At 39.8% G+C, this 576,098-nt stretch overlaps 21 protein-coding genes and 2 long non-coding RNA genes across 53 annotated transcripts; 13 read left to right on the top strand and 10 right to left on the bottom strand.

Moving 5' to 3' along the window:
- Positions 1-37,956: 37,956 nt before the first annotated feature.
- On the bottom strand, positions 37,957-55,516 carry tmem200a (transmembrane protein 200A). Of its 2 annotated transcripts, none has more exons than XM_005449685.4 (5): positions 54,769-55,516; positions 43,970-44,107; positions 43,527-43,744; positions 43,283-43,446; positions 37,957-42,683 (listed from the first exon to the last, which is right to left on the bottom strand). In XM_005449685.4, the coding sequence occupies exons 2-5, from the start codon at positions 44,098-44,100 to the stop codon at positions 41,556-41,558; spliced, it is 1,641 nt and encodes a 546-aa protein (XP_005449742.1). In that variant the 5' UTR covers positions 44,101-44,107; positions 54,769-55,516; the 3' UTR covers positions 37,957-41,555. The 2 variants fall into 2 exon arrangements, with proteins under 2 accessions (XP_005449742.1, XP_019201331.1); XM_019345786.2 differs by lacking the exon at positions 54,769-55,516 and adding an exon at positions 52,191-52,472.
- A 181-nt stretch (positions 55,517-55,697) lies between these two features.
- tmem244 (transmembrane protein 244) lies at positions 55,698-72,477 on the top strand. Of its 3 annotated transcripts, none has more exons than XM_025898704.1 (7): positions 55,698-55,884; positions 64,144-64,250; positions 67,126-67,211; positions 67,333-67,409; positions 71,123-71,248; positions 71,555-71,599; positions 71,808-72,477. In XM_025898704.1, exons 2-7 carry the CDS (start codon positions 64,158-64,160, stop codon positions 71,903-71,905), a joined length of 525 nt encoding a protein of 174 aa, XP_025754489.1. In that variant the 5' UTR covers positions 55,698-55,884; positions 64,144-64,157; the 3' UTR covers positions 71,906-72,477. The 3 variants fall into 3 exon arrangements, with proteins under 3 accessions (XP_025754489.1, XP_005449740.1, XP_003440676.2); XM_005449683.4 differs by having other exon boundaries at positions 64,149-64,250; positions 71,808-72,048; XM_003440628.4 differs by lacking the exon at positions 55,698-55,884 and adding an exon at positions 63,947-63,969 and having other exon boundaries at positions 64,149-64,250; positions 71,808-72,048.
- A 367-nt stretch (positions 72,478-72,844) lies between these two features.
- Positions 72,845-78,049, top strand: fkbp6 (FKBP prolyl isomerase 6). 3 transcript variants are annotated; one of them, XM_005449682.2, is made up of 9 exons: positions 72,845-73,015; positions 74,908-75,025; positions 75,260-75,349; positions 75,437-75,639; positions 75,782-75,901; positions 76,005-76,202; positions 76,420-76,529; positions 77,289-77,389; positions 77,784-78,049. In XM_005449682.2, exons 1-8 carry the CDS (start codon positions 72,941-72,943, stop codon positions 77,368-77,370), a joined length of 996 nt encoding a protein of 331 aa, XP_005449739.1. In that variant the 5' UTR covers positions 72,845-72,940; the 3' UTR covers positions 77,371-77,389; positions 77,784-78,049. The 3 variants fall into 3 exon arrangements, with proteins under 3 accessions (XP_005449739.1, XP_005449738.1, XP_005449737.1); XM_005449681.2 differs by having other exon boundaries at positions 75,437-75,654; XM_005449680.2 differs by having other exon boundaries at positions 75,437-75,654; positions 75,740-75,901.
- Positions 78,050-80,492: 2,443 nt separating this feature from the next.
- arhgap18 (Rho GTPase activating protein 18) lies at positions 80,493-100,340 on the top strand. 2 transcript variants are annotated; one of them, XM_005449688.4, is made up of 18 exons: positions 80,493-80,960; positions 90,191-90,461; positions 90,931-91,057; positions 91,679-91,761; positions 91,993-92,142; positions 94,229-94,286; positions 94,785-94,903; positions 95,525-95,596; positions 95,702-95,795; positions 96,000-96,091; positions 96,253-96,330; positions 96,887-97,046; positions 97,140-97,222; positions 97,321-97,527; positions 97,664-97,795; positions 98,577-98,698; positions 98,791-98,846; positions 99,013-100,340. In XM_005449688.4, exons 1-18 carry the CDS (start codon positions 80,827-80,829, stop codon positions 99,102-99,104), a joined length of 2,130 nt encoding a protein of 709 aa, XP_005449745.1. In that variant the 5' UTR covers positions 80,493-80,826; the 3' UTR covers positions 99,105-100,340. The 2 variants fall into 2 exon arrangements, with proteins under 2 accessions (XP_005449745.1, XP_005449744.1); XM_005449687.4 differs by having other exon boundaries at positions 94,226-94,286.
- Positions 100,341-102,867: 2,527 nt separating this feature from the next.
- Positions 102,868-113,674, top strand: sel1l (SEL1L adaptor subunit of SYVN1 ubiquitin ligase). Its single transcript, XM_003440777.5, has 21 exons — positions 102,868-103,427; positions 103,568-103,605; positions 103,870-104,059; positions 105,312-105,479; positions 106,536-106,641; positions 107,176-107,338; positions 107,459-107,512; positions 107,598-107,657; positions 107,750-107,831; positions 107,913-108,067; positions 108,403-108,459; positions 108,570-108,638; positions 108,988-109,065; positions 109,208-109,270; positions 109,514-109,601; positions 109,747-109,895; positions 110,058-110,223; positions 110,429-110,503; positions 111,323-111,495; positions 111,626-111,754; positions 111,907-113,674. The coding sequence occupies exons 1-21, from the start codon at positions 103,340-103,342 to the stop codon at positions 112,171-112,173; spliced, it is 2,418 nt and encodes an 805-aa protein (XP_003440825.1). The 5' UTR covers positions 102,868-103,339; the 3' UTR covers positions 112,174-113,674.
- A 125-nt stretch (positions 113,675-113,799) lies between these two features.
- On the top strand, positions 113,800-126,283 carry si:dkey-177p2.18 (phospholipase B1, membrane-associated). Its single transcript, XM_005449686.4, has 16 exons — positions 113,800-114,095; positions 114,374-114,438; positions 119,281-119,371; positions 119,500-119,558; positions 120,159-120,226; positions 120,399-120,442; positions 120,555-120,675; positions 120,791-120,842; positions 120,923-121,003; positions 121,104-121,169; positions 121,285-121,376; positions 121,464-121,545; positions 122,775-122,876; positions 123,085-123,180; positions 125,114-125,185; positions 125,646-126,283. The coding sequence occupies exons 1-16, from the start codon at positions 114,038-114,040 to the stop codon at positions 125,769-125,771; spliced, it is 1,275 nt and encodes a 424-aa protein (XP_005449743.1). The 5' UTR covers positions 113,800-114,037; the 3' UTR covers positions 125,772-126,283.
- A 5,617-nt stretch (positions 126,284-131,900) lies between these two features.
- Positions 131,901-139,243, top strand: LOC100692785 (chromogranin-A). Of its 3 annotated transcripts, none has more exons than XM_025899042.1 (8): positions 131,902-132,173; positions 132,517-132,566; positions 133,370-133,463; positions 134,994-135,062; positions 135,146-135,214; positions 135,747-136,052; positions 136,793-137,202; positions 138,465-139,243. In XM_025899042.1, the coding sequence occupies exons 1-8, from the start codon at positions 132,128-132,130 to the stop codon at positions 138,546-138,548; spliced, it is 1,128 nt and encodes a 375-aa protein (XP_025754827.1). In that variant the 5' UTR covers positions 131,902-132,127; the 3' UTR covers positions 138,549-139,243. The 3 variants fall into 3 exon arrangements, with proteins under 3 accessions (XP_025754828.1, XP_025754827.1, XP_005449746.1); XM_005449689.4 differs by having other exon boundaries at positions 131,903-132,173; positions 135,747-136,034; XM_025899043.1 differs by lacking the exon at positions 135,146-135,214 and having other exon boundaries at positions 131,901-132,173.
- A 1,366-nt stretch (positions 139,244-140,609) lies between these two features.
- On the bottom strand, positions 140,610-143,393 carry ccn2a (cellular communication network factor 2a). Its single transcript, XM_003440779.5, has 5 exons — positions 143,108-143,393; positions 142,703-142,919; positions 142,327-142,602; positions 142,021-142,232; positions 140,610-141,921 (listed from the first exon to the last, which is right to left on the bottom strand). Exons 1-5 carry the CDS (start codon positions 143,168-143,170, stop codon positions 141,625-141,627), a joined length of 1,065 nt encoding a protein of 354 aa, XP_003440827.1. The 5' UTR covers positions 143,171-143,393; the 3' UTR covers positions 140,610-141,624.
- A 34,441-nt stretch (positions 143,394-177,834) lies between these two features.
- On the bottom strand, positions 177,835-186,715 carry LOC100697763 (syntaxin-7). 2 transcript variants are annotated; one of them, XM_003440629.5, is made up of 11 exons: positions 186,600-186,713; positions 184,477-184,577; positions 182,708-182,800; positions 182,540-182,609; positions 182,182-182,272; positions 181,547-181,684; positions 180,192-180,241; positions 180,008-180,098; positions 179,821-179,893; positions 179,614-179,696; positions 177,835-179,353 (listed from the first exon to the last, which is right to left on the bottom strand). In XM_003440629.5, exons 3-11 carry the CDS (start codon positions 182,790-182,792, stop codon positions 179,258-179,260), a joined length of 777 nt encoding a protein of 258 aa, XP_003440677.1. In that variant the 5' UTR covers positions 182,793-182,800; positions 184,477-184,577; positions 186,600-186,713; the 3' UTR covers positions 177,835-179,257. The 2 variants fall into 2 exon arrangements, with proteins under 2 accessions (XP_003440677.1, XP_005449748.1); XM_005449691.4 differs by having other exon boundaries at positions 179,104-179,353; positions 180,192-180,238; positions 186,600-186,715.
- Positions 186,716-188,118: 1,403 nt separating this feature from the next.
- On the top strand, positions 188,119-190,867 carry leg1.1 (liver-enriched gene 1, tandem duplicate 1). The gene is made up of 8 exons (XM_003440630.3): positions 188,119-188,485; positions 188,645-188,728; positions 188,801-188,874; positions 189,102-189,206; positions 189,461-189,579; positions 190,176-190,317; positions 190,433-190,529; positions 190,627-190,867. Exons 1-8 carry the CDS (start codon positions 188,188-188,190, stop codon positions 190,776-190,778), a joined length of 1,071 nt encoding a protein of 356 aa, XP_003440678.1. The 5' UTR covers positions 188,119-188,187; the 3' UTR covers positions 190,779-190,867.
- Positions 190,655-216,868, bottom strand: dpf3 (double PHD fingers 3). Of its 7 annotated transcripts, XM_025898598.1 has the most exons (13): positions 216,781-216,868; positions 216,220-216,303; positions 207,421-207,581; positions 204,998-205,105; positions 202,033-202,166; positions 201,631-201,726; positions 201,315-201,387; positions 200,879-200,920; positions 199,886-200,038; positions 199,630-199,758; positions 195,336-195,448; positions 194,915-194,996; positions 190,655-194,771 (listed from the first exon to the last, which is right to left on the bottom strand). In XM_025898598.1, the coding sequence occupies exons 2-13, from the start codon at positions 216,249-216,251 to the stop codon at positions 194,704-194,706; spliced, it is 1,191 nt and encodes a 396-aa protein (XP_025754383.1). In that variant the 5' UTR covers positions 216,252-216,303; positions 216,781-216,868; the 3' UTR covers positions 190,655-194,703. The 7 variants fall into 7 exon arrangements, with proteins under 7 accessions (XP_025754383.1, XP_025754382.1, XP_003440828.1 ...); XM_025898597.1 differs by lacking the exon at positions 216,781-216,868 and having other exon boundaries at positions 216,220-216,697; XM_003440780.4 differs by lacking the exon at positions 216,781-216,868 and having other exon boundaries at positions 199,901-200,038; positions 216,220-216,697.
- Positions 216,869-217,004: 136 nt separating this feature from the next.
- wdr21 (WD repeat domain 21) lies at positions 217,005-221,830 on the top strand. Its single transcript, XM_003440631.4, has 13 exons — positions 217,005-217,271; positions 217,402-217,529; positions 217,755-217,912; positions 218,319-218,401; positions 218,881-218,983; positions 219,316-219,459; positions 219,663-219,712; positions 219,979-220,058; positions 220,300-220,392; positions 220,480-220,577; positions 220,659-220,835; positions 221,019-221,133; positions 221,227-221,830. The coding sequence occupies exons 1-13, from the start codon at positions 217,177-217,179 to the stop codon at positions 221,433-221,435; spliced, it is 1,533 nt and encodes a 510-aa protein (XP_003440679.1). The 5' UTR covers positions 217,005-217,176; the 3' UTR covers positions 221,436-221,830.
- Positions 221,831-222,134: 304 nt separating this feature from the next.
- On the bottom strand, positions 222,135-228,872 carry zfyve1 (zinc finger, FYVE domain containing 1). 7 transcript variants are annotated; one of them, XM_019345915.2, is made up of 13 exons: positions 228,744-228,872; positions 226,748-227,253; positions 226,416-226,659; positions 226,061-226,321; positions 225,743-225,957; positions 225,543-225,649; positions 225,301-225,409; positions 225,122-225,219; positions 224,847-224,964; positions 224,342-224,512; positions 223,956-224,136; positions 223,729-223,842; positions 222,135-223,630 (listed from the first exon to the last, which is right to left on the bottom strand). In XM_019345915.2, the coding sequence occupies exons 2-13, from the start codon at positions 227,225-227,227 to the stop codon at positions 223,398-223,400; spliced, it is 2,331 nt and encodes a 776-aa protein (XP_019201460.1). In that variant the 5' UTR covers positions 227,228-227,253; positions 228,744-228,872; the 3' UTR covers positions 222,135-223,397. The 7 variants fall into 7 exon arrangements, with proteins under 7 accessions (XP_019201460.1, XP_005449751.1, XP_013124248.1 ...); XM_005449694.4 differs by lacking the exon at positions 228,744-228,872 and adding an exon at positions 228,029-228,189; XM_013268794.3 differs by lacking the exon at positions 228,744-228,872 and adding an exon at positions 227,848-228,006.
- Positions 228,450-231,728, top strand: pigh (phosphatidylinositol glycan anchor biosynthesis, class H). The gene is made up of 4 exons (XM_003440781.5): positions 228,450-228,942; positions 230,394-230,603; positions 230,706-230,789; positions 230,905-231,728. The coding sequence occupies exons 1-4, from the start codon at positions 228,766-228,768 to the stop codon at positions 230,977-230,979; spliced, it is 546 nt and encodes a 181-aa protein (XP_003440829.1). The 5' UTR covers positions 228,450-228,765; the 3' UTR covers positions 230,980-231,728.
- A 19,525-nt stretch (positions 231,729-251,253) lies between these two features.
- rhov (ras homolog family member V) lies at positions 251,254-254,042 on the bottom strand. Its single transcript, XM_003440634.5, has 3 exons — positions 253,581-254,042; positions 253,370-253,428; positions 251,254-253,114 (listed from the first exon to the last, which is right to left on the bottom strand). The coding sequence occupies exons 1-3, from the start codon at positions 253,918-253,920 to the stop codon at positions 252,668-252,670; spliced, it is 846 nt and encodes a 281-aa protein (XP_003440682.2). The 5' UTR covers positions 253,921-254,042; the 3' UTR covers positions 251,254-252,667.
- A 283-nt stretch (positions 254,043-254,325) lies between these two features.
- vps18 (VPS18 core subunit of CORVET and HOPS complexes) lies at positions 254,326-260,744 on the top strand. The gene is made up of 9 exons (XM_003440635.5): positions 254,326-254,734; positions 254,826-254,967; positions 255,807-255,898; positions 256,315-256,565; positions 256,741-257,094; positions 257,208-258,470; positions 258,647-258,856; positions 259,151-259,387; positions 259,510-260,744. Exons 1-9 carry the CDS (start codon positions 254,632-254,634, stop codon positions 259,804-259,806), a joined length of 2,949 nt encoding a protein of 982 aa, XP_003440683.1. The 5' UTR covers positions 254,326-254,631; the 3' UTR covers positions 259,807-260,744.
- Positions 260,745-261,328: 584 nt separating this feature from the next.
- Positions 261,329-301,640, top strand: ino80 (INO80 complex ATPase subunit). Of its 3 annotated transcripts, none has more exons than XM_005449700.4 (37): positions 261,329-261,556; positions 262,765-262,825; positions 263,215-263,407; positions 263,689-263,840; positions 263,966-264,033; positions 264,175-264,321; positions 265,131-265,251; positions 265,374-265,579; positions 265,676-265,729; positions 265,827-266,030; positions 266,153-266,357; positions 267,770-267,837; positions 267,921-268,142; positions 268,488-268,568; positions 269,023-269,118; positions 270,031-270,090; positions 270,186-270,328; positions 271,017-271,101; positions 271,188-271,305; positions 271,462-271,547; positions 273,792-273,959; positions 275,048-275,181; positions 275,563-275,630; positions 276,068-276,161; positions 276,496-276,712; positions 279,038-279,178; positions 279,765-279,990; positions 288,278-288,405; positions 293,364-293,458; positions 293,879-293,951; positions 294,501-294,659; positions 294,776-294,878; positions 294,964-295,052; positions 296,779-296,934; positions 297,489-297,660; positions 299,193-299,408; positions 300,072-301,640. In XM_005449700.4, exons 3-37 carry the CDS (start codon positions 263,256-263,258, stop codon positions 300,278-300,280), a joined length of 4,716 nt encoding a protein of 1,571 aa, XP_005449757.1. In that variant the 5' UTR covers positions 261,329-261,556; positions 262,765-262,825; positions 263,215-263,255; the 3' UTR covers positions 300,281-301,640. The 3 variants fall into 3 exon arrangements, with proteins under 3 accessions (XP_005449757.1, XP_005449756.1, XP_025754759.1); XM_005449699.4 differs by having other exon boundaries at positions 261,331-261,556; positions 263,689-263,846; XM_025898974.1 differs by lacking the exons at positions 261,329-261,556; positions 262,765-262,825; positions 263,215-263,407; ... (2 more) ...; positions 264,175-264,321; positions 265,131-265,251 and having other exon boundaries at positions 265,487-265,579; positions 265,676-265,728; positions 265,825-266,030.
- Positions 301,641-304,179: 2,539 nt separating this feature from the next.
- On the bottom strand, positions 304,180-305,881 carry chac1 (ChaC, cation transport regulator homolog 1 (E. coli)). The gene is made up of 3 exons (XM_003440636.5): positions 305,219-305,881; positions 305,039-305,074; positions 304,180-304,926 (listed from the first exon to the last, which is right to left on the bottom strand). Exons 1-3 carry the CDS (start codon positions 305,387-305,389, stop codon positions 304,543-304,545), a joined length of 591 nt encoding a protein of 196 aa, XP_003440684.1. The 5' UTR covers positions 305,390-305,881; the 3' UTR covers positions 304,180-304,542.
- Positions 305,882-310,969: 5,088 nt separating this feature from the next.
- dll4 (delta-like 4 (Drosophila)) lies at positions 310,970-320,530 on the bottom strand. The gene is made up of 11 exons (XM_003440637.5): positions 320,056-320,530; positions 319,636-319,896; positions 319,188-319,245; positions 318,248-318,511; positions 316,265-316,325; positions 315,127-315,257; positions 314,727-314,896; positions 314,408-314,627; positions 313,174-313,909; positions 312,713-312,821; positions 310,970-312,212 (listed from the first exon to the last, which is right to left on the bottom strand). Exons 1-11 carry the CDS (start codon positions 320,107-320,109, stop codon positions 312,207-312,209), a joined length of 2,070 nt encoding a protein of 689 aa, XP_003440685.1. The 5' UTR covers positions 320,110-320,530; the 3' UTR covers positions 310,970-312,206.
- Positions 316,722-415,565, top strand: LOC106097917 (uncharacterized). Of its 7 annotated transcripts, none has more exons than XM_013268860.3 (4): positions 316,722-317,037; positions 317,993-318,085; positions 399,535-399,602; positions 414,503-415,565. In XM_013268860.3, exons 1-4 carry the CDS (start codon positions 316,795-316,797, stop codon positions 414,516-414,518), a joined length of 420 nt encoding a protein of 139 aa, XP_013124314.1. In that variant the 5' UTR covers positions 316,722-316,794; the 3' UTR covers positions 414,519-415,565. The 7 variants fall into 7 exon arrangements, 6 of the variants coding, with proteins under 6 accessions (XP_013124314.1, XP_013124313.1, XP_019201747.1 ...); XM_013268859.3 differs by lacking the exon at positions 414,503-415,565 and adding an exon at positions 405,172-405,416; XR_003214242.1 differs by lacking the exons at positions 399,535-399,602; positions 414,503-415,565 and adding an exon at positions 325,742-326,223.
- On the bottom strand, positions 377,297-422,718 carry LOC112842470 (uncharacterized). Its single transcript, XR_003214243.1, has 3 exons — positions 422,507-422,718; positions 422,329-422,377; positions 377,297-377,541 (listed from the first exon to the last, which is right to left on the bottom strand). It is a non-coding gene; the product is annotated as an uncharacterized LOC112842470 (long non-coding RNA).
- Positions 422,719-472,561: 49,843 nt separating this feature from the next.
- LOC102083157 (uncharacterized) lies at positions 472,562-517,183 on the bottom strand. Of its 2 annotated transcripts, none has more exons than XR_265897.4 (3): positions 517,110-517,183; positions 508,450-508,600; positions 472,562-473,186 (listed from the first exon to the last, which is right to left on the bottom strand). It is a non-coding gene; the product is annotated as an uncharacterized LOC102083157 (long non-coding RNA). The 2 variants fall into 2 exon arrangements; XR_265896.4 differs by lacking the exon at positions 517,110-517,183 and adding an exon at positions 511,953-512,161.
- A 4,374-nt stretch (positions 517,184-521,557) lies between these two features.
- On the top strand, positions 521,558-560,617 carry syndig1l (synapse differentiation inducing 1-like). The gene is made up of 4 exons (XM_003440638.5): positions 521,558-522,078; positions 529,024-529,670; positions 549,839-549,976; positions 559,722-560,617. The coding sequence occupies exons 2-4, from the start codon at positions 529,155-529,157 to the stop codon at positions 559,878-559,880; spliced, it is 813 nt and encodes a 270-aa protein (XP_003440686.1). The 5' UTR covers positions 521,558-522,078; positions 529,024-529,154; the 3' UTR covers positions 559,881-560,617.
- The last annotated feature ends 15,481 nt before the right edge of the window (positions 560,618-576,098 follow it).

Genomic DNA, 576,098 nt, shown 5'->3' with positions numbered 1-576,098 from the left:
GATCATTGAACCTTAGACCTTTGTGCTTACTGCGTCATAAAAAAAAAACTCACAACACATGCAGTTTTTCAGCTGTTCTCTTATCTCTTTCGCCTCTCTCTGCTTTGTCTTCACCAACAAACACTGATGCCGTTTTGGTTGATGGCATCATTGATTAGTTTTGAACAAGCACTAATAACCGTAATCTGGACTATATCACAACAACATATCATCCATCCATCCATTCTCTTCAGCGAATCCTTATGAAGATTGTGGTGGTGTAGGGTCTCAAACAGGCTCTAGAGTGCTGGGCAGTGAGCATGGGGCCCACTAAAGGATGTTGGGTCCTGCGGCCACCCTCATGGAGTCTGTTTCTGATGGTTGCTCAGAGACTTTCACACCAGTGGCCTGCTGACCATGCCCTACTGAATCAGACAGTTTGCATTAAAATGCAGAGATACATGGCATGCATATGCAATCTGCATAGGCGATCATGGCTCAAGACTTGGCAGTTCGTCTTGTAATCAGAAGGTTGCCGGTTCGAGCCCCAGCTCAGACAGTCTTGGTCGTTGTGTCCTTGGGCAAGACACTTCACCCGTTGCCTACTGGTGGTGGTCAGAGGGCCCGGTGGCGCCAGTGTCCAGCAGCCTCGCCTCTGTCAGTGCGCCCCAGGGCAGCTGTGGCTGCAATGTAGCTTGCCATCACCAGTGTGTGAATGGGTGGATGACTGAATGTAGTATAAAGCGCTTTGGGGTCCTTAGGGACTAAGTAAAACGCTATACAAATACCGGCCATTTACCATCTGTGTAGGTTCTCGGTCATCCAGGTCATGGTAGACTAAGGATCTTGAAAAGAAAGTAGCTGGACTTCTATAAGATGTTTCATTTCTTATTTTACCCAGCTACTTAGAGATATACAATATATCTCCATAATCAGTCACAGGCACAAGTTTTTTTTGTTTTTTTTTTCTTGGCTCACAGGTCACACTACACTCACCACAAACTTTATTGGGTACACCTATTCCACTGCTCGATCACACAAATATATAATCAGCCAGTCACATGGCAGCCACCCAGTGTACTTAGCCATGTAGACATGGTCAAAAAAACCACTGAAGTTCAAACTGAGCAACAAATTGGTGGAAGAAAGGCGATTTTGTTTAGTCTGACACGGCTCTGCCACATGGTTGGCGGCAGACAGACTGGTCTGAGTATTTCATAAACTGCTGATCTACGGGGATTGCCCCACACAAATATCTCTAGGGTTTACAGAGAACGGTCTGAAAAAAAAGATCCAGTTATTGGCAGTTTCCTGTGTCAAAATACCTTGTTGGTGTCAGAGGATAGATGGCTTTGAGCTGATAGGAAGGGAACAGTAATTCAAATAACCACTCATTACAACCAAGGTCTGCAGAAGAGCATCTGTGATTGTACAAAACATTAAACCTTGCAGCAGATGAGCTATTGCAGCAGACGACCACACTGGCTACACTTCTCAGCCAAGAACAGGAAACTGAGGCTATAACTCATCCAGTCTCAAAAAAATTGGATAATTCAAGATTATCCATGTCACTTAGCTCGGGTTTCTTGAACATGATCTCAATCCAATAGAGGACCTTTAGGATGTGGTGGAATGGAGGGAGCTCTTGTAGGGTGTTCATGGTCTGTAGTAGTCAGTATCCAAAGTGGTCTAAGAAAGGAAGAGTGGTGAACCAGTGACAGGGTCATGGAGCAAAGTTGGCCCCTGTGGTCCGATCCAACAGACGAGCTACTGTAACTCAAATCGCCTAAGAAGGTAATGCTGGTTCTGATAGAAAGGCAAGAAAATACACAGTGCATCACTGTTTGTTGCTGTTTGGGCACCAAAAGCAGGAGCAACACAATATTAGGCAGGTGGTCATAATGTTATGCCGAGTGGTGTATCCTTGCTTGTATGTGACAAAGTTTAAGTATCTTTGTCCTTTTTGCAGTTTGACACTCTGCTTCCAGTCTCCCCATCACACATTTAAACAGAACATTGCTTTCAGGCTTTTGGGTGAAATCACAGACACAATCTGGCTACAGCCAGTAAGAACTCTGGTTAACTGTGTGATGCTGTCATCAGATCAATATAACTGATTAAGTTTGTTTTCCACCCTCTGACTAATCAGTGCAAAGATTTATTTCTTTTTGGAGCTGGCTTGTGAAAGAAGGGCGGAGGGTGTGGCGTCTTCAAAGTTTGTATAGTGTTCTGTTTTTTTCTGGTAGTTTGATGCATGTATCATACATGGATGTATACATACATGTTTAATTAAATTAGCCAAATGAAAAACTCAAATGGAGAAACAAAAAAAGAACGCAAAAGTTACATTCATTATTTAGATATGGCTGATAAAACATTAACGTGGTTCTTGTGAGAAGAGGAAGTGAAACTATGTTTTATAATCTGTTGAAAAATCTCCTGAAAGCAGCCATAACCCTGGCTAAACATTTCCTCCCTCGACACGCAGGAGGAATTTTGGGCCATTTTGCTATTTCCTCTGGACTGAGACAAGCAACAGAAAAGAAGAAAAAGAAGGGTTGTTTTTTTTCAGCACCACTGTTCCTGCCAAACTAACCAGCCCTTCAGTCAGTCTTGTTTCTTTCTCATTGTCTCTTATTTTCTCTTGTGTGCTGCTGCTGACAAAGTGAGTGTAGATAAAATTCTGAAATGAAAGAAAATGCACACAAGCAAGAAACAAGACCAAACTTGATTTAACAAATGTAATCAGCAGAAACTGGCTGGGAGCTGCCAGAAATGTGGCTTCGGCAATGGGTCGGGATTTTGGGACAGCAGTGATCCTGAGGCGTTCTTAGGAACACATTATCAACACTCAGGGTGTTTCCCCACATTTTTATTCCTGCCTACTTTGAAGTCAGCCTTCAGCAAAGTGTGTTTTTGTTACCAACATTCACAGGGAGAAATTCTGTCTCACCTCTTTGTCTGATTGCCGCTGTAGGTATGAGGCAGCATCCACTTTGATGAGTGGAGTTGGATGTGTGCATCTGTTTGTGTGGGCGGAAGATCGTGTTTGTGTCGTCAGCACTGTGGGAACGGATCCTGTGTTTCATTGATTGTACAGTGAGATGAATCCAAGTCATCTCTCCCCGTCTGCCACATTGTGCTAAGGCCAAGTGGAGGGAAACAGCAAAAAGAACAACACTCTCTAACACATAAACATCGTTTGAGTTCACCATGATGTGTAAACCGTTACAATTTGAAATCTGCAATATCTTTTCCTAAGTTTTTCTGAGTGTTATGTAACATGCTTGCTGGTGGAAAGATCTTTTAGTGGATGCGCAGCTTACTACTTGGCCAGTGTTTATTGGTTTACCTTGATTTAACCAGGAAGTCCCACAGAGGTCCCCTTCTCAAGAGAGACCTAGCCAAGGCAGCAGAAACACAAACTCCAAACATATTAAAAATGCAAACAACTTAAAATGCAGAGCATACAACATGATATGCAGTATGCATATATATTCAAAACAAAAAAACTTCTGATCTTTTTGCTGTGTTTTATGTCCAAGGTGCATAATAAGAAAATCTGTCAACACCCTGGGCACATTAAAAGCAACCATTTGGAGGAGCGTTGCTGTTAACTGTTCAAGCTGATACAGAGAAGGTTACTGAGAAAAACTGTAAGTTAATCTAGTATTGTTCTATAGATTAAAAAATCCAAAACAAAACAAACGCCCATCAGAAGGTAAAGAGAGGAGTCGTGAGTCAGATTTTGTTGTTGTAGCAAAACATAGAGATGCATGACAAACTGAATAAAGACGTCAGGCATATACAGTATATTACCATGATCGATGCCAGGAGAACAATACCTCCCACAGTTTTTTTTTTTCCTTGGCATAAAAACTAAAGTAAGATTTAAACCTTGAGGCTGAGTTGAGCACAAAAAAAGAGATATTATTGCTGCTTTTGGCAATGTTTGGAAATTTAAAAAAAAAGTATGATAAAAGTACCATATCCTCAATGTCTCTTTTCTGTTGCAGTTCCAGCAGATCAGCCAAATGATCAATGTAGTTGCATTTAGTGTGGGAAAGCAAGGAAAGCAGCGCTTGCCCTTTGAAATCTAAAAGCAGACATCAGTTAAACCCTTCAAAAGTGAAGTGATCTTACTCCTTACAATAATGCATATCCCCCCACTTGTTTACTTCCTTCCAGTGAATTACTGCTACCTTGCTGTGCCTGTTGTCTCTGGAAGCTAGTTTGACTCTGAGCCTTGGGATATATAGTTTCTCTCATTTTCATGTCAGTGTATTGTTAATGAAAGTTTGAGCTGGTCACGCTGAAAGGCCAGCAGCTTTTCTGTTTCTCCTTTGTTTGTTTGCACATGAACATGGTGAATAAACTTTTGGTGTTCAAGACAAGTTGCTGCTGACTTTGCTTTCACTTCTCTGAATTAAGTTTTGAGCTGCGTATCATTGTCTTTGCTTGCCCTTCTGTAAAAGTCACTGTATATCACTAAATCAGCACATACCTGTCCAGTTAGAAATTCTCAACTTTAACCTGCCCATAGCTGCTGGACTGCAAGTTGCTTTGCAACCCACCTCCAACTGAACTTCTCCTTGGATGATGTGTAGTAAATGGTAACTGGATTGGTTCTTATATAGCACTTTTCTGCTCTACCTGAGCACTCAATTTAAAAACAATTTAAAACTTACCTCATTCATCCATTTACACCCATTCATACAAACACATTTTTCTATACTTTTACTATGCAAGTGCTTTCTAACACTCATACCCATTCATACTCTGATGGATGCATTTGAGAGCAACTTAGTTTGTATCTTGCCCAAGGATATTTGGTATGCAGACTGGAGCAGAAGCAGCCAGGGATCAAACTACCAACCGTTCGGTTAGTAGATGACCTGCAGGCCATTCAATAAAAAATAGGCACTGTATAAGAAAACAAATCACATTGGTTCACATGAGATAGCCTTTGGTGTGCTTAATTTTATAAAAATATTGAAATATTCCATATATTTTTAGCCTTCATGTTCACTGACATTCTCTATACTAATAACAATCTGCTGTTTAATATATATATCGCCTGTTGTTTAGTCTCTCACAGGACTAGCACCACCACCTCCTCTCATTAAAATGGCTTTTTAAAAATAATTATTGTGTTTCTAATGTGGACTTCTTTTTAAGATCCAGGGAAACAAACAAAGTTAGAATTTCTTTGTTCCTAATGAATTTCAAAACAATGTGTTTCTTGTCGTGCATAAAGAGGAGATTTCAGAGGGAGGAGATAAAAATACTGTGAGTTCTCTGGGACATCACAAGTCAGTTCATAGACAAGATAGATATAATTTCCACTACATCCATCCGTTCATTTTTGCACAGGAGTCAGATTTCCAGCTTTAGTACAAATAAGTGCTTTGTCATACCTCTGGCTTCTTTTTAAAAAAAAAATATTGTAATAATTTTTTTTACCTCTTGAAGATCCATTTTATGATGAGACAGGAGTAAAAAAATTACAACATTAATCAAAATAAATAACTATTTTAATTTGAATTGAGATGGTCATTGTTTTCATACACAAACATATAAATAAAATAAAATAAAATTCTTGTATGCTTTTATCAAAATAAGGATTCAAATTTAGGTCACAGGAGGTCCAGATGCAAGAGAAAACAGAAGGGGTGTTTTTCATTCCCTACCTTTCATTCTCAGCTTCCTGACAACCTCTCTCGTCCATGACCAAGAATGGGTTAATACTGACTATAATAATCACTAATGGTAAGTTCCTGGTCATTATTCATCAATCTTGCATTCAGGTATTCATTCAGTTAAATAAATGAATTAAAAAAAAGAGAAAGGTGGTAAATATTTAATGTCCAACATTGTAATGATATTTTACTTTAAATGACCCTCTACTGTCTATGAATCCATTACAGTAATTTAATGCCATCGATTTTCTACATTCATTTTTCCCACCAATTAGTTTACATCACTAAATATAATGTATTTTCATAAGAGCAAAATTCAACTCTGTCTGGAGTATGTGCTCCACTTTGCGCCTCACTTTAAACTTATCATATTTGAACTGAGCTGCTAAGGTTCAGCTCAACTATGGAGTGGAGTTGGTTTTATTTAGGTGTAACACACAACAGCCTGTTTCTAGCAGATAATGGCTTGCTCGATTACATTCCACTATTAAATCAAAGTAAACTTTATTGTCATCTTTGCTATATACAGTACAGTATATAGAGGGATGAGATGACGAGGCTCCAGTTCCATTCCGTGCAAAAGACAACAAGAAATATAGGAAGATTAAGAAATAAATATACACTTTAAGACTAAGGTAAAAGTAAAAAGTATAAATATACACTTTGAATTTAAGGTAAAAGGATCAATAACAATCTAAATTTACAATTTACAGTTGAATGATTTAAAGTGACCTTGAAGTGGTTTAAAATGACCAGCGTAGCAGCTTTACAGTTTACCGTTTATCCGGTCTTTAAGTGATGACGTGATGAATCCTGCTTCCGGGCCCAAAGTAGTCTGCATTTAACAAGGCTGATGTGTTTTTAACATTTTTTTAATGCTTTGTATCTTGTTCTATTTAATCTCAACAAGCCTCTAAAAACAGTCAGTGATCACTGTCAGCTTCTCTTGGTTTTCATTACCGCTAATCATTTTAAAGCTCAGTTTTTAATCCCTTACGATGTAACTACAGCCCAGCTCATGCAGCAGTATATTAATTACTATCCTTGTATTGTGGATGGATTATCTCGGTGGTTCTCCTGACTGACGTTTGGTCCGTTTACAGCAGGGGTGCCCAATCCTAGTCCTCGAGAGCTACTGTCCTGCAGCTTTTAGATGCATCCCTACTCCAACACAGCTGAATCAAATGGTTTGATGACCTCTTCAGCATGTCATCAAGTTTGGCAAAGGCCTGATAACAAGACATTCATTTGATTCAGGTGTGTTGGAACAAGGATGAATCTAAAAGCTGCAGGAAAGTAGCTCTCGAGGACTAGGATTGGGCACCCCTGGTTTACAGCATCCTGCCATGCTATTGCATTTGCCTCTAATCATTGGGAACCCTCACATTAACTTTTATCTAGTGGAAAAAAAGGCCTCCGTTCGTTATCGTTCCTCCTCCAGCTTTACTGTTTATGTTATGTTAACATAGCTTTGTCGCGCTAGCGATCACGTAGCACATCATTATATACCAGCTAGCCCAACTTCAGTAACGCTACAGACGTCGCTGCTGTTTAGTTTTCTGTCTTCACTTATGTAGGAAGTGATAGCAGAGCTGTACGTTTTAATTTGTTTCATATATCGCTCAGTCAGAACATGGTATATTATATTTAGATGGAAACTAGCGAGCGAACTCCCTGCTAACTTCTAACTCCATTAAATTTAATAAATTCTGTTTTCATGGATGCCTGGATGTTAAACTTAATTGTTACACCTGGTAGAGCAGCCACACTGATCATTTTATTACAGATGAGAGAATTTAGACAGTTTTTCAACTCTCAGTAATGCTGCAGTGATTAATTGACTTAGGGACTTGCAGCAGAGTTTGGGCCCAGACATGGCTAATGATGTCAGACTTAAAGACCAGATTATGAAAGGACACAGTTCTCTCCCTCCTTTATCTCATCTCAGACCACTTAAAGATACTGAGTGAGGTCTTAGACTGCATAAGAGTCGTCCACTCTCTGCTGAGTCAATACCTGCAGAGTTACAAACCTCCTCTGGCATTAACATCAGCACCACAACTGTGAGCCTGGAGCTTTGTGACATGGGTTTCCATGGCTGAACAGCTTTTGTAGGTGGCCCAGTAAATCTGCCCATATAGGGTAGTTTAGTATGCCATATCTGTCATACAAGGACAGAAAGATGGACCCACATGCTGAGCACTGAAAAGTTTTTATGGGTTTATCTTCAAGTTAGGGAATAAGAAGCAGGTTAGCACAGTTGGCAATAGGCAAGGAGGTATGATAATGCAGTGGGTCTGTGTCCCCCACACACACACAGGATGAACAGATGTACAGAACAGACTGAGGGCAAGAAGCGCGTTAACTGGCTGACACAAGATTTGTTGATAACTGAGTCTGTGCTTCACTCTTAAATACTCTGCTTCCAAAGCTACTAATGAGTTGCAGGTGAGTTGACTAGCTGAACGCTGACAGGTTAGTGACTGACTGGGTGGCAGGGAAACCACGAAGGAGCCACCTTAAAAAAAAAAAGGTAAATGACAAAGCGGGAAAGAGAGTAAACTAATGATTGGCTTCACAGTGTTCATCTTTTATATACAGTCTATAGTTGATCTGCATTTAAGTGTAGTAAAAACCTTCATGAGCCATAATGTAGTTGTTAGAAATTGACTGAGATGACAGGATATAACATGTCATATTTAAATAATCCTGTATTTATATGATCTCACGTTGGTAGTGATATCCGTGCTGTTTAACATTCATGTGAATTTGTGCTAACAAGCTCCAGTCTGGCTGTCATTACAGACCTACTGTGTGTGTGTGTGAGAGAGAGCGAGGGTGTTCACATGCTGAGGGATGAGCCTGGAGCACAGAGTGATGATGATAAAAAGGAACTGGAAGGAAAAGACTAACATCTTAACATGTTTTTTTCTGTGCACTATTGACATATTAGTGAACATTTGAGCATAAAGGCCTTTGAGTGTCTGTGTGTGTTTGTGTATGTATCACGGCTTCAATAAACCAGCTCCAACTTTCTCACCCTTGTTTTTGTTCCAGTTGTCATGGCAACCTGTTGGCCTTTTTAGCATAAGTTACATCGGGGGTCTCCGATGATGCTCATCGCCATAGTTACTGGGGCTTTGTTAATGAGATTCAAAGCTTCGGGCATTATGTAAGATGTGTGACATTTACCTCTGATCACACTGCTGGAGTGTGTATTCACTAATATATCGATGGGTATTGACGCACACAAAGAAGGGAGGAAATAACACCAACCTCACTGATTTCAAATATCAACAGTAGTCCAGCTGCCAGGAAAAGCCTCATGGGCTTGAGATGGATTTGCGCTTCTGCATCAAGGTGTTACGGCGCTCTCTTTATGTGAAACCCTCCGGCACAGGATTTAACTTGGCGACTGTCATATTACCACAATATTTAAATTTCAAATCATACTACCAAGTAAGGAGTAAGGAGCAGATTACTGAGCCTCTGCCTTCTGAGTTCACGAATGACTTAAGAGCACAAATGTGTCACTGAGAGATTTTTGCAATGCTTTTTTTCCTGATTGTGTCTTTGGGGGCACTACTGATGAGCAGATTTCTTTCTTTTTTTGCATCAACATGATGCAATGCCTTGGTTTGTCAGCTTTCTGACTAAGCTAAAAAAGACCTCCCTGACAATTATTTTGACACATACTCCACATATTTTCTGAGTTACACTGCATATTATTTTCAAAGATAAATTTAAGTATATCTTTATGGGATCTCCACTGGCATTATTAACATTTTTGAGAGCACACAAGCCACCTCCACAGTCCAGTCTCAGTATTTGTGGCTTTTCGCTTCTTGCCTCTGTATCGCCGTCAAACTGTGATTACAGTTTTGAGGCAGTGAACATCAGTTCCTGTGGAGCTGCTGAGGATTAAATTGCTCCTGCGTTGTGTATTAAAGACGCTGTTATGGCGGTGAAGCAAGGAAATGAACTGAGTAGTTTTCTTGTTGCCGACTATAAAACTGCACCGCACTTTCACAAAGTGATATGTTTATCTAAAGACAAATTAAAAGTAAACCCTGAATGCTTAACCTGTCTAGTAAGGAGATCCAGTAACTCTGTCATGCAGGGGTTGGGATTTTAGAACACCTTATTAAACCCTGTCACCTGTACCCTGATTTTATTATTTTGCATCTTGTCCTTCTGGTTGCAGACACTGTTATAACTTCCTTCTCTGTATAAGAAAAATCCCCCAAATTGCATCATCAAGCACTGTGGAGACAGCCGTTCATCAAAGCCCTTCTTTGATCTGTTTCAATTTTGGTGTAGCTCCACTTTATTATTTTCTTGGACTGATCAAACAGCTTTCCCATCCCGAACTTGATTATCCATGTTTTAAGCGCTGAAAACAGATGAAATCACATCGCTCAAATTGTCCAGGCGTCGTCTTACCTGTCAGAGTGGAACATACGGAATCAGAGATTGTTACATCTTTGAAGTGTGCACGCTCAGCAGTACTACTTTAGAAATACAATGTAACAAAATCCAAAATACAAGCTCAGCCGTTAGTTCAATGTTTCCAACAATAATATTTGCTTTTACTGAAATGTCCAAAGGGGAGATTAATTCATGTCCAGTACCACACCACCGCTCACTACGACCTTGGCAACACCTCTCCTATAAACACTAGAGACTGTAAGCTTCGACAGGCGCATGGAGTAGAACTGTTGTATTTGATTGCACTGTATGCATGTACCTAATAGAGTCACCAGGGAGTGTACATTTGTTGTTTTTATTGAAATCTCACACCGTACTGTACACACAGTCTGCTTTGCCTCTGGTTATTGATGCCTGTTTTTCAGCAGAGTGTAAAAGAAGAAAAGAGCAGAGGCGAGCGGAGCAGGGTTTCGGAATTGAAAAGAGTGAAAGAAAATTGAGGCGAGTCAGCAGCAGTCAGACAAATAAAAAATAGTAAGAGCAAAGTCTTGCAGGATGATGGTTTTTCCAACAAATAACAGATACTGCAGCTATTCCTGCCAACGTGCACACACACCTACAGTCCAGGTCCTTTCATTACTGCTCGGTCGCTCTTTTGTTTCCCAGACAGACATCTGCGTTTTGATGCTTCAATGTAACGGTGGCGTGAATGTATATTTCACAGTAATTAGTCTGCAGTTGGACAGACAGGTGCAAGGGAAATGCAAAAAAGAAGAAAAAACGGAAAATGATTTCTTATTTATTAATATGGCATTGACCAGTAATGGGAAAGAGGATTGAGGAAGTGTGTTCAGAGAGATTAGATGTGCAGCACAGACTAATAGCGAGAAGAAAAAAAAACACAAGAAGCGATGGTGGGTGGAAGTGTGAGACAGAGTGAGAGGAAGAAGTGATGGAAGTGAAAGAAGATGAAATGAACGACATGCAGAGAATATTTGGCATTTTATCTTCTGCTAATTTAATTTATTGCTTTGTCAGGAAGAGAAGCTGACAGACAAACACACAGTCATGGGGTGGGGGAACGAGAGAGAGACAGAAAACTGTTGGAAGTAATTAATGTGTTTATTGGGCTGTTTTTTAAAGAGGGAAGTGATTGACAAGAGGAGAGACAGGAGGAGGAGTGAGGACAGGCTGGACCAGACAGCGAGGAAAGACTGGGAATGTGAGTGTTAGAGAGACTCGGTGGGTGGATGCAGGAGAGATGTGATGAAAGAGACCCAAGGGAAAAAGAATTGGAGGAGGTAGGGGTGAGAGAAAACAGTTGGAAGTGAGGAAAGTAGACTAGAGAGGAAGAGATGAGGCTGAGAGTGTACTTTAATACATTTTTTTAGTTTAGGGGAGCTCATTTAGATTGAATTAAAAGTGAGGAGAGAACAAAGGTGAGGACAGAGAGTAATAAAACAGAAGGAAAGCTCAAGAGAGGCTGACACCAACGATGGAAGCAGAAGGAGAAAACCTTTGTATCAACTAATCCTCTCTGCTGCTTGATAATTTAGCATCAGGACAGGCTTAAAAGTAACTAGTGTCCTTTATTATATTTACATGCACAAACACGGATGCGGTGATGCTCCTTATCAGCTCGTTACCATTGTATTTCAACACACAAACACAAAAACACCTCAGAGCTGAGACAAAGGTAGAATTTCATATTGCCGGCTTCATCCTTTAAGCTTCACTTTGTAGACACAGAGCTGCAGCTCCCTTATCGCTATGATTAATTACAGTTGTGGCGCAGATAAACGGATATAATATACCAGCTGGAAATGTGAAACAAAGGAAATATTGCCCCCGGGAGAGATGTGGAGGAGATATGCGTGTCTTAAATGGATCAACGTGAGCTGATATGAGAAACTGCCCAATTCTGCTGCTGATCCATTGTTCTGTGTCCCTTTGATTGCTGAAATTATAAAAGTATTTACTGTATGAATAAGTACTAATGGCTCCTTCCTCACGTAAAGGTAAAATGTATTACACATTACTCGTTACCTTTCTTAATAGTAATACAGGACATTCTGTTGAATGACCTGAAATGGAATGTAACGTAATTATCAGTTAAGAATATAAACTTACAAGCTGCAGTTCCAAACACCAACACAAATCCCTAACCTAATAAGGACACAAATAGATATTTCTTTTAGTACTTATGTATGAATACAACATGAATTTGAAAACCAGCTAAATTAGACTTTAAAACTATCTCTATGGTGATTCTACTTTATAAACATGAACAGATAGAAACAGAGGCTGGAACCTGACCTCCCAAACTGCCTTTGTTACCTGTTGAAGTTCAGGCTCTGGCTGCTGGGCTGGGGTCTGCATACACTCAGCTTTAACATCACTCTGGCTTCTTTGCTTACTTTGTGTTAGCATGCTGTCTCTGCAGATGCTTGCAATAAAGTTGTGTCATTAGTATAATCCAGCTGCTTCCATCCTGAATGGACTTTGCACTTTACCATTCCTCTCTTGTCTTTTTCTGTAATAAAAATAAAAGTCATGGTCATGCTTTAGACAGCTCCACCATTTTCCTCCTTCCGCACACAAACCAAAATCAGCTGACTGTAGCACGAGTTACTGAAAAACCTTTGTAACGTCAGCAACACATAATTGTAACTGTACAGTGATTAGGTCATTTAGTGCAGTGACATATTACATTGCTGCATTACTGAAAAATGTAAAGTGATTGCAGTGACACATTACACCCAAAACTACATACCTTGATTTAATTGTCACATGGCTTCAGAAGGTTTTCTTCGAGCTTCAGCTCAGAATACCGAACATGTCTGCAAACTCCTGTTTTTCTTTTTCATTGTTTGTTTTGCTGCTCCGAAACAGGTTGTTAAAATGTCTGTAGATTTAAATGCAAATAAAAATCAGCTGTAAAGTCAGCCACAGCAAAACACTACAAACCAAATGAAATACTAACTGTGACCTTTTGGCTGACACACCGAGGAACACCCTTGATTTATGGCATTCGGCATCGCCATAATATATCGGCTGTGTTACAGTTACTGCAACTGTAAGTTTGCTAACGTCTGCTTGAGTCAAACTATCTGGTCAGTATTTTAATGGTGAGTTGTTGAGAAAGCTGAAGTACAGATTAGTTTAAAAAAAAAAGTTTTAGCTGATGAAAGGTGAACCTAACCTGATGGGCTGGGTTTAAGAATCTGATCAGGTATCCTTAGTTACCCACTGGGCAATCATGTACCTCCGTGTAATCCTAGCATCCGCCCATACATTGTTGCACCACTCATGCTGCAGGCCTATCCTGCTCCAAAGAAGGTTATGCTTGAGATTAGCGCTTAAAAGATATGAAAACACTGCCTTCTGACCAATCAGTTCTCTGGAAAATGGCGTCATCACACCCTAGAAAATCCCCTGACCTCAGTGCTGAGAAAGTAATAAGGTTTAAAGTTTTTTTTAAGTGCATTTAAAGTGTTTTTTCTTTCCAGAAATAGCAATGAACATAGATTCTTAAACACAACTTTATTCCTTGATTTTGGTCCGTGGGCCACAAATAACTAAGCAATGTGTTTATTGTTATATAAGGATTAAAAAAATTATTTCAAAACAGGAAATCTATTTGTGCTTGTGAACCTTATATTAAATTTGCATGTAGACTAAGCCTGGTGTTGAATTCAGTTTTTATATTTATTTTTTCACTTGCTTTCAGACTGTGAAACACCGCCATGGCTGCTGCTGAAAGAAGGCGTTGTGGATATGTCTTATACACAGCTAAACATTAATTTAATGAAATAAGGATCGTAATCTATGAGATTGCCTTGTTTGTAAATCATAGTGCTGTATCACATTTGGCATTTTTGATGGTGTTCTTTCCTGTCTTCAAAAATGCTAAACAGTATTAATATAGTTGCGTTTTCCAGTGTTACTGACCAAAGTGGTTAAAGTGCACACATATTCACACTGTGTACATAGCATATAAAGCATAATACTATACTGCTCGAAGATCCCCTAGTCTTACTACAGGAATACTGGAAGGCCTTATAGTAGTATATAACTGTAACTAATGTTCAGTTATATACTACTATACTCTATTTTTCTAATATCATAGTTTTCATCTTTTTAAGATTGCCCACTCTGCTGCAGGTACCCTTAGCATCCATGTTTATGATCATCGGGTCATTTACCAGCTACACCCCTTTCATATACTGTACACATTGAGCTAGATTTGGGATGACTTATCATGGTTTCTTAAATTTAGAAAGTTATTCTTTTCATATATTAAGTGGCAGCATGTGGAGAGTAATTGCAGGAGAACAAAGCTGTGCATAAATGGGTGTGTGTGCCCCTGTGAGACTTGACAGCAGAAAGGTGAACAATGCATTTAGGTGTAAAGCAAAACAACCCGTGCAGCTTGCCAGAAACAAAGAAACAATAAGCTGCATTAAGGATTGCAGTAACTTTGATATTTTTTTCTGCCACACAGACTACCAAGAAGCCAGGAAGGCTCTTTATGGAGGAGAGGGAGGACACGGGTGAGATAGTGAGAGAAAAAACTTTTACTTACAAATTTTATGTAATATGCACGAACAGCGAGACAGCGAGAGAGCAGAGGTGGGTTGTAATTGAATTCTGTTGTATTAGTTACTCTGACATTTGAGTCTGCTGTACATTTATGCACACACAGTGGGGCAGGGACTGGATATACTGACTGATAAGCGTGAGGGGGATGGATGGAAACAGAAATACATAGACAGAGAGAGGATATGTGTGTGAGAGAGATTAAAAGGATGGACTAAAAGGTTATCTCATCCCCCTGATGATGCTCTTGTACTAAGTGGGGTCATTGAACCTCAGACAAAAGGGGGGAGTGAGGGGAATTATGGGAGAGGAGGGAAGAGTTTCCCAGCTGAAGTGAGGAAGCTACATTGGTAGTGAGGAGAGATAAAGAGGGTGAGGAAAATGGAAATGGGATTAGTGCGCCACTGTTTCAGTTTCACTTTCATTTATTTCCCTGTCTCTTCTTATCTACCATTTGAGTCCCTGTTGTCCTTTTACCCCCTGCCTGTTTTACACTATGTTCATATTTGAAATTCATTTTATGCAACAACCACTGCAGGCGAGAACAGCTAGGGGGGGGGGGGGCATAGAGGAGCAATGGTTAGTACTGACTCGCAGCAAGACGGTTCGTGATTCAAAGCTTGTGGTGGACTGGCATTTGTCCAGCATGACATTGCCTTTGACACCATGTAAGCTTTGCTATGTTGAAGACTCAGTGACAAGATGTTGGATAACGAGTTATGGACGATGTGGCAGCTATGCTTCCTTATTTTTTGTCATGTATATGCTATTAAACATGGCTAAAGTTTAAAACGCTGACTCTGTCATTACACTGAATTACACACACAGTTTCAGGCAGTTTTAATATTCCTGGATCTGTATGATGTCAGTGAGAGTGGATATCTTTCATTTAGTCATCTCAGGGACACAGCTACGGGAAAGACCACAGAAGCCCGACCAGCCTGTTGTTAAAAGCCTGTTTACAAGAGGCAGCCAATCAGAAGATTGTTGGCTTAAAGGGAGGGGGGAAGAGAGCTAAAATGTCTTGACAAAGGGACTGGATCAAGGCCCTGGAGAAGATAAATATGGATTATTCTGGACTATGAATTATGCAAAGCTAGTGTACGGGAGGAAGATGGGAAATGTGGAATTAGACATTAACATAACAGGCCCGCTCTAAGATCAGTATGCTTACATGATCACAGTGATGATCGTGCTTTAAAAAAAGAGTTTATTGTTGTGTACAGCAAAATCAGAGTTCACAGACACCAGGAGAGAAGAAAAAAGCTGGCATAAACAGGATGGAGCCATTTGAATCACTCCTGAACATATAACTTCCATCCATCCATCCATCCATCCATTTTCTACTATTTATCCGAATTCGAGTTGTGGGATGTAGCAGTCTGAGCAGAAGCTCAATAGTTGTCAGCACATTTAATTAAAAACCAAAAATGTTAACAGCTGACTGTGCTGACAGAAAGGGGCAGAAAGACAGATTACTAAAATCATCAGGATCCATCCTCACCTAAACAATTTCAGGGGCATGTTTAGATAATAACAGACAAAAGGTCTGTCTGTAGTGTCATGCATGTTTTAGCTGCTAAAATATAACTTATATGCAGTGGAGATGGGTAGGTTGATAGATAACGTCAGGCAGGAATCTTCCATGCACTATGATGTTTGCAGATGACACTGTGGTGAGTTAGGGAGCAGGTGGAGGTATGCACTGGAGAGAAAGTGAATGAAAGTCTGTTTAAGCAAGAGAGAAAAGATGTGTGTGAATGAGAGAGAGAGATAGGTGAAAAGTTGAAGTTGCAAGGAGAACAGGTAATAATGGTTGATGAGTTTAAATATCTGGGATTATCCAGAGATCAAAGCAACAGAAAGTGCAAAAGAGAGGTTAAGAAATGAGTGGAGGAAGGGTTGACAGGGTGGAAATGAGTGCCTGGGGAGATTTATGAAAAAGGAGAAAGCAGCAAAAGTGAAAGGGAAGGTTTATAAGACGGTACAGAGACTTGCTATGATGTGAGATTTTTATTGGGAGTGACCAGAATGAACTAGATTGGAAATGAGGACATCAGAGAGACAGTCAGGTTCAATGTTTTGGAGACAAAGTGAGAGAGGCAAGGTAGAGACGGTTTGGATGTGTACAAGAAAGAGATGGTGGATAATTTGGGGAAATGATGTTGAAGATGGAGCTGCCGACAGAAGGAAAAAAGGAAGACCACAAAGGGAGTTTATAGATGTAATGAAGGAGGACATGAAGAGGATTGGTGTGACGGAAGAAGATAAGAAAAGGGTGAAATGAAAGCAGATGATCTGCTGTAATGATCTTATAAAGGAAGAAGATAAAAAACAAGAAGAAGTTTAAAGAAAAGTGCAAAAGACGTGTGGACAAACAACAGTCTCTGTAGCTCATACATTCTGGAACTGCCCAAACATTTCAAGCTTTTGGACTAAATCATACTAATTCAACATTTGAGACCTTTTCTGAGGTTCTTTAGAAGCAGATTATTTTGGACCTGGTCCTGGCACTATTTGGGGTAAAAGCAGCCACCCGAAAAATGTCAAACAATCAGTACATGTTGGTCTGATTTGTGTTAATGCTGGCGCGATGACTCATTTTGTTGAACTGGAAACAAAAGAAACCACCAGCTCATCAAGTGAATAAACCACTTACAGAAAAGATCAAATTCTCATCAAGAAAAAATAAAGTGGATTTATTTTATGCAAGATGGCAACCCTTTATTGATTATTATAATAGATCCAAGTCAGGAAAGACTCCTATCTAGAGTGGGACATCTTTGTTTCCTTTCTTCCTCCTTGTCATTTCATGTTTGAGTTGCTGTATTTCACCAAAAATAAATGAATAAATACAAAACATTAAAACATTATGGGAGTCTACTATTGTACATTAAGTATCATGAAACTTTGCACATGTCAGGGCCATAAACAGATGTTAACAGATGTTAGATGTTCCTGTTTGAACTTATTTGGATGTCAAACAGATGAGTTATGTTGTTATTGTTTTAGTAATGATGTCTTTTAATCATAGGATGAAATCATGTTTGTTGATACTATGTTAAGACTTATGTTTCTCTGCTGAGGTCCACGACGTGCTGAGACAATGAGGCCAACGAGTGAAATATCAACTACTTTCCACGCACGCATTATTTTAATGAATCACGGCTTCTTTGAAAGTATACAATCGCTCTTTTTGCGTGTACGCGTCATTACTCCTCTCATTGCTTACATCCCCTTGGTATCGTTAAATTAGTAGAAACCAGGTGGTTTTCCAAGTAGCTGTCTCTGATTTCTCTTTGGAAACGTGCATGAAATGTGGCTTTGTGTAGCTGTAACTGCAAACACTTAAACGATGAAGCATCCGGTGAACCACTGTGGTTGAATTTAAACCATATTGTGCAAGTTCAAAAACACACACGCACCTCAGTTGTCCTTCATTTTTTCCCCCTCTTTTTTTTTTGAAAATGGATTTCTTACGTTTAGCCTTTGAAATGGAAAGCTTTGGAAATATCCCCCTAATGAAGGTATCCCTTTAAGAATAAATTGAGGATTAAACAGAGGATCACAGTGTCTCTAATCCTCTGTTTCAGTTATTACTAATTTGGGAGAGGATTTACAGAGGGGTGTTAGAGGATTTTTAGGAATAAAGGAGATGAGAGAGAGAAGGAAGGACGCCTAAATGCAGAGACCAGAGAAGCAGACGGAGTGGGAAGATGAAGCGGCTGAAAAGGAGAGCAGCAAAAACAAGGAAGCTCTTCTTTGAACATTGTGATCATCTGTGAAGATGAAAGGCCAAGACGATGTATAAGTAACAAGGTAGAGCGACAGATATGAGAATGGAGAATCTGTTATGAGTCTCAGCTGTACTCGGAGTTTAGCGCTTAGCATGTTAGCATATTAACTCTCCGATCTAAGCTACTTAAAACATTACAGCAGTGAATATATGTCATCTACTATTGTTTAGCACAGCCTCACAAAGCATCCAGCACAGCTATAAACTCTTTGTCCTGTTACAAATTTCAATCTGGTGAAAATGGATCATTAGAGGCGTACGCTTCATGTCCATAGGTTGTATGTATGAATTTTACTCAATAGCTGCTTCAACCAATTAGCAGTTTTATGTTGGAGAACATTTCATTTTAAAGGTCCGCATCTTCTAACATTTATTGTGGAGAAAATGCACATGCTATACTAAGATTAGCTTTTTTTTTTTTTTTTTTTTTTGAATGTTGCCTGATTTTCTAAATGTTCAAATTAACACTAAGATACATGTTTTTGTAAGTTATTTTCACCACTAACTTTTTGGGTCAATAATATGAATTCACTTACTCCCTTTCTCTGTGTCTGAGAAATCTGACCCCCATGAAACCCTATAACTCAGCAACAGCAAAACCAACACAAAATGATATCCTTCATTTTGGTGGAGGAATTTTTAAATGCAGTATGTATCAAGTTTCTTCTTCTCTTCAATAATTTGTCTTTGTCTGCACAAGAAAGTGCATACATGTTAACATATTCTTGTGTACTTGTATTAGATATTATTTTGACTAAAAAGTAAAGGTTTTTTAAACACAAGTTGATTATAAGGTCATGAGATGACATGTTAGTACCTAGCAGTTAGCACAATGGTCTAAAATGTCTGTTACCTGGCAACCCTGTAAAAGTTGGGTAACAGAGTTGCCACTGTGTTTCACGGTTTAAGCCTATTGTCATAGATTGTACGTACATTGTTTATAATTAAAAACATTAACTATTATTATTATCATAATTTATAGTATTATCATTATACAGAAAGTTTATGGTAAACTATGCAAAAGCACACTTGCATAGTAATTATATAAAAGCGTGTGATTCACATGATACCTTTAGAAAGGATTAATGGAGCTGATATAAACACCATTATATTGTCTGGGCACTGTAGAGATTATACTGAATAGATAAATCCATTCATACTAGACTTTACTACCTCATTAAGGAGCATTTGCTTTCAACATCATCTGTATTACCTTAAGCAATACTTGTATCAATGAAACAGCGATTTCGATATAAGTCAGATGCTTTGAAAGGATGGGTTCCTGCTGATATTTGTGTAATTCGATCCACACAAAAAATGCTGGAAAACTGCAGAGCGCTCATTTAAATCATTACATTCACCTGTAGTGCTCTGTACCCTGTTATTAAACAAAGTGTTTTATGTTTTAGGGAGATGAGGTTATCCTTTATTGAGAAGCAGCACCAGATCTTGATTCTGAACACAGAGAGGAAATAAAATGTGTTTATCTTAAATAAAGCTTTCTCTTTTTCGCCCAGCGACTGCTGTCGACTCTGTTACCTGTTATCTTTGTGTCATGATTCTTTAAAAAATATTAGCTCAACTGCAGTAAATAATGTTATATTTCTTGAAAGGGAAGTGTCAGATAAAAGTGTTGAACATCTCTAAATTCAGTGTAATGTGGATTTTTTGTTGAAGAAATATCCAGCCTGATGATATCAGCCCACAGAAAATCTACTGCTGAGCTCAGATGTCTTATTTTAAAAGCAGTTAGACAGAAAACTTCCAAGCCCCTTATGAATAGACTGAAGAACTTTTAAAAAACATACTTTTTAAAATGTGTATTTCATTCACAGCTTTTGTCTTTATCACATTTGACAAAATCACTGTTTGTTTTCATTTAAACTTTTAAAAAATCATTAACTATAATAGCTTAAGCTCAGCCATGAATTGAGTTCTCTCATTATTGGGATATGTTTTAGGAAAAAAGTTGATTTTTTTTAACTTTGGTTGATGTGAAATGTAGCCCTAATTGCGGAATCACATATGCTTCGTCTTGGATTTTCGAATTGAGCCATATGTTTAATGAAATTGGGTTTTAATGGTGAACATACTTCATACTTCAAATAATTTACCTTCAGTTAATGTATTTTAAAATACGCTGTCTTCTTTTTTTTTTGCTGTTGGTGAGTAAAAATCTGGAGAAAAAGGACACAAAATGATCAACAGACATTTTTTAACCAGAGATTTTAAGTTTTAAAGTTTGTTGTAGTGAGCATGCTTATGATTGGTTTCTACTTGCTATTCTCACCTTTGCGATGCTCATCAAAAGCAGATTTAGGTCAATTAATCAAAAAATGTAACGTATCACACATTACGTGTTAGTTTTCTTAAAAGTAATGCAGCACATTACTTAATTACTACCCAGAGAACATAATTCATTACACTACTCGTTACATTACTTTCACGTTATTCCCTAAAATGACCTGAAATGCACTCTAACATAATATGAACCTGAGACTACAGTGTCACACACTGACTCAGATCCCTATCCTAGTGAGGACACACACGACACCTTTATTTTAGATTTTCTTTTTATAAAAAAACCCCCCTGAAAACACAAACCAGTTGATTGCCACAGTGGTTCTACCACAGTAACACTTATGGACTGAAATGTGATTACAATAATACATTACTTTGGAGCGCATTACTATTCCATATTTACTACTTAAATGCAACACTGACCAAGTGCTGTGACATCATAACTGTATGAACATTGCCAGCTGGATACAAAAGTACAACTATGTTGGTTTTTATCACCATTTCAATGAGAGAAGCTCAGATTTTCCAGATTCTATACAGGGAAAATGATGACACTTTCTGGAAAAACCTTTACTCTGATAGGGGGTCTATGTATACTTTTGACTCTGTGTACATTAGAGGAAATCCATGATAAATGAACAAATTCAAATTTGTGCATCTAATCCTTGTTTTTTATTCACTAAAGATGTTTGCTATACTAATTAACTCAGTTCAATTCAGTTTTATTTATATAACATCAAATCACAACAAGAGTTGCCCCGAGGCGCTTTATATCGTAAGGTAAAGACCCCACAGATAAAACCCAACTGTCATATGCCCTCCTTTGGTGACAGTGGGAAGGAAAACCTCCCTTTTACAAGGAAAAAACATCTGGCAGAAGCACACTCAGGGAAGGGCCGCCATCTGCCACAACGGGTTGAGGTGAGGGGAGGAAGATAGGATGCAATCATTCCACCCTTGAAAACAGTTCAAAGAAATCATTAAAAGCCCAAACTTACCATGACATTCACGGCCATGATGTGTGGATATAAACTTCTGATCCCAGCTGGATTTCAGTTGCGATTATACTTTGTGTGTCCGTGAATCCACAAGGGTCTGCTGGTGTCTGCTTGGTTCTGAGTGATGTCTAAGTCATTAGACAATGAGCTCAAGGGTCTGTGTGGAAAAGCCTGCTAATTATTGAAATTATTCAGACTTGTCTCAGATACTTCATAATACGCTGCATCAACTGTGCAGCAGATTTCAAAGAAGTATAACAGCAATGTCATTTGTCCATTACCTTGTTTCCACAGTAACATCCAGGGTAGTACTTTTTAAATTATTATCGTCATTGCCTCAGCTTGCTGCTATGACTGTGTTTCTTTATAGTGGTTATTAATAATAGTGTGTTGCTGTAACCTCACTCTGTTTGTGCAAAGTGCTTTCTCTATTCTCACGTGTAATTTTATTGTGACGATTTTGCTCACAGCTGTCTTATGTACAATTCAAGTTATCCTTCATGATCGTGTGCATTGCATGTTCACTCATTTTCCTGTTATTGCTTTTAATGAAAAGGCAGCAGAGGCAGGAAAAGAAGCAGAACAAGATAGAATAATGAGTCAGCTGAAGGGAGGATTATACAGCCCAGTTCATTAAAAAAAGGGATTTATGTCTTTGTGAAAATTTTAATATAAGTGTCATATCTATTTTTTTGTATTAATAAGCAAGTAAATGAATAGAAATAACATTTTTAACACAAATGACATTTAATCTAACAATTTATGTGCACTTTTCTCTGCGCAAACACAGAATATTTTGTTTTCACTCTCAGTTTGGTTACGAACCCCCCCCCCAGTATATTTAAATATTCGGGAGGGGAATAAATTTTCTACATTTCAAGTCCAGTCAGAGGACAGTCTTGGAACATATTGCAGGGACAGAACATACTTCTAATTACTATATCAACCAGTGAATATACATGTGTTTCAAAGTTGTGCTGACTGGAACAAATATGTAATACTAACATAACAAAAATCATTCATTTTTGGTCCTATTTTGTCTCACTGACAAGCAGCAGTTTTAAGAACGTCTTATGTACACATGTGTGAACACAGTTTTTTTAAAACTGATCCACAATCTGTGGATTTAACAGCCCCTTTCTACCTCAGAGTACTATTAGCATCTGTGTAGCTATCTGAATATCTTCACATCTGTATGAAACCTTTGGGCAAATTTTTGTTATAATTTGAGACAAAGGGTGGTGTGGCAGTATGCTGATTGAAAATGGTACACCTGGGCTGTTGAGCCTGCCAGTTAGAGCAATTTTCCTGGCCAAAACCCTGCACGTGCTTTTATTCCTGCTGTTGTATTTTAAGACATGATGTGATTTGAACTTGGATGTTGTCCTTGGATGAACTTAACCTGGATTGGCTGAGCTGACAGGAGGCTTACACCCAGAATCAAAGACTTGATCCTGCTGCGTGTGTATATGTCAGTTTCTCTCTTTATTCCTCTCTCCCAAACACACACACACACACACACACACACACACACACACACACACACACACACACACACAGAGCACAGCTTTTAAGTTCTTTGTAGGTTGACGTGTGTATAATTCATAACTCAAAGTGGACTCGTGTGTGTTTATCAGAGAGAGGCATGCAGACAAGAAAGGGGAAAAAGGTTAATGTTTGCATGTTTGTATGCGTCACACACGAGGAGTGAAGTGCTTTTTCTTTTTATATTGACCTTTTGCATCTTTCTAACTCAACAAACTGGAATGTGATGTGCGATTTCTACTGCTGTGTTGTTTCTTTTGCTTGTTTTTGTTTTTTACTTTTCGGGTAAATGCACTTTATCTACTTTATCGTCGATTAAGACAGTCATACCCACATAAGCTGTGACATAATGATCAACAATTCTCAACAGTGTCGTGTGGAGAGATCGCTAAATCTATCTGAATTCTATATTAATAATTTATCAAGGAAAACGCACTACAGATAGCAGTTTTGAGCAAGATGTAGAACTATGTTGGGAGTTAGTGGTTGATGAAGGGGCAGACGTATTTGAAATGAGTTTTAAACACAGATTTTTATTTGTAGATATTTATGGACATTTCATGAGCAGACAAAAATCCAGCCTTCTCTACTTGAAAACTCACCCCATTGTGCAAGACCTGTGAATCCTGATAATGGCTACATTATGATGCGATGTGTCACAACATGAGAGGTATTTCTGTGTGGAGAGAAGAGCCCGTGAGTGTTCTCTTACCTTAAAACACCTGGCCGTGCGGCTGAAAAAAAAATGCGTGCTGCAGCACAATACAAACACTATAACAGTACAGAGGCATAGCAGACAGACAAATACCACCGTGTGTGTCATTGCTGTCTGCAGACAATTATATACAATGTCTATGCAAAGATGCGAAATTATGAAATTATGGCAGTCAATGTGCACAGAGGCGAAAATGTCCTGATGAAAATAATTGAACTTCAGTGAAAATGAGCTTAAAGCTATTCTCCCAAAGACTGTCAAAAAAGTTTATTGTTGCTGTTTGTGAGCAGCTGGAGTGCTACGGTTCATCTCAGCATTTGTTTACAGATCATAAAAACAGGAGAGGGTTTGGAGAAAAGTACTAGTACTAGTTTGGGACTTCCTGTTATGTCATTAAAATGCACTAACCTGAATAACCTGAATAGGTAATAAAGCAGTAGACCTTTCAGCCCAATTCTACTTTTTCTGCATAATCCATCATATAAAATGTAATCAAATGAAAAAGTCTCTTTTTAAAACTTGTTTTATTAGTTTTAATCTTTTAACTTTATGCACATTGCATCAAGCAAAAATTAAACTGTATGCAACTGTCTTTGAAATTTGTTTAACATTTAAACCTATTTTCTCCATATTCCAGTATATAAAATAAAATAATTTTTTGTGTTTACACTCACTCTGTCAAATAGATGCAAGTAAAACACAGGAGAAAAAATAAATAAAATCAAAGATTCAGCGGCACTAAGTCCTGTCGCTTTTAAATCTATTTTCCTGCTCCACTCCTGTTTAGCAGGAGTAGAGCAGGCGGGGGTTTGCCCTGGTGCCGGTGTGCCGCAGCGGTCATGTCAGTGGGATCCGGGGGTTTCTCTGTGAATTTAATGCTAGGTACTTGCTCAGCAGTTTAGGGGTTTTTTTCTCTGTAAAAAGAGGTTTTCTTCCCACTACAGCAGACGCTAATGTTTTTGTCACTTTTTACAGAGTCAAACTCAAAGTAAGGTCAGTACTTCCACGCTTTACATGCTGCACGGTCATACTCTCTCCCGCACTCGTTATATTATCCATTGTTGATCTGCACACGTCTCTTACCACGCGCTTACATCATTGTCATGAGACACTCTCACAAACAAAATCACGGTTTAGTAATGCAGTAACGCAGCGTGCTTACGGGAAAGTATCAGTAATGTAATTTTCAATAGTAATCCTTTACTTTACTCTTTACTTGAAAAAGTAATCGGTTTACAGTAACGCGTTACTTCCGATCTCTGCTCCTAATCCTCCTCCATCAATTATGCCAAGTTGTCCAAATCCTGAAGTAGTAAATCAGCCCCAGGCCATCACACTATCACCACCATGACTGTTGGTATGACATTATCTTTATCAAAGGGTGTGTATTAGTTTTATGCCAGACATAACGGGACTCAAACCTTCCAAAAAGGTCAGCTTTTGTCTCATCAGTCCACAGAATATTCTTGGGGATCATCAAGATGTTCTTTTGGTAAAAGTGAGACAAGCCATTGTGTTGTTTTTGGTCAGCAGTGGTTTTCTCCTTGTTCTCTAACACAGAAGACATTTTTTCCTTCTTATTGTTAAATTATGACCTTAACTGAGGCAAGTGAGACCTGCAGTTCTTTAGTTGTTGTTCTGGGTTCTTCTGTGACGTCCTGGATGAGTTGTTGATGTGCTCTTGGAGTAATGTGGGTAGAGTGGCCACTCCAGAGAAGCTTCACCGCTGCTCCAAATTATCTTAATTTGTGGATAATGACTATGACTGAGGTTCGCTGAAGTCCCCGAACCTTAAAATTGGCCCTTTAACACTTTCTAGATCGACAGATGTCAGTGATTTTGTTTCTCAGGTGTTTCTTCAGATTGTGGCATAATGTCTTGCTTTTTCAGATCTTTTAGCTGCTTCACTTTGAGACATGTTCTATTTATGTGATTTCTTGATTCAACAGGTCTGGCAGTAATGAGGCCACCATGTGGCTACTGAAATTGAACTCAACTTTCCAATAATGTGGTTAATCACAGTTAATTCATGATTTAACAGTGGGGGCAAATACTTTTTCACACAGTGTAAGGATGGTTTGGATAGCCTTTTTTCCCTGAATAAATGAAAACGTCATTTAAAAACTGCATTTTGTATATACTTGTGTTATCTTTGTCTAATATTAGAGTTTGTTAATGATCTGAAACATTTAACTGGGACAAATATACAAAAAAACTAAAGGTAAACAGGAAGGGGGTAAATAGTTTTTCACAGCACTATATGCGCATTGATTCATCCTCTTTGTGACTTTGTGCAAAGGCTTTTTCTTTAAGAGGTTTTCCAGTCTAATAGATCATTCTGTTTTCATGCCATCAACAGCGCTGGTGTCCCAAAGTATGCACAAGGTGTCCTTTGGTGTCAGTAGAGGATTTGTGACAATAAGAGAAGGGTTAGTGAAGTGAAAAGGACATCTTGTAACCCAAGCCATGTTCCTTCCATGTAGACTTGGTTATAGAGACCTTTTGGCCTCTTATAAAAACACTGTTATCTCTTGGGGTCCAATACTGCTGCAAACAGTGTGTCAAGACCCTGAAGCCCCGGGACATTTTGTACATATCTCTGTCTTGCCAGCAGCATCTGACAAAACAACCATACTCATAACCGTGAGACAAGGAGGCATTTGAAAGTTTGCATTTACTGCTATATCGTGCACAAACCGTTATGTACATTTTCCCCATCGCATTTGTCTCCATGTTAAGCATGTGTTTTGTATTTTGGTTTTAATGTCACATCTGTCTCTGGTATTATTGCCCTCTCATGGTTCTGTTGTTGTTTTGTCGGTTATCACGGATTCCACCTCTCACTGTAAACACTTAACATGCCATTGTGTGTGATTTTTAGTAATTTTGTCCTGTAGATAAGTGGTAACTGTGGCAACTAATGTTGCTAAACGACTACAGAGCACACACCGGCGTACATGCAGCGTGCACCGTGCCTGTGTATATGAGGCATATCTTACAAAGCTAATTGTTGCTTTCAACAACAGTGGACATTTCTGTTAACTGTTAGAGCCAATTGTCGTAATGGTAATATGTGTGTGTGTGTGTGTGTGTGTGTGTGTGTGTGTGTGTGTGTGTGTGCACGCACAGTATCTGCAGCATCATTGTCCCAAGTGAAGCAATTATCCCAGACAACTGGAAACAATACTGATCTCTCCTCTGTCTCTATCTCTGACAAATTGAGACAATTTGTATCCAATTTCTGTTTGTACAAAGACAAACTTAGTTTTGGTCCTCCAGCTATCCTAAATCATATCACATATGCATTATTCATATTTCCACACATAATTGAAACAAGATTGTCACGCTCTAATCACGAAATATTACATTTCTCTGTGATCTTTTGAGGAAAGAAATGACACCATATGAGCTCACCCACCTCTTACTTTCTAACTATGGTCAAAAGAGGGTGACAGTGTTTTATTGTAGCAGTGTGCACATTTCTAACAAGTGGATGATCCCTGCTTCGTTTCCAGGAGGAGACACAAATCCCATGGGGACTGTCAGAAAAGGGCATCCTGGTGTAAAAGTCTGCAGAGCAAATCGAACATGCAGAGCTACCTGCTATGGTGACCCTTTGAACACAGAACACAGCAAACAGTTGACCCACTAACTCCATATTCATGCATATTTATGTTTAAAGGTGAGATTTTCTTAGGTCTGCATTCTTTCCTCAGAGAAAAGTCAAACTTACTTCAGACTGCTTATGTGATTTGTGACCTTAATAGACACTTTCCTGGTGAGTGTGGTTTCTCAGTTGTTAGTTGAATAAAACATGATGTTTGTTTTATAAGCATGGCCCATTTGGAAAAAAAGAGAAGAAAAATAAATGAGGGTGTGCTGACAATTCAATACCATAAGAACTCGCAGTGTACTGAAGTTTCTGAGTCAGATCCATGGCAACATCTTCACATCGAGTCTGAAAACACTATGATGGCGATGGCTAAAATGCTGAGTTTAAATACACGCATTGGTTCTGTATGTTTTTATGTGCATGCTCATGTTCCTATCCATGTCTTGCCAGTCGAGGAAATTATAAACACCTGATCAGACACACAGTATAGGAGAAGGAAGATCAGGAGCTTCAGAAACACAGATTTCTTGGAAATTCCCCGATCGTAGTCATTTAAACAAAACCATTCAAATATCTATAAAACCAATATGGACTAAAGGTCAATAATAGGTTGTTTCAAAAGCATCTTAGACACACTCCCACTTAGTTTCTATCAGGAGAACTCCACAACTCCACGATTGTTAACAGTGTGCGATGTTCACCCAACTCACAGCAGATTTTTGGTTATGGTTATTTATGCCAATTTCTCAACCCACCATCAGCATGTGAGAACAGAAACCAGGATTCATTAGTCAGCGTGGACCTTCAGTCATCTGACTGTGATGGTCATTTTTTTGTTGTTGTCTCATTACTGCATTTTATTCCGCGCTTGGTCTTCTGTTGCGTTCCATCTGCTTCAGTGTTGGAAGAGCTGCTTGCTCTGAGTTGCAAGCTTGAAGCAATACATGAAACACAAACTGTAAATGTCCTGTATATCATGCTAAGTCGTTTAAGTACAACGAAGATTACAGTTGTTTATGAATATAATTATCAATACACAAAGCATGGAAGCTCACCAAATGTTTGATGAGTATAAACATGGGAAGGACACCATCATCATCATAGAGATTGTGTTTTTTTAAGGTTTTATTTATTTTTCTATGGTTCACCAGGGTTTTATTGAACTCTGCAAACTCTACCAGGAATTCTTCAAGCTCTTCCAACATCATTTTTCTACTTTGATCTATTTCCCATCTGTAGGCTATATCTCATACACAGTTGATTACTTCATTCTCCCTTTTTAAAACTTTCAGGGTCTTTTTTACTTTAGCTGAAACTTCTTGAACAACAGTGTGAACTCACCAGTACTGTAATATAGTAAGTAGGTTGGAAAACGAATGCAGAGTGAATGCAATGTCTAAGTATCAGAAAGTGCAGTGACTTAAATGGTCACATGAGGCTGACTCCAAAAGCAAGTAAATCTCTGGAAAGTTAAAATAACTTCACTTTGCAACATATTTACAGCCACAAATATAGACTAAAATCCTATTTTGACTTTTCAGGTCTATTTTCTATCATTTTATGTGCCCATTTCCACTGATTACATGTTTGACACTTAGCACAGCTAATAGGTAGATGACCTATACTTAGCGCTGTGTGCCCTGAATGCACACTGTGCGGACACAGCCACAATTGCACTGTTTGTATTTCCTGTGGCCAATTTAGCAGCTCTGTAACAAGGTACATGACTGATAACTACAATTAGGCGAGTAGTAAGAACAGACAAAAGAGGACAATAGCTGGTATTAGAACGGAGGGGAACATGGGGCCAGAAAGAGAGAAGTGCATAGAAAAATATAGAAAGAACCAAAAATGACGAATGAAGGGACACTGAGAAAATATGAGACACAGCGAGGGGGCTGCAGTGGGGAAGATGCTGGAGAGAGGGAATAGCAATTAAGAGAGAGAAAGAGAGAGAGAAAGCTCGAAGAGGAGAAAACGAGAGGAGCATCAGGAGGAGGGGGTGTGAGAGCCCCGAGGCTGTTCCTTTCAGTAGCACTAATTTAATTGCCTCGTTAAGACAGATGTGGGTTGCTTCCTCTTGATTGGTTGATTAGGCAGATCAAGCCTGGAAAGAAAGAAAATACAGGGGTCTCACAGTGTTAGCACGCACACACTGACCTCTGCACACATATTCACTTCCACATAAACGTATGAATGTGTGTGCATTTTTGTAAAAGCGTAAGTCAGTATGGGACGGTCTCATACATGCTCATAAATGCATGTGTAAAAGTACAACCTCATTCACAGACATGTACCCTTACACACAGATTAGCTCATTCATGCATCCACTGTAGGTTATTAATGAGAACAGAGACTGCAAATCCTCCTGCAACAACTGGGTGTCCCTTGTGTGTGTGTGTGTGTGTGTGTGTGTGTGTGTGTTTTGCATGCAGTGTACAGTTAGTGTACACGGCATGTCTTATGTAGACGTAGAGGTGAGCATTGCGTGGAAAAGCTTTTAGTTTGCTGACTTGTAAGAGTCATTCCAGTCCCTCATGGAGACCACAAACATTCACACAAAGAACAAAACACACACACTCACAAAAACGGTTAGTTATGTGACCTCTCTGTCAGTCCACCCACGCTGGCTCACTATACCCAGGGATGTGTCCATTACAAACCTTCACAAAGCATTAATTTCCCATGAGTCTCTTTCTCTCTGCTCCTTGTGTCCACTACTGTTCATCGACTTCAGACACTTAAAAAGCGAGTCCAATCAAATATATTGCGCTGCATCCCTCATTACCCATTTAATCAAGCAAACATCATACTGATGTTTGCTTGATTAAAACTGAAATGTGAGTACACAGCTACTTCAGGGAAACCTCATTAAAAGAAATACACTGTACCTAAACATTTCTGTTTAGCAGGAAAACCTGCCGTGATTATCTCAAAATGTCATGTAATGATATCACATCCTGTTGTTTGGAATAAGAGACAGCAGACGGGACTATCCAGAGCAACAAATAACTGAGATAGTGGCACTCGGGCAGATTTATCTATTTCTCTCATTTGTACCATTATAGTCTCAAAGGTTTTCTCATTAGTGGCTCTCTCCACCTGCCTGTCTGAGTAGCACTCACTGAAGAGTGTGTGAAATATTACCACACTCAGGCCCTTAGTCAACAGCTTATGTTGGAGCTCTCTGCTACTTTCTGCTGTCATGTCCATGGAAAGGAGAGAGAGTACAGACAGAACTGAGGACAGCGGTGGGAAGCAGGGGATCAGAGACATACAGTAGAGGCAGAAGGTGGGGAGTGGAGGGAATATGGGAGAATACAAGAACAGGGGAGGGAGAAGGAATGAATTGAAAGGCAGGTAGGAAGAGAGGAGAAGCGATGGTGAAGGTGGTGGGTGAGTGTGGGGGAAATGAGGAGGTAAGAAACAGGAAACCACAAGAGAGAGAAGAAACAGATGGAAGGAGAAATAGAAAGGCAGAGACTGTATTTAGAAAGTAATATGAAACAGATGCAAAGCCCACTAGTGACTCACCTGGTGTTGGCACAGTGTGTGTGTGTGTGTGTGTGTGTGTTCTCTCTAATGAGCTTTGCTGCAGAGGCATCAAAGTATTTTTAGATATCCTTATATCACTGTCAAATTAATTTGATTCTCGGGCATAGCTGATGTGTAAATGTGGACCATACACAGCTGTTTGTCTTTGTCTCACTCCAGAGGTATTGTTGAGTCCTGATGCACAGTTTAGTTTCAAATGTTCTACTGAAAGCAACAACATGTGACTGAATTTTTGTTTCTTGCCATTTGCACAGCAAAGAAACGACTTCCTTCCCTCCCAGTACCGCCTAAAACGTGTTTATTTGGGTTGAAACGGTGAATAGAAAACTAATACTAAGCAGTAAAAAACAGCATTTTCAATCCAAGAAAATCAGATTTTGAAGACATTATGTTGGATTTTGATTAATAATCATGAAGATCCTAAAAGAGTAGGTTATTTTACTCTTTAGCTCATCTGCTTTCAGAAAAATGCACCAAAGGTGAGCATAACCTTGGTAGTTATTCATGTTGACACAGAATGACAGCAGCTATAAATATACTATATGGACAAAAGTATTGGGCCACAGCACCAAATCTTTAAATTCAAGTGTTTTCAGCCCCATTTCAACAGGTGTAAAAAAAGCAAAAAACAAACAAAACAAAACATGCACTTAGCCCTGCACTGAGGTCGAGTGCTGAGGTGCATGGTGTATAAAATTCAAACAAGCCCTGGTGACTCAAAATCTGCACCACTCCAAATCTCCTCTGGCATCAGCCCAGAAACTGTCCACCGGGAGCTTCATGACATTGATTTTCATGGTTGAGCAGCTCCTGCATGTGTAATTATATAGTTCAGCATTTTTAGTTATATAGTTTTTTCTTAAACGTCTTAACTAATATTCTTTTTTGATCTTTTCTTTATGTACATGAAGTATCTTGGGCCACATTTTCAAATAGTCACAGTATTACTTTTCATTTATTGTGATGCAGTGCCAGAGTGGAAGCTTTGGGAGGATTCCCAGTGGGCTGCTTGCTGGACCAGTGGTGAACAAAAAAAGACTAATTAATTAAATGTGACAATTAAGGCATTAGTTAATGTGCTCTTAGAGTTGACTTTCTCCATTTTCTAAAGCTGGAACACCACAGCGTCTTCATGGCAAATTTCCATTTTACACAATGCTGAGTGACGGAAGTAATGAGTGACTAATGTAAAGTCGAGCTGACCTCAAATATTTTCTGTAGCGATATAGGTAAATGTCAACCAATCAAATGCCTTGCAGACTCACACAAGCTCAGAAATGACATTAACAAGCTCCAAAGTAACACCACTGTAACGTTGTTCCTCTTAGTTTTAATCTTGCATAAGTTAGACATCATGTATGTGTCACTGGGAGCGTTTTTATAAAGCTTTCTTGGTCCAAGATACATAAAATATACATGTTGTGGGTTTTCTTTGTACCCGAAATCCTGCTGAATGATGAACAACCCTCCACCAAAATGAACAGCATTTAGCTCCCTACATTATGACACATAAAAAAAGCAAAATGTCATAAACCCTTTCTAACTTTAGACGCTAAAACAACATGTGAGGATGAAGCTGGAAAGGTCAAAGCCAGTTTTAGAAGTTGAAAGCCATAATGCTGCTATCAGTAAATTTTGATCTCTGCTGCATTAAAGAGGGGCGCGCACCCGTGCAGCTTTTCAGAACAGCTCCTCTTGAGGCTTTAGGCTTACCAAAGCAGCACTGGAACAGATATGGGAATAAGGGGGCTTGTCTCTGCTTATATTTAGAATGCATTTCTTTCATTTATTTATAAAGTGTACTTCATCGCTTTACTCTGTCAGCTGTGCCTCGACACATTCAGGTCAAGCACACGTAAACCTTTCAGGCCTTACCTGATCTGTCTGTTATCACTGTGGGACAGTACAGGAGCCTATTGGATCGAGCCACAGGATTAAAACTCTATTTAACTCTTATAATTTATATTTTGGCTTCATTAAATGACTGGTTGTTGGGGGGTTATTATGTTTTTTTAAAAAGCTCAGTTTGCGTTCATTTCTGTGAGTGAGTTTACTCCTCAGGCAGGGGTCCAGAGCACATCTTGGGCTGCTATGGCAACAAGGCTGGCACCCCTACTGCTGCTTCGTGGCAAGCACACAAACCCACAGATAGACGCACAAACACACACTAGCACACTGGAACTATAGCCACAAGGCTCTTTCAATGACACGCGGCAGGGAAACTCCGTTTTCTGCCTAATTACTTGGGATTCGGCGCAAAGGGATCGGGAACAACTGGAAGAGGCTTCAGCGTGATATAACGACAACACGCAGTGAGGTTTCTTTAAACACCGTGACAGACACCAAAACATGTGGCCGTATTTAGGGAAGGAACTGGCCTTTGATATTCTTCAAACACATAAAGGCACCATTAGTAAGCTGCATCTGAAAGTGAAAATCTGCAACAACCAGTGGAGGATTTTGTCTGGATAAAAAAAACAATTTAAAAAAACAGTCATTTGCTTTTTTTTAACCTTATAAAAAAATCCGGTCCGGCATTCACCGCTCCAGAAACCAACATGTTTCCGAACAGATGAGTCACTTCCATTACTAATTCAGCATGGCTCATCCCAATACACGATGCGTTGCTATTATCCGTGACAGCTGTGTTAACGCTGTTCACCCTCCTGGCAGCCGTTCCTACTCTGCTAATCTGCAAACCATTCAATTTACCCTCCAGATGTGTCGTGGTAATTAGTCTGTTTATTAGATGATTATGTCAGTAAACTGCCCACATCACTGCTGTTGTTGCTGGCAAAAACACAAGGGAGTAGCACTGAGCACACATGCTGCTAATGTCTGATTTTTAATGCAATAAAATACACAGAATCGCACCCAAATTAAGCCCTGTTGAAATGGGGTTAATCTGTTGACGTGGATACATGTGAATAAAGCAGATTAAGTAATTGATGATCTGTATGTGTTTGTGCAGCCCTATCTGCCCGTTAGTTCCACATTGTTGCCTTTATTACAGAGTTATACCTTCTGTCATTCGCTGTTCAAGCGAACATGACAAAGAAAAAGAGATTAATATGTTTTACTTCCTTGTCTGTACTTTTTCTGAAGTATGAGCTTCAATTCTATTTGCTGCCACTCTGTCATTTGTGCAGCCTTGGTGGCTTTTTTTCAGTTTTTTATTCTGTGTATTGCAAAATGCCATTGCTGCTCTGGGGACCCTGGGACGTTTACAGACGGGTCTGAAAGTACAGAGTGACAGAATATGACTAACGATGTGTTCATCTTTCAGTGCTTTCAGACCATAGCACATATAAGCTCAGTCTTTCATACATGTTAATCCTTAAAAATGTAGGTATAGCCATGCCTTCAGTCCATTTTTAGTAGCTTCCTGTCGTTTTGTACAGATATTGAGGAATGAGATGCAGGAATGTGGACCTGAATCTAATGAGATTGAGAAGATGAGGGTGCATTCACCCTGAATACATGTGACAAACATTAAAGGGTCTTAAGAAACCATGGAGAACGTGCTGCCTGTAACATCGTTCAGCACGACCGGTTTAGTGGTGGGTCAGTAATGATGTTGGGAGGCATATCCATAGAGGGCACACACACCTCTACAAGCCCGGCAGAGGTCACACTGGGGGGCCAAACAAACTCGTGAGTACCATTTTGAGTTCCTACAATGAAAATGGACTAGCCTGTTGCTTCATTTTGAGTTCAGCCCTCTGTAGGTTGCCAATTTTCATTTCTATCCTTTCATTCCATTCTTAACAGATCACCTCAGTCCATATCAGTATAATATAAATATAGATCTTATTTCTTGTTTCCCCCAATGAGATCTGATGTGTTTTCATAGTGTTCCTTTCATTGTTTTGAACAGTATATATTGATACTCATGAAGTCTACTACAGTTATTGTTCAGCCTGCACTATAATAGCCACCCATCAATCCACCCACTCATTCTCTTCCACTTATCTAATTTAGGAGGGCTGGAGGTTATCCCAGCTGCCATAAGGCGAGAGGCAGGGCTACACCAGTGTTTTTGATCTGGGTTATTTCGTTATGCATCAGTAACCATGCAGCTACTCAAGAAATCACTCAAGTTCAGTCCAGCAATTGAAGTAAACTGCTGTAAAGTAAGCAAAGCTATAGCAGTACATAAATCGACTGAAACGTTGAAAGGCTGGGAGATTAAAAGCCCGAGCTCCTCAGCAAGCTGAAGTGTGTGGCACAGTCGAGGAGGTGAGAAGGCGCGAGCTGTCTCTCGCCGTAACACATCAGCTGCACAGCTGATGAGATCGCATGTGCGCCCTGCTCTGGTTGATCACAGTTACACACACAGAAAAAAAAAGGTATTTGGCCACACCACCTGTTGATGCACTAAGGATTTATTTCTATATCTATGTGTAACAGTTGGAGCACTTCTTGAGCAGCTTTCACCAGTCAACCGTCTGGCTTAAGGGGCAAGGTAAGTGTTGCTGTTAGCAACTAAAACACAGTTAGTGGAAGTTTGATTTACCTGTATGCCACTACGTTGACACCACTTTTGGAGAAACATGACTTGTTTTTTATTTAAACTGTAAGGTGAAGAGGGACATGCAGGTCTAAATATTAGGGATGGTTACTGGACCACAGTATTACAAAGCCAGTATGTGACCTAACTGGCTATATCTACGCTGAAACAGCCAAGTGTCCCGAGGTGTATCAACTCAACTCAGTGGACAAAAACAGAAATCGCAAATTAATCCTATAGAGCCTGATCGATAAAGGACTTTTAAGGCTGATACCGAAACCGATATTTAGATATTTACCAGTATTTGGGGATACTTTTTTGTCTTTCAGATACACGAAATGGAAACTGATTTCCTTAACATTTGTTATATGTAGGTTTATATTAACTTATTTGTTTGTTTATGCTCTTCCCAACTCTTCTAGGAGCAGCTGATTGTGTTTGTGGCTTCCAAACATGTGTTGCCAAAAAGGAAATTGCAAAGTGCCCTCAGGTGGACAAACTATATTTACATTTTAGTTATAAATGCCAATACGGATAGTACAGCAAAAAGTTAATATGGATGAGTTGAAAATGTATATTGATGTAATAATCAAAAAATTGATTGAACCTAGAGGGGTTTTAGTAGAAAACATTAAGAGTCAAAAATTGAAAAAATATATAAATACTCGTTGAAGGTGTTACCCAAATATGCCCAATAAACAGTTGAAATAGCTAAAAAAAAACTATGTATAAGAAGTTTGAAAGTAGTAATGAAAATTATGGCTACGTTGTTAGCGGTTAAACAGTTAAAATAGCTAAATAACACAATAAACAAGAAGCACTCCAAGAATGCAGACCTCTGCCAATGCAGCTGACTCTCTGGGCTGTATTTACTTTTAAAGGAATAGTATCATTGTCTTTTGTATATATTGATTTTGTACCCCATGCCAACATGTTCTCATTAAACATATTTTACAGTGCAGTAAAAACAAGCACAAAGTGCAGGATTTTGTTATCTGCCCTGTTGTATTCATTTTAACATACCTGACATAGTTTTGAGTATATTTTAGTGCTGTCAGCGTTAATCTCGTTAAAATGATGTTAACGCCATAACCGCATTAACGCGGCAAATCTCCGTTAGCGAGTTAACACGGATCACCCTGTGTGTGGGGCTGCAGGGCCCTCACGCATTACCGAGCTAAACGAGCTAACGTGTTGACACCGTGCAGTTTTTTGTCTATTTTTGACCGATAAATTATTACGTTGACCTTGAAGACCTCGGTGGATATGAGTCAAATTTTAATGGATTGTTAACATGACCCCACTCTACACCCCTATAAAGTTTTATCAGAATTAATTCAAAACCTTTCGAGGTATTGTGTTTACAAACAGACTGACACAGGCATCTGCTACCAAAAACATTCGCTATAATGAAACGTCCGCTAAAATGAAAGGAGACAGAAGGGTATTATTGACTGAAATTGCAAGCTACTAGTTGTGAATAAACAGCTGAGGCATTTATTAAAGATAATTGATGAATGTCATTTAAATGCTAAGCATGCACAGTAACCTGAACTTTGTCCAGGTTCAGTTTAAAATGAGCTCAAATGACATTATTAGAATGTAATAGGTTGTACTGACAAATGGTTTCTTGAGTCCATCTGATCAGATTTTGGTACAGGCAGCGAACCGGCAACAAGATGCTTAGCTTAGATTTAGCTTTAGTTGACTTTTTGACTTATTCAGGCTAAAACGACATCATCATCATCCTTCTGCTTTTGAATTCCATTGTAAATGCACATTTGCATGTGCTCATGTGTCTGCGTGCTTTGCTTGATGCACTTTAGAAAAAATATGTTTGCATGCTCTGATGTAAATAGTCCTTGGTCCTTGCGAGGGTGTTGCGCAAGTTTGTGTGTGTTATCCCACAGAGCCACAGACTGATAATTGGTGATGACTCATCCAGACCTTTGTTTGTTATTTTGCATGCAGCGAAGGAGAAAGAGTGAGTGAAAGAAGCAGAGAATGGAAATTAGTGGTATATTTGGACAGCTTACTTAAGTGAGGGGGGTCAGATGGTATGTTGGTGCACAGTGTGTGTGCACATGTGTGTTTGTGTGCTGGCCTAAGAGACGTTTTTGCCTCCCACAATCCATGAAAAAGGCGACAGAAGAGCTATTATGTGTAAATCCATGCATAATTGGAATTGCTTTAAATACATCCAATAGGACAAAACAGATATCAGTAAAAATACAGTTTATTTAGTGAAGCTAAAATTCGACAGTGACCCATAGACTGTGGGGGACCATTAAAGCTCTCTGAAAAGATTTCTGCACTTTTAAAAGGGGTTCCTCTTTAACACTCATACAGCATGTGGCACTGAGTGGGAGGGTACATCATGTTAGATCTCAAAATAAGGTGTGTTACTCATTACACACATTACAAGTTTCCTAAAAAGATTTACACAAGTGTTTAGAAGGATCAGAGGTCACTAACAAACCAAAACCATTGAACAATATGAATGCAAATTCATGTCAACTCAATTAGATATCCAAGAACAGGAATTCCTCAAAACAAACCATCATAGAAATGTGATCAAATTAAAGGAAACAACACTTGAATGAAACAGATCTCTGGTTTTATAAAGACAGCACAAGATAAATAAATATGGGTTCAATTGTTCTAATACTCAGAACTATTTTTTATACAGGTTCAAACATTTATTCAATAATAAATCAGATACAGAAAGAGTCAAATTTGATCTGTTATCCTAATTAGAGATTTTTAGATATAGACAAACATTAACTTATTTTTGATTGTTGATCAGAAATAACTAATGGTTGTTATAAATATACCTTCTGTTTTGACTGAAAAAATACTGGGGCTGAGGCACCAGATGAACCAGGATTTTCTCATACACTCAGTTTTATGATAGTACACAGACAGATAACTGTATGACTGAATATACTGAATGATATCCATTACATTAATCTTGTAAAAATAACCTTGAAATGCCTGTCGCAGAGCCATAGACTGAGGTTTTTATTTCTAGTTTAGAGATGGACTGTAACACTGCAGGACATCATGACTTCTTTGTTGTATTTCCCAGGCTACTATCTTTATTTGATTTATATCTCTGTTGCAGAGCCCACTGGCATTCCTTTGTCTTACGGGACCCTTTGTGCAACAGGTGATTTATATGTATAAAACCTTACGTAGCAGTGCTGGTTATATTGTCTCAGTGACGGTAAAACTTCAGAAATGATTTCTTAATATGATATTAAGCAGACTTATGTGATGTATTTTATTAGAATAAACCTTTATTATCCCACGGATGAGAAATTTGGGTGTTAAACAGCTCTTATAACAAGGGGAATATAAAATATATAAAAACATTATTAATCCCTTGAGGGGGACATTTTTTGTAATTAATAAGTGGTCATGAGCAATAGTTCTCTGGACTTAAAGAATGTCTTTTAAAGTTCTTCTTTGGACATTGGCTGCTTTTTATTTTTTAGTCCAGTCCTTGTACCTGACCATTATTTTTTGGTTGTAAGTTAAGCTGCTTAACACAGACCTATGAATAATTTAAGCATAAAAAAGGCACCTAACTCAAGGGAGTAGTCAGTGTTGTTTCCATACGTAACAAACAACTTAGCAAAGAACCAATTTCAAATTGTATCGCTAGCACCCTGTCACAAAAACGCATCATTTGTTCCCATTCCTTTAGTCTATGAGGAATGTCAAAGATATCACAGTTTGACAGGCATAAAATAGTATTTGTGCAGAAGTATTAATAGTATTAGCTAGAAACTCGGCATATCTCAGCATGGTGTGCAGTGTATCCTTAAAGGATTCTTGGAAACTGGACAAGAGGAAGACAAAAGAAGTGGCAGATCTAAAAAAATATTTACAGATGAACAGTATCTGAAAGTCAGATCATTAGCAAACACCTGACACAGGACCTGAGGGATTCACCTGGCCCTTCAGTTGATCCATCTGTTGTTCACTGAAGACTGAAATGATCTCAGTGGAAAGGTGGCTGTCAAGAAGCCATTGTTAATAAAGGGAAATGGGGAGTAAAAAGGCTGAGGTATGCCAAATTATACAAGAACTGGACTAAAAATCAATGGTAACAGGCCTTACGGAGTAGTTAAGACAAATGTAAAATGTGTTGCTTCAAATTGTCATCAGCATGTAGAACAGTGAAAGTCTACAGCCATCTGTACACAATTGAGGGTTTTGGTTTGGGGCTGCATTTCAGCCAGTGGAGTTGGGGATCTCGTCAACACTGATTGATTTAAGAATTCAGAAAAGTATGATCTGATTTAGATCCACCATGCAATGCCTTCGGGAAAGCATCTGATTGGCAACAGCTTAATTTTTCAGCATGACAATGACCCCAAACACACTGCCAGTGCAGTGCGCTTAAAGCATATATGGATGGAAAAATACACAATGAAACACTATCAGTCATGGATTGGCCTCCCCAGAGCCCAGGCATCAACATTATTGAAACAGAGCAGGATCATCTTGACAAAGAGCACAATAAAAGGCAGCCAACATCCAAAGAAGATCTTTGAATGCCCCTAAAGGAGCCTGGAGAACTATTCCTGAACACAACTTAAAGATATAATAACAAAACTTGCCTAAAAGAGTTCAGGCTGTGTGATGAATAATGGTGCTCATACCAAATATTGACTTTCAAGCTCATTAGTACAAATGAGCTTTTTTCATTTATCCAACCTTTTTCATCTTACATATCCCAACAGTCCCGAGGAGTACACTACAAAGGATGTTCAACCCAGTCAGGCTTTCTTTGCTTTAGCTGTCCTAACAAAACAAAATAAGTTTTGTGTTCAGCATAAGTAACCATGGTGATTTATCCAGGTAAAAGTTATGAACCAAAGTTCATGACACAGAATACTCTGACTTTTAGTTTAACATAGCTTGCTAACCCATTAATCTCACGTTGTAGTTCACCCCTCTGGACTGAAAAAACTATTTGGTTAAACCCTTTATGTTCAAATTTCTCAATGATTAGTCCAGGACTATTAGATGACTATTTTAATCATTTATCCAGTATTTTCACTGACGACCAATTTCCCCTATTTATTTATATGGCTAGCAATCTTATTTTTATGTTAAGGTAACAATTCAAATTCTTTTAGCCTACTTTTGTCTTGTTATTTCATTGGATTAATCAGTACTGAAAGCTGGCAATTTAGTAGCATCAGCAAAATAATTGACAACATTTATGAATTTAGCTAGCTACTGTACAGTATTTCAGCTTGTTATCCATCCTGTTTAGCTCATAACATCATTTCTTTGTGCATGCTCTTGGCTAATAGTTCCAACTATTAGCTATACACTTAGCGAGTTATCCACTTTTAATCACTTTTAACCATTTTATCTTTTGTAAACATTTGCTTATCCGAAGTTTTCCCTTCACTGCCTAAAGTTCCTCAGGTCCACTAATTCTTTTATTTAATGGTAACAGCTGAGCTAGTCTTTTCATGTACTCCTTGGCTAACCTACCGCAGATGTACGCTGGATTAGGAATCACTGTCGTAGATCAACTAATGTAACCCTAATGCAGTAGACCCATTGTATCTGACTGACATTGGACCTGAACTCTTTCACTGTGCAAGTTGTTCCATTACTCTACAACCTGCTGCTCATAAAAACAGGCTTTCTTGAAACTGCTTGAGTTTCCTCTCTGCACAGTGTAGCCATTAAACTTGTCAGTTTCCTCCAGCACAAGCTGTACATTCATACTGTGTGGAGGGCAATTTACAGAACAGGACAGAACTGTCATCAACCTCTAGTTCAGTGCGATCAGAAGCGAGTCTCAGAGCTGCCTCTCTTCAGTGTGCTGCTATTAAACTCATCATGCTCAAAGCTCAGGTTATTATGCGACCTGGATATCATTAGCAGCTTCTCGCGCTTACTGTAGTCGCGCCTCGCTGCCACAGACTGTGACACCTCCAAGAGCCGATCTCCTTGTTCTTCTCTGTCCTCCAGCCGCTTGTAGCCTTTGGTGCTGCCCCGACTGCCGCTGTTACTACGGCTGCTGTTGCTGCGGTCGAGTCGGGGCCAGCTGGGGTGTTTCCGCTGCTCCGGGTTCACGCTAAGCATGCTCGGCCTGCGCTCCAAGTCCAGAGATTTGGAATGGCTGTTGAGCATATGCAGAGAGGAGTTGGAGCCAAAGTCACTCTTTGCTGCTCCCGGGGAAAGCCAGCAGCCTGAGGTAGAGGAGGGAGCAGGGGAGAGGGAGGACGAGGATAAGGAGGAGCAGCGGGATGAGGAGGAGGCAGAGTTACTCCTGTGTAGGCCCGGTGGTTTGGAGGCCTTGGCAACAGATGCCACGGGAACCACCAGAGACTCCATGGAGGTCAGAGGCTGCGACCTCTCTCCTTCTCTTCTCTCTCCTCCTCTGTCCTCTTCAGTTATTGCCTCCATCTCCGGCTCATCAATAACACAGTTGTTGAGTTTTATAACAGGGAGCGTAAATGCAGAGATAGAGGAGGAGACAATAGAGCGTGCATGGTGTCCTCCCCTCTCTCCATCTCCATCCACTGACCACTGGTGACGCATGGAGTCCGAATGAACCAGCCCGACCCCGGGGCCACAAAATGGGCGATCCTTATAGAGGGGTGCCAATAGCCCTGCAAAGTTACAATCCATCTTAGCCTGTTCTCTACGTCTGTGATACTCCTCATCCCCTAACAACACCTCCTCCTCTTCTGTAGAACCTCTCCCTCCTCCGGCAATGCTTCCAGCACGAGAGGAGAAGGCTAGGAGAGAGTTGCTGGCTAACCGTGCGGCAGTATCGCAGCCGAAGGCTCGAAAATCTCCGACTTCTCTCGCACAGGTGCTGTTCCGGTGTTGGTGTTGCTTTTGCTCTTTCTGCCTGAGGCGGTGGATATCGATGACTGTGGAGTACATGTCTCTCATATGGATGATCTACAGCAAATGAGAATCGTATTAGCAGCAGTAGCAGCAGCAGCATTTATTTTAGATTACCTGGAAATATTTGAAGCATTTCATTAAAACAAATTATCTCCCTGTAGTTTTAAATTTGTGCACGTTGGCACCGTGTGGCCTTGGGGGACATGTTTCTCACAAGGATTACCAGTAAAGGGAAGGGAGAAGGAGAGGGCTAATTGAATCAAAGGAGAGACGAAGAGAGCATGGAAATGGAGGGAATTTGATCAGAGGGAAAATTGCAGAGCTAAAGGTGGAAGGAGGTTGGGAGAAGTCTGATCTGCATGTTATACAGATGATGAATATGGATGACTGCAGTGTACATGCCCTTCATTTTGTAGAGAGTGGAGGAGGGACAGAAACAAGAATCAGTGACAGGAAAGGAATATTAACTACAAGTTCTGGCTTTTAAATTTAGAAACATTTGATGGAAATATTATTAAAGAACCTACTTTTGAAGCAGATTATGCAAAAACTAAAGTTGCATGACCCACAAAAACCTTCCAACTTCTCTGTTTCCCATACAGTGTTTGAGTTTTTCAACTGTGCGCATCCTGATGCGATGATTTCAACCTTACCTTGGTTTCCCTGTCTCTGTTTTCGTGAAGTATTGCATTAGCACAGATGAAAATAAAAATCCCAATGCCCATGGTGAAGGGCCCAAGCATCTTCATCCTCTCAGAGTGAAGATGCTGTTCTAGGAATCGCATCAGAGCGCTCTCAGTCTCCCTGGAAGGCGTACCTAAAACCACAAAACAACGAGCAGATGAGCCATGAGTGGGACAAACTTTTGCCAGCAGGTTTCTAGTCACCCTTCTTCACCTTGCCCATTGTGGCTCGCATTGGCTGCATCCTTTTCTGTCTTGACTCCAGTTCCTCCTCCAGCGAGCATGGCTTTACTGTGAGGCCAGTAACCTAGCGTCGCCATGCCAATCCCTATGGCCAAGATGATTAGTCCCAGGAGGAGGAAAAACCCAGATGCTGAGTAGAGACGGAGTCTACCTCGCACCACTACGACATCGGTGCGCCTCTTCCTCTTCCTAAATGAGAAAGGATGGAAAGAAAACACAACTGAGTTTTTGGAGGCAACAGTTTAACAGCAATGGGCAACAAATAAAACAAATGTTCAGAGACTGCAGAAGCAATTTCACCAACACACATTAGCTTTTGTAACAATATCCTCTTTCCTCCTGCAGAGGTAGCAATTTAAAAGGCTAATTCATAGTTCTGTCTACTGTGTTAAAATGAATGCACATGACAATCACCTAGGAGCGGCCTCGGGGGCGGCGTGTCCCAGGCCCGGCGATGTCGGTGGTACGGGCCGATGCTGAGAGCGAGCAGAGTCCTGGCGCTTTAGCTTGGCCAAGCCTGTTAGCACACCTGCCGCTGCAGTCATTCTTCACCTGCAGACACAAATTAGGAGTTAATGACTTTTAAATTCTACTGTCTAATCAGCTTCCACATTACTGGTTTACAGCTTGTTGCTAAGAGATTGTTAGGGCCTTGGTGCAAACAATTACAAGATGCTGCTGCTAAAAAAAAGATGTATTTGGCATAGGTACACACAGTATAGTCACAGTGAGGAAAAAACACAACTGTATCAAAACACAGATGCACATGTGTTTCCGCACAGTCACAGTCTCCCAGGTAGTCCTAATATATGATGTGTAAGACACGTAATAGTCAGTAGTACAGCGTCCCCCACAGTCGTGCAGATCACAGCTCTGTTTGTGTCTTTTAAAGCTGATGTGTCACCTCATGCACTTTTTCAAAGATGTTTTATTTATTTTTTTGCTAACGGGGAAAGTGTGTCATGATGAAAGCGTGTTTTAGCATCTTTCCAAGTCCCAGAAATACTCTTTAGAGCCTAGCAGTGATACAGATGTAAGCGCACCAAACAGCACAACAGCCTGCTCTGCTCATGTTTTTTTCCGCTGCTTGTTGTCAGTCTTCGGGACGATCATGGGCACAAGTGTGCAAGTGTGCATGCACATGAAGCTGTACATTCAGGCCTGCAGGATGCTTGTAGGATGTAAAGGAAACAAATCCCCAAAGCGTACTTGGCTTGTGATTTGAGTCTTGGGTAGTGTGTTTCATTCTGATTCACATCCTGTATTTATTGCTTTTGCATGTTTATTGTTTTTCCTACTGTCGTTATTTGCATTTTTTTAAAAGCTGTTATAGATTTTAATAAAATACATCGCCTCAATTCTGTCATAACATTCGAATGAATCATGGTCTCTGGGCTCACCAGCTGCTCATACGTCTATTATTGTTATTAAAGGAAGGGGGCTTAAACAAACACAGGCTTATTTTGAAAGCATTCAATTGGGTCTAAATGCCTGTTAATCTGACCTCGCATGAACATTAGCATTGTCCTGTTGCGCATGAAGAGGATTACACTGACTGAATTTGTTGCTGAGTGACCTTGGTACTGAATTTAAATGCAAATTTCAGATGAAAATATGAAAACAACTCAGCAGTTCAGAGCGAGCTCTGTAAAAATTAGCAGCGAACAACCGCTGGTTTTCTTTTGCACTCCTGCTAATTTTATTTGTGATGTTTATAGGGTTTCCTACCAGACTGCAGCCCCCAAAGGTAATCAGTAAGTCAATCACCCAGTTTATGTGAAGTGTGATCAAAGTTCTGAGGATCATCCTGCCCTCTCAAGCGCCTCCAGACTGCTTTCAGGAACTCCAATCCTCAAACTTGCACAGAGAAAAAAAAGCATCAACTTCTCTTTCAAACTGACCCATGCTTAGTATGGAGGACCACTGCTGCTGCTCATAATTAAGTCTCCCTGCAAGACCCAATGTTTTCACCACTTTTTACTTGAAGAGGACAGAGTGTCCATGCCTGAAGGAAGCACATAAGGTCAAGAGCGGGATCAGGAGCATGCTCGCCTTTCCCACAAGGTTGTGCGATGTGAATTTGTGAAGCTATTAATGTAGAGCTCTGCTGTAACATCCTGACGTTTGAAGAACAACATCCAGAACCTGCGCTACTGTTCTTGCCATAATGTTTCGGCACTTAAAACAGAAAGAAAAAAAAGAACCTGCTTTTTGTTTCTTTGGCCACACAGGTTTGACTCGCCGCTTCTCCACGACAACATAACAAAGTTGGACTCCAATTGAGCGATCTAAAAATAGCAGCTGTGCTGGAAGCATGCGACGGTCCATGAGAATATAATCCCAAACAGGGCTTTTTAAAAATCATACATTTGACTTGTATGTGTTGATAACCTAGCAGTTGCACCAGTACATTTTGAGAGCTGAACTTTTTTCATGTCTTCTGGACCAAGAAGCCCACCTGAGCACAAAAACAGCCATAAAATGATGCATTTTGGCAGCAACTGGACATTCCAATATTTCATTGTCTCCAATATTGAATAAGACTGTAGTTTATTGAGCAGTTTCTACACAGTTTTTCAGTTAACAATTGATGGAAAAATAAACAAAAATGGTTAAATCTGTTTTTCTTTCATTGTTTTGTTTTGTTGTCTTTGAACCTCAGCTGGGTTCTCACATGCTGCATCACATACTTTTTTTTCCTGACCCTTATGTACTCCGTTTACATCGCTGAGTCCTCACTTTGGGTTTTGGACTTTCCCCCAGTTAGCTGCATTTTGGTTTTCTCTTTCTCTGGAACCATTAAACACGAGAAACAACTGCTGTGACACTGCTGAATGATGATCTTAACGTTGTGCAACACAATCATATAAAGCTACACTACACTACCATTATCTTATGGTGTAATGGTTAACACATTTGATTAGCAGGCATATGGCTCTTGGTTCGATTCCAGCTAGACACACACAAATCCCCTTAAGGGATGGTTCAGGAAGCTAGCTGCTGTGGTGACCCTTTGCGGCAAGGGAGCAGTCAAAAGTAGCTTTAGTAATATGAACTTTCATTTCACAAACAAGCTTACCAGCAAATAACTCAAGGTCAAATGTCTAGTGTAAATGTATAAAGCATTGAGCAGATTGTACTAATAGCGGTGCACTTGAAACACTTCTACCCCCAAAGGCAGGGAGTATGCAATCAGTTCCATTTGCCTGTTTGTCAGCAGTCTAGTGTCCACAGTTTTCAAGATATAATTTTCCAATTTTGTGTGACGATAGACCAATAACAGCTCCAGCTGATGTCATCTTATTATAATAAGACAAATGTCATGAAATGTCAGTTTTAGCATGGCCCTCTCTCTCTGCTTTCTGAGTACTATCAGAGTGACATGCTCGCTTATGTATTTATTATTTCATGATCACAGACATACTCAGAAGAATATAAAGAATACTTTAATGACCCATTTCCTGACTTAGAACACATATGATGTAATTCTTTCTGTACTTACTGTTATGTACCATAGCCACATGTTTTGACCATAGTGATGCTTCCTAGATGTAGTCGTGTGTTACAAAGTTATTTGGTTCCCAGGTTTGTACACAGTATGTCAGCCTGCGGGCATGTGTGCATGTCTGTATATATAAAGGATCACACAGATTTAGCATGGGAATGATAACACACCCATGACCTTCCCTTTTCTTTTTTTTCGCTTCCACGTGTCCGTCCTATCTTCCTTTTTCTTCCAAGAAGGCACTATCTGTAAATCTCCCCCTCTCGCTTCCATTCTCACCCGCTGTCTGCGTGCTAATGCATTCTGGTTGTGACCCTGAATAATGTTTGCTTTCCCCTACTTTCATTCTTTCTCCACCCCAGCTTACTTTCTCATCTTATCGTTCTCTTTGTTTGTCTGTCTCTTCCCTCCCACCCTCTGTCCTCTTCGATCTATTTTTAATCTGTATCTAATTTTAATTGAATTTTATTCGGTCACTTTCCTGTTTCGCTCTATCCCTCCCTCCCTCCCTCCCTTCCTTCCTTCCTTCCTTTTCTTCTGCATATCTGAAAGCAATAAAGTCAGATTTAATATTCAAAATCAGACAAAGCTTTTAGTATTCAAAGTAACTGTGAATCACACACAAGACCAGACGTTCTCTCCTCCTACCCTCTTTTCTCCTTCTCACATTTTAATGTATTTTTCATGTCAATCATCTTATTGGTTGAAAAAAAAAACTGCTGTAACAGAGCGCTCTCCACCACAGATGGTGAATCACACAAGGACAAACACAACCAGCCACTTTTCTCAGGTTTTCTGCGCTCCCCCTCACTCTGCCTCTCTCTCTCTCTCTCTCCGATTCTCTCCCCTTCGCTCCTCGGTGTGCGTCAAACAGGAACCCACACAAATGTTTCAAGAGCAACGGGAGAGATTTCCTCGGTTTACCGAAACAGGAGGAAAAAGGATGGACGGCGGCGGCGGCAAAGAAGAAGGGTAGTGAGAGTTGGAGTTAGGAGTAGAAAATAGAGGATAGATGACAAAAGGAATGCAAGAACAGAAAAAGAATGAGGAAGGAGTATATTTATTTACATCAGTTCATGTAAGGTGCAACACTGAGTCATGCTTTCATCACAGAAACAAAAAAAGCAGTTAAAGACTAAAAAAAAAGGGAACAACTGTTCTGGGACAAAGTGGGGGTGATGAGTGATCGAAAGAGGATAAAAAAGCCTGACGAAAACAAGAGGAGGGTAAAAATGCTTTTCCTGACAGCTGTGAAAAGACCACAAAAGAAAACAAGCTGAGTGCATCCATAGTTTCAACAAGACTGGAGTAAAAAAAAACAACAACAACAAAAAAGCAAGTGGAGCAGAAAAGAAGAAGTGCTGTCACACAGATAACACCAGCAGCCTAATGAGAATGCACTCAGGCTCTGACACATAAAGGCTTTCCATGTGCAGTGACCAAAAGAGATGAAAGTTAGCATTCAGTAATCGAGCTCGCCACATGCATTCAGTTCATGTCCTTCTTCTATTTTAAAGACTGACTGTGATCTTGCTGCTTAAACAGTGATGAAACACACAAAACTCATGCTAAAAACCTGCTGCTTCGTTTCAAGTCCGCTGCCTTGCCGGGCAGTTTTCTAAATCGGTCTGAAATGAATAATAAATCAGGCCTCGTGTGATCACCTTAGTAATTGCTAAATTGCTGCAGCAGGTTTATCTTTGCGTCCTCTCGGTAAGGCACGAAAACATATTAAAGCAATTTGCCTCACCCTTTCAGGGAGCGAACTCATTCTCTGTGAAGTTATTTAAGCATTTGGAGACGTTTTAAATAGATGCATCACATCTCTCAGGGCAGAGAGTTCCCTCGGCACATTGTAACACCTCCTCTGCGTGATTGTGTTCTGTATCTGGGCGAGGAGGTGCTTTTTTTGTAGCGTGATAATGCCGATAACAGCTAATCTATAGGTGACGCCACGTGATCTATTGTCCCTATAGCAACTATATGCTGCTGCTAGGTGACACGTTTCCATAGCAACTGCCAGCTGTGTGCACTGGGATGACAGGTGCATCATTAGCATGTGTACTATCAACACAGGGGCATTCCCCATGCATTATTTTAAGCCAGTTTGGACTTGTTGACCTTTAAGTTGTTTCCACCTCTACCTTTGTGTGAAAGAGGTTTGATTGAGAGGGGGAGAGAGGGAAAGGATGCTGGAGAGTTTTAAATCTGAACGGGAGATTAAGACCTATATTTCTTTTTTTTCCACAGCTACCTTCAAGGTTTCAGTTACATCTTGTTTATGCGATTTGTGCTAAGGCTCTACAACCCGGCTTTCTCTAAATCCGCACATTAGAGAGGAAATGATGCAGCGTGGAAAAGGAACAAGAACATGGCAGGTGGGATAGAAGGAGAAACTGAGAAGCTGAAGGGAGAGTAAAGATGTGAGACTGGAAGGAGACGCAGCCAGAGGGAAGAGACAGGGAGTAAGAGACTACAGGAGACACTTTGATCTACATTTAACAAACTCCAGAGACTTTTAATTTTTTGTACTCTGAGCATGCTGAGGAAAGTTTGTTTCAAATGACTCACTGCAGTGAAGTGTGCACTGACATGTCATGGAGAAAGAACTTGAATACGGACACAGATGGAGTACGAAGGAAAGAGGCAAGGAGAGATGTAATGAGAGAGGAATGAACAGGAGGATAAAAATGGAGCTTGCTAGGGAGGGAAAATCTGGCATCCAATGTTGCATGTCTCCTGTTACAATTATAGTGGGTCATTTGTTTTTGTTTATGCCATAAAGTTCTCTGCTGAGGTTAACTGAGGCCATGAAAACTGTATCTGAATTTAAATGCAGAGACAGACAAAGCCCCCCCCCTGCTGCTGAAGTTAAGGTCATCTGCCATAATCGCATGGAGCTGAGAGTCTAACATGGAAACAACACACCAGCACGACTTAATAGCGGGGTTTTATTTTAATTCAGTGAATATAATTATGACTTTTTAATAGTTTTGCAAGTATTCAGAATATTAAAATGTAGTTCACTTAATGCTCTCGAGTCAGGCGTGATGGAAATTAACTTGCAGGAGTTAAGAACAAAAAAAAGTGAACAAAATCAGATCTTTGTGTTCTGTCCTTTTAGCTTAAAAAGCTTAAACAATTATACCATCAAGCTTTTTTTGTAGTTTTTTTAAATTCCCATGTCAAAATAAAGCACTTCAGATTCATTGTACACCTATGCTAATGGTGACAATAATGTAATTCATGAAAGAGTATATAAAGTTCATAGACTGACTTCATTTGATAAGAATGAATTTACTGCTTGCCAATTTATTTGCTTCTCTCGTAGCTCTGCCCATTCATGTTAGATCCTCCTCTACTCTCTAGCAGAGTCAATAGGCTGTTATCATAGACTGTATATAAAGGATGCACATCGACATCGTGACATGACCCATTTGTTTCCATGTTCAAGCTATGATGGTTTATCTGAGTACATTTGGATGAGAGGGTGAAATTCCCTTATCAGAAATCACTTGAAAGATGGGTTGCATCAACGATCTTTACAGGTGCAACAAAAAGACACAGATATCAGTCGATTAGCGCTAAGCAACAGATTAATAAAACACAATAAACGTCTTGGACTGGATGAAGATGGGTATAAACTTAGCAAAGAAGTAAGGAAATGTTGTGTTTGGTTGATGTAACAATGTTGTAACAATGTTTCTTGTTGATAAATCTTACACTGTTTGTAAATGCATTAGCAGAGTTGAGTATGGGGGTTGCACCCATGAAAAATTTGCCAAATCTTCTGTGCCAAAGCCAAACAGATTATTCTGCTATTAACTCTTGTTTGGTGCCATTTATTTGACAGGATGATTGAAGTCTGAAGAAACACGACATATTAGCAGTTTACACAATTTATGAATTTAACAAACAGGTGCCTCGGGAGGTGGAAGAACGATATACAGCTATAACAAAATTTCCACTTGAGGTTGGCTCCACAGACTCTCAGTGTCCAAAATTACAGATCTACAAAGCACATTTACAGCCGGGTGCAAAATATGAATTCCCTCCTCATAACTCATAACAACTCTGACTGAGGGGAAGTTTTGTTTTTGTCATCTGGATAACTGACATAGGTTCATGGCTGCCTTGACTGATAGGTGTCCCAGCACGGGCTCTGGAGCCAGTTAGTTTCTGCTAGGCTTCGTCCACTACTGCCAGTCATTAAACTGCACCTCTTCAGTGTGTGTGTGTGTGTGTGTGTGTGTGTGCGTGCGCATGCTCTTTATGCCTGTTGGAGCATTTTTAATGGATTGTCTGTCAAACATTATGGCTTGCTGTGCAGTACAGACCATCCCAGAAATTTGCACACTTCACTTGGTGGGTGGAATTTTGCACTAAATAGCTGATATGTGTGTTTCTGTGTGTTGCACTCGTATATTTTCTGAATGGTGTTTACTAATCAAGCTGCCTAGTATAAATGTCACCTTCACATTCATATAAGATAATATTTGGCTCCAAAAACTAACACGTTGGCAGTCAAAATACTGACTGACTATAATTGTAAAAGCTTGCATTGTGTCTGAAGGCCGCCAAATGGCGATAGCTGTGTTTGCAAAAAAGATTTCTGGTTCTATTTAAGTGGGAGAATGTCTTATGTTTATGGGCTCAATCATACATTTTGGGTCATTTTGAATAAAAAATTACATCAATTTTATAAATCTTGATGATACCATGTTTCAAAAAAACAGAATTATCTGTGCTATGAAACCACCCATTCATTGGCTACCGAACTGGCAATCACAAGTCATATTGGCTAAATAAGCATGTGGCTTCACAGTCAGACCTGCCCCCTTCATCACATCCTATTGTTTGCAACCATGATAGCGACAAAACCAAAACACTCATGTCGAGGTTTCAAAATGTGGCTTCAGAAACTCATTTTGTGGGTGATGTCACAGTAACTACCATCTTTTATGCTAGCTATGGGAGGACTACAGAGTAGTATTTTATAGAACACTGTACAAGTGTAATATGGACTAGCTAGTGTGATTTCTTACAGATGACTTCTCTGCTTCACCAGGCATTTAGCGACTGTGAAAGTGAAGACACATGGATTATGCATGCTGTGCCCTGCATACACACCAGGAGCAAATCTCTTTCATGCAGCCAGATGTTTCAGTAATCCACTTTGTTCACTCCTGACATGTTCTCCAGTTGCCTTTCCAGAAAGTTCAGAGGTCACACTCAGCTCCAGAGACACACCCCACAGCTGCTCGATCAGCTGCTGATCTAAAAAAAAAAATTGTGCTGGTGTACGTCCTACAGAATATTTGTTTTTGTCTGCTGCTTTTCACCTACCTTGAAAGGCTCATGCTGTCCAACTCAGAACCTGCTACATGGCACTTTGGCCAATTAGTAGGTGTAAGTAACAAGAGCAGTGACAAGGACATGAACCCTGACAAGATCAGCATTATGTGAGAAAAGGAAAAAAACTGCCTAGTGACATGATCATTTTTTTAACCACTTCAGCGTCAGCTCACATACTCTGCTTGTTGTAGCATTTCTACAACAATTGGATATAGTGCAGAAAAATACAGCGCAAGTTGTAGATGAGAATACGTTATGCAGTAATTGGCAACACTTACGCTTCTCATCAACATGAATATAACATTGTACTGCTGAAAATTTAAAGTGAACAAGCCTGGTTGGGAGTCACCAAGCTCCAAAAGGTAGTAAAAAATTAAATGATGTAAGTTTCCTAGCCTAACAAGTACAACAGAGCACACTGGAGTGTGATCTGTGTGGGTTAAGTCAGTCTGTGCACGCAGAGGTCTAATCAGCTAGAGGTGACTTTGTGCAGACCCTGTTGAATCGTATTAACCTTATCGCGTCTGGCGCTGCTGCTTTCCAATGTAAAGGACCGCTGTGATTTATGTCTGTTTCATTGGCACTCTTAAGAGAACAGATAAGACTATCAGAAGTAAAAGAAGAAGAGAAAAAAAGAGGAAAACATAGAAACGAGTGTTTGTGTAGTGCCATACTCCTACAGACTCATGGTCAGGGGGTGAGTCATCTGTCTGGAGAATATGTCCCTTTATGTTTTCCCACTGACCTTTTGGCAGTGCATTTTCTGAAGCGAGTGCTGGAGTGTCAAATCATCCACCCCCTTCACCATCTTGTTTTTTTTTCCCTCATTATTTTGATGATACATGCTCCTTTTATTTTTTTTATCTTTTTTTGCACATATCCTTCACGCTGAATCAGTGTCATTGCCTCCTGTGATGAATTCTCTACTTAATTGAATTAAGTTTTGCATTGAATCATCGGATGCTTATGCCAGGCGTAAGAGCATGCGTGTTTGTGTGTTTATGAACTGGAGTGAGCCCCCTGTTGATTCCATTAAAATGACTCATTCTGTCTTCCTCACAGCTCTGAGTGTCAGTCAGTCACCCACACTCATCCTGGGACGCGAGCTGGCCCCAGCAGCCCTGCAGCAGTGGTGGACAAACTGGACTCCAGGGGCATCAAACATGAAATACTGTACATTAGTTGTGATGTTGCTTTCCTTAGTTTGATTAATAACATTTTTTTTCCAACCCCAAACCAGAATTTGTTCTTCTCCACACACACAAAAAAGATCTTATAATTTCATCAGGGAGGTCTTTGGAGTGAGAAACTGAAGGAACTGCTAACCTACCAAAGGGGGTATTTAAACAGGATTATCCAGTTAGCATGATATCTGTGACGAAGGATTAACCAACACATCACTCGACTTCCTAATTATTCCCAAATTAAACCCAGATCCAGTTCTCTGCAAAGTGTTTGGCAGCTAAATTTGTCTTATTATGAGCCATTTGGCTGAGTGTGTTACCCTAGTTCTTCAAACGGCCCTCAAGGTGAGGCTGACTCTTAATTCAACATCATTTCATTCACACTGCACAATAAAACCAGTGACGGCGCACCTCCTGTTAAAGTGCTCCACATTCTTCTTCTTTTGAATCTTTAGAAATGTGCCCACGAAAAGGCAATCATCACATTTCTCTGTGTTCACCTCAAAGTCGAGTTTAACGTGCGTATAGATGAGACGACTCTGTAAAATCATAACTAGAAGCCAGTCGTGGTCCGTATTCCACCTACTCAAGTGTGATGTGGAAACAAGAAGCCTCTGGTGCACATGCACTGTGCAGCACTGAGTTAGTTTATTGCATAAATATTTGTAAAGACATAAAAAAAAGTCATATATTATTGTTACATCTTTGTGTGCTCCTAATATTGCTTGAAGGTGTCTGACTATAGGCTCACTAAAATTGTTTGACCTTTAATGATCTTTAATCCATCTTTGGAGGTTTACATGCATGCCATCACGTTTTCTTGGCTACCAGTTGGCCAATGATAATCAAGAGACAGCAGGCTGGCCTAAACAAAGGATCATCTCAGCCTTGGCACAGTAAAATGATCAGAGGATTCCCTCCAAGATAAAACAGCAAATAAACAAACCACACAAAGATTAGCACAGCTCACAAAAATGATAATAGTAAGATGTCACGTATCCCCACTCATCAGTCTTTCAAGTGGCTTGTGGCTGATGTTAAACCTTTTTATTCTTCAAATATTAACACTAAGCGTTGTAAAATATGCATGTAAATAAAAGGGAGACTGTAAAACTGTCAGCTTGAATACATCTCCACTTGAAGAGTTTAAACCACAACTAAGCTCTTACCTTTTTTCAAAAGCCGAGTTTTCACCGTCAGTGTGCCATTAGGCATGCAAAGGGATTAGGCTATAACCTAGGGACAGTAAAAAGCCATCTTCCACTTTGAAGGCTACTTCCAGTGAGATGCCATGCTGGAGAAAATGAAGATGACAGGAGACGGTTCCACTCCCAAGCGGCAGTAGTATTTGCTGACATCCAAGCTCCTTATTAACGGAGACGACGATGGTCGTTAGGCTTCTGTGGTTCGCCAAGTGAGACTGAAATATTTCAAAGTGCCAGTTCTGATGACTTTATCCTGCGCGAGGCACGTTTTACGCCATATGGAGAGTACGCGCGCTCGAGACAAGGAGGGTGGCGAAGCACGCTAATTACGACTGAAGGAAAATCCTTTCTGCCTATTTAAAGTCCTAAACGAAGTGGTTGTAATTCCCCAGCGGAGAACTCTGTTTTATTTGTGAGAAAAGACAGCAAAGGAAGCTGATATGATACCCTTCCTTCGACTGGCTCGATGTAATGCGTAAAACTCCCGGTATCCTTGGTTTCGAAAAACGAACTTCAATTTGCGAAAAGAGGGAGAAGGAAAAATATTTTTTTTTAAAAAAACAACAAAAAACAACAAAAAACGTCTGAGAAGGAAGGAGTTTCATGTAAAGAAAATTCGGAATTCGAAATTCGAAAAAAAAGTGTAGAGCGCGTTTTATTCCGCTGACTCGCAGAGAGAAGGGGCAGCTCCAACCATTTCTTCAAAAAGCGCTATAGGCTTGTGGGAATGTGTGAGCGAGTGAGAGAGGAAGAGAAGGAGGGAGAGGGAGAGAGAGCGGTAGATGGGGGTGAATGTATTGTACGCGCGCTGTAGCACTTTTATATGCATGTGTGCGCTTCGGGCGTGTGCGTGTTTACGAAAGGAAAGCAGGCAGGCTTCCACGCGGGGCACTTTCTTGCATGTGTAGGGCGCAGAAGACAAGAAGCGAGACTGATTTCTGAGGGGAAACAGATGGACATTGTCATTGCTTTCTAAGCAAAGACAAACATGGATCCGCTTGCAGTAGTTTTACAGATCTTTGTGGGCACAGTAAGCAGCAGGAGTCTGAAAACTGGGTAACCATAAAAGGCCGAGGAAGAGTAAGCATGCTTTTATGTCTAACTGCGGCACTGGCACGTTTAATTCTCCGGGTTTTCATGTAAATAGACATCAGATGTCCAGATGCAGCACTCGGCGCTGTGTCTTTGTCAACTTCTCAGCTTTTCTTTCTACACACACACACACACACACACAGAGAGAGAGAGAGAGAGAGAGAGAGCGAGTGAGCAGCAAAAACGTTACAGATGTTGGCATGTGTGTCATTTCCTGTGTTTACATGCTGGAAGAGTTTCAGGGAAGTATAGCAGCTGGGTGGAGCTGAAGAAGAGAATGTAAGGTATTTGTGCAGATATTTAACAATAAGCAGTAGGTGTGTGTCTGTGTGTGAGAGAGAAAATGTAAGAAATACAGAGAGCCCATTATTTGTTCAGATGGCTCAGATTAAGTTGGTGGGAAATGAAACCTCAAGAGCAGCTGAACATACACATGCAGAGGAGTCTTTGTGCTGGTATGTAGGCGTCATTTTTGACCCTGAATGTGACCCTTACCATCTTTACCCCAATCCAACTCATGCCAATAACAAGTGTAAATGACTAATTATTATGTAATTAATGACTGATGAATATTATTTACTCCCTCTTGATCACAAAATGTTTGTGTTATTTTCTGAGCTACTGATTGGTGGGTTTGTTCTTATACCCAGAGCCTTGAATACTGCTGCATAGTCAAAGCTGGTAGTGTCCCAGGTACTCACACCGTGTCTTTAGTGCCAGTTGTAAGAACAGCATTACTCCCAGCTCGTCTCTTCTTAACCCAAAACACAATCCTTTCCTAAACCCAACTTTCACAAAATAGTTTGGTGGTTAAACTAGGAGCCATCAAAGCAAAAGTAAACAATAAAAAGTGAAGCAAAACAGGACACAAACTGCTGTCTAAGAGTTCACAGTATTTAAGCCACCAACAGTTCACACAAGAAAAGTGCTACATCAGTACCTGACATGTCTACTGTGCTTAAATGTTCTTTTTAAAGTCCAAAGTTTTAAGTTTTACAGTTTTAAAGTCTTGAGCCACATTTTGTTTATACTTCTGTATTTTGCTTCTAAGGAGTAGACTTGCTTGTAGTCTTGAGCAATAGCTCTCCAGGCTTTCTGAAGTTGTACCGACCATTGTTGTTTTTTAAAAAACATTTTTAAATTTATCTTTAGGCATTTAAAAAAATAAAGAATGCCAGTGATAACTCAGTTTGACAGACATAAAAGAATATTTTTTGAACCAACAAAGGAATTTTCAATGCACTATTAGCCAAAAATGTGTGCAGTAAATCCTCGGAACATTTGAAGAAATTGCACAAGTGAAGGAGAAATTACAAAGGAACTGGGCATTGCATCAGTGGCCACAGGTGTTACTGAGTGATGAATCCAAATTTGAAATTTGTGGTACAAATCGTAATTGGTATGTATGGAGGAGGTCAGGGTAGAAGTTCAACACTAAGTGTCTCGATCTATAAAACACTGTGGAGGCTCTGTCGTGGTTTGGGGCTGTATTTCAGTCAGTGGTGTTGGGGATCTTTTTAAAATTGATGCAATTATGACTGCAGAAAAGTACCATCAGGTTTTGATCCACCATGCAATACCATCTGGAAAACATCTTCATTTTTCAGCACTACAGTGATCTCAGACACATTGCTAATGTAGTAAAAAGCATACCTGGTAGAAAAACCCACAATAGAAGATAATCGGTCATGGATTGGCTTCCCCGGAGCCTGGACCTCATTATTATTGAAGCAGTGTGGGACAGACAATGAAACAAAAGGGAGTTAACATCCAAATAAGGGCTTTGAATGTCATTCAGGAAGCCTGGAGAACTATTTCTGGAGGCTACTTAAAGAAATGACAAGTAAGCTGCCTAAGAGAGTTCAGGCTGTGTTGAAGAATAAAGGTTATCTTAGCAAATATTTACTTTGAGCTTATTAGAATAGAAATCTTATTTGCTTTATATACTATATTTTAGTATGTTTTTACCTATTTCAATAATTTGCTTCATCTATTTCACATTTCCTAGCAAAATATATCAAATTGGGGGTTGCATTAAGACTTTTGTACGGTATCCAGATTTTGAGTGTGTGTAATCTTAATCTTAAATAGAATCTAAATGATGTATGTGAATGCACTACACTGTATTTATTAACCATTTACAAATTTTGTAAGCAGTTACAAATCAACAATAACATCCCGACAGTCTTTGTAAACCGTTTGTTAACCAGTCAGTAAACATTATCGTTTAGTTGCTTATTAACAGTAAAAAGTTTAAACAGGGCCCAGTTAACCATAAATTCACTAATTATGAACGACAGCTCATAGCGTTTTCTTGTGCCACATGCACACACACACTCCCAGTGACAGATGTGGCCTATTTAAATCCCCAAACACGCAGCTTTGCAGCTTTTTCTGATTTTTTTGTGGAAACATCTGGATCCTATAACATACCAAAAACTCTCATCTTGAAATACAAACCGATACACACTCCAGGCGATATCCACAGTTATCCATGAAGCGCCATCTCCGACGCGGTGGTCAGTCAGTTGCTCTGTTTACATTGCATAACGGACTGAAAGGAAAACATACTGTAGAGGGGCAGCGAGAACCAGAAGGAGACGTGGGGAGAGCGTGGGAGTTAGAGGGGAAAAACAAAGCCTTACATTGTTTACCGGTACACTTCTTGTTTACAAGCCCTCTTGAGATTATGTGATTTACAAAATGTGTTGACTTTTTGGTGTTACACTTATTGTAAGCAGCTGTGGACGAGAGTCTGCAGCTAAATAATTAATGGGAAAATGTAATTGAGAGGAGAGGAGATTTGGAAAAAGGGGGCGGAGAGAAAATGTTGATGAAGGAGAGGTAGAGGGAAGAAAAGAAAGAAGGACAGCAGAGAATTTTTCAAATTCCTTTTACTGTTTATCATTTTAAATGAGGGTATCTGCAAGGATGAAATAAAGATTGACAGACAGCGAGGGAGCTGGAAGCCAGAGGATGGTATTCACAGGTCATTTCACATGCCATGATTGGAGGATTGGCTAAAGGAGAAAGAAACAAGCTGACAAATGATTTAAAGCAGCCACTAATGATTCTTTCCCCCCATTATTGACTGATCATTTGTTCATGCTTTCCTCTCTTTCCTCCTGCTGCATGTTTATCTTAAACAAATTAAGATGCAAAACACGTCTGCGTGTCGTTATGTGCTATTCAGACACACAGCATGGATATTACAGCCTCTCAGCTCCCACATAGAGCATATTGACATGTAGGTCAATGAGCCCAAGTGAGCTCATGAGTATCCCTCCCTATTGCTCTGCTTTGAAATGATTTTCAGAGACCTTAAAAACAGAGAGGGACAAAAAGCTGAGACGCAGCATGTTCATCTCTGTTCCTCGGTGGATGCAGCACAGATTGTTTAAGCTCACTCATGTGGTGTAAACAGTCCCTTTGGTTGCAGGAGCACGCTGTTGAACTGAGTCATCGCTCCCATTTTTCACACTCGTATCATATCAGGTCTGGAGCTGCTGTTTCATTTGTTATGACTGGATCACAAGCAAAGGCGACCAGCTTTACGGTTTGTTACATTTTGTAAGAGAACATCCTGTTGTTTGCCTTTTGAGGTTTTAGTTTTAGTGCGGGCTTAATAATTCATAATGCCTTGAAATGCATCTAAAATGCCTTTGGGCTTCAAAGGTTTTACTGTACTTATGTCACCACTGATAGCCTGAGCTGAGCTGGGCTGAAACACAGATTCATTGTCACATGTTTTAATTTTTTATGTATTTCCCTGACCTGTGAGCGTGATAGGCTGGTGACTTGTCCAGGGTGGACCTGGCCTTTGACCCTATGACAGCTGGGATAGCTTCCATCCCCTCCTAATGGCCCTGAACTGGATAAGCAGTTAAGAAAATGATGAATGGATTGCTAGTGAGGCTTTCTGAAAGTCAAAGACAAGTTTTAACTCATGGAAATGATGCTTTTGTCTCTCACACAGTGCAACAAGTGTCACACTGTCAAAATGAATAGATCAAGTTGATAGATATTCTCATTGACTTCTCAGCTAAGGGTTAGATTAAGATGATTGACAACTACCTCAATTCTTCTCCGAGGCATAGAAATAAGTGATAAAAGTAATAATGTCTCTATAATTAAGACTTCAGCAGTAGATCCTTTCAGTTGTGTAAGTTAAAAGGTGATGCCTGCTTGATTGCGTTAAGTCCCCTCTTTATTGTGCTCGCCAAGTTATATGTGAACAATTTTTGTTGAAAAAGGTCATAGAAAAGCAAAGCAAAGGGCAAACGTAAAGAATAAGTCAAACATGAGGAACACAGGGAATGTCTGTAAAGTTCAACAGCACACTACAAAGACAATGTGGCAACAGCTGTGATCAGTACATATACTGAGGCAGTTAACTCAGGCATGGCTGGAAAACTATAACAAACAGAACCAAGGGTGGCAGTGAAGCAGTTTTCAAAATAAAGAAACTAAACAGAAACCCAAACCCATGTCAAATTCCTTTGACATGGGTGGGTGGATCATGGTAATATAATGTCTCAGTCATATAACTCAATCATCCAGGTAAGAAAATCTGTGAAAGCTGATTCTATTCATTTGGACGTCGCGTTTTTAGTGGGAGAAACGCTTCGTCAGTCATCCAGCTGACTTTTTCAGTCTCAACTGAGTGCAGGTTTGCCCAACCTTAAAAACAGTACATTTGCATAATGACAGAAACCAGCACCATTGCAGACAGAAACGTGTGCAGTTTCACCCAGTGTGGCCAGTTTGTATATGGAGGATGTGGAAAACAGGGCTCTGTTAACATATCTTGGAACACCACTGAGCCTTTGGTTGAGGTTTGTGGATAACTCGGTGGAAAAACACATCAAGTTCACCAGGGAGGATATGAAAAATGACAAGCTAGCCTTCTTAGACTGTGAGATTTCCATCAGTAGTCCGGGACATTTAAACGTTGATGTGTACCGTAAAACAACGCATACGGATCAGTATTTAAGGTTTGACTCTCATCATCCACTTGGAGCACAAACTGGGTGTCATCAGGACGCTACAACACAGAGCGAACACCATCCACACAGATACAGCGACCAGGGAAGCAGAAAAACATATCAAGAAGGCCCTGAGTAAATGTGGTTATCCCAGCTGGGCATTTGTTAACGTTGGGAAGGCACCTAAAGAAAGCCCCAGGCAATTCAGGAGAGAAGAAGGACAACTGCTGCCTGAGCGAAAACGTTTAGTGATCCCTTAGGTGTCAGGAGTATTGGAACAGCTGAGATGCATATTCTTCTCAGAACAGAGCCTCTGTGGCTTTTAAACCCCCCAAAATTGGTCCACCCTGAGGATCCGGTCCTCCGACGCAAACAGAGTAATAAGGTGTACGCTGTTAAGTGCAGGAGGATTGCCGTGATTTATACATCAAGGAAACCAAACAACCTCTGGCGAAGCAAATGGCACAACGCAGAAGAACTAACTCGTCAGGCCAGGACTTGGCAGTCTATTTATACCTACAGGCCAGTGGCCACTCTTTCAATCACGAGGATGTACACATCCTGGACAGGGAGGAATGCTGGTTTAAGCGGAGAGTCAAGGAGGCAATTTGTGTGAAAACGGAACAACCATGTCTGAACCAAGAGGAGGGCACATGAGGGGACATCTAAATCATTTCCCAACTCTCTGTGAGCAGTACCCGTGGCCACTGGTCATGACATTTTGGTCATTAAGGATCATGAAACTGACCTCATTATTAGTGAATGGTGCTGGTTTCAGTGATCAAGCAAATGCACTGTTTATGAGGTTGGAGAAAAGAGACTGATGAGTGACAAAACTTGTTCTACTGTAAGTGTTACATCCAGGTGAACAGAATCAACTTTCTGGGACAGTAAAACAACATCCACATGAATAGCAGGTTCATGTTTCCTTACTATTTATCTTCAACATAACCTGTAACCATTTCTTCTCTATGTAAAGACTTCACAGAGACATATGATTTAGAGGGAGAAGTCTTCTTCAGATGCTTCATGGTGCTGTTCTGATGTTCACATAAACATTATAAGGATTTTGAGCAGTTAACCAGGTTCAGGATCAGCACTGTGATCGGTCTGTGGCTAACCAACAGCATACTCTCCAGTGATGTATTGTGTGTTTTGACAGCTTTCTGCTACAGCCAGCATTCAGACTGTCAGCAGCTTGTGCTACACTGCATCTTCTGTGAAATATCAGCACACAGGCCAGCCTTCTCTTCCCAAAGGCATCCATTAGCCTTGGACACTCATGACCCTGATGAGTGTTCACCAGTCTTTCCTTAGATCACTTTTTATAGGTACTAAATATCACTTCACACGCTGCAAGACAAGTTTTGGAGATGCTCCAGCCCAGTGGTCAAGCCATCACAATGTGGCCCTTGTTGAAGTCGATCGTATTGTTACGCTTGAGCATTTTTTCCTGCTTTCAACACATCAGTTTAAAGAATTGACTGTTCTCTTGCTGTGTTATATATCCCCACCACTTGACAGGTGCCACTGATGCAAGATAATCAATGTCATTTAATCACTGTGTCAGTGGTTTTAATGCTGTTGCTAACTGGTGAAAGCAATATGTAAATAATGTGTTAACTGGTGAGCTTTAGCTTTGCTGGTAGGTGGACTGTTATCTCCCTCCTCATTCTAAACAAAGCTGGTGGCTGTGGCTTCATATTTAGCATGCGTGCCATTTGTCATTCACTGAAATGTTCTGCCAGGAAGCAAAATGGTGTGTTTTTGCAAAATGACAGATTGTTCTTTTAATCCCAGCTGCCAATGCGGAGGAGATTACTATTTTTTTGACTTTTAGGCCTCATTACTGCAGTTACAAACGTACAATCATCCAAACACCTTAACTTCAAGGTAAAATACAGTCACATATTCAGTTCCCATCCTGCTAATTTCTGAATGTTTAGCAGAGAATCAAAGATGAGTGTGAGAAGTTTCCTGAGAGCTTCAGAGTAATAAAATGTACCAGCACACAAACTGCTTGCAGAGGGACAGCTAGTTATGACGCCCACCTTACTCTTCATGCAACCCCCCCTCCTACTCCCCTGCTCACCATCACCATGGTTACAATGATGCAGGTTACCGTGGCAGCCAAGTCAACTCCACACTCCACACAAAGGCGCACGTGCATGTGCTTTACCGCTCACTCAAAGGGGGATACGCATGTTGTGACGCTGAGGAGTTGAATATAGTTTCCTGCGTAATTTCTGGAGGATACGAGGACGTGGAGCTGCTGTCATTTCTCTGTCTCCTGTCTGACACTCTCGCTTCTGTTCATGACAGATGATGGATGGTCAGCAGCTGGCAGCCCCCAGTCCCCCCTCCAGATTTTCCCAATCTGTTCTTTTTTTCTTTTTCTTCTCTACGCCAAAAATAGACATGTAGAAAAATGATTTGTGACACACACAGCACAAATATATACATATGAATGGTCAGCATCTTATCTGTTGCTGCCAGTCCCTTGCATGTGTCTCTTATCATCTCTTCCAGTGTGTGTGTGTGTGTGTGTGTGTGTGTGTGTGTGTGTTGGTTAAGTTCATTTGAGGCTATGCTGCCACCCAGTGTTCACATTACAAACTGTCTGCAGAATAAAAGTTTAAATATTCTCCCCAACCTCCACCTCCCAAAAAACGAATTCAAGGATGATTTACACATTTAGCCTGAGCAAGAGTCACTCATTCAAAACAGGTGTTGTTTAACGGTTATATTTATATTCTATTATAAAGACCCAACAATATTAGAAAGAAACCCAAAAATCACACGACCCTCTATGAGCAAGCACTTGGCGACAGTGGGAAAGAAAAACTCCCTTTTAACAGGAAGAAACCGCTGGCCAGACCAGCCTCAGGGAGAGGCAGTCAGTCATTTTCATCAGTGATTTTATTATTCAGTGAACCATTTTGCCTTTATAATGTAAGGGCATTATTATTTGAACACAAATAGAAAAATAAAGAAAGCCTGTGAGTGATAAACTAAATTAAGTTTACTACACTGCCACATAAAGCACTTCCTGAAGTCTCAAAATCAACAGCCTTCCTCTAACTTACGTGTAAGTGTTCACAGCTATACTGACTACATGTATATGTTTGCCTTCATCCACTTTGGGATTGACTCAGTCTTCTTAGTAGTAATCTCATTTCTTCTAATCCAGCCCTCCTTCCTTTCTTCCCTCAACATGCTCTCACACACACTCGGATATACACATGCTGCCTCTCTCATATAGACCAGCAACCATTCATGTTGTTGGACTACTGCTGTCGCTGCTGTGGAGTCACGCTCATAAAACGCCATGGACCCATCTCCCTCAAGACTACACCCAGTGATACCTGGGTAAGGACATACTCTAGTACTGTGTGTAGAAAATGGTTAGAATACAGTTAGACTACCTCATGTGGAGGGTCAAAATGTTTAGCCAACTTGGTAGTAATTTTCTTACTGAAAATTACAATTACTGACAATCATTTGAATTATAGCACCTCCTTACACACATAATTAACATTTAGCTAACAGTGGTTTGGTATAATGTTATATTTTCTAATCCATAAGTGTATGTGGCCCTGCACATCTGGTTGTAGGATTGCATTCCTAGAAATCAAAGCTAATTTCTAGGACATGCTTTAAAAAAACATAATCTGTAATGAGGAGATTGATTGATTGATTGATTGATTGATTGATATACCTTTATTAGTCCCACAAGGGGGAAATTTCATAAGGCTGCCGACCTATTGCACGCAATGGCAACAGATGGCAATAAGATGGCAAGCAGACAGCTAGCCAAAGTGTTTAGTTGTCTCTGATGGTATTAGCATGAGCTCAGCTACTTTAATGGTTTTGGACAGGCTTACACTGTGATTGAAATATACAGTGAGACGTAATCATAGACAGTATCTGTGCTGATGTAAAAACATCATCTTACAGTAAGTCTTTTCTTTATATTCTGCTTCCAGGGAGTTAGACTTGCTTTTAAGTTTTATTTTTTAAAGTGTTGTTGAGCAATAGTTCTCCAGGTCTTTCAAAGTCTGTCTTTGGACATTGGCTGCCTTTCATTTTCAGTCAAGTCCTTGTACTTGACCATTGTCAGATGGATATTTTTCTTTTTTGTTTGTTTGTTTGTTTGTTTTTTGTTGAGCCACTTAAGTCACTTAGTGACTTACTGACCTATGAATCATTTAAGCATAAAAAAGGACCTAACTCAAGGGATGAACCAGTTTCGGGTTAGCAAAAAAACAGGAGCTGAGAGATGCATCTGGCCCTTCAGTTGATCCATCTACTTTTCACCAAAGCCTCATCAGAAATGATCTCAGCGGAAGTGAGGGCATAATAATCTCAAACACATTGCCAGTGCTGTTAAAGCAATTCAATTTCTTTTTGCACTTTTCAATAAATTGCTGAACCAATCTCCCACTTTCCTGTTAAAACATAAAGAAATGAGGGGTGGCACGAGACTTTTGTACAGAACAGTATATGCCTGAGGTGCCTATTTACATGCTTTTTAGAGAGTTAGTTTAGTAATCCTAAGAAAAAAACAGAGCATCATTCATGCTGCTGCAATTTTCTTATTACAGCAAATGTCTTACATTTTATATATTAAAACATCAGTCTGCCAGTCACAGAAACAAAATGTTTCCAATGTCTTGTCCAAGGGAGACCTGAGAAAATGAAAACACATCACACAAGTACACGATCAGAACAGAGAAACAGTCGAACAACAATAAACAAAGATTAAATAAAGACAAGAAATAATAGCTGAATTGAGAAAATGTTGGAAGAGTTATAAAAAAATAATCAGATATTGAAGCTGTCAGAGCTTGTTTGCAGTTCATTCTATTTGAGCGGTGCGCAGTACCTGAAAGCAGTTCTACTAACATTAGTGTACACATGGAGAATATCTAATGCTTATTCAACTGTGTGGTGTAATTACTAGATTTAAATGAGAAAAGAGATCTGAGGTAATGAACAACATAAGACTGCCGTTTCATTTTGGATGTAGATCCATTCAACAGAGAACAGCAATGAGTGCATATTTACAAACAGGGGGCAGAACGAAATACAGAGAAAGATCAAATTGAAAGTAAGGGCAGTATGACATTGATGAAGAAAATAGGAATTTTCTTTGTATCTGCCAGATTACTAAATGTGGATGAACTCAGCAGTAGGTACAGCTGTATGATGGTATTATGAAATGCACCACTGCTCACTCGATTTTGATTGATTTATTACTATTGAATGAAAAACCCTACTCAAATCCCAGATTCTTGGCATTATCACTAGAGTTTGAGTTTCTAACATTTTTAGGTAGGATGTTCCAGAGTTTGGGGGCATAAACTACAAAAAGCTGCACTTTTCTCTGTGGGAAGTATTGGATATCTAACATTTATCATTAGTGATGAAGAAATGAGTCCAAAAAAAAACATGAGCAGCCTGAATCGTCATTATGTATCCTGTTATCTTCGAAACCAGAAGTGCCTGTTTATTTTACCCAAAAGTGCAGTGAAAGTTGTTATTCATCTTATCTGCAGACGTTTGACTTGTCACAGCATCACAGCAGTAACTAATAAGATTAACGATGACCCCATTCCATTAAAGTATGCCGGCAAGCCAGCGAGCCGTCGTGCTGGCACCGGCACACCTGACTGGAATGGAACCAGTTTTTAATGTAATTAGTTTTACCTGTGTCTGACAAGCCAAACTGTCAGCCCTGAGGGGTGTTATCGGCCCTCCTAGGGTGTTATATAACTGATTTTCTGAAAAGGTTGCAGTCAGTCATCTATAAAAGGATGCCTTAGGGAGCACTCATTGACTGTCTGCTGTCAGGAGTTTTCTGGGTCACGTAGGAAGAAGATGGAGGAGAGGAGCAGTGATTTTCTGTCAGCTTCAGGAGCCAAGCAATATATCAGATAACCCGTGTCTTTTCCGGTAAACATCTCCAGATGAGTTTTCTCAGAAAAATGTGAAAATAAAGCCGTAATGCTTGATATTTCTGTCCTGCCTTCTCTGTCGCAAACAGTTAGAAATGAGGCAAAAACGCTGCCAGTAAGGTGCAGCATTATAAATAAGTAGTATTTCACCACAGAATCTAAATTACTGTTTGTTCTTTATGCTCCTTCAGAAAGACATTTTTTCAGTACAGGAAACTTGGAGCACAGCAGGTTTTATAGCTTCTTCATTAGCTTTACCAGTTTAGTCTTTGTTCTCCCCTCCTCAGGTTGTTCTGCAGAATCTGTTGATGTGCATGGTGTGCTTCTACTCTCTCTACTACATCGCGGTCAGTCTCTGCATTGGACTGCTCAGGTAAACTCAAACTCACACGATAATGAGACCCAGTGGGATAAGAGAGTCAGATAAGCAGGTTACAACAGACTTGTTATTGTTCGTGCTCACGTCATTATCTTTTCTTGCTTCATGTCTTCAGGGTTCATGAAATCAACAGCTTGTTGGCTCCGTTCGACTACACCGCCCAACCGTCATGGCAGAACCCCAAATACCTGGGTGAGTTACAGCTGTGAAGTAAAACTAGAGGAACACAACATTTTTCAACATTTTACTTACATTCTGCTATATTTCAGAGGCCAGTATTTTACAAAATGCTGAATTTATTCAGCTCTGAGGTTATCAGTTACTTTTCAGATTAAATCCAAAACATATGAGACATATGCTATTCTCCTCCACAGCGAGTACCTTTAGTTCAATAGTTACACATTCCTGGTAACAGATTACTTCTATTTCCATTTAACTATAAAGGTAAAATGTGTTTTGTTTGTTTGTTTGTTTTTTTTACAGAAAGAGATGTAAATGACTATAATAGGTACTCTTTAAGTGTTTTTAGTGCATTAAAGCCTGAATGGAAATCAGAAAAACTTTAATAACCCCTGCGGGGGAACTGCTTCATAACAGTTGCTCAAGACTGTAGAAATTGTAAAATTATACTACTTCATCAGAAAGAGGAGGAACTGTGTAACTTGACAGCCACAAGAAGGAAGCAAGGACCTCCTGTGACGTTCAGCGCTGCAGTGAGTCATGTTTAGTATATAATTCTCCTCTGACTAACCAGAACACTGTGCTGAGGGGGGAGTTCTGATAGCAGCTTCTTTTGCATGACTACTGCAGCTCCAGCCGATAGACAGAGCTAGCCCTTTCTATATTTGTTTGCTTTTGCCCCAACAGAGAGAGACTCATTAAGCATCTTCAGGCACATTGCAGCATTCATCGAAAGACAGTAGTCATTCGTTTTTACACAGAATTACCTTGGAATTACACACTATTTAAAATGACTTAATTAAAATTACCTGCAGTATAATTTAGCTCCTTTCCTGTTTTTCAGAAGTTAAAAATTATTTATTATTCATTCAAATTACTTATAAAGTACTTAAATTTACTTGCAGTTTAATTATTTTTTTCTTACCTGACTTGTTACCAACTTATTCGGGAGTATTTGTGGGTAAATATAATTACATTTTAATTAAAAAATAAATAAATAAATAAGTTTTAATTTAAAATAAAACACATTAACCATATTTTGATTATATGATCTAAAAGAAAACATTGCGTATTCCATCTGTTCTCACAATTGTCTGACTTCAAAGACCCACTGTGGCAACCACTTGTGAATAAGCGGGCACCTGAAAGTGACTCTGATTTAATTACTGCATATAATGCACACATAACTGAGAACTTGGGACAAGGAAACTGTCAAATTTGAGGGAGACGTGGATTCTTGTGTTTAAATATATATATATAAAGGGCTTGAGCCTATCCCAGCTGTCATAGGGCGAGAGACAGAGCACACCCTGGATAGACTGCCAGTCTATCACACAGCTAACACAGAGAGACAGATAACTATTCTCACTCACATTCAGGCCTACGGGCTCTTTCTTTCTTTCTTTCTTTCTTTCTTTCTTTCTTTCTTTTTGAATTATTAAAATTTCAAAAAACAAACAAACACAGAAAATGGAAATAAAAATTCCCAACAAAATGATCTATAAACCCGAACAAAAGGTGAGCAGGAAGAAGCAGTGGCTTATCCAGTCCTGCCCCTAAGTTTACATATAATCTCTTAATCAAAATGGTAACAATATACATATCTACATACAAATGCATACATACATAAACACATACATAAATAAATGCATACTTACATACCGATACATACCGATGCATAGATGCACACAAGTTTGTCACTCTACAGATGCCATAGTAAATAATTTGGGACCCAATACTGAACCTTGTGGGACACCACAGGTAAAATATTCAAGCACACAGATTTGACTGACCAATTTGTACAAATTGCTGTCTGTCATCAAAATAACTTTTTGACCAGTTGTTTTTGGCCCCTCTCATATTATATCTTTCCATTTTTTGTAACAATATTTTATCGTCAATTGTATCAAAAGCCTCTTTCAGGTCAATAAATATCCCCACTGCATATTTTTGATTATCTATTGTTCGGTTATATTTTACACTAACTCCATCATTACCATAGATGTTGATCTAGTTGTTCTGAATGCTAAATTACATATATATGTAATTGGACACATAATTTCATGAATTACTTTCTTCAGTATAGTCATATCAATGTCATCACTATCTGTTGAAAAATTATTTTTACATTGCTATAATCTCTCTTTCTTGTATAATCTCTGCAACTTCCAGAAGTATTGAATTTGGACTTTCTAGTCCACAGTTCTCACCTACATTGTTCTCCCCAGGCAGTGTATTTTTTTTTATTTCCTTCACCAGATATGAACCCACACTGACAACTAAATCATTAAACCTGTTAAGTCGTTTCTTTTTGTAATAACCGTATCTGTGAAATTGTCTGGGTAATTAGCTTTGGTTTGTTTATTTCTAATAATAGTATTTAATATAGTCCATGTACCTTTAGTGTTATTTTTATTATCCTCTAGCTTTTTATTAAAATAATCCTTGTTATAATACCAATGTATTTATTTTTATATTTGCTCTAATTTTGTTCCTGGTGTTCTGTACACATAACTTTATTTAATTTTTTCCATGCATATTTCAATACTAGGGCACTTCAACATATTATCTATAGACCCTGTTATGTTCTCAACAACCTTTGGACTGTTGGACAAAGTGAGAGTACCTATGCAGATATGGGGAGAACATGTGAACTCCACACAGAAAGACTCCGGGCAGATGGTGGATTGAAGCTCAAGATAGGAAAGCAGAAAAATTCTGAAATCAGAAAAATGCAACCCTTTTTTCTCTCATGTCCTTTTTGCATATTTAGGTTGTTAAGGATGAAACTTTAGGAAATCCCATTGACCCCGGTGAAAGAACTCCTCGTGTTTCTTGTATTATTCTCCAAATAACCAAGGTTATTTTTCCTAAATGGGCTTACTTAGGAGAGAAAGGTCAGCTTCAAATAAGATGATTTATTTCTCATTAATCCAAGAAAATACTGCTGTGAACTTTCAGTCTCAAGCTTGCAGCTCAAAGAGGAAAGTAAACAGGTTGTGGTGTACTGTGTTGTTCCAGTACTGCTCAAAAATGTGAATTACTCATAATATCTGGTAAAGTAATCTATGATCCAGGACACCACTGCAGTAACCTACATAGGAGTCATCTTTTTTAAAGGTGTTGGAGAAATCAGAGAACATGAATCTGATAGTGTACCCTGGTATGTACGTGTGTGTGCGTATGCAAGCAGGTAGCCTTCCTGATGTGTGAACTAAGAGGCTACCAGACTGCGATCGCTGAGTTGCTGGCATTGGGATGGGCCCTCGTGGTATCGGAACAGGGACCTTCTCCAGACATGTCTCCGGAGGTGGTGGCAACATTGCTAGTTAATGCAAGGCGGTGTGCCAAATCTTCCAAATAAACATTTAAGCCTGTTCGCCCTGTTGATATCCCCATCTAGCATTTGACTGCTGGGCCTGCAGCCAGCAATCATCCTCATGTCTCTCTGGACATCCCTGGTGTCACTGCACTGCAGCCCTGGCTCCAGCTTCATCCTGTCAGGCCTCTGATTTTCATTGGTTGTTGTTTCTGGAATCTCCTGACCTGAACAAAAGATTGAGCCGCTCCTGCTCAGTATCAGGAGTGCTGATAACAGTCTGAAAATGTCATTTTATAGTGGCTCAGCATTATCACAGTAGCATGCGACTGGACATAGCAGTTTATTGTTAAAGCAAAAGCAGCTCTGTAAGGTGATGTGTCACTTTCTTGCTTTCTTCCTGCAGTCGGAGTAATTTCCACAGAAGTGACCTATATTTTGGGAGGACTGGTGTTTGCCTGGATTGTGGAGGAGTGGGTTTGGGATTATGCCATAACTGTCACACTTCTCCACATTGCAATGACTGTAGCAGGTATACACACACACACACACACACACACACACACACACACACACACAGAAACACAGAGTGGATCAATTGAGCGGAACAGCTGATAGGATTGGAGGCCTGGTTATGTAACTGGATATAGAGGCTGCAGCTCAGCGTATAAACCCACGGACGCTATTTCATTTAAATGTCCACCGCTAAACTGGATTCAGTTTATCCAAGCATAAAGCTTTCATATTTCTCTTTATCCCCAAGGTCACAGTCAGTATTCATTAGTTTGTTAGTAAGTGTTGTCACAAAATTTAAATTGTATTCTGGTGTGTTTTGCAGTGATGTCAGACTTCCCTTCAGCTGAGCACTGGTGGATGGCTCTGGGTAAGATTTGTACTCCTTCATTGTTCTGTCCGTGCCTCCGTCTGTCTCCAATCTCATTTGCAGAAGACAAAAAATATCCACTTTGTTTTTCGAGCTCCGAAGCTATTTCAAGATATTACATTTCTTCTATCCAGACATACCATAGCTCACTTCCATCATGCCTGCAGATTCAGCTGCTCTTGCAGTGATTTAACTCTTCTCTCCTCAGGTATAGGCCTGGTGATGATGATATTTGGAGGACAGCTCATGGCCTACAAATTTTTCAGAAGCAACTTTGTCTATCCGGCTGAACTGCAGAATTTCTGATGAAAATGAAGCATTTCACTGCTGAAAGTGTTATTACTGGTCTTAGCAACTAAAGTATGTCAATAAAGTTATATATACTGTACATATTCTAAAGAGAACCACAAGACTGACTTTGTTTCCTTACCAGCTTAGCTCAGTTCAAGTAATAGTCTGATCCCACTTTGTACAAATGGCCTACTTTTGTCTATTTAACATCTTTTTTAACCTTTTCGTACAGTTTATTATATTTCAGTTTTGTATCATTTCTTTACACACTTAAAACTTTAAAAACAAGCTTAAGCAGATGTCACAGTTGGAAAAAGTGTGAATTATATACTACCTGTAATCTACTGACTGATATGTGTGCATAGATAGTCTTTGTCTGTTTTTTTTTTTTATTATCATTATTTCTTATGTTAGTGTAAGCTTAAGAATTTGTCACATATATTCTCATATAATTTGTTGCTCAGCTATGGCTACACAGTTTTGTCTAAATAAACTCAGTGCACATCTACACAAAAATAATGTTTGTTATATTTACAATTTTTAAAATCTATTTGGAATTTGAATTAAAGGTTTTATGAGCAAGGACATTTTTATTATTTCTTTTTTTTTTTATCTGTGTCTCTATTTGTAGTCTGTGTCTTTTTTATATCAACGGGCAGTTAAAGTAGGATGACGATTTGTGTCTGTTAAAACAACACAGACCCCAGTTTCAAAATAGTTAATAGTTCAAAAGGGTCATTAAGGGCAGAATTTGCAAACTGATGATGATACAGTGCTCTTCCGAAATAATCTGAATTTATAGGCTAAAAGTTTCAGTATTGGTAATACCAGCCCCGTGTATAGTTGGCATTGGTTCACCTAAATGTGCAGACAAATTGTACAGACACGCTTCCTGGACCCATCTTCTGCGCACAGTTTGGGCCGCTCGTCAAGGTCACGTGGTGTAATTAACCCAAGCCTGAGCGCCAGAACAAACTAGGGAACTGGTTTTACAGAGTTATCTGTGTAACAGCGCTGTTTACAACAGTTTTAACTCATACCACCGAGTAAATGTCAAGGAACGGGTTAATAACGAGTTTGCGGAGGCTAATAAACGACGAGGAGCCGCTCGAAACGAGGTCTCCGGTAAGTAAATGTGTCAGAGAGCCTGAAAGTTGGTAGCTCAGCTAACTGGCCAAATGCTAGCAAAGTTTGAATTTTTGCTAAAAAATATAACCACTATAATATAATATTACAGCTAGTCTAGAAAAAACATATATGCTTTATGTAGGCTATTATTTTTAAATAGTGGCCAGGTATGAAATGACACAACTAGCTTGGTAAAATTAGGTACAGTTCACCGTTAGCCTTAAGTGTCAGCTCGTTATGTACTTCACTGCCAGTGCAACACAATGATTTTACATGCAAGAGAATTCTGATTAGTGTCAACAATATTTACTCTAAATACCTCACACACAAGGCTGCGCAAAAGTTTTTATTAAATTTTCTTCATATTTTGCTAGAAAAAGGTGCAGCAATTTATTGAAACGTGCAGTATCCACGGCAAAAACAGTTTGCGCGATTGTAACGAGTGAGTATTTGGTGTGGCCAGGTTTTTTAACAACACAACCAAGCTTTCTATTCATTTCTTTAAGTAGTCTTCAGAAATAGTTCTCCAGGCTTCTTGGAGGACGTTCAAAGCTCTTCTTTGGGTGTTTGCTGCTTTTTATTCTGTTCTCTGTCAAGATGAGCCCACACTGATTCAATAAAGTTGAGGCGTGGGCTCTGGGGAGGCCAGTCCATGACTGTGGGTGTTTTGGGGTGTTTGGGATCATTGCCATGCTGAAAAATGAAGGTGTTTTCCACCTAGTATTGTATGATGTATCACAATCCGATTGTCATATATAAAACGTCCTACAGCCTCACTGTTCTGCCTCCTTCCTTCCTGACATTTCTTTGTACATACCTACAACAATTTGAACCGAAAATGTCAAACTGGGATTAATCTCTAAGACCATAAGACCATGTCACTGATTTTCATTCCAGTTGTGTAACGGCTTATTAAAAAATACACTGCTGCTTGCTGTCTTCGTTCATCATAAATGACTAAAAGCTAGATGGGACAGAGCCTTGTCTCCCACCACAACTACGCTTTGTTTTTTCACTGTCGCTGTGTGTTAAAAAGCAGTAAGATTTTTTTTTTTTTTTAAGAATTATATTTATTAATTTTTTTAAACTGCCAGCCTATTTTATTGTGTCATTATTTGCTGCCTATTATGCCATTTAATATTGGTATTTATTTTACTCTTTTTGAGTGTGTGTGTGTGTGTGTGTGTGTGTACAGCCCTTTGTGACCCTTGCCTGGTCTACCACTATTTTCCTCCATTTGTTAACTTTTCTTTTTTGAGGACACAGGGATGTTTTTGTCTTCTTCTTCTTTTTTTTCCAACTAAAGAAAACAACTATGCCGTGCCGTGTTCTTGTGATTACCTGCTCGTAACAAAGGATAAAGATAAAATTTAAAATCAGTTCTTTGTTAAGTTGTTATGTGTATATGCAACACTTTCATGCCTTGAGTTAGAGGCTTTTTTATGCTTGAAAGATTCATTGGTCAGTTTTAAGTGGCTAAACAAACAAACAAATAAGAAAGCATTCCTTTGAAAATAGTTAGGGACAAGGACTGGACTAAAATGTGTAAAATAGCAGAGCAGCAAAGAAAACCTTTGAAAGACCTCCATAAAGTCTGGGGAACCACTTCAAAAATGATGAGAAATTCTTGCTCCTGGTAAACAAAATATAACAAAATGAAGGGTGCTAATGACATTTGCACAATTCTGTTATGTGAAGGTCATGAATCATTCCATATGAAATCACACTTGACTCAAAAACACTTTTACACTCAGACTATGAACATTTTTGGTCCTTGAAGTACACATACTTTTCAGTAGCAAATCTATACCAACTTTGTGTCACACATAAGAATGCAGCGGTCGGTGTTTGAGTATAAATTGTGTCTTTTTAATTTCTTTCCATCGTAGAGTCCTTTTGAACAGCTACGTCCACGGATGAATGACATCATAGGAGATGGAGGAATCCTGAAGGAGGTGGTGCAGCCAGGAGAGGGCCCGCCTGTCCCCGAAAACGCTTCAGTACTGAGTATGTATGAGTACACATTTCTTGTTAAAGCCTCTTACAGTTGTAAATTATCATATAAGTGAGGTCAGGATTTTTAGTTTGTCTAGCCACAGTGTTCAGATTGTCATGAACCTTGCACCCAGTCGTCACCTGAAGGTCACATTTGCAATAATAAGGGCAATAACCTGTGAATTGTGTGAGCGTGAGCTGGTTGAGCTGCTACATCACTGATGGTCTGGTGTTACTTCTACAAAGTCCATTACTCAGGCTTCCTGGAATATTCTGATCAGCCTTTTGAAACAACCACTAACCTCAAATACCCCCGGATGATGAAGTTGGGGAGAGGTGAGAAACGCTCTACTGTGGCTGAACCGTGAGTTTTTTGTTTTCCTGCCTGAAATATACCAGTTTTAAAAGTCATTCTTCAAACAGATGTGACACTGGCCGGGCTGGAGGTGGGTCTGTTGACCATGAAGAAAGGAGAGTTCTCTCGGTTCCTCCTCCAGCCTCAGTATGCTTACGGGGAAATGGGATGCCCTCCATTTATCCCCGCAGCAGCTGTGGTTCTGTATGAGGTTCAGATCCTCGACTACCTTGACTCAGGACAAGTGGATGACTTTATTGCAATGAGTCTGGTAGGGAGGCTGCAGGTGCTCTGTTTAGTACTACCAACCTCAGACAGATCTGCATCTTTACCACACATACTTAAAACCCTCTACTTTTTTGCTTTTATAGCACAGATCAGAAACAGTCTTTGATTTCTGTTCTCCTCCTCAGGAGGAGCAGAATACCGTTCCTCTGTCCACACTTCTTGAAGTTGTCAACACACTGCGGAGCTTTGGCAACCGTTTCTTCAACCAGAACCGATATTACAATGCCAAAGATCGCTATAAACAGGTAAATTTTGAAGTATGTTAATTGTTTACTGCGATGGCTAATATCATGCCAAGTGGTTCTTGGTGAAAGTGTTTTTTATTATATTTCTCTGCTTTGCCTGCAGGCTATGACGCTGCTGGGAAACAGGGAAACACAGAGTGATTCAGAGAAGGAGAGGATCAAGACGGCTCTGCTTCCTCTCTACCTGAATATTTCTCTCGCTGAGCTCCGTCTGGAAAGACCGCACAAAGCCCTGAAATATGGAAACAAAGCCTTGGAGATAGACTCTGCCAACACAAAGGCTCTCTTCCGCTGCGGACAGGTAGGACGGGGCTTTTGTTTGTTTGTCTTCCAGACTGTCAGATAAAAAATCCTCACTGTCTCTGGGGGTTTAAAATAAAAAAGGGTTACATTTCCTGATGACACACGAAAAACATGAAGCAAAATCATGTTTATTCGTGCTTTTGTTTTTCAAGTTTCCCACAACATAATAACTCGGTTAAAGATGCATTTTGATACACTAATCACATTTCTTTTAGGCTTACCTGGAGCTGCATGAGTATGCGAGTGCTCAGTGTTGCCTCACATCTGCTCAAGCACAGAAGCCCTTTGACAGCGACATCAACAATCTCCTGAGGAAAGTGACAATGTAAGATGATTTTAATGACTTTAGAATAAATACTGCTTCAGCTGTTTCTCCTGGCCTGTGCACAGCAGTATGCACAGCAGTGCGCTGAAACTGTAACAGCTACCTGACCTCTGTCTGTCCACACAACTGTGACTATTACATTAATTTTATATTAATGCCTCCACTCACCCACCACTTTTTTAGGTGCACTGTTTAACTGCTTCAACAGCTCGTTAAGGACTATCAAACGTCTAATCAGTCAATCACATGGCAGAAACTGGATTTAGCCATGTATACATGGTCAAGACTACCTGCTAAACTTTAAACTGTGCATCAGAATGGGGAAGAAAGGTGATTTAGGTGACTGTGAACGTACCATGATTGTTGGTGCCAGACAGGCTGATCTGAGTATTTTGAGAACTGCTGAGTTACTGGAATTTTCCCACACAGCCATCTCTGGGGTTTACAAGGAAATGATCCAAAAAAGGGAAAATGAACAGTAAGCAGTGGTTTTCTGCCTCATTGGCCAGACTGCTACAAGCTGCTAAAAAGGCAACAGTAACTCAAATAACCAGTTGTTACTCAGCCAATGTGTGCAGAAGAGCATATCTGAATCCACAACTTCCCACAGGATATCATACCATGTCACAAAGCTCACACAAGGCAAAAAGAGGTACAGCCCAGTACAAGCAAGGTGCTCCTCATAGTGGATCGTAACTGTCTTTTGTAACATTTGTGAAACCACTCGGAAGATATTCACATGTCATTTTCTTGTTCCAGGTGCTATAAAGACAGCCTGGACAAAGAGAAAGACCTGTACTCAAAGATGTTTAGAGAGCTGAAGGGCTCAGTAAAAATGTGAGGACCAGCAAGAGGAGGAGGTGAGAAATCCTGTTCATTCATTCTGCCTGGTTTTCATATATTTTAACCTCATCTCTCTGGGAGGGTTAACATTTTAAAATGACTTCCGTGCGATGTGCTAGTAACTGTCCTTTTCCCTTAAACCTGCTACATCCGTTGTCACAAATAAATTATAATAAATACACTCTATATAATAACTTTTAATGAAGCTATGAAAAAAAAATACTAGACTGTGTTTCAAATTAAAGTCTTGTTGGTTAGTTTCCTTCTACTGATCTGGATCTCATCATTTAACCAAACATTAACTGTATGATCTGACACAAACTACAGCTCTCATGAGTCTTTGCCATTTGCACAGACAAATCGTCTTTGACTTCGTCTCTGACCTCAGTTATTGCACTGTTTGTGTTGCAGGTTTCAAGATTCACCATGTTTCCTTTTCATAATTTGTTTTCTACTTATGAAGGGAGTTGGGTTGTAATCATTGTTTCAATTCTTTCAAAATTATCTCAAATTAATTGTTGTTTTGATATTTTGTTAAATAATGTTTCTCATTAGTACCCTTTCTCTCCTTTGGACTCCTGCTGTACATATTCCTTACATGTTTGCTGGAGTGTTAAGCATTTGCTTGGGATCTTGAGATGATTATAATAAAAAAAATACAATGTTCACTTCCAGAAGAGCTTGTCTTTGTTGACTAATTGGAAACTAAGGTTTTCTCATCTTTAATTTCATCTTCAGTTTATTAGCTCAAGAAGCTAATCTGTTGTAGGCAGATATTATGGATGTAATTCTAATATTAAAACTGCTGTTTGGTTTGTTTGTTGTTGTTGTTTTTTTTTTCCATCCTGGCAGTCCAGACAGGATTCATTTCGTCTTACTGAAGCAGATGGGGTAGGGGGCTTTCAGGGATGGGGAGATGAGCTACATTAAGGGTTTGTACTTAATTGTGAGCTTCACTTGACCTAATTACCTGAGAAAGGATCTCCAGTGACAGCAGGGGGTGCCCTTTCTGATACTACTGCAGGAGTGTAGCAGATACCAGGGGCATAACTGAGCAGTGTTTGTAACACACCAAACTGCCACAAGCAGCCAAACTTATGCAAACTTAAGATGTGATGATATTGGACTATTTGAGCTATTAGGAGTGTAAAAAATTACAAAATTACCAATTTTATGTCATTTTTTCAAAACTTATTTGAAACATTTACTGTTATAGATGCCCTTTGTACCGCCTTTGGTCGTCCTCTACATTCAGTACTCTAGGCCCAAATGAAAGTGATCTCAAAGTGGAGGTAGGGTGAGGGATACAGGGAAAAAAACAAGTAAGTGAATGATAAATAAAACTGAAGTCACGGAGAGACTGAGTTGAGTGGTGGCATGACATCAGAGGTGGGGAGGTGCACAAAAATCTAATTTACTTCTCTGGCTAATCCACTTTTCACTGTGTGGGTGGGTCAGTTTTACTGTCAACTCCCACCACATGGTGAGTAGGTTGTACTTTGTGAAACAAAGCTTTACTGAATTCAATCAGGCAACAAAACAATGGTCTCCAGATTCATATACTACCTCCAGCTCAGGTAAGGAATTAGTAATGTTTTTGTGTTTCTACACCGGTATGTGCATATAGGTGTGTAACCCTTTTTATTTTTAAACATAGGTCACATGCTATGTGATGTGTGTTGCCTGTGAGTGCTCAAAATCTAGGATCACAGATGTGTAGTTTACCTGCTGTGCATGTGCTGTGATCAGCTCTGACTGGCTCTGGGCCTTTGAAATATGATACAATTATAACCATGTAGTATACACTGCATATATGACAGCATACACAGAAAAAAAGTCGTCAGTTTACCTTTTATATTGTAGTTGTGCATATTGAACAGTAGCTTTTTCACTTATTGACATATTAAAAGCTATCGTTTAGAATTTGTGGTTACTAGAAATGTTATGTTATCCAAAAATGATCCAAGCAATCTTCCTGGGGGTGCCAGTATAAACTTGCAGGATATAAATATAATACAGGCTCGGGTCAGTGTGTGAACACCGTCAAGCATTTGCAAAGCTGCATATTAGAAATGCTACTTCATTTCAAAGCCAAAGCAGCTGCCCACGAACATGAACTTGAGCCCTAGGCTGTATTTCAAAACAACAGCTGCAAAACTGTAAGATGACAATAAAGAACCCTTAAGCTGTATGGCTGAAACTAGCAGGAAGTTTTATTTTGCTCATTATCCATCCAGAGTGGAAAAACACTGAGCATTGACTTCCACCTAATCAAAGTTGTAAATAGTAGAGCAAATAACATACATTTAAGTCCCACTAGCTGTACGGGTTGTAGATGGCTGAAATTTATTTAATTTTTTAAATGTTTTTAAGGTCACTTATAACCATGTTCACGACAACCCTTTTACATCTCACTCTAATTGTTAAATGTTATTGTTTTAATGTAAAACTAAATGTTAAATCTAGTTAATTCACATTAAATGTTATAAAATATAAGCAGTATAAATGTAAAAAGTAGTCAAACGGTTGATTTTAACATCATTCAGTTCAATTCAGTTTTATTCATATACAGCCAAACCACAACAACATTCACCTCAAGGGGCTTTATATTGTAAAGTGAAGTAATACAGCTACAATAATCTAAAAAAAAACACCAGCAATCAGATGACCCCCTTATGTGCAAGGGCTTGGAAACAGTGGGAAGGAAAAAATCCCCTTTTACAGGAAGAAACCTTCAGCAGAACCAGGCTCAGGTAGGGTCAGCTATCTGGAGCCAGGGGTTGAGGGTGAGGGAAGGAAGACGGGACAAAAGACACAATGTGGAGCCAGATTAGATTGAACTATGTTGACATTACATGAAATGCATGTAAAGTTGCCATCTTTATAAAATTTACTCTAGAGAGCAAAATGTAGGAAACATGGTTTTAATTGTCCTGCTTTACAACTTTTTAAAAATGGTCCCACAAGCTGTTATTACACATACATATGTGTGTGTGTGTGTGTGTGTGTGTGTGTATGATAGATGATAATTCAAATCTAAGGAGAAAAATGTGTTTACTGGGAAGATGTATGGAGGCGCCTCGAAAAACACCCGTGAGCTTACTTGTACAGGAAGCTGTCAGTACCCTGTTGGAGCAGCTGGGTGCGCTGTCACATCTGAAACTTTGCCCTGCGGGGTTTGGGCCAATTCCGGAGCTGGTCTGTAAGTGTAATCCAGCCCCTGTCCTGCGCTGCCTCTCAGAAAACACACAAGTTTTAGAGAAAGACGATAACACGGAGCCGAGAGGACGAGGAGGAGGAGAAGCAGGAGGAGGAGAGTAAAGCGTGAGAATGAGTCGGCAACATATCCGCACACAGATGGAAGGAATACACGGATAAAGTGATTACCTATCGATTAGCGATCGGATGTCATAGCCGTGTGTAAAATAGAAGAAAGAAGAAAAGCGGGAGAAACATGAGCCGGCAGCCGATGGAGTCACAGGGAGTGGTTTTAACGGGTTACCACAGCAACGCGGAACTGTTGCAGCAAACTGGACCGTGTGAGTCCAGCTGTCCGCCGGTCCCGGACGCCGAGCACACCGTATACAGGTGGGAGTGTGTGCAGCTGTAATGCCTTCCTTATACACCATTAAAAGAAGTGTGTGTGTGTGTGTGAGAGAGAGAGAGAGCAAAGGTCACGGTGATAATGCTATTTTTACTCATTTTCTTTTTTGAACTCCAGTTGTGGACGGAGTGTTAACTGCGTTAACTTGAACCCAGCAGCGGCTTGGTGTACTGCGCTGCAGGCAGTTCACATTTTTTATTGTTCCCACTGGCCTAACTCCGCCCTTGGCCTTTGGTTATGCTTTTTCCTAATCAGCAGATAACAAGTTTCACCTTGGTTTTCTTCCACTGGCCAAGATTTCACACCTTATCCACAGCTCTTCCTTAGCACTGTAGCTTTACGAAAAGTCTTCCCCTACGAAGATCTAGTTTTATAAGCAGTGACCAGACTGAAATGCAGAAGTATTAAATTAGCTCGTACTTTATATATCCCATTTCCCCTAGTCAGTGTGCTTGGTGACACACTTCTGGGCTGTGGTAAATCCTGTTCACTAGTTTCCATCAGCTTAAACAGAAAAATTCACGTTATATTACACAGATTGTTATTATTTCTATTATTATTCTATTAATAACAGCTGTAAGGATGTCTTAAAACAAATAATCTATATGAGACAGTCAGCTTTCTGTGATTTAAAACAGAAACAGAAAATCCCTGACACTTAAAATACAGAAGCTGAGTTATTCTATACTTGGCCTGAGTTGCTGCACTTTAAAGCTTTTGGTTTTTAGTTTAAAACCTCCATGATTATTTGTTGATAAAGTGTCTGAAGACATTATTTAACTGTAACAGAGTATACAGAAACTACATTTAACTGCTTTCTTATTCACATGGGAGCATGTTTGACTTGGCAGATTTTTCTTTTTTTTTTATATATGCCGGATGCCCTTCCTGAGGCAACCCCAAAAGAAACACGTGTCCTCTCAGGATCAAACCAATGACCTCTCTCTTGTTAGGCAAAAAAACACCATGGAGCCATGCAACAGTGGGAATATAAGGCCAGAATGATAATTGTCTGTGATGTCATGTGGTTAGTAAAATGTATGACTGATAAATTACATGCTTGGCTGCCACAAACCTCCAGGGCAGAGTCACTGTTTCCTACACAGATTTTTCAAATCTAGAACTCGATGTGATCAGTCTCCACCTGAAACACAAAATCTGATTTGGTGTTTTGATGTTCTCTTCATGCAGCAGAATTTAGTCACACCTTGTCTGGATTTCATAGCTTAAGTTTCTGGCTTATTGTTTTATTTAATGGTTTGACAACCTTCTTCTCCTGTTGTACAATGAGGAAGACACTCAGTAATTCAAGAGGTGCTGTCGCTGGGGTAGCGATGAATGAGAACTAAGGTGTTACGGAAAAAACTGTATAGCTACTCTTTTATTTATAACGGATTTGCTGATTCATACAGGCCGAGCTGGATGTGAAGTCTGCTCATTTACATCAGCAAACACCTGCCGTCACCAACTGTGGGCTGGTAAAAGTAAACAGCCCCAGCTGGGATTCAAACACGCACACCTGTGCGTAGGTGTGTATCTGTGTGCGTGTTCCAGATGGCTTGGCCAGGTAGCTAGAAGAAAAAAGAAAAACAGCATCACATTACAGGCTGCCTTTGTCTCACCTCCCAAGCAGAGTATGTGTATCCTGTCTAGGTTGACGTGCGGAGGCTTAGTTTTGTAGTCATTGTTTCCCCTCATCAGGAAATGCCAGAGAGACATAATGTGTCAAGTCTTGCATTTGATGTCTTTATTTGTTACATTCAGGCCCTCTAAGCAAGGAAACTTTACGCTATTATATCACATTTTCCATTGCCATATATAAACTATTGATTGTATATAAAAGAGGTTTGTAACCAAAGTGATGTCATTATTATTTTTGAACTACTCTTGAAGCAATGGCCTTAGCATAGTGGCTAATGCATCATTCTTTTTTCTTTTTTCTTTTTTTCTTTTTATAAACCATACATGACTGAGAGACTGGATGTTAATTTAGCAGCTAATGCTAGCTAACATGATTAGCTAGGCACATTTATAGATGTACCTAGCAATTAGTGCCCAGACAATGAGCACAGTCTTTTTGGACAGGACAGACCCTTCGATCAACAGCACCAGTTCCAGATTCAGTGACTTAAAAAGCTTCAATCCCTTGTACAGTTCTCAGAATCTCAGGAATTATGGGGGTCTGTAGGGACTGACTCACTCTTGGAGCCTGGTAGCATATTGAGAAACTGGAATTTTTGGCACTTCACCTTTTGGCTTCGTTTGACTTGGTATAAAATACTACTTCCCAAAGTGTCTCTGTCAGGTGGTTTGCTTTAAAAAAAAAAAAAAGTAGTTTAGCGTGACAAAACAGACAGTTTAGCTCTACAACAGAGCACTACAACAGGAAGTGAAATAAATGAGAGGTTACAAGACATCGGGCCAAAATGAATTACAACAACACAGAGGGTGCAAACACACAGCTGTGTTCTGTATAACACATATCGGTCAGATCAAATCTGGCGCCTGTAAGGATAAACAACATTACAAATAGAAGAGCTGAGGATTAAGGAGATGCAGCTAAAACTGAATCCTACAGAAAAACACATGGCAAAGGAGTTAGTAATCAGGAATACTATAACAGACATGGATAGGTCATATATTGTCGATTCATTAGAACTATAAGAAGATGATTTGTTCAACCAGTGGGTCATTGCTGACACCAGCTACTGTGTAAGACGGGAAACAGAGTAGGCTCTGTCTTCAGAAAGAGCAGCTGGCATCTGTTGGTCTAAATGGGAATACCACACCCACGCGCACACACAGAGAGACAGACACACAAACACTTGTCATCCTCTTCCCTTTTCCTCAGCTGCCCATTGTTCACTTTGTGTTTTGAAGCCTTAAAAATAAGTTTGATTGTCTTCCCCTTCCAAAGTCAGTTTTGAAACAAGCACTCCTTTAAAATCTTATTTCGTACATTATGGAAAATATATATTTTTAAGTTGTTTATAAAGGGATATCTTCACATTCAAAGCAAAAGCAACATATAGGTGTTTTTTTATCCTATTAAACAAATAAAATTGAAGTATGATTTAATATTTTACAAGCAAGCCAGAGGTTTTAATTTTCGATAAATGTAGCTTCTCTTTACAGCATGTACAGACATGAGCATGTTGTCTTTTTGATCTCACTCTCAGCAAGAAAGTGAATAAACATTTCCCAATATGTCAAAAGTCAATCCCAATAGCTGGAGGAATGCAGCTGTGTGAAAACATGCCCTGTATCTGACACCAAACATGGGTAAAAATAAAGTGCAAGAGAAAAATGGCTGCTCAAGTCAAAGTACAGCACATACAAGTACATGCTACAGTATTGTTCGGTCAGTGATTTTTGTCCACTTTTAAGTGGTCGCCTGGCAACGTGATTGCATATATATCATAATATTAAAGTTTTTTTTTAGATATAAATTAGATTTTATCATCAAATAATGTAATACAATGCTTTTTAAGGTGTTAGAGACGCTTACATGGTAAAAAAATAAATAAAAAAGGGTCATTTTAGCCTATTGATATGTTGTTGCTATGCAGTGTGGTGATGTCATAATATATGCGATAGATAAGAACCTTCAAGGACCTAAGATGTACCCATGTGCCAAGTTTGGTCACTGAACTCGTGATCGTATAGGAAGGAGTTGGTGGGCAAACACGTAGAGATTTGGTGTTTTATAGTAAGAGTAGAAGATTGTTTTAAAAATGCTTTAAAATATTAGCTTCATCTTAATGCTGCAGGCCGAGGCTGTAACTTACTCCATATTTAATATGATCGTATGTCTTTAACATAATAATAGCTGTTACTTCTTGAATAAATCAGATGGAATTGCAATAAATTGTTAGAAATTGCAAATATAACATGTGCTTTGATTCATTTAAAGCTACATTTACTCCACCAAATCACATTTTGTGCCACTGGAGTGATTCATAAAGACATGCTGGTCATGTGGGAAATTCGCTTCCTCAGATCTTGACTCATGTTCACCTCATGTGTGCTGAACTGGCTCTTTGTGTGTGCCACTGTTTTCTTTCATTGCTGTTTGCAGCTCGCAGCATGGGATTGATTTTTATAGGCTGTTTTAAGTCCACGCGCACACACACGGCCTCGCGCAATCTGTCTTTGTCGGCAGCTCTAAGCAGCTGATAAAAGGCGTGTGGAAAAAGGTACAGAGAACAATCATACACACCACTGCAGCACTCTATATACTTCAAAGATAATATGTATATGTACTGTACGTGTGCCAAAGTGAGAATGTGTTTGTTTTGCTCGCAAGGGCAGCCTGCTGAGCCTCTCGGACTGTGTGTTTGTGTGTGTGTGCATAAGCAAGCAAAGTGATGTTGTATGCAAAGCCTTAAACAAATTTGTTTGCATTAATTTGGTGTGTGCTTTGCGACCTTGACTTTAACACTGTAGGAAGACACAACCAGGAGGCAGACCTGAACTTTGGGTTTAACCTGATTGTTACATAGTGATCAACAAGCTTAGGTTAATTTTTAACAAGGTCGTAAATACATTTCCATGAATGACATGATTGTATTGAAATGGAAAATGTGGCAGGAGTGTCTTTCCCAATTAGATCGTTGACGATCTGAAGTTCATTTTTGTCAGATTCTGAGTTTGAGTGTCAGATACAGTTATTAAAATGCAGGCAAATGCCTAAATGATAACCAGCTTGGCAAGATCCTCACAGTGTCACTTTAACCTTGCCAGTGTTCAGCAGACATGACGTTTGCCACATTTCCACAGGAACTGAGAAATCTACCACAGTAACGCTAACTTCTCAATTATCAAAAGTATTTCAAACAAACACAAAAGTGCTTAAAACAAAACTGGTAGCTCCAGAGGAACCAGTTCATTCTGAAACCCTATGAAACTGGGAAGTCACAGAGTTTAATAAATGCAAAGTACAGCTGGGTTTGATGGAAAATTGACCGGGGATCATAAAACCCCTGTAAACAGGTTAGGAATGTGTTGAGTCTGTAGGTAATGAGACTTTTGGTACAGTTACGTAACTCTCTGGTTTCTGTTTGTCGTCCGCCTTTAATAACAATGCTATCAAACAATCACGTTTAAGACACTGACCCCTGGACAGAAATGAAAATGTTGGCCTGGATATCCACTGACTACACTGGAAGTCAGTTTCCCACAGGTCTCCAGAATTTTAAATCTTACTACATATAACTCATTCAGTACTTGTTTCTACTTTTTAGTCTTTACAAAAGCAGTCAGCAAACCAACTAGTGGATATTATTTTCACTGCTAAAATTAGCTAATCGCTAGACACTTTGACGCATAATCATACATTTGGCTTAAACATGTTTTCCATTGTAAATCTAATGTACTGTAAAGAAAAAACAAATGCTGCTTTACGCTTTTTATGAATTTGAACACCAATAAAGTAATGTTCATGTTTTGGTGTGTGTGTTTGTTTGCTCGTCTCTGATTTATGAGTTAGTCAAACTGTTCATGCTGAAGCTCTGAATCAACATATGTAAACGATTAACTCATGTGGTGAGCTCATAGCTCTGCCTGCTTTTAGGGTAATCGCATCTTCTGAGGTACATCAGAAAACGCTGATGTCTTTCCTCACAAATTAAAGCATCACATTTCCTGGACTTTTAAAGGCAACATGGACATGAACTGGGAGATAATAATTATTATTATTATTATTATTTTACTTTTAATTAAAACCTCAGATGAAGTATAAAGAGAAATCGGTGGTATCGCACAGAACTTCCAGCTAAATCCTTGTGTTTTTATGGCTCTGTTGTACTCAGTGTTGCAGGAAGTCTGCTGTGGTATGTGGCCTTAGCTCAGCACGAACCCTCAGGGTAATACTGGGGTGATAATTCCAAATTAATTAATAAAGAGCATCAGCTCAGTGCTGCTCTGTCTAAAATCCCATTTAGTCCCTGAGAGTAACTGATTTTCACTTCCTCCATTTCATTGGAGATTTGTAGAAAATGGTCATCTTCAGTTAAAAGTCATCAAGTGTGAATATGTGCAGAGTTCATGTACGTGTGTTGGTACATTTGCACGTGTTTGCATTTTTTTGTGTGTTCTGTTTATCTTCATTACCTGAAAGTAAATCATTTGTTTGCACAAAGGGCAACTTTACTTTACACGATTTTCTTCTCCCTCCTTTTCTTTGTTGGCTTTAGTGAAGTGAAGTGAAGTTATTTTGATTTTATATCATTCTAATATAAAATAAACTTAAATATTAGTTATATAGGACTTTTTTTGTTTTGGTATTTTTGCTGTGTAATACTGTATTGAAATTGACCTAATGGCTCCCATTTATTAGTGGCTTAATGCTTTATAAACATATTGTATATACCGACTAAACATGTAATCTCTTACAAACCCCTAATAAGTCATTGTTTTGTTATTTGAGAGCTTTATAATGATTCTCAAGCATATATTTTAAACATTAAGTCTATATTAGTGCATTATCCACGTGACAGCACCCTTTAATAGAAACGGGAATATTGTGTTTGCACACTTGTAGTGTGGTTCCTGATTGGGGCCTGTTCCAATCAGTTTGATTGTCGTGGCGTCCGATGTTTTAAACAGCCCTGCTGATGGGTGTACAGCTCTATATTTTTGGGTAAATGAGATGACACTGATAATTTGCAAAAAGATGGATGAATGACAAGCTTGTTGAAAGCAGCACTTCAGCTTGATTGATGTGTGACACCGAAACCACAGACCCTTAAGGAGCTTCACTTGCACTACAAGTGTAGTGGCTCGCTCAATATAACTCTTGTTGCTTAAAGGAAAGAGAGACAAATGTTGTCATGCTTAATCAATCTTATAATTGAAGAAAGCTTTGCTGCTGTTGTTGGCACAGTTTAGAACCCATGCAGATGCTGTGGGACATTTCAATAAGCTGATGTAATAGCTTTTTAACCCTTTTTCCCCTTATTCTTCTCCCGGATGTTGTAATTACACAATATATAGTAACAGAGGTGCTACTAATTGTAGTACGGCAGGTGTGAAAACATTGTGTCTTTATTAGTGGGCGCAAGCAGAATAAATAATTTAGAAATGTTGCATTCAACATTAAAAATCAGCAAGGAAAAGCATAAAAATGAATAGTTTCTATATTGTTAATGTTCAGTTTTAGTGTGTGCTTTCAAATCCAGCAGAAAAATGCACGCGTTACAAGAGGCCTTTTGTCAGTGTGGTGGGAGCTGAAACAGAGACTCTACTCCAAGGGGGAAAAAAGTGATTGGCACTCGCTGGGTTTGGGTTTGATTCTAACTTTTACTGGAGGGACAGCTGTGCCTGTGATATCTGTGTGTACCAGGAAACAAAATGAATAAACAGTAGCTCATCTTTATAACTCATCTTTCTTGTTCAGATGAACTAATTGTATTAACTTAGTACACTGACCTGCACTAGGCCTGTATTATCGTCAGTATAAACTCATATTTTTCATGACATTTATTGGTCGCAAGTGTATTTTAGTTGCTAATGTTGTGGTCAAATTTAAAGAAGTTCATAGTAAACAGTCCTGGAACATCTTAAATCGGTTGCACTCACTGTAGTGAATTAGAAAATTGTTAACTGGCCAGCTAGCCAGTATTACAGTTATATTCAGGGGTGCACATAAGTGGTCCGCAGGTGCGCATTTGCTGTCAAAATAAAAGACGAGCACCAGATAAGAAGTTGCAACGCGCGTTTGCGTACATATAAAAGGCACTGTTTTCGTTCGCTAGAGTGGGATTTTCACGGCATATTCTGCACCACATCTCTGTGCGTTCATCATTTCTTTGAAGCCAGCTCACCTCCTGCAACCACTTTTCCGAGAATACGCGCTTCTTTTGCGGTTCAGACTCCTTCTGACATTTCTTTGGAGGTGGAGGAACACCAAAGTAATTGCTTAAAGGAGCTTGCTTCTTTGACATCTTTAAGAGTTCTAAACAAATGTCTGTCCTCCTCCAAAAAATCTTATGTACGCAAACGCGCATTGCAACTTCTTATCTGGTGCTCGTCTTTTATTTTGACAGCGAATGCGCACCTGCGGACCACTTATGTGCACCCCTGGTTATATTATTTTTCCCCATTTTGATGCCAGTCTACCTCTGATCTGTCTACACTGATCTATTGTGATGTCATCAGATTATTTGCAACATTTATAAAGCACCAGTCCCCGCAAGGTGCTTTATATCATAAGGTAAAGACCCCACAAAACTAGAGGGAAAACTGTCACAATCAGACAACCCTCTAAAACCGAGCACTTGGTGACAATGGGAAGGAAAATCTCCTTTTTTAAGAGGAAGAGACCTCAAGCAGAACCAGGATAAGAGAGAGGCTTGAGGGGTTTGGAGAAACAGAGAGCGCACATAGACGAGGACTAAACATATATTATTGGAGCAGGAAGATGTAATGACACGCAGTATTGATATTGAAATACTGTATGTGGAAGGTGAAAAGATATGTTCAGATAAATTTTATATCTAGAGTAATGTACTTGATATATCAGTAGGATATTTCTAGCAAGTATTATCCATTTACACCATCTCAACTAACCAAGGCTAAGCCACACTAATTTGCCTTATGACAAACTTTGTTTGCAGTGTTTGTATAGCAAAGGAAAGTCCAAGGTCTGCGAGATGTGCTATTTTTATTCCAAGCAAATGCTGGCATCATTAGCTGACTGATTAGGAAACGACCTTGCTACTAGATCAACTTAAGTTGGAGCCTTTGACCAGTGTGTCCAAAGTTACCGTATCGCCCTCTTTTTATGTCATTAAAGGTACAGGAAATATCAGCGCATACACACCTGTGTACTTACAGAGCATGTTTCCAACAGGTGCTGGTAGAAGGCATCTGTCACTAGTAAGTCCAAAGTACACAGCTACAAGACAAACCTAGTTGCCCCTTCTTACATCATGACCACTATGATAGCAAGATGACACATTTTGCTGGCTTGCCTTATTATTTGTTTAGTTTATTTGGATCCTCTTTTGCTACTCTGCATCACAGACACTGATATTTCAATGGTACACAAAAAATAAAAATCTTAACAAATCAGCATTTCAAAATAAGCAAAACAATGCCTTACGCAGCTATATCCAGCTAAGTGTGTGAACTCCAATGACTCAATTTATAACTTCTGTCCATTATGTACCTGTTTCACGTACCTCTCCCTGCTCTTGTCTGTATGTGTCTCTAGCCGCAAAACAGGCCAGTACACCCTGCAACACAGCCAGAATGGACAACAAGGAGACAGATATGGCACTTCTGCTTCTTCTACCACCGGCAGCACAGAAACCAGCAGCACGGAGCCAATGTCACTACCCAGTCAAAATTCTGCAATCCAGCATTCCTCCAGCCCCAAGCTTGGATCCAGCCCCAAGACTGTCTCCAGCCACAGCCACAGCCCCAGGCACAGCCACAATTCCAGGTCCAGACCATCGCCCGCATGTCAGCGCTACAACTCTCAGGTAGCCAGCAGATTTTGTTCACTTTCAGTCTGTTGGGGCAAATACTTCATTTCATTCCAACATTTTTCCGCTGTATAGGATTTTTTTTTAGTATTTTACAGCTCTCTGGTAGGATGTACAGTATTTTGACCCTCTCTTAGTTGCGCTGGGCGTGACACAGTATGCAAGCTCTTGGGTTTGCTTTAATTCTTATACACTTTATGAAAAGTGTGTGTGTGTGTGTGTGTGTGTGTGTGTGTGTGTGTGTGTGTTTGGTATGTGTGTTATGTGAGAGCAGACAGTTGGCGCAGCCAGTTGCTGCCACCATCTAGACTTGTTGAGACCAGTTGAGAGACCTGTCTACTTCATTATCTTTGTGGATCATATCTGGAAGATCGTTGAAATGAATTATTAATCGCTGAAACGGGGCAGAGAATCTGAAACTGCAAGCTTAAAACCTCATTTTTCTGCGCGTCTGCTCATTTTGAAGGACTCTTTGGACGAGCTGCAGATGGACGACTACTGGAAGGAGGTGGAGAATATTTCATCCTCGGGCAGCGCAGGAGAGAGGGGAGAGGGAGAAGTTCAAGAGGAGGAACCGCAGAAAATTCCTGAAGGTGAGATACGCCTTAAAGGATAAAGGCGAAATTTAGATCGTAGACTTATTTGGACATATGTGTTGTTCCAGACGCAAACAAATTCTAATGTAAAAGTTCTGTTTCTACACTGGAAGAGGAATTCCTCACTGAAAGCTCAGTCTTTTCATTCATCTCTTTATGTAACACTTCGTAGGTCTCCCTCAGACCCTGATGTTTATACTCATTTTCTGCTCGTTTGCCGTCATTCGCATCTCTGTTTAAACAGTTTGGAGACACATTAAGTGTCTCGTTTTGAAGTAGTTTCATGTGGGACGTAAGTACCAGCTGTTTATCACACACCGCTGCTGGGCCAGCTCAGACTTGTGGATACTGGCTCTGTGTTGCCTTGCACAGTAGGAATGCACTTCCTATGCATTTCTTCAGTCATATTTAGCCTTTAGTGTGTGAAGACTATTGTTTTCTAGCGTAAACACGCTCTTCCTGTTAGAATATGTAAGCCATTTGTGTATGTGGTCACTCCTTTCCCTTTCCTGCACCTGTAGACTTGTTTAAGTAACGCCGCACCATCTCAGCAACCAAGTAGGGAACTGCCCATCATCTTCCCTTCTCAGTATTGCCCATTCTGTTTGTCTCTTTCAGAGGGTGAGCAGGAGGAGGCGTGGCTTGCAGAAGCAGGTCTAGCACAGCTTGTCGATCATTCAATCACAGCGGATCAGGATCAGGTGACAATTATATATCTTTTATTGAATTAATAAGAAGCTAGTCCAGGTACAGTTAATCAGTTCCATATTTTCAGTCAGATCTTGAATAAACATTGACTCTTTGTCACATTTGAAGCTTTCTTATACAAATAAACGTACGTGAGAAAAAAGATGGACTAATGTAAAACATTATTGTGTGAAAACAACAAATAGATTTAAGTTTGTGTTTGATCTTAATGTATTTATTGACAGGAAGAAGACAGTGCAGTTTTCCTTTCCACGCTCACCAGGACTCAGGCGGCGGCCGTAGAACGTCGCGTGGCATCAGTGCAGCAGACCTTAAGGCGACGTAACCGGCAACAACTTCCTAATGTTCGAGATATATTCCGACCCCCTGATAAGGTTAGCAGATAAATACTTGACATAAACTGCCAGCTCACCAGCCACATTGTAAGGTACACCTTTTTAACTGCTCATTAACACAGATATCTAATCAGCCAATCACATGGCAGGGACTCCATGCATTTAGATATGTAAACATGCTTAAGACAACCTGCTGAAGTTCAAACTGAGCATGTTACAGTCGGTCAAACCCCAGTGAGACGCTCGTGCTTTCTTGCTGTGAGTAGCCATTCTAATGCCTGATCACAAAATTAGAGCAATGGTTGATTTAGCTTAGCCTGGCAAAAGACAGTAAAGTTCTTGTTAGCTTGTAAAGAGCAGCAGTAAGTATACTATATATGATTCTTTCTTATTGGATAATTTTGTTAGCATTTTTATTATTTATTGGTCAAAGACAGTAGAGAATAGAGAGGAAAGCAGGGGGAGGGTTACCAAGGGGAAATGACACACAGGTTTTTGTCCAGGCCAGAAACAAACCCTGCTCCTGGAGCCCTTTGTAATGCTCAACACAGTGAGCTGTAGTGGCAATATAAAGAGCATCTTAAGAGGAAACATCACAAGCTGGTGTGGCATGTGCACAGCCCAAGACCAGGAAGCTCTGAAGTGAGTAATTGAAACTCCCCAGATCATCACTGGCACCTGAGCATATGGATGAGATGAGGTGTCTGCATAGAGCCCAAAACAAAAGACAACTCGCAACCACACCTTGCTGCCATCTGGACAGTGATGATCCAATTTTAGGCTGTACACTTTTTTTTTTTTTTTTAACATATGCATAATAAATATAGTGTGGATAACAAGATGTGGTTTTACAGCGGGGTACTTTCTAGGCTACGACTGTATCTTAATTTAGATACTTCTGCTAGTACGCTCTCCATGTGGCACACTCAGCACACTGCATTCTTACTAGTGTAATTTGTGAGTTTTAACAGGGTAGCGCAGTCTTAAATCAAGCTAAGCAAGTGATGCTAGCTAGCGTTAGCATCACTATCATTGCTGGTAACTTATCTTCACTCCTGCTGGTGGAAAATTGTTCCTAATCTTTCTGCTACACAGCTCAAATGACAACTATTGAGGACATTAAGTGTTCAATGCAACATTCAGCATTTGGATTGCTGTACCATACACCGGGGTCGGCGCCAAAGCAGATAAACTAGATGAACAACCAATTTTGACGGGGTTCAAGCAACTCTTTTTACTGTTCTTTAAAACACAGCAAAAACAAAAAGACAAGAACAGAGTAATGCTGCCAACTTTACAACCTAAACAACAAATTCAAGTATAAAGAACTAATCAGAACCCGGCATGCATAATAACCATAAACGCAAAGTACACTCATAGCAAATTTGTTTTGAAGTTTCAAGTGACGTTATACTTTAGAGTTGTTGATGACCATTTTTGGTTGAAAAGAGACACATACCAGGGTCGCAGACTTTTGACTGACTTGCATAGACCTATGCCTGAGTCACTCCGCTATGCTTGACTATGTAGATCCTCTAAGCATTGTCAGTGCCCTTTGGAAAAATCAAAAGGGAATTGACAATGACATTTATGAGGTTTTCCCTTTTAGTTATAATTAACTCGATGTCCATGAAAATAAACACATTCAGTGTTCTGTTATTTCACGTACCACAAAGGAAGTGGTCACAAATTTGTGTTTCACTTCAGTAGAGGTCTCGCAGTATTCACTTGCTAGTTCCCTAAACAAATCCAAAATTTTATGACATCACTGCAAATTCAGTACAGGTTAAAGAGTTGAGTGGAGTTATCATTGATAAATTAAAAATAAAATAAAATACAGAAATCAAGATTTATAATCAGAAATACATTTAATAAATAATATGTTTAAATTTAAATCTGCTTTTAGTCCAAACTGTTTGAACAGTTTGAGCCTCTCATATTTATTTCATGCACGCTCACACACAGACTTTGTCCACTAATTAACAGAAAAGATAATGTGTAACAGGGCTTTCTATAAATTTGTGACTTGTTAAACTTGTTGACTGCTGTGTTGTTCACTTGTGTGCCTGTGTGTGTGTTTGTGTGTGTGTGTGTGCCTGTGTGTGTGTTGTGCTGTGTGTAGCAGGATGAGGAGCCTCAAAAATCCGAAGAGGGAAGTGAGAATGGACAGAAAGGTTCAACCGGTATGTGCAGCATACTCATGCAGACACGTTCTTACAATATGAGTCAGTGTCATAAATCACATACTGAGACCCCCCCCCCCCCCCCCCCAAAAAGGAAAAAAATCTGCCTAGCAACACACACACACACACATTTGGGAACTAACACGAGTCACTGTGTGATATGAGAACAATCAAGAGGAAGTAACAGAGTACAGTTGTGCCTTTTTTTTCTTTTTTTACAATTCTGCAGGATTTTTTTGTAATGTTCACCATAATATATGTGACTGTATAATGAGCATAAAGTCTGGCAAAGTTCTCCACAACAGAGAAGATAACGCTGCAGAGAATAGGTTTTTTATGAGTGCTGCAGTGACTAATACGCTGCGCTCTTAAACTCCAATAAAACACATCCAGTTGTCTCTTTGTATACAATTGCACTTAGCTATCATAAACACATCTGTACTACCCTACATGTGTGGTCACAAGTTTTATTTCTTCATTGTGTGCGTCTGTAAACAGAAACGGAGACAGAGCTGAATGTTGAAGTGGCATTTTCAGAGCAGGCGCTCAGTTACAGGGACAACCACCAAAGTTTTAAGGTCACCCCGAGCCCTAACTCTGCTGACGACAAACTACCGGTGAGCTGCATTCCTGAGAATTTACACGGACACAAAGGTCATGGGCATAGTCACTTCCTTAACGGTGTTTCTTAATTTTTTTATTGTCTGAACATGTCTGTGCTTGTGCAATAGACAGTGTTGGCGCTTTAGAGCAAAAAGAGGATGCACTGATCATTTACATTGTCAGGCAAGCGTGGCAAAGCAATTCGAATTGCTCTCCTGTTATTTGTTGCAGGTCAGTAATTACCAGAAAGAGCAGAAGATGGATATGGCAGCACAGAAAAAACTATTTGCACAGGGTTGTTTTTTGCTGTGTTGGATTGCAGACCCTTATAATCAGATTTGTTTTTGAGTTACAGTTTGGTTGGAATTTGTTTGTTTGATCTATATACAGTGTTGGAAGTGATAAGCATTTTTGCCCTATATACAGTGTTGTTAATTATCAGAAAGTCTATGGTGTTGGAGCTGAATCTTAGTGACATCTGGTGGCTGAAGCTGGTATAACAGAACCATTCTACTTATCATACAATGTCAGAAAAAGGTTTTTCTGTATCCATCATAGGGCAGTTAATTCACTTTTACACTAAACTGAATGTAAATACAGTCAGAAGTCATTTTAGCTTTATTTCTCCTCCCTAGAACTTTAAGCTGCTCCGAGATAAAACGGGTCAGACGCGAATAGGAGACCTGTCTCCTCTGGATATGAAAAAGGTAAAATGATGTAACACAGTGATCTGTGTATCTGTGCCTCCACATTCACTTACTGTTTAGTATCATCATTGTGTTTATCTGTGTCTGTGTGTAATGTTCTGTCAGGTGCATAGACTGGTGCTTGTGGAGATGACTGCTCTGTTTGACACTTCTGGGATAGACCTCAAGCCAGCCAAGGCCCTGAAAGTGAAGACTAAAGGTTAAACACACACACACACACACCAGATGGCCCCCACAGCCTAAATAGAAATGTCTCATTACACAAATTACACACTCAGATACGACAGATAAATACATTTACACACATACAAACAGGAAGCTAAGGTATATGTGCCTGGCTGGTATCTGTGCTTGTGTGCGGTGCTGTGCTTTTGTTTTACTCACTATTTGTTTGTCTTTGCAGAAAGTGGATTGTTTGGGGTTCCTCTTACCACTTTATTGGATCAGGACCAGAGACGGTTTCCTGGAACCAAAGTGCCATTGATACTGCAGAAGGTGAGCGCACTGACATTCACATATTTTAATCATGGTTTGTTTTTTTGCATGTGTGTATATTCAAGCATATTTCCAAATCTCAAAATTTAAACTCAACTCGTTGCCTTTGTTTGTTTTTGTGGTGTTTTTAAATGACATTGTTTTCTTTCTCTGGTCATAAGATTATCAATCATATCGAGGAGGAAGGATTACACACAGAGGGCCTTCTTCGGATCCCTGGAGTAGCCACTAGAGTCAAGGTTAGTTCAAGTATTTTGTTGAGAACCGCCCCTCCCACAGAGACAATGTAAAATCTCAGGTTCATAAAAACGCCAAGCATAATAAAATCAAGCATCAACTTCCAATGCATATATATTCCCTATACCGTCTCCAACCACATTGTCCTTCATCTTAAGCTGTGTCCACACTGAAAACACTTCACCCATCATTCATCACTTTGAAGCTGACAGCTGAGAACCTGCAGACATTCCAGGCTCTGGTTGCCTAAGAAACCCTGTAATATATTTACTATTAGGTCATACATCAGTTATTGGTTTCCTGCGCTCCACTGGTAGTCGCTTCAGTTACTCACCTGGAAGTTGAGAGAAGTTTACCTTGGGTCACCATCAGTTATTTCACCCATGGTCGCTTGAATTGACCAAATGTCCTTCACTGTCGCTTCCAGTGGGAACGCGGCTTAAAACTGAGCTTTTCCTTCCCATGACATCACCTCTTTCTCTATTTTAAATGTGAAAGTAATAGTGTTGTTGATTGTATTTGAAGTTGATAAAGCCTCTCTGTCTGCCCCAACTCCAGTTGCTGTGCCAGGATCTTGAGTCTTCCTTCTATGATGGGACATTTTCATGGCAACAGTTGAAACAGCACGATGCTGCTAGCCTTTTGAAGCTGTTTATCAGGGAGCTACCCCATCCACTACTGACCGTGGAGTACCTCAATGCATTTATTGCTGTTAACAGTATGTTTCCTGTTTAATACAAGTGCTTCATACACACATAGTGAGACAACAAAGTGTCACACTCATGCTGTGTGTATTTGTGTGCGTTCACAGATCTCCCCACAAAGAAGCAGCAGCTACAGGCTTTAAACCTGCTCATCCTTTTGCTACCTGAAGCCAATCGAGACACTTTGAAGGTAGATTCGGCTTCATAGTCATCACATTTCTGTTCCCTATATTATTCCTTTATGACATGTGACTATTTTTGTAGTGAAATAAAAAATTGTGTTTGCAGGCACTGGTGGAGTTTTTCCAGCGTGTCATTGAAAATCAGGCCAAGAATAAAATGACCTTGAACAATGTCTCTGTCGTCATGGCGCCCAACATCTTCATGTTTAAAGGCTTTCGGTCCAAGGTTACAGAACAACAGGAGTTCTCCATGGCAACCAGCACAGCCAACATTGTCCGTCTGCTGATCAGATATCAAAATCTCCTGTGGACTGTAAGAAAAAAAAAATCTTAGCATTAAAGCTGTGCATGTGTGTCATTTGTGTGTGGTTAAACTTAGTTACTCACTAACCACCATTATTTTTTGGTTTTAATGGAGTATATCTCTGTGATGTGCCTGTCTTATCCAGATCCCCAAGTTCATTATGAATCAGGTCAGGCACCAAAACATGGAAAGTCAGAGGAAGCAAAAAGAGAGAGCTGTACGGAAGCTGCTGAAGAAGATAGCCATTGAAAGACCGTCTGAGAAAACTATCCCTGAGGTAAGAGTTTTAATTTCCTGGCTTCACTGAGATACTTTTTTAAATATCCTATTAGAAATCTATAAATTATAAACATACTGTATTATGTAATACAATGAAATGACAGGACTAGAGTCATTAACCTGGTGGCCGTGTACATCTTGTTTATCAGTAGAGGTGTCAGAGCAGACAAAGGGTTTCTTTGCATAAGGACGATGTATGACAGATTTAGTGTAGTTGAATATAATTTACTTTTAAATCACAAAAAGCACACAAGTCAGTCTGCCTATGATGGCTACAGATTTAACTGTATTTTTAGTCAGTTCGAGAAATGGTGACATCTAGTGTTGCTGTATAAAAGCACAATGAAGATCATGATGACTGAATTTTTAAATCATTTATACAGGAGCCGTTGTGCAGCTCACACAATCCTCCTGATTAGCTGTCGGCCTCTTTTCCTCACGGGTGTCTGACAAGAGTGATTGGTTAATCAGCAATGGAAGGGATTCTAGGCAGTTCTTTCTTTTGTGCAGTCTTGTGTTAAAATGGATCTGTTCCTCTTGACAGATTCTTAGTGGATGAATAACTTTAGTGATGTGAATCTAAACCTTGACTGTAGTTTATTAAACAGAGGAGCCACAATTTTTTTTAAGTCTACATTCTTGAGCTGTCATTAGTCCAGGTTTTAAGTAAGTACCTGGGTTATTTAGAAGAGTGATTTAGATGACCTTATTTTATTAAAGTGTTTACATCTGATGTAATTGACAGTCTGTTTCTCTTCTCTGACTCTGTGTACAAGCAGGAGACCTCCCAGGGGATTATCAGAGTCCACGCACCACAGTTCAGTAAAATTTCTATGGCAGTTCAACTTACCGAAGACTTGCAGGCTTGTGATGTGTTAACACGCTTCCTGAGCCAAGACAGGTAACGTGTATATTAACAACAGTGCAAACAGAGAAGCTCTCACATCCCCGCATGTCCTCTGACTACATCTCTCATCTCTCTCATCCTTCCAGCTCATTGGCAGTAAAAAAAGATGATTTGTGTCTCTATGAGATCGGCGGAAACATCAGTGAGTCATGCTCCCATAAAACTACATGTGTAAACTAAAAACATACACTACAATGCTCATAAACCAGCTTCTATGGCACAAATAGCCATTTTAAGTCGTGACAGTACATGCTGTCCATGTGTTTAATGTTTCTCTCCGTCTGCTCTTCTTCTTGTCGTCTTCGAAGAGGAAAGATGCCTAGATGGGGAAACATATATGAAAGACCTCTACCAGGTGAACCCTACAGCAGAGTGGGTCATCAGAGCTATGCAGCGATGAGTTCATCAGGCCCTGCTTCATGCTGGACCTCTCTAAATTGTCACCATTGTGTCCTGAAAGAAGAGGCGCTGCCTTGTTGTCTGTGGTTCTGGATGCACTTGGAGTTTTCATATGTAGCATACATATAGATACTTTTAATTGATCCTCAAATTTGCCACAAAATGCACATTTTCTAATGGAAGAACTCATCAAAGCATATTTTATGTTATGTGGAAATACGTGTCCTTTTTAGTTTATTGCACAACTTAAATTCCCATACTTTTTTCTCAATGGGGAAAAAAGGAAAATTATTATTATCATTATTATTATTATTATTAACAGGAGATTATAGAGATTAATAGTTTGGTGCAGAAAACTAATATTGATTAAATCATAAATCACTCATGAATAAATACTGGTCCATTTTTGTGGGCTAATTATGATTTTTTTTTTTTTAAATCTGTTTATATGTCTATTAAAAGTCCTAAAAATGATGTGTACAGCCACATTATTAAATAGCATTGAATCTGAGCATTTCACCAGGAAGGATGCTTTGGAGTGAAAGGAGAGCTTTGGGGCTCTGAAGCTGAAAGGTTTTGTAAAGCAGTGGTTTATTTTTTAGCATAGAAGAAAACTGATCAAAAACAATGGATGTGTGAGTGTTTTACCCTACTCTACAATGTGAACAAGCACATGTGTACGTCATACACATGCAGTACTGTGTGTGTCAAGTTCACTTTAAGTATTGTTTTAAAGGGATGGACTGCTGACTGGATGATACATTTGCATGTGCTGGGCTCCAAACGTCTCTGTTCATTTGTTGTTTTATTCATTTTTGGCTCAGTAACATCCACAGTGTGGACATGAGCTGATATATTCTACTTTGGCAAAACATGCATTTAGACAGGAATAGAAAATCCCCATTTTATGTTTTTTTTGGCATCTATTTGTGTTTCTCTCAGTTTTCAACAAAGGTCTTATCAGATTTAGTGCAGTTTCTCACAGTTTCAGCAGCCTGTGGAGGATTGTGTCTGCACAATAGAGCCACTTCTTTTATGTATAGCTAGGGAGTATTCAAAACTAATGACTTTGGGTTTATTTTGAATGATTTAGATTTTTTTTTTCTTTTGGAAGATCTTGTTTTTCTCTGCCTTGTGTCGTTTACTGTGATTTTTTTCAGATTACTGTTTTTGTGTAACTGCCTCTGAAATGACCACTAAAACTGCCTGTAAATAAACATGCAGTTATTAATTACCACATCTGTTGGTGTGAGTGCTTATGTATCTGAATGACTTAAAAGTTCTTATACACTGGAAAAACTGTCGCAGTCCTGTATCTCTCCAGTTTTCAAATGTGAATTTAGTTTCCCACCACTGTTGTACTGACTTACTTAGAGTAACAGTGAGGTTAGAAATAATGAGGTCCAGTAGCTTGGATGTAAAGGGCTTGAGTCAGAGCTCTTGGCAGTTTTTACAGAAAGGGTGAATTAGTGTACAGGTTTTCTGTGAGTCAGATTCAGGGCACCAGATGCAAACTGACCGCACTTTGTGGCAGTGACTTAATATAATATCCATAAGAATTTACACAGTGCTTTTGAATTTTAAACTAATATTCTAAAGCTGCTGACACCTTTATTATGTACCAGCACTACAGATTCCAGGCCTTGTATTCTTCACCTGAGCCTGTAAGCTTCATGAAACCTATTGATCAACCAGAAAATTAAAGGCTACTTTTGACTGCTCCCTTGTCACAAGGGGTCACCACAGCAGGTAGCTCCACATGTTTGATTTGGAAGAGTTTTTACCCCAGATGCCCTGCAAAGGGGATTTGTTTCTCCAGCTGGAATTGAACCAAAAACCTTTTACTTGTAAATGTGCTTGATTCAGTTCAGTGTTATTTATGTAGTGCCAAATCACGAAAACAGTCACCTCATGGCACTTGTAAAGTAAAGATCGTAAAACAATGGAGAGAAAATTTCAGCAATCAGACTCTTCTGTGAGCAAGCACTTTGGTGACTGTGGGAAGGAAAAACTTCCTTTTACAGGGAGAGACCTCCACCAGAACCAGGCTCATTTGCGGCGACCAGTTGGGTGTGAGGGGAGGGAGACGGCACAAAAGATACTGTGGAAGAGAGGCAGAGAATAATTATCAAATACAAAGTGGTGTATAAACACACCGTAAGTGAAGAAGAAATACAGTGCATCATTGGAAGCTCCCAGCTGCCTACCTTTTGCAGGACATGTGGGACTAATAAAGGTTCATCTTATCTAACTAAGGGAAGGTCACCTGATCCAGCCCTAACTATATGCTTAATCAAAAAGAAAAGTTTTAAGCCTAATCTTAAAAGTAGAGATAGCGTCTGTCTGGGAGGTGGTTCCAAAATAGAGGAGTCTGAAAGCTGAAGGCTCTCCCTCCCATTCTACTTTCAAACAGAACAAGAAGTAAGCCACCAGTCTGAAAGCACAGAGGGTGATACGGTACTATGAGGTCTTTAAGATAAGATGGAGCCAGGTTATTCAAGACCTTGTATGTGAGGGGACAAATTTTTAATTCAATTCTGGATTTAACAGGGAGCCAGTGAAAAAAGTCAGTGTGTGAGAAATATGTTCTTTCTTTCTAATCCTTGTCAGTACTCTTGTAATGAATTACAATCCAGCCTAGAAGTAATGAACGCATAAACAAGTTTTTCAGCGTCACTTTGAGGAAGGATGTTATTTTTTTAAACTTGCATAATGGCAGTTGATATGTGATAAGAGTTTTAAACCACTACACTATGAACGAAATATTAAAGCACAAATACTGACCCAGTACTGACCCGCTAAAGTAACTAGCCAGTATTTATGACGCGTGTTCCAAAAACAGCAGTCGCAAAGTGATTTACAGAAAATAATCAAAGATAATAGAAAATTTAAAAGCAGGTTAAAAGAAAGCTAAAGTTGCGAGGGATTTAAGACACTGAAAAAAATTGCACAATTATTAAAATGGAGTAACGAGCAGCACAAACAGGACTGATCAGATTAAAAAAACATTGACATAACTAACAAGAAACAAGTAATACATTAATAAAAGACTTGATATTATCATATCACACAAAGCACTTCTTATTGAATACAAACAAAAGCCAGAAAATTGCTTTAGGTATCTAATGGCAAAGACCAAGCAAATGGACTGTAAAACGAGTGGTTACTGCTTTAACCACAATTTTTAAAGTTGCCCAGAGTAACAAAAGTAACAGGAATCAGTACTGACACTCTGCAAGAGCTACTCGAGCAACGTAGAGCCTGAAGTATATGGAATAACTATAGTTAGAGATTAAAAAAAGTTTTATTGACATAGCATGACCTATAGTAATATTAACTGTCCCTGATTTTCTTCTTCTTCCTTCTTCTTTCCCCGAGAGCAGTTTCTTTATTATTATTTTCCCCTTCGAGATGGATAATGTGTTTAAATAGAAAACATGGGATTACCCAGCAGTTTTTAAACATTCAATGCCATACTGTCCGGGTTTTCCCTTTTTATTGTAGTTACATTCAGGCTTGCACATATTCACCTTCAGCACTTCAAAATGCATATTTTTATGGCTGCAACTGAACTAATAGCATGTCCAAACAACACCCTCTACCTCCCAGATTATTATTATCTCCTTAAAGTGTTTTGGTGTCGTGGACAAGCCCCTAAACTGGAAACATAACTGTGTACGCATCCGATTCGCTGACATATCTTTGGCCCCTATTCATTGGCTACTGTCAATCTAGGCGCAATGTGATTGGTCGAATCACAAGAAAAGGAAGTGGCGATCAGTAGTGTGGGCTCAACGCTAAGTAGTATTTGGGTGGTGTATATCAAAGGGTAAAGCTACTGGCTTTCGTCCCTAAACGTGGATGTTTTGAAGTGTCAAGAGGTACTCGTCATCCAGTTTTTGGGCCGAGCAGTTGAATAGCGGGCATATATTATTAACGCTGTCTTGCTAGCCTTTGTTGCGGCTATGTAAAACTAGCTTGTTAGGTTTACGTCATTTCAGCAGGTGCTACTCTGCTAGCTTAGCTTCACATTGGGATCTATTAGCTTGCTAAACAGCTACAGTAGCTAAAATTAAACAAGCTGGCATCTAGAGGGAATACGGCTCAGACTAGTGTGTGACAGGGAGTTTACTTATGGTACTTCTCGTAGTGTGACCCGAGACTGCGACTGGATGTTTAGTAATAGAAATAGCAGTAGTCACAGCTAGCAGATTGTTAGCTTGTTCAATAACAACAATGGGCTATAAGAAGTGTTTGAAAACAGCAAGGAGACTTTATTTTTGGGGTATTCTCTTCATAGTGTTCATCAAAGGAGTAACAGCTGGTGAGTATGAAATGCCGGTGGTGTTGAAACACTCACTATACGCGTCTTAAAGTGTCAGAGCACCTGTTTTTGTCTGTTACATTTCTTTGACTGAATCAAAACAACACATCTCTCACTGCTGCAACATTAATGCTTTTTAGATGAGGAGCAACACCAGGACGAAGCACCAGAGTTAAAGGTGTGTCATGGGCTCTTTGGTGCATGGTTAATGCTGATCATAGACTCATTTGCAAGCTGGTCTCTTGGGAGTTGTATGTAACACACGATTTTGTATACGTGTTGCCGAGAAAAGTTAAAGTAAGAAGTCATTCAACTTAAAAAGAAATTGAATACACTGCTAAGTTTGCAAATGAGCCTCATGCAAAGGCATTGTTTTTTTTATACAGTGTAAGTTCCCTCCTTTAGTTAATCCTTTGTAATAACCTCCTGTTGATTTCTCCAGTCCTACCATGACCCAGACTCTGAAGAGGAAGATATTCGATTATCACCAGAAATTGTGGCAGGTACTTCTATGACCACTGATCACTCCCACTCTGAAGAGGAAACACAGCCCCCTTCGGAGGGTCTAGAAGGAGAGGAGAAGGAGGACCTACCTGACCCGCCGCCTCCTGTTGAGGAAAAACCTAAAGAGGGTAAGGTGTAAGATTAAAAATAATCCACACAGCAAAGGCTTGAAAAACAATCACAATTAGTTGATTGACTTTTGAGATGTCAAAGTTGTTAAATATTTCCTGATGTTTTTACTGTATTGATTATTAGAAAATTAGTTTTTAGCGTCTCTATTTCAGGTCACAAGCACAGGCTCTGCTTTTTCTGCCCATGGCTTAGGAAGAAGCTATGGTATACTTTGTTATTTGTGACAAAATGGCTTTTGAGTGCAGTGTTTGTTTTTTTTCCTTTCCTGCTAATACCAGTGATGGCTTTGATATTCTAATCCCCACTTTTTACACTAGAAAATGTTATCAGTTTTTAAAAGTGGTTGCATGTTAAGAGCCCTCTAGATGGCCCAAACATGCGGTCATGACAGCTGAATGTAGCTATTTTAATGGGTCATTGAGCTATTTGTTATCTGATTATAACAGTGTAAAGTGGTGGGATTTCAGATTGGGACTTGGAGCTTCAAATGTTATCGTTGATTGCTTTAAAGTGTTAAATGTTTTGTCAGAAGATAGTTCCCTATGCGTTCTTAAAATAAAGAGCCTAAGATGTTAGCATGCTACATGGAAGGAAAAGCTTATTGATATATTTTAACGATTTCTAGTCTGAACCTAAAAATTTTTTTTTTGTAGTAGTGCCTCGTAGTGGTGTTATCACCTGTCTCATGATCTCAGCATTGAAAACAAGCTATTTCGTATTATTTTACTTTGTAAGCTTTGTTTAGTGTTTAACATGTTAACCTGTTTTCACTTTGCCTGACTCTGAGCTAAGCTGCATGTGGTTTCAGGGTAGAGCCACATTTGATAAACGGTTAAACCCCCGTGAGACGCTGAACAGCTTCTCGCACCTGTGGCTCCTCTTGCAGTGCAGTTACATCATTTCACTTGGGGATTGTTTGCAATTACCCTGCTAGCTCATTGCATAGTTGTATTGCTGAACTTGTGTGAAGGAGATTTATTCAGATTAACGTAATTGCGTGTGTAAAGTTGCGAGAACTCTATGGTAATTGTTTCGACTCCTCTCTCTCTTTGCGATTTTTCCACACCAAAGTCGATGGTGGAGCAAAAACCAAAAGATTTAAGAACATAAAGAAAAGAAATATTTTTCAAATTCACCACTTAGACCTCAGGTCCATCAGTATTTTAGAGGAAAACAGTCAGAGTTTATTTGTTTTAAATCAAGTATCTATTTTATATCTTTTTTTTTTCTTTTTTTTTAAAAATACAGTTCCTGTGGTGAATGGAGGTACAGCCCATGGAGAGCCCTGCATATTCCCCTTCCTCTTCCAGGAGACAGAGTACATGGAGTGTACCACTGATGGGCGGGGGGATGGACGGCTATGGTGCGCCACGACCTACGACTATGACCAGGATAAGAAGTGGGGTTTCTGTGAGAGTGAGTTAAACACCTTAAAACCTTCACAAATGAAATACTATTGTGATTCATTTTAAAGCCAAAATGGAGTCACATTAGGGCGCTTTGGTATTAAATATATTGCATTGTACAGTACAGGTCCTGAGCCAGCCTTCATTTAATTATGTTCTGCTTCCAAGAAGCCAGACCTGCTTTTAATATTTAAAGTGATCTTGAGCAATAGTTCATCAGGCTTTCTGAAGGGCTTTCAAATGTTTTCTTTGGACTCTGCTGGTTTTTCACTCATTTTCAGTCCAGTTCAGATGAACCAGTTTGTCTACAGTAGATGAACAGCATCAGAAGGTCACGTCTTTAAGAAAAAAGGAAAGACCTAGTACAGGATTTAGCGATACATCAGCTGACCCCTCTATTATTCACCAGTGCCTCATCAGAAATGGTCTCAGTGGAAGGATGGAAGTCAAGGAGCTGTTCTTAAGGAAGAAATCAGTGGCAACAGATGTTTTGAGGAAGGGATATTGATAGAATGAAACAAAATGCAGAAAAAATACAAATAAGTTTTAAATATCCTTCAAGAAGCCTGGGGAACAATCCCAAAGACCACTGTAAGAAATAACAAGAAAGCTTCAAATAGGCCATACCAAAGATTGGAAACATGCAAACTGTGTTTTTGCCTTGTATGCTGTATTTCCATTATGTTTGCACATTTCAATAATAATATGTCCCATTTTCCTAGTAAAATATAAAGAAATGAGGGGTGACTCGAGACAATATCAGGAACACGACACTTAGAGGTTATTTATTTATTTTTAAATTTGGCTAAAGTTTGTTGAGATACTGGTGATCAAAGGTCACTGTGACTTTAAAAGTTTTTCCCCTAACACATGAATTCATGTGTTAAACTGTCACTGATCATTGTTTTTTCTTCTCAGTAACAGTCTTGGTAGAGCTAAACGACTACTGAAACCAGCCTGAAGATATTATTATGACTTCGTTTGCATAACTGCTACTGCTACCAACCTTTTGAAAACCTTTATTTCCTCTAAACAGTCTGATTGGCTTCTCCTCTCTTTCCCTCAGCGGAGGAGCAGGCACAGCAGAGGCTTCAGGCTGAGGAAACTGAGAAGCAGTATCAGACTGTCCTGCGTATGCTAAACTCCACCACCAGGAAGACTCAGAAAAAAGAGTGAGCTTACTTTTAGTTAATTTGTCTGGTTGTTGTCGGCCTAATTTTGACTCTTGAAGAAGAGTTTGTAGAAAGCATGTGGATTTGAAATCTTTTTTAGATGAAGCAGAAACAGAAGCTTTCCAGTTTTTGCCCACACTCTGTAATAAGATAAAAATCGGAAAAGGAACAAAAGTAAAGATGTTCTATTCAAATTGAAGATTTTGGCAAGGTTACATTTTTTTTTTTACCAATTTTCTTTTTATTTGTTTAAGTTAAAATGCATTTACCCACTACTGCCTTCTGGTCATGAATCTCTAAGACACTTTACCCTCAAACTTTTTATTTCACAGACAATATTTGATGTTATTTTACATGTCGATTGGGTTCAATGTCCATTTCCTGTGTGTTTTATTACCAGCCAGTGCTTGCGTGCCTTCCATTTGCACATCCTTATTTGCTTTAGCTGTCACACTACTGTTTGTCATGTACACATTATTTTTATGTGAACATGGATTCAACTTCGCCTGTGCCTACTCTGCTTATCTTTCTCAGATTATATGAAAAGCTGCTAAAAGTGGCAGAAAAAGGCCACCAGAAAGCCATGGAGAAGGTGGCGTATGCCATGCTGTTTGGAGATTACATGAACCAAAATGTTACCAAGGCCAGAGAAATGTTTGAGAAGCTTGCCATGGAGGGCTCACCTAAAGCTCAGATGGTAATGATCTCGCTCATAATTATACACGTCTCTTGAGAAAAGTGTTGGAAGCCTGTTTGCAGGTTATTTGTGCTGAGAGGAGCAACTCTGTGACACTCTGCTCTGTTTACTTTTCTTCAGGCTCTTGGATTTCTGTATGCAGCAGGGCTCGGAGTTAACTCAAGTCAAGCTAAGGTACATCTATGCTCTGTAGATTTGTCTTACAGTATATGGGTTTGTCAGTAGTTACTTATGTTCTGCCATGTTCTCTTTTTTTCAGGCCTTGGTTTACTACACCTTTGGTGCACTGGGTGGAAACCTGGTAGCTCATATGATTCTGGTAAGCTGATTTTTCTGTCAGTGAAGAAATGCTACAGTCATGCTATTTGTATACTTTAATAAAAATGACACTTCATTATATTGTTTTATTAGGGCTACAGATACTGGGGAGGGGTGGGTGTTCCCCAAAGCTGTGAGTCAGCACTAACGCATTATAGGCTTGTAGCAAATCAGGGTAAGTGTTTTGCATTACTATATTCTAGTGCAGTAATAGTTCTTGCTGGGCTAATAACACTCTTTCCTCTGCCAACTTTAGTGGCCAGCGATGTTTCCCTGACGGGGGGCTCGGCGGTGCAGAGGATCAGACTGCTCGATGAGGTGGAGAACCCAGGATCTACCAGCGGGATGTTGGAAGAAGACCTCATCCAGTACTACCAGTTTCTAGCGGAGAAAGGCGACGTCCAAGCTCAGGTAAACTGCCTTTTTGTGAAAGCTGCTGACTGTGGGGGGAATTAACAAAAACTACATGATATAGTCGCATGTCCACACATTTTTTTTATTATTATTATTTCTTTCTTTCTTTACCATTTTTGCTGTTTGTTATGGTCAGAAATAGGAAGTAGCTTGAATGGATGCGAGTAATTTACTTTATTGTATAAGAACAGAAATGTGGGTCAGACTTGGATTATGCATGCACGTTATGTAATGTCTAAATGTGAAAGGGCTACATAATGTGTCATTGCTGGGTAGTATCAGTCTGAAGGCTTGTAGTTTTTATTTGATTACTAATTGAATGTTTTACTTAGGTGGGCCTGGGTCAGCTGCACTTACATGGAGGACGTGGAGTAGAACAGAATCACCAGGTAACTTTGTCATAAATGTCGCTCACTGTATTTTATTTATTTGTATTGCTTATTTTGTGAGTTGTGAGTTTTCTCTGTCAAATACATTTATGCTGCTTTCTGTCCAACAGAGGGCGTACGATTACTTCAACCAGGCAGCCAATGCAGGGAACACACATGCCATGGCTTTTCTTGGAAAGGTGGGTGAGATGGAGGCTCACTCACTTCACTGTTATGTCACCTTTTTTTTTTTTTTTTTTTTTTTTTTAAAACAAACATTGTTTTTTCTTTCTTTTTATAAAATTTTCCAATCATCACCTTTTTCTTTTCTTTTCTTATAAGAGCAGTTTTTTTTCTTTTTTCTTTTTTGCTTTTATTGCAATCTTTTCCATTTATTGCATATTGTGTTGTGAGGACCTAACAGACAGTTTAGTTATAGAGACAGTTTAGAATAAAACCAGCTTGGCATTGATGTTTTCACAGAGGGCGCTGTATTTGTGTTTAAGGTATAAAATTTAGCTTTTATGTCTGTGACTCTCCGTTCCTCAGATGTATTCAGAAGGCAGTGAGTTTCTCCCTCAGAATAATGAGACAGCCTTGCAGTACTTCAAGAAGGCTTCTGACCTGGTAAGGATAACGCTGTAGACTAAACTGGGTAATTTATTCACTTTGAGCTTGCTCACACACTCACAGCTGAATTCTGTTACCCTTTCTTTAAATATTAACATGCAGTAATCGTTTTTACATATTCATTTACTTTTTTTTCCAGGGTAATCCGGTGGGACAGAGTGGGTTGGGGATGGCCTATCTTTATGGTAGAGGTGTGCCAGTGGTAAGATTATTATTATTATTATTATTATTATTATTATTTTTTTTTTTGATATCATATATTTTGATAGGATCTGTACATATAGATAAGATCTCACCTTCACTTTTAGGCACTTGGAGTTGAAATAAAATTTTATATAAACAATAAAGAAAAAACATTTTATATAACAGGCTTTTATTTTGATGGCAAGCTGTCAGTGTCTCTACTGCTGAAGCAGCTATTGAAAAGTTGTGTGTTTGTCTCCAGAACTACGAGCTGGCCCTCAAATACTTCCAGAAGGCAGCAGAGCAGGGCTGGGTGGATGGACAACTCCAGCTGGGCACCATGTATTACAGTGAGTTTTACAGCTCAGTGTGTCCTTCAGTGTCTCACTGCGTTCTTTCATAGTTTTCCTCTCGCCCGCTGTCTGTTTAGGAGTCCTCAGTCTTCTCTCTTCTTCACATAATAACATTTTTGTTCTTCTTACTCTTGTTCCCCAGATGGCATTGGCGTGAAGCGTGACTACAAGCAGGCTCTTAAATTCTTCAACCTGGCCTCACAGGCTGGGCACATCCTGGCCTTCTACAACTTGGCCCAGATGCATGCTACTGGTACTGGTGTGATGCGTTCCTGCCACACTGCTGTAGAGGTTAGTCCACCCTAAATCTGCTGCTTCTTTCACTGTTAAGAGATTGTCTCTCCAACTTGGTGTCTCCTCAAACATTTATCATTAACAGCAGTGGCTTTTATCTGCACTTCCAATACAAATTGGAAATGTGTATGACACTGTGTGTCTGTGTCCTGTTTGCAGCTTTTCAAGAATGTGTGCGAGCGTGGTCGCTGGTCAGAGCGCCTGATGACAGCCTACGGCAGCTTTAAGGAGGGTGACCTGGATGCTGCACTGGTTCAGTATCTGCTGCTGGCTGAGCAGGGCTACGAGGTGGCTCAGAGCAACGTGGCCTTCATTCTGGATCAGAGTAAGAAAAATCAAGACATTAGTATTTAACCATGGTAGCGCATGATTTTAGCAACTAATTTATGTGCACCGCTTGCAGTATTATAGCCATGTTTCAATGCTAGTGTCATGATCCTGCTACGCTCTTTACCTTTGTTAGAGAGAGTTTCAGGTCTCATTTTAAATCTTTTTATTTTTCATGTGTTTGTGTGAATTATGCCACACAGAAGGGGCAAGGATCTTCAGTGAGAATGAGACCTACCCTCGTGCATTGCTCCACTGGACAAGAGCTGCAGCACAAGGTGAGTTTAAACAAGCTCTGTCTCCTCGTCAGTGTGAGCGCCGGAGCAGTAGAGTCACAGTGCACTGCAAGTTTAGGGAAATGCTTTAGGGAGATGCGTCATGATGTTCAGCTTGGGAACATATTGCTCATTACACATTTCACTTGATGGAACTGTGATGCTGTGCAGACACTGGCTGTGAGCACAGCTGCAGCTGCTCTGCTTGGCTCTGCTGTGCTGTGTGAAACAGTTATTAGTCAAACTTTGGCTCCTTTTGTGGTTGAATTTGTGCTGCTGTGGATGTCTAACTCCTGCTAGCTGAGCACAGTTCTATTAGCAAAGAAAGTCTCATTGCGCTGTACAGAATTTGACCCCACTGTGGTTTTATCAGGTGTAACCAACGTGGTACCAAAACTCCACATCCCTTCAGAAATGGAGACATTTCACTACAATGCTCAGCTAGCACAACCGGCTCAATGTACAGCACACACACCACTGCACATAGTTTGTGTTGCACTTATTATTAACAAGCGTGTCACAGCCAACAACCTTAACAACAAAAGCCATGGCAACAGTGAGCATCACAGCTCCAGTGTGTCTCATGCATCCTCCATAGCTATGTATTATCTAAGTCCAGTGGAACAGGCTAATGCCAGAACAGCCATAGCTGCTGAGGGTGCACTGATTCTCTCTGGGGTCACCATAAATTATGATAATAGAGCTCAGCCTGGATAAGTGTGAAATACTGAGAGGTGAACACGAAGAAGGTTCACAGAAGATTTCTAGCCGTGACTGTTTGCATATAAAACCAAATCTTACACATGTAATTGTCCTGTTAAGGTTACACCGTGGCAAGGATAAAACTGGGAGACTATCATTTCTATGGCTACGGAACGGACGTGGACTACGAGACGGCTGTCATTCACTATAGGTTGGCATCTGAGCAGCAGCACAGTGCACAGGCCATGTTTAACTTGGGTTACATGCATGAAAAAGGCCTGGGTATCAAACAGGTGAGCAGGACTCACTAAACATCACCTGGCTCTCTACATGTCACAAATTTGCGCTTTGTCATTTAGCAAAGTCAGTGTGGTTGTTAACTTGATTTCTAATTCTGAATTTTTCCATGCTTTTTTGCTGCAGGACATCCACCTAGCCAAGCGGTTTTACGACATGGCTGCTGAGGCCAGTCCTGACGCCCAGGTTCCAGTTTTTCTGGCTCTGTGCAAACTAGGCCTGATTTACGCTCTGCAGTACCTGCAGGATCTTAATGTGAGTATTTCCTCCTGAATTCTCAAGCTGTCATGCTAACCGTATGGTTTTCAGTAACACAGTCTTGTACTTCAGATAGTTTCAGAGATTCTTCATTAGAAAGAAAAATTATGTTTCTTTTTCTTTTATGTTTCTTCTCCGGCTTCTCGCAGTTGAAGGAGCTGATTTCTCAGGTGGACCTGGACCAGCTGCTGGGCCCAGAGTGGGATCTCTACCTCATGACGGTCATCGCCCTACTGCTAGGCACAGTCATCGCCTACCGACAGCGCCAACACCAAATCATAGTGCCACCTCGCCCACCTGCCCCAGCGCCTCCTCCCAGACCGCCTCAGGAACAGCCACAGGCCCAGGCCGAGCCCCAGGCTCAGGAAGAAACACCAGAGCAGGGCCCGGCCCAGGAAGAAGAGGAGCAGCACTGAGAGGGAGCCAGACGGAGTGAGGGTGGTGAAAGATGGACAAGCAGCTCACTGCATGGAGCACCAGTAGCTGAATACCTGCTACTTTGAGCACCTCTCCCACTCTGCCTGTTCCCCTCCATGTGTGTTTTTTTTTCTTTCTTTTTTTTAAAGGCTTGATGATGGCTGCTGAACTGTTCAGTCTCAACTCTTTCTTCCTTTAAAATATGCTGGTCTTCTGCTGAAACCGACACATCGTGGGTGTTAGTGGACAACACTGCAGTAGAGAGAGTATTTGGACTTGGTACTTTTTGACTCAGGATACTGCCAGAAGTTCCCCCTGTGTCCTCAACATGGAATTAGTCTTGTGGTTGCCAGATCAAAAGCATTATGAACTCAACTGAGAAAATTACACTCGTTAGACAGCTTCATTCCCAATTTTGTTCAGTATTTAAAAGAAGTCTGCGTGGAAAATGTGAAGTAAAATCATTTTCATTTCTAGCGCTGGTCTACTTGGTAAAAGAAAGTCCTGATTCTCTGCATGTCTTCTCTGATCTCTTTGCAGACTTTGAGTTTAGCCTTTTTTCTTTTCTTTTTTTTCTTTTTTTTGAGCTAACTGATGAGTGAACAAATTTTACATTCCTTTATGCTTTGCAGTTTTGCATTCATTAGTTATTTTGGGTGACATGTTGTCAGATCAATAAGTGCTAAATATACTAAAACTATGCTGAGTCATCAGTAGAAGAACAAGAGTTTGGGAAGTACTCACTGACAGAAAAGCTGGGCTGTAAAGTAGGTGATGTTTGCTGATGCACACGGGGATTAAAATATATACAGAAACATCAAAGTTCATTTAAGAGCAAGTGAGAGGAATTTAAACTTTTTTGGAAGTTGTACACTACAATATGTGTACTTTTTTTTTTTTTTTTTTTTTTTTCCCCCCCCAACACTGTTCTTTGATTTAATTGTTGTTGCTGGTTTTGAAAGGCAGCTTAGTATTTTATTTTATTTTTTATCGTTATTTTTTTAATGCCAACTGTTATCTGGAGCAGCCTTAAAGATAGCAACAACTTAAACTTTGCGTTGTTTCTACAGTAGAGGAAGTGGATCACATTTTTTTCCCTTTTGTTTTGTTCTAAAACTTCAGCTGTCGTGACAATTTCCACCCCCTCACCAAACGTCCAAGTTGGAAATCTGCCTACACTTCTGAGATCAGACGGACATGAATCCGAGGCTGCATTGAAAAGCAAACAAAGCCACGGTTAGACCATGCAGCATTTCTGGAACCAAGATCTGAAATTTTGTTTTGTTTTTTCACTTCGTTTTTTTTCTCGTTTGTTCACTTCCACAATATGTACTAAAGTTAGTGTTTAACTGCCAATAGATATGCATGATTGAACCCCAGAAGGAGAGCGAAGTGTTGTTTGCAGGATGATAAGAAAGAAGTCCAAACTGTTTCCTGCTTTCACACATCGGCACCCACATAACTCACAATTGGTCTGAAATAAAACACTGGGCAAAGTTACAGAGAAGAATTTTCTTTTTTTTCTTCTTTTTTTTTTAAACCATTAAAACACGTTTATAAATAAATTAATAAATGATATATGGATATTTCAAAGATTTTCTGAATGTTTGATTGCCTAAATGCTTGGATCAATGATCATTTGTAGTTCGGATAGGTGGCTCGTGCCCTGCTTGGCTTTAAATGTCTGACATAACACTGCAATGTTGCTGACATTGATCAGCAGCAAGAGCGGCCGCTTCTCATTGGACCTGTAGGTTGTCGCTCAGCCATTGAGGCTGAGACAAAGTGACAATGCTGTGAAAACTGAGCGTCGCATTGTGCAGTGTGTAGGGGTGACCCATTGACTGGTCCATACGCGATACTATGGGGTGGCTTTGGATCGCTGTGGCAACGTGTGTACTCGCGTCCTGCTCTGTCAAAGGTAAGTGCTAGAACAAGCAGGAGGGCAGCTCCCACGTGAGGCTGTGCCTATATTTATTGTAACAACAGCCTCTGAAACGGGGCCCTCCCTTTTATTATTTAGTTTTTTAATGGATTGTTTGCGATTTATATCAACCATCTGTTTTTATAGATGTACACCAAGGACAAAGTCAAGACAAAAAAACTTTTGAACTAGGGCTTATTTAGCTGATTAAAGATGAGCTTTAACGATGGCTTATAAAGTGGTTTGAGAAGTTTCAGTTAATGATCCCTTTAAAGGAAATGACTGGTGGTCGGAGTATGAAGAGGGGATTCGGCACTACAGCAAGGAGGCCCTCAATAAGGTACTGTTTCACCTATGTTTATCACTGAGGGTTTATTTTGTTGTCGTTAGACACAAAGTTTAAATTTTGGTTGTCATTTAAACAGCAAAAAGACTTGGTTGACAGACTGATTAAAAAGACAAAAAACATTAATATATAGCAATTGTTAACCTTTCTCTTAAAAGTAGGTTATCATCGTGTCACACCAGACTAACCACATGGCCCAGCAGGCATCCTGAACTTGTGCACAGCAAGCACAGCTAACACATCAAAGACAGTGAAACAATGATCGGTCAATAAAAATGCAGTCCAAGGTACTGAAGATGAGGTTTCCACTGTAGTAGTGAAAGTTATGTTCACGTTTGCCTACTGTAATCGACAACAGAATCTTAGTGCACAAACACTGTGCTCTGCTGGATTAAATATTTTTATATTTATTTTATTTAGAAAGAGGGACAATACATATTAATGAACATTTTAACAAATGTAAATATGCCAGATTATAGCCTTGGGCTAATTTCCATCTGCAGACCCTCTGGCAGGTTGGTGTTACACACAAGTTTGTAAAAACATACAGAGACACTATTTACAGATCATGTGACAAGGACAAAAACAGTGATCACATCATAATATAATATAAGCTTTGCCTGATCTTACTGTCAGTTATTTAGTTGCTATTATCCTGTTTGTTTGTTTTTTAGACAATACAATACAATACAACTTTATTTGTATAGCACGTTTAAAAGACCAACGGTACACCAAAGTGCCCTACAATAAAAACAGGAAAATTAAGACATTAAATAAAAGACTATTAACAAAGTACCACATATGTCATCAGGTTAAGGGCACTAATTATACAGCAATAGAAGGGAATATAAGAACAAAGTTACTAAAAACAGATATAGCTAAAAGATAAAGTACATAAATAAGAAATTGAACCAAATATAAAATAGGGACACTAACTAGATGGAAAAGCTATGTTGAATAAATGAGTTTTTAAATGGGATTTAAAAGATAAAATGGAGTCTGACGCACGGATAGCAACAGGAAGGTTGTTCCACAGATTCGGTGCAACCAGGGCAAAAGCATGGTCACCCCTAGATTTAAGTCTAGATCTAGGCTGAGCCAGGAGTAATTGGGCTGAAGACCTGAGGGCTCGCCCAGGGACATATAGACTAAGAAGATCAACAAGATAGCGAGGGGCTAAATTATTTATAATTTTAAAGGTGAACAACAATATTTTAAATTCGATGCGATATTTTATGGGTAACCAATGCAAATCAATAAGAACAGGGGTGATAGAGGCATGCTTTCTAGTGCCAGTCAGGAGGCGAGCCGCAGCATTCTGGACAAGCTGAAGTCTGTGAAGGAGAGCGGAGTGAAGACCAAGGTAGAGAGAATTACAGTAATCCAATCTAGAAGTCACAAAAGCATGAATGAGCTTTACAAGATCTTTATGAGGGACATAGTGCTTAGCCTTATTAATAAGGCGCAGTTGGTAAAAGCTAGATTTGATTACTGAAGACACTTGTTTGTTAAATTTCAAAGAGCTATCCAGCAGGACACCTAGGTCACTAACTGAGTCAGAGAAAGAAGTGGCAAAGGAACCAAAGGTATCAGCTAATAGCCCCCTGGGGATATGGTTGCCAAACACCACAATCTCCGTTTTCTTATCATTCAGGATAAGAGAATTGCCTGAAAGCCATTCTCTGACTTCTCTCATGCACTCGAGGAAGCAGTGCATCATCTAATTGAAAATATATTTGTATATCATCGGCATAGAGGTGATAAGAAATGTTGTATTTTTCAAAGATTAAGCCTAGGGGGGGCATATATAGTGAGAATAACATTGGGCCAAGCACAGAGCCTTGGGGCACACCACAGCATAAGGATGCAGTTGAGGAAGAATAAGTACCCAAGGTAACGGAGAAAGACCTGTTCAAAAGGTATGATTTGAACCAGTTAAGGGCTTCACCCCGAATGCCCACAGTGCATTCTAACCTCGTTAATAAAATATTATGGTCAACCATATCAAAGGCTGAGGACAAATCCAATAAGACTAATACAGCAGAATGCCCTGAATCAGTAATTAAGAGAAGATCATTAAGGACTCTCAGCAAAGCTGTTTCAGTGCTGTGGCGTGGTTTAAAACCAGATTGAAATTTATCACAGATGTCGTGCGCATCCAGGTAAGCCTGGAGTTGCGAGAGAACTATCTTCTCTAGGATTTTGGAGAGGAATGGAAGTTTGGATATCGGCCTATAATTAACGAAATCACAATGATCAAGACACCTTTTTTTAAGAGCAGGTTGCACTATAGCATGTTTAAAAACAGAGGGAACACAGCCAGAAGACAATGATAAGTTCATTAAAAACAGAATACTGGGCCCAATTACATCAAAGCCATCCTTCACAATGCGAGGCGGAAGAGGTTCATATGCAGAACTAGTAATCTTCAGTTGCTTGACAATGTGCTTAAGTGTACAGAGTGACACTGGCTCAAACTGATGAAAAGTTGAAGCACATTCTCCAGTGAGAGCAGGGCTCACCACTGGGGGGAGTGAGGATTTGAGGGATAGAATTTTATCAGTAAAGTATTTTAGAAATTGTTCACAGAGAGCTGAGGATGGGACCATCGGCATATCAGGGCAGGAGTTAACCACTGAATTAAAGATTTTAAATAGCAATCGAGTTTGTTTTTTAGACTTGCTATGCTGTAAAATGTATTAAAGTACCACAATACCAATGCTCCCAAAAAATTAAGGGAGCATTTGTCACACACAGTGATTGTAATGAATTAAATATTCGTGATAAAGGTAGAAAATCTTTATTGACATAGATTGTATAACTTGTTGAATACAAAATGATATTACCAACAGCCATTGGAAACCTCAAGCATCTATCTTTTGAGGGCTGGATTCAAAATCAAACCAAAAATAAAAGTTCAAAACTGAAGTCAGGCTGATCCATCCAGCATCATAATGTGGTTTAGTAGTGTGCCTTTATGAACTCCCAACAACATCTAGGTATGCTCCTGATGAGAGGCTTGATGGTCGTCAGCTGGGCATCACTGAGCTACTGGACAGTCTGCGGTGCTATTTGGCAGGAAGCACTGATGTCTCGTAGGTTCTCAGTTAGATTCAGTGTGGGAAACATGAGGTACAAACAGTGGCATTAATGCCTTTGTCACTCAGGAACTGCCTACATGAAAATGTCGAATGAGACCAGGCATAGTCCCGCACCAGGAGGAACCCAGGCCTAGTGGAACCAGTCAGGGTGTTGTGGGCTGTCACTGTCTAAGGCCATGCCTCCTCAGACTATAACTGACCCACTGCCAAACCCCTCATGCTTGATGATCTTATAGACAGCATAACATTCACTTCAGTGTCTCAAGACTCTGTCACATGGAGCAGGTGAAATGGATTATGCTTCTTAACTGGACAAAGTGATATTACATGTTATACTATGATCATCAAGTGTTTCCTTAATTTTTTGAGCAATGCATTTATAAAGATCATTTAATGGTGAAAAGAGTCTCAGTCTACAGTCATCCATGTACCCTAAATTCAGTTTCTTGCTTTTGTTCAACTAAGATGAGATATCAGCTTTGTCACCGCTCCATAATGCTGCGTGATGCCGTACCGACATGGCGGACCATTGCTAGCTAGCTACAGTATATTTAGCAATCACACATTAACGATGTTGAAATAAACAACATTTCCATTGTGGTAGGCCGCATAAAATAACAGACTGAGGAAGGGGCAGATGCTGAGGAACATAGTTGCCATCTTTCTGCAGAGTCAATTGCTACAGACTTACAAACATCACGTGACTTTCAGGTTAGCTCAAAAAACAATGTGTAGAGAGCTTCATGAAATATGTTTCTATGGCTGAGCAGCTTTTGCCAATCCTGACATCACCAATGCCGGATGCAGTGGTGTAAAGCATGCCACCACTGGATTCCTTTTGGCAATCCAATGGACCAATCTGGGTTTGGCGGTTGTCAGGAGTACTTGTATGACTGCATTGTGTCAAGTGTAAAGTTTGGTAGAGGGGGATTATGGTGTGGCGCTGTTTTTCAGGAGTTGCGCTTATCCCCTTAGCTCCAGTGGAAGGAACTCTTAATGCTTCCGCATCCCAACTTTGTGGGAACAGCTGGGGATGACTCCTTCCTGTTCCAACATGGCTGCTCACCAGTGCACAAAACAAGGTCCTTAAAGACATGGATGAGCGAGTTTGGTGTGAAAGAACTTGACTGGCCTGCACAGAGTCCTGACCTCAACCTAATAGAACACCTTTGGGATGAATTAGAGCGGAGACTGTGAGTCGGTTCTTTTTGTCTGACCTCACAAATGCACTTCTAAAAGAATTTACCATAAACACTCATAAACCTTGTGGAAAGCATTCCCATGAGAGCTGAAGCTGTGGGCCGACGTCATATTAAACCCTGTGGATTAAGAATGGGATGTCACGCAAGTTCATATGCACATAAACGTGGATGAGCAAATAGTTATGGCAATATAATGTATCTAAAACTTTCTAATGCAATAAGATTTTTTGAAGATTTTAAAGGTTTGGTTTTTTTTAAGATTTTTGCAAGTTTGCACATGAGCTTCCTTTTCCCCCCACAAATGCATCAACATATACAGTATTAAACTCTATTCACAAAGAACAGTACGCAACTGTTTAAAACATGTTTTTATAGCAGTTTATTATAATGTAGGAAGACGCTCAAAAAAGGAGAAGAAAACAATCGTCAGTCCCTGAAGACAAACTTTAGTCATTACAAGGAAATAAGGACTCATAAGGAATCATAACTGGTCTCGATGTGACAGCGAGGCTTCTCTCTTTTTACTTATTCAGGAGTTTCCAGAGAAAACCCGGCCAGTGAGCTTCAAGCATCCTGTGTTCCAGTGCTCAGACATGGGTCCTTCTCCCTCTGTCCCCTCCTCAGGTCTGTCCAGGTGTCACCTGCTGACCTCAAATCTTGTATTGTTCGAGAGTTTGAACTAACGCTCTTTTTCTCTTTCTTTCCCTCTCCACCTTCCCTCTATCCACCCCTCCATCCACGCTTTTGTCTAGTTGAATTTGTGAAGGCGGCGGATATCAAAGTCATCGCCGCCTTGGGGGATTCTCTGACAGTAGGTGTTATTTGTTGTTTGCTGCTTCCTCTGCTGTGCTGATGATACAGTGTAACGTCGACCAAAAATAGAATGCTCTGACCGTTGATTCATTCATTTTGCATACTCACTTAGTCCTGCTGAGCAGAAGGCAGCTGCAATCGTGAGAAGAGCTAAAACGCTTACAGTGATGGATAAAGACTGAGTGCAAATGAGATGGAAATAAACTTTAAACTGCATTACTAACCAAATGTTCCACCAACAGAAGAGCAGTCAGCTTAGTTATTTTCTCTTTTTGTGCTTTTATGAGAACGGCACATCTTCATAATCTAAGAGAAAATGCCCAAATTGCAGCTGGTTAATAGTGACCTGTTATCATCCCCTCTATATTTTTATTCTTGGACTCTTTGTGTATCATTGCATGACTCACAGTTTATAATAGTTCTCATCCCAAGCCTTGATTAGGCAGCATTGCACATATACGGCAGAAAATTTGGAACGGCACAATAGGATCCGTTTAAATTAGAGTGACAAACCACCCACACAAACACTTACTCATAAAACTGCTTTTTTCTCCTCCTCGGCTCCTGATCTCTGTATGCCGTGCCCCTTCTTTTCCAGACGGCTATCGGCGCCAACGCCACCACTGTCCTCGGCATTCCCATCGAGTTTCGTCACGTGTCATGGAGGTGCCCGTCACAAATCTCACACAAATAACAATCAGGATGATGTGAAGCAGATTGATCTCATATGAACATGTTAGAAACTGTATTCCCCCATGAGAGTGTCAGTCTGTAAGAAACAAGGTTAAACTGACATTAACACTTCTGCTGCTGGTATTGCTTTCCTTTCTGCTTGCAGCATTGGAGGCTATGGGACATATCAAGATGTCATTACTTTGGCAAGTAAGCTGTCACTGCTGTGTCCGAGCTGTTTCTTAACTGTATCGTTCCATGAAACTCACAACGAGAAAAGTCCAGCTCATTTTCTTTACCTGTTTGACGCTGTCATTTTTAGATATCATCAAGCTGTTTAACCCCAATCTGCTTGGAGCTTCTCCTGGAAAGACAGTTCATGGGATGCAGGCTCATATCAGTGAAACGGGCTTCAACTTGGCCGTAACTGGACACAACACCTTGTAAGACCTTCGCTTACGTTCATGTTGCCTAATCTAATAAATTATATTTTTCTACAAAAAAATCTGAGCTCTGACCTGATTCACTTTAGAAAACACGTTATTCTTTATTTTGTAGCAATCTGCCCGGTCAGACGAGACATTTGATAGACACACTGAGAGGTTACGAGGTAAGGCGAGGCCTTGTTTTCTCAGTAATGATACAGCACAGGGATGGGAGAGGTAACGGGACTATGGTCTCTTCCTTTAGGGTCTCAACTTTGAAGAGGACTGGAAGCTTTTGACTATTCTCATGGGCATGAATGACATCTGTGATTACTGCAAAGATAAAGTCTGTCTTGGTCTTTTATGTTTAATTCAATAGAAAATCTCTCTCTATATATGGAATATTGACTCTTCTATTACCTCTGATGAATCTCTGTTCCTTCCAGGCTCTTTTTTCAGTCGATAACTTCATCCACTATATGACCGTCTCGTTGGAAATGCTTATGAATGAGGTAAAGTCAAAGATAAACGAAATCAGGCTTAGCCCTGGATTTACTGTCTGCTGAGAGTGAGGGCTCAGTGCTGTGCTGAATCACCACAGTGCAGGTGTTTATGCTGTGCTTCAAGGTTCCCCGTATGATTGTGAACGTGGTTCAGATCCTCCCCATGCAGACTTTGAGGGAGGTGCAGAAGCCCACCCCAGGGTGCTTGCTCCAGCGGTGAGCACTCTCTTTCTCTCTCAGAAAAAGTTCAGCTCTGGCTTGCTTGACACTTCTTGAACTTTTTACTTTTTAACTTTGATTTAGGTCTTTCTGCTCATGCCTGATAGAGCCAGTAGCCAGATCTCCTGAACTGCGGGAGCTGGTGGAGGTCAATCTGGAATTCCAGGTGCACTTTACTTCTTTCATGTTATAAGATTATGTATTATGTAAGGAAAGATGATAAATTCTTCTTTCATTTGGTTGCCACATTAGAAGGAATATGGAATCTTTTTTAATCCCTCTATGCATCATTAAAAAAATCCTATGTTTTTTAGGAATAACATGTTCCTTCTGTACAGCAGACTCTGAATGTTAGGCTGCACAAAGAAGCTCGTCTGTAAAACACCTGCAGAATCTTGAACTGCACACTCTGTTGTATGTAAGAGCTATCGGAGATGAGATTTCTAGGTCAGAATATGAGGAAAAACTGCCATAAATATACATGCACTGCTTAAAAAGACAGAAAGGAATACTTTTTAATCAGAGTATAGCATCAAGTCAGCTAAACTTCTGGGATATTGATTATTGATCCAATCAGTTAAGTAGCAGAGAGGGTTGTTAAACAGTTTCAGCTGCTTTAGTGTTAATGAAATTAACGAAAGGTGCACTAGAGGGGCAACAAAGAGACAACTCCTAAAACAGCAATGGTTTTACAAGTGGAGGTCACTCCTCGTCTTTTTTCCTATGTTTTCACTAGTTTAGCATTTGGCTAGGGTCAGTGTAACTACTGGTACATAAGGTGATACCTGAACCCTGCAGAGGTTGCACAGGCAGTTTCCTGAGTCTCCCAGCAGAGTCTCAAGAGCATGGAGGAGATTCCAGGAGACAGGCAGTTACAGGTCCTAAACTTATTAGTAGGACTGGTATCTCCTCCTTTGTGCAAAGAGGAAGAGGAATGTGTAGGATGGCAGTGACCAAACAATCAGAAACAGACTTCATCTTCAAACAGATGTCCTCTGTGCTCACTGCCCGGCACTATAGAGCCCGTTTGCCATAGAATACCAAAATTGTCTTGTTAAACATGCATAAATATCTAATAGACAGAGTGCAGAGAAATGTATTTTAAACATTTGTTTTCTACCAGCCTGAAAGAAGAAGTATTTTGGAAGCAAACAAAGCTAAAAAAATGCCCATTAAAATGCATTTTTGACTGTATCTTCCATAATAATTTGCCTTGTCATTGTCCCCAATGATAACTCACTTAAATGTGCAAACAGGGTACATTGAACATTACAGAACATTACATACTGATTTCATGTTCCCAGCTCTCTGTAATTTGTGTGTTTGCTGTTATTGTAACAGCACAAGCGAGGAGAATGGGAGACAAATTGATTCTCACGCTGCTTTCCTCTGCAGAAAAGACTCGAGAAGCTGCTGTACAGCGACCGCTTCTTCAGGGACGACTTCGCCGTTGTTCTCCAGCCCTTTCTGAAGCACGCTGACCCGCCCCGCCTCCCGGTAATCCATCTCACGCCTATCAGTGTGACATAAGTGTCTGCTTTCGGACCAGTTGGTGCAAAACATCACGCGGTGATGACTGACTCATCAGGATCCCCAGTGTGACAGCTGTAGCCTTTTGGCTGAGAGACTCACGAATCATGTTTCACCAACAATGCTGTCCATCACTAGAACTATACCGCAGTGTATTTTGTGTCTCTCTGAGCAGAACGGGAAGATCGATATGACTTTCTTCACTCACGACTGCTTCCACTTTACCATAAAGGGACATGAGGAGCTGGCCAAGGGACTGTGGAACAACATGGTGAACAATAAGTTGTATTTGATTTAAAGGCACAAGAGGTTAAAGTTCAATGAGTCATTATTGTATAGGATTCATTTGGAAACAGACCACAGTGGGTTTTTATAAAAGTCAATATGTGATTGAAGTGCAGATTTTCAAATATAATTCAAGAGATTTCACAAAAGTATTCCATTAACTGTTTAGGAATAATGCCCATTTTTATATACCGACCCCCATTTTTAGAGCCTCAAAAGTAAACGCACAAATGATTTACAAATTTCAAGTCCTTATGAGGCCTGTTGACCTGTTACGGGTGGCAAGTTAAACAGAGAGAAAAATCTGGAGTTTATTCAAAGTGTTGAACTTGCATTTGGTAGCTGTTCCCTGCGACTGCACATGGAAATGTGAAGAAGCAATTATTGAGTTGAAAAATGGAAATCAGCCTACCAGAGAGAGGAAAACCAAATCCACAATCTGGTACTTAAGAAAAAAAAAAAAGATAACAAATTTACATCAAGAAAGAATAATTTCCATAATTAATAAAAACTCTTTCCAACATCTAACCAAATGAAGAAGACTCTCACTGAGATCATTGTTGAAGTCTGTAATCAACAGATGTCTTCATAAACGTAGCTGGTGAGGGTTTATAACATGCTGCAAACCACTGGTTACACTTAAAAACAACAAGGCTAGATGATACTTCGCCAGATAACATCAGAAAGAGCCTAAGATCTGAAAAAAAAAATCTTTGGACGGGTAAAACCAAAACTAACTTGAATGATGGAAAAAAAATATGGAGAAGGAAAGACACAGCTCATGATCAGAAGCATGCAACATTATCTGACAAATATGGCGGAGGTAGTGTTGCTCCGTGGACACTTATAGCGACCAATGAAATCGAATCGCTGGTGTGTATTGATCATGTGACTGCTGACCGAGGTAACAGGATGAACTGTGAAGTGTACAGAGCTATAGTGTTTGCTCAGATCCAGACAAATTCTGCAAAACTGATCAGACCATGCTTCAAAGTGCAAAATGGTAATGTGTCACAGTCCTGGGTCAGCGACCCAGTGTTTTGTTTTGTTTTATTATTATTATTAATCTTTAGTTTCATCTTGGTGTATTACTACCAGTGTTTTGGTTTCTGTTTTGTATTTTGAGCTCCCTCTGTTTTGTGTCTAGTTTGTCTCTGTGCCTGTCCTGTGCTTCCTGTTTTACTTTGAAGGTCTGTGTCTCACGTCATTGTTTCTAGTTTTGCTTCCCTTGGTCTCGTCAGGTTTGATTGCTCCCAGCTGTGCTCTCCTCCTGTGTCTCATTCCCTCATTTTCCCTCAGTGTATTTAGGCCCCCTGTTTCTCTCTGTCAGTGTTGTGTTGTACCTGCACTAAACTGTGTGTTCTGTCTGCCTTGCTGGTCTAATTTATTGCTTTATTCCTCAGTTTAGTTAGTTTTCCCCAGGTCAAGCAATATAGCTGTTTTTGAGTTCACCTTCTGCCTCCTGGAGCTTGAATTTTGGGTCCTCCATTCCTTCCTACTGCACACAGACATGATGACCAAAAATGAATGCAAAAGCAAGCCAAGAGTTTCTCAAGGCCGTCAGTCTGATTTGAGTTTTTCAGTTACTGAAGATAAAACCGAAGACACAAAAAACACAAACTAAGCAGCAGCTGGAGGTGGCCACAGTAAAGGCCTATAAAAGCATCTCAGAGAAATGTATCTCAAAAGGAAATGTAGCATTTGGTGATGCAAAAGTGTTCTGGACTTCAGGCAGTCACTGACTGCAAAGGATTTTAAGTATTAAAAACAATCCTTAAATTTAAAATGATGCTAGTTTGTCTGGTAAGCTGAAAGTCTGCACTTGAATCACTTCTTGATCATTTGACATAAAATCCACTGTTTAAAACTTTGGAAAAAATGTGCAATTGTTCAAATACACATGTCTGCTTCTCTCACAGTTTCAGCCTGAGGGAGGAAAGACGATTGTGAGCAGCTTCTCTGACCCCATCGCTCTCATCTGCCCGCCTATGGTAAGATTAGCTTTCCATATTTGACAACTTTGTTTGCCTGATTGGTGTAAAGAATTGAATATTAACTAAACGTGTCTCCAGTGAAATTAGGTTTCAGAAAGTGTTTTAAAGTGTTTGTTGAAAAGTCTGTTGATTCAAGGAAGCTCAGCGCTCTGGAACTTGTTTTTTTTCTTCATTTGTTATGATTCCTGTGCTTTAGATGCTTCTCAAAACACTCTGTAACTGCTTTATCATGCTGCTGTGCATGTAAATGACACTGCATTAAAATAAATGAGTGCTTGGTGAAATAAAAATACATTTTAGTTCACCAGCAACTCAGAGCTGTTTGAAAGACTGGGAAAGAGGCTACAGTGTGTCATGCTTCTCAAAACGCTCTGCAGTACTGCATTTTCTGTGTTGTGATAAATCTTAATTTATTATCTGATTTTTACAGTTATTATATTACATATCATATACGTAGGAACACCCATATATCTTCACTCGACCGATTGCAGCCAAGTCAGACCAACCTCCCCTCCAGACTGATGCTCCATCACCAGCAGTCATCTTCCTGCTGCTCCTCCTGGCACAGCTTGGAGTTATGTAGCTTTTAATTCCTGTCCCCGAGGCAAAACACACAGTGGGCAAAAGGAGTTTTTTAGCCATTCACCAGCATGGAGGAAATGACTGCAAACTGACAGATTTGACAACAAACAATCATTGCAATCATGCAACAGAAATATTTAAATCTCAGAGGATGTTGGAGATGGACGAGATGAGGATAGGGGAGCTTCAGATGGTTGGGGGTTGTCTCTATAATATTGCCAGATTTTTACTAAATAAAGTGCCTGGAGATGACTGGTGTTGTGAACTGTGCTTCAAAGTGAACTGAACTGAAAAATGTGACTTTCTAATAGACCGTTTTACAGTTTTAAATTGAGATTTAATTAACTTTTCCTAAAGACGATATACCAGTTAGACCGCATACGTGGTAGTGGGACGTTTCTGTTTCTCCCCCATTTGGGGAGCAGACTTAGAGCATATATGTATTTTTAATAAAAAGTTTGCTTTGTACAAATTGCAAATGTTGTAATTAACAAAGCACGACGACCTACTTTTGGTTCAAAACCACTTTTGTTTGCTTGTTTGTTTTTGCACGCTTACTCACGCAGAGGGACCCTGGCAATGTGCCTGGATCAGCTCAGTAAAAAAAAGAAAAAAAATATGATTTAAACATGAAAATTTGTCATTCATATCATCTGCTGTAGATTTCCCCAGACAGCTCTGACTTCTCAAACGGGGGAAGATTTAGTCACACGTCTGCTCCTCAGATCTCCAGGCAGCTGCTGGCCCACTTTCACTGCTCCATCCTCTGGTACCTGAGTTATTATTATTATTATTCACTAAAAGAGGGAAAGCAAACCATCACAGTCATTGCACTGAACAAAAAAAACACTAAGTGTTGCTCATGCTGCTGGGTGCTGAGCAGTGGAGTCATTATCTTTTACCCGCAAAATGTCAGCGCTCGGCGTCAGTAGCCGAGGTGTAATCATCCAGTGCAGATGGCTGTATTGTACTCTCTAGTTAAACAGAGCCTACAATACAGAATTCACCGACTCTATTGAATCAATGTGATTACAAAGGCAGGTGGAAGCTATATTAAGGCAATCTCAGGTTACTTTAATGTGCTCAGAAATAGCAATTTATCTCCAGAATGGAAAGGAAAACCATATGATATGTACTCAGTTTGGTGGAGCTGGGTTGTATTAGTATATCATGTGTCATATATGTAGGAACAGCCATATTTGCATGGGGAAAGCCTCCCTTTTCTAATGTTTTCTTATAATAAAAAGCATAACACTTGAATTTAGAAAGGTAATTATTTGTAATCACCCAACTTTTTTCCCCCCAAACTCTTTCAAATATATTTGCTTAGTGCCAGTTTACTTTGTTGCTTCTTGGATGCTTCTCTTTGATGAATTTCAATCAGTGCTTGTAGCTTTCAGATTTCATTATAGCCCTTTTATTGTATTCAAAGGAAACCGTCTTCATGTTTAAACAAAGCCGGCGGCACTTTATGCGGGACAAATATGGATCCTCTGGTCTGGCTCTGACGCAGATTGGCCTTTATTGTTTCTCTGAATGCATAATGAGATCTTTGGGATGTCAGTGAATGGTGCAGCAGCACAATGTGAAACTGCAAACAGTCCAAACGCCCCCTCCCGCTTTAGAAACCTCTGCTCTGTTTGTTTTTTAATGAACATGTCAGTAACACGAAAGAAAATGACCTCATGAGGACATGTACATTCAGAAGTTTTAGAATTTTCCAGTGTGCATGTCTGCTCCTTATAAATGGAGACAAAATGAGAAAAGCTGGTACTGTTTCTGCAGTTTTAATGCATCATCATTTAATGTCGGATCTCAGGAGGCTCAGGGAAAAGGTCTTATTAAAATTCAAAGGGAGAAAAAAAACAATAATAAAGCTTCACTTGGTGCAGGGTTGCCAATTCTGACGCTTCTGATGTGACACGACCGCTGGTCAGGAGGTGAATCAGACGCAGATCACACACCCACTGCCTCCAACATCACAAAAAACCCCAACTCTTCTTGCTCCATCGTATCTTTCACACACTGAAACGTCTGTAAAAAATCCAGCCCTGAAGATGTTTTCTCTGAGTTTTTTCCACACCTGCAGCTTTCATACAGCAGCGGCATCCATCAACGAGCTTTTCCAAGGTGAGAGAGTTGTGTGCATTTAGGCGGATGGCACATCAGATGGAACTATTTGGACTATTAATAGGGATATTTTTTGTTTTACTCTTAGTAAAAGCCTGATGGGTTTACTGAAATCAAAAAAGATATTTCTGTCATGTCTTGTTTTTAATTAATTTGTTATCAGTAAAATGTGGCAAAAAGCACATTTAAAGTAAAAATGAGTTATTGTAATTAGATAAATCATCATTACCCATTTCAGTGTTATTATTGGTTGCACAGGTGGCAGATTTGGTCTAATTACCTAAATTAATTGGAGTGCTATTTGGGACTTTACTGTATTTACAGGCTTCACTGTGTTCTAATTATAATCATCCATTAGGAAGGGCATCGGTATAAAAAATATTTTGGCAAATATTTATGCAGATCAGGATAATTGCATACAGATTGGTCAAAGCACATTGCTCCACTGTGGCGAGCCATTAAAGGAGCAGAAACAACAAGAAGAAGATGACAGAAGAACAGATGAAAACAAATTGCAGTTATAAGTAATTGCGGAAACATCATTGTACAGACTTTCAGTGTAGCTGATGTAGGTTGGGAGGGGCAATAAAACAAACAGAGATTTGGTGACTTGGAAAAGTTTTAGCCTGGGACCCCATAGTCCCTTCCATCCGTTTTCTGCAGAGGTTGTTGGAGGTTATCACAGCTGTCACAGGGAAAGAGGCAGGGTACACCCTGGACAAGTTGATAATCTGTTGCACGGCTAATTGTGAGAGATAGCAATCCATGCTCACAACCTAACATGATGCATGTCTTTAGACTGTGGGAGAAATGAGGTTTGGAAATGAAGTGTACTGATGACCAGCAGTATGGCTTAGTGCTGAGAAAGAGCCCTACAGATGTGATGTTTGCTTTGAGAATGTTGATGAAGAAGAATAGAGAAGGTCAGAATGAGTTGCACTGTCTGTTGGTAGATCTAGAGAAAGAGATGAGGAAGTCAGGAGTGGCAAAGAAGTATGTCAGGGTGGTGCAGGACATGTATGAGGACAGTGTGACAATGATGACGTGGGTAGATGGGTTAAAGCTGCGGGTGGGACTGCATCAGGGATTGGATTTGAGGTCCTTTTTGTTTTCTTTGGTGAACAACAGACTGACAGACGTGGTCTGCCAGGAGATTCTGTGGACTAAGTAATCTGTAGCGAGAGCAGGAAGTAGGTGAAAGAGAGTCTGGAGAGGTGGAGGTACACTCTGGAGAGATAAAGAATTAAAGTCAGTAGAAGCAAGACAGAATGTGTGTGTGAATGAGAGGGAGACAGCTGTAATGGTGAAGTTGCAAGGAGTAGAAGAAGTAAAGGTAAATGAGTTTAATAGGTGGGGTCGACCATCCAAAGCAACGGACAGTGTGCAAGAGGTGAAGAAGAGAGCGCAGGCAGGGTGGAGTTGCTGGAGACTAGTGTCAGAGGTGATTTGTGACAGAAGGATAGCAGCAAGAGTGAAAGGGAAGGTTTACAAGCTGGTGGTGAGACCTGCTGTGATGTATGGTTGGGAGGCGGTAGCACTGACAGGAGGCTGAGCTGGAGGTGTTTTTCATTCGGGGTGACCTGAATGGACAGCATTGTAAACAAGTACATCAGAGGAACAGCTCAGGTTGAGTGGTTTAGACACAAAGATAAAGAGGCAGGGATGAGATGGCTTGGGCATGTGCAGAGCAGGGAGCTGCTAAAAGAAGAGGAAGATGAAGATCTTTTAGCTCTCCATCCGCAGTTGGTATCAACCTTCAACTCAGTGTTTCTTGCTATGCACTTTGAACTAACCTGATATCAGTTTCATAACATCAGACGCAAGACATACTCAGTTCTGAGTATTTGTATCTAATGACAGCTGCAGTTGTATCTAACACCTGCGTTCTGTAGTTAGCATTGTGCATGATGAGTAAATGTGTTACACTGTGATAAATTGTGTCTAAATAGGTGAAAATTATTTAAGGCGTTACCAAAAGAGTGCTTCATTCAATAGATGTGTGAAGAAGGCTGTGTATTTGGCTCAGAGAAAGAGGTTTTCTGTTTTATCTGTATCAACAGGCACAATATAAACTGTATGCTGTAATTATAACATATTAATCTAGAAAGGTAAATACTGCATTGTTCCTAAATATGAACAGACCTTGCAACATAGCTCAGTTTAATTTGGGCCACATGCTCACATGAGCAAATCTGGACAATGACAGCAATAATTTTTAATAAAACATCACCGGGCAACACATTTAGGCAGTCAAGCGGCACAATCAGTAAATACAGCTTGATAATCCATCTTTGTCCTGTGGGGAATCACACAGTGATGTTGACAGAGACACTATCATTTATTCACAATACATCCATTTTCTTGACTGCTTATCCAGTACAGGATCGAGGGGGACTGGAGTCAGCTGCCAGATCAAATAGTCTTTAAACAACATGTGAAGGAAATGCAGACCCCCCCTTCAATTCAGGGGTTCACATCCCACAGAAGCTCAACTGGATTTAAATCTGGGGAATTTGAAGTCCACACTTCAAACTTGCTGTTGTGCTCCTCTAACCATTCCTGAACCATTTCTGCTTTGTGGCAGGGTGTATGATCCTACTGAAAGAGGCCACACCTATCAGTGAATACTGCTTCCAAGAAAGGATGGTCTGCAACAATGCTTAGGTAGGTGATATGTGTCAAAGTAATAGCTACATGGAGCGCAGGACCCAAGGTTTCCCAGCAGAACATTGCCCAAAGCATCACACTGCCTGCACAAGCTTGCTTTCTTCCCACAGTGGATCCTGTGCCAGGTGTTCCCCAGGTAAGCGGGGTACACACATCCGGCCATCCACGTGATGTAAAAGAAAATGTGATTAATCGGACCATCAGATTGTCTTCTTTTGCTCCATGGTCCAGTTCTGATATTCACCTGTCCATTGTTGCTGCTTTCCTTGGTGAGCAGTGGGCAGCATGTGCATCCTTCCTGGTCTGCAGCTATGCAGCTCCATACACAACAAACTGTCATGCACCGTGTGTTCTGACACCATCAGAACCAACATTAACTATTTAGGCAGTTTGAGCTGCAGTAGCTTACCTTTGTTCCCCATGAGCATCATTGAGTCTTGGCCGCCCACAATCCTGTCACTGACTCACCACTGTTCCTTCCTTGGACCACTTTTGATAGATACTGACCACTGCAGACCAGGAACACCCCACAACAGCTGCAGTCATCTAGTCACTGACCCTTGTCAAAATCCTCAGATCCTTACACTTGCACATTTTTCCTGCTTCTAAGAAATCAACTTTTAGAACAAAATGTTCGCTTACTCTCTGACAGCTGCCATGATGAAGAGATAATCAGTCATATTTACTTCACATGTCAGTGCTTGGTGTATATATTTATATACATATAGCTATAGGTATGTGTTCAGATATACATCCATATTTTTGTGGGTGGTAATTGTGCAGATAAATATGTATATCAGGATGATGATCATCACCATTCATATTCCTTCTTACTTATTCAAAATCCCGCCATCTGTCTACCCCCCTTTATCCTGTCTGTTTCAGCTTGTCCTGTTTTCCTTGTTGTGTGTCTTTGTCCTGTGTGGTTGTTGCTTTTTTCTAAATCAAATGTATAACATAAACCTCTTGAATCAAAGCTAAAGTCTGCACAATCAAAAATTCATTTTTCAAAAACTATACTGCCACTGTGGTGGTATACAGAAGCAAAGCCACAAAAAATTTATTTTTTGTCGGCTTTTTTTCTTACTTAGCTAAGGTAACTGAAGAATTCTTACCCAAACCTACATACGCTTCCAGTTAAACCATACAAAGGTTAAAAAACATGATCGATGCTCAAACAGCACACAGGGATAGAAATGCTCACTTTTATACCTGAGGCACTCTGAACTGGCACACGCCCTGACAACCACCGAGGTACGATCAGGTACAACAGCAATTATTTGTCCCAGGATGATGTCATTTCCTCTCTCCAGCTCACGCTATAAAAAGGGTGCTGTTGCGGCGAGGTGTTGGTGGAGAGACCGGAGAGGACGGAGGCTGTCGGGTCACCGATGCTGCAGAAAATCTAGCTCTCCAGAAATACCGAAAGGCGGCTAAGTTTTGTTCAGAATGCGTCCCTAATCCACCGACTTTGATTTACAGGGAAGAAACCTAACCTTCTGATAAAAGCTTCGCTATTTTTTATTATTCCTGGAGAGCTACTTCGCCTCGTTTCCAAACATGATCAGGAGAGGACTGTTCCTTTTGACAATCCTGTCTAGCTGCGGTAAGAAAAAGAACAGAGAGCTAAACCTTGATGAAGTTGAGCGATATGAAGACACAGTCGGTTGGTTGAAGGAAATCTGCATTAAGTATTGTGACTGCCAGGGTTCAGCACCGAGGACAGCGACAAGCACATCTTTAATTGCAGCGAAATTCACCTGCGCCTTTGGCACAATTGTTCCCGTTACTAAAACAATCAGAGGCTTGTAGTAACACAGCGAGTGAGGAAAGAAAAGCACACACGCACGCACGCACGCACACACAGGAGCTGTAGGGATTATGAAAAGCATGTGAACAAATGAACATGCATGATTTTCTTTTCTCTCTCTGTTCTTGTTCTCTTGCAGTCCTTTCATTGCCAGTGACTTCGCGTCAGCTGGAGAATGAGGACGTAAAGGTAAATATTTTCTTATTGTTTTTGGTTACATTTTCTATTCTAATATTAGTTTTATTGGAGCAACAGAAAAGAAAAAAGAAAAAAGAAAAAAAGCAAGAAAACAAACTAGTGCAGGTTAGTGTTAACCTTCTTAAATCAATACTCCAGGGATATTCTTCTTTTCAGTATGACAAATAATACAAATCCACTGCATTGCCTTCTAGCTGCTCTTCAGCTGCACTCTTAAGGCACGCAGTGATTAGAAATGTTTAATCCCAATAATTTAAAGCTTCAAGCGCCTTCATTGTGAGGCAAACCCACATTTGACTTTGTAAAAATCAATAGAAAGCAATTTGAGAGCAATGGAGAGCCTTGACCTCCATGATTTTGAGGATGCTAAATCCACTGACAGAGAGGGAGGGAGCGAGAGACAGAGAAAATAGAGCTTTCCAGAATAAGGTTGGCTACTAAAGGGAAATGTGGAATTTGAACACTTCAAAGGTCTTGTGGGAAGAAGCTGGTCACCTTTAAAAAAAGAAGAAGAAGAAGAAAAAGATTGTGAAAAATTATGTATGCATGTAGGATTGGCACAATGGGAGTTGAAATTATTTTGATCTCTCACCTACAGAGATTTATATCTTTCAATTAGTGGCTAAGTTAGCACACGAGCTGCATTCAAAGAGTCTCAGACTCATACGCTGCTTTTGATTCAGTTTAATTCATCTTGCTTGCAACAGCAGCTTGTTTTACTGTAATTCTCACTTTTTTTTTTGGATCATTTGGGGACTGTCTCTTCTCTGATTCTGGATTGTGTGCATCCACAGGTGATGAAATGCATCGTGGAGGCGCTGGCAGATGTCCTATCGAGGCCACACCCCATGCCTGTCAGTCAGGAGTGTTTGGTCACACTGAAGACGGGTAAGCAAAAGAAGGAAGACAGCTCGGCAACACTGAGCACAATCAAATGTCCTTTATCATTTAAAGGGGCTGTTAGCATGGCTCAGTGCCGCAAACAACTACATTGATAGCTTAAATTAGCACAGGCAACATGCACTTAAAAAATGAGTTTTTAATAAAAAAGAATTGGTTTTGCAATTACGTGTTAGAATATTACATAAAACTGAAGCATGTCTCTTCTTCTACTGCACACAGGCTGCATCCACATAAGGACTGTGTAAGATAACCCACAGTCCGGCTATTATCTAGTCCCATCTAAAAACACCAATAAAACTTTGATTTTCACATAAAAACATTTCCCAGACTGTTGGATGGTGTTATCCTCTCTGCTGACCTTTTCTTAACATCCTCATATCTTAAACATGCTGCAGAAACACAGTGCGTTTACTTCATATTGCTCCGGCGAGGCAGTGTTTTAGGTTTTAGTTTTACATTCCATTAATCTGAGGGTATAATCAGCTATAATGTATTTTCCCCCTCTATTGCCAAGTGCTTGCTCATCATGAAAGTGTTGGATCTCTTACTGTGCAAAATCTGTTGGGATAACATATTTTCTGATTTGACCCCATGGGAATAAAATCAAAAATGGATGTACGTTTACATTATTTCTAACCTTTACCAATTTGTGAGGACACTGGTAGAGGTGGCTCCCTCTTTATAGATTTATACAGATTTCCCTGGTCAGTTATTATCATCATCCCTACCCTCACTGCTGTCATTCCCATATAAAAGAGTGGATTAAAAGAGGTCAGGCCTTGCTGGAAAAGTGCTGTATTTTAGAAGAAATCCACCGTTCTCTTGTAACGAGTGCATAGTGCTCTGATCATAAGGTTAATGGATTGATGCAGTGAATGCTGGGTAAAAGTCTGCTGCAGAGTGTTTTATACAGAGAGGTCACTAGGACTCGGTAAAGACGATTCAGTTAGATAGGTAGTGTTTTACCTTGATGTCGTCCTTGTTGTAAAAAAAAAAAAACCCACAAAAAAAAAATCAATTACAGCCTTACTCATTGAGCGTTTGCTAGTGAGCGGGCGCTGTGAGCGGGAAACTGTACACCACCGTAGGGGATGGAAAGAAAGGAGAATGGAGGGGAGGAGTAAAAGGAAACGAGAGATCACAGATTGATACAAGAACATGATACAGTACAGTGTCTGTCTCTTGCTCCTGCTGCTGCATGCTGTTTGCAGTGCTGTTTGTGGGTCAGCAGAAAGTCCAAGTGCTCGCTTGCTGCTGTGGGAGTCTCTGTGGGCCAAGTGATTAATTGTGCTCTTGCTTTAAAAGCAGTAAATTCCAGGGCAATTAACTCTGATGAATCCACAAAAGCGCGTCTCTGAATCCTTTGAAAACAGTGAAAAGGGAAAGATGTACACCTGTGATTTACCCCCTACAGCATAGATTCCCTGCCTTTTATCTGCTAATTTTCTTCTTCTTCTTCTTCTTCTTCTTCACTGTTATATGTTTGCATTTTAATGTGGTTGTGTGTGTGTGCAGATGACCGGCTTGTTACTGTCCTTCGTCATCAAAACTTTCTGAAGGAGATGCAGGAGATCGCTGCTCAAGGTGAGTCACGGATTACTCATCCCGTTTACGTGTGCATGAAGATAAGAATGATGGAAGGCTCGAGCGACTCATTTTCATTTAAGGTGGTCGGGGGAGAGCTGATACGCCTACAGCAGCAGCACCGACCCTTCAGGCTACAGATGATGTCCCTGGTGAGCTGGACCTTCCTATACATCATGTGGTTATGCTTCTTATTTTTTATGGAGTATCTAATCGGCGGGTTAAATGCAGCAGCTGTGACAGTGATGTATAGTTTCCATTATTTATGTTTTTCAGCAAAGTCGGGCTAAAAAAGTGCTTCAAAAGTGCTGAGGTAGATTTAACTTCTGCTGAGGCTCTGTGAGGGAAAGAAATCAGAACACGTATGACGTCCTTCCACATAACAGCATACCTAGCTTTTTTTTTAAAAATCAGTGCCAGTACCCAAGTCAATCACACAATGGTAAGGTGGGAAGGAAAAACAAGGATAGCAATTTGAATGTGGTCAAAGATGAAGATAATGGGTTTTGGGGTTTTTTTAATTGTCAGGGTTACATATGCCTCCTACTATCAATCAAAAACATGGGGGTAACAACAATAAACCCCATAATAAACCGTAGTAATTTTGTGTAAGCGCTTCTTTTAACATCACTAGAAAATAAATTTCTTCTAGTAAATTAAATCCCCACTCTCCCCTATTTTCAGATCGATCCATGTTGGAAGCTTTGGGAGGCCCCGGCGAACGATCTATCCTGTCCAAGAGGACGGGAAATGGAAAAGATGAAAAGGATGCGGGCATGGAAGACAGACAGTCGCAGGGGGACAATGAAGCTGAAGAAGTGCAGGTGAAACGGGAGAGTGATGAAAGCCCGGGAAGCCACATCTCCGAGTCTGCAGAGGAGTGGAGGGAGGGCGAGGATGAAAAGAGGGAGGAAGATGAAGAAGGCTATGACGAGAAGCGAGCAGAGGAGAATTCAGAAGAGGAGAGCAAAGGCAAGCACACATTTCCAGGTCCTTCTTTGAAACCCATCTGTTATAAAGTAAAAGTAGCATAAGTAAATTGGAAAAGGAGATCGAGAGTTTGGCATCTAAAGATGCAGTCAAATTTTTCATTTTGATAATACAGGCCACTCAAAGCAAATGAAAAGATTTAACATTAACCAAATGGTAGAAGCTGGATCTTAAGACAGAGAGAGAAAGCGCTGAAACAAAAACTGCCTTGTAAATGGAAACTGCTTGCTATCTCAGGGCTGGCTGATTGATGGAAGCACTTCCATCTACATGATGAATCTCAGCCCCCTCACTCGCAGGGGAGCGAGGCCAGCACGGCTGGCAAAATGACAGCTCGTCAACAGAAATGAATGAGTAGCTCAATGTTGGAAAATTCAAGCGCTCGGTTACAGTTGCAATGATCTCCCCATACCGTCTAAAGTCATCAAGACTGCAATCAGCTCTTTCTATCTCTGCAATGTTCAACAGAGAAATTGTTTTATTTTGAGTACAATGAAATAGTGATACTGATTCTGCAAAATGGAGCTTCAGCCAAGTCATCTGATCGCTCCAGCCATGCTGATAATTCCCATAAAGCATTGCTAGCACTACTGAGGTCCAGTGCTGCCAGCTGGCAAGAAATATTTCATTACAAGAAGTGGAATCTTGCTGATGGTGGAGACTTTTCTGGCAGCGTCCTATCAGAGGTGTTTCAGTGAGAAAAATAATAAAAATAAATCTTACTCTTTTCATATTCCCAGATGATGGATCGGATGAGAATAGAGACACACGCAGAAAGAAATCAAAAGAAGAAACGTCTGATGAAGAAGATGAAGAGGAAGAGACAACTAAGAGGCTCTCACTCTTCCATAAAAACAAGGGCAAAGAGGAAGGACGTAAGGAGGAGACAAAGCGAGGGAACAGGGAGAGTTTACAGCGGTGGACCAAGGCGACCAAGCCTTTGCTGCTGAAGAAGAAAGCATCCACAAAGGAGGAGCAACAGGAAATGCCTCATCATTCAAAAGAGATGGCGGAGGAAGAGGAGGAGGAGAAGAAGAAAAGAAATGCTCAGAAGAGTCCTGAGGAGAAGGAGCTGCAGATGATTGCTCGAAGGGCACCGGAGGAGAGGAGGGGGTTGGAGGAAGAAGGGAGCGCCAGCAGAAAGTCAGAGGTGTGCTCTCCCCTTCTTTTGTAAGATTCACAGTCTGAGAAACAAAAATAAAAAGTGCTAAATCGCTTAAAGGAATCTTTCCACATGTTAGGAGATATAGCAAGCCATAACTTAGCTTAAAATAAAAACTGGAAACTGTTCTTTTATAACCTCCAATAAAACTGCTAATTAATAACGAAACAAACAAGAACACTCAAAGAGCACAAAGACGATACTTAAACTTTGATGTTTTATGATGTTTTTATTACAACATGGTGACATCAGCCTGTTACAGCATCACTGTGCTATTGTAAGGCACCGTGCTGAAAAAATAAAGAGTCCTTGTTGTAAAGCTGATAAGACAAGCTATAAAAAATTATGTTTAAAGTTTTACGGATTTTTACATTTGGTGTGAGCTTGACCTGGACATGATTTTCACCAAAATGAAATCATCTTCAGCTGTTATTGGGTGTCTACCGCCACACAACATTTGAAAATGATATCTTGAAAACTGTGGACGCTAGACTGCTAACAAACAGACAGACAAGCAAACAGAACCGAGTACGTACTCCCTTCCTTTTGGGGGGAAAACAACAATGAGTGTGTAATTATCTTTTTGGGAGGTAAACCATAGATCTTAGAGATGGACATCTCTGTTTTGTGTTGTTCAGCTATAAGAGTATACCAAAGAACATCATGGCGCATTCAATAAGCTGTGAAATGCATCAGAAAACCTGATCAAAGGATCCAAAGTCTCGATTTCCATCAGACATCTGCACAACCAGACTTCTTTTTGAAATCACAGGGGTCGCCCCCTGCTGGCCATTAGAAAGAATGCAGAATGTTCCTCTTAGAACTGGGAGTTGCATCCATCTTTGATATACAGTGTGTGGCTGTTTCTAGTCTTCAAGAGCGCTAAACTCTCCTAATGATGCATTCGTATTTAGATATGAGGGATTTCTCTTAGCAAGTAAGAAGGAAATCCTTCTTCCTGAGTGCAATGAAATTGTTCCTCAGGATGTTTTACCTGTTTGCTTCTAAAGCAGAATTCTTCCTACAGCTTGACTCCCTGCAATATCTTGAAAGGAAGCTATTTACACTGCAATAGCCTTGATGGATGCAAACTGCTACACAGTTGTTATTAAAGTGAAGGTAAAGGATGCCATTCTGGACGTTATGTGCGCTCTCTCTAATAGATAGGACATTCGAGCCACGGATAAATATGATTGTTTGCACTGCTGGTGTCTCTTCTCTCATACGCTGTCCTCTCATTATACCTGCAGGAGCCGGAGATTGAAAGTCTGGCAGCCATCGAGTCAGAGCTTGAAAATGTTGCCCAGAAACTCCACGAGCTGCGGCGAGGCTGAGAGAAATCGAAAGAGAGAGAGAGAGAGAGAGAGATTGGAACAAAGTTTGACACCGCAACCTCCTCTGCCTCCTCTGCCTCCTCGTCCTCCTCCGCTTTACCAGCTGCCTGGTTTCCACAGATAGAGCGTGTGAATGTGTGACAAGATTTTGTCTTTCCGCTATTTTTCCTGAGGAGGCCCGACCGCCGCGGCCTCACTCGTGACGTTCACATAGAGTAGCATACAGTAGATGCACATTGCAGCTAGACGTGCATACTAACAACACACAAGTGCGCGCATACCGTGCATTTGCGTGCGTAACATTTCAGAAGATTCCCGAAGAAAGGCGACTTGTTCAGCTTCATTTTCTCCGACAATCATGTCTCTGTTTCTGTAAACGTATCTCTTCTGCTTTTTAGATTATTTCAACGGTGCGCACTGATTCATTGTGAGAGGTTAAGGCAAATCCAGGTATACACCTACAAGGTGAGGTTGTACAGTAATGGCATGTATACATGTACAAAGCTCTTTCTGGAATGCTCATTTACTTACAAAGTTAAAGATAGAGAAGACTTAGATGATTGTCATAGATGCAGTTGATGCAAATCAAGCCAAGGCAATAAGTGATTTTTAGCGGATTAATGTCTGGGGTGTGATCTGTACTGAATTTATGTAAGAAAATCAATAAATTGAATAGTTTATCTGGAATTCTCTAATTTGGTGAATGTTTTTTATGCCTCTAAAGTCAGCTAATTATTAACATATTAAAGGGAGCATATTAAGAGTCATTACAGGACCGTCACACTGTATAGATTGATCTACACAAACCACACGAACCTATAGGATCCACTGCAAACTTCAATTACAAGTGTAGATACAGTCTGTGCTTGTTTGTGGGCGACAAAGCTGACAACATGAATCATCAGCATGACACACAGGCTGTTGACACATTCTTTTTCAACGGGCAATTTAACCTTTGGTTTTGGCAGCAATATGAAAATTCTCTGGTTGTTACTATTAAGAAGAAAATATCTAGATTTGAATCATGCAGTGTTAGCTGATTTTTTTATTTTTTTATCCTACGTTTTAACAGCAATATGTCGAGAGCTGCAGAGCGAAACATGGATTGGAAGGAGTCAAGAACACAATGTGGGCAGAGGAGAAACTAAAATGTGAAAGTTGTGCTTTCTTTGGCAACTCAAGTAAATATAGCTACTGTAGGCATGGCTCAAAACTGAATCATGTACAGTCAGACAAATGCAGTCTTGGAAAGCCTGAATACTGCATCTGAAGGTAGGTTTCGCACTGAAAATTCAACAGAAAAATTTTGTTACTGAACATAATCAGAGATCACAGATAACAGTGACAATGGTGATAGTGTTTATTGGATATTTTGTATTAGTTATATTTGGAACTTTGCATCTCTACACTATTCAGCCAGCTGTTACAAATATAGTCCAGGGTTTTTAAGGTTGTGAGTTTGAAAGGGCACCAGATGGCAGCATTAGGCCATCTCTTACCTCTTTTTCAAAGGCGAGTAACGCAACAGCATGATTAAAATGCACAATGGTCATGTTTGCATGGAATCTTTTCCATTTTCCTTTATGTGTTTTACAAAAATAACTAGAAAACACACGAACAAATGCATATGCCATTAAATTTAAAACATCCTCTCTTATAATATTTCTGTCTGCTTTTATGTACATAATTTAATTGCATGACACTCTGCTTTCTTGAGTACTTGCAATGCATCATGTTGCATAAAACCAGCATGAATATGTAAGGCATCCATGTCATGGATAAATGGAGGGATTTTTATAGATTAGTTCAATTAGCTTAAACAAAGACATTCTTTATGTTGAATGCCCCTTTAAATCACTTGAGCCTGAAGGCCTGCTCTGATGACTGAGGTTATTTTTTTCTGAGTGAGTGATATATGAGTTCATAAGGTGTCAAAATCTAACAGTTTAGCAGAGCTACTGTTAAATGTGCTTTCAAATGTCGGCTGAAAGCCATGAGCTAATACAGCCGGTGTGGAGCACGATTTCAGTCTCAGATCAAAGTTAAAGACAGACCAGTTCATTTTGTATAAAAAATATAAGATTTTATTTCCAGCTACAAAGTGAAACATGTAACATTTTTGTCACACTTCTCAATAAAATAGTAAAAAATAACCAAAAATACACCACTGATACATTTCGAAGCACAGAAAACATTTGGCTTTTTAAATTAACTTAAACTGTACACATATATACAAAGTATATACATCAGTATTTTTTTAAAGGAATGAAATTAAAATTCTTCCAGTCTCTTCTTCTTCTATTTTTTTGTACAAAATAGACATTTTGTTCCTGTAGATGCTTTTTTCCCCTCCTTCTGACCTGAATCAGTAATAGTCAAAATGTTTTTTTCTTCTTTTCTCAGTGCCGTGGCAAAGCCCACTGTACTCCATTATCTAACCCTAAACTCAGCATGCTGCTTGCTTTCTCATCCAGGGCAGAAACTCTGACCTTTCCTCTACTCTGTAAGCACAGTGAAAAGCGTACACACAGACAAGGCTAAAATTCAGACACGCACACACACACACACACACACACATACAAGGACACATTCAGACCTGTTTGGACAGGGGAACACTGGCCTGCTGTGGACTGCATGCTCCCTCTACAGCTGCTTAGAGTTTACAGGTCTGGTCTTGGACTGGGAGGGTGGAGGGACTTATTAGACACCTCATTTAGAGAGGAGGTCAAGGTTTAGATAAGGTATAAAATGCATACAGTAAAATGGACGGGTTTGTAAAAAGGCTTTCAAGGGAATTGGGCGGAAACCTGACAGCAGGTTTGTCAAAAAAAAAAAAAAAAAAAAAGAAGTTATAGTGCAGGGATCTTTTGGAGCTGCTAAGCAACCCTCTGTCTGAGTCTATGAGGCTGATCTTCATCAGCTGTACAAAACATACAGGCACTAAGACGAGTGCCTGGGTTACTTTTACAATGAGAAAATGGCAAAATAAAACATGATAAACATATATACTGAGCTGCAAAATGAGATGGAGTTGTGTTTGTTTTCAAGTCAAAAGCGCCTATCGTCCAGGAACGGCTCACGCCATGTCTCCCATCATCTTCTTGTAATACATGGACTCGAAGATGTCGTTCTCCCCAGGGCAGTTGTAGTGGCAGGCACAGGACTTGATGAACATCATGTGCTTCTTCATGACTTCTCCATCGGGACATTTGAACTCCATGGGCAGGGTGGTGGTCCTGTGCGGGGTGCAGCAGCGGCCGTCCAGGCAGACGCCGCAGAACTTTGGCCTGTAGGACTTGGTGGTGGTGCAGCCAGAGATCTCAAACTTCATGGGTTTGGAGACTCTGGGAGTACGGATGCACTTTTTCCCTTTCTACAGGAGGAAAAAAAGAGGAAAGAGCAACTTCAGCAGGGATTCTTTTACTGATATGCCCAAAGGTCACGAGTGTGGTGCTGTTTAACGAGAACTCACCCTAATGCTCTGCTCCAGCTGAGACTCGCATGGTCTCACCATGCACAGCCGGGTCTGTTTTTCTAGGCGGCATTCACGGTTATCGTTGGTGACCCTGGTAGATACTCCCAGGCCGCATGTCTTCGAGCAGGCGCTCCATTCAGTCGTCTGAACCAGGCAGTTCTCTCTCATCATAAAAGGATCTGGGCCATAGGTCTCCTCCTTCCTGTATGCTGTAAACACAGGAGGAAACACTGGGTTAGAAAAACTGTCCTAATTATGCTGTAGCCTGCTGTAGCCTTGTTTTATTCAAAAACAGACACTTACCAGACAAAACAGGGCCCATGAAGCTTTTTGTGGTGGGAGTTTCATTCTCCTTTGTGTCGGAAGAACCACATTCCCACTCCTCACAACACTTTCCAGGCACTTTCACACGCCTTGGGTTGGGGCAGTCTGGGCTGGGCAGCCGGATGTCCATGGAGCAAAGAGGCACACAACCGATGGCTCCGTCCAGACAGGTACACTGGTACTTGCAGCTGCTCTGGAAAGTCTCTCCGCTCCTGTACACTGTGCCGCCAAACACACAAGTGGCTCCGTCTCGAGCTGTTGAGTAGAATTTGCAAGAGAAGGGTCATGATTTGCCTCATACATTGGATTTATTCTAGGCAGACGTCATAGAAAAGATCAGCAATGAGTGGCACACCTGTGCAAACTCCTATGCGTCTGTTGTTGGGAGCTCCGAAGTCACAGTAGAGGCCTTTGTGCGGGTCACAGACGTCTTTCTCAGTGCAGAGCTCCCCCATCTGTTTGGCACACACCCTGCAGCAGCCACAGCCATCCAGCACCAGGCTGACACCTGGGGGGCACTGAGGAGGGGTGGACGGGCACGAACACTGGCCGCTGCACTCCTGACCTGCAGCCTGAAAACAGGCACACACACACATTCTCTGGTAAATATCATGCCCGAGTTGTGTGCTAGAAACACAGACACACATCCAACACACTGCCTCTTAAGACAAGTTTAAAGCACTGGCTTCACCATTCAAGTCCAGCTAAAGCCAAAGCCTACACCAAAACACTAAAATGAAGTAATTTTTTTCTAACTTACCATGTAGGAAAGCATGATGCACAGCAGAGGCAGCAAAATCATTTTCTTCATCTCAGCAACCATCTTCTCTTGTCTTTAGTAATTAATTTAGATTCTTCCAAAAACACCTTCTCGGAAAAAGTCTTCCTTTAGCGTCAGAGTTTTGAGCTTGAGAAACTTTTCTGATCAAGTTGATCTCTTGTCTTGTTCCCAACTGCTGCTCCGGCTCACTGTCTTTTTTATTTTTCCTTTCTTGGTGAAAGCTAGAGTTTAGCTTCGGTAGAAGAGTTGATCTGAGTTCTGACTGCAGAGTGGAGCCTCCTTTATACCCGCTGGCCCTCGCAGCACGTCACTGGGGGCTGAATGGAGAGCCAGCCCTGGACAAACATGGACATACTTGGCATTCTTTCCTCGCTTCCTGCCCCCCACTCCAGACATCCCACATTCCTGCTGTCTGAAGGCAAGGCTCTGCTGCTCGGCCAAACAACACCGTCTCTCTCTCAGAGCACCTTTCATCTGGATTCGGAGGTTAAGTCTGGTTACAGTCCTGAGACCCCACACTGGGAATTCCTAAAGACTGACTTCACAAACAGACAGCCAGTACCTATAAATATTAATTTTTCAAAAAGAAAGAAAAGGGGAAAGGCAGCAACAGTTCAAAAGTGAACCCTCGAATAACTTGACGAAGAGGAAGGACAGTGGAAATAAAACAGGTAGAAGCTCATAAGCAGAAACATACAATAATTAAACAAACTCCAAGAAGTTTAATATGTGGTTAAAACTTTAAGCCTACAACAGCATTCCTCAGCCCTGGCTTCAAAGGCACATGACAGCACGTATTTAGTACATTAACAGCAAGCGGTTAGTGAAAGGAAATTCATTTGAGTCAATAACTTGAGCTGGTTATTTGTCAAGGTGCTTGTTCCAGCACAGAGACCTGGCAGCTGTTGTCTAGAGGCTTTGTCTTCTATGCCCATGTGGTTATTTCTGAGACACTGCAGTGGCATTCTTGTGCACTGACATCAGTGGCTGGACTGCAGATTGGATTATTAGCTACTCTTTTAAACACATTATCATTAAGAACTCATTACCGTGAATGAAGCGTTTTGTTTCTGAATCCCTCCTCATGTGCTGTATGTGATATACCTGACCTGATTCCCTCCAGACTCTCTCAGTGAATTTGTTCTGCAGATAGAGACTCATCTGAACTCAGAGAGGTTTCTTTGCTTGAGTAACAGTGCCAATTGGAAAATACAGAAATATCTGATTATGAGTAAAAGTTGTGATTTAAAAAAAAATATTACTGGCTTATTATTAGTGAAAATTTGCCCTTTGTGCTAATAATGGCAACTGTCAGTGCCAGAACCTGCAGTTCCACATACAACCACATGAGGCTGACACCAAGAGCTTCTAGCTATACAGCAGAAATACGCCCCCTGCCCCTCCACACACACGCACACACACATACCTCAGTACTGTACAAAAGTCTTGAATCTGCCATCATTTCTTTATATTTTGTATATTTTATAAGTAATTGTGAGCAGTTCAGCACGGTGGAGGGGTGGTGAGCACGTCACATCAGGAAGGTCCTGAGTGTCAATACAGGACAGGGCCTTTTTGTGTGGAGTTGCATATATGCATGTTCTCCCTGTGTCTGCATGGGTTTTCTGCAGGTACTCCATCTCATCTGCCTTGCAAAGAAGTGCATGAGGTTAGGTTCATTTGGATTTTTCAATTAGCTATGAATGTGAATGTATTTTCTTCTTCCTGCTCCTTTTCACACATGGTTGTAGTGCTTTTTGATAGAAAGTGTGGTTGGTTTGTTTGAACTGTTGTACCAAGTGTGAAATAAATAAATAAATGAAATGAAATGAAATGAAATGTTAGCCCTGCAACAGGCTGGTGAACATTGCTGTGCATTGCTTCTTTACCCAGTAAAGATAATGGACACATAGTCTTAAGCAATAGGTTTTCAGGCTTTCAAAGGTTCTTTGGAGATTGGGTGCTTTTTTACTATTTTCAATCTATTCTTTGTACCTGACTGTTTTTAGAGGAAGTAATTCACAAGCACAAGGGCACAAAACTCAATCGATGAACCAGTGTTGTGTCTACACATAACAGGCAATTATATATTCTATCTTCAGGCACTTTGTTACTAGCAGCTTCAAAATGCATGTCTCAAAATTAGTCCTGTCAGCGTTAATTTCGTTAAAATGACGTTAACGCCATTACTGCATTAATGCGGCAATTCCCCGTTAACGAGTCACTGCGGATCGCCCCGTGCTTGGGGCTTCACCGCGTCAACGCGTTAGCGCGGTTAGCTTGTTAATGCGTTGACCAGTCCAGCCCCACGCACAGGGCGATCACCAGTACTTCTAATGTAATAAAAGCATACCTGGATGGAAAAACACACAATGGAACACAGTCATGGACTGGTCTCCCCAGAGTCCAGACCTCAGCATTTTTTAAGCAGTGTGAGATCATCTTGAGAGAGAACAGAACATAAGGCAGCCAACATCCAAAGAAGAGCTTTAAATGTCCTTTAAGAAGTCTGGAAAACTATTCCTGAAGACTCCTGAAATACAAACATGAAAAGAAAGTTTGCCTAAGAGAGTTCAGGCTGATAAATAGATAAATAAAGGTGGTCATCCTAAGTATTAAATTGAAGCGCATTTTAAACTCTGCTCATGTTTGCATGTTGCAGTGAATTTCTGCTCCTATTTCTGATTTTCCTAGCAAAAGATGTAGAAATGAAGGATGGTTAAAGACTTTTGCATGCCACTCTATATTATACCTTTGTCAACTACATTAAGACTTAACATTATCCATGTCTAGGAGTGAGTGGCCCAGTAAGTGGTAATTAGTAGGTATCAGACCCATAGAGTCCCTGAATGCACCTTGCTAACCAAGACAGGTTATCACCGTCATACAGGTGATAAAGACAGGCTGTTAATACTGTGGCAAAAGTGGCAAAAGTGACTTAGTTCTGTCACTGTTTTTGCTTTGTTATAAAAAATAGAAAGTTTTTACACCACGGCTAAATCTAAATATATCTGGCAACCTGGCCAATATTCATCAAACAGTTAAAAGAATGCATCCGGTGTACATCCTGCTCATTATCCTAATGGTCAGTTTTCTGAGTTACCTGAGCTGAATAAGCAGCTCAGCCAAGGTATGCAGGACAAGTATTAAGGGAACAAAGACTAATGTTCTCAGTCCCAGTGGCACTTCCCGAAATGGATGTTTGTTGATTTGAGTCTTAGGCGGCTTTTCTTACTTCCCGAAAGACAACATTTTTCAGAGGATTCTGAAAAGGCCGGAGATTTAGTTTCACATCTGACAAGAAGTTTTGACTGCATTTGGTCTTAGTCAGGGTAAATGATGATTACAAATCCTGACTTCAGTGAAAGTGCAGCCCAGCCCACAAAGACACATGAGGCAAATACGAAGAGAACAAAGGCTGCGTGCTCTCTGACTTCTCACCTGCCTAATGAGGTTTAGTCTATGAGAAACTTGAAAGGCCAGGTGTGCCATGTCCCTGGCCAGGCTTATTTTATTACATCAAACCCCAAAGTGGAGATTGCAGGAAAGGACCTAGACGGAGGTTTGTGTATTTTTTTTTAATTTTTTCAAAAAAATGGGGATCACACACCAGGCTAGACTCTTATGAAAGGCCGCCCTGCTCCTTCTCCAGCCAGCGAATCGGAAATGAAAAGCTCCCAGAGAAACCTGGAGCTGAAAGAATGTGAGTGAGAAAGCCAGCAGACTGGGCCGTTACTACAGAGGAAGTTTCCCCATATAAGGGCGTCTGCTCTTTTCCTAAAAAGGATATGTTCTCTCTCTGTGCTGGCTCAGTACAGTAGGGACTCCTGGACCACAGTTGTGAGAGAAAGTGTGGTGTGTGTATGAGTCTCTGGTCTGTTTAAACAGACCAGAAACAGTGTGTGTGTGTGTGTGTGTGTGTGTGTGTGTGTGTGTGTGTGTGTGTGTGTGTGTTGTCAGTCATTACAGCCTCAGGACCTAAATTCAAGTTCAGGGATATCTGAAGGAAACAGCTTGATGGAGAAATAGACTCCTGCCACGAACAACACTCTGACTGACATTGTTATCTGACATGCGGAGTAATCTAGAGTCTGTCAGGCTGTTTATTTAGTCTTTTGATACATGCATCACAGGCAGTTTTTAAGCTGCTTTTTGGAAATGTAGTTTGAAGATGTTTGCAGTTGTAACAAATGCTGCTTCGTTTAAGGTCAGCTGTGTCCCGGACAGCCACCGTAACCCTGGGCCTAGGTTAGGAAACTTATCTTTCTGGATGTTGTTATGATGCTGTCAAAGCGAGCACTCCCTAACTTTGGCCTGTCAGCTTCAGGAATTTTTTTTTTTCGTTCTGAATAACAGCAGGCTGACTGGCTGCGTTCTCCCTGTTTTGCAGATCTGGATGTGTGGACGTGATGGCTGTGGTGGCCAAAGGAAACATATGGCTCTGTGTGTGGCAGGCTCAGATATGTCAGGGCTAAGTATAGACTGAGATATTTGCCTCGGAGAGTTGGTTAGAATCCATAATGGAGCTGTGGTGGTGTTACAGGGGAGTCTGGACAGCTTTGTGCTTTTTAGCACCACTGTTATTAAACATGTCTGTATGCTAACTGACAATTTTACACAGTGGAAAAATCTGTTGTTTAGTTTGCTAGTTTACTTTTGATTGTTATAGTTGGAGTGAAAATAAAATGCAGTTTGTCATCTTGTCAGATGTTAAATAATTCACCAACTACTTCAATAGGTACACTTTGTTAGAATTAGCTTGGACCCTCCTTTGCCTTTTGAACTGCTTTAAATCATGCCACACAGCTAGGTGCTGGAAACATCCCTCAGAGATTCTGGTCCATGTTGACATAATAGGACCACAGAGTTGCTTTACCTCCATAATGGGAAACTCCTGTCCCACCAAAGTGTTCTCTATTTGATTCTGAAGCCATCAGAGGATAGGTACACTGTGGCCATAAACTACATAAACTGACCTGGTCAGCAAGAATATTCAGGTAGGCTGTGGTGTTTAAATGATGCTCAGTTGGTATTAATGGGTCCAAAGAGTGCAAAAAATATCCCTGACAGAACTACACCACCGCCTGCAGCTAAACCACTGATCCAAGGTAGGATGGATCCATACTTTTGTTTACACCAAAATCTGACCCTACCATCCAAATGTCACAGAAGAAATTGAAACTCGTCAGACCAGGCAACGTTTTTCTAATCTTCTGTTTAAGTGAAACTAGCATATCTTCAGTTATCATGTCTGCCTCATATCTGACTCTTGCTGTCAAACTTCCCACTGTGTTTGGATGCTAGTTGCTAACTTTGTCAGTCTGTCTTGTAGTGATGAAAACAAGAGTCTGTAAACCTGAATACAATGTTTATGATGCTGATCAGACTGACAAGAGTGAACCAAAACTGCCAGGTACTGTAGATAAAGATAAAAATAACCCTTTGCACATTCGGCCTCACCATTAGGTTAAACTTTAGCCATGACATCACATAAGATCATGTGGCCTGCATAGTAATTTGAGGTCAAGGCCTGCCTCTTACAGTCCAGATTTACGCTAGTCGCCGCTTGCTCGTTATAGCCTCATAACGTTAGTGCTTCATTCATTCTCACTGTGTGACATCACAAGGCAGCAGAAGCATGTCAGCTGGGAGCTCACCAACTTTAGGATCTGTGGTGATGACAGACTCAGTGTCTGACCACGCTACATTTTCATATGCCTACGTCAGGTTCTGGGAACAACGCTTTCCTCATTTAGCCGCCTCTGGAAAGTGGAAATAATTCCCAGTTTTCTTAAACACCTCATATGTGTGTTCTATCACACCACGGTTGATGACTTCATAGCTGGTGCTGACGACACAGAGCAGGCCTCTGTGTCCTGTGGGGCATCTCCTCACCTTTTCCAAGCTTCACGGACACTGTCTGCATTCAGCACTGCTGCAGTAATAGTAGGCCTTCCCAGCACTTTCAAAGTTAAACAGGAATATAAAAACCAAAATTAGCAGTCGCACAAAACATTCTGTCCTGAGGTTTCACTTTTGTTCCGAACCAGGTCAGATACACTACGAACACCTTCAGTACACACAGTGCACCTAAAAGTGTCTGCCTTCAGTTTGCTTTTATGTACTTTCCATGTCTTGCTTGTTTAAAAAAAGTGCATGAGGTTTAGTAGATGCATTTATCCAAGCAGTGCAGAAGTACTTAGTGGACTTTATTGCGGCACCATGTTGCCAGTTTGTTAGATACACCTAATTAAAACTAATGCATGGTATTACAGCCGTCACGAAGGTCAGAGTTTGCTTTTGTTCTGATTTATGCTCGCTTTATAAATGTGCATCTATACGCATATGCTTGCAAACCCAGTATGTTTTCCCCAAACTTTGTCCACATTTCAGGCTGTAGTTGTGTTACCTCCACTCAGCTGTCCATTAAACTAAATTCCATTAGTGGTAGCTGGCAGACTATTCGAGGAATGTTCCATGGCTTTGGCCTTCAAACAAACCATCTATGTACCACTAAACCGAACATGAAGCCAAGATCTCAAAATGATTTTCCTGCCTGCATATTTCTGCTTCTTTGAACTCGGTGGCTGACTGCAGAGAGATGGTGAGAGCGTAAAAGCTGAAAACAACCCAGGGAGAACTTATTATTTTGCACTTAATTAAGATGTCGGGCATTTTAATTGTCTTTCCAAAAGCACGGTGCACATACTTTTGCGTCAACGCTGCACGCACAGCCACTCCATAAGGAAGGCAGAACTCGATCACAACAGCAGAATAAGTGCATAACATGTCATTTGCAGTGTCTTTGTTTCAGCAGCAAAGCAAACAGGCTAATGAAGACTTGCTGGAACAGTAAATTGCTCCTTTGTTTCACAGTTTGGAGTCAGTCTGCAAAAACACTCAGAGGGGAAATTTTAAATGAATTGGATGATGATCTGTAGATATTTAACAATGGAGAAGGGACTGGTCCATTACTGACAGAAAGGGTTGGAAACCGATGGAAACCCTTTGAAGGCTGTCTATGAAGAGACAAGCAGTGGAGACCAATAATGGATCTGGAGCCTGGTATGATTTGTGGAGATTTAACAATGGGGTTGGTGGGCAGATAAACTGTCAAGCTGGAAACTGAGTCTATTTAAAGGCTGCAGTGGGGGAAAATGTTCGGCCTGGAAACATGCATGAGACCTAATCTTTTTCAGGCACAGCCTGCATGAAATAGTTGGGTTTAAGATTACTTGGGGTAATGGACCTAGGTATAATATACTGACAATTTAATGCCAAAGAGGCATAGTTGAAAGGTGGATTGCATTTTTCGGTCAAATTTTCTCATAAATCATTTAGTTAGGTAGAAGGGAAAGGGAAGATATCATTTTCATCTCCTGTGGACAAAGCATTTTTCACTAGCTGTAAAATAGTCTCACAGGTGGAAACTATAGTAACAGGCTGAGAGCCTGGGAACATCTGTACAGATATAACCGGAGGACGGATGGGTTTCTGAGCTGTCAAAGGAAGAGAGAGTGGAAACTGCCTATTTAAATCCTGTATCCTGGAAATTGTTTAGACTAGAGACACAGATGAGAATTTTGGGCTATAACTCTTTCAACAAACAACAGAAGCTCATCACAGCTCGAGATTTACTGCCACACACATGGATGTGGAAGTCAGATGGTCTTCACCTAAACACAACTACATGTGGGTCCAGTACAGCATCTGTTCTGTTTCTGTGACCTCTCAGCTGGAGGTCGAGCGGGTTTCTAAACTTAGAAATAATCTCTGACTCTCTGGGTTCTCACTGAGCGCTTCATCCTGTGGACCTCATGATGGTTGATGAAACCAGGCGGTATTTTGGCAACCTGACTTCAGTCCTGCCAGGAAGTTTTACACCATCATGAAAACCATCACTACTGATCAGAATTAACTTTTCAGACCTACAAATGCCAGCAGCTAAAAGAACTGTGAATTCTAGGGGTCATCAAGTCTCTGTGGCCCTAAAGATGGACCAGCCTGAACAGATGACGGTTTTCTAAATATGGCATCGGCCCGGCCACACACTGTGCTATAACTACAGCAGAGGCATTAACTGCAGCTCCTTCAGAGTGATTTGAAATTTTTTTAAAGATCTGAGATGAAAAGAATTGTTCACTTAAAAGAAAACAACAATACAAAAAACCCACTTGGTCACTTCTTTATCAGATTTAGGTGAATAACAATCCTACGTCAGGTGCAGATTTGTGAGCTTTAAAACGTACCTACAACCCCCCCTAAAACCTAATTTACCCATTAACACTAGATTATTCAATAAAATAGATATATAAGACGACACTTCTTGTTGACTTTTTCATGTCATAGTCTCTATTCCACTACAAAACTCTACTACTGATGTTCACAGACGACATTTTGATCTGTAGTGAGTTTACGGGAGCAGGTGGGGAGGTGGAGGTATGAAAGTCAGTAGAAGCGAGACAGAATACATGTGTATGTATGAGAGGGATACAGGTGTAAGAGTGAAGCTGCAAGAAGCAGAGGGTTTGACGGTGGATGAGATTAAATACCTGGGGTCAACCATCCAAAGCAACAGACTGTACACAAGAGAGGTGAAGGAGAGAGTGCAGGCAGGGTGGAGTAGGTGGAGATTTTAAGAGAGTTAAAGATGTCAAGATTTTCATTGGGACTGATCAATGAAAAGATTATTAATGACTATACCAGGGTGCTGGGTTAGCTCAGTGTGTGAGCAGACAACCACATACTAAATGGCTAGAATGCCAAATCCTGGGTTTGAATCTGACCTGTGGCCCTTTGCTTCATGTCTTCCCCCCAATTTCCTGTCCATCTCTACTTGCTATCCAGTAAAAAATGTGAAAACCAAAAAAATAATATTTAAAAAACAGAATATCAGAGAGACAGGAAGATTCAAGGATGTAGTGCTCCTGTTAAGGGAGCAGCCAAAGAACTCCCTCTTCCACTACAAAAGTCATTTTACATTTCTTTTCTCTGCAGACTAAACAAATGAGACACAAATATATGATTACCTATGAAAAGGTAGGTTAGCTGGCTACTGTAAACAGTTCAGTTCTTTATAAAGAATACTATACTGACAGCAGTGGCCAAGGCACCTGTACACACCTGTACATGCTGTCACACTGCAGCAACTAAAATCAAGTTCTGTCCTTTTTTGGGGTCACATTTTTATGATTTTGTCCTTGTAGAAAGAACCTGATTGAATATTAACTGTGGCTGAGGAGGTATAGAGCAGGTCATCAACCAATAGGAAGGTCGGGGCTCCCCACTCATTTCTCTCAGTTTCTATTGAATGCTAGACAAAGTGCTTAAAGAGACAGAGCGAAAGCACATGTGTGTATGTGTGTGTGATTGCTGATAAAAGTACCAGTCCAGTGTTGTTCACTGACACCACGGTGGTGCAGTGAGTGGAAATGTACAAGAATGTTCAGCTCAGTTTGTCCTTCAAGTGTACCAGATGTGATGGGAAAAGCCATTCCTATTGACTTAAGACAGCCATGTTCCCTCTGTGAACACCACAGACTCTCAAAGTGATATCACTGATTTGGTTTGTAAACTCAAATTCAGCATTTTGGCTGACAACCCTCTTGTGTTTTTGAAACCAAGTGGTGGTCTTGCATAAGAGACCATGGACACTGCACACGCATGCAATAACAATTTGTCAATCAGAAAGTAGCAGTGCTTTAAATTCTACCCTGTTATACTCTAAATGGGATCAAGATTTAAAAAATTAACATAATATTGTATTAATTATCTTAAACTAGTGATGGATAAAATCAGTTTCATTTGGAGAAAGTGTTCAGTAAGGTCAGAGATCAAATGAGAAGTAGACTTCTGTACAGTCCCACTTCAGGAGCTGCCCCCTGATGGACGCTCGAAAGAATGCAGGTTTAAAGCACTTCTACAGTGGCTTCACTTTGGGAGACCCATGTCTATCTTTAATATATACAGTGAAGAGAGCACATCTTGAGTCCCCCTGACAACAATATGCTTTCAGTTTGATATTGCCAAACTAAACCCAGCAGCTCTGCTCAGCAGGAATTAAAAGGGTAACTTTGCACTAGTTCCTGTTTGGGTGCTTATACTTATTTACATTTCAAAGTAACCTTTATCACCATGTTTAAAAGGAGAAATAATTTGAGCTCTCCTCTGCCAAATTTTCTCATCTTGCGGTAAAAGTGAGCTTGACCACATCCAAGCTTTTCTTCGTTTTTCACTTGGGGAAAAAAAAATCATGTCGTGAATAGTTTGAATTGAACATCTTGCGGCTCACACAGAGGAGGCTGTGAATGTAAACACATCTTCTGTAGCTTTCTGAGGCCACTGCTTCCCTGCAGGAACGGCAGCTTCCCCCTATTAGCCTGGCACACGACTGCATACCTCGGTTAATTAGCTTCCCGTGAAAGCCTTGAATAAAAACATCTCCTTTAATCACACGCTACTGCCTCGTCTCATTCGCTGCCAAGGTAAATGTTACTTCGAGCGTTTAAAAAAAAATTGACGTTTTGCTTCATGGGCTTCTACTTCCCAGACAGGTGTTTCACTCTGTGATGTGCAGCGACACAGGTCAAGATGTTACCTTAAAAATTCCTCAACATCAAAACAACTCAGTGTTTTTCTATCATTATGCTTCTTTTTTTCTTTAAAGGCTCACATTTAAATTCAAGTCTCTCGCAATGAGGGTGCCTGAGATGTCAAACTGGTTTCAGGAGTGTTTGTTTAGTGTCTGTTTTACTGGATGGTTATTTACTGGCTGTCAGAGGGAAACCGTGCTCTCATACAGATTCACATAAAGCTTAGGGCTGCTTTAAAAGTTTGTTTACTGTTAGATAAATAGTGTACTACAGAGCTTGTTGACCCGAATTTGATTATTTAGCAAATGCCGGTAACACAAATCTCCATTTACTGCAATACACCCATTCAAACATAGAAATAATTTAATGCTGTTTACCTGTTTGCAGCTGCTTATTTGACTTTTATGAATAGACATACAACATCTTGTAGACCCCCATTCATTAAGGTGAAAACAGGCTTTAATTTAAAAAGTTATTGCAGGATTCCCTTGCTCTTGGGGTGGCTGTAGGTCAGGTGACAGAGCAGGTCATCCACTAATTGAAAGGTTGGTAGTTTGATTCCTGGTTGCTCAGTCTGCATGCCAAAGTATCCCTGAACAAGATTCTGAACCCCAGTTTGCTCTCCAGTGAATCCATCAGAGTGCTGATGTGTGTAAATGTTACATAGAAGATTTTTTCTACTTAGGTAGAAAAATAAATGCAAGTATGAATGAGGGATGTTGTTTAAAGAGCTTTGAGTGCTCATTTAGAGTAGAAAAGCCCTACATAAGAAGAAGAACCAGCCCACATGCAAGGAGTAATAACCTTTAGACATGTTGTGCTCATAATACTTCTGAGGTCCAACGTGAAATCTTGACACTAGCTACTATATTCACAAAATATATCTATAAATTTCTCAGCTATCCTAAAACACATTTGCAGCTTCTGTTGACTGACTATCTTGACTAGACTTGCTTTGAATCATATCACATAATATCTCCATCTGTCCATCCATCCATCCATCTGTCCATCCATCCATCCATCTGTCCATCCATCCATCCATCTGTCCATCCATCCATCCATCTGTCCATCCATCCATCCATCCATCTATCCATCCATCCATCCATCCATCCATCCATCCATCCATCCTTTTTTAACTGGGGTTTCTTACCATTTGAACATACCTGAAACACCTGACCATGTCAGATGTCCAAACTGCCTCAATCGGCTCCTTTCAAGGTCTGTCGATGTCTCTAAAGCCACTTTTGGGAATGTTTAGGTCCCTTCTTGTTGCTCAGTCCACAAAGCACCCAGCCCTTCCTAGGCTTCACTGATCTGCCAACCCAGCTCAGTCTGCAAACTGTAGGGTCCAAACAAGCCAACATTTAGGTTTCAAATTCAAGGATATTCTGGATTTAAATTTGTACGTTGTCACTTTTTTAGTGTTGCTATATGTAGACTGTCCATGGTCACAACAGCTCATTCCAAACCTAGACAATGATTCGCAATAAGTATCATCAAATTGTTCAGCTTGTCTGCAGCTGGACAGATGCATTGTTTGTGTTTCTACAGTGGTACAGGTTTTTGATTCTGGAAGTGTGGATTAATTTATCTTTCCAAGTATACAAAAGCCAGTTACTCAAAAAGACACGCACATAGCTCGACTTACCATTATTTACTCTCATGTGCGTTTAAAGACTGTCTTTGCAGTGTAAGGACAGGTGAGATAGTAGCATACAGCCAATCTTTCTGTGAATCCAGGATTAACTGCCCAACCAGTCAGGTTGCGGGTTGCCAGGTTGCACTGACAGGGAAAAACTGTACTTATTGTATTGTATTGGGTTCTATGGGTTCCAGCCAGGTTGGCCTGAAGAAGCCACATAGGTCCTGTTCCCTATGAAGGCCTTTATGGTATTAGCCCCTTCACTGACAACATAGCTTTTGGGATACCTTAAGGACTTTCTACATGGTAAAGTTTGCAGTTTACAGAAATTGCATATTGCAAATTTTTCTGTATAAATATAAGTATATAATATATTTCAATATCTACAAGTACATCAAAACTGGGAAAATCTGCTGATAACCTGATATGGTCGAAAGCTCCAGAACAGCTCCAGATGGAGCTAGATAATAAAGTAGTACCTCAGGGGAATTTCTATTGCAATCGTTAGATGTTCCAGTAGATGCTGAGTTCTTAGATTTAGGTCAATCTCCAAAAATGCTTTGCTATAGTGTAATTCATATGTTTGGTTGGACCACCCCCTGCCTGGTCAGCATGGCTTTTCCACTCCACAGCCCTAGTTTGGAACGTAGACTTTGTCTTATAAATTTGTAAGCTCAAAACCCAAGCTGAGAAAACCGTTATGTCATCATTAGGATTATTCTCTAAGACTTAACAAAACTCCTCCAGAGCCAGGAGACATGATAAACACAGGCAGAATAGTAGTAAGTAATGAGTTTTCTAAGGCTGGGAAGAACTCTCTGTGGAAACTGACTCATGTATAAAGTAGGTGGAATGAACCTTTAAAGATATAATATACTGTACTGTTGATGTTAAAACATGAAGTTCGATGTACAAAATCAGTCCTCAGTGCACAGGACTCTTGTCTTTAAATACTTTGTCCTGTGCCTGTACTCCCTGTCTATGTTCTTATGTAATACAAAACACACAGTAGTGCATGCCTAATGACTCATCTTCAAAAAGTTCATCTTCAAGTATTTTGCTTGTGGTTTAAACAGAAAACTAGCCCAAAGGTTCTAACACAAAGAGAATGTGAAATAGCAAATTTCAAGCCACAGGCACTCTTATTATTGAAGTGTGCTATGAGTGCCTCTCAGCACTGCCGTGCTTTTTGGCTTTACTAGTGAAACCTGGTCGGACCCTTTGGCACTGATGTCAAAAAAATAGCATCTGTGTGATGTCTGAGGTGAAAGTACAGTCAAAGTCAACAGCAGGTTTGTCTTTTGATGGAGTTGTTAGTGCTGAACGCTGCAGAAGTGAACACTGTTTTCACATGACTAATGTGAATGTACAAAAAGTGAAAGATTACTTCGAGGAGGACTTCAATTTCATTAATGGCTGTGAAAATATGACTTTTCTGGGGTTTTCCCCTTCTGCTAAGCTGTCAGTATAAACATAAATGTGCTTTCAGTGAAATAAAGGATTATAAAACAATGCTGTCAGCTGTAGGAAAAGTAAAGTGTTGGAACAGTGAAATGCTTTGTACAAAAGAGCAAACTGTAAGCTCCAAACAGAATTGTGCTGCGCCGTATAGAAGTAATCTGGCCAGGGTTCCCATCAGCACTAATTGTTTCCAGATATACAGTCTCGCACAGTGGCTATGAGGACCCCTCCCAGTCTGTCTTAGCGTCTGGAGCAAAAGGCTTCTCTCCATCTGTCTGCGAGCTGCAAGGTCAGACTGCAGACTACACCCTCGCCTTGCATCTGTCTGTTTGTCTGCTGGCAACCTGATGCTCTGTGATTGTCTAACTGACTGCTAACTGGAAGGTCACAGCTGGTCAGTTTTTACATTCCCCTAGACTCAAAAAAATCAACCGCTGAAACTTATCAGGTTTTCTTTCAAATGACTACCACAACAGCTGAATTTAACATTTCTCACAGATCTAACAATCTGCGAAACAAAATAGTGAGTATTTACTCTACTAACTTGTAGTTTTTCAGTGTAATACAAAAGTAATTATAGGTCTAAGTACCGCACTAACGCAAACACTGGGAGAATGTGAGATCCTGGCATAAACATGGGAAACAAATTCCAACTATAGTCATGTGGGAAAAGTCCACTAAGTCTATTTCCATATGAATTAAGAGGGTAAGCAGCAGCCAGGTGCTGTTAATTAAATGTACTTGATTACTTGCTCATCGGCAAGTGTGAACACCTTTATAAAATCCAGGGTTTGACAGTTCGCTGCGCTGGAGCATTGAGGTGTGTGTTAATTTTGAGTCAAGGAGGAAAGACACCCCTGTCATGGACGCCTAGTTTTGATTTATTTGTATTGTTATTTTGGCTTCTGGGATGGGGTCCATTGTTGATTTTAGCTTTGTTTTCTTTTGAGTTATGATTCTCGTGTTTATGATCATACCAGGGTTTGAGTTTTGTATTCTTTTTAATGTACTATACAGTTCCTTGTTGGTCATATTCTTGGTTTAGTCTTTAGGTTTCTTAACCTGCACTAATGCTGCCTTTGAAAATCTAACTTCTGTTTGTGTTTAGAGCTGTAGCTATATATTTAATTCCTTAATCTCTGTCTTGGGTATTTCCTTGTTTAATTATCCAGGAGTCCCTGTTTCTTTTGCCTCGCTGTCAGTTTTATTTCATTGTCATCCTCTTGTTTCAGTCTTGTTGTTCTCATTCTTTTGCTTACTACCAGTGTGTGCATATAACTTCAGTTTCCTATTGTCAATGTGGTCCTGCTTCCTTGCGTTTTGTCCTCAATGGATTTTGCTTTGTTTTTGGACTTGATATTGGGTAAATTATACTATTTGGGCAGAGAATATTAAAACTGGCAATACTGCACAGCATCACATTTGAGAAAAGCCAAATACAGCATATCAGCACAAACATCTCATATCGTGTGCCAAGCATGTTGGTGGATGTTGGTGGATAGTTTGGGATTTTTTTGAAGCCACAGGACTGTGACACCTTGCAGTCATTGAGTTTACTATGAACTCTTCTGTATACAAAAGTATTCTGGAGTCAAATGTGAGGCCATCTGTCTGACAGGTAAAGCTTAACCTAAATTGTGTCATGCAACAGGGTAATGATCCAAACTACAGCAGCAAATCTATAAAAAATAGCTGAAAACAAAAAGAATGAAGGTCAAAGACAAGACCTCAACCTGATTGAAATGCTCTAATGTTACCTTAGGAAAGACGTGCATAAACGAACAGCCTCAAATCCTAATGAACTCAAGCAATGTTGTAAAAAAGAGTGAGCCAAAACCCATCCACTATGACGCGAGAGATTGATAAATTATACAGCAAAGATTTACTTGAAGTTAATGCTGCTACAGATGCTTCTACAAGCTATTGAAATGTGGGGTGTACTTAGTTTTCACAGGACTGTGAAATCATTTTTTCATCACATGACTGTGTGCTGATTGAATGCTCTTCACATTATCATACCTGTACCAAAGCTGAGAGTGACAGTGGAAAATCTTTTCCTCCCACCACACTTTTCACAGCAACCATGGACAAGTAGACAGTGGATTCCTCAGCAAAGTGAGGAGGAAGTGATGACGCAGGAAGGAGTTATCAGTCAGCAAACTGTCAAGCCAGCTGCAGACAACCCAGGTTTCACAAGTTTCTCCTACTTCACCACAGACACAAGAAACATGTTTTCTATTCTAACCAGGAGTGATTCAGGGCAAGTCTTACAATAGTGTAGTGGTTAAAAAATGTAAACCATTGAGGTGTCATTGTGAAGTGCTAATGTTAACAATTGTGTTTTTGCATGTTACAGCATCAAGAAACTATTTGAACATTTCTAAAGAACATTTTTTGCCCTTTTTGTGAGATTTAAGTGAGAGGATGGATCGCAGTCTCACGTTTGTTTGCTAGCTATTGTAGCCAGAGGTAGCTAGCTTAGCTTGGCTTAACAAGACCAAATATATTCAAGTCATAAATGGTATAACAGATGGATGTAGCTCGTGAAGCCTTTGTGGAAGTGCCTAAAGAACTCTGTGGCCATAGTAAAGACTTTCTTCATAACTTTATGGGCTAAATTTCTAGTTTCCGATCTTACTAAATAAAACATGAGTTTCATTTTGTATATTACTGTTGTTAATAGAGTGAGGAAGATTATCTTTCATTGACTTCGCTAACCAGTGGGTGATGTCACGGTGGCCTCATTCATGTTTTTTTGTACTGTCTGAGTCATATTTCCTCCTATAAACATTCGTTCAGTCTTTGTGTGAAGCTAACTGTGTGTATTGTGGTGCATAAAAATGTGTTCCCAACATGAATGGACCCTAAACTCCCCAGAAAGTTCTGTTCATCTGGATTAAGATTTTTCAGTGGGAGAAACGTCACTCATCCAAGTGTCTTCTTCAGTCTCACTTGACTTGGTGCATACTTGGTTACATAATGACCAAAACTAGCACCACTGAATAAGCCGTGAGATCAGTTCATTAATATGCGTTTGTCCCACTAAAAATGCTAAATCCAGATGAACAGAAACAACTTTCTGGGATTTCCTTACCTGGATGATTGAGCATGGATCAAGAGACCCTAAAGTTAAAACAACTTGGAAAACTTGAAAAAATGTTGGTGCAAGTTAGGCAGAAACATGACAAGTGGTTATCGGTAAGAAATTTTAGATTGATGATGGAATTCATGTTGTTATTATTTGCAAGATTTCATTTTTCGTATAGTGTTATACACTGTTAGTTGCACATAGTGACCTAAACTGTTTAACAACATGATTTATTGGCAGGATGCTAACCCTAACAAAGTCACAAGAGCAACTTGCGGACCATAAGAAGAGTGTGTGAATGCACAATAACTCCTTTTATTATATTCTGAGCCAAGCTAACTGTCCTCTGAACCAAGTTACTAAATTTACCTAATAGAGAATGTCTGCTTGCTAATTAAATACAGTGGAACCCCGACTTACGAAATTAATTCGTTCCCGAGGGTTTTTCGTAAGTCGAAAATTTTCGTAAGTCGAAGCACCCTTTGCGCCTTTTGAGTGAACGATAGGCTATAGGCTAATTGCTAACTGCAACAACAATACGTCGCTCAAGTCGAACAGCAAAGCGCAAGTACGAAAGCCACATGATTCGGAAGGCATTGTGGACATTGTAGGCATTCTGGGCTCAGCCAATCAGAGCGAGCGGATTTCGTTACGCAGGCATTTTGCCGTAACACGGGCAGAAATGTTGCCGTTAAGTGCCTTCGTAACTTGAATTTTTCGTTAAATGGGGTATTCGTAAGTCGGGGTTCCACTGTATATTGCATGAGGTTCCTGGAGGTTGGTGGCTGTTGCTAGGTGAAACTCACCAAAAACCTCCTTGTGATTGCTTGTTCACTAGTAAATTACTAGATTAGAGCAGTCCCCTGCAGTTTGCATGGAGACTGCAACTTGTCAGCAAACAGTCATTAACTACCAATCCAGCTGTAGTCATGCTTGAAAAATGCAAATGGAGAATGTTAGCCTTCAAAGTAAAAGTTATGCCTTAGCCCTGCAACCAACATGTTTTGAAAGGTGCAACATTTACACTGAAGGTAAATATTTTCTTTCTGGTTTATCTCGCACTTTTTACATTTTCACTAGTGCTTAGAGAGTAGTTAACAGGTGTTGGTAGAAAAATTGCCATCTTCCATGGAAACTATGAGTAACCAGTCTGCTAAAGACCAAAGCGATCGTAATGCCTTTTTCATTGCAGCACTGTATACCTGTTTGTGACCAATTTCACCTAGCGACTGCTGCAGACCTCCAGCAACCCTTGCCTCAAAAAGGAATACACATTTTTCCTTGTAACTGGTGGTTAAAAATTGTTGCCAATAGGTCTGTGTGAATGGGGCCTTATTCACTTGACTCTACAGCAACACATGTCCAAAATGGTTAACAAGTTATGGTCACACGGTTAATAGTCATGTGACTGCAAAACCAGGATACATGTATTAAATATAATACATTCCCCTTCAACACATTTCGGACTTGTTCATACTGCAGCATTCTTTTCTTTTAAGGATGATTTCTTGTACAAGTCTTAATCCACCTAAAAGCATCATTGTTATCTTCTACTCCCCAAATACTTTCAATGAATCATCAACTGTGAGCTCACTGCTATTTCTACAGCTGTATTCAGTCATCACCAGCAAACATGAAGGCAATGACGCAGGAAGGAACTATCACTCTATCTGTTTAATCAGTGGCAGCGAACCTGGATTTTTTGCAGCTGTTCTAATGCATTTTGTAGACATGACTGCAGACAGTCCAATCACAATTTATAATTGCATATTTATACTAATTTATTAAACAGAATTCAGTGTTTAAAATTACTATTTTCAGCTTCTTTTTTTCTCTCTGAGATCACTGTCATGTTTACAGTCTGTCTGGGTACTCTGTAGGTAGGGAAAAGAAAGGGGTCACCTCCCATTCGCTATTCCCAGTTAATGTTTATAAACTCAGCAAACAAGACTAAACATTAGACTAAATAACCTCGTAATAGCATTTCTTCAAATCTAAAAGCCTGGTGGCTTGTAGGACCAGGGTCCCTTGTGAGGGCTCACTTACAAGTACAATGACTGAAGGGTTTGATAGTTAGGTGATTACAACGTGTCATGTGATGCTATGTGACTATGAAGCCTTGTCCTGATGAGCAGAGTTTTTACAGAGCACATCTGACAGGAAGGTGTTCTGTCGCAGCATGAATACGTAGCCTGTCTCAGGTACACTTACTGTTCCCAACACATTTCCTTTATAACCTTTATACATTCACTATGCTGAATTATCCCCAATGTTTCTGAGTATGTTATCAATTTTAACACTTTCCCATTTGTTTGCCTCCTCCACCCATCTGTTTTTTCCACTCATTTTACACTCTGTGACATATTGTATATAGGCCTCTGTATTTTGTTACCGGGTATTTTTTGTCTGTACTTCAAACACTTAAACCAAACTTGGCCGGCCGACTTTCATTAAGCATGTACTGTATAAACTGAAGGTTGTGCCTTTCCTGTCTTTTGAGTGCGACCTTCTGCGGTTAACTATATGCTACAATACCTTCGCTTCTCACGGTAACTGTTCCCAGGTATGTTATTCTCCTGCCTTTTGGACATGTGGTTTAGCGTGCCTGGCAGGGCGGCAGGCAGCTCTCCTGGCTCGATGTGTTTATGCAGGTGCGGGACGTTCAGGACACACCGCCCTGCAGAGTATTTTGGAGGTGCTTTTCAGAGCAGCTTACCCCGCAGTATTAGAAGGGGCCGCCTATATGTGGCATTTAAGTGGGACAGCCCAGAAAAGGCATTTCCTCGGCTTACTGGAAATGGAGTCTTAAAAAGCTTGAAACGGAGTCAAACACATCATAGTGAGAAATGCTCTAATGACAGCAGAAAGATTGATGTTCCCATACACAATGTGAGACAACAAGATCATCGAAAAGAAGAATGCTGAGCACGCGTTACATAAGCCACCTTATTTTCTGAACAAGTGTGTGTTAGTGTGTGTTTTTTGAGCAAAAAAACACTGCCATTCTCTTTGAGTTAAGCAAATCATAATCAAGGAAGCTAGTTTAAAGGGCTTGCTTGATATCACAGGAAAAAACATGCAATGCTTTGTTGCTAAGAGACTGTAAAATATCCAGATGCACCAGATGCAGCAGCTTTAGAAGCAAATGTAAAACTTCTGTCTTTTGAAACCTTTGGACCAAACTGCTGTTTGTACTGTCTATTCAGTGCATATGTTTATCTGATGTGTGTGCCAGATTTGCAGGTTGCATAAATTGCCACCTCTAAATTGCCTGTAGGTGTGACTCTGAATGGTTTTCTTTCTGTTTGGCAGACTGGTGAAGTGTCCAGGTTGTAATCTACCCCTTTCAAAGAGGGAGGTTTCCAGACCTAAGATAAGACCTAAGAAGACTTGTCGAGATAAGTCTTCTGATTCTTTTGTAGAAATCTTTATCCAGTTAAGACTGAGTTGATCAGCTCTTGAAATAAATCAACCTTTTTGCTGTAAATTCAGCTGAAGTGTAACCTCAGAAGATTATCTTTGCTCAAATTGAAAATTAAAAGGCACTTTCACAGTGTCATCTTTTCTAAACGTTAAACAGTGTTGTCAGTATTTGAAGCAGGATGATAAGATAACAGTGGTCATCCTGTGTAGAAGTACTGACCGGGCAATTGTTTGCCATGGTTTCATTGTCAGGAAGCATGAGAGAGAAGAATAGCCTTGCCCTGCTTGGCTGACACTGTTCTGCAAAGTTTCCTGGATAATGAATTCCTCGGGTTTTGGTCAGCCAACAGTAAAAAATCTAGGATAAAGGGGGGAGAAGGACTTAAAGAGGGAGAGAGGAGGCCTGAGGTGATTGTCCAGTCAGCATGGAGGGTGTTAGCAAGTCCTCTGTATTGTGGATAATTGCAGATTACTGGTTAGATAAGTGGATTGACTAGAAATGTGTGGGAGTACAGAAATGCAAAACAACAAACTGAATTTTATTTTGAAAGTGTCTTTTTAAGGTAGAACTTTGTCAAGTCTTCATGAACCCTGGTACTTCGATCAGAGGGAGGAAACTACCAGAGCAAATTAGAAACCAGGCCTGCTGGCCACAGAAAGCTGAGTTTAATCCAGTACACATCTATCTGCTATCCTTCACATTAACAACCAGCGCTGGGGATGACTGGATTTACACAGGCATAAAACCCCATAATATTCTCACTTTCCAGCATATTCCACTTTAAAGCATATGAACTCTGGCACCAGTTTAAAATGAGCGCACGCTCAATGAGCCATACTGTTGCTACGCTGGTTCAAACACAGATGCATCTTAAAACAGAGTAAGAACATACACAAAGTACACTGCGCCTCTACAGCAGAGGGAACTAGGTTGAGAAATTTGAAAGAAAACAAACAGGATTCCAGAGCGGTGCGGTGTGGCGTGAGGCTGCTGGACTGAAACACAAAGAGAGGCCTGTTCACTGCATACGGGAGCATTCCAGCTAACAGAACAGGCTCTGGGATGCTGTTGACCTAAGCTACTTTAGAATGTTTGTGCAATAGCGTTTGACCACTTGATTAAAAATATCGTTTGATGCTGAAGTGGCTCTGTCCTAGCAACGGGCAGTTCAGACTGGTCTGAGCAGAGCAACATACTGCGTGAAAGGATGGCTCTTATGAAAAGATGAGCACTGAACAGTTTGCTCACTGAGAATGAACATCCAAGTGTCACTTTTAGGTTGCCACTGGAAAGCCTGTTTATTTCACCTTAAATGGTGCCACATTTGTAAGCAAAATACATTTGAAGGTTGAGCAACAGAGTTGAGTATGTGGATTTAATGGGATGCGACTGTTGAAACTTGCCATATCTTCTCTGCCAGTGCCAAACAGGTTATTTAGCTACTGACTCATGATTGGTGTCTTTTATTGGATTAGATTAAACAAGACATATTTAAGAATTTATAAAACATGGGCCTCAGTAGCTTGTGGAAGATCCATACACAGCCACATCAGCCTGGCACCTCCTCATCATGCTGGTCACCAGTTTTGTCACACACTGCCGTGAGATGGCATCCTCTTCTTCAACCAGCATTTTGCACAACTCAGGCAGCGTGGTTGAGTTGGCCACTCTCGCACAAACAGCATGTCCAAGCTGATCCAACAAGTTCAGTGGAATTAAGATCAGGACTGCAGGCAGGTCGTTCCATCTTCTCTACTCCCAAATTCTGGAGGTAGTCTCTGATAAGCCCCACTCTGTGGAGGCGAGTGCCATAATCTTTGAGTACAGGGTTCAAGTATGGAGATGTGGGAGTGCCACTGGTTGCAGAATCTCATGTTCATATCTCTGTCCATTGAGATTGCTTCCAGAGAAAGAAAAAGAAAAAAAAAGAAAAAAGAGAGAAAAAAAGAAAAAAAAGAGATTGCTTCCAGTAATGGCCTTCTTTTTCCAGTGATGGAGATGCTGCACCAAATTATCAAAAGCTGCTACTGTATTGGTGTAGCAATCAGCACAGCGTTCCCTATAATCTAATTGCCATAGGCAGAATTAGGACTCGCCGCTGAGCAGCACTGACAATCAACCCGGGGTACCGCAAGCTCGCTCAAAGAGTCAGTGCATACTCAACTCTGCTGCTCAACCCTCAGATGCATTTTCCTTACAAATGTGACACCATTTAAAGGGACATAAACAGGCTTTCCAACAGTAAAATTTATTGCCAAGAACCATTGTTACATTGTAACAATTACATCGATCAAACACAAATTGAGCAAATTGATAGAAATATGATTTAAATCCAGAATGATGGTAACAATAGGACGCAACACTTTGTGAAGGTAATTCACTCACAGCCATTTAGACAGTCAGATCTTATTAAACACGCATAAAAGAATCCCCATGCTGCTTTTGTTGACCATTTTGAATAAACAATAAATAGTAAAAAGTAAAAGTAGAACTAAAGACATTTCCTGTTTTTTTTTTTATTATTTTATTTAGTTTTTCAAGCACACAACAATGTTTTTAGTTAGTTCTCTAGTCAAATTCTAGTCTTTATTTTATTTATTATTTATTTGTATTAAATAAAATATTTTGCTTACAGCTAGTTGTCAGGATTTGTGTCGTGGATGAGAGAAGGAGGACCCAAACGCTGGACTCACGGTGCAGGATAATGATGTTTTATTGTAGGTAGGATGGATGAACAGAACGTGAACTGAAACGACTGACTGGGTGACTGGACTGGACTGGACTGGACTGGACCGGCTGGCTGGCTGATTGACTGAACTGAACATACATGCAGAAAGACGACATCAACATCAACATCAATGACACGACAAAGAACTGGAGGAAATTGAGGACTTAAATACACAGACTGATGCGGATGATAATGAGAGACCGGTGAGTACACAGCTGAACATAATCTGGCTAACGACATGAGAGACGAGCTGATACGGGAGAAACAGGAAGTGAGAACAACATTGATGTGGCAAAATAAACTGAACATGAACAAACTGAAATCACTGGGTCAACGACCCAGGAACCCTGACACTAGTATTAGTTTGTCAGCTAATTATTAACGTCATAGCCAATATACCTTATCAACCTGATACAAATTTATATGCAACAAATGTAGTCAAAGCTCTTGGCTATGTCCATCTTTTACATACAGTCTGTGTCATAATCATGCTTAAATTAGCATATAGCAGTCTTCTTACGGAATGCAATCAACAGAAGTTAGGCCTAAAATGTGTATCAGGATGATTACAGATTTTCACTGCCAAGTTTAGCAATATGTTCTAAATCTGCTGATATAAAATTTGGCTCTCGCAATTAATAAAATATTTTTCATTAGCTGAGGCTTAAAAGTTACTCTTGATTGGATGAGTTTCACTAAGTTTTTTTCTTTTTAATATGTCTCATTATACAAAGGGACTAGTTCCAATATGTGCCAGTCTTAACTTTAAACAAGAAAGCTGATGTGAAAATTGAGATAGGTCTTGGATTTGCCAAGAAAAATGCAGCTCTGGGAAGTGAATGTGACCTGATTCTTTCTTTTTTAACTAATACCATAGAAATGCCCTTGAGCAATTTTCTGAGCTCCAAATTGCTCTGATGGAGCTGCTCACTGGACGAACAGTAGAAGACTGTGGTTGCACTGGGCAGCTGCCAGGTATGAATGTGTGTAACTTTGTACGTGTGAAGAAGGGTGTTGATGAAAGAGACTGTGTGTTCTTGGCAAATATTCCCAGGATAAATTAAGGCAAAAGCAAAAGTCTATACTGAGAACCAAAAAAAGAAATTCTTGATGTGGTGGCAGATTTGTGCCTTTGATGGTCGGATTGAACCAGTCAGTGCAGAAACATGGGGATGAATTTAGCTGAAGTCTGACATTGATTCTTTTTGGCTTGTTGTGTCTCACTGGTTTATTAAACTGCCGCTTGAAGCCACCGACAAAAAAAATGTGAAAAGGTATAAGCTTTGCAAAAATATAAACTCCTTGTCATGATCCCGGGTTTTTTACCGAGCCCTGTGGGTTTGGGACTTTCTTTTCTGTTTTTCAGTGTTTCTCTTATATGATTAGTTTGTTACAATTTAGCCAGTTTTCATTTTTGGAGCTTGGTTTCTTTATGTTTATTTCCTCAGGCTGTTTTAGTTAGAGTTATCTGGGTTCTGTTCATATATGGAGGAGGTTAGAGAGAGGTACAACAGTGAGGGTCTGCAACCATCTGTAAAACATGGTGGAGGCTCTTTCATAGTTTGGGACTGCATTTCAGCCAGTGGTGTTGGGCATCTTGTCAAAACTGATGGAATTATGAACACATAAAATTATCATCATAAACAGACATCATGCAATACCATCTGGAAAGCATCTGATTGCCAACAGCTTCATTTTCAACATAAAAATGATCCCAAACACACTGCCAATGCAGTAAAAGCATACCTGGATAGAAAAGCACACAATTAAACACTATGAGTCACGGACTGACCTCCTCGGAACCCAGATCTCAACATTATTGAAGCAGTGTGGGATCATCTTGACATATAGTGAAACAAAACAGCCAACATCCAAAGGAGAGCTTTAAATGTCCTTCAAATCAAATCAAATCAAATCAAATCAAATCACCTTTATTGTCACGTCACATGTGCAGGTACACTGGTACAGTACATGCGAGTGAAATTCTTGTGTGCAAGCTTCTTCAGGACACCTGGAGAACTATTCCTGAAGGCTACAACAAGTCTAAGAGAGTTGTGTTGAAGAATAAAGGCGCTCATACCAAATATGGACTTTGAAGCTGATTAGAATTGTACAAACTTTATTTTTGGTTAATGTTCTGCATTTCCATTTACCTCCTATTTCCAATTTACCTAGATAACTATAAATAAATTTGGGGTGGCACAAGACTTTTGCACAGTACTGTGTATCTCATACATTTTTTTTAATTTTGCCAGTGAATGTCACCTCTTCTCCTTTTATCTTCGTTTTACCTTTTCAGTGTGATTGAGCACATCTTGTGACATGTATTTACATCTGATTTCATGTATGATGTAAATTTCATCTCACTGTTAACTTTTTCACACAGGAAGGTCAGGATAGGTTTTTTTCACCTAATAAACAAAAGCATCATTTAAAAACTCGGGTAATTTTTGTCTAATATTAAAATGAGTTTGATGATCTGAAGACATGTAAGTATGACAAATATGCAAAAAATATATGCAAAAAATTAGCAAGAGGGCAAGAACTTATTTCACAGCGCTGTTATATCACTTCTCATCACATGGTCAAACAAGTATTTTTCCTTAATGTACACAATTCGTTTGACATCTTGTCTCAGTTATTCTCATAGACCTGATCTTTAAAACACAGCTACATTTTTACAGTTAAAGGGAAATGCCAGACGGTAAAATGGAAACAAACAGTCTGAGAATCCCCCTGCTGTGGAAACATGACGAATCTATCACAACACTGTGAGTAAACTGAGGGCCTCCCTCCTTCACTCTTTCCCTCTCGTAAGCACTCCATCTACCTTCTCTTCCTTCCTCTTCCTTTCTCACACACTCATCCACTTATTCCTCTCTCACGGTTTCGTGGATGTCCACACATCTCCAGCATGCTTGTGACAGCAAGCTGTGTTTGCGGAGCACCATTCATTAGATCTCCACCAACGCTCCACCCATCGAACCCTTTTAACCCTTGACCCCGTCCGCTCCACCTGCCTCCTCAAACACGATCGTGCACACATTGTTCACACCTCTTCCTCTCTTAGCTCTGTCCGTCTCTGACGTCAAAACGCCTGTCAGTGCAGCTGATTAACAGGTATGTCTCACTTGGGACTCAAGACTATAGGATCCACAAATATGGAAGCACATTCTTACTCATGAGACGTTGTCCAGCCAGTCGGGTACACAGAGAGAGATTTAAAACTGTATGTTTTTTAACAACTTTTTCAGTCTCTCAAAATGGTTGGGGAGGAGAGAGAAAGAGGTGTTTCATTATGCACATGTAAAGACTTAATGCCAGTAACTCTAATGACCACGCAGATTCTTGAGGACTCTCTATAAGGCTGTGTGCAGTGTACAGGTTACCTCATTGTTTTCCTTTCCATTACAATTATATTTTCTGGTTTGCTCTTAGCCCTCCACTGAGCTACCATGGAATGAGAGGAAACAGAAAATGGTGTGGATTTGTTTCCCCGACCGCCTAAAACCATGCAGTTAGCATGGAAGACTGTATACCCCACTCTATTGGTAAGGTTTTCCTGCTCCATCTCAATATTTTAAGTGTAACTGTGGTTCAACAGGAACTAGAAACTAGAGCCAAATTCCTACACTCCCACCGTGACATACACCCACAATTTATTACCCGCCATTATGGAAACCAAGAATCAAATACCTACCAGGATCCAGACTCTAATTCCAATGGTCCACCATGAAGTTAAGTCTTACCACTACATAACAATAACAAGAGCTGGATTCTGGCGAGGCCATGCTGCTAGTGTGTGTACATGTGTTTGTGTGTGTGTGTGTGTGTGTGTGTGTGTGTGTGTGTGTGTGTGTGTGTGTGGTCTGACTGGTGCCCACATCCTTCCAGGGCAACAACATGGCCACCTAGGAGACACACATTCATTCCTCAATTACCTCCCTGCCTTCTTCCATCCATTCCCTCATCATTCATCCTTCATTCCCTCCAACAGCGAGGCGGCTGGAGGCTATGACGTCTGTTGTGTAACACGAATTCGCCATAGTTTGTCTTCCAGCATTTTTTCCTCGTGGTGACATTCCTCTGTTCAAACAGCCTCCTAAATATATAGGAGGTGATTTGAGCTGAGCAAACCAGGATGGTATTTAACTTGTTCACGCAAGACATTTGAAGGGGAGGTTGAAGAAATCCTTCTTTACTTTGCTCCTTGTTTTTTAACGAGTAAATAAATGAACGTCCTGCCCATTTGACAGCTATATCCACTAAATCAAGTATGTCTGCAGGCTAAGCAGGACTCAAGAAGTTGATCATGCTCCTGGCTTTGGAAGATGAATTATACGCACTTACCAACCAATTTATTAGGCGCACCTCGCTAGTACCAGGTTGGACTCTCTTTTACCTTAGAGCTGCTGTAAGTTTTCGTGACATAGAGTCAGTAAATTCCTGAAAACATTCCTCAGGGATATTGGTCCATATTGGCATGATAGCACCACACAGTTGTTGCAGATTTGTTGGCTGCACATCCATAATGTGAATCTCTGGTTTCACCTTATCCCAGTGGTGCTCTACTGGATTGAGATCTGGTGGATCTGTGGAGGCCTTTTGAGTGCAATGAACTCCTTGACATGTTCGAGAGACCAGTTTGAGATGATTTGAGCTTTGTAACATGGACACAGTGTGGTCATAAAGGGATGGACAGTAACAATACTAAGGTAGAATTTGGTGTTTAAACAATGCACAGTTGGTATTTAGGTGCCCACAGTGTGCTGAGAACTATCCTCCACACCTTTATACCATGATTAGCCTAAACTGTTGATCTAAGCCAGGGTGAATCCATGTTTTCATGTTGTTTATGCCTAATTATGACCCTACCAACTACAGCAGAAATAGAGACTCAACAGACCAGGTAACTGTTTTCCAAGCATCTATTGTCTAATTTTGTTGAGTCTGCGTGAACTTTAGTCTCAGTTTCCAGTTCTTAATTGACTGGAGTGCTAATCAGTGTGGTCTTCTGCTGCTGCAGCCCATCTGCTTCAAAGTTTGATGTGTGTGCATTCAGAGATGCTCTTCTGTATACCTTATTTGTAATCAGTGTAATGAGTTTCCTTTATTTATTTTCTTTACCTATTCGAGCTACTGTTGCCTTCCTATGAGCTCAGAGCATTCTGGTCATTCTGCTCTGATCTCTGGCATCAACAAGGCATTTTCTCCCAGAGAACTGCAGCTCACTGGATATTTTCCTCTTTATTTAGACCATTTTAGAGATGGCCATGTGTGAAAATCTGAGTAGATCAGCAGTTTCTAAAAATAATTTGAACAGCCCATTTGACACCAACAACCATGCCATGTTCAAAGTCACGTAAATCCCCTTTCTTCCCCATTCTGCCAAAGTGCTTTGAGTTGCTGCCATGCGATTGGCAGATTAGATTTGTGCATGTCAGTTGAACAGACATACTTAATAAAGAATCTGGTGATTGTAACAACCAACTTAGCAGATAAGTGTAACTGGTCACACTGGAACCAATCACTATCAGCGTAATGTTCCTGTTAGGCCCAAGGAACACAGCCCTGTGTGTTAACTAACACATACATTCCCTCATTTTATAAATGAGTACGTCTGCGGTAGCTTATTTCTTCATAATGTAAGGTAAGCTAAATATTCTAAATATTCTCTCTCTTTTAAGCTAAGCTTTCCCCTTCATTAACTCACACTTAAGCCTTGTATAATAACTAGTACAGAACCTGCTCAAAATGTGCAAAGGCACAATTGAGGTTTGCAACTTTCTAGAAAATTTCTCACTGTCTGCTGCAGACAGAATAAATTACAGAAGTCAAGTGAGACTAAAACAAAACTGCAAATTAGTGCAGTGTAAAATAAAAAATAAGCTGAAAGAAGGCAGCACGGTGGTTAGCACTGTTGCCGCACAGCAAGAAGGTCCTGAGTTCAATTCCACCATCAGGCCGGGGTCTTTCTGTGTGGAGTTTGCATGTTCTCCCCGTGTTTGCATGGGTTCACTCCGGCTTCCTCCCACCGTCCAAAGACATGCAGCTTGTGGGGATAGGTTAATTGGATAATCCAAATTGTCACTAGGTGTGAATGGTTGTCTGTCCCTGTGTGTTAGCCCTGCGACAGACTGGCGACCTGTCCAGGGTGTACCCCGCCTCTCGCCCTATGACAGCTGGGATAGGCTCCAGCGCTCCCCGCGACCCTGAAAAGGATAAGTGTAAAGCTGTACTTAAGTAAAAATACTGCTAATAGTACTATGTTTTTAATTAACTCAAGTTTCAAAGACAAAACAAAAACAAAGTAGGTCAGTTAAAATGAAAAAAACACTAAATACAGCTTGGTAAATGTCATCTTAGCCCTACATCTGAGCCAGACGATGCCAGTCCCTTATTCTTACTAACCTGGACACTAAAAAGGGAAGTCCTTTACATTTCTGCCTCTTTGATCCCTGTTGGTAAATATCAGCCCGGTTTGGTGTTTACCAATTGGTTATTGAAGTTTTTTAAGCATTTACCACAAGCTCCTCGTGGCCTTTTTATGAGAAGCCGTTAGACTTCAAAAACACAGTATTTACTTTGTCTCAGTGTCATTTCTTTGTTGTTTTTTTCAGCACAGGGAGGTACACAGTTTTTCACAGGTGCACTCTTTGGCATGTGTGACATTCGAGTTTTAGCTTTGAAACAGCAGGTGAGTGCAGCGGTTTCACCTCAGCGTGGAACATCCTGTCACATAACTGAGAGCTACTTCCTCCTCAGGAAAAAAAACATCAATATTTACTGGAATACACAGAAGCCTCTAAATCCAACCCTTCCCCCTAACCCACAGCAGGCTTTTCTGTTCTAGTGCCAGTTGTCATCCCACCAGTGAGAGCTGTACCTCATCTTTATTTATGACCTTTTTTCTTCTAATATTCATACACCACAGAGAGGACATTTTGACAGCAAACATTCTGCATTCCTTCTGCTAGACTCCAAAGTAAAGTTTACATTCCTGGGATATTGGGAGGAATGCTGCCCTCTGCAGCTCTGGACCCCCTTGAGGATTACAAGTGGATGGAGACTGGGATGCTTAAGGAGAGGTTATGCAACACAAACTTTATTTAGAAAGTCCAAAGTCCTTATCTCAACATCTCAGAGACAACCTGGGATTGCAGAAAGAGAGTGAAGACACTGAGACAGACTAAATCCAGAAAAAGGACAAGAAAGTAATTGAGCTGACTTATCTAATCTTTTGTTTACTGAACTTTAGATGATTTGAAATTAATTTCTGGTTATGAGTTATGAACTTTAGCAATCCATGAGATTTAATAGCAATGAAAATACTGTCAGTAACCTTGACTACCTTCAAAATAGAGACTGGATCCTCATGAAACCAAAAATAATGAATAACGTTATGTACGACTTATCTAACATTGTGGAGGTCTCCATATTCCTGCCACAATAGCTCCGAACCCTCAGAGTGGGGTGCACTTCTTTAACAATGTTCAGGTTGAGTGGTAAATGTCAAGGTAACATTAACAAGGGTGCTAGACCCAGTGTTTCCTAGCAGAACAGTGCATCGTAACAAGACGATCGCTCGTATTCACCTAACCCATCAGTAGTTTTAATGCTGTGACTGACTGATGCATTTAATAACAAAGTAGAATGGACAAGAGGTAGCATGAGCCATAACAACAGGATAGGACAAAAGGAGGTTAAAATAAATGGATAAAAATAACATTCAATTATGATGGGAACAAGTCTGCTGCTAACAAGATTTCAGCCGAAAAAACAAATAAGATACTGCTCCATTTCTCCATTGGATAATAGTACTTATTAGTAGATTTGCACCCTACATCAGGAGGGGACACTTTGTCCATCTCAAGGACTCTCAATGCACTGCATGCCTACTGAAGGGCTTGAAATTGCAGTTTCTTTAGAGGACAGTCTGGGCTTTGATTCAAGTGAATTAACATGGATCATACCCAAATGATCTAATTTAAGGAAAGATCAGAGTCCTGTTTGGTTGTAATAAAGATCTGAAGGACTTAAAAAAAAGCCTGATTTCATTTTGTCACTAAATAATGATTTGTCTGCATATGAGCACTACTATAAAACAGCAGGCAGCAGAAGTGTATATGTAGCTGTTCTGTTCTGGAAAAAAGTGTTTCATAAGCACATTAACATACCACTCTAATAACATCATTAGAATGCCTCTGAAAAATAAAAAGTAAGGTCATTGCACTGTGGTACATTATGAGCTTTATAGCAGCCAATACAACACTGCCCCCTGCTGGCAGCAATTATTACCTACTTTCTAATTCAGAAATTGGCTTTTTACCAAACGTACCCATTATCATTAAGGTAATGTACATTAAAAGGTACCTGCTGTGAAAAGTGCTTTGAATGTGGTGAGCGGCTAAATTTACACATAAAGAAAGGTGTTATCATTTCAAATGACTTCATTTCGTGAAAACAGTTTTGTCTTCTGTGTCTGGGAAAATGCAATGAAACCTAGATTTAATGAGTCTAAAAGCGTCTGTGTAAAGCAAACCAGGTAAATCTGACAAAAGATTGGATCAAGTGAATTCTGGGAAATGTAGGTTCCAGTGTTTTTGGAGCTTTTAGGGACTATAAACTGGATATAAATGATGGACACATCCACTGTGACCTCAGCCACTGCTTTCTGAACTAAGCAATTTAAATCAATGTACATGTTACCTGCTAATAAGGGACTGCTACTAGATTTATAAACACTGTCATTTCACGCCCTAAAACAGAAATACCGGCCTCTTGGAGAGACTTCACAAGTCATAGTATTTCAGATTGGTACTGTACATAACCCTCAAACTCCCAAGCTGCTTTTGGAGCTAAACATTCAAAAGGCCATTAGAGGAACTGCCATTTCTGCCACTTCTTGTTGGCTTCAATTTTAAGTTCCATGTTTCTAACAATGTTCTCTTTTATGTCCCTCGATCTGTTGGAAGTCTAATATTTATTACTTTGGTTTGGCCGTGACTCAGGACCAGTTGAAAGGTTGGTGGTTTGATCTTTGGCTCCAACAGTCTGCATGTCAAAATTTTCTAAATTTCTGAAGTGTCCTCTAATAATTATCTAATAATTCAGAATTTGAGTTACTATGATCAAAATCTCTTCTTCTGTCTCTGAAAAAAAAAAAGAGGTTGACACAAGAAATGCCACCTTCTCTTCCAGTTACATTTTTTCAAACAGCTTCTTTCAGAAAGAAAGAAAAGGAAAACTAATAGCAACTTGTTATTTCCTCTGGTCCATCTTCCAATGACGCACTAACAAATCTCCCTTCAGTGAGGTCATTGTCCATTCCAGATGAGGTTATTATCTCCACTTTTAACTTCTGAGCGAAAGAGTGTAGTTTCCATATACTATTGCTCCTGTTAGCTGTACTTATGTGATGATTTGTGGTTTTCTAGACACATTATATTATTATAAAATGACATGCATTAACACATTACTTCCACCAAAAAGTTAAATCATTTTAAAAATAACAAGTCCCTTAATTTGTCCTCCAAAACCTAAAACACTCCAGCTTCTCATGTGGTAACTTTGTACCCGGTCAAACTTTCCTCATCCTCCACAGCTGGGAGGTTTCTGTTGGGAAGGAAAATCCTGCTCAGCTATTTGCAGCAACCTGCTACTTTCTGTGTGTGTAAGCAGCTCAAAATATTCCCTGTCCTACTGACGCTCAGTTCAACTCTTTCTGTGCCTCAGTGATGAATTTGCAACAGTGTCCAGTATTCCTCATCACTCGCTCTGCCATGGAAACTTTTGCTTTCTGCGTCACAGCAATCTGTTACTTCCACATCCGAGTCCAACTCCAACACTGTCTGTCCTGACATATTCTAGCTACCTCAACTGCTCCCTGATCTCATCCTCTGTTGAATGCTATTTCCTCCTGTTTACATTAAACAAGAATATCATATAACCTAGCGTACAACGTGGTTTTTAACTATTTTCAAGGTACACTTGAAGATGTTTTTCATTAAAATTCCCATGAGGTGTACCACAAGGATCTATTACTAGTCCTCTTTTCTTTTTTTTCTTTTTTTTTCAATTCACTATTGATATTTAAATGCCATTTGTGTGAAATCAGAGACTTTCACTTTTATGTAAACAACACTGGGGCTGGCATAGCCCCAGCCTTTAATGAAACAGTTACTTGGCTAACCTTTTTACAAGGTTCAGAATACAGGCCACCCTTATCTGGGAAAAATGCTGACTCAGTACTTTTACCAAGAAATAGGAATCAGTTCTCAAATGAAACTCAAAGTTTACACTCAACCCTGGGTACATACAGGTAGCAAGACCCAGATCTTGATCAGATAAATTTCCAATACTAGATTCCCTAGAAATGAGACGATGACCACTTTGTACTCTAAATCTAAAGCTTCTACAAAAATAATTGCAAATATTTACAATAGTACCAGAAGAACCAACGTTTAACTGGTTCTTGACTGCTTTCTTTTCCATCTTGCTTCCATGACACACAAAAACATGAATCTGCAAAGCAACTTCTTGGGAAGCTCATGGATTTTAAAACGCTTTGATATGAATTACAGTTTTGATTTTTATTAGGCATTGTGCAAGAGGAATGCCAAGCCCATTTCGGAGAAAGTCAACAGTTGGTTGCAGCCTGTTACACAAAACGCTATCACCATGGTAACTACTGACATATGTGGAGGCATATGGGGCAGTTGGTGATGACTAATTTGAAGTTGAGTAATTGATAGATTTAAATTTCCTCTCTCTCTCTCACTATCAAATTCATCTGTATGTCAATGATTTTGAGTATTGGCATACAGTAAACACAAATCTATATTAATTTTTCAGGTCATACTATAGTTTAAATGCAAATCATCGCAGACTTAAGTAATAACTATCATCATTTTCTTGTCTGCCTCTTTCTCTCGTACACATCCTGATGCAGAACAGCACCAGACACTAACAGTACTAACCAGAGGTATATAATAATGATAATAATAATAATAATGTTAATAGATACATTCAAAAAAACTGCTCTAAATTTTGTGGATTTTTTTTTCAGCTGACAACAACATTGTTGTACAACACTGAACTCTTTCAAAACTGCCCTGGGACAGTTACAGGAACTGAAAAGGAGGCTGCGAAATCTCTTTTTCCCACCAAGAATTTTTTTTATTTTGTGAAATTTTAAATTTCAATTCAGTTCAGAGAATTAACAAAGTGCTTAGATTTTCAAAATAAAAGATTGTAGTTAATTCAGGGAGATTATTAATTTACTTAGTTTCACAAAAGAATCAATTTGCAAGGACTGCCGGTGGCACTACAGTGAGATGGAAGTGAAGAGGAGAGCTCCTCACAGTCCTTATTGGGAAAATTTCACCTTTTAATATAAACCACACTGAATCTGTCTCAGCTCGAGTATGACGGGAGGCAAATCACAAAGGGGTCATAAGATCAAGAGGACGATGAAAAAGACAAAGCAAACGAAACTGTTCATGGGTTGAGGTTACCCCACCACCACCACCTAGCTTTTTTCCCCTGCTCATTTTCGCCTCCTTCTTCTGTATGTTACTGAAAAGGAAAGTGAATCAAAATAAAGTTTAAAAAAATATATTTAAAAACAATTTGCTATCTAACTTCAGCTTTTCTACCTCCAACTTGGTAGCAGTAAGCAACGGAGTGAGGTCTGCAGAACAACAGTCTCAGAAAGTGCATAATCTAGTTTAAAGTATCCTACAATTTTGGTTAAAAATCACTCTTCACACTTCAGATTCAGAATTTTTATTCAGCAAATAAAAGACAGTTCACACACACACACACACACAAAAAAATATACACATGCTCAGAATTTTCCATCAGGTTCAAATACAGAAGCATGACAACAGTGTTAGTGTTTACTAATACAAGGTAACTTAGGATACTTTGCATTAGTATATTTTGCTTTAAAATTGGTCTTCTAATTATTTGTTTTTAAAAACAAGGGATAAGAGAGTTCTCACAGAAAATAGTGACAACTTTCCTTCAGCTCTTACGTAATTTGCTCAATTAGATGCCTTTTCCTGAGAACCACCGGTGAATGCCAAATAACCTACAAATGCTCTCACTGTGTATTACTTGACTTGCCACTATTTACTGTAAATATTTTACTTCAATCCTTTGTGTTACAGGCAGTGAAATTCCATGAAAAGGATTTCCCTGACAAGCTAAAAGAAATAAGTCCCGTACTGAATGTACAAACCTGATTATTGAAAAAAAAAATGGGGACGCTGGGTAAAACATTTTTTCATGGTTGGCTACATTTTCTGTGTTCACTGCATTCTGCTTTTACTTACATTTTACACAGCGCTGCAATTTTTTCAGAATTGGTCTCATAATAACAAACCGTTCCCCTTGTTATTTGGAGTGTAGTCTAACGTCTTAACAGCAAGATCAAAGTTGCACTTGCTTTTATTTTTTGTTATACATAAGACTGAATAAAAATCAACAAATAATTTTAATTTAAAATATTGGAAACAACAGATAAAAACACTGTTGCCCCTCAGAGGAATGTTTTTAAATATTCTGAATGTAGTTTGGCTACATTTTACTGCAACCTATGCCTACCGCTTGTTCATTTCCACTTAATTTACATACTTCACTTAATTGTTTTATTGCTGAGAAACTTATAGTATTTGCATATGTAACCAGACAAAAACAGGCAGCTGCAGCAACATCCCCTACCAACATGCTGCTTTATTGCACCCAAAAGCGTTGTGTGTACTGTGTACATTCAACTTATTGGAGCGACTCGACATTGTTAGGGCAGGACGTACTCAGCAACAATGACTGCTGCTAAACACGAATACTCGCCTCCTTCATCTGACAAGCTGATGAACAATAAAGTCTTTCATTTTAAAGTAAACCATGCCTAAATCAGACACTGATCATGACAATAAAGCTACCAGAGCTAGATTTGCTTTACAGCGAACAAGGTTGTAGTCCTGACAGTGAGAACTACAATATCTTAAAAACATAATTGATTTTTTTTAAAAAGCTTCAAAAAAAAGACAGAGGAGAAGACAGATGGCGTTTCAATCTTTTTTCCCCCCCCTCTGTCAGTTTTTGAAGAAGAAAAAGATTAAGAATGAAATTTCATCCTTGGTCCATGGTGATAAACACAGGAGAAGGAGGAGGAGGAGGAGAAAGCCCTCAGGCTTTCAAGGAGCCCCAGATGATTAGTCCTACTACAACAGCAACGACAACCAACACTATGACTATAATGCAAATCTTCTTCCGGGAGCTTTGCTAGAAGGAAAATAAGCAGAAAGTAATTTAATGTTTTTGGATTTTTTTCCTTTATGATCTAACTAATAAGTTGATTAAATGATGTAGAGTCATGCACACATTCTGCTTTACAGAAACAGGCTCTAACAACCAGTGTAGCTTTACTGATCCAAGTTAAAATCTCATTTTTCTAGCATTTATCACAGCTCATCTGTCTTTTCATACTCCTGTTCCTCACTACTTCTGTCATATCATATATTATGATATCTCTGTCACATTACCTGGTAGTCTGCAGCTCGTGCCAGCTGGTGCATCCCTTTCTGGATATTGGTCTCGGTATTCTCCACGTTGGCTTCTATGCTGTCTGCAGGAAACAAAACAAAATACATAATTTACTTGCAGTAAGAGTAGAAACCACACAATCCTGCACCGAGCTGTAAACTGTCAATGTGAAGGCGTTTCACCTGTCAGCATTAACTTATTCTTACCTATCATGTCTCCTTGCTCGTGGACCATCATGCCCAGGTCCTTGAAGATGTCATTTATGTCTACGATGTCAGACTAAAAATCAAGAGAGCCAGTCCATATACAAGAGGCACTTACAGTATGTTTGTGACTTTGTGTTTGTGGATTTTTTTTGCACAGCTATTCGATACATTCGATTTTGATCCCTACCTCCAGCTGCCTTATAGCTGATTCTCTCTCCTGGATCAGTCTCAGATCTTCTTCAGTGACAGCGTCTTCCTGAATCTGTATCTGGGAATCACTGCATGCAGATGCAACGAGAGTAGTTAAAACATTATTTACTATAATAATAAAAAGCAGAAATAATAATACTGTTCAGAAACAGTGGGTTTACCTCGGTATAGGAGGAACATTTCGAAAGCTGTCTTCAGGCTGACCACCCTGCTAGAAGGCAATTGAACACATTTAAATCTTCATGTTGCAAATCTGCAGAGGTCTTTCTATTCCTGATTATGGGTATAGAAATGATTCAGTAAGTACAGAATGTGCTTTGCTGCAATATATAAGTACAAAAAAAAAGAATTATTCAGTATTTGCAGAACACTTCATTGTTAAAATATATGTATGGCCAAGTTGAATAAATTCACCTTGCAGCTTTATTTACTGTGCAAAAATAAATTATTAAACATAGCAGCAGTAAAACGCTGTTCCTACTTATCAGCAGCACAGCAGATAAAAAAAAACTGAGTGAAGTGAGATAAGCAAGAGTGAGATAAGGGAACACAGCTGTGAGTGGGTCCAATCATGGGAATCTGTGACTACAACAATCACAATTAAAGATACTTTTTGGTTCACAATCATGTGACAGCTTCATGTAAAACTCTACTTCTGAACTGACGCCTGTGGTTGCAACAATTTTAAGACAGGAGTGAAACTGAAACCAGCTACGACTATTTCAAGCATGCAATGTGGTGGAATACAGCGCAATAACAATTTTATGTGGATTTTTGTAAAAATAAGAATTCTAAAAATGTAGAAATTTCTCAACAGAAGCCAACATACTGGAGAGAGAAACCCAACAAGGTTTGTGAACGAGCACTCTGTGAGAGTGGGGAGAGAAAGATAACCCCCTTAACATGCACCAGAACTACGCTCAGCGAGGGTGACCATCTGCCTCGGCAGGCTGGGGAGAGGGGAAGCAGAGAGTGAAAACAGAAAGAAACATGAAAGTGGCAACAAAAACTAGTGAAATCTGCTGCTGAAAGTAAAAAGCCAGCGAGCCTTGACGTACAGCACCTACTTGTTTTGCTGGATTGTTAGTGCAAAGCTTGAATGAACCCTAAACAAGCTACTAAAAAACAGTGCTTAAAACCATTTTTTTAATTTTATTTTCTATGGTTTCAAGAATGTCTAATTGTCAAGTCTCTTCTCTTCTGCAGGTTTTCAATAAGATACCAAACATATTCTACTCTGCTATCCATCACAACAACTTGTGCTGACAAAAATCGCCTGTATGGGTCATCCAGTTTATGGCTAAGTGGAAAAACACAACACTTCTTAAACAGCACTTCACACACGTGTCAAAAGACCTGAATTCCGTCTAAATCTACGCAATGATGTAATATATGTGTTCACAATTACAGCAGTGGCTTTACCCCGCTCTCATACTCCCATACAGTACTTATTTTATTACTGTCTTTTAATGCTCTACCCACCAACCTGGTGATCTGATGACAGGAAGTTACTTACAGACAGTCTGGAGCTGGCTCTGACTCTGGCCACAAACTCCTTCTCTTTGCTGGCGGCATCTCGCTGCGACTTTTGAAAGCTGTTCAGAGCAGCGGAGAAGTCGTTCAGCAGGCGCTCTTTCTGTATCTTTCTCTGACGCTAAAAGAAACACAAAAATATTGTAACCAGATGAACAAATGGACTTGTCAGAGCTATGGTCTGTACTTAATCAGTCTGGTATGGTACCACAGATTCTACAGAAAAGATTGATTACAATGCTCATTGGTCAGTGGACTGCTATTTTGAGCATTTAGATGTTGCCATGCTTTCTTTGGAACTACAAGTAACCACTTTGAATGAAAGGCTGAAGCGCTATGATGTCATATATAAATAACAATTCAAGCTAAGAAGAAGTCATAAGCATTTTTTTGTATCAATCTGTCAACACATTTATTTCTGCAGTGAAGCTGTGAAGTTGGGCATTTTAACATGGAAGTCTATAGAGACTGATTTGATTTTGTAGCCAGGCTCCAAGGACGTGAGGAACTGCAGCTTTTGGGCCTGTGAGTTTATTTTTCAGACCAGGAGGTTGCTCTTTGTGGGTTGCTTAACTGTGACAAACCTTTTAGATGAGGAAGACTTTAGAAATTCATTACCTGATCAGGACCAACCGGAAGTGCAGTAAATGCTTTCATCAGTCGGTCAGTCTCCTTTGCCAAGTGGTTGCCTTGTTGCTGCTTCTGTTGACTGATGACATTAAAGCATTAATTTGTTAAAGTAGGGAATAGTACTCAGACCTCACAAAGACAAAAGGTGGCAGGGATAATACTGTGCACAGGTTTAAAAGAAATCAGAAGTAATTTAGAGTATAGAGAAAATTAGCTGTGAATGGAATCTGCATTAAACATGGCTGTAATAGTCTAACATTTTCTACGCTTGCACATTTACACTTTCACTAAGATACTTCTGATAACAGCCCAGGTATGTAAATCCAACCAAGCCCTAGTAACTCACATCGTCTGTAGTAGCCAGCTGCTGTCCTGTTCAGTTCCCAGCACAGAGATTGCCCTTTGCAGCTCGGAGTCTGGCAAGAAAGACACAGAGAAGCACATTGTTTATTTGTATTGAAGTGTGTCCACGTGCTGGCTGACAATAATGCCTTTTTATGTGTGCATTTCTTACTCAGCAGTGTGATCTTCTGGATGTTGGAGCTGATCTGGTTAACCAAAACACTGGGCTCCTCTGGATTCCCAGCCTGGTAGGCCATGATGAAAGCTACGAGGACACACAAGACCACAGGCTTCACTCGACTCGCTCATGAGTTAACAGTGAGATCTAATTAGTGTCTGGAGTCAGCTCACTGTTCTCGTGACTGTCATGTGTAGAAAAAAAAAAATGAGGCTTTCGGGGTGAAAGCATTTGTGTAGATATAGTATAATCATTGTATCTTGCAAATTTCCAAGAATGGATGTTGCAGCTGTGCTTCTATTTATGGCATCTTTGACATTAGGTACAGCATTAAATACAAGATAAAACAGAGTGATTTCTGTGATCTCCTCTCCCCAAAAATGATGCAACGTTTGTGACACGCCCTGACATTTCACCTTCTTTCTACAGGTTTTCATCTTGACAGCAAAGCTCCAGAAATATCTGTTGAGAAGCTCACTATTATTTTTCACAATACCGCGGGGTGACTGGGTGCTCCTTAATACTCATGACCTCAACTCAGTCGGGGGTTTTATTCTCACACAACACAGTAAAGCCTGCCACACGGCTGGTGTTCTCATTGCTCACAGTGTTTAATAAATTTGATTTCAGAGCTCTGAGGAGGCCAGTTTATTTCCTTTAAGCAGGAATACTCTCTTATTAAAAGTACAATGACCCCTCCAAACATTGAGTATAGTGTGTGTAGTCACAGCAAACTTAAGCTTCAAGCTGCGAGGAGCAAGGACGGATACTGAAATAGTAAAGTGAAGGAGTTGTTTAAATAAATCACTTTATAATATAACTAATGACCTAGAACTGGTTGAGAGCTTTAGCTTCTTTGGAATGTGATACTGTAAACATGATCAACCTGAAACAATAAAAAAATACTGTAACAATAACAGGTTTTATGCTGGTACTTATCCACTCAAAACACTGTGAAACTAATACACTTACCTTATTGAGGGAGTCACACAAATGATCATTACAGCTAAAATTGATTTGATATCGATGCTGTGAAATAAAATATAATAAATATGCTGCAGAATTCAAAGATTTTCACATTTTAACCTTAAAAAAAAACCCATCTATCAAGGCCAAAAGCGCAGGCCCACAGTCTGATAAAGGTGTGTCGGTGCGTAATGCATTTCCTTATGGGATATTTGCTCATATCATACTGTACAACCTGAAGTGAAGGAGGGTTGGGTCAGGAATATTTAGAACAAGCTCCTCATAAGACTTCCTGACTCAAAAAAGACTGAAACCTAGTATGCAAATAACCACCTGCTAAGAAACTGTCACAGTGACGGGATATTTCTCGTTTGCTTTAATGAAAAATTAAAGTGTGATTAGGGTTAATGAAACTAACGTGCATGTTCTGAGGCTGATTCTGTCTCCTTGCCAACAAGGAAAAAATGCGGAAATCAGCAGAGTATTTTTTTTTATGCCATCAACATGAACGGATGAAGTGCAAATACTTAGTTATGACCTACTTGTGTTTGTTGGGGTTAACGCTGTTCTAATGTTACCTGTACACTGCTCTTCATTTTAACATTAGCGGGTTTAAGAGTCATGAAGTTACAAGAGAAGTCAGTATGAAGATGTTTGTCGCTTTTCGTTGCAAAAAAACAAACAAACTTAAAAATACGAAACAGCCTCGTAAAAATGCGTTGGTCGTCTAAAACGTCAGTGAAATTGTCAAGAATGACTAAAAGTTTACTTGAGTTGCGTAAAAGTTTGAACTTTACCTTTCTCGTGACTTGTTTCTTGCGTCGATGTGCTTCCTGATTTTTTCCGTTGGCCACTCCTCCATCACATGATGTCTGCTGCACTCACAGCGAGATCGCAGCTGTTAATAAAAAGTGTCAAACGGTAACATAATGGAGCCCAGAAAAGTATGGAAACAAAAACTGTCCTTTTCTTAAAAATAGAGCAACGACGCAGTACAGGTTAGGTATTTCATGATCTTTCATTCTTGGTTACTTTTCGACTGTAGGCTACCAGGTGAGATGCTGGTTCCTGGGCAGGTGAGGGGTCCAAATCAGTTTTAAAAATGCTAGTTTACACTGGACAACATCAATGCTTCTAGTTAGTGTAAGAGCCATAAAAGTAAAAGGGATTATAATTCTGTTTAGGTCTTGGGTGTCAAACATGAGGCTCGGGGCCCAGAATCGGCCTCATAAATTGAATTCAAATTGAATTGAATACATTCCTTTTACATCGTGGGCCACATACAGCCAACTTTACAAAACCCCCTTTCTCTGAACGTAAAGACGTTTAATAGCACATTTATTCCCCTTTAATATAAGAAACAATTAGTGCAATTTCAACATCACACCTATGCCGTTTTTCTACATGGTAAAGTTGGCTGGTTGGTTTCCACAGTGTGTCTTTTGGCCTGTCTCCCTCCCATCATGCCCAGCTAGTCACTGCAGATGGCCTCCCCTTGTTGAGCCTGGTTCTGCCAGAGGTTTCTTCCTGTTAAATGGGAGTTTTTTATTCCCACTGTCACCAATTGCTTGCTCATAGAGGGTCATTTGATTGTAGCAGTTTTCTCTCTGTTATTGTAGGTTCTTTACCTTAAAATATAAAGCTACTTTTGATTTGGCATTAAGTAAAATTTAATTGCACTATGTGTGCAGAAATGTACACAACAATTTAAGTATGATTGTGTAAAGTGTGTCCATTTGCTTCAGTGTGTATGTATGTTACTAGTCTAGTTGATTCATAGGGTGTTCACTTCTATGTGCATGAGTTTCCAGTCCAGACCCTGAGTACTGAGCTTTCTGAGGCCTAATGGAAGAAACCGTTGCACTGACTGGAACTGAGGGCCTAGATGTTCTGGTACCTCTTGTGAGGTGGCAGGAGAGTAAAAGGTTTGCGTCAGGTGTGTGTGGGATCATACACAATGATGGTGGCTTTGTGAATACAGAGTTTGTGGGATATGACCTTGAAGGTGGGGAAAGAAACTGGTGATTCTTTCAGCTGTTTTCACTTTTCACTATTCACTGCAAGGATTTTGTGATCTGATACTGTACCGTTCCCATGTCAGATAGTTATGCAGCTGCTTGGGATACTCTTAATAGTCAACCCTGTATTGTCGTTAGGATGGATGGATGGACTTTTCTCACCTTCCACAGAAAATAGATGGACTGCTGGGCCTTCTCACCAGTGAATGTGGTGTTGAGGGACCCGGAGAGACCTAATTAACTCTTTGGTGGGGGGGGGGGTTCTGCAGCTAACATGGGTCATAACTGATTAACCACAACAATAAAACAACTGACAGATGAAATGAATACATTCATTATCTCTTCGCAATGCAGAGTTTTCATGGAAAACCTTGTGAATGTTACTTTTACAGGTGTCTATCCACCAAACAATTCTCTAGCACCCTCCAATGGCAGCATCCTCCTATTGCAGGACAGTGCATCTTGCCACCCCAAAAAACTGCTAAGAACAGCTAATTTGCATAAATCAAACTCCTCAGATCTCAATCTGAACATCCACGAATGAGCCAGAATAGACCAGATCCACAGTGGACACACCCACAAGACCAAAGGACCCATGTTCATGCATTAATAGCCCAGAAATGAACTGTGTACAAATGATGGATGTAACGTAAATGTGTCTGTCTCTAAAGCGCTTTGGGTCACCTTCTGTGGTTTAAATGTGCTATAGGCTATTTAAAAAATTGGCAGTGAGCTGCATACTGAACTCAGATAATAGAACAGTATTGATTCTATCATGCTAGTATCAATTCGATACCAATAGTCGCATTGGTAATGATATTATCTAATAGTTCCCAAAAAGAGTCAAAATGTCAAAAGTCAAAAAGAACAACAACATAGAATATCCTACTAGGTAGGCCTACCTTGTCTGAGAAATCACCACAATACTGTGAGTGTCCCTCAGTTGGATCAATCCCTTACATGTCACATCCACAGCAAGATGACAAAACACTCAGCTTGAGGTTACAACACAGCATTTGTGTGCAGTTAAAGGGCAGCACAAAGGCGACTTATAGCAACAACTGGTTTTAATGTTTTGCTGATATGTGCATTTGTTAAATTGTTTCCTTTAAGCTTGTACTGGACATTTTTTTAATAATATGCTACTTTAGACTTACATGCCACCATATTGCTGAAAGACATTTCTTTTTAATTTGCTACCCTTCTTTACATATAAAATGGGCTTTGCTTTCAGAATAATGCAGAATCTGGATTAAAATAGTATTACCTAACAGTTCACTTCCTAACACCACCTCAACTTTTTAAAATTGTAGTTATAATTTCGTCCTTGCTGTATTGTCCATGCAAAGTGCGGTCATTTACAAAACACATTATGATGTTACATAAAGCTACGAGACATGTTCTGTTTACCAGACAGCATTAGCACATCAAAGTTCACTCAGATTAACCAAATCAATAACACTCTTAACTTCTGTATCCAGTACAGACTCACTGGACTGTACTGCACTTTGTTAAGTGCAATGGTTTGACTGATTATTAAGGTAATTCTCTAATCAGCCAATCTCATGGCAGCAACTACATGCATAGACATGTAGTCCATATCTAAATGTACAGGCAGATAGCCAAGGCCAAGATGAACTAATGAAGTTCAAACCAAGGATCAGAATGGGGATGAAAGGTTATAGTGGCTTTGAACGTGTTGGTTGTTGGTGCCAGATGGGCTGGTCTGGCTCTTTTAGGAATTTCCCCACTCAGCCATCTCTAGTGTTTACAAAGAAAGGTCCAAAAAAGAGAAAAAAGACTGTTTCAAGATTATAGTAAGGCAACAGTAATTCAAATAACCACTGAACCTTGAAGCAGATGGGCTCCAGCAGCACACTGGATGCCACTCCTATCAACCAAGAACATAAAACTAAAGCTATGGTCAGCACCTTGTTGAGTCTGTGACACAAATAATTAAGGCAGTTCTGATGAAAAAAGGGGGCCCAACTTAGTGTGAGCAAGGTGTAACTAATGAAGTCTTCAGTGAGTGTATGTGAAAGTAAATTTGATGAGTTTTTCCAGATAAAAAGTGTTATCTTTGGCTACTTAAGGGGGTAAAAATCTGCATACTTTTTCCAAGAATTCTTAGAAGTTATTTGGGGGTTTGTGTTTCCAGATTCAATTTACTGATGGTATCACTATAAAAGTTGTGGATTTGGGTTCATGTAAACAAATCAGCTCGAAGGATGAACAGATGTACTTTGCACTGAACTCAGTATTCTCTGAGTGTTTGGGCAATACTCAGCTGTATGTACTTAAATTCTCTTATCTGTTAGTCAGGGTCCAGTGAGCCATATGTCACATGGACTAATGTGATTGGGTGCAGATTTGCATGCACTGACTTTGGGATTCAGAGAAGTTATATAAACGCTGTATGTAAAGGAAAACTCTCAGTCCAGAGTAGCTGCTCTTGACTCTGTCCTTCTCTGCAGACCCAACACCACAGTCATGCTGCGTTTGCTGGTCCTTGGCCTCGTCCTGGCATGTGCAGTGTCTCTCAGCAGCTCTGCAGTAATTCTAGAAAATGGCGCTCCCATCCTTTGGGCACAAACGGCCAGCCAAGTGACTGAGTTGCCAATGCATGATGGGATTCTGCTTCCAGACCCCTGGAACTACCTTCACCGCATGAGTTTATACCGGCTGATGATAGCTGCTACAGACCCCTTCATGGGATCCATGGGGACAAATGCTACTGACAGTCCGCTGTGGGGACTGCCACTGCAGCTCGGATGGATGTTAACTTCAGGTGAAGTCAAAATATAATTTTATTATTTTTTTTAAAATCAATAATAATCCTTTCATCACAATTTAACAAACTTTGTAGTACAAAACTGAATAAAGAGCCTCCTAATAATGCAACTAACAAAGAAACAAGACCACAGCTAATGATCTGTTGTTTCTACAGGGCGTCTCGCTGATCCAACAGGTGCAACAACTTGTGGCCTGGAAGCAGAGCCTTTGTGCATTTCTACCCAGAGTTGGTGGGCCTGTAAGTACAAGGAACAAATGCATAAAAAACAAACACAGGGGGAATACAAATGACCTCTTTATGTTTCTCCAGGTGTGAACTATTTTGCATCTGTACTTCCCTTTCTGTCTGCCGCACAACAGGGCTTCATGGGAGCAGGAGCTCAGGTACTGTCTTAAACTGAAAATGAACACTTAGAAAATAAAACAACAACAACAACAACAACAATAATAATAATAATAAGAAGAAGAAGAAGAAGACGAAGAAGAGTACACTTTTTTTATGCCATCACACAAATATTTGCAATTTAAATAATAATGAATATGACCATTTTGTATTATTTATAATGTATGTTATATAGTGCATATTATCATGTATGTTATTACATTACCAGGTCCAGATGCAGGTGCCTGCAGGAGTACAGGACTATTGTACAACTTATGCTGACTGTAAAGCTAAATACCCTGATGCCATGTCTAAGTGGGATGCTTTTTTTCAGGTATTGAAACACAGATATACACTGGTACATATACACACGGTTTCTATTCACATAAAATTATCCCGCAATTTTAAAGGGGAACTGAACTTGTATTATTTTGTCCTTAGCAGAAAAAATTACATTTTAAAAAGTAGTAAAATAAAGTAAAATAGTTCAAAACAGGTCTGTGTTCCCTGAATGCACCAGCTTTATGAAACAACAAAGCTACATTGCTGAAATAGGTGTACTCCTTTAATTGTTCATATTGTTTTAAGGGTCTGAAGACTACTAGTGAATCTCTTCTGCCTGATGATGTGAAGAAAGACACTATCCTCGGTGTCTATTGGGACGCCCAAATGGCTTCAACCTATGCCTCTGCAGCATGTAATGCCAGGTAATTTCTTTTACTTTCACTGTAACCATGTTACTTATTAATTGTAGACTATGTCATTTTCATTTTTTATTCTACTGCTGTAACACAATAACCCTTGTTAGATCAATAAAGTATCTATTTTTATCTATCATAAAATCTATAATTTTAATGCATTTCATTACTAAAACATTTACACATACCCTCCTCCCCAGTCACCCATCCTGTTTTAACATATTACAAATCGTGTACACACGCATTCATACATGACAATGACATTGACTAAATCTACTTCATCTTTTTTTTCTGGCAGTCTTGTTAGTTTTAGCAGTGTCAGTACTCTTTCCTGCACAAATTTTAACATCAATGCCCTTATTGCCAATACTAATGAAGCTGGAAAAAGTATTAAAGCAAAAATGATTAATATCCTTATTATTTATAAATGTTTATAAATACAATTGTTTTTGTCCACTGAAATGTTTTTGGTAGTTCATTGCACACCAAAACTACCAAGGACGAGGCCTTGCTGTTTTTCCCTGCAAGTGGTCAAAAAAGCCAAACATTTATCTCAAATTTCAGCTCTCTTAATCTCAGCTTCTGTGCTCTTGCTTCTCCTATAGGCAGAGCCACTATTCCTCTGTAGAAGTGTCATTTGCTCAGAGCTGGCTGAACTCAGCAGAATATGTAGCAGCAGCTCGATTCCAGGCCAACATGGAAAAAGCACTGCTTTTCCTATCCCCTCTGCCAAGTCGGATTTTACAGGTACATACCTTCAACCTTTTCCATCTGTTTATTTTACACATCACTTCTTGTTTTCTGAAACACACAAAGTGAGAGAAGGCTTTTATCCACTCTCCATTCTGTCTTATCATTTTAGGAGGGCGACAGCGCACCTAACATTGTTGGTCTGACTGCGGAGGAGAACCACACACTGTATATCTTCAGCTGGATGAAGACTATCGACAGTCTGCTTGGTAGGACACACACACACACACACACACACACAAGCAAACACAAAATATTATTGCTAAGCTTTTATTTTAAGTTATGCTCATGATGATGATTTACCAGGTGGGACATTGCTGCGTCTGTGGAAAGGTGCCATGTGTTCAGTAAACACAAGGCAAAAAGGTGCGCAGGTGCTGGAGCAGCTCCTCCTGAATCCCAGCTTTGCTACAAGCACTTTCCTGTCCATCATCACTGAGATGACTACCAGCTGCTGAGTCAAACACATAAGATAAATACATCACGGTATTCATTTTTTCTCCTGAAAAATGACATTTTTGTCCATTAAACAAAGTTGTTCAAGTAAGTTTTGTCACTGGTTTTTAAGGTCAACTTGTTGCACTTATCAGTGGTGTATACTTGGCAGTACAATAAAGTAATTTCTTGGCTCCAGTTCAACTAGTGTTCTAAAATGTGTCTCACAGATTTTTTTAAAAAGTTTTTTTCCACAAATAATCATTTTTTAGCAGTATGTTTCCACTGTAGTACAGCTACTTCTACTACTTAATTAAGGATATGATTTAAAAAAAACTGTGCTAGATGGGTTTATAGTTTAGCTAGGGCATGATCTCACAAAAACAAATTAAAACAAATTGTCAATGATTTTGACCTATGCCTGAATTTAATGAAATAAGTTTTTCATGAATTCAACAATGAGTAGTCTACTGCAGTTCAACTCCAGACCAATACTGGTACCTAGTGGTAAAAAAATGTACATACTACCAAGTAAGATTTCTAGCAATGACTATACGGATATTTGAAATAATACTGATCTATATAATATAATATAATCATTGATGAGAGTGGAAAGTGCTTTCATAAGGTGAACATTCATTTGATACTACTGGAAAATGAGTTTATTCTTCTGTCACTGCCCACTGCAGTTTATTCACACACAGAGGGTGAGAGACAGGAAAGCAGTAATATGTGATGAGGAAGACATGTTCATATTAGACACAGTCATCTTGGCTAGTACTTCAATCTCTAATTGTCAGTTTATGTAAAACAGTTCACTGGGATGAGAGAGTATTCCCACAGGAAAATTTGGAAACAGGTCGGCGACTGACTGGGATATTTTCATTATACGCTTAACATACAAGCAAACAAGAATCAAGGTCTTTATTTTAACACAATAATGTAACATTTATTTTAACAAAACATCACACATTTGGATCACTGTAGTTGATGGCACCCATCCCCCCCCTCCCCCCAAAAACACGACATATGACATTTGTGTAAGGAAGACGCAAATGACATTGAAAATTCGCCAGAGAAAAGCACAGTGAAACCCTCAGTGTGTTAATAATGTGTCTATGCTACCTCATGATTGTCAGTGGAAATGCGTTATCAAATACAAACACATAATAACAAAACACAAATGCAAAATGTGATATCCTGTCAGGAGAAGCACACTATGTGTACTTTGAGGATCATTTTCTCTTTTTCTAATTTCTTCTCTTGAGGTGTTTCGACTTTTGAGAGTCAACTTTTTTTCATAATATAAACAATTTTCACAGATTTTAGTGCTCAGTCTAACATGGAACCAAGTAAACATTAACCTTATTCACACGGCTGTACAAATGCAGCACTCCCAGAATATATTCTGTTTTTAACTGCATACAAAACACAGGACACAACAGTATATGCTGCTTCCTTGAGAGATAATAATGTATGAAGGTTTCATAATAAACATGTTGCAGTGGAAAATTTACACGAGTGGTTCCCAAACTGTTGGATAGACCTTCTATAATGATGTTCATTTTGAACTTCACCCAAATGAAAGAGCATGCTGCCAAAGCAACAGGTGACGGTATAAACCTGACCTTATAGAAATGTTAGGCAATATGTATGGAGCCTAAAAACATTAGCACAAAGCACAGTCTGATGTCAAAAAAGAAGATAAGGGTGTACAACTTTGCCACTGGAAGACAAAATCTGGAAAGAAACTAAGAAACTTGACTTTTTGAAAATCTTCACCCTGGAAGAAGCTCCCATTTTCAGTGTCTCAAAGTGCAGTTTACATTGGACGAAAGGTCAAAACGCATAGAAAAGGCTATGTTTATCAAAATACCTGTGTATGTATGGATAGAGTAGAGCGAAACAATAAAAGCTGAACATTTTTCAAAAATTATTGTCTGTTCAATCAAAGCATAGAAAAAGCAAGTACTTGCAGGTGACCAGTCCACAGCATTGGACTTCTAAACACTTAACTGGACAGGCAACACTGAAAGACTTGAGTATAATAAGAAATGGACTGGATTGGATTGGATTGCTGTCTGATGAAGAGTTATGTTCAATCTCTAATTAGCAAGATATGTATGGTTAGAGGCTAAAATCACAATGCTAGTTTTTGGACCTGTTTAGCAGAAGTAATTTTGACATGAAGCAGTAGGCTAACACAGGTTTACGAATTACATTAATTAAGCCTTGCTCCTAAATAGAAGATGTTCATTATTGTCATTAGTAACATATCCATTTACCTTCTATGTCAAAATGGATGCTGTAAAAAAAAGTCGAAGCTAAGATTTTACTGTGTCTGAGCCATTATCATCAAAACCTGCCCACAAAAATTTATAGCTTAGCTTCAGTGTTTTAGTTGTGGCTTTGTAGGCATGATGGTATTGATTAAACCCCTTTTATGGTGTTTTTTCCTTTAAAATGAGTGAGCTGAATAGCTTAAAAAGTTCAATCAACTCATGGAGTTAGCATGAAATAGCTGGCTAGCAACAGCTGCTAATGAAGTTATTTTTTCAGACAAAAACCAAATTCAGTCAAAGTGTAGGAAAACAAATTGTTTAAACTGTGATATGTGAATCTACCACTGCAAGCGTTCACTTCAAATTCACTATAAAAACAGAAGGATCAATAAGGAATTGTTTAAAGAACAAAAGTGGGCTGTGATGCTAGCAAGGCTAACGATAGTCAGGTTATTGTCAAAATTTACTGAGAAGAAAACCTGTAGCTCTGGCTCATTGACATGTCAGTCAAATAAAGTATGAAGTTGCATTCTTAGTTCACTGAAGACATAAAGTTGTATTTTTAATGAGAAATTTCAGGTATTTATTTAATAAAATGCAATCAGTCTATAACTTGGCTGGGAAGTAGGAGATACACTGCAAAAACTCAAAATCTTACCAAGAGTATTTGTCTTATTTCTAGTCAAAATTATCTCATTACACTTAAAATAAGACAGAATCAGCTAAAGGGCAATATTTCAGTAAGCTAAAGGAACTTGTTTCAAGAAAAGGTTTGGGAACCACTGATTTACAGATGACATTTAGATGAATAATTTTTTTATTCTACTTTTAAAAGTATTACACCATTAGTAAGGTGTCCTACTGAGCACCACAGTATCCTGGTAACTGAACGAATACAGAAAAACAGACGTGGATATAAAGTCACTATGCTCCAAAGGGAATGATAGTGGAGGCTGTTTTATCGCCCCATTTCCTCTTAGTGCAGGATATAAATTTCACCAAGCTTGACAAAACCTGTGAAAGATGGCATAACTAATACTGAGTCTGTCCAGATGTAAAGTGGGAATGTCACTGTAAAGTCTAAACATAGCAGAGGAGTAGAGCTGGAAGGAGAAATCTAAACAAACATTAGTCAAACTCACTCAAGGTTCCCCCACTGGAGAACTTAAGCTACAAGGGAAGGAAGTGATGCAGCTTCAGCAAATACTCAAGGAGAAACACCTTCCAAATCATACTCAAATAAATCCAAATCAGGGGGGAAACATGCAGAAATACAGTTAAAATAAACATGTACTTCACATGCACATGTTCTATGCTGTATTGGCCATTATCAATCTTGCTTTGGCTTTTTGCTGTCTGCTGAGAGGTGAGGTAGAGAAACGAGGGAACAGCAGATCTGCTGTTAGCTGACTTACGCTTAAGATGGCGTATGACATTTGCATCTGTGAGTGTTGCTTGGCTTTATGAGAGGTAGAGGATCTCTGAGCCTCACATGGGAAACTGCCCTGAGCCTGCTAATGCACCGGAGTGTGTATCTGTGTATATGTGGGTATTGTGTGTGTGTTGGGTTGTATCTGGGAGAAAGTATATGTCAAACAGTAAGTGCATCTGTACAAATATATATAGATTGTGTTTACATGTGCTTTAAAAATGTCCAGGGTGTCCTTTATGCTTCACCATAGGCTGAGGCCTTGTCTTTTAACAAGTCCAAACACAAGTGACAGCTCCAGCTTCCTGTAAAGAGAGGAGAGAGGGAAAGGTTGAAATCTTTCTGCTCTTTTCCATATATAGACGTTGCCTGTAGCAGCTTTCAAACATATAATATAGCACCACTGATGTACACTAAAAGCTGTCAGAGTGGCTTTCGGCTGCGGTACCTTCAGGAGGCTGGGTCATCGGTGGCTTCAGGCAGTACATGTGGTATCCTCTGTCACAGTCATCGCAGAACAGCAGCTGGTCCTGCATGAACACACAGTCATTGTCATTATTTTATACAATACATTATAAAACAGGGACTTGCTGGTTGCACATTGCATATAAAATTAAACTCTTAATTAATCTTTACAGACTTTCAAATTTTTTTGCGTACTTGGCTCCATATAATTCTATATCTACACAGATCAGCAGCAGTGTATAGTGTAGTTCCCTTTCAGTTTAATTTAATATGTATTATTTCTCTGATAGGCTGCACACAAGCTGGTGAAATGTCATTCCATAGCTTCACAGCTGATTCAAAGTGAGAGCCATCATTTCTGGAGACACAAAGGTTGGTACAAGGTTTTTCTCTGTGATACATACATCATTTTCCGAGGTGCCACAGAGGCTGCAGGACTTGCACTCGATGCACTGCCACTGGTATGTCCTGACAGCCTGCATCATGTTCTCAGTGAACTGCAGACATGTAGGATGACCTGTGTTGGGACGGTGAGACAAACACAAAGGGAAGCAGGGGCAGGAGAGGTGGATTGCCAAAAATAAAAGTTTACAAACTGTTTTGGAGTGATTTTAAAGTGGATCTGTTAAACTGATTTCTAGCTTTATATTTTTTTCTCTTATTTTGTGACTCCCCTAGCAGCTTTTCCCAGTTACAGTTACGTGTTTTGAATTAATTTTAACACTGGCCATCTGTCTGGTGACTGTGAAGGCCAGTGAGTTCATTGTCATGTTCAAACAAACTCTGATCACTGATTAGCAATTTGTGACAGCACATTATCCTTCTGGATCAGTAGATGGGTACACTGTGGTCTTAAAAGCATGAACATGTTTGGCAATAATATGGCAACTGTACTAAGGGGACCAAAGTATCCCATCTGAATGTCCAAGCAGAATTCAACTCATCAGACCAGGCAGCGTTTCTTTCAATGGTTTTGTTTTCCAATTTTGGTAAAGCCATGTAAATTGTACTCTAACTCTTCTGTTCTTAGCTGACAGAAGTAACACCTGGTGTGGTCTTCTGCTGTTGTAATCTGTCTGTTTCATGGTTTGATGCTTTGTGTGACGGCTAGGATGGCTATGTGGGAAAATCCCAGTGGATCAGCACTTTCTGAAATACCCACCATGCACCATGTTTGGCAAACATGGTGCATTCAAGTCACTTTAATCCCCTTTCTTCCTGAACTTTAGCTGGTTGTGTTGTCTACGTTAATGGAGTGGCTGTAGCTCAGCAGGTAGAGCAAGTCATCCACTAATTGGAGGTTTTTATGGTTTGGTCCCTGGCTGCTCCAAGTGATTATATGACAGGAAAACAAAACACATGCAGTCATGTGTGCACAGTTAAACACAGCCGAGACATATTTTATCCTGTTCTGGTAAAACTACAACTGTGACAACACAAAAAGAAATATGTAAAGTGGTCCTCTTGTTGCCTGCCTTAATAACATTGTCTTTTGTAGCCTGCCCACATCATCACAGTTATGAGAGGACAGTCATGAGTACACTGGTGTCAATGGGGTATCAATGAGCCATATTCAAGGGTGAACTGACATATATCTGGACTGGGAAAGAAGCCCAAAACACTGATCGCACTGATCCCTCTAAGCTTCATGGGTAAAATAACAAGGAATGTGACCTGTGTAGATATTTGAGTTACTGCCGTCCTCACAAATTACTCTAAGGAATTGCAGTTGAGAAGAAATCCGCTGAGGCACTTTTAACAGACATCCTGTTGGCTTTAATGGATAATGGAGTGGTGACTGGCTCTTACCTCGCTGCTCACTGTCCTCTTTAGCTAGTGGAGTGACTTGAGAGTCCAAGTGCCTCCCTCCCCCATGTCACATGTTTATTTTACCATGGAAAAGTCATGTTTTTAATTCCTTATTCCGTAGTCCACAGCGCTATCAACGTTTTTGATCCAGATTTAAGTGGCATGTAGCAAAGATGTATAGTTTGTTATGTTGACTATCTGATGCAAGCAAAGTCAAATGTAAGGGCATTTTTATTTATTTATTTTTTGTTTATGAAAAATGGAAAATGGCTCAACTGTTGAGGATGGTAAAAAAATATATATTAGTGTGTCCATGAGAAACAAATTCCCAAGCAGAAGCATATGTGAATATATATCCTACATCCTTTCCAAGACACTTTCCAGAAGTGTCTTCACCGTGGTTTTCTGCAGTCCATTATGTGCCTCACGAGTCTTTCATTGTTCCCTCAATTAAAACTTTAATGGGAGAAGGCTCAGCTAGTCAAGTTGTCCCATTATTAGCTGTCAGCAACTGCGTCGCTGTCTGAGAACGAAATATCTTCCAGCTCTGCATCTTCAAAGCCATGAAACGTGGAGGCCTCGCTGTCTGACGCGCTGCCGAACAATTCTTCGAGAGTGCTCCGCTTCCTCCCATCCTTCTTCGCTCCTCCTCTTCCAGCTACCATGAAAACATCAGCATCAGAGCAACACAGACAAGGCCACACAGTCTCCCAGTTGTTCTAGCACACTCTACCGTAGTAAGACAACATCTCGCTTGCTGAAATGATTCGACCAAAGGTTTTTTGCTGAGATATCCAGCAGATGCCGTTTTCGGCTAGTGTGGGAAACAAAACGGGGGGGGAAAAAAGGGGAAAAAATGCAGCCACATGTGCCAAAGGATAATGCATGAAAACTGAGCAACAAAAGAGTGAAAGCATGTTGTCTAAAGGCAGAGGTCTTTACTGATGGACGAGGCTGACATGGAGAAGCATGCAGGATGGAAGCAAGCGGCGGATTCTGCAAATTCGTATGGTTCTTTCCTGTGGTTGGCTCTCAGTTCTTATGATCTGAAAGGCTCATTGACAACCCCATTGAAGAGACACTTGAAAGCTTTTATTGCACACCAAAAGCATCTAAAGAAATCTACATTATCACCTGAAGGTAAAGATTTGTTTGAATTTTTGGGAAACTTGTTCTGAAATATAGAAGGACTACATTAAACTTGGTAACAACATGTACCTCCCCTCATCTCCCTCCTAAATATATGTGTGTAAGTAATTCCTTTATATTTGATGCAAACTTTTAAACTGCATCACATCTGTGGCCGATAGAAAAACACAATTTAAATCCGTGTAGCAAAGATTAACATCGCAAGAAAGCGAGAGATACACATGAACAAGATTGTGGACAAAAAGGAAGTAAAGAGAAACAAAAATGAGATGTGTAGTAAGACATAAAGTAAAGTATGAGTCTAGCAGACAAAACATTTCAGAAAAATCTCCACTGTCATTCTTACCTGCAGAGAGAGATCTATGAAGTGATTGATACAACTCACACACAGCTGGAGGGCAATTAGCTTAGTTTAGCTTAGCATAAAAACGTAGAACGGGCAGGAGGGGTGGAGTTACAGGCTGTTTCATGAGGTAACAATATCTTACAAGCTCATCTAAAGCTCACTTTAAAAAAAAATGTGTTTAAAAACTAAAAAGGAGCTTTTGTTACCTCTGAACCAAACCAGGCTAACTGTTCCCTTTAAATTGGACTAAGCTAACCTAAGTGTACTGTGTTCTCATCAAAGTTTCTGTAACTTGCTGGGGTTTTTACGAGATGGAGGTGTTAGCCCGATGCCTAGCCCCAAAAACGAAGGGCCATGTGCTGTTTTTGCCATGCCTTGCCAGGGTTAAACCCTCCCAACAATATAGCTTCAAGTGCTCAAGCCTACCCACCATGGCAAGGTAACAGCACATGGCCAGCCTAAGGTTATGGAGAGGGGGGCAGGCCTAAGACCACCAGGTGGAGGACAGTAATGGCAAAGCTGGAACAGATGAGACTTTCAGGGGGTGAAGCAAGTGCTCATCACCCACCAGGGACACCATGTAATAGATACATAAAACCTAACCTTATGCATGGTTTCAAATCTCATACTTCAGTATTTACGCTTAACTAATAAAAAAATAGTTTCCACTTGAGAAATTTTATTGTCTTTCCACTTAAGTCAGTGGGAACGAAGTTGGAAAACAACTAGGAAAGCCTGTTAAACTCCAGTTACAGAGCTGCTGTTGTCACATACGTACAGAGTTTTCTTACAGTTGTGTACATTAGTTAGAAACTTTATTAGCAGGCACACAAATCTGGCTGTGAGCACAGTAGCCATTCCCACATGTTGCTGAAACCTTCATTTTACAAAACACAAGCCAACTGGAAAAAAGTTGGCTTAAAGGAACGGTGGTCGTAAAAGGAATAATGTGGCTTGTTTCAGGCAGAGGATGAACTAAGAGGTGGCATAAAGGCCCATTTTATGATAAATATTTTTGTTCTGAAATACGAATGATGCAAAGCTACTTTAGCACAGACAATGAATAAAAATTTACAGCTGGAAATGAGCACAACTGGTCCCCATTAACTTAGTGTTAAGCTTAGATGGTGCAAACTGTATATGAACTATCCAGACACATGAGTTGTATCAATACTTTCATGTCACTCTTGGCAGAAAAGTGAATGGGCACATTCTTAGTAAGCCTTCTTGCTGTCCTACTGAAAGCACTCATACGGCATTCACTTTTTTTCACTAAGTCTTCTGGAGGGATTATATAACTATTGCTCCACTTGTGGTATCGATTAGTGCTTAGGCAAATACAAAACCTCAGGTTTTCATGTAAACCATCTATGCTGCAGTAAGTGAGGACTCACCAGAACGTCCGCAGTCGGAGCAGGACACCAGCTCCTCTGCTTGTCCTGTTTTCCTGTTGGAGTCCTGGTCTCCCAGGCAGAAGTCACAGTAGTCGTTGGGGATAACAGCACCATCGGGGCCCTTTTGAGCTGTTAGCAGGAGAAAAAAGGGGAATGGTCCATGAGCTGCCATCCAGTCTGAGTTATCGTAATCTGTGATTTAAGCAATTTTATGCTAAATGCAAGTTTCTGTGATTAAATCGGTTTGATTAAATACCAGCCAGCAGCATACGTTTATGGTTGTCTGAACTCTGAGGAGAAGACGGCGCCATCTCTGGTTCCTTCTCCTCTTCTCCCTCCTCCTCTGCCAGGTGAGTGTGTGTGTAATGGTAGCTCAGGCCAGGCCGGTTCTTGTAGCGCTTTCCACACACTACAGATTTTTTAAAAATCACAGGAAAGTTAAAACCATGCAAAACTGTGCACACTGTCAGATGAAAACATCAGTGTATGACACTGGTCTAAGTTAGTCGCTGTGAAGAAGTAGAGAGTCCGTGAAAGACAGTAAGGCAGAACCTCTATCTCCGAAATAACTACAACTATTTGTTGCTAAGAGAATGTTTCCTAAGGTAAATAAGTGGAACTATAGCAGAGTTAAAAGAAAGACAAAGACTTAAAAGAAAAATCATCTTATTTATTTATATTTCTATATATATTTATAGGTATTTTATAAGCAAGTTTAAGTGAAACTTTTAACACTGACCAAGACTTGTTATGATATTTTAATGTGCATTTAGGATTTTTACATGGGTACATTGGACTTTTAGCCATTATAGACATTTCTCATTACACAGCTCTCTATTGCATCATTGATCCAGCTATTTCAGCCTAAATAATAATCAAACAATCAATTATATTTTCAAATATATAGAAATAGACCAATAAATCAACCAGTGCAAACACTAATCTAAGAAACACACACAGCTATAGAGAAACCTATTAAGCATGCATCCCTTAGCTGAGCTGGTGTTTAAGCATCAGTTGGCGCATGCTTTGCAACAAGCAAGCATTGAGGCATTAGGTTTAGTGTTAGCGTCATGCAGTGCTTGCACAGGGATGCCTAGACTACTTTAAAGCAATTAAAGCATTGCACATATTCAGAGCATTAGCATTCAGTCAGTCAAGGACGCCAAATGCCCACTAGCAAAAAGGCCAATCATAAAGACAACTCAAGAAGCTCCTAGAAAGACAAGATGGAGACAGGTTGAGATACCTTCTTCAGCCTTTTTTGAGTTATACTTTTGTTTGTATCTATCTGGAACAGAGAAGACACAAAAGCAAACAATATCGGAAAGACAGAACAAGACACAAAAACGAGGATGAAATTCATTTGTCTGAGGCTCAGTCAGCATCTCTAGCCACAATTCCCACGGCAATCCATTACTGAGGAATTCTGTCCAAGTACGAAAGTGGCATGCTGGTCAGGTCTGGATTAACAGCAAACTCTTTCTTCATGCTGCAGAGGACTGCTCTTAGCAACAGAGAGAGGGCTTTAAAAAAAAATATATATAAATATACACGTGTTTTTTCTCTTAACAGCCAGATCTCAGGAGAACACAGTATCTCTGCTCTGAGAAAACACAGTGTCTGTAATCGCACTGATCGCAGGATGGTACATGTACAAAGAAAGAAGTTTTCTTTGCCCTTACTGTCACAGACATAAGGTTTATCCTGGTCCTCGATGTTAACGGGTTCTGCCCTTCTGCGGCTCGAGCCTCGGTTCTGAAAGGATACACAAGACACATGTGATCATCCATTTATTTCCTCCAACATAAGTTAAAAAAAAGCATACTGTATCCTATAATGCTGGTAAAGTATTCTACTTTCAGGTTGATGGGGGTGTTGAGCCTTAACCTATTTGGATTTTGTATGAATGTTTAAATTTTTCAGTATTATTCTGTATTGCATTACAATTCAAAACACACACCGTCATATATAAATCCTGTTTTTGTTTTTGACACTCACTTTGCCTCTGTTTCTGTTCTTTCTCTTCGGAGTATCGAGTTCAAAGTCTTCATCATCATGGAAGCCGTCCCCATTTTCCTCTGCCTCAAGTACTCTCTGCAGAGTGCAAACGCAAACAGAAAGATGGGGGTTAGACAGAGGTAGCATTGGGTCTGAGGAAGCTGGAAATATGTAGATGCAGACATATTTACAATTCTCCTGGTTAATGTTTGATTTATTTATCGGCTTTCATTGTCATTTGTTGCAGGAAGACATCAAATCTACATGGTCAATTTTCAGTAAAGTTGGTGGAGAAACAAAACTTGAGATGCTGATGTGATTTATTTAAAAAAAAAAATCCATGTCTTTACACTGGGTACAGCTGGACCTTGACCAAATAAGATGTCAAATGAGTTACCATACCTGTATTTCTAGCAATGTCTCCTCTTCCTTACTGAGGTTGTTTTTTTTCTCCAGCAGGTTGTCCCCCCTTAGTAGGGCCTCCAGGGCTGTGGCCTCCCCCGGTGCCCCCTCACGCTTTGGGGCCAGTTCTGCTTCTGAAGAGAGAAGGTGAAGGAGGGAATGACAAAAAGGAAACAAGGACCACTTGAGGTGGCATGTGTATGTGTTTGTGTATAGCAAGGCAAGTGTGCATCAACCTGTGTGTTTTAATCCCACTTTTTCATCCCGGCATTTCGTACCAAAGTGGCTAAACGCTGTTTAACCTGTGGTCAGGCAGAAGGAGCACTTGGGGTATAAGGCTGCTATAAGTAAAGCGCTTATGTGAATGCATCCTTTCACACTGCACCTCATGCTTCTCGACACTTACAAGTACAACTTTACAGTATAAATCTCCTGACAGAACCACAGTGATGCTCAAATCCATCTGTAAAAAATTTAAAAACATTTTTTTATTGCAGTATGCTAGATTAAGCTACTAAACTGAAAACATATATTCCACCATAAGAAGTCGCCTGTGAGCCATGCAGCTCATGTCGGCCTATGCTCTCCAGGCTGCCGCTGGCATGATAAAATGATGATAGGATGATGATATTAAAGGAAAATAGAGTGACGGCATTTAAAAGTAAATATATCTTCCTATAAATACAGAGGAAGAAGAAAGCTCAGCGCTGTGGTTACTTACACGTGTATTTAGTTACATTTTGCCTAAATGCCTCAAAGTCATTCGTTAACAGGTCGTCTAGTCGATTTATTTTATTTATCCTTTTATTATGTGAGGTGCAGTTGTGGTAATTTAGCACAGATGGTAGGCGACAGAGTTTAATGATTATCATCGGGGTGGACGAGGTTTTATGAGGAAAGTGGGAGCATTGGGAATAATGAAAAGCAGGCTACCAGATCCAACATCAATAAAAGATAAGACAAGTGTGCTATGGGAAGGAAATTAGCCAAATACATATATTTTAAAAAAACACTCACTGCTTTTAAGCCTGAAATATTTCTCATATCTCTCATTCTTCTTTATTTCTCCCCCTATCTAATCTCCTTCATCGTTCCTGCTTTTGCTCTGTTCATTTCTACAGAGACGAACTTGCTGCAGCAGCCCTGCCTCTTTGTCCTCTCCTTTCATCTCTAATACCAGGATGAGAGCCGAATGAAACTAAGGCTGTGATAAGAAAAGCAGGGAGCGAGCACAGCTGCTGAGGATGTAAGACACTTATTGAATACAGAGCTTCTGTACCTCTGCGTCTTCCCTTCTCCTCCTCTTCCTCCTCCTCTCATTTGTCTTTTTGTATGCTATGACTTTGTGCTTGCACTGCCTCTGTGTTTTCTTCATTCAATCACCGCTCTGCCTCCCCTCCCCAGCACACACACATTGTCCTTTACTTTGGTCTCTTTTGACAGCCTCCTTCCTGTACATGAAACCCACTTTCCTCCTCTAGATTGTCCTTCATTCGTGTCTTTACCTTCTTTTTTTGGCTAAAGAACCCATTGCCTCATTTAATACATGCATGCACAAATTGCCTGGATTTAAATTCTTAGGTGTGCATCAATAATTTCACATGTAAAGTCCAGTTTACTCATCTTCAGCCTGTGAAAGCAGTTGCACAACACCTTCTTTCCCTCTAGAGGAGCAAAAGAGGTGACAGAAAGAGGTTTTTGGATGTTTGAAAGAAGTGGGCACGATGAACGATGCCACTGAGTTGCTTTGTGAGATTTTGAGAGTGACTTCACAGTCAGGATTTCTTGGCTTCTGCTGCTCCTACACAGATCTTATGTGTTTTGTTTTAACCTGCTATATACAAGACTAGTTGAGAGGACAGAAAAATGGTTCCTGAAACCCTAACATGAGCTGGGACGTGAAAAAGAAAAAGCGAAACTCTACAAAAACAAGGAATTCATATGTGGCATGGCTTCTGTGTATTCACTCAGAGAGACAAACCTCTCTGCTCAGGAAGCATTAAATAAACATAAAGCATTTTGCAAAACCCCACAAGGGGAGAATTCACATTCTTCTGTTTTGTTATGATAGACATCTGGGCCAAACTACACAATAGGATATCTCAAAAACAAAAGTCAAGATTTCTGCACTTCTCGGCATCCAAAAGTTTTGCAGGCCTCATTAACTACAGTGTCGCCTTCTCTAATTTCTTCTGTTTTCATGCAAGCTTGTTGGTTGATGAGCTGGTTAGCTGTAGCTTTTGGGCTTTTTTTGTTGTTGTTTTTTTCCTCATCAGAAGGACTCTCTGTCCTCGTCTTAAAAGCAAAGCAAGTCATTCTTAGCGGAAAGCTCCAGAGTATTAGATTGCATCTGGAAGACAGCGAGGGGGAAACAATAGAGTAGAAAAGCAGAAACAAAGACTTGCCTTCATTCCCCTCCTTCACAGGTTCCTGGGGGCATTCCTTTGCTAAAATCCCACCCCATCCGTTATAACACACATTCTGTATGCATGCATGGATGCACACACTCATAAGAGAGAACACACTTCCACCTCATAGGACTCACTTACATTGTTATGCCTCATGGACAAATGATTATAGAGGCCCAGTTAGGGTGCTTCTGTGGTGCAACGGGGAGCAAGAGTCATGTGTGTGTGTGTGTGTGTGTGTTTGTGGGGGGGGGGGTGTTTGTGTGCCTATGCATACGTACCCTATAGCCACAGAACAGAGAGAGAGGAGGCATTGATTCGAGGGAGAAAATGAACCTGGAGACCTGGTAGGAGAGACGGGCTAACCCGAGCCAGATGGCCAGACAGCAAGCGTGCGCAATAGCTCCATGCAGATACCCAGCAGCACAGAGGCCACAAATAAAACAGATGTATTTATGTGGTGGCATGAATAAATAAAATAAAATGCATTAAAGTAGGCTCCGTTGTGTAACTGTGGGTCTTGACTTCACTCCATGGCTGGGCTGTGTTTGTCTCACCTAGTCGAAGCTCACACAGGCGGAGCTGGGGATCCAGGGGAGGGTGGAGTCGCCTCTTCTTTCTCCAGCAACGAGCGGGGTAGGTATACATCTGTCCTGCTGCCTGGCCTGGAAACACACACACATACACACACACATTTGTATCCATATATATGTACACACAGAGAGGCACACAGGCACACAGGAAGAATTTTAACAACCACTGGCAAGCATACCATTTTAACAAACCTTGCATTGAGCTCTGCAACACACAAACACAGTAATGCACACAGAGGCCTGCTCTTTCCTGACACTTAATATGTTGTAATATAATTTCAGTAGTGCTCAGGCACTACCCCACATATTCAGAGGGGTCCAGCTCTTGTGATCAAACTCTAGAGACTATTTATCACTCGCAAGCTAAAATTGCAGCTCTTTGAAGATTTTTAATTACATTTATCTAAGAAGTACCAAAAGATACATCAGTATGCTAATGTTGAGAAGATACAGTTTTACTTTTTCCAGTCAAATGCTGTTTGCTCTCAAACCTTAATCGTATTCCACCAATAGCCACGTAGGAGGGAGAGATGAAAAACAGGGGTTTTAAGTCTGCATGAGCGGTGAATAAAAATCAAGAGATGGAGGGGGAGGGATAAACCTAGAATAAATGCATATAATGTGACTTAGGTCTGCCACAAAGTATAGGGTGTGGCCTGAAGGGCTTTGCATACAAGATGGAGAGCAGGCTATTTGTGTCCAGCTCCCAGTAAATAGCAGATTGTTCCCTTTGGCTTTACAGAAGAACCAGATGTGCATAATGCATTCTAAGTGCTTAAGGATAAATCAGCAAACAGTAACTCGGGGAATATACAAAAGATGAGCTGGCAGACTTTTTTTTACTGATGGAGGAAATACATGAATTCACATTTATCAGTGTTTTCTGATATATGTTTATTAACTTTCCTGCAGCAAGTTGGGCGAGAAGATTGATACCACTCTCATGCCTGTGCAGTGAAGATGAAGCTCCAGCATGAGGCTGTTCATCTTAGCTTAGCGTAAAAACTGGAAGGCAAAAGCTGATAGCTAGCCCAGCTCTAAATTCACCTACCAGAACTTGTAAAGCTCGCAAATTAACATGCTATATTTCACAGTCATTTCCTGGAGTCTGCACTGGTTTCCTGGCAGGCTCATTTCAATATTCCCTGAGGAGTGATTATTTCTGGCCAAAAAATTAATCCAGCAGTAATTCAGACTTTTGGCTTTTGTTAGCAGATATACTGTATCAATGAGTGAGTTGTAGACTGACTGTTTGTATATTCTATTACATTTGAACGGAGGAGGGGAGCTGTTCTTCCTTCTTTTCTTAAATCTGAGAAACTATTTTCGGGCCAAAATCATAATTCAGATGCCAAAAGCAAACAAATAATGTGGTTCTTTTTAAAGGTTTTTTTTTTTTAGTTTAAATTCTTTCAGCTCCATAAAGAGTTACTGTAGCTTTGTTGGCCAAAAAAAGATTTATTATAAACATAGTGTGCCATGTTACACAAAACATAAACTACACTCACAAGATTTGATGAAGTTCAGTTAGTTGATATATAATATCTCCTAGACACTGATGATACAGGATTTTAAAGACGAATACTGATGCTGATATTTAGTGATTTAAAAGTTCAATTATCTGATATGTTGGTCGATATTTTTTTCTTTCAGACACACAAAACATGAACAGATTTCCCTAACATTTGTTAGGGAAATGTGACTCTGCCCAGTCTGCTGAGAGCCTGATAGGGATGTTGCAGAGCGCCCTCTGGACAAACTATGCAATATAAAAGCTGTTTTTTGAAGTATTTATTTATCAGATGGTAAAAATGTCAGTACTGATAGATCAGACCAAGGATAATATCAGCTGAAAATATTGCCCCATTGATAAATTGGTTGGGCTCTAATATCTGCCAACATGTAGCTATAGAGTTATAACCATAGCCCAGGTACTTTATTCAAGATTTTTTTTTAGTTGATTTATTTTAGTAAGAGGAAGACATGCAAAAAATGGCCTGAGGCGGTTTCAAATCTGGGCTGCTGCGTTAGCCTCATGGCATATGGGTCATTTGTTTAACCCAGTGAGTTAAATGGTACACCTACTCAAGAATGATTTTTATTTTTTTTATGAACACATTCATGAATAGAGCCTGATCAGTGCTTTACATATGACATATTTAGTGAGTAAAAAAATCCACACTAGTGGCAGTACAGATTAGAAGTTTACATTTTTACTACTGTTTGCATTCAGTGCTGCAGCCAGTAGCTGTAGCCTTACATTGAATTTTTAAACGAGAGTGACGTCAATCGTCTCCCTGAAGCAAAAAAATGCAGATATTCCTAAATGCAGACTTAATGAATGAATAAATTTTGCTACATTTTTCAACCTTTGCAGTGTTTCTCACCTGGCTGACGTTGGTGCTTTTCCATCCAGATGTAACAGTTGTTCTGTGCCACACCAGTTTGTGAGTCCAAGAAGGGCATGCGCACGCTGCGCTCTGCACAGAGTCGGGCATTGTAGTTCCTACAGTGTTCGATGGCCTCCTTATAGAACTGGTCGCCAAGCCTGTCCACAGAGAAACACGAAGAACATGTTAGGAAAACAGGCACACGCAGCTTTGATTCCAATGTAATCCATCAGGTTTGTTAGCATTTACTTCTACATCAACTGCCCCATTCATTTAACATCTGAATTAAATGTATTATATGTGGCTACTGAGTCACTCACAACAAATTCCTGCTGTTTATATCTTATTAACTAAATGCTAACATTTGTGGATTGTTAATGCCACTAGTATAAATTGGATATCAACTGGGTGTTAGTATAATACAAAAACCTTTTCTGGCTTTACAGCGTAAAGGCAGCTGAACTGAAAGCAATCGGCATTAGAACAGCGAGGACAAAAATAACAGGAAATGATTAGGAACCATTAGAAAAGATGAAATGTTTCATGCTGTCAAATTTATAGATGACTAAGTGTGCCACAATGAAGTCCACACAACAGATGTGCTATAAACAGATGTGCATCGACTGATAAGAGGATACAAATCAGGATGTGAAACATCAATAACCTATACAGTCCCAGTCTCACAGCAGGATTTCTGCAGCTAAGATCATTAGAGCCAGAGAGAACAAACCAAGATTTATTTGCTTCCCTTAATGATTAAGTCTTTCTTAAATTAGACACATGTAAAAGAGACTTTTCTGTTTAGCATGAAATCCCTGATCATTTAATCCAATGCAGCATAATTAGTGTCAAGGAGGTTGTTTTCCATAATGCCACTAGGACTTTCTGTTGCTTGGCTGGAACATATCGAAAGCAGCAGAACAGCGTCAGCTTTTCTGTTTATTTACATACAAGTCTATCTGGCTGCCTATCACCCGTCTCTCTGACTGGCCAAGCTAAGACGGGCGGTCTGTGGATACTGCGCACAGATATGTAAAGAATGCCAAGCTGGACAAAGACCAGCTCTCTGGTCACACTGAATCTCACAAAGATGTGCAGTGTTTGGAGATGGAGGGTGCAGAGGGTGGAGGAAGGAGGGATGGATAGCGGAGAGGGAGAAGGGTAAGAAGTGGAGTGACTAGCAGTGGAGCGTGAACCAGGTAGTGCATGCATAAGATGAAGGAAAAGAGGGGGTGAGTGTCACATAAGAAGTAAGATGGGGGTGCCTACTTTGTAAGAACAAAGAGGACATAAATAGGAATAGGGAGAGAGAAAACTGAACAATCGGACATGTGTAGAACAAATGGCAGCTGCATGTTTTTCAAATTTGTTAAATGTGATCCTCGACTTTGGCTATACTGGTGCATCTGGACAAGGATGTTTTCCTAGTTTTACTCCCCACATGTTGCATCTGCAGGGAGAACAAAGGCTCGTCTAAACCCAGAACCCTCTTTACTGGGTTTGACCACACGTCAAAATGTAGAAGGAATCGTGCAAATCTGTACCTTTTATTGCTTGGTGACCTTTTTGGCTCTCAAAATTTGGCCTTATCTTCAAGTCCAACAATTAGCTTTAGAGGGTATAGTTTTGTAAATGCAGTAACAGAAATGGCTTTTTATGGGAGGCAAAAAGTCCTAGTGGAAAACATATCACGTCTGGAAACATACAAAGGACTGTTGTGTCCCATATCTGGATGCACAGCACATGCACTTTGGATAAATCATCACATTTAACTCTAGCTATTCGTCTTATTAAGGAATGATAATTGCAGAAATACCACTTAAATCCTATCAAAGCTCACTGTCTTGTCTGTGAATTGTTATCAAAAGAGGTATTTAATCTAATCCACAGTGCTACAAAAATGACTTTGAATTAATGTCAGAGAGAAGCAACTCCTTTCAGAAACAGGCAGCCAGAAGAGACTCCAAGATTGCTACCAGGCAATAAACAGTCCAACAAGTGATCCCCATAAGTCCACAAATATAAGTCAAACTGCTGTTTGTGTTATAGATTTCTCTAACTCAAATCTGCTGGTGACTGTGGACTGGAATTCATTTATATCAGGAATAATTCTCTTCATGTTGACTAAAGTTTTTGTGCAGAGACCTCCAGAAATGAGGGATGCAGCTGGTGCTTTTTGTGACACGTGTTTTTACAGTATGAGACCAGCAGTCACAGTGATCCACTCAAATCCAAATCTCCAGAAGAGACTTCCTGTCACATAACTCACGTTCCCAGAGGTAAAGTGTTATCTCTGCTGTCACTATCAGTTGGCTGGATTGAATTGTGTGTGTGTGTGTGTATGTGGACCTACGGGTATTTCTCCTCATCCTTCCTCCCTCATTTTTTTCCCTCCCCGTGTCATCCCATATTGCCTGTACGTTTCTGTCCCGTTTCCGACAACAAAGCGTCTGCATAACCTCCCCGGGCGGCTTCATAAACTCTTACGTAAGTGAGTGTTCGTGCACAGCTCGTTTGCCTGCTGTGCATTTGTCTGTGTGTTGTATTCATTATGTGAGAGTAAATAGTGTATGAGGATGCCTCCAAGACTTCTGTCTGCAGCTTGCGTGTCCTGAGACATTCCTACCCAAACTTGATTTGACTATCCTCAATTGCTCTGTTCTCCAACCGTGAGTTAACTGTATGGCTGAGCGCAGTGATGGAGCTTATGTAAGGCGAGTTTTGCATGTCAGGGAACGCATTCCTCTTGGACACCAGCTTCCTGGATACTGATGGAATCTGCAGTTGTTAAGTGTGTTTTTGTGTCTGTGTGCACCACTACGACTGTTTCAGCTCGCTCCATGCTGGCACAAAAGAGCTGTGTATGTAACAGTCAGTATAGGTTTCATCCGTCTTGGATCACTATTTCATCAGCTAAGGCTAATTCTATACCTATAGGCACAGGTAGGTCTATCGGTAAAAGCTTACAGAGGTAAAGAACATTTCAATCGCATCCTTTGTTCTGTGTTTGGATATCAGGGGCTATTGCCCTCACAGGTACCCATTAATGATGTATCACAGTTAAAGGGAGACATCATTGAACAGTTGAGGGGCTAATTTCATTTGCATTCAACTCAAGGTGAACAAACAGGGTCTCACACGCACACATGCCAGAGAAGGAAGTCCCAAAAAGGGCTAATGAACGTTATGAATATTTAATGTGGTACTCAGTCCTTAGCCAAGGGGAGTGGAGGCTCCATTAATCAGCCTTTGTGTTTGGATATCTGCTGTCATTTCTCTTCATCAGTCTTACTCGTATCTGTCACTTTCTCTTCCTCCTCGGTGAATTGAATATTTAGCCACTGAAAGAACTCATCAACAGCAAAATAAATCACTGTCATCCATCTCTTCACATTTGCGTTAATCTCTCAAGACTCTGTTTTCTTGCTGTTTTGATCCCATCTCAGTTTGCTATAACGTGCTACTATATCTCACAGCTGATTATTTGCTTTGTTTTTTAACAGTCTTTGCAATCATTTCAATCATTTTTAACACAAAAAGAAAAGGCCCCAAAAATTTAGACCTGTGTTCTCAAATGTGAAGATTTAACACTTTTGTTCCCATGTGTGATAAATTGCCTTTACTTATTATCCAAACCTGTTGCCTTGAAAAAATAAATTCTATTCTATTTTATTTATATGGTGCCAATTCACAACAATAATCACCTCAAGGCACTTTATATTGTAAGGTAAAGACCCTACAATATTAGAAAGAACCCTCAACAATCACACGACCACCTATGAGGAAGCACTTGGTGACAGTGGGAAGGAAAAACTCCCTTTTAACAGGAAGAAACCCATGGTGGAACCAGGCTCAGGGATGGGCAACCATCTGCCGCGACCACTTGGTGGTGAGGGGAAAGAGAAGACAGCAGAGACACAGGACAAAAGACACCCTATGAGAAATAGAGCCAGAGTTTAATAATAACTAATGATTACATGCAGTAGTGGTATATAAACACACAGAGAGTGAAAACAGATGAGTGAAGAAGAAGTGCTCAGTGCATCATGGGAAGCCCCCAACAGCCTAGGCCTATACCCCTGCAGCATAACTACAGGATGGTTCAGGGTCATCTGATTCAACGTTAAGCTTAATTGTTAAGTTACATTAATTTAACAAGGGTGAGTTATACTGGCTTGTAAAAGTTAAAAGCACTTTAGTGCTTAGTTTAGCAATTTTTTGTAACAAATAAACTCACAAAACACCATTATGAATGGTCACATAAAATAAGAAAAGTGCCATGTACCATAGACTGACAGTCTGTCCAGTGTGTACCCCACCTCTTGCCCTATGACAGCTGGGATAGGCTCCCTTCCCGCAATGCTGTTTTGGACAGGTGGAAGAAAATGGATGGTAAAATTAACGGGCCGATTTTCTTTTGAACACAAATATGAGATATTCTTACATCTGCTAACGTGCAAAAATGCTTTTTGTAGGTGAACTCCAGGACGCACCGACTAATATTGTTCCAATTCTTAACCACAAAATGCGACCCTAATTACAGCATATTAAACTGAGCCTGCTTTTGGATGAGCGTCTGTGTGTCTGGGGGCAGGCATGTTTGCAGGTGTGAATGTGTAGCAGATTAAACTGTTGCTCTTTCACTACAGTTATTGGCATTTTAAAATTATTAAAAGGATATCATTTTAAGTAAACTACTGCATGAAAGAAACATTTGGGGGGTTTTTTAACTTCAGTGAAATTTTAGGCAGAGATTTAGGGATTTTGATATGTAGGCAGCTCTTTATCACACTAGTTTATGAAACTGGAGTGACACAAAAGCTACACTTAAATTTGTAAATGCTATGTGCTGATAGGCTGATATCAGTCATCAAGGCCATCAAGGCCAGGTTTTTGGTACACACTATATGGACAAAAGTATTGGGCTACACCTCTTAATCTTTGATTTCTGGCATTATCATGCCCATTGCCACAGGTATAAAATCACACACCTATCCACAAACATTACTGAAAGAATAAAGAGTTTACTGAATCTGAGCGTGATGCTGTAGTAGCATGTAACATTGCAAAGTGGAAGTTTTAAGGAACACAGAAACTCAACCACAGTATGAAGTGGCAGACCATGTACAGAGTGGGGTCATCGACTGATGAGGCTCATAAGTTACCAAAAATCTGCTCACTCAGTAAATGCAGAGTTTCAGACCTCATCTAACATTAACATCAGCACAAAAACTGTGCACTGGAAGCGTCACGGCAGGCTTTCCATGGTCAAGCAGGTGCTATAGGTTTCATGTACAGGTGACCCAGTACTGTTATTCACATATAGGTGTATAAGCGGTTCATCAATACATGGCATGCAATTTTTGTTTTTTATTAATTATAGTTTAAATTAGCAGCTTTTGTACTGTATTGGAGCAGTATATTCACTGACTGCTAATTAAATAATGACTTATGTCATGGACTATAACAGTATGGCAAGTTTTCTGAAATGTTTTTTTCACTCCGCAGTACACTACAGTTGTGGCATTTGCAGTTCAATAGACAAAAGTCTTGAGTTACAGGAAAACTGAACAATCCTGCAAAAGAGACTGTGTCAAAGATTTTAGAGGTGGAGCCCTGAAACATGCAGAACTGTTTAAATGTTGTGTGCCTGTCTGGCCCCAAGTCAGAGGTAATGGAAAGCTGTATGGGCAACGCTTTCACAATACAGCAATTAGGATGATCTCTGTAACATTACACAGACACATCTTTCTAATAGACTGTGCTGGACAGTACAACATATACACAGCATCTTGAAGGAAAGTTAATAGCATTAGGGAATGCTGGAGGTTAACCGCATATTGAGCAAAAGATGGTCAGAGGAGATGAAATCCAGTATAGGAGTAAGTAGGAGCCCTAGGGGGATGTGCGAAGCAGGGCAACAGCATGTGGGTACGGATCGGCTTCTTTGTGCGGCACTTTGTAGGTCGAGCAGTGCGAAGCATAGAGAAGGGAGACGGAGGAGGAGGAGGGGCCAAGGAGGCAGAATGGGAGGGAAAGGGGGTGGCGGGGTACAGGGTGGGGATTCGATATGTCCTGGGGCACACGTGTTCCCTTTCAAACCCTGTCACACTCATTTTTCTCCCAAACACACAAATGAGCGTACGCACGAGCGCATTCATGCACACACACACACACACACACACACACACACACTCTTGCCTGTACGCAAACAGACACACAAAGGGAGTAAAAGGGAAAGGTGCAAAGTGCAGTCCGAGGTGGAGGGAAGAAGGAGAGAGGCAGGGCAAACAGCTGAAGAGGAAAGGGTGTTGCAGAAGGGGGGAAACCCTGATTCAGATGCTCTTGCTGTTGTTTTGCTAAGGGATGGGGTGGAGGACCAGAGACACCAGAAGCCAGGAGAGGTGAAGGAGTGCAAGGTGTAGACATGGCTTGACCCATAAGTCATTTCAACTCAGCATGAGCATCACTGGAGGAAATGTGGAGAATAAAATGTTTGTCCAACATAAAATATGCTATTTTATATTGTAAAGGATACCACATGCTTATCTCTCAGCTCTCCAAAGTCTCACATATACCCATAGAGAGAGAAAAATGTTTCCATGTGCAGAACATGAAAAAAAAAGAAAAAGCATTGATCACTGCTTGGAGGTTTCCATTTAAAAAAAAAAAATGTTCCTGTCCATTTAATTGTCTGTGCCTGGAAACCATTCCATTCCCATTCCCTGAGCTCGGATAGACAAAGGCCAGGGTTCACCCCAGCGCTCAGAGTGTAGTATAAATGTATGCAGCAGGACTAAATGCAGCCAGACAGACACCCCTCCACCCTCCTCCATCACTCACTCATGCTCCCTCTCACAAGAACTGGGGGAGGGGCGCACTTCCACGCATACATGCAAAAAAAAAAAACCCACAATAAAAACACACGACCCCAAACACACTGACAACCCTACATCTCCCTTACATTTCCTCTAATCTCAGTTCAAGTTCTCTCAATCCTTGTGCAAACACAACCAAACCACATCCCACCTGAGCTCTTTGGTTTTTATTTACAAATCCAACTCTAATGAAAGAAGGTAACAGGCGCGATATCCACATCTCTGCATATGAATCGCGGCGCTTATTTGAATACTTCTCATGTCGGCTTCTCATTATCCCACCCGGCCTCCCAGGATTCAATTACCAAAAGTCTTTTTGAAAATGAGAATTTGAGTCGGTCGAGGAAAATATGCATTGCTAAACATGAGTGAGCGAGTCCACAAAGCCAGACATATTTACTGCCATGTTCCTTATGGTTATAACTCATCTGTCAGAGCTGGGCACTGGCAAGAGAGCAGGCTAGATTATTACCACGTCCTCACTGAGCGCGCATTATTAACGTGCCACATCCTGAGTACGACTCAGAAGTAAGGCCTATTGTTTCAAACACAGTAGACTCTGTCTAAAAAGTAGACCGCGACTTTACTTCCCAAGGTTGTAACTCACATGTTACTTGATACTGGGTCTTACATTCCAACACATTACACTTCACATACACTTTTCATTACAGTTGCCTCTCATTATTTTGCTCTGAGCTTATACTAGTATGTCTGTTGTGGTAGGTGGGGTCCTGTGTCCATATGCATATTGCTTTCCCTTTTTTGCAGATATTAGATTGGTGGGGGGTGTCTATCTGAGAAAGCCCTGCTGCATGCAAAGGGCAGATGGGACTCCCTCCCTCCCTCTGCCCCAGCATCAGCCTGTCTTTTTTTTTTTTTTTACGTGTACCTCTCTGTTAACAGATGGACCCAGCGAAACACTGAAATACTGGGACGCTCTTTAATCTGCTGCTCTACATGCACACAAAAGCAAACACATATACCTTCATTCCCTACAGCCTAATCTGTTTCGGTAAAAGACAGCAGCATTAAGTCCACCCCCCTCCACACAGTAACCATTTATGACATGTTTCTGGTTGTCAACAACAACAAAAAAGAGCTCTACAAAATAAGAGCATCATTTCAGAATCTATTTTAAGGGACCCGCAGCAGCATTCCGTTCAAATTATTAAAACACTTGCCTCTTGCACAAGAAACTGTCAAACACTGCGCATTCCACATGGCCAGTGGTAAACATCTGCCGTCAGCCAGCAGCAGGAGGGGGAACATGCATTCTGTGATATAATGAAAGTTGGTTTTATCCCGTAAATCTTTACTCTACTTAGGATCCCATCCCATTAACCTTTTTTTTAAACCCATGCTCATATACACATTTTTCCACAAATGCATTTTCAAACCGCCAAGATCGGCTTTAAGCAGTTTATTCCTCCACGCACACATATTAAAGTTAATGTAATAACCTGCTGTGCGTGTGCTTGTCAGGCTCAGACAAGCACGAGTCGCGCAATGGGAGCTTTGTGTCAGTGCTTGCATTATATTAACTACGCAAATATCCCCCATAAGGACCGTAGGCAAACTTCTGACAGACGGATTTGTTTTTATTCTATTTATTTTTAAAAGTAGAATGTCCGCAACTTTATGCATAAATGAAACTGAATGTAGTCATTTGCGCGCGGACGTGATGTTTTCCGTCCGTACACCGTGCATAAGTGCATGCTTTTATATTCGTATTACACAATACAGCAACTAGGCAACGGTACCTGAAGATACGGAGACTGCCCAAGTGTATGCTAAAGGTATTAAATGTTAGACTTATTTAAAAGCGCGTGCAATCCCCATACAGTCATAATAGCTCGTTACATTTCTCTTACACGATGCAGTAATTAAAATAATAATAACAAAAAAGAAATGTACTTACGATTTCAAAGGATTATGAATGACAGTCGCCATCTTCCTGTAGGACTATAACGTAATATTCCAAATCTCGGTGTAGTTTGGGACCCTAATGAAAAAAAGAAAAAAAAAAAAAAAAAAACAGCCAATGCGGTCCTGTGCGCTGTGCTCCCTGCCAATACAGCACCAGCATCAGGACTTTAGGCGTGGCTTCAGATAAATCTGTCAAAATTAATGCCCCAGACCCCAGATTGTAATAACACCATGAAATTAACTTGATTTAGCCTTAACAGTGAAAACCACAACATGAATGCTATGTAGCATGGGATACTATTACAGTCTCACTTCTAATGTTTTTGTTTGATGTTTTTTGAGGTTTTAATGGCTGGAAAATAAATCCAACTACATATCAAACATTAATTTTGTTTTTTGTAATTTAAAGTCATTGCCGCTTTAAAATATATCGTGTTAAGGGCGTATATATGTCGAGCAGTCACTTATCACAATATCCAGCTATTTCCGAGAATCCAGTGAAATAAAAGTAATTTTCTACACGGTTATCCCGAGAGCTCGCGGAGAAACTTACCAATGACTGTCTAAAACGTCAGATATTATTGTTCTCAATGGACCAATGAAAGACGTGTGGAGGCGGGGATGGCATGGTTGGACGTTACTACACGGGAGTTAGCTAGCTAGTGAGGTTTAATTACTTTCATGTTAGTGCCATGTTATTAAGAAAATAAACCCAGTACAGTGTCAACTCAACGTTTGTTTATCGACCTATAAATACGTCGTTTACTTTAATCGATGGTGAATGTCCAGCAAACGTGTCAAAACGTGTGCAGAAAGATGTGCAGCTAACGTTAGCCCAACGGTGTTGATGGTAATCTGCCTATAAACACCCGGACTGCCAAACACAGAGAAGTGAATGAAAAGCAACACGCAGTCAGGACCATTTTACTTCTACGCCGAACCATAAGAAATGAGGAAGTGGAACTGGCGAGAAGGACAGCGACCGCACACGCGACAAGGTGCTGGTCAGCGCCGTGGATGGCACCGAGGAAACCGACAGCAGTGGTAGCTACGTTAAATGACACTTATATCACGTTAAAGTATGGAGGATGTGCCATACTAAAATACAGCGTTTGTAATGACAGTGATCAGTATGTCAGTATCATTGTTGTGTGTGTGTGTTTCCTGTTCAAAGGTATGAACGTGATGATGCAGGGCCCTCACACAGACCATCTCAGAGGCAGCATGCTAACCAGCCTGTCTCACATTCCTCTTCTTCCTTGTCTTCCTCGTCTTCTTCTAAAGCCAGCAGTGCTGCACCAGGTCAGTAACATACAGTATTGAAAGTGCATGTTTGCGTTCTGGAGCCACCAGCCCTTATTATTAAAGGCAAACGAGAGCACAACACTTAAATTAAATACATATGTACTTAAACAGTAGTTTTGCATCCAGTGTCTTGTCCAGGAGCACTTGAAAAAAAGAGGATACACTTGGAAAATCAAATGAAAGATGCACAAGCCTAATTTCTACCTCCTTTTCTCCTGCCAGAGCTGCCAGGTTTCTATTTTGACCCAGAGAAAAACCGTTACTTCCGGCTATTGCCCGGGCACAACAACTGTAACCCACTAACCAGAGAGCAGCTACAACAGAAAGAAAGAGAGAAGGAGAGGAACAAGATGTTGGCAGAAGATGAAAAAACGAGAAAAGTAAGTCTGTCGTCGAGGGTGGTGGGCAAATCTTTTTAATCTTCTTTGTCTTTTAGCATTTTTATCATATTTATTCTTTTAAGATTCCATTAAGCTTTTTCCTGTTGCTGTAGACAGACACAGTCATCTGATATGCTTAAGTTATGCCCTCTAGATGAAAGCTTACCATAAACCTTGTGCAGTGTACTAAAGGATTATGGCTATGGCAGCAGCTGTAATGACATCATCACAGTACAGCATTAGAGCACAACTGTGATCTGTGTAGGAATAAAACACTTCACAGATCACAGTTGATCTTAGCATAAGCACATGCTCTTCTTCAATCCGGAACATAAATGTTTAAGAAGTCGTAAAGAAAGAAACCTCGGTTGTAAACATGTACACACATTTTCCTTGTTGTTTACAGAAAGCACCAAGAAGAGGACTAAACACTTCGCTGCTACTTCAGAAACGACATCTAGGCGTATTACCTGAGCACTCCTATTGCAGGTACTGTGTCACAGCGCTGCAGGCACGCAAAACTCAACATAACACTGTTTTTCCCATGTCCTAGCCACAGCTGTAACGGATTATGGGAAACAAAGAGAAACTTTAACGCTAATCAGTTCTGCATGTGTAGAGTGACTTTTCTTCTGAGCTTTGCTGGCCACTAATAATGATGCTAATCTGTTTAGACAAGTTATTCTAAATGGTAATAAAAAGATGGAGAAACATGCATAAATGCAGTCAAAGAAAATACTCTGCATCACTGGGAATGATATGAATAAATGGAAAAACAAAAAGTAATGAAATGCATATGAGGAAGTTTCTAGTTCTTTTTATCCTACAGGCAAACTGTCTAAATAAATACATAAATTGCTACAGAGACACTGTCAGAAAGCTAAGAGGAAAGTGTATCAATTATCCTGGGTTAGTAGATTGTCTGCAGACAGTGCTAGTCTGTTACTATGGTTACTTTTGGTCTCCAGACTCGTCCATGAGGTGAAGGTCAGTGGAATGAGACGCCACAAACTAGAGATCCAGAGCACAGACAACAGCATCTCGAACACCGACAACTTCAGACTCATAGTGGTGAGAACACTCACACACACACACAAACACAGTGCAAAACACATGTTTCAATGGAATAAATGTTAGTTAGAGTTGGTTTCACGGGAGGGAGAGGGAGTTAGAGCAGTTTGCTTCATCCAGAGGATGATTTTGGGTCCACCAAGGCCCTGTGTATGATTTTTTTTTTTTAAAACAACAAAAAAGATTGTTTTGAATGTTAAACGTTGACGTTAGAGTCCTTTTTTTTTCTTAATTGCTGGAAATGAACACAGTAGGTTACCTTTAAAAATGGCTCCTATCTGTAGTTGATGGTGTGCATACACTTTGTTTCTTTGTTGCTGTTTCTTTTTCAGGGGGATTCGGCGTGTGAGCGAGTGTTCACAGTCAACGATGTCTCTCATGGCGGCTGCAAGTATGGCATCATGAACTTCAGCAGCAGCAGCAAGGGGTCTCTGTCTGTGGAAATGTGCGATAACCTCTACTTCACTAATCGGAAGGTAGGAGCATTTCTTTGGAGATAAAAGACCTTCTCTGAATACAAAGAATATGTTTGCATTTTTTTAGTTTCTATTTAGTACACTGCAGGAAATAAAAATGAATTAATTCACATTTATCTTGGAGCCTGTTTTTATGATGTTTCTACAAACATTTGGTCTGTTTAAATAATATTAATCACTCTGATCTGGCTAACATGTTTCAGGTCAATTCCATCTGCTGGGCTTCAGTAAATTACCCCGATTCTCATGTGTTGTATCCTTCCACAGTTTAATTAGAGCGCTAACTCTAGTTCACTTAACCTTCAAATGAAGGGCTTAACCTGGCAACAAAGATCACTTATGAGTTGTCCTTTTCATTTGCATTATTTGTGGATTCATTTTGCTGTTGTTTTCAAAAGACTACACTTGGTGACTATCATCAAAACGGTAACATTTTAGCTCTATAAAGTGCACACCTGTGTCAACATCTCTTCACTGTTTTGGTGAAACTTGTATGTCCTTGACTGAAGTAACTATCAGACTGTGTCTGGTGGGAGTAGCAGACACCCCTGGCTGCGTGAGTTTACTTCCTGCTTCCCTCTTCAGCAACTCCAACCCAGGTTTGTCAGGGTTCTTGCACAATATGCAGCAGTCACATTGCCTTTTTGTAGTTCATTTCTGAAGGACCCAGGTAGCAGTATGGTAAAACATACTTTTCAAATAAGCTTCTTCAGTCTTGGAATTATTATTCTAGAAGACTTTTATTTTGAAATATGTTTTGAAAGCAGTTTTGCTGTTGTTGTGTACCTCCCTATTACCCTCAACACCCTTCTCTTCTTACTTCTTGTACTCCTTCTTCAGATCAGCCTGGAATGCTGTGCAGCTTTAAGATATCCTCAGCCTGGTCTTGTGCTTGGTGCCTCAACCCCCAGTTTGACAAGACGTTCAGCACTGGTTAGTACCGCAGCTAAACATTTTTGTCATTATAGAAAGGAGAAAATTACACATCTAAAATAATCATGTTTATGTGTGTGTTGGCAGGCCTGTCTCGTAGAGTGATTGTGAAGGATGCAGAGACAGGCAGAACACAGACGTACAGCGTCGGCAGTGATGTCCTGGCTCAGCAGTTTGCCCTTAGGGTGAGGCATTTGTAACTTTAAAGTTTTTGAAGCACTCTGTAAGAACACCAAGCAAAAGAAAGTACATCTTTACGTCCACAGGTTCCTGTCCTGTTTAACGGTTGCAGATCGGGGGAGATCTTCAGCATCGACCTCCGACAGCGCGGCCGCAGAGATCACAGCTGGAAGGCCAGTCGCTTCCATCAAGAATCAGCCATCACCTCTGTACGCGTCCTGCAGGATGAGAACTACCTGCTGGCTGCTGACATGCTGGGCCAGGTCAGGTTCTTGACTTGACTCTTTTTCTTCTTAGCCTCATGCGGAAAGACTTGGTAAACACAGTACCATCAGGCCATACTGACAAACTGTGGTAGAAAATATCAGGAAGGAATGATTTGAAATTAGGTAATAATTCAAGGATAGTTCTGTTGAGCCTTTGTGTGTTTTCTAATTTCTTTGCAGATTAAGCTGTGGGATGTGCGAGTCACAAAGCCAGTGCAGGAGTACAAAGGTCATCATAATGAGCATGCCTACCTTCCCATCCATGTCAATGAGTGTGAAGGGCTTTTGCTAGCAGGTAGGAGAGGATAAAACACTCTCAACACTCAATACTCTCACTGGTATAAACCTTTTTTCCATGCAATTTCACTGTTTACCGTTCTTTCCACAGTGGGTCAGGATTGCTACACAAGGTTATGGAGCCTTAAGGATGGTCATCTATTGAGGACCATCCCATCACCCCACCCGGCCGCAAACGACTTGATCCCAAGTGTTGTGTTTTCATCTAACCTGGGTGGCAGCAGGGGCCTCCCGGGGCTGCTCATGGCTGTCAAACACGACCTCTATTACTTCCCATACAACACTGACTACCAGGAATGAGGAGTGCTGAGGCCAGCTGTATCACTGTGTATTTGAGAGAGTGTGGCTGGGTAAAGATGCTGTGTGACAACCAGTTACACTAAATTTAGAATGAAGTGGTGACCTCAAAGAACTACTTTTAAATTTCATGGGAGTTGCCTCATCATACACATGATTGCATTTTTGTGCCAAAAGGAAATGGAAGTGCTGCATTCACATGTGCACATCGGTACAGTTTGGTTTTCCTTACTGTTCTTTTTACAGAAGAAGTGCACTTATTTTAAACACAACTAACCTTGATTGTTACTGGAAATAAGGGTGCTGGGATTGAAATTTGAAAATGATGATACTGTTTGTTTACTAAATCAACATGTTTTATAGTCTTTGTTGATTCCCAGTAAAGTTTATTAAAAACATTAGCCCACTGCATTGTATTCAACCCATACACAGACACCTTAAGATTCCACTGTTTAATACATATGTATGAGCATACATAAACACAAGGTATTGATTGGTTCCATGTGATATCTATAGTCATTGATCTCTGTTTGAGACAGGATAAATCTATTATTCATGTCAAGGTCTGTTATTTCAGCTTATTTGATGACATCACAAGCAAACCAACTCTTCCAGTTGGTTAACAAAAACCAAAAAAAAATCCTATACAGTCAAATCTCATAATACCCAGATATTCATTAGAAAGCCTGAATGCATCAAGTGTCATCTTCATTTAATAGTAATCAGGTCAGACACTCTATACAGTCCTGTTGAAATACAAGCAACCTTGAATGTTGCTGACAAAGAAGAGCCACGCAGCCTGAGCTGACAGTAAAAGACTACTCTTACTAATGATCTCTGTTTTGAGGGGCCAGCCTCAAACATGGTTTGAAACCTCAACTGTGTTAAGTCCCTACTGTGATCCAGCCACTCTATAAAGCAGTTTCTGTTGCATTGAATCCCACCTTAGTCAGATTTGTCCTGATACGCAGTTCTGACATTTAAAAATAAAATGAGGCAATTAAAAAAAATTCCCTATTAAAGTAAACATTTTTCCCCATATATGTGCTGTGCATACTAAGTAGAATTCAAACAGTTAACATGGACAGCATTATTAAGGCTGTTCTTGTTTTGTTTTTTTAAATCTGCCCATTCAAATTCACAAACAACCACAAAGAATCAATGGGACTATTTAAGTAGTAATTACGAATTATATATGTTGGAATGCATCTTGTTGCTACAGTACATCAGTGGCTTACGATATAATGATCTAATATAGTCCCTGTGAAGCCAAAAAGAAAGAAAAGTAGCTCTAGCAGGGGTGAATTAGAGGTAATCTACCTCAGTAGTTCAAAAAAAGGGATCAGAATTCAATGTGGTTGATGATTTTTGAGGTGTTCTATCTAAAGCTGGTCCTAAATATTACATCCAGATCACCTGCACAAACCATTTTAGAACTAATAAGACATGATTACCTGGAAATGCTATGAAAAAAAAACCTAACAAAAAAAAAATAAAGTACTTGTATTTTTTAAAAGGTTTAAATATGTAGCTCCAAACCAGGCAAAAGGAGCTAATGGTACTAGCATATCACATAGAGGGTGTGCAGGGATTAGTGTGCAAGAATACAAATCTGAACGGATCTACAGAGCAATGTGGAAATTTACCTGAAGTCATTTGTAAGCAAGCGTTTACAAAACTCACTTTGATCATCTCTCTGCTGTTTTCTCTCCTGTCTTTATAATATTCAAGTCTTGCTCTGGCCTGTCTTCACAGTGTACATTATAGGCATATTAAAGAGAAAAGCGATCGATGGACTGATGTTACATGAGGCCAGCACTAACAAATAATAAACAAGTCCCACCTGTACAGTCTAGAGGCAGCCAGAAAAACAAAAATTCCCCCAGTGAAACCTGTTAGACTCAAGATGTCACAGATTCCAGTTTCCACAAATGGTGACATCTGTAATCGCTCCATTGAGTCCTGCTAGAGTTCCCCTGCTTTCTGGTTGCAGCCGTTGCATACCCTCACGGGGTGGTCCCATCCACGGGACGGCACGGGGCGCCGCTCCTGGGAGCAGTCATCACACACGCCCTGCCCGCAGGCGCGACAATGGTGGATAGAGAGACGTGGTGAGAACTCCCTTTGGCACTCGCAGCAAGAGTGGATGTCCTGATCTGGCACCCAGTAGGCCGGCCGAGCTGCATCCTTCACTAGGCCTGGAAAAAAGTTTTTATTTCTCTCACTCTTTTTTTTTTTTTTTTTTTGTAAAGTAGTTTCTCTTGCTCACGACATTATTTTTAGATCCTATGCTTACCAAGAGGTATATCGATGGCACCAACTACAGCCCCCAAAGTGTTCTGAACAGCCTCTCCAACCTTCCTCGCTATCAGAGTGCCTCCCTCCTCCTCCAACGCAGCGTCCAGCAACTCTACAACATGCACACATCAAATCATATCATGTTGTGAACACTAAAACCATCTGAACCAGCCCGGCAAACAATACCCCACTCTTAAATTCCCACAGAGAGACTCATTTGTGTACCAGTTGGAATTCCTCTGTTGTGGAAACACGCGTCGCAGACCCTAACAGGCGCAAGACCCCAGCCCCTCTCAGGGACCGGCCGGGTTTTGGAGGAGCAGGCGTCACAGAAGCCCTCTCCACAGGCACGGCAGTGGTGCTTGGTGTCGTTGGGCTGGAACTCCTCCCCACATTTATGACATTTCTACGGCACAATAATAAGTAATGCGATTTATCAGCATAACAGTAACATAACAGGAACACTGCAGCATGTCAAATGTCAACCTACATTGTCTTGATGGGCTATCACCAAGAAAATGTTTTACTTACACAAGTGATGTTTCATTTACAACTACACATTCTGGGCCTGTGATTCCTTATATATAGTTAGCTAAATATTGGTTGCATACCAGGATGAGGGAATTGGGTTTCCAGTAGGCAGGAGCAATCTGGTCAGTAAGCCAGGAAGTGACCGCTTTGGCAGGCTTGACGCTGAGTTCAGACACAGACTGAGAAATGTATTTGACTCCGTCCAACAACCTCTGAGCAGCGTTGTTGTTGTCTTTCAAAAAGCCATCTGACTGCATAGAACAGTGTAAAAACACATAATTACAGTACGCCATAGAAGTTGTGTTTATACAAGCGTCCCTCACAATTATCACTAAATACTGACAACAGTGCTGACAGAAATACAATGCCTGCCTTACCAGCTGGCGTTTGCACTGCTATATTCAGACTTGTGACTAATTATGCTTAGATCAACATGTTCCAGGAGAACATGCTGCGTTACTTTTCTGGATATCTACATACAGTATAAGCCACTCGCCTCATAGTGGCCAAATTCATATGACTCAAAGCAAACAAAAAGTGAGCTTTTAGATTCCAATGGTATAAGTGAATTCAGCGTGGCCTTACCCCAGGCCAGATGTGCTGGATTTCTGTTCTGACCACTGTTTCCACTGGGTCCTGGTTTCCATACCAGTACTGCCTGCTTCTGTAGATCACTGAACAGTTGGGACACTCAATGACATACCTGTAAAAAGACAAAACCATCTCAGTTTCAGCACAGGGAGGAAAGATTCCAGAGGTGCCATACACTTTTTATATCAACTGTGCTCAATTGTTCTTAAAACTTTAAAGGCACGTATGAGGATATTTATGAAAAATCATTCTATACTCGCAGGACTCACCCTGACCAAGCGTAGATGGCCAAGCCAAACCACGGTGAGTCAGACGAGGCCGTCGTTTTGGGAACCACTATGACTTCCTTTCCCCTTTCGTAGCAGGCCTGAGAAGTTCAGCACAGTTGCTCAAAACCTTGTCAAGCAGGTATACTTCAAACGTGGCGTAGATGTATGTTTGTACTTGCCTTGCATGTGTAGATGCGGTTGTCGTACTGTGCAGAGTACCGGCAGCGATGTTTGGCTTCATGGTCAAGACCTTCCTTTAGGTGATTCATGCTCCTCTTACAGCCTGACCTGAAAGTTGGTGCCCAGCAAGTCAGCAAGTTTTACAAATAAGTAAAAGTAAAAGGTACTGGCAGTGATGATGCTGTAGAAATCTGACTTAAAGTATTTTTGATATTTTTTTTAGCAAAGCAGGGACACTTACCCACAACTGAGGCAGATGCTGGAACAGGTAAAGTATTCATCTGGAAAGAAGGAGTTACTGTTCATATGTTCATCTGGAATCTCCCCACTGAAGCGCTCACTCAGGGCCTGAAAGAAGGCCCCAGGTGGAGATGGGAAAGGTATAAACACATTTGCACTCGCTATGCCAAAACATACTTTGTTAAATGTAAGCACAGCTACCTGCAGGGCCTTGAAGATGACACTGGCAGATCGTGGTGAGCGTGTCGTATTGTTGTCCAGCTGCTGCTCCAGGCTGCGGAGCAAACCACTGAAGTCCGTGGGAGGGTTGTAGGTTCGAGTCCCACGGTACTGGATGGAGCTGAATGCTTCCGGAAATAAGCCCAGCTTCCTGAAACGCTCCTGGAGAAGGCGCTCAGCAGATTCTGAGGGCGTGTCTAAATTTGGAGTACACATACAGATGGAGACAAAGGAATGAGGCGGTGGTTTGTGTGCTTATCTTTGAAAAACACTGAGATGAGACAGACTTCTTTGATGTACCTGATCCTAGAAGCTTGGTGTGGACAGTCTCGTGGAAGATGATCACCGCGGGGCCCAGGGTGGACAACGGTACATCAAGACCACAGCGAGTGGTAGTTGCCTTTAATTCTCTAGTGAAATGTTTCAGGTAGGCATCTGATGCATCACCAAGGAACTTGAAGAGATCGTCATGGAGACGGTCAGCATGTGTCCGGTAGATTACCACATCAGAGATAGCCAGGACCTTGAGCAGCAGCCGAGTTCTCTGACCCTGATTAGCCCCTGATCAAAAAAAAAAGAAAAAAAGAATCATGAATGGGTGCCTGCTTCTACCCCCATTTGTTTCATAATATTAAATAAATCAATAATTTCATACCAGCTCCAAGCAGTCCCTCTGTATCGATGACTACAACCCGATGCAGAGGGTCCATAGCTGCCCAAACACCCACAGTGCAGGACTCCTGAGTGGGAGACGTCTTGAACACTTCTCTCCCAAGAAAGAACGTATGGTTCAGGGTGTAGGATTTTCCCTCACCAGTGTTCCCAAAAATGGAGACCACCTTGAGGAGCTCATCTGAACTACAACCCAGTCTGCTGACAAAGTCCTTCTCATCCTTCACCTGAGAATGCAGATAAGATCAGCTCAATCGTTGTAACGCATCATTAATAAAACACCATCAAACGCTGGGTACCTCAACAAGTGCTTACCTGCATTTCCTCCTTCTCATCCACTAGCAGAAAGCTGCACACCTTCTCCAGTTTGGATTTGAGGATTTCCATGTCACTCTCCCCAGCACTGACACTGTTCTCTTGAGGAGCTTTGGCAGGTGGGTAAGGTACCAGAGGGTGCTTTCTCTTGTTGACTCCCCCATGGGTGCGTTTTTGGCAATCCAAACACAGGTTGATCTTACAGCCCTGGCAGCGGACCACCGCTCTGAGTCTGCCAGAGCAGCTGCCATCCCCTTTGCAGGAGTCACAGAAAGGAACGTGGCCCGGGGCGACCCGAACCCGGTCGTGATTCCTCATGCGCTCCTGCCGATGTAGCTCCAGTTCACAGCGAGCACACTGCAAGCTGCCACACTCATCGCATTCAAACACAGCCTCGTCCGAGCCCCCACAGGCATAGCTCTCCTGACAGACCAGGATGGTGTTCATTCCTTTGTTTACAGCTGGACCTTGACCACTCATCTCAAACCTGTGAGGACAGGAAACCCCTGGTGTGAAAACAAGTATGAAGGATTACTGTGGGTAATTGGGACGGCAAAAGCACTGCAGAAGAGGGCGCAAGGTTATGGAACCGTTTTGTGAATCTATATAACCAGATGTCAGATAACCTGTTTTGTTGAAATACTGAAAAAAAACAAAAAACAAATTCACTCATGAGCAGTACTGTCAACAAAACGATAGCAACCTATGCCCCTTTTCTCTCTCCTTACTTTTTAATGGGGATATTCAGTTTATTGAAACAGCAAAATTAAACACACAAAACTCGGACTAGTTTGTTTACCTTTTGCCACAACAGCTCTGTAGCTAACAATAGCTGTCCGGCATCTGTTTTCTTGTTCTGGTAACGCTAACTTTCTACATGAGAGTATCCCACACTGTTTGATACATTAAAATGCCTAAAAACAGGCCTTGAAACTCAGTAGTAAAGAGTCATTAGCTAACAGCATTCACACAAAGAGACACTCCTGAAACAAACAACCTTCTTTTGAGTCGACTGACCTAACAGTTGCTACCAGTCCGACGGCTGACTCGTTAAATAACCTGCTGGCTCGACACAGTCTAAAAGTGGACACGTACACTACCTAACACCATACCGCCGAATGCCACGGAGAGCTGACGCTGGAGGGGGGGCAAAGTTAGCTAGCTGTTATTGTGTCAGACCCCTGTAGATGTTGCTGCTTTTACATCAGCTGATCGGCTTGTTTTTATCCAGAGGTCAAAAGTCACGGAAACACAAAGCATTTTGGGAAACGAAGGACTTACAAGTGACATGGAAAAGCGCTCGCTAAAGACGAGCTGTTTGTAACCTGTTTATGGCACATACACCAACGTATACCCCGCATTTGACATTTACAGACTGTTTGACGAAAGCTGTGGACCAGCTTGAGTAAACGACGCGGAGATATCGACGAAAAATCAATCGTTGCCCATAATGCTTTGCTTTTTCCAGCGGCTATAGGGTCTGCTTTTATTCAATACCAGCGTGTGCCGTAGGCACAAGCTGAGACGGAGACAGAAGCTGAAGCTGACACTTATCTCGTTGATATCAAACGAAGAATATAAATGTCAAACTTACAAGTTGTTCTATGCATTAAAGTACATTTAGTTGTTTTATGAACTAGTTTTTCCGCGGTCTTTTGCTCTTGTGTGCGCGAGAGCCCCCTCACCCTTTCTGGACACCCCGGTGTAAAAAACAGTGCAGCCACATGAGTGGGGATGGATTGTGGCACACGACAGTTGTAGTTGACTCTTTAATTCAGCTCTTTAGCTATTTTTTTCCTTTTAATTCAATTAAAGCATAGTACTTTAAGCAGTTTTCTTTTTTCGTCATCATTATAAATTTATCACCGCCTGTCTTAATGTGCTGCTGACTCTGTCTATTCGCAGTTAACAACTAATGCTAGCTCGGTGCTAACTTAACAGGATAACCGTGTTGACAACATACACCGGTCATCACTCGTCTTTTATGCTCATTCACCTCTTTTTGTTGTTCAGTCATCATGGAAGACGAAGCCTTCACTGACATTAGCGGTAAACCAATCTCTCTGGACTGTCAGAGTCACTCCAGCTTTTGCAGGGAGTTCATTATCAGCTCCCCAAAAGTGTCCATGGGCAAAGTGATGGTATACACCTGCTCCGTGTGGCTTCTGGCGTATGCAGTGTTCTTCTTCACCCAGGTAAGATGATGAAGGCGAGACCAAAGTGATGCAGATTTACTGTCAAATCCTTCTCACTGTGGGGTTGAGATGCAAAGTTTCTGAGGACAGCGAGACAGTGGTGACGTGTGCGGTGGGAGCCGCAGATGGCTTCAAGGTGGGGTGGGATTGCATCAGGGATCTGCTCTGAGCCCCTTCTTGTTTGACCGCGGTCTTGTTTGCGATGATGACGGTCAGGCAAGAGTGTCCATAGACTGATGTTTACAGAGACACGGTGATATTTCCAAGCTTGACTACCATGACCTGGATGCATCCATCAATCAATCCATTCATTCGCTTCCACTTTTCCAATTCAGTGCCGCAGGGGGTGCTGGATAGGTCCGCAGTCTGTCGTAGGGCTACCACAGACAGATAGACAGACAACCATTCGCTCTCATATTCACACCTCTGAGCAATTTAGAATCACCAATTAATCTAACCCAACTAATTGCATGTTTTTGGACTGTGGGAGGAAGCCTGAGTACCCGGAGAGGACCCGCGCTGATATGAGAGAACATTCATACTCCACACAGTAAGGCCCCCTCCAGATGGAGGGTGGTGGAATTAACCACCACCACCACTAGGTAGATATATATCGGATAAAGGATGTTGAATATGGAGCTGGCAGGCACGAGGAAATGAGGAAGACCATAGAGAAGATTAATGGATTTACATGAAGAGGATTGGTGTGACAGAGGCAGGACAGGGTGAGATGGAGATCGATGATCTGCTATGGTGATCCCTAAACGGAGCAGCAAAAAGAAGACATAATACAGTTAGAAAAGTTCTGTCTTTCTTTCTTTCTTTCTTTCTTTCTTAAAAATACTTGTTGTAAAATTGAAACACCACTTCCCACCACGAGGGGGCAGTATTTTAAAAGAAAGTCTCAATCTAGTCGCCCGGTCTAAGATCCAGATGGTGCACTTTTTAAGTTAGCGCAGTAATTTTACAGCATTTTTTTTAAGGCTCTGGGTTCTTTCTGTTCAAAGCCGTGCTTGTTACGTGAGCGTCCAGTGTAATCATTTATTCCACTTTTCCAGTGTTGAAAAGATAGTTGGATGTTTACTGTTGTTTTGTTTCATATCATTTCTGTTCTTTCCAACTGAGCGTGGTTTCTTTCCGGGAGTGGGTGATAAAAGTCACTTTTCAGGTGCATCGGCCATTGTTTGCTGATCCATTCACTAGGATATCTCTCTATCAGCATTTCCTCTTCCTCTCCTGTTGGAATCGGGACTGGATGCCACACCATTAGTGTGCTGCAAATTGGCATCATGCAAATGTGCGCTCAAAGTTTTGTTTAGCTCTTCAACTCAGTATGTAGATGTTCTGTATATAATGTCATTCTGTTGATAGCATTAGGTACTTTTGGATGGTTGTATACTATTTTAACTTACAATGATTATTTTTAATGTAATACTTTTCCTCTCTTGCAGAACACTGCCGTTCTGTCCGGCGCTATTCTTGTCACCCTTGTTGGCATGATGCTTCACATCCACTTTGTGAAGGTAGACCATGAGTCCCTTCTTGTCATTGGCTCCTTAGGCATCCAGGTGTCCTCCAGCTATGCCTCGGGCCGCGAGATAACCACTTTCATTGAGATGAGCAAGATCAAGGATATAGTCATCAATGAAGCTATTTACATGGTGCGTTGTTGAACCTGTGCCTCTGTACTTGACATTTTCTCATACAGTTATTCTACAGTTTGCCATGAAAGATTTGATTAATGTCTAATGCTTTTATTTCAGCATCAGATCATCTACTACCTCTGTGTACTGTTGAAGGACCCCTCAGAGCCCGATGCAGTGTCAAGTGTTGTGCCATTGTTTCAGGTGAGGATGAGCATATCTCAAGAGCCTGTTTAGTTACTTGATTACCTGCAGGGCTGTTGATGTGGTGTCATTCATAGGAACCTGTTTTTAATTAACTCTATTTTTTTCCCTTTAGAGTTCAAAGCCAAGGCTGAACTGCTTGGTGAAAGTCTATAAAAGCTGTCAGGAGATTCTTTCAAAGTGCCAATGAAGCGCATGTCATACAGGAACACCTGAGGTCATTCACCATGTTTTTCTTTTAGCCTCTTCCTTGTTTGTGTTGATACGTCTTAGGTGTATTTTATATACATTGCATTTCTTAATGTTTTGCTTTAAAGGATAATGGTGTCATAATGTTGTACTGTGTTACATGATTAATTTAAAATAAATAAAACACTGGTCTTGACTACTTGTTTAAACCTAAAAAGCCAAATTCTTTAACTTGCAATGTAACTTGTAATGTAAGATCATAAAAATAATATTTAACCTTATAGTTTTTTTTATATGCTTAGAATTCCACAAATTATACAAGTTTGTGTATTTTGGCACCATTAGCACACTCTTTTGTGTATTTGTTTTTGTCCCCCCCCAAAATTCATAGAATATAACAAACCAATATTCATTAATTACATAGATATTGGTAGTATTTGCTCATCTTTAAAAGTTTCTGTTTAGTTGTTTAGTTTTACCAGTAGGGGGCAGCACTACTCACAAACATTTGGGTCCATGCATCAGTTTTTACAAGTGATTCAAATGTACACCATGTCCTGTTCTTTGTTGGCTCATTGTTTAATTTCCATGAATTGCTTTTGAATGTAATCTCTGTGATAAAACAAAAGCCTCAGCACAGTTTTATAAGGCAACAGTTGTATATGTGTATAAGATGCACTGTATGTGTGTATGTGTGTGTGTGTGTGTGTGTGTGTGTGTAAAATAAAGATCTACACCCTTTTCCTAAAAGTATTTTCACTTCCTCATATCTACATGCACCTTCATCTCTTAGGAACAGTAGGTCACGTTTACCACGGAAGTCTGATATATCACTGTTGGCATACCAGACCTGTTTTCAGAACTGTTCCTCAAGGTTACCTCACCAACTGAATGACAATCAATATATTATTATTATTGCAGTAATTGTATTTTTTTTTTTTTATCCTGCAGCTGTAACACTGTAATTACTATAATAACCCTTGTGGCATCAGTAAAGAATCTACCTATTACAGTGTGTATTTTTTAAAAAGTGTTAGATTATAAATGTTAATACACCAATAATTGTCTAACTGCCTATCAGATTAACGTCTAGGCCACTCACAATTCATCGCCACCTTTCACTTCTGTTTCCTCTTTTTAGGCCTTATTTTTGTAGAGCCTTTTCATGGCAAGTCTCTGCAAATTCAAGTCAGACCCGTGTGTGAACTCCATGTGCTACAAGCCAAACCCCCCCCCCCCCAAAAAAACAAAAACAAAAAAAGCAGAAGGGTGTGATTTTCACAGGGTGAAGCATCGCACTGCTGTGAGAAGTAGCCCCTTGGCAGGATAATAGTCCCTCCTGGAGGTGTAAAACAGCCAGGAGCCAGTCCGAGAAGAAAACCTGGGAGTGACCAGGAGTGGCACCTTGGGGCTTTTAAATAGGCCCCATAAAGCAGGAGGAACACCCCCCATCCCCACCTCCCCACCCCCCCTTTCCACCTAAGTAGGGGAAAGATTTGAAACGGCAAAAACCCTGTGAGCTAGAGGTGTGAACCGTTAATTGCCCATGATAGCAGTAGGGCTGTGACGATTGTGCCTCCCCTTCTGTGGATGTTGTGCACTCGTGTATTGTAATATATGATTTCAGTCAAATGTGTATTTTATGTAAAGACTGTATTTCTGTTATCTAAGCAGATGGCAGATGTTTAAGATCAGCTGAATGTTGTGTGGGTGTGGGAATCTTGTGCTTCAGTGGGAGAGGAGGGGCGTTAACCCCTTTACCTCCTGCAGTGCACACACACACACACTTACACCCACACACCTGCACACATTTCTTTTGGGGTTTTTTCTGAGACATTAAAACAGAATTCCCACACTTTCCGAACACTCTGAAGTAGATTTGAGGTATAATTCAACCTTTTTCCCAATAGGCATAATAATTTTCTTCATGGGAGAGCACCACTCTTAAGGCTGATCAGCAGCAGCTTAACTTAGCAGAGAAGAAGACAGGGGACTCTGAAATAATAACTCCACCTACCTAAATGCACTGCTAAAATACACAAATTTATATGTTATTATTGGGGATGGGGGTGGGGGTGGGGCATGTTCAAATCTCACAAAACTAAAGCACAAACAGAAACTCTGAGTCTTGACTGCTTTCAGACAATAAAAGACTGAGGTAAATACGCCAGTGTAAAGCAGATTAAACCAGGAATATAAAAACTACGGTCACCCCGGTGTGTTGGCCAGAACACCACTTAAGGCCAAATTGTCCCAGAGTACAGAAGAAGGAGTTTGAGGTTTGGTTTGAGACACTCTATTCTCACAACTCAATTCCTGTGGCTGTAAACCCAGGTGTGTGTGTTTGGCTTTTTATCATTCACGCACACATAACATCCCACAGGAATCAGTGCACCCCCACCGGGCCAACACTGCTCATCCGACATTAAACTGCCCACCTTACTAACTGGATGATGTCACCAGACAGTGGGCCGGCTCAAACAGACAGAAGGTTGAATATTAAATGAGCAGTATATAAACTTATACAAACTTATACACACCTCAGAACTCAAATAGAATTGTCCTATGAGCTTTGGGGCCTTTTATACATGAGCCATGGTCTGAGTAACAGTCATCACTCAGGCAATATAGACCAAGTCCATTTGTTTCCATTTAAAACACCCATAATTCTATTTTCTGTTTTCTAATTCTACATATTCTATTTCTATTCTAATAGCCTGTACATAAAAGATGGCCCAACGTGAATGTTGACGTTCTTTGTTTGTTTGTTCTGTTTTTACACCAGGCACGCTGCTACATTCTCATACAGTAGCAATGTCCATCAAGAGGTACCCCTCCCTCTTATACTGACACCATAAACTCTTCAGCAAAGTGTTGACTGAGGTAATGGATCACATCAGATGTACGGTTCTTTCGTAGCCGTTTTCCACCAGTACATCACCAGCTTGACTTCCACTCGACTTGGTTGCAACGTTTTCCATTACAATCGAGTACCACCTAATGTCATTATATCATCATGGCTGAAAGTCACATGACCCAATTTGTATGCAACACAAACCAACAAAACAATAGAGGACATTGAGGTGATGGTAGCGCATGCTGACTATGACTGTTGTCAGACTCGGGGACCACGGTGTTGGTTTTTTTGTAGCCATTTTTTAGTTTTCAGGTTTCAAAAGTGGCAGTTTTGCTTTTTGTGATTGTTGTCTCAGAACTCGTCGAGTGATGCCACTGACCAGTCAGTCGGTGGCATGCAGTCTGCTGATGTCACATTTCCGCATAATCTCAGATACCTTAAAAAATAAAAACAGTGGAGTAGGTACTAAAACAGTTCTCATTACCAGTTACTACCACCTAAGGATAAATCCCCAAAAGTGGAGATATCATCTGAATTCCAGGAGCGGGACCACTCCTCTTTCACGCCCCCTCCGGCCTCAGGCTATAAATGCCCCCCTTCACCGCTGTTTTCATTTTCATCCCCCACCCTTCCACCCCATTTTCCCTCTCTTCTCTTCTCTTCTCTTCTCTTCTCTTCTCTTCTCTTCTCTTCTCTTCTCTTCTCTTCTCTTCTCCTCTCCTCTCCTCCTTCTCCTCTCCTCTCCTCTCCTCTCCTCTCCTCCTTTTCTCCTCTGTTCCTTTCCTTCATTCATTTCTGGTTAGTACATGGGGATCTGCCTGGCCTGGGAGCCGTTGGCAGTCCCCTTTGAGGCCTTCCCCAAACCGCAGCACCACTTCATACTTCCTCATCCCTCATCACTCATCGTTACCAAGGATGTGGTCCCAGCTAGTGAAATCTAGTCGAGTTGAGCTGAGCTGACCTGAATAGGTGCTAGTGGAAAAGGACTAATAGAGTTGTACGTGATTAGGCTCTTTTTTGCATCAAGAAGAGTCGCCCCCAGTTGGTCAGTAGAAAGAATGCAGGTTCGTGTCAATTTTAGACTTCAGACCCGGAAGTTAAATCCACATTAGACTGTACCTTATACCACCACCCATCCATTTTGCTTCACTTATCCAACTCATGGCTATGGTTGGGCATGAGCCTATCCCGTATCCTAGCAGGAGGCTGGGTACAACCATTCATACTCACACCTATAGTCAAATCAAATCAAATCAAATCACTTTTATTGTCACGTCACATGTGCAGGTACACTGGTACAGTACATGCGAGTGAAATTCTTGTGTGCGAGCTTCTCAAGCAACAGAGTTGTGCAAAAATACAATAACGTAAAACAAGCAAAAATATAAGAATGGCTAAATCTGAAAGTAATAAATATATGTACAATATATAAGAGTATATGCATTACTGGATGTGTATTTTCTACGTGTGTGTGTGTGTGTGTGTGTGTGTGTGTGTGTGTGTGTGTGCGTGTGTGTGTGAGTGTGAGTGTGTATATACATATTTTACAAATGAAATAGAGTAAACAATAAAATAAGATATATAAAATGTACAGAGGTTGGTAGTCGGACATGTGCAAAACAGTGGCATTAATGTACAGTATGGAGTGCATAATGTTGAAGTTCCAGTAGTGAGGGTGAGGTGTCTATGACGTGTTCAGCAGTCTGATGGCCTGGTGGAAAGGTGGACCTGGTCAGTTAAGTCAGCCATTAACCTAACGTGCTGTGGGACTGTGGGCAGAAACTGGAGTACCTGGAAAGAACCCAAAACAGGACCTTCTTGCCCTGAGGCGATGTTGCCCTTTCCTTATACCTTTATTTCTTGTATTTATGCCAAGCCAACAAAAGGCTAGCTCCAGCTACGTATTAACTATACAAACATGAACATGATGGTATTCTCATCTCTTTCCAAGATCGGTAATCTAATAATAATATATACATTTTTATAAAGGATCCAAGGTACATGTTGTTAAAAGTCAACACACTCAAATTCATTCACTTTACTTACACTCCATGTTTTACATGTAATGTTCGGAACTTTATGCTAAAAAATCAAAATGAATGAACTGCACAGAACACACATGTTAGGGCAGTCCACTGAAATTAATTGTGTGCTGCGGTTTTTCATTTGTTGCATATAAGCTACTCTTTTTATTCACTTTAATGTTCTGTCCTTGTATTGTTGTGCTGTGTGTGTATGCGCACTAGTTCCTGGCTGACAGGTGCAGGAAGAAAACGTTATTGTATTGTTTAAAATGTGTCAGTTTATCTTCTTTATCTACCAGTTCAAACAGGCAGGAGCAACATGATGTCAGTTTGGATTTGAATCTCAAAAAAAAGAAAAAAAGCCTTCCCCGCCTCACTGGCAACGTCTCACAGGGACTTTTACCGGTCACTTATCTCTCCTCCATGTTGAACACTGCCTACAGTGCTTTGGTAGAAGTGTGAAAGTGTATTTTTCCGGTGGGACTCGCATTTACATGTCTCCCTCGGGGGGGCGTTTTTTTCCACGGATAGTTTTAATCTGCCTGTCACGGAAAGCTTAAAAAAAAAGTTTTCTTTTAAACTAAAGTTAGCGGAGGAACATTTACATCCTGGACAGGCAGCAAAGTGATCTATCATGTCAGTTTGATCTAATCCTCAAACTTCTTGGAACTGGAGCTCCACTCGGGACTCCAGCTGCAGAGCCTCATTGTTCTTCAGTTCAATGCTAAAAATGTGCCTGATCAAGCCCCACTCAAAACAAGCCTTTGTCTTTATAGTGTGCTTCCAAGGGCCAAGGGCAGGCTAAAGAGAAACACACCTTCTCATTTAATGGTTTTTCTTTATTTTTACTACTTTCTACGTTGTAGATACATACAGAAGGCATCAAATATATCAAGCAAGATATATATATATAAATTGTTAAATGACTCTAAATATGTCTTATATTTTAGATTCCTTAAAGTAGCCACCCTTTGCTTTGTTGACACCGCTGCAAACCCTTGGCTTTCTCTCAATGAGCTTCATAATGTAGTCACCTGAAATGGTTTTCACTTCACAGGTGTGCCCATCAGGGTTTATTTGTGAAATTTCTTGCCTTCTTAGGGGTAACATGAAGTGAAAGAAAAGCAAATGAATTTAATTGTGTTGACTTTTAACAACATGTAAGTTAGATCCTTTAAAAACTATACATACATATATATATATATATGTATATATATATATATATTTATATATATATATATACATACATATATAATCAGTAGATCGTGTGTTTATATTGCTGTATAGTTAATACACAGCTTGGCATAAATACTGGAAAAACACCACTGCCTTATGGTTTTGAATAGACAGACAGACAGATAGATAGATAGATAGATAGATAGATAGATAGATAGATAGATAGATAGATAGATAGATAGATAGATAGATAGATAGATAGATAGATAGATAGATAGATAGGCAATCCAAACATGGGTTTCTAGTTTTTTTTTACACCACTCTGCATTTAATTATGAGTTATTATTCATCTCTGGCTTTCCTGTCTCCCTCCCCTTACCATCAAGCAGGACAACAGATTGTTGCCCCTGTGCCTGGTTCTGCCAGAAGGTCCTTCCTGTTAAAAGGTAGTTTTTCTTTTCCACTGTCGCTGATGTGCTTGCTCATAGGGGGTACTCTGATTGATGGGATTTTCTCTGTATTATTGGAAGGTCTTTACCTTACAATATAAAGCCCCTTAAGTCAACTGCTGCTGTGATTTTATGAAACAAAAACTAAATTAAAATAAATATATGATGACTATGCAAATGATCTTTTATTTAAAAATAACATTCTGTCCACTTTGACTGAATAGAACCTACCAATATATTTTTTTTATTCTAAATTTTAATTCATTCAATTCAACTCAGTTTTATGTATATAAGCCACTTTATATTTTGAACTAAAAATTATAGTGAGATCCTCAATAATATGATGATCTCCTAGAAGTGATGGGGACACTGTCTTAGGATTTTATACATGTTCACTGATATTCATTTAATCCACCAGTCCAACCGAAGGTGTGACAGCGGTGGAGGTTTGGACAGCTTCCATCATGGTCATTACTTTTCTTTTCAGTTCTTATTTACACAGAGATTAGTTTCCCTCTTGAACAGGAAAGTCTGGTGTTGCCTTCTTTCTTTCCTCAGGCTCACTCTAGCACTGCGCCAGCCAAAGTGTACTCACTGAAGCCTTTTGTCACTTCAATCAAACTGCCTGCCTACTGCTGCAGTTGTAGTTCTTGATGAGCTGACGATTGAGCCTTTTGGCACAGTTACAGCCTTCCTTCTTTTGAGCTTTTGTAATCTGCCATTCACTCAGTTTAAAAGAAAGAAAGAAAAAAAATCATTGTTTTAAAATCTGCAATGAAGCAAGAGGCTCTTCTCAGGCCACACCCTTGCAGAGTCACCTGGTACATGAGGTAAGCGAGACAAACTTCTTGTCAGACCAGCTGGCAGCAGATAAGAAAGACAAGCCTGCTCTACAGGTCTGTCAGGGGGAGCTGACAGCAGGGAGCTACCTGGTAAAACACACATCCTTTTTTTCTTCCTTTCGCTGTCTATTGAAAAGAGCCAACCATTGTTATGAGTGCATACAGGCCTGTAATACTGTGTGTGTGGACGAAGGCAGGCCTAAACTGCCGTATTCAAATCCACTGGGTAGGTTTGTGCTTTTAGTGGTCTGGAAATAAGTGATCTGATTGTCCTTCTATTGCGTATGCATCCTCATTCCATTACTCCCACATCTGTCATATACCATTGCTGTACGATGACAGCTGCTGAGTATCTTCACTTTCAGTGGTGCCGAGCTGTCTGTGACCAGTCATTCAGTCACAGCTATTGTGGTTTGTATAAAATATTACAGCAATAAATTGAAAACAAATAAAAACCGGGTCGCAAACAACCCTACCAAGTTGTACGTATTTTATTGTTCATCCGAAAGCCTGGTGTTAATTTCCATCCCTAACTTTTGTATCAGTCTTAACTGCGACTCATCCCAGCATGAAAAGACACTCTAGGCCTCTTCCCCTCATGTGTGATTCCAGATAGGCATGCGCATATGCGTGTCACTTTGCCCATCACTGTGTATCGCTGAGAGGCATGTTTGCTCTGTAATCAGCTGCTGCAAAAAGACGCGAATTATGAAGACACTCCGTCATTTCTTCCAAAATACCCGCACGGTGATCGTACTGCAGTGGCATGCAAAGTGACATAACAGTGGCATGAGACACAGAAGGGATGAGCGAGCAAGGAGTTAAGGGGAAGAAAGGAAGCTACTGAAAGTTTCCTCAAACAAAATATCGGAATTTCTTACTCACTTCCACGCTATTAAGGTTACAATGAATGAACTCGTTGGCTTTTAAATTGTAGAACATTTCTGAGTGGAGCTCAGCTCAGATATTGTTGAGCAAAAGAAATAGAAAGATTAATATTTGTTTAACAACAAGACAGCAAAATTCCATTAAAATGATCCTGAAACGTTTTTTGTTGTTGCTGAAGTGAGACTCATCCTCTGGAGACCACACTAAGAAGATGTTCATCCCAGAGGCTGTCTCATGAGCCAGTTCTTGGAAAGCCCCGCAGCACATTTCTGTTGTGTCACCATGAACACATGACATGCACACTGGCCCAACAGACTTGTGTATCTGAAAAGGGAGACTTGGAGTCTGTATATAAACAACTTTGCTAGCAGGAGATTCACGACTTCAAGCATGATAAAACCAACCCCCACCACAGTTAGCGTAGCAGCTAAGGGAGCTGATGAGACATTGTGGTTAGCTCTGCTGGGTCTTTGTGTCAGTGTTAAAATACAGCTTACACCTCCTCCTGTTTTCTTGACATAAACAGTTGTTGTCAACAGACCTGCTTTATACAACTAGTCTTGTGTTGACATGAATAATTTAGCACTGTGTTTCCAAACGTCATCATCTGTACGTGACCGTACATACAGTGCTGTGAAAAGTATTTGGCCCCTTCTTGGTTTTTTCTTCTTCCTTTTTTGCATATTTCTTACACTTACACTTGTCAGCTCATCAATCAAATTCTAATACTAGACAGAGATAACCAAAGTAAATGCAAAAATGCAGTTTTTAAATGTTCATTTTATTCATCAAAGGCGAAAAAAACTATTCAACCTGTTATGTTGTCCAAGTGTGGTGAAAACCACTGCTGACCATGAAGGAACCAAAGGCTCGTCTCACATTTACCAAAAAAACACCTTGATGATCAATAAGACTTTTGGAAAAATATTCCGTGGATTGACGAGACAACAACTAAACTTTTTGTAAGGTTTCAGTCTCTTTACACATGGCATAAAACTAACACGTTTCATAAGAAGAATATCATACCAACAGGCAAACATGGTGGTGTTAGTGTGGAGGTCTGGTGCTGTTCCCTAGCAGAAAAACCAGTTACTAGGACAATTAGTTTGTCACACAGGCCCAGATAGGTTTGGATAGGTTTTTCTTCCCTTAATAGATGAAATCATCATTTAAAATCAGCACTGAATTTAATTGAATTAGCTTTGACTAATATTAACATTTTATTAATGATCTGAATCATGTGGGTGTGACAAATATTTCTAAAAAAGAACCCAAGAAGTGGACAAATACTTGTCCATGTCACTGTACTTTAATTGAATTGCTTTCTTTTTCAGTGTTTTTAGGAAGATCAAAAAATTTACTCTTTTCAGGGATTCAATTATTTCTATTGTCATTCCAACAGATGCATACACGTATACACATGAGGTGAAATAAAAGTCAACAAGAACACAATGGGAGCAATAAATCCAAAAACAAGGGAATAAGAAACATATTTACAGTGTAGCAGTAGCAGTTAGTGGTAATAAAAGTCAGTTTTCCACAGTAAAAAAACAAAACACACTGTTGTCTGTTATCTGTGGTACAGTCTCGATTATATTGATAAGCTACCATCACATCACCCACTGGTTTGTGAACTGTTATAAATTAATGATTTTTATAGTCATTATACATGGTACAATGAAACTTGGTTTAATTTTCTCTTAAGATAAAAACAACAATAAATAAATAGAATGACCAGGTAAGTAACAGATAGATAATTATAGATAAAAAGAAACTTAGTAGGAAACTTAGTAGCATATTATATATATTCCTCTTGGGGTTTTTTTTTTTTTTTATATTCCTGCTGTTTCTACATATCTCTCACGTTTGTTAGTCTTACTATTTATATTTCTGCACAGTTGGTGTGGAGCACCCACAATTTCGTTGTGCATGTACAATGATAATAAAGGGCTATTCTATTCTATTCTATTCTATTCTACTGGGAAAGATGTGAGTGCAACTGGATCACTGCAGTAAAATTGTCCCAAAAAGCAAGAACATGGGTCCTACGCAGTGATTTGAATTAGTCGGTCTGAAGCATGCTGACTACAGCAAAATGTGACCACACCCACCCGGAAGGCAGCCACGCCCCTACTGAGGCAAAAAACATTTCAAGCGAGTTAAAAGACAGAAGTGGTGAACTAGTCACAGAGACCTCACCATTTTTTTAGAGTTTAAATTCGAAATTTCTTTTGTTAAAAATCTTTCTGTTTAAACAGTCTTTTTGCACTAATTTAATTATTTTGCATCTAAAACTTGTTTTTATGGCATTTCATTTTATTATTTAGTTTACTCTGTTTTATGTCCAGTACTTTGTGACCAAAAGGCGATTTCATAAATAAACATTACTTGTTTGCTTTAGGAAGCAGCTTCAAGTGGCCATTCTAGGAACTGCAGTTTGCAGCACTCATGGCATGTAGAAGGACAAAAAAAATTAATAATATTCTATATATATATAACAGAGACATTATTTAGTTAAAAACAAAACAAAAAGTCTCAAGTTGGAATCAGTATAAAATTGACTTCTAGTATTACCACTTTTACTCCAAAAATATGCAAACACTTGAGGTTACAGCAGCCAATTAGGCAGAAAGAAACTGATACACTGTTTTCTGACATCTCTTCTTCACCTTCATTGTAAAGATACCCTAAACATGTAGACACGCTCATGTGATGGCGGTGACACAAAAACATCTTGAGTAAGCCGATTTACTTTCTGTGAGTAATCCGTCACTCTGTACTGAACAAGTCCAGACACAGCATATTGCTCTCACAGAAAGAGTGACCGAAACGCACAGTCTAGCTATTTATCTATTGTCATTGACCTTCCAGACCACATCACATCTTGTCAAACCTGTCCTTCCAAGTCTGGGGACTGTGAGCGTTTACATGTAGGTTTACCTATATTTTTGTTTATATTCTTGCATTTCTATTAACACTACATGTGCACATAGTGGTAGCTGTACACGCGTGTCTGTTTGTGCGAATCAATATACTTGTCAACGAGGGGGCTCGGGACAATGAGGGTTGTGTTGACTTGCATCACGCTCTCACTTGCTTCACTGCCATCATGTGTGGATGTCACAACACCCCCTCCCTCCTCTCCTCATCCCCCAACGCCACTGTGAGAACACCTCACCCCCTTGATTCCCAGGACACGCACACACCCAATTCACAGACTCACATCCAATCAAATTGTCTACTTCCCATATGCAAATGACTATCATATTCCCTCCTAAAGTTAACTGTCACTTTTTTAAGGATTTGAATCTAAAACACTGATGTAGTCCTGCCTCTGTTTATCCGTCTGCTCCGTCTCCAGCTTTGCTACAGATTAAGATGCGACTCGATAAACAAGATAAAAACAAACTCGCGTTAGTATCAGTTACTTATAATTCATTTGACACTATATTACTCAATACTGTTTAATACGCTGGCAAGATCATCACATTCCCATCACTCTGTATGTTGCAAAAGTTTGGAAATTAAATTTATTCACACACTTTGGTGGCTGGTTTAATACACATCCAGTGTGTATTCACACTTTATAATGATGCTTGTAGTCGCAGTCGCTGAGCAAGACGATCAGTCTCACAGACAACCACAGACTCTTTTAATTCAAATTGGAAAGCAGGCGTTAAGATCACTCATCGTCAGTCTCTATTCAGAGGAGTGTGGCACTGAGTAAATGATTACTCAGTGAAGACTTTGAATGCATGTGTATTTCATCACAGATACAAGTTTAGGCACTGGAGACTGGTTTCACATACAACACATGAGCTCATCTTTACGCACAAATAACAAAATTATTAAGAATTCACAAATTAGGATGCCTTCCTGCTGTCAATATTCAGTGTGTCTCAACCTGGGAAGCACCTTGTGAACCATTTGTAATTACAAGGGTTTCACCATTTATTATTCATAAAATGTGGTTTAATTTTCATTTAAGTTGGCTTAGTTTTGATGTAACTTGACTGACTCATATTTCTCTGGGTTCGTGGGAACAGTTTCTTTCACCTTAAGAAAAGTGTGTGGTTTCACTGAAGATTTAGATAACGTGTCCCAGTACTTTTGGGCTAGTTTCTACTAGCCCAAAAGTAACATGGAAAGGTAACAGACTCATTATACTTGTTTTGATTGACATAAATAAGACCCATACATAGACAGAATAAGAACTTATTAACAATACATTTAAAAAGTGAATTTTTTTTTTTTTCCCCGCTTTGTGTCACTGACGCCTCCAGCCCTCCACCCCCCTCTAACTTCTGATTAAGATCTGTGCAAGTCCAAAGTGTAGACAATGGCAGAGTGACTAAACTAATAACATACAAGGTTTGTGCTCAAACCTCTCATGTGTTGGTTGTTCACACTGAGTGATCACTTTGGTTGCAAGCCAGAACTGATCTCCTGTGTTAACAACTTTTCCAAAAACTACTTTTTTTAGGAAGTGTGTTTTGTGAAGCTTGGCCCTCCCTGTAAACAAAGCATGAACTTTCTCGTATATTAAGTTTTCTTTTGCAAGAAAGACGTGTTGATGCAAACCATGCCTCAATCACAGCAATTTAAAGAGGATCTTCAAAGAAGCATTAAAGTGATGCTCCAAGATGGAATATCCTACAAAAGCAAGACCTGAATGTTTGTGTGTCCATAACACAAAAAGGACAGGGCTGTGGCTTCTCTGAGGTGGGTCTTTCTGCATCTAGCTTCCTCTTTGTCTAATTCTCTGTCCTATGAAAGACTGAATGCACTGAATAAAAATGGTGTGAATAAAAGAAGCACATACTTCTCTTGAAAAATGACAAAAACACATTTCAGCACATTTCAAGTGTGGAAAAACAAACAAATAAACAAAAAGCAACTTAACTCTGGGACGGACACTTGATTTTCCCAAAGGGCCACATGAGAAACTGGGACTGTTGTGGAGGTCCACACCAATTAGCTGATTTCACTTCTTCTCATTATTATTATTTAGTGTGGTTGTTGCACTCTTCTCTTAGTATGTAACAAACTGCTGCCAATCATTATTATTAGTAGTAGTAGTATTAATAAGCAGAATATAGTTCAGCTTATTGGAGTGGTCCTCCATAACAGTCCCAGTTTCTCACATGGCTCTTTGAGGAAATATATTATCCAATCAAATGTGTTTAACAGCACTTTGAGGAAAATTTCCTGTGAACTGTTCAGCATGGGAGCATCATGGTTTGCGGCTGCTTTACCTTGAGTGCCTGGGAATCACTGAGAACAAAATTGAATTCTGATTTTTATCAAAACATTTTACAGAAGCGTGTCGGAACAGCCCACCATGACCTGAAGCTTAGAGGAGGGTGGCTGTTGCCCTCTGCGACAAGTTCATGAAAACAAGCAAAGAAAATATTTTAAAAAATGTTTTCATCCAAGTGGCGACTAGATTGGAAGCAGTGGCATAAAACCTGAGATGAAGGCAGTTCCTGCTGAAGGAGGTTGTGAAAGTTACTAGACTTCCCCTGCTTTTTTTCAGTTTATACTGTGAATGATTACTCATTCTGTTCATGAAAACTACACTTGTACTGTATGTGAGTCATAGTTTGGTCAGACTGTTGTTGCTTGTAATTGAGTATTATATGAAAATACTTAGTTTGGCACCTTTTTTTGGATTGATACAGAACTGCTGATATTTCTTTCTTGCATCTCTAATATACACACAAATATAAAACATTTATTAGGGTGTAACATTAGGATGTGCTATTTCAACAGCATAGTAGTATCACATAAGATGACTCACATAAATTTGTGTGCAAACTTCAGCTTTGCGCACCTTGGCACTGAGAATTTCACATAGTGTGCTCTGCTTATTGTAGCATTAATTATTCATCTACGAGTTGATTTTCATGCCATGTTTCCATGTGAGCACTGCAGTTCGGAGCCTTATATTATCTGCTGTAGTTTTTGTTTCTATTATGAACATTTGCTATCAGTCAAGAAAATCCCTTTTGCATAATAATGATAAAGAATAAATGTCACAACATGGATGTGGATGCAGTGAACAAACAGCATCACATTACATGCTGGCCTTTCTTCTTTTACGCTACATAAAAAAACAATAAAAATACTTATTTTGATACTTTGTCACAGCTTTAGTGTCCTGTTGTTGTCCTGAGCTGTGAAGGGGCGATAGTGTCTGGGTGTTTGAGGGTCGTCTGTGGTAATAATGAGCCTTGAAATGAGGCCCATTTGAAGTGCTAATCATCTCATTTCGAAAGCAGCGTGCACCTTTATCTGCACACTCCTTTGATCATGTGTTGATGGTCACTCTAAAGTCATTTTGTCCCTCTTGATAGCTGGAGATTCACTTGCAGGTTAAAACTCAGCATGAACAGAAAGAAAGAGCTGCGTTTGATAACGAGCTGACTGGCTTATGTGTCGTTGCAGCCCATAGAAATGACAACAAAGTGCAAAAGGAGCAATGCTCACGTGTCGGGGGTGATGTATTATTACCCATGTATCACTCAACTACCCAACATGAATATTAAGCCCAGCACATGTATATGCATGGAGAGGAACTTATGCTGTTGACTGTGGGACAGAAATTATCGTTGTTGCCTCCAGGCACAGCCAGAGTCAGGAACTGGGACCTTTCCTTATTGGCTTTGCTTGACATCGAAACTGGCAGTTTTTTTTTTTCAATGTAGTGTTCTGCACACTGAATGTGACTGACAGGTTGTTTTTGCTCTACAAAACACACCAATATAGAAACTGCACGGAAAACAATGATTACCATAGTAATTTAAGCATTTAATAGCTTGTTGAGTTTAAGAACGCTGCAACTCTGTCATGCACATCTCAAAATTTAGACCAAAGGCTACAATAACAGGAGCAAAGAAAAAGAAGAAAACAATTATAATCACAACAGTCAGTTTTCTGTCTGTGTGAAAGAGAAACTACAAGTGCTGCCAAGTTCAAACTGCCAATTTGGATGACCGAGGAAGAGCAGCGGTGAGCCAATAGGCTTTGTCCCCAGCTAGGCAGACCTGTTGGTGCACCTGCTGATTCCCAGGCCTCCTTGCCAGGCTTTGACTACAGTGAAACCAACCTGAGTGAAACTGGCTCAGTGCCAGAGGAAGAGCTGGTTGACTACTTTTGACACAATCGCTAAAAGCAGGGGATCCTGGGAGGCGGACCAGCCCTCACTGACAGGACGAAGAAAAAAAAAAGAAAAAAAGATGACTAACCATGAGAAGAGAGAAGAGGGTGGAGGAGAAGAAGGGTACAGTTCAATGATCTCCTGGGAACCTGGAACCTGTCCGGCATGGCCTTGACGATTGCTCAATACTCCCAATACAACCTCTAAGTGTTTCTGTTTGCATCATAGGTGAGCAGATGAAACTTCTGACATGTTTTTTGTATTATAGTGAAGGACTTTGCAGAACATTTTTCACTTTTAATGAATGACTGGAAAGCAATCATAGCTTTTTGAAGAAGAAAAGAAAGAAAGAACGAGTGATAAATAACACTGGATGAGATAAGGAGTCTCATGGCCTGCCTCGACTGAGGTCTGCTACCCTTCAAGATGTTAAAACCCACAGTGCTTCTGACCTACAGCTGCCCTTACACACACACACACACACACACACACACACACACACACACACACACACACACACACACACACACTGACAAAGTAAAGCCAAAGGAACAAACAACTTTAGAGTGATTATATTTCACTCCCTGTGCCTCTGCCTCCTCTTCAAACAAGACAACACTGCTGAAATACACAAACCTGTGCTGCAGCAAAGTGTGCCGGTGGAAGGAATACAGAGTTTCAAAAGATTATCTACACAACTTTTCCTGCAGACGAAGTGGAGAATGAGAACACCAAAAACTGTAGAGGTGAAAATAAACTAAGAGGTTATTCAAATATATGATGAGTTACGTGTGTTTTTCACTCGGATCACTTAGTAAGCTAGTCAACACCTCATGGATACAACTTTATGATCAATGAATAGTTTAGAATAGCAGTCTTTTTCGAAAATGACTGCTTTTAAACTCTCGTGTAGACATTTTCGGCAAATTTAAGGCCAGCTTTAGGTCTCCACCAACTCCTGAAAGAAACATATAGTATTTGGACTTTTGGCACCGTCATATCGAGCAGGCGCATGGATAAGACAGTTAAAGCAGGCCCTTCCCATCACAATGCCTTCTGTTTTGGCTTCCCTTCACTGGCTTCCTGTTAAATCCAGAATTGATTTCAAAATCCTGCTCCTCACATACAAGGTCTTAAATAATCAGGCCCCATCTTATCTTAATGACCTTGTAGTACCATATCACCCTATTAGAGCACTTCGCTCTTGCACTGCAGGCCTACTTGTTGTTCCTAGAGTATTTAAAAGTAGAATGGGAGGCAGAGCCTTCAGTTTTCAGGCCCCTCTTCTGTGGAACCAACTTCCAGTTTGGATTCGGGAGACAGACACTATCTCTACTTTCAAGATTAGGCTTAAAACTTTCCTTTTTGCTAAAGCATATAGTTAGGGCTGGACCAGGTGACCCTGAATCCTCCCTTAGTTATGCTGCAATAGACGTAGGCTGCCGGGGATTCCCATGATGCATTGAGTTTTTCCCTTCCAGTCACCTTTCTCACTCACTATGTGCTAATAGACCTCTCTGCATCGAATCATATCTGTTATTAATCTCTGTCTCTCTTCCACAGCATGTCTTTCATCCTGTTTTCCTTCTTTCACCCCAACCGGTCGCAGCAGATGGCCGCCCCTCCCTGAGCCTGGTTCTGCCGGAGGTTTCTTCCTGTTAAAAGGGAGTTTTTCCTTCCCACTGTCGCCAAAGTGCTTGCTCATAGGGGGTCATATGATTGTTGGGTTTTTCTCTGTATTTATTATTGTGCTATCTACTGTACAATATAAAGCGCCTTGAGGCAACTTTTGTTGTGATTTGGCGCTATATAAATAAAATTGAATTGAATTGAATTGAATTGAATTAATGTTCCTATTCAGTCTCATGCCTTCCTTTTGTGTCTCATCTTCAATGCATAACACAATTCTCATTATTACACGCAAGCATTAGAGCACAGATTCTCCAGCGACGACTCTGTGGGCTCCTCAGTCTTACAAATATCACAGACGTATCATAATCTAAGGGATAAAATAATTAACAATTACTGAACGACATGAGGCAAAGCATGCAGCTTTGAAACGACGAGCAACAGCGAGATGTGTTGCAGACATCTGAATAAAATCATTTCAAAACGTGCTGTACTTGACAAAATCTGCTACTGGACAAAACGAAGGAAAAGAAAACTTGGTGGATATTAAGATAACCCTCACAATAGTGAGATTAGTCATACTGCAAACAGGCTTTTCTGGGCTTTCCATTCACTTTGCAACTTCTGCTTCTTCCTGCTGTCTTTCTGTTTGGATCATAATCACTGTGCAGTAATTCTTACTTTAACTACTATATAGAATACAATTGTGAATATGTAAATCTTAAAAAAAAGATTATACTGTCATTTAACTAATGGATTCGATGACTCAAAGAGGACTGATTAATATCTAGGCCACTGCATATCAGTACATTTCCTTTCCATTAGCTATTCTACAAGTTAAGTGTCACAGATCTTTGATATTACAGTGCCAGTATATAATGATGTATTTCAGAAGGCTTTATGTATTTCTCGTTCACCAGGTGTGATCACAAAGCAGTGTCTGAAGACAGAGGCAGTATCAAAATCTGCTTCAAACTGACCTGAAGCTTCACAAGAAAGGGTAAACGCCTGGCCATGAGAGCTGGGTGTCCAGTTACAACCAATTTTTATTCAAAGACAGCAGGAGCTCCAAAGCAGTCCAACAGGTGAGGAGCACGAGTGGGAGCTCACTTCTCGGTATTTCAACATTCATCAGGGTGAGGATGTCAGCACGAATGTCTGACATTAACATCCTGAAGTGCATGAGGGAGAACATTCCGGAAACCATCTGAACTCACTTCTAAAAACCACTTTCTCAAGAAAATTAAGACCCAAATTTGGATTTGTATAGACAAACAAATTCTCATTCATAGTTTCTTGCTGTTAGTTTCTGACTCACCATTGCAGCTTATATGAAAATGATGATGTCATCTAAAAGCAACAGGCCATGAAAAGCTATAAAGCTACATTCTCTGATTTTAAAAAGGTTATATCTCTTGCACGTTTTTGTTAAACTGTGATCATGTGTAACGCCTGTTTTATTCATTTTTGCATGTCTTTTATACACAGATGTCTCTCAAAAAAGAGATCTCGATCTCAATGAAAACAGCTGTTTAAATAAAGGATTTAATAATAATATCTGTAGTTTGTGTCAGCTTGCAATCGCAATAGCACAGGAGGGATTTTGTATTGGGTTTTTCTTTTTTTCCTTTTTTGTTAGTCATATCAACGCAATCTTTGTTGACCAACAGATTTGCCTCTGTGCAATTTAATCCACTTCCTGAAAATGAAAATCACGTTTTAGTGATTGCAGTTTTGACACACTGGAGAAGATTCAGAGCCCAGAAGCACACAAGTACAAATACTGAAAATGGTAAAGATGTGCACAAGATCATAGATCTCCTTTTTTAGATAAATAGGTAGTTTGGCAGTATAGGTATAGGTAGGCAGAAACTTTATTGGTCCCACAAGGGAAATGATCATGTTACAGCAGCTTAATAAAGAAAACAAACAATACAGTCTAAAATAAATAAACAACATGGCTGAAGTAGTGATAGCCATATATCGTAGTAAAAAAATAAGACTGAGATTGTAAGAACCTTGAATGCGAGATTGGCCACACTTGTATCAGGTAAGGCTTTTGAGTTTTATGGACCAGTTCTCCCAATGTTTTGATCACACTTCTTATTAGGTGCCAGTTTCTGGCAGTGTCTCTCGCCATGCTAATATAAATGCTCTGCTATGTTTTCCAGCAGCTGCTACCCATAGCTGCTGTTTGAAGCTGGGCAGGTAGCATGCAGTCACCTTTTAGAGTCTTTAGTCCCATACATAATATTAAACTGTGGGAGGTGGAAATAGCGAACACTGATTTGGATGATAAAGCTTTGTGTTTGTCACTGAAAAGCACCCACACAGTATAAGATCATCATTTAAACCATCGCTCATATGGAACTATTTATAAGAGCAGCTTAAAGCTTTCTATGCACCTCTGTGACTGTTGTCAGTGGTCATGCCTAACACCAGCTGGTTACTGAGAGTTCATGCGTGAAAGCGCTGTCACGCTGTCAGATTGCAAAACACCAGCTCCCTTCTGTGACCTCTCCACTGCACGAGGTCAGTAGGCCAAGAGTGAGATGTCCCGTGCTTCCCTATCAATAACAGACGTTCAAACAGAACCCTGACAGATTTCCACATGACGGACTGCCCACTGACTAATGGTAAACAGATTTCTGAAGTATTGGGGTGAACACGTGTTTTCATATGCTCTCGCTCACTGCTCTGAACAAAGGCACTTCTCATGCTTTCCTCTGTCATGTTCACCCTCAGTGTGCTCGCCGACACTCCGTCCACGTTTGTTTTTCTGCAGCTCGGGCTTAAAAAGGAGTACAAGAGAGATTCTTTTCAGACAAAAGCATGCTTTAAAGTCTGTAATCAATGTTCTGTGCTCCACCGCTACTGTTTATTCTCAATCAGTGCATTTGATTCAGTCACTCTCCCTCGAATGTCACTCTCCCGTGTCATTTTGGAAAAAGGCCCAATCAAGACGTGGCAATCAGTCACAGCATGGCACTGCCAGTACCCATTAACAGTCATGTGGATTGCATTGGAACTGATCGAGCCGACGCACAGCTGGAGGCCAGAGGTTGTTTATCATATGTTTGGGCTGAGGGTGGTTCAGGAAAACTACCTGGTGTGATCCTGGGGACCTTTCGGGCACCCTGCAGAGAGCAGTGCTTCGGCTTTTTGCAAAGTTTTCCTTCGCATCACACCACATAAGCGACTGTGAGTTGCAAATGCAGACTACTTTAAAAAAATATACATAACACAGAAGATAGATGAGCTACACTTCATTTATTGGCATCACATCACTCCATGTAAAGGACACACAGCTTTAGAGCAGAAGGTGGTTAAGATTAATGATGATTTGGTAATGATACAAAATATAACAAATCTGTAGAGTACATTAATCCTGTTAAAACTCGTGCCTCCTGTGATATTTCATAAACATACACATGATGATAGGACCTGTTTTTAACAAACAGAACAGTTTAAACATTTAGTTGACTTCCACGAGAAGCATAACAAAATTACAAAAGTTTACACCCACCAGATAACAAAACACTGGAGTGCAAATATAAGTTTTTTTCATTCTTACACATTTGTCACAGGTACAAGCTTGTTTTTTTTAAGTGTATTTACCTTACACTTGCATTCACACTGAGGCTGTTTAGCAACCCCTTAACTGTACACACAGGAGGAGATAAGCAGCGTATTGAGCCAACAAAACAAAGAAGAGGCGAATAAGAAAGCCGGGATGAAGATGGTTGGTGGTAGGAAGTTGGGATCCCTGCAGTGCTTGCTTTCACAGATGCAGATTGATGAGGAGAGGGGAATAAAAAGCCAAAGGTCGCTGGTCTCTTGCAACCTTTCACCTCAAGATTAGGAGATTTACAAACCAGCTCCTCGGCCTGACTTGATGTGTCACGAACAAAACCTCCCACTGTGATTTCTTTATCAATTGTGAATTAGGAAATAAACACCGGCTTGATAGAAGTGTCAGCTGACCTTAATTGGGGAGGACAGAAAATAGCAACAGAAAAACCAGCCTGGGGAGATTTGCATGCAGGTAAGAATGCGGCAGCTCACACAGCGAGGTGAACTCACAGCTGCTGCATATAAATCGCTGGTGCAGTCAGGCAGTGGGAACACAGCAGCGAAGTGGCTAACGCCCATCTGCTCAAACACAGTCCCGACACTTTCCGTTTCTCTGTCTCTCTCTATCTCTCTCACGCCTGCATTAAAAGGCAGAGCACCATGCAAATTCACAGCTTTACATGAAGCCCTGGCCTTTTCTCTTTTCTCTCCCTGGGCTTGCGCGAGCTTGATCTCTTCATCTCCCAACACTGAAGTGTCAGCTCACACCGTCCTATCCTCTCAAGGGGAAGCGGGCTACGTGAACCAAATCAAACATGTAAATGCAATGTAAACAATACTGTTGTCCCGGGTCAATGTGAGAACGACCCAGAATCCTCTCTGCAGTCACTGCTGATGTTTGCTCAGTGCTCTCAATCGTGTCTTTTGTTTCCCCATTTGGCATCCCACTGAAAATAAGCCAAATCATTTTTTAAAAAAAGGAAAGAGTGCTACGCTGCCACATACTGAAAATGTGATTGAAGTGAAAGTAGGAGAATCAAATAAATAACAAGGTTCTGTCCACAACCCACAGGGTCGACAATCACAAAGAGTTCAGATGAAGCAGAAGAACTTCTTCCAGCTACACCTGGAGAACGCTTTGGTGCGCCTGTCAGAAAACCTCCTCTTCTTGGTTTTACGCGTTTTGTTCTTTATGGCAGCGAAGATGGCGGAGTCGAAGGCCTCCTTTAAGTTCTTCTGCGTGAGCGACGAGCACTCTATGTACTCCGTGGCTCTGATCTTCTCCGCCATGCTCCGGGCCCGGGAGCTCAGAACGGGCTTGACGTTGGATCGGTCCAGGTTGATGAGGACGTTTACGTCTAGCAGCAGGTCTGACTGAGTCCCTACGAGAATGATGGGAGCAGTCGGGTTGTTAGAACGGATCTCTGGTACCCATTTCTTGGTGATGTTGTGAAACGAGGTGGGGTTGACCATGCTGAAGCACAGGAGGAAGACATCCGTGTGGGCGTAGGACATAGCGCGGAATTCGTCAAACTCCTCCTGTGTGGAGACAGAGAGAGGGTTAATGTCGATCAAAGTGAGTACCAAGTCTGAGTCACTAAATAAAGATACGCCATTAACATTCAGCTTGAAATCCTGTCAGTGAGTCACACAGTGGGTTAAGCAACGATGGGACGGTCTGTACTTTCATAGCTCATATCATTAAATTCAAAAGGGTGTCTCATCAGTGGATAATTTGGTATTTCGTGTCAGCCTTAAATGAAACTCTTGATTCAAGTGTAAAGGCATTCATACCTGGCCAGCAGTGTCCACAAGCTGAACTTTGACAGGAGATCCGTCTATTTGGACCTGACCTGTTAAAAAACACATCAGTCAGTCAGTTTACAGTTAACACAGTAACCAATTCAAACATCAGAACATGCAAGTCATGCCATTCCACTTCCAACATAACTTGCCACTCAATGTAAATCTGTGCTGTCATTAAAAACTAAAAATCATAACTCACCGGAGAAGACATCAAAGCCTGTCTGCTTGTACTCTGTCGGATATCCGTTGGAGGTGTAGCTGACGATCATGCTGGTCTTCCCGACGGCTCCGTCTCCGACCAGCATACAGCTGATGACGGCGGGATCGAGCTCATCCTCCCGGGTCAGCCCGCACGCGGATGGGACTCGGGACTCGTGGTAAAAGTAATCCATGTGAGGTGGCATGTCGAGCCGAACATTAAACCTCTGAATGCAAACTCTTCTCCGTCCCGGTCGCAGTGACACTAGATACCGTGGGTTGCCTCTCCCTCTGACACATACCACCAGACTGACTGTAGAAGTACGACTGAGGAGCAACATGTGCGGGGTGGGACGTATTTAGGGCAACCACTGTGCTCAGACAGGTTGTGATTTGCATAGACACGCCCACTGACAAAAGAATAACAACAGCTTTCTCTCAGCTTTTCTCTATATTAGATAGATATATAGATTGGCTTGTTTTAATAAAGACCATATATATTAGATATTAATTGTGGAGAAAATATTATATACAAATTATTTGTCGGCTGTAAGTTAAAAATGAAAAGTATCCGATACTTGAACAACATGTCACTCGAAGACATGTATATGACAAAAGCGCTCAGGATTTATTTACATTTTTTCTAAGCTTCTAAATTCAATCACTTTTGGACGAACTACGCCCCCTCGTGTTTACAAGATAGCATTGCATTCAAAGTGGTCACATGATTCCATGTGTCACCTGATTATCACGGTCTACCCTCCGTTCTGTACGCGGAAGCTAAGTTAGCTGGTGTGACAAAACGAATGATTGAAATTTCATCTCTTCGTGTGTTAATGCTGCAGAATAAAAGCGTGTGTTGTGCTTTTTTGTTCTTAACTCAGACGCACGCGGAGAAAGGAAATACGTTACCGAAGCTTTAACGGGTAAATTTGTGCTAGCTAGCTAGCTAGCTGCTAGCAGGTTTTCTTTCCCACCCCATGTTGCTTTAGGGTTGGCTCCTGTCCTGTATTGTTAATCCATTCAATAAGTGAGCTGAGGCACGTTTAACCATGGCTTCAATTCTCGATGAGTACGAGGATTCTCAAAACATCCGGCAAAGTGCCCAGCAGCACAGCCGCCTGTCAAGCACCAACATCGGGATAACCCATTCTGGTAGGTCGCCCTCTTCTTTTTTTTAAAACTCCGTGCTAGGATGCAGTGGGAGATATTTGGCTGATACAGACATTTATTTTTTCAACGTTAGGCTTTGTCAACGCGAGGCTTGAAGAAGAGAAGCCGATATTCAACAAGCAGAGGATTGATTTCACCCCACCTGAGAAGATAAACCATCTGGCTGTCTGCAACAATCAGCTGTGCATGAGTCTGGGAAAGGACACCCTGCTAAGGCAAATAGCACAATGACATGCAGTTCAAACGCTCACTGCTGTTTGTATGGCTTTGATTAGTTTCGTTAGGTTTTGATAGGCGAGCTGTTATTTACCATGATTAACCCATTTTGTAAAAACACGGAGGTGCAGTTTAAAATGTAAATCAAAAATGTTTGATCAGGGACGTGTTTACCACACTGCTGCATTACCTTTCATTTAAACAACGCTGTGCCAGTGTGGGAGAGCAGCTGATGCTGTTGTGAAATCAAAATGTTTTCCCATCTGTGCTTGGCATTGAATTTCATCTGCTTACAGCAGTTCACGGACTTCTCGTTTGAAAAATGTTTTTAAGCACCCACACACTGTCACTACACAGCTATGCCCGTGGAATATGTGAACAATGACGTTTGGCATGCTTGGTGTTGTCTTCCTGAAAGAAGTAAGGCCTAAGTTTAGAACATATTGTATGGTTAATATGTTGGACCCTAAACTGAATGTTTCTCTGTAACAGCCCAGAGATAGACTGGTCCCCTATCCAAAGTGTGCTCCATCATTTGCCCTGTGACAGCCAGAATAGGCCCCAGCCCGATCACAACTCTGAATTGGATATGCAGAAGAAAATAGACGGATTGAGCATTTCTGTTTTTTTCAGACCTCAAATTCACAATGGGCACAATCTTCCTAGTTTTAAACGTTTGTCATGTTGTGTTTACGCTTGCTTTAGTTTAGCTGTATTCTGTTTTTATTAAAATTTTTATACAGCGTTCTAACTTTGTTGTTAAGACAGTTGTATTATTCAGCGCATCTGTCTAAAGATATCGTACTAAGGTTTTACATTTTATTGTTCTTTTGTGTAGGATTGACTTAGCAAAACCAGATCAACCCAACCAGACTGAATTAGGAAGGAAAGATGACAGTAAAGTGCACAGACTGTTCTTGGATCCAACGGGTGAGATAAACTATAATAGTTTTCAAAATATTGTTTTATAAATAAACTGCTATTTACTATCAAACATTCTGCAAGACAGTGCTATGTTACATTGTTACAGATTTTGCAGATATTATATAATGTTGTATAATTGGAGACATAGTTGATTTTGATTAGTCGTTGTGTATTTTGAGGTAATTCAGCATTCATACATAAGTGCACCTCAATGCACAGCAAGTCTGAACTTGGATAAAGACAACAGTTTCATATGATAAAACAATTAGACAAAAATGTCTAGCAGTGCATCAACACAGATGCCTGAAACCCTCAAGCTGCACACCGAATGCTGTTGCATAATTCATAGCACTATAAATGCTATGTCACAGTTATGACTGCTTAACAACAGCTATATCCTCCTCCATATTTTCCCGTTACAGGCTCCCATCTGCTGATCAGCTTGAACACCAGTGAGTGTCTGTACCTCAACAGGAACACCCAGAAGGTGCGCAGTTTGTCCCGCTGGAGAGGCCACCTCATCGAGAGTGTGGGCTGGAACAAGCTGCTGGGCAACGAGACCAGCACAGGACCCATCCTGGTTGGCACGAGTCAAGGCATCATTTTTGAGGCAGAGATCTCTGCGAATGAGGGCAGCTTGTTTAACACCAATCCAGATCAATACTTTAGACAGGTGAGAAAGTGATTACGTCTGCTATTTAGCACATGATAGCCACGTCTGCTTTGTAAGTTTTAACTGTTCAAACTGTATTATAAGCATGTACATTTTATGCACTTGTGGAAACAGAAGAAAATCCTGATGTAGTTCATTTCTTCCTCTTGATATAACTGATAACATCCTGATGTAGGTCCACTCTGTGGAGGAGGATGGCAAACCTGCTCCAGTCTGCTGTTTGGAGGTCGAGCGGGGCCTGGAGAACAAGTACTTTATCATAGCTACCACACGCAAACGCCTGTTCCAGTTTGTGGGTAAGGTAGCCGAGGGGTCGGAGCAGCAAGGCTTCAGTTCCATCTTCAATCAAAATCAGGACTTGCTGCCCAGTTTCCAGGAGTTCCCAGCCAATATGGGACACAGCGAGATCACCTTCTACACCCCCAAGCTGCGAACGTCCCCCAAGGCGTTCGCCTGGATGATGGGTAATGGAGTTCTTTATGGTCAGCTTGACTACGTCAGGCCTGATTCCCTGCTGAGTGATGTGCAGGTAAATGTCAGTCAGTGTGTGTGAAAACTTTTTAACATTTTTCTCAGTAATATCTCATCCTTGCTGTCTTTATGTGTCATATACTATCTCCACATCTCCTCTTTCACAAACAGGTGTGGGAATACACTCCGGACATTGACCTTAATCACAACAAGCCTATCTCCATTGTGCTGACACAGTTCCACTTCCTGCTTCTGCTTCATGACCGAGTTAAGGCCATCTGCACTCTGAACGGGCAAGTGGTTTACGAGGACGTGTTTCCAGATAAATTTGGCAACCTCAAGAAAATGATCAAAGACCCAATTGGCGGGTTGGTGTGGATCTACACTGAGCGGGCAGTTTTTCGATATCACATCCAGCGGGAGTCGAGGGATGTCTGGCAGATGTACATGAGCATGAATAAATTTGATCTGGCCAAGGAGTACTGTCGCGATCGGCCTGAGTGCATGGACATGGTGCTGGCAAAGGAGGCTGAGCACTGTTTCCAGAATAAACGCTATCTGGAGAGCGCCATGTGCTATGCACAAACACAGAACTATTTTGAAGAGATTGCTCTCAAGTTCATAGAAGCCAAACAAGAGGAGGCCTTAAAGGAGTTCTTACTGAAGAAGCTAAACAATCTCAAACCCAGTGAGAGAACGCAGATCACCTTGTTGGTCACCTGGTTAGCCGAGCTCTACTTGAATCGCCTCGGCCAGCTGGAGAGTGACGGCAACAGCGTCATTTTCAAAGAAACCCGTGACGAGTTTCGTCAGTTCCTTAGCAGCTCCAAGCACAGAGACTGCCTGTACAACAACCGCACCACCATCTACGACCTGCTGGCCAGCCACGGCAACGTGGACGACATGGTTTACTTCTCAGTCGTCATGCAGGACTACGAAAGAGTGATATCCCACTACTGCCAGCACGACGAGTACAGCGCTGCTCTGGATGTGCTCTCCAAGCACTGTGACGAAAAGCTTTTTTACAAGTTCTCCCCGGTGCTCATGCAGCACATTCCCAAAAACGTGGTGGACGCGTGGATTCAGATGGGCAAGAGGCTGGACCCAAAGAAGCTCATCCCAGCTCTGATGAACTACAGCCAGATGGGCAGCACGCAGCAGATCAATGAGACCATCCGCTACATGGAGTTCTGCGTTTATGAGCTGATGGTAACAGAGGAGGCCATCCATAACTACTTGCTGTCGCTTTATGCAAAGTACAAACCAGACTCTCTGCTATGGTATCTGGAGCAGGCGGGCACACACGCCTCAGAGATCCACTACGACCTCAAGTATGCTCTCAGGCTGTGTGCGGAGCATGGCTACAGGCAGGCCTGTGTGCTGGTTTATAGGATTATGGAACTGTATGAGGAGGCAGTGGATCTTGCTTTAGAAGTAAGTAATGTTTATTAATGGATCAGCGGTGCTTGTAAATAAGTGGTGAACATATGTAGATCATTGAAATGTAGTGTCACTTTTTTTCTTTTTTTCCAAATTATCAAAATTATAGACAGCAGTTGGCGATTTCAGTTGTTGCACTGTTTTGTCTTGTTTTTTAAAATTGTTTGCAGGTAGACGTGGACTTGGCCAAGTCCTGTGCTAACCTCCCAGAGGATGATGAGGAGTTGAGGAAAAAGCTTTGGCTAAAAATCGCCAAGCACGTGGTGCAGAAGGAGGAAGATGTTAAGAAAGCCATGAACTGTCTGTCCAGCTGCAACCTGCTCAAAATTGAAGACATCCTACCTTTCTTTCCAGACTTTGTCACCATCGACCACTTTAAGGTCTGTAATAAGTAGGATGTTCTTTCCTGTCTTTTTTTTCCCCTCAGTGTGTGTGTTTTTACAGTAAATTGAGCTGTCGGGTGAGACCTGATCTCAGTAATCAGATTCTATGTATTCATAAGTAGAATCTTTAAGCAGTGGGCAAGGTTTTAGGCACTTTTTGCTTTCTATTTGTGGTAGGTGATGAATATCCAGATTCGGTGATACTGGCTGGCATCTGCATTCACAAAGACACAAAATAGTGTACTATTTCAAATGAAGGTTCTTAATGCTCTGTTCATCATGGTTTCTCAGGAGGCCATCTGCCTTTCCCTGGAGGAGTACAACCAGCACATTGAAGAGCTGAAGCAGGAAATGGAAGAGGCCACAGAGAGCGCAAAACGTATTAGGGAAGACATACAGGAAATGAGGAACAAGTATGGTGTAGTGGATTCCCAAGAAAAGTGTGCTGCTTGTGACTTCCCATTGCTCAACAGGCCCTTTTATCTGTTCCTCTGTGGGCACATGTTCCACAATGACTGCCTGTTGCAGGTAACTCGCTGCACACAGGAATATTTCACTTTTTATTTAATTCAGTCAGTAATCAATCTGGAAATTATTGACTCTGAATATGTCCTCTGACCTTTTTTTTTCTCCTTCAATGTTTTTTTTAGGAGGTGACTCCTCATTTGTCGGCCTTCAAGCAGAATCGCCTGGAGGATCTTCATAAAAAGTTGGCAGCAACCACGCAATCATCCAAATCGCGCCACCGTCCAGCACCAAAGGATGAGGGAGACACATCAAGTTTGGGCAAGGCCACTGCAGGCACAAGCCGTGAGCAGATAAAATCAGACATTGATGACATCGTCGCATCCGAGTGCGTATACTGCGGCGAACTGATGATCAAATCCATCGACAAGCCTTTCATCGATCCACAGAAATTTGAGGAGGAGAAATCCAGCTGGCTGTGAACAAAGACTTTTTTTCCCTTCTTTACAAACTCACTATCTGTCAGCGAAAGTGGATCATCCACAGGACAGACACATTAAGTGGAGACTCGCCGATATCCTGTTGGTAGTGCCTACTGCTGAACACTTAATCAGCTTCTGTCCTTTAGAAACTGCACTTGTTTTGTTGTCAGTATTTGAAACTGAACATTTGCACTAGGAGTATGTAGTGAAGAACATAGAGAAGACATAAACCAACCTGATCTATGCTTGTGCTAGAGTTGTATGCTGCATACATGTGCCTAAACCTCCGATTATATATAAGGATACAACTGCTTTACACTCATTTTTAGCTGTTAACTGCATTATGTTATGTATTTGTTCGATTCAGTGAAAACACAAAATGCACTAACAAAATATCTGTCTGTCCTAAGCTCGGTTTGTTCTCTCCAATTAATGCATCTGTGTTCATCTAAACGTTATATAACATATAGGCTGTTTTGGAGTTCAGCTATGGCACAGTACAGCTTCTCAGTTATGACAGATTTTTTTTTTGACTTGGCTTAAATGTAAAAAATATTTAACAAATCATTTTATGTTTACTGTGAAAAATGAAAAGCCCTGTGCTTCATCAAAGTTTCTCAAGCTTGCAGTTGACTACTAACAGCCCAGTAAGTTAAAGGAAGATGAGAAAAGAGCAGCTTAAGTGAAAAAGATGCAACTGGTGATTTTGTGTAAACTGCAGTTTAACAGGAAGATCTGAGTTTAAGTGATTGCGAACACATGTGTCATTGTTGGGATCGCTGCCTGCCAGTTTTTGGAAGTGTTTTTTTTAAGTCACAATTGTCAGGGTCAAGATTTGAGAGGCTGACAACTGGTTGTATAATCCAAACACAGATGACAGGAAGCTAATGTGCCTACAGTCGTGGACTTGCCATGTTCAATAAACAGATGTGCAAGAATTTTCCTGTATATTTAATGTTATTTTTGCAAAAAAACAATTATTGTTTCTGTTAGTTTCAATTTCTCTGAAGTCTAATTCTTATTTTTATTTCAGTTTACCGAAATAATTGGTTTATAAGTAACTTTAATTCTTAGTTTTAATTATAATAACGTTGCTACCAGCTCCATGAGCCTGTATCATATTATATATATATATATATATATATATATATATATATATATATAATATACATACATATATCAGAGACTATAACTGGTAAGTTAGACTATAAAATATGTTTTTCGTTGTTTTTGTTGTCCTACGAGAATCTTAAGCCAATTACTTACTCACATTTTTCAAAATGTTGTGTCGGTGTCCACTTTACCTAAAACGGAGTTCCCTTCTAGTGACGTAAGACGTAGCTCGGTAATCTTCGCAGCCAGCAGACACTATCAATCAACATCGGAAATTCATCGATACATTTACGTTAGTTGCAAAGACATGTTCCAAACCCGAAGGCATGATAGCACTGTCTCGTATGTTATTATTGAAAGATACAGGTGAAAATTTTGTCATGGTCATGTCCTAGGAGACGTGGATAGGTTGGCGTCATTCTCTCTGGGATTGATTAAAATGCCTGCTCCTTGCTGTACCCTCGCCATGGCGTCGTGTCTCTGCTCTCTCAGTAACAGAAAGTGGCCGCCTCTCCGCTGTTGCTGCCGACTCAAAGCTCACAGACTCGCTCGGCGTCTCAAACCGCCATTTTGGAGTCAGAGAACCGAGAGTTGGCAGCAGCGACGAGAGAGACTGAAAGGCGGACACGGGGCCGAGGTGAGAGACTCCGCGGTGGTTGTTATGGCGAAGGAGCAATGGGGAAGATGGCCGGGAGGGAGAAAGAATTAAAAGATGGGGATCATACGTGCGCCAGGCAACCGAGCCGCGGCTCGTATCCGAAACGAGGGTCCAAGAGGCGCGGCGGAGGCCCTAGCTGTCGCTGCATAGTGACAGCAAGCAAGCTAAAGAGTTGTCATTAAACCGATTTCATATCTTAATACATTGTTTGCAGGGAGGTGGTGGCCTTAAAGAGACAGGGCCGATTTAAATACTTCATATTAATGGTGTGAGAGGACGAAGGTGTCAAAACGCCTTAGTATTTGATAAGCTAACTAGCTAACGTTAATGATACGCTAAGTTACAAAGATAGCAAGGAGAGGCTAGCTATAGTAAAACTACCTGTGCAACCTAATTGAATTGGCGTGGGCAAAGCCGTCAGTGAGCGTCTGTAGCAGTACATTGAGCCTCTTTACTGTCACTGATCCGAGGCAATGCTGCTTTTGCTGACAGCTAACGGTCGTTAGCTTTGAAGCTACAGTATTGCTGAAGGTTAGCTAGCAAGCCCTGGCTAACACTAGCTTGGTTTTGCTATCCACCAAAGCACAACGTAACGACGTGATAGCAATGCTATTTTAAAAAGTATTTATTTTTAAACTTTAGTCCCTTACAGCCTGCTACATTTGAGGAAATGAACTCACAGAAAGTCAAGTGAATATGAACCATAGTGTTGTTTATGGGTATTGTTGTGGACAGCTGAGTTAAGTTTAGCATGGAAACTCTCAAAACAACCACCTGGCACTTCATAATGCATAATAACACTTAATTAATTACACTATGCCTAAAGTTTAATTTTATTTTTTAATAAACTGAAAGGACTGAAAATGATTACCAAGATTACTTAGACACACTATCGAACATAATATATGGCTGATCATAACTTATTATTTTTTATTGAAAATAAACTAAAATAAACTCTCAAAATTGAGTTCAAAGCACAATTTACTGTACGACGTATTTATACTGAAACATGGAAGCAAATTATTTATACTTTAAAAGAGATGATCAAATAAACTAACTCTTCCTTTGTCTTTTTGAAATCATGTGCATAAACACTGTTAGTACAGCACTGTAAAATGAGCTTCTAATAAAAGCTTTTGTTTTTGCCATTTAATTGTCAGTGTGTGACTGCATTTCCTTTTTTGTAGGCTTTTCATCTTTGATCATTAGTGTTGGAATCGAAAATCAATGCCATCCACTGTTGAGAAGGTATGTCCATTAAAAAAAATAAAATAATAGAATAAACATTTTGCAGAATGGACAGTGTCATGGTATCATACTTCATATCTGTGCATTTGGAGGCAAGTATTTTGTCTTTGGTGTAAGTGCCTTTTTTCTGACCTTGACAAAAAAAATGTAGGCAGTAATTATGAAATCTTTAAACATACTAGGAGATTATCTCCCATTATACCAGATTAGCTGAGAAAATGAAGCAGTGTACAGTTTCTTTTAGTCTGGACCATTTTACTCTATTTCCCTCCACACTTTAGATGAATAATATTAAAATGTTTTTCTTCACATAGCTGTAACTTTCCTGTACTACTCATTCTTACCTTGTGCCATTTGCACATCTATTTCTTCCATACTTCTCTCTTCAGTAAAAGGTCCTGCCCTGCTGGGCAGAGGTGGTCTGTGGTGTATGGCGTCAGGGCAGGGTGGCCAGCTGGAGGTTGGGGTATCAGGGGCCTCCAGCCTAGCCAAACCTCTCTACCTGCAGCGCCTAGAAAGATCCCTGAAGTTGGACAGTTTTTTGCGTCAAACTGCTGCTATCTTCAACAGAGACATAACCAGGTACAGAAAAAGAGGTGCTGATGGTGGGCATTCAGTTGTTGCTTCCAGGCTAAGGTTTGTTTTGGCCACCTATAAAAAACTGAAGTGTTTTGCAGCAACCTTCCCATCTTATCAAAATGAAACTGTATATTGTGTTCATATATATACATACAAATTTAGATGTTTGCATGGCTGACTGCACCTCTTGTCATCTGCTTTACATTACACTGTCTAAGAAGAGAACAGATAATATACAAACAGGATGCAAATGTTGAGCTTACGGCCATACATTTCTCTTGTAGTGATGATAGCGATGACAGCGAGGGTGGACTGGGGCCAGAGATATCCCTGGACGCCACCACTCATGATACGGCTTTGACAATAAAGAATGAGTCGTGTGATCAAGGAGATGGGTTGGCAGATGGCAAGCCGCTTAATGGAGTACTTCTGCAAGGTAAAGGTAAGATGTATTGAGAAATGTGTTAGTGATATGTTGCTACACATCCACACTCTCATTGGTTTAATGAATCTTTTGATGCATATTTATCTGTTGTTTCTTTTTTGCTGTTTGTTTCACAGACCAAAAGGCAAATAAAACAAGCCTTTACAATTTTTCTAAGCTGAAGAAGAACAGGAAATGGCTGAAGGTATTTAGACTGGCTAATACTGACCTCCATCTTTGAAGAATTTTAGTTTTGTATCTACCTCCTTTCTCATAGGATACGTTTGTGTGTCACATGCTCTCAGCTTCCTTTAACCATGCCTGTACCTACTTTTTTCTCATGTAGAGTATCTTGTTGAGTGATGACACCACAGACTCAGATACAGACTCGGATGACGCTAACTTCAGCATGTCTCGGGAAGAACTACATGACATGCTGAGGCTCCATCGTTACACGAGGCAGCATCAGAGCAACTTCTACTCTGACCGAGAGGTACAAATACACACACAAATAAAGAACACTAATTGCTAATACTTTGTGTCAATTTAGTGTCATTGTAATAATAAGCTTCTTATTTAAGTTCTTAATCAATAAGTGCTGCAAAACAAAAAGAGCAAATAACACTGCTTGTGCTTGATTCATAGTGGTTTGTCATAATTTCTTCTGGTTTAGTGTCATTTAGCTGTCGAAATGTGTTGGAAATCCCCTCTCAGAGAGGCAGAACATAATGCAGGATGTAGCTCTGGTGCCAGAACAGATGGTGATATATAAGTGGGTGAAATCAATGGCATGGCCATGCACAATTTGCCCCAGGGATAATATATAAGAAGCAAATAAGTGGGGACTCAAAATAGTACCTTGGGGAACCCCACTAAATAAAGAAGTACAGGACAAGACACCCATATGGAAAAGAAATAGTAAAAACTTGTAAAAGACTTGCATAAGATGTGGCCTACTTCATATAGTGAATCATATAAGGCTTATATGATTTACTCATGAAAGTGGCCACTTTCTCATTACTTTCATATATTGTTTTAGAAAGTATCCAAAACATACAAGTTTCATTTATATAATTTTTCAAGGGATCTTATATCTGTTTTCACTCTTGTATGCTTTTCATACAAGTTACACACAAGACAGATACAAACTTTATAAGATTTATATATATCTTTTCCATATGGGCATTTACTTTAAAAAAAAGGAAAATCAGCCAATTCAGAGCCTCATCATCTACAACAAAGTTCTTCAGACATATTAATTAAGACGTATCATGCTCCTCTGTGTGTATGTGTTTGCTACAGCTTCACCAATATCAGTACTACAGCACAGGACTCTTATCTACTCATGATCCCTTCTATGAGCAACAACGCCACCTGCTGGGTCCAAAGAAAAAGAAAATCAAAGATGAAAAGAAATTTAAGGGTAAGAAGAAAAAAGGCATCCCAGTGTCAATGCCTTTAAGGAAAACAAAAACAAAAACCATATTTTAAAACCGCTAACAAGATCTACCTTTTCATTTAAATGTCTTTCCTTTTTTTTTGTAGCCAAACTGAAAAAAGTAAAGAAGAAGAAGAAACGGGGAGAGGGAGAATTTGTGGATGAGGAGCGTCCCTTCGTCACCAAAATATTTGCTAAGTTTTCCCATGATGCTCCGCTGCCCATGGTGAAGAAAAAACATCTCACTGTCGAGCAGCTGAATGCTCGCCGACGCAAAGTCTGGCTCACCATTGCCAAAAAAGAAATCCCCAAGGTTAGTTAAGCAAAAAGTCAGTTTTGTTTTGATGTTGGTGGTACCATTTTTCCAACATTTTGTAATGCCAACTGTCCCATTTCTACTTTTTTTCAGTCCTTCAAGCAGAAGACTTCCGCTAAGAATCTGGTATTAACCAATGCAAAAAAGGTGAATAAAGTGTACACAGCACTGTATGGTTTGCACACATGTGGTCAGCTTGTATATTGCAAAAGTAACTTTCAACGTGTGATTCATTTCGTCTTAGCTGGCTCACCAGTGCATGCGAGAGGTCCGGCGTGCAGCTATTCAGGCTCAGAAGAACTGTAAAGAGACATTACCCCGTGCCCGGCGTCTTACCAAGGAGATGATGCTCTACTGGAAAAAATATGACAAGGTGGAAAAGGAGCACAGAAAGAGAGCCGAGAAGGAAGCCCTGGAGCAACGTAAACTTGATGAAGAAATGAGAGAGGTCTGTGACAAGGAAGTTATTATGGAGACATTTTTAATTTGCCATTACAGGTTTTTTGAAAATCCTAAATATAGATACATTTTTCTCCCTGGGTTTTTTTTTTTTTTTTTTGTCTCTCTCAGGCCAAGCGTCAGCAGCGCAAACTGAATTTTCTCATTACCCAGACGGAGCTGTATGCTCATTTTATGAGTGGTAAAGCTAGCGTGGGGGCTCCAGGTGGAGATGCAGCACAGGAGGAAATTCTGAGAAAACTTGAAGACACTGCAGCCCAGAGACAGATAGACATTGGAGGAGGAGTAATGGTCAACATGGGACAAGAGGACTATGGTATGAACGGCTCAATCGAGTTTAATGTATTACAGAAGAAATTAGTAGTCATCGTTGATGGCTGAAATTTATATATATATTGACTCCCTTCATCAACTATAACAGTGTGAAATTAAATGGGACGAAACTCATTTCTGTTTGTTTCCTGTCTAGTTTTCTAGCTGTAGATTAGATTTTTTTTTTCTTTCTCTGCAATGGTAAAACAAAAGTACACTCTCCATCTATTCACAAGCATGATAAAAATGATCTAGTTCTCAGTAGATCTTAAAATTAACCTCAGATGAACCAAAGCACATGATGTGTTACACTGTGTCATTATGTATTTAGCAAAACCTAAGTCAAGATGCAAAGCGTTGTGTGGAAAAGTAAGAACACCCTCGATTCAGGATCTTGTAGAACCGCCCCTAGCAGCAATAATTTAGTGAAGCAGTGAGTGACTTTATCAGTCTCTCACGTCACTGTGGAAGAATTTTGGTCCACTCTTCTTTATGGATCATTTAGATTTGTAGGTATTCCACCACAGCATTTGGGTCAGGGTTAGGCCTGTCCTTTGACTCGGCTATTGCAACACCGCGATTCTTTTCTTTTTCAGTCATTCCGTTGTAGATTTGCGACTGTGCTTGTGATCATTGTCCTGTTGCGTGACTCAGTTTGGGCCAGGTTTTAGCTGTTGGACAGATGGCCTAATATTTGACTCTAGAATACTTTGGCATACAGCTTGCAGTCATTGAGTCATGGTTGACTCAATGACTGCAAGGTGCCCAGGTCCTGTCACTGTAGAGCAAGCCCAAATCATCACAGTTGCACGAGCCTTTTTCTAATTGTACTGTCACAGATATTAACATTTGGCATACTAGCTGAGGCCTGCAGAGCCTGAGATATAGGTCTTGGGTCTGGCGTTGGGGTGAATTAATACATTGTGTTAACACACACATGAATGCTCCAGGCCAGCAAACTCACAAAACGTCTGCTGTTGAACACGTGCTGATGATCAGGTAAACAAGTGCATTTGCTTAGCAGCAGCTGACTGCTGCTTCTCCTGCTAATTCATGGGGAAGCAGTAAGTATGTACTTATTTATTTACTCAATTCGTCTGCATTTTGCTTCTTCGGTAAATAGATAATGACAGTGTAACATGCCGTGTTTTGTACATTTGCAAGATTTTAAGGTAAAAACTTTAAAAAATTTAAAGAGTGTGTACTTTCTGTTTTTATCATGATTGTTGTCATTATACTGTTTACTAATGATGATAATTTGCAGTTCATTTGATTAAGTATAAAGAATTGTGGTAATACATTAGTAAGAATTTCAGTTTAGACTAGCTGTTTTGACTATATACTCTATCAGAAGAAATATTACATCTAAATGGTTTGCAATACATTTATGCACAAGATGATGGTATGTGATTGCAGATAGCGAATACTACAAATCCCAGGCCTTGAGGAATGCCCAAGAGGCCTACCAGATTCATCAGGAGAGAGTGAGTAATTCATGCACATCCTTTATTAGATGCCCTAATTCACACAGCGCAACTGGCGGTAATGTCCAAATCTCCTCCTTTAGACGCGAATGTTCGATGAAGAGGCTAAAGACAGTCGCAGTGCGTCCCTGCATGCAGCTGGCAGCTTGTCCACAGGAGCCAGCTCTGGGTTTGGAGAAAGCTACAGCCTTTCAAACCCATCCATCCGTGCAGATGAAGACATTCCTCAGCCCACCATCTTCAACGGGAAACTCAAGGGCTACCAACTCAAAGGCATGAACTGGCTGGCTAACCTTTATGAACAGGTACACATGTCTGTTATTTATTTATTTATTTATTTATTTATTTTATTGTTTTTTCTGACTTATGCTGAGCTTTTCTGAAACTCTCAGTATTCCTTTAGTTTGTTTTCATTACTTTGAAATGGGCAGTTTTTAATGGCCAACAGTATAAAAGAAATCTTTATTCATGTTTTGGTTAAGAAAATTTCTGAATCTCTAGTGGAACAGCACTAACATGATTCAGGGCTCGTTAGCATTGTTTTTGGTCAACATGTGTACAGTTTTAGGATGTTTTCTAAAAAAACTTTTCCTCCCCACTGAGTGATTTAATTCTTCTTCCCTTTTCTCGTTTGCTCTTCATTTCCACAGGGAATCAATGGAATCTTGGCAGATGAAATGGGATTGGGAAAGACCGTTCAGAGTATCGCTTTGTTGGCACACTTAGCAGAGGTGAGAGAGAGGACGGGGGGCCAAAAGGTTTCATTCACCACACTCTTCCAAAACACTTTGCGGAATATTCAGTTGACTCCACCATTGTTTTCGACTTGCGATAAAACATCTAAAAGGCAGCCTCTTTGCACCTGCATCCTTTAAAGGGTCCCCAGTTTCTGGCTTTTTGCAGGTGCTGGAACATTTCAATGAATTAGTCATATGACACTTCACTCCTCTGAAGAGCTGATTTGCCAGCTCTTTACATTTTTTTAGTCTCACAACCCCAAAGGCCAAAAAAAAAAAAAGGTGGAAATGCGAGCTTTTCAGTCAACTGTCGCCAGCAGGAAGGTGCATACTGTGGGCTTCACAGGCCCTCCAGGACTTCCTGTTTTCTGGGTGCTGCTCACACAAGCACAGCAGACCACCTGTTGCAGTGGTTGACATTGTATTTGCTTTTCTGTTCCTGCAACAGAGAGATAACATCTGGGGTCCATTCCTGATCATCTCTCCAGCATCTACACTCAACAACTGGCATCAGGAGTTCACCCGCTTTGTGCCAAAATTCAAGGTGAGAACCCATCGCGGTACTGAGCAAGCACACAGGCTGATACATCTGCAGAAGCACGTCCAAAGGAATCGCTGAGTCGCCATTTCTGTTGTTCTTCCTCCAATGCATTTCTTTCTCCGCTTCTTAATGCAGTACTTTGTTAGTTTTGAGATTCTGAGAGCAAGCGCCAGTTACCAGATGAAATGTTATCTAGAGCTGTCCATTAGGGGGCAGTATTGTAGCACTGCTCACATTGACACATAACTACATGGCTGTTTTTATTTTTGTTGAGTGGTACTTCTCAAAAAAATCATTTTGCATGCCATAACTGGCTCTTGAAAGACTGTGTGTAGCCAAAATATTATCAAATGCATCAATATGTCAGCTATGCTTGAATACACACACACACACACACACACACACACACACACACACACACACACACACACACACACACACACACACACACACACAGTCAGTGATAAACATGACTCTTTGTTGTGTACGACATTCAGCTGTGCCCATTTTCTCAGCCAGTTTGGAAATAAATCAATTGCAGTTTGTTTTGCTAATGAGGTGTGAAAAGACCCCATTACACAATTTGAAGATAAGCTTCCTGAACATTCAAAGCAAGACTGACTGAAAACAATGGGAAAGCGGCTTGCGTTGAGCGACGTAATGATGTGTAAATCTTTTCACATCGCATTCTATATCTCAACAAGTGGGGCAGTGATTCATGTGCGATGTTATGCCTAGACATTTCCTCTGAGAACATCACTGTGGCTCTGTTTTTCCAGCATTGCTCAGTCTTAACTGTAGGGTTTTGTTTTTTGCTTCTTTTTTTTTTTTTTTTACATTAAACACATTCACATGGGGATTATTTTGATCTATGAAGGTTTTCTGACAGAGCAGCGTTATTGATATGTTCCGTAGGTGTTACCGTACTGGGGAAATCCTCACGATCGGAAAGTGATTCGGAAATTTTGGAGCCAGGTAAACATTGAAGGATACATCACCATACATTTTGCAGCCAGTAAATTCTGCACTTTTTATCCTTTTAACTCCTAACACTGTGTTTTGTCGCACAGAAAACTCTTTACACGCAAAATGCACCGTTCCACGTGGTCATCACGAGCTACCAGCTGGTGGTCCAAGATGTCAAGTACTTTCAGAGGGTCAAGTGGCAGTACATGGTTCTAGATGAGGCCCAGGCACTGAAAAGCAGCACGAGGTGAAGCGTTATCATGGTGGCATTGATATTTCTGATCACAGGGTCACAGGTTCATTTGTCGATGCGTGATATCTGATTTATCAGACTTTGTATTTGAAGATTTTATCTTACCCTTCTTTGTCAATTCAATAACTAGCCTGAGCATACACACATTATTAAGATGTGTTTTAAATGCAGACCGACCTTTTAACAGCTTTACTAACCAATTATAATGTCATTCTGGCCAAAACACAAGTGCTGTAAAATAAATGACTTTTTTCTAGTCCCAGCAGTTCAAACTTGCACAGAATGCTGTAGCCATTTGAAAGTTTTCTTGTTTTTTGTCTGAACAAATAAAGCCCTAAATGTTTTGGATAAGTGTCTTGAGAAATGTAAGTGAAAAAAGTTTGTAATAAATCAGCTAAAATATGCAGAGCAAGGGAAACTGTTCTCATATGGTAAATCAACAAAAATGTCTGGAAAAATACAGTAACCGCTCTCTACGGTTACACTAGTATGTGTCATTTCTCGGCTCCTATTGGAAACCAGCCAAAATCAATAGACTGGCCAAACGTACAGCCACATACAAGCAATAATCCAAAAAATTTCAGTACATCCAGTGATTACATTAAATGAAGTGTTAAATGCAGATGATAAACATCTGTAGCTGTCACAGCAGGTGACGGTCCTGGGTTCTGTGCTTTTTCAGCGTTCGGTGGAAAATCCTCCTGCAGTTCCAGTGTCGGAACAGACTTCTGCTAACCGGGACGCCAATCCAGAACACAATGGCTGAGGTGAGCGACGTCTGTGTGCGTGTGTGTGTTGGCAAGTGTGTGGTCATCCGGTCAGAACTGTAAGAGACTACATGTTTTTCTCTCAGCTGTGGGCCCTGCTGCATTTCATCATGCCTACGTTGTTCGATTCCCATGAAGAGTTTAACGAGTGGTTCTCCAAGGACATAGAGAGCCATGCTGAAAACAAGTCTGCCATCGATGAGAGTGAGTACAGCAAAGGCTACTATTTTTTTTCCCCCTATTTTATATGTATGCTTTTTAGCCTATTTGAAAATAGAAGAACAGTGTTGGTACACCTATCCTGGCTCTATTTGCATGTGATATGATTTGTAAGTAAACATGATTTTTTTTGTTTTTCAGACCAACTATCCAGATTGCATATGATCCTCAAGCCTTTTATGCTGCGCAGAATTAAGAAAGATGTGGAAAATGAACTCTCAGACAAGGTAGAAGAACCAAGAGTGTATTAACAATTAAGGGTCATTTTTCAGTTTTCCTAAGGGCAAAAAAAGATGGATCCCCCCCCCAAGTGGCATCCTTCCTGTTATGCCACATCCCCCCTCCATATTTTAATCCGTTTACTCTGCTAAGATAATATAAGAAATAATTGATTTACAGTGGTCCCTCCTTTATCGCGGTAGTTACGTTCTAAAAATAACCCGCGATAGGTGAAATCCATGAAGTAGCCAACTTATTTTTTACCATTATTATACATGTTTTAAGGCTTCAAAACCCCTCACTACACACTTTATACACTTTTCTCAGACAGGCATGAACATTTTCACACTTGTTTAAACACTCTCAAACACTCATCCTAAACACTCTCAAAGTTCAAACCTTCGTAGAAAAATAAGTTCAGAATCAAACCAAAGGCATCCGCAGGTGCCTTTGACAGTGCAAAATGTTTTGTCGACAAACATTTTGTTTGTTGGGGAGAAAAGTTACAAACATACAGTACAGCACTCAGAGTCACACTGCTAGCGATCGAAGATTTATGTAAATTTGACAAGCTGAACGCATTCTGTACTGTACAGGAGACACGGCACGAACGAGATTGATTGACAATGGTCTACAGCCGATCAGGACGCAGAACAAAATGCGCTGTAAAAAAAAAAAAAAGCATGCAAAATTGCCACAAAAAAATCAGTGAAACAGCGAGGCTGCGAAAGGTGAACCGCGTTATAGCAAGGGACCACTGTATCCCAAATGTTGGGAAATTACAGTGTGACAGCAACAGCCATTTGAATCACCTCTGCTCCAGCTGATGATGGAATAGTTTATTGATTCAACCTAGATTCAAACAGCAATGATGAATTTCCTCGATGAGTTGCATCGATTCATCCGAATAGCCGGCAGTTCAGTATTCAGTGATGTGCATTAGTGCAGTCCCTCCACATTTCTTCTCACCACCCAGATTAACATCTTTGCCTGCCTAAAAATTTCAAGAAGCCATGTATGGTCACTACAATAGCTTTGCTTGATTCAGACCTTAAATCAAAACTTAGTTACTTTATATTGGCTGTTGGAGCTGCTCCCAAGTTCATCCACTATGTGAAACAAGCTATCTTTCTTCTGATTGGCTGCATCCCACAAACTGAAGGCTTGAACCGCAGGTGGGTGGAGCCAAGAATAAAAAAAACACTGTAACTGAAACGCAAGAAGTTTTTGAACCCTAACGTTCAGCTAGCAGAGTTTATACTTTATTATCTGAAACTTTCGTCATGTGTCTCATAAACAAGGGAAGCAAAACACAGTTTTTTTAATAGAGGACTTTTTCATGAAAAACATGGTTCATGAATTGAAAAGAGAGAGAGCAAGAGAGAGAGAGAGGATTAGAGCATGCAGGCCTCCTGGGGAAAAACAAATCTGTATATAATTGCATTTTATACAGCAGTTCTCAGCTATAATGCAGGACCATATTGTGTCAGTAAGAAGCCATGCTTTTCACCTCTCCTGGTTAAACATGGAGCCTTCCTCCATCTGTCTCTCTGTACACCTCAGTGACAGAGAAAGTATTGTAATAAGGGTATGAGTGATGCTTGTGCTGGCAGATCCTCCTGACAGATGTTGGACCCGAGGTCACACACTCACACACTCAGTCGCTCGTGCTCTGTGGGAGTCTTGAGGAATGGCAGAGTTCACCACTCCCCCACATCTGTCTTTTTCACTTTCCTTTGCACCCACATGTAGTCCTGCCAGCCCACTTCCCTCACTTCTCCGCTCTCCGCTGGTTCCTCTTTGTTTTGTCAGAACACTGAAAGCCAATACTAACCAGGAAAGTTCACTGGTGGTTCACGGTATGGTTTTATGGATTGTTACCGTTGGGTTTCACGGCTTTCATCAAAGTGTGGCACACGATAAAACCAGAGATTTGAATATTTGTTTAAAGACTGTTGGGCAATGGGCATGAAGTCCATACTCGCATAACAGTTTGGGCTAAGCTCACATGAAAACACTGTGTGTGTTCTAATGGGATAGTAATGCTGACTCAGAAAAATCAAAACCATTTTGTTTGGCTGACCAAAGGAGAGGGGACAATGTAAAGTTAATTTGAACTACACATGATGAAGCATCCTTTGTTGAGAACAATGATTGTGCAGCACTGTTTTAATAACGCATTATTCTGCATGAATGTTCTGTGACTTACATTTCTTTTTTTTAAATATTTGAACTCCCCTTACCTTCTTCAGATTGAGATCCTAACCTACTGTCAGCTGACCTCCCGGCAGAGGTTGCTTTACCAGGCTCTGAGAAACAAGATCTCTATCGAGGATCTGCTGCAGTCCTCGATGGGCACGGCCCAGCAGGCTCACAGCACCACCTCCTCCCTCATGAATCTGGTCATGCAGTTTAGAAAGGTATGAACTCTGATCCATATTTTATTGTCTTTATGGTATTAAATGCTAAAAATGTATGAAAACTAGAAGGGCACTTGAAGAGACCTATACGCTCAGCAAATAATTAGATATTCAAGAACGATAAATAAGACAATGGATACACATATGTTTAGATGTTTGAACAATAAATTGGTTACATCGCACAGCACATAACAATACTTCATGTTTACAAGATGGATTTTGCCACTGTGAAGTCCCATACTCAGGCTTCAGGAGACACATTTTTGCATTCTTGGTATTTTGGTGTCCAAGGGATGGTTCTGACTGAAACTGCATGCTCGTCAGCTAACGAATTGCCAATCACAAAGTCATTGTGCAATGAGCATACCCTAGGTAATCTTCTTTTCTGTCCGATATGACCAAAATATACAAAATGGACCAAATCTTTTATTTAGTATGACCTAAATTGCATAATTCATAGAGAAAGGGGGCCATTTTCACATAGATGCCATCACAAACTGTTCTTTAGGGGCTCTCTAAAAGCCTTGGACCCCAAGCAGTTCCCTGGCGTATGTGCTCGTGACAGGATTGTTAAAATAATTGTTAAATCAGCACCGTAATGCTGCTGGCCTGTTACTTTTTGGCACTAAAACAGACAAGCACTGATGTAAACATAACCTATTTAGTTATTATTAAGGTATAGTGGGTTTAAAAAACAAATTAATCTTAATTCTTATATTTTGGGTGGCTGTGGCTCAGGAGGTAGAGCAGGTCATCTGCTAATCAGAAGGTGGCTGGCTGCTCCAACCTGCATGCCAAAGTGTCCTTGGGCAAAATAGTGAACTGCTGATGCGTTCTGCGGAGTGTGAATGTGTGACTATTGGGTAGGAAGCTCTTAAACATGTGTTTGTGTGAATGTGTGAAATTGGTGAAAGATATATGTTGTATAAAGTGGTTTAAGTGCTCAAGTAGAGTAGAAGTGCTATATAAGAACCAGTCCATTTACCATTTGTTGAGAATGTTAGTCTGATCCGAACAGTGACTTGGCTGCACAGAACAAACAAGCATGCTGAGTCCCGAACTCCAACTGTGCATATGTTTGTGTGTAGGTCTGCAACCACCCTGACTTGTTTGAGCGTCAGGAGACCCGCTCACCTTTCCACATGTCCCTCAAGCCCTACGTCATGTGCAAGTTCCTCTACCGTCATGGCCTCATTCACACGCACAATCAGACCAGGAAAAAGTGAGTTCTTACACACAGAGACATTCACAGGATCACGTAATCTTCGCTAATATTCACTTAATCCAATAATAGACGGTCTGTCAGAGTTTCTGTTAACAGTGTTTTAGGGTTACGTTTACATTTGAAATTACTGTGTAAACACTTTGAAAACTGTCTGTTTTCTTTCTTCAACAAATATTCAGCCTTGTGGACATAAGCTGACTTGGGGCTCACAAATGGTTATTATCCCAATTATAGATAGGAAAATAAGAATTTGTGTGGGTTGGACTGAGATCAGATGATCATGTCAAATTTAGGTTCAGGTCTGCTATCCCTCCTTCTTTTTTTTTTCTTTTTTTTAACATTGGTGTAACCTGGTCTTTCTCTCCACGTCGTCCTCAGATTACTTCAAGTGCTGCTGTCTCCCTTCTCCCCGAATCACATACAGCAGTCTCTCTTTCACAGGAAAGGTGAGCACATGTCAAGCTCTCAGCTAGAATACAGACAGTTCTTGCTCAAACCAGGAGTTGGTTTTCTCCTGTGACGTGACCTGACATCCAAACCTCAGTTTCTGTCTTAATTTGATGTTTCCATTAGGGGTCCACTGATAATAAAATGATACTTATGTTGGCAGTGGTTGATGATTACTTGTTGTTACACCAGTTTGGTGTTGGCTACATGTTCAGTCAGCGTGGTGAAGACCTGAAACACAGTTCAGTTATTTTTAATAAGAAGTATTGTCAGAAAAATGGGCACAGGGGGCATTTTAAGTACCTGTGTCTGCCTCCATCAGTCAAAAGTGGTTAATCCCTGACTTCCATTAATCCATGCTTAACATTTTCTTCTTTTTTGATTTTTTTTTAGTGTCATGTTTCAAATGTTTTAATATTTTTTTTTCCATTTTCAGGTGATGACAAAGGAAGCTGTTTCTCCTTCTTGCGTTTCATTGACATGTCACCAGCTGAAATGTCCAATCTTATCCTCCAAGGCACCTTAGTAAGGTAGGCATCAAATAGGCTTTAGACTGCTCTAAATGCTCTGTTTCAGGCAGATATTTTTACTATTAGCTAAGTAAGATGTCAGTGAGAGTGGATATATATGACCTTATGTGACCTTATATGGTCATCCTTTTGTCTGTGAAGATTTGGGAAGTAAGTTGGCTTAAACAGTGGGTTGCCTTAAAGCCAAAGGGGGTAAGCAAAATTACTGTAGTCCAATTTTAAATGTTGAAGAGTTGCAAATCCACGTTAATTGACGCTGAGTTTATGTATCACGTTTCTACAGTTTGTTTGTTTTTTCATTTGTAACTTGAGTCTTTATTTCCTGCCTTTACAGATGGTTAGCCCTTTTTCTGTCTCTGAAAGCTGCATACCGGCTCCATCATCAGCGCCTGTTCGACCTTGAAGAACAGGGCCAGGAGGAAGCTGGAGACGGGGAGGCTTGCAGAGGAAAGTTACAGCCAGGGATTAAGTGTCTGTCTCGCAAGGACCTGATTCTGTGGCTGAACAGACCCATTTCCTTCCCCAATATGCACAACAGTCCTGTTTTGCAGGTAAGAAACATCAAGGTGCTGGCATGCTGATGGCAAGCTGTACGCAAAAAATTTCTGAGTAGCCATCTGCAGTACACATTAATGTGTGGTAGAAATGAGAAACGCCAGTAAAGGATCCATGTCCTGCTGACAGTGCTGAAATTCTCTCCAGAGCATCAGCCGGTGTTTGGCCACACATCATGCTCTCTGCCCCAAGCTTCCTCTCCGTCCGCAGGGACGCAATGTGGAACCTAATCCCTTTGTAGCCCTGTGACCCATTAATGTCGATTTCCCTCCTGGTATATGTTTCTACGACCTCGCAGCACACCATCTAGCTTCACTCTTATATCAGATGTGTAGAGGAAATCTCCTCAAATCATTGAACACCATTTCAAAAATATATATACAAAGTTTTGTATTAATAATTAAAACAAATTGATCTGCTTTCAGTACAGACTTTTAGCTGGTTGTGAGGTCTGTCTGTGTGGATTAGTATACATGGCCAGTGTGTTGCTGGTGCTTTATGGCAAAATATGATTAGTGATGTGTAATGTTCATCAGTAAAGATGATACATGTAATACATACAGCAAAGCCTTTTCTCTACACGCAAATAGTTTCATGGGTACTGCTGAGACAGCACATTATTGCTCCAAAATGTTTTTTTCTTTGTATTATTTGGCAATATGGAAATCTTATTGTTAGTACAGAAGTGGTGGTACAATGCCAGTTCAAATACAAAGAATAGTAAAAAAAATAAAAGCTCTACACTGTCGCTACTTAAAATTCCTGCTCCTTCACTTATCTGCTTAACTGAAAAGCATCAAAAAATCATCAAAAAATCGTCAAAATTTCACTCGGCAAACTGCTAGCCATTGGCAGATACTTTCTGTATCACATTTCCACCCTTCCACCAATTCTAGCTTAACTTGTTGGGTGGAAAATACTCAGGAGTAAATGCTGCCGGGGGTAATTCCATCCTCCTCTTCCTTTCCCGGCCTCATCATGCTGGGTTAGGCAGCTGTCTAGCATCTTAGGTTCCCCCCTGGAGCTTCTCAACATACGAGAATAAGAATATTAGATGCAACTTCAAATATGAGCAAGGAATAGAAACTTGCAGACACCTGGAGAGTTTTTAGTGTATGTGTGCTTTATGACCACGCTGACCCCAAACTCCTACTTGTAGAAATGACTCACTCCCGCAGTTCTTGCCAACTTCTTTTAACTCCTCGTTTTTCTTTTAAAACTGCATGGAGCTGGCACACAGTGGCACTTCTTTCTGCTTGGCTCATCTCTCTCTGGCTGTGTACTTGACAGCGTGGCCAGTATTGCTTTCAGCTTTCCTGTTGCTTCTATCAAGGAATTGAGAAAACCGAGAGAACCAAGACGCGCACAATTATACCCAGAAAGCTGTGGGGGAGCATTGGATTGGCTGTCTGTCCCTCTGTTTCACTCTCACTCCATCTCTGTTCCATCTCAGTGCTGAAACAGTCGTAATATACAAACAGCATGTTGTCTTTCTCTTAATGTCATCCATGTCTACCTTATGAAGCTCTGCTTTTGTTTGTTTCTGACATCATAATTATGTTCCACAACCATAAAGATGTGCTGATATGATTTTTGCATATTGTCAGTGCATTTTCAAACTGTATTTTTTTTTTTGTCTGAATTGCAATCTGCTAACAATCCTAGCATCCTCCTGTATGTTCAAAGAGGATGAAGCTTTCAGTGCTTCATGTGAAAAAAATCTGTTCTTGCTGGTTTGAAAAACTAAAATCTTCCGTGGTGCATTGCTTTTGTGCAGCACACACACAAAGCATTATGGCCTTCAACAAAGAAATTGAAGAAAAAATTGTAGTTGCTAAGCACTGCCTGAGTTGGTCTGACACTGATAGTTGATTTATTTATTTTTTTTGTCTGCCATTAGATGGCGCTGCGTAACCATAATCTCACACACATCACACAAAAGCAGACATCACCATATTCCTTTTAAACCTACCATTCTGTTATACTCTATTATACTTTGTTCCAAATGAATGTTTATGTTTACCACTGCATTTTATCCCGATGTCCACATGCTGTGACATGTGCAGTTTAAACTATATAGGCTGCAGTAATCTTACATTTTACATAGCAATTTAAGCCTTAAGTTGAAATGTTATGTAACGTCTTTGGATAAAAGCCAGATAAACTTAAATATAATGTGAGAACAGCTTATAAAACGATGAGCACTGAACTCAGTGAGCTTTTTATGATCCTACTTTGTTTACTTCTGTTTGCAGTTCCTCTCTTTTCTGCTTAAACAAAATCATTGATTCATTGTGTTGATTTCTGTATGTGTTTTTCAGGATTTGGTGTTCACGGCCTCCAGGCCCGGCGTGGTGGGGCACACAGACGTAAAGGTCCACTGCAGAAAATCGGGCACCTCTACAATCCGATCCTGCCAGCCCACGCTGCCACCTAAGTTCCTGCTAGCCGCCACACCCAGGGTATGTGTATAAGAACAACAAACAGACTGAGGAAGACACACTTGCAAGTCCTGCCTGTCTGTATGTGATGACAGTCGGGGTTGTGTGCTGGCGCGCTTAAAACAGCTAAGCATTTGGGTGGTCGTGGAAATGGAAGAGGGAAGCACTGTGAACAATGCTTTTGTGGCTTTTTAACAATGAGAAGCTCTTATCTGTGAAATGTTTGTATGACTGTGTGTGGTTGGGGTACAGGAGGTCAACACTGTGACTCCCAGCTGCACTTAAAACAAACTGAGTCTCTAAAAAAGGGCTTCTTGCTCAGGTTATTCAGTAGTTGTTCAGCTTCCTCTTGCCCCCCCCTCACCTCCTCCTCCCCCTACACACACAAACATGCGCAGATGCAGAAGTTGCTGATTCAGTGAAACCAGGACTGCATGCATCGACATCTCTCCATCTACAGCTGAATCTCTCTGGAGCAAAGTTATCAGTTTGTTTAAAAAAAAAAGAAGTCTTAAAAACCGAGCCTGTGTCAGCGTACAGTATTTGTGCTTTGCCATCGTAAAATGTTGTTTCTATCCATCATGCAATGCTATCTTTTGTTTCCAAGGTGACAGCAGTACCCATGGAACGTTATTGTAACGACCGCAGTGCTGAATACGAGTGGCAGCTGACACGCAGCGGAGGAGGCACGATCTTTAAACAGTGTTTCCTGTACGGCTCTCCTGAACTGGCATCAGAATGGCGTGTGAGGGCTAATGCCTTTCACCCACAATGCCCTGGGGGTGTGATGGCCCTTTATCCTCGCCATGGATGGTCCTTTATACGGATACCTGGTAAGTCCTGTCAGTGTGTGTGTGTGTGTGTGTGTGTGTGTGTGTGTGTGTGTGTGTGAGAGGGGCCATTTCTCCTTTCCTTTGGAGTGTTACTACTGAACATTCAAATGAGTTCCCGTGGTCTCATGCACAGCTTTTCACACTAGGCTATCAAATCCCATAAGTAAATGTCCCAAAATTTGCAGTCTAATAAATAGATGTGTTAGATGTAGCATGTAACAGCACTGGCTGTTCAAGGGGCAGCTAATCTGAAGAAAGTTTGCTTATTTGGAGAGAGATACTGAGCTTGTTTAGGGCAATAAATGGGGTAAATAAGGTTAGCTCCAAGGAGAGGTGACCAATAACAGTAAATAGTGGATATCCTCTTTTATAGAATAGTGAGTAATAGAGGCCCGTGGGAGAATCCATAGATCTTAGTGCTGGGTCAGGAGGGCAGGGCAAGCAACATCACCCTCCACTATCTCTACCTGTAGGTCACACAGTGACTTCCCAGGGAACTGCTGAGATAAAGGGCTTCTGCAGAGGTTCACTCTTATAAACACATACCAGCAATTTCCATTGAATTATGCGATTCAATGGAAAGATTGTGTTTTGTTTTGGGGGGTTTTTTTGTCCGAGTGAATTTATGGCTTAGCAGGCCTTTATCAGAAAAGATTGGCTTGTTGAACAAAGGGTTAGCTGCAGCACACTGGAAGGTGATTCACCACCAGGCTTCAGATGACTGATGGATGTCTAAGGTGAGAGAGGCCGCTACCTTCTTACAGAAAGCACATCCGTTCTCAGTGACCTAATGAAGGGGTCTCTGATAAACTCTGTTATGGATTATGATGACTGTTTTGTCAAATTGTCCCAGTGCAGCGGACACTGGATACCTTGTTTGATAAGCCTGCAGTGCGCTCATTTAACGACCTTTAGTACTTTCTGAGGTGCACTGTAAAACAACAGCTTCTCTAAAAATCATAATAAGTCCTTTAGATCCTGTCAGATAAATAATAATAAAGCTTAGTCCTTTTTTTAAGCTCCTGTGTATACATGTGCTTGTGAGAGCGTTTCTGTGTAAAAGTGAGAAACAAAACAAGTATTTGTGTGTCTGTGTGAGAACAGCCTGAAAGCTCTTGTGAAGTTATACGGAGGCAGACAAAGCGAGGAAGTTTAGCTACTGGTCATTGTTCAAGTGCTCAGTTAGGTAACACTAATAGATGGTCTGCCTGTGTGCGAGTGAGTGTGTGTGTGTGTATATGTGTGTTGTTTATGTACAGTCGAGCCCATTCAGGGACGTGTGCGGTGCTCACACGGGGACCGAGGTGTCTCTCAGCCCTCCACACACACTCTCCCACGCTCAGGGGGACAAGCTTTTACCTCTGTCTCTCCTTCACTAACAGACAGGACGGTGCGCTGGGCTGAAATCAGTATCTGGCCACGGGTTCTCAGTCCGTCTGGTCTCCCACTTCTTTCTCAGCCTCAGTAGGAAGGAAGTGACCCAACACTCAGGCACCCGTCCTCCGCTGAACACATTGTTGCCACATCAAGGCTCAGATATGTACAGTAGCTCAGCTGAAGTTTCCCACCCTCCGTCTCCTCCGCACTCCCAGCCCCACACCTTTAGAACAAATGGCAGAGCTGAATAACTGTTTGTTTTGAGCGCCATGGCGTGAGTACAGCTGCCCACTGATATCGATGGAGGAATCTAATCAGAGGACTTATTAGGAATCAGGCCATAGAGGAGGAAAAAACAATGGGCTGTAACATTTTGGACCGTAGATTATTTTTTGTTTGTTTGTTTATTTGTTTTGATGTCATTGTAATTGTATCATTTCCTTGAAGGAAAAAAGAGAGAGAATTAACTACATGTTAAAAATGTTAACACCGATGATGACACGATGCTTCTGTACGTCTCTGAAAGAAACCAACATGTATTATCCGCTAAAAAATGAAGCCCATGCAGCCACAGTCTTCTCCATGGAGACATGGCAGAAAAAGAAGATTGGGTTGTAGTTACAGAGAAATTCTGGGCTTGTTTTCTTGCCAAATTAGTTTAGTTTGCTTTGTGAAAATTCTACTCCTTGCAGCCACTCAATTAAAAATATATATTCAAATGGAGACAGATTTAAAGTTTAAAAGAAACTTTCAGTTCCACAGAAATAGCTTTCCTTGCTGTCTGTGTGGCCTCTGTCTCCCTCACATTAATTAGAAGCAGCCACTCCACAAAATAACGGGCTTCTCACTATAGCACCGACTCTTTAACTCTTTTTCTAGCTTTATTGTGAACTGTTAAACGACTGTTGCTGCCGTGAAGGAATCTCTGAAGGAGATGGTTGGCAGCTTGTGCAGCTGTTTTTTGGTTGTTGTTGTTGTTGTTTTTTGGGGGGTTTTTTTAGCTGCATTAGAAAGCACACAGGAGTCTGTGTGCGTGTGCTTCCATATCCATCAGTAAAGTTCTAGCCCTGCCGTTCACATTAGGCTGTGGGAAATGCAGTTCTGCCTTCCTGTCCCTTCAAAGAAATTCTGCTCTCCACCAAAATGGCAGGAAGCTTCCCCGGCCCTCTGATAGACAGGCACAAAACAACACAGACTGCCAGCCTCACCACATCACCGTCTGACTCTGCCCCTTTTAATCTGCATTAAGCTGGCACCGGTGTCCGTCTGTGGAATTCAGCTTTTTGTTTTTTTGGCTAGCAATGAAAAACAAAACATACAGCCAAGTGTGTAAAGGGATTGTGATTTCCTAGTCCAATTTATGGCTATAAATGTGTCCACAAGAAAGAGCAAATTAAAAAAAAAAAAAAAATCCAGTGTAGACTGAAGGGGGAGACATTAGCCACATTATTTTGCTATGCTGGGATCTTTAAACATGGAAGCCAAGTAATCTTTGTGCTTTGATCTGTGGTAAGTTCTGAGTCGATGCCAGCCAAGGGTAACTAGCAGTAATCTGTCTTAATGACAGAGTTCAGAGTGGGCCGCTGTGGTGTGGTGCGGTGAGGTTCCCCAGCGAAACTTGGGAGTCTTCATCAGACTGTCTGTCTCTTCCGCTGCTTTAACGACTCCTAGAGAACCAAAAGAAGCGTTCCTCTCGCATGTTTGAGGGGAGGCAGTGGTATATGTGTGAACATGTTCCATATATGCTCCCTCCATCGCTCAGTTTCTGCCACACTTAGTTGTGCAAGCATATTTTTTTCTCTTAAGGGAATTCGTGTTCTTTTTTTCTTTTTTTTAATGACTCTCTTTCAGGGCTTCAGAGCAGAGATGCTGTTTTCTGGATGCAGACAGACTTTGTTGGGTGGGGGGGGGGTTAAATCTTCACTAAATTCTCCTGTTTTCTGTCGGGCTTCTCACTTCCTAGCTTTCAAATCCTCCCACTGGCATCTGGCTCTTAGCTGTACTGATGCTGTCGCTGTAAGAAAATTAAGTTTCACTCTGATTTTTGTCAATATATGCAGAAGCAGCAAAGTAGTGTCAGGCTAATATTTCCATCATCAGCGGTGCTGAACAAGTGTTGCTCATTGACTTATTGATTGCCCAGTGTAATGTATCATTGTACAGTGAGGGGCTGGTGCTTGGTTCGATCGTTGATTCGACCTGTTCTGTGGCCTCCCATCTGTCTCTCTTTCTCACATAACCATCCATCCATCTTCCTTTACTAACTCATGCTCTGCAAAATCGCTGTTCTTCATCACATCTGGCTCACTTCCCTCCATGTTCAGGGCAGCTCCCCGCTTGACTTTGGCAGGCAACAGCAGCAGAGGGGAAGGAAACAGAGGACAGCATAGAAGATTGTAGTGGCGTATTAATGAAATTAGCGCCATAGTTGGTTTGGGAGTATCAGGCGCCAGGCACCAGGGCTGGGCCGGGGTTAATTAGCTGGCAGCAGGCCTCTAATTGGGTCAGGACCATGTCAGACCCCTGGCTCTGGCCCTGCAGGGATTGGATTACAATGTCGGGGGACAGACAGCAGGGGGAGGGAAGGGGCGAGCGAGAGAGGGTGTGTATCATGGAGTGGGAGGGTGAGTTTGTAGAAGTGGAGGAGGGAAGGATGGAGAGGCTGCTGGAGGGTGCTACAGTGGATGTAGTAGAATGGGGGTGTGAGGAGGGACAAGGGAGTGCAGCTTAATCTGCCAGCAGGCGGTAAGCATGAAGGAGATGGGGAGGGCCTGGCTGGGTGAATACCTCTGTTAGACTGGATTGGATTGAAGCGGGTGGTGGTGGCGAGGAGGGGGGTGCTGTGAAAGGGGGGCAGGGCAGGTGGTGAAGCTTGATATGTGTATCCATAGCAACGGCAGAGTGGTGTGACACCACATGGGATTTGCTCATGTTTTGGGGTGTGGTCTTATCGCAGTCCTCATCCCTGTCAGGCCATGATTTTAAAGTTGTTTTGTGCCCCCCCCCTTTTTGTTTTCAGTTTTACTCCACAATTTGATTTACACACCACAGCATATTTGGACATGATCTCTTTGTTTTGCAATCAGCTACATAATATTGCTGTTGCTATGTCAATGAATTTTAGTGACTCTTTCAAGCCAACACACTGGCTTTTTTAGCTGTATCGACCTTTTCATTTAAATTCCTCCAAACCGTCCATAATTCATGGTACATGCGTAGTTACTATATCCAGTTTGCTCACGCTTAAGGGCAGTGGTCCTGCATTTCATTGCCACCACATGTAGCTTATAATGTAAGCGTAAGTGTTACATTGGAATGAGACAGACCACCAAAGTCCTCCCAAATTGTAATTATTCATTTTCTTGGCTTCCCTTTTAAAGAGCATAGCAGCAATATGAAACTGGGGTTTTCTCAATGCAGTACTAAATGCTTTGAACTCTGCAACCTCTCTATAAGCCACATTGCTGTGGGACGATTTCTTTCTGCCTGTTTTCTTGCTTGCCTTTCTTTCTTTCCTTTTTTTATTGTCTTTGTGTTAATAATTTCTCTGTGTATGAATGCAACTCAGAATTCAATATGGTGGTGATCAAGTGATGCCGATAAGCAACTCACAAATGCTGTATCATGGTCACCGGTGTCGTCAAACACCAGAAGGTTGCTTTCTTAAGGAGCAGAGCAGCTTCCCTATTAATGGTCTCCCTCATAATCCAGTCATAAACAAAAGGATTATTGTGACTGACACGTCTCTATATACAAGAATAATAGTATCCAACTGTTTAATATGGGATTTTCTCATTGCCTGTTAATGCCATTCAAGACTTAGTTTAAGTACATGCAACATTTAGTCCTCTTTGGCCACAAAAATCCTCAGATAGGGGCTTTTAACCTGTCTTAAAACATGACACTGGAGTCTGGAGGCTTAAATATAATCTGCTAAACAGAAACAGATCAGTAGCAGGGGTTTAGTAGTGTTGCCTTATATGAGTATTTGTGTCTCTGCCAAGTGGTGGTTTTGCGCCTGGGTGGTTGGCAGCGTGGCCCGCAAGTGTTAGTCGGTGCCCTTGACTGAGCAGCGGCCCTGGTTAGACTGGCACCTGCGGCCAGGAGGCCCTGTCTGATCTCAGCCACAACATCACCGCCGCCACCACCAGGCTAATCCAGCCTCGCTGTAGCCGGAGCCACCACAGACCCCCTTTCCTCTCCGTCTGTCCCTCTCTGTCTGGACCTTTTTTTTTTCTGTTCTGCATGTCTAATCTGCTGCATGCCTGCCTCTCTTGTCTTTTACTTTCTCAATCCATTCACTTTCTTGACGCCAAGGCCAATTACAGGCCTTTCACGGAAGGGCACATTGTGTATCTCATGGTTTGTGGTGCACTGGGCTCTTTGTACACACCGAATGAAACCACAGCAATGCATAACTGCCTATTTTACAGTAAATCAAGTGTCACATTGAATCTGCTTCAGTTGTACTTTAATGCCTTTAGCTATAGGTGTATTATTTAAGCCATTCATTATCCTCCTTAAAGCATTTCCTATGTCATTTCACAATTTTTCTATATTTTGTGAGTTACCTCAATTCATTGTAGATGTTTTCTCTTTTGTGTTTACAATATAACAAGAAAAGACAATAATCTGGAAGAGCATATATCATTTACTAAATGTAGATCCCTGTCAAAGCTTTAATTTTGCATAATAACAGGAGATAAAACGCTCATCCTGCTAACCAAATCTTTCTAGCAAGCCTTGCCCTTTGGCAACCATCCTGGTAATGCCCCCAAGCAGCTATTTGGGTATTTCGAAGCCTTTGTCTGAATAAGGAGAGAGCGTACCTAATATCAGGACATAACAGTTGTATATTTAAAATGTTCAGTTAAACCCATTACACACACCATGCATGTGCAAAGCATTATAACATTACAGCTTCTTTAACAGTTCAGCCAGCAGTGCTGTAACTATCAGCTTTCTTTCTACCAGAGTACTAAACAAGTACCATTCTAATTCAGCCTGTATGATAAGCTGTGAAAACATGCAGTACACATACATCTTTTCTTCTATAATGACTAGATGCGCTCTCTACAAAGCTGAAGCTGTGGGTGTAGCAAAAGCACAGTTGGCTCACATGCTTCCCAGTTTGACTGTTAGAGAAATCTCCTATAGATTTGTTTTCATGTCTCCTTCTTTAAAATGTCTCTTTATAAGACCTTCCTTTCAGTTGAGCTGGTTCCAGGTGTTGTTGGTGAACTTCATTGTTTATTGTAATGGCATAAAGTACTTGCGTGATACTGGGTTAGTAGTGCGTAGGTGCTACGTAGAGCTTTGCAGACCCACATTTACATGTTGCTATCTACGCCATACATGGAAAAACCAGTAATGTGGGCTACTCTTATTTATGCAAGTGCTGTTGATCGTCTTTAAGCTTGCTCTTGCTGCAGAGGAGACGGTAGTCATGTTATACAATGAAATTCTTAACAGTGGAGTGAAACCGTTTAAAACAAAACTATTCACTGCAGCCATTGTCTGTGTTTCTCCTACGTGATTCTTTGATATTTGATATTTTGCACTTCTTCCTCTACGTGGTGAACTCCACTGTGGTCTCACTCTTTCATGTTCAAGCCAACTTTTTGACCGGTCAACACACAAACCTTTGCATAATCCTCTTTTCTGCAAATGGACAAAAATACAGGCTACTTGACAAAAAAGCTACGCACTTCAGAAAACTTGAACCTTTTTCAGCTTTTCAGCTGTCCAGAAGAAAAATAAAACAAGCGAATTAAAGACATGTATGAATTTAATCCAAAACAAATTTTGTCAGCGTATTCCCAGCAGCTGTAGGTTGTGAGTGTGAGTGAGAGCAGGGCTGGATGTATTTGACAGGCTGACACCACTCCACAGTGACCTGTAGGTGAGCTCTCCAATACTTCCCCAGAGCATTTCACCTATTCATCTGTTCTATTAGTTCCTCTTTAACACCTCTGCCAGGCCTGACCTTTTTTCAGAAGGTTATACTAAAAGGTCACAGGTCAGGGTTCAGTCCAAGTACAAATTAGCATAGAAAGGTCCCCTTAAAAAAGATCTATTTGAGTTTGTGGGTCTTATACATTTTAACACAGGTGTACATTTCAATTTTTTTTTGCATGTTTCAAATATGTTCCAGGAGGCTATTATTTTTGAAGGTATCCCGGTCTCTGTTTTTTGCTTTTTGGGGAATGTGTTTTGAATTAATGGCCGAAGCAAAGTGAAGAAATAACACTGGGAAATATTTATAAGCCCAGGTTTGCAGTGCACAAAAGGGCTTGGGAGACAAGAGTCCACCTCTTGTGTAAGACTCACTCTCCCATTGGGACTCCCTTGTAATCCTGGCCTGACCCTGTCCCCTGACCCTGGACCTGGCCTTAGGTTCTTCCCACTCAGGGCCACGACCTCTTGGTCAAACACCATCGTGTGCCTGTCACAGGGTCAAATGCAGGCACAGCTTTTTCCTTATTCTACCATTGTGTCAGATGACGTTAATTCCTCATCAGCTGGACATCGAGGAAACCACTTCAGCAGTAGACCCAGGGTCAGAACACCCCCCTCCTTTCCATTGCTCTTGTCGGTAAATCATTTGAAGGGCAGCGAATACCTGATGTGGTATCAACAGAAACATGACCAACTGCCAGGCCTGTTTGTTCACCTTTTGTGCTTTTGTCTAAAATGGAGTGTAAATCACTTTTTCCTCACAGTTTCACTTTGTCTCTTACTCATTCTATCCTTAATTCTCTCAGCTCTCATCAACAGCACAGTCAATCAGGGCACAGGCTTTATTTAAACGGTCACTAAATTAGGGCCAGATTTAGGAGGATCGACATGGAAAAGTTGCTCTGTTGCCACCTGGGTGGTTTGTGTGGTAAAACTTTTTTCCCTCTTTCAGATAAGGAAAGCCTGATTACAGAAAGTGGAAAGCTCCACACCTTGGATATCCTGTTGAGTCGACTAAAGGCTCAGGGACACAGAGTCCTCATCTACTCTCAGATGACTCGCATGATAGACCTGCTTGAGGTATAAAAGCACACATACACAACATACATCTATAAACAGGACAGTTTGTTCCTAATTTTCATTACCTTTGCCCCTTTACAGCCCTGCTTGTTCTATTCATATCTATTCTTTTTATAAGTTACCCTCACACTGTTGCTAAGTGTAGAAAAAGTCATGTCCTGAATTCCATTCAGTAATATGTAACCTGAAGGTGAGTTAAGTCTTTTAGATAACCGCATATATAAATTCCAAGTTTCCAAGTAAGTTGTTTAAGCTCCTCACCCAAGCAGTGTAACCGTTGGGGTGTGGCGCTGCAACACCTCTAATCAACCCGCCTGTCCCTCGTTGGTGCACTCATTAGCCTGCTAATTAACAGGTGAGGACTAATTAGAGGGGTCTCATCTGCAGGGGAGGCAGCCAGATGGGAGGGATAACTGGGTGCAGCAAGGAAAGCGGGGAAGTGGAGGGGAAAGGGGTGATGGGAGTGGCAGGGTCTTTGGGGTTAGAGGAGAAGTAAATAACGTATGAAAACCGAGACAAAGGTAGATGGATGAGGAAAAGGTGGGAACAAATAAATGATCACAAAATCAGTTTTTCCCGGGTTGAGCTTGGTAAATGAACCTGTATTACTTTTACCCACATGCATGTTTTTCTTTTCAGCTTCTTAGTTAGTTATAATCTTATTGGGAGGTCAGAGGCTGTCAGTTTGGAAGCCAAGATGAAGATCGAAGTGCATTACTGCTCTCTCTCTACAGGAATATAATGCTGAAACCCAGCCCTGACAGTGATTATGTGTCGACAGCCTCGGTGCACTACTCTATTGTTGCCTCCATATTTGTTGCAAACATCACTATGGAGCCAAAAGCCTCTCGCATGATGTCATTGGGAATTCTGTCCCTATTCACACAGTGCAGAGCCGGTTCCACAGCCAAATCCTTTGATGGTAGATGGACCTGGCCCAGGTGGCTAAGGACCGTCTTCCTGTGTGTCTGGAAAACAGCAAGAATGCCTCGTGTTAAAGGTCATAGGAAAACAGCAGTGATGAGAAAGCTCAAGATGGCTTCGATAATGCTGGCTAGTCATTCTGCTTTAGTGTTCTTCTCACTGATTTCCCCACCTATAGTTGTTCCCTCTAGCTATGATTTCCTGATTTAATGAGACAACATTACAGCGCCCTGTGTATCACAGAAGTCATTGTGTATAAATGACCTCATAATGCAATGGGAGGTGGGCGTTGGTTGAGGGGGAGGTTGTATGTGACAGCATCTCCTCTGCTAATGGGCTCAAGGCAACCACGAATGAAATCATACATTCACCCAATTTGGCTTCAGTTTTTTTTCCTCCTCCATGTTTGTCATTGGTCAGAGCTAAAAAAAAATTAAAAAAAATCTGCAGATGGAGTTCATTTTCTGAAAGCGAGTCTCTGACTAAGAGAGTGCGGGAGAAGCTGATGCTGATCTGTGTCATTAGCATCATTGTTTTCCTCACCACTCGGCTGCCGGTTCTTTTGGTGACATCACGCTGTCAGTTGATGGATCATTAAGATTCGGGTGGCCTGAAGAAAAATAACACTGTTTGCTTTCTTTGGCAGCAGCTGATAGTGTAACGGGACCACAGAGTCACTGCCTTCCTATTTAAGCTGAGTTTTTGGGGCTGCTTAGACATCATTTTACTGCACTCCAATTCTGCAAAGCTTAAAATGCAGGAATGAGGGGAAATGCCCACAGTCTCTTGGAACTGCTGCCAAACCAGAATAGAATTTTGTCTGTAAATGAAGTAATGCAATTTGCCTTTCAGGTGTGCCTTGTTCATTATTCAATTCAATTCAGGTTAATTTTATTTATATAGTGCCAAATCACAACAGCAATCACATCAAGGCACTTGATATTGTTAAGCAGGGACCCTACAATAATACAGAGAACCTCCAACAATCAAATGACCCCCTATGAGCAAGCACTTGGCGACAGTGGGAAGGAAAAATTTCCTTTTAATAGGAACCAGTCTCAGGGAGGGGCGACCAGCTGCCATCACTAGTTTGGGTTCGGGAAAATTGTCTTGGAGTGTTGGAGTGAGACACAGTGACCCATTATTCAATGAAAAGCACGGCTTCTGCCTATATTATTTTGTGGAACACACTATGACTGTTTGTTTGTACGTTTCTGCACACTATGATTGCAAATATAGAAACTCTACAGCCTGTAACACAGAAGGAAAAGCCAGAGAGTGGAGTTTAAGTTACCGTGTTTGTTAACACTGGTTTTGATGAATGGATAGTTTTGCAGGTTTCATCACCTTGTCCTTGTCTGAACTGGCTTTCTGTTTATACATGCGACTTTTTAGCAGTAGCTAATCAAAGTTCATGTTCTTGCTTGCTGACATTTTGAAGGTTTCTGCAGTCATTTGGCTCCTGTAATACTGTGGAACTATTTTTGAAGCCAAAATGATCTGAACTGTTGTAGTGAACCAGAGATTGCATTTTTCCTGCATTTCATTCCCCTCAATGCAGCTTGGTCGCTCACTTCTTACTCTGAGAGTTGAGTATGCTGTACTAGAGGGGGATAGAAGGGTCCAGCGAGCTTTCTGCTAAGGTGTGATTTATACTGCTGTGTTAATACATGTCAAAGATATGATGTAGTTTTCATATAGCTTGCAGAAGCCTGCTACACACACCCTCCCCAGACATTTAACGACACGCACACACACACTGATTTGTCCGCTCAGTGGCAATATGCTTTGCTTCAGTGAAACAAAATGTGGTCATTTATTATATTTAGCAATTCTCATTTTCTTTGCTATTTCAATCCACGTATAGACTCTCTCTTCAGCGTTGCATTAATTTAATGCTAAATAACTGTGGCTAAACATTTATTAAGTGAAAAAAATCCAACATGATCTGCTTTTGCAGTCACCATGAGAAACAGAACACAGAGAAACTCGACAGACTGTCATAGGAGCCAATGCCAGATAGCATTTTTGTAATTGCAGAATGATTCAGCCATACATGCAAAAAGAAATGTGCATAGACTACACCATAGGATGTTTTACAAAGTGTTTTTTTCACACACTGTTTAATAGTTAAAGGTCAGTGAAGTTCTGCTGCTCCTGTGGTCTTGGGCAGGTGTTGTATGTACCATGTCACTGACAGCAGACATAACAGTCTTAAGCGCAGCTCAGTTCTGAAGTGGACTCTGTTTTATTATCGTGCCACAGCACGTTCTTTTCAGTTATTACAGCTGTTGGGTTAAGAACAGTCTGTGACCACGCACACTAATCTAACAGCGTTTGCTTGACTGTGGGGACTCATTTTTAACGGGAAGTTGGGAACAGCCTGTGTGTTCCCAGAGCCACTTTGAAAGAAAAAGCAAAATTGTAATTGGAGTGGATACAAAAGTTTCAGGCAGTCTTAAAACAAATTTGCGTTTTCCCATGCGTCGTGAACTTCTGGAAATGTAGGGGTTTGGGGATTTTATGGTTGTTTTTTTGTTTTGTTTTTTTTCCGTTTTTTTTTCTTTCTTTTTTTCTGAAATGTGGTTCATAATGGGCCGATGACAGTTGCATGAAAAAAGTAAACATTTTGTCCAGTCAGGCCGACCGGGACATAGTGCTTGATTTATAAGATTTGTAAAGAAATACATTAGAAAATGAGTGAAAAACTGCAGAAATATCACACTTCACCTACAGTTAGAACAAACTGGATCAGAATATTGTAGAAAATTGCCAGCTGTTGGGATTTATATTTCAGTGTGGCAGTAATCTTGGAAGAAATCCAAAGCATGCTGCAACTAACCAGGACTCCAAGTTTAAACCACAAAAAGGCTGCAGAGGAATTTGATCTCTCAGGTGTAACTTTTCTAAAACTTTGATTCTGCTGATTTAGATGGAGATTAGAAAGACGGCAGCGTTGTGCTGGCAAGATACCAAAGCCCAATTCAACAAGGTTAGCAGCATTTTGGCGAGCGCTGCCCTAATGGTCCCTAATGTAGTGTTCAGTTAGAGCAGATGGGGCTGTTGGGAACAGAGCCAGACACTCAGGGCGATGAGGGGGCAGGCCCTGCCGGGACTGAGGGCCCCGGGTGTCGTGAAAGGGGATTTGGAGGGGGTCATAGAAAACATAGCTTCAAATCATCGTTATCATTGATAATGGCTGTGTGAGGGGAGTTGTTATCTGTGGCCATTTATTGTGACTGGTTCAGGGGGGACTGACATGTTTCACCGAGGAGGTCGCGAGTTCAGGGCAACGCTCAAAGGAAGCTCAGCGAGTCACCTCATCACTGCTGTTGCTCTGACTTCAGAGCTCCTCCCATCAAACCCACACACACAGACGCACACAGCGCAGCTTAGCAGACTTTGGGGGGATAGAATATCAATCTCTTGATTTCTCAATGCCTCCCCGGGCTCGGATTGAGGTTTCAACTCCAGCAAATGCACATAAGAAATGTGGGATTTTGGGATTTTGGACACAAAATTGCTGTCAGAAAGAAATTCTTACAGCACAGATGAATATTTCTTGACCCTTGAAATTTAACAAGTAGGGCTGCAGGCTTTATCCACTCCTCAGAGAAAGAATAGAATTTCATATTTGAGAGCTTATTAAATTCAGTGTGTAGTTGCTGCTTGCGATCCCCAGAGCAGAGGTTGAAGAACAGTTTGAGATTTGAATTTTGGATTTGAAGTTTGGATAAGTTTGGTTTGCTGGTTTCGAAATCTGTGGTGAGGACGATCTATGAATGCCAAATATTGGCTAATCCTAGAGTTCAGAGGGGTTTTTTTTATTAACTAGATGCAGATCTAGTTATTCTAGTTATAAGTTGTGTGAAAATAAAACAAAAGATGTTGTGAAAATGAGAATCAGTTATTGTATATCTACATATTCCTCCATACTGGAAGTAAGCCAACCTTCTGTTCTGTGAAAGACCAGAATAAATGGTCTTTATTTATTAGTAATTATTTTCTTTACTGTCTTTGTCCCATCTTTGCAGGAGTACATGGTTTATCGCAAGCACACCTACATGCGCCTCGATGGATCCTCCAAGATTTCTGAGCGCAGGGACATGGTGGCTGACTTCCAGAGTCGGTGGGTAAAGATAAAATACGACTTAGAGTGCAAGTGGTTGTGCATGCATGAAATAATACGTCACCCATACATCGAAATATATATGGGTGTGTGTGTGTGTTTAGTCCACATTCTCTGGTTTGCATTAGTACATAGCTCTCAGGCGCCAGCATTACTCTTTTTGGAGGACAAGAGAGTTTGAAGTTTATTGGAGTTTACTGAAGTTGCTTTACGGTGCAGGACTTTCACTACTGGTGCACATTTCACATCCTATACAGGTCTTAAGCTTGACATTTTTATTCTTAACTTACATTGTAACTTCATTTAATGGCATGATATGTGGATATTTGTGCTGTAGCTGCAGTTGGAAATGATATCTTCTGATTTTGTCCCCCTCCTGTATTCCCTCCACCCCCACTCCTCTCTCACTGACCTCCACAGAACGGATATCTTTGTCTTTCTGCTGAGCACACGGGCCGGAGGGCTTGGCATTAACCTGACTGCTGCTGACACTGTGAGCCCCTTATTGATACCATATCATAGTTTAAATAGCACTAACATTTGCTAAAGGTCTATATCCAGGGCAACACACATTCTCCATCTTGAAACACAGTTTCAGCATAAATAAATGTGTTTGGATAATGACTAAGGAGCATGAATGTGTATGTAATCAATAGGGGTAAACACGCCTCTGAAAATGATAATGTCAGTGTTTATTAACATGTCTCGGTATAAACTCCCTGTAGCCCTGTTCGAGTGAAATTAGCTTTCATGACAATGAGCGTGAAGCGATTGTTAACACAGGACATCTGTCACGTTAAAAGGCAGTTCACTTGGGAAAACACGTCATTGTTATTAGTCTCCGAAATTGCAGAGAAGGGAATGTCTGTTTCACGCTCAGACTTTCTTCCCCCCCCAAAAAAATTAGACAATGTGGTAAACATGGATATCTTAATTTTAGAGAAAAATATTATGATTTTTTTTTATATATATATGTATATATACAATTTTTTTTTTTAATATTTATTTATTTTTATTTTTTATTTTTTTAAATCCTGTGCAGGTTATCTTCTATGACAGTGACTGGAACCCCACAGTGGACCAACAGGCCATGGACAGGGCTCACAGGCTGGGTCAGACCAAACAGGTAACCGTCTATCGCCTCATCTGTCAGGGCACCATCGAGGAGAGGATACTGCAGCGGGCCAAGGAAAAGAGCGAGGTGTGTCAAAAATATCCTCTATTCTTTTTAAATCAACAACAACAAAATAACACAAGTGCATAATGGTCATATTAATAACAGAGGTGATTAATGCTTTAATGGTCTTCTGTAATAAGATCCAAAGGGTGGTGATCTCTGGAGGCAACTTCAAGCCAGACACACTCAAACCCAAAGAGGTGGTCAGCCTGCTTTTGGACGATGACGAGCTGGAGAAGAAATGTGAGTGTTTTGATTGGGCAGATGTTACAGTTTCACTGTGAGGGGAAGGAAAATATAAAAACAAACATTGTGTCTCTTTCTGTAGTGCGCCAAAGGCAAGAGGAGAAGAGACAGCAAGAGGAGAGCAGCAAGGTGAAGGAGCGCAAGAGGAAGAGGGAAAAGTATGCTGAGAAGGTATGGAACTGATTAACTGAGTTGGTGGCTGCCTGGATGTGGAGTGGAATATGTAGAATACCTCGAGTAGAAACACATGTGAAATGTTAGAGAGAAAGTTGGAATGGAAGAAATTGTAAGGAAGGAAGATAAGGAGACACTGAGAAGAGTCCTGGAAGAAACTTGTATAGAAAGTTTGGTGTTCAGCTCAAGAGTGTAAACTGCAGTCTGTCTGTTAGACGATAGACTCTTTTCTGTCTAACATAATTATAACATTGACCTGATAGTGAAGCTGCAGGAAGGGTCGAGGGGACATTGAAAACATTATGACTTATTCCTTTGAGACGTTATGTAGTACATAGCTGGTGAATCTGACAGAAATCAGGTCACTAGTTTGAGATCGTCAGTGACTAAAGTAGGGTCAGATGGAAGGTCAGAGGTTCATCTAAAATCATTAAATATCTTCCTCTGGGGATCATATCCATACTGGATTTCATGGCAATCTGGTCAGTGGCTGTTGAGTTTTGTCTTGCTCTGAACTCAAGAGCTGAACAGAAAATGTATATGCCATGCAACTGACTGTCAGCACATTCAGTTCATCTCATTCAGGTTTATTTATATAGCGCCAAATCACAACAACAGTCATCTCACGGTGCTTTACAGTGGGAAGGTAAACTGCCTTTTAACAGGAAGAAACCAGGAAGGAAAACCAAGCTCAGGAAGGGGCAGCCATCCGCTGTGACATGTCCGGGATAAGGGGAGGGATAGGACAAGACAAAAGACCCACTGTGGAAGAGAGTCAGAGATTAATAATAATTAATAATTAAATGGTAAGTGATAGATAAAAACAATTAAACAAGGTGGGTAAAGAAGAAGAAACACTCAGTACCTAATGGGAAGCCTCCAGCAGCCCAGGCCTATTGAAGGATAACTAAAGAAGGGTTCAGGGTCGCCTAATCCAGGCAAACAATAAACTATATGAAAAGGAAAGTTTTATGCCTTATTTTAAAAGTAGAGAAGGTGTCTGTCTCTCAAATCCAAACTGGGAGCTGGTTCTAGAGAAGAGTGACTTGAAAGCTGAAGGCTCTGCTTCCCATATTACGTTCACACATCCTAGAAACCACAAATAAGCCAGCAGCCTGAGAGTGAAGTGCTGTATTTGGGGTGATATGTTACTATAAGGCCTTTAAGACTATGGCCTGATTGTTCAAGACCTGCTTTGTGCATGCATTTTGCATTTTGCGTCAACTGAAGGCTTTTCAGGGATTGTTTTTTTTGTGTGTTTTTTTTTTTTTTTAGAGCAACCCACTATTAATGAATTACAGTAGTCCACCCTAGAAGTAATAAATGCATGAGGCCAATGTAATGCCATCCAGAATAAGTACCTGGTTAGACACCATATTTCTTTGGTTTTTTTTGGGGGGGGGGCGAGTACAATAACATGTTTTATCTGAATTTAGAGATCATTCAGGCCTTTATTCTTCTTTCTTTCTTTTCTAATTCTTTAAGACATTCTTGTAGTTTAAGTAGTTATTTTGTATCATCTGGCTTCATTGATAGATATAGCTGGGTATCATCTGCATAGCAATGCCTTCTAACAATAAGTGGCTTAAACCACTGATTTAATATATACTAGTTAGGTTGACTTTTAATTCTGTTTTAGGGAAAAAATGTCACACCCCCACTTCAGCAGACTGGATTTCATCAATACCCTCTCCTGTTCCCCGTTTCTGTTTCTAACTTTCAGAAGAAGAACGAGGAACTGGAGAACAAGAGGAAAAAGGAAGTGAACCTGGTCATTTCCCACGCCCCCTCAGCAGACAACTCTAACCTGTCGGCAGATGGAGACGACTCATTCATCAGCGTCGAGATGGACTCGGCCATGCCCAGTCCTTTCAGCGAGGTGAGGGAATCCAGAGGAAAAACAGAAGAGATGGATGGTGTGTGCATGTGTGCGATAAAGAGAGAGAAATGCTTTTGTGAAAGTGTAGGTCATAGATGAGGCGGGAAATGGATGAGATTTATGTTAAATGTGATGACTTGTGGCTGCTCCATTAGGCTTCTTTGGCCTGCATCCACAAACTCACTATCTTACTTTGCATGCTGTGCTATTAATCCTCCTCCCTATTTCTTTTCTTATCTTTTGTTTCTTTTGGGTTATTGATTGTTCCTTTATTCTCTTCACCTACTTTCCTCTTCTTTTGATCCATTCTTCTGTCCTTCTTACCTTTTCCCAACCATTTGTCACTTTTATACCCTGCACATTGAACCTTTCCTTGCCTTGCCTTGCCTTGCCTTGCCTTGCCTTGCCTTGCCTTGCCTTGCCTTGCCTTTCTTCTCTGTTCCTTGGACTGTTCCTCTTGTTGCCCTTTACTGTACTTACCCGGTTCCTCGTCCCCTTGTGGTGCTGACCCGCAGCCTGTATGTATGTCTCTTTGTACTCCTGTGCATGGACAGATCTCCTTAAGTAGCGAGCTCCAGCCCGGCTCATTACCTCCTGATGCCGACGCGGATGAGAGCAGCAGCGACATGCTCGTCATCGTGGATGATCCACTTTCTTCCGCGCCTCAGTCTCGTGCCACCAACTCACCCGCCTCTGTGTCTGGATCAGTCTCTGACAACATGAATGGTGAGAAAACAATTTTAGTCTAGCCATCGTTCATGGAGCGAGTAGACCAGTTTATGTTTTTCTGCACTTTGCATAGACTTGCTCTGCAGTTGGTGTCCCTGGAAAATTTGCTTTAGATCAAGACCAGATTTGACTTGTTACTGATACTCCCCACCTCTGAATTTAGGACATATCAGTTTGTATAGTGAGTGATATCAGCAGCTAAAGTTCAAAGTTTCCAAATAAATATGTAGCATCAAAGACAGTCACTTAACCCCAAAGTATGTAAATGGTACTAAACGTTGTGTTCTTCCTATATAAAGGCTTTAGAGGTCCCTCTTGCTCTCTGGTTGTTTAGCCAATGCATTTTTGGCAGTGTTAAACAGCCAGCCCACCCAGCCACGTATCTCACACACTATCAGAAACCTCATGGTTTGTCCTAACTAAAAATAATCTAAGTACATATAATCTCTTCCAAGTGTGGAGTTGCCAAATAAAACCTAATCTGTCCTTTCCATGAGACTATTATCTTGTTCTACTGTTGCTAGAATAGCAAATTAGTGTGACTTACATGAAAGTCATCGCTGCACGTAGAAGGCTGGCTTGTTATGTTCTCTCTGCTATCTCGCCTTGTGTTTTAATAGGCTGGGGTCCATTGAGACAAGTGGCTTTTTACCTCATAAGCTGTGTGCAGCTCGTTTCTTGCTTGTTTTACATTTATAACAGTTTTATTTTGGCTCGGCCGCACTCAGAAATCCAGATATATGGTGAATTTTTTTCTTTTTATCTTCACTTTAGAATTTTTGCAGCAAGATAATCTCTCCTAAATCCATACTTCTTCATTAAAACCTGTTGGGGATTTTTGCTGTCATGCTAAGAGGTGCTTGCCAGCAAGATTATTGATGTGCATTGATAACCAGAGCCAGCAAGCTAGGAGAAAGTTGGTTCCTTCAGAGATGTAGATGATGTTTTAATGAAAGGTTTGGAAGATGAGATGGAAAGCAAAGAATCAAGAATCAACTGGTGAACGTGGGTAAATGGGAAAGAAGAGTGAAATTTAGACCTGAAGGTTGGGGGAAGCGTGGGGAATTTTATGAAAGGTTTTCGTGTGTGCTTTGGTGTTAGTGATAGATTAGGGCCTTTTTCCCCACATAGGGAGGTTGTAATCTAGAGTATTTGGAGTGAAACATGTAGAGGAAATGCAGACCAGTGGTGGGATGTGGGGAGTCAGAGAGGGAGAAGACAAGGTACCGGAGGATTAGGTACATCATCACTTTGGCTCTGATTGTGCAAACAGTATGGAAAATGAGAAGACTGTTTTTGCTTGAGCCAGCACTTACAGTAATGATGAGCCGTGATTAATGTGCAATTGCGCTTAAATGTTGCAGAGAAATTACCACAGTAGACTCTGAAAGACTGGGTCAAGGCCAAACCAAACTGAGTGTCTCTGACAGTGATGTCGATTCCTGCCTGACTTTATTCCTCTGTTGCCTGACTGTAAAATACTGAAGAGTTTTTTACTATTTTTTCCTTTCATTGCCTGTGGTGTTCAGGTGTTTCAGCCTCGGACACAATCAGTCCAGGCAGAGGCAGGTCCGGGCGGAGTCGTGGGCGGCCTAAAGGCTCTGGAGCCGGTGCCAAGACTGGAGGGAAAGGTCGCGGGCGTAAGTCAACTGCAGGTAGTGCAGCAGCAATGGCAGGAGCGATGGCAGGCGCAGCAGCTGCTTCGGCAGCAGCTTATGCTGCTTATGGCTACAGTGTTTCGAAAGGTATGTAAATATTGTACGGATCCATATGCACAGGCACTGGCTGTCCAGAAATCAAAAAAGAATATGTGTGTTATGTGTGCTTTGTTTACTTGTCAATGCATTTCTTGGACAAATGTTCCTAAGGACTGTTGATGTCACAACAAACATGCTTGTCCTGTTTCTCATGTTCATACATCCATATTTTCAAATGAGCACTCTTAACTCAAGAATAACTCAGTTTTAAAAAAAATATTGTTTTAAAATCTGTCCTTTTCCCTGCAAGCTAAACATCTGCTACCCATGCACAAAGTTACACCTTCACCAATGTTTCAAGCCAGAGTGCTGACCTGATTGGCATCTCTTTTCAAGCCACAATGAATGCACTGAATGAATACCATACTGGTTCCTGTTATGGATACAGTAAGCCAGGAGAAAGTAACAAAGGAGAAGATTTTTAGAGTCCATAATCATTCTGCCACACAGTTGACACTGTTATGAACTTCTACTCTTGTAGAGTTCACCCAGAGATGTCTAATCGAGATTTTTTGTTTTGTTTTGTTTTTTTTGAGGCCGATGTATTTTGTTGTGGTATCACTGCAAAAAAACAAACACAAGCCAGTTATGTCCTACTGAACTGTCTGTTTGAACATGATAATTAACTTTATCCTTTTCTGTCCATTTCAGCGGGCCTCGCTGCATCCAGCCCTCTGCAGACCTCCCTGGGCCGGTCTGGTACCAGTCCTGCCTTTAGCCTCAGCAGAAGCTCCTCCCCCCAGACCAAAGGAGGCACCTCCACCCCGAGCCCCCACAAACAGCTGGCCCACAGCCACCACCACAGCAGCCACGGAGCAGTGAGGAAAGGAAAGGGTCCTGGCGGTCCTGGGGCTCGATGATACATGCGTACGCGTATTCATATTAATATGCCCTGACAGATAACTGACCTGCTCTTCACTGTGATTCCCAGAGATGCCCCCCGCCCACCTAAACTAATAAACAAGAGTATTTATAGTAACTGAGGCTCACTACCTGGAGGACCACGCTCTCCCTGCTGGCTCAGCAACTAAACAGAAGTAACCACAACAATTTAAAGGTACAGCCTCAACCAGCTTCTGCATTTGTTCATTTATATTCATTTAGTTTTATTTAATTTTTTTGTTTGTTTGTCCAGACCAGTGGACAAAAACACTGCCTTGAGCATTTTAATTTTAATTTTGACAGAAGTATTTCTAAGTGCTTTTTTGAGAAGACAAGCTGTATTCTACTATTGATGACGGGAAACCCAAAGGCGTGTAGCAGCACGTGTAGCTCAAAGGGCTTTTCAGATCCTTGTGTTTGTCCAGGTAGCGAGAAAAAGGGGTTCCTGTCAAATGCACTGAGCCACGTCTTCCCTTATTTTATTTTTTATTTTTAATTGTTATTTTATTTTTATTTTTTTTTCTGTGTTACTGATTCTCCTACATGCACATTTGGTTATTTAATTGTTCTGTAGATATGTTCAGCGCAAAGCTGGTGGACAAGTCTGCATTTTACAGAGCTTAATGTGAATCCACACCGTACCAAACAGCTTTTGTACTAAAGCTCCTATTTTTGTAATGAAAGATGTACTGAAACCAACAGGCAGGCAGTTAAAATTGTGTCCATAAAATGTGTTCATGTATAGGTGGAAATGGAAAATTTCTGATTATTTTTTGTGTCCGATGGGGAAAATAATGTAAAAACAAAAAAAAAAGAAAAGGTCTACTAAAATGAGGGGTACTGATTGATACAGCAATGCTGCTAATGTTAAACTTATGAATCGATTCACATTTATTTTGGTTGTCTTAAGTTATTTAAGTTAAAAACAGGCGATTCATGAAAATTGCGGAAAAATCTTCACCTGTAAAACTGTAAATTGCAAATTCTAGAGCCATTTTTTTTCTTAATTTTTCCAAAATTGTTTTCTGTGATGAGAAATCTGTGGTTCTCTTTGATGTCATTAATGTTTCAGAAACAAAAAACAGGAAAAAATGGTGTGCATCAGTGTCCTGAGTTGAGCACTACATCTGTTCTAATAGGTTTGTTTTTGTGTTTATAGCGTGATTAAAATGCAATGTTCTATATCGATTGTACATAATGATGAATGAAAGCGACATTTCCTCTGGCTTTTTCTCTCATTTGCCTGACTATTTTTATAAGTCATGTGTACATATGAAGAAATGCATCTGTCATTTTACTAACAGGAGTCAACTGAAAATAAAAGATGGCGAAATCTGAGCAATTTGATTCTGCTGCTTGTTTGTTTGTTGGTTTTTAAATTAGCACTGTCGTGAGTTTGAACCCACTGCTCAGAAATCCAACTTCACGAGGGTTAACTCACTTTATGTTATCCTGGAAAAATATAAATAGGCTGTAAGTTAAAAAAAAATGATAACTATCGATATTAATTGATATTAATTATCACAGTTACATTAAAGTGGTTACCAAGTGAAACTTTATAAAAAAGTACACTCTTATGTAAAAAGTATTTATTAGGCTGTTGTTTTTCTTTCTTCTTTTTTATTTTTATTTTCCATATGTAAGATTAGTTGCTCGCTTACTTTCTTGCTTCAAACCCACCAGCCAGCTGTGGCTTTTCTGTTTGGAGTTTGCATGTTCTCTCCAGGTACACTGGCTTCCTCCAACAATCTGAAGACTTCCATGTTACATTAATTGGCAATTCTAAATTGACTCTTAACTGTGAATGTGATCGTAAAAGGATGCCTTTTCTCTGTGTTAGCCATGTGACCTCTCCAGAGTGTACCCTGCCTTTCAATCTGTGACGGCTGTTGTGGACTCCAGGTCTGCAACAGTGGAAGGAATCTGCACTGGCAAAGAAAAGAAATGGAATAAAGGGCGAAGAATGTAATAATTCTGCTTGTAGAAGTACTAGGTTTAAAAAGTACAGCAGAAACGGGGCCTAAATGAGATTTGGAAGGCCACAAATTTCATAAAAGCTTCATATTACTCAGTTAATGTCTTCCACAAATGGGTGGTCACATATCAGTAGACTACTGCCAAGTGGAAACATCACTTTGCCAGCTGAGAAACATGCCTTGCCATCTCTCATAAAACTAAAACATCTGTGTGCAGCACAACAGTGATAGAACACTGACATCTTCAAGTCAGTTTCTCAGTAGTTACACGCTTTATTCCCCCCATGGCTATAGATACAAACAATATTCATTTCAGCCCTTTATTTAAATAGAACATCTGAAGCTCAGAAACAGCAGTTTCTGTTATCACACAAATGTTTGCTCACCTGTGGCTTTTTCTTAAAACCATTTTGTTTGGCACCCTTCTTGTTATGTCTGCTTGCTTACCCTTGTAAGGCTCTCCGTACTCTTCCTTTAGCCAGAAAGTGATTTTACAGCATTTCCTGACAATCCCACAATCATGGATTCTTAAACTCACCAAAACACCCAGAAACTGGGACTTGATAGATCGTTTATTTAAGAAACCAAAATTCCCATGTTTTTGATTTAAAAAAAAGATAAAGGTACGATTAACAACTCTACAGAGAAAAACTAAACCTGATACCTGTAATCTCATTAGTAAGACATCCATATACAGCCAAGGGTCACATTCAACCCTAATTTAATTGGTGGTCCTTACAGCAATCTTAAAATTACATTTAATCTATTCTACTGTAGTCCTTCCAAGAAATTAGATCTCTGTTGCTCAGAATAACATGCAGACCTCGCCATGGGCAGGTTTTGTTGGAGTAACTATTAAAGAAGTAGACTGTAAAAAGATTGCCAAATGTAGGGTTTTTTTCGTGCTACAGGCAGCTTTTGAGCTTCGTTGCACTGGGAGGGAAACGTGTATCTCAGAGGTAAGATATTCAAAACCTCTGGCATTTAAAATAGAAACTATCTGTAAGGTCTGTTTATGAAAAATCATTTGGAAGAACTTAGCCTTGACGTAAGGAAATGACAGAAAAACAACCCATTTGACAAAGATGCACCTGAGATCCATGTCACCCTGCTGAGATTTCATCTCAGTGAGTGCATCTGCAGTATGTTCTTCCTGGCGCACTCTTGACACGACCACGGGGCAGACTTGTAAACACAGGACTTCCAGGTCTGGGCTTGTTCCCGGTCAGCAGTTATATAAGCCTTTTCACCTAGATAGACTCTTTGACTTGAATCACATCCAGGGTACAAGCTGCTCTGGCCAATGTTTGGGTGTGTCCGACGTATGCTTGTATATGTGCACTCAGGAGACCTGTTCAAAAAAAAAAAGAAAAAAAGCTTTGACTTCTTAGAAGGCTGCTGTTGAGTTACAATCTGCAACCCAGATGTGAAACCAGCACGTCTGATGTTTTTTTATTCCAAGAGCATGTCAGAAAAGCTGCTTCTTGGCACGAGAAGCCCCTCATGGTCTGTGTTCTTATGACATGTACACAGACACACCTTGAAAGCCTCCCTCGCCGCAGGTTATTAGCTGGTGTGAAAAAGTTCTGTCAGCTGGTTCAATTACAATCTTCACACTGAGTGCTTAGCTTAGTGTTTTTGATTTAAACCCAAGGGGGGGGAATTTCCATACCCCTCAGGAAAATGCAGTAGATAAACATTTTCTCCTCTAGTGCCCTTTATTTTAGGACTTCTGGTTATACATCCCTTTGCTGCGCACACATTAAACTGCCACTTTTAATACCTGTAGGTTTTCCTGACCAAGAACAGAACACTTTATATAAAAAAAAACAAAACAAAAAAAAAAAAGCTACAGTTATAGAGAACACATTTTCTGTTGCAGCAATAACACACAACAGTCATTTTCCACTTTTTTAAATTGGTATTTATTTAACTTGACACTCAGTTGTCACAAGCAACTTTTCAGAGTCAGATTTATTCTTTGACACATCAACGCACTCAACTATGAGTGACAGCAGTACCTTCTGAATTGGACGGAAGTTGCACCGTACAAATCAAAACCGTTAGTGAAGAAAAACAAGTGTTTACAGTGAACATTGTAGGGATTGTATTAAGCTACCCTTCTTTTTTCCACATTTTTAAGTACAATGGATGGTGATGGGGATGCCAAGCTACAGAATGTAAAACAGGTAGAACATGGCAGAACAAAGCCTCATGTGTAGTGTATTCTTTCCATTACATGCTAGTGAAACAAAGGGTACGAGCTACTGTGCTGCTAACAGGTAAGACACCATGGTCAATGCTGCGGCCTCGATGGAGAACAGGTGATGGTCCTCCACATGTGGGCAACTCCTCCTCATGAACTCCGCAAGCCGGAACAGGTACTCCAGGTTGTGGCCCGTCTTCCCTCTGGACATTGCGATCTGGGCGCCGATCTCCTCCGAGGTGGCCGGGCCCAGGTAGAGAGGGTTGTCGGAGGTGGCGATGTAAACCAGCGCCTGAACCGAAGGCTGTTCCTCCCCCTCAGGGAAGAAATCCACCATTTTGGTCATGTAGCCACCGCAGACAGTCTCTCGCACATTGAGGTACTTCAGGGACTCCTCCAACTGTGAGCCTGCCACCTCAAACGCCACACCCCAAGTGGTCTCCTGTGGAAGAAGAGGAAAGCAAATTAAGTCACCATTCAATTAACTGATGTAGACTGGAAACTCCACTGCAGTTTCTACTGTAAACCAATAGGAAGCAGAAAATTCCACTTACGTCATCATCTTCGATCAGCGTCACCACTCTTCCGGGCTGCAGAGAAGGAGGAAAAAAAATAAATAAATCACGTCACGGACAACGCCTGATGCAGTGTGAGCCCAGCTGTTCCACATATCATGCCACCCTAAGCAATCTAATGATGTTCCCGTTAACAAGAAAACATTTGCCCCATCTTACCAACTCATCGTTCCCACGATGGAAGTTGTCTCCGTGCCAGAAGCGTCTCTTGTAGCCTTGAATGTAACCGACCTTGCTCCTCTTATATTTGAAGTCAGGCTTCCACACCAGTGACCCGTACCCGAAGATCCACAGGCTGGTCTTCCCGGCGATGATATCTTGAGGCTTCATTGTTTTTGGATCGTTAGTTTTGACGACGTTCAAATGAATGAATGGATCTTTTTTTCTGACTAATTTGTTTTAAACCAGCTAAGATGACTAGCTAGCTAGCGTTAGCTTCCGTCGGTCCAGGAGCAGAGGTACCGGTTGGCTCGCAGGTATACCGCGGACGGTATTTGAGCCCAACTGCTTGGCAGTTGCGAAGATGGAATTTCGCTGTTTGTTTTGCCTTGCACTGTGCATTGCCATTGCATTAGAGGTGCCGCATTATGCCTTAAAAATCCATGGCAGCCGCTTTGGCCCTTAGCTCAATGTCGAAAAAAGACAAAACCCGCTTTTGCCAGCTGCTTGCCGGCTGGTGATGGTTGGTTTAAAACAAAAAAACGAATTAAAGGATCGAGGATTCACAGATGTTACCGCTTTTAACGCCCAGATGGTATTAATATACCCACCAAGATGTACCTCTAGTCTGACGCGTTTCCTCGATAACATGGCGAAGCAGGGATCTTACTTTTATAGAGTCCGCAGGACGTAGGCGGGTCCTCTCCTACCGTTTAACACCAATTATATTTAAAGGGGCGTTACCAAATAATCCCGTTTGCCCAAACAGATTTCGGTGCGCCAAATAGGGCGGGATTAGAAAAAAATTTCCTTACACTATTGGTTAAAAATGACTTGACCGGCATTGCCATCTTTTAATGTGATTGCTCGATGAACTGTCACTCAAAACAAATAAATCTGTGATTGGTCCAATGCGTTGTCACTCTCTTCACAAGCTTTAGCGATTCATACGGCTGATGCAACTTCCCGAAGCGTTTCAGGGCCTCAGCAGGAACCAAGCAACATACCAAGGCATTGCATCAGATGTTCTTATGGGAGATTCCCTATAGGATCCACACATTTTATTTCACCACATAAAAAGAACACATACACAACTGCTTCACTTTGATACAAAGCACAAATAAAGTATTCTAATTTGAAAGATATGACTTTACACAGGAGAGATGGAAACCACATCTGGTATAGCAGGGAGTTACACAGGACCTTATATGGATGTACATGTGTAAGAGAGAAAGCATATTATTTATTCCCACTACTCAAAAAGTCAGGGTTCCTGACTTCACTTTATGGCATCCTGGAAAAATACAGTCACTTAAGCTTCAAATGAACCAATTATTAGTATCACTATGATATTGATTAAATGATCACAGTTACTTTCAAGTGTTCATTAATTCAATGTTTACAAAAAGCACACAGGTTATTTTATGTAAACTAGGTATGTATTAGTCTTTTCTTTTTCTTTTATTCTTTTCTTTTTTTTCAATTTTTGATAATACATAAGCAGTGTGGCACTGTGTGGTGAACCGATGGTGCCTAAAATTAAAATAAAGAAAAATGTTTATAAATATATATATATATATATATATATATATTAATTAATAGGATTTACTTATTTACTTACTTACCAACTTATTCTTCTGTGTTCCTGGGTTCAAATCTACCAACTAGCTTTCTTTTCTGTGTGGAGTTTGCATGTTCTCTTTCTGCTTGTGTGGGTTCTACTCCAACTTCCTATTACAGTCCGAAAATATGCATGTTAGGTTCCAAATTTTGCTGTAGGTGTGTATGTATGCCTAAAACGTTGTCTGTCTCTCTGTGTTAGCACTGCAGTGGACTGGCAACCTGTCCAGGGTGTATCTAGGGTGTATTTCACCCTAGATAGGCTTTAGCCCAAGTCGAGCCTTCAAAAAGGAAGTGGGCCATTCATTGGATAACTTTACTGTGGCTACGTCCATCTTTTCAAGTCAGTCTTTGCATGCATTATGTATCTAATTGGGACCCATTACGACACCATAACATTTAATTTGAGCTTTGATCCTCTTTCTGTCTGTGTAGCTACAGCAGGTGATTGTAGGTGACAATCACCAAAAAGCCTACTAGCTTAAACTCCAAAACCTTAACCAGATTCAATGCTTTTCTTGAAGTTATAATCAGGAAGCACACTCTTTCTGAATTATTCCAGCTTTTTCAACACAGGTTCCCTCATATATATTGTAATAATCAAGCGTATTTTCTTTGGATTTCCTGCAAAATAATAGCATGTATGGGTCTCTACTTCATGTAAGATTTAAAATGCATTTGAAACCCTGTTAAAAAAAAAAATAAGAAAGAAAATGGCAAAGTGCCAACACAGCTAAAACATGGAACTCAGTTAAGACAAAATAAAAGAGATGGGATGCACAGAAAGATCCAGCCTCAGATCTGATCAAACACACAAAAGTGCCCACCACTCCTGTTAGATCTGATATACAGTTATAGCAGAGGCTCATCTGTGCTCAATACATAGATTATCTATAAATAGCTGGCATTATCTGTCTTGATAAGAGGCCAGGCCACTGTATCAGCTCTTCATAAATCTAAAGCTACACCCCATCCAGCCCTTTGAGCGACCCTGTACTGCATGCACGAGCTTCCAGCCCATTGTGCCTTCATGTCCATCCGCTTCTCAAGCTCTCTGCTACATTATCTTGTGTTGCTCTCACCACAGCCTGCCAAGGACTTCAGTGGCACCCACTTCTCCGATGTTTGCACACGTCCGTTTATCATACATTCATTTGTCTTTGCCATCAACCAATCTAAGATCATCAGTCAAGCCCCATGCTGATAGTCTCATACATGTTTAATTAGTCCTGATATCCTAGTAAAACCTCCTGACCCCTATTTTTTCCCACACATATATGCAGTGACACAGGGTATGCATTCTTTTACAAATGTTAGATAAAAGGTTAGGGGGTAATTAGGACAGGTCATTTGGATCTAAAAGTAACTAGGAAGGCATTATGGTCAATGCATGTTTATCTTAGATGAGGGTGTGTGTTAATAAACTGTACAGTGTGTTTGAATGGTTCACGTTTTGATTAAGGTTCGCTGCAGTGCAAGTAAAAGCAGATCTGCTTATTGCTCTAGAAGTGTGGCATTTAAGTTAAACATAAGGGTTCCTGCAGGTTTTATGTTGGCATGTACTGATCCCCTGTTTCCTGTGTGTGTGTGTGTGTGTGTGGGGGGGGGGGGGGGGGGGGATTCTTACTGACACCTACTGTTAATTAACGAGACAGCTATAAGAGCAGGGCAAGGGCAGTAGTGCTGCTCCATACTGCAAATTTTACTATAGATCTGATGCTAAGTAAATACAGGGCCAGCACTGCAGATACCAGTACCAGTACAGATACAGATGCTGATAAGTGTAACCTAGAAAGGCAGCTTATGTAGGGGAGGGTGTGTGTCAGTGTGTCACTATTTATGAGCTGAATCATCATCAATTTGTTAACTTCTTAACACATTTTAATAACTACTAAATCACTGTGGTGATTTTTACTTTCCATAGTACTCAGTTAACACAGTAAAACACATCTTTCAGCTTTTCGTGTATTTTGAAACTGTTTTTGGAGACCCTGAATGTAAATATGTCTGTCTCTAAAGCACTTTGTTTCAGCTTCTGGTGTTTAAATGTGCTGTAGGCTATAACTACAATAAACGTGATGTTTGAACAGAAAAAGATTTAGACATTTTTCATAGTGCAACAAAGTATCAATCCTGTTGTGCTAGTATTGATCCGATACAAATAGCGATACCAGGGTTGGTATCGGTACTATCAATATTTGGATCAGGCTCACCTTAACAGGGCAGGGCAAGGACACACAGGCCAACAACAACACACTCATGCTGTTTGAAGCCAGTTGAGGATTTTAACAAACCACAAGAGCTCCAGCTATAAAAAGAAAGACAACCTGCAGCTTTCAACTCCTGATTGGCACTTTCAACATCTGCTTCGCTCACACATCAATTTATACATTTTATTTTCTTCCCTTTTCCTAGATTGGGAATAAATAGCACTGATTAGTGTGTTTGTCTGGGCCCTGGCTTGTTTTGAGGATGTTTCCTGAGAGCCCGAGTCATGTGTGCGAGTACAGAACGAAATGAAAACGATGCGTGAGAAAAGCAGTCAGCATGCAGTGGCATGTTCTGCTTTTTTTTTTTTTTTAATCAGGGAGGAAACAGGAACTGATGTCACCGGGTCACAAACAGGATGCTGTGATTATAACACAATGAAAATGCCTGGCTGTGTTATGGACACCGAGAGGCCAAAGAGCAGAGCCTTAGCATGTGCGATGGAGTGTGGATGAGAGAGCGCTCCTGCTCGTAGGTGTGAGTGTGGGGACGGTGGGAAGCGCTATCAGGCTGGGTCAGGTAACAGATGACCACAGCGCGAGAGGCCTTTAACTGGGTGATTCATCACTGTGATAGCAAGTATGTTTTTTCCGAGCCTGTGCGGAAGCTCCCCTTTCCAAACTCCTTTCTTTCTTTTTTTTTTTAACGAACACACACTAGCTGAAGATGAGGATGCCTAGGTCAACGGGCTGACAGGATGTGTGTGTGTGTGTGTGTGTGTGTGTGTGTGAGGGAAAAACCATCCAGATTCTCTGCTGAGTGTTGATTGCTGCTGATTAGGGGGTGTTGACTGTTGCAGCATTTGTGTTAATTGGAGTCAGGAGAGATTCTGATAATGCGGATGACACACACACACACACACACACACACACACACAGAGAGAGAGAGAGAGAGAGAGAGAGAGAGAGAGAGAGAAAAGAAAAAAGACAAAATAAAAAAAATAATAATTAAAAACACTGATCCTTAAGCGATCTTCCAAACTGTATGGAACAGTGGCTATTTTGCAAATAGATGAGGACGGTAAAGGGTAGTAAGACGAAGAAGAGTACTCTGATAAAGATCTCTATTTTAGAAAAGTTGACTTATTTATTTATGTGGAATCCTCGCAGATCCGCTGGCTTCCATCTGGTTTCACCCTCCCCTCTGCTGGTGCCAGGTCCTCTCTCCAGCTTTGTTTGCAGAGGAGTGGGTGGTACGGAACCGGGCATTGAAATATTGCTCTTAACCCTGAAGGGGAGGCAGAGCAGTTGGGGAGCATGCAAGTGCCTGAGTGTATTTTTTATGGGAGGAGGTCTCTGTGGGTCGTGCGCACAGGCTGAGAGGCTTGGCATATGCTGCTGTTTTTATGGCACTGCAGACTCACACCGCGCTCCCCCACGGCATCTGCTTGGACGGCTGCGCGTGTGCGCACGGATGCGCGCACGAGCTTTATGGCGAGGGAGGGGTGAGAGAGAGAAGAGTAGTGGTGGTGGGGAGGCATTCCCCCTTTTGCCCCGCGCCGGGCTTTGTTTCACCATTTCCAGCTTGAGGGGGTGGTATCCGTGGAAACGGATTTGAATTTCAAGCCAATTTAGGGCTGGAGAGAGAGAAACAAGGGGGTGGGTGGGTGGCTGAGTGAGTGGGGCCAGAGCCAACAGCATTTCCAGGAATTACTCGAGGTAGACATACTACATTCAAGGACCTTCATTTACCAAATGTCCAAAACATTATACGTGATGTTGTGTTACTGCAGGAGAGCAGTTAGCACTGATTAAACCGATGCTGTTGGCTGAAATGAAGCTAAACATATAAATAAGTTCTAGACACACACGGTTAATAATGTAAAAGAAAAAAAAAAGACCAAAAATAATTTCTTTCCAGAAATTTTCACGGAATTTTTTATTCTTCAGAAGTTTGGTCCTTATAAATATGCATTATATACAAAATAACATTATAAAACATATAAAGAGCAGTGTGTCATATTTAAATTAAAACTCTGGAAATACTCATTTAAAAAAAATTACATTATTGGTTCTGTACTTTTGAAATTCATTATAGGCAGGCAGTGGTGTGACAGTCTTTTTCTTCTCGTTTTGAGTCTCTTGTTTTCAGTTACATTAAAAAGAACAAACAAAAAAACCCCAACACCTTTTTTCTATGCGCAAACTTTTCCCTTTCTCTTGGATCTTGCTGGCACTGCACTGACTGTTGCGCTCCTGTGGTTTTCTTTTCAAATCCCTGTTGATTTTCAAAGTATTTTTTCCCCCATTGTTTTTATTTATTTATTTTGGTAGTGCAAATCGATCCAAGGACAGACAAGGGCACACAACTGAGCATTCAAACCCCGTTTTTTTAAGGCTTCTAGTGAATTTGGGCTGCATACGATCTTCACCCTTGCGCATGACGTGTCCAACCAGCGCCCCCCCCATTTCTTTTTTTCTTTTTTCCACGTGATTGACGGCTGAAGATTAGTTTCAGACATTCAGAACTCAGTGGTGGTGAGGTTGGATTGTGACACGGGGTGAGTTCACTCGTCTGGACCCTGAGTCTTGCATAGCAGGCGAAGCTGGCAGGAAAGAAGGGGAAAGGTGGCGGGGGGGTGGATTTGGAGTGATCAAATCTTTAGGCACCTTTTCTTTTTTACTGATTGGTTGGCTGTCAAAGTCATCATGATTATCACACAAGGCCAGGTCAGATACAAAGGGCAACAATCCACCCTTTATCTCTCTTTTTTTTTTTTTTACTGTCCAGGATGGCCAAGGTTAGAAGTTTAATAATTTCACCGATGCTGTCGTCACACCTCGTGCAGTCAGTCTATTTTTTTGCCAGTCCATTTAACCATTGTCGCGACTGAGAGAGGTCCTTCACTGTACATGTGTTGCATACAAACACTCGGTCAAAGTTTTTCATTTCTGTCCTTTTTTTGTTGTTTTTGTTTTTCTTTCCTTTTTGCAGAGCAGACTTTTCTGCCCTCTCCAGTTCTCAAGTGTTCCAGAGCAGCAGTGAACATCTAAAATGATCTCCAGTCTCTTCTCAGCATTTGTAAACAATCCAGAATATTACATTCTGCCTTGATTGTGTCTTCCCCCCCCCCGTTCCCTTGCCTTCTGACACTCACAGTTTATACCTGTGGGATAAAAGAGAGAAAAAAAATGGAGTTAGACCAAATAATTTGAACAACATAAAAACAGCAAATTAAAAACAGTTTCTCCTTTAGCTCAAATGCTCCGGTATCACTTTTATATTTTGCTTGGAGGTAAACATCCTAAAAATTCCACTAAAAGCCACAGCACTAAAACATAGCACCTTTGAGACCGAGCAGAGCCAAACATGTGCGAGAAATCATTATAGGTTCTCACTTTAGGTCATCATATGGCCAAGATAAAGTGTAGCCAGCATAATTTATAGAAACCAATAATGCATGTGATTGCGTTCCCCCCCCAGCTTAGGTCAGAATACCAAAAAAACAAGGAAAAACAGCAAGTCTCATCTTCTCCTATGAATGTTGGTGTACTAGTGAGGAATCGTGCACTTGGGACAACCTAATGGATGTCAAATAGAGGATCTAAGGCAACGCTGATGAAGACGTGATTTTATTTCATTTATTTATTTATTTATTTGCCTTACCTCAGTCGCTATGACGCATTCCCTCCTCTCTTCTGCTATAACAAATACCGACTGGTACATGGAGTCTCTCGAGGAGCATATCGTAGATATTCTACACTCTGGCTTTTCGCTGCAAAACACAAATCACACTTTGTGTTAATGCAAACTAGAAACACATGGCAGAACTATGCGTTAGGTGTATACACATGCGGCGAAGCATCAAAGAAGAGTGTGCGGTGCATAGCTAAGCAATTGTTCAATATAAACTCTGTGGATGAAGAGCAATGTATGGTTGGGGGGCCCACTGTTGGGTGCAAATGAGGATTACACGAGAGAGGCTTCTCATACATAACAGTCATTTCTACTCAGCAGAGCCCTGTATATATACAAACTATCTATGTGAGTGGAATAAATAGTTCTTTAACAGACATTATCGCAGCCAAGACGAGAGTATAAAGACATGCAAAGATGTTTTCTCTTACCTGTACACTCTACTCAAAGGCGTTTTATCATCTAAACACTTGTCATAAATAAGACTTTTATCCTCTTGTGACTTTTCGTCCTTGAACTCCTTTGATTTCGAGTTGTAAGGGTCCAAGTGATAATTTTTATGAATAAAGTTTGATTTCTCTGAGTCACAGTCTACTTCCAGGCTGATTTTCTGGTTGGTGTTTTTGAGCTGGGACACTGGGATCAGGTTATCCCTCTGACTGCTGGACAAGTTGTTCATAGTCTCTGATTCTCTTCGCTGCCTCTGGGCTTGCCTGTGGATGTGCCTCAAGGCCAAGACCACCATGCACAGCACCACCAGTAGTGCCACCAGCCCAACAGCCAGAGAAACCGCCGCCCACTGGAAACCATCTTTGTTCTCTCCGGTGGTCACAGGAGAGGTGACAGCGAAATATTCGCATTGGGGTCCAGTGAAGCCAGCGGGACAGGTGCAAGTTGCTGGAGACTTGCCCGGACCACCTCCTCCACTGCAAGTACCCCCATTGAGGCAGGCCCGAAGGGAACACTCGTTCAGGATCCGGTCGCAGTTTCGCCCTCCATAGCCTGCAGGACAGATGCAGGTGTAGTCGTTGATTCGATCCTGGCAGGTGCCTCCGTTAAGGCAGGGGTTTCCATTACACTCGTTGATGTTGGTTTCGCAGCGCTGGCCGGTAAACCCTGCGCGGCAGCTGCACACACGGTTGCCACCGTGGAGCTGACACAGACCTCCTATGAAAAAAAGAGAAAGCGGATGTAGATCATAAGCATCAACGAATACAGGTTCGGAGGAAACTCAAAAGCTACCATTAGCAAACAGAGTGAGAGACGTTTCGACACTGAGGCATTTCATAATCAAAGACAGAGAACACAATCTCCATAATCCCTCCCGCGAGGCCGCTTGAGTTCACACATTTCCACTGAATCCACAGTATGACCGCAGCGCTGCATATTGTTCTCCCAGCGCAGAACAATCCCAGAGCCCTCTGTGTTTACATGAGGACAGAAATTGAACTGCGCTGGATATTTGTCCCCTTTCATCAACAACCACAGCAAGCTGTGGTGACATTTACAAGCTGCTGCTCGAAGCTGCCGAGTGTTTACATGGAGGACAATAGACACCAAGTTCCCACCAATTCCTGTTGTTCCAGTGGCAGGAATTGGAGTGGGGGGGGAAGGGGAAGTTCAGAAAAAAAGGGGGGGGTGGCAAAGAGGAAAGGAAGACCGTACCATTAGCGCAGGGAAGCGACGTGCACTTGTCCACTTTCTTCTCGCAGTTGAGCCCGGTGTAGCCTCGGGGACACTCGCACATGTAGCTGCGCCCGTTGTCCTTCTCCTTACATTTCCCCTTGTGGAAGCAGGGAGAGTCAGCACAGGTCAGCAGGCTGTGCTCACAGTGGGAACCCTCGAAGCCCTGGGGACAGGTGCACATGTAGCCGCTCTCCAGATTCTTGGGAAACGGAAATATAAAAAAGTCAGTGAGTAAGTAAGATCAGCAGCGTATCTTGAAACCTAAAGATGGGCATGCACCGCTTAGTTTCCTACTTACTGTGCATGTCCCCCCATTCCTGCAGGGGTTGCTGTCACACTCCTTCATCTCCAGCTCACAGTTGACCCCCGTGAAGCCTGGCAAGCATGTACACGTATAGCTTCCCTGGCCAGTGTTCATGCAAGTGGCGCCATTCACGCAGGGATGGTGATGGGTGCAGAAGTTCAGGTCTGGATTGGGGAAGAGAGGAGAAGAGTGTTTGTTTACAGGGTGTCTGCAGGACACACACACACACAACCTATCTACCCCCGGATGTGTAGAAAGCTATGAATAGAACACTTCAGAGGAAACCTAATTTACTAATGCTTTCAAGTTAATTCAAATGAAAACAGGGTGCAAGTAATATGAGAGGATCTTTTTAAAAAGGAATAGCAGCAGTGAGCCAAGTTGTCTGCCGTACCTTGGTCACATAATAGGCCTCCCCAGCCCTCCTGACAGTTACACTGCCATGGCAGCTGGCAGGTACCGTGCTTGCAGGCCGGGTACTTCCTGCACTCGTCACAGAACGTGCCCTGCCAGCCATCTCTGCATCTGAAAAATTAAAACAAGAACGAAAGAAATTTAAAACATTAGTCTTTGTTTTTTTCTTATGCTAAAAGTGTTGCGATTGAAGTTCATATTAAACCATCAAATAACTCAGATTAAATATCGCTGTAACAGATTAACTGGATGTTAATATTAAGAAATCGGTTAACATCAGTAACTGCGTCATACCACAGTTGGACACAATCATTATATGATTACTTAATGCATCACAGAAATCTGAAAAAAACCCAAACTTTCACTTGGCTAAAAGTGAGATCTTGCATTAGTAAAACCTAGTTAGTTTATCGCTCATCACTCAGTGAAAGTGCACTTCATTTGTACAGGTAGGTTGTACAATGTATGTAAAGCATGTGTAGAAGTAAATGCTAAGACTAATTATAATATAATAATACCCAAGCAAAAATATTTTTTTAAAGATTAAGATGCTTCCTAAAGTTTCCTAGGATCGTGGGACTTAAGATGCTCTTTTAAAGGTTAAAACATTTTTCTGTTACTTAGTGCGCAGAGACATGGGAGCAGCTTTACTGGTATCTAAAGGATTTAACCTCAATCTGGGATGGTTTTAGTGGTGGGAATGGTGGATTTGTGCCTAAAAAGAGGGCAAAAATAAAAATCAGGAGGAATTTCTCACAGCGAGTGGGTGAGTGTGTGTGTGAATTATCCACGCTGGTGAGTGAGACAGGGCAGTGACAAGGAGGGAACATGGGAAGCAGAGAAGTCAGTGAGTGATGCTGTGAAGAGAGGGCGCGGACCGAAACGCTGACGTGAACTTCAGCCTCACTTAATGAATCATATGGAAATATTTCAGCTCATGTGGATCCTCGGATGATAAAAGTGCTTTTGTTGCACATAAACTGGGAGGCAGCTGAGTGAAGAAGTTGAGTGAAAAACAACCCAGGCCTTCCACATGAAAGGAGCTGACGCTGTGCCCATATGTGCTCCTTTCCTAACAGCCAACACATATTTCAACACTTGCAATTATTAATACTTACACACACTCGCCAGGTTTGGTGCAGTTTCCATTCCTCTCGCTGCAACCCTCCAGACAGATAGCTACAAGCAGAAAGAAGAAAGAAAAAAAATGAAACTTACAGTAAGGCTGCTGCTCTTTTACTGTTCTTTGCCTGTTGTCCACCTGTTCCTCCTGACACAATACATCAGGCGTGACAATTTCACATTTTCCATACTGTTAAAAATAAACCATAAGCTAAAATGTCACACAAGCCCCTCGCACTGCCATTAGGCACACAACAACCGAGGCTTTCCTTGAAATAGCCAACTGTAAGCTCTGTATATTAAAGTGCACGGGGCCTTGGTGAGGCTCAACTTTCCTCAGAAGCCTCCATTTGATCTAAACCTGTCCGCCACACCCACAGCTGCCACTGGGTGGGTCGTTTGTGTGTGTGTGTGGGTGGGGGTGAGAGTTTGTTTGTCCTGTTTTAAGTGTACCGGTCATGACACTGATTCGCCGGGGCAACATATCAGGCGACTGACAGTAAGCGGCCGGTTTAGTCCAGAACAGATGCTCGCTCTCAATAGCAGACAGCTGTCACTATTGTTGTTTGTGGTCTGCCAGAACCATATTTGCAGCTGCCACTACCGCGCGCCCAACAATGGAAGGGGACTAAACATCGGTGGCGCGTGGCGGATAATAATGCTGCGATTAACCTTGGCGCGTGCAGTCGCCTGGGCTCCTTCTATCAATGCCCGCGCGCACACCCCCTCGCGCCCGCAGATTAAGTTACCGGGCACGCGCTTTCTGAAGGTACAGTAGTAAACACAAATTAACAGCTCTCCCTTTAATTTACCTGGACAGAAACGGCAGGTAAATGCTCGCTAATACGCGTAGACTTAGCTTGAGTTAGCTAGCCATTTGTGTCACGTGATTACTACTACTACCACTGTGCGCAAGTGTCCACAGTGTGTGTTTCTGCATTAATGTGTTTGCTACTAAGCTCCTTCAAACTACACTATGGCCCCGAACGGCCGGGCTTGTTAAAATGTATGTATGGGAGCATGTGAGCGAGAAGGCAAATTATGGCCTCTGAAAGATGCCCAATCTGTCTTTCTCATGTATATTTTCTGTAGTCAGTGGCGATTGATGTGTGTGTAATTGCAACACGTGAGCCCATCTGGTTAGAATTTGGCGCCACAGTCAAAATAGCACATGCCAATTTCTCTTTCACCGCCAAGTGACATGGATGACAGATCCGCTGTCACCCGTGTGGTCACATATCCAGCACATGGTAACTATTACTCTCACGGTGCCTCCTTCCAATCTACTCTTTGATTAATTTGTTTTGGTGAAAGGGGGCCCTTGGTATTGTGGAGCCAAATGGCATTGAGCCTCCTCATAGGCTCATTCAGAACTTTCCAAATCTTGGGAGTGTTGGTGCACGATCCGGCCAAGTGGGTTTGCACAAGTATAATGTGCCTGTTGTCGTGCTAAGCCTCCCCCCGCCAAGAAAACCCATATTCAATGAGAACCCACAAACCCACCAATTGCACGTCAGAATTATATGATTACAAATTATATGAAGCAAACAGCTATGAAAAATGCATTCCACACCAAAATTGCCTATCAGACTTGCCAGATATCATGAGGTCATGTCTAGTTATAGCACTCAAACATCCTGTGGCCTTCAGGATGATGACCTATGGGTTACACAACTCACATACTAGCAACAGCTGATATCAAACTTATGCATTTCTCTCTATAGGCAGAAAACCATTATAATGATTATGAAGAGCAAAGGGCGATGTACAGAGTGGGAACAGATTCATCAGAGTCTTGGACAGTTAACAGCTTTAAGGTAAGGCCTGTCCACCAAATCCTGCAGAACACTATCCAAAAACTCATTACAATCAGATTGAATTAAAGCAACTACAGAGACTGTGACCACCAAGAACAGACTACTGATAGCAAGTGAGCCAGACAGTTGTAAAACATAAAGATTATTTAGCTGGTTGCTTACGTTCTTCGCAGTATTTCCCCTTCCAGCCGGGCAGACAGGATAGCTGTCCATCACGGGTGCAGGTATAGTGGCCGAATCGGTCATCCCTGGGCGTGCACTTTTTGGAACAACTTTCTCCGTAGTAACTTTCATTGCAGATGAATCGGTACGAATACTTCAGCTCTGTCTGCACATCGGCCAGTGTGTCCTGAGACCAGTCAGTTCCTACACCAAGTTGTCTTTGGATGGTAAAGAGGCTAATCAAAGCGTCTTGGTTGTTGGTTTCTGAAAGAAGATGAAGAAGAAGAAAAAAGAGGAGAAGGAAGAGGAAGTCAGAATTAATGGAGGAAGTTTAGAGTTTAAACCTGCCCATGTCCTGGATTGATTATGGTTTTATGTCACTTATGCATCATAAATGGCTTGCGAGGTCAAAAGTCATCCACTTTTGCTTTAATAATCTGCCCAGTGCCAAGCTGCATCCCTTATCAAATCCCATACAGCTTAGATGAAAGATAAACTCAGGTTGAAATTTCCTCTTTCTTTCCGTCAGCAAAAACATTCCCAGGCCCAGTCCCCTCTTCCAAAGGGCAGAACAGAGTAAGGTGTAAAATACAGGAAGATGTAGTCAGGGGCTTTTGGCAGGCACTGAGTATTCTCACCAAAGCCCACAGCTCTTTCCCACGCCAAAAATAAACTAGAGGAAGTTCAATTGTATTGGGTATAAGAATGAAAAAGGTGTTCTGAAGTTCATAACAAAGGCATGAATAGGCGTGAAAATTGTCTGAAATGATGAACAATTAACAGGAGGTAGAGGGGGAACACTTCAGTGACTAAACTGCATTTAACAGCCTAATTTTTTTCTGCTTTTATGCATGTTAAGTGTGCAAAAATGGTAAACCGACTGGAGTGTGTTAAACCTACACACAGAGCTCCCTCCTGTGGTAAAAAAGGCTGCACTTACCTACAGGTAGGTTTCCATAAGGTGAATGTCGGGCTTCAATTATTAATGAAAAGGACCCCTAAAGAGAAAACATATGCCGTTAATACATGCTACAAAGATTATAGCCATTAAAAAAAAGAGTTCTCGCAATTTAGACGAGAGCCTATATCTTGCTTATTTTTGTATTTCATGGGCTGCTGCTAATTGAGAAGAGAAATTCAAATCAGACTTAAGACTGCACGAGGAAATATGTCTCACAGTGATCACGAGAGCCTTTCTGGATTTTGAAATGAACGACATGGCAGCAGTCCAATCTGTTAGTCGAAAGAGTATTACCTAATGATATGGATTAGACTAGCTGACCAATAATCGGTGCGCTCCCAAAATGCATAGCAGTTCCCCGAAAACAACATAATAGCAATCGCTGTAGTGAAACAAATAAAGTGGATGTGCTGCTCCACGCCCTTACCGGCCAGCCAAAGTTGAAGGGTATTTGAATCGGTGTAGGTAAAGTGCCACTGTCCTTGGCGCTGAAAGAGTTTGTCCCCAGCACTGGTGTCATTGTACTTCCAAAGATGCAGTCACCTGGAGAGACCACAGCCTGATAGTTCTTCAAGCAAATTCTAAAATAAGTCCTGCAGTTGGGCTTGCATGCGTCTCCGTTTGCAAGCAGACCTTTGTGATTTTTAAATTCGTGGAGATCCAGCTCAAAAACTCCGGATCCAAATACCTAAAAGAGAAGGAAATATTATTTAAGAAAACGTCGTGCAGCAACATGAAGCTTATTCTGTTATAAAAAAAAGAGGGGGGGAAAATTAAACAGGCGGCTCTCCATCTGGTTTCGCCGAGGTCTCAGGACCACCAAGGAGATGTACATCCTCTTTCATACCTGTGATATTAACGTGGTGCTAAATGCGATGGTAAAGGTGAACCAGGCTGCCATCCTTCTTGTTTCTCCAGGGCAGCCGCGTCACCAGCCACTCACGCAGCAAAACCTTCTTATTCCGAAGTATTGACGCCGAGGTAAACAAATAGGGTATTAAAAAAACCCTTCCACGAAACGCTATAAATCCTCCACTCCCGAGGAGTCCTCAATAGCTCCTTGTTGCCGTGCGTCAAAAGCGTCCAGAGGAAGCGTTTCCAATCTCCAAGTTATCCAAAGGTGAGGGAAGACCAATATCCACAGCTGTGTCTCACTCCGTCAGCAGGCGTCCTCTCCTTGCATGATATTGTACTCCACAATGGTCAACTCCTCTGTGTGCGCGCGGCTCAGAGCTTGTTTTGGTGCTCAAGTCGGTGCGTCAGTGCGCCACGGACGTTCATCACTCGTCTTATTACTACTGAATGAACCCTTGTGTGTCTCCTCCCAGATATATAGACTACCACTGCGCTGCTCATTACATAAACTGCCACTCACCCAGCTGGCACCGCCCACTTTACATATTCAACCCCCTTCTCTTTCCACCCCAACAATTATCCAGATTTAATACCCACTGGCAGAGAGATGACTGACCACCATGGATACCGGGCGATTATTAACAAGCCCCCAACATCTGCTGACTTATTTTTAGCGCACAATATGCGGGGCGCACATTTACACTTTTTTTTTCTTTTTTTTTTTTTTTGCACAATGAGAGGGGACAGCGCAGGAGAGCCGAAACTTCGAGAATGGAAAGCAGAAATTCAATTACTGTCTTACTCTCCTTGTACCTTCCTTACCCCCGGTTCCACTCAATTGCACGCCTAATTAGCCCTTACTGCAGCACTGGAGCCTCGCACACTTGGGCTATCCTTCCAGGACCCTCCACTCTCTGTGGGGTCACATGTGCGCCTCCCTCGGGATGTAAGACAAACAATGAAAACAGAAATGCGATTACAGGGGGAACAATCTTTTGAGTTGTTTTTGAGTTTTCAGAATGTTACTTTTTTTTTTCAGACCAAACCCAGAAGCACAAGAGCCAATATCTTACAACTCCCAGACCCAAATGATCCCACTAAAAACACACGCTTGCTTTAATTTAGAAAAAGGGCCTTTTCTCAGCTCCAATAAAATTTCTCTTTTACGCTCACACACTTACATTACGCATTATGTTTCCATTCTGTTTTTTCTCCCTTCTGAACATCTTATTCTAGTTGTGTTTAATGTTGCAGCGCGTGCGCCCCTTCATGCCCACCCAAGTATTTTTACGGTTAATGGCAGCGTGCCTCCTATTGTTGCGGCGCGTGTCCCTCTCTCGCCCTTATGCGGGTGTGCGGGACGGGGGGACATAACTATTCAGCTGTATGCAAATGAGCTCTCTCTCTCTCTCTCTCTCCGTGATACCCTACAAACACAAGCAGAGAGACTGCGCGCGGTTTCACCCGCGTGCGTAAAACGGATTTATTCTCCACGCGGCCTTTTACATCTAATAGGAATCTGAGTCCCGAGACTCCCATTTTTGAGATAAAATATTTGATTTGATGGCCTGAAATTGGCAGCGGTGATGCGTCCAACTATTAAACTGACAATTTGTCTTATCTTAAATCCGTTTGACGCAAAGAATAAATAAATAACCTTCAGGTTTACCCACTAAGGATGATGTAGACGCCAGTGTAATGCACAAAGAATGTCAATCACATACAATTTATACATTTCATTTATTGAATTTGCATTGAAAAGACTTCCGGGGGATATTTAAAAGAAAAAGAAATCTAAAAAATTCCATATTTGAATAGTACTAATATTTTGGAAACCACTCTTTACCTCAGCTTCCCCCCTCATATCCATTGGCTGTTTTTTGATTAATCTCATCGGTTGTATTTGTTGTTCGATCGCCCGTGTCTCTCTCATTTACCATCTGGTGGGAGACTGGCAGTCCGACGCACCGTTTTTCTATCGTCTGTTCGCGGAGGGCACGAGCCAGTTTTCTCCAACCTGTTCATCTAAATTCTGTTTGGCATCATCTGAGCGTTTGTGAAGAGGAAACTACAGTAATAGTGTAATAAAATGACTTCCTACGTGAACGCTGGGGATATGACAAAACTTGTTGCTGTGTAGCAACACCATTTGCCCACGTGAGGAGGAGGCTTCTGGAAAATATGATAATCAGGTTGTTGAAGACAAAACACTGAATAGTGTAGTCAGAGCTGAGCATATGAACTGTGCACTCCTCCATCAACTCTGTTATTTTTTTCCCCGTTTTTTTTCTTGTACGTTTGCATGCTATACATATGAAAAGGGAACAAATGTGTCCAAGTACATGTGACTAGAGTCTGATTAATCTTAAAATCTTAGTCACCTAGAAGCAACAAAAGCTGCTTTCCCCCCCTCTTAAAAGTGTATATTTATGACTTAACGGATGATGACACGCTTAAATAGTCTGTGATTTTCCCTTGACCTTGGCACGATCTCAAAGTGTTTGCATTTCATCTGTTGTTTCTGTGCACTGCTGAGAGTGAAAATGGAGAGCATCTATATTTATTCAGTGTTTATATGAGGGAGACACGATGGATTGGTTGAATGCTTGTCATATTGACACACCTGTTGTGTCTCCAGTGGGTCCACAGAGACACAATGGCATTGGCTTGACTGAGCCATATGCCGTGCAGCTCTTTTTTTCCCCCTTTTTTTTGACTCTCGGATGCTAATTCTGTAACTTGTTGATGCTCCAGTGTTGATGACTCTTTCTGATTTAATGAGGTGTTTTTAAACAGAATCTGTGTGTGCGCTCTATAGGAGCTGCATCCATTTATTCAATTTACGCATTTTGAGTTGGTTCAGGATTACTGATCCACATTAGCACATCAGTTTTTCTGCCAATAATGGTTTCTAATCATCTTCAATATTTCCCCGCTTATCTGCTTTATGGCCCTATGTCTCCAGTCCAGCTAAAATGTCACCACCATAAAAAGTGTGACAGTTGCAGTTTAACAGGGGAGTGCAGCTGATAACACAAAACTGTCTTTACTATGAAGACAATGCCATATGGGCTTTGTTTTTTTTTCATAAAGCTGAAATAAACCAAACAGCTTTGCTTTTTTTATATAACACTGTTAATGTCGGCAATATCAGACCCTTTCTTTTATTATAGTGCTTGCACAAGATAGCAGATATTACACTTTTATATACCTGCAGATGGCCTATTCATGCTTACTTACTGATTATATTTGGCAAAAGTTGAAAACTCTTTAAAGGAAAAGCACTGAAGCTGTAAAGCATGGTAGGCAAAAATCGAAACACGTCGCACGATGTCTGCAGTCAGAAACATTTCCAGTAGAGGATCTGAGGTAGAGTTAAGCCGCTGTCATCAAATGCTCTCTGTGGTTTTATTTATAACATGCCTTGCTGAAAAACCATTGTATTCTTGAGCTCTTATGCAATGCCAGGCAGCAACTGGAGCCCACAACAAGCCAACTGCTTTGGTGCGGCTCATTCTTAAGCTATTTGGGCCCATTCTCTAAACCACAAGCTGGGACCCTGCATTTATTAAGATGTTGCATCAAAGCTCTCTGCTTTCCAGCAACACAGCAGGATCTGACTGACCAGGCTTCAGTTCATGCTGTAGCCTTCATCCGAGCGCTTTGATGTTTGCATGTGTGTGTGTCTGTGTCTACGAGCTTGTATGTGGGTGTCGTGGAAGCTGAAGAAAGCATACAAGCTCATGTCTCCTCTGCTTCCTCTTGCGTCCCTCTACTCCATAGCGAGCAAACCCCCCTCGTGGGTTTTGCTGGTGCGCTTCAGATCGTTCCGCGATGCTTTCCTGGCTGTTTGTGGATTTGAGGAACGCCGCGGAGAAAGCCGCGTTTCCTGTTCTCACCATTCTGGACAATTCTCATGAATAAACCGTGATCTGACAAGGAAGTGTAAACAGGTTGATCGGTCAGAGAGCGGCCAAGAAAATATCTATTGTTGTCAGTGGAATGTGAAGAATGCTGTATTAATGGAGCAAGCAAGATGATGTCAGCCTCTCCATTTATCACATGAGTAATCTGAAAACGAAGGGCAAGCGCTACAGTATAGGTGCATCTGTAATGATACTTGAAACTTGGAAATAGGAGGAGACAGATATTTTTTTAATATGCTGCTCCTTTGTCACTCTTTGTCACATTTATTTATACAGTTTTATTTGCCACACATGGCTTAACATACAGAAGGCTATCAAAGTTTTTAGGGCCACAGATCTCTTACAAGGGAGTTATGAGTATGCACACTACCATTTGTACTACCTTGAAACTATTTATATTTTAAACTTTTTGTGGGTAGATGAAGTTGGTTTAAACTTCAGTGGGTGCTAATCTAAAAAAAATATGTGAACAGGGACAGTCTGAGAAAGGTTGTTTCCACTTAACAGGGCACATAGACTCAACTAAATTGACATAATATAACTTTTCTATGACAAGAATCTGCTTCTTTGTTCAACCAGACCATAACAGCAATTTTAACTCTGGTTGTACATTTTTGGAGTTATCTTTGAAGTACAATAGTTTGGATAACGAAGTGGCATCAGAAATCTCTTCTGCTTCTTTCTTTTTTCTTAACGGAAAAATCCGATTTTCATTTCCAGGTTAAACTTCTATGATGTAAAGTCATCAAGTGTCCACTTTTACTGTTTTAGACCACAGAGAGTGAAGGAAGGAAAAGGAAGCCACTAATAGTCTAAGGTAACACATGCTGTAATTTGAAGCCTTGACAGTTTTACATTTCACTACACCAAGCCTGTCTTGTAGGCAGAGAAGTAACAGAACTGGGAGTACATTAGGTGAAATGGTTTGGACTTCACATTTTGTATACTATGACTCAGTCCTTATATACGACATGTGTATGTGTAGTCAGTCATATTTGTCTGATCCTGTTTAGTTGGATGATGATCAGGAGGGCCGGACCATATCTACTACTCAATGAAGCTTATATTTGAAGTCCACCTGGGCTTTATTGTAAATGTATCATAAATCCTGATTTAATTGAAAGGAGGCCAGTGTGTTGGAGTAGACTGACATTGACATCGACAGTTACACCAGAGGACGGCAGATTTATGACCTGCTCCTCAGAGGTACAGGTTCACTGCCTGGCTGTATAGAGGATACTTCTTAGTCACACCTGAAAGACCTCATTTAAGGAAGTCACGGGTGACCTACACAAAAGTGATTCAGAAAAAATCCGTCAGCAGATGCGAGTCTCTCTGGATTTTCCATTTTCTTCAGTTGCAGGTGAAGGAAATGACCTCGAGAGGTCAAGCTATAAAAAAAGTGTTTCTTAAATGAAACCTGAAGAATATATAGGTTAACATTTTAAGAAGTTCTTCCTACAAACCAATTTAATAAAAGTCCAGTTATTTTAATTAAAGAAGGTGAAACATAGTGTAGATAATCCATGATATTTGGTTTACGTCTGAAAGGAAAATTCAGACGTCTGAAAGGAAAATTCAGATGTCTGATTCAACTCTTGAAATTTGGACTTCATTGGAGCAAAATGCCCCGTATCTTTCTAGCTTAACAATGCTTTCCTTATGTTCTGTTTTGGAACCTGTCTTTTCTTTCATGGTGTTTACTACAAACAGCACTGTACCAGCACTGACTTGGCCTTTTGACGATTACAGTGGCAACATGAACCATCTGGAGTTGTTTAGCATGCCGCAGACTACAGAGAATGTGCCGTCATCAAAACTCACCTTGTCTGAGAACATCATGATCTCAAGGAGGGGGTCGAGGTCACTTTTACCTTATCCTAATGGAGTACGCGCTAAGGTTTGAGGTTAGCTTTGGGTTTTATAATTTAAATGAAGAAGTCACACAAAATCAAATAAACATTTTTTTTCTCCCATATGTGATATTTTCTAGATTCCTTCAGTGCAAGTTGCCCTTTGTAAAAAATGAACTATAGAGATGTCTGCCTTCTGTTGGTTATAATGGACCAAAAACAATAAAAAGCACAAAAACATCAAGAAAACCCCCATAAACATACATCAAGTTTTACTACGTAAAAGAAATACTTCCGACATGAAACTACTCAAAACAAAGGGTATTTCCAGGATTTTTTAAAAATAAGGTGAGACAGAGGAGACCGAGAGCACAGGATGGAGAACCCAGACAAATTAATATTTAAACAGAAATAAAATCATTGTGGAAAACTGGAGTAGAAAACACGTTTTTCAGGCTCATGTGCAGTCCTGTGTTTACACATTCATTATGTTATAAGTAGTCTGCATAAAGAATTTAAACATAATGTTTTGATAAATAATGTTTTTGAAATCTCTTAAAAGATGTGAAAATTCTTATCTCACACTGACTCTGAGAAATTTGTCCCATATCAAGCCGGTTAGATTATTGTAATGCTCTGTTTGCATCAGTAGGGTGACTTCAACTCATTCAATATGCAGCAGATGGAGTCCTTAAAGGTACGTGGAAATTTGACCATATTACCACAGTATTAAACTCTCTTCATTGGCTCCCAGTGCAATATAGAATTACCTTTAAAATCCTTCTATTAGGTCACAAAGCTCTCAGTGGTTTGGCCCTCCCAGGAGATCTGTGATTTAGCTCACTGTTTATAACCAAATCAGACCTCTCAGGTCATCAGGTGCAGATCTTTTGAATGTTCCTAGAATCAGATTCAAATATGCTGAGGGTGCTTTCAGTTACTGTGGTCCGATTTTTTGGAAGAAGCATTTGTGCTCACATTCAAAAACAGATTCAAAACCGTCTGGTTCACACAGGCTTACAGTCAATAGCTGTGTGCGTGTTTTTTTTAAATTGACGCTTTTCACTGCCTTAAGGCGTTGTAAAATCTACACAGATTTTTATGTTTTTAATCTCCAAGGTTAATTATAATGAAATATGCTATATAAATTAAACTGCTATGTTATATTTTGTATAATGAAAAATATTTAGATTACTCATTGTGTGGAATGTCACTTTTCAGAATACACATAGTATTACTCAATTGTAATAGCTGATTGATTGATGGGTATAAAGTTTGCTCTTTAACATTGCAATTCTGCAAAAAAAAGTACCTACAGCTTTAAAATGAATAGCTCGAAATACAAACCACAATAACTGCATCGATATAGGGGAATAAAAGCAGAAAGTATCATAAAGGTACTTTCTGTTCCTCCTTTAGTCACAACGGGTTGTCACTGCATGTAGCGCTGCATGATTGATTTTGCAGATTTATTTACTCATTTTCTACACCAGTTACTCTTCCTGGCACAGCTCGAAAAGGATTGATCCCAGGATCGAATCAGGTTTCTTACGTTTGTTCGGTGTGTAAACCAGCACCTTCACCTGGTGTATTATGTGTTCAGTTACATTGTGGTCGTGTCCTGGTGTTTTATATGCAGTGCCAGCCGATACAAACAAATAAAATGCGGGGACTTTTTCCTACGCTCTTTGTTCTGGTCATTTTTTTTTTTTTGTTTTTTTTGGTGTGGACGTATATTTTCCATATTTGTCCCTCGAGTGAGACATTTGTGAGTCATTATGCTTTGATTATTATTCCTTATATTGAGATGGTAATTGTTGAGGGTTGGGTTGATGCGATGTGTAGTTACATTTCTAGGGAAGTGCATGTCAGGTTACTCCAACTTAACTTAAGACAAGCTTTGCAGAATTTAATCAGCACAATTTTTGTGAAGATGAAACTGAAAAATCAAACTAAAACACTTTTTTTTTACTGAAACAGTTTTTCAAACATAAAAATTGGGCACATGAATTCATATAACAGAGCAATGCCAGTGTTATGGACTTAATGATTTTAAGTTCTGTTAATGTTTACTACAGGACTCAGGTGGAAATGATTTAGTACTCTGATACAAATGCTGTGATTGCTGACATGATTTACGAGGATGTGGATTGTATAGGTTTCCTGCCTTTAACCACCACAGTTTAACTGTAGTAGCCATGGAAACACAGGCTATATAAGCTAAATATAGTGACAGCAGCTCCTGAAGTTGATAAAAGCAGCAGATATCATTCATCATGAACAAAGAGCTTTCAATAATTATTCAGATAAGTGGAAGGACTCACCGCTCGGGTGAATTTTTGGATATGTAGTTCAACGTCAAGGCTTTACTGTAGTGATAATTAATAAGAGTAAAAATCATGACATAGTGTTTAATTATAAAAGCACACAATAGGTTTGTGATTTCTGTGTGTTTATTTGTATCTTTTAAGTTTAGTTTTTCAAGACTTCAGAATCAGTCATTTAGGAATCAAATCAAGCCACCCATTAGATGAGCAGTGAGTGAAAGAATCCACTACACAAATCCCTCCCTGGGCATGAATATCCCAGCGGATTGGTGCCGTAAATACGTGTTTGGGAGTGAGAGTGAAGTGGGTGTAGGTTATGCAGTCTCTCCAAAGCCTTAACCACAATGAGATTAGTGTCAGTCGGCAGCATTAATCCCAATAGTCTCCCAGCAGCAGCAGCAGCAGCATCAAGCTGGCCCACCGTTAACTGAGAAAAACACCAGTGGGAGGCTGAAGGGAGTGGGCTGCAGCGACTTAACCAAATAATGGATTAATCAGTTACAGATAGAGGAGGAGACGACTTTCTACATAATGTGCAAAGCAAAACAAACAAACTTACCACTGTGATGCAGGCTTGTCCATTTTTTTTCCTATACAGTCAGTTTGCTGATATTATTGCCTTACATATATCGCAAGATTTATATTGTATGTATGCCTTGCTGTGTTAGTATGTTAGTATATGTTTTGTTTATCCTACAATGATAAGATGGCACAGCTGACACATTATTAATCATTAACTCTATTTGGATTCATTGTTTTGTGACAGAATAAAACAAATATCTTTAGACTAACGTGAGCTTATTGGCTTATTACATCTCAAATCATCAAAATTTTTTAGAACATTTTATATTTGACAATCTCGGATTTACCCAGAAATTTGGTACAAATACAATATGATATATAAAATACTATTTAAGATAGATTTTTCGTCGACTTCCAGCATATCTAAACAGCTATTAAAGGTAACTGCCTGAAATTTTCACTGAATCAGTAAATTCAGTACCTATAACTTGGGACAGATATATCAACAAAATAAAATCAAGCAGTAATTCATAGTTACACAAATGAAAAAAAAGCTCCACCATAAAAACAAAAGTATCAGTAGATAATTTCATCTAAATAGAACAAAACTCTGATGTTTCCAGATGGTAGTCTAATTATAACGAGAAAATGCATTTGTTAAATATAGCCCCTTACGACTGGGTAATCGAATGGATAGATATACACGTTTTTTTATTTTAAGGACCTGCTGCGCTAGGTGAGTCCTATAAATCAAGTTTAAAATCATATTAAGAAGCTTTAGAAAAGCAGAAACCCAACAAGTTGCCAAGTCAAATTTTACACAATTGAAAATACTTACAAGAGAACAATTAAGAGTAGTGAAAAAGGGATTACTACTTACAAGCTTATTTCTTGTGAGTAGTCTTGCAGAGCCAAGTTGCCGTGTCCACATGGTGCGATTCATAATCTGTTACAAGACCCTAACCCCCCTAACCCTAATGCCATGACAGCAACAGGGAAGCAAGGATCAGGCAACCAGCATGCTGACTGCCAGAATGAATCCTGTAAGAACTGTAATCTGTTTCACTATATTGACGATAGATTATTTATGTATATATGTGGGTATGTGCCCTATCTCATCCTCAACGGGTGGATCATTCTAAATAAAACTTTGCACAAACAAGGATTTTAAAAAAAAAAAAGTTTCTTATAAATCCAAATTCTTTTGATTTTTGTATATATTATGTTCGTGTTAGCCATGCGTCAGATTGACGACCTCTCCAGGGTGTACCCTGCCTCTCACCCAGTGGCAGCTGGGATAGACTCCAGCCCCAAACACCCACGACCCTGATGAGGATAAGTGGAAGAGAACGAATGAATGGATGGATATATTATTTTCCCTGTGAATGTGATGTTATTTTGACTAAGGAGCTTGGAAAGAAAAGCGACTGGACTCCTTTAAGCACTTTAAGTTTCTTGAAAACGTTTCACCTCTCATCCGAGAAGCTTTTACAGTTCAAGCTCCTCGAGCGCAAAAAATTTGTGTAGCCATCCATCCAATTCAGGGTTGTGGGGGTTGCCCGTTTGTGTTTGTTTCATGTGTTGTGTTCATCGACGTTCCCATTGACATAACTTAAGGGTCACCGAAATTTGTTTCCATGACAGAATTTTGTTTGAAAACACCACTGAACACAGGAAAATTAAAATAAGACAGGTGTGCCAGTTATATATAACAGCACATCTAGCATAAAAGAGGATGGGTTTTTTTATTGGTTAAAAAACATTAATTGATTAACTACAAAAATGATCAGTACTGAATACTGAGAATTGTGAGCCCCAGTGCCATATACTTGTGATTGTTCTTGATTGGGACGCTTTGCTTTGACTATACAAATATTTTTTGCTGAGAATTGAGAATGCAACTCAAATATTATGTAAAATATGTAAATGCTATGCCATACACACTGCCTTTTTAAAAATATAAAGATCCGCTTTTTAATCAGAATATACAGTGGCTTGCAAAAGTATTCGGCCCCCTTGAACTTTTCCACATTTTGTCACATTACAGCCACAAACATGAATCAATTTTATTGGAATTCCACGTGAAAGACCAATACAAAGTGGTGTACACGTGAGAAGTGGAACGAAAATCATACATGATTCCAAACATTTTTTACAAATAAATAACTGAAAAGTGGGGTGTGCGTAATTATTCAGCCCCCTTTGGTCTGAGTGCAGTCAGTTGCCCATAGACTTTGCCTGATGAGTGCTAATGACTAAACAGAGTGCACCTGTGTGTAATCTAATGTCAGTACAAATACAGCTGCTCTGTGACGGCCTCAGAGGTTGTCTAAGAGAATATTGGGAGCAACAACACCATGAAGTCCAAAGAACACACCAGACAGGTCAGGGATAAAGTTATTGAGAAATTTAAAGCAGGCTTAGGCTACAAAAAGATTTCCCAAGCCTTGAACATCCCACGGAGCACTGTTCAAGCGATCATTCAGAAATGGAAGGAGTATGGCACAACTGTAAACCTACCAAGACAAGGCCGTCCACCTAAACTCACAGGCCGAACAAGGAGAGTGCTGATCAGAAATGCAGCCAAGAGGCCCATGGTGACTCTGGACGAGCTGCAGAGATCTACAGCTCAGGTGGGGGAATCTGTCCATAGGACAACTATTAGTCGTGCACTGCACAAAGTTGGCCTTTATGGAAGAGTGGCAAGAAGAAAGCCATTGTTAAAAGAAAACCATAAGAAGTCCCTTTTGCAGTTTGCCACAAGCCATGTGGGGGACACAGCAAGCATGTGGGAGAAGGTGCTCTGGTCAGATGAGACCAACATGGAACTTTTTGGCCAAAATGCAAAACGCTATGTGTGGCGGAAAACTAACACTGCACATCACTCTGAACACACCATCCCCACTGTCAAATATGGTGTTGGCAGCATCATGCTCTGGGGGTGCTTCTCTTCAGCAGGGACAGGGAAGCTGGTCAGAGTTGATGGGAAGATGGATGGAGCCAAATACAGGGCAATCTTGGAAGAAAACCTCTTGGAGTCTGCAAAAGACTTGAGACTGGGGCGGAGGTTCACCTTCCAGAATCTGTGGCAAGATCTGAAAACTGCTGTTCACAAACGCTGTCCATCTAATCTGACTGAGCTGGAGCTGTTTTGCAAAGAAGAATGGGCAAGGATTTCAGTCTGTAGATGTGCAAAGCTGGTAGAGACATACCCTAAAAGAGTGGCAGCTGTAATTGCAGCAAAAGGTGTATAGGTGTAAAGCAAAGTATTGACTCAGGGGGCTGAATAATTACGCACGCCCCACTTTTCAGTTATTTATTTATAAAAAATGTTTGGAATCATGTATGATTTTTGTTCCACTTCTCACATGTACACCACTTTGTATTGGTCTTTCACGTGGAATTCCAGTAAAAGTGATTCATGTTTGTGGCTGTAATGTGACAAAATGTGGAAAAGTTCAAGGGGGCCGAATACTTTTGCAAGCCACTGTAGCATTAAGTAAATTCAACTTCTGGGATATTGATCTGGTCTTAGTCATGTTGGTCAGTTGGGTAGGGAGGGTTGCTAATCAGTTTCAGCTTCTTTGGTGTTAATGAAATTAACAACAGGTGCACTTGAGGGGCAACAACTAAAACAGGAATGTTTTTTTCACTAGTTTTCATTTGTCTAAGCTCAGTGTCACTACTGGTGATAGGTGACAGATTGCTCAGGTAGTCTGATTCCTCAAGGATGGCACATCAGTATGTGCCATTGCCAGAAGGTTTGCTGTATCTCCCGGCACAGTCTCAAAAGCATGGAGGAAATTCCATGGAGACAGACAGTTACTCTATGAGAGTCGGAGAGGGCTGTAGAAGGCCCTTAACTTATCAACAAGACCAGGAACTTTCTTTGTTCAAGGAACAGGTCAGTGATAGTCTGAGGAGGCATATTCATGGAGGGATGCACAGACCTCTACATGCTATGCAACAGCCCCCTGACTGCCATTAGGTATTGGGATGAAATCCTTGGACCCATTGTCAAACCCTACACTTGTGCAATAGAACCTGGGTATCTCCTGATGCTCTACAATGCCCGGCCTCATGTGACTAGTGTATGCAGGCAGTTTCTGGAGGTTAAAGGAATTGATGCCACTCACTGACTCCCACACTTGCCTGACCAAAATGCAACAGAACACCTCTGGGACCTTATGTTTCAGTCCATCCAACGCTCCCAGGTTACACCAGGAGCTCAGTGATGCTCCAAAATTGGGGGCAAACCCCCAGGACACCATCCATCGTCTCATCAAGAGCAGGCTTCAACATTTTCAAGCATGCATTCAAGTATGTGGGGGCCATACAAACTACTGAGTATCATTTTGAGTTGCTGCAATGATATTTTGGCAAAATGGACTATCCTGCTCTATTGTATTTTTACTTTCACTTTTTCACTTTGCATTCAGCCCTCTGTAGGTTGATCATTTTCATATCCACCAAACAATGTGGCATTCCTAACACATCATCCAGTCCATATCCATATAGATATACAGCAGTGTATTATCATTGGATCACTGTAGGACTAAAAGTATCAACTTTGGCCTACAGTCTGCTAACACACAGATTTTCGGAGATTATACCTGTTCCTCCCCCCACCCTTTGGCAATATATTAACTATTTTGCTGCTCTTTGCTGCAAAAACTCTGCTCAGCCCACTGATTCCCCACCAGAGACTTCTCCTGCCTCCCGTCTCCTCCCTTCCCCTCCGACGTTGGTACGATCCAAAAAGCCGCAGTTTGTTTGCTTGGGAAAGGAGAGTATCCTCTGAGGTCAAGTCAAACAGGATGTGCTAGAGTGTGGTCCTTCGCTCCTATTGGCTCTTTGTAATAACTCTCTCAGTGGGGCTAACATGCACGCACACACTCACACACATAAACACTTTTTGAACATGTGCACACACACATCTGAAATGCCATGCCTAACAAACACAGACGTAGTTTTGTGAAATGCTTCTCTGACAGGCTGACAGTTGTATTTATCCTAAAAGAGCAGTTTGTGATTAAAGCAGCGTGCTCGGCGCAGGCTTGTTTGAATAAGACGTTGCGTTCGGAAAATGTCAAACACTTAAACTAATAAACAGAAACTGCTACAGATGAAGACACCACTTAGCAAATCAGACAAACTGCTGCATCAGCAACTGCTCATGGCTTACATGAATTCACAGATATTTTTCGGTCTAAACTCCAAAAGGCCCTGGAAATGTTTGTAAATCCAGCATATCTAAGCAAACACAAGCTTTTCATTGTATGAAACATTCCTTAATTGCCACAGAAGTCATTTTCCTGCTTCATGCTTTGTGTCAACAGTGTAAGAAAAGGAAAGAACAAACAAATAGCAATTGTTGTTTATCTGTCCTGAGTTCTTAGTTTTGCTGAAGTGGCACATTTCCATGGACAAGTATCTGTGTCAGTTTATCTTATTCCTTTTTATCAGATTAAACAAAAATATATCAGCCATGTTTACTAATATTTAATAAAGGACAAAGATTAATATTGTATCCAGTTGTATTAGAGCAAAATTTTGAGTCTACATGAATTACCCCCGTGGTTCATGGACTTCAAATGAAACATCTCGTCTGGGGCTGCCTGTAATTTTTCAACTGCAGTGGTGATATTTTATCTTAATTAGAGGTTTTCGCTCAGTAGTCACATAAACGAACACGTAAAAAGTAAAATATTGAATAAACAGACATAAAAACAACCCGAAGGAGACCAGTCTGGAGTCCTCGTGAGTTGTTTAATTACCCTGATGTCACACTGTGTTTACATCTACACAGAAATGGGTCTGACTTATGGGCTGAAATGTTTATGGATGTTAACACGGTGAAATTGACCTATCGTAGGACCAGCAGCAGTTTAATGTTCACGATCCTCTTGGTGTGCGTAAGGAAGAGAAGCAGTGATAATGACATTTTTACAGTCAGAAACTTCATATGTTGTTAATGGAATAAAAGTAAAACGTGGTAATTACATACATTCTCCTTATGGTATGGTACTGTTTTCTACCCTGACCTGCCCTGTAGGGCAGTCAGCCTGGAGCCTAGTGTAAGCAGCGTCTGATGGCAAAATAGCGGTCACATGGTGCCCGTCACTGGACTGACAATTTGTGACACATGCTTTGGTAAGCAAATCAGCAAATGTAAATTTACTGTAATGTGATTACATAAGAAAACGTGGAAAAAATCTCTTACATTCTCGAAAAATGCTGATATTTTATAATCAATACTTTCATGTATGCTGCAGTGACATTCTTAATGTCAGACATACTTATATCCCAAGATAATGAATGTAGCATACGTTTGTTTATATGTTCCTCTTCTCCTCCAAGATGAGTGGACCGAGCTTAATGAAACTTTGCACAAACATTGCCGGGGCCAGTCATCTATGTAGCATATGGAAATATTTTATACAAATCCCACAGTCGTATATATTTGTAGATTTGATGAGTAATTTAAGAAACGAATAGAATGTCAGATTAGAATGGTGTATCACAATATAATGTATCATAGCATCATACTATAATCATTGTATATGATATGGTACCCTATCTCCTGTGTAGATATGCATACACACAGACAGTATCATATATGCAGTAGTATATAAAATACTGTATGTTTGTAATTATAGTTGATTATTAACAACAGTTAAAGTTACAAGTTAAATTAAACACAGCAGGAAAATTGATCCCAGATATAAACAAGTATATACATATATAACTCAGTTTAAACCTGTGACTGTTTTAATCTTTATCTTTGTTATAATCCATTATTGGATGGTATTTATTTATTTATACTGTGCAAGAGGTGAATTTTGTTTTTGTTATTTGTATTTGTTTATATCAATCTTTGCTATTTTCTCAGCGCACTGGGCAAAATTGTATCACTAAATAGTTTTGAATGTAATTGTATAGTTTAAGCTTTCTCAGGCAAACTGCAGATAAGCCATTTGCCACATCTTTTTTTCTGCTGTCCAACATCTACTGCATTCCACTTGAGTTCAACAGATGACATCGCTATTTCATTGAAAGGTTAATTATGTCATTTAAAGGTTATGCACATAGCGAGGGAAGTATGCATTTAACTGATATCACATGTGGCTAGAAGCAGAAATTTTAGTAACATGAATTGAGTTCATCCAAGTGGACAGCATGGAAATTTGCCCTATTTTAGTGACAAAGGAAAGGGACTTAGAAAATGTAGCATGGGTCTATTAGAACATCCTAATAGAGGGCCAGTGGCTTGGAAATTGAATCAATTAGGAAGAAGAGGTCAGAGGAAATGGCCTCAGGGTCAATTAACCCCACCTTTTATCCACAGGAAGACCTCTGTCAGTGAGCTGTCTACTGGACCCACTGACAACTTGTTTTTTTTTCTTTTCTCTACACTCGTGTGAAAAAGTATTTTCCTCCTTCTTGATTTTTAATTTTTTTTTTTTTAGTTTTTTTCGTATTTGTAACACTTAAACACTTTCAGATCAAACACATTTTCCTATTAAACAAAGATAGTCTGAGTAAATGCTACATGCCGTTTTGAAGTGATGATTTCATTTGTTAAGGGGAAAAAGAAATCCCAACCCACTTGGCTCTTTGTGAAAAAGTAATTGCCACCCTTGTTAAATCATGAATTAACTCTGATTAACCACATTTTTTGGAAAGCTTAGATAAGTTTCTGAAGCCACACCCAGCCCAGACCTGTTGAATCAAGAAATCCCTTAAGTAGAACCTGTCTGCCAAAACGAAGGAGGCTAAAAGATCTCAAAAAACAACACATCATGTCACAATCTAAATCAAAAAACATCGGAGAAACAAAATACTGACATATCTAAGGCATCTCTAAGACTCCAGTGAAACATTGTCAAAGCCATTATCTACAAATGGAGAAAACTTGGAACACTGATGAACCTTTCCAGGAGTGTCTGGTCTACCAAAATCACCCCAAGAAGGTCACAAAAGAAACCCAAAACAACAGTTGCCTCATGGAAGAGGTGAAATGTATATTTTGGGAAAATTTTCCTTGTACTGATGAGACAAAAGTTGGATTCTGTGGAAGGTTTGTCTCATGTTACATTTGGGTTAAAACTAAGACAGCATTTCATAAAAAGAACATCATACCAAAAGTCAAACATGGTGGTGGTAGTGCGATGGGGCTGCTTTGCTGCTTCATGACGTAGATTACTTCTATAATTGATGGAACCATAAATTCTGCTCTCTACCAGAAATCCCTGAAGGAGAATGTCTGGCTATCAGTTCTTGCTCTGAAATTCAAACAAACGTGTTATGCAGCAGGGAAATGATCCAAATCACCAGCAAGTCCACCTCAGAATGGCTCAAAAACCAAAATGAAAATAATGATTGAGATGCTTTGGCATGGCCTTAAAAACAAGCCGTTCATACTTGAAAACCCCAAATGTTGCTCAGCAACATTTGATTTTCACAGCACCTTATATCCACTTGCATTTTGCATGTATTGGATGGTTCAGCCTTACAAATTAAGAGCTATATTGCAGAGATCACCCCTTTTCTATATATACTATATATGGGCCATTCATGCAATTTATAATAAACTTCAAATTCTACCTCTCCAGGTTTATATGACTATGATGCAATGCAAAACCATACTGCACCAGTTCATTTGAAGCTGTGAAGGAGAGTGGGTACAAGCTGGACTCATCGCCTACCAACAGGGAAAACTACTGGCTGAGTGTCTGGTCTGCTATTTAGGGATTCCACACCTCCACTTAACAGTGATTAACTCAGGGCCTTTCCTGGCCTGAGTGAGCGAGGAAGGCTGGGCAGAAAGATCTGAGGATCAGCCACTCTGAGTGAATAACAAAAATCTCTGCAGCTTCGATGAATGTTTCCTTGATTGAGTAGCCAGAAATGGCGTTGAGTGGTTGAGGATGAGTCAAAGGAAGTATGTAAGGAAAACTCCTGAGCGGGAGGATGAGAGTAATGATATTTCTGTTTATCTGCAGAGATGGTAGTGGGGTATTTTTGGATGGCTGCTGTTTTTTCCTCCGTAAATTCCAGGTTCCGGCTGTTTTTCCTTCTCCTTGTTCCCAGCCTGTGAATGCAGGGCCGCTTCCTCTCCCTCCTTCCTATTCTGAGCCTCTGATTGCATGGAAGTGGGGGTGGTTAACAGGATAGTGTGTCTATACGTGTGTGTGACCAGTACGGAGCTGCATATGTGTGTGTGTGTGTGTGTGTTGCGAATCTTGATTTGGGGGGGTTGGCGAATGTTGCAATATGTATTTTTTCTGTCAGTCAGTTTAAAGTAATGAAAGCGTGTGTGTTTGTCTGAGCGTCTCGGGTGTTGGGTGTGGAGGATGTAACCATTAAAGAGATCAGCATGTCAACTGTTCCCCAAGTGCTGCTTTCTCCAATCCAGCTGGCGATGGGAGGTGTGTGTGTGCGTGCGTGTGTGTGTATGCACTCTATGCCCTACAAGCTCCTCTCAGCAAGGAACAGACAGATGGATCTTTGGTTTGGCCAATGTTGTCTGAGTCTGGCTTCTGATCTAACTGTACGGTCCTGCTGCAGGCCAAATTACTCTGCATCTTTCCCTGCAAATTAACCCACTTTTAGCAGAACAAACAGAGAGCTACAAACACCCCAGAGGAAACGATTCATGCCTATAAATACAAGGTTTGCATTTGTGCTACATGGTTACATATGATAAACATCAAGTGTCTGAAGCATCGGTTATTTCTCAGTGTTGCATGTCAAGCAATAAACATCACATATAAACAACATGGTGAGTTTGTTTTCTCCCCTTTAGTTGCTATGCAATCAACCATGTTGGTACAGCATTAATCTTAGTAAAACATTTTATTTGACATCCTGGGGACAAGGGATGGACTATCTGCCGGTATCTTCATTTAGTCCCTTTTGCTAGTTTACAAAGTCAGTTTTGGGAAAGTCACAATATCTGTGCAGGTCAGAGAACCAAAAATGTTATTTTCTGATTATCATCCATTTGGGGAATGTTTACATATTTCAATGTGATATTGCATCCAGCTAATGCTGTGTAACCCTGGATGGCGATTGCTTGATGTTATCGTAAACACTTGAAAAAAGAAAAGAAACACATTTCTTGCTTAAAACTGTTGGGAGTCTCTGGGCTCTTTATTATCAGCTCAGTGTTTCTTTCGCTTTTCGCTTTTTATGTAAACAAAGAGTGATCTATTACTCATTTGCAAAGCACAGACACAGTAATACATGACTCATATTTTGCAGGACAAAGTGCAGCTGAATTTGTGGTTAAGTTTAAATAAACCTCAAGTGCGATTGAAAAACAAAATGGAGAAGTCCATAAAAAAAACAGCATATAAGCTTGTGGAACTAACACATGGAGCTAATGTGGAAGCGGCTTAAAATTACATTATTTCCAATGGCCGGTACAGGGATGACTATGAGAACATGGCCATACTTCTCATTTGATTGACAGATTTTTTTCTTTTAACCTAGATTTTCATTTTGTTTATAAATACACTGAATTGGTGTCAGTACAATTTAATCTTCATTTTGTAAATCATTGTTCAGTTAAAATAGTAAAATGGTTCACAAAGAAGGGAATGCCAAACTTAAGGTTTCTATTGTTCTTCCAGATCTATTTCTGTTTAATTAATTGACTGAATTTCATTGGGTTGATTTTCATAGAGCTTTACCTTCTGACCGTAATTGCTTTCAAAGCCCAAGCAGAATGAAACAAAATGAAAATGCTGCTTATGATGAATCAGAATAAACTATTTAGCTTTAATTTCTATCTGTGCACATTCCTCCCTGTCTTGATGCTAATGCCTGGGAACATGTATTTTGCACTTTTCCAAATAACTGTTGAGTCTAGACCTGACCTTAAGCTGTTTTCAACACTAATCACTTCAGTAAGGGAAGAATGCTTACCTGTGTTAACAAAAATCTGATTCTAGTATAGACTACCATACTATAACATGTGCAGAGGAGGGATAGTTGATATATTAGAATAAGGATGTTGGAAGATGGACCTGCTAGGCAGGAGGGAAAGAGGAAAACCACACAGGAGGTTCATGGATGTCATAAAGCAGGACATGAAGAGGGTTGGTTAGACAGAGGAAGATGCAAGGGATAGGATGAGATGGTGGCAGATGATCCAGTGTTGTGAGCCCTAAAGTAGAAGACTACTATAATAGCCCTGAAAGTAAAATTAATTTGTATCTTTCCTGTTTTCCATTTGTTAAGAGTTAAAGAGAAAAGATTGATGCCTTTTTAAAAGTCTGTGGGCTAAAATATGAATCTACTTGGAGCAACCATACAAAATAGAAAAGATGACATCAACCACTGATATCTGCAGCCTTGTTTTGAAACCTCTAGATTAACGCTTTTGTTTTTGCCGTCTTGGTTGTAAAAAACTGAGTGAGACATGTATGACTGTAAAACTGCATGCTCACTGGCTAACGACGTATCAATCGCTAATTGTTAGCCAATGGGTGTGCAGTTTCTTACCACAGACAATCTTCCATTTTGAAACACAATATGACCAATGTAACTAATGACTAATTCAAGATGACCCCAAATGACTAACTATAGCCATAAACTCATCAGAAAAGCATTTACAGAGGTCAAGTCAGAAAGCCTCTGTTTGCAACCACATCTATAGCCATGACCTTCAGATAAAAAACAAAGTTGAATGCAATTCTGCATTGGCTTCTTTTTTCAGACCTGGAAACTGCATTCATGTTTTATACTGTTTTAGGCAACTCCCACTTAATTTGCTTAGCAAGTAGGAAGAAAGCATGTGCATATAACCATCCTGATTTTGTCCAACCAGTACCCCTGAAGCACTCTATAACCATTGTGTGTCTCGGTTAATTAGAAGTTCTTTAGTTCTTTGTTATGTTAGGATGGAGACAAGCTTGTGTTTGTAGAGTGTATTAGTTAGCACATTCACCTAACACACAAAAGGTTTCCCCGGTTAGCAAATGGGAGGAAACACAAAACCAGCCTAGTGCTGGTCCAAAGCCCAGATAAATGGGAGGGTTGCATCAGGAAGGGCATCCAGCGTAGAAAATCAGCGCCAAATCAAATTACCTTAAAATGATTTCTACCACTGCCGACTACATTTACAGAAGCTGGCATAAGTCAAGGTGGAGAGACACAATTTTGAGTGCATGCCCTTGCAAGCGAGTGGTCCCTTGGATGAATATTTCAGTGTTGACATAAAAACAATGGCACACTGCAGCCTGATCGTCTGTTTATTGTACAACAAACCACTTAAACTACTGTCATATTGGATTTTTCCTCAGCCTCTAGTTTTTGGATTCCAGGCTATACTGCTGAAGGTGTAGTATAAATGGACTGACATGAGCAGTCACATACAGACATATTACTTTTCCCCCTGAAAAACCAAAAAAACAGAAACACGAAAAAAGAGAAAACCCCCATTTTCGAGGTGTGTAAAGCACTAGGTCAGGCTTGCATTACTATGTGAGAGTCTGTCATTTATCTTCTGATTCCTCCAAACTGCACTTCAGTGTTTTATGTGGTCTGATTTATCAGATTTACTGTATGATGAATCGTTCTAACGCATCCAAAGAGGATGATTTCCCCAAAGACGAGTGACGTAAACTATACAGTGGTGTTTCCCAAGTTCTTTTACTATGATTTAGTGTTCAGGGAACTGCATGGTGAATTTGTAAACTATTGTTTGTATCTTTTTCCATCTGCCTCACACAGTAAATCGGAGATTTTTTTTCAGTCTGCTTCCTCTCGGGGACTTTCAGGGTTGTTTTGACCGACAGCGGAGACGTTTGAACTCTTTCATACCAGCAATATGTAGACAGACGATAAACGCAGTTGCATTTTCTTGAGACTATGAATTATGTTTCTTCCCTAGACAAGCATGAACTTTTTTGCTTCAAAAAAATATATTCTTATCCACTTTCCCTATCAGAAGGTTGTCTGGAATTTCCAGCTGAGAGTGAAATGATAAGGGTTGGTGTTATCTGTGTTTAGACTACAAATGTTTATGAAGAATATAGTTTAGAGTATAGCCAAAAAACACACTCTTTGTTTGAGTGCGTTTACATGTGATTCATCGATGTAAGTATGCATGAAGACCAGCGTCAGGTTAGAAATGGATTAATAGGCAACTCATCCTTGCTAGGTTTGTTTTACAAGGATAGAAGGAATTTGTCTTTTCCTGGACTCATACATCAATATGGCAGATGTTTCCTAAAGGATGGATCACAAGGCCTTTCAAACGGATCCACAAACTACCTTAATTGCTGTTTGTTTTGTCTCCCTCCCCCTCCTCTACTCTCAGTCTTGCGTCAAACATCTGAGGAGCATTTTCAAGAACAAAAAGGAACTCATATTGCCGCTGCGAATTTGGCTCTCGGACACACGGGGGATCTGGGTATTGTTTCCCCACCTTTTATCCATCCACATTTGATCTCCGCTCTCATCCACAGTCCAAAATCCGCTCGGTCTTCTCAAGCTTTTTATTTATTTATTTATTTTTGTCTTTTTAACCAAATTACGATTCCCATTCATGATACACGTGGTGTTTTTCCATGCCCGAGATGGGTATTGGGTGCTGATAGGATATCAAGCACACCTAAGTGCTTCCCTTTCCTCCCTCTCTTTATTTTCTTTCCTTTTCTCATCGGCCTCTGCTTCTCTATCAGGCCCCCCACACATGCTCTGTGTCACGTCCTGTAGCGGACAACAGCCCTACCTTCCCTGAAAGGCACAATGATTCCAGCCACAGATCAATCCTCTTCATGTCTACAGAACTGATTGAAATCTTGGAGAAAAAAAAAATGTATGCAAGCAAGATTAGTCATGTTTTATCCCTCCAACCCTTGTTCTTCTTACTCTCAAACCTTTTCTTGCTTATTTCCACCTACAGTGACTCATGGGTGCCCTTTTTTCCTTGCTTTCCTATCCCTCTAGCAATCTGCAATGTAACTTGGTGAAAAGATTTGAAGCTCACTCTCCTTTCAACTCGGCGTGTATGTTTATTGACCAGTAACCACCTTTCAGCCCTCATCATTGTCAGGTAGGGTTGTGTTTGTTGTAGTTGTCTTAGTAACAACATGGGTTACCAAGAATCGTTTAGCTGTTGCTGAAAAGGATTAGAGTACGGTGTTTTAAAATCTCCACATCTCAAACCAGTTTGTCTTATCACAGGAGAGTCTGGAGAGAGGAGAAACTGAAACCTCGAGATCTGGCTCACGCTTCGTCTTGAGGTTGTACGGTCGTGATGATCGTGATGAACGGTATCGTCAGGGCAAGCTCAGTCCTGATTGGCATCTTGGTTTCACATCTCACAGGGGAAGGAGGAATGACCTCATGTTCAAATGACTCAACATTTGTCTTAAGTGTGTGCACCAGAATGTCAGTAAATGCAGCACGGTAATGACATCATGTTACGAATAACATGCGGCATCGAAGGGATGGCATTAGCTCATTGCACAGTAAATATTATACTGCATAATTTGGCCATATGCGATTTGGGAGAGTTGTTTATAATTGCTGCCAGCCCCTCGCCCTCAACATGGCAGTGGTGATTCATGTGATTGAGAAGAGTGTGGGAGGGGAAGTGGGGTGGAAGGGGAGGAAGAGAGCCAGGAAGTAGGGGGGAAAGCTGGTCTATCAACGAGGCCTGATAATGGAGACCCACAGGAAACTGCTGAGGAGGATTTTCCACGATGTTGCAGGAGCAGGAGCTCTGGCACTAGAGAACACACACATACATAGACATATGCACTGTTTTATCCCTTCCCCATCCCTCCCTGCTCTAATCCCACACAAACAGGGCCACCCACACCCACATGGGTAATACAACAGTGTCCCCTCAGCAAAGAAAAAAAAAAGCCTCCGAGTATCAACGCCCTCAATCAGTGATTTTAAGTTGATCGGCAGGTCTGTCAGCACGTTTTCCTTATCTCCTATTCTGGCTGCACCTGCTCCAGCGGGGCACGGTGCCAGCTCTCATCCCCGGCTTGTCATTGGTTTGCAGCTCTCAGGGACCACAGGGCATGTTGGCCAATAAACAAGATGAAAAGAAAGCGTACACAGTGTTAGGTGTTGCCCTCCTCTTCCTAAACTTAGAGCTCGGGATGCATGAAGTAGAGCTTCACTGCAGCGTCTGGTCCGACATCAAAACACATCCTTCAAATACAAAACGCAAGCCAACCAAGCACGGTAAGAGAGAGGTGTCCAAGAGAAACTTGGCCCCCCTCCAGATCAGCCTGAAAGGAGAGCGAGGAGGCATGTGTGTTAATGTGTGCGTGTGTGCGTCGAATGTGTTTGTCCCATACTCGGACAGGGAGGGGTCCTTGTTTTCCTTCTGCTCTTCCCTTTGGTTACACTGTTGTTTCCCAGACCCCCCTGTATACAACACATCCCATTAGGAAGGCTACTACCTTCACACTTGACAACACATGCACACACACACATACACACACGGACCCAGGAGGAAAATCAGTGCTGAGAAGACCTTGCTTCTCTTCCTATGGTGCAGTCGTTAGGGAAATGGAGAGGCAGTGCCATCAGTGGACTCCTGCTGCTAACGACACTGTTCAGCTGCTGCTGGTGTTTTTTTTTTTTCCAAACGGTGGCCATAGTTAGAGCTCTAATATATTTGCAGCTCATTAACAAAAAGAGCTGCCTTTTGAATATCTGCCAGATCTGGCTATCACAATTGCTCGGTCATTAGCTTATTGATATTTAATGTCTGTCATCAGCTGTCCTGTAGCCATTAGGGGGTTTAGCGATCAGTTGTTTGTTTTTGAGCTGTTTGCCCTGTATATGGCTCGACGTGGTGCGCAACCTGTCTCCTGTTTGAAAAGCTCGCCATTCTCAGGACGTCCTGTAGAGTAGCCCCCCCCCTCAGAAAAAAGAAAAACACACAGACACAAACAGACACAAACACATACAGGCATACTTCATCAGAGCAACCCCCCCCTCTCCCCGCTCCTTACAGCTCCTGCTTCTTATCTTAAGCGTCCAGGCAGCTGTGTGTTTGTCTGTGTGTGTGTATATGAAAACGAGGAGACAGATGATGTGTGTGCGCAAGCACCCTTGTGTGTAAGGCAGAGAAAAAGGTGTGAAGTACAGTCACCGAGGTTGCCTTTCAAGTTCTCCTTCCTTGTGTGGCAGCGGTCAGTAGTCGGAGATGGGAGGGAGCAGGATTAACAGCTGCACGGACTTGGTGAGTCTGCCGGCTGTGGATGAAGGAAGGACGTTGAATCACTCCAGACAAGCGTCTGATCCAGCGAGCAATATCATAACCAGAGATCCCTCGCAGAATTTTTTCCGCTAGAGGAAGAGTCCAGCATGTCATTTAACTGGAAATAAAAACTGAGTATAACCAATCATCACACAGTAAAAGAAAATATTGTCGTAGATTCACTTGAATTTAGGTTTTTTTGTTTTTTGTGGTAGTTGGCGTGCTTTACCATCGGGATCCATTAGCACTCATTAAAAACAATACAACTCTTGAAAAACAGTCCAACAACCCCTCCCTCACACCACATACTTTTAACAGCATCTTTTATTTAATCAGACATGATTAAGTTTAATTTCATCAGAATTGTAAAAGTACCATCACTAAACTTGAAATCAAGTTTTTTCTGGCATAAATGTTGAAAAAAATGACAGAATCTAAAACTGTATAAGAGACGCTCTGAGGCTATATTTAATTGTACCGTAATGCTTTGAACTAAATGGCATGCTAACATGTACTGATGTTTAACATGTTTAATGCCTACCATGTTTGCTATCCTACAACAGTGTGTTAATATGCTAATCTGTAATTAAGATACTAATAGTAGCAGTAATTATGCTGATTAAGGTGTTCAGGTTTTTAGATTAATGCTAATTGCAGGCCAATTAGTAAGGCTTTAAAATGCTTGTTTGTGATTCCATAGTCAACTGTCCATTGGTTCCAGATTTGTAAAAAAGCTGTTTTATGTGTTAGCTGTATATCCACCAACTTGTTACACTGTTGCATATTCAGAGATGAAGAGTAGCTAAAGAGATGGGACCATATAAAGCACAGAGAAACTGCATGCAGATGGTTTCCCTCAGGTTTCTACCATTCACCGGGCGGAGAAAGTCAGGGTATCTATACAGCATATTCCTATGTCTGTTTATAGGCAGTATGATAGGTTCAAAATGGTTTTATGTGCCGCTGACACAGGTCAGGTGGCCATAAAGAAGGTTTTGCTGTTGAGATGAAGCATGAAGGCTCTTCTTTCTGTTACATGCTTCAAATAAAATGGAAATGTGGTGCCCCACTGTAGCATATTACACAAGGAAATATGATACATTAGAGCATCACTCTTGAAGATGTGAAGTTGTCTCACAGTTGATCCTACAGTGTTTGTCACACTATCCTCTGTTTATGCCTGTTTGTACCATTCTCTGCACGCATCTTTGCTCGTTCCTGCATGCGCCTTTCTTTGATTCATGGACTGTTTAGGTTTAGAAGCCTTTGATTTTGGAAATTGATGCATTTGATGTTCTCTTCGGGAAATCTCTGCATGAAGGGGGTCTGTTTGTGTTTCTGTCACGTGCTGTTTTTGGGGCTGTTGAACGTTTGTGCTGGGTTTTGGGGTCGTTTGTCTGTGTTGTCTGTCACTTGTGTCTTGTGGTGATTTGGGATTGTTTGTCAGTGTATGTTTTTTTTTTTTTTTTTGTTGCTGTGATTATTATGGGATGCAGCTTGCTGCTGAGCCACTTCCTGTTTATTGCTTTTATCCTGTCCTCGGGATCATCACTGACATCACAAGGTTGTTTACGATGTGGGAACCAAGGTGAGCTATATTTACTGAGTGTGTGTAGCCATCTCAAAACCTCTGACCTCATAAAAGTCAACTGTAGTATTTTTTATGTCAGAGCTTGGCAGTGCACAGTGTGTTTTTAAAAAAAGTACCCCACAGTGACCTCGGATCACTGACTACTGATAAAAAATAATTTGCTCCATCCATTATTCACACTTTTCTTCAACTTGAAGCCAAGTGATGTAATTTTTGGGAAGCAGGAGTAAATTTTATGTCAAGAACAACATCCTCTTCACACACAGTCTTTGGCTGATATCCGTGAATCTCTCATAAACAATGAGATTATTTCTGTAGCACATTTCAGTTTATGGACAGATGACCACCACTGTGAGTCATGGCATAAGTTGATAATACATTTTCAAATGTTCTACACTTGCAAAAAACAATGACTTTGCATGGAATACCCAACTGTAAGTATTATTTTAATGAATAATGTCACTTTGGAAAACGTACTAAGAGTTTTATGTTACCATTTAGTTAACCAGCTTAAGCCATTTTTACACATGGGTCATTCCCTGGAATACCAGTGACAGCCTAATACCTCAGAATCACATGAATTATTATTAATATTATTATTTTTTAATACGATAACTTTAGCATCTACTAACAGTAAAAAGTCTGGACACCCTTATTCTATGAGGCTATGTTGCATGATATGGATGCTCAAAGTTGATCATAGAGTTTGAATTAGAATTAAGGCCATTACACACCGGCCGTGTTATTAAAAAATTGCACGAAATTCTGAATTTTTTGGGAGCTCAAACTAGTTGTGTAATGTATATACACACCAAAAATGTTTTCACCAAAAACGTGTCCTTAAAAAAACACTGTGAATACAAATAAAGTAGACATCAAGTGATGATGAGCTGGGCCTGATATTATTAAGTAAGAAAAGGAAGAAACAGAGATTCTGGTTTCATCCAATTCTCATGAAAAGGCAGCAGCAGGGAGTGCACCTATCTGTGTGTCTGAGGTAAAATAGTGTTATTTTACTTCTATATCATTGTATTTTCAGTACCAGTGCGCATTTTGAGCTGCAAGTGGATTTGTTGTCAAATGCAGTGGTCTGATTGGTCAGATCTGTTAATCACATGTGAAAATTTGAGTTTGGTCAGCGTGAACCAGTGTGAACCAAGCCGGTGTATCAGAAAAATATTTGTAACAAGTGAAACATCCACACGAATTGTATGCGTCTGCTGTGTAAAGGCCTTTAGAATTGGAATCAGAATAACTTTACTTTCCACATTAGTGAAAAATTGTCTTTGGTTCACCAAGTCATTAATGAATCCATCCATCCATTCACTTCTGCTTATCCTTTTTTCAGGGTTGGGGGGGAGGGGGTTCTGGAACCTATCTCAGCTGTCGGGATGGCGAGAGGCAGGGTACACCATGGACAGGTTGCCAGTCTGCCGCAGGGCTAACACATAGACACAGACAACCATTCGGTCTCACATTCACTCCCACATTCACACCTTTGGGCAATTTAGAGTTTCCAGTTAACCTGTCCCCACTAACAAAAATCATTTTGTAATAAAAATACTGTCAATAATCAGCACACATTCATATATATACATAAATAAAAATTAAATAAAATCACAGAAATACATCAAAGCATTTCACTATTCATTGTACTGATTGCATTTGCCACAAATGAGTCCTTATACACCTTTTTACTAGAGGCATACTGTAACGAAGGCAATAGTTCAAAATCTGAAACTTACAAAGATGATTTATATAGATGAGTGTAAATTTCATGTTGCTAGCCTCTGCATTTAAAAAATAATGCAATTTAAAAATGGCAGATTTGAACTCAGCTCTATGTACTTCAGGAGCTTGTAACAGTTGTCATAGTATGATGTTGTTAGAAAAGAAAGGCAGCTGATGCTAAAGGTGTTAGGTGGCAACATTTCTCAGAATAAACTGACATACAGTTATGGGCGATGACCTGCATGACTTTCATAAGAATTGGGTCGTAACAGAGCCGGTAGTTACGACGGTTACGACCTGGCCGGTAGTTGCCTTTTCCAACAAACAGCCAGTTACAGATGGTCCACAATAGGAGTGGCACAGTGCACCAGTGGTTAGCACTGTCACCTCAATGTGAGGGGTCTGGGTTTGAATCCAATGGTGGACAGGGACCCTTCTGCATGGAGTTTGAAAGTTCTCCCTGTGTCTTCATGCTCTATCTGCAGGTACCCCGGCTTCCTCCCACAGTTCAAAGTCATTGGTGATTCTAAATTGGCAATATCAGTAAATGGTTGTCAGTCTCTCTGTGCTAGCCCTGCCATAGACTGACGACTGGCTTGTCTGTCACCCTCTGACCCTGCTGCCCCCACCACCACCTCCTGAATTGATGAAAGTGCTTAAAATGGATGGAGAGACAAGACAAATCATGCTACTGGAAACACTCCTTTTGGTTTAGGTCAGGGGTGACAACTGGGTAGAGTGCGCTGAAGGTGCTCCATTACCATAAATAAACAGCATAATTACCTCACCTTTTCTCATGTGGGCTGAGTAAGAAATCACATAGACTTTGTACTAGGGAGTGGGCAGGATTTAATGTCCAATCTGTCTAAATCTGACATTTGCTTTCTCACATACAAGTGAATGTATAGAAGCTCTGGGCTGCAGTGAATATGTGAAGAAAAACAGGCATACCTTCAGTACCTTTAGACAGAAGGCCAACACAGCTGTTTCCACCGCGTCCACTATTAAAGTTAAGCTGATGCCATCCTCATATTTATTGTCCAGGCATGACAGAAACACTGATCTTCTCATCTGACTAGGAAAAATAACATTTAAAAAAATTAGGAGAAAATGAAAAACTAGTTGGTATTGGAAACATATTAACCAATGCAAAATCTGCAAGTATTCCACTTTAAAGTTCTGTGCTATGTTTGTAAAAAAAGAGGATGAGCATGGCATGCAAAGGATAAAACAGAGAAAGTTTGGCAGTGCAGCTCACATTCAGAGGCTTTAATGAGTAACGGCACAGGGTGGAGACCGTTTGATGCCTCAGTGCCAACCAGGTCGGGGCACTGTGCTGCCAACTTCTGTTAAAACAAAACAGAGGAATGGGGCACAGGCAGTCCCCTTATTTTCCTCCTCTCCTTCCACAAATGCTTTCACTCCACACCCCGTTTCCTCTAAACTCCCTGCCAGCTTCCTTTTTCATCTCTTTCCCCGTCCTGATCTCGTCCAAATCGGCTCTGGGGTATGTGTGCGATGCAAGAAGAAGAACAACAAATCCAGACTTAGCTGCTTAATTGTTTTGTTTTGTCTTGTGAGTGTATGTGCGTCAGACGGCAGAGATGTCAGTTACATTTTCACATAACAATGACCTCAATATGTTTTATCACATCACCAAAAGTGCCCTTTCAATGCCAGCCATCCTTGAATTTAAAGACTCTGTATTCAGCAAATCAATCACTGAGTCTTTCAGCTTCACAAGCCCTGTTATTAACCCAATCAGCATGTTTGGTTGTCTGCCTCTGAAGTGTAGCTTTCTAGTGATGGGCGCCAAACTCACAGATGCTGTTGTTTAGGTCCTTAAACAAGCACTGAATAATAAAAGTAGCAATGTGCTTTCTTTTAAGCAGTGTGTGCATTAAATTGCTAACAAGTGTTACTGCAAATAACAGACTTACTTACCATATTTCATTTCAACTCCCAGTGGTACAAAACAATAGAAACACAACCTTGTTCTACGTATGCCACTTTGAGTATCTTGTACAGAATAGTCTGCCAGATCTTCCCTGAGAAGGAGATTTGGCAGCAGTTGTGTGATTTCTGTGCATGCTTTATGATCTTTTTACACATAAACACTGATTTTACTGGGGCTTTATGCAAACACTGTTAGCTCACAAGGGCATATAAAATGGTTACTGCGCAGCTGCACGCGGGGTGTATTGTTACTAGTAGAGCTAATAAAGCTCCACAACAACATACTTCTGTGCCTGCAGTATGTAAATTGTGGTCTAAAGCTGCATTTTGATGTCCACTGGGGTTTTTTTTAGTGTTAGATTTAATATTAAATGATGCACTGGGAGAGAAGGAGTAAACATATCCCTAAAAGCCTTAGCAAAGACTTGTGAATGTTCAAACACAGAAAGTTAAAGATTCCCTCCAGCCATGTTCGAAGATATATAAATCCCCTCTGAGCATTGGGATTTAAACAAGAGAGGATTTTTTTGCTTGATTTGCCTAAAAAACTGTTCTGCAAAAACTCTTTAATGCATTGCTTTGGACAGACTAAAAGAGTAGTTTTTCCTCTCCTTATTTCCAGAAAATGTAAATTTGAAAGATTTGCTCCTGAGCACCTGGCTGTTGGTTGTTGGCAGAAATACTTGAAAATCTGTCATTAGACTGAAATGCGGTGCTGGCTGATTTGTTTTAGCATATATACTCAATGGCCCTTTGATAGGTACACGTGGTCAGCTGATTATTAAATCAAATATCTAATTGCCCAATCACATGGCAATAACTCAGTGCATTTAGGGATGTAGACATGGTCAAGACGACCTGTTGAAGTTCAAGGTGAGCATCAAAATGGGAAAGAAAGATGATTTAAGTGACTTTGAATGTGACATAGCTGTTGGTGTGAGATGGGCGCACCTGGGTTTTAGAGAAAATATCTAGTGAGCAACAGTTCTCTGTGTGGAAATGCCTTGTTGATGTCAGAAGTCAGAGGAGAATGGCCAGATTGCTCTGAGCTAAGGTAACAGTTACTGAAATAACCACTTGCCACGACCAAAGTATGCAAAGAGCTCTCTGAATATACAACATCAAACTTTGAAACAGATGGGCACCAGCAGCAGAAGACCACACTGGGTGCCACTCCTGTCAGTTAAGAACAGGAAACTCAGGCTACAGTTCACAACAGAAGACTAGAAAAATGTTGCCTGATCTGATGACTTTCAGTTTCTTCTGCAATATTCAAATGGTTGGGTCAAGATTTTATGCAAACAGCAAGAAATCATGGCTCAATCCTGCCTTGTATCAACAGTTTAAGGTAATAGTAGTGGTATAATGTTGCAGTAGCAGTAGTAGTAGATGCTTACTTAGTTTGGTGTCGGATGTGGGAAGCTTCCAAAGCCCAGCATCCACACCCGATAATCAGCCACTAACCACTGCACAATGGTTGCTTCAGCTTTACTTCCCTGAGGTGACCTTATTAGGCCACTAGGAAGTTGAGCCTTGCGTGCCAATATCACTGCAACATCTGCCCCTACAACAGCTGATAAGTCTGATTAGTTTTTATACAAACACTGTCAAGGCACAACAATATAATAATGAACAGGGAAGTGAAGGGGCAGCAGTGTGACAATGCAAGGACTTGAGTTTGTAGTGTACTACAGTTCACCTGTGTGAACAGCGCTCTGTTTGTACTCCCGGCTCAGTGATACGAGTGGCTGTTGGGACGCGTGATTTTAATGCCACGCCCCACCCCTCCATCTAACTAATCAGATTCAGAAGTCGTAGCTTATGTCACCATGGCTACAAATGCTCCTGGTCGCATAGGTTTCCTCTCCCCTCTTACCTTTCCTGACATCCCTCTCTCTTTTTTTCTTTCTCTCTCCCTTCCCACTGTCGGCCTTATACCTCCAAGCCTGGGAGCGGAATTCTGGGAACATTTTTCCATGTGAAACAGCGAGGGTCAGCCTAGGGGTGTGACGCCACGGCATTGTTCCCGCTGCGAGGAGAGGAACCGTGCGCCGTTAGGCCAATTCCTGTCCGCTCCAAAAAAACAGCCACTTTCTCACACTGCTTTCCTTCCTCCGCCAGACAGCTCAAAACAATCCCAGAGTGTTTGTGGGTACGAGGTTCGGAGAGGCAAGCCACAGAGCAAAGAGAAGTGGAGGGAGAAAGAGTAAAGAGAAAAAAAAGTAGAGGAAAGAGCGAGAGAAGTCTTTTTCTGTTGGTTTATCCAGACTGTTTATGGGCCATTGAAAACAAACAAAGGGGGAAAAAAAAGATCCCACTGTGCCCAACTGACACTCGCTGAAACAAACGGCAGGCTGACATTATATCTCTGTAAGTGGGCTTGAGCAACCGGCTGTGAGCCCGCCTGCCTGCGCCTCGGCATTATAATCTGTTTTGTTGTAAAAACAATGAAACATTCTTGTCATAAAAAAGTGCACGCTGCTCCCTCAGCAATGAGCTTTTAATTTCTTTTTTCTCCCCTCTCCATCACATGCTCATAAAGATCGTACATATTCAGATGGGTCCTTGGGGAAAACTATAATCTCATTTGAATGTTCTGGGGAATTTGCTCACACACGAGTGTGAAAGAGAGCTTTTTAAAATGAAGTTTTCCTGAGCATCTTCAGATGTTTTGGCGGTCAAACCCATTTTGCTCCACTTCACCATAAATGGTTCCTGAATAGCCAAACTAGTGGTTGCAATCTTAGAAACATTACCATGACCCAGAAGTAAATGACAGAGCCCCATTCCTGTAAACAGAAACGTACTATTAAAGTTGCTGAGATGACACAATGACAAAAGGATGCACCTCTGTTATCATATAAAATTTGTTACTTCCTATGATTTTCTAAATTGCAGCATTGGGTTTTTCTTTTTTTTTGGGTCTCCACAGAACGGTGAAGGCGTCTGGCCCAGTTTAGATGGAATGAGCACTTGCACTATGTTTGCATCCCTCCTGAGGTCAGAAGTTTAAAGGGTTCCAAATGTGCGTCTTTGTGTGCATATTTAATAGGGGACGCGGCCTTGCATACGTGCACAAACTGGCACTGAATCAAAGTATCCCCCCTCCCTCAGGCTTGTCCCCAACCCCAGCGGTCCCCTCTCACGACCCCATCGTGATGGTCCCATTGTTTTATTCCGCCATGCAATCTGCACGTATGGATAACTCAAACGACACATTCTTCTCTGTCTCAATGTGTAGAGTTGATACAGCTTGGCGGAAGTCCTAAACTTTATATGTGACTTATGCTTTCCTGCAGACTGTGAGGAGGAAACATGATAGGAAGGATGAGGCATCCAAATCCCTCTCATACGTAAAACAGGAGACGATTCTAATTTGGTGCTTTTAGTGTTTTCTTACAGGTTTATTTGACGTTTTCATTGTGCTCCTGTTTATGTTTTTGGGAATTTTTGAATACCCCCCTCCCCGCAAGTGTTTTTTTTCGCCTACCTGTTTTGACCGAAATGGAAATTGAACCCATTGGAAGAGGAGAGAAAATAGCCTCGGCTGCTCTCTAGAGTTTCCTGCCTGTTGTCAGGTTTGTCTGTGTGCGTGCCCTGTCCTCCGTCCTCCTTGGCCTGCTTGTCCTCCCCACCCCGCCCCTCCTGTCTGAAGATGCATGAGTGTGTGTGTGAATGTGTGTGTGAGCGTGAGCTGGATGTCTGGGAAAGCCTCTGACACAGCTGAGGGAGGGGATGAGCAACAGGCCTAATATAGTATGCAAGTGTGTGTGTATGAGTGTGATGTGTATCATTAAGGAAGCACCTGTCCCGTGTGACCGTCAGTTCTGCTGCATTTATCTGACCCCTCTCACATCAGGTGGCTTCCTGGTTTGCGTCACATGCTGCTACCCGATTCCTGCGTTGATTGGCTGATGTAAGCTCCTCCTCTTCCTTTGCTGCTGCTCATTGAGCTGTAGAGCGGCTGCTTCTTCACACATGTTCTGTGGCCCAACATTATTATTATTATTGTTATTATTATTATTATTATTATTATTATTATTATTATTACTATTATTTAGGCTTCACTATTGAAAACTGTTGCATAAATGGAAGATGGCTGGATTAATGCATGTGGGTAAATTATGTAGTGTTTGAGCATATATCCAGCAAAATATAAGACCTAACTCAGCCTGGACCACCATAGGCAAAAGATTATTGTTAGTATTAATATATAATAGAAATATATATGGCAGTATGAGTCTGCTTTGGGACAGCAGAGAGCAGCAGCAAGGCCCCCATTACTTAAACACAGCAGGCATCAGTGACAACCGAAATTAGATCTGTTAAGGAAGATGTGACATGAAAGCAGCATCCAGGGTGGAGGTTGGGTTGCAAAGCAGCTTGCAGATGCACAGGTACTGTTTACAGCTTAAATACTTTGTCCCATCCTAAATTTAGCAGTTGGATGCTACAAAGAGCTAAGCTGACTGCTGATGTGGACTGACATTAAGATTAGCTGATCTGGCTCAAGATCAGACCCATAATCTATGTAGAGAATGAATTTGACATCCCCAAAACCAGGCATGTCAAACCCATACTGTCAGCATAAATACATTTCATTACAAATTTCATCACTAAAAATGTCTTAATATAAGAAAAAGAAGTGCAATTTTACCTGGACATGTCAGTTCTTTTCTAAATGATAAAGAAAAGTAATAAAGTAAAGGAATCTGTTAGCACAACTCTTTGTGCTAACTAAAATGTAAAATTACAGAAAAAGTTTTAGTGTCCCGTAATTATAAAATAGAAAGTTTTTGCTGTGTATCTGGTCTAAAAACCCCTGACATTTCTATAATAGATAGAAACAGCAACCTTATCATTATTAATTGTTTTTTAATGTAATTTATTGCCTAATTACATTGTTGTAGCATGAATGCATGAATGTGGGAAATCTTTATGCAAATAGATTTAAAAGTCCTAAATTTATGTCTTTCTTCATGTTTTCAAGAGCTGTCCATTGGAACCAGATACTTTACTCAGAGGCCCTTTCTGGCATCTGGGCCTTATGTTTGACACCCCTGCCCCAAACCAAAAAGCTCAAATAGCATAGGCTGTAATCTCTGGCATGACCAGCTGACTAGTAGGAAAAATTCAAAAAAAATTTGCATTTCAGGGTTAAATTCTTAAAATGTAACTTTGTTTTAGTGCCTTTCTCGTTCTCTGCGACATTTCTAAAGCCCGCCTTCCTGGTTTTTACCTCACCTGTAGTGCTATATATTTTGCTACCTTAGGCTCTTTGCATTTTTTATTGCATCTTAACAAAGGTAACAAAGTATCACATGCTGTAATCTTTTCCACTTATTGTTATTTTAAAAAATGTCTTACTCAGCATTTTCCTTTAGCTATAGAGAGAAAGAGGAGGTTGACATTATTTTTTCCTATGCGATGGCAGAGCTTTCACTAAGAAAGAGACAGTGAAACAGCTCAGACCTCTAAGAAGTACCACAAAGTAGAGCCTCCCTCTACCATGACCTGCCCCCAGGAAAACTGACAGATAATTTGGAGTACAGAAATACTACACAGGCTTTACAGTCTGTCAAAAACAATTATCACTTTAAAACCCACTTAAGACACAGAAGAGACTGCTTTGACCCTGCATGTTCTGAATCTTTATAGCTGCCACTGGCAAACAGACATTAGTGTTTTCTTCTCATCCTTGTGTTGAATTTTGCTCTCTGCACTCTTGAAATGTTCCTGTAATAGCCTTTTATGATCCTCTCTATTCTTTTCTGTAATATTTGAGCATCTAATGGGGACAAAGTTTGATCATCCAGTTTTATTGGATTTAAAATAAAGCAAAGTAAAAAGGGCACATTGTGACATTTTTCCTTATTTTTCTGTTGTGCTGTTCCTAACAGAACAACACATTCACTCCCTCCCTGCGTCTGTCTTATTCCTGTAAACACTGATCCATAAAACCCACTGCAGTTCTTTAAATTAGTCCCTTTTATTGCAAATGCACCCTTAAAAAAACTTCCAGCAAGCAAGGTTTTGAACTGTGTTTGTTTACCAGCAGGAGTCTTTTCCTTGATCCCTTCAAAAGCGGCCTACTGTATTCTCTGATCCAAGCCCAGGACGAGACCAGCTGGGTTGCTGCATACATCATTTGGGGAATTAGATGATTGTGAGAGCACAGAGACAGATTTAGCAAACACACAACACACAATCAGATAGTTGTGTGATAGTATTTCCCACAAGAGTCTGGGTAACACTAATGACTGCTGACAAACCCCATTTCCTTAAAGAGTGACCAGGTCATTTAAAAGCATCCTAGCTCGTAAAAGTCACCTATGTCAAACAAACTTGAAAAGTGTAACCTCCTATTTGCTTTGTGCTCTTGGGTACTTGAGTTATACATGAAGCTTTCTGGTATAATTTCAAAGTGGACTCTTTTGCGTGCAGCTGTCATTGTACTCATGTCAAGGTCAGATTACCAGAGAGCAGCAGGTGTGCGAAAGTTAGCAGTAATAACAATTTGGCTGAAAAAGCACTTTTTCTTCATTGTCCTTGCACAGACAAGGACAAATCCACCCCTTCCCCAACACTGTATATAAATTCCCTTTGACATTGTGTTTAGACAATAACTGTTCGCCGACAATACCGCATTGCTAAATTATACTTAGTGTTACTCCTTAAGAAACCCCTGACTGTCTCTTTGACTTGATAAATGGACCCATAGGACAGCTAACCTGACCATTTATGAGTGGCAGTAATTGAATCTGGCTTAAAGGAAGTGATTCAATTACTTTTGTGTGTGACACAGCTTGCCCCCGCCTTTCTCTCAGTCTAATGGTATGGTGTCTTCAGAGAAAGCTGTCTGAATAACACTCTGTCATTACACTTAAGGAAGACTGTGGGATCGGCAGCTAGCTTTTCAATAGTCTAAAGTGCCCTCAATCCTGTCTCTCTTTTCAAAAGAAAAAGAGGTAAAAGCCTATTTCTTTGTGTGTATTGATTTGGACATATAGGCATATTCTGCATTTATTACCCCCACAATTATTGTTCTTTTCAGAAAAGGACTCATGACATGACAAGGATGTTACTTACTGTTGATGTGGACCCAATAATTCATACATTAGAAATATATTGGATTTTGTCCAGATGGGATATACTCCTATTCACTTATGTTTGTTTTTCAAGTATTCCAAGTCTATCTGATCACTGACTGATATCACAGAATTACAGAAAGTCAGTTGAGTGCATAAGGCATTATATTTCCTACATTGTCTTCAAGAATATTCTCAAATTCAACATTTTTAAGTACTGTATGCACTCTCAGGCATCTCCATTAGGTATACATGTTCAATTCTTATTGCAAAAATTGGTCCAAAAAAGAGAGAATTTCCAGAAAGTTACAGCTCTCAGGACCATTGTGTTGTTGGTGCTAGAGACAGAATAGCTACAGTTTTCACATGAGCTTACCAAAACATTTCTGCTGCAAAATTCAAGATGGTAGGTCTTGATGCATACTCAGTAATCCAGGTAAGTAAATCCCCAAAAGTTGATTCTGTTCATCTGGACGTAGCGTTTTGACTGGGAGAAACGTTTCGTCACTTATCCAAGTGACTTCTTCAGTCTCAGCTGACTGCAGGTTTCCCCAATCTTATAAACAGTACATTTGCATAATGACTGAAACTACGTAATGTAGTGTAGCGAGTAATGTAGTGTATGCTGTTAAGTGCCAGAAGGATTGCCAGGATTTATACATCGGGGAAACCAAACAACCTCTGGCGAAGCGGATGGCACAACACGGAAGAGCTACCACATCAGGCCAGGACTCCGCAGTCTATTCACACCTACAGGCCAGTGGACACTCTTTCAATGATGAGGATGTACACATCCTGGACAGGGAGGAACTCTGGTTTCAGCAGGGAGTCAAGGAGGCCATTTACGTGAAAAAGGAAAGACCATCTCTGAATCGAGGAGGGGGCCTAAGGGTACATCTTTCACCAATGCTGTGATTGCAGCCATTCCCCAACTCTCTGTGAATGGTACTCATGGTCTTTGATCAGTGAGCTTTGATCAGTGGTTGTTGATCAATGGTCATGAGAATTTGCATATTAATGATGAAGGACCTGACCTCCCAGCCCTTTGTTCCTTCAGTGGTACTAGATTCAGTCATTATGCAAATATACTGTTTATAAGTTTGGGGAAACCTGCAGTCAGCTGAGATTAAAGAAGTCACTTGAATGAGTGACGAAACATTTCTCCCAGTGAAAACGCTACGTCCAGATGAACAGAATCAACTTTTGGGAATCAAGATGGAAGGTTTAGAATTTCTGCTGAACATGAATCCATCTTGCCTTGGTATCTGGAGAGAACCCACAATGACATGATGAGATCATGTAAATTCTCCGGCCTGGATTTGAACCCTGGCACTTCTTGCTGTGGGGCAACAGTGTTAATTAGCACACCACTGTGGTGCCATTCTGTGCAAAATTGCAAAATTAGTTGAGATTAAATCAGTAGTTCAGTATTTTATGACTATATGTTTCTCTAGTAGGAACTGGGTTGTGGCAGCATCTGATTTTCTTTTTGTTTTGTTGTTGTTGTTGTTGTTGTTTTTTTATAGTGGATTAGGTGCTGAACTATTCCATGGTTGAGCAGGACTTCCGGTACACTATGGACATTTTCCACACAAGGAGGCAAGACTGAACCCCCCATCCTTTGTATTTGAAAGAAAATAATTTGCTACAGCACTAGAAAGTACAGTGCATGCAGAAACAATGCATTCTAATAAAAAGAGCTAATGATATTTTAGAATTACACACCTCTGCCTCCTCCATGTAATATTGGACCCCCATAGCTAGCGGTTCTGTATGAAAGACTGACCAAGTCGGAAGGGTGGCAGTGGCTTTAATCGCCAGTTTGTTGACCTGGAAGCTGCAGTTCATGATAGCTTTGTGTATTGTGCATTGTTTTCATTCTCTGTTTATTTTAGTTTTCACTTGCTGTTCGGTTAGGTTTATCCACCTAAAAGAAGTGGTTAGGTTTAGGGAAAGATTGTGGTTTAGGGTGGACTACGCCCCCTCACAACATAATATCTGCTTGCTGAAAATGACAGTTAAAGGTCCTCAGTAAGCTTTGGTGACCAGTAAATTGTGGCAAAACATGAGAACAAAAGGCAGTTTGTGCATTGTTTGTGACAATTTGCGACAGTTTGGGCCAGAGACAGGAATACCGGGAGTCCTGGAATGGCGGGGGAAAAACGCTGGTCCCAGACTGCTTGGTATGCACAACATGTTTTAAGCAGAGCCTTATCGCATTGAGATCGAAGCTGATGTTGTCGCTATGGTCTGGTTTGCAACAAACACTCACTAAATCTCCCATCACAATCACAAATGCCTTTAACTGTCAACATGTTGCTTTCTTTTTCTAATTCACAACACGGATGCCGTGCACAACAAACACAGGTTGCTTCCTTCTTGTAAACTGGCCCGTTTTCTAGCTCTTTGTACAGTATTCAGACCAAGCCTTTAAACCCTCCAACCCTCCAACTCCTCCTCTTTTGACTGCCTGTGACACACTACTGAAGAAAATATAATGAGCCTAATTGACTTGGGGTCAATTTTTGTGCAATTTCCTTTTTAATGGGCAATGCTTTGATGCCATTTGTTTGGCAAATGGCATATGCCCCTAATTGTCTCTCTGTGAATTAAGCCTCCCCCTTTCTCTCAAGTCCCAAGTGATCTCCAGATCCTGTGAGGGCTTAAGTTGGAAAAAAAATCTGTAAACCCCAGTTGGATGACAACAAATGATGCTGTGGCTGCTAATTGTGTGTGTGGAGCTGGCAGGAACAGGATGATTAAAAGTCAGAGCAGTCAACTTTGCATCCAATGCTTCGTATTTGACAGATCACCTAGTGGAGACACCTCACAAAGCATAGATTTGTACCAGGTATGTTTTTGCACAGGTTCTCTTGTGTTATTGTTTTCCCAGTACCCATAAAGGTACACGTGTGAGCTTGGCTGTAGAGGTTTTTCTCATCAGGGGCTTGGTTCCCAGGGATATTCATCCCCTGAGGCAGAAAAGTAACATTGGCCAGAGTGTGATTTGGTGGGAGAAACACAGTCCCTGGATCTTACAGTGGAACACATGGCCTTTCAAACACACAAAATCACACATATGCACACACACACACACACACACACACACACACACACACACACACACACACAGCCATCTGGGCAAGGCAAATGTCAATTAAATCCAATTCACCTCACGTCACTCAGAAATTGAAGCCATAGTGCAACATTATTAAAACAATGATGTATACTCTATTGGAGACAAATGAGCAATACATTTCTCTTCTGATTGCCTATAAAGGATGAAAGATGTCTCCTCTAACTCCAATAAAAAACATGAAGATGTAATCGTGATTGGATCACTTTAATGAATGACATGTCAGTCTACAGCAGCGGACTGGACCTACTGAGGTATTGGCTCAATTATCTTGAAATATTCCAGCTGCAAGAAACAAATATTTCACTAGTTTCATGTCAGAATTATGTATGCAGAGGTTTCCTCGAGTGATCTGGGAAATGTATCTCTTGAGGGGCTGAACCTTGTGGAGTTGCTGAGACCTGACACACTGCTCATATATGAACACCACAGACGAGCAGATTTCCTTAAAAACAGCCCCAGGGAGTTTTTTCTTTTTCTTTTTTTTTAGCCAGAGAGATGATCTCATCGGAACTCCACAGACCTCAATATACTTATTATGTGTAATAACTTATGTAATAATTAATTCATCCATATTTGTTTTCTTAGTAGATTTAATTCTAGAGATATCCAAGGCATGTCCAGGCCATTTAATTATGCAACAGTTGGCTTTTTATTCAAGAGCTGGTTGAAAGATGAAGATGAAAAAGTCCAAAAGACCTCCAAGCAATACATATTTGCATAAAAATAAAGAAATCATTGAATATCACAGCAGTCATTATGTAGCATCAATATGTTTTCTCCTCTCTCCTCTTCTGACCCGTTGGATTTAATGTCCTGACATTTCAATTTGTGATATAAACATTATTCGCCAATCACAGAACATGAAAAATACAATAATATATACTGTATTTGGTTTTAGTATAATTTACAGTTTTATTTGCACACACTGCTTACAAGGTAAAGCCACACACATAAAATCTTGAGATCTCTACTTCCAGTAGAGATAAAACAATACTTTTTATCTGTCTGAATCTTTTTACTTTTTACTTTCAATAACAGTTTCAACTTTACGTTTGCCATCCTGCACCAACTTGCAGTGTGCCATACATAGGAATGACATCAGTCGTGTTTCTATCTTATTGATCTCAGATCAGTGTCAGGGGACTTTCGTTAGTCCTTAGTCTCTTTTCCTTTGTCCCTGCTTTGTTATAGTCCTACACATGCCGCACAGTACGGACACTTTCCTTATCTCTTGGCCTGCATGTGCAGTCATGTTTCAAAGCATTCTTATCTGATTCTCGCAAACATGTCCTGCACTGGCAATCTGCACACAGCTTGAGGGATTTTGTGAAGTTCAGAGTTTTTCTTTTATGTGGAATTCAGTCAAGTGCAAGGACAGTGCTATATGTGTTTTGACTTAACCCCTTTTCAGAGTCAGCATGAGAAAAGACGAACAGAGTTTATATATTAAAATTGAGTTTTGAGCTACTCTTTCTTTATGCTTTCCTAGAAAAAAGGAAAATAGGTGCAGTGGTTTATTGAAACATGCAAACATACATGGAAATACAGTGGTAAGACTACCTATATTTTTCAACACTCTCTTAGGCAGCTTTCTTGTCATTTCTTTAAGTAGTCTTCAGGAGTAGTTCTCCAGGATTCTTGAAGGACATCCAAAGCTCTTCTTTGGATGTTTTCTGCCTTTTGTTCTGTTCTCTGTCAAGATAATCGCACACTGCTTCAGTAATTCGGAGGTCTGGGCTTCGTATGACTGATAGCATTCCTCTGTGCGCTTTTCTGTTCATGTATGCTTTTACTACATTGGCAGTGTGTTTGGATCATTGTCATGCTGAAAACTGAAGGCGCTGCCAATCAGATGTTTTCCAGATGGTGGTCTATAGTGGATCAAAATCTGACGGTGCTTTTCTGCAATTCCGTCACTTTGACATGATCCCTGCTGAAATGTAGTATAAACCATGACAGAGCCTCCACCATGTTTTACAGATCACTGTATTCTTATGCTTTCACCTGTTTTCTCCCCCTTTTCTTTACTATTTTCTTTCTGCCTGTCATCTCTGGCATTGTCATATTACACATGCACTCATGAATAATAATAGAAATGAATTGCTGGGTAAATAAATAAAAGAATCAAAATAAAAACACAAACAAGCCGAGCCTATAGCAGATCTATAGAGCTCATCTTGGAAAGGCTAACGCGTTTTGTTCAGCAGTGCATTCAGATACTGATTCTGATTGCAAGAGCTACCAGACATGACAAGCTAAAAAAACAAAATAAAAGACAAAAAGATGGCTGTAGACACTCACTATTGTACATCTCCCCCGACTTTCTCCATGCATATTGATAACAGTTTGAAGCAAAGATTCATCACTCCATCAGACCTGTTGACACTGATTTTCAGTCCAGTTCTTGTCTAATTTGGTATAGCTCAGCCTTTTCTCCCTGTTTTCTTTCATTAAGAATGGCTTCTTGACATCAACCCTTCTACTGAAACCATTTCTGATGAAGCTTCAGTGAACAGTAGGTGGATCAGCTGAAGTTCCAGATGCATCTGTCAGGTCCTGTATCAGGTCTTTGCCGGATGTATTCCTACTTCTTAACGACATGACTTTGAGATGCTGTTTTCTAAGAACACACCACACACTTTGCAAAGATATTATAAATGATAAATAGACTTGTCATTGCATAGAGCTTTTTTACTCTAACTGAGCACTCAGTTGAGCTCTGAACTGTTGTTGAAGACCATGTTAAAAATACAAGAAAAAGTCTGGCTCCTTTGAAGCAAAATATAAAGAAATGCATGGAGCTCAAGACCTTTGCACAACACTGTACATAAATACAAAGCACATATATTTGCCCATAACATAAACATTTTTAAGATGGAAGTGAAACATTAAAAGCCTTACAGTTGATGTTATCCACAGTTTTTGCCTGGCATTGATTCGCGACATGTGTGCTCAATTTCCTAGACTCACAAGGGCAAAGCAGAAAATAACAGTGGCAGCCCAAATGAGCGTGTGGCAGCAGACCGTCGTCACTAGCCCCACAGAGCTGCCTCTGGCCTTAATCAGCCAAAGTCAAAGTGATAAGTAACCTTTCTGTATGCTGGTGCAATTTTATGTGTTTTTTTTCTTTTTTAAAATATACAATTTGTCACAGTAATGTTGATGATATGTTTTTTAATGTATCCGGGTGTGTCTTCGTTTGATGCAAAATGGGACAAACAAACCATCCTTTTTTTGCAGTCTTCTTTTTATATGTGAAATCAGGAGGAGGTTTTCAGACATTCCTGAGGCTGGAAGAATGACAGCTCGCCTGGTGATTGTCTGGATCTGGAGTTTGAGCGGAGGACAGAGAGAGAGGGAGAAAAAAAACCCACGGCATGCCAAAGATCAATGGGGGTGGGGGTTAGGGAGCCTTCAAAACGAAGAATTTTTTTATTAGATGGGAAAAATCTTGCTGTTGCTGTTTTTAAGAAATTCACAGTGAATATAAATACTTAAGTGAGAGTTAACTTACAGAAAGGTTAAGCATTACTCCTCTGAGATAAAGCAACAAGTGACTTCTAGGGGGGGAAAGTGCAGTTAGAGTAATGTGAATGTCATTTTTTCCCCCTTTTCTTGTGACTGTATGCCTTAGTAGACAGTCTACTGTGGAAAAATGAACCCAGCAAATTTTAAAGACTTATCATCACGGGCCAAAATATTTCACATGCATGCTTGGAGAAACATACAAGGAATTTCCTTGCAGGCAAACACAGCTGCCCAGAGCTCTCTTGCAGGGTGTGCTGAAGTATTCATACTTTTGCTCTAATTCATTAGCATTGATGAAGAAAACTGAGTTTGCTTGCATTTGTTGATAAATCTTTCAATGAACATTTTATCTGAGCATAAAACTCCACCCTTGAGCAGGCCCGCAGCACTATGTCTTACTATTGAAGGTCACTGAGCAAACAGCCGGGAAGTTCCAGTTGATTATTGGTTTCCAGTGGCTTACTGCGCATACACACACCAAAAAAAGTCTTTGTCACATAATTCTTTAAAGACGCAGTATGCTCCTTTGTAAGCCAAGCACAGCTGCCATCAGTTGAAATCGTTGCATGAGCGCATGTTTATTGAGAACAGTCCAAATAGTTTATATTGTCCCTTATCGAAATATGGCATGCACATTTCACAAAAACGCTCTCGTAAACTGTTCTCTGCCACTTGTGTTCCCTCATGAATTGTTGTTCTTATCTTCCTGACACCATGCCCCTGAAACAAACAGACCATGGCACAATGAGAATTAGAAAAAAAAATAGAAAGAAAGAAAGAAAGGAAACAAAGTGTGATCTGTGTGTGTGTGCGTGTGTGTCTGTGTGCCCCTGAAAACCGTGTGTGTGTGTGTGTGTGTGTGTGTGTGTGCGTGTGTATGGAGGATTATCTGTGTACAGTACGGTTGCTTGCGGTTTTGGTGTGTATATACTTCTGGGTATATCCAGGTGTGTACTGTACATGAGCTCTTGCAGGTAGAAGTGGAAAAGCTTAGCCTTCTGATGGCTGATGACAGTGTGACAGGTCAAAGTGGGGTTTATTTTTCCAGGCTTTTATTGTAAATACAGCTCAGGACTACAGAGCATGCAAAATGGGCGTACTTAGAAAGAGAAAACACAGATGGACACCTGGAAGAAAACCGGGAGGGAGGGGGGGAGAGAGAGACAAAGTTTGAAAATGTTCTGCTCTGTCAAACAGCTGCAAGTCAGCTTCTCATTCAACTGAGACTTCAGTGCTTTTGGCAGACGCCAGGCTACAGCAGCAGTGATTGGGTTTCAGCTTATTGGGCAATTCTCTGCGAGGTGGGGTATGCACACATCATAAAATTTTTCCTTTAAACACCTTTTATGGGGCTTCTTTTCTAACAGAATGGTTGAATTTATTTTTTTGCGTGTAAAACAGAGCTCATTTACTCTCAGTTTCCTTCTTCTTCCTGGAGCTACAATGTGGTAGCTTGTCCTAAACACCTTCCCTACTTCAGGTGGCTCGCTCTCTGTTTAAACCATTAGTCTAGAAATCTGGTAGGGCACAGTATGTGCACGGGGAGTCAATTATTGTCTGCATTTGCCGACATATGCAGACAATAATAGAGTGAGTTTATACAGTTCTTTCCCAGCGCCTTGAAGTTCTTGACGTTGTAAAATGAAGGACGACTCACACATGGGAAGCTCGGCGGCATTTCAGCTGGGTTATAGAGCTGGATGTATGGTGTTGTTTGATCCTACAAAGACTGACACTGAAATCTGTAAATCATAAATATTGTAAAGCTGTTAGAGTACAGGTCGCTGTTTGGCAAAAGGATGATATGCAAAGAGCTATGAGCAAAGTAGGAAACTTTGTTGAGCTGGATTATCATAATGTTAAAAAAATTTGCTTCTTGTCCCCTTGAACAGGACAGCACTAACTTTACTTTCACAATTTACAAGAAAGCAGCTTTTGAGGTGTTACCTGTGCCTGACCTGACTGACCTGCCTGGTTGTAATATGATGAGGCAGCACGCCGTTATTGCCTGTTGTGCAATCTGGCCAGAAAAGAGACGCGGCAACTCAGGCTTCAAACACCGTCTTGAATAACAAGCCGAGCAAAAGGGGAAAAATTGCTTGCATTTAGAAAGCCTCTGGAGGTCAATCAGTCATAAAAGAAGCAGGGGAAAATTTGGAGAAGAACAAGTCAATGTATTTGTTTTCAGTCAACGTGTTTGAGTTTGGAAAGCGTTCTAAAAATTCCTCATCTCCGCTGCAAAGAAAGAAAGCACCTGATGCTGTTTCGGCTCCATCTTCAAAGTCTTCTAGAATATGTTCTGAATATGTACCAGTGACTCTCGCCTGCTTCAAAACACAGCACACCACACCAGTTAGGCCCCCGTTACCAGAATGGGCACAGTTAATCGGTGGGTTTGGGTCAGGCTGAATTATTTTATTGCAGAGATTCCCATGAACATTTATTTAACAGTCATTCATGCTTCCCAGAGGATAAAGCCTACAGATGTCATAAACTATATCTAGCAGAAGTAGGTTGAAGTAAGTGGTTTTGACTGAAATATTTTGATAGGCACCGGATGCAATCTCATGCCATTTGCTAGACACACTTATACCCTCAACAGTATGATTTAATAAAAACGTTTTTACGGCATTTGGAAAACATTCAACCTACAAATCATCAGCCTTTCATGTCATTGCCATTGTGAACTTGCTAGCATGCTGATGTTAACATTAAACTCAAAGCAATGCTGTATCTGAGTTCAACTGCAGGTGCTGTCAAAGACAAGTGATATAAAAAGGACATAAGTTTAATCTTTTTTAACATCAACAACTTCACCGAACAATACCAATGGAGTGGGATATATATCAGAGGGTTATACGTTCACACAGCCACATGCTGGAGTACCTGCTCACCACTAAAGCCCCATCCTGATATAAAGCTGTTGTCACTCATTGGTTTGCAGCTTCTCACAGACAGTTCAGGCTCCTGTTGTGCAGAAAACCCTGTAATGTAGTTAAATAAGTCAATCAGTAGTGTCCTTTGCTGCAATCTTCTTTGCTGATCCTCTTCAAAAATAAAAAAAAAAGGTTGAATTCATGCCACTGATGATTTTTGTTAATGCAAATTACTGGATTTTATTGACCTTGGTTGCTACAGCTAATCTCTTCTCGTGTAGATGTTCAGATAGATGGGAAGTTAACTGTAACATGTAAAAACCTCAAAATGAAACATGTCTCTTACAAAAACCGAGCCATAGTGTCTAACAACTTCAGTTGTTTCAGAATGATAACAACCTACAAGATTTTTTTCCAAAAAGCTACTAAACAGAAAAACCTTTTTTCATATCTTGAGCAATAGCTCTCCAGGCTTTCTGGATGTCTTCCAAGTTTTTTTTAAATTTTATTTTGGCAGCTTGATCACAGATTTTCAGTCGAGTCCTTGTATCTGACCATTTTCAGGGCATTATAAAAAATTATTCAAGTAAAAAAAGAAGCTACCTAAACCACTGGATGAATAATTGTGAACAATTGTGTTTAGAGATAAGAGATAACTTAGCAAAGAATCAATTGTAAATTGTATCTTTAGGAACTTTATTATCAGCAGCCTGTCACAAAAACTTTCTAATTAATGAATTGATAAAAAATGATATAGGTAACAAAGTTTGATAGGCATAAAATAGTATTTTGAATAGGATCTGAAGGTCATGTCCTTTAGAGACAAAGACCTGACACAGGACCTGAAAGATGTGTCTGGTCCCTCTGTTGATACATCAACTGTTCGTTGAAACCTCAACAGAAATGGTCTGAGTGGAAGGGTGACTGCCAAAAAGCCACTGTTAATGAAAGGAAACGGGGAGAAAAGGCTGACTTGTAACAAACAGGTAACAGGTCTTATGGACTGATGTAGCCAAATTTCACAATGTTTGCTCCAAATTGTTGTCAGTATGCACAACAGTGAGTGTCTCAGCCATCTGTTAAATGGGGGAGGGTTTGTTATTATTCGGGACTGCATTTCAGCCAGTGGTGTTGGGACTCTTGTGAAAATTGTTGGAATTATGAAGAACCATCAGATTTTGATCCACCATATAATACCATCTGAATTGACAGCAGCTTCATTTTTCAGCTTGACAATGATCCCAAACACACTGCGACTGCAGTAAAAGAATACCTGGATAAAAACATACAGTGGAACAGTAAAGACTGCCCTCTTCAGACCTAAAGATTATTAAAGCAAACAAAAGGCGGCCAACATCCAGAGAGGAGCTTTGAATGTCCTTCAAGAACCCTGGAGAACTATTCCTGAAGACTAATTAAAAAAATGACAAGAAAGCTGCCTAAGAGAGTCCAGGCTGTGTTGAAGAATAAAGGTGGTTATACCATATATTGACTTTAAAGTCAATAGGTCTTTCCAATTCAGCTCTGTTTTTGCCTTATATACTGTATTTCCATATAAATTTGGACATGGCAATAAATCGCTGCACCTATTTCCCATTTTCCTAGTAAAACATAAAGAAATGAGAGGTGGCTCAAGACTTTTGCATAGCACTGTAACTCGGAAGAGAAGCCCCTGATTTGGAGCTCTATAGAAGGTAGATGGAGGCCGCAAACATAAAACCTGCTTTTGAATGTTTCTTATTGGTCATGACCCAGGGAAACTAGAAACATTAAAAGCCTTTTTTCCAAACTAGTGTGATTAGCACACGCTCTCAGGTACTTTCCCTACCCGTGGCCAGGCGTTTTTAGAGGCGGGTAAATAGAAAGCAGATGCTGGCTGAAACACAGGAAGCCTTTTAAAGGTTTGGATCTAACTCTTTGTGACACACTGTGTCGATGCAGAGGGCCAGATGGGAAGGCTGTGTGTTTTTGTTCCGGGAATGATAGGAGGTGTTGTTGGTGACACTGCAAATATCTTCACCTGTGTCCAATATAAGATTGAACTTTTTGATGAGTGCTTTCTGCTGCAAACAAGCCGTGACCAGAACAAGGCCTTTGCACAAAAGGAAAGCTTGAATAATTTGTTCTGCTTGGAGGAGGGATTACTGTGGATATACTTCAAGTTATTAAAATATGCATGTAAGGTTTTAAATGTTTATTAAATGTATTCTCCAGGAGAAATGACTCATGCGATTTTCCTTCTTGGGCTGGATACCCAGTGTGTAAATGTGTGTGTGCAATATCTATATCAGTGTTGTCTTTTTTTTGTCTACCGAGGTCTGTTTGCCACCACAAAGTTTGACTTCATCTTTCGTTGGTGAGGAGGTCACATTATGCCTTGGGTGTGCTTCACTAGCCACAGAGATCTGTGTTATCATCAAACAGAGATACAGATTGTTCTCATTTAACTTTGCATGGGAGAGGCTTGGCAGAAAGCAGCAGAGGCCTCTTCAAACAAAAAGGTCATTTAATTCAACGCAATTGGAAACATTTGACAAAAGACCTGTGTGCAAGCGGTGAGTTGGTTGAAAATGTAATACGTTTTTTTGTTGCAATTTTGTATACTTTTTTTTGCAGCGTGCATGCAACAAAACAGATCTTAGTCCACTTTGAGGATCTTCCTGGTGATATAATTCCGGAAATGATTATTTTTCAATATTTTTTGATCTGCCTTTGAATCACTGAAGTCTAAAAACATGTGTCTTCCAGAATGTTCCGATAATTTTATGCTTCTAATAATCAGTGACAGCTGCCTCAGTGTGATTTCTGCCAGATTGAATCCAACTTTTTTTTTCGTTAAAGAAAATATGTTGAAAGAAAGATTAGTGAAGATTAATGAAGCCATAGCTGTCCAAAAATCACTATAAAACAAGAACATGCCAACAATCTATCCACTGAGTAAATGGAAACAACACAGGAATTAGCTAATGGACTGAATTTGACAGTTGCACTCACTATGGTGGCTTGATCACTAAGTTATGAAGTGTGTAACTGCGACGGCTCTGTTTCAAATTCAGGCAAGACTGTCAGTCTTGTCACATTTTCTGTCTTTCTCTCCAGGCTGCTGCAGTGTCAAATGTAGGCAAAAATGCCTTGTAAACACTAATAACCAGCAAAATAAGTATGTCCAGGGCATTATTTTTACATTATTTATGTTGTGATATACTTGTTTACTCATACTGGCTGTAATTATTATAACAGTTGAACCATTGCAAGAAAACCAGATACCTTTAAAGGTTTAAAGAAGCAGGGAGAGAATTTCTTAAAAAAGGATGGCCAGAAACGATGGAACAGAGCCCAAGATACCCAGACATTTAGCAACTTTTATGGGTGTAACTTCCAAGCAGTGCTAGGCCAATCATTTCTATTAAACTGTTAAATGCTATAAAATATTCACATTTGCTCAACTTCCTAGCCTTGCAGGGATTTGTATGATAGGGTTGCTGTCCAAAATACTGTCAAAACTGTCACATTTCAAGCTTCTGAAAAACTGAAAAAATTATTCTCCTGCATCATATGTATCCATGATGTTTCAATTTAGTTTTATTTATATTGTGTAAGTTCACTTCAGTGGTTGCCTCAAGGTACTTTATATTATAAGCTAAAGCTCAAACAAGATTAGAGAGAACACCAATGATCACACAGTCTGCTTTGAGCAAGGAGTTGGCGATGGAAGGGAGGAAGAACTTTCTTTTACCAGTGACAAACTTCCAACATTACCAGGTTTAGGAGGGCAACCACCTGCTGTCAGAGTTTTAGGAGTGAGGGGGAAAGAGAGAAATGAAGAACATAAGTCATCAAAAAAAAAACAAAATAGAATCCACAGGAGTGAGTGGACATCCAATAAGTGACGAATCTGAATTTCTGCGCAAACATAACTTAAAACTGTCCTTTCCTCTCATTGAGTTAAATGAGTTAAACTCCCCTGTCAAACTGAATTTCATATTTGTGTTGGTTTATACAGAATGAACCATAAAAATACACAATTAGATGTAATTAGACTGTATCACTGCCCAAAATAAAAGACAACAGTGCAGCAGTACGCTACTTCTAAAGACGTTTTTTGCATTTAGATTGGGATGCCGTTATTCTACTTTTTCACATGCGCATGCTCGGATGGTGTGATTACAAATGAACAGCGGGATCCTTCTGTGATTGCAGTTCTGTGTGTGTCAATGCGAGAGAGTGGTTGGCGTCTTAAGTAGTGGTGGTGTGGTTTGCGGACAGCTGGCACACGCTCTCTGCTCTGAGTCACTGAAAGGGAAACCCTGATGGTGACGAGCCGAGCATTTACATCAATTAGCCAAAACATTTAGACCTCTGATAGGTGAAACAATGCAATGCCTTCTGGGAAAGGTCGAGTCCTGGCAATCATGTGGATTTTACACCTAAACATTGTTACAAAGCAAGCACACTCCACCATGTGATGCATAACGCAACCTACAGGACACAGCGACTCTGGTGTTTAGCCGATAGCAGAAAGGGGACCTACACACAAGTCAACAGAGGGTTTTAATGTCATGACTGTTTGGTGTATATCATCATTTTGGGATACTACAATGTTTTGATGTGGATTTTTGTGCCTGCATGTTATACATTTGTCTCCTGACATGACTGTTACCTAAACGAAGCGCTGCATTTAGCAGCATTTCCTCTGGGTAACAATCATGTCAGGAGGTTCATTTAATTGAGTGGAAAAGCTGGTTCAGGCAGTACTATATTTGTGTTGTGCTGACAGGTGAGCCCAGAAGGAGTTCACCTTTTGTTGGGGAATGAGTCTTTTAACGGATATTCCTGTCCAACAGCTCCAACAAAGTGTTTGCAAAATACTGACCAACATGTGCTGCTCTGTTTGTGGTGCAGCTGAACCTTCCAACAATATTAATACATTGTAGAAATATAGAAGCAATTGTTCTCCAGGGTGTCTGAAGGTCTTTCACTGTGTGTGTGTGTGTGTTTTTGTTTTTGATTTTTCTTTTTACAGTTGTACATTTTTACTCATTTCCAGCCCAGCCCTTATATGTGACCATTTTCAGAGGAATGTTTCTTTTTTTCCTTAAGCCATTTAACACTGACCTCTAAATCATTCAAGCATGAAAAAGGCACCTATTGGATGAGCCAATGTTGTGTCTACACATAACAGACAAAGAACAGATTTTAAACTGTATCTTCAGGCACTTTGTTACTAGAAGCAGTTTCTTTAATTGAACCAAAGATAACACAGTTAGATGGCATAACATAGCATTTTTGCACCAACATGGTGATTCCTGAAAAGCTCTTAACTGTAAACTTCACATATTTCAATATGGTGTGCGATGAACCTGACAAGTGGATTACAAAAAAGTGTCAGGCTTAAAAAACTATCTACAGCATCTAAAAAAATACAACAGAGACCTGACACAAGACATGAGAGATGCATCTGGCAAGCTTCAGTTGATTCAGCTACTGTTTACTGAAATGATCTCAGGGGAAGAGTGGCTGACAAGAAACCTTACTTAGGAAGGAGAAACAGAGAGAAAATGCTGAGTTATGTCAAATTACACAAAAACGGGTCTGAAAATCAGTAGCAACAGGTCTTGTGGAGTGATGAATCCGAATTTGAAATTTTTGGTTCAAATCATTGTCAATATAAACAGAGGAGATCAGGAGAGAAGTACAACAGTGAGTGTCCAGCCATCTGTAAAACACAGTGGAGGTGTTATCATGGGTTGGGGCTCCATTTTAGCCAGTGGTTTCGGGGATTTTGTCAAAACTGATCAAATTATGATCTATCTAGAAATTGTCTGATTAACATGACTTCATTTTTCAAGCTTCATTTTCATGACAATCCCTGTTGACTGATTTCTGCATGTTGACTGACAGGTTCAGCCAAGCTCTTGAATCAGTAGTTTTAGCCATGCAAGTATTCCTTAAAGAACATTTTAGTGAGTTTCCACAGAAGAGTGAAAATGTCTGCCTTTAGTAGGCGAACCAACCTAAATGAGAAGTCTGGACTTTAACAAAGTGCATTCTGAAAGCACTTTGTTAAGTGTGGCTTACTTTCGGTGTTTACTTTAGTTTTCACTATGGGTTAGGAAAAGATCAGGATTTGAGTTAAAGTATCCCCTTTCACAAGGGCTTTCATATGTTAGAAAATCCACATTCTTGGTTAAGCATCTATAGAGCACCAACTCAATGGCATGGACACCATTGCATATTTTATGTGCATTTAATTACATGGTCATTTGTAGGGATGGGTATCGAAAACCGGTTCTTGTTGAGAACCGGTTCCCACTGTTTCAATTCCTTGGAATCGTTATTATTTTACGTTTATAATTTTCCCCGGGGACCCTGTGACACCCCATTGAAGAGCCGTAGGCTGTGGATCTCTTAAGATCTCACTGTTGGGTTTGTAAGGCCATGTTACTCCTAAATTTCTATCTTGTTGAAAGAGAAGATATAAAACAGTTCTAAGCTAATCGACCTTAGTGTTCTCCTTTTTAAAAACAAGAATCGATAAGAGAATCGATAAAGAATCGAATCGTTAAACAGAATCGAAAATGGAATCGGAATCGTTAAAATCTTATCAATACCCATCCCTAGTCATTTGCAGTAGTGTATCTTCACAATGCAGTCATAGATCACAATAAGAGCGATGACCTTTGGGGTTATTTCAGTGGGTAGAACACACCAAATGAGACAGGTATTAATTGCTGTTTTCATTATTTGTTTACTCTTTAATGTTTAATCTAACCACTGCAGTGAGCAAAAGAATTGGGGATCTATGAAAAAAGAAGCCGCATGAAAGTACAAGCACATTGCTGATGAACCATAAAGATTCATCAGCAACAGTTTTTTTCTCTGTGTAAGAGCAATGTTATGTAACTAAGAAGTGCTTCTTTGAAGAGCTTGTTGCTTAAACTCTTAAAATCACCCCAAACTGTGACGCAGCTTTTGTTGAGCAACTGGCAGACATATGGACCTCCACACCCTTAACATTGCAATCTGTCCAATTCCAGTTAACCGCAGAGAGGTCAAAGTGAGGGCGCAGAGGGCCAAAAGACAGAGCCTGCTGCTTTCTCACTTATCATCTTTGCAATACACCCACCATTTTCCGTTACAGTGCGATTTAAAACCATTGTGTGGGAATGAGAATTTAGTGGTTGCAATAATGTCATTAGATGATTTGCAGCTCAAGTAAGTGTGCGGCGTAGTCCCCCCCATTCTTGCAATGTGGAACTGTTGTGCTTGGATTCACAGGGGAGCTGTTTACTGTGGCACCACTCATTCCACCCATTGTTTCTGCACTCTTAATGACAGACTCAGCCACAATGTAAAATCAAAATGGATGCTCTGTGCCAATGTGATATGCATGCAAACGGCAAGTTCATGGGGCCAGAGGTGAGGAATGGGCCTCGAAGAGCATTAAACAAGTTATAAAAGCGGAGTGACTCACAGTTGGATAGATTTAGAAGGATTTTGTATTACATTTAACATGCCCTATAAATGTTATGAAGAGAAATTCACCTCCACAGCTTTACACTGTTTCATTTCTCCATAATTCACAAAACCTTTTCCCCCTGCTTTATTTCATTAAACGTGTGGCAACAGATGTCTACTTTCTCCCACTGAGTGATTACTATAATTACCCAGAGCACTGATGTCTGGATTGTCCATGTAATCGGCTCTGTTCAGTCTCTGGGATATTTATAAGCGAATCAGTCAGCACATCTGCAAATTAATGAGGCTTGCTGTTCACAATTTCATGGTGTGCTCGCACATGTAGACAATCCAGATTGATTTCAAATGAAAATTTGTCATAGATGATGATGGAGTGCTTCGCCTTGGAGCAAACATTACTGACATATCTATATATTGCTCAGAAGTGTGAGACAAGTTGTCAAACTTGGCACACGTCTTTGTGTTATTATGCTTAAAAGCTGAGCTGCTCCAGTGACAATTAATGTTTCACTCCAGTTTACATGCTGTCACTCTACGTACGGAGTAATAACTACATTTCAATCACAGTCTTATTTGCCTGTCATGCCATGGCCAAGTAATGTAGTTTGAGGTAAGACGTTTGGCCGGGAGTTCCTTTACTTTAAGGCTGTAAAAACCACTTGTATGACAGGCAAGTTTTCCCCACAGGGCTAGTCAGTTACCCAGTCCAGTAACTGCTGACAGTCCACCAAAGCTTACAGAAAACTTCACTTCAGTTTTGTTTATGTAGCGCTAAATCACAACAACAGTTGCCTCAAGGTGCTTTAGATTGTGAGGTAAAGGCCTTACAACAATACAGAGAAAAGCCCAATAATCTGACAACCCCCCTATGACAAAGCACTTGGTGACAGTGGGAAGGAAAAACTCCCGTTTAACAGAAAGAAAACTCCAACAGAACCTGGCTCAGGGACAGGACCAAAGATACAACACAGTGGTATATAAACACACAGCAAGTGAAAAAAGGTGAAAGAAGAAGAAGAAACACTCTTCTCTGATGCGCCTAGCAGCCTAGACCTATTGCAGTGAAAAAGGTAGGGTTCAGGGTCACCTGATCCAGTCTAGTCTAATCTTAAAGTAGAGAGAGTGTCTGTCTTCTGAATCCAAACTAAGAACTGGTTTCAATAAAGAGAGACCTGAAAGCCGAAGGCTCTGCCTCCCATTCTACTTTTAAATATTCTAGAAATCACTAGTAAGCCAGTAGTTAGAGAGTGAAATGCTCCATTGAGGTGATAAAGTATTACAAGGTCTTTAAGATAAGATGGGACCTCATTATTCAAAACCTTGCATGTAAGGAGAAAATTTTTAAATCTGATTCTGAATTTTAGCAGAGAACCAATAAAATGTAGCCAGTATGGGAGAAATATGCTCTCTGTTTCTAGTGCCTCTCTGTATTCTTGATGCAGCATTCTAGATGAAATGAAGGCTTTTAGTTAGCTTTTAGGACAGCCTCATAATAATGAATTACAATAGTCCAGTCTAGAAGTAATACATTAATGAACTAGCTTTTTAGCATCACCAGGATGAGCCAGGATGTTTCTGTCTGATTTTGCAAAACCGCTTTCAGTGACCATCTGTCCTATCCTTCCTTTCACATCAGCTCTCAGTTTTCATTTTAAGGCAGACAGTGTCGATGTCATAGCCTGGGAGGAGTTGTCAAAGCTAGCTAGCCAGATAAAGGCTTGTGCCACAGCCTGAACAAATAAACAAGGGAACGACTATTTCAGCACACATGGGTCGCCTAGCTCTGAGTGAATTAAGAGTGCCCCAGCTCACAATAACGATAAGCCAAACCTCTGTTGCTCAGCCCTTGCTTCTGTTTTCTTAACTAATGCTTTCCTCGCTCTCTTCCCCGGCCTACTTAATCAGTTTAAGATCTGTGTTGGATCTACTAACCATTCAGGAACAAAAATGTCAAAGCAAATGATCTGAATAGCCAATTCACACATCCCATGTGTATTTTCTGACCACATAAGTGTGTTGGATATCAGTGTGTGTTTACTATAGCTTTCTTTGTGTTTGTCGGCTATGCTGTCATTTTATTTGCCAGCATACAAATTTGCAAGACGAGCTGATGACACATTGACTTAAACATAAAAGGTTAAGTGGCCTTTACTCTTTCTTCAACTATAGACATTATGCAGTTATGTGGATTTACAGTCAGTTTCCATATTAGGTTTACTTCAAAGGTTTTATTTAAAAATAATATATATATTGAATTTTCAAATGGCAACAAGACAATCCAACTCTTCAACCATATCAGGGCATAATACACATACCCCCCCCCCCCCCCCCCATATATATATATATGTAATTTATCTCTTTTACACTTTTTCTTATAACCTAAGCTATGATCTATCCTTGTATGTAGGCTTTCCCAAAAAATATATCAATCTGACTACAGATCAGTTCTATAAAATCTAGCATCGAGAAGCCATGTGTCAAAACACTAAGAAGTGGTGTGATCAAAGATTACTATGGTTTAATATGAATATGACTCCACCTTTTCCTGTTATCAACCAGGAAATAATTTTTACAGTATAAATAGCCAGGAAATAATCTCTATTTATGTTGTAACTGTGAATACATTCTAGGATTAAAAATACTTCAAGGGTCTGAAATTAAGGACTCATTCATAAAGGCTTTGATTACCCTGGCTGAATGTGAGGGGGAAACAGGTTTCTGTAGTAGATTGATCTAGCTTTTAGCCCTGCGACAGCCTGGCAACCTGTCCAGGGATTACCCTGCCTCCTGTCCTGGGATGGGTCCATCAACTTCTCACACTAAGAGTTACAGAAGGCTTCAGATACGTTCCTTGTATATTAACAACATGAGCTTTTAATCGTTGAAGGTGGCAGGGCCTTACTACATTTTGTTGGGGAATTTAGCCCCTTACAATTCCAGTTTACAAACCAAAGTGGATTTCCTCCTTGTTGTTGATAGTGTTGAGACTGAACCATATGGGTCCAGTACAAAAGAAATCTGAATAGGTTTGTCTTTGGCAGGTACGCATGACAAAAAACACAAACAAAACAAGAAGATAAGTCTGTTCTGGAAAGTTAATTGCTTAGGGATATTGTTGTGTAAAGACAGCGGCTGCAGCAGGGTCATCAAAACTGTGTGACATTCTGACTGGTGCGGCGATTCTCAGTATTGCTGGGTGGAGAAGACCAAACGTAACCTCTGGGAAAAAATGAAAAGGAACATGGAACATTAGACATACAAAAGAGGTGATATCTGTCCAGTTTGCTGCAGCAATGAATTTCAGACTGCTGTCAGACATAGTGTACTCTTGCAGTAAAATGCCACGGATTTCTCACAAAGGTGCATGTGCATGTCTAGCAGGGGGTTCTCCTCCACACCAAGTAGGTCTTGGGAAATAAAGTCAGTGGGTTGGGGCTCCTCCAGTCCTTCTGGTACAAGCATATATGTATTATTTCCTGGCCTCCAGATCCTGGCACTGGTCATCCAGCACCAGGATTTGGAGGCTGCTTACCCAAGTTCTCTCACTTGCTCAAGCTTTTCCACTTTTATCTTGCAAGTTCATGTGCATTGACCTTGCACTCGAGTGGTTCAACTGAATTGTATAGCTCTTGTCTCACTGATGCTATTTCGGAACGTAGGCTCATAGACAGGGCATTAATTTTCCCAAATACATTGCTCTTCAAAGAGTCAGTCATGATTTGATGCAGCACAGCAGTGAGGATAGCTTCATGAGAGTGAGAGAGGCCATGTTGTTGGCTCAACAGGTTGCGATGCTTTGCAGCCTCCTCTCAGGCATTCTGGTTTAGATCGGAATTTGACATTTTGTGTCAAAGTAAGTTGCACTGAAGAGTTATATTAAAGTTAACTTGTTAAGAATAAGTTTTTTAAAATCACATCCTCTCAGAGCTGCACAGAAGCATGTCTATTCTCCACGGCATGTGCTGCCAAGCTTTTTTTAGCTGTCAAAGTAACATTATAATTTATAAGTACATTTCTGGAAAGCAGGACAAGGGTTAACTTTATGAAATGATAAATTACAGCCATGTCTTTCTTGCACAATATAAATAATGATTCAAGTAATCACTAGAGCAAACAACTCGTCCTGGAAATAATCCAACTGATCCTCTTCTTTTTGAACAAGATTCCCCCTTTCTGTTTTTTCCTGACTTTCATTCCAAGTGGATGGTTTGCAGATGTTTCCTTGCTAAGACTCATCAGTGAAAACTTAACATTTGTAGCAGGGACTTGGATTACATTCTTGTTTTTTCTCGTTGTGAGATAGAACTAAATGTAGATAAAAGAAGTAGTGTTATTCTATGATTAGAGCCTGAGTAGCTCCTTAATTACCACCCCCCCCCGGACGCACGCACACACACACGCACACACACGCACACACACACACACACACGACAATTCCCTCCTCCTTCCAGATCAGTCATCAGTCGTCTGGTCTCTCGGGCCAGCATCACGTAGACCACAGACCTTTGGTCCCCATTAGTCCTCCCTATCCTCATAGAGTATCTCTGAGTCCACTAGTTAAAACATCCATACAGGTTCCGTTCTGCATTAGTTTTGCCTGGTATCTGGCCTCAGCTGTGTATTTGTGCCATTGCCCTTCAGCACTCCATGATGATTGAGCTGCACTGAGTTTCCAGTCCTTTGATGCTCAGCAAAGTCTCCTGCTAGAGAAAGGATAGACTTATTACTCTCCATTTGAGAGTTGTTTTCTTTACCCCGAGCTAGAAGGAGGCACAAATGCTGGTTGTTGGACTGGTTAGTACACACTTATATATACCCAGGAGGTAAATTTGTGTGTGTCATACTTTCATGGTCCAAGCCACTGAGTCAGAGAAAACAAAGCTTGGGGGAAATGAGTTAGTCAGGTCCTGTTCCTGTTGTCAATATTGTCACCATGACCACCAAAAAGCAAGCAGGAACATGGACATGACTTCATTACCATTGTACAGGGGTGACGTCCTCCATTTTGGCCTCCTTCCACCTTCCGTATAGTTTGTACTTCACTTTCTATTGGTCAGGGTTTCAAATTTGATGCTGTTTGTGCTCATACAGGTAGGTTCATATTTGAAGTTTGGTAATACAAACTTGAAATATGTCAAGAACACAGGTAAGATTTCCTTTTAATTTAATTTTAACACTTATGACAAATAAATACACAATAATTTAACAACATACACTTAACAGTGGTATAAAAAGTATTGTACATAAATGTATTTATTGACTACTAATTATTGAAAAACAGAGTTGTGTCTTTCTGCATTCTGACTTTCCAATTGCCTGCTGAGCACTTCTGGGAGCTGTCTGAAAATTTAAAACATGGAAAAGGAGAGAAACAACTCCTGATATGAATCATATCACATCATCTGTCAAACATGATGGTGGCAATATTATGGCATGGGCATGTATAGTTACCCATGAATCAGGTTCACTAGTGTTTACTGATAATGTGACATGCTGATGTTATTTCTGCATATCTAGAAAAGTAATGCCTGTTTCAGAGATGGTCAGATTATCTGTTGTGTTTACATGTATTCATTTGTATTTTAAACATCAGGTATGTGTTAGAAGTTTTGGAGGTCTACATAATTCTATATATTCCTATACCTTAATTTGGACTCTTCCGTGTCTTTGCCAAGTAAGAACTAGCAAGATTGCAAGTACAAATGCTTAATACTTAGAGCAGAGAAATGCTTCGTTAAAGAACTGACTCCAGTACAAAGCAATATTTTTGGCTAAATCACCATTAGGCCTGCACCTGACTTTGTTGGGAGAGGCTGACAGATTCATGATGCACTGGAGCACAGGAATCCTGAAATAATAAATTAATTTGTGATTAATTAGTAATATTAAATATTAAAAAGTAATATTTAATTATTTATTATTGTAATTAAATATTCAGTTCAATTTCATTTAAATAATGCTAAATCATAACAGCAGTCACCTCAAAGGACTTTATATTGTGAGGTAAAGACCCTGCAATAATACTTAGAAAACCACAATAATTGAACAACCCCCTTTCAGCAAGCACTTGGTAACACAGGGAAGGAAAAACTCCCTTTCCAACAGAAAGAAACCTCCAAAAGGCCCTGAATTAGAGAGGGGCAAACATCTACTACGATGTGTTGGGCGTGTTGGAAGGAAATGATTGTTTTTTTTAAACCCATGTTTTAACTAAACATTAATTAATTATTTAATGATGCATTTAGTTATTTGATTTTGGCATTCTTGGTGTGCCCCCATGCTCATGTAATATGGATGGATGGATGGATGGATGGATGGATTGTCAAAGAACGTTAAGCAATCAGTTCTTCCCTAATTTCAGAGTGCCAGCAGGATTGTTATTCAGGTGGAAAAACCTCTATGTATTTGGTATCAAGTACTGTAACAGTTTAGTCTTCTAGTTTTGGTCATTCTAAGTTTCCAAGAATGCAATACTCTGTTGATAGCATTGAATAGAGCCCTTTCAGATATAATCTTCCTTTTGTTTATTTATTTAAATGCTACAGGTGCAAATTGAATCATTTACTACATTTCTAACATTGGGATTAACAAGGAGCCCTTGTACTTAAACTGTAATTTCAGAGATCCTATGAAAGAGCACAGAGTATTTAGTCATAGTTTAGCTGAAATGCAAATGTGAACTAGATAATACAATTGGTGTCCAACCACTTTTTCTGACGTGCTTCCAACTGAACAAATAGGACCAGCCAGTGTTCACAAATGTGCATATTCTAATTGTTCAATTATATAACAACAGTGTCTGTGATTGTTGTGAGTACTGGCTATATCTCTGTTGGTCAAAATAACCCAGCAACCAATCAGAAAGCTCTCAGTATCTTTTTCCATCCTTGGAAATCTGCTGAGTGACAGTGGCCATGGCAACAGCCCGGCTCTCCATGGTTCTTTTGCACCCCTGCTGTGCAGCGTTTGATGGCAGTTAAATGTGTTGTGGAGTAATTGGGCTGTGGACCGGATGAGATATGTCCCCTAAGGTGTGACAGAATGTGAGAAATGGAGCAGGTGGTGGAAGCCCAGAGGCTCTCCCATACCCATCGCAACATTCAGCCAATGGTTGTTTCCTTAACAGGTGTAAGTCATTCCACTCTGTCATCCTGTCTGTGTGACAGCATGGACTGTGAACACGACTGATGAAATTAAGTTATACAGTTAGATATGGGTGTTATAATATACTGCAGCACAAGACACTGCAATACAAAAAATTGTGACAAAAGTACAACATTAAACAACTCTTAAGTCAGACAATGTTTTTTTCTTGAAGACATATAAGGAAACTTTGGGTAAATATAAATATTGAATTAAACAAATATTGATTAACATATTGATTGACATTGATGTCAGTGTAAAATTACTTAATTGGATATGCAATCATTTATGCTTTCTTAAAGATTGAAAGAATTTGGAGAAATCTTTGTAAGTGAGGAAAAAGACCAAAAGCCAGTTTTGAACATTTGTGAGCTTCAGAGCCATAGTTGGCACTGCCTTAAGAAAAGATATGATTCTGTGCGCATCTGTGGAAATGCCTTTAATGTTGAATGACATGTACAGGTTTTGGAGCAACATAGTGTGCCATTCAGGGAAGGTTTGCATTTTAATAAAACTGTACATGATAACCAGGAGTTAAAGTGGACTACGGAGGGGCCTTTTGGGCATCCTGAGTTAATGAGTAAGCAAATCTGATAGCCAGTTTAATACATGATGCTTTCAGTTTGTTGTGTGTGCACCCCAGTGTTTCTTCCAGCTGATGGCATAGAGATGCTTGCTCACTAACTATTCTCTCACTAAGAAAGTAATGTTATCCCATTGCCCACTTATACCCTCAACACAACCTTTTTTCGTTCTTGTGGCTGTGATGCGTTAATGCTGCAGATGTCAATAAAGCTGTCACAGATTTAGCTTTTAGCTGAGGACTCTGGCTAGCAGTACAGAAGATTATTGACCATTAATGGAGGATTTTTAATTGATGCTTATACTTTTCAAGGTAATTTCAAATGTTTCAAAGAGCTCAACAAATAATACCAAACACAAACTACAATTTAGACCATAATGTCAAGCTAAAGTTACAGAGGCCGTATTTCCAAAGCAAGAAAAATACATTCATATGTGATGGTGACGATGGAGGAAAGATGTAAGTAAGAGTGACCAGGAGAAATAGATGACAGATTATTTTTAAAGGTAAGGAATGCTCAGTGACATTGACAAACAGGAAATTGCTTAATCGTATATTGGTGTCTGATGTCTTAATGTTGAAATACTTGAAAAACAATTTGTGTAATGATGTTGCATGAAAATACTAGGCAGTTTAATATAGTTCAGTGGAGACTACACTGGTTAGTTTGCAGTATTGTGATGAAGTTTACACTAATGTATTGTGTTGGACTGTTTACATCTAGGGTACTCTTATTAGGTTATCTCAAGGTTAACAGACATTTATATTTATGGTAGTGAATATGTTAATTTAGTTAGCTCACTGAATTCTACTTTTTATACTAGCTTTATAGTATCAAACGGTTGAATATCAGCCATATAGCTTGCATAACATCTGCATATATCTTATTAAATAGATTTGGCTAAATTTACAGTGATGCACTGTGATCGACTTGTGCAGAGCAGCTGTGGTGTTCATGGTCAATTTTAGGTTATATCAAAGGTAACAGACATCAATTTAAATTGAATCTGATTTGTTTGCTTGCATCTTGTTGAATTCAGTTAAATTCATACAGAGCAGAAAACCTCTGAGCATCAGCAGCAGAGGTGAGCTGATCACACACTTCAACCAAAGTCAATAAAACTACTGAAGCTCACAATACGAAGTTTTATATGTCTTATTTGTGAATAATGGTTTTGCCCACACATGCAATAGTACACTACATATCATGAGTTCTCCACCTATTAAATCCCATGATTTCACCCATGATTACAACACCATGAGTCCAGTGTAAAAGAAAGAAGATGAAACTCTGGCCCACCTGCAGGCCAGACCTGATGGACACCGATAAAATTCAGTGCAATAAAACAATAACACAAAAGAGGTCCTGAAATTTTAAGCATCTGAAATATATTGAATAAGACTGGGGCTATATTTTGCAAAACTACAGCTACCGATATCTTCATTTTAGCAAAAAACTTTAGCCTGTCTAGGAATTCTTGTCCATGTTGTCTCAGAAAGCTGAAAACAATCTGTTTGTACATTATAGATGCTGGGGGAGATCATACAGATTTTAGTTCTGTACAGTCGCTGCCTCTTATTATTAATATTTGTTTTTTTTATTTTATCAGTGTTGTAGACTATCTCTATTCTTATGACTGTGGCTATGATAAGAACAGTTTATATATATGTGAATTAAAGTCCCACTGGAGATCACAAGTCACTCACACCAACTTCTATGCAGCACATATGTTGCGCTTAGCATCTCCTGCTTTTCCCAAATTGCTCATGTGATCCAACTTGAGCGATCCAAATGGATCTGCATTTCCTGCATCCTGGCATGTGAAGAGCGCTGTAACTGAGTAGCATAAGCCTATCAGTGTGTGCAGAGACGACATCAGATGCATGCAATGTGAAAGGAATGAGCTGTCACATTACACTTGTACCAACATCCATGAACAGCTCCAAGACCATGCCAAACATGATCAGGTGTCACAGTGGCAGCAGAACCCAGCCAGGTGCATGACATCATCGAGTATCACAGCCCAGATGGGTGATGCCAGCCGGGCTGCCATGCAACACAGCAGGAAGTGGGAAAGAAGGAGGGCAAGACCGAGACTATTTTAGAATGTTTTTTTCTTATTTTGTCTTTGTAGCTCAGCAAAACAGTCATTTTCTGAATTTCTTTTTCTACGTAAACATTTAATATTTTAGACCCGTTTGTTTTAGAAAATTTCATTCTCTGTAAAAATTCCACTATTGATTCCTATACATTTATTGAGAGCTGTATTGAAAGGTTATTCTTTAGATTTGACTGTCCTTCATATAAGCCGGACAAAAAACCTCACCTTAGATTTCTTTTAAATCAGGTCTGGTTAAGAAAGCTGGTTGACATCAGGACATTTTCTTTTTATTTGGAAGATGGAGAAATTCACTTTTTGGATCCTAAAATTAGATAAAATAAGAATCTTTTGCAGCCTGTGTTGTAAGGCAGTTGTTGCCTTTTCTTGGAATTAAACAGTGAGAAATCAAAAAATGCGGGAGACCCAAAAAAGGTCAGTGGCAGCAGCATCATCAGAATTGTGACACATTTTCCTCATGCTTTCAAACTAAACGATATTGCAGGCATACAAAGGTTTTTACTTAAACCTGTGGAAGTCTGAACCCAAATTAATAACCAAAAGACTTACACTTGGCTTTTCACCATCATTCATAATCAAAAATGCATTTCCATAATGCCCTTAAGGATAAACATAACTACTGGACTGAGTGGGATACAGTGGTGTGAAATTGTACCCTGTTGTAGGACATCTAGCCGGCATAGCAACAACACAGTGCAATGTGCCAGTCAGAGGGATTAAGTTGTTTTGAAACCACAGTTGATTGTGCAGCAGATAGTGAGAGGGAGGGAGAAGACCAGATAATAGTGAGATAGCCTCCCACAAAGCTGCATAGCCAAGGGCCTTTCTACACTGGGGAGTGTGTCTGTATTTGTGTGTGTGGATACTTTACACAGAGAAGATTTTCTATGAGTACACATGTGCTTACGTATGCGCTTCCATCTGTTTGTATACACTTGGTAATTTGAATCGACTGCGAAACTTGAGCAGGCTCGCACAACACGTGCTTAATTATTCAAGGTGCTTTGGCTGAAAACTCAATCACCTGGAGGATCTGTTCTGCCACCGTGCTCACCACCACTTGCTCCTAAGAGGGGAGAACAACTAGAAAGGGAGACCACTGGGCAGGAAAGAAGATACCACACTTGGTTTCTGTGGTATGTTCCCCTAAACAGCCTGAATGAATAATCCAAAGACGCTATATAATACCAAAGATGCTATTTGTAGACCTTCAAATCTGTCAGTTCTCTGTAGAATAATTCTCGGAATCACTAAAAGATTGAGAGGAAATTAGATACTATAACGTCATCTTAAAATTTCCAAGCGTTTCCCCTCAAAATTAGCGTGTCCCTTATGGGTTGTATGAAAACACATCAACTTCCAGTGTCCACATAATCCCCAACGGTTCTCCGGCAGCTGCCTTGATGTCATCCAACCTAATTTGCAGGGGAAAGCTAATTGTGGGCATGTGACCATCTGGTCCCCAAAAATAGAGTCTTTTCCTGTCCAGTCAGAGGTCCCAATTTTGTTAACAGCATCGGGCAAAGGACACCTGGAAATTAACCCTCTCCCTAAGTATACAATGGGGGCAAAAGGCCTGGCTCTGCAGGGGAAGTCAAACCATGAAAATGGTGATTTGTGGGTGTTGTAGCAATGAAAACCATCTTCCCAGGGAGCAGAGTTGCTCTATAAGCCTCCAACTGACAGGGAATTACTTGGTTCACTAGAGCAGGATACCAGGGTTGTTCAGTTTCCATGTGCCATCGAGGACTCCAGGATCACAAAGCCTCATGAGAGCCAAAAAGACCCAGAGCTACTTATTCTGGTTCCTGCCTGCCCAGCCAGCTCCCATGATGAAATTTAGTGGGGAAATGTTGCAAGAGAATTTAGGCTAAGCACATGCTCAGTATTATCATAATAATAACTATGCCAGGCAATTTGTGGGTTTATTTTCATTTTCTAAGACTGGATCAAAGGTCACGGACAACACTTTAAAATAATTATGAGCCACTATCCCATCATGTGATGACCTGGTATTTTATTGGTTTCAGTGAAACAGTGTGTATGGTACAATGATGTAGTGCGTCATGAGAGTCACGTCTTAGCCCACATGAAAGTGTCTGCTGGCAAAAAAGCGAAACCTCATGTGTTTGAATGGGCCCTTCAACCCCTGAGGTAGCAACGCAAACACTGGTGAGTCTATGATGATCTGGCCAGCTTAATGAATATTCAAACTCAGCAGATTCACTGTGAAGCTAAGTCAGCAGCTGGGGCCCGGGGCCCAGGGCCCACATCCCACATCCCACAACTGCTCACTGGAACGGCTGCTATTCAGCTGGATGATGAGATGGCCACTACAGCCAAGCTCACCAACTGTTGCCAGAGCAGGACTGGATTGACGAGCCAGACACATGTTTAGGTAATCCATCCAATTTTTTTTCATGAAATAAAAATATGGTAATATCTATCACAAAGACAACAATTGCTGTTTTTGTACTATGTGGTAGTATTTTATGTTGTCAGTTAATTCATTAATATAGAACTCCAAACTAAGGAACTCCATGAAATGTTTATTTCCTTGTTCAGGCATGGTATTAAATTAGATTTAGCAGGTGCTTTAAGATACCAGACATTCCAGGATTCTGCATTATTTTCATGCCATTCAACAGTTGGAGCACACAAACAAAAGAACAAACAAACAAACCGTAAAAAACAAAAACTGTTACTAAGCAAAGCCACTCAGCTTCTTCTACATCTCTTGCGAATGAATCAGTATTACCTTGTGTGTTGTTAGAAGTTTTTTTAACCAGAATGTTTTGTCCCTTGAACTTATGGAGACTCTCAGCAATAGCAAACATTTTCAAAATTTATTTGATTTCTGGGAAGTCTTTTGAGCTTGATTTCAGCATAGGCACAACAGACTGATAGCCAGGCCTTTATCTGAGAACTAAGATACTGTAGAGATTAGGGAACATCAACCGGATAAATGGCAGTTATAAAACCTCATTGTGCTACATTTTTACGTTTTTTTTTATTGTATGCAGTTTGTTCAGTCAAATAATGACCGACCATGTAGACATAATGAAACACCTGTCACGTCTCTTACAAATGTAATATAAAATGACAAACTGGACCAACAGCAGTGATCACCCTGTGCTCTAATTGCGATCTGGAAAAACACATTGGCGTGTTCCAACTGCAAACAGAAGCCATAAAACACCTGTTTCTGTTGATCTCTTCTCGTCATAATGGACTTATGGAGATGTTTTGTTAGATTGTGATCCATTAAAATGTTACTGCCCATATGCGCCTTTTCACTCTTGTACAAGATATTGCTTCTTTATTGTACTTTTTTATAGCGAGTGCTTAGTTGGCCACCTTACAATGAGTGAGGTGACGTCAAACATATGAAGGATTAAGTAAATGTTATGAAGTCAACTGTCTATCTGTCAAGAATTACAGCTGAAATTATATGTTTGTTTCAAAAGACCAGAAATGAACCAAAACTTTCGTGTTTCAAAGGTTGAACAAACCACTGAAACAATAAAGTGGTTAAAGTGGTTTGGTTGTGAGCAACATTTTGTAGACCCACAGCATTGGAACCTTAGCTTTAAGTGGGTTTTGCCTGTGTAAACGAGTTTCCATCCACAGTCCAAAAACACAAAGATTTGGGGGAATTAGAACTTGAATATAAGTGTAGATGTTTTTCACCAAACTGGATCTCAACTAATGCACACTGCTCGCAGGATGCTTGGTAGTAATGTGTTACCCAACGTCATGTGTGAAATTGCCTTCGTACACATTGTGCTGCACTCTGAAACCCATTTTTTTGAAAGGCTTTTGCTGTACAATGAAAATCTGATCCTGGAGAAAGGAAAGCCAAAGTGCAGTACCCAGCTCAGGGGCTACTGTGGACACCGCAGTCAAAGATCAGTAAAACTGAACTTTGACAGCCTTGCACTGTGATGACTGCCAGTTTGGCCAAATGAAAGAGAAGATCTTGCTGGCAACAGGCAGGTAGGACAAAATAGAAGTAAAATTGGTCATGAACAGAAGAGGTTTAGAACAGGGTTAGGGCCACCGAAAAGGAATATTTTTTTTTTAGTTTCAATAATTAATAGTGAGTAATTATTTACTCAACAACACTTGTAAACATTTGTGAGCAAAACCCCATAAAACTGGTGATGAAGGGTGGAATGATACTTGAGTTACAGCAAAGAGTTACAACAAAATTATCAAGGTTATTTTGGAATCATGAAAAAGATGCTACCAGTATTAACTCACTATGCAATGAGTCAGCATCTTCCAAGATAACAGTAGGCTACCTGACCTCTGGACAAGATAACCAACGTGTGTGAGGAATTGCACAGTACATAACAGATTACTCTTTGTTATCGGACTTTGGGATACAATGTATTAGAGTAGAAAAGACACTGAAGATGGAAACAGAGATGGCGGGTCTTCTAATTCAGTTGCTAAGACAGAGCTGTCTTCATATTTATTATTATTATTTTTATTATTGTTAGTAGTAGTAGTAGTAGTAGTATTACTAGTAGAAGTAGTTTTCAGTATGTATATGAGCATTTCTGTGCCCTGTAAGATTCCAAGACATATTACTACCGATATACAACATCTGTATAACATACAGGAAATAATTGCTTGTCCTTGTCACCTATTTTATATAATTCTGGATGCATGAAATTGTGAATCAGACACTTAACTGTTGGGTCAATATGCTTTCTGTTTCTGTTGTTTTAACATTCTGTTTCACTGGAACTAAAGTGTCTCTAGTTTCCCATCTTCATCTAATGATGCAACTCTGTGCCCTAGTACCAAACAAAGCAGTAAATATTCCCTCGCTGTTTGATCCCAAAGAAAAGGAAAGAGCTTTGATCACTCTTCCTGGAAGTCACAGCATATCCAGCTGCACAGACTGAGTTTTTTCCTCACTGACAGACATCAAGTAGTATAGAAGCGGTATACAGTACTTCAATTTCAAAAAAAGAGGCAAGTCTCCAACATAGGGTCAAGTTAGAGTTCGAATAAGGAGGTCCCCTGATCATGCAGTGGTCAGCCCTGAAGACACTACTTAAAAACCAGTCAAATTGAGGTTCATTGATGTAGTACAGGGATGCAGCGTAAACACATAAACACATATACACACACACTTTCAGACAAACATGCTCCACCCCAGAAGAGCAGTAAAGCATCAGAGGGCAGAGACAAGAGGATATCCATTAGGAAGTCTCTGCAACTGAAGTGCAGTCGGGGGGCAAAGATTCAACGCAGATAGGACTTTCCACACATTTAAGGTAGCTACATAAAATTCATGGCCTGGCTTCTAACGCTGTACAAGTCATCTGTCTCAATACTTCTCATAAATCTTTACATTCCAGCATTAAGAGTGGAGGCTCCACAGATGTTGCCTTTTTATGCCTCCTTACACAACTGGTTCTCTTCGGTGATAAAGAGAGACGAGCCAGAGAGACAGCAAGTAAACTGACTCATCCTGAGCTGTCGTTTTATGCACCTCAGCTGTCAACGAGGTCCATTTTTTAGAATTCTTGTATTGCTGCTCTACTGTTAGTTCACACTATTGCAGAATTATTTGGAGAGCAAGATGGTTGCATTTGTGAAAACAAAGACATTCAAATACAAAACCAACTTGTGATTCCCCTGTGGCTTTTGAGGGGGTCATGCTGATCTTATTTCCAGATCGCCAGACCACGCCTCTATTTTTGCCTGTTAACAGTGCAGAATCCAGCAGGGATTCAAGTGATACATTCCCGTTACAGTATTATAATCTCTTCCATTCACTGTCAGATGATAGCATGGTACTTCCAGGGACACACCATTCACACAGTCTTTTTATTTGTCTTTTTCCATCCTATTCTAGCGACTCATAGCTCACTTTGTCCATTTAACTCTGGCCGCCATTATTCTCTTTTCCGTCTTCTTTATTGCTCCCCTCTCCTCTTTCGATCCATCCATCCTCCCCTGCTGTTTGACAGGGCGTGTGTGTTGTTTTTATCCATGTGACAGCGGGTCTCTTCCCAGGGCACGTCCCGGGGAACAGCAAGTTCAGCTTGATGGCCCCCCTGGGTCCTGCCCCTTTGTGAGCCTCTGTGTTCCCTCTGTAAATTACAACCTGTCCAGTGCAAACACAACACTCATGAGCTAAAACTCAAATATACTTTCCTGGCTGTAGAGCGTAATGTCGTATACCACAGTACGCATGTGAGCAAATGTTTACATTGTTTGTGCAGAACTGCATCTATATGCTGACATACATTTCAGTACAGTTTAGCTACTTTTTGCAGAAGTGTGTGGTCTTTGTATATGCATGTGCACACATATTAAACCACAGGCACACACAGACACAGACACACACAGACACACACACACACACACACACACACACACACACACACACACACACACACACACACACACACACTACATGTTTATTCAGGTATATCCTTCCTGACTTTTCCAGTAAACCTGTAGTCATCATGTGGTTATCGCTTTGTGTGAAAGAAAGAACGAAAGAAAGAGAGACATAAAAGGATTTGAAACTGCCAAAGGTAGTGGTTTCTTTTGTGGATGCATGTCTGCTTTGTTATGTGATACTCTTTGCCAGTTTTAACGGAATGAAAATGAAAAACACAGGGAGTCATGTCAGTGTAATGAAAGAGAAAGAGATCTTAAAGTAGTCAGACGGAGGGAAATCGAAAGAGAGATTATTTGTCCAAGGAGAGACAGAGTGGGTGATGGACTGATGGAAAGATTGCCAAAGGCTCTGAGATAGTGGCACTATAATTAATAGGTTGTAAAAGGAGACGAGCATGCAGTTTGCAGGACGTCAGTGTCACACGCATGCCCTTATGGCTCCCCATTGAAGGTAAACACAGCCACGCTGAAATAAAGGTGGAGTTCTCCTCTTTGATTTTATACCTGACAGTAAAGTAGTAAGTATAACATCTTCATGGTAAGAGGAACCAGCTCATACTAGTGAAACTTTTGAATCTGTTCTAGATTGTTGCCTAACGGGAATGTTACATAAGCTTGTATCTGCAACAACAAACATGAAGATGGATTGGTTGTCCGCAATATATACTTTCCATTACATTCAGATCCTTGCTAATAAACAAACACACAAAACACACATAAGTAGGCAGAACAGCGGGGCTGCAGTTTATCTGTGGTGCTGTCAGAGTATTTTATGTCTCTTGTATGACTTTTGGCAGCTTTACTGCTGCTTAGTACATATCCGCAGTCTATTACCTGCAACTCACTCCAATTATATTTCTATCCACCACAACTGCTTCTCACCACAGAGCACACACATTGCCCAAGCTATTATTATATTTGCATCCTTTTGATTGCTTTTCTCAGTATATCCAGTTTCATTTCTTTTAAAAAAAAAATATTTTGGGGTTTTTATTTATTCAACAATTCAGCAGTGAAAAGCTGACAGGAAAGACATGCAGCAAAGGGCCCCAAGCCTGACTCAAAACTGAGCTGGTACATTTCAGCCATAAGGCATGTAAGCACCTGCTCAGTCAGCGAGCTAAACTGGCAGGCTGCAGTAAAGCCAAATCTTTACTTATTGCACTATTTACCCGCCCCCCAAAAAGGATCCTCTGTATATTAAGTGTTTTCCTGATTGCTTATATCTCAAAGGTAGTGCCATGTATATATATATATATTTTTAACTTTGCTTTTGTGACCAATCATTGTTCTGATGACAAAAGCAAAGATCGCCATGATACATCAGATATGTTCTTTCTTTCCATCCAGGAGTTAAAGTGGGATTTAACAAATGGGGGAACACTAAGATTAGGTATAGGCGTGGGGAAAAGAATAGCTTATTTCCTAGCCCTATACCTGCGTAACTAACCTAAACTGCAACCCTTGATGTAACCTAGTAAGTGTACCTTTGGGGTAGCCACTCCCACATAATGCATCACTGTAAACTTTATCACAATCCTGCAAACTAACCAAACTTTGCAAGCTTTGAACAACACTCAGCTTCAACATCATTCTGGGTTCTTCACTGGCTTTGTGTTAGCATGTTGTCTGTACAGATGTTTGCCGTTGCAGTTGTGTTGCAGTATAATGCAGTTGTTTCTGTCCTGGACACAGTCTGCATTTCGTCATCTTGCTCTTGTCTTTTCTTGCAACAAAATGAAAAATAATGTCCAAATTACGACTCCTCAAAAGCTACAGACTGCTCCACCATCTTCCACCTCCCAGAACACAAAGTGGAATCCACTGAATAAGAAATAAAGTTGTTTTTAGTATGACATCATTGTAGCTGTAATGTAGTTAGTGAATTTAGTACAGAAACACATTACATTACTGTGTTATTGAAAAATGTAATGTAATTACAGTCACACATTACTTTGGAACATGTTACATCCAACACTTTTGATAAAAGTATGCAAGTATTCATATGCATTCATATAAAGGAATCAATATGGTAACAATAGGCAAGGTTTGGTTGGTATAAGAGAACTATTGCCCATATCTGTAACTACTTTAGACTTCAGAAGATCACTAGCTGTGTTACTCACTGTTTTTCTTTTTAAACTGGACAATCATAAGTTTTTTAAAACAAATTTTTCTTACTTACTTATTCTACTTTTGTTGCTGAGCTTCTGTTTATGCTATTGTCTTACAGACCATAATTTCTGTATATTTTCTGATTCGTGGTGGTCCCAGTAGACTTTAATTAACTGAAGCAGTACTAGTTCTGTCTCAAATTTTGTTTATCTGTGTTGTAATCGGGAAAACTTGCATATTGAAAAGGTTAATTCTGAATGTTTATATCAGCTTGTTCGTTCAGTCTCATATTTCTGATCCCTGCAGACTGTTAACTTCACACAAAGAAACACTGAGGCTCTGAGTGTTTGTTCCCTTACTGTACCCTGTAACACAAAGGCTTGTAATCTTAACAGTCACCAAGTACTCATAACAGGGAGGCTCAACGTGATTTAGTGTGTTTGTGTGAGGCCAAAAGAGGGGATCTGAAGGCGTGATAATGGGGGTCCAAGGAGGAAAGTGATACCACACTAATCTAACTTCTCATTTTACTTCCCTCCTTTATTTTCATTCAGCTGCCGCTCTTTTTTCTCCCCCTCCCTCCTTTTATGCATCTCCCGCTCATACCACCCATACTGGTGTGCATTTCTTTCCATTAGGTTACTTCCTCCACCCTTTACTTTGTTGCCCTTTCTTAAATATATAATAATTTGGTCTATGCCTGTTAATTCTATTTGGTGTTTTCAGTTGTTTCAGAAGTAGTAAAAATATAATGATGGAGAACAAACACTTTTACAATGGTGTTACAAGACTATAAAAAATTGCTGTCAAAATACAGTAAATTTAGTGCAGTCGTGTACTGTTCTGTGTGAATACAGTTGAATACTTTAAATACTGACACATGTTAGGAAAACAAATCTCATCAGCAAGCTGCTCACATTTTTAGAATGTAATACAGTATTTTTTATTTGGGGACCACAATGGAACTGAAAACAATTGAGCACAATTACTTAAAAATGATGATGGAGGTTATTTTAGTTATTCTGTATATAGACTTGTAGTGTATAAATGAATGATATAGTTTTCAGTGTTTCAGTGTTGAAGTTTAGCTGCGAAGCACCTCACCAAGCCTCAAGCAATTAATGAAATCTGGCATTCATCTTAACGGTGATACTATATCTATCTATCTATCTATCTGTCTATCTAACTATCTATCTATCTATCTATCTATCATAGAGCAAGCAGCTGTGAAACAAACTGTTATTTAGGGCAATCTAAAAGCTCTGGAGCCACATCAACATGTTCTTGAACGTACGGTGGAGTCGTATTATGGGACACAAATGTGTTTTAATTAATTAATTTGATTGATTTTATTATTGAGCTGTCATGTAAATGCTGCTATGTTAGCACTGTATGGCTAAGACAAATAAAGGGACAATAAACGTTCCTTCCTCTTCTTCTGCTTGATTCAATTCTGATTAGCCATAATGACAATGTCACAACGTACATTTGAGAATATTTTTAGAATTGTACAAACTCTATTTCTTGCCTTACATTCTGTATGTTTGCACATGTTTTAATAAGATTTTATTTCAATAACATATTTTCTTTTCTATTGATTTTCCATCTTTTTATCTAATACACTGTAGCTCTTTACCCTCTGTGATGTCATTGACCCCTACTGGTCACCCCAATAACAGCATCTTTTTGAAAACTATCCAATTTTAATTATTATTTTTTTAAAGATCAGTTTCTTTTAAATCACTGTTCCTTCAGTCATTACTGTCTGTTTAGTTCTTTGTAACAGATGTTGAAGTGCTGCCATTAATCAACTTGTGACAGATATTAGGAAGTCGAGTTGTGAGTGTTTTTAAAAGCTAATCTTGGATTTAAATTCAGCTTGAATTGAAGACCATTTCCCTCCTGGCTGGTCTTTTTGTCCAGATCTGCTTTCAGCTCCATCCCTTCCTCTCTCTCTCTCTCTCTCTCCCACTCTCTCCAGCCCACTCAAACTCCTACACACTGCTTATCTACCTCTCACCTACATCCTCCTCTCTTCTTTTGCCTCTCTTTCTAACTCTCTATTTCTATCTGTTAATACACGCTCTTCTCGAAACCCCCTCTCACCAGCTAGTCATTGATGTGTCCATGCTAACATCCAAAATAACAGTTTCCAGTTATAACTTTCTATTTCAGAAAAAAAACAAAACAAAAAACTTCTAGGTTCCATAAGAAACCACAAACTGCAGGTGACAGTATCAGTTCAGTATTTTTTCTGAAAATAACAACAATTAAGGAAATGAGAAATATCATCTCCTTTTTTGAAATATAGAGAACTACATTATTAACGAAATGTTCAAAAACTATATAGAAAATTAAGAAAATAAAATACATTTTTTTCGCTCTAGATATTACTCGCACCAACAGAGATAATAGCTGCATGCATAAATTGATGCCATTTGTATGCGGACACACACACACGCACACACACAAAGGCGTGCACACTCTGAGGGTAAGGCGGTGGATTAGGTCCCATTTACACACAACTGTAAATTACCCAACACTTCTCAATCAATTATTCATAATCCGTAATTAATTATGAAACAATCAGTAATCCAACACCAGTCCACTTGGCTTGTGGTTGCCTAGTAACCATGACCCATATTAAATGCCACCATTGTTGTCCGTAACCAGAGCTCCAATTTTTTACATAGGTCTTGTGGACTGGAGGGCATTGCAGCTGAGAGTAAATAACGTGTGTGTGTGCGTGTTTGCGTGTGTGTGTATGCGCAGTGAATGCATTGATGCCTGGCTGTATGTGGCCATACCATGCTGGTTGCTTCTAAGGTTGATCACATACGGAAAAACAAGCAAGGCTGGTTAATAATGCAGTATTTTGGCTTGTGCCGGGAATGAGTTGTGGCCTGCTAGAGACCACTAATGGGACACGCCACGGGGAGCATGAGCAAAGAGCGCGGCGCTTACAGCCAGACAATGATGCTATAACACGTCTGTGGGGACACATAACCGCGTAGTGTACTACTTTGTCGGCACTTGTTCTGGAACTGCATCAGCAAGTTCCCATATGGTGCTCTGGAGGCCTGAATGAATGATTTATTAAAAGAGTTTTCAGGTGTTGAGTGGCCATTTTTTTTTTACCAGGAAAGTGTACAGTAGATCACTCTCCTAGCACTCTACTGCAACAGCACTTTGAAAGTCAACCTTTTCTTTCTCTCCCCCCCTTTTGTTACGCATCTCCATCAATAGCTCTTGCCTTGCCCTAGAATAGGACAAGACTGTCTTTTTTAAATACAACTTCCACGTCCTACTTCCACAACAGGAGATAAACACAGCCTGTAAAGATAGAGCTCATGTTTTTCGCTCCTCAAACCATCTCCATGACATGTGAAAATATCCTTCGTTCTGGGGAACATCCTGCCACCGCCGAGAAAAGTTTATTTGTTTGTTCGAGTGCCCTCTCCTTCAAGATGTAGCCCTTTTTTTCTTCCCACTGCCTGAATCTGTGTGGCCCTGCTTGGGAGGTAGAAGGAGACAAAGGTGAGAGCAATGAGGAAAAAGTAAATGACATAAGAGAGCTGAAGAATGAGGGAGAAAAACTGAATGAAGGAGAAGTTTGAAGAATGGAGGGAGGGGAGGGAGGGAGCACCGTGTGACCAGACTGCGGTTCCTTCCGCGCCAGCCTGAGAACCAGGAAGTATAACTGCTTGTTCCTGCATTATCGAGACTAACAGGAAATGCAGAGGTCTTCAGAAGGGGTAAAGTGTGTGTGTAAGACTTTGGGTGAGTAAACAGTAGCTCGTCGTTATCGCACATAGAAGGCATTTGCATTTTTGCACCCCCCCCCCCCCCCCCTCCCTCATGTAACATTATTTAAAAAAAGAAAGAAAGGAAAGAAAAATCAATCTAGTGAATGCTAATGGGAATTTTTACTGACCAAGACACAGAAGAAGTTCCCTTCAGTTATAGGGAGCATTTAGCATTTCAGCCCATTGTTTTGCTTTTATGGCTTGCAACTTTGTAGTTTTTTATTGACTCTCATGGGCCTCATCAGCATCAATATACCACAAACAAAGCTCTGACAAACACTGCCTGCTAGGAATCAAACAGTGGGCAGTGAGTCACTGGCTAGCTGGCAAAGCATGGAGGAGCTTTTGATCAAGAGGTGGTTGAAACTCAAAGCAGAGCAATAAGTCTAGTTCAAATTAGATTGAACTCAAAATGAACTTAAATACGACCCTAAATAAATTCCGTTTTTCATTTCTGAAAAAATAGTTAATGCAGGTTTAATTTCTCACAACATACTTTAATCCTTTTCTCTCTCTCTCTGTCTGTCTGCTGTCTGCTTGTCTAGCTCATATGTTACCTATCTTTAGTAGCACTAAATAACCATCCTTCATTTGAGTCTTATGATGTAACTTCTGTTGAAAAAGATCATAACCCATAACCCAGCGCGCACACAGTGAAACTGGAGGAAAGTGTGGGATTTAAAGATCGTTCACTCTGTTTCTTTACTGCGACCCACCAAAGGCTGTCAGTGCTTTTGTACTCTCCACACGTAATCAGTTCAAAATCATCCAACCATATTCCCACTGTGATTATCTTACTTTGGTGAAAGTGTAGAAATTAGACTGTAACATGTCACTGGGGATCCACTGCTAAAGGCTACACCAACCATGTCACAACTGTCACTCAAGGTCTTCCATCATTGTTACTTTTTTCTAGGCTCGATCTTTTTTTTAATCCTCTGTATATGAAGCATTTCTTCAGCACATTTCCAGCTGAGTAAATGGATGACATCTAGGAGGGGATGTTGGATCAGTGGATACGGTCTGCAGTGTGGGCTTCTAGCAAGCCAAGAGATCATCAAAATAATCACTGTTGCCTGTGCAAACACTATGCAGGTGCTCAGGCACAACACAAGATGAGACAGGGCCCCCCACACCAAGGGCCAGGGAGCAGCAGGTTGCCTTGGGAACCCTCGGCTTTCTTGTCATTACTCCTTCGCACATCCCCCCCCCCCCCCCCCTTTTAATCTGCACCATGCTTTCAGTGACAACCCCCTCCCTCTTTATGTATACACACAATACATGCATGCGCGCACTCACATATGAAGAACCTCTGACACACAAGCAGGCAGTCAGAAATATAGCTACATGAGCACAGACACACAAACACACACCAGGCCTATAAAGATAACCATGATAATACCATCTCTGAGCCTGTAAACCCCCTATCAATTTGTCTGTGCCTGCTCAATTTGGATTTCTGGCAGGAATTGAATAAAGCCATTGTAATAGCATATTTCTCTTATATACTCTATAAATCATACATTACTAGAGAACCAAGCTTTTGATCCACTTAAATGCAAATGGGATTCTTTGTTTAATTGTATTGTTCACTAAGAGGTAAACCCACCCTTTTCCTTCTTGCTCTCAACCTTATCCTTCATTATTGTATAATCAGAGGCTCCTTATACAACCCCCCAGCCCCACGAGGTCTGAATACTGCTCGTCTACTTTTGTCTAGGCACACATTTACTTTTATACAATCTATATAGCACTTAGATTGCCCCAGCTAAGGTTGTGACCCATGTTTAGGAGTGCAAATCTTGCTCTATCCATTGAAGTGTAAAAGGGAGGGGGATGAAATAATGTTGGCAAACTACCCTGGCTCATCACCAAGTGAAATCACTGCACTTAAAATTGTTCACATAGTAAATCTTCATGAAATAATAAATAGCAACCTGTTATTGTTCCAAGGTGTGGCTGTAAATCAGAGCACAAGTGTAAGATTTGGACAAAATGTGTGTTTTTCTTTTGATAGAAATGCTCTTTTTATGCACTGTAAATGCACACTCTGGATACTGTGATGATTTTTCAGCTCACTGTGGTGATTCAGTATGTCGTGCCTGTATTTAAGTGAATTTGGGCCTTGAGTAAATATAGTTTTGTCTGCAGTATATCAAGAAATATTGAATGTGTTTGTGATTTGCTTGGCTCTCGTTGAAGGCGGCACTTAGGACTGTATGGTGAGGCGCTTACCACTGGAACTCTACTGCCTCTCAGTGGTAAGCGGCCAGTTCAGAGAGGGCTTATTTGAATTTTACATCTGGAACTGAGAGAAGATTGGAAAAGATACAAAGCACATAAATAAGAGAATGGTGGGTAATGAAAGAAATACTTGAATTTAATGCGCAAAGTTTTAATTCTTACTGGATCTGTCACTTAATTAACTGATCATTTACATCTAAAATCTAAATCATTAGACGCAATCACTCAGTTTCAGACTCTCAAATGTGCTTTTCTTTGGCTTATGTGACTGCGGACATGCACGTTTTAGATTAAATGATGACTACAGTTGACAAATTAGATTAATTAGCAATGAAGAAAACTATTGTTTAAAGCCTTAAAACACTGCTGTGTTTAGGCAGGACATCGGGAAAGACCCAAAGGGCCTGTTTGGGTTGATATTTAGCAAGATGAGCTTAAATAAGCTTTCAAAGTTAGTTCTCAAACTTTTTATAGTGAACTCTCTGACGTGGAGGTGTGGTTACCTTCACGTTAAAAGCCCAAATGTTCTGCATGGTTAAATCAGGTGGGAGGTGTAACCTGTAGTCTAAACTCACGCAGGAAATTGGCTGGGTCAACACATAGCACTCCTGATTATCTGGCTGACACTGAACACATGCCCAAACACACCTACACATCCAGTCATTTTGGGTCATGGGAACGCGACGGCGCACTCGCGCTGTGTTTATTCTGTATGGCTTCCTATTTGAATGTGTCCTTCTCACGAGACTGTTAATGGCTTCCCCTTTCCCAGGGCAGGGCAGCGCGATCAGACCTTATCCAGGTCATACCAGGAGGGCAGGAAGTACCAGGAAGAATGAGGTAAGTCGCAGACTCTGTCCTCCAAACGGACTCCCTTTTTTCCAAACTTCAGCCAGGAACTGAAAGAGCAGACGTCTCCTGAGAAATATGAAGTGTGATTCCTGAGAGCGCTTGCTGGAGAAGTATTTGTAGACTGTTGTTGTTGGCGTTGTTGTATACACTCATACACAATATTTGTGTTTGCTGTGACTGCCTGGGAGACTATTGGAGGCCTTATGAGAATTTGTGCATGCAGGGGAGGGGTGAATCTGCACATAGTGAATTGACAAATTAACTAAAGACAAGCACCTTCATTTAAAGTCACAGCAGGTTCGGTCCACTTATGATGAACGGCGAACGATTTTGGTGTACATCACTTCACAGCATGCTGAAGATTTATTGACTAAAGGTTTGCTTTGGCGAGAGGCCTATCCCTTTAAATGTCTCGCCTCGAGGTAAAAGGGTGTATCTTAGCAGAGGGCTGCAGGGGAATTGGTTCTCCAAAAGAATGCAAATGTGACATTTTAGCTTGAATAATCTTCAGTGGTCCGGACAAATGTTGACGTTTTGTAAAAGTGATCCAGCTACAGAGATGGCTGCTTTAATTTAAGCAGGAACTTGTAACTTAAAAGAAAAAGGAAAAAAAAAACCCTTCTACCTCTTAAATAGACATTAGAAAAACATGTAAGTAATATTAGAGGACCGGAGAAGCTTTTCCACCACATGAGGGAGCTATTGTTAGATGGTTGCCACTCTGTCACACAGAACGAACTGTTCAGCTTCCAGAACAGCTGCGATGACGTGAAGTTCGAATAATGACGTGCGGCACATGACTGTGTATGTTTTATTAAATAGCTGTTGGAAGTAGAAGACAAAAACATCCCAGATAACAAAGGAGATCTATTCATTTAGTGCCAACACACACATATTTACTCACAGGATTGCTTACACACTCTCACATAGGGCCCTTGAAGGGAGCTTGGTATTCAACGTTGCTATGCAAAGGTAAATTACAATAATTTTAGAATCCAAAGGTGGAAATAATGCACTATTTTAGTGCCAGCGGGGCTAAATTGTTAACTTCAGTTTTTGCTGTTGCTCAGAGGTGCCTGAGGTTGGAACAGGAGGGAAATGAAACATGATGGGTACTATTAATGAGAGAAGTGAGGTGAAAAAATGCCACTGGTATCTCATTTAAAAGCCAATATTTAGTATGGACTATATTAAGGCCGGTATTGATTGCAGCTGAGCTGTGTGTCTGGATCGATTCACTCATTGAGTGGCTTGCTGAGTAATATCCCTGCCTGCAGGTGCTGAGAGTAAAGGTCATATCCCCACCTACTTCTCTTACTCTCCTCCTGCCAGCCACCTCTTATTTCTTCTGCACCAGTCTCATTCCAGATGTCTTCATTTTGGTGTCATTCAGAGTGGGTCTCGTTACCCACGGCTATCTTTTCTTTTCCACAGAAAGAGCTCCCAGTGTCACTGAGAGAAACATCGTTATCGCTGATTGAACAGGCCAGATAATTTACAGTCTTATACTGTTGTTCATAGATGGTAATTAGGTGCCTTTTCACACTTGGTTTCAGATGAATTGACAAATGGTGAGGGATTCACGAGATGATGGCTATGTAAACGAGCCGGCTACTGATAGATCTGTTTGTCTTTCCCAGTGACCTATTAAATCAAAGCCATTTGTTTTGTTCAAGCAGCTATAATCAATAATTTTCATAACAGCCCTGGATCAAATAACAACATGCAACATGAAGTGGTTGCTTGTAGGGACGAGACCCTTGAGAATAATTTCTGAGAATTATTTCACGGGTTTTTAGTTCTCATCATCTACACTGAGATCTTTTTTTTTTTTTAAGATTCTTTCAGCTCATTCCTTTTGACTAATGTAAACCACAGCTATGCTGTTCTATTTGTATTTCTTTCATCTGTAGTGAAAAGGCCTTGGAAACATGCTGAATGAAGTTAGCACAACAAATGGATATACACTTGCAGACAGTTTATTAGGTACACCTGTTCAGCTGCTTGTTATTGTGGCATGGTTGTTGTATTTCAGAAACTGCTGATCTACTGGGATTTTCCCACATAGCCATCTGTAGGATTTACAGAGAAGCCCAGGAAAAAATTGAGAAAATATATAGTGAGCGGCAGTACTCTGGGTGAAAACGCCTTGGTGATGACAGAGGTCAGAGCAGGACACACGGCTTCAAGATGATAGGAAGGCAACAAACCTCAAAGAACCACTTGTTACAGTACAAGTAAGGTGCACAGCAGATGGGCTACAGCAACAGAAGACGACAGCGGGTGACACTCCTGTCAGCTAAGAACAAGAAACTGAGGCCACAGTTTGCATGGGCTCACCAAAGTAGACGATAGCAAATTGGAAAATCGATCGTAGCTCAAGAGTTGGGAGTTCGCCTTGTAATCGGAAGGTTGCCGGTTTGAGCCCTGGCTTGGACAGTCTCGGTTGTTGTGTCCTTGGGCAAGACATTTCACCCGTTGCCTACTGGTGGTGGTCAGAGGGACCGGTGGCGCCAGTGTCCGGCAGCCTCGCCTCTGTCAGTGCGCCCCAGGGTGGCTGTGGCTACAATGTAGCTTGCCATCACCAGTGTGTGAATGTGTGTGTGAATGGGTGGATGACTGAACGTGTAAAGCGCTTTGGGGTCCTTAGGGACTAGTAAAGCGCTATACAAATACAGGCCATTTACAGGCCATTTATATTGCCTGGTCTGATGAGTCCTGAATCCTGCCATGACATTTGGATGGGAAGTCAGAATTTGATGTAAACAACATGGATACATCCTTCCCGGTGGTGGTTCTGTAATTTTTGTTGTGAATATTTTCCTGACACACTTTGGCCAATACCTTAATTTAAACACCACAGACCTGAGTATTGTTGACCATGTCACTCCCACATGACCACAGGCGGATTTCTTGAAGATGACGGTGAGTTCACAGTACTCAAATAGCCTCCACAGTCACCGCACCTCTATCCAACAAAGCAGCTTTGGGATGCGGTGGGAGATTCACATAAACTGATATATAAAAATTACTGATTGTAAAATTCATTCAGCACTGCATGTAATAAGAGTTGCATTCACAATTTATATGCAGATATATTATATGCATGATAGGGATATATATATCCCTATCATGTCTTTATCTCGAGACATGATCTGAATCTCTCTCTCAAGTTTCCCATGTTATTTCGTATGATGATGTTTGTAACAGCTGTTTGTTCTTAACCAAGCAACTCCTATGAAATTATTCCACATGCTGTTTTGCAAAATTTTGAAAGATTTCTCAATATTTTGTGTAGAAACAAAACAAAAAAACAGCACTACTACCCAGCTAATGCTTGCTACTATTTCTGCGCTGGATGTCTGCAGTCTTTTTTTTTTTGCCAGCGTCTTATCACCTTAAAAAGTGCCAATAAAAAGTAATAATATGTAAGTATTGTGTTTAGCATCCCCAAAATATGTCCTTATAGGTTACAGACCATATTTTTACTTTCACCAGAGACTGCATTATAAAAGCAGTAGCCAACAAAGAGGCCTTTCACAGTACCGCACTGTAATAAAATAAGTAGAGGAGGATATCTTCATTATAGTTCTTGGCTAGCTCTTAACTCTATGCTTCAAATTGTACTGTTGGCTGCAAGGCTCCAGCCCAGTCAAGCCATTAACATACCTGACATGGTACTGTACTGACTCTGCTACTAATGAAATGTCGATACAGACGGCCATCTAGCCCAGTCAAATGTTAATTGAGGATGTGATGGATAGTGGCTGCAAGGCTTGGCCCCTATATCTCTTCCTTTCCTCGTCTGAGTGTGTCTCTTTCTCTGTGCTTGTGTGGGAGACTGAAAAATGTGTCAAAGCATGTAGAGAATGTGCTGAGCTTTTAGTACGCTTTACCAACACTTCCTACAAAGCTTTGTCAAAGGGAGAGTGTGAATGCTGTACTTTTGGTATTGTAAAGTCCTCATATTAAAATATAAAGTGCCTCAAGATTGCTTATGCTGTAAATTGGTGCTCTTTTAGAAAGACTGAATTGAATTAATCATTCACCGAGTTCTTGAAAGCTTGTACCTACGAACCTTGTTTTGAAACCCCTTCTAAAAGCACGGAATTACGCAAAGCATTTCTCTTTATGACATTATTGAACATCTCTCCTTTCATTCAGAGCCCAGCTTACTGTTCTAACCTATTGTGAGAAACTAGAAACACAGATGTGCAGGGTTATGGCACGGAGGCTGACACCATCTGCATAAAAAATGAAAGACATTAAAAAGAAATGATCGGGCGGGTTGGAAGCGAGTCCTCACGGGTGAGTAGTTCACCTTTAGATATCATCTTCATGAAGCCCCCTTGTAGGTGGCGGTGCCATTTAAGACAATAAACAGAAGCACAACTATATTCATCTTCTTCCTCATGAGCGCTGCTGCATTAACTTCAGCTCCAGGCAAAGAAATAAACTCACTCGTGTCTCTGGATAGCAAGGATAAAGATAAGTAGCAGAGCACACTGGGGTCATTAGTGGCATGGAGGAGAAATGGAAAAGGTTAGTAATTATTGCTCGTGTTAATTGGCTATCACCATTAATGAGACGCAGTGGCTGAAGAGAGCGGGTGGGGGTTTAAGAGTTAGGTGAAAAATGTCATGCGCAAGATCAGCTCACCCCTAGAATGGAAATGTTGTCTCACTTTTATCTGTGCATATGATTAATGGGGCGTCCAAGTGCGCGCACACATGCCTGTTTTCTCAGATGGTGGTCTGCGTACAGATTCATATCCAATGAGAAATTAGATACTCTGTCTTGTTAACATTGACCTTTAGTCTAATTACTGGAACTGCTAATTACGACCCCGCCCCCTCCCTTTTTCTGCCCTCGGTGCCCGTGCACACTTGACACGCTTGCCACAGGGTATTAAATAGTGCATGTCTGCTTCAGTTAATGAAAGTCGTACATTTGCAAACACTACACTGAGGGAATTATATGCCAGTTCCAACCTAATTTTTTATGTATTTTTTTTTTACTTTAACCACTTTAAATTTTTAACATATCTTGATTAATCACTGTTCAAAAACTACTCCCATAAGTGCTTGGGCAAGCATGAACATTACAATACGTGCACGTTCTTTCTCCACAATGAATCATACTGCAGACCTTTTGTCTGCTTGTGCAGGAAGCGCATGTGATTCTAGGCAGAATCAGTGGGGGGCAGTGGATATCAGCATGTCAGCACTACTCTGGGGAATGCTGTGGGAAGCATTAACTGTAAATATAGGAGTGAATGGAATTTCCCTTCCTCCAGATGTGGGGTTGAATGGAGATGGAACGTTATTCACAGTGGATTTAAATGTGATGGCCGCTTTAATGGTGACAAGTGTGGGCTCGGCATGACAAAAAACAATGTGATGAAATAGTAGAAGAGAGAATTGGGAATGGTGAGACACAATCTGGGAGTTAATACAGAGTCCTGGAGAATGTAGACGGATGTGTACAGCCTGGTAATTGAGGCGTCTGCGTGTGTGTCTAATGCCTGTGTCTCTATGTGTGTGTGTTTTCTTTTTAGGTGCAGAACTCTGAGCTCCAACATTGTTGACCATGCTTGTATGAGTGGAATAGCTAGAAAAGAGCAGTGCCAGCCTTGCTGTCTGGTAGAGCCCCTGACAACACACATAAAAACACACCTAAACACAGACACACACACACACACACACACACACACACGCGGCCTCACCAAGAACAACAGCAGACCCATATATCAGCAGCTTTCACACTCCTGAAGGACAAAGAGGATAAAATAAAAACCCTTCACTCATATTTTTCCCTCAGTTGTCACAATCTATGTTGTGGAAAGAACATAAATTTGTTTACTTGGTTGATTTACCGAGGAGCACAACATAACATCACATGAATCATTTTCATTTTTTTTTTTATTTCTGCCTGCAGTGGCTGTTGCTGACAGCTCTTGGATACATTGAGGGGAGGTGTTAGCAGTAGAAGCTTACTGCTGCTTGAGATAGTAGTGAAGAAATGTTTTGTACAGTGTGTACTATTGTTTGCATCACTTGGGAAGAAGGTGCTGACTTTGAAGGTGGGCGTGGTTGAATATAAAGACCTGAAGAACTGAAAGGGGGTGGGGCCTATTCCAGTTCTCATAGGGCAAGCTGGAGGGCACACCCCAGACAATTTTTTTAATCAATGAAATACTTTTTAAATCAATACTTTAATATTTTCATACTTTATTTTTAACTTGATTTCGGTGCCTTGACCCTCCATCACTGTCTGGTTGTTTCAGCTTTGTTTGTGGGGAAAGTTTTGTTTTCTCTTTGAACTTACTGCACGGTACCAACAAATTGGGCTGACTTTTAAAATTCTTTCATGTAAATACACTTTCTAGCATAATTCGATATCAGCTGCTTATAATTAAAAATTATTATCTGACTGATGCATATCATTTAATAGGAAGGTGTGTTTAAAACTGAAGGCAAGGTGTGGGTAAACACAACCACAAGATCAAACTAAAATTAACATATCAAATGAAGCTTTTATCAACAAAATGTGGAGTGATAGGCTTTTGAGAAAAACCCCACTCTGGACCTTGTAAAAGGCAGCAGAATGCTTTCATGGAGGAAAAGAACCTCTTAAAACCCTAGAAGGTTTGACATAGGTGAGCTCCTCATTCAGTGTAAATCACACCAAGCACCAATTCAGTCTTTGAAATGCCATGCAAAGGAGATGTAGGTTGGTAGAGATGGTAGAAATGAAGGACTGAAAAGTCAAATCAAGATCATTATTCAATAAAACCTCAAAGGAGCAGGTGACAGGAGAGGAACTGAAAGGACAAAATGAAGGAAAACATAAAAGGGATTGGAGGAAGAAAAGGATTTCCTACCCAAGGCTCAAAATACCTATCTAAGGGGACGTGTTAAGTATCTATAAATAGAAAAATCATAGAGCCTTCTCTTCCTCCTCCAGCCTCCACAGACTGTATCTCAGACAGCAGAGGTAATTGTTTCTGAGAGGATTTCCCCAAGACTTTTAAACAAATGCCTAATTTAGGAGGAAAACATTTGTAGAGCCCCCCCTGAGGAAAGTGAATCTTTGTGTGGGAGCTCTTCTGTCTTAACCCTCAGGCCCCGCCAGCTTTGGCTGCCTCTAGCCGCCTTGCTGTCATCAAAAGTGAAACCCAGATACATCAGCCATTCAGCCCACAGCACAGCCAGATGGAAGAAGAAAGATTTATTTTTCAGGGTGTGGTGCAGAGCATTTAGACACAAGAAGAAGATACACCACACTGGGTACACACACACATTTGATACCTTCTCTGTACCACTGGCAATTCCTGCACTTGCATTTATCAATAAAGAAGATCCCTGCAGGATCACTTAACAATACAGAAGAGCAAAGACCAGGAGAATAAATATGAGGAAAGTTTTGCAAAGTTTTAATTACATGGCTAAATGTATTCCAAACTATACAGTACTGTATGCTCTTATGAAATGCTTAGTATCATATCAGTAATATTGAGCCTGTAGGATATGATCAATATATAAGAATGAATAATTATTGAGACAACATAAGATAACCTTTATTAGTCCCACACGTGGGAAATTTGTTTTGTTGCAGCAGAAAGTGGACAGTGCAAAGTTATATAGCCAAAATTAGAAAACACTGGAATAGAATAAGAATATGATACTGTACACAACTGTACAGAATAGAATAGAATAAAATAAAATACTATATACAATAGAATAAAATAAAATAAAATAATATATACAATAGGATAAAAATAGAATACAAATGCTATATACAACTGAGTAAAAATACAACTTTGTCATTAAATAATTCTAATAAAAGACTAAAAAACTAAAAAAATATATTGGCCCTAATGAATATGAAGCAATAATCTTGAGTGAAATGCATTCGAAATATATAAAAATGAAAGTTTTATTCATACAGATACACTTGGAATAATGTTACAGTGTGTAAAATTCTCACCACTAGATTGTAAATTGCAGATTGCAGTCAATTGAATCATGTTTTCTTACCGCTCCCAAATGAAGTGCACAATCCTGGCTATAGGATAGGTGACTGCTATAGGACAAACATTTAGTCAGCTGACAAGAGATCAAAAATATGAAAACCCCGACTCTGTGCCTCATAATGTGTTTCTACTACTGTTTAGACCGGATCTGCCCCAGGCTATGAGCCTACTGTTTACCTCAGCTGTCAATGACGGGTGATGTGTCTACCTTTATTTCCTCTGCAATAGGCTGTAAAACTTTGTAAACGGAGTCTTAAATGGGTCACTTAAGAGCAATGACCACCATATTGAGATGAATTGTTGAGGATGTGCTGAACTCTGTTTTTGTCGCCGTTAGCTACTGTTAGCTCTGTTACCTGCTATGTGCTGGCGATAGTTAAACTTAGGAAATATACTCTCATGTAACGTGAGATCATCAAACTGTGTATTTGAGGGAAAGTGTGATTTTTAGGACACTCAAGGTTTATCAATATCAAGAATAAATCGGCACATTTGTACACATGTATAAGTGTGTATAAATGTGCCATGTTAGAGCCCTGACTTCAGTTTAGGAGATGATTCTTGAAGTGAGGAGAAAGAGGATGACATTTTATTAAGATGTTCGCCACGTTGTCTCTTTCCTTCATTTTTTTTGCTTCTTTGGTGAAGAGGACCCCGTCTCAGATGATAAAACATAGCCTTCATATCTTCAAGTGAAAGGTGCAGGACCAAATTTAAATAACCCCCCTATGTTATGAAAATTACTACAACTTCTCATCTCCTCCACATTTCAAGTATTATGTATATAGCTGATCTCTAGCCCCATACATAAAACACTATTAGTTAGGAGGGAGATGTTTTTCCCGACCACTGTATTCAAAGATAATGGGGAAACATGGTGGCTTCCGCAACCCATAGTCCCGCTCCTATGTATTTTTATAGATTAATTACATAACTATGAGAATGCCTTAGTTATTCTGGAAGATGTAATTACAGCCTAATCTATGAATACTTACGAGTACAGTATTCTTTCTTTTTTTTATACGTGAGGAACAGAAGAACACAGCTGTGACAGATATAGCAGTCCCAGCTGACAGCAACATCAGGAAGAAGGAGTAGGAGAAAGTTGAGAAGGACCAAGAGATGAGGGAGCAGCTGGAGCAGATGTAGAAGGTGCAATCCAAAGTAGTTTCAGTAGTTAAAGGGGAATTGGAAACCGTAACCCCAAAACTGAAAGACTGGCTCCAGAATGTTTCAGGCACAGCAGCAGTGGATGCTGCCATGTCTTTGGTAGAGGAGGGCACGCAAAGCCCCATGTTTTTTCCTGTTTTCCTGTGGACATATGGATTTCTGTTTTATGTTTGCTTTGGGCCTTCTCACTTGAATGCCATCATCAGCCTAATTTATCATTTGTTTTTCTCTTCTTTCTGTGTGAACTTGGGTCCTATTTGGAAGATGTTCACAAAAATATCCACATAAATACACATAAACTGGGCTGTTAGGATTATTTAAAAAATCAGGGGGAATCAGGATAAATCTATGTTTTTCTTCTACACACTGCAGCATATTTCTGTATATTGCAGCGTCAATGTTATTTTTTTATTTTTCTACTTTACTGGCATCCTGGGTGCTATCGACTGCGAGCCCACAGACTATTTATAGCGTCACTGTGAAAAGCATTGGCATACTGTTGAATGATTTCATTTTCAGTTCTGTCAGAGAGCCAGCTCTCTCTCATATGAATCCATTCTCTTTCTTATGAGAGGTTGAATGTACATTCCAGGCCAATACAATATGACAATGACAGTGTCAGATACAATGGCAGTCACTGTAAGGCCTTAGACTGGTTAAACTCTTAGGCCTGTTGAATTTTTCTGTGCCTTTTCATCAGTTCGAAGCCATCAGTTTACCTTATGCTTATAGACTGGATCAGGTGATCTGAATCAACCCTTAGTCATGCTGCTGTCAGCTCATACTGCTGCAGAACTGTTTATACATCACATTACATTTTTTGTCTTTTCTCTCCCTTGGTCTGTTATTTCTGTCTCCCTATGTTCTCTTTGTCTTTTTTCTTCTCTTTTGTTTCCACTTCACTCCCTATGGCTTCTCCTCCTTGAGCCTGGTTCTGCTGGAGGTTTCTTCCTGTTAAAAGAGAGTTTTTCCTTCCTACTGTTGCAAAGTGCTTGTAGTTTTTACCTCACAGCATAAAGCACCTTGAGGTGACTGTTGTTGTGATTTGGTGCCATATAAAGAAAACCTGACTGATAGGGGTCCAACATCAACAGGGTGGTAGCCTGAAATCCCAAGATTATAGAGACTAAAAGTATATAATGCTTAATATTATAATCCATTAATCCCTGATTTATTTTTTAACTGAGATAGGATAAATATTTGTATTACCTTATCTCTTTCCATGCACAATAAAGAAATGATTGCTGTTCCCAAGACTATTTCCTGCTTCTACTATTACACCAGTAAATGTACATATAAAGTCCACAAACTGTTTCTTTACTGACAATTAAAATTCGAAACACTACAACCTGTCAGAAAAAGTCAGGTGTCAGTACGAATCCCAGCTGGATGAGCCAGTGAGAGAAAAGGAATATCTGCAGCGTAGAACTCCAGATCTCCAGTATTACTGATTATCAATTTAGGAAAACATGCCAAAGAAGGAGGCAACTGATTAAGGAGAATCAAAGTGCTCTTTAACCCTCCTGGCAGCTGGTCCATCAGCCAGTCTGGGTCTGAGCTCATTAATTTTCAACAGGCATACATTCGCATTTTCGCAGATTTCTTCAAATTCTTCTCTTTCTCGTTGGACACAGGGAACAAACCCTGCTCTGCATTATTTCCACAAAAGTAATGGAACAACATTATACTGCACAAATGTATCTCAGCCTGTAATTGGTGTTACCTGAGGCAGAGAGGAAAGGTGGAGGAAGAAGAGAGACTGAGAAGCAGAGTGAGAGAAGCACTGTCAAATACATCAACTGCATGAAAAAAAATAAAGCTTCATTTTTGTCTTGTACTTTCACTCGAGCGCTTTTCTTTACAGTGCTCCAGAAAGCTGGACAGCAGCTCAGAACTCTGATGTATAAAGAAAGAGAATATGTGGGTTGAAGGCTGAATTTCAGACAATCTTATTATTATATGACTAGGACCTTTGTCAAACAGTGCAAAAGTTTCTCCTTCAGAATCTCAAACAGAATCTCCTTCAGCAGAAATTTTATTATGTCTAAAATGTTGGAATTCAAGATTAGAAGCCAGTTTTGTCACATTTTCACAATAACACAAAAGCATCTGTTCAGCATGCGTTGGATTCTTTTCCTATTAATATAAAAGGTTATAATTATCAGCTTTTGAAATGAATTGGATGGTCACTGTCAGTATCACTCGATTTTTCTTTTAAAGCCTGAGGAGTTATAATGCCTTACACACACACACACACACACACACACACACACACAGTGAAGCTGAAGCTGAATATGTCCTGTGCCACACTGAAGGACTACCTGCTCATCTGGCTTTACTGGCTCATTCAAACAACAATGGTCTCATCAAAGTGCAACTTTTTTATCTGCGATGTCTGAAAATTTTTAAAAAGCCCACTATGAGAGGTTCAAACATCGAAGAAATAGACCTGGTCGGTCTTGTCCTCATTTCTTCTTTTTCTTTCAATCTACATCAGGCATAGCCATTGAAATGATTTAACTGACATATTTACTTTACCGTTATTATGACTACTTAATTAACTTAATTAACTGAAATATTCCTTAGTACACCACACTGTACTATAATGTAGACTATGAACTACTTTACTTTTTATCTCTGGAGTTTGCTATAGTACAAATCGCAGTGTTTTGAAAATTAAAATAAATAAAAATGATATAAGTGAGCTCGGGTCCCTCAAGCTTCATTAGCTGCTTTGTTTTGACAGTAAACAACACAATAGATGTTGTGAGAACACAAAGCTTTGATGAGTGTCTGTGTGAGAGATGCAAGTAATTGTCTTACTGTGCGCACTTTTTGTTGAGCCAGAAATTATTTATGAGTTAGTCTATGATTTGGAGTTTTTTGGATTGATCTAAGGGGTGAGCTTATAAAGGAAAAACAGCATGAATGCGTGTTAACAAAGTGTCAGACACAGTGTCAGTGTTGAAAGAAACCAACAGTTTTAGGCTAAATTGTAGCGTTTTAGTCTTAAACACTAAAAAATGTTTCTTAACAAAACAAATACACCACTGGTTAAGATTTTCTAAGCCCTCCCACCAAGTATATGCTTTAAGATGAGACCCAGAAGAAGGAGGCAGAGGTCAGAAACAAAACATTAGCTTCAATAGCTAAATGCCAAAATCCAAAAATCAAAACAACACAAAAAAAAGTCAAATTCTAAACATCATGCTACAGTCAGGCTAGTTAAAATGGAGGCTGGAAAAAGTTATTGTGGTTGTGTGCAATACACTTGTAAGCTCCCTCTCTTTGAAATACTTTACTTTAAAGACAGGGAGCAGACCTACAACCACTCGCAGTCAGTTGCCTTTTTCAAAGCAATTTTGCTGCATGAAGAAAGCAATGAAGCAGCAATAAAGTGGAATCAGTCTGCCATCAGTTTGGGATTGAAGGGGGTCAAGATGGCAATTATATGCAATCTGTTTGTGATAATACTGTGATTAACTGTAATAAACTAGCAAAAATCACAAATCTGTTGCCTTCTACATACACAGAAGATCCTATTAAATACTTACAGAGTCCAACTAGAACCTCACAGATTTGAAACAGAAATTCCTCCATGATTAGTGATGTAGTTGCTGCAAGACTTTTGCTGCAAAATGATAGAGGTGCTGAGCAACCTTGCTTCTATATACAGTAAGAATATAAATCAGTTGCACTGAGGAGTTGCATTTTAGCAATCTGTGCATTTATTTGCATACCTTCGGGAATCTGTCTGGGAGTGATAGCAGTCAGTCAGAGCTGGACTGGGATTATTTGGATGCAAGCTGCACACCAGCACCTGTGCAGAAGCCTTGCAATCAAAAGTGGTGGCCCAGGGGTTGAAGCAGTTGCATGCTCAACCTCTGGGAACCCAGCTGGTTGAGCTAAAGAAAAAATTAAATGCAAAAAAAAGAAGTTAAACTAAATCACCTGCTAATCACCCATTTTTTTTTATTGTCACAAGGAGGTTGCTGTCCTGATTTTACTCTGTTGTGTCTGAGACATAATGGTGAAAAAGAAGGTAAAAACAGCACATTACAACAACGTAACAACTGAAGCAGAGTGACAGAAACCAAGTATCAAAAGCCCACACAAGATCTCAGCTTAAAGATTTAACTCTCAAAGCACTCTGAAATTGCTGAAATGTGACATGAACTGAAGCAGAAAGTACTTGCAGATTTTTTTTTTACCTTGACCTTTAATAGAAAAACTAAGAACACAGTGTCACAAAACCAGAAACAGAAAACACCTGATGATAAATACTCTCTCGTTGGGTTGGTACAGAATTTTTTTTTTTGAAAACTGCAAGCTTTTCATTTATGCTTTATGTGCCCCTTATGTTATTTTGTAACTTGTGATCTGTTCTTTTGGATTTAAGAGATTTTCAGGTTTTAGTTCTGTATTAGTTAGTTTTGTAGTTTTTACTCTCCGGTGCATCTGAGTTTGTTATTTCTAGTTCCTGCTTCTTGTTTTGAGACGTTAGTTCCCTTGTTAGTCCAGTCTGTTCCTAATCTCGTCTCAGTGTTTTATCATCTGCATCTCAAGGAAGTAAGTCTTGTCTCTACGCTTATTTACCTCTCTGGTTCCCCAGTCGTGTCCCTGTTTAGTTCTCTCAAGTTTATGTTTTAGTCTTTAGTTCAGTGTTCAGTATTTCCTGATTTGGTTTGATAGTGTCATGTCCTGTGTCCGTTAGGTTCAGTTTTGCTTCCCCTGTCTCTTTAGTCTGTAATAAGTGTCAGCTGTGTTCCTACCTGTGGCCTTTTCCCTCATTATCCTCTTTAAGTATATATTGTTTCAGCTTTCCCTTGCCCTTTGTCGTGTTCTCTTCGCTTATTAGTGCTTGTGTTCCTTCTGTGTGTTTGTTACCAGCTCATGTTTGGTTACGTTTTGCATGTCTTCAGCAATAAAGCTGTTTTTGAGTTTTAATGGTGTGCTTCGCGAGTCCTGCATTTGGGTCACATTTGCCCGTTGAAAAATCCACAAAAGATCCCTCATGCCTGCTGTACTGCACAGTGGTTGCAGCACAGTAAATATTTTTTGGTGTAAGGCCCAATGCTGAGTTCAGATTTATATGCCAGCCCCTCTTCACCATTCGAGTTAAATGTGGATGTGGCTGATTCAGAAGCGAAAAGTTAATTTTTCACATCATTTTGAGCACTTCACAATGTCATGGCAAAAAGCCTGAAAGAGCTGTTTTGAAAAATTCTATTAAAACATTGTGGCAGAAAAGCAACATTAGCACCCCACGAGATATTGCAAATGAGCAATTATAATAACATATTTTAAGCAAAGCAAAAGGTAAATAGAAACCCACAAGGTGAGATTGACTGTAAAGTCTTTGCGTGGGCTAATTGCTGTCCTAACGGTGAAATCAGCCCCCGACTTTGCTTATACTGTAATTTCAATTTTCACTTATAGGCAGGAAAACAAACCTATTTAGAGAGCAGGGAGGAAAAAACCTCCATATCTCCCCCCTGCTGTTACAGAAGCACAGTAAGCTTAGTTTAGAGTTTACTTTTGACACCTATTCTGCTGTTGGGGTGAAAGTGGAGTGTGTATGATTTACACCTATTTGTTCTTTTAAAAAAATACAAATCCTGTCTGGAATTTAGTAAGTACACTGTTTATATAACTTGAGTTATTATTATTTTTCCTGTTTTAGAAATTCCTGGCAGTGAATGACGACTGAGACAGCTGACTGATTCCACAAATCAGTTACAGGGTGATCAAAACCGTTCCACATTAGGAGGAAGTCAAAAACCAGCCAAGCTCTACACCTGCATGAATATGACTGGATATTACTTCTCAACTGCCAAACAGCTGAAGAATGAGCAGTGACTGTAAAGCATGAATGAAGCAGCTAATTCCAATCAGTGGATGCAAGTGTGGCTTCTGTAATCTGCCAGATATCAGATTTCATACTTTGGTCTGACATTTTTCTCAGATACGACCAATTTTTAGGTAAGAGTCAAATAACAGACAATTTGCAGTCTGATAAAACCTCAGTACCATCATGGGGAAACTGAAAAGTTGTCTGAAAAGAAGACTGGAAACAAACATTATGTATAAAATCTATAACACCTGCTCAGGGCCTCACAGTGAGTACAGCATGTATTTGTCCTTTGAAAAGAACTTCATGTTTCAGGGGAATCCGGATGCCAAAAACTCGGTATGCCAATGAATTTTATTACAGGCAGAATACTTGTATAATAAGAACCAGTCGAATACAAAAAGAGCAACTGAAAAACTGGCAGAAGAGCAAGCAGAAAGAAACTAAAGTAAGGCTGAAGTAACAAACAGAGAAGTAGAGACCAGAAGCAGGTGGGTGATTGTTCTTCTTCTGGTTTGTTTATTTGTTCGTTGAGAATTTTCTCAATTTTGATGGCACATTTCTTGCCATTTAAATGATCTGTGGGCTAGTATGCCTTCCAAAATGTGCTACTTTAATCTGAATAACACAGATTAAAAAAATTATAACCATTATGCCCACCATAAGAGAGCCTCCATCAAAGTTTTAGAGGATAATCATTTGAATGTAATGTGACATCTTATGTAAGTACAATTTTATGTACTAATCTTGGCTTGTGTATTTTCTTTCTTTTGTGCTTTTAACTACTGAAGTTTTCTTTGATATTTGCTGCTTTGTAAGTATTTCTTTTATCCACAAATAAAAAGAGATGCTGTGGCCTGCACTATAATCCATGAACAACAGAGATAAAAATGAAACAAACACTTAAGTTTTCTTATACACAACTGCTTCTAAGATAAAGCAATTTACTCTCTTGTAGAGTTTGAGAGCTAGTTAGATTTAATTGTATTTTGGGCTCTGTGAGCACCATGAAAGTGTTAATATTCTGATTATATGTTTCCTGCAAGTGCTGAATGAAGGTTTGGTATGTTCTAACATTGTTTTCTGAGACATATTATAAAGAATGAAGTGTGAATTTCTTATGCATTGCTTATTTTTCCCAAAAGCCGCATCAGGGGAGTATCGAATAATGTAAGACAATTTTCAGTTTCCTTAGAAGCCGTAAAAGGGTTCTGTTTTCAGCCACCTGAACAACCTACTGTGACCTAAAGTTACTTTTGGTTGCTCCATTATTCACCAGGGGTCACTGCAGCAGGAGCGCCACATGTTTGATTCAACAGATTTTTAGATGCCCTTGCTGACACAACCCAAAAGGATCTCTGTCACCTCTTGGAACCTAATCTGGGATTATTTTTTTTTTTTCTTTGTAGGCAAATTGTAAACCATTACATGTGATTATAGGACAGTGGATGGTAACTACAAATCTATGCCAGTGCAGCCACTCTGGGACGTTCCCCTTTCTCTCTAAAGCTAATTCCTGATCAATATTATTATAGCTTTCATAGTTGCTGGCCATGAAGCCCATTTTCCTCTCTTGACCAAGGTGGTGAACTGCTCCCTATTTGAAATCTGGATCACACACAACACACATCAAACATTTAATTACCAGCTGTTGAGGGCAGCTTGAGAACACATTTTGAAATTTCGCCAACAGACTTCATGTTTAGCTTTCCAAAACTGCACTTGAGCCCAATGAGTGGACAACAATGACAGTGACTGGTCTGTATAGTCAGACCGTCCTTGGGGAGAAAACATTAGTTGTTGACTTGCATCTCATCTTTGCAGATATGGAGGATGCGCTCAGCAGAACACCAAAGCTACTGAAGAAGGTTACTGAGCTTAGGTGCTGAGGTTCAGTAACATGCCAGAAAATTTGAAATTGGATTATAATAATAATAATAAAAAAGTTAAAGTTCATGAAAGTACACTTATAAAAAGACTAAACTAACATGGCTTGTTTGGACGGAGAAAGCTTCTTCCAGAGACGAGACCAACATGGAGACGTTTGGTCATAAAACACAGGGACATATTTGTGAAAAACAAAACTCCCATCAGCAAAAACACCATATACCAACTGGTACCCAGTCTGTGTTGCTCCTGATGAACACAGGATACTTGGCTTTTGAATCCCAATTAGAAATCTGTGGGACACTTATGACATGTTAACCACAGCAGTAGCCCTGTTCCTGCCCCAAAGAACCAAGTGGAAAATCATGCTGTTGTGCTGACACAAAGGATCACCACAGATTCAGCTGTGAGGTGGCAGGTGTATCTCTGTACTGCTTGTCACGAAAAGTGTGCGTTTCCCTTTCCTTACTTTATATATAATAGAATGTCATTTTTTGAGTGCTCTCATGACATAACCAAGGATGTCAATTGTAGTGGCACTCTAGACTGAGCTGTAGTTTTGTAACTGTGCACATCAGTAGCGGTTTTTGATACGGGCGACACGGGCGGTTGCCCGGGGCGGCATCGTGGTGGGGGCGGCATCACGGGCATCGGCAAAAAAAAAAAAAAAAAAAAATTGCTCGTACTCATGCTGCCCTGACGTCATGCCAGCACATACTGGGAATGGCATAGGCACCGATCGCTTTTCTGCCGCCCATTTGCTGGGAGAAAGGGCGCCCTCCGTTTGCGAGGTGCGCCTGCTGCTTGCGGCACAGGGAGGAAAGGACGGGGCGGCGGGGGATTCTCTGGCTGGCTGGAGCAGCATCTAATAACCAACCCGCAAAATAAAACAAAATAAAAACAAACCAACAAACACGAAAACACCAGACATTATGATACAGACTTATAATTTGCACCGATGTTTTTTCGAAATTCTATGCGAAAAGTGAGCGCGAGAGCCCTCGGTGCGCCTGCTTGCTGCTGAAGTCAAAGTAAACTTTATTGTCATCTCTGCTACCAGACAGCTACATACAGTCCAGTATATAGAGAGACGAGACGACGAGGCTCCAGTTACAGCAGTGCAAGTAAACAAACAACATATATAAGAAGAGTAAGAAAATAAATCTACACTTTAGGACTAGGGATAAAGGGATCAATAACAATTTAAAATTTACAGTTTGATTATTTAAAGTCTCACACACAACCCGTCGAAAGGGGAGGAGCCCTGGCTGCTTCCAAATAGAGCACATTTCATTTATAATGTTGTAAATCCAAACCCATTATGTATTCATGATTCATGAATCCTGGGTTGTGCGAAATCCCAGAAATAAACCCTAGACAAAGCGAATCTGTGAACTAAGGTGTAGGTCTATTAGGTTATGTTGTGGTGATCCTCGGGTTGAGGGATGGGTGTTCATACTGGAGTGCAAAATTAAAACCAATGGAAGATGGACAAGAAAAGTTCAAAACCATCAGGTGCTCAGTTTAGAAAAAAGAGAAAAGAAGAGGAGGAGAAACGAGCAAAAGTTACACGTAAGCAGATGTGTCATTGGATAATGACAGGTCATGTGTCCTGAAACAATCAGAATCAGAATACTTTATTAATCCCTAAGGAAATTATGTGGGTTACAGTTGCTCCAAGAAGAAATGGTAAAAATAGCAAGAGTAACAGACTAAACTCCAAACATTACATTATGTTACAGATTTTAATATTAATTAGTCATTGTCAATTGTTGATTTGTCCTGTTCTCATTGTATGATGAATTATGATGACTGTTTGGTAGCTGTTTGCATACTATGCATACTCTCTCTCTCTTCATATGTGTGTGTGTATGTTTCTCTGGTGAAATTCAGTATGGTTCCGACAACAGTTTTATGTTAATGTATAATCCTTAATATGTTTTGTGTGTGTGTGTGTGTGTGTGGGGGGGGGCGGCGCCGGAGGGAGTGTTCGCCCAGGGCGCCAAACAGGCTAGGACCGCCACTGGTGCACATGTACAGTAGAAGTATGACTTGTGTAGGAAAAAAATAAGCTTTTTGGAAATTATTTTGGCTCTTCTCATTCATGTACTGTAGCTACTAGTGCTGTGCTATACAGTGGTCCCCCATTTATCGTGGGAGTTACATTCTAAAAATAACCCGCGATAGGCGAAATCTGCGAAGTAGCCAGTTTTATTTTTTACAATTATTATAGATGTTTTAGGGCTGTAAAACCCCTCACTACACACTTTATACACTTTCTCAGACAGGCATGAACATTTTCACACTTTTCTCTCTTGTTTAAACACACACAAGTTCAAACCTTCGTAGAAAAATAAGTCCAGTATTATAGAATGAAACCAAAGATCAAACCCTGTTTCAGGTCCAGAACATGGGAATAGAGCAGCTGCCAGAGAATTCAAAATTAATGATATAGATGGTACAGAAGAGGAGTTGAGTAAAGTTTGACTTATCTGTTTTGTTTTGCTTAATGCGCCTTATGGTCCGAAAAATACGGTAACTTCTACCTTCCTTTAGCATTTCCAGAAGTCCAACTGTTTGTGGAATGGTTAGCATCTTCCTCTGCCTTTTGGGTGCTACCGCAGGTGCCTTTGATGGTAAAAAACATTTCGTCGACATTGTTGTGTTTGTTGGGGAGAAAACTTACAAACATACAGTACAGCACTTCAGAGTCACACTGCTAGCGATCGAAGATTTATGTAAATTTGACAAGCTGAACGCATTCTGTACTGTACAGGAGACACGGCACGGAGGAGATTGATTGACAGTGGTCTACAGCCAATCAGGACGCAGAACAAAATGTGCTGAAAAAAAAGCAGGCAAAATTGCACAAAAAAATCAGCGAAGCAGCAAGGCCACGAAAGGTGAACCGTATTAAAGCGAGGGACCACTGTACTGCAAATCTTCCTATTGATCTGATACCAAGTAAATACAGAGACAGCATTGCCAATACCAATACAGATGTTTTTAACGTACAGTGGCAGCTTATGTTGGGGAGAACAATGTGTCATGAGTTATTAGATGTATCACCATTAATTTGCAAATGAACCCATTTTAGTGGCCACTGTATGTTTGAGGTATGTTTTTTAACACAATACACTGGACTACAAGCTGATCTTAGACGATAGAAACAAAGTATCGATCCTATTGCACTAGTATCAATCGAATACCAATACCAGCATTGGTATCCATACTATGGCTATTTGGATCAATCTGCCCAACTCTACCTAGTGACACATTTAAAACAAGGTAGCATTTCAAAGATGGCTAAAGTGTGGCAAGCAGGACTAAAAAGACTCTGGTCAGTGTCACCGAGTTGATACTGAATGCGCTGGCAAGTAGAAAAAGGTATACAGGTATGTTGGACAGCCATGGAAAAACAATCAGTTGTGCTCCTGACAGGTACAATCAGGCTACCACTTTGTATTTGTAATCCATTGCCTCCCTTCCCTTAAAATACAGGAAACATTTTTGTTTTTCCAAAAACAATGACTGACTCATTGTCAAAGATGTTATTGACAAACTGCATGCAGACAGATGTGCACAGCTGGCTCTGTCCATTTGAGTAAATTTGTGGAGTCTATTAGCTGTGTTAAGTTATTTGTTTGGAAACCCATTCTGAGTCAACATACTGTACATATTTATCTTTGTGCTTCCCAGCTGAATTGATTTTTGCATTTTTTAACATAACATGACAATATAGAGAAGGACAAAAGGCTAATTTCATGCTTTAATGGCTCTGAGACGGAAACAAAATGACAGTGTCACTGTCAATAATTTACATTTTAACAATAGTGTTTTTATCCATCTCTACAACTTCTTTTTGAGTTAAAAAGGCTTTTGATTCAACCTGACAAACCTCTATGGAGGACAATACCTGTACAGAGTAAATTGATCCAACTGTTCCATGGTTTTCAAAAATTCAAGCTACATAAATAATTGGTTGGTGCATCATTTGAAAGCAAACAACAATGGACGGTTAGTGTCCACTGCTCATTAGGAGGACTGACATAGTAGAAAGAGATGACCCTTGACTGCTTCACTTTAAAGAAAAGGCGCCAGTCAGAACAAAAACAGCCTCCTCATTACGGACATGGCTGTCACGGACTAACTTTTTCTCTCTTTGACTGTCCCTAAAAGTCAGGAAAGAGGAAGAGAGTTTTGATTATCCAGTCAGCTTTAAAAGAGCCAAGCAAAAAGAACAAAGAATCAGTGGAGTCTGATCCAAAGGCAAACGGGGCTCAAGATGAGCTTTTTGAGATAAGATCAAGCAGAAGACACTCAGCACAGATGCGTGTGATAGTCTTGATAGAGTGCGAGAATAACAGAGAGGAGATTATGACACAACGAAAGAGAGACGCTATTGTGAGGAGACACTGGGGAGACAGGAAAAACAGAGAACATGAGAAAGTTTTTAAAATGTGCAGCCATTTTTTTTTATACCTCCTTTCTTCTGGCAGAATGACCTGTTGCTATGGAAACAACACTCTGGACCAACTGTGTGAATATAAATAAATTTCTCCCAGTGATTACTGTTGAAATTTAAACTGCCATCTGAATCCATGATATCGCATCCTCATTAGATCAGGTCCCTAGTTTAAACTCAGCAACACATTTCTTAGCCAGTAAATTTGTATTAGCATCTGAGCCCTCAACACACTAACACGTATGAAAATTTAAGCAAAACTTTTTCCCAGTGAAAATTAAAATGCCTTCAAAAATCTAATTTCAAGTGACTCACGACTGGCAGTCTGGTAGAGATGGGGGGGAACTGGTGTAATTTAGCCACTGTACTTGCATGCGAGTGTTAGGAGAATAGACTATATAAAAGATGGATTTGAAGTGTGTGAAGGTCTTAAATCTGCATTCTTACTAACAGCCTGCGGGTGTGATTGCTTTTATACCATAAGGAAGTTTTATTGAATCGAAGAAATTGGGAAAATGATGTTTTGGCTTCACTGATGTATGACCTCTTTTTTTTCTGATGAGTTTATGGTCTCAGTCTATAAGTCTGCCTGTTTTCTATTTTCCAAGTTATGGTCCCACTTAGAGTCAATAGGGAAAATAGAGCAGCCTTAGGTTTTTCAGTCTTGCTTCTTAGTCAGATCCACTCCTTACTTATCTTATTAGGTTTAAAATGGATTTAAACTATGATAATTTACACTCTGGAGCCCTACTCTCAAAAACTGACATAGGTTTAACACTGTCTGCAAAACTGGATTTAAGAAGTGTTTAGAACATGTTTAGCCCCATCTTGTGTTGGTACAGAATGTGACGTCAAAGGGTTGCTTGGCTGGGTGTGGCTAATAGACTAACACTGGGTTATGTTAGCTAACAAGTGACACAGCCAATAACGCTGTGGAAAACAAGGCTAAAAATAAAACGCAGTCTAACACCCCTGGCTACAACAAAGACTTTCATGTTAAAATGCTGTGCATCTATGCTGTCCACTTTCATTGTCTGTTTCTTTAGTAGTAAGTGGTTCTTTATTGTTTGGCTAGCTGAATTGAAATGCCAAAATCCACCTGTTAGCCTTAATGTTAGGATTTGTAAAGCACTTTTTAAGTATGGACAGTTTGGAGGAGAGACCGTTTGGGTCACCAGATCGATAAGCTGCAGTCTGACTCTGGTTTTTCCTCATTTTTTTTTTTTAGCATTATGGCTAAACAAACCTGATTTAAAAAAAACCAAACAAACAAAAACTGGCATTCAGGTTAAGAAAAATAGCTTACCAGACTCCATTTGATTACCACATTACAGTGCAGGACAGGATGACTTCAGCTATAAAGAAGGAAAACACGTTAAATGTTATAAATTTTCTTTGACTTGAGAGAATGTCCAAGACAAACACATCAGACTTCTTTATTGGTTGGTGATTAACATCAACACCTTTCTGGTCACAGTCCTCACCTGGAGTGTGAAGTAAGGCTTCCCCACTTAGCCTTCGTTACACTTAGTTTTATCTTCCTGTGCTCTCCATCTTTGCTTTGCAGCTCAATAATGCCAAAAATTCACCTGGGACCTGTTGATACATCTATATACTTATCAGCAGTCTTGGTCCAGCTCTAGGAAGCTGTACTGTGAAGTCCGCTTTGACCTTTCTAAAGCAGTAAGGAGGCACACTGAGTTGCAGGCAGCTCGATGGGTCTCAGTGGGGAAAACAAGAACTTGGCATAGAACAGTGTGTACCCAGCGCAGCATATTGAACATGTCAAGCCTAAGTGGACTCCAACCACTCCTCTGTGTCTCTCACTTTCCTTCCTTTCCACAATTCACTACATTGCTTAATCCTCTCCATTTTTTGAGCTCCATTTCCCCTAAACTTTCTTTTGGTCAAAAACAGTGATGCATAGCTTTATTTGAAAAATAATAAAGTTATCTGTGTACAAAGTAAAGGGGAAGGACATGGTATCAGGGACCCCAAAGAGTATTTGCACACTTAAACAACCGTTAAACTTAATTCTTACTACATGAAACACCAGAAACATACACTGGGCATCACTATAAATACATGTTTTTTTACATAATAGATCAGGCTAGTTTTGGAAAAAAGCATGAACATCATGTCAGAGCTGGTGGAACATGTACATTCTTAACGTTGTTGCTCGAGGCATCTGTGAGAAAAGAAATAAGCACTGAAAATCCTTTTTAAATTATTTTAGGGCTAATTTAAAGTTACAGTTGCTGAAGTAAAACTGCAAAGAACATGGAAAATGCAAAGATCGCTTCAGGGATCGATGAAAATTCTCAGATACATAGACACGTAATCAATTTGTAAAATGATACACAATAAACAATGTCCTCTCACAGAACTGTACTAGCACAAAAAATATAAAACAGGACTTCTAGTGACAGCTAGATGAACACAGTGTTGCAGTTTGGAGTATTATAGCAGAGACATCAGTAAATTAAGTTTGTATGATTTGTTTAAATGCTTTCCTGCCTAAGTATTTTGCTCTGAAAAGCAAGTGCCTACAATACATATATAATAAGGCCACCTGCAAGAATAACAAGTCAGCTGCTAACTTGTCACACACTCTTTTATAAATTCTCTTTTGTAGATTTCAGTAAATTCAAATTGAATTGTGTTAAAATAATAACAAATCTAGTATTAAAATCTATCTTAACTCAACAACAACAATACAGAAAGGTTGGATTAGGGTCTATATATCTGGCCAGAGGTTTACATCCACTCATCATGAGCATGAATATCATGATAATTTTGTGCTTTTAATGACTTCTTTGAGCTGTTCATTTCCTTGGTGGAATACAGTGTATACACTGATCTTTACTGACTTTAACAAAAATATAAGAGTTTGGTGCTGGTGTTTGAATTTCTTTGTGGTTTTTTCAAGTTCTCCTTTTGAGATCTCCTTAGAAACTGCAGTTAGTTGAGTGTTTTGGGGGAGATTAAATGCATAATATCATGAGTCAATTATGTGCAATTTAATTTACTGATTAAGATCACAAGTGCATCATCAGTCGATGAAATACTGGGTGAATAAAGAGCTAAATTACATTACATCAGGTACAAAAGTTCATTACATTATGTATGATTTCCCCACAACTTCTGCTTATGCTGCTGTATATTTATAGCAAAGAGTTAAATGAAACAAGATGCTAACTCAGGACTGGTCCATCTAGACAGCCTTTTGAAAACATGCAGTGTTTACAATGGAAATGCACATAAAAGCCCCGCAGACATGTCTGACAAACAAGGTTTGACAGAGTTCATTTTGAAACCTCTAATGTCTTTTGATCATTTCTTAGTCTAGTCATGCATATATAATGCAGATGTACAGCTGTTCTTTAAGTGTGCTATGTGAAGCGTACATGTGTAAAACGTGTAAAATGTATTCACTGAGGAAATTGCTGTAGTGGTTTCTTGTCAGGTCTTCTTGGTGGTATCCACATAGTATATTGCGTTTGGACTGGAGCATGCAGACAGTCTGATGTGATATGATATGTGCATATCTTCAGTTCATTTTATATTATCCTATTATGTTTTTGCCCCAAGCAGAATCAATCAACAACTGTGTTGTGATGCTTGCTATTAATGAGAATGACAAATGCAGACAGCCAGGACTCAACACTATAGCTTTCTCCTATTTCAGATGCAATACTTACATTTTTGTACATACAGTATACAACATGTTGAGCACATGAAAGCGACAACAAAGGTGTTACACACATTATATATGTACATAATGTTACCATTAAAAAATCATATTTTAATAATATATTATGTTATGAATCATAATGTATAGATAGTGTATAGTTTATTTGGTTGATTGTATTTCTATAGACTCCTAGAATCTCTGAATACAACCTCACAGCACATATAATTGCCAAGTACCATGCTCTTCCCACTAGTGACAGGCTAACAAAACCTATAAAACTGATGGATGTTTCAGAGCCATACAACACCACAGTTATTTCAATAGAGAATGTATTGTTTTGCAGGGGAACCCTGCAGATTAACACAAGGGATGTCTATGTCTCCAAGCACAGTGTGCACACCTGTATACCATTTCCATATAGATTGCCTGTCCATCATTTCCATTTTGATATATAAGGAGAGGCAGGAATGATAGGATAGACTGGGAACAACCAGAGATTGGGGAGACTTAGAGGGAACAATATGTGTCAGAATGTGAATAAGGCAGAGAGAGAAAAAGAGAAGAATGACCAAGTATAAGCTATAATATCTACTTGGAGTGGAAGTTGCATGTTTTGCACTTTATATCAAATATTCTGCTTCCACATGAATGCTGGTAACCAAGTGCTCAGTGTATTGAGTTTCTAAATCTTTCTGTTACCCTGCACACTGCAAAGCCAAAAACCTCGTGTATACATAGCTTCAAGGTCAGTGATTTTTTTTCACTATAGATTTTAATGTGAGAATGTGCATTATGAGAGCTCCTTCTTAAACTGTCAAACTGAAATTTGAAGGCTACTCACTTTCCCTATACTGTAAGTAATAGAACGAGAGGAGAGCTGGATGATGTGTTCAGAAATGGGGCCTCATTCCTTGCATGAAATGTTGCTCTCTGGCACACGTTTCCATGTCTTTCAGCCCAGAGCACAGTAGTGTTCTTGGCCAGCCAAATTGGCTGAAAGGAAATGGCTATAATGTCTGCCAGCTAAACCTGCTGAGTCCCCAAGATATAAACTGGATAATATAAATAATGATATGACCCTTTCCAAATGTTTTTGAATTGAATACAGCTAAATCCATTTCTGGTAATTTAATTTGTGTTTGTGATGCTTTATTTGCTGTTTTGTAGTCTGTCCCTTTACAGTGAGCATGAATGGAAACATGCTTTCTTGGCCGCTGTGTGTCGTGTGATGAATGCAGAAGCTGTCATAACATGGTTGGCCACTATGCCAATCCTTGTCCCTGGGAATTGGTTCAGAGTGTGGCCTCCCAACAGGTGTTGTGTGGCCAAAAGCTACTTTGCTAGGTGATGGAGCTGTAAGGTGCCTCAAGAGCAGTGTTGGTCAAGTTACTTGCAAAAGTAATTAGTTACTAAATAATGATTACCTCTCCAAGAAAGTAATCCTATTAGTTCACTGTCAGTACTTCCAAGCTTTAAACGCTGCATGGTCGTACTCTCTCCCGCACTCCATATTATCCATTGTTGATCTACACACGTCTGTTGCTGCCATGGATGTCGCACGCTTGTACGGCATGAGACATTCTCACAAACAAAATCACGGTTTAGTAACGCAGTGTGCTTATGGAAAAGTAACAGTAATCCAATTACTTTTTTGCAGTAGTAATCCCTTACTTTACTTGTTACTTGAAAAAAGTAATTGGATTACAGTAACGCATTACTTGTAACACATTACTGCCCATCTCTGCTTAAGTGCACCTAATATCTACTTTCTACTGTATCTCTACTTGCTGTGATGGTAAATTACTGCTGAAACAAAAATCATTGCAGTTTTCATAATTCATAATTTACAAATTAACAGTGACAAGGTAAGGAGTCACGTGTAAACAGCGAAATAGTGTGAGTATAATTCAGAAGCTGGATCCAGCAATTATCATGCTCGTAGTGATCACAGCTGCTTAAGCTCACGTTTTTTGAGAATGAATCTGCAGAGTTAAGAAAAGAAAGTCATCTGTTGAACTCTGTCAACTTCTTTGTACTTAATAAAAAGTGAAAATGAAACTAGCATTTGGAGTCTGTGTTATCTTAAAAGATTTTTCCTAACTTGTATTATTTTGATTTCACGTCTTATTTCCTGTCTCCCTTATTTATGTCTAAACCATGAAGTAACTGGAAATGACTTGTCAGAAATACAGGCTATGGTCACTTGAACCTTTGCAGACAATTAATGGGCCAGAGGCAAAAAACAACAAATAAACTCCTATAGAGAATTTGCATATCAGTGATCAAGGAACTGACCTTCCAGGCCATTGTTCCTTCAGTGGTGCTAGTTTCAGTCATTATGCAAATGTACTGTCTATAAGATTGCGGAAACCTGCAGTCAGCTGAGACTGAAGAAGTCACTTGGACGAGTGATGAAACGTTTCTCCCACTAAAAACCCTACCTCCAGATGAACAGAATCAACTTTTGGGGATAAACTCCTACACCTCTGCAAAATTCATGAATTTGGTCACCAATGGCAAGATGCTATCCCGGAGATAGCATTTGTGTGCAGTGAATGCCTAGCAAGAGCTATCATTATGGCAGTTCTTGCTAGGCGTCCACTGCATGTGGATGCCGAGCCATGCATTCTGCCTGTACAAATATTTGTGAAAGAATGGGTTGCTTTAAAAAGCTTTGCAGTATGATAGGATGCAACAAGTCTTTTCATGACATTTCTTCTCTCCTAGACATTAACTGTAGGTGCTATCAAGCATTTAGGAACCATAGCAACTCAGCAATTAAATGTCACACCCCTTAAAGTTACAGAGCGAGGTCCCTGAAAGTGGAGGCACATAGTGCATAAAGGCTGCAAACACTTTGCTGACTAAGTGCAGAGTTCCAGACCTCCTCTGATTTGAAACTCTTACTTTTAACATCAGCACACAAACTGTGCACCGGGAGCTTCATGACATGGATTTCCATCGTTGAGCAGTTCCTGTATGTTTAATGTATAGATGGGCAAAAGTTAAAGTGCTTTTGTCCATAGAATATAGTTTTGAGTATCTTAGCAAGCTCTCTATGTGTGTCTAAAGTTGTAGAACAACAGTTACAAAACTTTGATGGGTAGCTGAGTCAGACGATGGCTCTGATCCAACCTGTGGCTACTGAGTAAAGAGTGTTTGATGCAGGGGGGTCGCTATGGCCTGTTTCCATTTTTTTTTATTATCTGTAATGTGTTTGTAGCTCCCATAAGCAGCATCATTATCTGGTATATAAATATATAAAATTGTTTTTCAAACCATGTGAGCCTCAGACTCACTGGAGTTGAGACTGTTGTGAGCTATCCCATCATCAGCTTGTCTTCAGCTGAAATTTATTTGGTAATGTTTGCTCTCTTGTAAGCTCACTTTGGATTCTTTCCACTGGGAATGAAGCTCATAATATGGCTTTTATGCCTTCTCTGCTGTTTTGTTTTTCACTGATACTTCTTGAAGTGTGTTTTGCTTGATATTGAAGTAAAACATGTTGGTTCCATGTGTTATTCACGGGGGGCACCTTGTGAGAACCAAGAGGCTCATTAAGAGTACAGCACTGACCCTCCTTCACCCCAATTATTGCATATATTAATCCCATCACTCTTCCTGCTGAAAAATCTCAATGCGTGCACACATACACTCACCACACCATTGCTAGATTGATGCCCAGCTGATTGTTTCCTTTGTGCTTTAATTAATCAGGGTTGCAGCTTTTACTGAATACGCTCTCAGTTTAAGTAAGTGGGGTTCTCTAATGAACGCTTATGTGATTATCACATGTTCAAATGAGCAAATACAGATACCCATTGGTGCATACAACATGCCTTCTCAAAATAATAGCCTGGAAATAATTAAAGGAAAGAGCTTCAGAAAAACACAGCAGCGCTCTTCTCGGTTCACGCTATTTGTGCCTCACGTCTCTTCCTGCTGACTTGTGCTGCTTTTAATCTTTTTTGAGACCTCTCAAACTCATGGTGATAGAACACTTCCATGCTCCTTCACAGGCACTAAAGCAGTGACAAGTGAGCAAGCATGAGGTGGCCAAGGTTGAAAAAAAAAAAAAAGTCATCCAGGCATATTTTCCCCCACTTTTTGGTCCTAAAAGCCAATCTTTTCCCCTCGAAATTCATCTTATCATCCAACAGGAAGACAGGTTTTTCAATCCAAAAATGAGGAAGAGAGATTTCTGTCTCCTTAGAGAGTCTCATAGTGCGCAGTAGATGTGCTTGCTCCCAAGTACTTTGCAGTAAATGGATCAAAATCTTATGCTGGGGGTTGGATAATTGTTAACACTCCCCACTCATTCTCTTGGGGTCACTCTGCAGTGAGCCTGTTGGAGATAATTGGCCTTTCTCTTACTAATGAACAACCAAACATAGAGGAGAATGATGAGCTGTAGAAGAACATAAAAATAAACAGAAATTCATACAGTGGCAGTTTTAAAGGATTAATTATAATTAATGTTTTCTTTCTTTTTTTGATTTTACTGGAAGATGATTTGATTTATATTAAAAAACAAACAAGCACACACACACTCACACACATGAAAAAAAAAATCACAATTTGAATGTGTTCTCATTATATTTTTGGACTTGGCTGTAAACTTAGCTTTAATGATGGATTATGAAAGAGATTTTGCCTCTTCTTTGATACAAAAGGGAAGTTTGTGTATTCAATCACTATTAGTAAGCTGCAGTTTCGCAATTTTGGACTAATGATCTTCCTCACACAGTACACTTCTACTTTACAATATTCCCCTATCAGCATATACATTCTGCTTATGATTCCTACATACAATTTCAAGCAAAGACATAAAATGGTTAAATGGCATGCAGAGCTCTTCTCCTAGCTCCATGGGGACAGACAAGATGGTGTGTGGGTTTGCATAAAGAAAAGTCACATAAAGGTCACTGCTTCGCTGCACCTGCTGGAGAGATTACATCAAGGTAAGTTGCTAACAACAAAGAGAGATATCAGACACTGTTAGGATGGCTAAGGATAGATGTAGACAGCACAATAGTTGTTATTCATGAAGCTGTTGCACATTTTTTGCATTGACTTGGTTTTAGCCTGGCCATTATGGAAGTCTAATGCACACCATTGACAATGATTGCTCGTTTTGTCTAGAGTCTAAGTAGCTGAGGAGGTCAGATCATGAATGAACAATTGACTCTATGGAAAAAAAGCACAAATTTAAAAAGTACTCATGTTCATTTGTAGTTTTTTTGATCTCAGTATCACTTTTTAATAAGACATCCTTCATAAATTGTTCATGAATTATAATATATGACTTTATTCATAGTAAATACATGATTCTGTGATCATTTATAGGTCAAGTAAAAGGTTAGGTGTAAAGCCAATTTGCCAGGTTTTGAAAAATCAGTTGTAAATGCTCAGCGATGTCTTAATAAATAATAAGCCATCTGTCTTCATTTATGAAGATTATTAAGTCATTAAGGGTCATTTGATTCATACTTTATGGCAAGCCATTAGCAGGGCATAGTAAATCACATGCATTTATAAAACCTAATAAATCATTAATGAATCATTGCAATAATCCATTAAGTCTGCCGCTGTATATATTTGACTAGGGTTTAATAAATGTTTTTTTGGTTCATGTGCTCTGCAGTCTATTTCACGAAATCATAATGAAGTCAGACAATATTTGTGCCTTTTAGGATGTTTATTATGTCATCATTGAGTAAAGTGACAGGTAACACGTGACAGAAGTTGTTGAAGCATGATTTAGAAGATCTGAATATTCAAGCACAATAGTCTTTGGGAAGTTAGGGCTTGAGAGGCTGTGTGGGTTGCCTTTCTTCATGACATACTGTGTGGGATAGAATGCAAAATTTCAGCAAATTAATGCTCATTTTCTGTCCAGATCCACATCTGTTGGGTCAGACCATTATGTGCTTGAGACTGTGTATAAACTGATAAATTGTCAAAAGAAAAAAAGGAAAGAAAACAAGAGGACAGCCAAGTGACAAAAAGTTATTCATACTCATGTCTTATTGCTAAAGTACCAACATCAGTTGAATATTAAGTAATCTGTACTGTATAAACAGTTTTGTTTATAGTGACTTTATGACAATGAAAATGTTTTTTTTAATCTTATATTTAAAAGCATAAATACAAACAGTTTTTGTTTAAAGTTCATGTGCAAAACATCAGTTTCATTCTCTGTATTGGAACTCTGGGTAAAAGAAAGTAGACGCTCTCTCGAGTCTCACATTACTCACCTGCCTGCCCACTCCATCAATTTTCATGTCACTCCAAAGGAATCTAGCTTGACTACCAACATTCTGTCTGAGAAAACCCCAAGTAAGGTTTCACACTTTCCTCGTATAACTACCAGAAAATAACCTGCTCATCCTTGGCCATTGCTGACTTCTCTCTTCTCTCTAGTCTCACTCCAGTAGAGATAATCCTTTCTCAAGTCACTCTCCTGCTCTTTGTTGACATCTATTACCTCTTCAGCAAAACTTGTTATTGTTCAATAAATCCTTTATCACTGGTCTGAGTCTGCTCCTTGGGTGCAGTTTCTGGTTAAACATGACAACAGTTCATTGAGCTTTGCTGTCATTTCAATCAGGTTGAGGTCTGGATTATGACTGGACCTTTGAAGTACCTCTTTTCTTTTTCGGGCACTCTGTTGCAGATTTGATGCTGTGGGTGGGGTAATTGCTGATATGTCATGCCTTTTAGACAGATAGCCTCCGTTTTGACTATCGAATACCTTTTACTGGTATACAGCAGAGTTCACAATCTACCCAGTAACTGCAAAACAAGCTCCAGTCATCACCCTTCCACCACTGTGCTTGACTGTTGAGCTCTATATACTGATATTTTATGGTTAGTTTTCACTAAATGTAGCATTTTGCATTATGGCCATTTTGGCATTATTCCTGTCTACCCAACTAATTTGCTGTATTTCATGGAATGTCTGTGTAGATTCTCAGTCACCCAGGTTATGGTAAGGAACTTGAAAAGAAAGAGAAGTGTCTGGACTTCTTTAAGTCTCGACTTCTTTGTCTTGAAGATGTTTCAGCTGTCCGAGAAGCTTCTTCAGTTCTAAGACCAAATGGTGGAGAGTCCCAGATTTTAAACCCTAGTGGGAGCTGTCCCTTAAGATTGTTGGACCCACTATTGATCATTTGCCTCATTACATGAGCCAATGTGTGAAAAAGGGTGTGGATCATTATCAGCAGACATTTTGGGGGAAACTATTGTAAGACTTTGGCTCACCCCATCATGTGACCTATTGAGATCAACTGACTGAAAATGTGAGTAGGCGTAAAGGCGCCTGGGAAGGGATCTCAAAACTGGATTGCAGGTGACAGACAGTTTGTGTCGTAAGCCACCGCCTCTGTTCAAGGATGGTCGTTCACAGTGGACACAGATGGCTTCTTTCACTCCTCTTTCAAACCATCTGTCTCTCTGTCCAATATGTGAACATTGACATGTTCGAAAGAGTGACCTTTGACCGATAGATGCAGGTGTACAATTGAGTCTTGTCCTATGCAGGTGGCTCTTCTATGTTGTACCGTGCGTTTATGAAGTGGATGTTAAGTTTCTCCAATGTAGAGGTCTGAGCATTCCTCACTGCACTGAACATGATATAATACATTGTTTAGTTTGTGTTTGGGATTTTTGTCTTTGGGATGAACCAGTTTTTGTCTGAGTGCATGGCTGGGTTTGAAGTGCACTGGGATGTTGTACTTGGAAAAGATTCTCCTGAGTTTCTCTGATAGACCTGCTACATAAGGGATGACGATGTTGTTTCATTTGTCATTCTGTTTCTCCTTAGTTGGTGTCTGACCTTCTTTTCTGTGCATCATTGCTGTTTTTATGAAAGCCAGATTGGGATAACCACATATTTTAAGAGCTTTCTTTACACATGTGTATTCCTTTGCTTTCCCTCTTGGCTTAGAGGGACCATTTTCTGCCTGGTGTTGCAGGGTCCTGATTACTCCAAGTTTGTGTTCAAGAGGGTGGTGGAAAATTTCATGGAATATTTATCCAGTTCTGAAGCATGACATCATGAACAGATTTCTACAAACATTTAGAAATGACTCATCTCTGCCTCTCTGACTGACTAATTAAAACAATTGAAAGCTAACAAGCCTTGCAAATTTTGTCTTTGTCTTACCTGTTTTTTGTTTTTGACTCATTGCACTTCCCCTCATGTATGCGGTGGAATATTCGCTTGACTAGGAGACAATGATAAAAGGGAACCTACATCTCCAAGGTGATAGGGAGAGACTGAAAACACAGAGGAAAAACAAAACATTTAGCATTCATCTTCCGATCCCAATTTGTCATAGTACCAGACCGTGGAGGGGGAAAAAAAAGCACCAACATCAGATAGTAAGGCAATGTGAACGGGTGAAAGGAAGTGTGTGAGATCTGTTCAGCTCTGACAAGCTGACTAGTTGTGCCAAAAATGGCATCTGCTGGTCCTAATTACTAAAATGCTTTGGCAAAGCAAGGAAGGAACTTTGCAGAGTTGGAAAGAGCTTGCATGAGTGATGGAGACATCACACTCTCTGATGAATAGAGATACATTATTCACATTAAGCTTCCTTTATAAAAGCAAGCCTAATTCTCTTGGAAGAAAAGGCAATTACAGCAGTCATTCATCACTAAATTATCCAAAATTCAACAAAGCTGCTGACCCATGCAGCGCAGCTCTGGTTTTTCTAAGAGCTTTGTAAGAGAAAATCAGTGTGATTTTTTTTTTTGTAGTTAGACTTGTAGTCATCTTTAAAGTAAAAACACTGCTCCATAAAAAGTATTTCTCAATGCCTGAAAGCAGTATGCTTCCTTGTTATATCAGAGAGTTCACAGGTTGACGGCGATATGATTCCACACATGACTACCTTTGGCTGTTTGAGCGAGGGCCCAAAAGGGAGCTCAAGAAGAAGCAGTAAGGGGTGGTCTTCACTGATGCTTGAGTGTTGGTGGCTGATAAGGTGACATGTTGTGGTGCCCTCAGGAGCTTCCTCTCTCTACTGCCTCTTTTCCTTAAACACACACACACACACACACACACACACACACACACACACACACAAACAGTCACACAACACTCAAACACACTCAGTGTGTTCCTGCTTATCTCAGAGGAACGAGAGCCCCCACTCCTCCCACACAATCGTTCTGCCTTTCCCTTCTCTTTATCTCCTCACAGTCATTTATTTGGAAGATGGAATCAGAGCAGCTCCCACTGCTAACATGCTGCAGCTCCAAAGACCTATAAAAAGAGGTTCTGAGACTAAAAGAGAGGGAGGGAGAAAGGAGGAGTCATTGGGAGCTTTGTGGGTGAGAAAGGAGGTCAAAGCTAGGGATGGCTAAGAGCGAAAGGTGAAAAGACTAAAACGAGGGTTTGAGGGGAGTACAGGCAGAAATAAGTGGATATGAGAGGATACAGAGACTGGCATTATTATCACCAACTTTTTTTGCAGAGTTGCTTTTTTAAAAATATACACTTTCATTAAAAGCCACAAAGAGGTGGCACAAAATGCAAGGTACAAAGTACTGAGACAGAAGAAAGAAGCAGGATAAGAGGGAATAACAAAGCTTTAGGATTAAAGCTCAGGTAAGGGCGCTGACACGGTTAGACTCGGGAGAAAGAATGCAGTGTAATAATAGAGTCACATGAGGGAATGATGGCACAAGTTAAAAAGGCACCAATGCAGGAGTTGTCTGTGAGTGCAACCAGGTCAAAGGTGTAGAGCTGGTTTGAAATGTATAATACATATGCGGTGAAGAGTTGGCCTTTGTCCATGAAATACAACCTAGATTCCCAGCAGAATTGGCTGTCATTTTCCCCTATTTAGCCTTTAATTTTGGACAGAATAACCTCCCTTAGGCAGCTATGGAGGACAGATGAAATCTCACATTTCTGTCACCTGCTGATAGACCCAGTACTTCTAGATAAATTGGGCCAGAAAGAGCACTCAGTTGTACCCTTAAACCAAAATGAGCTGCAAAGGCTATCTGCAGCTTTTTACCTCACTTAAGTGTTCTTGGTTAAGATATTGAATTTTTATTTGTGTTCAGTTTCCAAAAAAAAGAAAAAAAATATTTTGCGCAGATAATTTACCCATGGCTTTCAGTTGCACATTTTTTTTATTTGACAAATTACAGAAGAAACTTCAATGCTTGATCCCCACAGAGCTGAAAGATGATGATCCTGTTTTTATTCCCAGGCTATCAAATACTGGCTTTGAAAAAAAAGATATATAGAGAGTATAATTTTCAATGCCTTTAAAAAAAGGTTCATTAGTGTTCTTCATTTAATACATATTTTGCCCATACCTCAATTGATTCCTAAGCCTTACCAAGCAGTGCCGAAACTTAAGCAGCAAAAGTAAAAGTTGGTGCAAATCAAACAGTGAAGACAAAGCAAACTAAAGGCCCAAGTGGGAATAAATTACTTCAAAACTCCAAATGTGGACTTTAGCCCTCTCTAAAACCAGATCATTACCTGCTGACTCCCAGTATTGCCGCAGTTTGATCTATGTGTCTCCATGGATGGAAACATCTCTTCAAAGTTAAACAAAAATCTTGTTAATGGCTACCTTTATCCTACAATGACACAGTTCTTCCAGGATTACAGTATGCACATCCATAGGATGCTGGTCACTGAATCATTTGAAGAATATGAATCAGCTATTGCCTACATGGTCTATCACAGTAGTGTATGGATTGTACACTGTAAGCTGTAAGTCCAAACTTTACTACAAAAACCAAAATATACACATATGAACTTGAATAACACTCCGTTCTTAATCCATAGGATCTAATATGATATTATCCCACTCTTTGCAGCTATAACAGCTTCAGCTCTTCTGGTAAAGCTTTCCACAAGGTTTCGGAGTGTGTTTATGGGAATTTTTGACAATTTTTCGAGAGTGCATTTGTGAGGTCAGACCTCAATGTTGGACGAGAAGGCCTGGCTCGCAGTTTCAGCTCTAATTCATTCTAAAGGTTCTAAAGGAAGTAGAACTCAAAGCAAGACACTATAGGAACCATCTATCATAGAAAACACCCCAGAGAACACACAAGTAAGCATAGATACAAGAAGAATTTCCATTAACGTGACAGACCTCAGAGACCACAGCTGTGGTTCAGATGGTAGAGTTGCCTACCAATCAAAAAGTCAGTGGATCGATCCCAAGCTCCTCCACTCTAGTATTAAAGTATTCTTGGGCAAGATACACACACACACACATACTAGAGTGGAGGAGCTTGGGAATGTTAGATGAAAACATTGTATGACTGTGTGTATGACTCACTGATGAGATTTGTAGGAGAAAGTGCTTTGAGTGCTCTATATGCAAGACGGGAACCAGAACTAATACTCAGAAATCTAAAATGCAGCATACTAGAATAACAATGAAAACATTAGCCAAAAAGGACTGCAAAACAAACTCATTACTAGACAACCCATGAATTAAAAAACAAAAAATCTGAGATAACATTAACAGAAGAAATCAAACTCACTATTAGAAAAATGAGATTAAAATCAGAAAGCCGAATCTTACTTAGTGAGTAGAACTCAAATTGCACAATAACTAATACTCAGGATTAGCAGGATGATAATAAAATCACCTTAACAATAATCAAAAACTTTGATGTGTACTTTGGGTGTACATGCTAATACAGGGCTCACCTCCACCGTCATCTAAATGGTGGAATAACTTTTGGAAGACTTGTGTTCCTCCAGTTTTAGCACAGAGACTTCACCAAGGTGCACAGAAGCTGTAATGCCGGTACATGATGGAACAAAACCGTAATGCAGCTTGTTTTTTTTATTTCTGATTAAAATAGAGAATCTGAAACTTTTACTAGCTCAGAGGATCTCATTCAGTGTACAAAGCATAACTATGGTTAAATGGCTAAATGGGTTTTCTAAAATTAGAGAAGATCAAACACGCAATGGGGGATGGGCATTAATGCTTCTATAAAACTATAGAAGCATTAATTTCTCACTCATTCACTTAGCTGGTCAAATTGGAGCTTTTAATACAGCTTTGAGGGCTATTGTTGAAACATCCATTAGGTGACAACTAATATTTGGTTACTGCACCCCTTTAACATTTTTATGTTTTGTAGTTTACACTGTATTTGCCTACCAAAGCATTCTTTTTCTATTTAGTTTTTCCAGTGATAAAGAGTGAATGATTCATGTGCCAGTGGTTGACAGAGGAAACTGATAAGCTGTCAGAATTAATAGGATGATGGGAGACAACTAAGGAAGAAAATTGCATTTTGTTCATGTAAATATCAGTTTATCTTTCTATCATTTAAAAAATGACTTTCTGAAATTAAGTTTCGTCACCTTCATGCATATTAAAATTTCTTGCTATCTGACATCTGGGCTTACTGACAAAAAAGTGGAAACTGCACTTCTCCAAGAAAGCTTAATATCTTTGGGAACTTTTTTGACTCCCCCTCTCCCTTTGGTGACTTTCTTTTTAACACTGTATCACTGCTAACGAGTCTTTTTGGGGCCACGGTTCCCCTCAGAGAGCCTTTCATGCTTATTTCACTACGCTCTTATCACAAAAGGCATTATGAACTTAATTTCAAGGGCACAGAAATTGGGCATTAATTATCCTTGTATTTATTTTATTTTCGGGAACAGCAGTGGTGGGAGCACGATGAGATATTACGCCGCCTGTGAGTGATTGTCTATCAAAGGAACCATTTGTGTATCATGTATCACAGATGTTATCATCTCCATCACTGACAAATAGGTCATTGAGATAGATGTACCACCAAGGTTAGCATCTATGCTTTTACCATTACGATGGCAGTCGGGGCGTTCGCAAAACAACAAAGTGCCGGGAAAGTAATTTCACGACGCTCGCTGATAATTACATGACGGTGATATTTTGAATAGCGCTGTACAATTACACGCTGATGAGCTGTTGATTATGGTGTGTTTGATTACTCTAAAATGATGTAATGAAATGCAATAATTACTGTTGTGATACACAGATGTTATTGTGCAATTGAGCAATAATGATGTACTGGAAGCAATGGAACAAGCTACTAAAACAAAAGATATTGCACCGGGACTATGACAGAACGAGAATACACAATATCCATGTTGAACAATCAGCAGTTTGTTGGCAGATTGAATCTACAGACTTGCATTGCTCTGTGCAAAATATGCAGTGTGCAAATGTGTCGTGTACGCTTCCCACATTATTAGATTTGGCGGAGGAAATATAAAATTTTCATGAAGTGCTTTGCATTTATGGAAAGTATCCAAATATAGATAAAATTTGATCTGTGCAGTTGCAGATGGAATAGATGGGATGCCTTAAAGGGCAAGTCTTGGCACAAAAAAGAAGACAAAAAGTCACTAGGTGCAATGACTCAGTCCCATACATGCTATCTATCAAAACCACTGCATAACAACAAGCAGAGTGATTTATTTTACAAAGTGCCCAGTCTTTGCAAAACCAAAGAGCTTTAGACCTCAGGCATTAGGCTTTTCTGTAATGCATGCATATCATATTTTGTGTTTTTGTTATGCCAGTCTTGTCTTGGCCTCCTATTAAGCCCTGCTTCTAGTCTGTGAGAGAAAGAATTAGATTCTTTTCATTCCTTATAAATTATACATTAGATGCATTCAGAATGTACCTGCAATGCACTAAAGTATGTTAAAGTGATATATTAGGCTTAATATACACTTTATAAACTCTCCAAAAAACATTAGAAACAAAGCAAAGTGTGCAGGACTTTGTATGTTTGCAATTTATTTCAGTCTTAAAAGAAGTAACAGCCTACTTTTTGGTAGTATTTCACTCTTACGCATGAGTTACATCCAGACAGACACACACACATGCACAAACAAACTCACTTACCATAAGTTCTGACTGACAGTGGAAGGGTTATGAATCTAGACAGTAAAGGAGGTGTACTTATTTTTTACTCCTTTAGGGCGGAGAGAGGGAATGATGAAAGGAGAGTCGTGTACCTGTGGGAGGTCAATATCGACACAACCCAGCTCAGAAAATGACTGGCCTGCGGAGCAGAGTAGTTGTTCAGGGAGAAGCCAGATTGACTACATGGTAGCAATGTAACAGTAATACTGTTCCAAGCCTAGAGGCTCCTGGTCACTGCCATCACTCCTCCATGGATCCCTGCTGAAGGTGCTTTGCCATTTCATGGTGCAGCAGAAATACAGCTATGACGGCTGCTTTTGAGTTGGAGACAAAAAAAAAATTAAAGAAAAGTTTTAGAACAAGAGTCTTAAACAACACCATCGGTAAAAATAAACTCTTGTATTCTTGTACAAGAAATTGTTCTGTCAGCCATGCCAGAGAAACCACAGTAGAAAGGTAGCAGGGGGCCTACAAATCTGGATCTGACTATAAACTGACACACATGACTAGCCAAAGTGCCCAGAGACATCCTGTCCACAGTGCATGAAGAGAAAACAGAGAAACAGTCAAACATGCTTTGATATACAAATATATGTAAACTGCTGCGATTAGTTCAATTTTTGCACCAAAAGAGGCATATGCATATTGAATTAGATAAGAATAATCAAAGAAAAACAGAGGACTAAATGAATAAATGCAACACAAAGGCTCTTGTGAAAGAGCAACCATGACAGCTGACAGAAGTGAAGAGGGATGCTGCTTTTACACATGACCTCTTCAGCCTAAACAAACTCTGCTGTATTTGGCTTGTTCGTTTGGTTTGCCTGCGCCGCTGTGGAAGCTACTGTGGACTAAACAATATGGGGCAGTTTATTTGCGGTGCCAAAGCACACAGAGCCACATCATTCTCACAGTATGGTTTCCAGCTAAATGACAATTACATGCATCTTCTTTCCATCTCCTTTTACCTTGTGGATGACTTCATTGTCAGGCCGGTGAGACTGGAGTCTGCAGACATACTGGTTTTTCTTTGAGGCTGAATCAAGTAACTCATAGTTTTGAAAATAAAATGAAATGATATATAAAAGCTTGACTGATTAATTCTAAGATCAGACTTTCTAAGAGCTATAGCAAAAACAGAATATATAATATGTGTGGGTTACAGTATGTTTAGCAATTTATGTTAGAGTGTGACTGATGTAGGATTTTTAAGACTGATACTGATAGCGATATTTGGTCATTTAAAATCTGACATATTTCCTCAGACCTACAAAACATAAATAGATTTTTTTTGTTTCTCCTGTCTCTTCTTTACTTTTTAATTATACTAATACTGCTAATATTGGCCTATAATATCAGTCTGTCAGTAAATTGGTTGCGCTCATATTTATGGATTACTGTACCAGCTTTGAGCTTTGCGAGCCATGAACTAAAAAACCTGTTTAAGTTCCACCTCCTTTATTCCAGACCAGCATGAGCTGAACTTGCAAAAAACAACAGGAGGTTCTGTACAAGCTTCAGGATCCCATATTCATTATTTCACCACACCAAAAAATAAGCTAGACATTTCATTTACTCGGCGGGGCATGTTTTTGATCTGGGCTATCCATTAAAAAGCACCGCGTGTTCTACTTCCCTTTGCCACGCATACTGAGGAGATGCATAGGTAACAGGTCAGACTTTAAGTGGATGCTGCTGTTTTTCACTACTGCACAACTCTGTCTGAGAGTGCATTGTGTTCACAGAGAGAATCAGCTCACAGGATGCTGCCGCTGCTGCTGGCCTATGTGGTATCAAGCAGACACACGGTAAGATAAAAATAAAAATAAAAAAGAAATACACACATTGCAGCAACTTTAAAATGTTTCAGAGTGGGACCAAGAGGAGAATTGTGATGTGAGCTACACTGCAATTAAAATGTCACCCAGTGTATTTCTGCCCGGCTGTACCAAGTCTTACGTTGGCCTTAATTACAATGAAGTAATTGCAATTTGTTTTGATCACTCACCATATTGACCACGCTTGACAGACCAAGGGAGACAGTTACTGCTGCTGCTATTGATCAGTAACAGCAGGATGGAAAAACATTTCTGTAAATGTCAAAGTGGAATCATTGAGAGTCTCTGAAGACTGTATGTGGGTGTCTGCATCTGTGTAGCAGAAGTCCAAACATTGCTTTTTCAAAAACCTACCATTTTGGATGTACAAGTATGTATGTGGATAGTTTGTGTGCACAGATGTATTGGTTTGCCTTCAAAGTGCATATACAGTGTGTCGAAAATCAAAATATGATTTTTTTTGTGCATTTTTCTTTTGTGCACATGTTTTTGTCTTTGTGCAACTCCCCAGAATTCATTTATTCACAAAGAATAATAGAGGAAAACAATCTAGTGTCTCCAAGTTAGTGTCCAACTACCAACTATTATCCTTACACCATATATCTATCTATATATATGTATATATATATATATATATACATATGTGTGTGTGTGTGTGTAAATCCATTTACAGCAAACATATGGTTAATATGGCGTCTGTCCAAAGGTTAAGAATTAATAACTTTCAGACTGGCAGAAAAGATACTGATGCTTCATAAACTGAAACAATTTTAGGTTTTTTGTGCCTGATCTAAAAAAAAAAAATGAATTAACCAAGGACACTGTGTAGGAGGCACAGATCATCAGCAGTCCTGCCTAAACTGTTGCCATGGCTGAATACTGACAGCAGAAAATCTGGCAGTGATGTTATTTTTAAGAGGCGATTTGAGATTATAAAGTCATGTCATGGTGCCAGATTGAAAGTGTAATTTAGCAATGCAAGCTTTTGATATTATATGTTTACATTTGAATCTGGTCTTTCAGTTCAGCCATCATGTTGCACATTTTTAAATCCTCTCTAAACACTTACTCCTTGCTCTACAGCTAACATCTCTTTCTGCAGAATGTAATAAGGCTCCACCTTGGGACCACTGGGACACAATACTGTGGCACAAACAGCCCAAACACACAAACTACCAATCCCCCCAATGACTAGCCAAGCCCTCAAAATAACCATCTAACTGAAATTTGAGTGTGTAGAAGGTTTCTGTCACAAAACAAGAAGCATTGCTCATTTGTCCACACACACACACACACACACACACACACACACACACACACACACCCCAAAACCTCTTATCTTTTAAGAGCATGTTGAGGGTTGACCAAGGTTGTTTTGTGCATTTGTACAGCTAGAAAATATCTCCAAAATGCACTTGTTTCCCTCTTTTAGGGCATTTTCACACATATAGTTCGTTTAAACTGGATCAAATCATTTGATAAGTTTTTAAAATTTTAACTTTTCCCCATGATTTGGTTTCTTTTTCATGAAGAACAATGCAAGGGAACTCTAAGCACATGGAAAAATGCATTATTACCCACTGCGTGAGAATGTTCAGCCTGCTTATTGGTGGCACCTTGTTGTTGTTTGGAGTTCTTGTAGGGGTAAGGCTATCCTCTCAATACTTATAACATGTGTCAGGTCACTATGCACTATTCAAGCCAAATATTAGGCGAGGAAATTCAAACACACACTATCTTTGTTGTCTATCATTGCAGTCATCAGTAATGTGAGGTACTCAGAGGTATGCAGACAAACTGAAAATTCTCTCAACACTATTTATGAATTTTGTCTCTGGATCCAGAAGGATATTTGGCTCCAAATGATCTTGAGATACACATGGAGATAGTGTCTCGCATTTTTTTCCAATTTATTTGGTTTAAAATTAAATGATTCTTGTAAAGATATGATCTGAAAAGTTCAATTTCAAGTCATATCTATTTAAAAATCCTGCATCCATATTTGGCTCCTCATCCAGTCCAAAGCACAATCACTTCTAAGTTGGACAAAGCCCAAATCCTGTAAAAGTTATCATGTAAATGTATAAATACATTTTTAAGATATAGTACTACTAACAGAAAAACCATCAGTAGCTTCTTCTTCTACTGATTGGTCAATTTTCTAAAGGAGGCTGACAACATCAACATTAAATATGTCTCCGTAACAAACCACAGGGGATGGTCTAGAATCCCTGGACAATAATTTTGTCTACAACTGTGAAACTAAATTAAATTCTACATACAATGACTTATAATTCATGTAAAATTAATAAAACGTCCCAGTGATATCAGCTCCAGGTCACAAAGCTGTGCTCCTTTTAACTACTTCAAAACTCGAGGAACTTCCCATATAGGGAAAAGACACAAAAACCAAAACCTTTTTTGTCATGATGGCCAGGGACAGCTTAGTTCCAAACCTGCAGTACAGCATACATACATTTTCTTTTCCCAAGGTGTCTCGTACGTCCCAAAGCCGTATTTGTAAGCATATTTGGATAATCTGTAATTATTTTATAGCTTTTATTCTTTTGTGTCTTGTCTCCTTCCCACACATACACACACTACAGACACTAACCAAGCTAACATATACAACTTAAATAACCATTTCACTTTCAAAGCACATTCTCATTTGAAAGTATATTCAATAACAGTCTGAGTAAAAAAAAAAAAGATCAACTTTTGTCCCTCATTATCTATAATTGAAAAAGAAATAAAAGCAATATTGCTTCTTCATTCGCTACACCTAAATATATATCTTCTGGGTTGAAATTGCTATGAGGTTCAATACACCATGCAACTATTACAACGGCCTCAGGAGTTTGGGCACATGCAGTGTAAACAGGCAATCACTGGCAGAGTGTTCTCAGGTAATTTGCAGCAGCAGCTATTTGTCTCGGTGCAAAGGCTACAGAGAGTTTGGTGTCTAAGTGGGAGGGCAGGGAAATGGCAACAAGCCAGGAAAAGCTGGTTCCTGACTTAATGTGGGAGGGCTGACTTACTGAAAACAGCACCGCAGACACAGAACGATATGCAACTGATCTACTTATAACCCTTATGTAAATGCTGTTTACCCACCACCCAAAGTGTCATTTAGGATTTGCAGACAATCCCTGGTGTTCATGCAGAGTTTACTCAGGTCAGTGTGCTGTCTCATACTTTTTTTCCTCCTGCATTTTCTGGGGTCACTTGCTTGGTTGCTAATGAATACCCCCCATGCGAGCATGGAGCAGGCATCAACCTAACACCTACTCATGCTAGGCTGTATATAAAGAAATTAAGCCACTGCACAGACTGTCGCAAGTAGAAAACGAAAGAAAAAACAGGTATCGAGCAGCTGTTTATGAAAAAGTATAATATTTATAAATAATTAAAACTAGTACCGGTGAACAAACAGGTAAAACAACAACAACAACAACAACAAAAAACATTAGCAACAGTAAGCATGTGAGTGCAAACTAAGAAAAAAATAACATATTGAGAAAGAAACAAACTTCTAGATCTCCCTACATTATCATCCCCAGAACAACGCCAGTGTGGCAAGAAACAACACACAAATGACACTGGGGTTACTGTGATTGAATACCACAGACTTTGTAGGGGTGTGGAGTGGGGTCATATTAACAAACCGTTCAAATTTGCATGGATGAAAGCAAACATCTGCTGTGCTACCCCTGATCTCATTTTTACTGCTCCAAAAACTTCTTAAAGTGTGGTTAAAAAGAACAAAGACAACAAAATAAATATATAGAAAAAAAATGCTATTCTTTTAAAAGCAACTACTGCCCTAAGAGTGAGCTGCTTCGCCAGAGGCATGCCCAGATCATCGAGTTACAGACCCTTGGGCACAAATGTTTGATGGGCCCTAGCCAGCTTGTTTTGAGGATCAGACTTTTTTACTTTCTTCAGAAATCAGACATGTCATACAGGAATGTGTGTATACCTGTACACAGAATATAGTTCCAAACGGCGAAGCTGTATCTCACAAAAAAAAAAAAAAAAAGTAACCATCACAATACAACTTTACTAAAACCTAAGTGCCATATATTAATTGGAAAAATAAGCTGCCAGAACTTTATTGTTATCTTCCTCTCTCATTCTCTCTCTGTCTGTCTGTTTTACTTCTGATCTACTCCTCAAAATCCAAAGTCCAGTATGGGATACACACTGGACTTTAAGGATAGAAAGAAAGTCCTGACCCAATTGAGTTAGTAACACTCCAACACTGACACCAGCAATGGAATCGGTACTATCGATATATGGATGGATCTGCTCACCTTTAAAACAGAACTATTTCCTGGATACTGGTACTGGTGGGCGGAGCCTGGCTCCTTCATTTAGATCCAGTTGAACTTTGAGGTCATAAATCCACCGTGACTGTGGGTTGCTAACCTCCAGGTCAGCTTGCGTGCCATCACGCTGAACGTCCCAACAGCTTCATGCAGTGTTTTCATGCTGAACTGATTATGCATCACATTTTTTTCCTGTTTTCCTGTCATGCATTCATTTTGGACGTGCTGTATTTACTAGCTAGCTGACTTTGGGAGAGACCAGTGTAGGGGAGATGTATGTATGTTTTGATAATATTTGATTTCAAGATGTAATCTAATAAGATAATAGAATTCTGGTCATTTTGTTCATTTGCTTCTTGGATGGGCCCCCAACCATGCATGCGCCCTGGGCACATGCCCAGACAGAATGCCCATTGGATAATCCGGCCCACCAGGCCGGAGGTTTGAGGTTTTGGACTGCTTCTTGAATGCTTGTGCAAAAGGGAGCAAAAGAAAAAGAAAACAGCTTTTTAGAAATTCTGGACTGGATGTGTAGGCATCCACGCTCCTTCCATGCTGTTACTTTAAGCACACTATTCTAATCAGAGGAGAGATATTTCTATATAACCTTGCTTCTTTTTACTTACATTTTCAGCACAGTGCAGTGAAAGCTTTTTATAAACAGACTCAGGTAGGTGCATAAAGAAAGGTCAGTCTAACTATATAGATGTAAGCAGTCTAAATCTACAGCTTTATTCCCAGTACACGGTATGAAAAGCAGGAACGTCACTCTGGTGGCTCAGTACTAATCTATATGTGTATCTATATGTTTGCCCGTGTCTGTGCAAACTCTTTAAAGAATTTCCTTTTATTATTTTGTTTGCCCTGATTCGTACTTTAGAAATGTAAAGAGTATTTGTGATGTATAATCCCGAAGAGTCTCTTTTTGATGCATATGACGATCAGGATGGTGATAATCTGTGTGACATTCACTGGTTGAGCAAAGGCCTGAATCTCAAGCAGAAAGATTCTGTGTCGTGAATATAATGTGTCATACACCGTGGCAAGATTATAGACAATTGGCCATTTTTGTTTTAAAATACAATTAAATGACTGACTGGGTGTCAGATGTTGAATACTAAGCTTTTATTAATACCTGCCACAATCATCCCTTCAGACTCTGACAGTTACAGTAGCAGAGGGGGTACAACAAATCTCAGAAAGCCACATTTTTATTAATAGGGTCTCATTTCACAAAACAATATCAAATGACACGCATTCATGGTCTCTAATTGTGGCTTTTTCAGAAAGGTCTTTAGGGGAATTTAAGAATCAAATTTAATGGAAATTGGATTACCTTTTAGCTTTCATGTTCTTTCCATGCATGGATCATTTCATTTAAATGTCTCTCTGATGAAAAAAAAAGTTCTTTGGGACCTCACAGAAAATAAACCACCTCAAAATGCAAAAGTCAAAAGGAAGTAAAATATAAACTTTTTTAAACAGTTGTTTGAAAGGAAATGGTTAATCCAAAACAATCACATGCACATTTTATTGTAAAGAATAATTTCATGTGAGAAAATGTTTAGCATGAGTTGTTCAGAGACAGTAATTTAAATTGAAAAACAAATTTAATTAAATCTGCTCAAGGCTAAAGCACTCCAAGATGATGAATAGTGATCTGTGTACAAACCATTTCTCTGTATTCAAAAAGATCTGTTATGTTTTCAGTAATGTAAGGCGTACTTCATTTCAAGAATTAAGTTTCCTAAAGGTTTTTGCTATTATCTCTGTCCGCTGTATTGGCAAGCCCTGTCTGGCCCAACTGAAGGGTTTCTGCAGGTATAGCAGGTCAGCAGGAAAATTAAGTTTGAAGCCACAGGCAAAAGAGAAAAATTTGGCTTATTACCTAAAACAAGTGCAGCCTTATCTAGCCAGATATCCATCTCCTTATGTGCTTATTTAGTTAGCGCTGTTGTGACTGAAAACAATTTGCAAATCAATTAACTGTGGATGACTAGGCTTGAGATGGAGCAACACCAGTAGTGATGACGATGAGAGGTGGACAGGCAATTTGCCACTTGTGTGGACTTTAATAGCTCAGTCTAAATTTCATAAGGGAGAATAAGGCTATCTGCATTCCCTGTTAAACTAGAAATGAGTAAATAACCAAAAGCACAGTGACGCTCTTTATGCAATAATCTTCCATTAGTCAATGAAGGTATTTAAAAAACCCATAAATTTCTTGTTAATAAATAAAGGCAAATAGAACATTTATTGCTGAAGCTGGCAGACAGTTGAAAACCAGCAGTAAAAAATAAAAATAAAATATTGATGAAGAAAAGGTCATATATATATATATATATATATATATACACATCCACAGTGAACCACTATATATATATATATACTAGGGGTGCAACGATACACAAAATTCACGGTTCGGTTTGATACTTTGGTGTCACGGTTCGATATTTTTTCGATACAAAAAAATGTTCATGCCTTTTTAATTTGTCATCTATTAAAACTATAAATATACATTTTAACTCAAAAGTACAGTTTTTAAATTTGCTGAAACAACAAAATAACAAAAAAATAAATAAATCTATCAGATCGAGAAATCACTCATCTTTGGAAAAGAGAGTTTATTACAGAGAAAGGGCTCTTTCCAAAATAAAAGCTATACTATACGCTTCTTCTGGGGTATATTCTCCGCAGTATATTAAACATATCAGATCCCCATAAGGAGAATCATGTGCTAACGGCTGTCTAAATGACTCGGGTAAAGTTTGTAGCATGCGTGCTTGTTGTTTTAGTCTGCTTCCACTTGTCTTTGCACTAGGATGATGTCGGCGTAAATGTGCAGTCATATTCGTTGTGTTCCCACTAGTGCTGTCAGCGTTAATCTCGTTAAAATGACACTAACGCCGTAACGCGGCAAATCTCCGTTAACGAGTTACAGCGGATCGCCCCGTGCGTGAGGCTGGACGGCGTCAACACGTTAACGAGCTAACTGCGCTCATAATTGAGCATTGTGTTGCACATCCGACATACTGTTTTACTTTTGTCCATGACGCGCTTACCATCAGGGTCATGCTTCACATGAAAACCAAAATAGTTCCAAACGCCGGATCTGAATGAGGGTGGAGGAGGTTCAATTTCAGGTAGCGTTGAGGCAGTTGCCATGTTGCAACGAGCTTAACTTATGTCTTGCTAGCTTGCGCTGCGCTCAGTGGATCTGCACTCGACAGTGCAGCCTAGGCGGAGTAGTCGAACGCAGATCCACTGAGCGTTTAACACAGACAGCATCGTCAGAAGAAAAGTTGATAAAATAAATTAAAAATTTTGTATTGTTCGATACATATGCGTACCGAACCGAAAGCACTGTATCGAACGGTTCAATATCGATACGAGTATTGTTGCACCCCTAATATATACATATATATATATACATACAGATATACTTACATATACATACATATACATTCATATAGCTGTTCACTGAAATGTTGTGCAGGCTTGATGAAAACATACAGATGGAGGTAAACCATGTATGCATGTACATTTGCATTAGATTCATGTTTCATTCATGTTTTCACCTTCCTTCATTGTAGTGACATTCATCATGTGTCTGATTAATACTTTAATATTAGCTTATGCTTGACATTCTGTCTTGATTGTTTGATTAGCTCCATTTGGAGTCAGAGTCTCTGTCATGTTTTGACTGCTCTGTGTAGCTATATTTAATAAAACCCTGGGGGTCTAAGCCACATTTTCCTGTTTTTGGTTTGCTTCATCGTGTGAAAAAAGGGACTATCAGAGTACATGCTGCAGTGAAAATAAATAGAAAAAAAAATCTTGTTCAAATGACCCATTTTTTTATTATTTGGTAACTAAACACAGATAAAGGCCTGGACCTTCATCCAAGAAGTGTTGAATGACACACTTTTCTGTACTAATGTAAAAGCCTTTCACAACAGCCAGCCAAGTCAGGAACGCACTCCAGGAGGTAGACTAATCATGAAGTCTACTGTAAGGAGAAGCTTTTACAAGAGTGAGGAACAAGGGTTCCTCACAAGGTACAAACAATTTATAAACGTCAAGAACAGATAGACCACATGGAACTTCATGGAACAGCATTTAAATACATTTAAATTGTTTGAAAAACTCAGTGAATAGAAAGACAAAAGGTAAACACAAACAAAAGAAACACTGAGGACAAAGAAGCCACCAAAACAAACAACAGGATTCAAAGAAAGCACAGAGCACCATACTTCACCTGAAACTTATATATTTGAAAACAGCTGGTTGGTTATAATGAAATTGCATACAGCAAGAGTCGTTTATGATGATGTATTTATGTATTATTTTTATCATTTTAAGGCAATCACACCTCAAAATATATTAGAATAAGCATGCATTACTGCAAACAAAAGAGCCTGACACAGTTGCAACCAAACACTTCTTTATTGCATGGCTATTGCAGTGTTTGCATTTTATATTACAGGAACTGAAACATTTGTGTCCACCATCTGTTCATGTGCACACAGCATATGGCTACTTATACACTCTTTTATCCTAAAATGCACTAACATTAACATATGATTTAAAAAAGCTAATGTAAGCATTTTTAGTCAAAGTGATAATAATACCGCATGATCAACAGAATATACATTGAAGCTGTCTGGATAAACAATGCCTCGTGATCTAAAGAAATTATAAGAATAGAATAGAATAGAATAGAATAGAATAATCCTTTAATTGTCCCACAAGGGGAAATTTGGTTGTAACAGCAGCCAGAAAGACACATATACAAACAAACAGTACACAGAACACTGAACAGAAACATACACAATTTTTCTTACATATTTACATTAAGTACAATGGTTACTAAAATATATAAGGCACATTGGGGTTATTTTTTGTTTGACTGTGATGACAGTTTCATTTGTTAAAGGCAAACTTTTTTTGTGTAGCATATGTAAATAAAATACATATGGGGAAAAACAAGAAAAACAAAAAAATGATTTCCCAACCTGCAGGCTTCTCTCTCACTATCATTCTCTTTGTTTTTCCCAGCTAATCACAGCTACAGGTGAAAGGACCTGTATAACAACGGAGGCTGATGAGGCAATCTGTACAAATCAAATCTGACTCGTTTGACATTCTCACATCTGTTTTACAGGTTTCTTCTTTAACGTGCACGTCACACTGATGTAGACTGATGCATGGATATACCTCCATCTCAGAAACAGATGTTGGTGTAGTTCATTTTTAATCTACACATACACCATGGAGAATGGAGCGAGAGATATATAACGAAACTGCAGCAGGTAGAGCTGAATGACAGGTCATTAAATGAACCACTGAAACATGCATTCAGTCTCTGCTCCCATGACCTGTCTTGGCAGAGGAACAGACAGTAGTGTTATCACATACTCTATCGCCCAACCCCACCAGGGCCATATGGGGACTGTCTGCATGTGTGTTTGCATCGGACTGTGCGAATGCTATGAGGTCAGCTTTAAGGCATACACTTCCAGGCATGCTTACCTTGCTTGGTGACTGTGGAGAGTAAGAGCATGGTGGGAGTAATAGTCTTGACCCTAGTGGTTCTCAGTTGAGTTTCATTATGAACAGTGCTTCAGTGTTGACACAGTGTGATGACTCACAACCTCTGTGTTATGACCTTGTGCTATTGAATGGTTGCAGATGAAAGCCATCAAACTGAGAACTGGTGAAAACTTCAGCTTTGTTTGTGACCTTTTCAAAAGATATTCAAGGTGATTAATACAAAGATCACTAACACTAATAACTGTAAGGATATGTCATTGTCATTCTTGAGAAAGTGTAATATTTTAATAAATTACTTTTTGACTGATTATGGTGATAGATAGGCTAGGTTTTTTTCTTTTTCGATTACACTATTGTTGAGTGGTTGGATTCTAGTTGTGATATAATCTGCCACAAAGTATCTTCTCTAATGTAGTAGAAAGGTGAAGACATAATGTTAATGTTTGAGCATTTACACTGATCAACCACAACTAGGGCTGTCATGATATTAGGATTTCAAACTCGATACTAATACCGTCCCAGGCTCCAAAGTCCAGATCACAACTTTGCATGATGTGCCAGAGAAAATGTGACTTCCTCAGCTATCAGGAGCTTGAGGATCCACTGCAACCACTCTGGTGCCAAACACACAGTTCCTGTGTCCATCTCCTCACATCTGAGTGCTGATTTGGAAGGTTGATGAAGACCGGTGCTGTATTTTTAAAAATGTTTTTTTTAATGTTTAATGTGGACATTTTTATAAGAGATAACATAAGAATGACTGATTTCAGGAAGTGAGGTCAAAATACACAGTTTTCTTTATTTTTAGCTAATGCAGCATCATTAAAAACAAACAAATTATCAATGATATTGGTATTCCATGATGACAAAAAAAGACAAAAATTGTCATGCCATAATTTACTGGTAAGCATCCAGTTCTTTTTATTACTGACATGTCAAGCATGTCGAGCTTTTTAATGTAAACTACACATATAATTGACATATGTCCTATTTTTTATTATCAAGGTTTGATCCATAAATTTTAACATTTGAACAACAAGTATTAAGCTCCCGTTCTCTGGAGTCAGGCCTGAAGGGGGGGGGCTGCATCTAGTGGCTATCCTGAGCTCAAATAGGTCATGGGTCCAAATATTTGTGGGCTCACCACCTGCAGGAAATGCTGGTTAAGTGCAATATGTGCCAGGCAGCAGTCAGTGGTGGATGCCCTAGCTGTCCAATCCCTTGCTTTTGAAACTACTTCTTTGAACATGAAAATTCAACTCTGGTGGGGAAGGAGCCTAAGAGATACCAGCTACCAGTTTGCTGCCTGTATGTTGGAGTTTTCTTCAGTCGATTTGAGGGCTGCTTTCCTGCCCCTTGAGGACAGGGAATGGCTCCTGACTGTCATACTGACAGGCCAAGAGGAATGAGTCTCTGGCAGTAGCCAGAGTAGTTAAGTAAAAAAATGAGTTGAAATACAGATAAGGTAATAAATCTTTGTTATTTTACTTAACATTTTTTCATAGACAAAATGCTTATTCTCCCCTCAAAGGTAGGGAGTATTTTATCGCTTGCATTTGTTAGTAGGTTACCATCCATAATTTTCAAGATATCATTATCCAGTTTTGTGTCATGGTATATACCAATAACAGCTCACGCTGATTTAATTTTGGTGAAAATTAGGTCAAGGTCTAACCTTCATTGTTGGTGCCTAAGGTCTACGTTGAACTTGAAAAAAATTGTCAAGAAACCGTATCAAGTAATATATAATTTAAAAGGGCATGGAGACAACTGTACAATACACTTTTTATTTTTTCAATACAACAACCTATGACATCACAACAATGCCATAACAGGCTGAAATCAGCATGTTGTAATACAAACATCATAAAACATTTGACCTTGACCTACGAGGCAAGTTGCGCTCTCGGACTGCTCTTGTATGTATATGAAAACCTACACTATGAAACTTGATGAGCAGGTTAAGAAAATAATGCAAGAAATAACAAACTTAACAATGAGGAGTTAAGTTAAGTTATTTTAACTTATATTATATTGTTATATTTTTGGACTACATTTTTTAATTTTAAGTAAACTATACTAGTGCAAAAGAACTCTTCTTAATTTTAAGTGAAGTGCACTTTATACCACCTTGATTGGCAAATGTAATGAACTAAAAAATGTTAATATGAATGGCAGAGATTTTTTTAGAACGCCGTAAGCAAAATATTTTCATTTTAAGAATCAGATATCTCAATTTCTGGGCATGATTTCTCTTGATCTTGTGCGCTATACACCACACGATTACAATTACACTGATTCTATTAAAAGAAGAAAAACAGAGGACAAAGAACCAGAAAGAGAAAAAGCAAAAGCAGCTTGTGAAGAAATTGAGGAAAGGATCGAGGCTTTGCTCTCTTCACAACTAAGATATACTTAAAGACAATGGGTTGGTCTGACATTTAAAGTAAAATTGTCTGCATTGATTGAAAACACTTTGAAAAGAATAACATCTTGGTTATAGTTGTGAAGATGAGACAGTGGGAAACTGATAGTCTGTAATTATAGGAGTATGTTTAAAGCTGCATGACCAAAGTTTATTTCAGGACAGTATGCTTTTATATATTTATTTTCAGCTCACTTTTGAAAGAGCAATCAATTATATTAAGCAATGACCTTTTCTAATTGCAAAATGATTGGATGCTGATTTCCCTGATGACATTTTTGTTGTACGTTTACACCACAAAACAAAGTGGTGAGATAAAACCCACTTTTTCTGTCTTTTTCATTATCGGGCTTAAAATACAAACACAAATTGAAAGCTAACTTTCCGCCACTTTGATGAATAGCAACAGATGAAAACAGAATTAAATATATCTTACACTTGCTCCTCACCAATATTTTTGCTTCAATACTCAAGAAGAATAATATTCCAGTTAAAGAACTGGAAAAAAAATTGCAAAGTGGGTTCTTGCAGACAACCTGGGGACAAAAGGATGGTCCCTAACTTAGTTTGTGCCTGCATCAGATTAAAAGAAGTAAAACAAAGTGATCTCGGAGTATCAAATCAAACAAAAATCATTAGTCACTACATAATTAAATTTTTGTGCTGTTTCCATCAGAGTAGAATAATGTGTATCACCGTACATTAAGGCTAAGTAACCAATAGAGCTGCAGTAGCCCATCGTGAGGGAAAATTTTAATTACAGGAGAATGGAAGAAATGCTCCCAAATGCCTCTGCTGAATGGAGTTTCATGAAGTGAATTAGCAGGAAAACTAGGTGATTCATTTTGTCTTTCCCTCACATGTATACACACACACACACACACACACACACACACACACACACACACACACAGAGTATAGTCTCTGTCCTTATGTCTGTGCCAACATGTGCCCATGCGTGTGTTCTTGCAGTCCCAGCTGTCACAAAGCTTCGGTTTCACCCCAGTTGGCCCTTTGCTTTCAGGCCATTGTGTGCTCTCTTTCAATTTCAGTCTGCCCTGCGGTGGATACAAGCCATTTTGGAAACTGCTGAGTGTATCAAACTTTTCTGCATGGCTACTGTGGAAGAAAAATCAGCTCATCATAAAAAGGCTCTCTGGTGCTTCTAGACAAGGCTGAGATAATGGCTGGTCAATTTACACCTGAATAAGATGTTTTGCACATTTATATTGTTTTTTTGTGTTTGCAGTGTGGCACATTGTCATTGCCAAATTGCTCAATTAAGCATAACTTGAAGGAATAATTTTAATATTACACTAATAGCTGCATGTGTTGTATGCCACAAAATAATTCATCATGTGACTCACCTTTTTGTTTAATTTCAGTTCTTGTATTGTATCTTTGTTATCTATTGTATCTTTTGAGCCAAAGAAACAAGGTTATAAAGAGATGCCTCTCAGCCAATTCCTTCTTTGTGACACATGTAGTTAAAGCAGACATTAATTCAGTGAAATCTAAAGTAAACACAGTGGAATTCAAGTTCATGTGAAGCAAACTTGGTTGTGTGACAACCTTGTTATGGAAACCTCTTTGTGTATTTTACACTGAAAGGTAAAGAGCTTTGACAATAATACAACGAGAACCTCAAGGATCTACTGATTCCCTTTGAGTTAACAATGGACAATAGTTGGAAGGAAGAACTAAATTTTAACAGAAAGACACTTCCAGTAGAGCTGTGCAATAATGGTCCATAAATAGAGGGAGTGGAGGGGGGTGGGGGGTGGAGGAGAAGTTCTTAGTGCATCATGGGAAGTCTCATTGCCGTAATGGAGTAAAATAGGATGGCAGCCTCCGTGCGACTTGTTAGTACTCTAGCTATGGCAAGAGTACTAACAAGAACTGAATACCAAGAGAATATCAGACATTCCAGTGTCCAAACAACAGTATTTGTTGCCCTAAGAATGACAAAAGGTTGGTACAACAACGCAATTCAACAACTACAATTTTCCAATTTATTCTGTTTGAGTCAACACATCTAAAGAGTTTTCAAAATGTTCTTACTGTATAGGCTTCATATACGGGACTTCTAGGTGTCCCTGTTTTTTTATATTTCATGCAAAAGTTTATGGTTATTTTTCTCTCAAACAGTGTAATAAAGTTCACTCAGCAGTTGCTGTTTGCAAAGCAAAGTCTGGTCTGAATCACTTTTCCCTTTTAATCAGTTCAGCTGCTGAAACTATTACAGCAGATTTACTCTTTCATCAATGTTTGCTTTTCTCTCTTCCCCCATACCACTATTCCCTGTCTGCTTCTATCTGCCTCTGTAGATCATCCATTTCTACCCCAGCTGCTCCATGATTGTATTTTCCCTCATAACCCTTCTCACATCCCAAAATACACATCTTTCTTTTCCTATGCCTATCTTAGATTTTGATTTGAGTTTGTCTGGGGCATGTTTGCTCTCCCTCTTGTACCCAGCAACCAGCAGAACGGGGGGTGGGGTAGGATGGTGGTGGATTATTGTTTTTGAGGGAGAGTCAAAAGAGAAGAAAAAGAGAGGTAGACATTGTGAGAATTTATTTCATAGGCAGTGCCTCCTGATGAGATTTGTGTTGTTCAGTTTTTCCGTGTCTTGTGGGAAGGTTCATGATCCCACTGTGTTGCTGAAGACTGAAGGAGAAAGACTCATCCATTTATCAACCTTTTACATGTTCTCCATCTTTATGTGCTCCGTATATGCTCTCTGCTGCAGCATCGGTGCACATGCAGTACACTATGATTTTCAAGGTGGGAAACAGGCTCTCAAGACAGGGCATATGAATGCTTGGAGCCTAACGCTAATGTCAGCATAGCAGCAGACAATGCAAATATAAATATGCTAGGCATATTTATAATATAGGCATAATTTCATATGATTATATTAAATATCATTTTGCATCATCAAAGTGTCTCAGCAAGCTAACCTTTGCTTATTAGAACTAAATATTTAATTAAGCTGGATAAGCATTTTAAGGGAAAATGTTTCCCTTAAAGGTATCCATTAAGGGAAACATGTAGGAAACAAATTTAATTTAATCTCTTTTAAATTTGAGGGAAAAAAAAACAAGAATTGTGAGCTGGAGACCCTAAACAAAACTTAAAATCATCCCTTGGGGAACATTATATCTTTCAAATTACAACTTTATTGCAATCTAAGTAATCATTGCTTTCCCAAGAGCTATACTGCAAATTTGGTTAAAAATATTAAAGAGTTAATTAAAGCAAAATTTGGGTGTCATTGTGAACGAGGTCATTTTTAAGTCAACCTAATGTCTTAAAAAGTTATTTTTCACCCCACAATGCTGTGGCATACTCTGCATTTGTGAAAGTTTTTTTAATTACCTTAATCACTATAATTATTTCTCTAAAGACAAAATAAAAATTATATCTGAACTGACCAAATGCAAGCACACAAACACATTTTTTACTCCCTTCTTCCCAAACAATGACCTTTGTGTAGACCCTGTCAAATCTGGAACCGATCAGGCAGAGAGTGGTCCAGAGAGGCCTCTGTCTGTGTCTGCCAGAGTGCTGTTGCCCTTTTCGCCTACAATTGCACTTCTATTTGAAGCAACTGATTGTTGTGGCTGGGCCCAGGGGTCCTGTGGAAGAGACATTCAAAGTGCCCTTCTGCTCATTTTACGGCCCACAGACCATGGCACCATTGGTTGGACTCAAGTGCCAACTAGAATTGGACACTGCAGCACTATAAATCAAACACAGCCAGTTTCTTTGACTCGGCCACCATAAAAACCAAATCAGAGTCAGCACGAGCTCCTAAATTGCACAACATGGTTTGTAATTCTTTATCTGTGATGACAGGAAGAAGCAGCAAGCACACCAGAATAATGCCACAGACCTGGCTGAACTGAACTGAGCTTTTTTGGGTTTTTTGGTTAATGCTATATATGAGAAACTTTAGTTCAGACATCCATTCAAATACTAATAAAAGACAACACAAGGACAACAACAGCCCACAGACTCACAAAATGCAATCTTCAAAATGAATAATCAATTGTTTCCAGAAGCAGGAGAAACTCTGCATCACTCAAAATAGGTACAGTTAAAACCATTTTGACCACATTTTCTGAATCATTTAATCAATATATAAATGTATATTTAAAATTTCACATCAAAGAATGAAGGTTAACAACACTACTAGTCACCTGCGCTTGTCCATCTTGGAAGCTTGAGCAAGACCTTGAATGAATCGTTATTTGCCCCCCCGTAACATTTTAACTTGGATATAGTGTAAGCAGTGTTGGTTGCTGGTTTAGCTCAGTAGGATGAGCAGACAATCATACGCCGCATCTGACATACAGGCATGCCATCCCCTCTCTTTCCGCTTTCCTGTCAATCTCTATTGTCCCAAACAAATAAAGCAGAAAAAGGCCAAAAAATATAATGCATTGCATTACTTAATTACTCATCAGAAAAGTAATTTGTTACACTACTTTCATCTTACTCTGTAAAATAACCTGAAACACACAGTCACATGTTTGCCACTTAACAATGTAAACTTCAGTCTACAGTCCGAAACACCAACACAAATCACAGTCCTAATGAGGACATATACAATATTACAATTCCAATATTACAAATACACTTAGTATAAACACAAAGCAAAGATGGAAAGCAGCACAAAGAGACTGTAAAGCGTTTGCCACAGTGATTATACTTTAGCAACATGAACAGGTAGAAACAGACTCTGGCTGCTAGGCTGGTGTCAGCATGCACTCAGCTTTAATATCACTCTGGGTTCTTGGTTAGCTTTGTGTTAGCATGCTGTCTGTAGAGATACCTGGGAAGAGTCAAAGTTCTCCTAGCAGTTCTGTTAATGTTTTTTTCTGTCCTAGGTGAAGGTTGAAGTTTACCATCACACTCCTGCCCTTTTGTGCAATAAAAATAAAAGTAATATCGCTATGCTGTAGACATTTTCCTCCTCCCACACACAAACCAAATTTAGCTGATAGACGCACAAGGGCACAGGAATAAAACAGGTTGTTTGTTTGAATATATACACATATATTTTTTAATTCTGTTTGCCTTGCCGGCAGATAATGGAAGAGTCTTTGTAATGCCAGTAACAACATAATTGTAACTGTAATGTAATTACTGAATTATATTTACATTACTGAAAAATATCATGAGATTATAGTAATCTTTTGTTTTGAAGTGCATAAAACACAACACCACAAGTGTATAAAATGAAGTATAATATGCTCTATAATGAGATTTTTAAATATAATCTACACACATGTAAAATGAATGAACTCTATTTGCTTGTACAAGCAGTTTACAGTTTATACATCCCACATCACATCCTGATGATGTGACTAAGCTATCTAACTTAGTCACCATATTTAAAACTTTATCTCCCAAACAGAATAAGGGAAAAACTTGTTTCCAATCCTTGTTAGTTAAAGCGATCATTACCACACTCATTTTAGGGTTGAATTCAGCATCATACTGCAAACCGCTTGAGCAGATCCTAAGCAGCTGCTGCAAGCAGGCACTATAAGCAGAGAAAACATCAGTATACATCAAATAAGACTTTCATCCATCATACATTCAGTATTCTGCTTGTTTAGTGTTTTAGAAAATCATTATATATAAGGTGCAGAAAACAGGTGATAAAATAAAGTCTTACACTGTTTTTTGCTATTTGTCATGGCTGTGTAGCTATTTTCTTTTTGAAACTGTAAAGGAAAGGGAGAATTAAAAAAAACACAGGCGTGGAGACAATACTTCCATGATGGAAGCCCTTTTTTCTCTTCAAATGCAAATCAAGCCAGCCACTCAAATGAAAAAGCAGGAATATTTAATGCAGCTTGTTATCAAGCAACTATCCTTATTACCTTTAACACATTCACTTACATGTCCAGATAAGGCTGGACACTCTGGGCTATCTCAAGACTCTGTCAAGCTTTGCAGGTTCTACAGATGTAAGTCATGTTCTTTCAAAGAACCCAGGTCATTTACAAGGGAAAATTTGTTATGACCTTTTTTGGACCCTTTCAATCAGAAAAAATATGTGATATGTAATATCTTAAAGCAGTGGGACAATAAGCAAATCTCTGTCTGTTTTTATTTATCTCACATCAGGATAGACATGAATAAGGAAAAAAAAATAATAGTAATAACAAAAAAACCCTCTAAATAATACTTCATCTGCTGTTTAACAGTGAGAGCTCTCTAGTACAGTCATGCTTTTGAGGCTTCAAGATGCCAGAAGTTTTTGGGACATTATAGATTTAAATGTGATCTAGGTCCATCGGTTACCCCCTTGTTGTAAAGGACTTGTGGTCTCAAGAGACACCACAGCAAGAGAGTAAAACAGAGGAAGATAAAATGAGGCAGAAAAAGTTGAAGATTACAGAAGAGAGAAAGAACTCAGAAAGAAAAAAAAAGTCTAAAAAAAGTTGAAAGAGAAAGATAACAACTCAATAGAATATTCATGAACATTGCCTAATTTTTATTCATGCTCTGCTGCTGGTGATGATGGGACCTTGACACTAGAGCCCCCGCTTTCTGATAAGCATGCATTCACGTGCTCCCACCCACCCTTCAGCTCACCCATGGCCCCACTCCATCGCTCTAATCCTCAACCTCCGCTTGGATTCCAAGCTGTAGGGACCAAACTGTCTTCTTCCTCAGAAGCCTTCGAGGCTATTGAGCTCTAGTACTTACTGTGTGTAATATGATCAGGCGGGAGCAGAGCCCTCCACCACGGAGGACAGCTTGCTGTGTAGATAATTTTGTCTCAAGGAAAGCCACATTTTTCACTCTTACATGACTGGCTGGATAGGAGTTTGCATACAAAGTGAACTGTAAACACAGACACCATGATCAAAATGTGCATAAAACACTGGAGTAGTTATTGTAGTGGCAAAGTATGCTTTTAATCAGGGATATTGGCCATGTTGTGCTTTTTTAAGTACTATATGTCACTGTGGCTTCTTTGTATCTCATGTTCTCACCATAGCAACCTAAATTGAGGTTCAATTGTAATTTCTGCTTATTTCATTAAAATATCTGTACTATTGATGAGAAGATGTGTGTGTGTGTGGGGTTTGGCTCTAAACATTTGGGGTGAAGACTCAGTGAAGCGCTACAAGATGGAGTCAGACTTTTAATTATGCTCACAGCTTTGAGCAATCCACCCGTGCCAATTATGTGCTTGTTCGGTTAACATCTCCACCTGGCATTTCAAATAAATTTATGCTGAGACAACTGTCACAGCCACGTCAGGTGTAAGATAAAAAATTCTTTTTTTTTAGACCAAGGGATAAATACTACCTTGGTCTTATTCTGAGTTTATACTGTGGTGTGAACTGTGAATAAAGAAATGTGCATTATTTCCTTTTGCACCTATGACGCGCACAAAAGGTGATCAGGGCTGCCAAAGGCCCGTGGGCCTCACTTTGAGAAGCATGGCAGTAGGCTAATATGTAAACAGGTTTTGCTACCGACTAGTCTTGCAGTAATAATGTCAGTTAAACATACCTTTTAAAAGTCATTCAACTTCTGGTGCAAGTGAATGCCATTTTGAGACCCACTCTTTTTTTTAATATTGGTTTCTATGAGTCTTTTTCTTATTGTTATTCCTCTATTTTAGCTACCTGGGGAAAGCGACGCAAAGCTGTCAAAGAAAACAAAAGAGCTATTGTCTTCTTGTTTTAGAGGAGTAATTGTGGTATCATTTCCTGAGACACTTCGTACCCAAACTGCATAGTGAAAGCAAAGCTCATGGAGGACCAGTCTGAATGGTGTTCTTATTTTATACCATAACACGGTCGCATTGATTCTTTTATTTATACGTTGGCGCAACAAACTTCTTGAATGTCAATTTAATGAAAATCAGCATAGTCATGCCACAAAATAAAAATCTAATGCTGAAAGTACACTAAAGTTTCCAGTATGGTGCACGAAATTTACCATTCGGATTCAAGTAATACTGTAGCATACAGTGTTTTATATTTGAAAAAATAATTCCATCACCATATAATCTTTGGGTTCATTAAGTTAAAGTAACATCCTGGCATACCTTGGAGCATGAGTGATTTGCTCTTATTGTTTGGTGTCCTCATTTTTTGCTTTATTTTGCTTCCAGTTTTAAAAAGTGCGAAAAAGGGTTGATGCCCTTGGATTACATGGCAGATGACTATGTTTGATGGGGCTACACAGGGAAAAAACACCCATTAGTCTAGGTTATATCAAGGGTTATATTTGAGCTTGTTTCTCATCATGACCAGCCACCCTACCACCACCAGTATTATTTTTATGTCTCAGTCCTTTTAGAATGTCTTCAAAAGCAACTGATTACAGAGTTATCCACAAAAAGGACTTTCTTTTCTTTTCTTTCTTTCTTTCTTTTTTTGCCTCAGCACCAAAACTCCTGACCTTACCTGTGTGATTGAACCCTACAAAGTTGCAGGTGCAGTGCGTAAACGGCGCCTTAGTAAACACTGATTTCATCAATGACATCTGCCTCATCTTGGCTCCCTTTTTTAACACACTGTCCTATTCAGCATCCTTCTAGCTTTTATTTCCAATTTATGTGCTGTCTGACTTCTGCCTTCAGTCTTATTCAGTTACATCTTCTTTCTCTTCTGGCAGAACCATTCATGCTGCTTCATGTGCATGTGTAACCATGGTGACCGGCAAATAGAGCTGTACAGCATCATTCAACTTTTGTGGTAGACATATTATTTTGAAAATGTGCAGGCTATGGATAGATGGCATGCAGTGTCACAAATACAGTCATATTTGGGGAAAGTGCATCTTTATACAACCCAATATTATCTACTTGATATTTTCTACTGTGCTCAAATATATCATTTTGATGTCTGAGGAAACATTCACTCTTATACTATGACATTTTTTCCTTGAACCAAAGCTCAGCTGTAAAACAAATGCACATACCTAACATAAAGCTACCATACGTTCTTACTGTGATTAACAAAAAGTTTGCTAAGCTCAAATGTAAGAAGATAGAAACCTTCCCCACTTTTAAGGCATGAAACAACTTAGAGAAAGTGACAGAGCCTCTGATAAACAGATAATTTGGGACTCTTGTGTTGCTGATTTCATAAAGGTGTGTGGTATCTTAAATTGTGTCCACTTTGTTATAGCATTGTGATGACCAGACACCACAGAAGGTCAATGATACGTGGCAATTATAAGGAACATCAGAAGAAAAAGCTGCTGATGATGCAAAGTGGATGGGTCTCGAGATAAACTTGAAGTGATTACCAATGAGAGTGAAGGATATTGGTGATTGACATATGCAATTACAAGTGTTACCTAGGTAACCAGAGCCTGGGATGAAGATGCAAGTCATGTGGATGCAGCTTAATGATTCAAATAAACAGACTATTCTATAACCAGCAGATGAGCTAGATAAATGGATGTGGATGAACTGAACTTGATAGTACTGTATTTAATTATTAGTTATGATTAATCTTTGGATCTCTTCCATAAATTGTCTTTGTCCAGTCTTCCTCCCCTAACCCCGACAGATTGATGCCCCTTCCCGAGCCTGGAGGTTTCTTCCTGTTGAAAGGGAGTTTTTCCTTCCCACTGTCACCGTCATCAAAGTGCATGCTCATAGGGGGTCATGTGATTGTTGGGGTTTTCTCTGTTTTCTTTGTATTATTGTAGGGTCCTTACCTTACAATATAAACTGCCCTAAGGCAACTGTTGTTGTGACTTGGCATGATATAAGTAAAAATGAATTGAATTGAGTATTATATTTCCATAACAGTGAAGTTATTTTGAATTGTACAAATTTGTTTAGTGATTTTAGTACGGCTAAATTTACAGAAGAAAAATCAGTGACTCTGCTGCTCTATGATTATGACTAGGAAAAACTATTTAAAATTTTTTTTTAAAAAAAACTTTGACTTTGATTATATTCTTTATTATATTCTTTAGTTGCATTAATTTGGCATGTTTCACTAGTACAGCTAGTACAAAAAAGGAATATGTTGAAAAAATCTTCAGAAGTTTTTCTAATGTGTAAATTAAAGAAACATCAATGAATCATGAGTGATGAATTTTCATAAACTGACAATATGTAAAGTGGCTAACATTTTATAATAAGATACTATTAAGCATTAGTAAGATATTAGTAAATACTTAAATCACTATTATTCCTACAATAGTACACATTAGTATGTTATTGTAAATGCATTATTCTTGATTATTAAGCTCATTTATCATATATATATATAACAAGCTGCTCATAAATATAAATAAAGTATTACATCACATACCAGTTATTAGGAGCTATTAATCACTCATGGTAAAACTGAAGTATTTAGATTAGACATATAATGATTAAGATATGTGTCTGTGATTATGTCAGTAGAGCGTTTTATACATGCTTGGTTATTATTGCAGTATGTGGTTAATTTAGTTACAAATACTGCGTGACCTTCTCTGAAGTGAGATCTACGTATGCTGCACAAAGGATTTGCAAATGAATTTGAAAGGCCAGCAATCCCTTGAGACCCAAAGAAGTCTCAGCCATATACAGACAAAGTGTCAAAGTGATAGAGAACAAACATATTTTTTACAAGAAACAAAAATTGAACTGCAAAAGTAGACTCTAGGACCAGGGTGGGTGGGGTAAGAGAAATATAATGATATTTTATAAAATATATATGGTCAGAGGACCCGGTGGCGCCAGTGTCCGGCAGCCTCGCCTCTGTCGGTGCGCCCCAGGGTGGCTGTGGCTACAACGTAGCTTGCCTTCACCAGTGTGTGAATGTGTGTGTGAATGGGTGAATGACTGGATATGTAAAGCGCTTTGGGGTCCTTAGGGACTAGAAAAGCGCTATATAAATACAGGCCATTTACCATTTACCAAATTGGTTAAAATGACTTGAATAAGGTTCTCACAGAACAATTGTGAATATTTCAAAGAGCTTCAAAAACAACTGTAAACACCAAGAGCCCATCATAATAAACTGATAATGAAGGATGGGATGTTTAACAGTTCATTGCTTTTTTAGTTTGTTTCTTAAGTTCAAACTTCCTCTTATTTGTGATCAGTTACTTAACTATAATGAGATAAATTAGCATCGAGTCAGCTTCATTTTCAAAGAGCTCCTGATTTAAAAATGAAGAAATCAAGTTGTCTAAATAACTGCTTAGTATGTAATACTTTATTTAGACATGTCTGAAAATGCATATGAAAATAATGTAATAAACGTGTTATATATGAACCTGCCAATAAGGAACAAAGCACTTATGAATAACATAATAATGTGTACTACTGCAGGAATAATGCTTTACAAATGATCACATCTTACTGATCCGCCATTCTTTTTTAAATTTTTGGTAATTATAGCTGATAAGACATGCATGTTGGTGCCTCTAAACTGGTCATCACATCCTGAAGTTGTTTGTCACTCTGTGTTAGCCCTGTGAGACTGATTATCTGTCCAGGGTATAGCCTGCCTTTCTCCATATGACAGCTGAAACAATCCCTCCATCTAAAACATGTTATGGAAATTTATATGATAAAGGTGGATCCCTACTGTCTGAAATTATTGATGTCCCCACAACAGGAGCACTACAAGCCAATACATATCTACATAGCCATCTATATCCACTGCTACATTTTTTGGTTAGTGAATTGTACAATTTAATACTTGGTTCAAGCTCGCAGCACAATGCCAGTCTGATCTAAAAAACATTATAATTGTAGGCTTTCTACCCAGTTGACATATTGCTGATGGCAAAGGGCTCAGTTGAGATTACAGCTCATGGCACAGCTAATTGATTTGCTGGCACCTGCAACAACAGCCTTGTGTGTTGGTATATTAATTTATCAAGCTCAGACATCCGTGCAAACTTCCCACACTTCCAAGTACCGTGTCACCTTCTACAAATACCTTATGTTACCCCTCCCAATCGACCCTAGGGATTTCTCACTGCTTTAAACTGCAGGACTGACAGCAGATCAGCCTTCAATCATCATCTGTCTCCATCGATGAAGTTTGTGCAGTCTCAAGCAAAGTGGCCTATTGCTGTTGATGCTGATTAAAGCACCATCAAAGTCTCAGCCGCTGGCTTTGAATGCTTCACAAGTCAGCTTATATTAGAGCTGTATTGAATAATAACCGCAGCCTTATGCATCCCCCTCTCAATCTGAGATGGAAAATGCAGCATTGCCAACAAGATCCTCTGTTGGTATTACAAATTTCTACCTCAATTAAGGTTTCATTTCAAACTTTGCAGAAAGTTTTTTAGTTAGTTTGCATTTCAAGTCCTTTCATTAGCTGCATTGAGTGTTTGAAAACACTCCTCTTTTAATTGTGTCTGATTGATTCCTACCAAGGTAGGGGCTATAATTAAAAGAGACGCAGGCAGAGGAGAGATAAATTGAAAGCTAAATGGCAAAACTGGTCTTCAAAGTGTCCAAATAACTAAAGGGTCGAGAGTGGCTGCCAAGCTTGTTAGCAGGTACTAATGAGTTATCTCCTTACTGTGTGCTTGGAATTTTTGCATACAGTTATCATACTGATATTAACAGAGATATTATATTAAAAGAATTGTAACAGGACCATATTTGTATCAACTGTACAAAAAACAACATGATGAAAACTGGTCTTTTTTCACCTGAAGCCTGAAAAAAAAATCCATCATCAAAACTTTTTCCGCTTAGACTCCAAAGTCAGATGCTGGCTGTGATCATTAAGTACCGACAACATGCTGGTGCTGAAGTTCTACATGAGCTATTGCAACTGCAGCCAAAAATACAAATAGCCTTGATCAACTTTTTTTTCCCTGTATGTGTTGCTGCAGTTACCTGGCAGTGTTGAGCACTGTGCCACAGGCAAAAAAGGTCAATTTTCCATCTTACATAGATAACCATGTTCAAACAGTGACAATAACCTGTTACACATATATTTTTGCTCACTGTCATCAGAGCAGCATAATCTCTATGCTGACCCACGAACTGACCTGCTCTGTTAACGGGTTATGCTGAAAAGTGCTGAGTGGCCATTTTCAACAAATGGGATTTCCTTATCTCTACTCTCAGAGTATTCTGTCACCAGCGCTAGATGACTCTCTTCGCTTTTTTGCTCTGTAATTCATTTCTGGGCTTTCTCTCTGCATTGCATTCTTCATCTTTGACAGGTGATAAAGATAAAAAAAATTGTGCAAGCTTCTGAATATGTAAATGTAACAAGTGCCAATCGATAAGCTATCTTAAGGACATAAGGTACAAGCAGAAATAGGGATTACAAATATCTTACGTGATTTTATAATTAAAAATGGATACACACATTGAATTATTTAACATACAAATGAGAAAGATCATTTTTAATATCTGTAGTCAAAAACCGACTTTGCTCGCATGCTAATCTGCTGTGTTTATTATCGAATATTTACCACAAACACACACAGTTATTGTAATCATTATTGTTGCCCTCTGGGTCCAGTGCCAGCTCAGCGCGGTCTCCCTATGTGCAGTTACAAAAACAGTGAGAAACATGTAATTGATTGCAACAGTGGAAAAATGACGGGTGACGTCAGGACATACTTGACACAAAGAGCAGCTACGCAGAATCACAATGTCGTTTTTTCTTTTTTCAGAACTCAACGCTTTCTGACGTGTTTGTATTTAAAGACAGTCTGTTTTCATCTGATGAGTGAGGCAATATTTTTTCTTGTTTTGAACAGGGAGGCTGAAAACTTTAGAAATAAATAACAGTAGCTGTTGGAGCTGCATGAACACGTAGCGCTTTAACGGTCAGTATATATCTGTTTTTTCTCTCGGTCGTGTTTTGGCAGTATTGGAGTAAATCATGTTGATGCTACTCTTGCTGCACAGGTAGCCTCAGACGAGAACCTCAACTATTCTCTTTTTTTTGTGCTAAAGTTGCTGGTCAAGGACATTAGCAAGTCGTTACAACTGCCGTACACATTTTTCAACTCTTTAATGACGCGTGCACACACCTGCCACCAGACAGAGCGAAAGAAGAGTGAAAAATTATCCTTCTCTGTTCCTCTCAAGCTCCCGCTCTTTCAACCCCCCTCTCTCCACCCATCCATTAATGCCACCCCTCTCCTCTCCTGCTTTGTAATGTTGACGAGGTGCAATATCTTTCCTCTCCTCCTTGACATTGATTCCAGTGATTTAAATCTTCCAACTCATGACACAAATTACTGGTAATTTACAGCCACCTCCTCCATTTCACTCATAATATCCTCTAGTGAGAATTCAATGTTCCTTCCGCTCCCCCTCCACCAACTCTGTTTCTTGCTGCTCTTTGTTCTCCTCAGCACCCCCAACGCCGCATCGCTTGCTCACCTTCACTGCAATTGCAATTTATGGCCTTGCTTCTTGTTTCCGAAAGAAAGCCTATGCGAGCACAGAGTGGCATTAGATCCATTGATACTCTGCAATGTGTAATCCTGGTATATAAAAAATACTTTTTTTTTTACTGTGATCGTCACAGTATTTTATTTTTTTTATTATTCTCTGTTTTGAAAAATTACCATCTCCTCAAATGGGCCTCAACAGGGGAGGATGTTTTAACTTGGCACTTGCTGAGTAAAGTAGTAGAAGGGGGTTTTATCCTTTTTTTCAGTCATTTGCTGGCAAGCTAAAAGCAGTTTCCTGGTTGATCCAACTTGTGACAGCATAAATCCTTTCTATTGTTTCCCCCCATGGAAAACAACTTTAAGAGTACATCAAAAAGCTTCACATCAGAGGCATTTTTCCCTCAAACTTGGGGCACACTTGGAAAAAAAAAGTGGGGGTTGGAGTGTGTCACAAACCACTGAGTGGAAAATGTCCTTTGTCGCTTTAGTGTCTGCAGGTAGAAGCCTAGCAGATACAGCACTTCAAGAATAGAGGTTCCAATCACCTCTGGAATGGAATTATGGGGCACTTCACAGTTCAGTGGCATTTACTTTCAGCAATATGTTCTGAAGGGGAGGAAGCTTGAAGGGCTAGAAAGTAATACAGACACCCACACTATAAATACAGAAACAGAAAAATGCACATTAAGTATTTGGCTCCCTTTTCTTTGTATCCACCCTCTCTTCTTTGTCTGCCATTTTCTCCTCAGTTGTCTTTTCAGTTCTCTCCTATTTTTCTCTGTTTCACCAAATTGCAGTATCTCTACCAGGACTGTTATAGCGTCGATACTGTTCCTCTGGAGCGTATACTTTAGTCTTGTTTATCTTGGTGACTATGTTGTAAAGTACACTTTCCTTGACAGAATATGTTCTTCAATTTTTTTTCTGTGGTTCCTTTGACTGACAAAAAAAGTATAAATATTCTTAAAGCGATGGCAGCTCTCTGACCTTGAAAGAAAACACGTCTGTTGAGAGAGTGAAAATAGTACAGCATAGACATAAAAAATACAGCAAAGATAGAGGCATATGACCGGAAGTGAAAAGAGATTTTCACTTTTTACAAAATATCAGTCAGTTTTAATGTGAAGATGCTAGACGCCAAATATAAAAGCCTATTTTAAAATGATATTAAAATTGGGTAATATGACATGGTTCATAAAAAGAAATCTCAAGAGAGTTTGACAAACATATTAAAGCTTTGCGCGGCAAGAGATTTAAAAGTAAACAAAACGCTTGACATTTCTATTTTCATTTGGCACTGACCTGCAATTTCCTGCCAAACAGCATAATGAAGAAATCTGAAAACAAGGGCTTCATTTTGTCTCTTGTCATTTAATGCAGACCTTATTTAGGACATTGGAAGGACTGTAAGTATAGGAAAAAAAAAATTCTCTCATTAAACTTTCATTGGTTCATATGCCTCTCTTATTTTTCATTTTTTCATTTCTCCTCTCAAAAGTTTGTGACCTCTATAAATCTTTATTCTTTTCTTTATTAAAAATATGCGATATTTGTTTTTGGATAATTAAAGGCATTAAATCGACAACATTTACAGTACGACAGCAATACTGCAGATTAGACATTCCTCTTTTCAGGTCTAGCACTCTATTGGAATGCCACTTGAATGAAATGGCAATGTGTTTGTGTGTGTGCAAAAGTGAAACAGAGACGTGGCGAGTTTATTGTTTTTGTGAGACCTGGGTTTGCAGAAACACACTCCCTCAGACACAGCTTTAATCTTCATTGAACACTTTGCCCCTGCTTGATATTGTTATGCTTTACAGTTGGCAATCAATCTGGAGAGCCAGAGCAGGTTTCAGCACCAAAGGGATTAAAGTGACCATCCAATTTAACTTTTAGTATTCTACCCCTGTGGCCAAAGGTAACAGCTCAATATCAATGTAATTTTTCTTTGACATATCTATTATATGTGTTTCCAAATGACCTGCAGCACTTTCTCTTTAACCTATTTGTAATACCATTCCTTTGTAAATAACACTGGTGCTGATCTATAAGTGTTAAACATATTAAACTATCCTTATGCAGGTATTTACTTGGTGTGTTTTACTATTTGTTCACAGACATCCAAGGTCCAGCCTCTTTTTTCATTTCTATGTAAGTGTGATTAAGGAGGCACATGGTCTTCTTAACGTTGACTCTCTTCGCTTCTCACTTTGCCCTTGACTGAGTCTACGACGAGATTTTAATTGCGCCGTGTCACCGATTCACCCAGGGAAGGCGCGTGGTGCTCCAGTCAGGAGGGCTTAGTGAGTGGCAAGTAGGTGAGTGAAGTACAAGGATGTTTGGGCTTCTGGGAGTGTTGGCAGCTGGATTGAGGTCAGATGTCAGAGGGTGAAAATAAGTCAATGAGCTGAGCTGAAACTTCATTATAGAATACTGTGGTGTAGCAACTTGGAAACACACGGTAAATGTATATGCACCACAGAGAGGTGGAATGAGTAGGGAGAGGGGGATTTTTCCATTTTCTTGCAGCAAAGCAGGAGGTGCCTTCACTGAAACTTGTCTGGTGATCAAATGCAAGTGCAGACAGAGACACTTATGATGTGATACACTGCAAATGGTACCGCTATATCTGCCAGAAATAGCATTGCTATTTAAGTTGGTCTCCAAGCAAGTTTTTGTTGGAGAACTGATCCGAACAAAAAAAAAAAACCATACACACAAATCTTGGTGTAATCAGCAGTACATCTGGAAAACTTTTACTACATAAGAGGAAGTGGGTGATTGGCAGTGCTGTAGCAGCAAAGGGCGTTGGCGTGTGCTCATCATACTAAAGTAGCAATTGAAACACTTCAGTATTGCATCTATCTCTAAAATGTCAACTTTTCATGAACTATCAAAACAGCTCTGATCTGATCTTAACTTGTCACAATGCACTGAAGATACAAATAGCTTATTTGAGCTTTAAATGAGCAGAATTCGCTTAGCCCTTAAAGAAACAGTTCAGCTCTTAAAAACAGTATCCATTATATTTAAGGTGTAACTGTTCAGTATGCAAACTGGTAATTACACAGGACCATAAGTCCAACAGTCCTCCAAATCAGCACTGTCACTGGCTTCTGGTTACACACCTCTGAACTCAGTGACTCATTTGGTTTTCATGGAACCAGAGTTATCCTGATAACCAAAAAATTGTTCAGAGGTTAAAGAGGTTTGGTTTTGTGCTTGCATATGGCTTTGTATGCTGGAGAACTAATAGTTGGTAACAAGATATGGAAGTACCAATTCAGTCTTTAGCAAAATGTATTTGGAGTAAAATTGCCCCCAAAACTCTGAGGGCGTGAGTTATTTTCACAGTGCAGGATATTTGTAGGATCTGCAATTCATATGGTAATTTGATCATGAAAAATAGCACTTTTGTAATTTTTTCTATGCAATATTGTCTGCAATACTCCATAATAATTTACTTATAATCATGTAAAATGCATTGCAAAATACATTACGGAGACAACTGCAAAATTCTATCTATCTATCTATCTATCTATCTATCTATCTATCTATCTATCTAGAAAGGTGTTATTATGGGACATGCTACATGGCACTGTTTCTTTTGGGGTACTCCTGCGAGCGCAAGGGATTCTGGGGACGTTCATGGAAATACCAGCTTGCATTGGTGCAACATGTGTGTGCAACGGCGTTTCATGGAGTAGTCTTGTTAAGCATGGAAAACAGTTGGAGCACCAGGTGTGCTGAAGCCGACTTGACCATTCAACTCTTGGAGAGCTCTGTTTTCTGTTTGCATTTTCTGCTGGATTGATGGACTCAGGAGAAGCCACTACAGTTATTTTTGCACTGTTGTTTGGATAATAACCGGTAGTAGCAGTATATACTCAATATGGAAAAGGTAAGAATTAGTAAGAATTTGCTTTACTAATAGTGTTATATCATATACTTGTCCAGAAAAAAGTGGTGCTTTGATGCACCTAGACAACAGGTTAGGCTGTAACGTAATGCAAAACTGCCCCCCATATTTCCTGAGGAAGAAGAAAATGTCAAGCAAAGCTTTCAATTGTCATATTGGTAAATGCCTTTGCCCAGACGATAGAATCCCATTATAGTTGTACTATCGGTCTATGATGTCAAATCCAGAAGTATAATGGGGCCCTGACATTACTCTGATGCATCCAACTTCATTTTCTCCCCAGAAACACCAATGGGACATTTTCTCTCTGGAGACAGGGAAAATAATATGCAGTCGGGCTGAAAATATCTGAACCTATCCTGGCATTTCACTCAAAACTAGGTTTGCAACTACAGAAGTCAATTTTTCCAAATAATGCGTCTTTTCCAAATCAGGCTGACATTTGCAGGGTTGAGCTTATTTTGATCTTTGGGTTAAAAGTATGCAAGTTCGCAACAGACTTCTGTGAAACTTAGTACACCCATTTAAATAGAAACAAATTAACAACACTTCCATAACCTTCCTCTGTGCTTTGTATTTAGTGCTGGCATGCTAAACTAAGATAGTTAACATGGTAAACATTAAAAGCATTGCTTTTATTTAGAGGTCATGAGCATTTAGAGAATATTAAAACCAAAGTACAGGCTGCTGCAGGCTCTTGGCTGGTTTGAAAAGCAGCAGGCCACGGCACTGCAGGCTTTGATATTACAGTATGATTACAACACAACAGGGACATGCTGGACAAAAAAGCTTACAATATCTTCGCCTTAAAAAAATTCTAAATTCCTGCATGTGACTCATTGGGCTCAAGAGGTTTGCATTCTGTTATGTTTAGCTTGTGTACCAGTGAATTTCCTTGGTATCGAAAAAGCATTTATTTGCTTTTGTGTGAATGCTCTGTACATGATGCAATTATCTATGCATAGTTACCTCCTGCAATATGATGGATTTCACAGCTTGCATTTTACAGCGTGTGGGCTAATGCGAGTCGACAGGAACAATTCCTCTTCATTAGACCATTCCAACACTCTCAGTTACACAAGATACTCATGTTCACATGAAACAACATCCATGTCTTATAGGTTTTCCTTTTGCCTGCAGCTTTCATTAACACTGGGAATGACATGTCAGCATAGAACACTACCTTCTAATTTTGCTGAATATTCCTCTAAAATACAGTGGTCTAGACTTTCATCAGGGGGACAGACATTGGCAGGTGGCGTCTTTAATCTGATCACAGTGAAGCATATTTGCCAAAATGTTTCATCAGTGTTACACGTAGGCAGCTGTGACATGAAAACCTTACTGTTGTAGTAGATATATCTCTGAAGCGCCAGCAGTGAGTACAGTGCTCTCTGAAGACGAGTGACAGACACAGTCTCTTTACAGAACAAAAACACAATCTCTTATGTGTAGTGGTGTAACATAACACCCCCCCACCCCCCCCAAAAAACACTGGGAAGTTTAAATATTCGATTTGACTCAAAAATCCCAGAAAGAATTTGTTCGCTCTGTGGGATAAAATTCTGCATTTTGTCTTTTACATTACCATGTTGTTTAGAGGAAAGGATAGGTTTTTCAGAAATGGACCCAGCAACGTCTCCTTGTTAAATTTATGAGTTTGTGAATAGAAGCGCTGTGTGCTACCTTAAATGTATACCTACTTAAAAGATATATTAACACTTTTCCCTATGCTGTCATTGCCGTTTGTGGCTATTTAGAGTTTGTTAGAGCTTAAGATAAACTTTTTACACAAATGTATGCAAGCATGTACGTTCTCTTTGAACAGATCTGTCCAAGACATCACAGTCAGCTCTGTTTGAATTCCCAAGGAAAGCAGAGTACATACATGTTGCTGAACTTTTTTTCTTAGCTCGTCCTTGCACTGTGGAGACCATCAGCAGGGCTGTTGGGTGGGTTGGTAATTGAGGATGTGGGGTTTAGAGACAAAGCCCCTTCGGAATTCCTCGGCAGATCGGCTATTATCCTGCGCTGAGGATTGGGTAGCTGCTCCACCGCTGACATTTCCATTTATATCTTTCAGGTTTGGATCCTTGGTAACTGAGAGAAAGCAAGACAGGGAGAGAAAGGAAAGAGGAGACAGTTGCTGTAAGCCTTGTTTACGGCTTTGAACAAAAGTTTGAAGTATCTTTGTGTGCGCTCTAGCAGTAGATTGGGGTCTTAGTGTAACTGACTGTGCTGTCTAGAGGTTGCAACAGACAGTGAGTGTACTCTAAGGAGCAAACACTGAGGGTGACTAGGATTTAAATGAATAAATCTGCAAGTTTTCATGTCTTCTTCTTGATAGTTTGTTGATGTCAAGTGAAGCTGGCTGCGAAAAAGGATTCGGCATAGTTTCTGATATAAAGTTTTCAACTCTAAGATCATTGCATCTACCTGGGTATACACAGTAGCTAAAAAAGAGAAAAAAAATCAGGCTATAGAAGCCCAGACATTTTGTGCTAAATCTTAAAAACTTTTTACCCTGTGGTTCAGAGAATGACACTAAATAAAATGGAAAAATAAAGTAGATGATGATGATGATGATGAAACAGAGTCGTTCCCAAAACATCTTTTCTCATGGTCTTGAATTACCCAAAGACACAGTGACCATATAACAACGTATGAATAGGTTGCCAAGAAGAAAGGTGCTTTGGAAGCCAATGGAGTTAGATAATGTTTATTAATGGATGTTTCAGTGCACACATATGCTTTGCAAATACATCTTTAGCACAACCTATACATACAGTACCAGTCAATTGTCCTTTGCTTTTACTTCTTTACAAGCACTCGCACAATGGCTTCTAACAGCATCATTTCTTCAGCTTAATGTAAAATCCTATTCATTTAACAAGGTAATTGCACACTTCCAAATGATAAGAAATCATCAGTACAAAGAAAACAATTAAATGAACAAGAGATGGAAGAGGAGGAGAGAAGGAGAAATCTATGCAATTGCATTAGTGTGGGATGCAATATTTTTAGAGGGAAATAAAAGAGCAGACTTGGCGCATAACTTATTTCTTTTATGAAAACAATAGTTGCTCTTACACAAGGAAGAAAATGTTACTTAACAAAGAACATATTTAACAGCAACTCTACTAACAATGCTAAGCATATATGAAACACTGCTTATGATTTAAATATTTATCTTTGATTTAACATTATCACAGCTTTATTTATGGTCTAGCATCAACTTCTGTTACGCCTTACTTTAACAATCTTAGCCAATCTGATGGAGACAGTATTCAAAAAAGAAAAAAACTAGGTAGGAGGTCTTAAACGTGTAACCAGCCAGAATAAAAAACATGCAAGCCATCATAGTTCTATGAGCCAGACATCCACAGGAGGCTCTATTTGGCTGTCTTGGAGTAAAAGGCTCATGTTATCAGTGGAGTGGTAGGATGAATGAGGTGTTGTGCCTGACACCAAGAGATTCAAGTTAATAAATAGCGCGCTTGATCTGAGGCCGGCTGTGCAATTGTATTTGGACAGTCTGATGAATTGGGGACCAGGAGCTGTCCTCACTTTTTTTCCTGAACACAGGTGATAATTCATGCTGCAAAGCTTGGGGTCTTTAAACTGCATTTTGTTTGTTAGAAAAGTAAGAGAGAGCATTTATTCCACTTACTGGAATATACAGTAGTGCCATTTCATCAGTGTGCATACGATATCCCAGTTTTTAATCATTAAACGTGAGTAAAACAACTTCCAAAACCCTTGTGTAATTGTCTGAAGGAAACTCAATCTTGCATTCCAAATGTCCCCTTTTCAGACACAGCTACATATTCCACTTGTTGTAAAACACCAACAGCACAAGCAGTGGGTGTAAGTGGGTGGGTTAAATATAATTAAGTAAATTGATGTTTTTAAATCTTTTTCAGGAGATAATTGCAATTTGCAGTATTAGCAAAGAGCATTTTCATCAGGATCACGGTCATCCCTACAGTCATGAAAGAACAAATTGTGAACTAGCTTCTCAAGCTATGTGTCAGGATTGTAAGGTTACATAGAGTGTGCATAAAAGACTCAAAAATATCCACGAGACAGCAGTCTCACTCTTCTCTGCACAGTGGGACAGCCCTGAAATATCACAGTCACTGTACTGGGACTACGCGTCAGTACCTGTGAGCCAAGAAGTGAATGCACCGAGAATGAATAACTGACTTAGTCCCACTACCATGCAGCAGAACTGTATAGGCCGCGTTCAAACACATGAATCTGTGTGAGGTTATTGCTTTAAGGCACATGGATGAGGGGACCAGATTGTTTACCACTGTTAGATTGCCTGAAACAACAACCACATATCTCTATTTCATTTCTCTCCAGCAGGGACAAGAAGTACGTGAAGGACAAGTTTCACTGGCCCAGGTTTCTACCAAAGAAACTGATATATTAATACAGTTTTTTGTGAAAAAACTGAATCCAGATTTCCAACTGATGTCCTTCTGTATTTTCCCCTGAATTTGTTCATTCATGTTTACCAGTTGCTCTTCTGCTTCCTGTTTTACTCTGGCATTTGGTTTGATCTTACTTTACTTCCTTCTTTAATTGCCTTCCCTGCCCTCATTGTTTTTTTAACCTGTAAATTTCTTTCATTTGCATCTCATTACCTCCTGTTTGTCATTCCCCAATCAGTTCTCTCAGTCTTTTTGGTTATGCTTCCCCGTTGTGCTCTGTGTTCTAGCATTTATTTGCTTGTTTGTTTGTTTGTTTGAACCTCTGCTCCTCATGTTGGTTTAGATTTTTTTTCACTTTGTTCATGTTTTTCTCATCAGTAAATTAAAAGCTTTTTGTTATTACTGTCTGCTATTTTCTGGCATTCGTTTCCTCATTACAGTACACCCTGACATGCTGATATAATGATAATAACAAAAAATACCTTGCGTGCACTGTACGAGCTATAAAATGCAGCCAATGTGTTCAAATGACCTTCAATGTTGCATAAGAGACCCATCTAAAATTTTGCCAAACCACACATGGGAGCAATCACAGCTTCATCTTTGCATTCAGATGGAAGCCTCAGTTAGGCTGAGTGCCCAGAATAGCTGGTGAATGGGTGCTAGACAGTACTCACTATGACTATGGCTGTGCCAAATTACTACCTGCTTACATGAATTCGAAACATGAAACCATGCTGCTTGATTTGTCTGTGTCCCATACCAGATGCATAACGCATCAAGACCATGAATAATTTACATAAACAAGTGAAGGAAATCTGTTTGGTGCAGTGCCAACACTTTACTCTCCCTACTTCCACCTCAAAGGCAGTTTTTTTTTCTTTTGCAAAGACAGACCCCCCAAAAAACAAAACAAACCTCCATATTGGAGAGACAGATGGCAGACAGGGTGAATCTGAGTCTCCTATCCAAAATCACTCTGTGATGGAATGCGTGGTTGCCATGGAAATTTAGGAAAATGGAGCAGTTTGTTGGACTCCCTTGAGAGAACATGGTGGTCACTTGGCGGACTCACATAGAGTCATTCACATCTGTAAATATCTGTGTATTATTTTAAAATACTTACTTATACATTATTTGTTTTATTTTTAGCTGTATAGCACTTTTTTACATTTCACCTCTTCAATAAAAAATGTAAGAGACAAGAGAAGAGGGAACTACTGGGAAAAAGCAATATTGGAATCTCCAACATACACTCTAGAAAACAGTTGACCATAGTCAGCAATAAACTAGTTGTATCCAAGTACAGTGATGAATAAAATTATTAGACCACTAACTTATGTAGGGTTCATGCCACAGCTGCCCTAAACGATGCTGGTAATAATCAAAATCTTTTTTCCAATGTTTTTTTTTTATGGTTACCCCACCAGTATACATAAGTTCTTTTATCAAAATTACATTTTTAATGCTAAAATATATGCATTTAGGGTATTCATTAATTGTGTAATTTGCAATTTTTACAAAAAATATCAAAGCACACTATTACTTGATTGTGATGCCAAACTTAAGTTATTGCATTTCTAAACAAGAAAAGTTTATTTTAGAGTTTGAGGGTAATATTTGAATTATTTATGACGTCCAGACTGCCGGCTCAAATTTGGGTAAAAAACATGAATTCGGTCATTTTTACTCACACATTTCTGACAGATTTCTAAAATATTTGTGTTTTTATGAAAGGTGGTCTCATACATTTCTCAAGCAATGTAATCTGACAATATGGAGGAAAGCAAAAAATAAGCATTACAGAAAACACAAAATACACGGAATAGAAATAGAAACAATTAGATTTAGAAATAAGGATTCCAGTGTTTGACTACATTTGTCGCTCCAGCTGAGATTAAATTACAACTTGATGAACCTTGTATCAAGCATAACATTAAATTCTTTAAATAAAAGCAACAATGTAACATGCATAAATTCAGAAAAATAGAGCAATTCTTCAAATTAAAAAATAATGCTACTGTAATTATACAGCAAGCACAAAAAATATGTGATCTGAGTTGTACAACTATTCTTGTATGAGGTGTACAACGTTGTATGTAGAGGCATCTGCCACTGCCACTCTCCATTGGCACTGGTGTAGAAGCACTCGAAGTCAGGAACCAAAGTGAGCTTTTTTTCTCCAGAAAGATTTTATCTTTTCAAGCTGTTGCAGCATCTCTCTCGCTTTAGATTCTCTGAGCTCTTGTACTGATCCATCATCATCTGTCCATTGAAATGGCAGTAAAAGAGCAACATCATCGTATACTGGTGTCTTCAGCCCAACCAGTAGATCTGATGTCACTTTTGCTGCATGCCATCATTTGTAAGAGTGACAAGTAGGTGTTGGAAATCCTTCTTTTCTTATTAAAAATATAACTCATTTTAACTTTATCTTCTTCTTCTCTATCTTTTTACTTTTTTTCTAACTTTTCTTTAAAATCTCCCAAATTATGTTCTTATGGAACAATGTTATTTATTTAGATTTCCTAGGCTATTTAACTCGCCTCATTGTTTTTGTGGACAGTGATGCCTAAAATGGGAAATTGTTAAAATAAGCGAAAACAAACTGCTTTATGTCACAAAATTTATTAAAATGACTTTATTAAAATCCTACATCACATTGTATTTGATCTGTTACAATTTCTGTTGATTTGTAGTCAAAGTAAGCATCTATGGTCATGTGTGGAGTTGTGGTAGTTACTCCTCATGATAACAAAAGAAAAAAAAATTGTTTGAGGAAATGCAAGATCCTTTATGATGGCAGAGGTGAAACTATTTCTTTGTCACGTGAGGACATGGGGCACTTGGACAAGTTACCATGATAAGAAACTAAATGTAACACATACACAAGGAGCTCAGAAGGAACAGGTGTAAAGAATCAGACAGGTGAATGTGACAAAGAGACAAAAACCAACCAAGACACACAAGGATTGATATGAACACCAACACAACAAAAACCAAATTAGAAAATGAACAGTTTTGTTGGGAGGTTATATGCAAAATTCTTAACCCCACCACCTGCTCTGTCTGCATATACAACATCCACACACAATCAATGCCTTGAAAGGCAAAATTACATTCAGGACAGCTTTAGACAAAACACACAACACCTAAGGCGTGCGATATCTGATGCACAGGGCAGCTGAGAAATGTAACTTACTTTTTGAATGAATGCATTTCTCAAAATGTCCATCTATTGCTTTGCTATATTGCACTGAAAGCAAAATGCTACCTGAAAATATTAGATCATGTATGGCTTGAATGAGCAAGAGTGAGTTCATAAATGAAAGAAAATGCTTGACCGCGCAACAACATTGTCAGCATTATAAAACACCCATTACTCTCAAGATCCCGTTACTCTCACAGGGATTTTTTTTGTTCTTTTTTAATCTCTGTGTTATGATTTATCAAGATGAGGGCCCAAATGTAGACGCAATATATACATAAAACAAGCACATACATACATATATATATGTGAAAACAGAGCACTTATCAAGAAAACCAAAACACTTTTTTAAAAGGAGTATGAACAGATGCACAGAGTGACAATGAGGGGAAAGACAGAACTATAAATAGAAAGCGAACCCACTGAGCCAAGGTGAAACTAATGAGCATGGGGAAGACTATCATAGGAAGCAAAGTAAGCATAGACACAGAAACAACATGATTAACAAAATAAAAGACAAAGTTCAGAAAAAATCCCACAAGAGACACAAGGGAAGAACCTAAACACTTAATAAAGCCATGTGTAAATACATAAAAACTGTAGGAAGTAGAAAACAATAACAAAAATACGATTTATATTTTTTCCAGCTTGTAGAGTACGCAAAATTATTTTACTGGCTTAGACTGCAAGGGGAATGAACATTTTTTCACATTTTACCACAGAACACAAAACACACATGCTGTTCTCCCTCCCTCATCTGAAGTGTCATGTAGTCTCAGATTTCAATCAGAGGCTAGTTTGCTGCAGGTCCTGCTATCATCAGTGCCCATTTAAGAAAAAAAAGCAAAGACAGGAGAAGAGAGTTCAATATTTTCTGTTGCTAGGAAACTGAAACATTATCATGACAACACTGTCTTTCAACATACAGTAGTATACACAGTGTATACACAGTGCGAAGGCTTATGTTAATTTATGTTAATACAACATGCTTTTTTTTCAATTTCATTTAAATTTATAGAAATGCATAATGCATAAAAATGCATGAGGTAAACTGGACAGATTTACATTTTGTTTGCATGATGATTAAATTAATGTCACTCTTAATATTTAGTGCAACTTGGCTGGCATTGTTGGGATTTAAATGCTAAAGTCGGCCTACACTTCATCCCACTTTTTCTTTAATGTTGTTCTCTGTGTATTTGCAGAAAATGCTATTTCTTGATTTAGTAAGTATCAAAATGAGATTTTTACCACCCACATAGATACAGCCAAAATGTGTTGTTCAACTGAATTGCAGTTAGGGTGCTTCGAACTCACTGGCTCCAGTCCAAGCACCTTTAAGGTGCCTGTTTTATTGTTGGGCATATATATCTGCACTGTCTACATTCATTGTTAAAGGCTTTAATAGTGGCTACATGAATATGAATGCATTGGAAGCTAAAGCAAGACAGAGACTATTCTGTGGAACATAAAAACAAATAAAGCAGATGGTTAATAGGTTAAATAACAATGTCAATATTATAGAAGATGTAAGAAGAGAATATGACTCTTCACATGCTGTTAGGGGTTTGCCTGTTATTTTTGTTTCAGTGTACAGCTTCCGACACAACATCCATTCACAGTAACATGCTGGTGCATTTAATGCTGATGAAATCTGCAATTTGACTGTGGCAGCCAAATGATAATATTTTATGATTAAACATATTTCAAAACCACATTGTGTAGAATGAAAGGCAGCATTCTGTGAATGAGAAAATTGTACTGTTTTACATCTGAAAGAGCGATAAATTCAAATTCTTGTTCATTTTCAAGACCTCAAAGATATGGTTCACAATCTCTCATCTTCCTGCAATCATGCTCCACTCGAAACTTTGCTGGAATATGCGAGAGGTTCATGAAATGTTTCACCAAGCAGAATTTCTGCCTGTCTGTCTCAGTCACTTTCCTTTAACAATTCAATTTGCTGTGAACTGACAGCGCTCAGACATAGCTGGAATGATGAATGACCTGCTGCGCTTTCAGTTTACCACCACTTTTTCTTGTGCAGAATCAGATAGTCATGAAGGTGTATGGTTCTTATCACCTAGTTTTAGTGAAGTTCATGGTATAAGCATGAAATCTAGCATGACAGGTCAAATATTTCCTAGGCAATCAGGTTCATAAGCCTTGCCTTAAGCAATGAGCTTCAGAGAGTCTCAGTATCACCACTGGTGATGTTCTAAAGTCCCTCTGTAGCTTGTGGATAATGGCTTAACTGTACTCTATATGTTTATCTGATAAGATATGCAAGCGTTGCAATTATACTGCATATTTGGCTCTAGTGGGTAACCCAAGACTATGCTCTGCTGAAAATCTCTTATGGATCGTTGGAGCTTTGGGTCACCCTTGTACTTTCTTCCTATTTCTAATGTCCATCTGGTGTCTAGTGATGTGAGAGCTGTGGGTGCAGAGGCACTCTGCAGGTGCACGTCTGAGTGCCAGCTTAGATACATCACGGCAGGTAGGAATTACAGCCACTTGTCCGCCTGTTAAATGATGGCATGATGGCACAGCCCACACGTTTACTTCAGTGTTGCTTCCAAATGTCACTTATTCCAGATTGCCATGTTGGAAGGGATAAAGCGGGTACAAATGGCCAGCTGACACAATGCTGACACATGGTTTCATGTTCAATTTATATAGTGACACACATAGAAGAAACACTCACATGTACACATTTTGTTTTCTTTTATAATTCTTTGCAAAGAGTCCAAGGTTAGGCGTGTTGTTTTTCTAGTCCAGTGCCTCAATCTATGTCTACATAAAAAGATTCTCCACCTCACTCTTTATATCCTTTGGCTGTGTTCAATGTCAGTGGAGGAAGCTGTGCCCAGTATGTATAGAAATAAAAGTGGAGGAGCTGGCAACTTTCATGTATTATTTTCCATAGCTATTATCTTTCCAATGTCATACATACCTTAGTTGCCGTTTGAACACATTTCTGAAGGAAGGAAAAAAAATACTAAGGTTATTTTAAACAGTCCTGATCAAAAGTTTAAGACCACTTGAAAAATGGCAAAAAAAAAATTCATATTTTGCATGGTTGGCTGTTAATGAGGTTCCAAGTAGAGCTTCAAGATGCAACACGAAGAAATATGGAGTGAGACAAAACGTTTTTTGAGCATGCAATTTATTGAAAACAAAGCTTGAAACAGGCTGTTTTACAGCTGATTAAAAGTTTAGGACCACATGTCTTTAAAAGGCCAAATCTGTGCAAAAATGTGCACTCATTGTCATTTTGTGTCAGGTAGTCACACTGTCATGATGTTCTGATGGCAAAGGCAAAAAACGTTCCCTTTTTGAACGTGAACAGGTTGTTAAACAGCATAAGCAGGGTCTCTCGCAGTGCGCCATTGCTGCTGAGGTGAGATGCAGGAAGACAGTCATTTGGAATTTCTTAAATGATCCTGAGGGTTATGGAACAAAAAAGTCAAGTGTTAGACCCAAAGAAATTTCACTAACACTGAGCCGCAGGATCCAATTGGCTGTCCGTCAAGACACTGGACGATCCTCCAGTGAGATTCTGTATCTCATTGTACAACTGTATAGTGACAATACAGGCATTCTATTCTATTCCTCGACCCAAATTAAGGCTGTTACTGGTGCCGACTGCAGCCCCATAACCATCAGACGGCATCTGAGACTGAAGGGCTTCAAAAACAAAAAACGTCTTCTAGTCATATGAGTTAATTATTTGAATATTGAGTGCATTCTCTGCACTTCCGTTTTTATGACAGCTGCACATTAGACTTCTGAAACTTTAAGCTGGATACACTTACTGAAGCTTACTCTTGCAAAGCCTAATAAAGAAGACGTGGAAAATGCTTTAGATTGTTGCCAGATCAAAATGAATTCATTTTCTCAATTGAATATTCTTAGTGTGTGTTCAGTTCTAGTAAAAGAGACTTAGCAGGAGATTAGAATAAAGTATAGAAACATTTTTATATCTTTTGCTTCCTCATGTGATTTAAGGTGACCATAAACCTTATGGCTTTATGGTCACCTTAAATCACATGGAAAACACCACATTTTTACTGATTCTTTTATTTACAGCATGTTTTAAATGCACTATAGATTTACTGCTGGGTGAATTAATTTTATATGTGCAAGCTATTAAGCCATGCCTTATTAATGTCATGAATAAAGCCGAGCTGATACAGCAGCACAATATGTGCATAGATATATCCTATATCATATCATATCATATGTAGCATATTCAAATGGGGATGCAAAAAATATAAAAATGTTGGTATACTTTTTTCTAATGTCCTGCTAAGTCTCTTTTACACTGCTCGAATTGCAGCTAGTAGAACAGAACACACACCTGATCAGTTTTGTCATGCACCGTGTCATCATCACAACCCCCACCATTTATACTGTCTCATAACATGAGAACATTTCACTGGAGATTTCTACTCAATGAAAGATGCTGTAACAAAGAAAATAAATTGATAAAATAAAACCCAACAATAATCACCACAGACTCAGGGCGGGAAATGTGGCAAAAATACACACATTCTCTGCTTCAGACACCAGAAACTTGGGAGAAAAAACTGAATTGTTGCTCAGAATTAAACAAACACTTTTGGAAGCTTAAAATTACATAAAACAATTAACAAAGAAAAAAACATATCTGCATAGTCATTTCCAGCACCCTGGAGAACAGCAATGAAAATCTGGACTCTCTCCAGGAATACATAGAGTGGTGCTTTAACGCTATAGTCATGGAGAAGGCCCAGAGTTCCTCTTCCCCACCCAAGAACATGTCTCCCGGCAGACTCCCCCGGAACAACACTGCTGCCCAGCAAAGACTTTGCAGACATCCTAAACTCAGTCACTAAGCAATTGTCTAGCTTCGACACAAGATTGTCTCTGGTTGAAATTCTACACCGGCAATCCCAATCCCTAAAGCTATCTTTGGAATTCAGCCAACAGCAGGCAGAAACACTCGCTGCTGAAAGCCTCGCTACGGGACTCGGTCAAGTCTCTAACTGAGACGTGACCCAGCTCAGTACAGAAAATAAAAAAATAAAAGAGACTATGAGTGATTTCCAGGCCCGTAGCATAACCTGGGGTTTTCAGATAACCCAGAATCTGCTGAAGACGCCACAGAAGTTACCAGAAGTTACACAGAAGTAAAACCTTCATCAAAACTCACCATGATGAACATCACCTTCTAGCACATCCTTTACCTGGGAGCCAGGAGACCTGGTTCCCGAATGCCATGCCCTATTGTCTCCAAATTTGAACATTTCAAGCAGAAGGAGCAGGGGAAGAGTTGTGGAAAGAGCTGAAAGGAATGGACTTTAGCGTAAACGAGCAGTTCCCCAAAGAGATCGAAAGAAGCAAGGTCCTGTTCCCTGTCCGGTGCAGCTTTATTCAGAAAGTTCCCTGTGCTGTCACTGTTGTGGACTGGCTCTACTGTGACCTTAGCACCACTCCCTGTTTGTGTTAACACCACTCCAGGTAAACATCCACAATGTGTTTTTTTCTTCTCCTCCTCTTCCTCTATTATCTAACTAGCTTATTTATGTTAATTCATAATTGAATGTGACATCATAAAAGATAAATTACTGTCAGTCTCTGCAGCGTAAAGGTGTTGGTTACAACGTTCTTGTCTTTTATCAAGTTTTCTCGTTCATCCCTCCCTCTTGCCCCGTTGCATGTTTTTCTTTTCCCTCACAACTTTTCTCTAAGATTATGGCCTGTTCGTTACATTTTTCACTCAGTTTTACCCCAAACCTAGATGAACTTTTCTTTTTTTCTGTTTCTGCACCTTCAATCTTTACATAATAAATATTTCATCTGCATGGCACAATGACACACATTTTTTTTTCTTACTCAGTTGAGCGTCAAATGCAGAGTTCAACACTTGCTACACTCACACTAGTACAGTTATAGACTCAGAGGGTAGATTTCTAATAATTAAATTATTAATACACAACAAAGTTATGTATTGTCAGTGTATATAGCTCAAAAGTTGATGACCCCTCATTCTTCAATGCTTTTTTTTATTGCACTCTCTGAACACATGTGTTACTCACTTGTCCTTGGGGGTGACATCAACTCTGGACTAAATGAAGGGATAGACAGGCTCAGTACAGCTGGAATTCAGTGGAATAGGCATTCCACAAATATAGTTAAACAGTACACTAGCGATTTATGGACTTTGCAATGCATGGCGATCTCTTCACCCCAACCATAGTGAATACACTTTATCTCACATGTCCATCACTCTTATACTGAGCCCCCAAGGGATATTGGAGAAAAAAACAAAAACTTTTGCAATATCCTGCAAAAGTTTTGTGAGATACTGAGAAAGATTTTTCCCCCTTCATTTATTGTACTACCATCGGTACCTGTGAAGCTGTCCAGAGTACTGCAGCTGGTTGCCAATGAATTCAACCAAAACCACCAGGTCAGAGTATGCCTTGAGATGAGTGTGTCCCTTTACACCAAGAAGTCTCTTCAGATGTCTGTCACTTATATAAAACCTGTGCGCACTGCAAAGCACTCATTTAATGTCTTCCTTGTTTAGGCCAAGCTCAAACTAAAAATCTATGAATTTCTACCACAGGTGAGCTATGGTTGTTTTGAAGCTTGGACTGGGAGAAAAATTTGGCCTTGAAATTTTCCGTCCAGGTGGCACATCATGACTGTTATAATAAATAAATAAATAAATAAATAAATGTATTTCATTTTGTTTGATTGCTGATACTGAAACTGCATCCTGATGTGACTGTGAGGAGTTGTTACTGGTTGTTGCTGGTATTAGTGTTGACGGTGGTTAATTTTACACATTTTGCTGCAGTTATTTTTAGTTTCTTTTTTTTAAAAAATTTTTTACCACCACCTTTTGCTTCCTTCTTCCACAGGAAAAGTATGGTTGAGCAATACAGTGTTGATAATGAAAATGAACAAATAGGCTGCTGTCATTGCTGTATGGCCAGTTTCACAGGAGCCCTTCAATTGACCCATCGGCCCAAAAGTGCGTCAGCCCACCGGGATAATGCCTGGCATGCCAAATTACCAGTCCAGCCCTGGTTATTTCCAAGGTCTCAGTACTGACCTGGAAGTGCTTGGAATTAAATGAAAAACTTTTGCGGGATCTTGCAAAGCTTTTGCAGGAGGAGATCTGTTTGGCAGATCTGTTTTGGCCTTCACACAACAATTCTGGTTGCTACACCGCTGGACAGGACAAGGGAAACAGAATTTAAAAAGTACAAGTAAATATACTTGTGCTAAAAATGCTCTAGTAAAAGTACTGATTCCAGTTAATTTCTCAAAATTAACTTGTAAAAAATTGAAAAAAGCACGAGTGTAAAAAGCAGACCATTTCTACCAGCTATTTTTGTTCAAAGCTAACTGAACCTCATGTCACATTAGTACCATTATAAAGATGATGCTGTGCACGTTAAAGAATCACTTAGAAATAACTCACAATGATTTTTTGTGACCTCCAGCGGATTTTGTGTAAAAACTGTAATGACCTGACCTGTGCTACTGCTCTTTGTAAATTGAGCCAACTAAATTCAATAAAAATATAAGCAGATGTTGCATTAGCTATCATGGCTGATTTCCAACCCCTTGGCAGGACAAACTTAGGTAGAATTTAGTGAGAGAATCTAATCAGCATCATTAGCTTCAATTCAATTTGATGTCCTTTGATGTTACCTTACATTGACGATGAACACGACAGCTGCTCAAGTCCAGTATAGTACATGCTATAAATTCACCACAACATTGGACACTGATCTGTTCAACCTGCATAAAAAAATCGTTTTGCAGGATATTTCACAATATGATAAAGACAGCAACACATGTACAGATCAACTATCTGTTCAAAAAACACTTCATTTCCACTTCTCTGTGTGTCACTAAGCACTGCTTACCATTAAAAATAATCTTTTCTTTTTCTCCTGTCCTTTCTTTCTCAAAGCTTTCTCCAACACTGATTAATGTTATGTCACATACTTTCTTTTGGAAATACAGCAGCTATACATTTAGCTAGCAGACACATTGTGTAACAAAATCTGTTGTGTTTGCTGATATTTGTTGATCCCAGAAATGTTGCATTTGAAATTACCCGCCACTTAAAAACTGTTTCTCTCCTCATGCACGCTCCTCTCCTGTAGTGCTAGCTAATAGCTGAAGTTCTGCAACCACTAGTTATAGACATCTGCACTAAAAACACCATTCCAGATCACTGCAGCCCACTTTCAGCCCTGAGTATAGGGCTTAAAATGAAATGCAATAAACACCACTGATGAACACACCAAGAAGATTATTTTTTTTATGTATTACTGTTCACTCCATTTAGCTTCAATCAGTTTGATGTGTGAAGACACACAGTAACAGGACATAATAACTCCCCTCAAATCCAAACGTAAACCTAAAGTAGTGAGACTGTATCAGCATCTACCATAGCACAGCACATGCCAGTAGTTGTGACATCACTTTTACTGCACACCTCCATTTGCATAAACACTTAGCAAGATGTCAGACAAAGGAACACAGGGGGCCAAGACAAATAGGTAAGGGGCACAAATAGACAAATGCTGGGGAGACTGCTACATGTGTAAAGTGTAGAAGTAAATTTATAGTTATTTGATACACAAAAGAGGTGTTTATGAGGGTTATAGAGCTATTTATACACCCATTAGGTGGTTACATGTTTTGATAATTACATGTTTACATATCTGAATAGTTACACATGCACTTTCAAAACAGTAATAAGTACGTGTTGAATCTACCTAGTTGGTTTTCCTGCATTTATCTGAGTATAGGATTTCCTGACTTTTGAGTGGCCAGTGAAGTATCATAAGGGCTGTACACAGGAAGTGCTTTTGTTGTTGAGGTGTGCAGAGAGTTAAGGTACTGCTAAGAAAGTTATCCGTCTCCATCTTGCTGTTTCTAATAGTTCGGAGATATTCAGAACCACATAACGAAGCCTCATGTTACACAAGTATTCAGCATAAAAAATGCGCCTAACTACTACCCGCTGTGGTGTCCCTTTATGAATAAGGGAGCAGCCAAAATTAACTTCAAGAACCAAATATTCGATATCACAACAATAATAAAAGAAAAAAATCATAATATACATGAATAATAAACAAAACAGAAATTAAAACAAGAGAGAGAGAGATCAGAACCTTAAATATACTGCCAAGAATCTTAAATACAATTGAGCAAAGCCTTAGGACCATAAGAGGTATACTCTCATTATGTGTCACTATGATGCTACACTGAACAACATCATTAAATTGATAACAAACTTTAAATCTACTTTTGCACTCCAAAAATAGTGAAGCTAATTTGTTGTTGCTAAGCAGCAGACTAACTGGTGGGCAGATATATTCTGGGTAAAACAGGTGTTCAGGGCGTTGCACCAGACCGATCAATCACAGTTTCCAGCTAATTAAACGACTGAACAACTTTCCTTGTTTAGCAGAATAAATATTTTGTTCAGTGTATCATTGCTTAATCGTTTTATCAGTGGCCAGTTGCATTTTGTGGTCACCTTATTAGTAGCTGCCATCTTAGCATCTCTCTTGCTCTCCTGATATATGCTGACCTGACTTTCACAGCTGTCACTGGTAGGATTCTTGTTTATACCCCCGCTGCCTCCGTTTGAATTTTTTACATTGTTGCTAATTGATGCTACTCGTGCTTTTGTAGAAATTGCCTGTGGGTTCTAGTTTCCTGGAAGCTTTCCCTCCACTGATTGTTGGTATGTCATCTATTCTTTTATGCTGCAAGTTCAATAATTTTAACTGAGGTGTTTTGATTTTAGGTAGTAGCATCTTTGATGTTAACATTTTATTTATTATCCATCAGATTTTTTTCCTGCAGGCTGCAGAGACAACAGCCTACCAGACAGTAAAATAACATCCCATGAGAATAAAACCAGTTTTTTAAAAAAAGAATAATTTGAGATGTGACAGACACATAGAGAATTAAAAGAGATGGTAAGAGATAAACTGAAGCAGTTCATCAGTTTAGTTGCCTGTGAGCCTGTTGTTGCAGTAATGGCTACCATGCATGTTGGGGTTAATTAAAGCCTCCAGTCACAGTTTGCAAGGGGTGGATAGTGGGGCTGAATCTGCTATTTTACAACCATTTGCTATTTTATATCAGTGGTTCGGGACAGTACAGTGGCTAGAAGGTCCTGGTTTCACAGAGAAAGGGCCTTTCTGTGTGAAGTTTGTTCATGTCTATGGGTACTCTGTGGGCTTCCTCCCACAGTGTAAAGCCATGCACTTAGTGAGGTTAGGTAAATTGATGATTGTAAATGGCCCATAGGTGTGAATTTGAATGCAAATGGTTGTCTATTGCTCTGTGTTAGCCCTGCAACAGGCTGGCAACATGCCCAGGGTGTACCCCACCTCTCGCCCTATGGCAAGGCTCCAGCCCGCTGTGACCCTGGATTGAATAAGTAGAAGAGGATAGATGGATGGCTCATTTAGATCCCTCAGAGATATTGTTCTTTCTCACTTAACCTCTCTTAGTATTGGCACTGCAGAAAAAGTGAGTATTTCTCAATATGCTGTTGTAGACTGCCGAAGCCCTCTTCCTCAACAATCAGCCATCCAGATTAACTGTAACTGAAGATCAGTGTTGGGGAGTAACAGAATACATATACCGGCGTAACGTATTTAAAATGCATAATATGAGTAACATTCCGTTATAGTTATCCTTTAAATAGGTGATAATTAGAATCCAGTTAATTTGTTGAAATACCTTTACCTGTTTCATATGTTAAGCTATCCCCTCTCTATCCCCTCTCTAATTTTAGTAATTCCACGCATTGCCAGAAACCCAAACAATAAGAGGCTCTAATGTAAGCATCCTGGTAACGTTGGTGGATGAGTGCACGAGCAGAAATGCATTTCTTATTTGGAAATCCCGACACCACTTCACTTTTGAAGAAGAAAAGGATGGGCGAAATCTGACCATGCAATGCAAACTAGTGATGTGCGATACCAATGATTTCCCTTCCGATCAGATACCAAGTAAAATTCAGGGTGGTATCGACGATACTGATCCGATACCGATACTTTGTAAAAAAAAAACGTATTTTATTTATTTTATTTATTGTATCTCAAATTATAGCTTCATAATGATTACAGGGCATTAGACTACTTGTTCTTATCGCTTGACAATGCAGAATTATCATATAGAAATAAAAAAACTGAAGTTGTGCGCTATTTGAAAACGTTTCCTGCCTGCAGCACTAAAGGACTCTGTGAGAGACATCGGTTTCGCCCTAGCAGCACCTGTCCCTCTCCTCTCCTCCTCTTCAGTTCGCCTCAACGTACGCTCGTCATATTTAGGGATGGGTATCGTTTAGGTTTTATCTGATATCAGTACCAAACCGGTACTTTTGAAACGGTGCCGGTGCTTAAACGGTGCTCAAACCGGTGCTTAAAGAATAGAGAACACACACTTTGTCCAAAAACCTCTCATGTTTAGTTGTTTTTTGAAAAAAGATAACCATGTTAGCCTTTTCTGCAGCTATAGGGGATATATGGTATCACTCTTGGCTGGAAGCAGTGCTTAAACAATGGAAAAAACACCAACTTTGTCCAAAACCCTCTCATGTTTAGCTGTTTCCCACTTTTTCTTTGGTCATTTTAGCCTTTTTGGCCAGGGTGAAGGGAGTATCTGCCATCAAACAAGAAGACAGCCGCATGTAACTACGACGGTGTTTGCTAGTTCACCTTACATGCATTAATGTAATAATGTGGTTAGCATACTCAACGTTAATTACACACTGACAACATTAAGCTACTCACGCAGAGAAGAACGGCTGCTGCTGCCATCATCATCCGTCATCATTTCTGCTACACTGACAGGGCTAGGGGCCAGGACTCTACTCTTCGGGTTCTTGGTGGATGTTGCTAACTCCGGGTCCGATAGCAGGCAACCCACCCACAGTAGATGTGCTCGGTGTGAGGTCTCGCAGCAAGCTACCAAATACGGTGCATTTCTCGGCTTTTAACAAAATGCTATGCATCGCCAGGTGTTTCATCAGATTCAAGGTGTTACCTCCTTTGCACAGTATCACCTTAAAGCACTTGTTGCAGGCTGCTGAGTTTGCATCTTTTGCTGTGAAGTACAGCCAGACTTTGACCGCTTTGCCTTGGGCATTTTTAATCTGTAGCTCTGCTCTAAAAGAACGTACGTACCTGGGCCCGCCTACTACGCTTGCAAAGGTAAAATGATTGGCTAGAATCCAAAGTGTATGACATCTCAGGAAAAAAAAAACACCGAAATAAAGCACCGAAATGTGCGCTGCGTTTCGGTCTGGTTACTACCGTTTATGTCAGAACCGATGTCAGATACCGGTACCCATCCCTAGTCATATTCTGTGATATGATTTACTGTGAGGTATTTGACAAGGTTAGTGATGTTGCCACAACACCTCACTGTCTTGCCACATGTATTGCAAACCACGCCTCGGCTGTTTGTGGAGGTAAAATACGCCGCACATGACTCCATTTATGCTCAGCTCATTGTTGTGAGTGCGCACGCCAAGGGACTGGACACATTTATACAGCCATATTTCGCACATGACTATGAAAGGCGGAAGAGGAAGTAGTTCCTTCCAATGTAGACAATCTGAATGATATAGTTTCTTTCCACTGTGCTCCTGTTAATGATAAACTACAAATCTACCCTAAACTACTAAAATATCGATATTTTAATATCAGAATCGATTCTAGAACATAAATGACTGGTATCGGAGGAATCGATATTTCAGTATCGATCCGCACATCACTAATGCAAACCCTTGTTGCCAGCAACCAAGCTGCTCTCAGCGTCAAAAGACTCCACCTCTAACCTAAAGAAACATCTGGAAGTAAGTTATTTTTTAAAAACTAACGTTAGCCTACTGCAACTACCTTGTTTTAGTTGTGGTAGCTAGCTGGGTTATGTGCCACTTCAGCATCTTTAATGTACTATTGCTGTGTGATTTATTACTATTACTGAAGGCTGCATTACAACCTGCTAGCTGCAAATAATCATGTGCAGTTCTGAAAGCAGACAGAAAGAAAACATATTACTGATACAGAAATAGTTTCCTATACGAGATCACGGCAAAAAGTGCAGCCTTACCTAATGTCCACCCACCTGTTACTCATTTTAGATTAAGATTTAAAAATCTAGTAGATATTGCTTTCAGGACTGCACATGATTATTTGCAGCTAGCAGGTTGTTAATGCTGTCCATCAAATCTAACAGTCTGCAGTCTATGAACTAACCTCAGCTAACGCCAGCTAACAATGTTAGCTCAGTGGTGAGTAGCTTTCAGTAATAGTAATAAATCACACAGCAATAGTATATTTAAATAGTTGTAAAAAGCATGACTATATATCAAGTAATCCAAAGTTTTCAGAATACGTTACTCACATTGAGTAACTTAATGAAATACCTTACAAACTACATTTTGGGCCGTGTAATCTGTAATCTGTAGTGGAATACATTTTAAAAGTAACCTTCTCAACACTGCTGAAGATACAGTCTCAGCTGTAAAAAAAATTAAATATTAATCATAATGTTAGTTCTTAAATACATAAACACTTTTCTGGAAAATTTTCTGTTATCAAAGACAACTGAAGTTATGCAAGAGATTTCAATCTTTTGTCTGACTGTGGCAGCCATAACATACATGTGAATGCGAATTATGCTGGACCTCGACCTGGAATTAAGAAAACCCAAATAACCCAAAACAAGAGTGTTTTCTTATCTTTTGTTTTCTTTGTTGAATGCCATGAAAATGTGATCATGCATTTTCCCTAGCATATTTATATTATATCCTCCAATTTCTTCCCCTGCTTGCATCATTAGTTCAGGATAGAAGCGTTTTTCCATTTAATTGCGCCCGCCCCCCCAGCTCACTTTTTATATGATATTGTGTATCTATCAAGGATATCATTAAGCTCCTTTAAAGTGTGTGTGTTTCTGTGTGTGTCACTGGCTACCTGGCTGTGTTTGATAAACCTGCATAGCAACAACTGTAACTACTCTACTCTATTCAGGGTCAGGTGCTCAGATCTCTGTGAATGTTCTTTTCCCACCATGCTGCAGCAAAATATTTCTATGGAGCCCATGAAAATAACGATATTGTTGCACTGACACCTAATAATTTGTCATTTCAGGATAGTCGGATATGGTAATTTAGCAAATAAGGCTGATAGAAGCATTTAAATGTAGTCACTTGCAAAGTCTGCTCTTCTTAAAAAGACAGATTTTTGTGACCTGTGCCTCAATTATAACTTCCACAAGAACAGCAGCATCATAGAGATGAACAAAGTTGGAAAAGCTTGTCATGAAATCTAAGTGTTCATCAGTCCTAAATAAAAGAAATAAAACAATAAGATTGTTGCTTTTTCTTGTCTCCCCAGGAGTAGGTGCCCTGTAATGATCATCCCAAAAGCACAATTTTCAGTGTCTTGAAAATGATGAAAAAATTCAAAGGTAATATAAAAGACCTGCCAACTGTCTACAACTTGATGAAATCTTTGGTTATGCTCACACTTTATGAAATACACTGAATAGGAATTGTATGATGGTATGATATAAATAAGGTAGTATGCACCAAGAGCAACCCTCATACCATCTGTTCATGGTTTCCCCATCCTGACCATGTTTATCGTTATTTGGGGCTGCTTTGCTATCTCTGGGCTTGTATTCATTGAGGGAAGAACAAATTTAATAATAAAACAGGGGCATTGGGAAAATATTATGACTGCAGTTCATGACCTGGAGCTTAGGAGATGTCTGGGTGCAATAAGGCAATTGCCCAAAGCACATAAGTCAATCACAGCAGAGTGATTGAAACAGAAAAAAATGCATGTGTTGGAATGGCCAAGTCAGAATCCTGACCTTATATCAATTGATATGCTTTGGCTTGACTTGAAAAGGGCTTTTCAATCAAGACATGAGAAATACTAATGGTGAAATACTGATAATGAGTCAGTTTGTTCAATAAGGAAATGAGAAATACCGGGTCTGTGTGTGTGTGCAATTATTTTAATTCAGATTGTGTTTGTCTATAATTTTGACTTAAAATATAATGAAGAAAAACATGCAGGAATCAGTGAAGAAATTAATGCAATAAAAGATCTCAGAAGCGATTTCTCATAAATTTGTTACACCAGCAGTTTCATATACTGTAAATAGTTTAAAATTTGAGTGTAAAATTGAATGAAAGTGGCAGTCCTTCTTCCACTTATGAAAGCAAAATGCAAGTAGGTTTAAGTTTATGTCAAGAAGAAGCATAAAGTCTTCTTTTTTGGATTATGTTTTTTGCAGTCACAGCAGGTAGGAACTCATGGGAAGTTGTATGTTACACTTGACGTGTAACATACAGCAGGTAAAAGAAGTATTGATCACGTCACCAATTTTCAAAGTCCATATGTTTCTAAAGGTGCTATTGACATGAGATTCTCACCAGATGCTGGTAACAATCCCTGCAATACACACACACAAATAAAACAATCCATATGTCCATAAGTTATGTGTAACAATTAGAAATGAGAGAAGGAAAGGTATTGAACACACTTTCTGAAAAAATATGAAATACTTATTCAGTAGTTCACTTCCTTGGAATTGTTAGTCTGCTTGTGTAGCTGGATCCACTTGAGCTCGTGAAGGAAAAATAGTGATATGGACATAACTTTTATTTTTATTACGCAAAAAGACAAGAGCATGATGGTAAAGTGTAAACTACATTCATATCAGAAACAACTGCATTTGCACTTTTGGTCTTTGCAAGCACCTGCACAGACAGAATGCTAATGCTAAGCCAGCCCAACAGCCAGACCCAAAGACAATTTAAGCCTTACTTACTTAATGTGCTTAAACCTGTTCTTGTTTTAAAGTAGAAACTTAAAGTAATAGTAGAACTATTTGTGATGGTTTTCACCTTTTCTTTGTGCTGTTTGCAAATTACTTTTTACTGGGAGTAATTAAGTGTTCTGTGTAATGTGTGTATAAATTACTTTTTTTTTTTTTTTAGCAATGACCCCAACAGTGATCACAACAAAGAGCAGAAATACCTCCAACATGCACAAACATTTGACCACACAGCATGCATTTAAAGTAACGTCTTTGGTATGTTGCAGTGACTCTCAAAGCCAACGAGAACCCAAAGAGAATCGATAGGAATCGAACAGATAAGTGATATCGATAATAGAAGCAGAATCACTAAATTCTTATCAATTCCAATCCCTGCTGATTATTTCAGAAACTGCTTAGCTATTCAAATTTTTCCCACACAACCATCTTTAGGATTTAAAAAGAGTAGTCAGAAGAGGAGAAAGGAGTGAGCAGCAGTTGTCTGGCTGAAAATGCCTTGTTGATAGAATAGAATAATAATTTAATTGTCCCACAAAGGGAAATTTGGGTGTAACAGCAGCAAGAAAGACACATATACAAACAAACAGTACACAAGACACAGAAGAGAAACATACACAATTTTTACATATTTACATCAAGGACAATGGTTACCAAAAACAGAGTACTGTACCATTATTAAATAAAATAAAATAAAATACAGATAAGAGGCAAACCTTGGTTATGGTGTGAATCGGCTGATAAAACAGTGCAAGTTACAGCGCTGATGTAAACCTCTGTGTTTGTTGGGAGCAGTCTTGATGATGCTAGTGATCAGAGGAGAATGGTAATATTGCTTCAAGCTGATCTGAAGAAAACAATAACTCAAATAACCACTCTTTACAACCAAGGTATGCAGAAGAGCATTTCTGAGTGTGCGACACAGATTGAAGCAGATTGACTACAGCAGCAGAAAATGACACTGGGTGCACTTCCTGTCATCTGAGAACAGGAAAGTGAGACACTGTTTCACTAGAATTGGACAATAGAAGAATGTAAAAAATATTTGTTTGTTTTGATTGTCTTTGAGCACTTTCGTCTCCTTAAAACCAACTGAACAACATTCAGAAACCAAAGCCTACCCGAGTGTTGTTGCTGACCATGTTCATATCTTTATTACCACAGTGTGTTTGTTAATAGTTCTTAATAATCTGGGGAAACAGAGGATGAAAACAATGGCACATTGTGTGAGGTAATAAAGAGATAGTAGCAGGTTATTCCAGGTTATCAGGTAAAAGCATGTTAAGACAATAACATAAGCTGTCACGTAAAGAATTGGAGCTTTATAGAGTAAGAATGGCAAGATAAAGGGTTAGAAAAGGCGATTTTGGAATAGCCAGCAGCAGGAATTGAAAGAAGCTAAAATGGAAACAAAGAAAAAGGAAAAAAAGAAAAACATGGCACTTGCAATATCTTTTCAAAAAAGAACAACCTGCTCAGAATCATTAAGCGAAAACCGACTACAAAAAGTTTTTTAAAGAAGCGAATTTCCTTCATACGCACCAAAAAAAAAATCAGTAGTAGAGCTGAACAAAATGTCAGCCCAGAGGCTTTCATTTGCCTGAATTCAGTGTGGAAAAAAAACAAGGTGGTGTTGCAGGATTAGTCTTTTGAAAGCTGCAGACATTTCTTTTCACTCTTTTTCAAACAGGTATAAGCTGTCTGAGGCAGCTCATTGAAATGCTTTATACTCCTACTAGCATGGACCACAGAGCCATGTGTGAAACTTGTGGTCTTTGCTAACTCCTACATTATCACTAATAGACACAGACTGTATTAACGTAGCTCAAAAGCTTTCATTTAAAAAAGTACAATAACAGGAAGAGAATGGAAAATAAATTGTGGTTAATAATGAAGACTATCAGTATGAAAAAGAATACAAACATGCCAGTGGTGCTATTTTAATTTGAAATATCATTTGATGAGGCATAGAAGACATGGGAAGGTTTAAAAAGAGAATATTAACTTATAAACACAGTAAACTGTCAAATAAAATAAAGGAAATCAATGGGCTGTAATAGTCACAATAGCCTTTCAATTTATTAATTACAGCATCTTCACTTTTATTTAATAATGTGGAGAATTGTCATTAAGTGGAGAAAATACAATTTAAGGTTCTGTGGACAATAGTATTCACTTAGCTTTTACAGAAATATGATGATATTTAGAACTGAAAATGTCGACTGTGTCTAGGAAACTCAGTCCTGCACTATTATTCTGTATGTATTGCATATAAAAACCAGCAGTGGAGTGAAATTGCCATTTGACCTCCAATTTAATACTTCTAAGCAACTGGCTTTTAAACCCATCAAATACCTTGCTGAATAAAAATGCTGTCTGCTAATGAAAGTTCTAGTCTAAAGTTTTACTCTTATTGTATCTATCCTCTGATCCTCAGAGAATTTAAATGTCAGCTGGTTTTTGTGAACTCCATTTTCTCCTATAAAAGGACCAGCTCAGACCTCCTTCCATTCCCCGAGGCATCAGCTTAAATTTGCACAGTGAGACAGCACAGAGAGGAAACAAATAATAGGGCTGACGAGGCTTCATCTAAACTGAGAGGAAGCAGCGAGACAGAAACGTGTTGACAGAAATCTGAACATTTTAAGTTTCTTGAAAAGATATATAAAGATACATCAGCATAGTTTGACAATTACGGTTATTATGTGGCTCCTTTAATATTTAATTGATGGTACGAAAGATGTAACAACCCCACATTTTTGTGAGGCTTTCTTTTCAAACTTAATTAAGAAAAGAAAGATTATACTGTGCAAAAGTCTTCAACTAACCCTGATTTCTTTATATTTTGCTTGGAAAATGGAAAAATACATTAGGTGTATATAAGACAAAAACAGAGTTTGTACAATTCTAACAAGCTTGAAAGTGAATATTTGGTATGGCCACCTTTATTCAACACATCTGTCATCACGATCCCACACTGTTTCAGTTGAGGTCTGGGCTATGGGGAGGCCAATCTATGATTGATAGTGCTCTATTGTGTGTGTCTTTCTATCCATATATCCTTTTACGGTGTCATGCTAAATTAAGTGGTGGATCAAAATCTGATCCACCACTTTTCTGCATTCATAAGTCCATCAATATTTGACAAAATAGCAAATACTACTGGCTGAAATCCAACCTCAAACCATGACTCCTCTGCTGTCTTTTACAGATGACTGCTGACACTCACTGTTGTAACTCTGATCTCCTCATAACAACCTTTACATACTAAAAATGTCAAATTTAGATTTATCACTCCATAAGATCTACTGGCACTGATTTTGAGGGCATTTCTTGTGCAATTTGGCATAGGTCATCCCTTTTTCCCTGTTTCCCTTCATTAAGAATTGGATTTCTTTACAGCCACCCTTCCCTGAGACCATTTCTGATGAGGCTTCACTGAACAGTAGATGAATCAGCCAGATGCATCTCTCAGGTCCTGTGTCAGGTATTTGCTGGATTTTTTCTTTTTTTCTTAAGGACAGAACTTTCTGATACTCTTCATCGGGTGTAGATGGCTTTTTATGCCTGCTACTTCTTCTTTTGTACTCCACTTTTCCAATTTCCTTTGATTTTTTAAAGAGAGACTGCAGACCATGCTGAGAAATGACAAGTTTATGGCTAATAGCTTTTGGTATTTGCCTTGTTGATACAAAAATACTGTTTTATGTCTGTCAAGTTATGTTATCTTTGGCATTTTTCATAGATTTAACTAAAGAAATGGGAGCAAAGTATGTGTTGCTGTGACAGGCTGCTAGTAACAAAGTCACTAATGATACAGTTAAAAATTGGTTCTTTCTTAAATTGGTAAGTTGTAGGCAAAACACTGGTTAATCCCTGGAGTAAAGTGTCTATTTTATGCTTGAATGATTAATAGGTCAGAGTTAGGTGATTTAAAAGAAAAATAGCAATAGCAATTTTTTAAAAACCTTTGCACATTACTGTATGTAGTTTGGGAAATTCAAAGGCAAAGCGTGTTCATCAAGGTACAATGATGAATAAAGCTCAAAACCGAGGCCACTGAAATCATTCAAATCGGTCTTTATATTGCAGTAATAAAGACAGTTAAATGCATGACAGGACAGAATACACAATAGTAAACTTTATCAAAGGTTAAATGATGTGATAACAAAGGCAAGCAGGGAGGAAAACCATAATAAAATGGTGACTGCAAAACCCAAGCCAGTAACACCATGGCTAACAGCCAGATAACAACAATACACTGAAAATGGTCAAAATATGTTGTTTCAAAAAATATCATGAAACTGGAACACGCATGTAATCAAAGGCACTGAAATCGGTCATACTTGACAAAAACAACAAGAAAAGCATGAGAGAGAAACAGAATTAAACTGAGACTTGAAAGACATGAAAGTGACTATAACAGCTTTTTCTTAACTAATATATCAGTGACCACATCCATTGTAAAATACGTGTAATAAATAGTAAACATTCTATAAATGTCCATGGACCGCTAAGGACAACATAAGGCTGAGGGATATGATCAAAAGCAGATGCATGTCCTTCAACAGAGCTACTGGCCTTTAAAATACAAACCAGGCTCTGTGTCTCTAATGAAGCTCAGCAAGCCCACAAAGAAAGCACAGACTATCAGCAGAAGACAAAAGACACAGAGATCAGCTTTCTTTCCTCTGCATCAGCTCTTCTTTTTTTGCCCATGGGAGCAGATGATTTGGTGGCAGGGAGCCTTGGAGACGTTCTCTTGGTCTCTCTATAACAAGAAGCGAAAGGAGACTTTAAAGACAGTGCGGTAGATATGATAGTCAGGTTTGCATTTAAGTGCTGGCTCTCAAGGGAACGGTGAAAATAAAAATAAACATCATTTCTTAATTGCATCTTAATTTCTTAATTGAGCAACACTGGTCTCTGTGAAGTGGCTGTTATTAATTTAAAACACATCAGCACCCTTCTGCTGCATACTGTTGATTTGTTTTCTTTGACTTTCACAAATTTTAGTTTTTAACTTGCAGCTTATTTGACTTTATTGGTCTATAAATGTTAGACTGATTTGAGGTTTCTTTCTTTGTTTTGGATTTTAATCTTGTGTTTACCTTGATTAGGACATTAAAAACAGCAGATGCATTTGATAGTTTACTGAATGTGTACAGCATAGAAATAGTCATCAAAAGATTGAGCTTTTCTTCATTCATGGGTACATGATAATTAATGAACGTTTGTTCACTGCATAGACACTGTTGTCGAATTTGGCGTAATGTTTTCCTACTTTTCAATTATATTTCTTGCAGAGTGTTATGATTGCTCATTATATGATAATAGCTACATTAATAGCTTATATTCACCGTTTTAATTGCAGGGGTTTTGTCACTGTTTTAAACTCTTCATGCGTTTATCTTTCAAGGTTATTGAAACACGCTGAAAAGCAACTGGATGCCACTTATAACGTCAGCCAGATAAAAGTAAAGAGCCCCAGTGGCTCAATTTAGAGGCGCCTGTGAAAAGGAAAAAGTCCAAGTCAAAGGGAAAGAAAAACTTTTGATTTGCTGAGTGTTGCTTTGTATATCTTGATTCAAAATGTCACACTGCCCCTGGCTGCAAACATCACATTTCCCTCTCTCCACTGCATGTGGTCACCAGAGAGGCTTTAGGACAACAATACAGCTACAATAGTGCGGATGTTTTTCAGAGTAGTCAAAGAACTAATAAATTGTGTTATACATTCATAAGTACTGATGCTTTTTAGCCTCTGTTAGGATGTTCTGAGGTAAATAGAGCCAGCCAGAAATCCAGCTCTGAATGATGGTTATAGCTTCTTCCAGCTCTTAAAAGGTGATAATGACATTAGAGGGGGCTATTATTGTGCAATTACATTTACAATGCTTTCCTTACTTATTTTTGTGATGTCTTGACAAAAAAGTTTTAATTGTATCTCGACCGAGAAGGAGATCTTTTCAATTCTTTTTTTTTCCTGTTTGCTGAAGTCGTCATATGGACACAGCTGCAGTGGAAAGTTAGACTTTTAATTCATTTTAAGACTGCATATATAAAAAACAGCAGTCTTTCCACTGAGACTATTAAACGCCTATGGCTTCATATATGGGCTACCTATATCAGCAAGGATCCATATGGGCACCACCCAAAGTGAGAGTGTTGTGCATATTTAGGCTAATTGATATTTAATTATGATGACTGGGTATACATTTTAAATTGCAGAGTGCACACGATGAGCTGTCACACAGAGTCGGTGTTTTACAGTTTTACACAGCAGCCGTCCTCAAACTGAGTTTGTGTTTTACTGTTGGTAAAAATCTGATCAGTTCTTACTAGAACTGCAAAAATGAGTTTCTCTCCTCTTCATCTCCTGAAAATCAGATTTATTCATTTTTTTGTGCATGTTATATTTCTATATTTCTTTTTCTTCTTTTTGTTGTTGGGTCTTGCTGGCATCGGCTTTGCTATAAAAATCTTTCCAATGGCCTTTTTTTTTTTTTTTTTTGTACAGTTTTCAGCATTCAAATGAATAATAAAGAAGTTTCAGATATGATATAAAATGGCTGTGTCTAAAATATGTCCCTATACACTGCCTGAACATTAAATTGACTTCAAACTTTTCCAGAGACATATAATTCTGTATAAGTATAAAGAAATGGATCATTGTCAAGATTTTGCGTCGATGAGCTACGAGGACTATTCATCAAAATAAGAAAAATATATCACAAAAAAGGGCCAAGAAAAACAAAGCACATAAATAGCTGCTTTGATAAAGTTTTGAATTTGTTTTAGTGTATGGTCTAATAAATCAAAACAGGAAAGCACACCAGCTTTGTCAGTTGTCTCTGCTCTGTCTTAAAACCATAATTTCATAACATACAAAGGGAAGTAACTGAGTCTGATTATTCTCAACTAAGACGTCAAAACTGGGGATCTGGAAAAAATGCCTTTCCACCACTGCAGCCACGTTAGAAGCTGTTCGATTACTTAGTAAAGCTGAAAGGCTCAGAATTACATTTTTAAAATTTTGAGAGAGTAAAACATAAAAAAACACCGACTCATAGACTACCCTTTACAATTCACTACTTCCCCTTTTTAAATTCAGCTTTCAGGGCAAATAACTTCATAACTTCTGTATATTTGTCATTGTTTTTTCCAACTGCTGCTGAAGGACTTTGACAAAGAATCCCACAACAATGGGTAAGCATTGTCTTTCGGTCTACAGGGTTATCTTTATAAAAAGGGCAAATTTCAACCCCCACAAAAAACAATCAATAATCCTAACTACACCTTCAACCTCCTAATATGGACTTTCACAGTCTTTAAAAGAAGACCCTGAGCTCATCAAGGCACGGACACCAAAAGAAACACATAGTCTTCTGTACTGTCGTGCCACTGTGACCTACCTCTTAAAGGGAAAAAGTGCAAAGTGAACAACTCTATTTTAAAATCAGACTTTTCTATCTTACCATTTCCTGGATCTTAGCATCACCATCCATAGGGCACACAGACTCACTGAATGGTTCAGCCAGGAAAAACTGAATCATGTACTAAAGCCCCACAGTGACAAAGATCTCAACTCAATTTTATCCTTGTGAGAGATTTTGGACCAGCATGTCAGACAGCACTTTCCACCACTGCTTTCCAGCGACCTTAGAAGTGGACATCCAGCATTCATGCAACTTTAAAAAAGATTTCAGTGAGGCTGCATTTGTTTGGCTGAGATAGTAGTATGGTGGGTGTCACAGCTGTGAGCCCTGACTGCATGCTCTACCGTGGAGGTCAGACAGCAGCCGTAGAGTCCATTAGCACATTACACAGTCCTCTCAGCCAGGAAACGAGAAAAAGCCATTGAATATCCCATTCCATCCAACCACCACACAGATTAGAGTGGTCCTAATGCAGCTACGATAGGTATGTTAGTCATGAGAGAGGAGGAGAGGGAGCCGTGAACCAGAGGCTGAGGGCAACAGTGAACGAGCAAGCGAGGGGGAGAGGAAGACAAAGAGAATATTAGAAAGAGAAACGAGAAAGTAAATGAAGTGTGCGCCACTGATGATCATTCTCTTTGATGGCGTATCGGCATAGCGTCCAATAGACCACACACTCATTAGAGACAGAGAACAGAGTGCAATTTCCCTCCATATGCTTGGTTAAAGCAGGCCAAAAGTTAAGATATCAAAACTTAATAAAACACACTTCACTAATTATCCTGCTGTATCAGCACAAATGTTGATACATTTATTTATTTATAGTTCCTCTGAGCACAAATCTGTATGTATAAAAAAGTAGTAAATGTGCTACAGCACATATCCCCCTGAGAAAACGTGCACTGAGCATGTCTGGTGAATGTGTGAGTTGAATGGAAGGACATATGTTTTATCTGTCTAATGCTTTCTGATGCTGTTTTGGGGTTTCTGGGCCAGTGGAAGTGCACCGGTCATGTGTCAATGCTTTTTTTTTCTTTTGATGAATTACTCAGCTCTTCCCGGTTCTACGAATTGAAGGTGAAGATTTAAACGAAAAGCACATTTTCCATGAACAACATGGAGGTTTAACATGACTTGAAAGCCTTTTATTCTCTTGGGGAAAACCACATATCTACACTAGCATCACCGAGTTATTTTCCTTGTTCTCTTTCGGTTGCCGGATTTCATTTGTCTCTTGATTTGTTTTCCTTTCACCACTTGTAATAAACATATGTTAGAGTACATGAAAGGGTATTTGAATTTCCTTTATCTCAAAAGCAGCGAGTGATAATGTAAACTGCCTCAGAGGCAAAAGAAACCAATCGATTTAATAAACTTTTTCTCCACAATCTGTTTATATGGGCCTGCCTGCCAATGGCACATCAAAGAATAAACTTACAAAAGGTTTTAGAGTGTGTGGTGCCTTATTACAATTCGCTTGAAATCATTAAAAGAATACTGGTGGTTGTTGCTTCTGGTTCGTCTTTCATATCAGGTGATTTTGATGAAGGAATGGTTGGTAGGGAGACTTGGAGGCAGCAGCACAAGGTGGTAAACAACTCATCCCTCTTGCATTTATTTTTTGAAAAGCATTATAAGTATAAGAGACTGAAAAAAATGAAGGAGGTGGAAGGGAGGGGTGTGGGTGTACAGTGATTCATTAAAACTGATTTCCAAGCTCAGTCGACTTCCCTGCTATCGGTCTCTGCAGACATGGAATGCCTTTGGGTATATTACAGACACAGCACAGAGTGAGATGTATTGGAAGTCTTGTTCAATGGATGCATAGATGGACAAACAGATAGGCTCAGGAGCACCAGCCATTTATAATCACTAATGTTATGCCACCACTTTTCCATGATATGAAAGCCTGGAGTACATGAGATATGACAGTGCTTATTCTGGGGAAGCTTAGAAACATTAAAGTAGGGGTGTCCCAGATGATCATCATTCTAACATTTGTTCACATAAATCAATAAATTCACCTATCTATCTATAAACCAGCAGAACATATGAATTTCTGCCCCCCCCCCATTTTCCCATGCTTTAATCACATGGAAAAACCTTAACTGACATCTTTTATAGTCATTTCGAGCAGTTTGCTATGTTTGTTGTTGTCGAATTGTATGCTAGGCTTACTCATTAGCTTACTGCTCCTTGTAGTGATGTGGAAGAGCTCGGAGAAATTTGCATAGATGCAATAACCCAAGATTAATTTTCCTTTCTTCTAACATTAAAAGCAACATTTGAATGTCTATTACAATGAACAGAAGCATATTTAGACACTCTGGGCAAGATTTGCGCCGTTGCACAGTAGTTCTGCGGGTTATCTACTTATAGTGCACTAATCTATCAACAAAGACACAGCCAATTTATTTGTGTATTCACAAACACATTCTACAAAGAGAAGTGCACATTAGTGAGTAAGATATGAGCAGACCTAATGAAGGGGTAGAGTTATGTACCAAAAGGTTTTACACATGTGGTTCTGTTTGAAATCAACATGGCATTAGACATAGATTAGACACAGCTGAAGGAGAATCGATGTGTTTTTGTTATACAGTGAACTCCTGTTAGAAGTCACTGTGAACTGTGTGGTCCTATAGGTTGACACAACTGTCCCCTGGATGAAAATGACAGGTCAGGTCGAGTGCTAGCCTTATCCAGCATCTGACTGACAATAGCTTCATTTTTCAGCCTGGCAATGATCCCAAACACCCTGCAGATGAAGTAAAAGCATACCTGGATAGACATACATACAATGAAAGACTATCAGTTGCAGATCGGCCTCCCTGGAGCAGGGACCTCAATATCATTGAAGCAGTGTGGGATAATCTCATCAGAGAATGGAACAAAAGGCAACCACCATCCAAAGAAGAGCTTTGAATGGCCTTTAAGAAGTATGAAGAACTATTTCTGAAGACTACTTAAAGAAATTTCAAGAAATCTTACCTAAGAGAGCTCAGGTTGTGTCCACGCATTTCATTCGCAAAACTGAAATAACACCCCCTGACTAAGTACTGATGACAGCCTTTTTTAAAATACCAAAACAGAGTTTTGGGCTGGCACAAACTATTAATAAATCTGTCTGTTCATGTCAATATATGCTTAACATTATCTAGTGTTTACAGTAATGTAAAAAGCATCACTGCAAGTATACACTATAGAGTGGCTGAGGCTACCCACAATACTGGACCTACATCACATACAGGTTACCCACAGTCCCACGTTCCTGAAAGGGAAGCCGTGATGGCAATACCGCCTTGGATTTCAGATTCACTCATCAATTAACCACAAGCACTTTTTTAAAATGGATAACCACATGTTATACTGAGAGAATCTGAGTCACATCAGGACCTTGGACTGATGCTTTAAAGAAAAGTGGCACCACATGGCATGCAGCCCAATGGCCAGCATCACGAATAATAAATAATTAATCATAATCATCGTCATGAATAATTATTTTTGCTCGTCTTTAATAGTTTTATGAGTCGAGCAAGACCTCACCATGTTATGAACACAAATGTATTTTATTCAAGGACATTATCAACAAGTTTATGGTAATCACTTTTAAACTAATCAGTGTGCTGTGTTAAGTACATGCAGTCTCCTGTCTCGCATTTCTAATATGTTTATGCAACTCCCCCTTTTTTTTAGCAATAACAGCATGGCTTAATTTATTGATTAGAATTATAATCTTCTAAATCCACTGCATTTCATTTGTTGTTATCTAACAAGCTATATAGACAAATGACTTGGTTTCCACTTCATCAAAATGGCAATTACTGCAGGCCTAATTGCAGTAATCTTTAAAAAGAATTTCTATGCAGATATAAAAATCCTCCAAACACTTTAGGCATTTGTTTACACTGCTTTTAAAATTACTACAGGAAATTGATTTAGAGCCTTGTGATGCACTGGCAACCTATCCAGAGTGTACGTTCCCTCTCACCCACTGACAGTCGGGAAAGGCTCCCCATCAGCCTAGATTGGATAGACCTCTAAGAAAATGAATGGATTAAAAGTCCAAAAGGAAAAATCCAAATAATGCTCTTTTTTTTCTTTCCAAAACACTGCCAGAACACTCAAACATTGCAAAAATGCAGTGAAAGGTCATTATTTCTTCTTCATGCTTAACCAATACCTTCAGCCTCACCTTCAAATCTTGGGTGCATTTCAAATCTAGCACACAACAGAAATTGACATTTTCACTCCTAAATTTATCTCTCTGTACAAAGACTCTTGCCTCTTGTTTCACACAGAACTGTTGAGGCTCATTCACTTCTGCAGAACTCTGTCAGTTCACACAACATGCCCCCTATGACTTAGCTGAAATACCATGCAATGAAAAAGGCATTGCAAAAAGCCCTTCCTCTTTTAATAAAACATAATATTATCCCTTTATCCTATGCTCAGCAGGACTGTAAAGCACTTTACAGACAACACATCTTTTAGACCTCAAAATCTACCTGTTTATGTGTTCGTGCATGTGCAGTTTAGCAAATGAATCTGCTAGAATTTCCTGTGAATGACTAAATCGTACTGAAAGTAAACATATCTTTTTTATGGTGGAAATAAAAGTGGTGATTACAATGAATGCTGTTTCTTGTGTGATGACCGATTATATAAACTCAACAACAAATATCAGAGGAAGACGTGACATCACTGTCAGGTGAATGACTATTTGAAGAGTATGCATCAGTAGCAATACCTCCGAGAAGTGTCTGCAATATTTTTAAAAAAAGGGGAAAAAAAGACAAGCGCTGCCAAGACAAAAAGACCCAGACGGCAGGGATAGACAAGAAAACAAAACATATCAAACTTGATGCCAAAAACGCTGCCTCTCATAACATATTTGTCTAACTAGGTTCTAACAGGGACTGTCAATCGCTGTCCCTCAGAAAAGCCAGAATTTATGTGGCTTCTCCTTGTTCTTGTGATTATTTTGGCAAGATGAACAAACGGAGAAAGAGAGAGAGAGAGAGATCATTTGAGGTACAGGTAAGCTGTTCTAAAATCCTGTGCATTTGCAGCACAGAGAGAGGACACAAAAAGATGATTTAAACAGGCAGTTTGATTCACACTGTTATGCTGTTTTAAAAATAGCCTTACATGTAATGCCATTTAAATGGCTTGGCTTGTTCTTGGCTTGTTCATTTAGCCTGTTTAGCTTCCTGCTGCATAATGGCATGAAAATGTTCAGGGATGAGGACTTTGGAAGGCAGGAGCAGAGTAGGGCATGTTGCCACAAACACAAACACATCATTTTAGGCATTATTTGTCTATAGAAATACATGTAGTGACTTAAAACAAATTGAATGGAAAACAACATTTGAAAACTTAATTTAAAAAATAATAATATTATAAGTATGTAATACTATAATAACCTTGGCTGACTCTTTAACTCTTCTGTTCCTTTTTCTGTCCAGTTTTGTTTGTTTCATTAAGGAAATTTGTGACAACCCCCACCCCTTAGTGTCAGTTTTCCTTTGCATGTGTGTGAGGTAGAATTTGTTTTCTCCCTTTCTGTCCTTCCCAGCTGATACGAGTCTTCTCAAGACTATTTTGTGTCCACTGGCATAGATATTTGCCCGCACAGAGCCTAGACAACCTGGGCAAATGTGCCTGTGTGCAGTCTTCCAAAAAAACAGCAGGATGTAGCTCAGCATGGATGATTCTATGTATAGGTTGAATCTTCACTGGTTGAAAGTGGGCTGGAACAGGGAAGGGAGTGATAGCAAAGTTCACCATGAATGACGGAAGTGGAAAAAAAACAAAAAAACAGTGTCACTGCAAAGACAAAATTTCTATGTTACAACTGTGCTCTGCTCCACAGTCGGCTGAAGAACCAACAATAGCGTAAGAGCCCATAGATGGGTGACTTGGGACACTGACCCCATGGAGAGAGTAAAAAGATGCAACATGTAGAAGACAGTCTGCCAATCTGTCTGCAGGCTGCACATCAGAGTGGATTAGTTACACGCCTGATCAATTATAAGTTGTTTTAGATAAAACATGATATTTTTAAACCCAAGGACATTTTCACCAATGTTTTGAGTGATAGTGTATTTATAGCAGGGTGGTGCTGGAATACTGATAACCTCTGATTGTTATCAAATCAGAACAAAACAACACGGATGAATACATATCCCTTATGACATGACTAATGGTTTGGCAGCTGAATTAATTAATCTTCATCTGGGATATAAATGCCATATTCATAATATTCATGACTTCTTTGTTTCTGTCTGTCTGTCTGTCTACTAAACCATATTATATATATATATATTATTTGGTTTTTTTTAAGGCTTTTTTAAAAGATTTTAAAGGTTGTTTACCTTGGACATGCATGAGGACAGTGAGGCAGTGGTGAGGTGTGCAGGAGTCACAGATGTATTGGAATAGACAACGAATGGGGGATTAAGTCAGAGAACAGCATCTTCCTCAGGGATCAGCTGAAGGATGAGGCGTTACACACGCCATTAGAATCTGTAGTGAGAGTAGCAAGCAGGTGGAAGTTGGGCTGGAAAGGTGGAGGTACACACTGGAAAGAAAAGCAATAGAAAGTTAATAAAAGTAAGACAGAAGACATATGTGTGAGAATAAGAAAGAGGGAGGGAAAGGTGATGATCCAAGGCGTAGAGAGTAGTGAGCTAAAATACACGGGGTGGAGTGGTTGGAGAGGGGTGTCAGGGGTGATTTATGACAGAAGGATATCAGCAAGAGTGAAAAAGGAGGTTTACAAGATAGTAGCGAGACCTGCTATGATGTATGGTTTGGAGAGGGTGAAACTGAGAAAAAGATGTGAAGCCAAGATAGAGCTGCCAGGTTGAAGAAAAAAAGGAAGCTCATTCATGCATTTAGTGAAGGACGACATGCAAAAGGATGGTGTGACAGAGGATGCTAGGAACAGGAAGAGATGGAGGCAGATGATGTGTTGCGGCGACCCATAAAGGAAACAGATGAAAGAAGAAAAAGAAGATCGTTTGTTTGCATTTGGGACATCTAGAACATGGTTAAAGGAAGAGTCTATTAGATTTAAGTGACTATACTCAAACTCTAGCACCATTAAAGGGTCAAAGTTTGAAGTGTTTTGAACTTATGTCAGATTTTCTCAGTGGTGAAGAGGTACGGTTGGATTCCTCGATGAATTTTAATACATTATGCCCAAGAAATCTACTTTATAGTAACTCCACTAAACTGTGAAAAATAAATAAGTCTTTATTTCACTCCCCTAACTGCTATCCTATATTTTTGAAAACCTTGTTGCAACTGTTTTGTAGCAAAACCAATTTACTCAAAGAGCTACTGCTTGACTCACCAACCTTTCCACTCAATTTCTCTTCTCCTCTGTCTCAGAAAATGTATAATATACCTCGGTGTTATGCATGAACCAACACAGAGTTTGACATTTTAATTGAATTCACAGTAGAAAAAAAAAACCTTGACAGCCAGATTCTATGAGCATGTTATAGTAAGCCTAAGTTAGTTTTTTTTCTACTTCTTCCAAAATCCACCTCTAGCTGAGTCATTCACTCATAATCTCAGTAGCTGGAGGGTGTCATGACTTTCTTGCATATATAAACCCCTTTGGTAGTCTACGTGTTTAACAAAATGATATGACCATATGAGATATCTTAAATGAGGCTTTAAAGGAATTGGAGCTTTTACAAGACATGTGTCCACAACTGTATTAATTCCTGTTAAACCACATGCCATTCAGCTGTGAGTGTGTGCTGCATTGCTGCATTGTAAACAGTGAGTACAGTACGTAGGTGTGTGACATTCACAGTCTATGCTTAGAGAACTGATTTTCACCAGAGCTGTTACTAACATGGCACTGGTTGGCCCAGTTGGCCTATATGAAGGTAAACAGTCAAGACAAACAAAACAAGCACATAAACATTTTTTTTAAATGAGAAAAATATCATCATTTTCACAAAATGTCTCTAAAGGTAGAGCTTAAATACATTTTGTGTTTTGTTTTTGTTTTGTGTTTTTTATTTCAAGATGTGCTGGGAGCTATAAAGTATATGAAATGGAGACAAATAAAAAACTGTCCTGAGTCTTTGCCCTTTTTTGTACAAATCCTGATCTCTCCAGGTGTGGGTGTCTACCCCTGTGTTTGTCTTTTTATGCATTTGAAAACTCAGTTTTGGGTGGTGATTCAGCACTCAGCTCTGAATATTCCTTCTTCCGTGATTCATTTTGCATTCTGACTCATTTTGAGATATCTTCAGATGTCTGCCCACAATGAAGGTGACTCCAATAACCACCTTTCTGCACAAGAAAAACAGGTTTACACTGCTGGGGAATTCTTGCATTTTTCATGATCGTGTTTGTTAACAGTCCGAATGGCCCAGGGGAAGAAAGTGTTTGTGAGTCTGGAGGTGTGGGACCTGATAGACCTGAGGCGCCGACCGAGGGCTGCGGGTCAAACAGGTGGTGGTCAGGATGCACGCAGTCACCTGTGAGGGCCCTGGTTTTCTTGAGACAACTGGCAGGATGTCTGGCAGGATCTGGCAATGACCTCCAGGGGTGGCAAAGGGAAAGCAATGATTTTTGGGGGCTTTTTTAATTACCCTCTGCTCAGCCTTCCTGTTCTCCATTGTAGGAACATGAGACCTCATTTTCACACTTGGACTAGCTACCACAGAGACCTTAACCACACCAAAAATCTTTGGGATGTTAATGAGAAGACTTTAGCAGTCACATTCTTCCATCAAAAGTATCAGGAGATCGCCAGGTGGAAAAAAATAATGTGATTTTGCATAAACTTATTCAAATGCCATGTTAAATGGTGCCATCATCAAAGCTAAAGATGGTCCAACAAAATTTTACAATGTGTGATCCCTTTTTTTGGTCTGGCGGAGTATATGGCAGAATACTGCTAAATAGGGATAACTGTCATCTGCATATGAGCAGAAATGTATACTCAAGACATGATTAAAAATGAATAAGGTGGGAAAATACACTGTGAGTGGCTGTCTGTGTTGGAAATATACATGTGTTTCACTAATGAAAAAGAAAAGAAAAGAAAAGAAAAGAAAAGAAAAGAAAAGAAAAAGTAATGTCAACAGTGACCTGTATGATAAATATTGGGAGATCATCATTAACTACAATCATGCTATCATGGTGTGTTCAAATGTGTTCTAGCCATCCACGCAGAGCAGATGACATCACCCCAGAGAAATACTATCTAAAAGTTTGAATTGATTATTCAGATTTTCCACAGGGAGCTGCATGAAATATCAAATGTGCCCTTTGACTGGCATTTCGACTGATTACCCAGGGTAGCCAAGACTGTATTCTGTGCTAATAGGGCAAAACTGACATGCTGTTCATTAGTGGGGCCTAGTAATCAAAGGTATGCAGGCCCTCATTAAACAGTTGCCAATCATTTATCCAGGATCTTCACAAGTCAGACTGAGCCACTGCAGGCTTGGCTGAGCATTTAGGGACAGTGAAATTAGGCCTGTCATTCTGCAAGGTGCAGTTATTTTAAGAGTGCCAACTGAAAAATATGGAAAAAATTATGGTTTGATTTTGATTTTATGCTCATTCCTTATCCCCAATAAAAGCTAATTTTACACCTACATAAAAACGCAAAAACTTTCCTATATAAAAATTAGATAATTACAACTAAAGAGAATACACTAAATTAACAGAAGACTTAAAAAGTAATAGAAAGATTTATGTATATGTACCATTTTTATAAAATATATTACAGTTATGATAATTTAATTAAAAGTTTGGTTATTTCCAAGAACACTGAGATGCTAGAGTCATAATGCACCCGGGAGCATTTGTTGGTGAGATTCAAACACTTGTCCAGACTCACTTGTTCAGTGGTGGTGTGGTCCTGTGATTGTGCAGAAGTCTGTAGGGATTCCTTTCACATGAAGCTGAGAGGATGGCTGGTTGGGGTTTGAAACAGTCGTGGCCAGGCACATCACAAACAAGAGCAGGTAGGTGGTGGAATCAAAGGGCCCTGAGAGGCACTTTATAAGAGACCCAAAGCATTGCAGCAGTGCACCAGAGATGTGGAGGGTCCTGATCAAAGAGGAGGAAGAGCTGAAGGCTGGGGTAGACCAAATAATATTTCAGAGTTGGAATCTGACTCCTCTCAGACCCCACCTGGCTGCCAACCAGACCACAAATTTTCTAGGCCAACTCTGTGTTTTTCAGTATCAAAGCTCAAATTAGTTATAATACAAAGTCTATATATAATAGTATAATCTATAATATATAACATGACTTCTGTCTTATAGTCTTTTGGAGCCCCAAGTGACAATATTTTCTTGATCAAAGCCCATCTACAGGCTGTATGGGTATACAGCAGTCAGATACCTGCTAATCAATGCTAACTTTATCAGTAGGCCTTTAGGCCAACCCTAACATATTTTTTTCATAAAAGGGCTCTCTAGCGTGCCAGTCTTTTACAGTCTGTTCACCTTCCATGCAGCATAATGACCACAATTAAAACTGACGAGCTACTTTACTCTCATCAGTCATAACGCTAATACCTGTCTAGTAAATTACACACTGGATAAGCTTACTCCCTTGGTAACTGAACAAATCTGTGATTTCTTAATTCTCTTATCTAAACTATTCATTTAAGCAAGTGACATTGAAAAATTACAATGCACAGTTGAACAGAGCACTCTGCTCACTTTATTCTGACAGGAGACCTTTTGATAAAGAATAAATGTTAGTGCCAGTAAGTCTTTATGCCGGGATTACCTTTTTTTTCCCTTTCAATTTTATGCGCCAGAATTAATTGATATTTTTCTTAATCCTTTCATTGTTTATTAATTTTTTTTAACAAGTGACTGGTCTTAATCCATCTCATGTGTGGATAACCAAAATTATATACGTATGTTATGTATTATATATACATATGCTCCTTTAAAAAAAAAATAAGTAAAAGTTAGGATTTATTGTGCCGTGTATGGTACTAACGATATCATTAAAATGGACCTGTAGTTTTTCTGTGCAAACAAAAAGGATGTAGGAGCTTTTTTTAAAACTTCTTATAAAAAAAGTGTTATAAAAAGGGTGGAATGATCTCTTGGGATAAATGATGCATTGCTGCGTGAGATTTAAAGGTGGTAAATGAAAAAACAAAAACAAAAAAACGTCAGTCTTAACAAGAAAATGGAAAACTATTAAAATGAAAGGCTTGATGGATTCCCAGTGAAGCTTATTAGTAGAAAGCTAGGAACCATAAACAGAAGGGTGCTTACAAGCATAAAAACAATTAATGTTTAACACGGGGGAGGGCAAGAAAATACATTTCATTTCACTTTTGAAGATTTGCCTAAATTAAACTGTGGTCATAAAAGACATAGCTGAAGTGGAGAGATATGTCTAGACACAGCCTTCTCCAATAATATGCTATGATTGCTCGATTCTTATTCAAACGAGAACAAAAGTCATGAAAGACCTTCAAAGCCCCTTCAGAACAGTGTGTGTGGAGGACCAAGGATGGGTCCACTTTGAGTTTGATTATTTTCAGACCAGTTTTGTTCTTTATTTTGTTTGGTGGTGAGAACACAAAACCCATTGTTTGAAAAGCTGCTGTGATCTGCTTTTATCCTGACTGTAAAATCCCATGAATGCGTAAACAAAGAGTAATCTCTAAAAAGAGTGGTATTTCATTTAAACTGCTGAAACAAGTGTCTTGGATTTAAACAGACACGTCAAAGGATGAAACGGCAATTAAAAAAATACTCTGTGCTTTCAGCTGGTTGTCTTTTTTGTACTCGGTTCAGAGGGATGACAGTGGTGTGTTGATAACATGCAGGCCACAGTTTCTGTGTCTTCAAAGCATGAATTTCTCTTAAGACTTCTTTACACAGTTCAATTCGGAGCTGTCTGAGATGTGCATTTGCAGTCGTTTGCAGACTCCTAAATGTTTGTCCTAGATTGCACTGAGGTTTTTGCCCCTGATGGCTGATTTTGGTCTTTGACAACCAGTAGTAGTACGGTAGATGAAAAACTGATTTGCTCTCCTGCTGAATTTGTAAATCTGCTCACTTACAAAGAAATGTTAGTCTTTAATTGTTATGGTAGTTTTATTTTAATGGAGAGAGACAGAATATCAAGGAAAAAATCCAGAAAAAAACACAATGTGTGGTTTGATGTGTGGACGTACTGCAAATCAATTTCCCATTGGGGACAATAAAGTTATCAATGACCACTGACCAACACATAAAAGTACTTAAGTAAGTAAGTATTTCGTCCCCAAGGAAAATATGACTTAGTACTTGATGAAGAATTCTGTTTTGTCCTGCACTCAGAAAAACAGTCCCAATACATAATGTTTGCACTTCTGTGCTTGACTGTGGCCGTGGTTTTCTTTGAGTCATGCTCAGCATTTCTCTTCCTCCACACACAGTGGGTCAAGTTGATGCCAACAATCTTGATTTTGGTTGCATCTGACCACAGCACGTTCTCCCAGGCCTTCTCTGAATCATTTAGATGTTCACTGGCAAACTTAAAGTTAAAGCCTTCTTGAACACAGTGACCTGTCAGGTGCTGCAAGATCATTAACCAGCTCCTACCATGTACTTTTGGGCTGATCCACCACGTTTCTCATGATCATCCTCACTCCATGAGGCAAGAGCATGGAGCTCCAGAATGAGGGCAAATGATCGTCAGTTATATTTCTTCTATTTCTGTCACGGTCCTGGGTCAGTGACTCAGTGTTTTGTTTGTTATTATTATTGTTCTATGATTTCTTTGCTGTAAATGACTTGTGTTCTGATTTGATGTTTGATTTTCATCATTGTTATCACTATTAGTGTTTAGGTTTCTTTCTCCGTATTTCTAGTGCGCTAGTTCTTTGCTCGGTGATTTCTAGTTCTTAGGTTTCGTTCATGTGTCCCTTTTGGTTCAGTGTCAAGTCTGTGTCTGTTGGGTGTTTCCTGTTTTGCTTTGAAAGTCTGTTTGACGTGAGTGATTCTAATTTTGCTTCCCCTGTCTCGTTAGGTCTAATTTCTCCTGGCTGTGTTCCCACCTGTTCCTTGTTCCCTCATGTTCCTGCCTGTGTATTTATAGTGTGTCCTCCAGCGCTCTTTGTTGCGTCGTGCTACTGCAACTACTGCTATTATACTCGTTGTGCTGTGTCTCCTCTCGTCGTGTCCCAAGTGGTCTTAGTTCGGTTACCTGTTCCCCAGTGTAGGTTCTAGTTCAGCATTTGAAGTCTGTTTTATTTTGTCATGTTTTTTGTAAAGATGAGTTTTTCTACAGCAATAAAAGCTGCCTTTCTCAGTTTACGTCTTTCGTGGTTGGACTCCTGGATTTGGGTCCATCATCCTGCCTGCCTGTACACAGCCATGACGATTTCTGAATAATCGCAGCATCATTTGTCACCTTCTCATTAATCTTTTTGCTGATGGTCTTGTAGCCCATTCCAGCCTTGTGCAGGTCTACAGCCTTGTCACTGATGTCCTTTGACAGCTCTCCTTGAACAGGCGTGCTTTATACACGTAACGTGTTTCGATCAGGAGTATCTAGAACTGCTTGGAATCCGTGTCACATGGGCGCACTGTCATGGTCCTGAGTCCATGACTCGGGGATTTTGTGTTTGGTGTATTTATTGTTATTATTTGTGGGCTGTTTTGGGATGGTTTGTGTTTTGGGATTTTAGATACTGGGTTTCTGGGTTTGTGCTCCCTCTGTTGGTCCCTGGTGTTAGTGTTCCCCTGTCTCGTCAGGTTAATCAGGTCCAGCTGTGTCTCCCACCTGTATGTGATTGCCCAGTGTCCCTCTGTGTATTTATAGTGTGTGTTTCCCTCAGTTCCTCGTTGTGTCGTCTGTGTTCATCACTCAGTGTCACCCTGCCTACTCTGCATTGCTCCGTTTTCCTCTCCGTGACTCCACTACGTGCTCTCCCTGCTGTCCTCCTCTCGTGTTTCAGGTTTGCCGTTCTATAGCTTAGTTTTCCCAGTTCAGTTTATCCTTAGTTCTGTTGTGCCATCCCCACCTTGTGTTCTGCCTTTTGTAAATAAACCTCCCTGCATCTCTAGTAAGTGTTGCATCTGAGTCCTCCTTTCCTCTCATCACACGGCCGCTGCCCCGAGCCGTGACACGCACAGCCAATCTGCAGGTGTCTGGGTTATAGGGGATCCAATACTTATTTCACTCACTGACATGCTAATCAATTTATAACTTTTATATAATATTTGTTTATGTTCTGAATTTTTGGTTGATACTCTCCATTAAAATGAAACTACCCTAAAAACAAGGGATTCTTCATTTCATTGTAAGTGAGCACACTTAAAGATTCAGCAGGGGATCAAATCATCATTTCCCTTACTGTACAGGTCTGGCATGCAATAAACATACACTATCATTGTTCACGGTCCAGAGGTATCTTTTAAAAAATGCAGCAGCACTGTGTAGGTTCTGTGCTGTAGAGGAGCGTACGTGACTGATGTTCTTACCTACTGATCTTACCTTCAGAGGAAGGCTTTTAGAGATAAGCAGCCCACAACACCAGCTTTTTTGTTTACTTTGAGCTGGTTGTGTTTAGTATGCTGCATGCAAACCTTCAACCACATTAAACACGCACAAAAAGGTTAGACTTTACCCACCTGGCAGCTATTAACTTCCGACAAGAGTGTCAAAGTCACAAATATATTCAGGTGGAGTTTAATCCAACTTTTCACAGACTCTCAGCAACTTCTGCTGTTTATAAACATTAATATTTTAACACAGCTGTGACACCAGAAATTTTCCTCACAACTTTTTAAACTCTGGAGGTATATATTATTATTATTATTATTATATACTGCATGTGTTAAAAGCTAGCTCATAGCACAACTGAACATTATTATTTGGTACTTTAATTTCACCTTGCAGTATGTGTGCTAATAAATAAATAAAGATAAATAAATAAGGAAGTAAAAAGACTGAAAATATCACAAACATTGGGTCAGGATAAACATTACAAGAGAAACAATTGATAGAAGTAAGTGATAAGGTCAGTTACTTGTCCTGATAAGGTCTGACTTCTTGAGGAAAACCAGTGCTTTCTCCAGGGCATCAAATGCTGCTGTCTTTTTGCTGGTGCCTTGACGCACTGACTGCAGAAATATTAAAGCAAGAGAGTCAAAGGAGGCAGAAGCAATGGAGGTGGTGTAAAAAAAAACCTTTTCAGCTTTGGTTATGTCCTGTTTTAGAGGTTTGTGACGTATTGGTTAGTTTCATATGATAAGCATTCACACAATTAAGCTTGCATATTAAAAAATTAGGCTGGGATAGACATCCAGAGGTAAGAAGTCAGAGCTATTTGAGTCTTCTCACTACCAACTCAATTCAGTTTCTGCATTACCTGTTGGGGAACAATTCTTGGTATCAGAAACTTGAACCCTTTGAACAAGGAGTTGGTCGAGACCTCCTGTACAGGAGTAACTAGCCGAACAAAGGGTATACAAAACATTTACCTGTGATGGCTAAGTGTCCTAAACAAAGAGTTGAGAGTATGATTCCCAGGAGGGCTCTCAGCGATTTCTCAGCTGCCACATCATAACACTGTGGCCAAAGCACACCTTGTGCATATCCAATTATATGGTAACTGAGAACATGGGTCAGGCGCTTCTCCGAGATGGGTAAGATTTGCCTTTTGATTATGCATCTGTCCCCTCTCTTGCCTGCTTATTCATACTGTTTCCATTATTGTTCTTTCTTATGTTAGAAAATGACACCAAAACTTACGTTATGATGAGAATATGCTCCTGACCCATAATCAGTGCATCAGTGTGTGATCACTTGTGAGTGAGAATACATTGCTCAAAATGAACAGGCTGGTAAAAACCCATTAACAGGGAGGTAGAATGTCGTTTCTTTATCAGCTGAGCCTTTTATCCAACATTGTTCAAGGAAATGGAAGGAAAATTGAACGCGTGTCTACATTAGATCCACCAACAAGTATCTCACTCTTTGCATTTAAGAAAAATTATTTAAAATGATACATTTTAAAAGCAATTCAGTTTTTTACGAGGCATATGTACAGACCTGAGAGTAGCATCAGTTGTTATCCAACTATTGTCAAGTAGGGAAAATCTGCTTCCTTAAAACTGTATCTAAAATGCAGAGAACCAAACAATTATGTACTGTATTATGTGCAGCCTCACAACAGTCAAACAATCATGTACTGTATGAAGCATAGTGAGTGTTAATGATCAAGAACAGATGGTAGACTGCACCAGTTTTGCCAGCAGCAAATTTACATTATGACATGGAGTAAATGTATCATTTAATTACGTTCATGTACCATATTTCAACATCACTGCCTATGTTTGCAATGAAAAAAATAAAAAAAATAAGACAGTGTAAGTAACCTTCCAATAACTAACACAAAAGCAAAGAAAATCTAGTGAAAAATGGCTGCATGTATTAAAGTGTAGGCACAATAAGATTAAGCTTCAGCCTACATCATCTTAATAAATACTTTGTTATTTCCTTTGAATTTAATTCTTGATTGTCAACATTTATTTATTTAAATAACCTTTTATTTTTTTCTGTTTTGAAAAAGAAAATCCTAATAATGACTGAAATAAATATCAGTATCAGTAAAACCAGTGAGCACCTGTACATATTGTCATCTAGCTGAGATCTGTATCAGGTTTTTGCCCCTTAAAAACTTTGTTGCTCATTTGTATTCCCTCCTGTCATTCCCCGTGAGTGTCTGCGGAGAATGACAGAGACTGTAGATGTTGTAACTCTGAGCACGACACTAGAGATGAGCCCTCTTTCTTTTGCACTCATTTAGGAGAAGGTCGCTACAGGTGACAAATGAAACCATAAGGGGAAAGCGGGAAAAATGTTGGAGTGGAGAAGGGTTTATAAAGACAAGGCACTGCAGGTCTTAAAGAATTCTCTCCATGCATCTGCCATTATCCCAGAATGCCTGTCTTCTGTCTCGAAACAGACCTGTGAGCCAGTGAGCCCAGGGATATTAATTTGCAGCCCTAATGTTCTGTGGCAAAGGAATTCGAGTCATCTCCACACAAACAAATTGGATCTTACAGCTCATCTGCATTGCAAGACATGCCTGCAGGTATGACAAGAAGACCACCTCCAAAAAGCAGAGGAGGATAGGGCTGAATTTTTCAGTGTGCCTACTATACAGTGGTCAAGCTGGGTTCAAAATAACAGAAGTGAAGGAAGGGAGAAAAGCTGTGTACGAGCTCTATGATTGAAAGGTCTCTGATGAGGTCCTGACTGCAGCTGACCGGTGAATCTGAATCAAGTTGTCAGATATGATAGCAGGGATATTGAGTTGGGGGAAAAAATAGAAAACAGTGGAGGACAATGTACCAAAAAAAAAAAAAAACAAGTAAAAGAACAGAAATGTTGTGACAGTACAGAGTAAAAGCGGTGAAATGGAGGTATGAGCATTGTTTCAGAACACTCAGGCTATTACACAGCATCACCTCCCTTTGGACTTGCCCTCCTTTTTCTTCCCTGTTGTCCATGTCTTGGTCATCCTCGCTGATGATCTTGACTATTTTTGATCCTCAGACATTCTGGGTTTTTGTTGATCTTTTTTCCCATCTTGCTCGGTAGTGCACTGGTCCAAATGTCAAGTGCACAACACACTATACATGAAAGGAAGGAAGTTTCAATTCCTAAATCCCTGGCTGCAAACGCAAGAGTTTCTACTTTAAAGATCAAAATGACAAGATTGTGGTCAGGACTCCACTTACATGCTGTTAAAGACGATTTAGAACCTAGATAATGATATGGATTTCCTTTGAAGTTCACTTACATTAAGCACTTGAAATTCACATTAACTCTATGAAGAATGTCTTGAACTTTAAATAAAGCCCTTCCTTTAACATAAGGAACAGATACATTCTACTGAAAGACCTATCTACCTACCTATCTATATGTTGGTCAACAAAAATCTTGAAATACAACATAATTGTGATTCACCAGAATAAAATACAGTTTCTTTTTCATCCTAAATCTTTTGAATGTGCAGTACACTGTTATTACTCTTGACTAAAGAATGTCTGACACATTCAAAATAATACAGCTAGAAAATATTGATGTGTTAATGGGTGCGTGGATTAAATGTAGCAGGGATACTGAGAAATCATAATCTTATTATTTATAATTGGTTGGGAGATCAATCAAGGTTCAGCTTAATATAGGGAAAGACTGAATTATGCAGTAAATGATTATTGAGTAAACTTGCTGTTTCGTGCTAATGAAGCTTCCTAGTTCATGTAGCGGTTTGAGATTGCAAAGTTAATGTGGTAGTTTAACTTAATGTTTAGGGGTTTTAAGCTCGCTAAGGTCTCAAAGAATGAGCGTCTCAAATTGTGATTAACAGACCAATTTTATAATGTGAGGAACTACTGTCATGTACTTTCATAATAAACTATTGACAGTTTTAACTAATTATTTACCAAATATTTTAACTGTGAGACGAAAACGGAAAGGATATATACAACTTAGCGCTTTAAATGACATCCAGCTATTATCAATATTATTAGCAAATTTAGAAATTTAGATATAGACGGATTGATCGTATGGATAACAGCACTGGTATTGGTATTCGATTCGTACTAGTACAACATTATGAATTGATTATTGTGGAAAATAAAAATGAATACAGTGATTTATTGGTCATTAAAACGGGTTCAGAACTAGCAAATTGTTGATTGTTTGTTACATAAGTCATGTCACACTGCTAAGCTGCCCTTATAAAATCAGTATCTGATCAATACCAACATTTTTAGTATTGCACGCCATTAAAGGTGTGTGACATCACCTGTACTCAATTAAGCCACGCCCACATAAAAATAAACCTTCATGTTTACACGAAAAACACAAAATCTCGCAGTACAAAATAATCGACAGCCTACTGCTGTGACTTTGAGGATCATATTAGATGGAATCACTGAAAAGTTCATTCAATTCTGCTTTCAGGTCTTTCAAAGTCTATCATAGGAAAGTTGTGGCTCCCCGTGTCTACTTTGAAATGAAAGATTAAAGTCGCACAAATGTCACAGTGCCTTTACTGAGATCACCGAGTCCATTTTAGCTAATCAAATCAGCAGAGTCACAATAGACATCAGCTGTAGTCCAATCTCTAATTGTGGAGGCAGCTTGCGAAAGGTTTTGCTGTCTGCTGTGAAACACTTCGAGATATGACAGTCCACCCCAATTATGTTTCACGATTAATCACAACAATGACAGCTTTTATTTTCTTTCTGTTTTTGTTTTTTTAATCTCTTGCAGAACATGTGTTGTAGTTTGTCGCTGTTCCGTGACATAAGCGGCTGCTGTCTGAAATAATTGATTTAAATCATGGAGCGTCTAAATGATGGGCAATTGCCCACACTTCTCAGAGGTGGAGCTTTTATAGCCTGCTTCTGCCTCTTAATGATTTGCAAGAGGAAGAAAAAAACACACACACACACACACACACACACATCATCTGTAAGACAAGATTAACCTCGCTACCGTTTTCAGTACTGTGAAAGTAAGATGCATGCAGACGGGCAGGGGTGGACGCTGCTCTGGGGGCTCTCGCTTTGCGCGCACTGCAAAGCGTGTACACTCCTCACCTCATCTCATCATCCGCGTCTCTAAACCTCCCCACACCGGGAATCTCTCCCGCTCTCTCTCTCTTTCTCGCTTACAGAAGCTATTTTAACTTTGCAAAGACGACAGAATTTCAGTGGCCAAATGGCTTATTGAAGAAAGCGACCTTCAAATTTATAGTGGAGAGAAATTACGATACTGTGGCGGGCGGCAGTGGGTTTCTTTCTTTTTTTCCCCCTTTTTTCCCGAGCGAAATGATTGGCCATTTCTTCAAATGAGAAAGTCTGAGAAATGTCTTTTTCTGTGGGCGACACCATCAGCATCCGAGCCATAATGTACAGGCGAAAACAAGCCAGTCTTTGCGTCCTTCAAACAATATCTGGATTGACGAGAACTCAGAGGTAAGGAAAAAAAATATAAATCATTAAAGCGTAAAGAACATTCTTCGGTTATTTGTTAAAAACTGCCTTTTAATAGTGCGCGTTTTGATCTGTTTTTAAAGGTGCGAAAACATGTGGTTTTTTAAAAATTGTCTACAGTAAACTCTGTGCACCCAGACGGCGCTTTTACGTGAATACACATGTTCATGTTTAAGTTATAAATAGAAATAAGTGGTGAATATGTCGCACTGCAATGTATTCTGTGATGGAGGATGTAGGATGATGCTGATGAAGAACTCTCCACACAGTTTCCACCTGCGATTGCTGGAGCAAAAAAAAAAAAAAAAACCCTTTCCTTGTCTTTGTGTGTTTTTAAGTGAGAAATGCTTTTGGCATGAAGTCATCAAGTCATTCTGTGACCTCCTACTGTAACAGCGCCTTTTGGTTCTTTTGTCCCTCTGCAAATAGACTGGAACACTTGGCCAAAGAATGCACCAGGGTCATTTTTACCTCATAAACATAAACAAAGGGAACCAAAGTGATGATTCTGTGTGCATTCAGGATATTCTGTTGTTGTTGTTATTGTTGTTGTCATGCATGTAGTGAGTTATGGTTGGAGGTACTCTAGTGGGTGTTACACAGTTATAGTTATATCAGAGATTTAGTAGCGAGGGCAAAATAAGGGGGCATACAACAGGAGTGCAAGAGCATGCACTCCAAACCACACACATACACACGTGCACACTCTGACACACACCCACACACAAAAACTGACATTACTTCAGATGACTTAAACCTAACATCACATTAACATTAAATCAAGTCATTATATGCGTGGTTTTGCTTTTTGCGGCAGGTCCCCAAAATGTGCCTGTGTAAACAGATTTATGGCCCCTCTATGAGTAACACACACACACACAGACACACAACACACACACAGATAGAGAGACTACCCCCTCCCTCTGATCTACCCCTGGTGCCTTTAATAATTGGGGTAGCACAAGCAAAGTCAGGCCTGATCTCTGCTTTAACTGCTTTAATAGATGGAACTGAGAAAAGTGGTACGTTTCAGCTTCCACCTCGTCTTGTTTTTATTGTTTGTTATTTTTTTGTATTTTTTTAAATGAGATGATTCTCATTCTGTTACTGTACATTCATTCATCTATCTATCTGCAGAATAACGAGCATGTTTAGAAATGAGTGCTACAGATTAGAAACAGCCTACATTTTGCTATCACCTGCTAATGGAGATGGTGATCAATAGGCAACAACAAAGGCAACTTAGCCAGAGCCTGCATCTCATAAACAACAAAACACTCCAGCAGAGGCATACACGGCTGCTTTTTGCAACACCCAACCATTGAATTATTCAAACACATGCAACAGAGATGGTGGATTAACATACTGAAGAACACTTTAAATCAACCAACAAAGGTGTGGAAGACAGTAAGCCAGATGATGAGCTCAGGGGCTTCAGAGGAGCCCCAACTTCTCTGTTAAAGGGTACTTGCTAAGGGTTTAATGCTTTATCAGCTCACAGATAGACATGTAGACAGAAGGGACAGCAGTGGCTGCTGACACAGGAATAGGCTTCAGATTAATTTCAAGTGGATTATGACATTTTACACAGTCTGCTTTGAAGATAATAGTTCATAAAAGGATCAGTCAACATGGCGTTAAGTCAGTTACTTCACTTCGTCATTTTCTGTCTCCTAATCTGTCAGTGGACCTTCACGTGCTGAGGCCGGGAGTAAGGTTCACTGACAAATGTAGCCTATGTTGGTATTTGCATTTTCAGCAATAAGATCTCGTGCATTATCCCGATTTGTGATCATCAGTAACTGCCGGGCGCTACCTTATTATGCATATTATATGCCAGCCGCTGCCTCTAAATTAAATTACAGGAAGATGAAGTTGTTGTTGTCGAGTGCAGCGAGCAGATCTCTACATGCGGTGCACAGGAAAAGCTGTGAGAGACGCAGTCTGGATGGAACGGATTGGTAAACGTGGCCGACGGATGAGACACATTGGTATTCAGCTGCTCTTCGCAAAGCCGGCTGAAAATGCCCACGCTCGGCTTCAGGGTCAGAGGTCCAAGGTTGATTGGCAATGGGCTGACATGGGAAAATTGATTGTGCTGACTGGAGTCTAATGGGGTTGGAGCGCACAGACGTATCAGCGCGTCTGACATGTTAGCAGTGCCACAGCCTCATTCTTACTCTCGCACACCTGTATTCTTACAGGTTGTTCTCTAATCTTTTAACCCCTTGTCAGACACCTCTGAGATGTCTTACACGGCAGCACTGCAGCACACAGGCCCCCTCTTGTGCCGTCGCTCTCATGCTGAACTGTTTCCCTTGCAACAACGATTGCTCTGCCTCATTCGCTTTCAGCCGTACCTCCCAGCTCCTTACGACTCCATAACCTCTGCTGCCCGCCAACATGCCCAAATGCACTCGACCGGAGAATCGCACAAAAGTGTGATCTCTCTCTCTCTCTCTCTCTCGCTTTCTCCCACCCATCTTCTCTCTCTGTCTCTTTGCTACTCTCCCTTCCTTTCCAAACACCTCCACCCACTCATACACACGTTTATTTACTCACAGCCGCACACGCACAATACACATCCTCCAACAAACAAATGTGCGCACATAAATAAACACACAAATCTGTCGTTATTTCTTCAGCATTTATCATCACCCATACTGAGTTGTCTTCGGCTTGCACTAAAATACTGTATTCACACTTTAATTCCTGTTTGCAGCCAAAGAACCCTTGCTCTGCACCAGCATTGTGGCAGCAATGTATTTGGAAGTATGACAGCACCAAAAAGATTACTCAGAGCATCCCTAAGTAATGACACGAAAAGTAATCCGCTGTCAGCTCGTAGCTTTGTGCAGAGTGGGAGTTTTTACAGAGGCAAAAGCTGGGAAGTTTATAGGAAATGGTTTTTTGGGCTGTGTGCATCACAGCCCATTGTATCTCGTTCCTCAGCCCACATCAGAGTGAATTATTTAGCATTTATTTTTGCATTAGCTGTTGCACTGGTGTGTTTGGACACAAAAGAAAGCAAAATGTTAATTTATGTATTAGACTCCACCATCTGTCACAAAATCTTGTGTACCTTTTTGGAAGATGAAAATCCCATTTAGCCGTTATCGGAGCAAATTCACTCAGTGACGCAAACTTTGCGTTTTTAACAAAAGAATAGCTGTAGTTTTGAAGTTAGCTGCTAATTGGTTTTGGTAAATACGACAGATATTTTGTCTGTCCAAGCTGATTTTTGGCAATGTTACTTTTAACAGGGAAAAATTATCCCATCTGCCGCTGTCATTGCTGGTCTGATTAAATTTACATTTGCTAAAATTTTAGTTAGAATTGGTTCCAAGCTAATGAACAGCAAATACAATTGTCTTTTTTATGTTACTCTAGCTTTTAATGGACTCTGTTCAATTCTATTTCATTTATAGAGCATCAAATCACAACAACAGTCACCTCAAGCTGCTTCCACCAGGGCATATAGGAAGGAAGGGGCAACTTCCCTAACTTGCCTCCCTCCCCCAATAACTAATGATTAAATGCAGAGTGGTGTATAAACACAGTGAGTGATGAAAGGGGAATGAAGAAGAAATACACAGTGCATCACGGGAAGCCTAACCCTAAAAGTAAAGAGGGTGTTTGTCTCCTGAATCCCAAATTGGGAGCCTGTTCGACAGAAGAGGAGCCTGAAAGCTGAAGGCTCTGCCTCCTACTCTACTTTTAAATATCCTAGAAACCACGGATAAGCCAGCAGTCTGAAAGTGAAGTGTTCTATTGGGGTAATGTGTTCTATGAGGCTAGAAGATAGAGTGCACTCCACCTCATGTGGCAGATTTAGTAAATGTAGCGATGACATAACCCCAATAACCACCTCCCACCACCACCCTGAGTTGTATACCCAACCAGTCACTGGTTGAAGGGTACATCCAATTTCAAAGTTGAATGAGCTGAGGTCTCATTCAACTTTGCCTTGAACTGAGGATACTTACTACTATCACATTGAAACTCTCTGGCTTGGTGGCTGTCCCACATGATTATGGTAATCGCAGCTGTACTTTAGTATTAATGCAGTCGTGATTTATTGATGTTAAAATGCTATTTGTGGCCCCTTTAAGTCTTGATCCTTTGATGTCCTTTGACATTTTGAAAACACTTGGACATGGGGTGTGTTATGTAACACTTATCTTTCACTCCCTGTTGGAACCAATTAATATAAAGCAGTACAAATACTAAAATATAAATTAACTTTGTGTCCACAAAATCTGCATGGATTATTCATTAACCCCACCAGGGACATTACAGCTGATTTTCAGCAACGCTTGTAGCTGGCAGGGCTGCTGGCTGTAGATTTTTGACACTTAAGCGCACATGGGTCAGAGAGCATCCTGCTGCTTAAACAACAGCGTGTAACACACACAACATCAGCATCTAAAGTATTTGGCAGTCCCAGGCCCGGCTCATCTTTTTTTACAAGGTACTCACATTTTTATCTGACGAACTGAAGAAGTATGTGATCCCCAGGGCTATGCACGGACCAAAAGGAGCACTGGCATGGAACAACAATGTCAGCATATTCAGACGCAGGAGGTCCAACAGGGAGGAACTGTGAAAACTTTGCTGGCTGTCCAGTGCTTACAGAGCTTCAGGAAATCTGGGAGCATGGGGCTTGTGTTTTATTCATGGCACAGAAAACATAAAAAGGATAGCTAACAAAAATCCTACATCGAGGTAATTTGAGGAAGCGAAAGAAAGAAAACTGCAACATATAAAGTAAATAAGGGAAGGGGAGTCGGGGAATCTGAGAAGGAAGTGATGAACACGCAGCAAATTAAAGAGTGAAACAGAATATAATGAGGGAGCTGTTACAGTACAAAGCATGGATGGAGGAATAAAGAGAAGAAATGTTAACAGAAAGAGTCTTTAGGTGATTCTAAATCAGTTTCCCCTCCAGGAAACTCAGTATGTTGGACTTTTATGGGGGCTTTTGTTCTTTTGTTCTAGAGTTTATTCCAAAACAACTGCCTGTTTTGAGATGAATAATTTGTCAGAAAGAAAAATAAACAGAGCCTAAATATTTTCATAACTTCTCCTGATCATCTCTCGCAAAGTAATGTACTGTGTAAGGGAGGAGTAAATGTATGGCACAGAACACAAAAGCTTACACAGTATGAAGAATTAAACGTTATTCTAATATGATCAACAGAGCTTTACAACCACAATTAATCCACAAAGAAAGTACACGAATCTTCCGTGACATTATTAACCTATGAACTGACAGACTATTATCCTTATCCCATCACCATAATGCCAGTTTGCATTTTGTGTAATCTTGTTGTCTTCAATTGGAAATACATTACCTTCAAGCATTTAGAAATATGCCAGCAAGCCAGATATACATGATTGGGGTCAGGACCCCCCAGAAATAATCTGCTCTTGGCATTTCTATTTTAAACGCAGATTAATCAGACAAGAGTTCAGGGTGCCGACTGGGAGGCAGAAAACTCTGGACTATTTTTGCAGTATGGAAATATCTGGGAGGAAGGAAAAAGTTTGTAATTTGGTTTGGATTGCTTTTTAGGGCTGACTGAGGCCTATAAGTCTGGTGTTAAGTATTTGGTCCATCCTCTGAAGCTCACACTTTTCTTAGCATTGCACTGCATGATTGGCATCAATATTATACATGTTTATAACACTAATAATCAATGTTGGCTTCAGTATTGCAAGCCTGTAGCTATTTAAGGCTGCACATCTGCAGTATACATTCATGGCAGAATCCCAGATTATTAAACAGATCTAACAACTATATTTATATACATGCTGCCCGCTCCTAAAATATAGTTATATGGAAGCCAGTTACAAATGTAATTTATGTCTGGATATAAACTTATGAAAAACTGTTTATTAAAGTATAATATTTAAGAATGTTAAATTCAAAACCCACTTCAAATCTGCAAGTTTATACACAATCAAAATAAGAATGATTTTAAAATCTGCATTTACATGTATCCAACTTGAAGTCTGCTCAAACACCAGGTAACTCCTTTTAACACGGGATCATTATTTGCTCCCTTACTAATGAGGCCATTTAAGTCTTTGGGAACTTTCTGCATGTTCCCTTATTTGTCAAAGGGTCTCTACAGTGAATGTATCCACATGTTTGATTTGGCACAGATTTTACACCATATTTTCTCGGGGAGGGGGTAGTGACCCCCAGAAGTATTAATTTGTGTGTTGGAGTGTAAGATGAATGTGTGAACCACTATTAGGAATCATCACAATACAGTTACAGAATACTAGCCAATCATTTTTATTGCTCTACCCGCTGTGTTATGTCCATCGTCAACCTATTTTATTTATCGTACATTCCATAATCAATTTCATAGCTGATGTGTAACTGATTTTAGTATAATGAGTCATAAATTTATACAAACATGGGAGCCTTCTGAGCTTTATATGGGTGGGAGGCCTCAGCTTATCAGGATCAGACCGTGACAGTAATGACACCCCAATGATCTCTATAAACAATGTAGTGATAAAAATCAAATTAGGTGGACAGAGAACACATGGACACTGATGGTGGAGGTTGATATTTTTAGTAGATGGAAATTTCTATGATGTACTGCTGTTAATACTCCAGTGTGTGTGTGTGTGTGTGTGTGTGTGTGTGTGTGTGTTCATGTTACTTTATGTGTCTAGAGCAAGGAAGCAAATTAAACTTAATTGAGTCGTCTGCAGGGTGCACCTCTCGACAAGCAGGATGTTGTAAAATTTGTTTCTGCTGAGGAAACGACAGCTAAACTTTGATCTGATGTGAGCGAGGTTTGGGTAAACTGTTACCTGCCGGTACATGTCAAATAAAATTCTCCTTCCAAGTTTTCCACTGACTCTAAAAACGCTCCCCCTCTCTATTGCTGTTTCTTTTTCCTCTAGGTCTCAGAGTGCTTAATGCCATTAACTCCTTCACTGACATAAACCAGTCACAGAGGAGCCTCTTTCACATCACTCTTTCGTCTCCCTGCTGTCACCGAGAAGCTCCTTCCACTTTTTTACCCCTGCTGATTATGGAGAATCTCAGTGAACTCCAAAATCCATTGCTGGACAAAAACAGTAAACACATGATCAATGGTTACGGAGGAGAATTCCCCAACAATCATTACCAGGAAAACATTATAAATTACTTTGCTGGAGGAGGAGGTGGAGGTGGAGGAGGTGAGGGTGGAGGAGGAGGAAAAGTGAGTAATGGCAATGCAGTGAGCGGAAGTTACAATACCAACGGGAAGGTGAAATCCCAGCAGTTTTTGGATGCCACCTCGCTACATCTGGCAGTAGAAGCCTTCTACAGACCCAATTTCATCCTGTACAAGGAGGACAGTGGCAGCATTAAGGCTAAGGAATACAGAAATGAGTGCTGTGAGACCACCTTCACAGAGAAAAAGGCAAAGGAGGTGTCCAACACAACCGGGGCAGACACGCCCAGCACGGAAGATCCTCAGACGAAGCTGCTGGAGGACGGTGAACACATCAAGATCCAAACGGTTTCCTATGAGGTGGAGGAGGAAGAGTATGTGGAATATGAGGTAAGGGCAAAAAATGCATTCAGCATGGAAAGACAATGCATGATAGAAAGCTTGCATTATTTTAGATACTTTTTTAAATATGCTCTGTTCTTAACAAAAAGCACGTAGGAATAAAGCTAAAATAGAAAAATCCAAAAGTAATAAAAAAATGAACTTAGATTTGTTTAGCGCCTTTCAAGAAACCCAAGGATGCTTTACAAAAGTATATAAGTAAACAAAAAGGCTAGAGGGTGAAGGCTTTGTTGAAGAGATTATTTTTGAGAGGTTTCTTAAGAGTTCAGTGTGGGGTGTTTCAAAGTTCAGATTAGAGAGAGTTCCAGAGGATGGGGGCTGCCACACTGACGGCTCTGTCCCCAGAGGTGTGGAGGGTGGTGCGAGGGACAGAAGCAGGCCCATGGCATTAGAGACTGTTTGTTTGGGTGCAGCAGGTCAGATAGGTACCGAAGGACCAGAATGTTGAGGGATTTGTAAGTGAATTGTACCGAATAGTACCATATATATAATATTTTAATATATATATAAATTTCAGTTCAGTCATTCATAGACGCATGTGCAGTTGTTCTGTTTCGTAGGAAAAGCCCAAAGCAGGCAGCTAATGTAGGCATGCATGTGTTTCTGTTAATTGACAGCAAGCTTGCTTGTATTCCTGTGGTAGATCTACATTTATATCATCACACCAAAGGATTGAGCTTAGCTCCTGGATCAGTCTGCCATTTTTACTAAACACAAATCCATTTGATCCACTGACCTTGGCCTCAATTCCCAACTCCTGTAAAATTCATCGTTAGATAATAATAAATCACCCATGTCTGCCTCACACAGGAATATTAGATACCACAGCTTTAGCCACAGTATTTTCACTCTCAATCGGCATGACCAATAGCACAAAGCACTCCAAAGGATTTAGGGGATTGGACTGGTGGAATAGGGTGTTAAGAGTCGACCAGTGTCCTGCAACGCTTAATGGACTGGCTGCCACACACCTGAGTCCACTAGAATGAACCTGGATTGCAGTGATAAACATGCAGCTGCAGAAATGCTACGTGAAATGGGTATATATAGCTCATAGGATAAGAAATAGAACCTGGGGGAGGAAGGAATGCAAATGATTAACTGAAATTTCCTCAGCTCATTCTGCCAGGATGAGCTGAGCAAAAATTTGATGTGCAAATGCCAAGAGCAAATAACCTCCAGATTTTCTGATGTGAAGGTTTATTCCATTGTAGTTGTAGATTTGCACACAAAAAAAGAGCGAATACATGAGCTACAATTCCTACTGAATTCACACAAATTCTCTATTCATAGACTTCTAGAGGTTCCTTTTAACCCACTCAAAGGTTAAGCGTACACATTACCATATAGTTCATATTTTTCCACACACTTCCTGTTTAAGAATGAACAAGTGCTTAAAAAAGCATCATCGGGCCCCACAGCCAGATTTGAGATGTAAAAGAGGCAAATACACAGTGGGACTCATTATGTAGCCTCCCAACAGGAGATCATTGACACCACAAAGTGTGTGGTGTCTCTACCACCAGGCCCACACTCTGACACAATGTGCAGAAGGAAGACTAGAAAGCCCCTACGCTGACATGCAAACACTCGTCTGTATCTAACATTTGAAACTGCCATACAGGATGTATTAACTAGCAAACAGCTACCAATCAATAGCATATTGAGTTGTTCTCTCATGCAAAAAAAAATACACATTACAGAATGCACAGAATGCAAGTTACTAGTTTTTGTATTCTTCACTGCCTTTGCTAGCACTCTGGTATAGTTTTTATGTATTACGATTTCAAACAGTAACCTGAAAGTCACAGCAGGACTGTGGCCATAGACAATAAAAAACAATGGATTTAGCTTATGGGTTGTAAAAATAAATCCAATATCAAAGTGCCTTATAATTTAATTCTGTCTAAAGGCCTCAAAATAGGAATGGGTCTATGGAAAGTGTATGGAAAACTGCTTTTTGACTTGACCTTTATATAAACACTCTCTCACTAAATTTCTTACTTACTTTATTGGCTTAGTCACCATTTTGGGTCACACTGAATTAAAAGAATTGAGTCTCGGCCTTACTGTGTTTCAAACTGGATGACTATCTGTGGTAGGAAATTGTATGCTTATTGGCTAACAACTTGCCAGTATCAAGTTGTTAGCTCGTGAGCATGCAGTTTTCAGTCAGACCAGGGCCTCCTCGTCATGTAATTTATTTTCATTGTTTCCAACCAAGATGATGATGGCAGAAAGTCCCATATTAAGGCTTCAAAACCGATGGGTAATATCACAGCAGCTATACCCAGCTTTTATACGGTCTATGATTTTGAGTCCCATATAACAACCCATATAAATCCCATATAAAAGGTTGTTCTTTAGAGATCGTAGCAGAAACCCAACAGGGTGCCTTTAATGACCCACCTGAAACTGAATATCCTAAATGTGAAGAGGTTCTAGATTATTTTCTGTGGCACATGTGGACTTTTAAGGCATATTGTCAAATATTAAAAATACAGTTTGCCTAATGTAACACAATTTTATTTGTTTAAAACATAACATGGGTGCCAATTTGTGTGACACTCTGCATGCGCTACCATATATTACCATCCTTTGTTTTAGGGACTAAGTGTTACATAACCAATGCTGAACTGATCCAAAATCCAGCCTCTTTTCCTTTCACAATGTAATTACAAAGAAGAAGAAGAAGAAGAAGAATTGTTTACTTTGGGATGTGACAGAAAATTGTACCTTTTTGTAGGCAATTTTCTGGTAACAATTTAATCTGCCTATAGTTTGTAGCTTTTACTGCTGTTTTGAAGAATTTATAAATCTGATTGAGGAAAAATGAGGGTTGGACTATAGTAATAGCAGTCTTTTTTTAAAAATTTAAATTATGGCTTCAGTAGAGCTGGGCGATAAAACGATAACGATATTTATTGCGAAATAACTTTTTCTCGATAGGAAAATTAAACTATTGCGATAGGCCTCATCTCTCTTGTCCTCTTAAAAAAAAAAGAACAGCCAATCCAAATTAAGTAGCGCAGAGCCGAACCAATCACAGCCGCAGCGTCACGTCACGTGACTTGTTACGTACAGCACAAGCGCCAAGGCGCACATGTGTATTTGTTTTTGCAGCCGGGCTGCCCGGGTAATGAAGGAAATGAGTTTGCCGACTATAGAAAAATCAACCGAGAGCGTGAGCGAAGGTTACCGAAGAAAAAACAGATAATGGTTCCAATGCCGGAGAGCTTGTCGAACGGAAGGGCCACAGAAGTTCCGTAGTGTGAAGGTATTTCGGCTATTTCAAGTCTGACCAAAAACAGAGTAGCGCGCACTGTAAATTGTGCCGAAAGCAAGTCTGGAAATACAATAAAGCGGTGCATGCTCAATCTCTGACTGAAAGCGCTAATTCGTCATTCGGCTTTTGTCAGACTAAAGTAACTGTTAAACTGTTTGAAAAGCTAAGCTATACAACAAGGAGAGATTGAGAATTTCCTTTTAGTTCTCAGTTTATTTGATATTGACAAAAGTTAGTCAATTTTGTCTGTTCTTCTGTAAAACGACCTAAGATTTATTTTTAGAATTAATATTTTGTTTCTAAGTGGAATTGACAATTTAGTAGTCTGTTTTGTTTGTTCTATTTTGAAACTTAAACGCTTTAGCGGCTGCCTTTTGTGTAGTTTGCAATATTTGCCTTTATTTATCTGAAACTGAAGTCTCATGTTCCTTAAGTACATCTGCCCTGTTGAACTTATTATGGGAAATAAATATTTTAATTAAAACAAGCTGCTAATTATTTCACATTTTACTTGTGAGCAACGGCACATTTAAATCTTACAAATATAGTTATTTGGCTTATATCGTGATATATATCGTTATCGCCTGAAATGAAAAAAACATATCGTGATATGAAAAAATCTTATATCGCCCAGCTCTAGGCTTCAGTATGACAGTTGATAGGAATGTGTCCCAAAATGCATATTGTAAAATGTATTATATACAAGAGTTTTTTTTTTTAAATTTACTGTAGATGCACAGTATTAAATATTGTAAGTATTAATATTTTAAACACCTAAATCTTGATGCAACACACAACTTTGTTTCCTACAGGAATTTAAACTGCTGTTCCTTTTTTTTTTGCTTACTCCACATTGACTTTTTGAAGTTTTTAATCCTTTTATCTAGTTTGCTTCTCTTTATTTGCAGCTCCTCCTTAGTGAGTTGTATTGATTTAATAAAGGGATCAGTAAGGTGTAATGGTTTTTGCCCGACTCAGCTCAATAGAGCAATGAGAAAAGAGTTTTTCTCTATGGTTTCTTTCTTTCTTTCTATCTTTCTTTCTTTCTTTCTTTCTTTCTTTCTTTCTTGAACCATTTGTATTGCTTAACCAAAACTACTTCTTTTGCGATGTCTAATCCATAATCATCATTATTCCTGTGACCAGGAATGATACCACCAGTATAAAGAGCATATTATCTGTAAAGTTTCTGAATTACTAAAACTAATAACTAGAAAGCTAATCAACCAAACTCAGAAACAAAACAATTTGCAGGCTTATAGAACAGCAAACATTGCAGTGCAGTGCTTCCGATTACATAATGTGATCTATGTCTGCTTGAAGCATGATGCTGGTGATTGGAGTTATGGTATTTTTATCAGCTTGGTTAAGATTTGGACAAAAGCCTTTTTAGTGGTGCACTGTACCTTAATACTACTGTATGTGCCAGTTTTATATAAAGACAGAAATACGAATGCAGATTCTTTAGATCAGATTTATAAAGCCCATTCGCTTAGAATCGCTTATAAACAGAGCTTTGCAGCGTTTCAGGCAGGCAGTGTTAGCATTAGTCACAAACCCCATTCCTGGCCAGTTGGGCCCATCCAAAAACATGCTTTATAAATCAGGCAGTCTTCATTTACACAAAAAGCTGTTGGGGTCATAATTTGTGTCATTCTCTCTGCTGCCATTTTAATATCACCACCTGTCGTTTCTCTTCATTTCTCTTAATTGGATGCCATTTTGAAAAGGCTGTCAACCTGATCCGCCCAATCCCAAAAGAACTAATATAGCAGCTGATATCCTCATAGATCTTCTCACCTTTTTGGCATCATTTAAATCAGTATGAATTTTATCTGGACCACTAGTCGTTTCCTTCACTTCCCATTTCAATCAAATGAGTTGAGATTTGCTCTTATTGGACTTTTTTAATTAACCAATATAAAATGGTCCAATTTGGCAGTCCAGCTATGGGTTATTCTTAACAATTAGAAACTTACTTGTTCACTGTCTTCTAATAATCATAATGGGTCTAAAAAAAAAAAAAAAAAACTATATAAAGAAAGTCCAAGTTCCGGGTCTGAAAATTGAAGCTGATGTGAAAGTGTAATAAACCAGCTTTTTGATTCCTATTGTAACAGACTACAAAAGAGTAACCATATGAGTTAATGGTCATTTTCAATTGAGTATGACTACCATGTGTATGTTCTGCTAAGGTTCTACCTTAGAACCATAACTCACTCATGATGTGAAATTTCAAGAAATGTGATGATGTGATGTTACCGTGGCTATATCCTTTTCTTAATACACAGTGTTCATATACATAAGGTTTGAAGTATGTAGAATCACAAAATACATTTTAAGAGTCTAAATTTTGATATATTTTTTAATCATATAATCCGTATCTTCATTGTATATCGATACATCACTCATGCTAAATAGATTTATCCCTTAATTGAGTGATAAACTCATTAATAGGATTCTCTTACATTCCCCATAGTAAACCCCAGATTGTCATGAAAGGTATTTGCCTTACCCATTACATTACACAGCCAGCTGTCTTTGCCCGCATTGCCCTTATTAAAAGCCTGGTGCCATCACATGTTAAAAACGTCTGGCACCGCTTATAGTATTAAATGCCTGGCACCAATTACAATGGAATTTAAAATGGCAGGTGGCATTAATACTGTAGTTTCATTCCGCTTGTTCTCTGCTTACCACATTGCCCCTACATTGGTAGCAGTTTGGCAGCTTTGGTTAATTCACTTTGTGTTCCTGACCTCATGTTGTTGTGATGCACAGTAATGCAGACAGGGAGCATTGTTTTTTCAGTGTTGTTTTTGATGGTTTGCAAACAATTTCGTGGTCCATTACCACAATCACCTGAACTGGATTTGGCGTAGAATGGGTTTTGTCATAACAACTATATATCTGTATTAAATTTGGTCTTTTCCAAAATGTATATAGCCCTCCACCCCACATTCCCGAAATGTAGTTCTCTCTTCGATGTGAGTGTTGAGTGGTTAAGGATGACTTGTGTTGTGAAGTCACACAAGTCATGACAAGCTGAACCTCAGGTTGTTTATATATCTTCAGTTCAGCTTCTGTACACTTAAGTGAATATTGCTGCTGATGGATGCTTGCATGAATTCAAACAGTGCACTTTCCACCACAGCTAACTTAACTCTCATATTCCCTCTGTCAGTGTGTAGCGCGATGTTCCTCTTCACTGTTTGGGTGGTTTATGGTCTGAGCAGGATCCCAAATTTTAAAAAAAAATGTCATCATGTTAGATCAGATATATTGCCTACCTTAAGTGGTAGTTCAGTCACAAGGTGTTAGTCACAAGCTCCTTTCTATCCAACCATTTAAGGCTCGAAGCTGTCTCACCCAATTAACACACTTTAAACCTGAGGTGGCATTCATACTACCTGAGCTGTGCTCACCAAATTGTTCTTATATTGTCCCAGTTCAGATCTGCAAGTCCCCAAATTCCTTAGTCTTTTCTTGCAATAACAAAAGTTTCTTTGTTCATAATACATACATTTAACTGTGTAAGTCTCCTATAGTCCCAGGGACAGTCCGTGCCATGCCTTCTCAGATTGTTCCAGAGAAAAACTCAAAGTCATAGCCAAATTCAAATGTGTGCTGTAGTAAATCTGTCTCCTGTCTGACTTCTCAGTCCTTGTCGAACTGAGTGCACATGCCAGAGCTTCATTTCCACTCCATCAGTTATCCACTGGATATAGAAACGCCCTAAAACATTCAATTAATACTTGTGCCTGCTTCACCTCTCATTAAACCTGTCAGTGAGAAGAAGTACAGTTTAACTAATTGTATGTCATTGCTAAGATTCTACAACAGCAGAATGGCTGTCTTTATACACTACCGCTACACAGCTGTGGTTACTTATAAGGCTTCTACCGCAAATGCATCACATTACTCCAGCAGTATTTGAATCTTGATTATTAAACACAGAAGGGTAATGAAAGAGTTTTTTGTACCTCTCATATTGAAACAAATCCCTCAGAATACAGTTCATTAAAATGAATAAAATACAAATAAATATTATTAGGGTTTAAATCGGAAGAAGTTCATCGCTCAACAAAAGCAGAATTAAGTGAGCCTTGAGTTGAGGAATAATTAAAAGTCTAAATCAGTGTTTTCCCAAACTTTTGGAGCCACGGCATATATTTCACATCAGAAAAATCACGCGGCACACCACCAAACAAAAATTTCACAAAAAGCATATTGATCATTTTTCCCCGCGCCCCAGGTATAGCGGGATTGGCTCGGTTTGTCCGTAGTATATATTTTTTGCTTTCTTCTGACCACTATGCTAGGGTCTTCATCTGGGTCAGAATTTTCTCCAGGACATGTCTTCCTTTAATTTTTAATTCCCAATATACTATATATCATGAAATCTATTAGGGCTATGCAAATACATATATAATTTCATAAATTATAATATGCATAGGATGGCTCCACTCAATTTGGTTGGATTCCTTTATTGGACTTTTCAAGATTACATTACTGAGAAAATCTTTTAATCAGGTTTCAGGTTTTAATCAGGTTTACCCCCCTTTTTTTTAACTTAATGAATGAACAGCTTAGCCAGTACAGCATGCTCATGTTAATTTTCCTTTATTTTGCTGATTATGTGTGTATATGTGTGTGTTTAAATTACAAAAAAGAAAGATAAAAAGAGAGAACTACTGCAGTGGAAAGAAGTATTTTATTTTTAAAAGGGTGGGCCTGAAAGGAGTTATTATATAAAGCACAAACTCTCCAATTATCAAAGTGCATGAGTAAATTACAGATAGCCTCTGAGGAGAATCAGTAAAGTAGAATAGCAATTTCCTCAAGTATGAAATTAGAAGTAAAGCAGCTCTTAATGATATTACTGGAGAAACTGAAATCTCAGTATGATTCAAAGTACCATTTGTCTTTTTTAAACACTTTTAGAGCTCAGTAACATCTCAAGTGTAAAAAAAACAAAACAATAATTTATTCAAAACACTAAAACATCAAATGATTAACTTTTGTTTACTAACACTTACATTCCTTTTTACAAAACGCATCCTCTGTCCAAAAGCCCCTTTTAAGTCTTACATCTCCCATTAAAGTACTTTATTAGTTTTTCCCCCTTATTAGTTTTATTTTATTTTGAGTGAAATATTGAAAAGCAGAGCAGTTTGTAAGCAGAACATTTGCTGAATAGAAGCAGCATAATGGCATGCACCAGAATTATTGAATCGGTCCCAGCTGCAAGGTCACAGTTCTGCATTGTGACCTCCATGTAGAACATGAAAGGTGAGAGTTTTGCCTTTAGAAAACACTTTACGTGTTCGAGGTGTCTGTGCCAGACAACTGAGGCAACCTCACCTGCCTCCTCTTATCAGCGTCAACCACAGGACGTCTACCAAATGAAGCCCTCTTTCTCTGCCTCGCTCCTGGTCTCACTTTTGTGAGGTGGGAACATACAGTCAGCTCGGTTTGAAAGAGCTCCTGTGTTTTAGGCACGGATTTTTTCAAAATTATGCAAAAGGTATGCCTGCTCAGATCCCAGCTGTAGTCACTAATCTTGAATCCCAATAAAGTATGTCACACGAGAGGTAAACTATTTATTTATTTATTCTTTTTTAATTTTTGCTGTTAGACAATTTCATTATCATGTCACAGTGACTGATACAGGCCGTCAAGATGCCAGTGCTCATATTACAACAGTTGGCAAGTTACTGCTCTGCTTTATTATTTAGTTGTGTGACAATATAATCAAGAAGATATCCGTTAAAGGTGACGGCTCTGGTGTGCAGAGTCTGAGTAGGGGGACAGTGTAACTGATGGTTTTCTAACTGAAACCAAAAAAAAGAGGGAAGAAAATGCATTTAGAGCATTTTTTCACTACAAGTCAGGGTTGAGAGAGAATCCTCTGCAAAAAAATAAATAAATACATTTGAGTGGGAGGTGCAACCTTTGAATTTGGTGGTGAAAGATGTTTTTTCAGGTAAGCTCGACACAGGGGCAGGTAGAGACCTGGTGGATAAGTCTTGAAGAGAGTGCATCAATCAAATAAGTACTTGCAGGATGCATGATGTGGCAGGACAAAACACACCAAGGCCACGGTACTACCTGAAATCACTCATCCCGTGATAGTGGTGGTGGTAGTATCAAATTGAGAAGACGGGTGGAGTTAATGAACCAGCAGAAACTGATTTGCCTTGATCATAACCAGTTCCCATTACTTACCATTTCACACATCAGTATCTGGGTTTTTAGATGGCAAATTCTTCAGTATCATGAAATGACACTTTAACTTAATCATAACATGATTGCTAAACATTGTAGTAGGGTGATTTAGTAGGTATTATGGCTGTGGTTTAATTTCATTTTTGACTGAGTGTCCAACTGACCACTTACAGGCCAAATAATTGGGACAGTTTTTAACTTATACTTTAAAACTGTTCTTATACTTAAGCTGCAAACACTAATTTAGCTTTGTACAAGTCAGTTCATACTGTCTGCTGAGTTAAAACTAAAGAAGTTTAAAATTAAAAGAGAAGAATTAAAATATGCTGTCTTATTACTGTTTTGTTTCTTCAGCTGTCATCCTCCTATATTATAGAAGCTTAAATCATTCATCTCTCTCTCTCTCTTTCACTGTCCACAAAGCATCAGCAGCTCTGCAGAGAAGTACAGAGAGCTGCAATGTCAATGTTCAACTGTCCTGTTAATACCCCTCCCCCCAAGGTCCTAACTTTCACGCTAAAACCCTGATACTAGTGTAACGATTATGTGTGTACTATACATATATAGAATCAGGGATGAACAGGCTTAAAGTGTTACTGGCGTTGACATACTGGAATATGGGTGTTCTTTAAATCATGTGAGTAAATGTGTCTGTCACAGCAGCAGCATTATGCTAGCGTATGTTGTTTGTAGTTATATCACATATTGTTGATTTGAAAAAAACCTCTGACCCTCGCTGGTAAACATACTTACATGGTGTTAATGAAATGAACAGTGCTATATTTATGAATCCCTTAAAGCATGGAATGTGCTTTGAGAAGCTACATATTCAGAAATATAACAGGAAAAGAAAAACGCCTGGTGGCCTAGAATGGGAGGACTTCACCAGCACAGTGTTAATGGAAAAGGAGAATAAATGACAGCAACGAATACTAGCAAAACTTGAGTTTGAAAATGGCTGCACCATCTGTTGCATGTTCTTCAGCGTACAGAATTTGCATTCATCAGTGCATATCACATTCAGTGGCAACATTTCATTAAATCCAGTCTTTCTTCAGCTTTTCCAATTGAGATATTGTAATTTTAAAACCCTAAGCCTTGAGGAGAAATCCAGAGAAAGAAATACAATAAATGACCTCTGTTGCCTTTCTGCAGAATTTTAAATCAAACCAGTTTGATTTAAAAGGTTATCAATTCTGTCTAAATCTGTGGGAATATGAGTGCCTATGGCTTAATTAAATCCAAAATGTAGTCATTCTTCAGTTCACTGCACGCATATTGTTCTTCCTCTGAAAGGTCTAACCATTATGACAATGTTTCATGTATTCTAGTGAAATCTTTCAGACATTTCTTTGTGGCAGAAAATGACAGACCAATCTCTTGAGTCATTCCCAATTCAGCAAAATTAAAGCGTTCTCTTTTCAAACTAAAGATATTTATTTCTCAGCTTGGAAAATCTTTCTGATCTATCAAAATCTTCTGGTTCCAAAAACAAGATTGAACATTGTAACTTTCCAGAGTCTGTGAGTCACTGCTTCCATTGGCCCAGAATAACTCAAAAATGTGGTCATGATAAGCAGAAACCTTATCCTTCATTAAAGATTGTTTTTTTTTCTCCTTTGATGTTATATTCATTTGGAATGTCACTAATTTCTGCTAGCAGCATTGGTAAGTTGTGCATTCCATATTAAAGTTTTTCTTCAATGTTAATTTATAAAATGATTTAGGAATGCTCATATATATGTAATATAATATAAGTCGCTCTGCCCTTGGCTGCCTTTTTTACATCATTTAAAGAATGAATCAGATCTCGTGCCACAAGTACTTTTGAAATAAAAGCTCAGAATTTCTCCTTAAAATTGCAAGACAGTTCTGACAGATTGCCACTTTGTGTGTGATAACATGCATGATTAGTATATTTGAAGTTGTAAAGAGTCCAAATAGGTATGAAAGGCACCACTGCAAAGGCAGTGGATTTTTCCATTCGATTTAATAGGACACTAAAATCCTCCTCGAACCACATGGACACATTTTAAAAAAGTATTAACAGCAACATCATAAGTCCTTGGGTGATTGTTAAATGGAAGAGTATGGCAGTGATGTTCTGTCTAATGCAATATGAAGTCACACCCAAACAAAACATGCCAACCAAACTCTGTCTGCATCTGATGATCTTTGCTTCCTGGGATCGTGTGGTATTAAAATGGGATATCAGTTTGATTCACTGCATTTCATGAATTGTTTGGCATGGCCTTGCTCTCTTCCACTCAGCATGCATTAATACATGGCCCTATGTATTATACAAATGACCATTTGGAAAGCCACAGGGTTAGTTCCACAGGAATTATAAAATTAAGCAAACTTGCCCTTGAGGGGGTGTGAATAATGACTGATTTTTAAAGTTGCAGAATTATATATAAGGAATTATTTTTTGTAGATCTTTTAATTACATAAACCTTTGATTTTCTATTAGTATTTTCCTACCCGATGATTATGGAAAACATTTCCACTGCACTTTGAGCTAATACAACTTAGAAGCCAACTTTAATGAACTGTGTGACTACAGGTTTGTTTGTGCCTCCTCCACCTGAATTATCTCCTAATATGAGAGTGTTTTACCAAAACCCTGAGTCTGCCTCGAACCTAATCATAAATACGTCAAATGAGTTTGTTGTAGAGACACAAACGGCCTTTTTAGTTGTTTATTTAATCTTAAAGATCATTTTTCTTTTTTATTTACCCATAACTAGCCACTGTTTAGACAAAGTAGCACACCAATTTGGGTTCTAGGAATAGGCAGAGGAAAAAGCATTAATGATGGTCATCACAGTGATTCAAGTGCATGTTTGCACAGTCTCTACCCAGAACAGGAGTGGGAGTCAGTAAGCAGCAGCAGGCATAATTGGTCATCCTAAATGAGGATAATTTGATATGTGGCTTTCGCTGTTAATTACAGAATAAGGAGTAAAAGACTCTCCTTATTCTTAGTTCTGAATAAGATTCCTGAAAGAGAAACGAAGTAGCACAGGATTTTCTCTCTGCCAGACGTCACTGCTGCTTCTTTAATCCTTGCCTGAATAGCAGTTCAGAGTATTAAAACGTGAATAATGAGAAAGATGCTTCTGCAATGAGTTTCGAGTAATATCAGCCCTTCGGGAGTGATTACATGTTACAAATCTGAGCAGTTTTTCCCCTTTTTCTTTGTTTCTTTCTTTCATTTATTTAGTTATTTATTTTTATGGGCAGACATGTAATGATTAGTCTGTTGGATTTAGGGTTTTTTTTTCCTCACAAAATAAACGTTATGTAGAATTTGTGGCTAGTTATAATACCAAGAGGATGTTCTGCTTTATATCCCATCTGTCCCTCTCCATTACTGTGGCAGTTCTGACTTGACACCTTTTGAATGGATGTGAATATATAATACAGTCATGCCAAATCACGTATTATACAGCTAAAGGCACCAGTGAATCAATTACCTGCTAAATTATAGATGCAAGCTTTTTTACTGTTAATGCAGCTACCGTCTCAGTTGGGGTGACGGTGGTCTCATCCCAACTTGCAGGAAGGTGTTTTGGATGTTCTATATTCTGAAGCTACTTAGATTAGTTAAGACAGCCCTATCCTTTGAATTTTTTCAGGAGTTTCTTTCATTTGCATAATGTAGGAACACAGTGTGCTCCTGTTTGCTGAAATATTATTAGTATACAATATATTTATAGGTAGCTTCTTATTGCAACTTATATGCTTTATACAAAGTTCATGATCCATGATTCTGTATGGTTTTTTTTTTAATTTGTTTGTTTTTTATTTTGATCCCTTCTCCTTGTCATAGAGTTGTACATTTTTCTTTATGCTATGTATGCCTTTTTTTCATAGTGGAGAAGTGATGGGAAAGAGCGGTAGCACTATATGGGGAGCAACACACAGCAAAAGTCCTTGGATTGACCAGTCAGATTCATGGTTCATGAAACCCTGTAGGCTACAACTGCACCTTTAAAAAGTGTTTTTTAAAAAAGATCAAATCTAACTTGTACTGGGGTCCCACATAACAAGAATTTGTTATTTTTGTCAGATTTAATCACCAATTTCTGTGCTCAACAGCACAGTTTTGCTTATGCATTTCAACCTGTTTACACAACCTGATGTGAATACTAAGCATGATGTGTAGTGTTTCCCTCTTGCAGCCTCATTACACGATCCTAAATTGCACACCTGTCAACAAGAAGCAACGGGGCAACGAAAAGGAAAAATAACAAATATTTTGTTCATTAATCCAACACAGCCAGTACATCCCCTTATAACTGCAATACATGTTTGGGAGAACGACATCATGAAAAGTTCTTAATACTGAATATCCCTCTTACATACAGGAGTGTGGTCAACCCAGAGTTTGCACACTCAGGTACTGTGTAAATCTTACTAATCACATGGCAAAGATTATATTATTTTTTACTAGCTGTTTCTTTTGTTATTTCTCTGAAACCCTCAAAATCACACATCACGGGCATCTTTTTTTTTTTTACTATCTAAATAAGGATCTGACTGTGAGAACAAGGGTTAGTTAAATGGTTAATGTTAATGGGTACACTGGCCAGGTTAACAGTTACATTAAATATTTAATATGCCAATGCTGCTGAAATGAGTGCTTAACTGACCTTGAAGTTCATCGTTCTATTGTTGCTGTTTGTGTTCAGCTGCTAGCGAGGTGAGGGGCTATGTGCCTACCTGACTGTAAAGTTGAGTGTCAGCTGCAGGTGAAGACACCACTGTTAAGACTTTTTTCCATTAGTACCTAACTCGGATTGGCTCAAGGCAGCACAACTCGGCTCAACACGTTTTCCATTAAAATCGAGTACCGCCAAATGTGCGTGGGGTCGTTATGGCAATACCCCATAATGTCATTTCTATGCGACACAAACGCCACAATGAAGGTGGACATCGAGGCGATGGTATACCTGCTACTCAGTCTGTGGCTCTTTTGTCAAACTCCAAGACCAGAGTATTGTTTCTGTGCAGCCGTTCTCCCCATTACAGAGTTTCATAAATGGCAGTTTTGATTTCTGTGAAAAAGATGCTTTCATAACACTGACTAGCCAATCGGTGGCATGCAGTCTGCTGATGTCACATTTTTGGATCGCCTCAGATAGCTTGAAACCCCGGTCGAGTAGGTATTAAAAAGCACCTGGTACCAGGTACTATGACCTAATGGAAATCCCTAAAAACCATTTTGAGCTGTGCCGAGCTGACCTGAGTAGGTACTAATGGAAAAAGGCCATTAGTGTCGATACGGTTGCTAATGTAATACAATAGTACTTTTTAGTGTTGATTAGTACTGAATCGCTAGTGGCTACAGACTTCTGCTTGTTGCTTTAAAGTTCTTTGTTTTCTTGCACGATTTCTTTTCATTTCACCTGAATTCATATTCGCCACCCGAATTATAAATATTCTGAATATAATCTATTTTTTTAAGCATGTAAATAATTCAGTGCCCTGTGGCTGTTAAATAGTTTCTTTCTACATTCAGACCATCCAGTAGTACTTTACCTTTGCGTAGCCTCACACAATTAATTTCTGTAATTTAAACTGCTGGCTTTTGCTTTTAAAGTAGTTGAAGATATAACATTCATTTCAGCATGTGGTTTAATTTAATTGTCTGTGTTTTTCCTTCGGGACATGATTGTCTTTGTGGCCTGCTCTTATCAAAATGTCTTTTCTTTCATTGCACTGTTTTGGATATCAGTGGAAAAGGATGTATTTAATTTATTCACAAAATAATGGCAGAAGTGCATACTAATATCGGTAAGACACACACAATGGGTTATTTTATAAAATAATACATGTAATGTGTAATAAAAAAAATCCTTTAGTACCCAAATTTGTGAAAATCTTTCCTATGATTTTTCCAAAGATTAAAAATGATCTTGTTGTTGTCAACAGGAATTATGACATTTAGATGACATCAGATCTGATGAAAATAAATCAATAAATAAAACATTTAATTAAATTCTACTGGTTCGAGGGCACATTTCCTGTAGTGCAAATTACACAAGCTTTTGTTTAAGCTGTCACAGCAGAATGGTGAAAGCATCAGTTAGCTGTTCATTAACTGTCAGCCAGTTACCGCATGTTGACAGGATTTACACCTCATAGGAGATATCTGAGCACAGATAGCATCATCTGCATACACAAGTCATTAGTCCTTTCTGCTACTGGAGAGATGAACAATTCATAACAAACCCACATGTACATTTGCTCATTTAAAGTCAGGCAAAAACTACAAAGATATAAAATAACTGTTTAAACTGAAGATATAATCTACAGCATCTTCCAGATAAATATGTCTATAATAAATTATATAAAGGTTTTCTTACTTAAGCATCTCTTATTACAAACTAAAAGCGTGTGGTGGTGTATTTATCTGGAACTCTTCTGGTCTGGGTGTCTGCTTAACTTAGGGCGGGGCTGAGCTTAACAGAGACACAGAGCAGAGAGGTTAAAGCAGCATGGCTCGCTGTGGTGTGGGTGTGTTTTTAGAAAGCAATCCTTGTGAAATAAATGATGATAAATAATGAAATGATTCTATTTCTATATATTTCTCCAGTTTGTTATTTGCTGCTATCTTGCTATTTACATTTTAATCCTACACAGTTGGAGTGGACCACCCATGATTTCATTGTACATGTACAATAACAATAAAGGGCTATTCTATTCTATTCTATTCTGTGATTCACTGTGTTGTTCTAGCTAATGCTGTCCTTAGTCATCATTCACTTTCCAATTCATTCCAATATATTATAATAACAATAATAATCTTTTGTTGGGCCAGGAAGCAGGGGGCAAGTTCAAATACTGTGGTCACAAACAGTATCCAACAGTTTTCTTTACTGTTTTTTTCTGTAAACCCGGTAAAGAAGTTTGCGATCTGTAACGTAATTCGGCTCTTGATTTGATTTCATACCCGTCATTAATTTTGAGAAAAATGCTGTAAAAGATAAAGTCATTTCACTGACAACTGAGATAGTCTTCCAGACAGGTTGGTGGCCTGTTTTACTTTGAAGGTTTGTGATTAATGACCTACCTTCCTTCCTTCCTTAAACGCAGACTTATCTGCAGGTCTGCACTGATTTCAGACAACCTAAATCTTCACCTGCCTGCCTCCCCTGCTTCCTGAACTTTTCTCCCCGCAGTAATCTAAGCCAATAGAATCCCTGGATGATGTGTGTTTTGATTCTCCAAACAGCCAGAAGGCTGTGCAGATATTGTCAGGGAGCTCTAAGGCACAGCACACAGCAGGGCTGGCTCTGCAGAGATTGCACCATAGTGCTTGCTTAAGGCCACAACAGCAGAGTGACATTATGCACTCTTTAAGCTGCATTATGTTCATGTGTTGCAACCTTCTGGTGTCCACATTTCATTATAAAGAGCATGAAAATATATTGACCACCTAGGCAGGGGCCCGTTTTAGCAGCTTTTAACGGCATTGTAGGCAAAGCTTTTCACACAGCGTGGCATTGTCTGAGTGCACAGACAAATTAGAAATGTTTTTCTGCAGCTCAATTACTTTCTGTAACACGGTTGCATTCGAGGGGTCTATTTTTGGAAACGATTAAACCAGTATTTCCCCCGCCATCGGTGGGCAGGGCCCCCATACATCTCAACCACCCACCCGCTAATCCTCATCATCAATCAGGCAACATTGTTACAAGGAGGGTGTGTTATTGAAATTAATTAAAAACTGTTTTGCCCTCAAAGCAAATGTATTCCCAATACTCTAACATATTTACAGAAGCATAACTTTCAATATAATGCTAATGTCACTGTTCTGCACTCTTGTTCACCGATATGAAACACAAAAATAAAGATCAGAAATGCATTTTTAAGTAAAAACTGTACACTCTCCTATCAAGCCAGCCATGTTCTAGGATTGGTTCTCGATAGAATATACAATGTCTGGAATCAACATGTGTGCGATAAGAAAGGTGGCAACTTCTAAAAGTACTTTTATTGCACCATGTTCTTTCACTCATGAGCTTCTGTAACATGAATCAAATGGCTGAACTGCCACCTCAGCATACAGTCAAGTTCTGTAGAGTCTTCTTAATGACCTACTAATTTTATTCAGGTGTGCTGCAGCAGGGACACATTTAAAAGTTTCAGGACACTGGCCCTCTGGGACTGGAGTTTGACACCCCTGCCCTAACCAGACCTTGTATAAAAAAAAGAATAAAAATTGCCACTATAGCTACCTTAAAAAAAAATTATTATTATTATCTGGTCAGATCATATATCATAACAATTCTCACGTATTCTGCCTTCCTTCCCTGACCTTTTGCCTGACATCCAACATCTGTGCAGACATCATCTCTCTTATTGAAATGTTGAGCAAAATTGAACTATATTTATTTGATACAATAGTCAGCCACAATTTGTTAGCCTTGATTGTATTTTTCATTTATTTTCCATGTTCCACCCTCATGCTGGATCATCCTTCAAACAGGATAATGTGGGAAGGATGCAGCTTAATGTCTCATATAGAAACTGTGGCCTCAATCTGAGACTTCTTTTCATCCCTGGAAAATAAATCTCTGTACTTGGTCTTGGCTTCGTCGAAGAATCCAACAACAAAGCCGCGAGAGGAACATGTTTGTGTACGTGCATGCTAGAGGATGACGTAGTCAGAACGTCCTGTACCGACTTCAGAATTGTAACACATACTGATCTTTTCAGCTCTGGATCAGGACTCTGACTTTGCATCATCCTAAACAGTATGCAGATGTATGAGCATCTATTCTCTTTTGCTGAAGGCGCTGCAGTTTCTTGTGAGGAATGTTGCATGGAGCGTGAAATAGTTTCATAAAGCTTTAGGGAGGAGGTGTGTTTGATTCATAACTATTTCACATCTGAAATGGGGTGTACTTTCAACCGTAGCTATTTTTTTCATGCCATCTGTTGTTTAGATGCCAAAATGTAGGAATCTGCATATCTCAAAACTAATGAGAAACTAATGGGCCATCACCAAAAGTCTATAAATGTGAGCTGTGACATTATGTGGAAGCAAATGATCCTGCATACGCTGGTATGTTTTGTTTCCCATTACACAAATGCCTTTTTCTTTCTCAATAAGTGGAGATTCTTTTCCCACCCACTCAACTTGAAAACCAACTCTACCTGTACAAAGACTGCTGTACCATATAAATGAAGTCTTACTCATATGTATTTTAAAGTAAATCCTGTTTTTATCTGCATGTTTGTTGGCAAATTTCATATTCCAGTGACAGAAAAAGTTCCACATGGTTGGACTTAGGCGCCCAAAAATATACAGGATGAGGTGTCTTGGTAATATTACTTGTATTACTTGCATCGCTATGAGTTTGCTATGAGAAATTTCCATCTCAGTAGTTAGAAATTGTTCAACGGTTAATAATGTTTGTGCTTTCACTTAGGATTAGAGGATTTCGAATCTGTTTTAAGAGCGATACCAATATCTAAAACTGATATTGTGTTGTGTAATGTTTGGTTATTTAGTTACTCATTTAACCATTTGCCTGACTGAACATGGATCAGCTGGTTGCTATCTTTTTAAATGTTCACTTTTGGGCTATTATAAATGCCGATACCAAAAGACAAATGGCTAATATGAGCCATTAATGTCAGCCCGTCAATAAGTTGGTCAGGCAACTTTAGTCTTCAACCAAAAACTGGTTAGCACATAAAACAGAGTTCTGTCAAATAGAATCAAAGCTTGCCTACTTACCATGGAAGCTTCATTCTGGCACTAAAAAAGCAAACAAACATTTTTTTTGTCATTCACAAGCCAACACAAATTCCAACTTGGTAGCTTGAAATTTCAAGTTATTTTCTCCATTTGGAGTGATTTTTTGTTTTTAGCTTTTTAAATTTTTTCCTTGCATTTCGAAATTTTGAGATCTTAACTCAAAATTTTGAGATGCAGCGAAAACGTTTAGCAATAAAAATTTTTTGTCTTGTGCGTGGAAAAAATGACCTAAGAAAATTCAGTAACAAAAAGATCCACTCCACTTTCAACAAGAGAAAAATGTGATTGGAACATGTGTAGGGCTCACCACACAGCATAAGGACTAACTGTTCTCACTCTTTCACTTCCTTCGACTGACTTCTGTGTCATTTCCTGAACCAGCACAACCCCAACCTAGCTTATCTCAGTCACCCATGCCACAACTGGTACCCCTGACTCCACATACTTCATGTTTATTATTTTTATTTTTATTTTTACTATTGTAAACAAAGTCACAATTGGCATAACAACCCATCTTGTCATTGGCTATGAGTTGTGACAAAAATATAGCTTTTCAGTTAATGAAGTGCTTGCGGCCTTTTGTGCAGGGGTAGATTAGCTGTTAGTCTCTCCAGTTCTCCAGGCTGTATACTAACTGATTGTTGTCAATAGCCTTAAATTTTGCAAAGCATAAGAGTGGCATCAGTCTTTGTCTGCATTTTGATGCATCTGTCTGCATCAAAAATCAAAAGGAATCAATTCCAGTGTTTTCTCAAACCACCTGTTTACGGCTACATCACTACTGAAACTATACAGTCTGTCCATATACATCATGAAATTTTAAATGGCTACATGTTTTAACCTTAACTGCTGTTTTCTGTGCAGACAGACTGTTCTACCGACAGCGAGAGTGAAGACAACTTCATAGTTGTCCCTCCACGAGATCATCTCGGCCTGGCCATATTCTCCATGCTCTGCTGTTTCTGGCCTTTGGGGATTGCAGCATTTTACTTCTCACAAGGGGTGAGGCCACACATACACATATTAACACAGGCATGCAATGCATACCCTTTCAAAGTTGTGGTCTGTCACACATGAATGATGCAGCATCTGTTTGTCAAGGTCTAGCATGCCCCCACCCCCCTCCCCCAATCACCCACATACATGCTTCTATAAATTCGTAGAGATGGGAACACACAAACATGCAAACACACACATCTATCTATCTTTATGTATGACTCATTACCAAAAGATTAAGAGCCATCACTCTTAAAAAAGGACTGACAGCTGACTCTCTTACTGCAAGGCCAATTTTTACTGAGCTACGCATCAATAACTCAAGGCCAATCTGTAATGGCTGCTTGATGCTCTGTAAACAGGCTGAGAGCCTCCTTTAGGAAGAGTCTATAAATCACTTTCAAGGTTCTATCTGTAAATGCCAAGAAAGGTTGTATTCAAAATAATAAGATGAGAGAGGGGATCTCTGAACTTGTAGACTTTTCAAGAGGGCTGAAGATGAACCCAATTAAAGGTGGGCTGATGTATTAAAGATGGTGAGCCCTTGGGAAAGATGAGCCCTAATTATTTTGCAGACACACTGGCATTCTTTGGGCTGATGCCTTAAAAACGAATCGTGTTTTATTGCAGTCCAGCATAAAAAATACTAAAAATGACCCTAAACAACGTAATCTGAAGCAAGAAGTTTTACTAATATTTTCTTTTCAGTAACATCTGCAATCACAACATAATAGGTATCTAATAGATTCCAGCCAGACTTCCTCCCTCTTTTCAGTTCTCTTTGAAATGACTCTGATGATGTTATGTCAACCAAAGAGCACAGGGAGTGCCTCTTGTCTTGCCGCTAATCAAGTCTGTCCTGTGAATCATCAGCATAATAAAGACAACACATTAAAAGGCTATCAGCACACACGTACACGCACATGCACACACACACAGTATGTCCGAAAATGCATGTAAACACACGCACTGCACACACAAACGTGCTAGAGACAGACAAGCTTTTCATTAAATTGCCCTGCGTCTGACCACAAATTCTTATCAAAAGCTCAAGCATTTAGCTGCCTTATCTTGGGCGCAAGTAGTCTAAGCCCGTCAGTGAATTATCTTGTCAGGAGCTAATTTGATTCTTCCTGGGTAATTATGGGGAAGTGATGGCTGTGTTTAGGGATGGATGATTTTTCTGCCAATCTCCCCCCTTTAGAAGGTGTTTTCCTGAAGAGCTGTCAGGATTTCAAAGATATGGAGGAAGTTTGGGATCACTTAATTTTATAGTTCAATAACCCACTTCACTGATCTTCATTTCATGTCGTTATTCAGAAGGACCAACCTGAAAGTGGTGATTCTATAGGAGCTAGCAGAACACATGTCCGTGTATGCTTATCAGTGCATTTGCACTGCACTGGCCAATAAAGGCAATATCAACTCAGCATGTAGGTAAAATCAGAATCTTTATCAGCTTTTACTTCATAAAGATGTTATGGCTGAGGAATATATGACTCATTTAAAGAAGCCAATAAACCATAACTAGCTGTAGCTGAGTCAGATTTCCTTTTTGGATTGGATGTTATCTAATATAATTAAAGGATCATTTTGATTTTCTGTGTTTTTGTTTTAGACATAGATGCAAATAGCAAGATTAGCAACTGGTCTTCCTAAGCTGTGCAATCATCGCACAATCAATAGTATTATTCTGACTTTGTTAATCTTAGAATCCTATCCTTAGTGACACCAACATCCCAATCCTGCGAGCATTCAAGCGAACCCTGTTTCAATTTCCAAACCTAACCAAACAGCAGTGCAAGCGAAGCAAAGAGCAAAACAAAGTTCCTAAATTCAAAGCCACATTCTTCTGGCTGATTATTCCACTGCCACTCCAAATGAGGACTTTGTAGATCTCAAAAATAAGACAGCTATTTTTCTAAATCTAATATTTCCATGGCACGCACCCTGTGTGCATCTCTGCCTGCGTCATTTGCCGGAACAGCAGTAAGTGATGCCCTGGGATGAGAATGTGCTGTCCAGAACTGATGAGAGAAAACAATAAACAGATGTTGCATTGTTGCCTAAGGTAATCTGTCTGTCACAATGATGTTTGGGGGTAAAAATCAGACAAATGGAGCTTTCAGATACAACAAAGCATGCATTGTGCTTGCTGCTGGGTTGAGGGCACTGTTTTGGAAGAGCTGTGGACCACACAGCAAAATCAGTTAAGTTTTTGAAATTTCCAATAAGTGCATCAAGAAAATTCTGTATATGAAAACTATATTGATTTACCCTTTACTTCAATCAGAAAGCTTCAATAGATCTACTGAGAGAGAATGCTTAAGCAACCCTAAGCCATGCTTATATATATTGCCTACCTACAACAAGCCACCTGACTGAGGCTGGGCAATTAATTGTCTCAAGGGGCCGCTTGAGAAACTGGGACTGTTGTGGAGGGCCGTACCTTCCACAACAGTCCCAGGTTCTCATGTGGCCCCCTGGGAAAATGAATTATCCACTCCTGTACCCGATTGTTAAAACACACCTAACATGCAAACTGGGATGGAAATCAATTTTATAAGATAGGGATTTTCCTCTGTCGCAGGTTCCTGTCACATATACACACCCCGCTCAATTCATTGCTTTTGCAGAGCTTTCTGTCTTTGTAGAACACTGTAGATGTGACAAGGGCAGCAGAATAAGCAAAGAAATTTATTTATTTATATTTTAGAAATGATAGCACATCAGCTTCACCATTTACTCTAAGGACATTTAAAAACAAACACGTTAGCGACTGTAATAGAGTCTGTGGATGGCAGATCAATAGTGTTTTTGTTCCACTGGAAGGTCAGGCCTCGTCAAATACAGCGCCGCTGCTTTCCCAAGGAGACGAGTGAGTGAAGGCGTCAGCAAACACCTGAACACAAAAACAGACATGCATTCATATGCTGCTCTAACGCTGTTCGCCAAAGACAACAGCTTTTATTGTGCATGTCTTTATGGTAACTCGTGGTGCACAATTTTGAGATTCAGTGTTAACTTCCCCCCACATACGCACACATCAGCTGATAATAACTGGAATACCATAAATATCTGAGGGAAATTAGCTTTGAGCATTTGATTGGGAAGCGGAATTGAGTTTCAATTATTGCCGCTAATTGGGTGAGTGTTTTGTTTTGGAGATGCTGATAAATTCTTCACTTAGCTCTTAGACATCTGCGCTGGAAAGTGCAGCGTTGAGGAGCAGCAACAATCCATTTCACGATCTTGCAAATAAGACTCCCCTGAAGTTATCGTATGGCATACGAGCCATAATAAAGAATGAAAATGAATGAGCTCGTTATAGTGAAACTGTTTCTCTGTTTGTGCCTGTTTGTGCGAGGGAGGCGGAGACACAGACACAGAGAAGGGGGGCGTCAAGTGTTGTTTGCTTGGAAGAAAAACCTGTTAAGGGTGCCGAGTCTCCATGCAGCCGAGTCTCAGATGTTATCTTTTTTCTATGACACCACATTTCAATCATTTTGTCAAGGTGGTGGAGATAAAGCCTTAAATGCTTCTAACCATTTTGCTCTCAAGGGTATTCAAGGAAAAATACAATGATTGACAGTGTTAAAAGTTAAGCTGCGATATTTTCATCACTCTCAGTCCACATTACAGCATTATTTCAGTTTGTCACAAAATGCCTTGATTTCATTTTAACTGACAAACATTGCATATCATATTTGACAAATGCACTAGAGAAGCTGACCCTCGAGTGAGTGCCCTTTGAATAGCCTCTGTAGAAAAAAACCCCTCTTCAGTCTAAAATAGTTTTGACTTGTTTTGAGATTCAGTGTCCCCAAAGACCTCTGTGGGGTTGTGGTAATACATTCTCAGAGGGAGAATGTGCTTTGTGTCATTTTGAAAGCAAATTAAAGCCTAATTTCCCATAAACCCCTCATAATGGTGCTTCTGTTTCAGTGATTACTGTATTGATGTGGAAGCTGAAGGCTGCCTCGAATGCACATATTTCGTCTGGATTTTCTTCCTGACCTTTTGAGGCATTTGTCTAAAGAGCCTCTCTCGTTGGCTCTAATCTAGCTGTCTTTGTCTTGGACTATTAACTTTGTCTTCAAAAATCTGCTCAGCCTTAGAGAAACAGTGCAAAGTGGAAATACCCTATGCTGTTTATTCAGTTCAAACAATCAAAGTGATACAAGACCCTTCCTAATGGCCACTCTGCGTGCATTCTGCAAAATTACAGAAGGTTCTGACATATGCGTTGTGTCTGAGCCAGGGCTACATCCACAAAAATCAGGAATTCAAACAATTGATTGGTTTTTCAGTGATGTGCAGTGAAACATATTCTTCACTTGCTGTGGGCGTCCGCAGAAACGTACTGAACGTTTTAGGCATCCGATTTTGTTTAAATGCTTCATAATTGTCTCCATACCCTAAAAAACAACCCCAACACAAAGTTTTCAGTCCAGTAAACATCAAAAAATCCTCTTGAACTGAGCTCTTGGCAATTAACAATGCTTCCTTAAAAACAGAAAAAAACAGATTATTAATCCTGTCTGCATTTATGTTCTTAACAATATATTGAAATGATTACATAAACAATGCCTGTCTTTCTGTTCTAATATAATTGGCTAAAGCCAAGCTAAATATGCAAAATTCATTTAAATCTGCTTCAGTGGAGTTATTTTACCCTGGTGAGAAACTGCAGAGAATGAGATCCAGAATTTTGAGCTAAATGGAGGAAGGCATGAGTAACTAGAGGTCATATTCTGGTGCAGCTGCTTTGTCGCTGTTTGCATGACTGTAGTGCAAATGGGCAGAGACTATGAATAATACAATATTTTTGTCAGGAGAGAGCTATAAAGCAAGACACTTAAAGAGTAATTAAAATAATGTATTTGACTTAATATGCACAAAAGGGAAAAGAAATGTGCCATTAGCCTTTGGTGAGTAGACCCCATTGTGATGTCATTATTTTAACGGGTTAGTCATTTTATGGAGTCGAGACCCTGGTGGTGGACGAGGAGTGATGACATGAGAACTGGAGGGATGTGAAGAACCCACCAGTAAGGTTGAAGAGAATTGCATTAATCTCACACTGAAATAACACCTGCCAATGGCAGAGAAAGCACAATCTGATTGGTTTGACAGAGAATAAATGACCTCAGGAAACAATGACGAGTTTGAAGTGAGGAAACGGGAGAGAGGGATGTGCGGTAATGTAAACAGAGCTAGCATCAAGACAATCTTCCTGATAGAAATTTCAATATATATTTTACATTAGATTTATCGCACACTATAGTCATTTGTTGTTATCACTGTTTTTTGTGAAATGTACTGTAATGTGCAAAAGAGTTGAGCCTTCCAATATTTCTTTATATTTTGCTGGTAGAACAGGAAGTAGGTGCAAACGTGCAAACATAATACAGTTTCTAAGGCAAACACAGAGTTTGTACAATTCTAATAAGTTTGAAAGTCAATAATTGGTATGACCACCTTTATTATTCATAAAGACTGAACTATCGTAGGCAAGCTTTCCTGTCTTCAGGAATAACAAATCTAACAAAGCTTTACAGTTTACAGTTAGTAAAATGTCAGTCATATATATTTAATCTTTGTAATCTTCTGGATATTTATAATTACGCTGTTTGTATATATTTAAGCTATTTCTTAAATTTGTCACTTCTTAATATATTGTATTATTTAATTTAGTTTAGTCTGTTGCTGTTCTTATTGTCTTGGAGCAACTGTGACCACATAATTTTCTTAGGGATTAATAAAGTATTCTGAGTCTGATTCTGATGATTCTGAATAGTTCTCCAGGCTTTTTGAAGGACATTTAAAGCCGTTTTTTGGATATTTGCTGCCTTTTGTTCTGTTCTGTCAAGATGATCCCACACTGCTTCAAAAGCTCTGGGGTGGCCAATCCATGACTGAAACTGTTCCACTGTATGTTTCAAATGGTCTCCCAGTAAGACCATGACGCTAGTAGATTGATCAACTGAAGGGCCAGATGCGTCTCTCAGGTCGTGTGTAACGTCATTGCTGGATTTTTTTTTTTTTTTTTGTAAATACCAAAAAACGTCAGCATTGCTTTCAAATATAGTTTAGGAAATAGTCTTGCTACTTCTTCTTTTGTCTGCCACTTTCTAGTTTCTCTACTTTACTCATTTTGTTTAAGGACATGCTGCACTCCATCTCAAGATAAGTTTTCAGCTAACAGCTATTTGGGAATCACCTTGTTGCTGCAAAAATACCGTGTTATGTCATCTTTGGCTTTTTTTTTTTTTAGATTCAACTAAAGAAATTAGAATAAATTCTGTGTTTTTGTTACAGGCGGCTAATAACAGTATTAGTACTATACAGTACAGTATAAAATAATATATTTTAAGTGCAATACTTAAAGATTATACTGGCTTAATGTTAAAAAGGCAGATTTTGTTTTACTGTTTATATGATTAGCACAAACAAAAGAAGCCAATTGCCAAAGAAAAACAACTTTGAAAGGCCTCCAGAAAGCCTCCAGAACGATCTCAAACTATACAATGTTAAAACAGTAAACTGCAAGTATTCCTTACTCTAGCCAGTATTGCTTCTCTCCCCTCAGATATCCAACAAGACCACACTTAAATAAAGAAAGATGCCATCAGACTACATACCTGAACCAGCTCACTCCTCTCAACGAGAAGATTGAGCAAAGCAATGCATTCTACAAAAGCAACTCATATGGGAGACTTTCAAAGCTGAAGGTCAAACCAAGTATAGCTTTTTTTTAAAAAATGGAGACTTTGTGTTTAGGTTTCCACTCCCTGCCTCTGCCAGATGCAAACACTCTGACTACTGAGAGAGCTGCTCCTGAGTAGCAGACGCAATCCCTGTTAACCTTGATTTTTAGTAAGAAATGTTACCTCATGTACTTGGTGCCGTGGCTCACCTCCAAAATGAAAGCGGCAGAGTGAGCTAGTGACCCTAAGGCCAACTTCATCATACTCACACACGTCACACATCATTATTAAATTGGATACAAGAATAATGAAGGCCATTTCATGCATCCACACAGTGCATTTCAAAATTCTGTTAGCACAGGTTCACACCCATCTGACTGATGTGTTGTGTTGTTGGCACACTGAATTATGGTTCTAATTTATAAACATGTTGAACACCAGAGACTGCTGGATCTTTACAAAAGCAGAAAAAAAAGTAGTAAATACAGTAAGGCATTGTAATAAAAAAAAATAACTGAATTTATTTTAGTTTAGTGGAAGAAAAACGAAACAAGAAACTTAAAAAGCCAATACAAAGGCCAAAAAACGCCAATATAACAGTTTATGCTCTGTAATTTCTGCTTCAGGGATAACCTCCACTCAGTGAACTAAATGAAAAAGAGAAATCAAAATGGTCTATTTTCCCTTCCTTTCCCTTCTGGCGAGGAAATCCATTTGAGCAAGAAGATAGCTAAAGGTTACATAGCACAGCAGCCACAAGTGTTTATACCTGCTCCTGCTTTAGCAAGGAGATTGCTCTATTTAACATTATTAACTAGCAAATCCCCCACCCTATGTGTGGGAGATAGGGAACATACATGCATACATATGCTACAATCATTATAGTGTGATGATAAATGCTAAAAATATATGTTTTGATGTAGATTCCAAATCCTACATCCAAATACTGCACAACTCTGCAGCTCCCTGCTTTATAATCATTTTCAGCTCAGTGTTTTGGAGCCCAGACTTCACATTACAATCACCACAAAATTAGGATGAATTTTTAGCCTACATGATTACATTTAAATGTGTTTAAATACAACCAACATGTTTAATTTACAGCTACAGTGACTAATGAGGCAGGAAATGGACCACTTCAAAACATAACCAAGTTTCAGTCTGTTTATTTCTGCAGTTATTACCTATGGAATAATTGTTATTTCTGAGAGTGTAAAAGTACTGCCCATTGTTAATCTCACAGTGTTCATTTAGTTTCTTCTTGTACCACAGACTCTTCTAATATACTTCCAAAAATACACTGTATTAATGCTCAAGCTTATATTCATTACGCTGAATCATGCAACATAATCGCTTCAGTGTATGCACTGTAAAACACAAAGTCAGTAGTTTCCTGGCCACACAAATCAGACAGATTAAATATACAAATCAAATTTCGTCAAATGGCAAATCATATATACATGATTATACTGTAAATGTATACATACATTTACAGTTATATATTTTTCTTTTTGTCAATTGGTTTTCCAGTTGGCATATATACTTAGAAAAAAGGCTGCAGTACCTGCATGCATGTCATCATTCATGTATGTAAAAAAGCTCAAAGAGTTTTGAATTACTTCTGATAAAACTCTGTATGTGTGTAGAGTGGGGTAATGTTAACAATTCATTAAAACTTGGCTTCCATCCTACAAGGTCTTAAAGGTCAGCTTAATGATTAATGAATTTAAAAATTGACAAAAGCCTTATAACCTCTCCTATAAACTATGATTCTTAGTATTGAAAGAACAGTATAGTATAACGATATAAAATATCATTCCCCATTTGACCTTTGACCTTTCCTTTAATGTTAATAGATTTAAAAATATGTTTATCACTGCCATTGTTTGTATTGACAACGTATGGGGAAATAGTGAATGAAAATGGAAATTCAAAATATTATATTTATTATAATATTATAATATTATTTCTATTTTATTTTGATGTTGTTATATACATTAAAGTAAAAGTTTAAGTGTTTATATACATAACAATTTGAATACATGCTCGTGAACAAGTATGATTTTATTTAGAAAACAAAACTATCAAAAAAAAGATCAATAGAAAGTTTTTTGCTTGACATTTATCGCTAAACATTTAAAATTAAGTTTAGAAAACAATGAAGTAAAACATAATTGTACTCAAAAACATGTCAAGTATATTAAAATGGGTTTTAACAGAGAAAAAAGAAAAGCCTGAAATTAGTTTTTATTGCACAACACACTTCTTAAAGAATGTTTAAAAAGAACAAAGAAAGCAAAATGAATGCATAAAGATCGCAATGCCATTTCCTTGAAAGCAAACGCTGCCCAGACAATGAGCTGCCTTGGTGAAGGTTTGTGCTCTGAGTGGTTTTTGTTATAAAAGCAGATTGTTTGAAAAATAAATTTATGTCAGAGGAAAAAAATATGACACCAATTTTAGAATTTTTATTTGATTGAAAACAAAAACTAGTATGTACTGTGGTTTAACGGCTGCTTTTTCTAGTTACACTAACAGGAGCTCGTGAAGAGGATCTATATGTGCCTGTTGTAAATGGGTCATGTCAGTGGGAGTCACTCCTTGGAGGGGAAAAAAAGCAGTGTGGGCACACAAAGAACCAGCTTTACACTCTGTGACTTGAAAGCATGGATTAACTGTGTGATATATAAATATGAAAAGAATTATTATTTTTTTAGTTCAATGATAAATTATGAATCTTGTTTCCCCGCATACGATTTTTGCCATTCAGTGACAGCAGCTGAGGTGACCATAACCTCCGGTCCTTCACATTTTCACACTGATTGCCATTTCTTAGTCCTGCAGTGCATTTTTTATTCAGTTCATTTATTTATTTGCACAGGTCAGTCAGTTGGTGTCTCCATTTCCATGACTTAAGTTTTACATTGCAATAGAAATAATAAACAACATATTTGTCAGTGGTTCACCATTTCTCTTGAAGTCCTTGCAAACGATATCAGGCTTCTGACTTTCTTCTTCTTCTTTGTTTGTCTCTTTTACAGACCACTAAGGCAGTGAATAAAGGTGACTTCCCGCTGGCCAACATCGCCTCCCGAAGGGCTTTGTTCTTAGCTGCCCTCTCCATCACTATAGGCACTGGTGTGTATGTAGGGGTAGTGGTAGCGCTCATTGCCTACCTCTCTAAACCAGGGCACATATAGCAGTCACACCTTCTTTCCAAACACCTCCAGGGAGCCCAGGAAGAGAACACCATCCTCTGGGGAATGTCACTGCGCCTGCAGACTTTGAGGAAAGTTTTTCCAGGATGTACAATTTTTCCCCCCCCTCCACCTTCCTTTTGTTCCAGACTTCTCTCCCTGCAGGCCCTCTGTCAGCCAAGATTTGCCACAGTGACTGGAGAGAGGTCAAGCAAGAGGGCAAGAAGAGGGAGGACTGTGGATAGAGAGAGACTGCTGAGACAGAGGGTTTGAGTAAAGGAAGCATTCCATGTTGGAGCCCAGTTTGCATCACAATGGCTTAAATCCATGTCGGCTTCGTCGTCGGATTTTTAGGTTCCACAAGCCCTAAAGAAACTTTGAAGAGAGAAGCTCAGACAGTAACCTATTGAACTCAACCAATTATTAACAAGCAGAGGTTTAGGAAGGTTCAAATCAACACAGTGTAACTTATTCACCTAAACCAATACTATACTGTTGTTGTTTGAGCTGCTGTTAAAATTGGAGCTGCCCTGTGGAGTCTTGCCCTGTGTCATCTCAGTTTGCCACCTAGGATTGTCTTTAATATACTATAATCTCCCCCCATCAGCTCAAAAATGCATTTGTCTCTGGGCTGACTGCCTCACACCGCAATATTAAAAACAAAAAAAAAGACATGTGAGAACATTTACAGTTTCTTAAACCATGACAAAGGAGGACTTATTTCCAGAGGGGCATAAGAAAAAAAATACAGAGCGTTCATCAATAAAGGATCAAACTCTTGAAAATCAAAATAATAAGAATTATGACAGGGAACACGGTTCCCTTCTCATTAAAACAAACGCACTGGCATGAATCAGAAAAATCTCAATGGAACCACAGGCCTGCATTTTTCCTCAGTAAAGCTGTCCATCTGTCAAATCCCTAGTACTCCTAAAATCTGCTCATGCAGATATGTTTGCCTACATACATGCAAATGTGCTTTGTTTTGTTGTTGTTTTTGTTGTTATGTTCATCCTTTTGTGTTCTCTACTGTTTAACAGGTGTCTTCATTAATACTGTTTAAACTAATGTTCATTTATGGCCTTTGAAGTAAAGCACAGATGTGAGATGGTCAGATATTGAGGGGAAATGGTGTCCAGTGTTTCTTCAAGTGACGCATCTGGTAACACAGCATGAAATATGAAATGAAGCATGAGCTGTTTAAGGATGCTATATACATCAGGTACACAATTTCAGTTAAAAGCAGGTCTTACATACAGTTAGGTTCTTAAGTTTTTGGACAAAGACTTAATTGTGTAAATTTTTGTTTGTTGGAAATCAAACGATCAAGATGTGCAGACTTTCAGATTTCATTCAAGTGGTTTAACAGAAGTATTTAATTAACTATGTGAAAATGGGGGACTGTATTTAAAAATGTCTAATTTCAAGAGGCTCAAAAAAAGATAATTAAACAATGGACTAACAAGCAGTTACACAGCCAGGTGAGGTCTGGTTTTCTGCACTATTCTATTATAAATTAAGCAAATAAAAGATTTGGAGAAGATTCAAAGGGTTAAATGTGGCATTTGGTAGTTCTTCACTGAAACTCTCAATACGAGGTCTAAGGAGAGCCTGATGGTGAGGGAGGCCAAAAAATCAGTGAGAGAACAAAAACTTCAGCAGCAAAATCGATTCATAAAAAACAGTGAATGCACTGAACAGCTCAGAAACACCAAAAGGTCTGAAAGAACACTGAAGACAAAGTGGATAATATTACTTATTATTTCCATGATTAAGATAAGCCACTTTACAACCTCTTGCCAAGTCAAGAACACTCTTGAGGAGATAGTTGTATCATTATAAAAGTCTACAATCAGACGTCTTCATGAATGGAAACACTTTTTACATGGTGCAAACCACCACTGGTTATACTGGTTACATATACCAAATTACACTTTGCCATAAAACATCTAGAGCAGTTCTGGAAAAAATTCTTTGGACCTCTAATATTACGATAAATGTGTACCACATTACCTGGTGGAGCGAGCGTTATGACACGGTTAGTGCCACTGCTAGTGGAACTGAGTCACTGGTGTTTATTGAAGATAATGACATGACTACACTCTGTTCAGATTCAGCTGTAGCTGTAAAACTGATCACACTGAACTTCGCAGCGGAAATGGAAAGCATACTGCGATAGCAACCCAGGCAAAACAGTTACATATCCTTCAATGGTGAAGTCATTCGTGCATATCTGTCTGAACCGAGCATGTCGTTAAATACAAACCCAATAATAAGCACAGTAAAGGCCTAGCAGCAAATCTCAAGGGAGGAAATGCAACATTTGGTGACGTCTATAGATTCTAGACTTCTAGGATTTTTTATGTAAGTATTAAAAACTACTTTAACTGATGTAGTTTGTGCAGTTAATTTTGAACCTGTAAAAATGGGGGACTGTGTTTCCTAAACAGTTTTCCTAAACAGTGTTAACCCACCGAATTTAAGCTTCAAGTCTGCACTTCAATCACATCTTCATTGTTTAAATTCACTGTGGTGGTACATTTGTCATTGTTCAAATACTTATGGGCCTAACTGCGTATATATATGTAGACTTTTCCAAGTGTGGTAGTCCTGATTTTAGCTCTGATCATTTATTTGATTTAGAGCTCGTTTTCCTTAATCATAAATTCAACTGACTTAAATTAAAAAACAAGGCTCATGTTTTGCACAATGCCTTTTCCCACTATCCCTTATTCCAGCTAATAAAACAGGGGAGATTTCGCTTTGTTCCTTCACACTTTGAAGGTGAAGACGTTCAACAGACAAGTTCACAGATTTTCCGTAAGAAGGGCTTATTAATTACTGATATTTTAGCTTGTGTTTTTACACAAGCCTGGCAGATACTATTTCAAGCAGTGAAGCCTCAAGAGGTGACGATATACACTTTGCTACCTTGCACAGGTCCTGCATTAGTCATACCTGACAGTTATGGTGCACAATTAGCTCCCCTTAATGGCTTTTTCTGAAGGAATGCATATTCTCTGGAGCATAGCCCTAAAATAGCACAACCACATTAATTTCACTAATAAGCCACTTTTGATGTCACTGCTTGCTGTCAAACCAGGCAAGTAAACAATCCATTTACACACATCCTTGGTTCTGTGAAAATTTTAGGCTAAAAATGTAACTCTGTTCTCATGTGCTAATGACGAGTGAATATCTTTCCATATTCTCTACAAGAGGAAGTTTGAAGTTTGGGGTCCGAGCTGCAGTTTAATTCAAAAACCCCAACGTTTCTTTTGAATGTTGTCTTTGACTGCCTTTATGGGTAAACAATCATCTTCTGACTGAAATAAGTCAGAAACGGACCACAGTGCACTCTGAAGACAGGATAATGTAACTGTATATGTTTAGTCTTATAACCTTTGACACCTTTTTGACCACTTGTCCCAAACTAAAGTCACGAGCTACTGATTGCAGTGTATGCACACATGACCATCACTGTACCTATAGTGAAAGTTTGCTTTCATCTCACGGAGAAAGTTTTATTGCTGATAGCGATGAAGATACTTTGTGTTTCGTAGCGTGTCATTCAAATGATGTGTTTTTAGCTGGCTTCTTTGGCAACATGGTATTGTGCAAAGTGTTACAACAATACGTAAGTTTTAATGCTGTTATTCTTTTTTTTCCCTCATTGTGATGAGCTACACATCCATGCAACAAAGAAGTTTGCTGAATGCCAGGTTGATAGTGATCTCTTTGTGTCGTGCTTTTAAGCCGCGTTAAAGAAAAACAATGTTGTTACATTATCTTTGGGATTTCTTTCCTATCTTGTGTGACGGCAACATGTACATATTGCAAATAAAGACATGTTCAAATGTAATGACAAATAAATCAGGAAGGATGGCCTTTCTTTGAAGCAAAAATTCTTTCTCTGATTTTTGTAATGTGAAGTTCTATAGTTGGATTCAAATCTGAAAAGCCCTTCACAATCTGAGGCAACTGGCTGAGTAATTGAGATGCTTGAGTTGTTCTTAAAGCAAAAGCAAACACAGACTGAGTCATGGAGTGTAGGTGTTTTTGCCAGAAAGAGACAGAGGAGCAGCTTTGAAATCTGTATAACTGCACCATTCTCTTTGCTGCATGCAGGAAAGTACATTTCCCTTTGTGTTGTCAACCATTATGGTTATTGAACAGCAGAGCAGTAGCCTACCCAGCTCAACATTTCACACAGTGAACAAAATGCCAACAGAACAAGCTAACATTTCCCACATGGTGTCCTATTATTGCGGCAGTCACTTTGACAAAGAAGACCACTGATGTTATATTCTGTTGTGATTGTTGGTTGTAGTGCACATTATCAATGGCTCTAAACTTTTTTTTCTGTTGTTGTTGTTGTACATACCCCCACAGTGTATCAGATGAGCACAACGGGTGTGGTGCAGCCCGCAAACACCACTTTACTTGTTTGTTTCCTAAAATATTAATACTGCTAGCTTAAAAAAGCAGATTTTTAAATCTATCTCCATGACTTTTAACTTGTCAAACTGTGTCCCTTCTTTAATTTATGGTGGTTTAGTAAAAAGGCAAATGGTGATTGTCTGCACTTTTCTGCACTTTTCTTCTTTGGTATTGTCACAAAGAAGAAAAGGTCACCAGCATCACTAGGGGGGCAAATTTTAAAGTCTCACTGGCCAGATCATACCTTCGGCTGAGTGTGGCCTCATCGAGCATAGGTTTTCCTATTATAGTCAATAGGTTTACAGGATAAGGATTTTGGGAAGTGCTGCATTATCTGGAATTTGTGTATCACAAACTGCCCAGCAGACTACATATATCACACATAGTTTTGAGAAATATTTGCAAATGGTGAAGTCAAAATATTAGAAGTCCAGATTGCATCATTGCTTGGCTGTATTTTCCAGGACTCTGAATCTGAAAAAAGGATTATTCCCTGAATTAAGCTCAGCTATTTCAGCTATTCATTACATTTTGATATTTCATTTGCATTTTCTCTCATAGCCACCATCAGCTGCAACTTTTCCCTACTCTTAGTAATTGATTAATTTCCCTTTAGTATTTAGAATACAGTTTCAAGCCACTGCTTTTCCATTTTTACAGTAGCTGAAAGTTAAATCTGTTGTCTATTAACCAACTGTACTAAAGGTTAGTATGTAGCTTAATTTCTATCATTTCATCTGCTGTGGTTTTTTTTGTCTTTATTGGATAGGACAGTGGAGAGAAGATAAGGAAGCTGAGAAACAGCAGGGGAATGACAGCCAGTAAACCTGGGGTGAATTCAAACTGGGGCCTTAATAGCCTTACAATACAACATATGTTAACTATTACATTAGCTAACATGCACATTAATTACAATCATTTTAGCTGGTTTCAACAGCTTGTTTTATTTAAAATTTCAAACATTTTACCCAGCTATTTAAACTAGTTATTTCTTAAAGCTGCTAATTTGTTACTTGTAGCCAGCTGGTTCTGTGCATGTTCCAGTTTGTAAGCATTTGTTGGTGTCACTATGCTGCAGCTGAATCAGGTTGATGAATGTGCATTTTTTTTTAGTTATGTTGACAAAAACTGAAGTACGACTTCCTCCTTGGGAATGAAGAAACTAAATTTGCATAGCCAAATCCCCTCTGTGAGAGGGTTAAACGCAGCTCTGCCGTGCCAGCATACATGCAACAGCAGCGACTGCAGCACCAGCTGGGGAAGAGCTCTCATTACAGTAGGAGAGTGAGGAGTGAGTCACATGCTGATGTCTTTGTCAGTGAACATGCTGCAGCACAATAACCAATGATGAGATGCTTGCCTAGTCATCCAGGGTGAAAAGTGCTCATATAAAACAAAACAAAGAGCTTGCTCCACTTTTTTTTCCACCAGGATATGCTAAACAGGCAGACAAACAAACAGATTGAATTAATAAGCAGTATAGATCAAAAGAAGGCTGTTGTGTTTGCCAATGCGCCGTGCTTTTGCCAGAGAAAACAAGACAGTGAGTGGGAAAATATTTTGTGTCTGATTTGTGCACGAGGGATTTCTTGTGTACATTTAAATAAAATAAAATCATTTGTGAAGTTGCAGGAAAGGGGGCCTGTTGTTATGAAGTCACTAATAAAATCTTCACAGGCTGTCAATTATTGAGAGTTTACAAAGAAGAAAAAGGAAAGCAACTTCCTCGGTTGCTCTCATCTGTGGATGAGTCACTTTTCATCATTTCAACGAGCGTTTCTTGGCAATGCCAAAGATTGCTCCGGGGGAGAAACAGGCTGGCTGTATTTGCTCACCTCATGTTTCTGACTGGAAGCTACAGCACTGGACTGCAGTTTACAAGTGGATTTCTTGAGATGCGTTTATGTGTTTCACTCAAGGATGGTGCGGTTCTTTGGAAACCCCACTTATGAACCCTTATGCATAACAAAATCTGCGAGCAAGTGGAGTTGTTCCAGTAATCATGTTTAGCGGTGGATTAAGCCAAAAAAAGACATGTGGAGCAGCTTCCAAACTACAGAAACAATTTGGGTATTAATTACAGTGTCAACACTACATGTCCCTCATGGTTTTAAGTGTGATTTCTTTCTCAGCTGCCGTGCACTGCAGTTACCATTTCTCATTCATTTTTCCTCCAACGGAAGGAGACAAAGACAAAAATGAAGCTGGTCGGAAAAATAAACTTTTTGCAGAAATTTTCTGCACATAGATTTAGGGATGTAATACATGGCAACCCAGATATTTCCAGCACCCCCACCCCATCAACATTTTTTTTTTTTTTAAGGAGATAACTTGCTCCAAGACACCCATGAGGATTCCATATCGGTAGAGGAGGCTGATGGAAATGAAAATTGAAGAGCAAGCACCCCCTCGTCCCCTCCCACTTAGGTCACACTATATGATATTTTCCTACAGCTGTAAAATAAGAAGTAAGTGAAAACGTCCATGTTTAACATAATTGATTTGAGCTGGATTGTGATTGTGTTGTCTCATTTTAAAAACAATAGCAACATGCTAATTTTGGATTCTAATGAAATTGCTTGAGGTATTAAGGAGGGCTTTGGACAGACTGCAAACTCTAAAAAGAGGCTCATTTAGCTTATGTGACTGGGGCGCTGTCTATAAAAATAGCACGAAGAGCAGGTGCTGGTTTTGAGCATACATTGTGAATTTGTAATGCTAGATTATTCAGGGAAAAGAGCTTAGAGGAGTGTGTGCTGCCTTTCTTTCTACCGAGAGCTCCAAAACAGTTTAAGAAAAAAACAAAAAAGCCTCACAGATGTTATGTTTGCTAAATGTTCTCATCTCAGATGACAGTATTAGCCAAGCCGGGGGCTATTTCACAAAAACATTTTGGTCATAAAAAGAGCGCCCCCCCCCAAGCTGAACTGAGCTTTATCTATCGCTCCTTTTCCTGGCAATATATTTAAACTGGATATTCTTTGTGGGTATATTTGCTTTCACTTATCTCTTTCAATAAAGAAACCTCAGCAGAGAGAATAAAATTATGTCCCTGCTGAATAACTGCATTTGTCAGTTACTCATGAAAAATAGTTAAAAATGTCTTTAGAGTGAGGGCCAGAGAGCCATTCATTTTGTTACCTGCGTTTTAATTGGCTGCAGTTAAATGAATATTGTCAAAACTGTGGAATGTGTATGACTCGGTGCACTCGTAAGACTGAGGAGCTTATTGTGAAAAAAATTTATTTTTACATGCCTGCAAAATCTATGGCGCTTTGAGTCGAGCATGAGGAGGATGTGCATTAACACATATTCAGTCAGTTTCTCAGTAAAGCATGTGGATAGTAAGGCTACAGAGCAGGTGAATAACACAGAGCTGGCTGAGAACATCTCATACAGACAAAAATCTCTGTTTTTAGTAAAGCCTGAAACCATACTACTGCTGCGCTGCTGAGCTCTACCCATGACTCTACACCTCTCCATGACTGTAGGGAGTGGTTTTCTAGGAAGATCCTTTCAAATGAAATGAAAGTGAGTGATTTCGTGTTTTCACATAACACTGGCTTTTATCTTGCTGCTGCACTCGTTGGTTTGTCTGTAAGCATGGGAAAGAACAGAGGCGAGAGAGAGCTAATTTTATGGATTTTCAATCCCCCAGGAAAGACCCAGATACATCTGTAAAGATTTATCTATCAATTCAAAAGCAAGCAAAGGGGAAACGAAGTCAAGAAGGAAGTGTGAGATTAGAGGAGGAATTTGTGCACAGTTATTCAAAGTTGGTCAAAGGCAGCAACTGGGTGGTTGAGGTGATCAGAAGATAAAATAAAATGACAGCTAAGAGTCATGGCAGTATAAAGCAGATTCCCACTGCAAGCTAGATCAAGAGCATACACGGCATAGAAGATGGATGTAGCTTCTGGGTCTGAAAAGTGAAGCCGACATGGAGGTTCCTCTAACCTGCATTCTTTTTAAAGACCACCAGGGGACGATACCCGAAACTGCAACAAGACTAATGATCCCAGTGAAATATGTGGAAAAATGTTCTCAGACTATGGTGGACCTGAGAGATCGAACAGACTGGAACTTAAGAAAATGCCAGCAAATAGAAAAATGCAGCAAAAGCACACAAAGCACAACGGAACTGAACAAAACACAAAAGAAGCATTTCTGAGGACTGAAAAATGCAATGCACCGGCTGCTGAAGTGAAAGAAACCAAAATAAGGGAAGCAATGCGCTGAGACACTTAGAAGAAGTAATGGATTCATTAGTGATGTGAATTAGTAAAAGATGCAGGTAATATCTGTTTTAATCACATGATTCATATAATACTGTAGATACATGTTTGCCATTAGCCTTTTACTGCTAGCTTGTCACTTCCACAGCTGCTCTGTCATGTTATTGTCTCCCCAGAAACACTTCTGTTTGGTTTCAGTGTTACGTTTTTTGTTTGCTTGTGTTTTCTTGAGTTGCAGTGCATTTGACCACTTGGGGACACTGGGTGAGGCACACATTTTGGGTAATATTAAATTTTAACAAATTTGTGCATGCTATCTTTCAGGAATGAGGATTATCTGGGTATGTGCATTAGCCAATTGGGACTGGCAAGTCAGTAGCCAATAAGCACTGAGTTTCTAACATCATGGCAGCTATATCCATCCTTTATACCGTCTATAGTAAGGAGATATGTAAACAAGCAAGCGCACGAGCATTTTCACCAAGCAAATTGCTTATTTGATTTTTTTGTAGTTTCTTGTTGCACCATGACCTCATTTGAAGAGCAATTGATATTTTTTGGCAACCGCCATAGAAGTGTAGAATAAGTAGGTCTTGAGGCGAAGGTAGACTATGTTCAACAAAAAGGTGACATTTAATTTTTTTTAATCTCAGCAAAACAAAACAGAAAAAAAAACAGGAATAAACTAAAACATAAGGAGATTAAAAGAGAATTTTAAAAATGCAGTCTCACATACATGTGCCTTAACAGCTTCACCTGCATGGACCTTGCCACTTGCACAGGTAACGAAGAGGTGATCAACACACAAATAACATAAAATATATATACAGCAATAAGGTTAAAGGTGATCCTGGTTCCTGCCCAGGCGATACCTATAACATTTTGTGCATCCACATATTCACAGAATGTCAATGACTACCGAAAACCACTCACCTATTCTCTCCCTGTTCTGCTCCTGTGCCCCAATCACTCACAGCTCAGGATCTAATCATGCAAACCCGACGTCGCCACTACTGATTAACTGCAGATTCCACAGGAAACACAAATAAATCGCAGAGGAAAACAGGAAAAATAACACTGAATCAAAACACCCAACTCAGTCTAATTAACAGATAAAATCCATAAACCAAAATAAGCTACTTTTGGCTGCTCCCTTATTCACAAGCGGTTGCCACAGCGGGTAGCGCCGCATGTTTTATTTGGCAGATTTTTACGCAGGATGCCCTTCCTGACACAACCCCCGGGGGATTTGAGTCTCCTCCCGGCATCAAAATAAACGGCGGAAATTGTGATCAATAAACACACTGATAATCTTTGGGGACTGGGCATGCTAAAAATCTCAGAGGACACAAATATTTTTGTTGATTTCTTGCAGACTTCCCTTTTACAGTATAATAGTCTTCTGTGGGGAAAGAGACTTGTTGGCAACAGGTAATATATTTATAGGTTCCAGCTGGGGGAAATAGCAGCAAGTCCAAACATGCAACTTTCACACACATCCATGGGCAACCCAGACAGAAAGCCTTTACATTTACCCTCATGTGACCTTAACTCCCATTGGTTAAAAGGGTTTCAGGAATCTGCTTCATGCTACAGTCCATTCATTTCCTTTGTAACAGTAACAATAGGTCTAACAATAAGATGCCACAGGGAATGTGTACAGGCTGAAACAGTGTCAGATAATTCATGTCTCAAATACAACTGATTAACATTCCAACACACTCGAGAAGGGACACACACACACACACACACACACACACACACACACACACACACACAGAGTCATTTAAATTCCTCCCTTTTGGCAAAAACACATGTTTTAGGAGAAGTGAAAACTAATCTCTTTTTGCTTCTATATTGGCTTTTGTGTGTGTCTTTCCAATAAACGTTTAAGCTCCAAGCGCAGTCATGACTGCCTATGAAATTCAAAAGCTATCTTCCTCAGGACTGAAGGGGACAGGGTAAAACGTGAGTACAACAAAATAAATGGATAACTCAAAGCAACGAGGTCAAAGTAGTGCTGTCAGTGTCTGCCCACAGTCCTTGGGAGCTGCCTTCTAAAGCCCAGTTTTCTCCTTCAACACTCAAATAAAAAGGCATACTTTAGTCTTCTTGTTGACAGAATTAGAGATTTTGCGGGGAAAGCAATAGAACTACCCAGATAGATGTTTCACAAGTTGAATTAAAATACTGTTTTATTAAGTGAAATATTAAAGTTGGCTCAGCTCTGCCATCAAACAGACTTAGGCCTGATACAGCGGCAGAGGCATGGCAGAGCAGCAGTTCATCAGAACTAGCAGTTTGCCTCAAGCAGTGATACACTGCAGAGGAAATGTGGGCATTCATTCCTTTTATTTCTGTATAGTGCTGTTAACAAGGCCAACCTGACTGTTTGAATGTCACCGAAGCGAGAATATGATTCTCGACTGAGTAAGACAAGTATGTCCTTTTGTTTCTTTCCCTCTTCTTACAAGAATTTTGCAGATCTACATATGCAGGTACAATATCATTAGTGGAGTTGGGGCCATTTTTATGAGAGACAGACATTCTCATTTTAATGAGAAGGTACTCATAAAATCCTCATTAAATTTTAAGAACGATACCATGCGAAGCTGTCAAGTGATAAATCTGTCCACTTTTTGTAACTCCAGCCAGACAACTGTCACATTAATGATTCTTAAAAGATTACAGCATTACAGTCAAATGACATCTGGAACTCCTTGTCCTCGGTGTGCTCACGCTTGATTGAGTTGACAGTATCTCAGCAGGAGTTTTATTACAGTTTCTCTGCTCGCCAGACTAGACGAGGCCTCACGTAGCATGCAGCGAAAGGCAACGTGAAATGGAAACAGCAACACTTTGAATAATGCACCAGCCGCCCACACGCGCTTGTTTCTTTCATTATCTTATACGGCACACCTGGTTGTGTAGGAACACCCCCTGCAGCTGCCATTCTTCTGTTCACGTGCATTCAAGTCATAGGTTCTTTCTTTTTACTACTGTGTTGTTGGAGGGTTTCAGATGGCCAGGTGCATTGTCTCAGCCTCAGTCAGTGAACCAGAATCTAGAGATTTGTATGATTGGATTCATGTCCCTCATTTGTTTGATTTATTCATTTTGAGCTTATAACAAGAAGTTTGTTTGTTGTTTGCTACACTTATTACTAGTTCTCAGGGATGACTGTGGCTCAGGGGGTAGAGCAGGTCATCTGCTAATTGGAAGGTTTGTTGGTTCACTCGAAAGTATCCTTGGGCAAGATACTGAACCCTCAGTTGCTCCCAGGGCATTCACTGGAGTGGGAATGTGTGTGAATGTTCGAGAGAAAGCACTTGGACATAGAAAAAAGTGCTTATGTGAATGAGATATTGTATAAAACACTTTGTGTGCTGAAGTTGGGCAGAATAGTGTTATATAAGACACAGTCCATCTAGCCAATAGTCTGATCAAGAACCTGTGTAAAGACTTCAGCACTAGCTTCTTTGACTAGTGACAGCGCTCTCCTTCCAAACTAACTAAAGCGTAAGAACACACAAAATTAAAACAGTTTGCTGCATTGTTTGAAAAAATAACCAAGACTTTTATTTATAGTTACACATACACCAGGTTTGTGAGGGGTTTGTCACATCTGTAGGCCATACACTGGTCTATTTAAATGGCTCTTACAGTTATTGACTGCTTCACAGCCTTGTGTTTGTGCTTGTAAGCACAGAGACAAGCCAGCAGCTCAATAGCGCTTCCGTGCCACGAGCATGCTTAGATCTCACAATGACGAGATGAAAGGGGGGTTAGCTGCCTACACGAGTCAATCTGTGTAACCTGGGGAATGGTGCTGAGACAGTCTGGCCTTTAAGCAAAGCAAGATGTGAGTGGCAACAATCAGCCGGTGGCAGGGGGAAACCTTTAAAATGAGACCATTCACTCAGGTGTCCTGACCCAGTTTAATGTGATCATTCCTCGGAAGGTTTTGGGTAAAAACCGAACAGAGCTTTTTTGTTTTGTAAATAAAATCGAGGAGAGTGTCAGGAGACAATAGAAGAGAAATCAAAGAGCAGGATGCTTCAGAGGTTAGCATAAATAGGAGAGACATAAAGGTAGAGTGTGAAGGGAATGAAGACAAGAGCGGGACAACCAAGGCCGCCTGACAGCAGGTAGTGATTTACTGCCTTCCTGCTGACTCTCATGTTGTTGTCTCTGTGGCTAATTGACAGTCAATTATCTCCCGATGACAGCCCCACCCACTGGCAAGCCAGTGTGTGTGAAGGCTTTGTTGACATCCCCAAGGCACGGCCAAGTTTACAAGGCCCCACTGCGATCACGAAACAATTGTGTTTGCCTGCATCTTTCCTTTCTCCCTTGACAATCGGAAAAAGAAGAAAAATTGTGTAAGTGACGCGTGGGGGAATATAGGCTCTCTTAGGAGGAAGTAAATAGGCTTCATAAACAAGAGAAATGGCTGATAACAGGGTGCGAGATTAGGCTTGATTATTGGTTTACAAGAATAGGTAATGACGAGAATGAGGAGAAAGAGTAAATGTGCTCTTTACAAACATGTCAGGTCATTCTGTGTTTGAAGGTGAGCTGTGTTTGTGAGACACCAGATTGGACATAATAGATATTACAAAGCTGTGGTGTTTCTAAATACAGTGTATACTTATTCTTAGATTCTGTAGGCTTTGAGAGTTTTCAAATGGACATAAAACACAGATGTAGGGATGCTGTAAGCTCCCAGGTCTGTAGTTTTGACTATGATGCATTAGTAGACCAGTCCACTAGTAATTGGTTCTTAATTTTGCTCCTGTTAGGCTTTTAGAAAACCTCTTATTTGTGTCAAAGCCAGCCTCTGAAGCATGGTGGGAGCAGAATCCTGGCAATACAACACAGCTGGAGACTTGAAAAAAGTTGTGGCACAGTGAGATCGTGTTCCTGGGAGTGTGAATGAGTGTGTGTATGTGTGTGTGTTTTGTGTGTACTAAGGACAGGTCCCAAGGTTTCCTTCAATCTGTTGTTGTAGATGGCTTTTTCATGCAAGGTCTCATCTCCCATCATTGATGAAAACAGCGTGAATAAGGGTGTGTACTTGGCTCAGTAATGAAAAGATGTGCTGTGTGCTGCCAGGCAGAGAGAGCAGTTGCAAACCCCCTCCAACACCTGTCCAATCAGCCCACAAGACCAAGCCTTAAATGCTTTCCATCAGTGCTGCTGGTGTTCGGGAGCTCTGAGCTCACAGGGAAACTCTAGTAATTGGCTTCTGTTTGTCCTGGCCTTATCAGTGTATTGCTTTCATGGATAACTTGGAACTAATTAATCAGGGTATGGAGGGTGGGATGGGATTTGCCTTTCTCTCTCACTCTCTTTCATTTTCTTTTCATTTTCTGACAAACACCAGCTATTTTACCAGTGTTCAGTAAAACCTTTTAGAACTGTTGCAATACAGATATGGACTTGGGAAAAGTGGCAGAGATAAACACAGTTTAAGAGGCTTTGCTTCTACATGCCTAATCCAATGTTTTGTCTCACACCGCCACTTCTATTTTGTTTTAATGTTTACAATATGAGTTTGCAACCTGCCCCACAGCATCTCATGCTCATTTGAATAGAACACAGCTAGATTTCATTTTAAAGAATTCATGCTGTTTTCAAATAATTGCTTTTATAGCATCAAAGAATGGCATCTATTAATGCCCCAGGAAGTTACTGAACAATGATGCTGAGTATTTCCTTACAGAATCCAATTTTATCTACTAAAGAGCAGTGGTAGATCATAAAATTCCACAACGAGTGATGTGATCATCCTTGGCGCTTCATTATAGTTATTCAAATCTCCATAGGCACAAGTGAGTCATTACTCTTCAGTTATTTCTTGTGATTGAATTTAATCAAAGGCATGTTATTTACAGCAGTATGCAATAAACATGTTGGCTCAGTGCTTACTGATAGTGTATTCTGCCCTTGGTCCAGTGATCACGGGCTACAACACTGCAGAAAAATTTCCTGCAGCTTAAACTCTGCAGTACCACAATTGAGTACCTAGCTGTAAAATTTCAAACAGATTGGAGAGTAAAGCACAAATCAAGATTTTATTTGCATTGCACTCTAGGAGCAAAAGGTGACTTCCATAAGAAGCACATTATTAAGGATTGTTGAAGACATTTTCCGAAAACTAAGCAGCAAAAAACAAACAAAATTATACACTTCATTCATTAAAGGATTTACATGAAAAGACAAACAATATGAGATAATCCCATTGAATACTACCTGGGCGATTGCTCCAAAGTTGAGGTGGTTGTATAGCAGGGGTGGCCAACTTCAGGCCTGCAGGTTTTAGATAACACCCTGGGTCAACACATCTGAATCAAATGATGAGTTCATTACCAGGCCTCTGGAGAACTTCAAGAAATGTTGAGGAGGTAATTTAGCCATTGAAATCAACTGTGATGGATCAAGGACACATCTAAAACCTGCAGGACACCGGTTCTCAAAGCCTGAAATTGGCCACCCCTGTTGTATAGTAAGCAATTTTCTAAACTTAACCTGGACACTGGAGCAGGGCCTAACCAATCAGATGTAAGAACCCTTTGTGAATAGTAAGGAATTAAAAGTTGATTGATGTACTGTGGTGTCTAGCAATGTAAATCCCTGTATGCTGTGAGCAGAAATAAAATATATTCTAGAGAAGCTAAAACTGAGGTATTTTCTTGTTATAAGGCTGCCATCATTGTGTGACGGTTGAGGGAGTTAAAAGAAAAAAAAAAGGATTAAAGCAAATAAAGCTTGTATAATTTTTGTTGACAATTGCTGTGATAAAACTGCCAGGAATATGATTGTACCAACTTGGTGTTTTCTCTAAAACATAGATAATTATCAAAAATAACCCTCAGGTTTGCTAATAGGGCCTTAGGGGACTTAGCAGAGGCTGGAATTGATTATCGAGGGGCTCAGAGCCAATTGTAATCAAATCTTTTTTGGCCAAATTTAATTGTAGAAAGTTCTGTGATTACAGATACTTACATCATCTCCGTTATTTGACCAAATTATTGCATTCTGAGTGTTTAATAGAGATAACCACGTATCATCAGCATAACAGTGAAATGAGCAGTCATCTAATGTCAGCATATACAGACAGAATTTATTCTTGAGGCATGAATGAATCAAGTGAAACACCACATTCTATGTTGGAAAGAAGAACTTTCAGACTGTTCAGATCTATAATCCGTGTATTACAATAAGTACTGTCAAAAGCTGTGCTAAGGTCAAACAGCACCACTACACAGCAATGCAGCCAATAAAAAGTCATTCATCATTTCTAAGGATTTGGTGTAGCACCTTTTTGTTAAAATTAATATCAAAATATATTATTAATAAAAATCTATGAACTTGAAAACATGTGGATAAATGACAAGTATGTGAAAACTATGCCATAAAATCATATTTTAGCACTGGATAATATTTCAAATTACAGCAGACCTTTGCCTGGCATAAACCACAAGATGCTCCAAATCATGTCTTTTATCACTGGACTGAACAGAAGCCCTAAAGTTACCATTCT

This window comes from Oreochromis niloticus, linkage group LG15 (assembly GCF_001858045.2).
Source record: "Oreochromis niloticus isolate F11D_XX linkage group LG15, O_niloticus_UMD_NMBU, whole genome shotgun sequence".
In the NCBI taxonomy this organism is placed as follows: domain Eukaryota; kingdom Metazoa; phylum Chordata; class Actinopteri; order Cichliformes; family Cichlidae; genus Oreochromis; species Oreochromis niloticus.
This window is presented reverse-complemented; position numbering and strand designations above follow the sequence as displayed.

Coding starts and splice junctions, on each gene's coding strand:
- LOC100697763 (XM_003440629.5), bottom strand. CDS start 182,792: ATGGCCTACCAGGCTGGGAATCCAGAGGAGCCCAGTGTTTTGGTTAAC. Junction 180,099..180,191: donor AATGTTCCTCCTATACCGAG/GTAAACCCACTG, acceptor ATCTGCATGCAG/TGATTCCCAGATACAGATTC. Junction 179,697..179,820: donor CGAGCAAGGAGACATGATAG/GTAAGAATAAGT, acceptor TGTTTCCTGCAG/ACAGCATAGAAGCCAACGTG.
- dll4 (XM_003440637.5), bottom strand. CDS start 320,109: ATGGCAGCCTGGTTCACCTTTACCATCGCATTTAGCACCACGTTAATA. Junction 319,246..319,635: donor CCTTCAACTTTGGCTGGCCG/GTAAGGGCGTGG, acceptor TTTTCTCTTTAG/GGGTCCTTTTCATTAATAAT. Junction 314,897..315,126: donor AGGCCTATTATGTGACCAAG/GTACGGCAGACA, acceptor TCCCCAATCCAG/ACCTGAACTTCTGCACCCAT.
- pigh (XM_003440781.5), top strand. CDS start 228,766: ATGGAAGACGAAGCCTTCACTGACATTAGCGGTAAACCAATCTCTCTG. Junction 230,604..230,705: donor TCAATGAAGCTATTTACATG/GTGCGTTGTTGA, acceptor CTTTTATTTCAG/CATCAGATCATCTACTACCT. Junction 230,790..230,904: donor GTGTTGTGCCATTGTTTCAG/GTGAGGATGAGC, acceptor TTTTCCCTTTAG/AGTTCAAAGCCAAGGCTGAA.
- tmem244 (XM_025898704.1), top strand. CDS start 64,158: ATGTTGTTGGACTACTGCTGTCGCTGCTGTGGAGTCACGCTCATAAAA. Junction 67,410..71,122: donor GCAGAACCCCAAATACCTGG/GTGAGTTACAGC, acceptor TTCTTCCTGCAG/TCGGAGTAATTTCCACAGAA. Junction 71,600..71,807: donor GCACTGGTGGATGGCTCTGG/GTAAGATTTGTA, acceptor TTCTCTCCTCAG/GTATAGGCCTGGTGATGATG.
- chac1 (XM_003440636.5), bottom strand. CDS start 305,389: ATGAAGCCTCAAGATATCATCGCCGGGAAGACCAGCCTGTGGATCTTC. Junction 305,075..305,218: donor ATCGTGGGAACGATGAGTTG/GTAAGATGGGGC, acceptor CCTTCTCTGCAG/CCCGGAAGAGTGGTGACGCT. Junction 304,927..305,038: donor CGCTGATCGAAGATGATGAC/GTAAGTGGAATT, acceptor CTTCTTCCACAG/GAGACCACTTGGGGTGTGGC.
- wdr21 (XM_003440631.4), top strand. CDS start 217,177: ATGAGGAAGTGGAACTGGCGAGAAGGACAGCGACCGCACACGCGACAA. Junction 217,913..218,318: donor AAGATGAAAAAACGAGAAAA/GTAAGTCTGTCG, acceptor TGTTGTTTACAG/AAAGCACCAAGAAGAGGACT. Junction 220,836..221,018: donor CTGCTGACATGCTGGGCCAG/GTCAGGTTCTTG, acceptor ATTTCTTTGCAG/ATTAAGCTGTGGGATGTGCG.
- sel1l (XM_003440777.5), top strand. CDS start 103,340: ATGGGCTATAAGAAGTGTTTGAAAACAGCAAGGAGACTTTATTTTTGG. Junction 107,339..107,458: donor GCTCACCTAAAGCTCAGATG/GTAATGATCTCG, acceptor ACTTTTCTTCAG/GCTCTTGGATTTCTGTATGC. Junction 109,602..109,746: donor GCTGGGCACCATGTATTACA/GTGAGTTTTACA, acceptor CTTGTTCCCCAG/ATGGCATTGGCGTGAAGCGT.
- ino80 (XM_005449699.4), top strand. CDS start 263,256: ATGGCGTCAGGGCAGGGTGGCCAGCTGGAGGTTGGGGTATCAGGGGCC. Junction 294,660..294,775: donor GGGCCAAGGAAAAGAGCGAG/GTGTGTCAAAAA, acceptor TTCTGTAATAAG/ATCCAAAGGGTGGTGATCTC. Junction 295,053..296,778: donor GGGAAAAGTATGCTGAGAAG/GTATGGAACTGA, acceptor TCTAACTTTCAG/AAGAAGAACGAGGAACTGGA.
- si:dkey-177p2.18 (XM_005449686.4), top strand. CDS start 114,038: ATGGGGTGGCTTTGGATCGCTGTGGCAACGTGTGTACTCGCGTCCTGC. Junction 120,227..120,398: donor TTTCGTCACGTGTCATGGAG/GTGCCCGTCACA, acceptor TTCTGCTTGCAG/CATTGGAGGCTATGGGACAT. Junction 120,676..120,790: donor GTAACTGGACACAACACCTT/GTAAGACCTTCG, acceptor TTTATTTTGTAG/CAATCTGCCCGGTCAGACGA.
- fkbp6 (XM_005449680.2), top strand. CDS start 72,941: ATGTCAAGGAACGGGTTAATAACGAGTTTGCGGAGGCTAATAAACGAC. Junction 75,026..75,259: donor CGAAAACGCTTCAGTACTGA/GTATGTATGAGT, acceptor ACTTCTACAAAG/TCCATTACTCAGGCTTCCTG. Junction 76,530..77,288: donor CTCCTGAGGAAAGTGACAAT/GTAAGATGATTT, acceptor TTCTTGTTCCAG/GTGCTATAAAGACAGCCTGG.
- zfyve1 (XM_013268794.3), bottom strand. Junction 224,513..224,846: donor TCCAGCACATCTGGCCTGGG/GTAAGGCCACGC, acceptor TGTTCTATGCAG/TCAGATGGCTTTTTGAAAGA. Junction 224,137..224,341: donor AACCCAATTCCCTCATCCTG/GTATGCAACCAA, acceptor ATTGTGCCGTAG/AAATGTCATAAATGTGGGGA.
- vps18 (XM_003440635.5), top strand. CDS start 254,632: ATGGCTTCAATTCTCGATGAGTACGAGGATTCTCAAAACATCCGGCAA. Junction 254,735..254,825: donor CATCGGGATAACCCATTCTG/GTAGGTCGCCCT, acceptor TTTCAACGTTAG/GCTTTGTCAACGCGAGGCTT. Junction 257,095..257,207: donor CCCTGCTGAGTGATGTGCAG/GTAAATGTCAGT, acceptor TTTCACAAACAG/GTGTGGGAATACACTCCGGA.
- arhgap18 (XM_005449687.4), top strand. CDS start 80,827: ATGAGCCGGCAGCCGATGGAGTCACAGGGAGTGGTTTTAACGGGTTAC. Junction 96,331..96,886: donor GAGTAGCCACTAGAGTCAAG/GTTAGTTCAAGT, acceptor CCCCAACTCCAG/TTGCTGTGCCAGGATCTTGA. Junction 97,796..98,576: donor CTGAGAAAACTATCCCTGAG/GTAAGAGTTTTA, acceptor GTGTACAAGCAG/GAGACCTCCCAGGGGATTAT.
- dpf3 (XM_025898598.1), bottom strand. CDS start 216,251: ATGGCGACTGTCATTCATAATCCTTTGAAATC. Junction 201,727..202,032: donor AGACATTGCTAGAAATACAG/GTATGGTAACTC, acceptor TGCACTCTGCAG/AGAGTACTTGAGGCAGAGGA. Junction 199,759..199,885: donor TAAACGTATGCTGCTGGCTG/GTATTTAATCAA, acceptor TCCTGCTAACAG/CTCAAAAGGGCCCCGATGGT.
- rhov (XM_003440634.5), bottom strand. CDS start 253,920: ATGTTGCTCCTCAGTCGTACTTCTACAGTCAGTCTGGTGGTATGTGTC. Junction 253,429..253,580: donor AGGCTTTGATGTCTTCTCCG/GTGAGTTATGAT, acceptor GTTTTTTAACAG/GTCAGGTCCAAATAGACGGA. Junction 253,115..253,369: donor TTGTGGACACTGCTGGCCAG/GTATGAATGCCT, acceptor GTCTCCACACAG/GAGGAGTTTGACGAATTCCG.
- tmem200a (XM_005449685.4), bottom strand. CDS start 44,100: ATGACTGCAGCGGCAGGTGTGCTAACAGGCTTGGCCAAGCTAAAGCGC. Junction 43,745..43,969: donor GCCCCCGAGGCCGCTCCTAG/GTGATTGTCATG, acceptor TTTCTCATTTAG/GAAGAGGAAGAGGCGCACCG. Junction 42,684..43,282: donor ACAGAGACAGGGAAACCAAG/GTAAGGTTGAAA, acceptor CATTTGCTGTAG/ATCATCCATATGAGAGACAT.
- syndig1l (XM_003440638.5), top strand. CDS start 529,155: ATGGAGAATCTCAGTGAACTCCAAAATCCATTGCTGGACAAAAACAGT. Junction 529,671..549,838: donor AAGAGTATGTGGAATATGAG/GTAAGGGCAAAA, acceptor TTTTCTGTGCAG/ACAGACTGTTCTACCGACAG. Junction 549,977..559,721: donor CATTTTACTTCTCACAAGGG/GTGAGGCCACAC, acceptor TCTCTTTTACAG/ACCACTAAGGCAGTGAATAA.
- leg1.1 (XM_003440630.3), top strand. CDS start 188,188: ATGCTGCGTTTGCTGGTCCTTGGCCTCGTCCTGGCATGTGCAGTGTCT. Junction 188,875..189,101: donor TCATGGGAGCAGGAGCTCAG/GTACTGTCTTAA, acceptor TTACATTACCAG/GTCCAGATGCAGGTGCCTGC. Junction 189,580..190,175: donor TCTGCAGCATGTAATGCCAG/GTAATTTCTTTT, acceptor CTTCTCCTATAG/GCAGAGCCACTATTCCTCTG.
- LOC106097917 (XM_013268859.3), top strand. CDS start 316,795: ATGCTCGCTCTCAATAGCAGACAGCTGTCACTATTGTTGTTTGTGGTC. Junction 318,086..399,534: donor GGACAGTTAACAGCTTTAAG/GTAAGGCCTGTC, acceptor CCCCTTTCCCAG/GGCAGGGCAGCGCGATCAGA. Junction 399,603..405,171: donor GAAGTACCAGGAAGAATGAG/GTAAGTCGCAGA, acceptor TTTTCTTTTTAG/GTGCAGAACTCTGAGCTCCA.
- LOC100692785 (XM_025899042.1), top strand. CDS start 132,128: ATGATCAGGAGAGGACTGTTCCTTTTGACAATCCTGTCTAGCTGCG. Junction 135,063..135,145: donor GCAGGAGATCGCTGCTCAAG/GTGAGTCACGGA, acceptor TTTTCATTTAAG/GTGGTCGGGGGAGAGCTGAT. Junction 136,053..136,792: donor AGGCAAGCACACATTTCCAG/GTCCTTCTTTGA, acceptor TCATATTCCCAG/ATGATGGATCGGATGAGAAT.
- ccn2a (XM_003440779.5), bottom strand. CDS start 143,170: ATGGTTGCTGAGATGAAGAAAATGATTTTGCTGCCTCTGCTGTGCATC. Junction 142,603..142,702: donor ACGCATAGGAGTTTGCACAG/GTGTGCCACTCA, acceptor TCTACTCAACAG/CTCGAGACGGAGCCACTTGT. Junction 142,233..142,326: donor CATGGGCCCTGTTTTGTCTG/GTAAGTGTCTGT, acceptor CTGTGTTTACAG/CATACAGGAAGGAGGAGACC.